Below are 565129 nucleotides of genomic sequence, written 5' to 3'. Positions count from 1 at the left end.
GAACAAGAAGAATTGGAGGCTGAGGCAGAGCATCACTGTGAATCATTGCAATTTCCTCTGATCCTGTTTTATCATTGGGGGTGGGAATGTAAAAGATGCAGAACCTGTGTGAACAAGGTCAAATTAAATCACATTTCCAGGCTGGGGAAATTACTTTTGCCTGCAGCAAGAGAGGTGCACAACACGAATGAAGCAGGGGAGGTTCATGCCACCAGGCATGCTAAATCCAGCTATTGCAAGACAGAAGGAATTTATAATTAGCCCACTGAAATATATCCCTGCAGGATTTCAGTGGAGGGGGGAATCCCGCCAATTGAATGTGTAACAGAAAGACCAACTGAGATCTGATTGCAAACCTTATGGGTGACAGCTCATCCTTATCTCAATGAACATGTGTTTCTGTCTAATGAGATGACATTACTCAACAGGGTCAACTACCCACATGCTCTGAAGACATAAGAGAGAGACACTGAACATCTCCAGGACAATTCAAACCTGACAGCTTCAAGAACATCACTGGGAGAAAGATGCTACTGAAGTTCAAGATTTCCTACAAGAGCGTACAAATTGTCAGGTCTATTTAACACCTCTTGGTCAAACCCTACGACTGTCTCTCACTGTCACAGCCTTAGGGGAGGGAGAACAGTGCTGTGCATAGGTGGCTTGATGAACTGGTGGAAGGATGGATGGAAAGGAATCTCCTGAAAACCAGCCTAGAACACAGGTCTGGGAGAAGTGACCTTTCACATACTTCACATACAGCAGGGAGCAATTAATACATGAGGCCTCAGTGGATATACATGATGCAGCACAGGCACCAGGGAATTTGTGCATTTGCCTTAACCAACTCCCCGTCTCACTGCTAACACAGGAAAGTGGCTGACATGGTGAGTGCAGGTGAAGGCTCTGAGCTGAGAGATGCCCAGTTTGGGGTGCTGTCATCACTTTTTTGAATTTTGACTAGAGTTAAAAATGCAGGAGTGTGGATATGGACCAGATCTAGAGTTCACTTAATCCATGTCTTGCTCCTGGTGCCAGAAGGCACAGCAGGCATGCAAGAAACTTTGCAAAGGAAAACTACACTGGCAGCACAAGACATTCCCTGTGCCAATTTCCTCTTCAAGCCAGCTGGTCCAACCTGTACTGTAAGGGTTTATGCCCCTTCCATGTTTTATTGTTTTTATTTGCTCTTAAAATTCAAGCTATTTTTGTTATCTGAATAATTTTATGAATTACAGTAAATTCTACCTTTTTGATCCCATGGAGGGGTTGAGGTCTACAGGAAAACTGCAGAATCAATGAGAGGTTCCTCCAACAATCAAGGCAGGAATCTGAAGGCCCGTGATATGTGGGGCACTGGGACTGTTGGGTGGGATATGGGGCATTCAAACTGGATGGCAGGAAAGACTCAGATAAAGCTCAAGATAAAGCTGGGCCAAGACAAAGAAATGTGGAGTGTATCAGTTTCTGAACAGGCTCATGTCTGACAGAAAGCTGTCTTGTTGCACGTATTTGCCTGCTTTAAATAATTTACTGCTAGAGTAATGTGAGCTGGATTAAAGGACAAGAAAGGGGCAAGAAAATGGAATGGGAAATGCATGTGAGAAGTGACTTGCGAAAAGGACTGGTACAAAGAAGACAAGTATTTCTCAGAGGAAGATGGGTAATTTCCTGGGAGGGGAATAGTGACAGCCAGACACCAAGTCCTGGAATTCAGCAGCAGTTTATTTCTGTATGAAATTTTTTTTTTAATTCCAAAATTTTAAGAAGTGATTGTGAAAATGGGCACTGAAGCCAAGTTTGGTGACTAAGGCAAGGAAGAGCTGAAGCTCTGAAGCATGTCAACCTCTCAGAAAGGGAAGGAAGGATCCTGAGAAGCAAGTCTCAGTTGGGTCTGTAGCAGCATCCTTCCTGACAGGTGCTTCAGAGATGAACTCTCTGCTGAGGCACCACATGTGCTGGGACAGAGCAGAAGGCAGGTTAGGCAGGTTAGGCAGGTTAGGCAGGTTGGGTACTCATGGGCAGTGTGGCAGCCATAGGGATAGGTTTTCCTTGTGCCATGTCCCTGTTCAGGCTACACTGCTGTGGGACCAGGATAGGGGGCTCAGCATGGACATCCCAGGCCTGACCCAAATCCCCAGGGAGGGACCAGTTAGGCAGAAATTTCTGCTCCCCTGCCCTGCCCCAGGAGGGGTTTGCTTTGCTGGAGAGGAGGCTTTGCACAGAGTGTTCTGCACAGCACAGGGGGATGGAGAGGGAGAAAGATGTTTTGCTCTGCTCTCATCTGAGCAGAGGCTGGTTTGTATTTCAGCCTGGATTTCCCTCCCTTCAGATTTAATCTCCAACTCCTATTAAACAGACAGATCAGTCTTGAGAAAGAAAGTATTTATTTATCTGGTTATTATTATTTTTTTCTAGGGAGGAATACCATCTCGTTGGCATGACAACGGTGCTGTGGGCTACCATAAACACTGGATCATTAGCACCAATGCATTGGGCCATTATGTAGGCTTGGCCATCAGCACGGCTAAGGTGTGTGAGTTTATGGTGCAATCCCATTCATGTGACAGCATGGGAATTATCACAGCAGTCACAGTAGTGAGCACTACAGCTGATGCTGAGGTCCAGCCTCATACAGGATTACTTACTGCATTGGCAGAAAGCATTTTCCTTTGGAGGAAGGCAGGCACAAAGCATAGGCTTGTCAGAAGTCACACATGGTGGATAAGCTGCCTCACTTCTAATGCAGCTCCTGGGATAGACCACAAACATCATAATACTCAGCACTTTTAAATTCATAAACAACATCCTTGTGTGTTATACAGTATCATGAGAAAATGCACATGCATATAAGACACGAGTGTATTTTCTCCTGAGAACAGGCAGTTCCCATAACTACAGATGCGCAAGGTGTTCAGCATGGCCCTGAATTACATGCACAATCTGTATGTTCTTGGGAAAGAGCAACTTGTCTTCCTTTTTACTGTAAATCCCTATTTCAGCTTATATATCTGTAGCAGATATTAATAACAATCATGCTGCACTTGGCTGCTGCAAACTCTGACTGATGAGAGCCGCCCTAACTCACACAAGTTTCCAATTGATTTTATCTCATGTTAAGCTCTAACTAATCACACCAGAGAGCTGCCTTAAAAGCTCACTAGATCTGTCCTGCTCAGGTTTGCTTGCCTGGCTAAAAGGGTAGGTGGTTATTTTTTCCAGTCCTCTGCTGAACTGGGTTTCTCTGCTGAACTGGAAAGGGAGGAGGAGGAGCCTGGAGTCATAGGTCCACGCTGTGGAGGTAGTGCTGCCCCTTCCCCAGGCTGTGCAGGTTGTTTGGGCCCAAAAAATGAACCCAACATTTTCCCTGTGGTACACAGTCACAGCAAACACAAATAAATAAGAAGATCAAAGTGTCGTTCACCCTGTGCACTTTCCATGGGCCAAAGCAGGAGCCACCACTCTGAGCTGCTCTTGGACATGGCTCCAGCTTCCCCTGGCTTTTGTGGCACAGTTCACTAGCTCTGCCTTAGTTTTGCTTGATCCCATTAATGACAAAAATGACAAACACATATGTGTTGCCTTTATAGCTATTTCACGCTTTGACATGATCCCGGGCAAGTTACCTATGCTGTCAGTGTGATGGATGGTGCACAGAAGGGGGGTTGGACAGGTGTAGCTCTTCTCACAGGGAAATATTTTTCCACACCATTAGCCTGTGGAACTCCTAGCAACAGGATATTGCTCAGAGAGGGATTCAAAAAGCCCTGTAAAAAGAGTGGATGCTTGTACAGAAAACAAATGTCCAATCCTGTAATGTTAGAAACAGTTGGTAGGAAAGGGTGTTGGTTGCTGCATTGAAGTGCTTAAAGCACATACTGTGGCTACCAGAGTTTTGGAGAGAACTTTCCTCAGGAGCACATGTCCCAGAAGTACCTCTTTTAGGGCTCTGGATATCTTATCTGTGTTGGGCTTCAGCTGTAGAAATGATAATGTGGCTGATGTTCACATAAGAGCAGTGTTCCTGAAACAGTTGATATAGTTACTTCTCGGACATCTGCCATCCAGTCTACAACCTCCTTTTTACAGAAGGAGGTTTCCAAGGGGAAGATCGTATAGGAAATGATACCACAGGACAAGGATTTATAAAGAACACCTAGTACTTCTTTGCAAAATCCCAGGCACAGTCTCTGCCGTAGAGATTTGGTGATTTTTTGGTTTAAAATTATAGTGGCACCTTGCAGCATGTTATGAAAAGCAAAACCAGGAGGTTCTCCTTTGTCAGCCACCAGACTTTGGAAGAGATCTAGGTGATGATGATGGTGAATCTGATAATGACAATGATGATGATGATGAAGCAGAAGAAGAGGAAAATTAGTTTATCTGTCAGCCATAGGAAATTTTTGTAGGCTGTACTAGTTGTATGAGTCAACAAGTCATTTAAAGGACTGTTTTCTCGTTCTGGGAAGACTAGTCACTGACAGTGCGCCAGCTCTAAATTTCAGATTTCTGGCAGATAGTATGATTTCAGCCCTGACTCTGCCAAACTCTTCCCCTTCCTGAAGAGAGAGGGGTCTGGCAGAGGGCAGCCACAGATGGCTCAGAAGACGAAGAGATCCCATATTAGCTCTCCTGAGCTCTGGAACAATCCTTGCACCAACCACTAGAGTAAAGCTCAGATCAGCTGCTAAGACCAGAATAATGCTCCCAAACTCATAGGTCAACCTTCATCTCAGATGTCCTTGCTAATAGCATCAGAGTGAGACACAGCTAACTGCAAAGCCTCCAAGCTCCTGTCCTCCTGGAGTGTAGCCACCAGCTTAGAGATGCTTAAACCAGGGCCACAGCTCTGACAAAACCAGGGGATAAAATCATTTGGACAGCAGGGACTTCTGGCACTGGCAGCCCTGCCCAGCACCTCCTCCCCGGAGTGGCCGCTGTCGCAGCGGCGAGGGCAGGGTGGCCGTGGCACGCAGCTGAGACGCGCTGGCTGTAGCCAGCAGAGGGCATGGACATTACACACGGCAGCCAGCCACCCACACCCCGCTGGGAGCGACTGCCGCCTCGGAGACTAATTGCGAGAAAAAGTTTATTTTTAATTAGTTAAGTAATTCGTTTGCCATCTTCCCCTCCTCCACCCATACTGCAGATGAAGGGATGCAAGGAATGGTGTGGGTCTAACTGTAGGTGGTGACAGTGCCAGTGACTTCAGGATGTGGTTCCATACCTTGAGAATTTCAGCACTTTCTTGGGGTGTCACTATTTGGGGGACCGAATAGGGCACACGATAGGGCAGCTCCCAATAAATGCAACGCCCTGTCATAGGATCCAAATGTGCTGCAGGTACACCTGCGACACAGTCTGCCCCTTGCTTTCTGCAGTTGCTGCTACAATTTATCACATTTCTCAATCTTTTATGCAATAGCAGCTAGAGGACATAACGATGAGTGAGGGGATCTCTTGTTTTACGAACTGTATATTGTTACTGTAAGAATACAGCAGATCTCCAGTAAAGGCACTGTTCATGGTGGAATTGACTTTATGTATTATTAGTAATCCTATTGAAATCTGTATGCATAGAGTTAAGTGCATCCAATCAACCCTGTAGGTTCAGGATTGTATATATTAATTTAGACTTCAGTATTTAGAACAGCATTTGCAATGGGAAGGGACAGCACTGTGATAGCTGTACCAATCTCAATTTTTGCTTTCATATTAAGTGAAAAAAAACCCCACAACTGGAGGTGTCCCCTATTACTCTTAGAGATGAGCAATGCACACAAAGTTAAATCAGATGTTCAAAGTTATTTTAAGGTCCAAATAATCAGTGTAGCATATATATTTCAGTGGAAAATTTTCCTATGGGCCTCTGTGCATATCATAGCTCCATAGTGGTGCAGGAGTCCATGTTTATGGATCCATTTTCAGGATCAAAGTCCTCATTAGTAATACAGATTAATGGTAATTACAAATATAAATAACTTGAGTGTATCTTCTTATTTTCCTCTGAAGACATTGCTCACAGAAGCTAGCTAAATGCCAGATTTGTTCCCTGAATCCAAGCTGTATTAAGTTTGTGTGTGATGATGCAGTAACATAAAGTTAAATAAAGCTGCCTTTTTTTTCAAGCCTCAAACCACGGAGCTTGGTTCTCAGCTAGCATAAATTGGACACTGGTGCAGGATTCAGATCCTTTTTTCCATACTAAGGAACTGAGAGAGTAAAAAAAATTGCTTTTTGGCTAAGAACAAAAGAAAGAAGTTGAAATCTAGGGGATCATTTTTCATTATGTTGTAAGTACTGAAAATACAGATATAATAAGATCACTTTTTTTTTCACTAGAATTCTGTAATTTTGATGGTGAAGCTGTAGCACAAACTGGGCTGTGACTGAATGTTTTCCCCAGGATCCCTGGGAGACAAGGGATGGTTTTTTATGTGGCTTCCTGAAGTGTGTCAAACTCTGATGTTATTTAAAATGTGGCTCATCTACACTACCCTGTGGAATATTTACTGAAGTCCTGAACTGTTGATGCTTTTGGTGAGGAGTATGCTGCAGGATGAGTGCCTTGGAAATGCGAGTGGTGCCAACTAATTCAGGGTCCCCAAACAAAATATCAGGGCTCAGGTGTTGAGATCGGTATCTATGCACAACCTTTGGGACAGCTGTTTCCAAAAAGGTGTTTGAAATGACCAATAGAAAAAAAAAATTATAACTTTGGTTAGTAAGAGGGTAACTACAATGTGTTATTGATGAGCAAAATACATGCACAATAATGTTTGCTCAAATTTGTGAGAGATTTTTACCTGGGCTATCCAAATGCCAGTTTTTACACAAAGCAGAAAAGGAGTTGAGGAGCTTGAGCCCACGTTTACCTTTGTGCCATGGCTGATCCATGGGAGAAGGCAGTGCTTGCTGCCTGCCTTGCCATCCTCCTTGCTCTTGCACACGGTGGGCAGGAAAGCAACAGTGGAGCAGATGCCTTGAAGGAAAGCAGGCTCATTTTGGTGAGTGTCATCAGCCTCTGAGTGGCTGAGCTGCAGGTCAGAGCAGGGAACAGAGCTACTGGTGGTATGTCAAGAAAGTACATGAAGCTCCATCGCCCAGGTGCTTTCTTCCTTGAGAAGCCTGAAATGCACATTGTTTTATTTTGAAATTTAAGTGTGAAAATAAGAAAGTTTGTTACCATCATGTTTACTAACATTTTCAAAGATTTTATAGTTCAAAAGTAATGCAAGCACTCTGCATATGACCTATCTCTGAAATGCTGCAGAAAGAATGGGTGAGTTTCAGTCCAGTAGGAAGCAAACCATTATCATCTGCACCCAGTTAAGGCTTGAGGACACATTTCATGCTGTGCCTGTGGACAGTTTTTTAGGGGCGGGTGCATTCAGTGATCCTGGAGTAACAGGTAAAGCCAGCCCATATACTTGAGCAATGAGTCACTGCTTACACAAAAGTTGTTGGATGACATAAGCATGTGATCCTCTTGCTGTCATACACAGAATATTGCCCAAGTGGTTAATGATGCTGATGGAGAAGACTTCTTTTTTTCGGTGTATGTCACATAGCACAGTTGCATTTTGAGAATGCCAGTGCAAAGTTAGAGAAGAGCTATAAAATGCTGCCTATGCTCTATTTTTAAGAACAACCTGAAATTATTTAGCAGTTGAAGAAAAAACCCAAAACATTTTGCTCTTGAGCAAAAGAAATAAGTCTCTTGGATCAACATTTGGTGTACTTCACAAGAAACAATGAGACAAGTGTTTCTTTTGCATCCCCATCTAAAACTGGCTCCTCTATTTCCTATGACTGGCAGTTTTTGCTCGGGACACTCCTAGGGCTGGCAGGGAAGTTGCCTGTGGCCGAGGTGGAGCGTGTGTGCAGAAGGTTTTGTGCAGAGCAGCGACGTGCATCCAGGAAACATTAAAATAGAAGTGTGAGTGCCGTGCGTGCGTGCTGCAGTTGGGAAACACTGGGAGTGTTAGGTCCCTAATTTGCTGTCTGGCTCTGCTGTGGCTGTCCAAGGCAAGTTTGGGGATGATGCCTACCCCTGGAAACTATGCCCATCCCATGCCAGAAGATGCCGCAGGGTGCGTGAGGGAAGGCTGCGTCCCCATGGACACCCCGAGGGGAGTCGGCTGCCTCAGGGCCGGAAGGGTACGGGGCTGCCCCGGAGCGGGGAAGCTGTCGCTCAGGGGGCCCAGCAGCATCCCGCTGCAATTTGGGAGGGAGCTGCACGGTGGAAAATATGACCGGTGCCAGGCGGGTGGGCGAGGCCGGCACGGCGGGGCTGGGAGGAGAAGCGGCGCCCCTGGGAGAGGAGCAGCCCCCGACGCCCCGTTCGGGCAACTCCGGGGGCCACGGCTGGCGGGCAGCCGGCGGGTGGGCGCCGGTCCTGGACTGCATTTCCCATACTGCCCGAGTGCCCTAATGTATGCAGTGCTCAGCCCGGCTCCGTGTGTGTGCGAGTGTATGTGTGCGTGTGTGTGTGCGCGCGTGTGTGTGCGTGTGTGTGTGCGGCGGGAGCCCCTCGGAGAGTGGAGGCTCATTCACTGATGAGAGCCGGCACTGAGAGGCAGCACTGCTCCTTCCCTCGCACCCCCGCCGCCTCCCGCGCTGCTACATGCGAGCGGCGGGCGGGCAGCGGGGCCAGCACGCCCGGGACTGCCCCGCTCCCCGCACGCCGCCAGCTCCGCGCAGCGCCCGCCGCCAGCCGCACCGTGAGTACCGGCCACCGCGCCCGCCCGGCCACACGCAAACTTTGCAGGGCAAGTTTCAACCCCCCCCTCCATCCCAGCCCCCCGCGCCCTTTCCCTCTTCCTCCCTCTCCCTCCCCAGCGCCGGGGAAGCCGGGCGGCTCGCCGGTCGCGGGGAGCCGCGCCGGCCGCGGGGAGGGCCGGGTGGGTGGGGATCGGCATGGTAATGCCGAGGGGAAAGGCAGATAAAAGGGCCCCCCCCGCACCCTTGGCGAGCCCCGAGCTGCCCGGATCCTCCCCCCGCGGTGGCTTTCCGAGGGGGACCGGTAGCCACCAGGGGGATCAGGTGCCGGGGACAGCCGCGGCAGCCCGGCTGGGGATCGCGCCCGGAGAGGGGGAGCCCGGCCGGACCCGGAGCCCGGCACAGATCCTTCGCTCCCAAATAGATACCATTTTAAATTGGTTTTTTATCCTTTTATTTCTTCTTACGTGTTTTTCGGTGGGGCAAGCCGGGCAGTTATTTCCTCTCTTTCCTTCGCTGCTCCCGGCGCTCGCTCTCTCCGCGGTCACTCTGGGCAGCGACAATTTCATTTCCCAGCAGCTGCAAAACAAAAACTTTTTTCAAAGGAAATAAGCAGATAAACGCACCCACCCAGGGGTTTGTTGGTTTGGGGGTTTTTTTGCCTGTGTTTTTTTTCCCTTTCAAATACACAAACTTAGGCTTTTATTTTGCAATAAAAGTATCTGGGGGGGGAAAAAAAAAACCCAGCCAAAAACCAAAACACCCGCCAGGGTTTCTGTGCGCTCAAGCAACACTGCCCAGCCACTAATTTTATTTACTCCGAAGCTTTCATTTTGCGATCGTGCAGTCACCGGGTGAACTTTAGTTTTAAGCCGTCCCCAAAATGCGCGATCCCCGCGCAAAGACCGATATTTTTTTTTTTTTACCACTCGTTGTTAAGTCGCACTTAGCTTAATTTTTGACGCGGCTGAAGTTTGTCCAACATCCTCGCCCCTCTTCGAGTCCTTCATCTCTAAAAGATTGATGCCCTTGCCCCTGGCTGCTTCCAGGTAGGAACCAAGTGCCTGGATCTCACATGCGGTGGTGTTCTGGTTTTATTATTGCAGATAAAACAAAGGTAGAGAGGCGGTTTAAATTGGCAGCGTTATTCAACGAATGTGCTGAAATTACTCCACATGTGAATGGCGTAGCTTGGAAAGCCAGAAGAGGTGAAAGGAATTATCCCTGGTTTTGCTTTAGGTTCTTTAGAAAACTTTCTGGATCATCCAGCGATGCGATCGAGAAATTGCAGGATTTTCTTTCTTTTAAGCAACAACCCCAGCTCTAGACCAGGGAAGTCTGTAAATAGGTTGGAAGCATGGAAAATAATTCTTCACCTTCAGATCTAAATACATAAAAACCATCTGGTTGACCACAATGAAATCATTAGGAACTGTCTACTTAAAGAGTTGTATTGAATGCTTATCCTTCCACACAGGAAATGTGTATGGTAAGTGATTGTTGCAATAAATCCAAACAACTCTGGGCATCTTCGCGTTTGATGATCTTTGTAACTCGGGTTTTAAAGAGGCAGAAAAAGTGGAGGGGTGGAAAGGCGACTTAACGGGCTGTACGGACCGGGCTGGCGGTGCCCCCTCCCGCTGCCCTCCCCGGGAGGGAAAAATTCCCGAGGCGGCAGGAGAGGAGCGGCTCCGGCTGCGTCCCGATCGCCGCTTCCCGGCGGGACGTGCGGAGCCGGGCGGGAGCTAGCCGAGCCGGCCCGGGCCGGATCGGAGCGGGCCAAGCCAAGCCAAGCCAAGCCGGGCCGGGCCGGGCCGGGCCCTCAGCCCCGCCAAACACCTGTTTAATGCGCCGGCGGGCAGCGCGGAGCGGCGGGGCTTGGCGGTGTCGGTAGGCTCCAGCCCGGGGCTCACCCCCGACGGATTTTATTTTATTTGTGTTTATTGAACGCTCTCCTCGGGCGGGAGAGAAAAACCGGGCGGGAGAGGGGGCGGCGGGCGGGTGGCAGCCCGGTTGGCCGCCCGCGGGGGGCGGCTGCTGCCGGAGGGGCCGTGAGGGGCCGTGAGGGGCCGGGCGCGCCCGCTGCCCGCCGGGCTTCCCCGCAGCGACGCCGCCCGCGATTTTCGTTTGGATTTCGCCAAGTCGGGAGCGGGGCCGGCAATGCGGGCCGGGGGCGAAGCGACAGCAAACCCATCGGTAGGCTGTGGGTTGGGGTTTTTTCCCTTCTCTCTCTGTTTTCCTCCTTCCCAAGCCCCCGGCGCTTCCTCCCTCCGGCAGCCGCCGCCGCGGGAGCGCCCTCCAGGCCCGGGGGCTTTTCCCCGCGTTTGGTTTTTTGTTTTTTGGGGTTTTTTTTTCCCCTAAATAAAATAAAAATGTTTTAAATTTTATTTTCTTTAATTTTTTGAAGAAGAAGTTTATAACCAAACAGCAGTGAGGCGCAGTCCAGGGCCGGCAGCGGGACCGGGGTCACTCCGCCCGGCCCTGCCGCCGCCTCCTCCGCTCACCGCGCTCCTCATTTTTTCCCTTTCCCCCTTAAACCGGTTTCCACAGCAGCTGTCCGGGTGTGCGGCTGCAGTTGGCATATTTCACGCGTTGGAAAAAAAAAAATTAACTGTTTTTCCTTTGTATCTTAATCCAGTGATGAGAGCTCTCCTTTGTTGGCTTTCGAGCTTGCATTTGTTTTATTTATTATAAGGAAATCCAGTTTGGTTCAAATATATAATCCATTTGAGCACTTAAATCCCCAAACAGCTGGCATTATTTTGTTTTATAATCTTTGGCTTTTCTGCGCAGAGCATATTTCTAAATTCCTACTTGACATTTATGGGGAAAAAACTTTTTAATGTAAATGGATATTGTGATTTTTTTTTTCCTGGGTATTTCCTAATTTACATGCATCATCAATTTTCCTGGATTTCCTAATGTTTTAATCTTTTTTGCTACCCAATAGCTTGTTAATTAATTTTTTTTTTCCCCAAGAAAACTTTTTTCTGGCGGGAGAAAGACGTTAATTTGCCCCATTACTTTAATCTCTGGCATTTGGAAATGGTTGAGAGACCACAAAAATGCAACCTGTTGTAGAAACCAGAGTGGTGTGTTTTATTTATTTTAATCGATAGCAGAGAGGTGATTTAGTAATAGGAACTCTGAGCAACATTTAGTAAAAGATTTGCAGATCTGGTGGCTATGTATGGGGCGTGCATGTGCTTGCATATTAGCGCGTTTCTTTGCAGGCTGATTAGCAAGTGAGTTTTACACTTATAACCAGTAGTCACTGCTGTTTTCTCCACTTGGTGGGTGTTTGTGATGCCTGATAAATGCAGCTCTGTCATGGCTTCTACTTTCATCAGACTTTCCTCTTAACTAATGCAGCACAGTGCTACAACCTTTGTAAGCAGAGGATTCAAAACTGAGCCAGAGAGAACTGATTGCTACTTGTTCCTTGGTGAGAGATTTTTTTTTTTTATGGTTCAGAGCTGAAGGTTCTTGATTCAATTTGCCTTGGTTGTGGCGTGTTTGTCCTTGTTATTAGGAACATACACAATTACACAGGTAATTTGTGTGCACCTTAAACAGGGTAGCTTTAAAAGCCAATAACTATGCATATAGGTAGCCATGAAAAACATAATAATAAAAAATCAGAGTTAGTTTTCTGTTTGTCCGTCTAACCTTCATACTTGGTAGACAGTTTATGTAGCTTCCTAGATTGATCTCCACCCCCCTCCCTCTACTCCTTGTTTAGTTAATTCAACAAAGACTTTTTGCAATCTGTTTGGAGTTTGTCTGATGCCGTGGAAAAGTAGCTGCTGATTTATTTGGTTGCTTTTCGATTTCTGTCTCTAGCCCGTCTTTTCTCCTCCTTTCAGCGGGGATGTCAGCTGTTATTACTTCCTATTGATCCCTTTGCAAAGTGAGAAGTGAACTAAAATTAATGTCAATTCCACTGCTCAGATCAATAGCTGGAGTTATTTTAATCTGGATTTGCGCGAGGTGCTAAATTAAAAAAAATCAGCATAGAGGCAGAAAAGTAGCAGCTCCTCACTCCACCTGTGCCCACTGCCTTCCCTGCACCCAAATGTTCCTTCCAGCTGATTACCCTGCAATCCATATTTTTTTAATTAAGAAGGTCAGTTAGTTTTCTTATTTTTGGGTTCTGTATTTAAACCTATGACATTTTGACATTGGGAGTGTATTAACGATAGATTTTCATAATGACTGGTCCGCCGCAGCCTAATCTGTCCGTGTTGCTGGGGGGTGGGGAGGTGCTGGGCGAGAAGGGAGCAAGAGAGAACGAAAAAGGAAGTGGGAGCTGAAAAAAATTAAATTTGGCTGGCTGAGATATTGTAATGTGTTGATTTATTCCCGGTGTAATGAAGTTTGCAAACGAATAAACGGCCATAGTGATTCACAGTATCCTACAGGAGTGTCAAGTGTTGCGGCCAGATTACTAATTTATGAAATACATTTAACGTAATGGTGTGAAAGCACAAGTAAAAATAGAAAAGCAGGCAGAGGTGGTTGCCTTTTTTTTTTCCCTGGAAATCTGTGTTTTTCTGTGATTGCTCAGTTTTGCTTCCACGTTAATGATCATTTATTTCTGAGAACAGTGGTTTATTTGCATGCATATCTTTGGATATATAATTGTGTGTGTGTATGTGTGTATATATATATTTATATTTACATGGTTATATAAGCCCCCAACAACTCTAAATTTGCCAGTGGCTGCAGTTTTTTGACCCCCAGTTTTTGATCAGGCTCATGTGAAGCAGCAGAGCAAGTGTACCCAGGACTGCAGTGCTGACCAGGATGCCCTTGGCATCCCTCACTCTTCCTCTCCCCCTCGCTCTCTGTGGCAAGAACTCAACGAGAAGGTTATATAAAATTTGGAAGAGAGCAAATCCGTTAATGAGAGATACATAATCTGGTAATTTAGCAATGATGTCTGTAAGGATGGGTGCCAAATGAGGAAGCAGAGAGATGATGTCCACTCATCTTCACAATTCATAACAGTCAGTGGAGTGGCTGGATACAGGATGGGAGAGAGGAAATGCTATCACTGAACTGCATTAAAGCCCCAGACTGGATTTCATACACTTTGTTAACCTAGGCTCCCTCATTCATGGAGTACAAAAGGCACTCCATTAGGGAGACACTCTTTCACTAAGTTTTATTTGAGATGTTTGACCCTCTGGATTTAAGAGGCACAATTTGTAACAGCTTTTTATTATTATATGATTTTTCTGGCCCTTTGAGCTCCAGCGGCTAGTACATTGTTTCAAAGTTATAGTCCTTGTATTTTAAGCTGGGTTGTGGGGCCTGAATGGCAGGCGGCGGAAGCTTAAAAGAAAAGGCATGAGATTGATTGGGGGAGAAAATAACAACACAAAAAGGCACTGCGAAGTGGGGGAGATACAGAAAGAAGGATTTTCCCGTCTTTCACCCTGGGAGGGGGTTGTGGCTGGGTGGGTGGCTGCAGCCAACTAGGAGGCTCAGCAAGATTCAAGGCAGAAATTTTGTTAACATTTTCCTCTAAATGTTAATGGCACATCCAGGGCAGTTTGCAAATCTACTTAAGAGTGAGTGCATTAGGAACTAAAATTACTGATCCATCCTCTCTTGTCCCCGACCCGAAAGGCAGACGCTTGCAGAGATCAGATGGCAGAAGCACCCATTATGATTTTAAATATTGTCAGAGACGCCAGGCATTTTACTGGGGAAGTCTCTTCTCCTTTGGCTCACAGGGACCGTGTGTGCAGGCATGGGTGTTTGTGTGTTACACGCACCCGGACACAGCCACATTCCTACATTCCAATGGTGTGTATACATATGTATGATGGTGTCAGGTACTGTGTGTGCAAGTACACATCTACCCATATGTACTGTGAGAGCGAGAGAAAATGCATGTCAGTTATGTACATCTCAAGCATCGTGTACAGTATAACCATGTGTGCTGGCTGATTTGGGTAACTATGCACAATGGATATTTTTATTTTGGTTCTACACCCACAGCCCCCAAGCAAATAGCGGTGTGTGTGTATGTGGGGGCTTTCTTAAGTTTATTGCGGTTATATATGCGTGCCACTTGCCATATAAAATTCTAATTATAATTTGGAGCTACTGTGTTAATTTTAGACTGAACATTTTTATTAGTGCATTATTAAATCTGCATGTTATTATGTTTGGTTTGCCTTTCATTCATCTGCACTGGATGATACCCTTTAACCTGGAGGGCCAGGGCTGACTCCACTAGTGTGTGAAGTTGTCTATTGATTTTCTTGAATGAGAACAGTGGCGCATCTCCGGCCGGTGGCTTGTAACACATGTGGCCACCCTGCTGCTGGAGCATCCCAGAGAAATGAGTGCAGAAACCTAATTGGTTGTGTTTTCTTTCCCTTTCTGTTTCCTTGCAGTGTTCGAAGGGTGAGGATGCTCCAGTAATTTTCCCCGCTCCATTCCTAGGCATCGCTTTGCTTTCCTTCCAGGGAAGATCGTTCTGCTTGTGATCCTGCTGAGGAAAGAGACTCCGATGGACTTACACCGGGCAGCGTTCAAGATGGAGAATTCACCCTATCTCCCCAACCCACTGGCCTCCCCAGCACTGATGGTTCTCGCCTCCACTGCTGAAGCCAGCCGTGATGCTTCCATTCCCTGCCAGCAGCCGAGGCCTTTTGGGGTCCCTGTGTCAGCCGATAAGGACGTGCACATTCCCTTTACCAATGGCTCATATACTTTTGCCTCCATGTATCACCGCCAAGGCGGGGTGCCGGGAGCGTTTGCAAACCGTGACTTTCCTCCCTCCTTGCTTCACCTCCACCCCCAGTTTGCACCCCCCAACCTGGACTGCACCCCGATCAGTATGTTGAACCACAGCGGTGTCGGGGCTTTCCGCCCCTTTGCATCTACTGAAGACCGGGAGAGCTACCAGTCAGCCTTTACACCGGCCAAGCGCCTGAAAAACTGCCATGACACTGACTCACCCCATCTGCGCTTCTCGGACACTGATGGGAAGGAGTATGAGTTTGGCACCCAGCTCCCCTCCAGCTCCCCTGGCTCCCTCAAAGTTGATGATACAGGGAAGAAGATCTTTGCTGTTTCTGGCCTCATTTCTGACCGTGAGACCTCATCCAGTCCCGAAGACCGAAGTGACAGATGTAAGTACCTCTGTTGACTTCGTGATTCTTTAATTGTGAGTTGTTGAGATACTCAACAGGTGATTGTCCTACTGTGCTGTGAGACTTGCTGGAGGCAGAGGGAAAACAGCCTTTCCTGCCTGCTGAGCTCAGCCATGCAATATTGCCTTGTTCTTCCAAAAGGACATTAACAGATTTTAAGGTGAGGTGCTCTTAAGAAAACTTGCTTTCCAGTACACAGCTGGAGAGGCGATGTTGACTATGCAGAAAGCTGTCCATGCACCAGTGTGAGGCTATAGGTGCTGGTACATGTATGTGTGTAAACAGGGATGCAGCTGGAATGTGTAGCCAGGAACTTTCCCAAAGCTTGCAGTAAGCATGTACCCCCTGCTTCTTCAGGTGTTTCTTTCTGACCTTTTCTTCATGCACACTGTTCTTAGAGTGAATGCATTACCGACCGTCAGGATTCATGCCTCAGGTTAGGACAAAAGTAGCTTTTCCTCTGGTTAATTTAAGAATATTTTTGGCAACTAAGCTCCCTCTTTAAGACAAACCAAAACTGTTCAAACAGTTCAATAAGCTGTTGCATCATGTCCTTTCTCTGACTGTTTCCCCCGTTTTGGTGCCTGTTGAAAGGTGATGTGCCCTTTTGCAGGCCAGTGATCGGACTGAAGGAGCCTAGTCCACTTCTTCATGACTGTAACTCCCTGTTAGCCCATCATCTTGTCCCTTGTGGTGTTGCCTACACAGAGGGGCAGAGCTGCCCTTCATGAAGGGCAGGCTTCCAGGCTTGCAGAGCTGGGAGGTGACCCTCGATGGGGAGTGGTCTGGGGGCAGCAGAGTGTGGTACCCCAAGGAAGAGCACTAACTTATGATTAGAGTTTTCCTGTAAGCCCAGATGTGTAATCAAGGAGTGAGTGGTTTGCTTTTCACATGGGCTCCTTTGTTCTGCTGAATTTTATTCACAGAAAACAATTTTATTATTGTTGTTGTTACTATTATTACTTTTTTTTTTTACACAAAAACCTGCTGCACCGTTGCTTCCTCTCCCTTTCAGATGTGATTTTTCTTCTCCCCTTTATGATACCAAGGAGAGTAATAGAGACATTGTGGCTCTCTCTCCCCTGTCGGCGCTGCTTCCTCAGGCTGTCTCCTTGAATTAGGCACTGTGCTAACTTACTGACGCTAAAAGGCATCTGCCTAAACCCAGCGTACCTTTTCAATAAAAGTCATCATAAAATCAACCTGCCTTTTAAATCTATCGCTCTTTGGTTTTGAAATATGCTGCAAGTGTGTCTTTTATGCCGGCGTTTGCCGGGTAGGACGATTCCCACTGAAGGCAGGAGCCATGTATTTCTTGCAGTACCAGTGTGATCTCTTGCGTCTCTCCCCCCTCTCCTTCTGATCCACCCCGACTGTGCTACATTTTGCGCCGTAAGCTCCTTTCATTGTTCAGCATCTCTTCTCTCTCCTTTTGGGTCCGTAGGGGAAGTGGCTGTAGGTGGGAGTGCATGTGGATGTTTGTAAGCTGGTAATATAATTATCCATGGGGGAGGCAGGTGAGATGGCAAGGCTTAGAGACATCTTTGTTGATGCTCTTTCCCTTATCAATATAACCTGGCTGTGAAAATGAAGCTTGCTCGAAAGAGTACTCTGGGAGATAGCGGCGAAGGAGAGGGTCCGCTGGCTAAATGAATTTAGAGCGCATCAGCTGCTATGGATCTCGCTGGTAAAATCCTGTCAGATAACCCATTTAAAGAAGTAAATCTGTTAAATGAATTAGACCACATGGAGCACAGCTGCGGACAGACAGACGCATCCACATCCATCGCCGTGCCATGAGTGTGTGCCGAACGCAGGTCCGCTCCTTCTGGGATCAGACGAGGCTTTGCACAGACGCAGGCAGTTTGACACCGGCGGCCAGTGCCGTGGCAGGGAACTTTCCAGGGAAAGGAAGCAGAATAAAAACTTTGCAGGCAGCTTGGAAAACTTGGGCAGAAGTGGAAAGTGTTTTGTTGTATTATTTTTGTTACCGTATTAAATTTCTTTAAGATGGTTTTCTGCATGGTAGAGCTGAGCAATGCAACATCCCTGATACTTCATCGACATTAAGATTCTTCTGTAACTACCAGGACGATACACACTAAATATGTTTGTTGGCTCTGTATCATATTCCCATCACATATAGATACTGCACCATGGAAACTTCACTCCATTAAGACGGCGAGTTTATTTGGTGTGTGCATACACACGTATGGGTGTGTTTGCTGGAGGCTGAGAGTGAATGGTGAAGCTTTTAGAGGATCCTGATGGTCTTTGATGTTGACCATCAGCAAAGAGAAACTTCCGCAGTGAAGAATTCAAGAGATCACAGTTTGCAGATAGAATGGTGATCTTCTTTTGCATTAACATTTGCATGTATATTTTTGGAGTTTCTGTAGAAATGTGTGCTCTGAGGGGTTTGTTGTCTCTGAGAAGTTTTGTGGATTCCTTGTTTAACTGTTTTACATAATGCTTTGTAAAACTGCCTACTTCTGCTCCTTAGGGAGCAGGTAGGTGGCTGTAGCTTCAAGGTAAAAATGTAATTAGGTTTTTCTACAACTGCAAGCAAAAATTGTAAAATTTTCGTAGATCGGCAACACCTTCCCATGTCTAACAGGTGCTTTTCAGGTTTGCCGAGCTTCACTGTTCTGGTGCATTTTTCAGATTTCTGAAAGCGTATGTGTTACATGGAAGCTGAATTACTGGGATTGCCAAGCGTAGTCTTCTGTTTTGCTGCACAGGAGCCTTTTTTGATTATATTATTAAAATATTTGTTTTAGCTCATAGCTTAAATGGTGATTTTCTAAGAAACTTCCACCCTTCCCCTTTTTTTAAAAAATAAAATTTAATCACTGAGTTTTAATTTGCCTGTAAAAGAGGTTTTTGCTTGGAAGACTTTGCAACAAAACAAGGATCAAAGCAAGACATTTTCACATCAAGGACTGTTTGGAAGGTGCATGTTTAGTCCTCTGCATCATGGGAGGAAAGTCTCAGCTTCTTTTCACCAGTGGAAGAAATCTGTAGCATTCAGTAAAATTAGTTGGGGTTTGTGCTGGTGTGTTCCAGATTAGCACCTGGCCCCATGAGAGATGCATTTGTGCAGTAGAGGTTGCTCAGCTTTTTGCGTGAACCTTTTCTTACTTTTAAAGCATGATGTTTCTTGGACCCATACCTCGCATCCCACAAAGGAACAGTATCTTTGGGGCGCATTTGGGTGAGACTCTACTCTTTGTTAATCAGCAAATTGGGCTGAGATGTCTGCATTTAGGTAAGTTGTCTCTTGCTGTAAAATGTGAGTATTCAGGACATCCAGACTGAGGAAGCATGTGGAAAAGTGGAGCCTTTCCAGGGATAAACAGACATACTATGTACTGGATGAGCCCATTCTCTTAGGTGCTTACAGAGAAAAATAATGCCATTTGTTAGAGTTTAGGAGCTTCTTGTAAAGCATGTGTTAAAGGCACTGGAAGACACATTTTATGGGTTTCCTTTAATAAGCATACAATAATTGAGATTCCTAGAAGGAGTGGAAATAAATGCCATGTTCCTTTCTGCAAAATAGATCTATAGCTCTATTTTAAAATCAGGGGAAAAAAGAAAGATTCCTGGTTTTTTTTTTTACTTCTAATATAATCTGTCTCAGTGTCCTTCTGTACCCAATTCCCGTGGCATTGCTTTCCCACAAAGTGACAGGCAGAGGTCGGTGCCAAAGCCAGGACCTCCTGGCAAAGAGCTGGACCTTGTCAGAGCTGAGACCTCTGCCATCCCTGTGGGGCTGGCCATGCCCTCTGCCTCCGTGGGACCACAGAAGATGGTTTCCCATTACTGTCTGCTGCTTGCCCTCCATCTCTTGTGGAGCACAGGCCAAGGTGTGAATGTGATCCTTTACATCCTGGCCACTGATTCAGTTTTCATCCTCTGGCCAGAGTCTGGCTCAGTTTCCCTGCTCCGGTTGGTGGCTCTTGCCCAGCTTCTGCTGTGCCCAGGGGATGAAAGTTGAATTGCAGGGCTGGGATCCTTGCTCATCCCTTGGGTCTGCTGAGTAGCAGGAGTGATTCTATTATTTTGATGATTATTATTTTTTATAATCATATTTCACCTTGGTTGTCTGGACACAGTTTGTGCTGCAACTGGTTTCTTTTCTGCAGAAGTTGTGTGATGTATTTGTGAGCTCTGTCTTCCACTTTGGGGTTTTAAAGAACATCTCTAGGATGGAGTTAGTTTTCCTTTTGACACAACTGGTTTGTTATTGATCAAATGTAAATTGCACTTCAGGTGATGGACATCAGGGCTATGATGACCACAGCATGAATTCCTGAATAACGTGGTGCTTTGGAAATCAGATCCAGGGCTGTGTGTGCAGTCACCCATCCGCTCAGACGCGTGTATTGGGATTTGTGTTATGACCTATGTGGAGAGCTCTGTGTGCCTATGTACATGTGCTGGGGGAAAGAAGGGTTGTTTTTTTGTGGTAGAACAATGGATTGGAGGGGGAAGGCACAGGTCCACACATCCACTGCTCACAGCTCTTCCCACTGGGATGCACCACTTCCAAAACTGGTAAAATTTGGGGTCTAACACGAAACAATGCTTTGTTGCTAGTGATAATCAGCCATGACCATGGGAAATTGCAAGCTTAACTCTGCTTGTAAAATAATGAAATAAATTGAGTGGAATGTTTCTTTCCATTGTGCAGTACCTTGCATGATGTAGGAGTGAAGAAGCAACAGTGGAATTTTGGAAGGGCTGGGCAGGTAGATGGGCAGTAGCAGGGTTGCTGGCCATGCATCCATCCCTGTTACTCCACCAAAACCACACCATCCTTGTGGAGCAAAGCGTGCTGCATGGAGGGAGGTCTTGGAGCACACAGCAATCGCCTCCTTTTCCTGCTTTTCTGGCAACAACGTTCCCTCTCCCTCTGCAAACTGTTGCCGAGACTCCTTTCCATGCTGTTCGGCTTAATTGTCTTGTTGGGATAAAGAAATGTTTGAACAGTTAAAAGTGGGGAAGGGCTGGATGGGAGCAGCCCCTGCCGGCTGCGGGGCCATCTGGCCTCCCTTGGATCTGCCGGTCTCCAGTTTATATTTCTCTTTCTGTTATTTGGGACTATCTGGCGCACTCGGAATACCTAATCACCATGGTGAGAGGAGGGATAGGGCTGCCTCCCCCGGCCTCCCCTTCCCATCAATTGTCATGCAGAGCCCGGCCGGGCGCTGCTCCTCGCAGCCTGCATTTGCTGTCCTCGCCCGCTCTCGGCAGAAGGATGGCTTTTAATTGATCGTTTGCGGGGGAGGGCTGGGGCTGTTTTCTGCTCCGAAATGTTTCCCCGTGCAGCCGCTGCCATCCGGCCAGCCTTCATGTCATCTCTGCCATGCCAGAGATGCCTTGTGCCCTCTCTCTTCCTTCTTGGACTCTCCGGGCGCTGGTGTCAGGGCTTGTAACCACTGTCCTCGGACTGCTGAGCAACACTGAAATGTTACATTTAGCCATCTCCAGCTGGAGAGATGGGCATGGACTCAGTAAATATTTATCGCTCCTCTTTCGCCCTGTGTGCCTGGATGCTGGCAGGAGGGTACTTACTGTGCAACTGCAGGGAAAACCCTCCACCTTGTTCGGTAATTCCCATCAAAACCACGGCCCCCAAACCACTGGCCAAACCTTGCTTTTCGAGAAGGAATGAATCACATTAAATCTTCAGCCCCATCGATCAGACTCGACTGCTGTCGGAGGATTGCGGCAAGAGAAGTGCAGGCAGACTTGGCGGCTGCCGTGCGGCGCTGGGGATCGGGAATCCTGACCTCGGGCATGGCTTGGAGTCACGGTTTCCCGATCCCTAACGGGGGAGCAGTGATACCTCCCTCACGGCGGAGTGTGCCGCTTTGATATCTTCTGACAGAAGACGCTAGGCAAGGGCAAAGTATTAGTATTATTAATATAGTACAGTTAGTAGAATATTATGAACTATTATAAATCATTACTACTAAACTACAGTTATTAAAGGAAATGACCAAAGTGCACTTTGCGAGCCAGGATCTCTGACAGTTAAAACACTGTTTTATTATTTTACTTGCTAACTTGCAAAATTCAAGAGTTAACAACAGTTTCCTGGTTGATTGGTGGTGATTGCGTAAGAAATTGGGAGAAGCAGGGGGGAAGGCGAGCATTTCAGGAGGGAAAGAGTAAGCATTAGTGCCCCTGTGATTTATTTTTCTTTCTTTGATATTTTGAAGGTCTTGAAGGAAAGAGACATACTCAGGCATGGGCCTCATCCTGCTCTGTAGGAGTGAAAGTGTTCAAGGTAGCAAGGTCTTAATGTTTCTGGAATTCCCCAATGAAAAAAACAGAAGTGAAGTTGTTTGTGAATCACTGCTGGTTGTTATTTGTTTGATATCATTTAGACAAGTCCCATTAAATGCTAGCAGCAGATTCATTTTTTTCTCTTTGTTTGCCTTCCAAGGAGTAGAAAACAGACATAATTATATTTTACGTAAGACTGTAAGATTTCCTCTCATCTCTTTTTTCTGGCTAATATCTACAGCTATAAAATAAATTCTTTTTGTGCATACATGGTGTTAGACTGAGGTAAATAACTGTCATCTAAAATCTGTCTAACCTTAATCTGCATCAGGAGCACTATAGAGAACTGCACCCATTTGTATAATATTAAGCTTTATTTTTATTATGGATTTCTAATGCAAATTCATAGTGGGAACAAAGTTGTTTCCTTTTAATACCATATTCCAAGAAAAGCAGCCACTGATAGCAAATTGTGACAATTTTTATCCTGTGGTTCATGTCACTGGTGGTCTTCTGTCATGTCAACATGCTTGATAGCCTGTGAATGTTTCATCTCTCTTCTTCAGGCTGGAATAACATATTTGAGGACTTTTAAGGACATTTTTCAGCTATCCAGAGCAATTCAAATTCTTCGGAAATAATGGATTTCTATTTGGGAAATTTAATATACAGTCAGATTCCTATACAACATCCTCTGAAAAAGGGCATGTGCATTTTTGTAGACCTACACATGTAAGGTGTATATATGTCTTTCTCCCCCTTCACACAACATCGCTGTTTGCCTGCTTGGTTTTGTTGGCCTGAGTATAGAAACTCACACAGGACAGACATTTGGGACAAATTCATCACCCTGAATTCAGTTTTTTTTACAACTGAATTATTTTCCTGTTTTTGGTTGGGTATTGGGTATTTGCTGGCCAGATAGGCAGCCCTTTTCTGGGACCCAGCCCTCAAATCAGCAAAAGCTCTGGCTGAAGAAGTAATGCTGGGTTTGGTACTGTGTCTATCCACTTCTTCTTTGTTCTGTCTTTTAAAAACATGGGGGTGGTTGCGATAAGCTGGGAGTTCTTAGCTGTCACTTTCTCCTCTCCTTTGACCATTTGCTGGCATCTTGAATTGCAGCAGTGCCCTGAGCAACAGAAGAGGGGGAAAAACAATGTTGGGGAGGAGCAAGGCAAGGAGAGATTTATTGTCTTAAATGCAGATAGCATGGGAGGGAGTCTTGACAGCAAAACTGCTTGTGGAGCTCAGGTGTGGGATACTTCCATCAAATTTTTCATCACTTGGGACATAGTTTCTAATCAGTATTACTTTAAAACCTTCCTTTTTTGCTAACTTGAGGCTGAAAACAGCTTTCTCACTGAACTGCAGAGCAGGAAGGTGTTTTGTGCTTTTTCCTGTGAATTCTGGGCTGCTCTGAAGTGGGAAAAGGAAGGCATCAAGTGTCTCTGGATACCCCTCAAAGAAAGAGCTGGAAACTCTGTCCTTGGTATCCCGCAGCAGCACTGATTCTTAAGAACTGTCTCTCACCAGAGTAACCACATTAAGTTTTTAATTTAGAAGTACCCAAGAGCTTTTGCGCAAGAGCTTTTCACAGGTGCAATCCTTCAGCCTTACCTGGGCCTTCTGGATGTGCAGTGCCACAGTCGTGGAGAGGATGAGGCTGGCAGGACACATCCAGCTGCTGGGCTGGCTGGCACAGCTGGCTCCCTGAGCACAGGCTTTTTCTTAGGGAGGCAGGTGAATGTTTGCTGGCACTTGTATGAAAACTAAATCAGAAAGCACTGGGACAAGCAACTGGGGTGAAGGGTCCCTGTGACAGCTTCCCCAAATGCAATTCGTTTTGTAAACAGAGCGGCAATTAAAAGGGGCACTGCCCTGAAGGACCCATTTCTTTCTATTGGGATTTTTGGTTTTTTGATTTAAATTAAGGTATTTTTAATTAAAAAGGACTCGACCTTTTCATATGATTTTTATATTGTTTCCCTGTGCTTTAGGAAACAACTTGCAAAGCCATTTAGAATGTGAAATTGTCTGTCCTGTAGCATCCCTCGCTATCAGGAGGCATAGGATAATCATCCCTCATTGCAGAGAGCCTGCTTTGGCACTTGTACAGGGACGGGGAGAGACCTGGTACCGGATCACAACTCTGCCTTGTTCTCCAACCTGGCTTTCAATATTGAAGATTTCTTTAGGAGTCAGTCCTGTTTGGAAGTGTGTGCCACAAAATTCCCTATCGGAGGCTGCATTTGAGCCCCCATGTTGTTCAGGAGGTGATGCAAGGGTGTTTGTGTGTGAGAGAGGAGGGTGAATGGCAGCCTAGGTGCTGCACCTCTGACTGGGTGAGTGAAAGCCTTATCAGGGTGGCCTGGCTGTGCTGCAGCAGAGCTGCCCCGCACCCAGCCCAACCTTTGGCCCATGCAGGCTAGAGGGAACCTTGTCTCCTTGTCGCTGTTTGCGGTGTGGGGAACCTCATGAGATCCTGATGGCTGTGGATGGGTGGGAATCCTGGGAATTGGGTATCAGTGCAGGTCAGAGGGATCCAAACTCTGCAGTACCATCAAGGGGGCTCCGGAAGGTCCCTTCCCTTGTCTATTCTTCTGATTGCAAACCAGCCTCACTTCATATTTCCAGGACTATAGGTGAGAGATAAGCCTCTAGCAAAGTCCTTAGCCAGGGTGACAGCTTTTACCTCCTGACCACTTGTCTTCAGCCTCCCTGAGGAGGCAGCTTGACCACTGGCTTTTTTTTTTTTTTTGCTGGGGAGATGAAGGAGCAATCAGTGACCTGGATAACCCTGTGCTGAGCAGGAGCAGAGGAACTTAATGGTTACAATCAAAAAGTTGCCAGCCGGAGTGGATTCATACATCAGGAGGTGCCCTTAGACAAGAGAAGGGGAGAATGGGCAGCCAAACTCTTACAACCCTGCTTTTTTGCCCTCAGATTTGCACTTTGCTCAGCACACTGCCGGTACAGGACAGCTGGTGCTGCTCCTGCCAGCTCTGCTCCTGGGGACTGGTTGCTGCTGTCTGTGCTGCTCCTTCCTTTCTACATATTTGGGTTCATACATGAAAGTGTTGCTCTCAAAGAGCTGTTCTGATTGTGGAAGAGGGGAAGTGATGGGCAGCCTGCCTCCACTCGAGATTTGGGGCTGACGTGTTCAGGGAAGCTGTGTTGAAGGCACTGGGACATTCAGTATTGCGAGAAGCAGGGCGTCAGCAGACCAGAAATTTAAAGTCAGCAGGAGGTGTTTGAGAGAGTGTGAAGTAGAAAAATGCTACAAGTTATTTTTGTCTTAATTTGGCCAATGAGTTGTGTCCAGTCCCACATTCAGTCCAGGACTGAAATAAGTATGATGATATTTGGATCAGAACTAGGATATACTGGAAAAAGTAAGCCATGAAAGTCTGCAGATCTCTGTCTCCATTAGCCAGAAGTAATGTTCCCACCATCTCATTATTTTCCCCTCTTAAAATGAAAACAATGCGTTAACTGTGGAAACAGGGGAGGATTGTATTAGAGCAAGACAGAGCTGGGCAGAGAGAACTTGCATTGGCCTCACTTGCATGTAAGAGAGATGTAGTGAGTGTAGGAGTGGGGGGAAGCTGTGTATGGTGTGGTCCAGATCAGGCCCCAGGTTTATAGCATATCTCAAGGAAGAAAGAACCTTAAACTAAAAAAAAAAGCTTCATCTTTGGTCATCTCTTCAGGAACACTGTGAGGACCCAGTGTGTATCTCCCACCTGGGCACCCACCCTGGGGCATGGGCACGTGCTGGTGAAGGGTGAGGAAGGTTATGGTGTCAATGAAAAACATCTGTGTGTGTGTTCTCCCAGATGTTGCCAGTTGTGTCTGGGTTGTTAGCTGCACCTGGGCAAAGAAGAAAAGAAAAACCCCGGGTGGTGTGATGGATTTTGCAGATCCTGGGAGGAGAAAGCAGTTAGACACCACTTGCTGATAGTCTCTCTGCTATGTACTCAGGTGGCTCACTGACATTTGGGTGACATGTGGGTGCAGGACCCACATTTTTCTGCGTCTCAGGAAATATGTCATCAACTCGTCACATACCAATTCTTGTGTTGCTCATTTCTAGCTTGAGTGGTGGGGGGTATAGGAGATGAAGGACACATTTATTGGCAGAGCTGAGCATGCCTAATCGTCGCGGCCACGCGGAGCAGGAAGAGGGAAGGGCTGCCTGGGCAAAGCCCTAAGCATAGGTTGTGCTTGTGCTGTGGACTCTATTGACCTGGGACCAGCAGAGTAATTTCTCATCGTCTGTCTCTAAAGCAGGGATTATGATATTCTCCAGCTGAGGGTGGTTGTGTTCATGTTTTGGAGTGGTGGTTGTGTTCATGCCCTGATCCTAGAGCAGTGGTTATAACCATGGTGCCTGGATTGAAAAGGCAGTGTAGGGGGAGGGATGGAGGCTTGTTTAATAAACATGACAAATGGGATTTTTTTTTCTGAGGAAACAGTTGCCAAATATTTCTTTTTAAACGAAACTTGGAAGAAGAGCTGAAAGCAGTGGCTAGGAATGGTAGAGAAAGAATTGGGGGAAAAAATTTGGAGTAAGGTAGATAAAAGTGAGAGATAAAAGAAATAATGCAGGGAAGGATGAGTAATCAACATTCTTGGAGTGAAGCGCAAGCTCTGGCTTCCTTCCTGAGCAGTAAAATAAAATTTAAAAAAAAGTCTTTAGAACAACAAAACTCTGGACGCGCTGGTTTCCTTCCTGACAGGCCCAGCCTGGTGGTGTTTCGATGAGTCCTCATTGGCAACCAGGGCTGATCTAAAGGCCAAAGGCAGAAAGATGAGGGGGAAGGGAGAGGGATTTAACTCCTTGAGCTCTGCTGGAAAAGCAGAGATCTCCTGCTTTGTGTGGGTTCCTTTTGCCATTGCCAGAGTATGAACAGTGCTCACTGTGGCTCAGAGGTCTGAGAGGTGATAGGGTCGCAGGGTGATGGGTACATCTACCCAGGTTCTTGGTCATAGTCAGATTTTACAAAACAAAAGAGGATATTTTTAATCTTTGTGGACAAAATTCCTAGGTCTATGAGTGGTACAATATGACACCAGTGAGCAACAGGGGACTGTACTGGTGACTCTGCTGTTGCCATCTTGAGGATGCTCAGTTTACTTGTGGCACCCAGATCATAGTAAAATGCTGCTCCAGTCCCTTTTGTCAGCATGTTTCCCAGCTGGGAAGAAGCTGCTGGGTGCAGGAGAGCCTGTCATGCCCCAGAGGCTCCAGGCAGCTTGCAGGGAGCTGGGAGTATGGGAGGGGAGGCTGTGTGTGTGCTAGACAGGTTGAATGGCTCAGGCAGAGCTTGTTTTGCAACTAACTCTCTGAGCCTTGCTGCTCTCTGCAGGGTTCCCCTCTCTGAAAGGTCGAAGCTACTTCTTAATTCTCAGCAGCTGACAAAATATTTATTTTCAGGTACTTAAAATATTATAATTTGAAGTGGAGTCCAGGGCCCTGGCTGGAGCTGAGCTTTTGTACTAACAGCTTCAGTGAAATGCCTTTTTCCTCCTACAACTTGCCAACAAATGCTTGGAAAATAATTGTGGGACAGTCATCCTTTTAGTGAGCAGATCAAGAAGATTTGAGACTTGCCAGAGACTTTCAAAGGACAGGCCAAAGGTTCAAGTTGTTGCCAGTTCTATTTGTCTTAGCCTTTATACTTACTTTTGTGTCATTAATTTCATCAAATGTCTGTGGGTAAAAGGCACCCAGCAGGCTGCTGCTTTCGCTGATCTCTCTCGGTGTACTTGGACACCTCTTGGGAAATAAGCCCACCTTTTTGTCTAGGGAGAGAAATTAATCCCACCACGGCTGTGGCAGAAAGAGCCTAACCCACTAACCTGAGCGGGGGGAGCAGGACCTTGGTGTCTTTTCTGCAGCCTTTTAAAACTGGTTTTGGCAGAGACATGCGCATATGAATGATGCTACCTCAGTGGTACTGTACCTCTAGCACCTATAGAGACCTACAGAAATAAAGTGTACACTTGGATTTTGTGGAAGTTACTGAAATGAGGGCTCAGCAATAAGGAAAAGTGAGCAGAGGACAGGCAGAAGGGACCTCAGTGTCCTGGGTCTTGTTCCTGTCCCTGCCATTGGGTCCTTGGGATGATTATCAAAGTTTTGGGCTGCGGGCAGGTCCTTCTTTTGATTTTGGTAGGCAGGGCATCACTGTTGAGCTCTTTGCAGGGGCTGTTCATGCTAGATTAATAACTCTGTTGGCACTGTCGTCTCCTGGGGGCCATGCAGCAAAAAAAGCAGGGAGGAGGCTGTTTTCCCAGCAGAATCCCTGCAGTCAGAGCTTCCCTGCCCTTCTCTTGTGCTCTTTGCTGCAAACCTCTTTCCTTGGTGCTCCCATTGCTGCCTGCATCCTGACAGCTGCTTTCCTACCCTTTCTGCCCCAGTGCAGACGGCCAAGCACATTAATTTTTCGGCAGAAGTGTTGTAATAATTAGGCAGCTCGTCGGAGGGTTTAGCAGTACTTAACCAGATGTGAGAAGACTCGTCCCATGGTCCCTGCTCTCTCGCTGGGCTCCAGCCAGCTGCCTTTTCCCGCCTGCTCAGGTTGCCTAGAAAGGGCTATAGGAGATCTCCCGGCTGCCCTGGCTCCTCTTGCCTCTCTTCTTATGTTAAACACTCATTTGTAAAGGAGAAGGAGGGAGGGTGGAAATCCTTGGGCTGTTTGGGAGAAGAGCAGCAAAGAATTAAAGGCAGACACCTGCAGCGCTTGGATTTGAGACCTCCACCATTAACTCTTCCCAGGGCAACATCCCCTAGGCTTGTAGCCCTTCTTTTGGTGCCAGACAGGGACACATGGTGGGATGCAAGGGCTGGAGTGGGTGGTGCTGCTATCTGGGGCTCTAGACAGCTCCTTGTTACATATAATCTCCATCAAGTTCTATGTATATGTAAATATAATATCTCTTTATAGGTATGAAAAATCTCCATCTCCCCTGCCTCAGTTTCCTTTCCTGCCCTGTGGGCATGATGCTCTTTCTCGGCACTCTGTGCTGCATAACCATTTATACACAAGGCAGTAGTGTTAACACTAACATGGTTATAAAACTAGGTTGTAGTAAACTGTATTGTCTGTTTAATCCATATCAATGGAAAAAACTGTTGCAGACAGGATATTGGCCTGGATGGCCCTTGGATTAAGTCATTCTGACAATTGTTACATTTCTATGGTAAAGTTTTACAAATATACACTGACACCAGGGTATTTCTATGCTTAAGAAAATCTATATACAACCTATAGGTTTATGGTTATAAAGAGAAAAGATGTATTAAATCAGCAAGACCAAGGGAGCAGACAAGATATAAAAATGATACTGTATTATGCTGGAACTTATTGAAAATCCCAGTGCATCTTTTTAATGTAAATGGTAAATTCCATTCTATGTTCTGAATATGTTTCTTAATGTGTGTCACGTACCAGAATAGTAGCATGAACACAGTTGCAAATACGGTGTGTGTTTTATTGTGAGTATTATACTGCATAGCAGAGTGAGGGTGTTGAATGCTGCAGTCAGTTATATACAGCTGTAAATGGGAGCTACCTGCTGTTCTATACACAGCCAACTGCATATTTATTAGTAAATACCAGTCTAGGTAAAAGAAAAATAAAACAGGAAGTTGTATTAAAGACTTCAAGGTTTAAAACTAGTTTGCACAAAGCTCCTGGGATCCCACTGCAGGGAACGGTCCTGCATTTTCCGGCATTAAGTCTTTTCCATCTGATTTTTCTAGCTCTGTGAATTTGAAAGCCTCCTCTGAACTCCCCCTGCTCATCAGTTTGTGGAATAATTCATCAGCGTTTCAAAGAAGGGTAAAGATTGGGTTTGGGGCTGGAGAAATCACGGGTTGACTCCTTTTCTGGCATAGCTCCAGCCGAACATATCGGAATCATGGAGTCATAGAATCACTCAGGTTGGAAAAGACCTGTAAGATCATTGAGTCCAAAAATTTATTCAGCAGTGCCACATCTGCCACTGAAGTATGTCCCCAAATGCCACATCTACATGTGTTTTAAATACATCCAGGAGTCAGAGCCGCTCTGATGGGTGAAGTTCCGAGGATCAGTGACTCCAGGAAAATGCAGGGCACATGTGTCACACACATGTGTGCATGTCACACACAGAGCATGGATGGCCAGTGCCCATGGCAGGAAGGCCAGTTTGTGAGGGGAAAGCAAACCCCAAATTTTCTGGGCTGCCTGTGGGTTTTCTAACTGACAGGTACTTCTCCAGAGAAAGGCATCAGGGCAGAGCATGGGCTCCCAAACGAACGATGGCTCTGAAATACCCGAGTGTTTGACCTAGAGGGAGCTCTCTTACATGAAGAATGAGACTTGGCACTGCCTGCCCAAACAGCTTTTAGCGTCTGTATTTTCAGCAAACTTCTGCTTCCTGCATTCTCAGCTCACACTGCCAGGTACTGCATTTCCCTGAGTGATGTACAGATGGCTGGAGAAGTCCTGTGTGTAACTCCTGTGGTCCCAGCTCTGCAGGGGCCAGAGCCAGAGCCTCACTCGTTCTTCAGTTTGCTTCTTGTGGAAGTTGATGGAGATTTCTTCTGGCAATAGAAGTTGCTCCTAATTTTCCTGCTCCTGGTAGCACCATCACACATCACAGATAAGAGGCAGCTCTTGAGGTGCCAAGCACCCGCTCCCTGCTCTGCTGGGTGGAGGAAGGGCTCCTTGGTGAGGAAGAGTCTTGTTGGCAGCCTGAATCAAGCAACTGGAGATATCATGGTCTCGCATGGCTCAGTTTTTCCCTTTGGGTCTCTCCTTTTAAAAGGCTTCATATCCCCTCATTCTCCTCGGGGTAGGTTCATCTGCCTGAATACAAATGCATGATGTTTTGGATTTAGATTAACTGGTATTTCCTTCCCTGGAAGCTGGGAGATGCTGGAGGTGATACAGAGGGATGATGCCAGGGTGCTTCCCCAGCGCACAGGCAGATCTGGCTCTGACCTGTCGAAAGTCCTCGAAATCCCACCAGTCCTGCTCCTGGTGGGTAGGGGAGCTCCAAGCTCCAAGACAGCTTGTCTCTGCACACTGCAAGGCATCAGTGAGAGGCATGATTGAGCAACAGGGAGCTCACAGCCTGCTGTACCCACTGCAGTGGTGCAGAGGGGATATGGCTCTCCAGAGGCAGCCGGTGTAGCTCTGCACCTCCAGGCCACCCACTGACTTCACAGAGTGAAAGAGAAACTTGCTGAAGTGCTGGGGCAGAGGTCTTAGAGAGTCCACAGTGCCTGATAACTCTTAAAAAGAGGACTGAATAAAAGCAGGATTTCCTGGGTCCAGGAAGCTGCTATCTGGGAATGGGGGCTCCAAAATAACAGTTTCATGGTGCAAGGGTCAAGCTGGAGGGATTGAGAGTGGTGATGCTGCCCTATTCCTTCATCCCATCCCTGAGCAGTCCAGGTCCCTATGAGGTTAGGTCCTGCCTTTGCAATACCTGACTTATGACTCTTCTGCAGTCCCACTGTCTGGTGGCTGGGCTGCTTTAAAAGAAGGTTTCAGAGAAGCAAAGCTGGGAGGGAAATTGAGGAGAGATGGGGTAAGATAGCACAATTTTTCTGTGGGTGCTTTTTTTCCCTTTTTTCCTTTTTTTTTCTTTCTTTTTTGTTGTTGTTGTTTTGTTTTGTTGAGCAAAGGAGTTTGGGGAAGGAAAGGGTGTGTTTGAGGGTATGGAGCTGAATGGGGAAGGTGGTTGAAGGGAAGAAATGGAAAACTATAACACCTTTTACATGTAAGTTTTAAAGAAAGATTTTGCACTGACATTTTGTGAGCCTTCAGTTTGTAGTCTGGTTTGTGTTTTTTCTAGAGTAGGCAAGACGTGTGAGCAGCAGCGGCAGAAAAAGTTACTTTGGTTCACACCCCCAATTTGGCTTGAAAATTGTCAGAGGAAAATGAGTGGGATTGGAATAAGCACTTCCCTTGGGTATGACAGCTTCTCTCTGTGTCTCAGATGATGGCCATTCCTTCCCCATCTTGCTGTCCTTGCTTTGCTAGCTAGCAAGCCATACCTGAGCCTCCATGGTTGCCCTTCTCCAAGTTGGCACGAGGAGGTAATGGGAAGTTGCTACTCACAAGACTGTCTCTCTTGGACATCTAACAAGATTAGGGGAGGCTGCAGAAGAGTGAGCCGGGTGAGTCAGCACAGCCAGCTTTGGGATCTCAGCAAATATGTTTGCATGTCAGTAGTGCCCAGGCCTCTCCCCATCCCATTTCTCTCTTTGGCAGGAGGAAGCTGCTCAGTTGAGTACAACTCCCATGGAATTCAACTTTCTAACCCTAACCCTCAGGAATCCTGGAGTAGCAGCTATTAGATATAAACTCTTCCAGGAAGAGGTCTAGATGCCAAAACCATACATTTAAAAATGCTGTTGGTGTTGGTTTGATGCTTGTGCTATGGCTGTGGGTGTGGACTGGGCTTCATCTTTTTTTTCTCTCTTGTGGTCATGGGTCCATGGCCCAGCAGATATGAGCTGTTTGAGGGTCTGGCTAGAGCAGTCTTTCTATTCTACATCTAAATTTCTTGGGAGTGAGTTCATTTTGAGTCTCTGCGCTTTGCTCGATACAAGCAGCTCTCCTGATGCATTTCACCTTGTGCAGAAAGTCAGTTTTATGTTTACAAGGACCAGGCCAGGTCGGTGGCTCTTCTGGGAGCAGAGCAGGTCCTGTGTCCTGTGTAGGGTGATGCAGAGACAGCTTTAGGGGTGCTGATCTCTCTTCAGCAGTTACCGCTAATCATCAGCTGTTTGGAGTGAAATGCTTTGGTTCCTGAGGAATTTGTGGGAATCTCAAAGGGTTAAAAACATCTGGTACTTCTGAGTTGTGCCTCATATGATCTTCCCCTTCTCTTTACCCTCTTTCCCCTCATTAACTAGTCAGGAGAGAACATGAGCCCAAGATACTGCAAGTGTGCAAAACCACATTGATTCCTATTAAATGTATCTGCAATGCTCCATTTTGACACCAGTGATTGTCTCACTGTTCATGACATGGGGATGAGAAACAAACTGCTCTTCAGTCCCACAAGACACTGTCTTGATACCTAAAGATACGTACAGTGCAGAGAAAACCAGGAGAAGCAGCCTGCAGGCAAGATAGAGAGGACTTAACACCCACAGCTTGTGAAATAAGAGCAGCTCAGGACATTAGAGTCAGGTCCTGGAGCCTTGTGGGAGTGTCTGTAGAAAATGGGAGCAGGGATGAAAGGACTTGGATGGGAGGAATCCCTGTTGCAAACTGAGACTATTTTCAGGAACAATGCTGGAACTTGGGTGGTTCAAAGTAGCTATTTAGAGTCCTGCACATACCTGTTGTGTGTGCCTCTAATAAAACCATACCGCCAAATGAGTGGGCAGGTAGGGGATGCTGAGTGTGTCCTGAACATGCAGAGAAAGGTGAGCAGAAGAGCAGCTGCTTTCTGCCTCTGGGTACGGTCTGACTTAGAGGAGGCAGTGAGGTGATGCTCTGGCACGCAGTGGAGAAGCAAGGATGCTGCTGGCTGCTGCCCACTACCTGGTAGGCCCTTTGGGCCCTTTTGTGATGTTGAGTATGGGAGAGGAGGACCAGACCATACTCAGCAAATTATTTTGAAAAGGCCTCTCTTTCACTATATAGATGTGTTTTCAGCTCTTACCTAGATGTTGCATTTAAGAGGTCCTTGCTTGGTAAGCCAGGAGAGATGCAACTTTGACTGTCAAACTTCACACTTGATTTAAACAAGGACAGGACTTTAAAAATAAATCCTTCTTCTCCTGATTCCCTGAAATACATCCAGGTAGGATGTGTTCACCGCTGGCTTAAGCTCCAGTTTAAAGGATAATTTTGGCCAAAGCCACCCTTCTGTAGTAGCCTATAATTAGCAATTAAAGCATAAAAAATATTTCCATCGAGTGACTCCTAAATAAATGCTTGTCACTGCTGATCAGAGTTGGTTTATTTCCATGTGTGTTTTCCTTCCTTCTTTTTTTGTATAACTTACAGCCCTGTAAATGCTCAGCAGCTGTTAATATGATTCTGTCGATACGTTTACCATGGTGATTTGGCTATATTTGGCGAGCGTGTGAAGAAATCACTCACCGGTTAGAAGAAGGAAAGACAAGCTGTCGATATCAAGGGAGAAATGCTAATAACCCCGGTGACAAATCATTCCTGGGAATCTCAAAGGGTTAAAAAAAAAGCAGCAGCACTTCCCGGAGAGAGGGGCCTTGGCGAGTGAAGGTGACTCATCCGGAGCTGCAGACACCAGCTGTCATCTCCAGCTCCTCCTGTGCTTAATCACTTCACTTTTCTAAAGAAATATTTTGTTCTAATTCAAACAGACCTGGGCTTGTTTGTCTTTTATGAATTATTTACTGGTGAGGAGAACCTCTTGAGGTATCCATCTTCACTCAGAAATAAGTAGACTCTCAGAGCCTGCTGCAGCACTTTAAGGCACACAGTCCCCTCTATGATGAGCCTTTTTTTTTTTTAAAAAACAACCACCTAAAATCAAGAATAAACCCTAGAAAGTCAGCTCTGGGCTTCAGACTATACTGCAGAAAATGCATGCAGACGCCATTTAATTGCTCGTTGAAAGGCATCCCTGCCCATAGATGTGGGGTGGTGATGTTCCAAGTGACCCCTGAGACTGCCACTAGCTTCCCAGCATGGAGGTGGAGATGTGCCCCCATACCTGACTTGCTCCTAGATGCATTCCCATAGGAGTTATGAACTCACTGTGCATGGAGCAAGTGCATGAAGGAGTCTGTGTGTGCCCCTGACCCCTGTCTGGGCAGTGACACCCTTCAGCTTTCGGAGATGTTGCTTAATAAACCCACAGCCAAATTCCACCTGGCTGTTCCTGACTTCAGCTCTCTGCACATTCTCTTCCAGTGGAAAGAGAAGCTGGTATGATATTTTGCAGTCCCAAAAGGTCTGATCCAGCAGCCATGGAAGTAAATAAATGGAAAAATTTGTACTGACTGGACTGGGCATCAGATTAGTCCCTAAATGTTAGTTGATCTGCTTTGGGGTTATGACAGACAAATATTTCCCCAAGGTTACTGCTACAGGAATAATCGATCTACCTGTCTTGGATATGTCTGGGCTGCCTATCATCACTGTAGTGTCTAAGTGAGTGTTACATCCCAGGAAGTCTGTGCCTGACCAAATAAGTTGCCTTTTCTTTGTGTGGTTTGAGACCAGAGAGTGCAGTTTTCAGTATTTAAGATCACTGCTATTTGGCACTTACCTGCTCGACAGGATATTGGTACTTGATTGCAATGTCCTTATTACCTACGTCCTATTTTAAAATTCTGGTTTTAAATTTATTTTTTCCTAAATAAATAACATGATCTGTAAATAAATTACTTGATCCTGAAAACAATTTATACAGACAGAGTGTCTTGAGAGTGAGGTAGCTTGAGTGGTGTAAGTCGCATGCTTATACAAGCTTCAAAATGACAGGAAAGATAATCCTATCAGGCACTCTGTAAAACAGAACAAGCCTGGAGAGGGGTTTTCTTGTATACAATTACACTTAGAGACACAAGATGAGAAGGGATTCAGGACCTGGGGAGACTGAAAGAGGCAGCTGGTTGTGTCCTTGGCACTTATTTGCACTAAGGTCCCTCCATGCAAGCCTCCACAGCCTGTGGAAGCTGGGATGGAGATGAGCACATGGAAAGTATCTCTGCCATACCTGCACGGGTTTGGCCGAAGTGTTTTGCACCGACACCAGCTGCAGTGCTGGTGTATTGCAGACCTGGGAATGCCACAGGAATGTGCTGCAGCCTTTTCTCCATCCCATAAGTTATGTGCAATGGGGCATATTTTAGCGTCATTTCAGGGCTGCTCTTGTGTGAGCCAGAAGTCTGCAGCCTGCCAGCTGCCCCTGAGCACAAGAGACAAAAGTTCCCAAAAGTCTCCTTTGTGCCCCATTTCTGTTCAGAGAATGGGAACATCCCCTGGAAAATAAGACACATGAAAGCAATGCCCTTACCAAAGTCAACAATATATTTGCTTTTGATTCCTCCCTTTTTTTCTTTTTACTTGCAGAAGACCCTTTAAGCAACACTTTTTTTAAGGGACACTTTTGACACCCAAGCCTCTTCTTCCTGCCTCCTTCCACCCCCTCCTCCCTCCAGCCCACACAATATGCTGGATTCTCTTGCTGCTCCCTTTCTGGTGCAAAGATAAGACATTTGGGATAAGAAGTTTGTGTCATTAGTTATGTGTAAGTTAGCAGAATTGAGGACTTTGGGGTTTTTTTGCCACTTCTATGAACTGTGGGATCCCACTGTTTACAAAGCAGCATCTGGTGGAAGGTCCAAGATACAATAACTGAGGTTCACTTCCGAGCCAGTTTCTTGTCTTTTTTCTGGTGTGAAAAGTTCCTGACTCTGTGTTGATTTTCTTGAGATCATGTTTATTTAAATCAGGATAATAATCTTGCAAATATACCCTAAAATTATATAGCCATATAAATCCTGTCATAATATATTCAGTAAAACTGTCAGGTGATCATTCTTAATGTAAAATGAGACCTTTTCATTTTCATCCAGTCAGTTAGCACTAAATTAACTCCTTGGAGCAGGCTCAGAGTCATTCATTTGAGTAAATACCCCAGTTATTTATTGAATATACAGCATGGCTGTCTGTCTTGGGGCTGGGAGCAAGGGGCTTCTGTCCTTATCCCAGCTCTGGCACCAATCAGTCAGGAGGCTTGAAAACTTCAATAACACCCACAAAAACATTCATTTTGTTCTTAATCTCAGTGCAGCCATGAGATGATTCCCAGTGACAGATTCAAGCTGTGGGTTATGCTGCAAGCAGGACTCTTGACAGCCTGGGAACAGGAATTGTCCCAAGCTGGCTCAAGTGCTTGGGGATGTGGGCAGAAACCATGTCTTGCCTGTGCAGCTGAGGATGCTCTGCCAGTGGGTTCCTTGGAGGTGGACTCTGACACCACAGCTCTGTTCTCCTCGGTTATCTCACCTCAGAGCATCTCTTCTGAATGGTTATTTTTCCCCAGATATTTGGTTCCCAACTAGGACAGATCTTTTAAACTTTCAGTCAGGAAGTGGTCTGAGCACATCAGGACTTTTGTTTCCTCTTCAGATGTGAAGCTGCCAGCAGGTGTGGGAGTGATTTGCTGTGGGGCTCACCATGCATGGCTGTTTCGAAAAAGCATTCAGACTGGTTCTGGAATCCCAGAAGGGCTGCGACTGAAATAAAGACCCTGAAAGAATTTCAGCTCATACTTCAATAGGATGGTTTTTGAGGTGTTACAGCTTCCTCTCAGTCCTCAGAAAGGTGAGGGCCCCTCGTTTACCCCTCTTCATCCCTTGGCTGGCTGCCAGGCCAGCGGGGAGCATGAAAGGTCAGCAGAAGCCGATGTCCCAGAGCCTGCCACAAAACAAGATGGAAATCGAAGTGCGATCTGCAGGGGATTCCCTGGAGGACTCGAATATCTTATCAGCATACTCTGTTTAGATGTCTAGTCTCATGATGGAGCAGGAAGGAGAGGTGAGCTTCTTTCCTTGCATTCTTGAGCAGACAGTGGAAGTATCTCCAGAGATGTGCTGGCATCCAGCCCACAGCCTGGAAAGCACAGACTCAGCCAGGTCCAGGGAAGCACCTTCCTTCTCCTGGACCTAAGGAAAGAGTCGTATTTGCAGCCCTGTATTCAGCTTGCCAAACACAAAAGCCAAATAAAAACAAACGAATCGATGAATCAAATCCTGACTGTCTGGAACTGGGCTGCCAGGAGACACACTCATCCTGCTCTTCTGGGAGATCAAATTCACTACACAGATCAAAGAAAGAAGAGGAAAAGCTCTTCAAAAGTCAGGAAACAAAATCTCCTCAGCCTTCCTTTAAAGAAGGAAAGTTACTGGACTGCAGCCTAAAAGATCCAGAGGAGAAAGCATCAAAGGGAGGCTCTTAGTCACATGTGGCTCTGTGAAAGGTGAGGTCTGCTAGGTACTAGATGTCCAGTTTGAACTGACAAACTTCAGCTCCCAAAGAGCAGTCTCTTATCCTGCCTACAGGAGCTCTACATCCCCTTTTCCTAGGAAAAAAAAAAAAAGAGAAGATTAGAGTAAGGGAAAAAAGAAATTAAAAGGCTTGACAGGTTTATTCATAACTCCTTGGTAGTCCTGCAGAAAATGGAGGGCTGTTCCCTTTCTTCTTTTTGATTCCCATTCCAGTTGTGGCCTGCCTAAAACAAAGGTGGTGAGGGTGGTCAGGCTGGTCTCTCCTTAGGAGAGCAGAAAAGAAATCCACCCTCATTTGAGAATTGTGTGGTGAGTGGGCATTGCAGGTCGAGGAGCAGGAACATGTGCCAACTGCCGATAAGGCCAGAAGTTCAGAGCTTAAACTGAATCCCTTCTGTCAGCTGTTATATTCTAGCATGGAGGTGACAGAGCAGTGCAGAAGACTACCTAAGCAGTGGGGAGCACTGATGAGTTTCAGGAGCAAATGAAGCAGAATTATTTCAGGAATGCATCAAATTTAGCTGTTTCTGTTTTTGGACATAAAGAGATAACCTCATATTCACCCTTCCATTTCTGCATGATTTTGTGACTGTCCAGGTGTCAGGTTCCCACTGTTGTGCAGGCATAAGGTGTAGAGCATCAGATGTTCTCTCCGAAATGCACTCCAGTTTCTGTAGGAGTTCAATTCTGAGGAAACGTGGTGGGTGGGGAGATGAACAAGAGGCACAGCAGGTTAAGGTGCAGGATCAGCAGCTGGCAGCGAAAATGGTTCCAAGTAATTTTATCAGCCCATGGTCAACCAGAAGAAGGGAGAAAGCAGTTCCTCCCTCAGAAGAAAAGGAAAGGAGATGCAAAGAGAAAAAGTGTGAACAAATTGTACAGGGATTGGAAGCAGGAAGCACAGCTAGAAAGGTGGCCCTCATATCTTTCAAATTGAGGAGCTGCAGGAGTAGTGACCTCAACCATCTAGTTGAGTCACCTGTCCAAAGAACTCCCGAACTCCAAATGCTGTGTGTAGCTACCTGAGGATGACCACTCGTTCATATGTACCAAGGTCTCAGCAGAGAAAACTTCAGGGCTTGGTATGGCAAGATGCTTCAGCCTGTTATCTCTGTTATCTCTATTATATCTGTTATCTCTCTTTTATTGGTCTGGCTGACCCAGGGTGATTTCAACGCCTAACTGGGATTTCGTGCAGTTTGTTTTAGTTTTGTATGACATTGTTTAGTGTTTAAAGGTTATCTGTGTTAAAATTTTTAGTGTTGTATTGATTGACCAGTCTTTTCTTACTTGTTGCTGAAGATGAGAATGAATTGAAAAAAGATGTTCCCAATTCCTCCACCAAACTGGAGCACTCTTCACTAGGGATAGCTGGCAGTTTTCTTCCAGCATTTTTCCTCTGCTGCCATCTTGCTATGTGCAAACATGCTCACAAGGCATGGGCTTCTTCCAGGATTGCATGATATGCTTGCAACTCACATTTGCACATTGCTGTGTATTGCTTCCAGTGCAACTTCTGCTTCTGGATATGTGCACCAAGGTTTTAAAAAATCCAGCCATAACCAGTGTGACGTTCTTGAGCAAGGTATTTGTGTGGGGAAAGCAGGTCAGAGACCACAGGAGGAAGCTCTGCTTTAGTGTAGCCTAAGCAGGGTCTTGCCAGTGCTACCTCTGCTGCAGAGAGCAGAGCTGTGTTGACAGACCATGCATGTTCATCCACTGGAAGGTGGTGTCCTTTGGGGAACTGCAGTAAACCAATTCTGTGACAGCATCTGTTGCAGATTTGGTCGTTTTTTACTCTTTGAATAAGTGGAGGGTTCCTCGCTGCCCCGGGTGTGTTCCACTAGGGTTGGTGTATGTGACCCTGCCGAGGAGGATGCATTGGCCCCACAAAGCATGGCTGGGATGCTGCTGTCATATCTCCTCTCACCCCTTTACTGTGTATATTGATATCCACATTCCTCCATTTTAGTGCTTTAGCAATCATGATGATAAACAGCACCATAACAATGTCCTGTGGGCACCTCTATCCATGTGCTGCAAGGTGCTACTTAAGTACCTGTGTTGTAGAGTATCTCCAGATGGGAGCTGGTTTGGGAGCTGTACCCCAGCACAGGGTACCTCTGCAGGTCATGGTCCGAGGAGGCAGGTGGGCAGCAGGCATGAAGTTCTGCCTCTCATCTTTCACTCTACCCACAGAGAGCTGGAAAGCACAAATTCTGTTGAGATTAAGTTATAATTTAAGGCAGTGAACATGTGCTCTGCTGGCAGCTATAAAGATTCAAATCATAAAGTTTTACAGTGGAATGGTTTCTGTAAAAGCATCGTTAGAAAGGCGGAATCGTGCCTTTAATTCTTACGACTTATGGGGCTGCCTGGTTTGTTTTGGTTTTAGTGGTGCTTAGTGTGACATGAGGTGGGGTCCCAACCCCATCTTTCCATTTAAAGTCAGGCCTTTCTTCCCCAGGCCCTGCTGTTCCAGTGCCCTGAGAAGGACTGGAGATGGTGCAGTTTTCTGTGTTCACCCCATCCATGTGAGTTTTGGGACACCTAATGTGTGCAGAGCTTTTGAACTAGCAGGAAGGAAGATAATCTGCATCATCAGGTGTGTGCTGCATAGTCATGGTGTGGAGCCTGGGGAAAACCAGGCTGGGATATGAGTATCTCGAGCATGTTGTATGTTCCCAGCTGAATTGTCAGCATGAGGTTAGGTTTGGGTTAGCCAACCTGAGGGCTGTGAGGCTGTTGAATCATAGAATCATGGAAAAGTTTGGGTTGGAAGGCACCTTAAAGATCATCTTGTTTCAACCCTCCATAGGCAGGGACACCTTCCACTAGACCAGGTTGCTTAATACCCTGTCCAGCTTGGCCCTGAACACTTCCAGAGATGGGTCATCCACAATTTCTCTGGAATATTCTTCCAAAGGATGGGTTCACTTCCTCATTCTTTCAGACTTTGAAGGTAAGTTAGACTTAGTCATGTCCCATAACATTGGTTAGCATCCAAAAGGAGGCACCAACACACGTTGCTTCGAGTTTTGGCAACATGCAGGGTGATATTCTCCACTTATAATATTTTTGCTCTGGTAGCATTGGAGTGGAGACCCAATTGCTTTCAGCAATGAGGGCTCCCAGGTCTGGACTTCGGAAGTGGCCTGACACAGATGGTGGAAATCTGCAGCTGCCACGTGAAAGGCGAATGAATTAAATCATAACATGAATAATACAGTCAATACAGCAGCCATGAGTTGTTTATTTTTATGTTAAATTCAATGCATTTTTGTTGCCCTCATATTTTTAGTGATCAATAGGCCAAAGATTTTCATATTAACAATACTCAGCTGCATTGTAGAAGTGGAGGGAAATGGGAAGTTTTGGCAGCTGGATACACACGTAAGCTTTTTGTCACCTCTTTGGGACATGCAGAAAGTAGTTTGAGATTATGAATAAGCATCATAGATATAGATATTTGCTGAAAAATCAGCAGTGAAATTGTTGGAGGTATTCCCATTTCAAAGATTATCTCCAACTCCCAGAATTAGCACCCCACTGGGGTGAGTTTTCTCCAGCAGCCCTCGCCCTGCGGTTGCAGCAAGATGTTTACAGGGGAAGGAACACAACACTAGTGTGACTACACTTGGTTCATCTTTCATTTTATTTATAAATTAAAGCACAGGGACTTATTCATCATGAAAATTAAGGTCGTTGGTGCAGGTGGTGTGTGTGTAATATTTCGAGCTTTGACCCTGTGTTCCGCTGAACTTTGCAGCTGGACCACTGGGTGAAAACGAGGGGGGAATTAAGCTCAGCTGTAAGTCAGCTGGGTTTGAAATGGGGGAGTTTTACGGTCCCAAGTCTTGGGATTTTATGAGATTCTGGCAAAGAGCTGGAATAGGGCACATGGAGATGGACATTTCCCAGCCTTCATCTGCAAAATGGAGGAGCAGACGGTTCAGCTGAAGTGCTGTCAGTATCTTATAGATAGAAAGGAGGCATTTAATCTGTTTCACTGGGTGGTGGAAGTGACTTCCCAGCCTTGGCTGGCAGCTGGTGGCTGGCAGTATTGCCTTTAAAGCTGAGTGTCATGGGATTAAATTGAGTCCTGTGGCATTATGGCCAAGTCTTGTCCTGCTTTTGAATCGTGCCTTTGCCGAGCCCATAGATCAGCTCGGCTCAGGCTGTGCGGTGGCAGTAACCCAGCATTATTGAACCTGTCCTCCTCGCTCTCCCAGGCAGTCACACGTGCGTCTGGCCAGATTTGCAGGACTCAGCAATGGACAGCCCGGGCCCCACTTACTCAGAGGAGCAGATCGATAACAGAGGCGGGTGATAGATGAGGAGAGTTAGGGATGGATAATCTGCTGAATTTACATGACCCAGGGTGGTCCAGGGAAGGCTTGCAGCTTTGCTGGGAGACTTTCAATAGGAGACAGAAGTTGCCTTAGTTTCCTGCTGCTGACTGCATTTTAAAAAACATTGTGGGGTCTGTTTGGGTGGGTGGAGGAAGCTGCCAATTGTGAGCAGAAAATAAAGAGGCATGTCCGCTCCTGCCTCCCGGGCTGCATCCCCCAGCCCTGCCCAAAACAGCCGAGCTGGCACTGCAGGAAAGGGACCAATGCAGTGCCATGCACCCATCCGCCCATGCCATCAGGCTCCATCTCACGAGGGAGGGTCAAGAAAGAACAAAATACTGCCAGGACAAGGAGGATGTGTTTTGAGATATTATTTAGATACCAATTTGATACCTGCATTAAACTGGCGGTGCTGACTCACTTGGTAAGAAGCAGAGGGTTTCAGCCCCAGAGCTCTGTATTTCTAATACCTAGTTAGCAAACACACCATAAAAACAAGCACCAGCAGATAGAATAGAGTAGCAAAAAGCTTTACTTTTAAATAATAATAATAATAATAATAATAATAATAATAATAATAGAAAAGATCCCAGCTTTCCAGTCCCATTGATACTGGAGAGTGGAGTTTTAGGGCTTAATCCAATAAAATACTGCTAAATGCCTTCTGCCATTACCACGGAGCATATGCCAAGGGCCAGCTTTTGGGGAGTAAACTTCCCTTGAAATGAGGCTGCCCTGTAACTGTTTACAGTGGTGTCTTCCTTTTGTCTTACTTCGTTTGATCTTTCACAGAAGCATCTGGTCTGGCCTTTGCTGAAGACACCACACTGGGCTGGAAGGACTGCAGGTCACTACTTCTACCCACAAGTGACATCTCTGGTGTCCATAAAACTATAACCTTCCTGCTGGCTGGACTGCACTGCTGACAGACCAGCACTCTTTGATTTAAGTGGTTTAGCTTTTTTTATAATGTGTGTATGTCACTTGGTCTCAGGTTCAGTTTTTGGCAAGAAATAATGTTTACAAAGCCTCTAAAGGAAATAAAAAACCAAAACAAACAGTTTTTTGAAATAAAAATGTACAGTAATCTTTTAAAAGCCAACCTTCCTCCTTTCCTTTCATCTGTTCATCTTGGAGCTCAGGCCTTGCAGTATGCACAAAATACTAAAAGATAAGGCAATGCAGAGTGACTGGAAGCAAAAGTGAGGACAGGAAAACTGTTTTCAATATGCAGACTGATAGAAGAGCCCAAATTCTGGATAGTAGAAAATAAAATACATTTTCATTATTCTTCCCAGTGCAACAATCACAGAAGTTTCTAAAAAATATAAAAAAGAGAGATTATTTTTTTAAAAATACATATGATTTTAATCACAGTATCTTTATTATTTTACTGAATTAGAACCCAGTCCTAAAGTTAGATCTATTTTGGATGCAGCTGATTGAGAATCATCTTACTCCCTCTGATATGAGGAGGCCTTTGCTGTCTGTAGAGTTTGTTCCTCTGTATATCCAGCTGCAGGGTTGATGTCTTGTGATGAGATGGTCCTCTTCTGCTTGCAAATACCTGTCTGCAGGGAGAGTGAGTGTTCCAGGGTCTAGGATCTTCTGGGGGGAGCAGTGCTGGAAAAAAAGCAGGACACTAAGAGTTGCCTTGTGCAGAAGTGCACAGGGCTATGTGGATGTAAAATCGCTCATCAGTGTCTTCACACCATGCAAAAATTGCTGCTCTAATGCAAAAAGACCCTAAAAGCACTGATTTTAAAGGCTTTTCTCCTTCCTTCCTTCCTTCCTTCCTTCCTTCCTTCCTTCCTTCCTTCCTTCCTTCCTTCCTTCCTTCCTTCCTTCCTTCCATCCATCCATCCATCCATCCATCCCATGGGCGCAGGGAGAAAGCATAGCCCAGCAGTGGGAGATGTGCTTTTGTGCCATAGCAAACCACTGCAGCATTGGCGCTGGGGGCAGCGTCAGAGAGGAATGGGCTGTTCTGCTGAACAAGCTGTATTTATAGCAGAGAAGTCTTGAGAAGGCAAAACTTCATGTTGCAAGAGATGTTCTTGCACAGCTGTGTCTCTGTACATGTTATGTAGCGATACATTGGCATATATATTTGTATGCAAACATAGCGTTCATGTCTTCCAAAAAATCACAGGCGTGGACATATCTGGATGCACGTACACTCACCCAGAACGGTGCCTTCATACATTTGTGTTTATCAAGTAGGCTTAATACAGGGCAAAGTTCCCTTTGCTTTCTGCTTCCTGACATTTCAGGGAGAAAAATGTCCTGCCGTAGCCTCAGGAAAATAACTGAGCTAATAACTTGAAGAAAAAAATATCCAGGATTGCTTCAGTTAAGGAATTAGCCTGCCTTGCTTCTGCAATAAAGCTCCTCTCCCTCTCCCTGTCAGCCCTGGGTACCCTCCTTGCTCGAGTTTTAATTCTAGTCTCTAATCTCAGCCGCTCCTGTGATAAATTAATTGTAATGATAGAGGCCCCAGTTACGAGGTCTGCACCGTTTGCTTGTAATCTGAGCGACAGGTTTAGGGCCTGCTTTATTTAAGATGCGAGGGTAATTACATGGGAGTTAGCATATGCAGGCAGGGAGATATGATTCATTCTACCAGCGACGGCCATGACACAGCTGTTTGTCGGATAAAATAGAGGAACCGTGTTGTTACAAAATGTTCCCCTTATTATACCTCATTAAAAACAAGGCTGCGATAAGTCAGACCTGGCAATGAATAAAATGTATTGCCCCCTGTAAAAGCTGATAGGAGAGAAAGAGGGTCTTCCGAGCAGGCTTCGGTCATTTATTTATTTTTTGTTCTCTTTCATGCTCTCTCTTCTTTCTTTCCCTCTGGTTTTCTGCCTCGCACTGGCTGCTGGTGGAAAGAAAAGGAATGTTTTCTCTTGCTTTCTCTTCTTTCTTTTCTTCTTTCTTCCTTTCTTTGAACCTGCCTGTGCCCTCCCCTTCTGGGAGCGATCGCCGATAAGGCAGGGTCGGGCCAACGGCAATTAGCGAAGCCTTTGGCAGGGAACAAAAGGGGAGATTTGTTCCCATCGGCCTAACACGAGTTGTGCCTCTTCACCTTGCCTGAATGCAACAGGCTGAGAGGGATGGCGAGGTCCCTCTCCAGCCCAGGGGACGGGGCCTTCCCAGGCAGGTTATTTAAAAAAAAAAAAAAAAAAAAAAAAAAAATTAAAACTTTCCGTAGATAAATGCTTTTCTTCTTTTTCTTTCCCTTTCTTTTTAAATAACCCAAGAAGTGTGAGGTGATTCTCTCCCTTTTTCTCTGTGGAAAAACAGTGAAAGTTTAAACAATAGAAGCCAAAAGTGGGGGAGAAGGCCACAAGTGACTCTGAGAGCCCATCAGGGTGAGATGGATAGAAAGGGTCTCTCTGAACTGGCATGCTGGAGCAGAAGCATAAATCCGTCGCCTCTGAGAGTGCTGGGGTGCGGGAGTTCAAAGGATGGCTTTCACTCTCTCACCAGTGCTTTTTCCTTTGTGCACACTTTCAGCTGTCAGACTTGGTGGGTTGCAAGCATTCCTGCTTATTTATTTATTATTTTGGTGTCCTAAGGATACAATGTTGACTTCTGTCTTAAATTTTTTTTATTATTATTCTGGGGAAGATAGAGTAGTTTTAAAGTAGTAGGAGCAGTGAGAGGTCTTGCCCGCTCTGGAGGGCTGTCATTTGGGAGAGAGGCAGCCACCAACTTGAGCAGAGCTCAAGGCAGGCAGCTGTGGCCTTTTGGACCTGTTTGTATGGGTTGCATTAAACCAAATGACGTGTGTCTGGGTTTTTCTAACTTTTTTTTTTTTTTAACTCTGATCAATACGTTCAGCTGCCTCTTCTCAGACCATTTGCTTCTCTCTTGCGTATGTTGTTCCTTTCTTCCCACAATAGCTGAGATGAATGAATAAGGCTGATTGATAGATTTGCTGGTTTATTTTTAACTTAAGCTATTGAGGGAGATTTGTAAAAGTATCATAATTTCTCTGGATGGATATTTAAGTTATAAACACTGTAACATTTGGCTAACAAGATATTGAGCTGCGTTCAATTTAAAAATTAGATGCAATATCTTAGAAATAAATTAACTGAAGTACCAGACACAGCAAGTTATTCCCTTTTTAGGTTTGTTCCCTTGGGAATGAGTCTTGTCTGTAAAAATGCATACCTGGTTTGTATTCAAAACACCACGTTTTTGGAAGGGTGAGTAATTTCTTGCCCTGGTTATTGGCCTCTGTGCTGTACCCCAGTCCTGTGCTGCTATGTGGCAGGTGATGGGTGTTAGCAGTGGGTTCAGGAGTGACAGTGATAGCAGAAGGCATTGCAGTACCATGGGTGATCATCATGCTGTTAAACCAGTTAGGGACTTAGGATGGCAGAGCCAGTGTCCTGGGCAAAGAAGAGCAGATTCCAGGGTGTAACCTGTGTTGATGTTCCACTGCTTCTCACAGCTTCTCCCATGTCAGCTAAAGGAGACACAAGTACTTCCAGGTCTTTCCTCTGTCCGGTGGTAGCACTGTAGTGGAAACAGCGATTTCTGGGTTAGGGGCAGTGTCAGCTCATGGCAGTAATGGCAGTACTGCTATTTGTGCACCTGCTGGGCTTTACAAGCCCCTTTTAGCTGTAGGGAGATCAGTGCTGGGGACTCGTGAAGAGGCTGTTCACATCTCCTTGATCCAAGGACATGGGGTACAATGATGAAAGGCCTCTCAAGGCAAAACATCCCAGGCCCATGTACAAGAGTCTACAGCATTGCCATGGATGGCAGTAGCTGCAGGTTTCAGGATGACACTGAAGGCTGATATTGGAGTGTTGGGGAGAAGCTGAGTGCAGTATAGGCAGCTCTTGGACAGTTTTTTCCAAATTTCTGTGTTAACCACACTTTACCAGACTGGCTTGCTTGTCCCCTCCACTCCTCTTCCCACTTCTGTATTGATCTTCTGCACCAGTTCTCCTTTCTGAGAAGATCTTGTTTACAGAGATGTAATGAAGTGTCTTATTTCCAAATAAAATCCCGAACAAGCAGGAGTAATGGTTCACAGATTCGACCACTCCCACACTAGTAATTTACTAAAATTAAAACTTAATTAAGCCAGGCTCACTCAAAGGTTTTGCATAATTTAGTAGTCTGTCTTGGATAGCCATGGAGCTGTACAGGCAGGCAGCTGAGTCAGGAACCAGGTCTGTCATCCAGCCCTGGAGTCAGAGCTATTACTTGGCAGTTTGTACACCTATTTCTTCTCACTTGTAAGATCTTAGAGCTTAAAGAAGTGAGCTAGAATCACTGCCTCTCTTTTGCTGAGGGGGTAAATGAGATCCAGAGGAAAGCATCAACTGTGTAGGCTGGTGCTGTGGTGCAGCCTGATGTCTGCACTCCCTCTTCCTTGTTCATGCATCACATCAGCCATTCTCAAGATTTTAAAAAATGGATCATCATGCAGTAGCAGCATCTGCACTGGTACTGCTGAGGGACACAACTCACGTTTTAAGGTCACATCATGCGGGAATATGTCACTTTTGAGCACAGGACCACTTAGTGTCACTATGGGGTTGACACCTTGGGACAGTGTACAGCCAGGTTGTGATGACAGTACCCATAGGACTTGCTGTTATGGATTAGGGCTCCTGTGCAAGAAAGCATGAAACAGGGAGGAGAGCTGCTTCCAAAGATCTTACAGTCTAGGGAGGGAGGACAGGCAGCAGGAACAGTATTGAAGGAAAAATGGAAAGACTTGAGGTGTCTTAATGGAGCAGCAGCAGAAGTGCTGGGGAGCATGCAGGAGCAAAGACCAAATCGATGGGCTGCTATCAGTGTTTGTTATGCTGCACTGTCTCCCCGCCCCAGGAGATGCCCTGTCACAGAGCCTGCTGTTGAACAGGGAAGAAATCTTTGTACCCACAGTTACTTGGTTTTTTTTAGTTCCCTAATGGAAAGGGACAGCTTTTATCACTGGAGCCTGCTGCCTCTGAGAGAGCTTTAGAGAGTCTTGAGAGTAGAAATGCCAAGACTCTGTGATCCTGTGAAATGGCGTTGGTGGAAGTACCACTGTGGGAGGTGGGTAATGTCAGAAACCTATTGCTTAGTCAATGAGTTTTGCTCTTCTACTGGGTGCAGGTTCCCAACTGCATCAGATACACCTGAGCACCCCTGTGGAGCACTAAAACCTGTCATCTCAGTTGTCCCATAGTCAACATGGGGACAATGGATGGGAACTGCCCAGGTGGGTCAGCCCAACAGGCCATAGGAGTGCTGGTGCCTTTCTAGGGCCTTTGACAAATGATGGCTTGGCTGCAAAGGATGGATGAGCTAGTGGAATTGGCTTCCCACAGAACCATGCATGAGCGGGACTTACAGAGAGGATGTGACTTCTCTGCAACGGGAATATGGAACTAGGGAAGGTGTTTGGGAAGGAAAAAGAGAGCAACTGTTTAGCTGAATGTGCAAAGAGGGGAGCTCACCTCAAAAGGAGAACCCTGAAATGTCTGTCCCAAAGGTAAGGGAGCTGCAGAACTCAATGGCTGGACCATGAGCGTTTAATGGGACACCCAGGACTGGTGTGGAGGGGAGGGACACCAGCGAGCTGCGAGGTTAAGGATCACCCAGAAGATGCCGGCTCAAGAGCAGGGGGGGTACAGCAACAAAAGCCGTATGTGTGTGTGTGTAAAACCAAAGGCCAGCCCTCCCCTCCCCCTGGCCCCATAGAAACGCACGGGGGGCCGGAGAGGCAGGTGAGTAAATCACCAGCCCGGCTCCATCAGCGCCGGGCTCCTCTTTGTGTGCCGCACAAAGGCGGGGAGCGGGTTATTTTGGGTGCGTGCGGGTGTGTTGTGACGCTCGGGACCCCCCCGGCCGAGGACGAGCGGGGCGCGGGCAGCGGGAGCGGGGCCCCCGCCGGGCTGGGTGCCCCTTGTCGCTGGCCCGAACCCGCCCCGGCCAGACAATGCCGAGGGTGGGCTGGGGGAGGCTTTTGTCTCCCAGTTTTATACACTCTCTTTTCAAGGTGGGGAGGAGGGAGAGGGGCTGAAAAAGTTTTTGAATTTCAATCAGGTTGGGCTTTGAAAGCCTTTCGCTTTTGTTGCGGGGAGAGGAGGGGAGGTTTACATTTCAGCTGAGCCTGGTGGCCGGGCGCTGGGGAGGCGAGGGGGAAGGGGGGGCAGCCTCTTAAATGACATCAGTTTGGCTTTGGGGCTAGGCATCCAAAAAAAAGTGTCATCCCAGTGCCTGCGGATTTGGCAGGCACAGGGAGAGGGTGTCGCACGGGGACTGTGAGACACTGCTGTGGTGGCTTTCTCAGTAGCTCCGAGAGAGGCATGTCCACCCGAAGAGCTGGGTGTGACACACAAGCCCGCCTGAATGGTTTGTCCTCGCGAAGCACTGGCCACCCCCCACCCGGCTCGTCCCCCCCACATCGGTGGTAGCTTTGACTTGCGTAAGCTGGCGAAGAATGGACCCACCGATGCCTAGAAATCCGCCTCCTCCCTCCTTCCCTTCCCACCCCTTCTCCCCGTTTCTGAGGGGTGTAATGGAGCAGATCTTACAAGGAGCAGCTGCCTCTGCCCCCGTGCCTGCCTGCCTTGCGCTCTGCTTTATGACATAGGGGTGAAAGGGGGGCACGGGTGCCTGGTGCCGCCCAAGATACCATGGCTCGGGTCCTCTTTCCTGTGCAGTGCCACAGCTGTCACCTCAGCACAGGCTTTGGGAAGGCTTGTTCAGCCGGAGGCTGAGGCACCCCTCAGTTGGGCACTGTGCAATTTCCAATCTCACAGCGCCGTGACGGGGTGAGAGCAGCACACTGAGACGTCCATGAGCCGGTTCATCTGCCTCTGCACCCTGCTCACCCCCTCCGCAGTGCAGAGGCAGCAGGGGATTACCCTCTCTGCATGGCCAGCCCTGGGGGAGAGGAGCATCACTCATTCCAGCCTGTCACCATCTCCAATAATGTGTTTCTTGCATGTGCTGATGCTGCTTTTGCCCCCCACCTACCCAGTGGTAGAGGGGCACCTGTACCAACTTCCCTGGTTGAATCAGATGGTGCAGATGGCCCTTCCTCTTTTGTGTGTGGCGGCATTTGGCTTTCCCATTCAACTGCAGAAGAGCTTGTTTTCCTTTGTTTTGGGTAGACTTAAGAAAAACACAAACCCGCACTTCAAGAGCTCTCCTAAGGGACCATTCAGCTACATGTTTGATATTAAAAATCAAACACTGCCCTCTTCTAGTTGCTGCAGTTCTTTGTGAGACAAACTTGGAAATAAAATGTGGAAGCTCTCATGGAAAGAGTATGCTTTCACATGATGATTTTCCATTTTTGAGGCAAATCCTTAATTTTAGAGCACAGATCCCAATTCTCAGGCCATAGAAAGAGTGGGATATTTCTGGTTTAAAGAAAATAAACTCAACAACCTTCGGATTTTGATCAGAAACATTTTATGTCCCAGAGATGTGTGTGTGCTGCCAGACCAGGGTGCTCTTGGCAGTGAAATAAATTTTTCCTCTTGTGCATCCATCAGAAGCAGCAGAGCAAGGTGAGGAGAGGTTTCCAGGCGCAGGTCTTAGCTCTTAAAAAAGGAGGTCTCGTATTCTACAAATATAAAGAGCCCATGTCTTTTCCTCAAAAGTCAGAAGATCCAGAACTCCTGTCCTGCCCAGAGGCAACACCTTTTCCCTAGCCTTATTATTAATATAATCTGGGAGGAATTTCCACAACACAAAGAATGGTTTGAGATGCGTCTCGTTAATCCTGAGTCTGTCTTTTAAAGTTTAGTCTATTAACAAATATGGGCAGCCAAATGAAACCCCAGCAAAAAAGTGCTTGAGAGAGCTTACCAGCAGCATTGCAGTGGCTCTGTGAGGGTCAGGTATCCTCCATCGTTCCCCACTGTGTTTGTGCATTTTCAAGAATACATTAGTTTTGCCCCTGAAAAGTACTTACAAGCAAGAAATGCAAAATAGAAATTATTTTTCTTAGAGTAGTCTTGTTGTATGCCTTTTCTACCTGGTATGGAATTCTCTTTGTCTTTAAAACACTCTTAAAATTCACATTGATTGCCTTGAGAGTTATAAAGCAGCTTCAAGGATCACTGTGGTGCTTGGCACAGAAGCACACTGCCAAATTGTTCCTGCTTTCTATGTCTGATGTAAGCCCAGCAACTTCAGCAGATGGCTGAAAGGGAGGTATCCCTGTTCACCATCTCTGCATCAAACTGTCGGGCTGTTTTAGAAATCAGAAGAAAGTGTTGGTGGACAATGAAGACTGACCATACCTTTCAGGAACACCACCATAACCCAAGGGCATGCCTGCTGTTGACTCCTACATTAGGCAGACGTTGCCAGCAGCTGCAGCTGCTTCGTATCCCTCACCATAAGGAACTCCGGCAGTGACCCGAGGTTCTGTGGAAGACAGCATGCAGTGTCCTGCTTTCCATCTGTGTCTGTCACCCCCTGTAGCACCACAGAGTGGACATAGGAGCTGCTGCACCACTTTGGAGCAAGTACCCTGGTGTGCTGACACAAGGCTGGCATGAGTGAGGGCGAAGGAGGTACCTGTACTTCCCCAGGCTGCTGGGGTTGGCAAGGGTGGCACAGCCAAACCCAGGCACCCAGTGTGACCCAGCATTGCTCAGAGACAGAAGACTGTCAAGAGAGGGAAGGGTTCAAAAGAGAAACAGGTTTCGGGGAAAGTAGCTAGACCTTGAAAACAGAGGTGTTGAGATGCTTGTTTATGAAAATAGTCAGCAGAGCTTGAAGGGCAGCTTGTCTGCTGGTGGGACTGTGTGGATGCAGTGGTGAGAGGTGGAACTCAAGTAGGGTAAATGCCCTTTGTCCATTAACCTGATCCACAGCTGTGGAAAGTCCTGCCGTGACCCCTATTTATGTTCATATTTTATTTTTATCTATTTACCTCTCAATTGAAGCAAGATGGGACTGGATTTCTTCTCGTAGGGGACTCACATCTGGCCTCAGCTACATCCTGCAAGCGTTCAGGAGCTCCTGGTTCCAGCAGCATTGCACCAGGATTTATGCTGGCAAGGTGAAAGTCAGAATCCGGCCCTGCCATCCCTCCTCCTTCTTATAGGAACCTTTTTGGTTTGTGGCTTGCCCACGAGTCCCATGCAACCCCATTTTGCTGCTTTCTTCTTTGAAAAAAATCCCCACAATCTAATTTTTACTCCCTGGCTGGTCCCAAGGCCTGAGGTGTCACCCCAAAATAAAAATGTATCCTCCCTTCCCCAGGTCCAAGGAAGTTGTTTTCCTCTGCCTTCTGCAGTGCAGGTTAAGCCAGTGCCAGCTCTGGTCTCGGGAGATTCCCTGCAACCCCCACTTGCCTCGCTCCGTCGCCGGCAGCTTTTTCATTATTTATTTAATGTCTTGTACCGTAAATAATGGTGACTTTATGGTTATTAGGAACGGGTTAAGGTACATGCGGGCAGCACCAGGCTGCCTTCAAAAGGAACAGGCCCGGCATAAAATGTTGCGATAATTGCTTTACTGCTGAGTGCTTGGTCTTTATTTTGTGTCCGATTTGTCTCTTAAGCCAGCGTAACATTCTCCCCGCTGCAGGAGAATGCAGAGAGCAAATTGAAGGTCTGAGCGTGAACAATGCAACATGGTGCACTGCTGGGTTTTTCTTTTCTTTCCTCTTTCTTCGTTCCTCTCTCGACCTCCCTCCAGTCATCTCTCCTCCCCCTCCCCCTCCAGCCTCCTCTCCCTCTCTGCTGCTCTGACTCTTCCACCTCTTGGCACCCTGTTTATGGCAGGTGAGATGGGAGGTGGGAAGCTTGCAGGTCCTCTTCAAAAGCAAAGAAAAAAATATAACAGTGGAAAGTACCTTCTTATATGAACCCAGGCATGTCCTTCAGCCTGAAGCACATGTCCCAACCCAAGAATAATGATGGCTTTTCTATAGTGCTAAGGATACCCATGTGCACAGCAGCTAAGGATGCTCCTGGGTGCCACACCTGCTTGGCAGCTGCCTATGCACCAAATGTGCCAAGGAGGAGATAGGAGGGAACAAGTCATGGAGGCAGGTGGGCTTTTAAAACACATCTCCCAAGGTACTGGGGTCTGAAGCATGTTTGTGTTACCTGCTGTACATGATAGTTACCCTGTTAGAAGTAATTGGACATGGTGTCCTGGTTTCATTTGTCATTTTTCTGAGGTGAAGCTCCCCTTTCCCTCCTCTTAACCATGAAAGGCAGCTGTGGTTGCACTGCAGACACTGGGAGCATCCCTGGAGCAGAGCAGCCATGGTTGGTGCATCAGCCATCCCAGGGATTTGGTGGCTGACCCAGCTCTTTTTCCACCTGTATGCTCCTCCCTGGCCTTAAACCATTGGAATTGCTTTCCCCTAAGACTTCTTTTTAGTGGAGGTGGGGGGAGTCAAATGCCAGCCTGGTTTGTGCATGGCACTACAAGTCGGCTCTGGGCTGCTCCTGTGACCTTGAAAAAAACTGCTAATTTTTCCTGCACCTCAGTCATCCTGGCTGTGAAATGGCATCACTGGCCCAAATCTGCCTGAGTGTCCATTTAATAACTGTCCAGAACGTTGCTGTACCAGAGGGACAGAGATCTGTCAGATGCAGATGGAAGCGAAGGATGCAGTTTCTCATCTAATCTCTGGTTGTAGAAAAATCATTGCTTATTGACCTGGCCTTGTGGACTCCTCTGGAGTGTCTGAATCTACTTCATGATGGAGAAACTTCCTCTGGTTGGAGAGTCAGCAGTTTCCTGGTTATGCAGTATGTGCTGGCAGGATGAGATGGGGTGATGGGAGCCAGCCTGGTACAGAGCAGTTAAACAGTCCTTTTTTCATGCCTTCTTAGCAGTGCTGGGGACTGTGAAATACTTGCTTTACTAGGAGGAAACAGAGAAATGGGGTTCAATTGTGAAGGAGTTCACAGCCTTCTCCTGAATGCCCAACCAGGAGTTTTCCGAGAAGTTCAGAATCTCTCTCATTTGAGATGGGACCTTTGTGTTTTGAGATTCAGAATCTCTCTCATTTGTGATTGGACCTTTATGCCTGATCTACCTGGTATGGAGAATTTAAACCAAAAAATATCCCCCAGGCAGATGTCATCTTTGAAGAAGCTTCAGCATGAATTTTGCTCTGGAGTTAAGATTTGGCTGTTACCCCAAAGGCAAAAGCTACCTGCTGAGAAGTTCATGTGGGCAAAAATAGAACTTTTTGCTTTGCCGTGTCTTCCTGCTTTAGCTAGAGATATGACACTTACCGGAAATTTTAAATGAGGGATTTTACCTTTGCTGGGCCTCTGGAAAATATGATTAGCGGAGCAAATTATTGCACAAAAAAAAAGGTGGGTTTTTTTTTCTTTGCAAGGATCCAGGAATTATTTCAATCAGAAAGTGCTAATCATCAATTTAAGCTTAAGAATCAATGGGTCGTAGCCGTGGCAAAAGCCAAATCAATGCTGAATCTGACCCACGGATAGGTTTGGTCCCCTTTCTCACACTCCCCACCTGCCTTCCTTCCCCCTCCCCCTGTCCCCTAGAGCAGCGACTGAGGAATTAATAAGGCATAAGGGGAAATATGAATGAATTGGGCTGAGAGAAGGAAGAGCAGGAGGAAGGATTTGCTCTTTGTATCTGAACAGCTTTAATTAGCTGTTTCTTAGTCTCTTTGGTTTGGTTGCTTGTAAGGGTAATCCAGTTAAAGAGGGTGCCTTTCATCTCTGTTAGACTTTTCTCAGCAGAGAGGGATGGGTGAGCTGTTCTGGAGCATGGGGTGCTGTGGGCGGGTGGGAGCTGAGGCCACCCCAAACCCCAAATGTGATTGTTCCTACAGGACTGCCGCCTTTAAAAACAACTAAAATAACCCAACTCTGGTGCAGCCTTCTAGCTAGCCACGAAAGTCAGCAGTAAAATGGCCAATGTGCTTCTCTGGGCTTAATGTGTCCTGTTTTCTGACCCCGAAACGTTTTCTTTATGAAAGGATCAAGTTGGGAGCATTGTCCCAGCGCCTTGAAAAGAGCTGCACAGAATGCTCTTTTGTGTTAAGTTGCTTTTTTTTTTTTTTTTTTTTTTGAGCCACTGCCTGCTGTGTTTTTTTCCTCCCCCTCCCTTCTGCATGGTGGGGGGAGAGGCTGGGACGGACAGTGATACAGACAGAGACTGTCTTGATGAACCATCTGTGCCACAGTGTAATCCAGTGGAGCTGAAAAATTAAACAGCAGTTTCAATTAACTTTGTCTCTCTGGCTCTTTTTTCTTCTTCTTCTTCTTGGGGAGAAGTTTTATTTTAACCCTTTGGAATCCATTGGTATGGAGAGGATATCAGTGTGGGCAGGGCACCCATGGAAACACACACCTGAAATCAGGCAGGACAGTGTCCATGAAACTGAGCATCCTGTCTGGTGCAGGACACGCTGGCTGTGGTAGGGGATGGCTCAGCAGGGCATGTAATTTTGGAATAAATGGACCACAGGGGAACTTTTTCCTACTTGGTTGAAAGCGTGCATACGCCTTTAAAAAATGACACTGACAGTTTTTGTTTACTCTTGTTGCTGTAACCCAGGATGTGTCCATTATCCTGTTTAAGTGGGACTTTTTTCTCTCTTTGAATGTAGCCTCAGCCTTTTGGCAGGGAGTCCCAGCAGTTAACTGTGCGTTGTCTATAACTATTACCTTTTTATCAGTTATAAGGGATTTTTGCCATTCATATTTTTCATTTTTTCCCTTCTTCCTTTACCAGAGGAAAGGCGTAGTGGGCATTTTTTTATTAAAACTACTCCTGCTCCCTGTTTCCTGCATGTCCTTTGTGACCATTTCTATGTCTACAGAAAAGATACTTTCACTCTCTTTGGGAAAAAGGTTATTCCCGACCTTGAATGGTGGCTGTCATTCATATTAACATTTCTGTTTGCAGCAGAATTGGCATGGGACTCAGAATCCCTGCCACTGGTGCATGTGTGGGTTACCCAGCTTGTGGCTACCTTGGCTTTTTTTGGGGGAGAATCCTGCCTTTTCCCCGTTGATGACTCTGGCTGTCTTGTGTGCATTTAGAAAGCTCAAAAAGGTTGCCGACCAGTCATTAAACTCAGAGTATTTGCTCTTTGGAGGAGGGTCCCTGTGAGTGGTGTGTTAAATTGTGGCCTGAAGACGGTCCTTAATTTGGGAGCTGTTTCTAGCGAGTTACTGGACACTGATATGGGGATTTGCTCATCTGTAATCCCCATGGCCATCTTTCGGCCTCTTTGAGAAACATTACCAGTGTTTAGCCCTCCAGTCCCCTGGAGTAGCAAGTTGTGATAATACTCATACTACTTTGTTCTTACAAGCTCCTTTTAAAGCTATTGGACTCGCAGTACTTCACTGGGGAGATGAACCTTGTTAGTACTTTATTTGAAGGAGAAATGAAACAAAAGGCAGCCGAGGGACTTGCCAGAGTAACAAGGTAACCAGCATCATGGCTGAGTCTGGTCCATGAGCTGGATATACAGTCTGCTCCCTCTTTTCCGTGGAGTTGAGGAGGATATCCAGCCCTGTCACTCTCACATTCGCTCGTTTTCATCTCTTCTGGACCTGGGAACTTGAATTCTTGTAACCTGTGCACACAGAGAGGCAGAGTCTCTCAGCATCTCGCTCCTTCAGCTCATCTCTTGCCTTCCCTCTCAAGCATGCAGCAGCCTTCATGAACCCTCCCTGCTCTACACCCTCCTCTTCCTCAGCCTTCCTCCTCAGCAAGTTCTCTTCTCCTGCACTTGTAGCACAGCAGCAGCAACTTTCCCCCAGCAGTGTTTTTAGGGAAAGACCCACGAGGGTGGCCCTATGCCTGTTTCCCCTCCCAGTGCTCACACGGGGGGAATGGAGGTGGCAGAGGGGTGGGGTGCAGAGCCTGGGCCCAGTTGTTGTCCTTGGCTATTGAACACTCCAGGACTCCATCCGCAGCTTTGTTGGCTGAATGACAGGGAGGGAGCACCATTGCTTCCCACCAGAACAAATTCAGGTGGTTCCTGGACCCAAACTGCTCTGTCCCACTCTGCAGAAGCTGGGACAAGGGGGCTGCAGAACCATAGCTCTGCAACCTGTGCACCTCTGCCTCAGGCCTGAATCGTGCAGCTGGGTAGGCCGAGACAAAGTAAAAAATACGCCCCCCAAGCCAGCGTCCTCAATCCACAGACTTCTGCAGCCAGGAGGGGACGTTGCTGGGGCATGTGGGTCCCCCCAAGTCCCCTATTTCAGCTCAAGCTTGTCACTACCCAGGCTGGCAGACAAGCAAGGAATGTGGCCACTGGCAGCAGCGTCCTGGTGCCCACTTGCTCTGCTTTTGCCCTGTGCCCTCCCAGCCAAGGCAGCCAGAGGGTCTCCCTCTCCATGTGGGCAGCTTCCCAGTTACCAAGGGCTGCTGCTGGCATGACAGGGGGGAATAATACTCAGCAAATTGCTTTGCTGCACATCTTACAGCAGCCCTTGATTTGATTTAAACAAAAACAAAAGGGGGCTGGTGGAAAGCGGGGCAATTGGCGGGCGCAGCCCCTCTTCTGTGTCTCGCACACACAGACTCGCATAAGTGACAGCTCAGTGGGCCGCTGTTGAGCGCTTTCATTGCATTGGCTCAGCCTTTAGCTCAGGAAAGCCAAAGTGTCTGTCACTGTGTCCCTCTCTGGCCCCCCCACGCCTTTTCTTTTGCTTTCCCCTTTCTTTCCCTCCCTCTCTTTGCAGAGGAATGGGCGAGACCTTTGCATTCAAAGGGAGGATGGCTCTGTGAGGTCTCACTGAGGGTGGAAATCGCTTTAGCAGAGATGATGTTTCTTTGTTTAGGGGCAAATTGTGCCCCTTCTCTGAGGCTCCAGAGTTGCCAGATGCTGTCATCTGCAGGGGGTCCCCAGAGAGGGGTGCAAGAGCCATGAGAGGAGAGGAAGGTCTCTGGTTTGGGAGGGGAGCTGCTGGCTTTAGCCCTTTTCAGTGGCTGCAGTGGCAGGGATACAAGGGTGAACAGAGAAAGGTTTGGAAGATTTGTTGTCAGTGTCTGGAGAACTGCATGTGAGCAGAGAAGAAGCACAGCTGGTTGGAAAGGGCATGTGCTCCTTCCTCCCATCGTGGGGCTGTGAGCTCCATGTGGTTTGAGTACATAGTCTCTCTGGATGCTCTGGTCTGAGTTTCTGCTGTTATTTGATACCACATCAGATTCCCATGCTGCCTCTACCTCCAGCCTTGACCAAAATGGAGCCCTAGGACTGAATTAACTGGCACTGAGGGAGATGGATTAGGTATTGCATTTCAGTGTCTCTAGTTCATTTTATTGGAGCTGACCATATCCAGCTCTCATAGCAAACTAGAGTAGATCCATTCCTTAGTTTTCACATGAACCTCACACAAAATGCAGGATAGTGGGATCAAGCAAAAGCAGTGAACAGTATCAAGGAACACACAGGGTGTTTGGATATGTGATGATGGGTGTAGTGGGGCAGAGCCTCTTACTGCTCACCCTGGAATCACCCACTGCAAACAACTGCAGACACTGCTCTCCCTCTCTCAGCACCCCAGGGAGGATCTAGACTTGAGAGCACCAGCAGAGTTTTGAGAGCACCAGCAGAGTTTTGAGAACATGCCTAAAAGCCCTCTTCTGATGTCCAGGCATGTGGTCTTGTCCATCTGTGGCCAGGTGTGAATGTGTTTGGGATGATACATTCTCCTGAACTTCAGGACAAGGGCTGCTCTTATGTTGACAAGAGAGCAGCCCTCTGAAGCGCTTATCCCTCGTCATCCTTTGTGAGCTGTGTGACACCCTTGTTGAGCTCCCCTGTCAGATGTTTGCACGGTCTTGTGTACTCTCATCCCTGAGGGCTCAGAGCATGGTCACCTTAGTCCTCCTCAACTAGTCATCCTTCCTGGGCATGATCCTGCAGGCTCTGCCTTGATGGAAGCAGATGCCAGGTCTGTGTAGCTCTGAGGACGTTCTCAGATCACTTCCAGGCTCAATGCCAGCACTTTGGGTGAAGAGGCTGGTTGGTATTTGGAAGCAGACGAGGGGGCTGCTTTAGCAGCAAATTGCTGTAACCCCTGGCAGGGGGAGTGTGATGTGGAACATGAATTACATCTTGTGTGCTGCTCCCAGCAGTCATTCTCTGTGTTCTCCATTCCCAGTGGCAGTATCAGGCTCACCACAGGTCTGCTTTGGCAGAGGGGAAGGGAAGAAAATATCTCCTCTGTGAGGGTTAAGGAGAGTGACTCGTGGGTGATCCTGTAGAGTACTCGTGCCAGCCCCCGATTCATATGCCTTGGCTGTGCTGAACACTTTCTGTCGGTCCTTTTGGCACCCTCACAGTTAAAAACTTTACCAGTTTCTTTCTCTTTTTCCCTTCCTTCCTTTTCAGAGTTGACAGGGGCAAAATAAAGGCTTTATTTTTTTTTAAACAATTTTGTTCCTTCTGGGAGTGATGGAGCGAGAGTGAGTGAAGATTATAGCTCTGTGTGCCGAAGACCTTCATAATGGGGGGAGAAGCAGTGACATAATGGGAACCTAATGGCAGTAATTGGCCCTGGTTTTGACAGGGCCTATATCACAGCTCAGGAAAAAAAGAGATGTTTAAAGTAAAAATTTACACAAAATTATACGGTTTGGGGGGTGAAAACGGCTGTTTGGTTTTTATCTCTCTTTTTTTCCCATTCCTCTGGGGACATTGCCTTGCACTGTGTTTGTGTGTCTGTGTGTTTTCATGTCCATCACTTAATCAAAGTCAGAATGCGGGTCCCTGAACAAGAGAGCCCTCTGCGCAGCGCCCAGGTTTTTAAAGCTCTGGGTCAGATGCTGAAAGCCAGCACAGCTGAAGTCTCCTTCAGGAGAGGTGGGATGTGGGGACACCACTGACATTTCTCTGAGGCTCAGCCATGCCAAAGCTGGTGGCACAGGAGAGCAAGGACCATGGCAGGGCACAGAAGCCAGAGCAGAAAAGAGGGGCTATGGGCAGGGGTGTCTTTCTTGTTGCTGTGCACACCATAGAGTGAAGATCCCTTTTACCTTTCTCCACCTCCACCTCCACTTGTAGGGGCTTGCAGATCCCCTAAAAGCCTAGCTCTCGTGTAAGACCCCACTCAAGCAGAGGACAGTGAAAAGAATGTACATCCAGTGAGACAGGGAAGGGCAGCCCTGTGTCTGGAGGCTGCTCTGCCATTCCCTTAGCCCTTGGCTCACTGTGCTCCCTTTAGTGTTTACTCTGGTATGCAGAGAGCAGAGGTCCACAATACCTTACCCATTTATCAGACCCTATGAACCTCCTTCCATGAATGTAGCCACAGTTTCCCCAGCCCTAGGCAGCTCCTTGATCATCTCCAAGGATCTCTTGCTGCTGGAGTCCAGGTCATCTCTTCCTCTCTCAAGCACTGTGGTACTTGGGGACAATGTCCTTTCTCCAACATGGCCATGCCAGCACTCAGCAAAGTAAAATTCTGGTCTAAGCTCTGATCCCTTTGCAGGCTTGGACCACACTGCATGTTTTTTTTTTTGCCATATCACAGTGCAAGCTCGAGTCCAGCTTGATGTCCCCAGAAATCACCAAGCTCTTCCCTGCTGGAAGCAACTTCCCATGCACATTTTCTTGCTCAACACAGTCAGCTTGTTTTCCCTTGGAATAGCAAACGAATAGTGTGTGCTAATGAAAGGCTCTATACTATAGGATTGCACACTTAGCCAGAAAACAGCCACAGGACCAGAGCTGTGACTACAAACAGAAGCTTAGAAGTGTAGCTGTACCACCAAAGCATTTGTGTGTGTCTGTGCAATTTTATATTCACTGCTTGGGATGGGGACTCAAACTTGTACAAGACCCTGCAGGTGCCTTCAAGGAGTGAATGCACATGTGTAGTTGTGCCAGCTCAGTGACAAAGTGTATCACTGCAGTTTGGATCCCAAAACCATTGTGGAAGATACTGAGATGTTTCTAGAGGGCATTGAGTGACAAATTCCTCTGTCTTTAAGCTGGATTTAGCACAAAGGGCTGCTGGTTTTATGAACAAAAGATGTTGACTGGGGATGTGGGTTTGCATGTTGGTTTGTTTGTTGAAAAGGTCCCGATTCTCTCACTCTCCTGTCTTTAGGACTTCTAAGTGGATGCAGTAAATCTGCTCAAGGCTTGCCAAGTCCATTGCCCAGTAGAAATTGGACAATATTCTTCAAGGACTGACCCCAAGGGGGCAGCCTGGATGCACAGCAGGTACATTTATCCCATGGGAATGGCCAAAGGGCGCTTTTACAGGTGTCTTGCTCCCAGTTATAGCCAAAATGAAACTAGTAGTTTTGCAGTAGTACAGTTTGAAAGAGACAAGGAGCTTAAAGTGGGATCTCTCAGTGAAAATGCCTGAAGGCTGTTGTTACACCTCCGTGTTAAGGGATCAATAGTCATTTGGACCAGATTGAGCAGAGAAAAAACTAATTTCAGCAAGCACCATTCCCTGAGTAGCTGGGTTGGAAGTGGTGTGCCATGAACCTGGAGGGTAACCTGGGTTCATTGGGCACTTGGTGAATTTGCAGGACTCAGGTGGCCCACTCTGGTGTGATGTTTTGGGAATAAACAGATATATCTATCTTCTAAGCTATGAGGAATTGTCTGTTCTTCAACATAGTCAGGTGACAGTCATGACACAGAAGCTCTATGCTGATCCACTAAGCCCACACAGATCACCCACTGCTGTGGTCTGCCTGGAAAACATCTTACCTTGGCCCAGTTCCTGCAGCCATCTCAGCCCCCCACATCTTCCAGAGAGAACAGAGAAATTGCTTAACTCCAGTTTAGAGATGGCAGTGCAAAGTCCCACACCTGTGCTGCTGGCTGGTAGTGGGGAAGAGAAGTCCTTTTAACACTAAAGGCTGAGTATAGCCATAACTTCTCCCAGTGCTTCCTTTGCTTTACTCTGGGGTACCTCTCTGCCCACCCCGCTGTTGAGCTCGTATGTGTGAGAATGTGTGTGTCTGTGCGCATGCACCTGACTGACCTTAAACAAGTGTGCAAAACTCGTTTGCCTTCCTGGCTCAAAGGCTGCAGAGCTGCTGGGGACCTTGGGGGCAGGGGGAAGGCAACATCTGTTCAAAACCAAACAGTGCCTCCTGCTAAATGGCCTAGAAAGCTCCTGCGAGCAGGGTCCTGGGTGGAGACTCCAATGCTGGGAATGTTTTGTCTGGAGGAGCTGGGATCGGAGGTGGGTGTCCATGGGGGCTCCCACATCCTGAGAATGAGCCACATCTGGGGAAGTCGTTTGGCTGGTGCTGATGATTCCCCAAGCGCTCTTGGCTTTAATGAGTCGTGATGCCGCAAGAAGTGGTCCTGTAATGGCCATTCCATGCTTGGCCAAGGGGCATGTGCTCTGCCCCCACACTGGTCTGTTTTCTCATTCCCACAGGGGACCAGCACCTTCCGCTCTCCAACTGCCCCAGGCAGGGCCACTTGGAGACCCCAGTGCCTTCAGGAAGGGTCTGTGGGATTTGCAGGTTGCAGTAAGGTGTGCTGCTGGTGGCCATACAGGTGTTTGTTCTGGCTCTGCTGTACCCATCACCAGTGCTGGACCAGTGTTAATTCTTCCTGCATGCAGAGGGTTCAGAGGTGCTAGCTAAGCTAGGAGGTGAATGCAGAGCCAGGAGCGTAAGTCTGAGCATGGATCTGCTGCTTACACAGAGAGGGAGGAGGGCAACACCCTGACCAGGAACAACAGTCTTGGTTGTTCCACTGCCTGGGAGCTGGATTTTCAGTGAGGATGCTACCTGTGTGTCATTGCTTCTAAGACGGCTGGCCAAGCCCCAGGACAGCAGCACCATGCTTGCCTGCTGGAACTTGTACGGGACCATGCACTCCCAAGCATAGCCCTGTGCTCACACAGACCTTCTCACTGTGCAGCTGAGAGGCAGTGGTGGCACTTGTCCCCCTTGTCCCTGCCAGACTTCCATGGATTTCCATTCAGAAAAGTCCCTCCTTTAGACCTTGCACCCTTCACATAGCCTGTAGAAACCCAGGTCATTCTGTCAGCCCAGCAGCTGGCCAGGCCTGCCCTTGTGGCCATTTTCAACTCTTCTCAAGAAAGGTGAATTGCTGTTGGACTTGTCCTGCTGGGAAGCAAATTAGCAATCTGTTTAATCCAGCACCTTTCTTGCAATGGTGAGAAGAGCTCAGTGCTCAGCAAGAGTCTAAGTGCTCTGCAGGTGGCAGTTTGGGGTTATTCCCCTCCAGCCCTTGTGCCATTCAATAATTGACTTAATCTGAAATCACTGGCTGCATGGCCTAACCTAAGGCAAAGTTCCCTTGCCTAGAAGTTGCCTCCTTGTGACAGTGTTCAGTAACCCTGGTGCTCCTGCGGGTTTTCTCCTTTCCAAGTACCACCATTACTCCTCCATGGGAGCGTTTTGGAGTGCCTCAGTGTAGTTTTTGGTGGTATGTGCACGTAAGAGTTTGGAGTCTGCCTTCCTCTGGCAAGCCTTGGCACAGAAGCTTGGCCCGCAAGGGGGGCCAAGGATAATGGAGATGACACTACACAAAGTGTGCATTCCAGCTCCCCTGCAACCTGAGGATGCTGCTGACCTCACCAGGTATGTGGGACTGCAGTAGGCTGACCCTGTCACACTGCTCCAGTCTCAACCCCAGGGTGCAGAGTGCCATGGTTGAGTACCCACAAGCCATTTTGTGTGCAGACACAATGTTCTTCAGGCTTCAACTGTGGTGAAGGATACGAAGGATAGAGAGGCAGGGTCATTGCTTGGTGCCTTCTGCGGTGCTTCCATGGACTTTCTCTTTGTTTGCACTGGTTTGAGAGTTGGCTGCAGTCTGCTCTCACCTTTGCTCTCTTGACAGTCTCCAGATCTGTTTCTGGAACAATCAACCTGCACTGTTGGCTCTCTCCTTCTTCCATGCCTCCTGCCCCTGGTGTGGGTCACCTTCCTTTGGTGAGTTCTCTCACTTCCCACCCCGATTCTGGAAGAAGGTTTGTTTTCATGCCAAATCAAATGCAAAGCCAGGACAGAACTATCAATGAGATTCACGTGTGCATTTAGGCTACTTGCAGGGCGCGGACCATGCTCAGCCCCGGGTTGCAGCATCCGGTATCCCATCCTGGCAGGAGCCTGTCCGCCATGCCAGTGGGGAGCAGGGAATTCCCTCCCCCTGGCTGCCTTGCACAGCAAGCGCTCATAAAGCCGCAGGTGTGGGATGTTTGTTATTTAGTCTACAGCCTGGTATGTGACAGTTTCTTTTCTACTCAGAGTGGTTTCAGATAATTAGTACATTATGATTCCACCACCTTGAGTGGGGGAGAGAGGAGGGGGCAGCCCACCCTCAGACTACTTGTAATTTCACATCCTGTGTTTTATGGACCCGAACTGTTCGGGGCGGGGAGTTGGATGGGGGGGATCAGAGAGCAAACAGCAAGTCCTTCCCCCACCTTCACCATCAACCAAACCCTGGGGTTGTTAGGGTGGCCAAATGTTATTTTGCAGAGTTGTAACCAACTTAATTCAGAGATGTTAGTTTGCGCTTTTTTCCCCCCTCTTTTTTTTTTCTCCATTTCAAGGCTTTAATGCCTTAAAAAAAGGAAGAATAAAAAACAAGATGCTCTTTCTCCTGGCCTGTCCATGCTCCCCTCTCCCTTTTTATTACACGCTTATCGCTTCTTTCCCTCCTGCTTTTGAAATTGATTTCCTTTCCTTTCTCCCCTATTCAGGGCCTAAACGCTGAATGTTCGATATTTCATTTGAGGCCGCTAATCGCATTACCACCCTTGACGTTTTACAGATATCATATTATGGGCGCAAATTTGGCAAATTATTAGCGTTGTAATGTATAGCTTGTCAAAGGTATTTAAGACACTAAGAGCCCTGGGCTTATCAGGGTTCGCAGAGAGCTCTTGTTGAGCTTTTGAAATGCAGAGAGCCGGTTATAAAACACACTGTGACTCTCTTTTCAGCTTGTAAAAAAAGAGAGTGCGAGAGAGAGAAAGGAGGGGGGAAAAATATCATCCGTCTATCAGGGTCTTCCAGGGCTGATAACAAGCAAAATTCTTCTCTGTGGGTTTCACTGGAAATGTGAGAAGCTTTTAAAACATTTCACAAGCTGTCTGGGAAAGAGGAAAAAATCTTTATTGAAAGGATGTAGCAATCTTTTTACTGAGGTCTATTTATCTCCTGGGAACAAGCTGCAAGTAGGAGTTCCCCTCCCCATGACTGGAGGGGTTTGGGGAGGGAGATTGGGATCCTTCAGTGCTTCTGTTGTAACTCCTCCTGCCCAGCCTGGGATGCTGGGGTTGGAAATGGGTTCCAGCAGCCCTCCTTCACCCTAATCAGCCAGGATGCTCATTCCACCTCCCCTTTGCCAGCAACAAGAGAGAGGATGGGGGAAACCCCTTCCCTGGTGCCCCAGAGCGGCTCAGGGGTAGGCAGAGCAGGACAGAGACAGTGTTGGCATTTGCTCAGTGACCCTCTCCCAAGGGGAGGTGTTTCCTCTAAGATCAGTTTATTAAAATGTTTTTAAGTCCTTTTAAAGCCCTGTGGGGGATTTGTGCCTTTCCTTGGTGTCAAGATCTGAGCGTGTGTGTTCCCCCCTCTCTTTTCAGACCGAGGGAGGAGGGGGCATGCCAGCGCTGGGTCACATTTTGCTCCCAATATTGTGATGCTAACAAGCTGCGGAGTTCGCCAAGGCGAAGCGGGGTGACAGGGTTGGCGTGATTCACTCCCCGCTGGCAGCAGAATGGATATCATGTGTCTTATTACGGAGTTAGACAGACAGAGCCCCACCACTGAGAGCTGTCAGTCCTGCCTCTGCTTGACAAAAACAAGCCATAAATAAGCAAATGCTTCACAGCAAGTGGGCTTGTGTGTGTGTGTGTGTGTGTGTGTGTGTGAACGAGAGGGAGAATGGCTCTGTGTGAAATACCCGTGGGGGGCTGCATTTGTAACCCCTGTTTGTAAGAGGAAAAATGGGTGGGATTTATGCCACTGGGTCTCCACAGAAGAAAACTTCTGTCTTTCTATTGCCTTGCTTAAGTGTTTGGAAACATAACCTTGTGTACACCAGGCAGTGCACATCTGGGTCAGAGCGTGCCAGAACAGGGGGTGTGTAATGTGGTCACAACAGTTTGTTTGGGAGGCAGTGTCAGCAGAAGGGGTAGCCGGGAGGTTCCTCTTGCAGAGGTATTTTGCTGGGAGGACATAGTGGGATGGGAGGTTGGTAGAAGCTTTAAAAGTACCTGTTGCACACTCATGTGAGCCTATCTGTGGTGCTTGTGTGCTGGGAGGATGCAAAGTGGTAGGTTCAGGGAGCACAGAGCAGCTCTGAAAAGAGATGTGCCTGGGGACAGGTTATGCACAGGCATGGGTGAAGTGCTCATCATGTTCAGCAAGCTCTGCCAGCATCTGCTAAAGGAGGAGAACATTCAGCTCTCAAGGGCAGGGAGCCTGTCTTGTCTGGGGCAGGAAGGGTCCATGACCTTGTCAGAGATTTTCTAAGAGAGCGTAAGTGAAGGACCCTGAGTCCATGCTCTTGCAGGTGCCCTGTGATGGCTGGAGCCATGTCACCCATCCCTCCTGGGCTGAAACTCAGTGCCCTGTCTCTTCTGGTGAGTGCAGCAGGTTTTCCTGGCAGCCCTGTGCAGCCCCCTTCCACTGCGGGTGCTCTGCCATTTACATCCTCCCAGCAGCTTTCAGCCTCTTCTCATTTTGTGGTGCCCCGGGGGTTTCCAGCGAAGGTGTGGAGCCCACATGCAGAGTACTATTTGATCCTCAGTTTGCTTTTCTTGTTCAGCATTCCTGGATAGCTGAGAAGTAATCCATAGACCCCCAGGGGCCACAGACCAAGGGCTGCAAATCACTGCACTCTGCTTAAGTCTGTCAGGTTTTGTAACTGCCCCTGTGCCTGTGGATGGGCAGGGGATGGTGTCCTCTGACCAACCAGGTAAAGCAGTTAACCACAAAATTTCCATAACTTTCAGTGCCGTACAGAGCTGGTCAGCAGCCCTGTGCCATGAAGCAGTTTTGGGGCAGTGCTACAGGCTGGAGGGACAGAAACATCAGCCACAGGACAGGAAGCAGTGCACAGTCCAGAGAAGTGCTGTGCGCTGTGGTTTGTTGATACTTGCAGACTGCCGACTCAGTGATGGGAAAGAGAAGATGCAGCAGGATTTCGGCAAGGATTCTGGGTTGGATTTGACTCCTCTGAGGTATTTGCCTCATTGCTGGCAAATGTGCCAGGCAAGCCCCTACTGTGTCAAAAGGAGCTAACTTTTCTCTGGTCTTGGCCCTTCTACCTTAGAAGAAGGCAATAGGAAAAAGATATTGCCCTGTCCTTGGTTGGTCTTTGCTGGGTTAATGTCCGTCCTTAGAGCTCTGATCCCATTTCCCTAACAGACAGAAGTTTGTTTGATCTGAATGTGGAGCCCTGGGCTCCCCTCCCGTCTCAGCCTCCTAAGGATGCAGCATTCCCCCTCTCTCTCATATGAAATGGCGCATCGGTAAGTGCTACTTAAGAAAACACATGTTTTCCCCCTTGAAAGCAGTCCCCCCACTCCCCCCTCACACCAACACCTTTCTTTATTCGACCCAAACCTCACCAAGGGGAATTTGCAACAACTGCGGTGATAAATCCGCCCGCAGATAATTGGCAAGAAAACAACACTTGTGCAGTATATAACGTTTTATGGTTGTTTCATGTACTTTATTATAATACTAATGAGCAGTTATATATCAGGAGCTAACTGCACGCCGGATTAGCTTGTTAGCATGATATGAAACGGCAGAGCAAATAGTCCAGTCCCCCTCACCCGCGTGCCCTCCCCCTACCCCTCGTTCCCATTTGCACTGAGTAATTAGTATGCAAATTAGACCCCGGGACCACACAAGTTCTAGTATATTACAAGGGCTTTATTATGCTCTTGTGAGTAGATGATGGAAGCGGCCCATGACAGTGTTTATCTCACTACCTCTCTCTCTTTTTCTCTCTCACATACATTGGCAGAGAGTAAACACACACTGAGCCGGGCCCTGTACCATTATGACTCCCTGAAGATGCCACCAGCTTGCCTTTATCCCGACGACCAGAGTTAAGAGCCTCCTCTGGAAACACCATAACAATGATGTTAATAATAATAATAACAACCCTGATGATGGTGATGCTAAGAGCAGCCTTGGCTCTGGCAGTCATGGTGATGATTGCAGGAGCAAGAAGAAGGATCAGAGTGAGCCAGAATGAGCTCTTTTTCACCTGGATCATGCTGTGGAGGAGCAAGGGTTGGCCTCAGTTTCCAGCCCTGCAGGGATATCCTGCTTTCTTGAACATAGCATTATGGTGTGTTAACTGCTCTTGATGTGTGATGCTCAGAGCAAAGCATCTTCATAGTCTTTGGTGATTTCCAAGCTACTGAGCAATAGATCTCAGCTGAAGTAGGCTCCTGGGCTCCTCTCTCTTTCTGTTTTCTGTACACCATTCTTGGTGTACCACTTTCTCTTTTTCCCTTTATTTCTTGCTGAGGTGGTCTCCAGCCATATATCTCGTGATGGACAGACCTCCCTGAATATAAGTGCCTTCCATTTAAATTAGACTATAAGGCACCAGCAGCATCCTCTGTCTCTGCTGCCAGCATGACTCAGATGTCATTGAGGCACAGACTAAAGTCAGTCTCCATGGTCCATGGGTGCTGTGCTGGGACATTGAACACGGTGCCATGGGCTGTTCTCCTGCCCATAGGAGCTGAACCCACTGGTTTGGGTGCCCAGCACTTTGTTGAGCTATTAGTTATAATTTCTGGTTGTTGTAACCGGGGCTGATGTCAATCTGGTCACCTGGGTGTGAATGCATACAGTCTCATTCCCAGCTCTGACCCAAGCTGCTCTCTTCAGGTCTGAGATCTGATATCTTAGTTACTTGGGGGTTGAAGCAATGAGTATTGAGGAGCTGGCAGGGGTGAAGGAATGGAAGGTGTCCTAATGAAATCTTATTCCCACTTTTTGGACCCTTGTGGCATGCAGTCATCTCCACAAGCATATTGAGCTCCATCCCAGAAACAAGCATGTTTTCTCCTAGAGGCTTTCCACTAGGAAACCCTGCTGTGAAGCTCTTGAGCTTTGACTGAAACAAGATGTATGAGGAGGCCCATGTGCCCTGTGGAAATGGAACCTCCTGCAGTCACCATTATGCTTCTGCAGGTGCCTAGGACTTCATGAAGGTGTGGTCAGATGTTGGGCCTGGGGTGGGGCCAGAGAAACCTGGATCTGTGCCAGACTCTGTGCTGGGCTGCCCATGTGGCAGACATCAGGTAGGTAAGCCATCTCCGGGGAGCTGACTTTTTGGGGGTCACTGCCAGCATTCACTTTGGTTCATTCCCATTCGTGTCTTTGTTTTTCTCATCCTGGGAGCTGACCATCCTGGATGTTTGCTGTTCTGGGGAACAGAGAGAAAGGGAAAAGTAGAGGGATGGTTTGCTTTTCTGGGAGGCATCTTCTCAGGGCTTAATGCGGAAGAACTTTGTGCAAAAGGAGAGAGAGCCTGAAATCCCAGAGAAAAAAAAAAAAAAAAAAAAAAAGGCCACATTCGTCCTGAGCATAAGCGAAGGGCAGGGGAGGATCTGTGCAGGCGGCAGTTTTTGTAAAGCGCTGAAGTGCCCCACACATCATGCCCTGACAGGCCCTGATGTTAGCTCCCGGAATGGATCACAGGAGACTCATTAGAAAAAACAAATATTATCACACGCTGAAATGATTTATGGAGAAAAATGAAAAATTTTGTGTTGTTGCGTCCTCGCTTCCTGGCTCTCCTTTGCTTTCGCTCAGGGAAGTTATTTATGGCAGCGGGCCCTTAACAAGAGCAAGGCAAAGCGCCGAGCCACTCGCTCCTGCAAACTGCCTGCATTTGATTTTTATTAGCGAGTTAAAACTTCCTTCTTTTCACCTCCCCCCTTCCCCTCGCGCGCCTTTATTATCCTGGACTAACCGAAATGCATTTTAATGCCTACTACTTGTGCTTTTAATAGTGATCCTATCGCCACCCCAGCAGCAAATAAAGTGACATTGACGGGGGGAGGAAGGCCGGACAGACAGCCGGGCAGACAGGAAGGAGTTACAGCCCGCGTGCGCTCGCTCCTCGGCTGCTCGGCGCCGATACCTTCCCAGTAACCCGAGAGCTGTTTTATTGTCAGACCAGCAAATGCACACCCAACCGGTCACTGCCGTTTGCAGCCCCGGCAGCTGCCGCTGTTGCAACCAAGAGTGGGCAGTGCCCCAGTGTGTGGCATTGGGTTCCTGTGGAGGTTGCTGGTCCTCTGCCTCCCATTAATGACCAGGGCTGGTGGATGAGAGGCAGCACAGTCGCATCCCATCTGTGACCTGAGGTGGTGGGGCAGATTTGGAGCTTCCTCCAGGCTTTGCAACTGTCTCTGGTTAGGGGCTACATACCCTCAGCTCTGCTGACCAGAGGGAACAGCCCTACCACTTCCCAACCAGGGCCCTTGGCTCCCAGCCTCACACAGGATGCTCCTGCACCATGGCCTCAGTTGGAGGGTGAAGAGGGGCTGGTGCCTTTCCCCTCTGGAACACAGCCTCGCCACTGGAGCAATTTTCCTGGCCTCAACTCCACCAAATTACCACCCTGAACTGTGCCCAGTAGGAGAACCCTTGCAGGGGTCAAAGCCAACCTCCAAGCTGCCATCCTCTCCACTCAGTTGCTAAGTGTCTCCAGGGCCACAGTGACTATGCCAGGCCTTGGTGTCCTTCTCCCCCCGCATCCCCCCAGGAACTGTCTGGGTGACTGGACAGATCTGTTCTTCCCTGTCCAAGCATCCCCAAAGCGGCAGGATAAACTTTCCGGAGCGATGGTTATTATTTGGCCTTTCTCTCCATTCCCTCTTTGTATGGGGCTTTTCATGTGAGCTCAGTCCGGGCATCTTCCCAGTCAAGGGGTCCTCCCAGACCTGGCCACAGCCCTTGACAGTTGCCTCCCTGGTGGTGTCCAGGGCTTTCAAGGGAGCTGGGATCCCTGCACTGGTTAATGCCTGCTGACACCTGCAGCTCCTCAGCTGGTGCTGCTGGCTGGGGGAGGCGTGGGGAGGGGGGATCGTTGGTGGCATTATTATGAAGAGCTCAGCAGGCCTGGGGCCGTCCATTGTCCGGGTGGCAAATAAATAAATAGAAGAAAGCAAGTCTTTCCTATGGCTCGGCAACGGGAGGTTAACAGCTGGACATGACATGACAAATTGAGCGGTTTTTTTTCCTGCAGAGGCCAATCCCAGCAGCTTGGTGGGAGGAAGAGGGATGAGGGAGAGCAGCTGACAGAGGGGAGGGAGAAATTGGCTGGGTGAGGGTTCCACTACCTTGTGGAGAGGCTTTGTCCCAAGCTGGCCACCAAGCCAGGGTCCCAGGAAAAGTCTCTAGAAAACATGTTATGGGAGAACTATTCTTGAGAAGGGAATCCCCAGTCGTGAAACACCCGCCTTAACCCTGCGCACCTGATTCACACCATGACAGGTCCCTGCAGCCAGACCCCATGTTGTGGCCCCCCTCCGGTGCAGCTCAGCTCCAAAATCAGGCAGTACAGTGCCTTTTAACGGCCAATAAAACCCGGAATTCTCCAGCAGGAAAAGCAGGGAAATTAATCAAATCGTGGATCTGCTGTGAATTACGCGCTCACCTCCCATCTGCCTGTTCAGCCGACTCACCTTCCTCTCCCTGCCTGCCGCCCCTTCGGCTTGCGGCGGGAGGGAGCCTTTATGGCTGCGCCTGGAGCCCTTGCCATTTGTCGTGGGCTTAATAGAAAATGTGTTAAACATACAGGAAATGGCCCAAATGTTACCAACATGTCTAGTTTGCTTGATTTGTTTCTTCTTTTCACGAGTGGCAGGGAGTGGTTGGTTTAATTTGGAAATTGTGGGAGGCAATGGCAGCTGGCCTTGCCCCAGGATGGTCCTTCCTGAAAGCCTCTGCTGAGATGATGCCCCTGGCTGAGTTTGCTGCTGGTGGCAGCGATGCCTGTCACATCAAATGCCATCCCTGGCACCCTTGTGAGCTGGGTGTTTTTTTGCCTTCTCCCCAGGCATTTCCACCAAACCCTGTCTCCCTCCACTTTGAATAGCTGCTGCACTGCATATCCAGTGATGGGGTTTGTGGGCCCTTCCTTATGCTTTACTGTCTTCTCCCTGTCCTAGCATGTGGGTATCTTTGGCCTGGCCTGCCTCCATGACTTTTATTCCCACCCTTCTGCCTCCCAGGACCTGCCAAGGACTTTGGTGCCTCCAGGAGGGACAGCATCAGCTCTTTGGAGGACCTCCATGTCCAAGCACTGTTCTATCCAGAGCTGCTCTGCAGCCCTTTCTGCAGAGTCAATCTTTGCAGTGCTTGCTGAAGGCTTTGGGAGAGCTGGAGTTTGCTCTGTGCCACCTGTGAAAGCCAGGGGCGGTTAAGGCATCCAACATCACTCATATTCAGGTTTCACTGAGTTCCCATCACTGCATGGATATGGCTGGAGAGAAACTGCCTGCTCTTGCCCATCCCAGCTGATGTGCCTGGGACACAAAGAAGGTCCTCTAAAGCAGGAAACGTGACCCAGGCTACCCAGCAGAAGTAGCCAGGATGGTTTTTTCTGTGTGGTGGACACCAGTGGAGCCCTTGCTGTGACTGTGGTGTGGACAGGCCCAAGGGAGCTGGAGATGTGGTGGGTGGTCAGGAGGGAGACTCTCTAAATCCCATCAATCTCCTCCTCTGGCTCCCATACATCTGCTTGCAAAGGGAGGAGGAGGCAATAACCTGGCTATCCACTCACCATTGGCGCTTTGGGAGGTGGAAGGGGGAGGAAGGGGGAAACGCCAGCCCCGATCCCTTGGCAACTGCGGGCTGAAATATTAACTGGAAGAATGTGCCCAAGACTTGGCCCCCACACTGGCCTGCTCCAGCACTGCCTCCTGGGGGGGAACAGGGAGGGGGCAGCCTGTTTGCACAGTCCAAGTATCAACTAATTAATAGGAGTTTATAGGAACATTTCCAGAGCAGCTGACTGAGGAGCAGTAGGGGAAGCACCCCACATTTCCTGAATCCCAGCCATCACCCAGTATCCTTCAATGCATCTTGGAGGGACAGTAGCTGATTGGATGTGCTTGGGGTTCTGTATGACCAAAGCACCTCAGCTGGTCACTGCATTGCTCCTTCCTGCCTGTGCTTCCACCATGAAAAGGGGTGTCTATGGCTTGTTCTGCAGACCTCTTCATTGCATGGACACACTTCTCTTCCCAGAGCTTTAAAGTCCCTGTTGTATGACCAAAATGGGTAAATTTCTTGATGTGTGTCCTACAGTGGTTCCCTGAGCACCCATGCTTGGTTGAGGAGCAGCAAGTTTCACATCCTGCTTTCTGTCCTCCAAGGTACAGTTGTGGATGTATCCATTCCAGACCATAATTTCTCATGTTTTCTCAAATAACATGAAAGATGCTTCCTGGGAAGTGAATATACTCCCAACAGTGCATGTGCTGGATGGTTCCCTCAGAGCACATGTGTTGCTTCCTCTTGCGTTGACATCAGACTGTATAGACATCAGTGAGAGGCTTTGCTTGTACATCTCCCAATACATAGCACATTTCTTGGGACAGCTCCTCTCCTGTGCTTCACCTGCTCATGGTGTACAGATTTTACGGATGCAGTCAGGATGGAGCTGTCCTGGGGTAGGGAAGGGCACAGTCTGGGGGAGCACCCTAGGGTGCCCCAGGGAGAGCAAGGCTGGAGACCCATGCTCCAAGCATCCCTGAATTTAAGGCCTACCTGGCTGTGATCTTTGAACAAACCAATAAATGAAGTGTAATAACCAAAACAGTGATTGTTTTCCTCGCAGTAGCTGTGGAAATCTCTCCCGGGGGAGCATAAAGCTGCCAGCCTTAGGTTTTAGATCACAATCCTGCTAACCTTCCTGTCCCCTGGGCAATAGTGTACTGCTGCTGCCCTCAGAGCTAGGCTCTATTTATTATATATACTGGCCTCTGTGTGTGGCGGTGTGTTCGTAAAGCCTGATTGAGCTGTAAGGAAAAGTGCACTCAAGGGGAAGGAGGAGACAAATGCCTGATTTGGTGTACCCTAAATATGGGCTTATAAGCTCTGTGGGTGCTGCCAGAGGGTTCAAGTCGGTCATCCAGATGCAGCTCCCACTGCACAAAGCTGTTCCTTGATAGCCATCTTCCATGGAGGACCACAGTTTTCCCTGCCATTTTAACCACACCTGAGGTGCCCAAAGGGCTGCAGGAGCCCAAAGGGCTGCAGGAGCACAGCAGGACTTGAACAGCTTCCTCTGAGCTGATGGCTTGCCTTTTGCAAGGATCTCCAAAGTCCGGCTTGGAGAAATCGAGACCCCTGACCATGCAGGTGCAGCTTGGAGCAGCCAGCTGATGGGACCCCAGCACAGCTGGGGATGCTGAGTCCAGAGCCTGCAAGGTGATGTAGCCACTGGATGCTAATGAACCATTTTGGGTATGTCTGAAATGATAGTTGCGTGCAGCCTGGACCAAAATCACCTGCAAGTGTTTGTCTTCAGGTGATGGATGGAGAACCAAGTCAGCATGGGAAGGACAGTGTTTTGATCTCCTAACTGTGCAGATCTTTGGCCCTGGGCTTGGAAAAACCTCATCAGGGTTGCAGAGATTAGCAGAGACCCATGTCCTGTGCTGTCCAACATCACTTGCATGTGCTGGAGACCTTTACAGTAACTGTGCTGGAGGGTGAAGATCCACAGATAAAACCTTGGCCAAAGAGGGAAGAGGGAATTCTACAGGAATGCTGTACTGGCTTGTGGGTGTGTGTGTATCTGTGTATAAGTGTACACAAACATGCCCAACAGTGCTCAGCTGCGTGCTACAGATCTGGTGTTTCTCAACTCCAGGAACACATCTTCTGTATCTGGTGTGGATGGCTGAGGGTCATGGCACTGCTGCTCCATCCAGTAAATCACCATGGGGCTCAGCAGAGCCTTGACTGGACAATCCCATTTCACTTTTGCCCAGTTTATCTGGTTTTATACAAATGTGAACTGAGCCTGTGATAAAACAGGAGACAAGATAGACAGGGCCCAGTCAACCTGTTGGGGGATGGCATGGCCCAGGAAAACCCCTAAGGATAAGCAAGACATTGTCCTCCACTCCAAAACCCCACTGTGAGTTGAGCATTGGCTGTAATTACCTCCAGGTTCTGGAAGCATTTACTCCTGGATGAGGGCTTGGTGTTTCAGACCCATCTTCAGACCTACATCCCAAAGGTCACCCTCCTGGTATGGCTGGCAGCAGGAATGCACTCCAGCAAACAGTGTGGCTGGAAGCTGCTGGAGTCATCAGCATTTCCCTGCTTGTTTTGCTGTGGTTTCTACTGCAATGTCTGTGCTAGGTGAGAGCCCAGCACAGATTGACATGGGAGCTGGCAGACTGGGAATGACAAGGCTGCCCCAGCCAGTCAAGAAGGGGCACAGTGGTACAGCACAGACATAGTTACTCTTCATTGGAGTAACACAGAGCTATGAGATCTTTCATTTTCCAGGAATCTGCTCCCTCCCCCTACATTTAGCTTTCCTATATAATATTCCATGCTTTAGCCTATAAATGCTGCTCTGAGCCCACAGCCTGATTGAATTTGGAAGCCTTTGTTTACAGATGTCTGGCTGTACAGGGGTATTTATTGAATTTTCCATGAAATGTTGCTCCTCTAATGCTGTAAAGCACAAGCTGCCCACATCAGAGGAGCTGCGTGTTAAAGGATCGGGTTTCGCAGAGATGCATTGCTCTCCCCATTGCTCTCCCTCGCCATCCTTTCCCCTGCCAGGGAAGGAAGGTGGGTACTGGAGTCCATGCACAGCAGGGATTTAAGGGGACTCTGGCCCTCAAGGAGAACTGTCTGTCTTTGCCCCGGGGCTGGATGGTGCATTTGGTCCTGCAAGGCAGCAACTCCAGCCACATGCAATGCAGCCCAGCTAGTGCAGAGGGCAGAGCAACTCCGCAGGGCCCAGCAGTGGCCAGGCCTGCTGGTGGGACTGCAGGTGGGTCTGACTTTGGGCTGTTATAAGTACTGTACTGGCTATTGGTGGCTCTAAAAAGACCTAGATGGCAGACAGATGTCCTCAGGGCTTTTTTGTGCCTTCCTTTGAGACCTGAATTGTTGGGAAACAGTCAAAATAGTGGATAATTTTGGATGATAACCAAAGATGTCTCTTTGGTAGCTGCCCCTTCAATTCATCTTTTCTTGCTCATCTGATTTACTGGTTCCCCACAAGAGGAAGGCTCTTATCAGGAAAAGAAACAGTATTTTCTTACTGGAAGACCTCTGAGGAGCCCCTCAGAGCATCCTCTGACCTTAGAGTATCATTTTTAACCTTTGTCTTGGGAGGGAAATGAGGGAGAGCCTGGTCTGTGAAGGACACATCCGGGACCTGCCATTCTTGCAGTGGTAGCTGGAGGAATGTGTCTTCCTTCCTCACAAGGGAAAGTACAAAACCATCTTGCAAAACTCTGGGTCAGGAGCCCCAGGATCTCTGATGTAAAATAAATGATTCTCGGGAGAGAGCATGTGTTCACCATGTTAAAAAAACAAGCCCCCTGCAAACAGCACATACCAAACTCTGCCCGGAGGAAGGGACTTCAAGGGTGGACGGAGGGAGCAGTCTAAGCATCAGAGCATAGCCTGCCCCCCTCTCCTGGGCTGGATCTTCACACTGGTCTGAGGAGGAGGCAGGAGGGATGGGGGCTTGTTTTCTCAGATTTGATTGGTTTATTTATGTTTGGTCCAGGCTCCCATCTGGTCCAACTTCAAACAGGGGCTGCTGCGAAATGTGGAAGCCACCAAGAGAGAATCTGCAAACAACAGTTGTGCAAAGTATATAAATATTTCTGGACATAAAAATGACTGTGTCTGAGGAGGGTTCAAATTGAGCTGGGATGGAGGGTTCCCTGTCCTACTTGAGAGAAGTCCTGGAGAGTGGCTGGAGCAAGGAGAAATATGTGCTTATCTACAGTTTACATGTGTGTGTAAGGGCAGAACCAGACCTGCTGAGTGCTGCTGCGCTGGAGACTGTAAGGCAAGGAGAGGACAATGAGGAAGTCTGTCTGTGTATGCTGGATATGGTAGTCAGTATGCAAAAATGTCCACCGATTTTGGGGGGCCAGAATTGGATTTGGGGCTTATAACTCATAGAAAAATCCAGCATGGTCTGTCTCAGCTTCCAAAATATAGCAGTTGCATTTGAAAAGTTTGGTGTAAATGCTGGACATTAGCCTTTATTTGAAGATAGGGAGAAAATCCAGTTCTGTTCACAATGACGTTTTGTGCTGTTTGAACAGGAACGAGTATCTGGACCAGCATCCTTGTGCATCCCTGAGCAATGCAACTGGGGGCTTCAGAACTGGCTGCTGGACTATAAATCAGATCAGCTCAAAGATTATAGTTTGGATGGCATTCCTTCAGGGAAAAATGGGCAATATCTGGCGTTATGCCTAGCCTAAGACAATGTCTGAGTTGGTGATGTTGAAGAGGACACGAAGGTTATACAGAGAAATTTGTAGCTCATGCTGCAGTGGAGGGAACTGCAAACACTACTGGGGGCAAAGAAATAGTGTCAGGATAGAGAGGACAGTGCATGCTAGGAGGGGATGCTCAGGTGTAGGAACAGCATATGGCATTCCCAGATGTGTTTCTCAGTATTCAGGTAATGGTCCCTCCTTTCACGAGGTAATGTGTATTTCTTGCTGGGATGAGGAGAGGGGCAAGGAGAACACAGCCACCTCTGTGCATTCATTGATTTCTTTGGGAATATTTGGGGGTGATGGGTCTTGTGGGGTTCACCAGGTGTGTGCCAGCCCCAGACAAGGCATTTCCCATGCTGCAGCTCCCCCAACACTCAGCTGTCCATTGACCTCTGACCACAGAGTCTGGAATCAAACCACATGGGAGAAATCCAACCAGGCTGTTTGTTCTCAGATCAGACAAAGAAGAACCCAAAAGCAGGTATTTCTTTAGTTGGGTCGCATTCAGGGGAGACAGGGCCATTCCAGATAGTCAAATTTAAATCTGGATGGTTTATGTTCCCAGGATTCAGAAGTTTTAATCTCTAAGATACCTCTTCACATTAAGCTCACCCAGGTGTGCCATAGGCTTAGCATGCATTTGTCCCTGCCTCAGGGAGAGCTAGGTGCCAACTGCTAACCATGGACAAAAGTGACCTTGTGGCTGGTTGGATGCTGTCCTCTCCTCTGCTATGGAGCTTCCTGGTTGGTGTCTCAGCCTTGCTTCAAGAAGAACGGGGCAACCAGAGCAAAGACACCACCAAGGGAAGGCATGCAGCTCTACCCAGGCTTCGGGTTTGTTACAAACTACATCAGGCAAATAGAGTCAGTAGCAAAGCAAAGCCAGAAGGCCCCTTAGGATTAGAGACAATATGCTGAGATTCCCAATTTGCCCCTTTTCTTCTTAGCAGGGATCAGGATCAGCCCCATGTGAGCTCTAAATCCCACCACCCTCTGGTACAGGTTTGCTTCTCCAGGAGCCGTGGCTCTCCTGCTGTGCAAACACCACCAGCTTCCCACACTGGGGCTCCCAAAACTGGCAAAGACCTGGGGAAATTCACTGGAAAGATCTGGGAGTTGAACTCTCTGTTTGGGATGGAGAGTGTTTAAAATATGTCCTGCCCACACGGAGCCCTGGCCCAGCCGCCGGCAGCCGCTCTCTGCAGCGGCCCTCAGTTAAACTTGATCCCTTGCTTTAAGGGGCTGCCTGGCACTTAGTGGAGACCATAAATAGCGATTTATAAACGATCTTCACGCCGATTCCTCTGCCGCTGCTCAGACATCAAAGTCTATAATTCACGCCCTCCCGCGTCCTGAGCCTTGCAAAACCGGAGCCTTTGATGTGAGCCCCCCTCGGTACCTGCGTGCAGGGCTGGGCCTGGCTGGGCTGCAGGCATGTGCGCTGTGTTCAGCAAGGCGCCAGGCCCGCTCGGCCAGGCATTTTATAAGGTGTCTGCTGTCACTCAGCCTGTTCCTGAGCCTGTTATCCCCTTTGGTGGGGCCGCGTGGGACAACTGTGGAACAATGGGGTAGGACCGGGGGGAGATTGCTGGGGGCAGCGTCCAGAAAGCACCTGGCCTCTCCTTCCCCCCTTCCCCCCAGCACCTGCAAATTAATGGAAACTTCTCCTTCCAACAGTGCTGCCTGTGCTGTTTAACAAGTCCAACTGCATGCTCTGAGGGCTAGAAACCAGCCTCACTTCTCAGGATGCAGATGGCTCCCAGGATCCTTGCCCAGCCCAACTGTTCTTCAGGCAGGGGCAAACACTGGTGCAAGAACAGTGTGGTGTGAACTGTCCATGATTATATGTAAGATGAGGCTAAGAAGGAGTTTCTGTAAGAGGAACAGTTTTCTCTTCCTCATACATGTGAAACTGCAAAATGGAGGCTCCATGCTGTGGTCAGGCTGAGGTCTAAGTGAGCTTTGTGGGACAGGTGTCCTTGGGCACATGTCACCAGCCTGGCGATCTCTTCCTCTTTCTTCTGCCTCTTTATACCTCTGTTTTTGAGTTCCTGGAGCTATGGAGAGTAATTTCAAGATGTGAAACCAGTGCAGACTCTGGAGAAGGCACACATCTGTGGTCACATCCCTCTTAAACCAAATGATCGTTCAAGTGCAGCATGCTTGATTATGGTACCAAAGTACTGTAAGAAGGGGGAGAGAGAGGGCTTAGGTCTGTATCCCTCATCATCTTCATCAATGCCAGTTCAGCCTCTTGGTCCCCACACGAGGGCCTGCAGGGTCAGGCACCAGGGCTGGATAAGTCACATGTGAAGCACAAATGAAATTCTGTCCATAAAAAAAGCTGCCTGGTGTGGTGTGAAATACTTTGTCTTACAAGCCAGACACTGCAAAGTTGATAAAGGCATTTAGGGTGTTGGGAGGATTTCAATGTATTTTGCAGCTGGAATGGTTGTGGCTTATTTATTTTATTTTAATTTTTATTTTATTCTAAGTGCATGTCTGTAGAAATGTAGTGAGAAAGAGTCTTGCATATGTTATAGGCTGAAAAGTGGTGAAGAAAGGGCATGAATCATGTCACTCGGCTCTGTATTTAATCATATCAAACTGGTTTGGTTCTCCAACAAGTCAACATATATTATCTGTATAAAAAAGGCATTTTACAGGACTAGGAGTCTAAATATCATTTATAAATATTTAATTCTACAAGTGATCTTTGCAAAAGAAGAATAGCTCTTCATTATCATACCTGTGTCTATTGAAATATCACCATTATTTATCATCCACTGTTGGTGCAGTGTCCCAACTTGGGTCTGGAAGAGTTATTTTCTACTGGAGGCTACCACGGGACTGGTCTCATCCTTTTCCCCATGCAACACACTGAAATGGGACACACAGCCCTGGCATGGGTCCCCTCTGCCCTGGGCCCTGACTGCACCAGTGCAGCAGCAGGAGGGTCACACCGTGGAGGGGTTCAGTGACACAGTGCCTAAGCTTGGGAGAGCCTCATGCCATCAGGCCCTTCAACCTTAACAACCAGAGCTGCTGAAACTCTCTTTGTCAAAGAGCTTTTGTGGAGCACTGGTCACCCATCTAGCTGTGAAAGTACCCTGCTCTGCTGCAGTTGGACTGGTCCTATGGTTGCCAAAGTGAACCATAAAAAGCAGTGGCCTCCCTGCTCATGCTGTACCCATCCCCATCCCTGTGGCTTTCTGCCTGTTTAATCTCTCTGACATTCAGCCCAGCTTTGCCCTGCTCTGTTTTGACTCCTGACAAGCCTTTCAATTTGCTCTCCTCTCTGAAGAGCTGAGAAGCCATTGATAGCTCTCTCCCTGAATTATTGAACCTCAGTGTCGGGTTTCAGGCCCTAGGGAGCAGCCCCACACACCATTGATCTGTAGGGCTCAGGTTCATCCTGCTGCTGGCAAACGCCTGTCCCTGGATCCCCAGGCAGACATGGCTCCTTGCATGCATGGCTTCTTGCTCTGCTACGGGAGAAGACTCCCATCTTTTAGGGACAGGGCTTTAAAAGATGACACCTCTGTGGTATGCATCCTGCACTGTCAATTCCCTGTATTTGACAGGGATGGGAGAAGACAGACTTGTTCATGGCCATCTTCCTATTTGTTACCAGCCTGACAGCTCAGGAGCCTTGAGCCCTGTGTGTCCCCTCCGGTGAAACAGAGGTGTGCCATTGAGGTAGAAAGATCTTCTGTTGGAGCAGAAGGCCAGGAAGGGACAAAGGATTAGTCTGGTTAGAGTAGGGGAACTTCTGACTTTGCTCTTCTTGGAGAAACAATCCTCCCTGGAGAAGACACAGTGACAGGGAGTATCTCATTTAAACCCTACTGGTGTCTTGCCCCAGCTGCCCAGGACTTTCTCCTTGTCACTGCTGTGCAGGCTGATCAGAAAGCAGATACCCATTTGCACCACAAATATCGTCTGTGTTTTCATAGGCTGCAGTGAATTGTTTTCCAAAGACCACGGGAATGTTTCTTGACAGGCTACAGAAGACTGATAGCGTTTTTCACCATATTTTCAACAGGAACATTTTTCATCCCCTTTTTTCACTGCCATCCTTACAGCCGCTGCATCATGAAAGGAAGCAGAGAGCAGGTAGCCCTCACACACCAGTCTGTGTCACCATGTGCATTTCCTGGCATCGCTGGGCAGTGCTGATTACCCAGGAGAGGACAGACTTCCCATACTCCATCCCTCCCTTACCCAGAAAGGGCATTTTTAGCCCCTGGCCACTCTATGGCCCTTCTCCCAGAGGCTGGCAGGATGCAGGGGCATGGCAGGAGCCAGAGTGCAAATGCATTTCAGTAGAGGGGGAAGAGGAAGGGCAAGTGTGGATTTTATTAAGTGATAACACATCTTCAAATCAGATTATGGGAAATTTTCGGGGGCACCTCAGCATTGATTGGCTGGGCCAGCATTGGTGAGGCTGTGTGGGAGCACGTCGGAGCATGTGCAATCGGATCCCTTCCATTAGCCTGATCGATAGCCACCGTGTGGGGGGAGTGGGCAAGAGTGTGGACAAAACTGCATAAATATATACACAGGAGCCAAGAAATCACATTACAGCCAAAGAATCCGAGCACAACATGGGTAACCCTTTCACCCCAGCACCCAGGCCAGGGGGAGCATTAATGCTTTCAGGGCAGCCCTCTGGCTCCAGTGCTGGATCGGAGGATGACCAGGTTGTGGCTTGGTGTAACAGTAGGAAGCAGTAAGCCACCACTTCCCTGTGCCTGGCTTGTTGGAGACCAGGTGTGTTTTTTTGGCTGCAAGGGCTCTGATGGCACATGCTGTCATGTGCATGATGTGGTTGGGCACCAGGAGTGTGAGCAGCCTGTGTACAGTGTCCCCTCCAGCAGTGTCCCCACCATTCTTGGAAGTGTGGTGCTTGTGGATTAGTATCAGACACTGCATCCATGTGATGCACAAGGAGAAGAAGCTGCCAAAGGGCTCGAGAGTCACCACAGAGCTGAGCCAAGCCCAGCCTGCAGGCCAGCTCTTCCTCCACTGCTTCTCACCAGCAATTTGCTGTGGGAGTTACGGATTTCCCTTCTGCATCATCACCTGCAGCAACCCCCAGTGCTTGCAGGCAGGCAGAGGTGGGCGCACCCAGTCCAAGGCAGCCTGAGAGCAATGAAGGAGAGGAAAGAAGGGAGAACAAACACTTCCCATAGGATAGAGAGTAAAACTGGATGAGGGGATCTCAGAGAGAGGAAGACAGAGAGCTAGCATTGAAGAGACAAATAACACATTTGTAAAATCTTCTCTGCTTCTTACAATCCTACGAATTCGTAGGAACATGGGACAGACCTTGTTGTCCTCTGAGCCCATGTCCTTTACATGACATTTAGGATTTCTAAATAAAAAAGTGTCAGAGAAGAACAATGCTGCTGTGGGGGCCTTCCCACTTTCACCTGCAGTGTGGTCTGGAGCCCCTGGATTTCATCTCCCTCTCCACCAAGCCCCACTTATCACATTTCCAGGCCCTCCCCAACCATGCCTGCCTTTCCAGTCCTGTTTTGACACTTCTAATTAGCAGACATTTAACACCTTGTTTTGCTTGGACTCTGCCTTCAGCCAGACAACACATCGATGGCCTTTGACTTCTCCCCTGACCTCGGCTAACCTGGCAGCGCAGAGCTCTTGGCATCGCTCTGAACACATCCTGTCCAATTTCCTCCTGCTGCCCTCTGCTCCCCGGTCCCCACGGCCCTCCCCAGCCATGCCGGGGCGAAGGCACGGCAAGATGTGACGCGCAGCCTTTCCCTTCGTAAGCGCTTTCCTGAACATGATTTAAAGCACTGAAGCAAGAAGAGGGGAAAAAAAAAAGACCTGTAATAAAGTCAGCACTCTGCTTATTAAGGGGAAAAGGCTGTGCTTTACTTATACTAACATTAATTAGATAGATATATAGGGAGCAAAGAGGCCTCTAGGAGATTTATACAGGGCCCCTGAAGATGGATGTGAGGATTGACAGACAGCAGCTCCCTTAGAGTGCCAGGAACAAGGTAGCTGGGAAGCAGTGATGGGGAGCCAAAAGGCAGTGGTCTCAGTGATGTTTAAGTGCAGCAAGTATGAGGGTAGATGAGGATGTTTGGACCTGCCAAAAACACCTGGGGGTGCCATGAAGCTGTAAGGAGATGCAGATGAGGAGTTCCAGGGAGGTTTCCAAGAGCACCTTCGGAGAGGAGCATGTCTCCCTCTCCTGTTCCCCTCTGCTGTACAGGCAGGCAGGTGTACTGGTAGCTGAAGTCTTTTAAGCAATACTTTGTCTTTCATTCTCCAGAAACTTGTAGTCATCTGGATACTATTACCAAACTGAGGAGACACTCGAAGCTGTTTATTTTTATTCTGAGACTTTTCTCCCTCTGCCCCTTTCCTCGCTGCTTCAATAAAATATTTTCCTACTGTTCCCAGCACTGGACAGACAGCAGAGAAGCAAACTCATCATGGCCTTTTCCTGATCCCCTGCAGAAAGGTGCTCTGTTAGCACCTGATAAGAGCTGGTTGCCTTCTGCTTAGTGTGTCATGCCGAGGTGGGAGAGCTGTCCCTGCTCCAGCTGCCCCAGCTCCCATCCACACACAGTGGGGCAGAACCATGTGCATGCCACTAACACAGCAGAACAGATGACCATCCTCTTGGTTGTTCTGGGCCTGCCTTCATGGACATCTGGACCATCTTTTTCTCCTTTTCTTGTGTTTCTATTCGGGGAAGTGACCACAATCTGTGGGTCCAGCAGGGGTAGCTGAGCCCATACCACCTGTATGCTCTATGTTTTTCATCCACCTTCCTCATGTGTCACCTTGCAGAGAGCAGAACTCCTCACTTGTCCTTTCCCAGAGGTGCTTCAGCAAGAACACGTCTGGAAGTGCCCTGTGACACCTTTGCAACTGTTGAACTTTCCGCTTTGCCAAGACAGTTAGCATCCTTGGGCTTTCTTCACTCTTCTCCAAGCATTTCTTTTACCTGAAAGGACAAAATCTGACTGAAACATGAAAGGAAGATTAACTGTATGTCCTTGTAGCCCCAGTGGCAAGGCCTCACTCATCCTAGGACTGCCAGGCACCTGCGCACCAGTGAGAGACCTCCCCAGCCTGAAGAACTGTCTGTCTTGTTCAATCTCTGTTCCTATCCATTTTGCACAGGAGCTTCCACACTGGGAAGGACCCAGGGCTGCCTGGGGAGGCTGCAACAGAGGTGGGAGCTCAGCTGAGGTCTCTTTGATCTGTGACCTTGTGCTTCACCTTAAGCCCATCCTGCTCTTGGATTAGAGCTTGTAAAAGGCTTGTGGCTGCTGCTGACAAGCAGAGGGTGGAGACTCAGGTTTTTATGTGCAATTGCTGCAGCAGGCTGTTGCCTATGTCCGTGAGCTATGTCTGGGCCACTCATCACCCTGTCCTGCCTTTGCTTTCTGAACTGGATATCTCCATCCTGCCCAGGCAGTGCCCCCTCCCCTCTTTCCCCCAGCCTGGGTTAAATATAGCAGCTAACTTTGGTGGTGATTAGTAATAAAATTTTAACAAGCATCCATATGAACGTCGTGCTGTCACTTTTATGAGGCCATTTACAGCAGCGAGATATAAGAGCACCTTAAATCTCCCCCTAACAGGAGGGGTCGTGTCAGAAGGGTGAGAAGCAGAGGGCCCAATGTCCCGTGTCACCTGCCTGGTGATGCTGAAGGTATTCCCTGTCCCCACGATGTCACACGAGGCTCCTCTGTGTGGAGATGGTTTTGGCTTGGCCAGTCACTTTCTGGACCAGTGGGTGGAAAAGCACAGAGATACTGTAGGCTGCTGGTGTCCACAGGTGCTGCCCATCTGCAGAGTAGCGCAGCACAAGGAGGTTGCTGGAGCCAGGGATGGGCACAGTGGTATGAGGTTAGCTCAGACCCTGTGGCAGGGCAGAGGCCTCAGTGCTAAGACATCACACTTAAAAAAATAAACTCCAGTAGGAAAAAGTGTTCACATCAACCATTTTCCATTCGCCTCCCAAGCAAGCTAACTGCAAAACGGAGAATGAATAATTCCTGTCTCTTTGCCCAAGCCTAAATTTGGGGTCTGACTCTACTCTGACACTGCCTACCTTTTTAAAGAAAGGCTTGTAAAAGCCATACAGCCTTCCTTGTTTCCGATCCGTTTGGCTGCACACCAAGGGCAGGGTTTGCTCCTGCTTCCAGCAGTGTGGATCTGCCCCGTCCTCAGCCACGTCACGGCCTGCGTAAGCAGGATTGGATTCAGTCCCTGCTCAGCAGTATATGAGTGAGCAGCTGAAGGGCTCCTTTCCAGGCTCTGGGCAGAGCACCAGGGACAAGCAGAGTTTCTGAGCAGTGGTCCAGACAGCAAATTGAGGATGTGAGATGGCACAGGTGGTATTTCATGCTGGAAAGCTCCTTCTGCCCCAGGCAGGAGGCAGCAGCAAATTTCCACACCTACTGATATCTCCATGCTCCCAGAGGAGGGCAAAGGGGATCCAGGACAGGGAGAGGTGTTGTGCCTTCCCCAGGGTCACAGAACCCTTTGAGTGATGGCAAACCTCAAAACAGAGCCCTTCTGTCCTGATAGCCATCAAACCACATGGCTTTACAACTGCTCTGTGACACTCTTTTCATGTGGGCGCTCTGCTTCCTGTACCAGCAGTGCTGGGTCAAACACAGCTTCACCAAAGCTTTTAATATTAAGAAAAACACCAAGACTTGTGGTCTGAGTTATGAGTGGAAGTTTAGGTTCGTTCCTTTTTCTAGTTTTGTTTCTTCAAAAAAGGGAAACACACCTTTGAATAGTGAAATCAGAAAATAAGGAAGCAACATGTTTCCAGAAGGAGGGCTTGCTTGTTGTAAGCACTGCCTGGTCATTATTACTATTTAGTGTAAGTAGTAATGTCTGTACATAAACATTAATTATGTAAAGACACCTGATAGCCAACGTGATATACACTACCCAAGCACTAACTGTGCAAGGCAAGTATAGAAACCACATGTGCAAAGGTGAGGGAGCAGAGCAGGGAGCAGATGCCTTGTTGTAGGTCTAGAGCTGGGACTATAATTTGCTGTTGCTAACCTGCTTCTTTCCAAAGAGGCAAGACGAAGCATCCAGCAATCCAATCTATGTTTTAGATAATGATAAAATTGTATCAGTGATATCATGGCCAGTGATAAAAGTAAGAGGAAAAGGCTGGTGTAGATCATTATGATTTTCTGGTGAGGAGGGCAGAAGTCAATAGGTGGCTAAATCAGACTGGGGTTTTTTTCCTCAGAAAAGGTGACTTTTCCATGTTTGAAAATTTGATTCTGGAGTCTTGTAGGATACACTGGCCCTCTGGTTTTGACCAAGTGAGTGTTTCCTATGGAAAGCAAGGCTGTGTGAGTCAGCAGTCTAAGCAGAGAGCATCTTCAGTACTCTCCCTGCATTGCTTGCAGGCCACAGGGTGAAGCAGGGGTAAGAGCACAAGACTGCTGCTGGCAGCTTTTGGGTGAGAAGAGGCAGTGGCTGCTGCCAGGCCAAGATGATATTGGCACTGCCTGTGCTTGGCAGCAGCAGCATGACCCCGTGTCTTGCTCCCACGATGCTCTGTTGAGTTTCCCTTGGAGCCCAGGCTCCCCCTAGGCTGGTATTTGGGTGTTTTTCCTGATTATTTCATTGGGTCAGATGAGAAATCTGTATCCCTGGGAGCAGGAAGGACCCAATGCTTCCTCTGTGCATCACTTCACATTGCTACTGAGAGCTCCTTGGTACCCCAAATGAGGTTAGTGAGCCGGGATGTCTCGTACATCTTTGGTGCTGTAAATTACATTGTCCATCCTCTGCACACCCACACATGTGCTGCATGTCCACTGTGCATGTCAGTGCAGTCATTGATAAAGACTGGGATCCTGGATTAACACCGTGACTTGTTTGCAGGGCGAGTTGCGTAAGCTTGGCAGAAGAAGGCACTTCGAGGCTCCTAGTAGGTCAGGGATGCAGGAAATGATGCTGAGGGAAAGCGAGCCTGTGGATGGTGGGATTCAGGGGTAGCCCTGCTCCATGGGGTTAGAGCCTTCTCCAGCAGGAGGTCAAAAAGGCAAAGTTTCTTGGGAGGTGAATTATCAGTGGGAGCAATATCGTCAGGTCAAGCACATCGGTGCTGGGGTAATACAGTTAAGGTGCAGAGCCTTGGAGGGAGCCCGGCCGAGGAGTGCAGCATTAAAGCAATGAGCCCAGCTTAATCTGCCCCAAGTGAGGGCAGTGGGGTCTTTAATATTGTGTCAGGCTCGCAAGGCCTTGTTGGCGGGTTATTCTTCATAGTAGCTAATGCCACTGGGCTAACTGAATTAGCCCCTCCTTCTGCGGGGTGAGCATGGGGTTGCCGGGAGGGCGATCGTGCCTCGCAGCTGCAGGGAGAGCGAGTGATGGCCTGGAAATTCAATCAGGTGAGGAGCCATTGCCATCCCCGAAGGACAGGGAGCAGCCCAATTGGGGAGGAGAGCCCGAATGGGAATGCCAGTGACTGGCTCCATGCTGTCCCTGGGCAGGGCGCCCTCCAGGGATTGCTCCCTACTCTGGATGGCATGGACTGCTGTCCTGCAGCCTTTTGCTCTGCATCCATCAACCTTCCGGGAGCACATCAGTGGAGAGCTCATCCATACCTGTGTGCTCATTTCCAACTTGCTCATAGCTAGGTGCCGTATTCTCTTGCTCATCCATAGGGAACCACAGCACAGAGACATGCTGGGTGGGACATGCGATGTGTCTCCAGCCAAGCTGGGCATCCCTGGAGTCCATCCCCCAGCACATGTGCAGCATTTCCATTTGACTGGAGGTGAAGGTTGACCAGATGGCCTAGCCTAAGGAACTGTCAAGTGGGCTTTTTTCCTGGCTTTGCTGTTGGGATGAGCTGCTCCCCAAACAAGCCACTGAGTGATAGCATGATCCTCTTTGTAAAGCCCTGAGGGAAGTGCAGCTAAGGAGGACAGCTAAGGGGCTGGGTACAGTAATGGTCTGTCTGGAGTTCCCCATCAGGACTAATTTTCTGTCCTTAATAAATGGAAGAAAAAAGAAACTCTGAACCTTTTAGGCATTTGCTTGTTGTCCTCCAAACCTGTCACTGCTTTTTTTTTCTCTCCGCGTCCCAGCAATTGCTTTCTCCTTCACATCTAATTGCAAGCACGCTCCTGGCAAATCCTGCAGCACACCCTGAGTAGGTGATGGTGGCCATGCCCAGCACTGCCTGGATGGTGCCATGCTCACCTGTGTGCCTGGGGTCCAGGACAGCCTGCACTCAGGTGGTGGCACTTTGTCCCCAGAGGCAGGAGGAACTGGCAGAGGCCACAGAGAATGCTGTGGTCTCAGGGACTGGGACAGCAGAGTCATGGCAGAGGGTTGCTCCCTTCCCATAGGACACAGCACCTCTCCCCACCACACCAGCCATTTCCATTGCTGAAGTCAATGTCCCTTTGCCCCTGCTGCCAAGGCAGACATGGTCCCCTTTGCTTTCGCAGGTGCCCCTTTGATCTTGAAATCTGCCCCATCTCTCTCAATCCCCCCTTTCCTCACATTATTATAAATGGAGGCTTTGGCTGCCTTTAAATAGTCATATCTATCAGACAAGCTCATGTCAGCCATAAATTTTACAGTAATGATGATTTTCTAAATGGGTTGACTGGAGCTATTTCCGCTTCAGCCTCAAGTTACTGCACATGTCCCCCCCAGGGTCTGGCAGCCTCATTTGTTGTCCCCCTAATTGTCATTTCTCCCATACTCACTTGGGCAGAAGCTGGAAGGAAAACTGACTCCGCTGCTGGCCCTGGCCCTCTTGGCTTTCCCACCTGGGAGGGGGCTTTGGAGGAGGGGAGAGGGCTGTAGGGGTGAGACAGCACTGGCTGCCTCTAGCACAGGCAGGGGGAATAGCTGCAGAATCCCACCATATGGATGCCCTTATTTCTTGCTGCTCTACCCCCTCCCCAGCCAAATGAAACCAGCCCTGATGTGTGAAAGCTGTAATTGCAGGTAATCCCCCTGCACTGTGCATTGTTTGAATTTGGCAGAGCAGGAATGTCTAAGAGAGAACGGGAATTACTGCCCAGACGTGCTGCAGGGCCAACATCTGCATGAGTCATCAGTGCACATCTGGCTGCAGCAGCCTGTGCTTGTGGCCCAGCCGATCACTTTTTAGCCCATTGGGTCTGTCTGAAGCTCCCACTAAAGGGCAGGACATAGACTCCCTGGGAATGGGAACTTTAGACTGTTATTGGAATTACTCCCTTCACCTGATATTGGTGCTGATGTTGAGTGGTCACGCAGACTTGGTGTGCTTTAGTTTTTCTATTTGTAAAATAGATTTAGGCTGTCTGAAGTACCACACTCAAGGGTACCCATCTCTAGCTCTTCTGGAGAGAACGGTGCCTGTGGCACCCTCTTCCAGAGGTTTGCCTAAGGTTGGCTGCTTTACAACATCCCCCAATGAGATGCTGGAGCAAAGGAGCACATTCCTCCCTCCATGTACAGTCGGGATCAATGCAGTGGGTCCCTGCCTACTTTCTGTTTCTCTTGGGCATGGCCCCAGAGACAGCAAGCTTTCTGCAGGACTTCTGCTCTGCAGGATCTGGCCTTGTGAAGGAAGAAGTGAAGCAGGATGGGCAAAGGAGGACTCAAATGCTGTCAGTACCAGAGGGTCATTGTTGACTCCAGATGCCCTAGACCCTAGTGATTTGTTTACACTGGATAAGGATGGAAAGCCTCCATCACACTAACAAAATGTACTCATGGTAATTCCTTGCATTTTCTGGCTTTGGCTGGCAAACTTGTCCTGCACTCTAGGAAGGTTGCTGAGACCTAGGAGGAAGCAGAAATCGTGGGGGACATGGGATGGCTCAGGGCACAGACAGGGCCTGAGGTCTTGAAGAGAAGAGGCTGTTTTATCCCATGCCTGGTTTCTGTGGCTGAGCTTGATCTGATCTCCAGTGAGATGGAGGTTAGAGAAACAGGCAAGTAGCTGAAGACCCACCTGCTGCAGTGTTTTGGGTGAGGGATGCCCCTGGGGAGCACTCTGACTGTCTCAAGCCTGGTCCGTCTCCTCAATGGAAAAGACCTGCTGAACCTTCTCATCCCGACCCTTCATCTCTGAGGTTTGGTGGGAATGTGCATTGTCAGGGTGTAAATCCTTGCTGCCAGTGAGCCACGATGTGCTGGCGGGGCTTTAAGCAGCAGGTGTGTGTTGTGCATCTCCTCACAAATGTGGCTGAGCACCCTCCCTCATAAGGAGCCTGCTTGGGACTGACTCAGGAGCAAAAGCACCTTCTGTTCAGTCGCTTACACTCCTCCCAGCTCTCCCAGCCCTCAGGAAAGCAACCTCCTCCAAGGCAGGCAAATTCCCAGATAACCCCCTGGCTTTCCGAGGGCAATGCTGGTGTCAGAAGCATTGTCTCTTTGGAAATTAATTTTCCTGTCGATTTCCTTATTCCTCTTAATTGATGAGGGGCAAGTCTTAGGCGCATTGCCAGCGGCACCAGCCACAGCCTCCCGTAGGTATCAGTAGAGCCAAAAGCACTAGCTCCGAGGGTTGGGGAGTGTAATGAACTCTCAGAGGACTCGTTGCAGCTCAGCCCATGCTCTAGATTAGCTGAGGAATCATCTGGCCCAGCTATTAACTGTCCCATTTAACATCATAAATTATTAACCTAATTTTGAGGAGGGTCGGTGATGGATCACACTGATTTTGTCCGCTTTTCTGCAGCCTCTCGCACAGCCTGGTGGTGTGGAGTAAGCCACGGGCAGGGCCTGAGGGTCTGTGCCTCCAGAGGAGGGGAGAGACAGGGCAGCACAGCCAGCTGCCTGTAGAAGGACCTGCTCTGGCTCTCTTTCCAATCCAGTGGAGAGCTCAGGAAGAAGCCTGAGCAGGGGAAATCCCCCAGTAGAAATAGGGAATGGAAGAACTGCCCTGGGGAAGAGCAAAGCCACCCACTCCCCAGTACCTCTGCACTCATGTGGGGTACATCTGCACCCCTGTGCATGGGTGTCCAGGACCTCTGCCCCTTCCTGGGTACTCCTGTATGCTGGCCATTCTCAGTGGAAGTCCTTACCAGAGGCATTTTTTAGCTAGCTGAAGCTCTCTAGTTCATATGGCAAAGGAATCAGGAGTTTTTTCTTCCTATGCTTGTTGTAGACCACAGCTTGTTCAAAAAGTTTCCTTCCTGGGAAGTTTTAAATAAAATAGTGGGGGAGAGCAGATTCTTTAGTATAAAAGTTTTAAACCTTTCAGAAGGTTTTTTAAAGCCAATTGAAGAGTAATGAAAATTTAAGGGATACCATCTTTCCTTTTGCCTTTGTCTTTCTTTGAGAAGAGAGATATGTGCAGGGAGAAGGGGCTAAGAATTGCACTCAAACCGACTTTTCTTTTAATTGAGTGGAAAAATTTTGAAATCATTTGGTCTGTTGAAAAAAACATACAAACCTGAAGGAGAGCAAGCTCTGAAATCCTTGTAAAATGCGTCTTTCATTCTGGCATCACAAAAAGGACTTTTTGTTTCCCCACAAGCAGCTGTGCTGCTCAGTGCTGCCTGTCCATGGTGTGCAAGCGCATGGCCCTGGGCTGGCCCTGAGTGTGTCCGCAGGCTCTGTCCCACAAAGGGGTGGCATTTGGAAGCCCCCAGTCCCACCCCACTTGGAGCCTGTACAAGATTCAGTGGCTGTAGGACCAAGCCTCATTACCCCACATCTCCCTGGTTGGAGGTGCTTGGGGTCAGGGTCAGCAGGCTGCATGGATGGTGAAACACACTCAACACCCAACACAAGCCCAAAGAAGTGCTTTTGGTTATGGTGAGAACATGGGAAAGTGTTGGAGTCTGTATTAAATTAACAAGAGCCTGTACCGCTAACCTGCTCATCCCTTAGTACCTACCTACTAACCACAAGTGCTTGTAGCTCATCGTGTTCTTCCTGCCACTCTTTCCATTAAACAGTGAAACAGGGAGTCCTGAATTTGCAGATTCACAGCATTGGTGCTCTCACACTCCCTGTACTTGATGCAGGTTTTACACACATAGAATAGAGGAGGAAATCGCCTTTGCCAGAGGCCCAAACCTCGTCGTGCACACACGGCACAGACCCACACACGACTGATGGCCAGCACATGGATATAAAATACAGCGCCCTGCCATAAAACATGCACTGCTAGTCTATATATTTTGCAATCCCTTTAAAGATTTTTTTTCTTTAAACCCCTCACCCTAGCTCCCTCCCAGTTCTCCCCCCAAAAAATTATTATAAAGAATTATTGCCATTAGTACGTCTTTCCCAGTGAAAGGAGAAAATCGCCTCATTCATAATTTATACCCTCAATTACTATTAATAAAGAAATATTTCAGCAGAAAATCGCCTGGGAAAATTACACGTAACATTGCATTAACATTCTATTTGAACATTTTCATCACATTTGTTATAGAGTTAATAAGAGGGATATGCTCCCCTGACTTCTTCATGAAATTATGGGCTGCCTATGATAGTTTAATCTTTTAGACTTTATATAATATATTCACTTTACTAATTGAGCTATCCAAGGAGCAGTTAGGGATGTTCTTAAACGTGGAAGACAAAGTAATCAGGGCCGTGACTTCCTGACAAGAAGATCTTCTTCCGGAGATGAGGAGCTGCACGTGTGAGGCGCACAAACGTATGTGTTTGTGTGCAGATATGCCACTCCATTAGCCCTTCCCTTAATGTCCTGCCTGTACTTGGAAGTGAACATGAATGAAGGGTGGACGTGTTTTTCTGATTCGTGAAATATTCCCCAAAACTTCCATTTGTATTTCAGAGTGAAAGAGGGTCTGGTGAAGTTGAGCAAAGTATTGTTTTGGGAATAGGAAATGCCCAGCATGGGGAGGTTCTTTGGAGCAGCACTTAATGTAGACAAGCCTTTATGCTCAAATTCACTCCCACCCACAGTCATGTACAGATCATGTCCAAAACTCCGGGCACAGAGGTGGGCTGGGCTGTATGACCCCTCTTCCGCTTGGCAGCCTGGGGATGGCAGGAGACCCCCGTGCTGGAGGGCAGATGGGTGAGGTCCCATCAGTCCCCAGCAGACCAAAGCCAGTGCATCCCACCAGGGACAGGAATCAGTGTAGGAAGAGTGCAAGGGGGATGTTAGCAGTGAGCACTCCTCCTCCAGCTCTGCAAGGTTACTCTGTTCACACAGCCTTCAACCCATCATGTCTGTCTGGGCTCAGCCATTTAGACTCCTGGAGTGACACCCAATTCTGTCACCCAGAAGAGGAGCTAAGCTCCTGCCAGCCCCACCCTCCCAGCCCATGTTAGCCCATCAGGAAGAGAGGGATGGATGAGCGACAGCAAGAAACAAAAGTGACTGCAGTGTGAGGTATAGACAGCAGAGCATCCATGCATGAGCACACGAGATGTGCAGCTCCTCTAATGCTTTCATGGTGGAGCATGGTTGTTCCCAGCTGGCTTCACATGGAATGTGCTGCACCTTCACTGCTGAGCTTGCAGCCAACATTTTTCTGGGTGATGGTTTGCCACCAGCCAGCATGAATGGAGGCTGTAGCCACCTGGACCACCACAGAGCTATGCTGGACAAGCAGCAGCCCATGCAAGCCCACATCTCCTCATTGCATCCCAGATGGTCAGGGGGCCACAGAGCTGCCATGTGTGCAAGTACATGGGGAGTGCAGGGCATCTTTCCAGGGACCACATGGGCAGCCTGGGAACAGCAGAGGCCAAGGAAGTTGAGGCTTGAACTGTCCACCTCAGAGATGGCCACTGCCTTGTCCTGGGCAGGATGGACCATGCTGTAAACAGGACAAGGCTTGTAAACAGGACTCCAGCTGGGATAAATTTAGCCCTTTGGGGTTGCAGCCCTGGCGCGGCAGGACACGGTGTCAGGGTGTTGTCGAGAGGAGAGAGGGAGAAAGAAGCTGAATAAACAAACACAGCTTGTGCCTTTTTTTTTCTCTTTTTTTTTTTTTTTTGTCCCAGCATTGTTGTTTCAGCCGGACAATTGCCCTGCAGATTGAGGGAACAGACTGGAGTTCAAGAGAATTTAGCGTCCAGTGACTCCCTTTTCACATTGTGTTTTCACATGAGAATGTATCCTGGTATATATGGGGAGAGTGTCCATAGCCGTATGTGTGGGTAACTCTGTGGATGCTGTGCACACATCTTTGGGCTGGCCCACAGGGATAGGGGATGTTTTGCATCCCAGGTGAGGCAGAGCAAGCTGGCACTAATCATGGAGGACTTGGCTTTCTCCTCATGCACCGGAGTGAAACTCGTGGGTGTCCAGGAGCACACATGCAAGATGATCTGTCTGTGTCTCCATGGGTAGAGCAGCTCTGGAGGTGCCCCTCCACAGCAAAGAGACACTGTAGGTAGAGTTGAAAGTCTTTGCAGAATTTTAGAAACAGGGATCAGGACTCAAGTTCTTTTTCTCTTTTTCTGTCCTAGGATTTGGACAAGTTGTATTCCCATAACAAAATCATCTGTGATCTCGGGAGCAAAGGGCATGGATCTTCTCTTTCAGTCCTGCTCTATAAGGACCTAAGTCTTTCTAAAGGCCATGTTTAGAGGCAGCCTAATTTTCACATCTTAATTTTATTTTTCTCACATCTTTCTCTGACACACACATACACACACATGCTTCTATTGGAAAAACGATTTTAATACCCATGGCACATTGTCCTGGTGTGATATAAAATCCAATGACATGTGGCATTTGGAAAAGGTCACTTCCCCCATCAGGATTCATTATCCTACCTCAGCCTGGGAAGCCATAGGGTTGCCCCCTCCTCTGCAGACCCCTTGCCCCCTCCCCAGCTACAGTAGGTGAGCAGGGAGAGAGGATGAAGCATTGGGTGGCCATGCCATGGACCGTGGCAGTGTTAGGCAGCTCCTGCAGCAAGGCCTCTTGTTTCTCATTTGATGTCCATCCCCTTCCTGGTGCCTTAATTTTCCCCCTGCCCCAGAGCAAGAGGAGTCACAGGGATGTGATGCTGGGAAAGCTCTGTGGCATGCAAGGGGCTGGGTTTGGCTTTTGCCTGCCTTCCTCTCCTCACTGCTCCCTGTCTGTTCCCTTTCGAGTCAGAGTCAACACTTGTGGTGTCCTTGCTCTGCACGGTTGCAGGAGGGAAACACTCACCTTCCCTGTTTCACTTGTTCATATTTTTGGCTGGGTTGACTGGGAAGTGCCTGTCCGTGTTGGTGTTCACTGTCACCTAGGCAGAACTGAGAAGAGAAAGTCGAAAGAACATGGAAAGCCCAGCTCCTCACCAGCTTCCCCACCACGCATGGGGATGCTTGCAGCAGGGCAGGAGTGACAAGCTGTCCTGGGGTTCTTGCATGTTTTTGCCTTTCCTTGGACTCATTTCTGCTCAGTTGTTCCCAGGACCATTTTGTCCAAATATATCCACCTCCCTCTGTTGTTTCCAGCCTAACATGGAGCTATTTCCTGGAGGGCAGAATGGTGGAGGTCAGATTTGCTGTGAAGGCTGTCTAGGGGTTGTCAGGGTGTGCAGATCCTTGCAGAGCAGAGCATGGGCTGCTCCCCATGGGCTGTTCCGTGGGAAGGGAACTGGGAGCCAGGACCGTTCCCCTGGTTCGCTTACTACGTTGGGGCACCTTGGCCAAGTTGTAACACTGTTCCTTACCTAGAAGGGAGGGGAGAGGTGAGGGTGGGTTTACTGAGCATGCAATGGGCTCCAGGCTTAGTGGGAAGGGTGGGATGTGAGAAACAGGACCACTTTTCACTGGGGGGAGAAGGATTATTTGTGCAGTGGGGAGTGTGGTTTAATGCCTGATGAAGATGACTTCTCAGAGTGCTGAGGGTGATGGTGACTGGAGCCCCTTCCTACCATATAAACACCCATGAGTTATGGGTACCCCAGCCTCTAATTATGCAGTCAGCCCCAAATAGGCTGTGTCTAACGAGGCTGACAGACTAATATCTCAAGAGCCCTTAATGTGTTATCATCTCTTGCTGTATGACCTCATATTTATAACTGCTCTGGTGGGAGGTTGAGAAATGTCCTTCTATTCCCCCAGCCCCCTCCCCAGCTTTCCCCCCCCCAAAGCAGCAGCTCTTCAGCCTCATCTGTTAGGATCAGGAGGAGAGAGGCGACTTCTCTCCATCCATCATCAGAGGAGTTTGCGCTATTAGATGATTAAAGACATTTTTTATAATATTTGGAAGAGGCTTTGAAATGTCTCTCAAACAGTGTGATTAATGCCTGCTTAACCCTTGCCTGGCTGGGATGGTGTGGTGTGGAGGCAGGTGCATCCCAGGGCAGGACTCGCCGGGCATCTTAGCGGTCACCCAGCCGTTGGGCACCCCAGGCCCTGACAAGGTGTGATTCATGAGCATGGAGCACCTGCAGGAAGCTCCGGCCTCCAGGCAGTTCCTAATGCACCGGGGGCTTTGTGGTTTCTGAGGCTGCAACGGTTGGGGCAGGAGGAAGCTCTGTCTGCCCCCTCCTCAGCACTTAGACAAGAGGCCCCAGGGCTGGACCAGTCCAGGTCTGCATGCTGAACCTCTCCACACTGATGCTGTGGGTTTCAAGGAAGGGCAAGGAGAGGGGGTGAACAACCTGTGCCCATTCCTGGCTGGCCTGAGCTGGTGGAGTGCTTGCTTTCCTCATTTCCCCTTGGTTTTACTCTGTTGCTCCAGATGAAGTCTCTCCCAAAAAAATCATGGCCATCTTAGATGCTCCAGTAGGATCCACTTTTAGTGTGTTGCAACCTTGCTCCGAGTTTGCCATAAAGACCCATGGGGTTGGTGGACACATTCACACTGAAATTGGTGTCAGCATTGTCTGGTACCTCCCAAAGGCCAAATTACTGGTGTTCCCTGATGTTGGTTCCCATGGGGGAGTGGAGATTTGGCCTCAGATGGGTGAAAATATGCCCACCTCCCTTGATCACAGGCACAATGTTTCATAATCTCAATTTCTTGTCAATTGATTGCCAGATAGAAGCGACAACCAAAGAGGGCCCCAGGCGTCTGCAACTGCCACTCATCGTATGATTTTAACTCTCCCCCTCTGTAAGTTTGCATTATTTTCTTCTTCTTGTTGTTGTTATCTAAAGAAATCTCCTCTCCCTCCCCCTCCAAATAGCCTCCTAGAAATTACAACATCCTTGTTGATTTGGTATTCAATGTATAAATAGCTAAGAAGGGTTAATGCATGATTAATAGGTGTTTTATTAAAATGGTTAATCTGTCATTATAGAGTCAAAAGGATCAATAGATTTCTTATAATCATGGCTTAAAATCATCTTTAGCACACCAATGCTTATGGGTTTAAAACCCTGGACAAGGTGTTCAGAGGACCTGGGGGTCTCCTGTTAACTCCTTCCAACTCTTTTGTCACCTGAAGTGTGACTGTTCAAACAGAGAAAAGCCAACACAGGGCTGCACATTCTTTTATGTTTACCATCCACCTTATTATTGATGGGTATTAAAATTGTCACACCAAAGTGACAGAAAGGGGAAATGGAAAGTGGGAGAAACTGGAGATGCAGCTGGATAAATGCTCTTTGTTATAACAGTCAGCAGCACCTGAGCGGAGCAAGGCTGGGGCACAGCCAGGCTGTCTCTGATCCATTAGGTGCTTCTGCAAAGCAGCACATGTTGGCCCATCACAGCTTGGCTTCTCTAAGGAGCACTGCTTCCACACCAGGGTGAGGTGGGGGGATTCCAGCCTTGCACAGAGGTAAAGACATGCCTGGTGTGAGGCAGTGTGGTAGTGGCCAGAGAGGACTTGTCCAGTGCCACCTGAGTCACCTCAGCCCCAGGGGCTGCTTTTCTGGCAGCTGGATGATGGTGGGTCTGGTTGACTGAACCCTTTGGGATGCCTGTTCCAAGCTGCTGTTAGGTAACTCCAGAGATACCATGACAAATCCCAGGGATTCTGAGCTGCTGACCCCCAATGCGAGGTCTCTGCAGGAGGAGGTGCTGTTTAGACAGGTTGACATGAGAGCATCTGAGCCAGCCCAGGCAGGCAGAGTGCAGACCCCTTCTGCCCCCTCACAACATCCTCTCCTCCAGCAGAGGAGAGATCCAGAGGTCATGCAGGGGGTCTGTGGTGGAGCCTGGACAACAGTGCAGAGTGCTGCAAGAGTAACTGGCACAGGCATGCATTTCCTGAGTGCCTAGTAAGGAGAGCAGATACAAGCCTGCCCAAGGCTCCCGGCACTACAAGCCTGCCCAAGGTTGGAGACTCTCACTCAGAGGCTGCTGGGAGCTGGTGCTCTCCACTGATTTGGCCATGCAGAGTTACTCTGCTGCAGCCCCCCACCCTCACTTCCTTGCCCTGCATGAGGACTCAGCCCCACTCCCCACTGGCTCTGCTCCCTGCCCAGCCCCACAGCCCAGGCCAGCCAGGTGGATTTCACCTCAGCTGAGGTGAAATAAAGGCAAGTTCATCCCATTACTTTCCTTTTCTCTTCCCTTCCCGTCCTGCACTCAGCTACTTCAGGCTGGCTTGAACAGCTCCTGCCTCACAAGAATTCCCAAGTGTGCCCCATCCAGCAGGCAGGTGTGTGCCTGGCACAGGGATCTCAGCCTGGTGGGAGGATATCACTGCCTCCACCTCCCACCCCCACCAGTGCTCTGCATAGGGTTGGGCAGAGATTTTCCAGACTCCCTGAGTCAAACCCTCTCCATCCCTGCCTCATTGCTTATTTCTGGGCTATTCTGTTCGACAGGGAGAATTTGTTTCTGTCCGGTGCAGATCCCCAGACAGTCTCAAACCTCTGAGGATTTGTCATCTTGAGCTTTTGTTTGTGGGTCTCCAGGACCCTCTGCCCCACAGCCAAACCCAGATGTTTCTCTGTCTCCTTCATGGAGCCTGCTGGCCCCCAGGAGCACTGACCCTTCCCTTCCCCCATGGATGTCCCGGCATGCAGCTTCCCCACACCCTGGTCACACACGTGTTCAAAGGCCACTGCTGGGGGCAGGATGCTGCAGTCACAGCAGCAGGAGATATGTCCTGCCTACTGGGAAGGTGACAGCTGTGACTCTTTCTGGCTTTACTTTCCAGGGCTGCCAAGGGTGGTGGCCCAGGGCAGAGCACACTGGTCTTTCAGCACAGGAATCCCCTGGGATCCTTAGATCATGTTCAGCCCGCCCTGGGACTGGTGGGGGAAGCCTGGGCTTGTCCCCTTGCAGCCCCCAAATTTCATCCCTACTTGGCTCCCTGCTCCACAGCATGTGGGAGGGCTGGGCACAGGCAAGGTGTGAGCCCCCCTTGCTTGTCTCAGGGGTCAGCAGGGGCATACCCTCATGTCTAGTAAAGCTGAAACACCAGCAGCCGCCTGTTCCGAGTGACAACAGCGTGACAGCAGGGGCAACTCTTCATCTTACTAGATATTCAGCTGCCCTGTGACCGGGGTGGGGAGTGTTTGGGGTCATTCCCAACAGGTTCAGGTCTGTTAGGACAGAGCTATTGACTGGCATAATTAGCAACTGGGGTTGTGTTTCCAAATCACCACCGCTGCTGTGTTAGATGGGACCCCGCTTGTCACCAGCCCCCCGTCTCACTCTCATCCTGTCCCAGAGGCCACTGTGGCAGTGACAGAAAGCTGCTCTGAAGGGCAGTGGAGTGTGACAGAGAAGGAAAGGGGTGCCGGGTTGGTCCACCAAAGCACCGCCTCTGCAGCCCCATCCCCTCCCTAGCTGCCCACATTCCTCTGCAGCAGCGCCAGGAAGGGGGAGACCAACCTTTGGCATGTTTATTGACACTCCCTGAGTTCATACTGTGACTCTACAATCTTTCCCTGAGATTATTAAGAATTAATTGATCACTTTTATATTCCCCCCGATACCCGGTGCTGCTTTGCGACAGGCGGCAGGAGGAGGGAAGGGAGGCGGGAGGAGGGTGGGGTGTGTGTAAAAAACACACTGATAAATGTTAATTACTCTTTTACAGCCCTTGTCAAATTCCAGAGCAAGTCGTAAATTCATTAAACTCTAACGGATTAAGCACATGCAGCTTATTTAGTCGCCATAAACAAGATCATTTGGATGTTGATTTTCCCCTTTTTATTGCTGCAGCAGAAAAGGGGAAAAACATCAGATGAGGGAAGCAGTTGGTGGTTACGAGGGAGTCAGAAAAGTTTGGATTTATTTCATATCTTGCTTCCTTGCTCTGTGGCAGCCCTTTGTAGTATATCAGCCCTCGGGCTGTGCCTGGGCAGTGTCTTGCCAGGGAGTCTGGCCATCCCAGGAGCCTTGTCCGTACCTCTAGTGACATGGACAGCCCTGGGATGGAAGAGCCATGCTATACAAAGGGTATCCATGCTCCTGCCATGCCTTTTTAGTGCTGAGGTTCTTAAAGGCCCAAGCAGGACCTGGATGAGCAGAGATGGGATGCTTGAAGACCTTTCAGTGATGTTTTTGGTTATGATTGCTGCTCTGCTCTCCATCATGCTGAGAGGTCTCCAAGGGTAGGTTGTCTCCAGCAAGGCTCATTCCAGCCCCTGGGATGCAGGAGTCTGCCCTCAGCCACTCTGCAAGAGATTGTGCAGGCTGAGTTAGCACAGAAGCAGCTCTGCTCATTTAATGCTGTCCCCAAGGTGCACACTGTGCCCAAATAAGTGAGATGTGACCCCTATCAAGCTCAGCCATGAGAGAGAGGATGCAGGGAAGCAATGCCGTGTTGCTGGACAGGGATACAGTACCTCTGGCTGCTCTGAACACAGGAATGTGGCCCAAGGTCTGCCAACCTGCCCGGTGAGCTTGCCATCCTCTGCTTGCCTGTGTTAATAATCCAGGCTGACCTCCTGAGCTGTGGGAGTGGTGGAAGGAGAATGAGAGGAGGGTCATGGAGATTAATTAATACTCAGGACTCTAATTACAAGTTTCTTCAACACTGGAGTTCTAACGAGGAACAGGCGCTGAGGCAGCCCTGAGTCCTGCTGCCCCCCAGCTGGTCCTGCTGAAACATCTCCTGCTGCCTTGCAGAAGTGGTTTTACTGGGAAAGGGATGGCAATTAGCCCCTGGGCACCAGCATTTCCCACTGCAGCTCCAAGGCTCCAGGCTGTGTGTCCAACAAATTGCCACACTGCTGCATAACTCTATCCATGCTTTGAGCTGAGCATTGGAGACCTGCTGCCATCCTTAGCATGCCCAACGCCTGCCTTAGTCCCGTGGGACAAGAGCAGGAGGTGGCCTGGGGGACCAGGGGTCCTTGCTGAGTGTCACAGCCTGGCTCTATGCAGTGGAGAGGTCTGATGCTGGCAGGTCTGCTGTGCTGGCAGGAGCCGTGGCACTGTTAGTTCTATGGTGCTGGTCCCCCATCTCCAGCAGTGCTGGCCCTGGGACACAGCTCTGCTTCTCCAGCAGCTCCCAGCCTCCAGCAAAGCTGTGCTCACCAGGAGCTGCAGGCAGCCGTGCACTGCAGGCAGCAGAGGGAACTCTAAACACCTCACTGGAGCGTGCTGCCAGCTGCTACCAGAAAAATTTTGGGCTTTTGCTTCAGAGTCCTCGACAGCTCCTCACCTAAAGGAGTTGACCTGGGCAGTGGAGGAATGGCTGGCTTCCTCCCACCCCATCCATCCTAGCCCATCCCTGAAATGAGTATACACTCAGAAGGTCTGAGCTGTGAGTACATGCCTAACTGCTCCAGCCCTGCTCCCCTCTGCATTTGCCTCTTGAGGGGCAGAGGGAAGGAGAGGAGCTGCCAAATGGCTCAAAGAGGAGAGCAAGGAACTGCCAACCTTCAGAGTCTTATTCCAAGCAAGCATTTCCTTCCCACAGCCCTAACAGAGGGTACAGTATGCATAGATAAGTGCTAGTAGAAGCATCCCTGCCTGCCAGATCCCTCCATGCTTTCCTGCTGTGTGGAGGTACCCTCCAGAGATCTCCCTGGGGTTCTGAGTGCAGCCGGGGCATCCAGGGGTTAACGGAAGGAGCATGTCCCATGCTAAGCAGTAGCTAACAGCCACCAGCTAATAACTTTATGGCTTCAAAGCAGGGCATTTATCATGCTGAAGTTTGTTTATGCACTAGTTATATGGCACATTATACCAACACTGTGTTTGGCTGATAAATTCTCTGTGACAAGCGAGGCTACCAATGGGGACTCACCAAGTCCAAAAGACCAGTAGCTTTTTCCTGAACTCTGCTTTCCGAGATAAGGGTGTTTTTTCCCTCTTTTGTTTTTCAAGGAGGAAAGAAAAAAATTAGCCTATAAACTTGAAAAAAAAAAGAGACTTGTATTGGATAAGTTGCCCAGTGTCTTGCTGCCCCAATGGGGGCAGTGGAGGTTATGGTCTTGGTGAGGACCAGGTGAGCTGTGTTGGCAAGTGATGTTCATGGGTTTTTTGGGCATATACTGAGTGGGCACTGACAGGTTCTGGGTGTCTCCAGGAACAGCCTATCTATCTCAGTCCTGTCTGCATTCATGAAGGTTTTCTTTTTTTTTTTTTTTTTTTTTTTTTTTTTTTTTTTTTTTTTTTTTTTTTTTTTTTTTTGTGTAGAAGTGTTAGAAGGCACTCTGGCAGCCCTCTGATTCTGCAGTGTTTCTAAAATGAGCCATAATTGTAGCATTCATCCCTATTTTGAAGTTGTGCATGTGTGCAATTTGTTACTGCTTCAACACAGTTGCTGTGTTCCCCTGTACCCCTCACTCTGGGTTCAGCTGCTTTAATCCCACTAGTAATAATGACCTTCACATTTCTGGCTTGCTCTATCACAGGAGCCAAACCCACTTCGCAAACATGAACAAGCTCGGCCTCCCAACTCCATGCAAACATGATAGGTCAGGATTATTTTTCCTGCTGCGGTGGTGGGGAAACTGAGGCATAAAGCAAGGAGCGTGCTGACCTGAGCCCACTCAGAGTGGCACCCTTTGCTTTAACCAGTAGACCTCACCCTTCTCCAATTTGGACCAACATAGGCTTTCGTAGGTCTCACCTCTGGAGCAAGACCTGGGGCTGGTGGGATGCAGTGGGGCAGATCCTGATGCCAGGACCTACTCTGAAGTGTCACTGAGGCAGTTCATGAGGCAGCAGCTGTTCCTCCTGCTGGGGAGTGGGACACGCACTGTGGCAGCTCATCCTGGCCTCTTCCTGTGGAGCCATGCCCACAGTGCTTGCCCCCTGCCCTGCTGCAGCAAGCAGAAAGCCCCCACTGTGGTCCAGTGTTTGTGTCCAATGTCCAGGCAGCGTATATGTGGGTGCCCAGCTCCCTGCATGAAACATGCTCTGGTGTGTGTCCACAGGGGCTGCCCAGTGGGGCCATCTTGGTTTACCTGTGCACACACAGGTGTGCAAAAACACGGATTCATGAGTGCACTAGGTGCATCTCCATCTCCATTGCTGTGTTAGGATCCATCCATGGCTGTCCATCCACATGGGCCTCTCCGGACATGTAGCCATCCCAGCCTGTGTATCTCTGGCTGCATCCCTGTTGCATCCCTGGCTGTGTACCTGTGCCGGCGTGCGCGGCCGTGGATCTGCATCGGTGGCTGCGTGCAGTGGCCCCTGCAGGCTGTAAATACTGGCAGTGTGGCAGGGAGGTTGAGCGGTTTATGGCTCAAGGTCAGGCCCGTGAATCATAAAAAGGTGTCGGAAGGAGCATTAACTCCTAGCCTTCACTTGGTCTCTGTGTGGTTTCAGGCGGGGCCCCGAAGGCAGTGATTAAAGGGTGCACCTTCCCCTTTTCAGTTTTACGGTAAAAGGAAAGCAGTAAATTAGAAGCCCACAGGCTGGGGCAGGCCAGGTCCTGCCAGCACAACAGCTAAGCAAGTACCTGCCGTGCGCCCCGAGATCCTGCTGCCAGCTCTGCACGCCCCTGGCACAGCCCCCACACAGCCCTTTCCCATGGCAGTCCCTTTTCGAGGGGCAGAGTCCAGTCATGTGGTGGGCATGGCAGGGACATCCCTCCATCCTTCCCCAGCCATGTGGTGGGCATGGCAGGGACATCCCTCCATCCTTCCCCAGCAACAGTTTGGGGTGGCTGGGGGTGTTCAGCCCTGCTCACCCCATAGAACAGCAGCACTTCTTGCTCTGCACCTTTTTATGACTCCAGCTGTAATTAACTTCAGTAATGAATTTTTTTAAATCTAAATAGATATAATTAATGTTTAATGCCCCTGTTTTCTTGCAAGTTGTCAGGACTGTTAAGAGCTGAATATTGATTGAAGAGATGAGGCAGATTTTTCTGCTGCTGAGGTGGGACTGCTGAGACAGAGGCAGAAAGCCCTGACAAAATGGTCAGGTCCTGACCCACATCTGGAGCTCAGGACAGTGAGTTGGGGCTGGGGAGAACTGGGGCAATGTCCTGCACTGCAAGGCTGACCCTGGCCCAGGAAGCAGGGAAGAAGGGATGAAGGCTGTCTTGTTTTGTCCCACCACTCATCTGTAGGTAGCCTCCAGTGCTCCAGCCTTTGGTGAGCACTCAGTCATGGGGCATTGCTGCCAGCATATGCTCTAAACTCGGCATCTCCTGGAGAAGGGCTTTCAGGAGCAGAGGTGTGAACACGCCCTGTTCAATTCTCATCCCAGCTCCTGCAGCTGACCCAGCTTGCATCTGCCCTGGCACCCTGGCTCGTCACCACCACCACCTGCCGTGAGACACAGGAAACAGTACCTTCCCTGAGCTCCTGCTGCTGCAGCCAGTCCTGATAAGGCATTGTATGAAGGGCTGGGCCACTGCCAGACTGATTTCTCCCAGCTCCTGACAGGGCTGTGCACATCTGCCCCAGGAACACTGCAGGTACTGCAGCCCTGCTGGCCCAGTGGGAAGGCTGGGGCTGGGCAGAATGAAAAATGTAGCCACACGTTGTGCCCCTGTCCCTAGGCTGGACTGAGCATTAAATGTCTCTGAGGAGGAGAGGAAGGGAGCCTTGCAGCCTCCCTCTCCTTGCAGGGTGCTAGGAGGGAAAATACTTCTCCTTTCCGTTAAAAAAATGCGCATTTTTCCCCTGGGGAATGGCATCGCAGAGCCCTGGAATTGACGCAGCTGCCAGAGGTGATGGATGGCGCCAGCTGATGGAGCGAAGCGGGTCAGCAGAGCAGAAACCAGCAGGCACAAAGAGAGAGCATCCCTGCTAACCAAGGCAGGCGGTGACACCCTGTGCCGGGGCTGGGCCCACAACAGGCCCCTCTCTGTTGGGCTGGAGAGTCGGCACAGCTGGAGTACCTGGGGTGCCATCCTGCGATGCCCCCGGCCTCACCCCGACTGGACCCGCTGACAAGAAGGGCCTTTCTTCATCTCCACACAAGCCCTGATTGTTCAGATGCTTCCCCTGCCACTGCCTTGTGCTTCTGCCCTTCCCAGAGACAGTTCTGGGAGGAAATAGAGGATTTGCAACATCTGCGTGACCAGAGCTGCTGAGACTTCAAGGTTTCAGAAGGAACTGAGACTCCTCGTATGAGTCCAGACCAGGCTGTCTTGGTCCCCTCAGCATCTCCAGACAGGGATGTCTCAGTTCCCTGAGCAGCTGTGCTGTGTGGCTGTGCAAGTCCACAATCCACCTGCATTTCAATTTCCCCAGAAGTGGCTGAGGTCCTGCTTCACCTTTGCAGGTGCGCAACAGAGTGAGGGCACACATTTGAGCCAAGGCACCCCCAAAAATTGGGGAGCTGCAGTGCCAACTGGCAAGGGCAGCGTGGTGTGGGCAGTTGTGCTGCCAGGTCCTCTGCCTCCCCGTCTGGACACACAGCACTGTGCTGGCCACCTTGCAGATGAGAATGAGGAAACTGAAATGTGGAAGCCTGGGCTCTGTAAGTCTCAGAGGACTCTCAAAGAAGGGATCTGGTCACCTTTTGAGGCTGGTGGGAGGAACTGAATTTTCATAAATGGTGGAGGCAGTGGCTGCAGAGAGAGATCAGAAAACAAGGCAACTATGCAAAATCAGCCCAAACATCACTGAAACTTGTGTGCAGTCTCTGCTTCCTCTGAGAGACATATAGAGAGCCTCTGGGCAGGGGGTGGGACAGCAGCTTGCAATGATGCCAAGGGGATGCTGGCAGTTGTGCTGTGACTGGGGCTTACAGACACCATTCCAGCCTAGGAGCCTCTTGCTCTGACAGCCTGAAATGTCTTTTCCCCAAACATTGTCCTCAACAGCTATACATGGGAGATCAGGATATGTCCCCCTAAAGTGGGTGTGTGGGTAGGATGGGGAGGAGATTCGAACAAAGGCAGGCCACACTAGCTGTAAAAAGTGAGAGCTCTTTGGAAGGCTGGAGTAAAACAGGGTGCAGTGAGCCCCAGGCTTGAGACTCAGGACTGCAGGATGCTTCCCATCTCTCTTGTGGGGTCACCAGGACCTTCACCTTCCTTCAACCCAAGCACAGGGAGGAGAAAAAGCTTCTGCCTCAGTTGGGAGGCCATTATTTTTGCCCAGATCCCCTTGGACAGAGGCCCACAATGTCCTCCAGGGATGCAGAGCTGCACTGTCCCTCCTGCAGCCCAGGGATACTGAGCAGGTCTCCCCCAGACGTGTATCAGGAAGGGGCCCAGTTGTCCTGGCTCTGATCCCATTCTCTGTCTCCAGCTGAGAGATGTATCCTAGCTGATGCTGCTACGCTGAGGGATGTATTTCTGAACCCTGAACAGTTATCTTTGCTCTCCACCAAACCCAGCTGCTGAGTCCCTGTGCAGGGCTGACTGCTGCTCCGGCAGATGTGAGGAGGAGGAGGAGGAGTGCAGAAAAGGGGCTCAGGTTCAAATCGATTCTGAGCACTGAGATAAGAATCTCTTATCACCCTTGTCATTGTAATGTCTGGGACTGAAATGCTGGGCTAAGAGTCAGGTTTTTGCAGACCAGAGGTGGGGAGGAGACGGCACAGCAGGGAGCAATTGTGGCTCTGGAACGAGGTCCCAGGGCTTTGAGAACCTGCTTGCTCTCCAGTGACACTCTAAACCAGCTTCCTTTACCCAGCCTTGGGGCTACCCCCAGCTCCTTTCTTTAGCTCTTTCCAAAGAAGAGGAGCTCCCAGTGGCACAGATGAAATGCAGGGAAGGAATGGGTCCAGCACATCCAGATCGTGTATGGTGGTAAGGGCCACACACAAGAGCTGTCCTGGGGGCTGAATATTGCCAGGAGAGACCAAGAGTGAAAGGTAGAACTGGGAAGTTCATGCTCCCATGGCTGCAGCTTCCTCCAGCCTCTTCCCACCTTCCCCTGAGCCAGGCTCAGTTCCATCCCTTCAAGGGTTGCAGCACAGGAACAAGGCAGGTGCCCAGGAGCCAGTGGAGCTGACAAGGATCTGGCAGGGGTTTCCAGACCGTTGGGAATTCCCTCTGTTCCCACTGCTGTCCAAAAGCAACGGGTAAGGAAAAGGGAGCTGCTAAGCTTATGTGCTCCAGGTGGTATGAGACTAAATAGTGATGGCACAGAGTGCCCTCAGGTGTAAGAGGCTCCCTAGGTGCCCTGCTGTGTATTCTGCTTTTGACTCCTCACACTTCTTCCCTGCATTTAGTAATAACTGTTGACTGGGATTCCAAGGTCGTCCAGCCTTACAGAGGCATAGATAAAATCTAAGGCTGCTGCAGACCCCTGCATCTCTGGCCCTAGCAATCCCTGTGTCTATCTACAATCTCTCTCCTCCTGCTAAGCCTTCCTCTGGCAGACAAGCCCCAGAAGGTTAAACAGCAGCAAGGCCACTGCTCTGTCCTCCTCCAACAACTGTTCATCTAGGGAATGTGTCAGCTTTCCCCCTGTTCCCCTGTTGCCCTTTGCAGTGGCTGTGTGAGATGCCCTGCTGCCAGGTGGGGATGTCCAGGCAGAGACCTCAGTACCAAAGACGACAGTACTGTTCCAATAGGCTTGTTGAGGGTCTGCAGCTGCCTGGCAGGTTTTGCTGCTGGTTCCACACTACTGATGTCATAAAACCCCTGCTTGAAAGACCCCATGAGCCCCCTGCATGTGGGTGCCCTGCTGTTGGGAGCTCCTAGTCAGGGTGAGGTGCCCCAGGGCATGGCAGAGCTGGGGACTTGCAGAGTAGGGACTTTGTTGGGCCCAAGAGTTGTTCTGCTGGAAAAGATGACTCTGAGCTATGGACTGGTTTTTCCCTATCGTGGACCATATCCAGGTTTCATGACTGCTCGGTGGTCAGGGAACTGGCCCACCACTCTCGAGAGACACCCTAGGACTTGCACATTTAATTCCAGGAGGGACAGTGTCAGGTCAAGAGAAATTGGACCTGCCAGAGGATTTATTAATTTCTCCTTCCCTCTGCCTCCTGACAGGAGCTGTGCTGAGATCCTGTTCCTCAGAGTCATCTCGCTAAAGCTGGAGAGAGCTTAGTGCTTAAATGGTTTTCATGCCACAGCGAAGTTTAGTGCTTGTCAACGAGTCCGAGGTCTTGCCGAAAAGCCTTGACAAACAGAGCAGCAGGGAGACGAGGAGAGCAGGCAGCAGTGCTGGGAAGGGGGGAGCACATGAGCTGGATCTCCAAAGCACCTGCATACATGGGAACATCGCATACCCAGTTTCGCATATCCCCACTAGCAAATTTGGCTGGCCCACACTCCAACAAAAATTGTATTTGGCCCAGATCTTAAGTTTAAACCTCATGGAAAAACCTTCATTAAACCTCACTAATGTGGAAAAGCAGAGCTGGCCTGTGGTTTTCAAGCCCTTGCTTTTGTAGGCTCTTGCAGAAATAGATGTACATGTATATTTTGTGTGCTGTATTCACTAGGATGCTTTTCCTGCTGGTGTGAGCCTGACGCTGGCAGGGCTGAACACTGTTGCAGTAACATGCTGGCTCTGCAGATGGGGATAGCAGAGCTCAGAAACTAAACCTGGCTCCAGATGCCACTGAAAAAGCTTGCCCTGCCTGGGGAGGACAAGGAAGACACCCTCACCTGTGCAGGCACCCCAGCTTGCCCCACTGAGAGGAGAAGCTCTTGAAGTAATTTTCTTTCTTTTTGGGGAGCTAGATTTCCTGGGCATGAATTAGTTTGAGCATGGGATAGCTCAGTTCAAGCTCTGGGACACAGATCTGGCCCAGTGTGAATCTGCGAGACGCATGTCACAGGCAAACTGGCCAGTGCAAAGGTCCCACTTGTTCTGTGGTCTCCTGGGAAGCCACCCCACACCTTGGTGGCAGCACGAGGAGCAAGGAAGCACAGGTAGCAGGGCAGGCTGTCCCCACCATGGGCATAATGCAGCAACAGGAGCCCCCAAGCTGCCTGCTCCTATGGGATCTGTGGCTGCCAGTGGGTCACCCGAGTCAAACGTTTGAGCAGGATTTGGAGGAGAGCTGGGTAGCTTTATTGGCAGTAATAGTATTCACAGCCCTGCTGGCTGAGGCACTGATCCAGGGGGAAGGGAGACCCCTCCCCAGCAAAAACAAAATTGCAACATTATCTGGCCTCCAGACTTCCCAAGGGCAGGGCTGGCTCCAACCTTTTATTGAAGCATCCTTGGTGGAACAATGCCCCATGAACCCACAGGTCGAACCCACCTGGTAAAGTGAGCATTCCTGTGCTGGTGAGGTCCTCACCTGGTATAAACTCACACTTCTCCATGTATTAAGCCCTTCATATTCATGGGAAGTGTCAAAGATTTCCTTTCCTCACCCCACTCCATGGCTTTGCCCTGACATCCACAGTGACTGCCTTCCTTGGCAGCTCCCCTGCCTGATGGGCAGGGATGGCAGGCAGCCCTGCGCACACCCCGTGCTGTTTTCCCATCACCTGCCATGGGGCCCGTATGTTTTCATTTAGTCAACATAGGGAAAAGCTGTAAAACATATGTCTGCTTCCCAAGGAGGGGGAAAAAAATTACTCCAACAGCTTGGTCCAGTTAACAGCTTGGGCTCTTGACTCTGCAGTTGGCTTTGCAGGCACTTTGTTTCATGCTCCACATTAGCTGGCCCCCATCTCTGGCTGCACCAAGGTGTGCATCTGTGGGGAGGGATATTTGGGGGCGAGGATGCTTGTGGGGAGAAGGATGCCCCCAGGATCCTGTGGGGCTGTGCAGCCCCCTGAGAGCAGGCAGGCAGGAGCACTTTCCACCCCACCCTTTGCAGGCTCCTCCCAGCACAGCTCCCCATCCATCCCATACATTTACCTAACGCTAATGAGACGTATTGATTGGAATGATGGGATTTGTAAAGGTCGCAGGGTTAAAGTACATAAAACCAGCCTTTCTGGAGCTGCAATATCAGGGCCGATGGGTCTGGTGGGAGAGATTAAAGGCCTTGTGCTGCAAGAATGGAGAGAGCTGACAGCAATTACATTTCAGATGTGTGCATAGTTATAAACCCCACCTCCCCTCAAGACAGGCGACCACATCCCCACCACTGCAGAGCAGGACTCCAACATCCCTCATCTCCCTTTCAAAAGCAAGATTTCAACAGAGCAAGTCAGGGAATGAAGGAATAAGAGAAAAGGTGAAAGGGAGAGAGAAAGACTGAAGACCCTATTGGAGAGGTCATGCCCAGCCCTGAGACTATACTTTGTGCCCCTGTTATGGGATTCCCAGCTGAGCTGTTGTGGCATTACAGTGTGCTAAAGTTGGTGGAATGTGAACTCTGAAAACACTGTGGTCCCTTTTGTTAGGGCAGGACTCCCACTACTGGTAATGAGATCATCTGGCAGGTCATTAGAGATTTCTGTCCCCTGGAAAGGTTCACGTTCAAGGGCTGGAGGAGTCCAGATCCCCAGAAGCTCAAATACAGTTGGCTGGAGGTTTGTCTCAGATCAGGGTTAACAGGTCTTAGAGTAGGAGACAAATAAATCTGGACATCACTTTTTCTAGAGGTGTTTCTCAGCCACATGAGAGGCACACGGGAGCTCAGTCTCTTGTGTTCTGCTCTGGGCTGTGCCTATAAAAGGTTATTCCTAAAGCCTCAGCTCTGGTGGAACCATTTTACTCCATCATTCCTCCTTGCAGGTCCCTTTCTGTACCACGTTTGCTTCTTGGGCCAAAACAGAGAGGAGTGCAGCCAGGAGAGTTGTGAAGGAGAGCTGAAGGTGGTGTGTTGTTAACATCGCACGTTCCTGCAGTGGTTATGGGGTGCAGGGGAATAAAATGGGCCTTGAGGTCTTTCCTGGGTCTCCAGAGGAAACACATAGACAGAGACACAAGCTAGGCTAAGGGATGAACTATGTGAAGGATCAGTGTTGACAATATCACTACACACAGAAACAGCTGAATTATCTCCATGAGTGACCTTCATTAGCCCAGGCTTAAAGCTCAGCTCAGGGACCTTTCAGCCCCAGCTCATCGTGACTTCACATCACCCACCATTCCTCTCACAGCAGGATTAACACCAGAGACACCTGGGTCTTAGGAAGCCTGTCTCCATCTGGCATCACACCAAGCCAAGAACATGAGCAGGGGCTGCATTCCCCCAAGGAATAATCCTAGAAAGGAAAAGGAGCCATTTACCATGCAAGGAAAAAGGCACATTGCTCTCTGTTAACTGTAGCTGTCTCAGGCTCACAGCCTTTGCATGGTGCCAAGGCAGGGCTTAGCACATGGTGTGAAGAGCCAGTGATGTTCACAACTCCTGCAGGGCACTTCTGCACAGCAGCATTCCCTTGCTGCCCATCCACACATGCTGGAGATTTAAATCCTCCCCCAGAGCCCTGCCAAAAGGACTGCCCTGGGAAACAGGAGCTTTCCCAGTGCTGCAGCTCATCACCAGGCACTCACCCATACCGCTCGGTCTATTTATCCCTCCTGCGCACTCTCTTTCCCTCTCAGATGGTAATGAGTGGTTTGCACTGGGAACTAAATGAAGTTGATTGCCCACTGGTGTCTGCCATTAGTGGTAATTAGTTAAAACATCAGAGTATAAACAGTAAATTGGCTCTAATAATTAATACTAGCACTCAAGCATATGAGAGACAGAGAGACTGGGAGAGAATCAGCGGCAAGCTTGTAAAATCAGCTGGGGCTGCTTTAATTAAAAAAGAAGGAATGTAAGTAACTCAGTATTGGAAAAAGGACAAAAGCCATCAGGATCTTACTCGTTAGGAGTGTGGTCGTGTTTCATCTGGAGCACAGCAGGGCTGAGGACTCACCTCAAGTCTCGGGTACCTGCCAGTGCAAGATGCAGAGCTCACGGTGCTGCTGTATCCCTGAGATGCTGGGATGCCACTTGTGTGATGAATTTTAGCCTTGTTGCCAGTAACCTAGGGCAATAGGGAGGACTGCAACATGAGAATGTGCTCCTACAGATGTGAGGATGAGGCAGACAGGTGAGATAATCCCACGGGATTTTTCAGGAGAGATCTGCTTGGATCAGAGGGGCCGGTTTATTGGGCTGCTCTCTGCTTATTAAAGGCACCATCCCCTTCTCTTTCCTTCAACGACAGATTTGGCTTGAGGTGTCTTTTGGGAAGCAAGGAGTGGATAGGTCCTGCCAGGGAAGGTTGGGTTTACTCCTAGAATATTTATTTTTTCCCCACAGGTTTTGCTAACCTGCATCCTGCCCCTTCTTCCAGCCCCTTTTTCCCCTTATGCACCTTCCCGTTGCCCAGGGAAAGCAGGAGGTTCCCATAGCTCTGCCTTGGCAGAAACACCTTTGCCCCTGAGTGCCTTCAACACTTCACCTTAACAAAAAAAAACCCAAAACCCCAGCATAAAGCAGTGATACTGGTGGTGCTGGGGTGGTGCTGAGCACTCAGGGCTCCCTGCAAAGGCAGTGAGCTGGCCGTGCCCCTCGCAGTCCCTGGCTCGGGCAGAGGTGGCAGAGCAGCGTCAGGGGAGGAGGGGGAGGCTGCATGTATATTGCTATTAATCATCCCCACGTACGTTAACCATGCTAATGTCCTAAGTGACAATAGCCCATCTCAGCTCATGATTTAGGGTCTGTGAACGGAAGCTGGGCTCCGGGGAGTAAATGCGTGAATCCTCCGCTGGTACTAAACCTTCTAATAAATCTAACGCACACCAAAAAGCCCTGGGCACTAAATCCCAGAATCCGGTAATTGAAACCCTTACAGCTCTCAGAAAAAGGTAACCGGTGAGTGGAAGTGAGTGTATGTTTTTACAGAATATATATCCTATCTGCACGTGATTATCTCCAGCAGAGACAAAGGAAACCTGGTGCCTCCTCATAAAGCACCTTGTTCCACAGACTTAAGATAATACCTTTGAAAATAAGAACCAAACAGCCTCGTGCTGCAGGGGTTGATGCTGTGCTCTGCAGACCTGAGTGGGCAGGAACAAGGAGCTGTGGCTCTTTGCTGGATTCCACCGCTGTCCCAGCTGTTGGCAAATGCCGCTGGGACTATGGGAGTCCATCTGTCTGCTGCCCTGGACTGTCACACCTTGGTATCATGGGAGTCATAGGGCTGGCATGCCTGGTGACAGTCACCAACCCAGCCTGGTTCAGGTGTGCAGTAGGCTGTTAGTACCGGCGGAGGAACATTTCTGAGCTGTCCCCGCCATACAAGCTGTAGGGGCAGAGGAAGGGCAGGATGTTCTGTGGGGCTGAGCATTGCAGCTGATATGGGATGGTGCAGCATGGGTGGAGATTTTACCCCACCAACTGGGTCTCCAGTGGAGGCAGCAGCTGGCCAAGCTGAAGGCCCTGTGCATGTCTGATCCCACCTCTGAGAGCAGAGGCACAAGTATGTCCCTGTTGTGGCAGCAATGAATTCAGCATCCCTCCCATGGCTGGTTGTGTTTCTGATAGCCAACGCTGAGGCTGTTTATTGTTTTGTTTACAAGAGAAAAGATCATGTTGGTGTTTTATTCTGCTTTTAATCTCTGTTACAGACCACTCTGTAATGCCTTGACAGGGGACTTAATAAATATAGTCATTTGGATAATGAATGGTGATGATACAGGCAAGCTTGAGGGAGGGTGCGGAGAAGAGATGCTGCACTGGGCACCTGGTGGCGTTTGCAGGCAGGAGGATCGTGTCCTCCTCTGATGAATCTTCTGCAAGGTCCTGCAGCCCCAGCTGGTGACTGGGACACCCAGTGCTTTCCCAATTCAGCATCCTTTGTTACATGAAGAGGGCTGGTAGGGATGAATGCAGACCCCAGTGTTCTGCCTGGCAGGAACCACGAGCCTGTCACCCACTGGGGGCAGGGGTGTCTTGTTCCCCTGAACCCCGAGGAGCTGGGAGCTGTTCGTGCATGCTGCAGCACCATTTCATGCAGCACTTCTGTACTATGGCTTTCTGTGGAATGTTTCTCAGAAATGAGAGAACTGGGACTTTTATTCTGTCTCTCCCTATCTTTCACTTTACTGCTTCCTGACTGTCCCTCTGTATTACCGTGGATCATCCTTGTCACCCTTCTTGCCATCTCCCACCCACCAGAATCCTGCATCCTTCTGGCTATGCCTGTGCACACCAGAGCAGCTGCTTTTGAGTGAGCTAGTGCTGGGCTGCAAATGAGCTGTGCTGGCTGCCCACCCACACCTCCCATCCCAGGGCACTGGGGCTGTCCCCCTGAGACAAAAACAGGACTGCCATTGCCTCTCCCCTTCCTCTCCACCAAACCTATGGGGAGCCTGAGCACCCTCATTTCTCAGGTCACCGCTTGGCTAATGGTCTATTAATTTGTTCAATTGTCCCCTGTGAGGCAAACTCAATTTCTGGCTGAGATTCCTCCCTGGCTGTCGACGTGGTGATGGATAGGACGAGTGGCTGTCACCGCCAGCCCTGGCGCCCACTCGGCACGCTGGGCACCCGCTTGGCTCTGCCTGCACCCTGGCGCGGCTCCGGCGGGACCAATCCGCCGCCTCGTGCCCCAGGACCTGTCTCTGGCAATGAAAAATGACAGAAATATTTAAGGACAAATAAGGTTTACAAACCCAATTTAAAATTATTATGGAAGGCCCTGGCTGCAGATGGGCCCAAGCTGATTCGTGGTGGCAATCAAATCGAATTTCCTTATCGTTGTATTATTTTAGGGCGTTATCTGGCCCCATAATGCAGTTATAAATTCAATTTCATCTGCGAGCATTCATTGTTTACTGTCGTCTGTTTGCTGGGGAAAATGTAAACACTTTGCAGCCCTCGGCTGCAAAATTAATTTCTGGTGGAAAATGGAAAAGAGGAAAAAAAGTGGAAGGTGCCCAAAAAAAAGAGAAAAAAAGAAGGGTGGTGGCAGAAGTGCTGCCGGGCTTGGCACAAGGGCTGGCAAGGGCATCACAACCATCCGAGCTGCTTGTACCAGTCAGCTGCCATGGCTGGCTGTCACCTTGTTCCATGCTTGGGATGGCAGTGGATGGGGATGGGCAAGGATTGATGGGGACAGGTAGCTGGGTGGCACTGGCAGCTCTCGTCTCTTTTCCCTGCTGCCACGTTTCTCCTCTGTGCAAAAGGAGGAAGAAAATACCCCGTGACCTGATGGGGCTGCCAAGGGAAAGTTGAAGGTCTCCCATTAATTCCAGACTAAAAATGACAAATTCATCTTCTACGACAATTAAATGAAGTCAGTAATTGATGCTAATTGATCTTCAGCCGAGAGGGCTCTTACTGCTTTGCTGTGCTCTCCCTGATGCTCTGGCACTTTCCTCTCTTCCCTGCTTTTTCTCCCTGCAGTCCCTGGCCATAGGGATGTCCCCAGGGCCCCAACAGCTGCTCCTGCACTTGCCCAGCTCGGCCAGCCCTATGCATCTCTTTCAGCTGCTCACTTCTTGGAGTTTACATTTATTTTCTCTTTTTTTTTTTTTTGGAGGCAGGTACCAGGCCTGGTTGTGTTAGCGACAAAGGATTTATAGCCTACAGCTGTGTAGGTTTCCACTTAATTTTTATAAGCCCAGCATAAGAGCCAGCGGGGGGTAAAGCACACTTGGATTTTCTCTACTTAAAATATTACAATGTTAGCACTTTTGCTTAAACCCTGAAAAGGGGGCGGTGGGGGGGCTGGATGCGTGTGTGTGTATGTGTGTGTTTGGGGTTTTTTGGTGTTGTTTTTTCTTCTTTTTTTCTTTTTTTATGAGAGCCCTTTAATCTCTAGCCAATATGTCAAAATCAAATTAAGCCTTGGAAGGGGAGCAGGCTCAGCGTGCCAAGCTCGCTCGCTGGGTTGTAAATGTACAATTGTTTCTGGGAGCTGTTATTAAAGCGAGGTGACTGCTGCCTGTTAAGGGACCCTGACGTCACGTCCTCCAGCCACGCTCAGGAAGCAGCACCGGGAGGAGGGGGACAGGGCTCGGCCACACGGTGACCACAGGGAGGGGATGAAACCACGGTGTCCCCTGGAGCAGAGCAAAGGGAGGGTGGCAGCAGCCCTTGCATGGATGGACTGGATGGTGGCCCCAGCAGAGGAACCCCTGGGGATCCCTAGGGATCTCTGGGGACTTGGCTTGTGTTGCCATGCAGAAGAGCAGGTTGAGAACTCCTCCAAGGAACCATCGGAGGGGGTGGATTTGAGGCTTGCAGCAGCATCTGAGTTTTGGAGGCAGGAGAGCTTGCTCAGCCAGATCTTCCCATTGCCCTTCTGGAGAAGCAAAAGGGGCAAATCAGGGTTTTTTTTTAGTTTTCTGACTAAAAGGTCCCCATTTGCTTTGGTGAATAGGCCCATTTCTTGTCCAAGCTAAACCCTTTCAGCAGGGTGGTGGGGCTGGCCAAGAGCCTCACCTACAGAACCCTTTGCAAGGTATGGTGTAGCATCACTAATTTGAGGGAGCCAGGCCTCTGTGGGATCATGGTTAGGGGCAGAGGGGGCAAGCCTTATCCCCCAATGTGGAGGCAGGATTTGGGGTGCTCTGCTCTGGGGTACACGCTCTGCAAGGAGGTTGTGAGCCACTTTCAGGGGGTCTTACTGTGGTGTGGTGAGAGGCTGTCATCAACACTGCCATGAGTGTTTAAAATCTGCATTTCTGCTCAGCTTTGCTGCAAACTAAGTAATAGCAATGTGTAAAGTATCACTGTTCTTCACTTGAGACAGTTTGTAATTATCCGTAATGCTGGTATTTGACATTATATTTACACTGTGCAGGTCTTCAAGGTCATCACTTACCACCTTTTATTTCATGCAGTGGATCTGAAACAGGTTGGAGACATGTGGAGGGGGCAGTGAGGTGTGTTGGCGCACTGAAATCTGTTCACTGCCCTCTCTCTCTGACCTGATTTCAGGTCCTACAGATGCCAATGCAGATGGTCCCTGCTCCATATCCCCAAATCCCTGATTTCAGTGCACTCCCATGGGCAGCTTCATGGGAAGCCATAAAAGACTGGATGCTGTACAGGGTCCTGGCTGTTTTACCGTCAACACTGGGATGAAGACCCAGCACAAGGACAGCAAGCAGACCTCATGCCTCCTCTTGGCCATGCCACATTGGGCAGGAGAGACCAACTAATGTCCAGAATAATTACTCCTGGTTTGAGGCAGTGGTAATGAGACGGAGCAGAATGCTGCACTAACAGGGCTGTCTGGCTTCCAGCCATGAGCCAGGAGCTCCATGGAGTGCTGGGCTATCCTGGGTGGACAAATGAGCTCATCAGGAGCAAACTGAGAGACACCTAATGGGATGCTGTGGGCAGGGTGTCAGACCCTGGGGTGAACATTCCCCAGCTGTCCAAGGACCATCAGTAGCACTTCTCCATCAGCCGGGCAATGTGGCAGAGAAGCCATGTGCCCACTGCAGGCCACTTTCACTGATGTTGCTGGGTCATCCCTGGGAGGCAACAGCATGGGGAATTGTGTTCTCAGGTCTTTATGGGTTCCACTAAATCCTATGTAATATACTGTAAATAAAGTTTATGGCTGAAATTGGTGTTTTACAGGGGCAAACGAAAGTCCAGCTGCAAACAAGTGTATGCAAAAGGCGGGATGACACCAGTACCTCCTGCTGAGGCCTGACATGTTTTTTGGGGATGTTTCACTGAGTTTTAGGGAGAATATAGCTTGTAACAGCTGCCTCTGGCTCTGGTGATGCTCATCAATTGCACAGGGCTCCTGTCTCTTCACCATAAGCAACGGAGACCAAAAGTCACTTGCAAAGTGAAAATAAATTATTTTCTGCATGTCACTCGGGGAATCATCAGTGAGGGCTGAGGTAAATGTAATGCATGGGGAAACTGAGGCAAGGAGTTGTGCTTCAGGTCATATAACAAGGCTCTGGCAGAGCCAGAAGGAAGACTGAGAGCCCTCGTGTCACCTTCCTTGAGTCTCTGTGGTTGGTGCCTGACACATCATGCAGTGACTCAACCCTGTGCATGGGGCTGTGGAAACCTCAGTGTGTCGGGGCACCCAAAATACCCCCATCACCCCTTTCCCCACAACTCTGCAGCTGGAGCAGTGGGCTCGACTGCATCAGCGAAAACCCATGGGTTGCTCAGCGATTCCCAGATGTGCTGTGCTCGCTGTTTTCCGGGAATCCAGTGGCCTGAGCAGAGATAAATAAGTGATACAGACATCTCTGCACTAAACACACACGACGCACTCCCTCCCGCTCCCCCACCCCACGCACACAGTTCTATTAATCCTGACAAATTATGACGTACAGACGTGTAATGCAAACTGATTCATCATACATTCAAATCTGCTGTGTGGGAGCAGCGGGAGGGCAGAGGCAGACAAGTGTATTACACGGATAATGTATTTGACGTATTAATAAAACCAGCCGCATTGCTCAATCTGGAGAGAGGGAGGGATGCCGATACATCATGACAGATCACATATTGATGGAATCCAGATGTTGGGAATCATAGTCTTGGGGCCTTTCTTGTATTGACTAAAGGTAAAAAATGCAGGCTGTCAGCACATTAAATCTTTGCTCTGCTCACGGAGGCTGGGGGATAATTATTTATTTGTGGAGGACAAGGAAACTGCTCCCTGCGTCCCTTGTCCCGTTAGCCCAGCCATCTGCAAGGGAAGGGCAGGGAAAGAATTTTTAACCCTCCTGCGATTTTGTTACCTATGGACTGTAATGACCAGCCAGAGCACATGTTAATATGGTCCCATCATCTTGAAATCCTTTGCAGAGTTGGCAGAAATCAGTGTCAAAGTGATCCCAACTGAGCACCTGGTCTTGGATTTTTAGCCAGTGAAACACTAAAAATCATCCCTTCCATAGCTTTGCCAGCAATACTGCTGCTTCCTGTTGGACAGGGATGCTGTTCAGCTCTGTCTCTCTTTGTATGCTTGTTCTGAGCACATCCTGAGTGGTTTGAGGGAGCATTACATTTCTGCTTATACACACATATGTATGTGTATCCATAAGATATTTTTAGTGTTTTTCAGAGAAGAATATTCTGTCACTCACACTTTCATAGGTAAAGGTCATTGTGCCAATAACGCCTACTTCAATTTTACCTTGCTGAGTCCTTTAAAAATGAAACTGTCTTGTTTCAGATCTGTTTGTGTTGGACACCCTTTAAGGGCTGCTTGTGTTCGTGAAGCCTGATTGACTTTGGCTTGTGTGTGACAAGGCGTTAAGCACATGGTAACATTATCTATTAGGGGACACAAATATATTAATGTCCTGGTTTGGCTTCATGCTCCTCCACAGGAATAGTGCTTTTCCCTTGAGCATCTTTTTGTTGCAGTGGGTTAAACCCACTGCTGAGTGCCTGGCCAGCACAGCAGGATGAAATGACACTGAGAAGATGACAGAGCTTTGTGCTAGTGCTTTTTGCCAGCCTAGAGAAGGTGCTGTGCTGTGTATTTTTGGGCCCTGCCCCTTCATGCTTGTGTTACCTGCAGACAGGTGGGAAAAGGAGGTGGCTGGGACACAAATGGACATTACCTTGAAGCCCAGGGCAGATCGAAGGAGAGGTGTGGACGTAAAATGTAATGAATGTGCAGCAAAAAGGGAGAGATGTTAGAGCATTAGGAAGTGTTTAAATGATTGGAGCATTAGCTTTGTTGGATGCAGATCACTGGGACTTACATGTAGGAGCCTACAGAACTATTTAAAAGGCTCAGAAAAAGCACAAATAATGAAATTCAGGTAAATACAAAAGCAGACACTGACATATTGATGTTTTTCTCAGGGAATCCCAGTGGGTACTTGCCATAGGCCTATATTAGAGGGGGATGTTGGAACTTCTCTGGTGCGCAGAGGTACAAATGCTCAGGGCCACTCTGGCAGCCTTGGTGCCCTGCAGAGCACTCCTCAAATCCTCTGCTCCTACGGAGGGTAATCCAAATTGGAGCCATGCTGAGGGATCAGCCTCACTGAGCCTTCCAAAACATGTCCATAGCATCCTTGACTGTCTGGCAGTGGGGCAGTGGGTTTGCTGTGAGGGGCAAGCCTGCCTTGTGCTCTGGGGTCAGGGCTCTATCTCCGTCTCTCCGCAGCTTTGCAGCTCAGCTGATTGAGTGTGAGGCAGCGCTGTCCATGGACAGCAGTGGCCCTGCTCGCTGTCCCCAGAGTGAGCAAGACCTGTCCAGCCCTGTCTTTGAGTGTGCACTGTGGGGCTGCTGCCCTCGGACATGGCCAGGGCACGGGACTGGCAGTGCAGCGAGTCTCTGTCCCCTGCTCAGCCACCAACTCCCTCTTGAGCTGTGGGTGACCTACACCATGCAGGGCTGTCAAAAGCAAGGACACAAGTCCCACGGAGTCCCAGAGTGCCTTTAAAACTCATTCTTTAACCTCTGGAAGCCGTTTCCTTGCATGTGAAATGGAGACAATAAACACCTGAGATGAAAGGGCAGTTTTACTCTGCTAAGATAAAGGGGTTTGCTCTTTCTCTGGGCTCATTCAGTACAAGTGGATGGGTCTGGAGGCTGAGCTGCTGGCAAGGAGAGCTCACCAGCCCCAGAAAGTAGTAAGGTCCTTTTCAAGTTGTAGAAAAGCAGCTTAGAGGAAATATAAATTGTACTGAGTGAAGAGGACTTGAAAGCAGGGAGGGCTTCTCAGATGGGGAGCTGGGGAAAATGATGGAGGGAACGTAAGAATGACAAAGCATGTCGTTCCAGTGGAGTGCAAGATGATTTGCTTTAGCTCATTAAATACTGCAATAAAATATTAATAGTTATTGTCCCTCTATTTTTTGTAATTATCCTTGCAAAGAAGGATCTGCTGCAAGTCACTAATGTATTCCCAGCAGCGGGTTGCTTTTTAATACGGTGATGGCAGTCAGGGGTGAGGAGGGGGGGGAATGAAAGCGTTTATGTGTGGCCAGAAAATAGTTGTATGATCAGGGTCATTAAAGAACTGGCGCTGTCTACAGAGGGAGAGACAGAACGGGGGGAAGAGCAGGCTGCAGAGAGAGGAAGAGGGTGCAGGTCAACCTGGGAGCACTCAAGAAAGGATGAGATTTGAGGACAATCTGGTGTCTGCATCCCACCTAATCCCGAGGAAGAAATTCATGCTGTGGCTACCCAGCCCAGTGTGCCTGGATGTTTGCTAGTGAATGTGACGATTTCTCTACCATATCAAGCTGATGCAGCTATGAAGGACCCTGGAAGTGCCAAGCTCCTGCTGCAGCTGCTCAGGTGCTCTGTGGAGATAGCCCAGGCACACAGGAAGAAGACCTCAGGGTGCTGCATGTCCATGGAGGGTCCCCTCTATCACAGCCCTCTGCAAGGCAGACCTGCTGCCTATTAGCTCTGTCTTTCATTGTCCCTTTTCCTGTGCTTGTCCCTGACGCTGTCCTTGCTCTGGTCAGTGCCATAGCTTGTGCTGTTCCCTCCAGGTTCTTGGACCTCAGGATCTCTCAGTAGTCAGAGGATCCTTTGCAGGAGTTTCATCTGAGCACACAAGTTGTGAAAGGGTCCACAAGGTGACTGGGGACATAGACAATGACTGGTGGGTCAAACACCATCTGTGGCAATAACAGGCTCCAGCAGAAAGCTTTAGAAAGTGAGGTGGAATATCCCCTGCCAGCAGCAAAGACCCCCTCAAAGGCTTGAAGCTTCTGCAGCAGCACCAACATCCCATCCCACTGTGCTCAGGCCAGTAGAGACTTCACGTGCTTCCATCTCTGGTTCCTGCTGATAGATGCAGTGGGATGCAGAGAGACTCTTTTCTGAGCCTGGCTATTGGCTAAAATAGCCAATTTCACACGAAGCAGATGTGCATTCCGGCTGGGGACAGCCCGTGGTGCCTGGGGTGGGTGACCAAAGGCTGAGTCCCAGTGAAGGGCTCCTGGCATGTGAGACCAAGCTTGTGATCACTGTGATGTGGCTTGGAAAGCATTGACCAGAGGAGACAGAAGATGCTCTGTCATCAGAGGTGGAGAGAGCAGGGATCACGGATCCTCAGGCTCCTGGTCCCAGGCAGGGAAAGCGCAGGAGCACAGATGCTGTTTGGTAGCATGAGCAGCAGCAGCAGGACAGTGCCATGAGCCCACCTTGGGGAGCAAAGCCTGTCCTGGGGATCTGCCCATCTGTCTGTCCAGGCAAGCTGAGGGCAGGGCAGCCATGACCATGATGCTTCTGCTTCCTGAGCCGGAGGAGAGACCAGGGCTTCGGCCCCTCTCAGATCCCATCAGCTGACCCTTGGAAGAGAAACGGTGCTGACAGGTATCTAAGCGAGGCAGAATTAAGGGAAATGATAATAAATGTAGATGGTCAGGCGGGGGAATGAAATGATCCATCTTTTGCATGTTAGTCAAGAGGTGCTCGCAGGCTCCCCCCCTCCCTGCTCCCATTCAATCAGGGCCTGTCAGACCTCCAGCAGGTTGGCATTTTTGTGAAGAATCTCTCGGCTAAAAATTGTTGTCATTCCTATTTCCTTGTTATCAGTTGGCGGCACCTCGGCGGAGCCCGGAGATTAACGCAGAATCGCCGGGCGAGCATCCATTCCCAAAGAGCCCTATCCATTACGCCGAGCTCGGCGGGTCCCTCCCGCCTCACCTCCCACATTCATCATCTTTAACGCTGACAGCCCGGCGCAGGCCTTTCAAATTTATCTCGCCGCGTCCCGGGCAAGCTCTATCCGTCAAACTGCACGAGAGGGAGCGAGCGGAGCACCATCTCCTCTCCCCTGTTTGTCGGGGAGGGAGAGGGGGGGAAAACAACCTGCCCGTGTGAGGGACTCGGTAAAAGATTGGTCCGAGATACACAATTAATCATGGCTCGCATCAATTTGCTTGATTTACTCCCTGGAGGGAGAAGGGGCGTAAACACGGCGTGTGCAGAGGCAGTGTGGAAACATAATGTGTCTGTCTATAGGAAAAACATTAACACATCATCCCCGTTGTGGGTGATTGATGGGGGAACGGGACAGGGACAGCCCAGAGCTGGCAGGGTGACAGAGAGCCAGGAGCTTGCCAGAGAGATGGACCCAATGGAGATGAACCTCAGGGGCCACCGGTCAGGGCAGGTAGCACTTGGCACATCTGACCCGCCTTGTGCTTCCCTTCCAGTGCTCTTCCTGAGGTGGCAGCCCATTCCAGGTATCTCCCCTGTGCAGTGGGAGCCTCTGGGTGGGGAAGGGAGGTGGGAAGGGAAACTTCAAGCCATTCTTCATGTGTAAGGCAGGTGCTTCAAGTTACAACTGTGTGAAATGTCCCCATCTTCAGGGTGATGCAGAATCCCAAACAAAACTGCTTTTGCACATAAAAATTTCCAAGGCATATTTTGTGTTCACTACCATATCCTAAATAGGTGTCCATGCAGCTCACTCTGCCTTACCCTCCCTGAATTCTTCCTGTAAATAACTTTTTTTGCCTGTCCCTGGAGGTGGATGCATTTCAGGATGAGATCCAAATGTGTGGAGCATGCTTGTGAAGACCTTCAGTAGCCTTGGGGGTGGGAGATGCCGTAGCAATGAAAGATGCTGTTATTATTAGATCCCAAGCACTGGGTTGTGCCATCCCTTGATGGCTCTGGCGAAGAGGCTGACTTTTATGGAGAAAGTTACTGCTGTATTTACAATCCAAACCTCCTCGTAACCAGCTGCAGGGTGGAGGAGGAAATGCGGAGAGAGTGTGTGATGATTTAGTGTGTCCTTCTCACATGCCTTTCAGCCAAGGAGCCTTCTCCCTCCTTCACCAGCCCACACTTGGCAGGGCTTTGGCTCTGTGATCACATCCCCAAGGACAAGGGGAGCTGGAGGAGAGGTTTGACCAAGGTCAGAATGGGGGACCAGGAACCTGGAGACCCAAGTTCCAGACTTGTATCTTTCTTGGTGAGATCTTTGTGTATATAAATGGTACCCAGACCTTGTTGGGCCAGGTACTGCATTTCCCACTAGTTTTCAGGCAGGTTATGCTGTTTAGAGACAGGTAAGGGGGTTCATGAAAGCTCACTGCCACCAAGGAAATCTGTACCTGATATGTGTAGGGAATAACCAAGGTGATAGGAATACAGGAATATTGAAAAAGCAACCCTGAAGTGTGAGGGCTGTGCAGGATGAACTGATACAGTTTACCAGTTCTTCACACCCAGACAAACGTTTCTTTAGGCAGTTTGCAGACCATGGGCCACTCCTGTACTCAGCACCATTCCTGCTACCAGCTGCAAATGCTGCCAGGTTTGCTCCCTGGTTAGCTGGTAGTGATGTTGGACAGGCTCACTCCTCCCCTGCTATATGTGGCCCTTGGGTGGGACCTTCCTGCAGGTGCACCTGTCATTTGGGATCTGAACAAGCAGCAATTTCCACATATTATTTCTTAACATGCCTATGGTGGGGTTTAAAAGCTGTTCGTCCAGTTCTTCCACTGCCTTCCTGCATGGAGTTTCCTTTAGCTGCACCCCAGAATTTCCACCTGGGAGGAAAAGGTGCTAACACAGTAGGATCTGTCATCCACAGAGCACTGGACAGTGCTTTGTAAGTCAAAAATGGGTGAAACAGGTGTAGTCTGCCTTAAATACGGAACTCTGTGGAATGATTTGATTACCCAAATTGACTGTCCATAAATTGCCCTCCTGTTTGCAGGTCCTTAGGGGAAAGGCCTGCCATGCTACCATCTTGTCTGTCTGTCTGTCCAGCTATCAGTGCACTGCTTCAGACTGTTCTATTTCTGATTCATGGCGTATGAATTAAATTCTGAAAATTAACACTCCTGCTGGGCGCTACTCCCATCCTCAGGAAAATTCCCATCCCTTCTCTATGATGTGCAGCACCAGCCTACACCTGTGTGCCTGACACACCCAGGAGCATCCCTCCCAGGAGCAATTGCTGCAATTGCTGTCCCCAGAACACCCAGGCTGAGCTCAGGCAGGGCCAGATCCATGACCCACGTTTCTGGGGTTGCTTATGGTTTAAATTTACCAGTTTAAATTAGTTTTGTTCTCCCCTGATTTAGTTGCATCTGAAGAGGGGTTTTATTTCATTTTATCTTGTGGAAATTACTCATAATTTTGTAGTGGCTGTTATATATATATATATATATATATATATATATATGTATGTATATGTATATGCTGGGTTTTATAGCCCATTTTTATCACCTTTTTATTATCTCGGGTCAAAAGCTTTACTGGGTTGCATTCAGGGAATTATGCAAACTAAGAGAAAATACCATAGCAAAACTATAGATTTTCTCATTAAACTCTGCTTGGACATGTAGTTATTGTAGTAAAACTCTAGTAACTATTACAGGCCCTAATATAAAATTATAGTTTGACACCTCAGCGTGATTGGCCTTGTACTGCGGTTAAATTAACCCTTTCCATCCCATGCCTGCTCACACTAAAAGCTTTTGCTGGAAGCTGGCAAGCTGGACTCAGTGGGCAAGCTGGGGTGGCTGTTTGAGGGCTTAGCCTGGGGCTGCACCCACGACCCCTCTGTGGTTTGGTTCCAGCAGCTACAGAGCAGCTTCGTGTGAGCTGTCAAAACACCTCACTCCAGCAAGAATTGGGAGAGACAGAGATGCTCGAACAAGGGAGGATCCTGCAAGTCCAGGTGAATAAAGTCCAACAAGGATGTAGGAGTTTGCTGGAGTTTGCAGCAGTTTCTCATCCCAGAAATTGCTTTGTTCCTACCACCCAAAGACTGTGTAATTCTCCCTGCTCCGTGCACAGTGGATTTAAGGAGCGATAAGCATATTCAGCAACTTAATTATCTCAGACGAGATTTTCTTCTCAATTACACTCAAGTAAATCTGAAGTGATTCCATTCAAGTGGATGGTCTTAGTCCACCCTTGTAAAAAGTGAAATCAGATAAAACACTGTCCATGCATTTTAGCAAATCTCCACGCCTTTGCTGTAACACCACAGCAATGGTGGGAGGTTTTGGGACCATCTGACGCAGTGATAGTCTGTGTTTAAAACAACCTGGATGGTCCAGCAGGGATGGGGACTATTTCTTTCTGATTGCCTGATTAACATTTTAAAACCATGTTGATAATAACCTGGGGTAGTGTGACAGTTCAGCAACTTCATTCGAGGGAAACACTTAATCATATTTATTATGTAAACACAGCTTGCCATGCCCCCATTAAATTATTAATAGTACCATTAACATATTTACATATAAATCTTATAGCAATTGATGGAAATGGCTCCAAGAACCTTGCGTTAGCTCCCTTTTTATAATGGATTCTCTCTTGCAAATACCCATTTATTTAAGAGACAAAATATTAATTTTTTGTTAAATGTTCATGTCAAAAATGTCACCTTTGCAGTTTTGCAAATTGCCGTTTATGCAAAACCTACTAGGTTGGTATTTTCCTGTGTTAAAAATGGCCTGTTTAAAAATATTGCTTCAATAGGAGCAATTAAGGAGAAAAATAATAAAGATATTTCAGTCATCTGGGCAAGTTTTTTGCATTTTCATTAGTGATAAAATTGATAAGTTGAGCAAGACAAAAGTGGGTGTTTGTTCCATCACTCCACACCGGGAGGTACCCTAAAATGTGCTCAATTCCAATGCTGCCTGGGGCTTAACCACTGAGCAAAGCACACTGTTTCTATGCATTTGCACAGCTGTTTGCTGTTACTGGGACCTGTGTTAGTTTATTTTGGGCTGGAGACATGCCCAGATGTCCCAGTAGGAGCTGATCACTCTAACAGGATGCCATCCTCTAGTTATGCATGAGGCATGCTGGACCAGACTTCCAGGAAGATGCTGCTGTCCTGGGGAGTTTGCCGGGTGGAAAGCAGAGGATAAGACTGAAGGGATGGGGTTTGCATGCACAGAGTTTAGAAGTGCTGACACCAAGGGCCCAGCAATTCTCCTTTTTTTCCCCTGTATTTTCTATGAAAAGAAGTGAGGTCTGCTTTCAAAACAGGAGTGGGAAACTGAAGGAAATGGGTAGCATAGTGGGGCATGCGGGAAACAGAAGAAAGAGCAGAGAGGATACAAAGAATTTAACAGACAGGATAAAGACAAGAGGTTGGAGGGTAGCTTAAGTCCTTCTCTGGTTTCTATTCCAAATTCTTATATTTCTTAATCAGCCTAGCCCTGCTAATAAGGCTAATTAGGCTATATACAGTAATTCCTTAGTACCTTCCAGGTAGCAGTATCCAAGGGTGATTCATTCTCAGAACTGCCAATTTTCACAAGTTTATCACAAGACTCTCAGGATTTTTTTTTTTTTAATTTCGCTTCTTAAAGTTTCAGCCCCTGCAATCAAATGGTGGTATAAGAATCTCAGCTTTCCTTTAAATAAATGGAAAATGCACATTTCAAGCCCTGCGGTCAGGGCAGAAAACTTGAGTATGTGCTTTGAGCCTGGTCCTTAAAGGATAGAAACCAAAGAGCAAAGACAAAGAAATACGCAAGGTGGTGGAGTTGTAGGATAATTTAGGTGGAAAGAGGCCTAAGGAAGTCACAGTACACTCAATTTCTGGTGCATCTCATACTTAAATGGCAGTTTCCATTTGCGTTTTTAGTATTAAAAATAATGAGGCATAGCTCACAGTTTTGTGTGAACTGTGTATTCTGTACATCTCCATATGGCGAAGTACAAACCTCCAGCGAGAGCCTGCCTGCCCCTTGCCCCTCTGGCGCTCCCACAGACGTCCCACACTGGCAGTTCTGAGCTGAGCCAGGAGGGATAAAATCAGTTTGCTGGGAAGGAGCCATAACAGCATGAACGGGGTCTTGCCGGGGACCCAGCAAGGGGCTCCCATCCCAGCTGTGCTCAGGACGCATGACCTTGGCAAGTTGTGTCTCCCTTCCACACCACCTTTTTCCCCACCTGAATACAAGGCTGAGCAAGGCGCTTTCCTTTCTGGAGAATTATAGGAGAATTAGACCTTATTATGGTAATGCAGAAGCCGAAGAAAGACGGACGAAGCATTACAAAGGATTTTCTTCCCTTCCTCAATTAAATGAATGTTCTCCTAACCCATCGCACCCAGCCCTCGTGTGTGCTGTTACAATTGTCTCTAAAAACTCTGTCTGATTTTTCAAGCAATTTCTCACGAAACAGGCACTTTCAGAAAAATCATAAGAAAGCAATCGTTTCAAATTGGTCATTTGGGACTCAAATTACTAATCTAATACATTTTTTATTGAGGGTTCCTGAAAGGTTCCATAAAACACAGTCTTTGAAGCTGCCCAAACTTGCCAGCCTCCCAGTTTGACAAATCGAATCCAACAATCCACTTTGCGGCTCAGGTTTAGGGCTCGGGAAGCTGCCACCGAAATAGCAGCGTTTATATTTCTCCATCAATAGTGCCTATCTGGTCAGATTTTTAAATTCCCTGGAGTGTTGTGTTGATTTTCTTTTGACTCTGCTGGATTTTTGTGTCTGTGTCCAAGCTGCAGTGCTCATACTAGGGTTATTTGTGGGGGAGGTTGACCTGGAATCTGCTGCTGAGCATCATCTCTGGTCCAGCTCAGAGGAGCAAGTAGGACAGAAGCTGACCCAGGCAAGGAGAGAACTGGGAGCCAGAGACTGACTTTTTATTATTTTTATTATTTTTTTCATTTATAGAATTTGTGTTATTTATTATACTTTAGTGTTTCATATTATTTATAATGTTATTTATATTTTTCTTGATGCTTAGATGGGACCCCATTAGCAACAGAGCAGTGTGCCCAGTTCCATTGAGCTTAAAGGCTGAACAGAGAAAGAAACTAAAACATGGGACATACATGAAATTCTGATCTTCTTTATATGAACGAGGGCTTAAAGCACAAGAAAATTAATGAGATCACCAGGCAATCTCTGGTCCTGAGTCCCTGTGTCATGCCATGGCCACAAGACCATACTCCCTTCCGTGCAGCAGTTTTTTTGGGAAATAGGGGTAGTGCTGACCTACTTCCCAGTGGCCACTCATGGTTACAAAACATCAGCCTCCTCACACACAAGGCACGAACCAAATATATGTTAATTATTATTTTGGCAGATGCTGAGGGGTGTCTGAGTGCCGCCTTGAGGTACAACCAGAAAAAAAAGCGCCTCTCTGATCAGGTCTAATAAAATCCAAAATAAAACTCTATGGGTTGACAGCCAGCTCCTTCTTGATGCTGGAGACACAGCATCCAGCAAGGAAAATTCAACAGTGCAAGGCCAACACCAGATCAGCCTGCCAACAACCCAACCAAAATTGCTTTTCCCCTTGAAGTTCTGGTGGCAGTTTTTCTTTTGCAAGATCTGCCAGTTGGGAGCAAGGCAGAAATGTGGTTTTGGGGAGGATTTTCAAGCAGTGTCTGCTTCTTGGTTCGGCCAGCACAAGAGTGCAGAAGGGAGAGGGAAGGAGTGGGGGAGCTCAAGAGAAAGACACAGAAAAAGCTGCTTGGCTTCAGGCTCAGATGGGGATGGAGAGTTTGGGAAGAGAGGCATTACCTCTGCAGCTCAGCATCCACAAAGGCACAAGGCTTATGGAGCAGGGATGGGGTTAGTGCAGTACTGACACTCAGACCTGGCATCTTGGTCAGAATTTCCCTCTCTGAGAGGAGCCATGCAAGCAGGAAAGGCAGCTTTGCTGCCAATCCCACTGCACCCAGACCACTCCTCGCCTTGCAGCCCACAGTGTCCTCTGGTTGTGGCTCCCTTGGTGCCAGTGTGACTGGCTCAGTGCTGACACGCTCCCCTCTAACACCTCCGAGGGGGCCTGTTACTATTTATTAGGTTAGCATGTAGTTTTCTTCTGCCATTACAGTTTTACTGTGGGGATAATGCACAGTGTGTAGTCAAAAAGTAGTGCTGGACTTGCTTTCAAGCCAAACGTGGTTGTTTGGGGTATTAGCTGGGACTGCATTGCATGGCAGGTTGATTCTGCCTGTGGTGGTCACCCAGGGGTGATGGTTGCCCTTCCAGCCCATCCTTGTGTGCAGCTTCCTGAGGAGTTTGACACCAGGATCCTGCCCTTGTGCAGGTAGGGAGCATGTGCTCTGTGTGCATTTCCTTTTGCCCTGCTTAACCTTTTTTTTAGGCTCCTGTGAGCAGCAATATGCAACATGTTTCCATCAGAGGGGCTGCATGACTGACATGGTTTTAAGCCCAGCTGGAGACAAAACACCACACACCACTCTTCCTCTGCCACCCTGGTGGATTGAGGGGGGAGAATCAAAGTAAAACTTGTATTTTGAGATAAGAACAGTTCAATAATTGAAAATAAAGTAAAATGCAATAATAATGGTAAATGATAATGATAATAAAAAAGGAAAAAAACAGGTGATACACAATGCAGTTGCTAACCACCCACTGACCAATGCCAGACCCCTCTTCCCAAATCCAGACTGGCCACACTTCCACGTAACTCCCCCCAGTTTATATACTGGGCATGACATTCTATGGTGTGGAATATAGCTTTGGTCAGTTCAAGTCACCTGTTCCAGCTATGCACCCTCCCAGTTTCTTTTGTGTACACCCTTACTGGCAGAGCATAAGACAAGGAAAAAATAGTCTTTGCTTTAAAATAAACATGGCTTAACAAAAAAACAAACCATCAAAGTGTGTTATCAAAACCATTCTCATTCCAAATCAAAACCACAGCAGTTTAACAGCTAAAAGAGAACAAATTAACTTTACCCTAGCTGAAACCAGGACAATGACCCATGGAGATGCATTTCCCAAGCTCAAACCTGACTTTTCTCTGTGCATCTACACGTTAATCAGCACAGAACAGGTAAATGCCATCACTCCTCAAGCTGCAGGTGTGGCTCTGCCAACCCCCTGATCCTTCCCACCACCCTTCCTTGAACTCCCTCCAGCCGCTGGATGGCAGAGTGCATGTGCTCCATCTCCTTTTTAGCCTCAGGGTTCTCTCCTCTCCGTGTTGCTGTGTGCCATGGCCGCCTGCCACAGCACAGCCTCCCCAGGCTGGTGTCTGAGGAGCTGTTTGCTTTAGCTGGAGGGAAGAGGCAGCCACGGGCCGGAGCGGTGGGCGGCTGTGACGGAATGTCTCCCGGCCTGCCGCTCCACAGACTTGGATGTTGAGAGGAGTGGAGGTGCCAAGTGCTGATCTGGCTTTTGTGCTCTTGAAGTCCATGATGCTGCTTTGGATTTACACCCGTGGAAGCAGGATGGGAACTTGGCCTGGGTCTCGGTGCTATTGTAAAGCTGAGGGAGCCTTTGGACCCACTGCCAGGCCTTTAATTGGAATGGGGGATGCAGTGGAGGAGAGGAGGGGTGAGGCTCAGGGCAAGGGGAAGGCAGCCCTGGTCTTCCTGGCCTCCTGGGGAATAAGTGATGGCTCCAGTGACTGGTCATCATGGCAGGGAACAGCAAGGGTCTGAGCAGGTCAGGACTCAGAACAAGAAACCAGGACTTTAAATCCCTTTCCTATGCTTCTCCACATCCCCTCAACCTAGCAAAGATGCATTTTCTTGTGCATCAGTCGAGACAGCCCAGGGGATGGGGATGAGGTTGTCCCTGTGCCTAAAAGCTGTGCCTGTGCAGGTCAGGACTGCATGTGAAACATCAGATCCCAGCAGCAGATTAAGAGGCCAAAGCATCAGGATGTGTCCCCACTTTGTGCTGAGCATCTCTCCCTGGGGAGGGAAGGCTCTTAGGGCAGATTTCACCTTGTGCTAAGGGGTCAGCAAAAGACTCCCATGCCACTTAAATCCCACTTAAGTACTCTGCACTGGGGTGAAATTAACTCTCTCCACAGAATAAGCCATCAAGAAAAACTGATCTAAAAATCTGCGCTGGGCCACAACTGAGCCACTCTTCTATTAGCAGGTAAAAAAATATTTCCCCTCCTTAGAGTTAAATGAGCCAATAGTTCAATCACAGAGCGAAAAGCGGCAATAGAGACAGGGATGCTGAGTGCCTCAGGTATTGGGAATCTATGCTAGAATCACAATAAGCAGGACTCGCCCGTGTTCTCTGTGTTTAGCAGCAGTGTTATTCAACAACCTATTTGCAAATGCCATCTTCCAAAGTCCTTTTTTTCCCCCCTCGTTAAAGTTGCAGCGATAATAGGGCGATTACAGTGCAGTAAGCTAAACGCAATCCATTAGTGGCATCACAGCCATTTTTAGATCTTGAAAAAAAAATCAAAGCTGTTTAAGTTTTCTTATTATGCACATTAAAAGGCAGGCAGCGGGGTCTGATCAAAGACACCACCACCCCTGTGCTCCCCCCTCCCGCCTCCTGTCCCTGCATCTTGCCCCCCCTCTATTCATTAGTGGTCACAGCTGTGCAGTCGGCCAATTACTTGGGAATAATAAGTACATTTTGCAGTAAATTAAATATTAATTAGTCCTTGGCAGGTTGTTTTGGGGTTTTTTTCCTCATTTCCCTCCCTCCACCTGAAAACAGTGGAAGGGATGTGACACTGTTATCGCCTATGTCGGCATGTGGGTGAGAGTGGGGGAGGCTTTCCTCCATCTCTGTTCTCCTTCTCCTCCACAATGGTTTGCAGCAAGGTCTTTCCTACTCTTCCTAGAGGAATCACTGCTGCTGGGCCAGGATTTGCAAACACATCCTCAGCTTGGATGATACCTTCTTCCAGCCTGGGCGTATCTCGTCTCTGCCTAGCTTCCCATCCTGCATGCTCCACTGGGGTACTCAGCTCTCCAGGCAGGGCATCATCCCTGATTGCTTGTGATGTGCACATGAGGCCTAATCCTGCCTTGCTCCTGCACAGCAGAACCCCAACCCACACACTGTGTGTTGTGCCAGGTGATGAGGAAGGAGAGTAGCCCCTGGCCAGGGATTCAGAGGGTCCGCCAGGTACTCTGGGGGAAGAATGACCTGGTCTGGATTTCTCTATTTCCATGGAAGTCAGTGACTTGAACAAGTGCAGACCCTGGGGAAAAAGCCCTGCAGACGGTAGTCAGGTGAAGCCCAGACCAGATCCCAAGCACGGATCTGCTGGGATAAGTGGTTCCTTAAAGTGAGCCAGGTGGGCTAGTTTTGATATTATCAACATATCAGGTTGTATTACAGTTTAAAGAATGAACGCAGTGGAAAGAAAATGTGGATGAAAAGAGCAGCTAAGCTCTGCATAGGAGGGGTGAGAACCTGATGTGGAGTGAAGACCTGTCCTTGCTGTGGAGCTCCCCAAGAGCACTGCAGAGGCTGGCACAGGCGTCCCTGGGAAACCTCAGCAGTCAGAACAAGAGGGGCAGATGCTCACCCATTCCCTGCTGGCTTACTCCAATTGGCAGGCAGCTTCTCACCTGCCTGTGCCTCCCTAAAATCCAACATTATCTTTGTTGCCTGTGGCCAGACAGGAGGCTGGAAAAGAGATGGGGTCTTAACATCTGACTCACCACCCATCTTTCCTCCTTGCCACCAATGTCAGTGTGAGCAAAGGAGAGGGCATTTTGTGCTCCTTTTCCTTACAAATCTATTTCCAAGAGTTTATGGAGCAGAATGAGCTATGTTAGCAAAGGCAGAGTAATCTTTGCCTGCTGGCAGATCCCAAGGTAAAAGGCCCCACTTGTTCAGCTCTTGGATTTACACTTTACTAAACAGCTCTGTGGGCTGCCTTGTGATGCACCGTGCACAACTTTGCCCCTTGGTGCTCTTGAGTGCAATTAAGTTGTGGGCTTTTTTTAAATGTAGCTTGACAATATGCAGGTTAGGTTTGTATTTTATTTACAGCTTTTGCTTGGGGACCAATAAAACCCCAGCTGGCTAATGTGAGATCTAAAACTTGCATCTCACTCTTTGCCTTGGATATCTTTTCTATGGTAAACTATTTATTTGCGTTTCATCTTGCACAAGCTTCTCTTTCCATGCTGAGAAGCCAAGAGCTCCAGGGGCTCTTTGAAGACTATTTGCTATAGGATAGCAACTGGAATTCTCTTTAAACATCCGTGCCTGCTTCGTCCTATAACTGGCCTCTTGGTGTCAACACGCAGTTTTGTGCGAGTTTCCTGTACAAAGCTAACATGTGCACGTTCCCCTGGCAATTGTGCTTCCAGATCCCTCTTGTTCAAGCATATCCCTTCGTTTATTCTTGCAGGAATGAGCAGCAGTTACTCCACGTGCCAAATCAGAGGCGGCGTCAAGGCCTCTTTAAAAAGGAGGATTTAGCTGCGTTAGGAATGACCGCTGTGCTGCTCGGGTAGGAGGAATGTGCTGTGTGACCTACCTGGCCAGTCAAAATGGTCTCTATTTGGACTGCAAGTCTGTGGTCCCCCTACCTTGGAGCTTCCAAGCTCTCATCACACAATTAAAGTGCAACAAAATCTTCTTGCAAAATCCCTGTGTATTTCACTGTGGGGCAGTCAGACATCTCCACCTACGAGCATCCCCCAGACACTGACCCTGGCATGCTGGCAGAATACATGTGAAGGGTGAGATGGCATCAGGCTAGTGACACAAATCATGCTAAAAATGCCAAATAGCTGTGTTTACATGCATTCACAGCCCGAGGGTCATGCTCTTGCCATAAAAAGGGAGATGAACCCTGGTGAGATGGGAGCAATGCTCCCAAGGATGCCTCTGGGAGGGAAAGATCAAGAACTGTTGCTCATAATGGCGTTGGCTGCTAAAAGAGTCAAAATAATCAGGGGGTGGGGAGGATGCTGAGGGGACAGATGCAGCTGTATGATTAGCGCCCATCGTGTGCTTGGTGCATCTGCCCAGTGACACCTGAATGTGCCCAGGGAGCTGGGATGTTACAGGTCTTCAATGCACATATCCCAACATCCAGCCCCCTTTAAATCCCAGCAGTGGTTTCTGTTACATGGATGGAAAAGGCCAGGACGAGCTCTTGGAAGACACAGAAGGGAAAATATTTTCTTACTCTCCAGTGTTATTTTTCACTCCTTCTGTTTCCCTTTCTGCCATCTCATGACTCTCTAAATTCATGGGAGCTCTTCCTCAAGGTGAAATGAAGGCTCTGGGCTGCATTTGGTAGTGCCGACGACAGGGGATGAGGGTCAGGGAGGGTTAAGCAGGGAGGGGGCAGTGCAACAAGGCGGCCTGATCTAGTGATTAAACAAAGGGATTCAGCCAACATGTGTAAAATTAAGTGATCAAGAGTTGATTACAGAGTGCATTGATTGTGTACTGATGGATTAAACAGAGTCGTGCTTGGGATGCGATTTTCCGAGCTGGGCACGAAAAGCGCAGGCAATTGACGTGTTGGCCAGAAGGACCCGCTTCTCCCAATCCCTGGCTTTTATACATTCTCCGGATAAATCTGCAGAGAGGCCCGTGGAATTATAATCGATTATCCATTTCTCAAAGTCACTTAAGGGCCCTGAGCTACAAGCTAAAGTGCCGGTGCTGCGAAGAGGCATTGAGTATGCGCCGGCATGTGCAGGTGCTGGCGCGAGGGGAAAATGTGGCAATGACCCTGTGTGCTGCAAGCTGATGAATCTATTTTCTTGTAGGAAATAGTTTTGACAGTTCAATATCTGTGTTTTCGATATGTGCCCCACATATCCCCAAGGGAGGAGAGGAGAGGAGCTGGAACGTGGCGGGGAGGGAGTGGGTGGGAGGCAGGGAAAGACTCTACCCCATCACCCCTTCGAATTATAGGCATATCAGTATATCACCAACTTAACAGGCTGCCCTCCAAGTCAAGGGCATGGGAGCAGCATGTGTCTTCTGAGTCTCTTCTGCAGGGCCAGATGAGGCTGGAGACCCTCTTGGAGCACCTCACTGGCCTCTGGGGGGACCACATTTGGCAGTGAGGTAGTCCCTAGGCTCTTGTTTCACTGCCAGTGGTGAAGGCAAAGACCCATTTCCAGGCTGATTCTGTCTCTCAGGATGCAGTAAGGTCCTTCGCTGAGGACTCAGAGTAGTAGGCAGATGGGGCTGAGACAGCTGAGCAGCTGCAGTCTGGTGCAGGATCATCCTGCAAGTTTTACAGGAAGCTGGATGTGGTGGTGGAATGAGGCCGGGGTGAAAAACCCCTGCAGGTTTCCCCCAGTCCCTGTGCAGTCACTCCCACTCTCAACTGCAACCCTGTTTCTGCTATGGGTGAAGCAATCAAGGCCCAAAACAGGCCCAAAATTTGTCTAGACCTCAGACCCCATCTTTTGTACAGTCTCCCAGCCAGACATGAGGATATTTCTGTGAAACTCCCACCTTTTCTAATTCCCACTGCCATTATTTTTTGGCATTTAATGAGGGTACTTTGCTCCAGGTCTTTCCATCCTGTGAGCTGATGCAGAGCATGGATAGTTAAGGCACACTTTGGCAATGCAGCTACACAGCTCCTTCTCTCTACCCTCTCCCACCAGGCCAGCAGAAAGTCCAGGTTGGGCAGCTGGTTCAACTAGGGACAAGAAGTGGCCCATGTAACAGCAAACAGGGCCAGAGGCCAGGCACAATGGTGAATGTTGCCCAGCTGCCAGCCCTAGGTACACAGCCCCAAGCATTCCAGGTGGCTGAGGCGGAGGAGGAGGAGGGATGGTGAGGAGGCAGAATCATTCCCCTTACACTGTCCAGCCATGATGCATTGATGGCACAGGAGCTGAGAGAGCCCTGGAGTCTTCTGCCTGGTTGCCTATGTGCTGGGAAGTGTGCTGTGTCCCAGTGCCTCATTTCGAGAGTCCCACTGAGGAAGGACTAGCCATGTACCACAGAGTCTGCAGAACTGCAGGCATGATCTGTGTGTTCCACTGGCTCTGAGTGGTTTGTCCACAGCCTGGCCAGTCTTGAGTTCATGGCATGACAAGACCCATGGGATGTAGGGCAGCTCAAGGATGGGGGAGAAGGGGGTGCATCATGCCCCAGGAGATCCCCCAGGATGGCAGGACAGAGCTGTAGGATTCCCTCAGCAGTGTCTTCTGCCATGCCATGTTAATGAAGTCAGGGACCTCACTGATGCTGGGGAGACTCAGCTGCTCCCCAGGACTTCTATGTTTGGGAGACAAATCCGTGGGTTGGAGGAGACCCCAGTTTCATTTCCAGAGCAGAGGATGGATGGCAGTGAGAAGATCCAACTCTGTGGTCCTGAGCTTTTCCAGACTCATACTAGCACCCATCAGAGAATCTGGAACGGAGAAGGGATCATCTCTGTCCTTCATCCCTGCTGACCCTGTTTGGTCAGTCTCCAGCCCGGTGAAGGGTGTGGCTGGGCACTGTAGTGCTTCCTAGGGGGAAGCCTGCATGGGCAGCCTGCCCAGCTGGAAGCTGTGAGAGAGGAGGGCAGGGATGGAGGCAGTGTAACACCTTCCTTGGCTTGCTCTCAGCGTTTCTCTACTTCCTTCTTGCAAAACCCAGGGAAGTGTTTCTGCTCAGTTCTGCATGCCCACGCTGAGCAGCACCATGGGGAGATGGGATCCCAGCCTGTCCCAGTCCTCTTCTTCCCCTCTACCTTCCAGGTCCTTGTCACGCTCTCCCTTTCCAGCTCTCGCGGCGGCCTGCGTCCCTCTCATCGAGGATTCATTGTCTTGTCAGCCTCTAGTTAGCCGGCATGCGTACGAATCATAAATTACCCCACCCGGGCCTCTGCTATGCTTCAGCACAGACAAAAAAATTGCACTCCATCACCGTGTCTCCCGGCTTTTAGTGGTATTGATCAATGCTGCTCCCTTCCCGCCCCCCCCCTTTTCATTTTAACCGAGCCGGTTAAGTGCAGTATCTTATTTTGTGCTGGGACAAATGAAAAGAATATTAGCAAGGGCTGAAATATATCTCTTTTTTATCTCTCTGCTACTTTTTTATTGAATCTTTCTGAGTAGGTGGCTTTCCGCAGGATGACAGCCTCATGACAGGCTCCTCATTAGAGCTGAGACAGTAATTGTGATGCATTTCCCTGCGCGGCCTTTTCACTTCTCCCCCCTTTCCTCCTCTCTCCCTTTCCCCTGATTTGTAAAGTGATTGGATGTACAGACTCACTCAGTTTCTTAAATTATTGCCCAGCTCAATCCATCTTCTACTGCCCCACACCAGGCAGCCATGATCTCCACAGATGGAGAGCCAGGGTAGGGCTACATGGGGTTCCTCACCTTTCCTGCTGCTGGGCTGCCACTTGCCATGAGAAACATGGCGCTGGACCCAACAGGATGTGCAACAGCCTCTGAAGAGCCCAGGGTGCTGTTCAAACACATGTTTTTATTGAGTGACCCATGGAATCAACCTCAGCTCAGAGGTTAACTGCATGGCAGCAGCACTGCACCAGTTTACACCAGTCCTCTCCAGTATCCAGCTTGTCTGGACAGGCAGCTACAAGAGCAACTCCCCCTTTGGAAGGAAATCAATATTTTGTCAAGCTTTTCTGCCTCAGATCCCTCTGTAGTTTTTACTCTCAGGAGAATCAGGTGCCTTTTCTAAGCTGCTTGGCAGCCTGGGCACCTTAGCAGGAAGCAATGTTGTCTATCAGACTCCTGGTGGGGATCCTGCAGTCTGAGTACAGTTCTTCTCTGTGACCCAGTTTGTTCATGAAGTTGTAGAGGTCCCCCTGTCCATCTGTGTCTCTATGTGTTTTATACACCCTAGGTGTATAAAACCAGCTGTCACTCATCCCTGTGCCTCTCTTTGCCGGATTCAAGGCAGGAGTGGCCCTGTGCTGTGCCAAGCACAATCCAAGTCCATCTTCTGCTGGTGCCCTGCAGCATCTTTGCGCTGTGATGCAGGAGTGATTCTTCAAAAACCTTTTCTTACCTGAAAAGCCATTTTTCAAGACCTCTGCCACCTTCCTGCCTGCACAGACCTCCGAAAGGCACATGCTCCAGGGGAGGTCTGCTCAATGCATGGTGATTCTTCAGTGGTCTGGATGTGCTTACTACTCTCTGGGCTGTTTGCTGAGTTAAGTCATGCTGTGGATGCAATCTTGGCCAGACACTGAGCCCAACCACAGCATGCAAACCTGGAGTCATCTCACTGCCCATCACTGTCTCTGGCACCTGGATCTCCACTGCCCTGTGCAGAGCAGCTGCAGCAGGGGCCAGAACCAGGGCACCCAGTCCTGGGCAGCAGGTTGAGGTCTGCATCCCACAGCCAGGCAGGAGCCTGAGGGATGGGAAGGGCATGATGGATGGAATTGAAGGCGCCTTGACCTCAAGTGCAGGTTTTGGGGGTTCTATACCTTTTAGTACCAACCAGCTGGATCCAAGACAGTGCCCAGAAGGCAGTATGCCGCCCCATGGGGATGGTGCTGGTACCACACCAGTAAATAATAGGGTGATGGGAGAGCAATGAGCAATATTATTCTTGCTGCCTCACTTTATTACCAAATATTTTTTGCCGCTGCTGTTATTCTGGGGTGCTCTGCACTGCCACGTGAACCATTTCTGCCTTGAGCCACCATTGTCATCTCCCCTCCTTGGCTGCCACTTACTACCAGGGCTCTGTGAGCCTCATCAGTTGCGGCACAGGCTCGCCAGAAGAAGAGTGAGTGTTTTGCTATTTCCAAGCTAATATGGGGCTTTCTTTGAATTATTGTTTTTTGAGCTGGAAGGAAAGGAGGCTTGTCACACGAGATACCTGCTATCAGTACACAAATAACAGCAAGCCCATCATCGAATGGAAAATAATCGCCGCGGAAACCGAGTTGCAGAGCAGCCGGGAGGGATTATTACAGGCGCTGGCAGTGTCGATGCTGTCAAGGAGCCTGTGTCAGCACTTCCATTACCACCCACCTGGTTTCAGCACGGCCTCGAAGCAGGGCATGGGGCCGTGGGGCCCCAGCGTGGGGTCATTTCTATTCAGAAGAGTTTCAGATCAACTGGCTTTGATTGGGTTTAAATGATGGAGTGTTTAAGAGGGAGAGAGCAGAAATAGGAGGGTGAGATGGAGGGAGGCATCTTAAAGGAGGGGGGTTTGGTACTCAGAGAAGTGGAAAACAGTTTGAGGTAGGAGAAGTCAGGAGCTGGGACTGAAGAGTCCGTTCTCGTGGGAGCAAGCTTCAGATGGCCACAAGGAAGGACAGCACCACCTGTGCCACCCGTGGCAGCAGTTCCTGGGGAGGCACCTGAGCATGCAAATAAGCCATCAGGGCAGATGAGCAATGTAGTTATAAACAATTTATTTCATTCATTTGGCAACTTGCTGAGCTTCTGTGCAGAGTGAGCCCTCATGCCTTGTAACCTTTGCTCATTGAGTGACTTGGGAGCATTGTTTACTCTGCACTGCGTAGTGGTGAGGGGCTGTATACATCCTGTGCTGTCATGACTGTTGGTGGGCTGGGTCTTTTTTTTTTTTTTACTCAAATGCTCTCCAAAACAGCAGTTTGCATTCTGCTTGTGAGGGAAAGCTCTGCCTCAGCACCCAAGTGACGCACTCCCACCCTGCACACCCTCCTACCAGTGCTGTCAAGGCACAGGTGCAGAGCTAGAGCAGGGATGACTTCATGGCTCCATGCCTGTTCAATATCATGCTTGTGTCCCCAGAACCTGAGCCCAGCTCCCAGCCTGGAGACCAGGTCCCATTACCAGCTGCTTTGCAGTGAATCAGACCTCTCTCAAAGGATTCAGAGGAATTATCTTGGATCCTTATCAGTGTAACTGGGTGCAGGATCCAGCCCTCCACCCCCAGTGTTATCAGGAGGGTTTGGTCCAGTCCCTAGCTGGGCTGGGATCCATTTGCAAATGCCCTCCGAAAGAGGCTGTGGACAAATTCCTCCACACAGGGGTGCATGTGCGCATTGAGCCCTCTGCTCTCAGAGCAGGAAATATTCGGTTTCAACACTTGGAGTTAAACATTTCCGCGGAGCCCAGGAGACCGTGCAAACAGCAGGAGCACCAAGGCTCTGCCTTTTCATCTCTCTGGCACTGGTGAGCGGGGGGTCGGCAGCAAGGGAAGCACGGCAGAGCCGCAGAGGGTAAACACTGGAGCTGAGCCTACTGAGTAACCAGAGAGTGAAGGGGAGAGAGAGGGGCAAAGAAAACAAAAACACAGCTGCCAAAAAACAAAAGCCTGAAAAGAGCCATTCAGTGTCTCCCAGGAGCGGGTTTGGCACAGGGCAGGGAAGGACAAGCAGGGAGCAGGCGCAGGTCCCTCCCGCTCAGGGATATGAGCCCTTTGTTTTGCCGTGGGCAAATCAATGCCCTCTGCTCCATCCAGAGGGGTAAGCACTTACGCTCCAGCATGGCCCAGCAACACACATGGTGCATCATCCTTTGTTTTCTCCGGGATATCAGGATGTCCCTACTCTGGAGAGGAGAGGTGGGATGTATGCATCTCTCTCCACCCCGGAGTTTGCAAACAAAGCCTGAGGACTTGCCATGCCCATCCTCTCCCTGTCCTCACAACCCAGCATCCTACACCATGGAGATGGGTACTGCTGCCCAGAGCAAGACACCACAGCGTGGGTGTGTGCCTGGCTCTGGGCATGCTGCAGATGTGTATGCTGCTGATTTGGGGAGACGCATCCCAAGAGCAGCCTCTGTGGCACTGCAGGCATGCAGAAGGTTCCACAGATGTGGGGAGGCTTGCGTAGGTGTCTTCCTGGCACGGGAGAAGATCCCTCTTTTCTGCCTGTCACTTGCACTTAGCCCTGCTCCTGTGAAAGCGTGGTTGTCAGCCCCTTGGGTCAGGAGCTGGGGCTCCTTCTGTCTCCTGCTTTGCGATCTGTATGTCAGGCACTTGGCTGTATATCTGGGTTCCTGTTCTCCTGCCCCTCTTAAAGCCCTTGTTTCAGTGCAAGCACAAGCCTCCTGCACCCACCGGAGCAAAGGGATCTTCCCTGGCTGTCACAGGGATGCAGGGTGACAGCTGTCACATCCTTCCTTGGCATAGATTTGTCACCATATCATTGGTGGAGCTGGTGGGTAAGGCCACTGCCACTCATTTCTTCTGCTGACCTGGGCTGGGGTTGGGAACAGCCATGGAAGACAACAAGGCTTCTTCCCATGGCCTGAGATCCCTCCTGGGTTCCCCAGCCATCAAAATCCAAAGTTGCCTATGCTTAGGAACATGCACCCCATGGAAGAGTACCAGAGAACAAGCAGGGCACAAGGACTTGGGTGTGCAGGGGGTTAAAAATCCCACCAGTCTGGTGTACCAGCTGGTCTCCAGGAGAGGATCCCGACTATACATCCTGATCCAAGGCTGCCAGTCCCAGTTCTGTGGTCCAGGACAGTCCATCACCTCCTCCAGCTAATGAACATCTCTGAGCTCCCTGCAGAGCATAGACAAGGGGATGCTCAACCTCTGTTCCACCCTTTGGTGCTGCTGAGAGCATCCCAGCCCCAGCAGCCAAAGCTGTGGATAGCAGGCGATGGGGACATGTGGGCCCCACAGCGGTGGCCTGGGCCAGGAGCAGGGATGCAGCGCGGTAGGGCGGAGGGCAGCCTGTTTACCCATCCATCTGTACACCCCACAGCAGGGATCCAGCAGGATTTCCCGTCCGCTCAAAGGCTGCCTGTTTATTTTGGGAGGGAGACTCAGACAGCTCCATTGTTTTGCTGTGAAGTTGGGGTTATAAATAGCAGGTGGTCGGGGACGCTCCTGGGCTATTTTGGGTCCCCACTAGACAAAAGTGGAAAAGCTCCAAGAGGAAGGTGGAATTACTGAAATGCCGACCTTTCCCGCAAGGGTCAGCAGGAGCTGAGTGTTTGGGTTTGGGCTGGATTCTGGGCGTTATTTAAACGTGAGAGAAGGAGAAGAGAGGAAGACGTTCCAAGTTGCATAGGCTGCATGCTGTATCCTCCCTGGCAGAAGGGTGGTGGGAATAAGGGCTGAAGCACCTGGGATCTGCCTGAGAACCTCTGGGAGTGCCCAAGTCCAGAGGAGAGACCAGCAGGGTTTTCCTCCTGGCTCTGCAAATGGGAGAGTTCCCAGTGGAAAGGGAAACAGGGGATGTAGAGAAAGCCCCATAGCACTGGCCTGACCCAACTTGCCCCTCATGCCTCAGTTTCTCCCACCTCATATAGGGATGCTTAAGGAAAGGGCAGGTAATACCCAGTGATAGCCCTGCTTCCACCAGGCATGTGCACTTTGTCCTGCTGGAGGGCAAAGTCAAGCCAAGGTGACTCTCAAACTTATTTCAGAACCTTTCTCTCATTAAATGCCTACACCAGGCATTTATACAGGGAGAAGCAGGGACCCAGTAAAGCTGCTCACACCAGTGTTTCATCCTTTGAGAAGGTCTGTTCCTTTAATGGGGATTCATTTAACTGGACTCCGCCATCATTAGGAACTATAAAATGGCACCTTTTGGCTCCTGATTGGAAGGCCACATTGCACGCAGCCCTCTCATATCCAGCGCCGGCTGCTTTATTGTGCATTACTGCCTCTCACTCGGATTTAACCAATTTGGTCCATGTCTAATACATAAATAAATAATCCAGCAGGAGGGTTCATGTTGGATGACAACAGGCAGCTATAAAGCACGTTTCTCCCTGCCAGAGCCATCTGAGCCAGGCTCCGCACGCCCTCTCATGAGCAGAGCTGCTAGTACAGCTGGGAGAGGGGGCCTGGGGACCCGCAGGCTTCTCTCTTTTATGGGAACTTCATTGTTTGCTTTAGAGTTTTATTTTATGTTAAATAGACGCTGTATATTCCTTACAGAGGGGGCAATAAAGTTTCTGAGCTGGAAGAAATTGGCTTCAGAGCAGGGAGTGAACCAGGGAGATGTGGCTGGGCAGGGAAGTGGCAGAGAGGATCGAGGATAAAGGAGGGTGTGAGGAAAAGCATCACTTGCACATCTGCCCTAGAGACTCAACCCAGCTAGGGATTGGGGTACACAGGCAGCCCCAAACCTCACCCAGGGGTGATACAGCCCCAGGGGACCCAGGGCTCCAGCAAATGTGGGGTCTGGAATTGCTGGTGGTGCAGGGAGGGTAAGGGGCCCCAGCACAGCCCTGGGACAGGGTGAGCAATCTTGATGGTGAGCATCCAGACCTTCTCCCTACCACATCCACAGCCTCATGCCATGGGTTCTCCTCTGCCTCCCAACATTGTGTGCCCATGGAGATTTGCTCTGCCCTTCATGGGGAGGATCATCCTGACCCACCCAACTTCAGGCATGTCAAGGAGGCTGAATATGGCTCTTTATAATGAGTTAATAGGAACAGTAAGCAGCGTTTTGTCATCCATCTACTTCAAATCATACCACCTGAACTGCAAATGAGAAGCTGAGATTGCACAGGGTCACTGCCAAAATGTGGCTGTTGCTGCTCTCCCTGTAAGACTGGAGGGCCCACAGCCAGAGTTGGGATGCTCTCGTATCAGTTGCTGTCCCACTGCAGAAGGGAGCCAATCCCTGCCCCAGGGATTGTGGAATGGGGAGAGAATTAGGGCCATACCATGAGAGAATCCCTCTATTTCAGTCCTGTGCTAGGACAGGAACCAAGGCAGAGCACAGGCGACGCTGATGGCAGCTGATCTGAGCTAAAGCTTTTTCCCTTCTTTTCCTTCCCACAGGCAAAAAGAAAGCAACTTTGTTTGACAGCCAGGCTCCGATCTGCCCCATCTGCCAGGTCCTCCTTCGCCCTGGGGAGTTGCAGGAGCACATGGAACAGGAGCTGGAGAAGCTCACCCAGCTGAACATCAGGTAAGCAGCTCCCTGGGGTCCACCAGCATCCCTGGTCAACTGTGGCACCTGCATGCGGCAGAGAAGATGGTGGTACCCACAGCTACCAGATATTGGAGATCTAGTGCTAGCCAGCAGGGCAGAAACATTTCCCTGGAGTTCACTGCAATGGTAAAGTCAGGCAGAAATTCCTCCCAGGGGGCACAGACATCCCTTTCCCTGGGAACATGTGTTCAGTCAGCAGCTCTCATGTTGCTGACATCCTGTGATGGAGCAGCCCTGCAGCATTGGTGCACATTGCTCCTTAGCTGCCTTCAGCTCCCTTCTGCTACCCCCAGTGCAAAAAAAGTCACCTATTTAAAAAAAAAAAAAAATAATTGCCTTTTAACTGCTAGCAGTTATTTAGGAAATGGCTGCAGCCAAGGGTTGGCAGATCCCTGCCCCTGCCTTAATAAAAGTCAGCAGCCTTGGGAAAGAGCGTGTTTATTTCAATTATTAATGAATTCTCCGGTCATTAAAAGGTGAGGAAAGGAATCAAACTGCCGACTAGAAGCAAAGTTACGTCACCAGGTGGTAAGAGAGGAGGGACAGCATATGTGTCAGCATCTGTATGTGTGTGTGTGTGTATGTGTGTGCCAGGGCGAGGGGTGCATGTGGCTGTGCACAGCACGGAGGATGCAGAATCCATCTCTGTTTGGCTTGGATCTTCTTTGATTCAGTGATACCCATTGCAGATGGAGAGAGAAGGAGGGAGCTTTAGTTAGAGAAAGAGAGACCTCCCAAAATGGACCTGGGTTGAGATATCCCAAATTGGCACCCATACCCTCAGGCTGAGACCCGCATCCCCTGCACACTGCACTGGAAGATAGGGCAGTGGGGAAGCAGGGAAGGGGGAAGTAGGCAGCCCATTTATCCCCCACGACACCCAGTCCCCTTGCAAGCGTAATTTATGGTGTAATTTGGGCCGCATCCAACTTAATAAAGGGCCACTGCAAATTAGTGAACAGGTTTAAATGAACAGAAGCAATTAGTGCTCGGAGGAGCCCATCAAAGAAGTTGGGCCAATATCAGAGTGAAACTGAAACTGCAAGCCAGGAGCAGAGGCTGGCTGGCGCGAAGCGGTGATGGGAAGGTGGCGTTTAATGGGAAAGGAAAGGAAACCCTAAATCATAAAGCATGACAAGGGCCATTGTGGGCCAGCTGACAAATGAAAAAGAATGGCATTATTCCTTTAAATAACAGCAGCAGTTAGAGAGAAGACAGCTCTCCCTAGCTTGCCCTCACTTCCCTGGCCTGCTCCACTCGGCCACGCAGGCGGCGAAGAAGAATCAGAGGTCTTTATTAATTATTAAATAACGACTCCGTCCGTAGTGTGATAGATAACGTTCAATCTAGGCGATGGATTCAGGCGATGGAGGCTAATCTGTAACACAGCAGCTCCGCACAGGGATGGGCTCTCCCAGTCCTGGAGGGAACCGATGCAGGGGCCAGCAGCAGCAGCAGGAAGAGCAGGAATAGTGGGCAGGATTAGCAGGCAGTGGGGTGGGGGGGGTTCAACTCCCATGCGCTGCCCAGCCCCAGCAGGCAGCTCGATATAGTGGGTTGCCCCATTTCCCATTCCCTCACCTTTCCTGCCTGGAGAAGCCAGGAGCAAGAACACATCAACAAGAGAAGAGAGAAACTAATAATGATCTCAAATAACCCAATAAACATAAAAATAAAATGTAGGCCTATAAACGTGACGGGCACCGGCAGCCCTGGCCGCTCCCTGCCAATACCGACTTGTTACCGAAATGGCCGAGCAGCTGTTACTTATCAGTCTGATGGGGAGAAGCGAACCAGGGGGCTGCTTTCCAAGGGCTTTTTTTTTTCTAATTTAAAGAGGATGCAGCCAATCATGGCTTGTGGTGTTAAGTTTTAATAAACCTTAATGATTTGCAACAAAATCATACATTTCCTGTGCTTGGGGTGAGGAAGGCTGATCCCCTTCTGCCCACTGAGCCTGCAGCACTGGAGGCTTGGCAGGCACTGGAGCCTGCTCAGATCCCTGGAAAAGGGATTTCTCCAGGTGACTACAGGAGTGTCTTGGGGCTGAGATACAAGGAAGCTGTACATACCACCTGGAGGATGCTCCCCATGGTCCCAGATCACCACAAGCAACTCACCCACTCCAATGAACCCTGTGCTCAGCTGGTGGCAATGGGGTTTGCTATCCCCCAAAGACAGGGACAGCCCTTTTTTTCCCCAATGCACGGTACTGGGTGTGACCATCCTGGCCTCAAGACAGGGACATTTCAAGGTCAATCCAGCTGGAGCATCATGCAGTGAGGCAGGAGAAGCCATGCTGACAACAGGGCAGCACCCACCCATGCCTCGGGACTCTTGTGCATGTCCAGGGGACAAACACCAGCTCTTGGACCAGTGATGAACATCACTCAGGAGGATCCCACCCTGGTGCAGGGTCCAGCTTTCCCTTGAAAAAGCAGACTTGAGTGGGGATGAGGTACCTGGGTTTCTAGCTCTCCTGCCTTCTTGGTGTGTCCAGTCTCCCAAAGCATAGGGAGAGACTTCCTTGTGCTCGCCCCATGGCTCCTCCACCCTGTGTGGGTCCGAGCGAGCCTTGTGCACAGCTCCACGCAGCGAAGCAGGGCTCTCTGAATGCAAATTTCATTTCTGAGCCACTGGCGCTGTTTCAAGAGCCGGCAGCCTCCGAGCCCTTCTCGGTGTTACATATGTAACAGCCTCATTGAACTTGACATGTCAAATTCAGGCCATTTGTGCAAAATCTCCCTTTAATAATACCGTTTCATTTCGCTCAAATGAGACTTGAATGCATGTAAAATGGAAAAGGATATTTAAGCGCTAACATTAGGCAGATGTCTTGCCAGAGGCCGATTGAATATATGAGATTTTGAAGTGCTTAACACGTTTTCGGTGCTCCCTCTTAGAATATGTCACCTGGCTTTCTTTTTTCTCCCCCTCTTTTCCTCCCCACCCGCCCCCCCTTTAAGTGAAGGGTATAAATTGAAAGAAAACAAAACTACAAGCCTTGGTTTTATGGGGTTTAACTCTTGCCAGGCAAGACTTGGTATTCCTCCTCCAAAGAGAAATTACCTTGTAGCTCACCTTTGCAGAGCACAGGCTCAAAGCAGCAGAGTGGGAGGCCAGCGGGCAGTGGCCTCATGATGCAGGTTAGAAGGGATGCTCTCCTTGCTCTGCCTGTACAGTCAGAGAGCAAAAGGTGCCCAGCTGAGCAGCTAAGTGCCACACAAGGTAAAAATAAGAAATAATAACAGTGGCCTTTTGTGTATGCCTATGTACTGTGCCTCAGCCAGGCTGGTTGGCACAGAATACATGAATATTCCTGGTCTGTGTGCAAGAAGCTGATCTGGATGTGAGTCTCCTGTCCTCACTCAATATATATTAACTTGTTTTACACCTCATCCGTGTTAAAGGCTTGCAATAAAGCACACTGAAATGTGAGACTCTTTCTGGAGCTGCCAGTGGCCCCAGCTCCAAGCTTCATCTGGTGCTCCAGCTGCAGCTGCATTTGCCCAGCCCAGAACTACCTGGGGAGTGCAGGAGGGCACAGCATTCTAGGGCAGCACTCAGGGGTGTCCCTCAGGACACACACATTCATGCCCTCATGAATTGCTGCTTGTGTCACTGCAGGTAAAGACTGTGAGCAGAGGTGGCAGTGGGCAGGGGGACCCTTAATCCCTGCCTGCTCTCCCTGGGCAGTGACTGCAGAGCACTGCTGATGGAGAGCAGGGTGGGTGGAGAAGGGCAAGTTTGGGGCTCTGGTTTGAGTTCGGGGTGGGAGGGAAGATGAATTTGAAGACAGAAGTAAAGGAGGAATTAGGAGCTGTAGAGCCAGCTTCAGCTGATGCTCCACAATGATTCTTTCTAGAGTTTGGGGAAGAGACATTTATTGGCCATTTAAAAAACCTTAGGAAGTCACATTACAAATATTACAGTTGCTGAGTTCAGCACTTTGAAGGTTGGGAATGTGCCTTTGGATGCAGTGGTTTTAATAGCATAACAGTCTGTTCTTGAATATGCAATGCTCATTTAAAAAAAAGAAAGATATTTGACAGGGGGTGTTTTTATTTTCTGGTGTGACAGCTGCCAGATTCTCCCCTGCATTACCATCAGCAAACCTATGCTTCAGAGCTGGGATTTCAGCTCCCCAGAATGGATGAAGTGTATCAATATAGCTGGGGAGTGGTCCATAGGGTGGAGCAGTGAGGGTGATAATGTTCTCAAAATGCCGCATGGCTGTGCGAACTCTCCCCTCATTCACTTTTCTTCCTTTTTTCCTTTGCAGTCAGTAATTAATCTGAGCATATTTGTGTTATAAAGCCTATGCCCACCTGTTGGCTGCTCTCAGCCTGGGTTAGCAGCTCTCATTGCTTCTCGCCGTTCTGCTGGGGGCGTGGGGACTCATCCCTGCACATCCAGCATCTCAGGAGCTACTGATTTCCCCTAATGACCTTTCTGTGTGTCCAGGAATAATTTCTCTCCTGCTTCTGTGATTACGAAGCATTTCCCGGAGCACAGAGGGCACCAGGGTCTCGCACCTTGGTGAAAATGGAAAGTGCTGCAGGCTGTTTTCTGTGACCTCAAAGATGCTGTCACAAAGAACCAAATAGTGTCAGGCAAAGGAGGGCAGAGTAAGATGCAGTGGGAAGGCCTGTGTCAAAGCAAGTGAAGTACCCAGATGGAGGATTTAGCTTGACTTTTGGAGCCAGCTTTGATTCATGTCAGAAGAAAAGAGCCAACCATGGGATTATGGTGCTCCAGCTCCTGTAGGAGCATTCAGTGCACCTCTGCCCAGGCTTAAACCTTCCTTCAGATTCCCTCTGAAGCTTCCTCTCTCTTGTTTGCACACATGCTCTTTTCTTCTCACTGTTCTCAGTCCTCCCTTCCTTTGCAGCTGGAGTAAAAGCAGAAAGTACTTCCTCAGTTCCTGGCACTGCAGAGAGCATCCTCACCCTGCTTTGAGGAGCTTCAGCTCCAGGTTTCTTTATGCAGAGGGGCACAGCAGTAGCTCTTCTCAGGGGACAGAGGCAGCTCTGGGCCCAGTGGGATAAGAAATAAGGAGGAAACTGGCAATGTAGCTAAAACACAAAAGTCTGTGGGACCTTGGGAGATGAACTGGTCACTCCAGGCAGATTGACTGTTCTTGAGAGATGTCTTCAGACCTCTGGAGATGCATCCTGGATTTCACATCTTTCACAGGTTGCTTTCCCAGAGCTTCGTGGTCTTTCTGATTAAAGTCATCCCATGCTAACCCCCCAGAGTTTGCACTGGAGACTCCTGCTAATGGACAAGTGGGCAAGCACATCATCGCTGTGGGCCCTGTGTGCCCAAATGACAGGGGCTTGCTCTGTTGCTCCTGGTCATGAGAAGGACCCAGAGCAAGTTGTGGGTTGTGGCTCACACTCCTCTCCTACTCAGGGAGCCCTCTGTTTAAATACAGCTGCTCCTTGCACTGCCCCAGGGAAGCGTTCACTTCATTTCTTTGGCATCGGCTGAGGGCTGTGTTGTCCCAAAGGACCTTTGGAGGAGACCTTCCCAGGGCCAGCATGGGCAGCTGCTGTGGGAAGGGAGAGTGGCCATGCTGCCAGGCCCAGCAGGATAAATAGAGTGTGTAAAACCCGAATTAGCTCTGTTGTTGTGTGTCACATCAGGGTCATGGCTCTTACCTCAGGTCTCCTTGATTTATGCCTGAGGACTTTAACTTGATGGCCAGGTACTTTCCAGACTTCTTGTGCAGCAAATGCTGCAGGTCCCCAGCCTCTCAGTGAGAGAGGTTAGAGATGTTTTTGAGTGAGAACGGTTTTTTCCAGCGCTCTGTTGGAATACATGATTCCCTTCCTTGCATGCAGTAGACACCTGCGGGCTCTCCAGAGAGGGGAAGGAGCCCTGACCAACAAGTGAGATTGCAAGCAGGCATTGCAACCTCCTGTTCCTCAACTTAGCCCTGTCTCTTTTCTTCCTTCTTTTTCACTCTTCTTTTTTCCACCTTCTTCTTTTCCTTTCTTTCCTTTCTCCCCCTCTTCTTCCCCCTCCCTCCCTCTCTCCCCACCCCCCGGTATCAAGGCGACATCTCCAAGCCAAGTACTTTTAATTTTGCCCGTGGCCCTTGCTGACACGGTGGATATGCACAGCAAGTTAAATTCCCGCCTGATCAATAAAGCAGAAGCAGTGTGTCCGACTGGTCGATATTTTTTTATCTGTCTTCAGCCCAGTCCTGCTGATGACAGCCCCCTGCGCTTCAGCAAAGGCACTCAAGGGCATCGGGCTTTGGCAACACAGCTCTTTTTTTTATTTAAATAAAAAAAAAACCCAGATGCCTACAAAAAAAAAAAAAAAGTTCATGGAGTTTGGCCTTTGCTTAATAACGTTTTATGATTTATCTTAATTTTTAATTGAAAAAAATTTGCGAATTAATTGATTTCTGGGACTTGCCAATTAACATTGTAATTGGGTGCATGATAAATTTCGAGGGAGCATCATTTTTCTCCCTCTCCCCCTTGTCACCAAGAAGGGGAATCGCGAGGGCAGCTGCTTCCTATCTGTACGAGCCCCGCTCTTTCCTGAGGGGCCACTGCCCTCCTCCCCCCTTGCTACTGTATCTTGAAGAAGGAACAAGAAAGCTAATAAAGTCGTGTTATTAGAGTCTCGCCAGAGGTGACCCCTCAAGGCATAAATCCAGGCCGGGGAGATGCTGGGGACAGGTGCTATTAAGTGCCTGAATGTGCTTTGCAGGTGGGACTGGGTACCTCTCCTGCAGCACCCTCTCCCTGGCTGTGCCCTCCCAGTGCTCCCGGGGGGTTTCCCAGCAGGCTCTGGCATCCCCCAAGGTGTTCAGTCAAGAAGTTTATCACCTGTGATGTCTCCTCGATGCTCCTTCTGGGTGTGAGTCTTCCATGATTGTCCTGCAGCCGATGTTCATCTGCAAAACCAGGCTGTGGGGACAAGCTGGTGTTTGGCAGCTGCTCTGGGGTCACAGAAGGGGTTGTTCTCATCCTGTTCTGCCCTGATTCCCTCAGGGAGCAAGTCCTGCCCCACAGCAGCAGTGGGACATCCCATGCCACCCATGGCAGAGGTGTTCAGCATGGAACCTCAGCCCTGGAGTCAGGGGTGTCCAGTTTCAGGCACAGATGCATCTCCAGCAGGGTGGTATCACCCGAAGCTTTCTCCAGCAGTTTGACTGCTGTCACATTTAAATTAAACTTGCCTGGAAGTGTCAGCTTCTTGGTGATCCCTGAGCAGGGCCAGGACCACCTGTCACCATGAGGCAGCTAACAGGGTCACATCCCTGTGTGGGCTGTGGTGAAGTGGGTGAGCTGGCTGCTGCCAAAATGAGGAGTGAGGACATGGTGTGGTGTCCGGGCAGTGAGAGCAAGCCCCACTGTTGGGACTGAGATAGAGAGTGGAAATACCAAGTAAATTGAAGCATGCCTTGTGTCCCTAGTGATTCTCCTACCCACTCCATGGGCTGGTATGGATCACCTCTCCGCATTTGGCTCAGGTGTTCCATGCATCATCTAAAGCCCAGTGAGCTTAGATGGGGCTCCCCTGTGCCATCCTGCTGCTCCTGCTGCACTCCAGTCTGTGTAGGGAGTGAAGGATGCCAGCCCAGGTAGAGGGTCCCAGGTTCCCTGGCAGAGCCACAGTTTTTCCCACCGACTGGGACACCAGAAAGGCTGGGAGAAGTCCAGCCCCAGGTCGGCCAGTGTTGATGGCAGGGAAACATGGGGGAATGGAGAGAAATTTATGAGGAGAGGAGTCTGTTTATTATCTAGCCAATGTGGTGCTGCTGATACCATGGATTTATCCTCTTTCATTCCTCCTCTGATTTGTGTCCCTGCCCCTCAGTGTGGCAGATTAATCATGGACAGAAAGGGAAGAGAGACCCTCCAGCTTCCTCCTGTGCATTTAGAAGGTGGCAGTGACAGCAGCCTGGACCCTTCACCCATGGCTTCTTCAAGGGAGAGAGCACAAGCCCAGCAGCTGCCTGCCCTGCTTAGAGATGCCCCATTCCTGTCCTCCATGGCAGACTCCAGGGAAAGCAGAGACTGCTGTCCATAATCTGTATGTGAGAAACACTTCTCATGGGTCAGAACTTCCAGGGTAGCACAGCAAGTGAAAAAATGTGTGAGTCATGTTTTCCCTTGCTTATACCGTGCCCTGAAAGGGCTATGAACACTCCTTGAATTGCCTTGAGACCTGTGGTACCTGCAGCCCCTTCCCTGACTACAGGGTATGGATTTGAAGGCTGAGGTTTGGAGCTCTGGAGGGCAAAGCCTTCCTCTGCTGCTGACTCTCAGGGCAGCAAGAGGCCTGGGAAGGGGTGTGTGGAAACCCAAGGGTGAGAAATAAATCTCCGGTCAGTTATTTGCCCTGGAGCGATGCATGTCTTCTGCAGAGCCTCTTCTGAACTGCCACGTGAGCTGGGAATAATTAAACAGTCATTATAGCCATGGTAGCAAAGAGTCCCCCAAATCAATCTAATGCATGACCTTTCCCTCCGATTTTCCTTTTTATTTTTCCAACCACCTCGTTTTCAAATAGTGGGAGAGAAATGAAACTAGCCCCCAACCACAGTCTCCAGTTTGGCGCTGCACACATGGACCATCACATCCTCACCCAGAAATCTGTTATCCACGCTGAGTGGGGATATGGGGTACTAGAGGTTGATACAGGAAAACCCAGCAGGGCATAAAGAGTCAGGGATGTGAATAGGACAGAGCAAATAGGGGATTTCAGTGTGGTCAGGTTATGCCACAGTGTTTTATGATTCTGCTGCATTTCATCTCTTTGGGGGAGGTGGGTGACTGCCCTGTGGGGTCAGATTTGTCACAACTGACTGTGTTGGACACTGAGGTCTCACAAATACTGACTGGGAGAAGTGGGAAGCACGTCTGGCACTGTAGGTATAGAACATTTCTAGCCCTGACTGACTGCAGCGTCTTTGGCAATTTTTTACCACCACTAAACCTCTTTTCCTGTCATGGGATATGGGTGCCACTGGGGGAGCCACAGCAGATTAAAAATCCCAGTGTACTTCCCATGATGGCACAGATCTCACCTGGCCATGCTGGGGGCTCTCACCTGCAGCTAGGTGTAAAATCAAACTCCCATTTCCTTATTTAAGCTTCAAGTGACACTTGCACTTATTTGAACTGGCATTCAAAAAAATCCAATTCCCTCTCTACCCAGCGACTTCTCGATTACAGCTGGCATTGCTATCCATATGGCTCTGCCGGAGGCTTTCTGTGCTGCTGGGACTCCCATCCCAAGGCTGCATGCTCAAGCCACAAGTCCTGCAGCTAAAAAGAAATTGTTTCCACTGGATTTTTTTTTTTTTTTTTTACAAAATACATCTATTGGCTGCAGTCTGTAGAAATCTTCTGGTGTAGCAGGGTCTCGTGTGGGAGCTGCACAGGCTGGTACCTGTCTAACAGGGGGATTCTGAGAAGGGATTCTGTGGAAGAGGGGCAGAGCTGGAAGACTCCAGCTGCATGGCAGCAGTCCTCTTATGTGGTCCTTACTGGTTGCAGTGTCCTTCAGGGATAAGCAGAAACAACTGTAGCTGCCTGAGCTCAAGGAACTTAACCTTCAGCTCATGACCTGGGTTTTCCCTGTGGGAAGAAGCAGCAGCTTCCCTCCATGGGGGTGATAAGGGACCACTCCTTGTCTTTTTTATTTCCTATGGCAAGTGCACCCCAAAAGGCAGGACCATAACAAAGTAAATAGATTTGAAGGTCATTGTGTGTGATAGCAACCATGGTAGGGATAGAGGAAACCCCAAGACTGTGGATAAGGAGGGCACATACTTGGCTTGCTTAGCTGCCCTTGGGGATGTCATGACAGAAGCATTGGGCCTGAACAGCCCTTTGAGTCCTGCTTTCACTGTGAAGAGCCTTGCTGAGAGGAAATGCTCCTCTTAAAGCTGATTGTCCCTAATATAGAGGACTTGTGTCCCCACTTGTGTTCCCAGCAAGCATCCTGGAGCACGTGGGGATCTGGCTGTGCTGCTCTCATTAACGGGTGATGCAGTTGCAACACTGGGCAGAGCCTTCTGGCAGCACCAGGGCAGGGGCCTTATTTTGTCCCCATGGGGGCCTCCAAACACATGAGGATGCATGAATACACAGATAGAAGTGGTGTCTCAGCCCCAAGAAAGGAAGCCAGCCAGCAAGCAACCCTGTATCACTCAGAAATGCAAAGTCTTCGAGAGAGACAGGAGACTGCCAAAATTGCTGGGTCTTCCCTGGGTGTTCCTTGCTCTTCTTTGGTACTTAGGGGGGGTTGCCTAAAAGGGAAAGAAGTTGTTTTGCTGTAATGAACTAGATAAACAATTCCCCAAATAGATTAAAACTAACTGTAACTTAGAAAAGCGGGTAGTAATTATATTTTATTAGCTAGCAAAACACCATTTTTTTATTTCATAAGATAATTCTGTGTAAATCACCTTAATTAGAAGTGTCAGATGAGCCCCTGAATATCGTACTTAGTAACTAATTTCCTATGTACAGGTTATAATTTAAAACACATGGATCACTCGCTGAGTGGAAATATGCTAGCCATGAAATAATGTGGGGAGTGTTGGGGTTATTACTATGTAAATGTGTAATCATTTCAGACCACTGCAGCCTGGCTGGGTGATTAAAGAGAATCCCAAGGTCTCCAAAGATTGTGCTGTCTGCAAGGGCCTAGAGCAAAAAAACTTTAAAAGGCACCGAAAAGTGTTTGAACTTTAAAGGTCTTGATTTCCCTTTTACCATTTTTAATTTGTCTGCGGTGTTTATGGAGGGGAAGGTTCCTCTTTGCTGACAGCCTTTCGATCCTCAGCCTGCTGCCAGCATCTTTAAGAGGTGTGGGGAGCTGCAGCCCTTGTAGTTTGGGGGCCTCTTTAGCAGGATGGAGAAAAGCACCCTTAAATTGCAGGATCTGGCTGCTTGGATGACCTGGGCTTGTGCCCATTCCTAACCCATCTCTGGATATAAATAAAAACAAATTGCAAACTCTTATTAGCAGTAGAGTAGGGCTACATTGCAAGAAAGGGGGCGGATATCAGTAATCCTCCAGGTGAAGAATAAAATAAAGTCTGCCAAGTTATCTAAACCAGTCCCCTTCCTTATCGGTCCCAACAGCAGAGGCTTGATCTTTTGGCTGACCAGAGAGACTCTCATTCTGAAAACTTCAGTTTCCTGGCCCTAACACCGTTTCTAGGAGGAACTAATTATGTTCTTCCTCTTTCCCTCGAAAAGGAATAATTTTAAACACCTTTAACAAGAAAAGGGAGGAAATGGGTTTGTTTTTTTAACAAGGCATTTGGATTATAAAATGAAAAAAAAGTTGTTTCACACTTCATGTGATTGAGAAATTCAAGGTAGCGCTGGGGGTGAGGAGGGCATGGAAACCTTTCCCATTCTGCTTGTTCTTGCACAGGCTTGTGGTAGTTCCAGGGCTGCATCTCAGTGGGCAGCAGGGACTAATTCTGCTCTGTAACACCTCCTGAGGGCAGAGAGCAGAGCTGGGGGACAGGATACAGTGGGCATCCAGTACCCTCGGTGAGCATCCCTCAGCACATCCCCTCAGGGAAGTGGGGCTGTGTGGGAGGGGAAGCCCCAGTGCATCCATCTGTGGTCTGCAGGAACCGTAGCTGGGAGCAGAGCTGTGGCATTTGGAGTGACCTGATGGCAATGGATAACTGTGTGTTTCCGTTTCAGGGCGGGGGGCAAAAGGCAGTGGCACTGGGAGAGGAGGGGGGCCATAGCCCCAGGAGAAAACACCTTCCTCCATCCCTGCTCATTTCATAACACCCAGCCATCTGCCAAATCAAGGCAGATTAAAGCCAGCCAAATTCAATTTTTCCCTGCTGGCACTGCAGCTCGGCATCTGGGGCTAAAGTGTCCCCGACAAAGCGAACATGACAGGCACATTGCTTTTTTGTCACATCTAGTACCGTGTTGATCTTCTAAAAGTCTCATAAAAATTTATTGATGTCTCCCATATTGCTGTGATTGAGAAGAAAGGAGCGCGGGTGTGCAGAGCCGGGTGCGCGCGCGCGGGCGAGCGTGTGTGCGTGTGTATATTAATGTTTCTGAAGTAGATCTGATTTGATATGTCTTGTTCTATTGTCAGCATCTGTTTAGCGAGGCTTTTTAATACTTTCTGGCTGCCGATCACTCATCCTTAGCCTGGGATGCAGGCTTGCATACAAATTTTGTTATTAAACACAATTCCATTCCCCCCCTTTCCCCAGCCCCCGCCTCCCCCCACTAACCTCCCCCCTCCACCCACCCACCCATCCATCATCTCCCCGGGGCTATGGGGAGCTGGGAGCCAGCCGCCCCACCAGCGTGTGCTTACAAGCACAGGCACTGGGCTTGGCAACATATTTCAAGAGCCTTTTGCCTGCTGCAGGTGCTTTGCATTGACAAATCGAATCATGGGGAAATAATTTATTTCCTAATGCTGTTTGCAGCATGTTAGCAGGAGAATTTACATGAGAGAGATTACTTTAATAACCAAAAAATTACAGTGCAGGCCTCCCCGCCATGTCGGCTTTGATATGTAATTGTTTCAAGTTTAACCTGTCTGGAGGGGGGAAGGTGTTATTAAATCTATAGCATCTCCCGCTGGCGAGGGCAGGCGAGGAGGAGCACCGGGTAGGGACCTCCTTCCCTGCTAAATGGGGAACAAGCTGAATTAACAAATCACTCCAGCCTCCAGCAGAGCTGCTGCTTCCCCAGTGTGCCTGGAGCTGAGGAGATCTTTTTTCCCCTCACTCTTATACCGATTTAATCTCCTTCTCTTTCCTTGCCTCCTTTTTTTTGTTGTGCCTGACCCTTCACAGGGCTTGCCACCTCTGCTCCCCTCTCCCTGGCTTTCTTCCCTACGCCTCTGCAGACCTGCTCCCCGCTTTTTTCCGGGGCTGGCAGAGGAGCTGTACAAGCCCCAGGTAGGGGGAGAATCGGTATTTGACTCCTGTGGCTGGGTTTGGGGATTTCCACTTGTAGGACCATTTTATTATAGCTGGAGAAATAGTTGGCACTACCCTTCTTCCCATGCCCCTCTGGTAATGGTGAGGAGGCTCTTGTTGGTCCAAGGAAGAGGAATGATGTGCTTTGCTATTAGACCTTACGAGATCTCTCAAAGCACTCCCCTCCTTGCCTGCTGGTTTTGTGACTGACCCCATTCTCTTCTCTCTTGGCAGCAAGAGCTCCATCCTGAAGGATGCCATGGCAGCAGGCACCCCCAAGGTAAGTAAGCACAGCTCAGCATATTTCCCCCATCCCCCAAGAGATGCTCTTTACACCCCTTCACCTTCCCAGACCGCTTGCTGTCCTGCTACTTGGTGTATCCCAGGAAGGTGGCCACACTTTGGGGACCAGCAGCACTGGGGAAAGCTGCTGTCCCCACTCAGCCACTGGGCTGGAGCAGCCAAGTCCCTGCACAGGGCTCTGCATTCCTCATGCAGTCGAGGAACAGTGGAGCTGAAGGACTTGGTGAGCTCTGGGACTCCAGATTGTGTCTAATGACAGCTAATGAAAGCTGATCACATGCAGGCTGAGTTCAGCCTGGGAAATCACATGTGGGAGTTCCTGGAGCCAGAGCCATATGCCAGCTTTGGAAGAGGAGAGTGGGCCTGCCTCAAGGGAGTGAAGCACACCCAAGGAGGAGCCCAAATCACTAAAAGACCCTATCTCAACCACATCCCTCTCCCCAGGACCCACTTCCCATCCCCTTGGCTCAGAACATAGAAATGCAAAACTCACAGAGCATCATGGCATCACTGCAAAGGGCATCATTTGCTGATTTGCTGTTAGCTGGACTTCATATGGTGCAGGGGTGGGAAAGACCAGAGCTTGAGCAGGCAAGCAGGTGGCAGGGCATTGCACAGCCTCTGAACATCATGCTGTGCTCCCCAAGGTGGGCAAAGGCAAGTGGTCCAGATTCTCCTACACTTCTAGTGACACCGCCCAAGTGAGGGAGACTCCTGACTTCCAGGCAAGCGCAGGACACCTTTCACAGGAGACGTCTTCATGCTTGTTTTACTAGAATCAACTTCAGGTCTCATTCCCCCTTGTTTTTTCTGGAAGCTTATGGTGATTTTTTTGGCACATGATGTCAGAGTGAAGACTGACATTTCAGCTTTAGATTTTCCCCTTGGGGATGGGTGTCTTGCCAAGTACATCAACACCTTGTCTGCCCCACTGAGGGAGAGGCCTGCGAGCCACTGTGCTGACCTGAGTTCCTGGCAGGTAGGGATGACTCCCAAATAACCCAAACAATTTCCTAAACCTTTCAAGGGAAAACAGAAATTGCAGTGATACTCCATAGTGCTCCACACCTTTGTCTCCTGCATGACCATACTTTGCTTCTGTGCCCTGTTCCAGGGAGATTAGGAGGAGAGTGGAGACCCGACTATTTCTCCTATTAAAAATGAGCAGAGCAGACAGGAATCCCCAAACCCAGCACTGCTGATAATCCACAGAGTGTGAGGCTGCCTTGGGATGTCTTGAAGGAGCTGGAAAGGGCACCAGCAAAATGAAAGCATCTGGACTCTGCAATCTTCCCTTTCCCTCCTCATCAGGACTCGGTGTAGATAACTCAATGGTCCCAAACACATCACCTGTGAGGGAGAAAGACGGCTAGGAAGACAGATTAGCTGTTTGGAGGCAAACACAGTGAGTGACTGACAGAGACCAGATAAAGAAGAAGGTCCATCTCGTGGCAGGGCCAGGCTTTTGAAGTTTCCATTGACAAAGAATCCCATTTGCGTTGAGCAAGGGGATTAAACTGGGACTGGAGCGTCGTTCTCTGTAAAAGAGATCAATCGTCCCCTGTCACCACATGGATCTTTTCCCTTTGCCCGTCACATCTGGGACTAAGAACATTAACTTCAAGAAGCTAGGAGAGCAGGGAGGGAGAGGGTGAAATCAGGAAATCTTTCATTCCCTTCTCAGAGAGCTTGAAAGCTTCTCAGCCCAGGAGGATTCATTATTTCTAGGTGGCTTTTCCTGGGAGACAAGTCTTGTGTGGCATGGGAAGGCACAGTGCTGTCACCTTCACCTGGGTTTGGTATTAAAGACCCCTTTGTAACCAGATGGGATTGAGGAGGAGGGTGGTGGGGAGATGAAGGCTGCTATTTTCCTTTGTGCCCACTGCTTGTTTGCAACATGGGGTGTGAGTAGCCCATCAGGATGTGAAGTCCCTCTGATACAATCCCAGGCTGGCCCTTACTTTCATGGCCACCAGTGGCTTTAACTCCACTTTAGGGCTCATTTAGGACCTTTGCCTGTAGCATCATTACAACTTCTGTGCTGGCCTGAGGCTCTTCTGGGGTGCAGCTGGGATAGGAGGTTTAATCTCCCCATGCTCTGTGTCCTGGGTCTGTTCCCACCCCTTCCCCACAGTTGCCCCAGCAAAATGTCTCTCTGAGTAATAAAAGCCCAGATGTAAATGCATGTTCCTCACTCACTGCTCCCCTGCCCCTGAAGAGCTGTCACTCACTGCACCAGGTCAATTTTCATGGCAATATGTCAAAGAAAATCCAATCACTCAACATGGGATGTGATGAATGCAGGATTATTGTATCAGGTTCTTCTATTATCGGAGCCGATGGAGGCAGTGGTGGTCGAGCAAGGGCTGCGAGCTGGGGCTCCAGCCAGCACCACTGCCTGGTGCCTGGGCTCCCTCTCTGCACCACAGATCTGCAGTGTTCAGGATCCTCATCTGCCATTAGATACCAAGCCTAATAGGTGGTGATACACCAGTGTGCACAAGGCACTTGGACAAGCAGATTGTCATTAAGAAGGTCTGTCCAAGCCAGCCATTCCCCAGACCTCTGTGAGCCCAGAGCTCCCCTGCAGCATTCCCCAGCATGGCCAGAGGCTGGGTCTCAGGCAGAGCAGGCAGCAGGAATGTCTTGCAGAGGCATATGGAGAACACTATGGACTCTGTTTGGACTGCGGGCTGCCCAGCAGTCTGTACATAGCTATCAGCCACAGGAGGCTCCCTTGGGGATCATTCCTGGCCTTCATGCTCTCCCCTTGCCTTGGCTGCCTCTTGCAAGGCAGGAGAGGAGCACACATTGGGTTGAACCCATTTTGGTGAGGTGTAAATCCAACTGTTCCCACTCTTCCTTGAGCAGCTGGTGGTAACTGGAGAGTCAGCAGCCCCAGGTCCTCCTTACTACCTAAGAGCACTTCGCTACTGCCCATATTTCAGGGTATAAGCTGCAGACTGTTACCTGTCACCTAGCAGGCAAACTTATATCCCCTGTAGAAGAGCTGGTACTGATCACTGAAGGGAAGAGACTGGGTTCCATGAAGCATCCCAGCTCTGGGTGTTGGTTCAGCATTTGTTTTCCACTGCTGATTCCTAATACATGGCTGCAAACTGCTTTTCCTACTACCAGTTCTGGTCGTGCTCTGGCTCTTGCTGCAAACAAACACTGACATGAGTGGCCACGAGCAGAATCCATCCCATGCACCCAGCAGATGCCTGTGGCTGGTTTGTTTAGGTGTGCACCCAGCTCCACAGAGGGTGCCTGCAGGCAGGCAGCCAGCACACTGCTCCCAGACCTCCGGCAGGGCTGGGAACCAAGCCACAGTGCCGGAGCTCTTTGATTCCCCCCCCCACCCCCGTGATTTTACAGCTTCACCGAGCAGTTTGAGAGAGAATTACAACATCTAGTGGGAAATTTGACCACTAAAGCCCTCCAAGGAAAAAGGGCTTCGAAGCAAGCAAGATTTGGAGCCTTAAACCTTGACAGAATGTCTGTATTAAGCCCTTCCCAGCTGGCTCACTTGAGATGAAATTTCTAGCACAATCATTTAACTTCTCCATATCATGTCTGGTGGTAGGAATAGGGGACGGGTGTCAGGGCCCTGGGGTTTTAACTCCTTCTCTTGTGTCACTAACACACTGGGAGGTTGGAGAAGTCATTCACCGTATCTGTGCCCTCTTGCTCTGAAACTGTGATTTACAAGGAAAGATTAAAAAGCAAAATCTGGGTATTGTGGCAAAGCTATGGCCAAGCTGGGGACATGAGAACAGCCCGCAGATATGCAAAGGAGAGGAAATTACGTAGGATGAGTGTTAGCTGGCTGTGCTTCCTGCAGTTTGGGGTGATGAATACCAGAGTCACTCCAAAACCAAATATCTGCCAGGTTTTATTCCATAAAACAAATTACCCCATGAACAAACAAAGCCCCTCACTCCCCTTGGGCCAAACAGCTGTACCCTCCCGTTAGACTGGGAAAAACCACTGCATTTGGCAGAAGAAGCAGAGAGGGGCAGACCTGCACCAAACCTCTTTCCCCCTCCATCTCCAGAGGGCTGATGGGCAGTTCTGCTGAAGAGGCCCCTTTTCCCACCATGTAGCTGGTGTCTTTTCCAAGAGGATGCAGAGCTCCATTACAGTCCCAGGTGTCACTGTAATATGCACAGAAATTAATTAGTAGCTCACATTTCTGTAAGCTTATTCTGCTTGAGAGCCACTGGAATTTTTCAGTGAAGGCCAGAAGCTGCTGATACCATTATTTCTGTTCCCTATTCACACCCTTCTCACATTCAAGCCTTTCATCCCCATTTCCATCCCACCTTTTTCTGCCAGCTAAAAGCCACTAGATAATTTTACCTCTAACTTTTCCCGGGAGCAAATGCAGACCCTCCAAATGCTTCTAGAAAACTTGGCTCTAATAGTAGCATCTTTGTGTCGGGGATCCTCCAGCAATAACATAAAAAATGGCTAGCACAGTTAAGGGGGAAAATCGCAGCTAGCCTGGTATCACTCATTGCTTTCGGGTTACAGTTCCCAAGTGATAACAGCTATTAGCAACACTTTGACGTCTTCCCTACCGTGGAGGGGAGGGCAGGAGACAGAAAACATGTCAAGCCATCACCTCCATGTTAAGTGATAAGTACCTATTTAGACGGCAGAGTTAAGGCTGAATGCATCAAGCAGAGAACACTTTGTGCCAAAAAAAAAAAAAAAAAAAAAAAAAAAGGGAAATTTAAAAAGGCCATATAGATACATAAAAAGCAGGGTTAGGGTATTTGTTCTGCTGACAGCAGCTGTGATGGATTGTTTAAGAAAAATAGACTCCTTATGTTTTTCCAGGGCTCTCAGAAAGCAGGAGTCCAGCACTTTAATACTCTCAAATGACTGGCCTTGAGAGGCAGCAGAATGTCAGAGCCACCGGCTGGGCTCTCCCTGCACTGACACCTGCCCCGGCTGCCGGCGAGAGGCCACGCTTCGGGCTGGGGGCGGCGTGTGCTGGCAATTTTCATCCATTTCCTCGGGCTGGTGGCTGCACCCTGACACCCATCCCCTCCCCTCGTGCTGCCCCAGGCCCACGCCTGGTGCGCCCGTGGGTCAGGAGCCGGTGGCATGTTGGCACGTGTGTCCTTGCAAACATTGCCTCAGCGCTGCCCACGGCTCCTCCACCAGAGGAGGGAGGAGCAGGTCTGGGGGTTGATGGCCTGGGACCCCAGCAGCTGGCACACCAGCTGCAGGATGCACATTTGATTCATACCAAACCTGCCCCTGTGTTTATTTACGTAAAGTAGGTGTTTCTCCTGGTTTTGGTGAGCTGCTGAAACATTCCCAGCTCATCTCTGCAGGATTGCACGGTCCGTGGAGCGTGTCGGGAGCAACTAGGGTGAGCCTTGCAGCATGAGCAAGGCTTATGTGCCCTCTGCTTCGTGCTTGGATGCATGGACACAAGTGGGTAAAGCCATACATCCAGACACATCTCTTCTCCTTGGCACGGCACAGCTGGGCTCCAAGGGCCAGGAAGGAATCACTGAGCGAGGCCATGGCTGCCCAGCATGGCAGGAGGGACAGGAGGAAGGAGGGAGTACAGGGCTTGGACAAGATTGATGGCCTCGTTGCCATTAAGAAAAAAATTAGCCGGTGGCGGCTATCATATTAAAGGGTGAAGAAGCCGTGAATTATTTTCTTAAAGATCTTATCACTTACAATGATAATTTTACCTTCCAAAAGGCCACTTTTAATGAGGCAAGGCAGGCAAAAAGTCATGATTTAATGCCAGATTTTTTTTTCCAAACACATTTTACTGCTTTTTTGTCCATGTTTAAAAAGCGCCAGTGACCTTTTTTTATTTAGCTTGCCCCAGGTATAATGCTCAGTCTGATCCTCTCAGGGTTTATAACCTCCACAGAGAGTGCCTCTACCCGATGGAGAGATGATTTAAAGGGGAGGGAGAAATATGAAGCTGCACCACCACTCACATACGGCCCTTGCTCCATCTTTGATGATGGGAGTTGTGGAGGGGAGACCAGGGAGGGAGGAGGGTCTTCTCCCTCCAGTATCCTCACTCAAACACACCCAGAAGGGCAGCTGGGATTTAGTGGCAGCCAGGCATGGATGAGCTGGCTGGTGGCCTTTCCCCAAGGGAAAAGGGACATCTCAGCATCAAGGCTTGTTCCCACCATGGTGAGGAAGCTGGTCCCATGGTAGAGAGCATCTCCACATCAGGTCTGTTTGCACACAGAGCACCCAGCACCTTGTTTTTGGGATGGGATGCCAGAATTTGAGTCTGCTATGCACCATGGGCATGCATGAGGGCTAGGAGAGCACATGTAAAGCTACATTTTCCCTCCATAGCCATCTTCCCAGAACCCAGCTGAGAGAGGAATGGGAATTTTATCACTGCCCTTTCTCTTCTTGCCAGGACCTGGGTGGGAATGAGCAGAGGGGGTGCAGGGGACAGAAAATCTTGGCTTGGCAGGCTGTGGTCAGGCATCCTCACTGCTTAGCCATTGGAAGACAGCCTCAAAGTGACAATCTGGGGTAAAAGAAGCCAAAATTGGGATGGCAGAAGGTGGCCTAATGCAGGATTGAAAGTCATCCTGATGGTGAGTGCCTTTTCTAATCCCTTAACCTCTGAGCCTGCATCCCTGCCTGCCCCCATGGCTGCCCGAGAGGCAAAGTATGGCACAGCACAGGGAAATAAGAAAAACAAATGAAGTCAAGTTTCCTAAGAGTGAAGGGGAAGTGTGACTTGGCATCTCTAACGCTGTGTTTAACATGCCGGCAAGGTATTTAGAATTGAAGTGCTTGCACACAATTTAAAAATAGACAGTTTATTAATCTAAACTGCAAGTGTATGTAGAAGAGGCCTTGAGATTGACATCTTTGGGATTAGTTTAGCCCTGCGTTTTTCCAGAGGTCATTGCCATGGTGCTCAGGAGGTTTGTGGAATAAATGGGGCCGGCGTTCTTCCCGGGACCACACGCTAAAAACTAATACATAACGTTTAATTTACTGTCTCCATAGCTAGCCCAACCATTTTTCACATAATAATATTGGATTAGAGCTACCAGAAGCTGAGGGGGGAGCTGGAGGCGGGCAGGGTTTGTCTGTCTGTCGTCGAGGAATGGGGAGATGGGTATTTTTTCCCCTTCTCTAGAATACATTGAAGACAAAACAGATTTAACCCTCCCAGCTCCAGGGTGCTTGGCTTATTAGGGCATTAACAGTGCAGCAGTGAGGGCTGTTGTTCTGAGTCACGACTGAAAGCTTTGAGCCTCATCCCTCTGTTTTATAGGATCCTGCTTATTCAAAAATGGTCCTCATTCTCCATTTAGAAAATAAAGAAACTAAACAACAGCAGGAGCTTGGGGTCTGCACTCTGCAGAAATTCTGCAGAGGGCTTTTCCAGAAATAAATGAGCTGTTCACCAAAGCCCATCAGCAGTTGGGTTCAGCCAACACATGATGCCAGAGAGCTGCCCTGCTCTGCCCATCTGTCCCCTGGAAGTGGAGGCTGGGCTCTTGAGGCAGCCTTTGATGGGTGCTCCCAGCCCTGCAGGCTCCCACTGGCCCTCTCAGTGCCTGGCATCCCTGTTGGGCTAAGCTGAGGAGCAAAACAGCTGCAAGATGTGGTCAGCACAGCCCTTGGTTGGCAGGAGCTGTTGTGTCCAAGGGGGTAACTGAGCACCCCAGCAGGCAACTCCTCTTTCAGGTGACCCCTTTCAGGACATCATATCTCTCCACAGCCGGTAGAGCCATGCTTTATGGCAGAGATCTGCACTGCACACCAGGACATGCCTCTTGCCCTCATGGCAGGGCTGGCAGCTCATACCTGTGGGGCTGAACTCGTTATCCCAAATTGCTCTCCTCCACCTCCACGCCAAGCCTGCCTTCCCTCCAGGCCTCTGCCGACTGCACTGCTGTGCTGTTCTCACAGAGAATTGTCCAAGCCTGGGGGATTGCTTGCTGCTGACTGAACCAATTTGTATGCTGAGTCATTTTTCCACTTTCTCATATCTTTCAAAAAAAAAAGCACATTTTTTCACGTTTCATTTCAGCCCAGAGGCAAATATTTCTAGAATACTTGCCTTTCTCCAAGGTATTATGCTTTTTAATAATGTTGTCACCACACTTGACCTGTCCAATTCAGATGATATCTACACTTCCCTTCACAAACACACACATCTCCAAGCAGTCATTTATTGTCAAATCTTGCCAGCTGATTCTGAGAAACAAACATCTGCGGAGCTGCATTACCAGTGTACGTTTTTTCACAATGTAGTGGGCTATATTTAGCCTAGTTTAGCTAATTTATAATTTAAATTATAATTTTAAAGTGCATTTTTCCTTCAAACTACTCTAATAATAAAGTTCAGTTACAACTCAGTGTACATTTCTTTAGATGCTGTCAAACTCCCATAGTAATTTTCCTGCTAGAGTTCACTGTGTGTAGAATTTAGACTTACCTACTATTGACTTGAAGTTTATCAGTGATCTCTTAGGTCTCAAATATCACTGAGCTTTTTAACCTTCTAAAAGGCCTTTTTTTTCTGTGCTACTTATTAAAATAAATAGCATCATTACTGAAGGAAGAGGTAGTTGCACTGCAAAGGTGCTGAGAGCTTTAGTGCAGTTTACAAAGCTATTGAGAGATTTAGTGGCACTTAAAAAGGGCAGATGAGGACATGTAAGCACTGCTCCACCTCAGCACTCCTGTGTCTTAGCATGAGAATTTCTGGTGTGGTCCTCACATATCATTTCCAGCAGGGACTGATTCTGCCCCAGCCACCAGACCCGGGGTAAAAATGACTGTCTCATTGTTGCCTGATTCATTTGCACTTTGCCAGACCCAGCAGCCTGGCCCCTTATGGGGCAGAGTCCCTTGGAAAGAGCAGAGCCAGTCCCACAGCCCAGTATTCCATCCCAGCACAGTCCCACAGCCAAACAAGCTCTCCATGGCTTTGAGGACAGCTTAGAGACAGGCAAAGAGCTCAACAATACTCACAGGATGAATTTCTCCTTTCTCTTGCAGTCAATTTTGTTGTCAGCCTCCATCAAGCGGGAAGGAGATTCTCCGACAGCATCACCCCACTCTTCAGATGACATCCACCACTCAGACAGATACCAGGTAAGCAGGTGGATGCTGTTGCTGGTCTCAGCCTTAGGCAGGGAGCCAGCTCACCCCAGTGCCCACAGCTCTCTCTCTGTGACAGCCTTGCTCTTGGCTACATACCACTGCCCCAGTTCTCCTGCTGGCATCATGGGGACATGAGCAGTTGGCCCCTCACAGGACTGCGAAGGTTGGCTTTTGTCTGCAAAGTCCTCCCAACTCTGACTAAAACCACTGTGGTATTTAAAATATTTGTAGAGACTTCCGTTGCATTATATTCACCATTTTTGTCTCATTTCCATGGCTAGGTTTGTCATTAGCCACCCTCAATGTGCTATTGAGAAACTTTCAGAGAAGTGACTTTTTTTACTCATGACTCCCACCCAAGACATAATTTAGTTTGGACCATCCACAGCCATGCTAGTCTGTTTTATAAAACACTCTTTGCCAAGAGGAGCAGCAGGTCTTGATTTGGGTCATGCAATGAGTAAAACTTGAGGGAGATGGGGCAAGAAAAGAAGAAAAGGGCAGCAGCACAAGTACAGCTTGGCTGGTTGTAAGTCTGTCCGTATTTTTGGGGCAGGCTGGCACACTTGACTCCAACTCAACACACACCCAAACTGTTTGGCTGCAAGCCTGTACTCAGCCACTGGCTTCAAGTAGGCTCTGAAAGAGAGCAGATAAATTAATGTTGGTCATCAGCACAGACCCAAGCATGCATCCACCTGCTGTGGGGACAGGCTGGGTGGGCTGAGGCTGTGCAAGCGTGGCAAATGCCCATTACCCTCTATCCTGTGGTGCTCTGCAGCCACACCCTGTGCCCAGGGTCAGGCAGGTGCTCATGTCTTCCTGCACCAGCCACTTTGCACGTGCAACGTCTGTGTTTGGAGCTGCAGAGAGAGGCTGATGACCAGTGCTGAAGCTCTTAAGAGGGCAGACACAGTTACAACGTGCTCCTGAAGATGGGTCCTGTTAGCAGCAGATTTGTACCTTTGTTGCCCATTATTCCATCTTCTATCCTATTTATTTGTTGTATTAGCAATTGTGGATCATACTCCCATGTGGCTTTGAGTTATAACTTGGTATCACATCACAGCTGCTTTACCCTCCCATGAACAATAAAACCTAGAGCAAAATGAGAGAAGCAAAACCTTGCAGGAGATGCAGAAATGCCTGTTTCAGGTAACCCTGCTCTCTTTCCTGCCTGTTTATTAAGGCTAATAAATAAATTATGTTCATTTCAAAAGGGCATGGAAGAGACTTTTGCCATAGCCCCCTTTTTTGGAGAACCCCCCTCCCTTCCCACTCTGCCAGACATCAGTCTCTGTGAAATTGGTGGCCCCTTGTAGCCCTCTGTTCCTGTACATTTTTATTATGCCATACTCAAAGACAAATATTCTTAGCAGAAGCCCCTCTGTGTGTGTAGCCAAGTCCAGATACTCTCTAACGTGCTTTAAGTTTGTGAGTGTATTTTATGGAGGGTTGCAGCCCTTAATGCAAATGTGTAATGGGAGTTGTAAGTCTGCACTGCAGGGAGAAAACACCTCTGGGGCCTGATTTTCATTTACACTGGTGCTGGCTGCGTTATGCTGCACTGGCAGTGTAAAGAGACCTCGGAGTGGGTGCTAGGGGTGTGTAAAGCCTTGGTGTATTCTTAATAAAGCCACAATATGAATGAGAATTCAGTCTGCCTGGCTTAACAGGGGAAATGCCCAGGAAGCAGAGCAGAAGATTCACGGTGGTGACTTTAAGGGCTGCAAAATTTAGCTTTCCAGATGCAGAGGTGTGGTGGAATCATGAATGTCCCTTGTGTTGTGATCTAATCATGATTATACAGTGTATCAGTAATGTGCTAGAACGTGAGTTACTGGCGTGTGGGTTTTCAGAATTCTTGTGGCTCAGTTTTCTCAGTCTTTGTGCTTATATACCATGGGGATACTTAGGAAAGGAGATTTATGAATACGAGTGCTACAGAAATGAGGGCTTGCACAGCACTTGGGCTGCTTGCATTGCTCCCCATGCTGAGAGGGAGCTGCAGTGAAGGCAGTGGGGTGGCTCCTGGATGTGAGGAGGAGGAGGGGTTCTCTTGCCTCCCCTGTGCTAAGCCTGGGTGCTGGAGTTTGGTTCATGGATACTGATCAGACCGAGGTGGTGGCAGCCAATGGATTTGGTCAGCAGTGACTGCTCCTCTTAAATATAGTATGTTCTCTCAGCCAGAGCTTTGAGTAAAAATAAAGCCATTTTAGTTATATTTAGATAAAACCTGAATACCCAGTGGAGAAATCAAGAGCAAATTACAAGTGATACATCGTACTGCAAAGATGGCATTTCAGGCTTGGAGGGAGCCCACAGAATATTTGTGACTAAATAGCAAAACTGAAAGCCTAAAATCCTTGTCCAAGGAAGGCTCACCTCCCTTCCCCCGAGCTCAGGTGAGTGTGCCTCCCAAAAGACAGCTCAATTCATTAAAAGGGTAAACCAAACAATCAGCAGCTGTGATTTTGTAAGTAACCACATGTACAAAAATACAGCTGTGAGTTCAGCAGGCAGGCAAAGCTGGCATGTGGGACAGTCAGGACTGTGCAAATCTCACCAGCCAGGACTCCAACTGTCCGGCTGCCCATCATCTTCTGGGGCAGGGAAACATATTGGGGGGTTTTGTTTTCCATCTGAAGAAGAAGCAACAGATTGTCAGGTGCCAGAAAGAAGACCCAAAATGTAGGTTTGATTCCAGGAAACAAAGTCTGAGGAGTCTGCAGAGAGGGGAACAGATGGGATTTGTGTGTGTAGAAGCCTCTGCTGCTCAATTTGTAGTCCCAAGGTCTATCCAAACCTTGGGCTGTCTGCTGGGGCCATCCTCTGCCACAGCTGTGTGGCAGATATGGGAGAGAAATCCATGGGACAGCTTTGAGCGCCCAGGCTTGCTGAAATGTGGAAAGGAAAAGCGGGAGGAGAGACTGGAAAGTGCAGGCTCCAGCTGTAGCCAAGGTGTCCCATGATAGGGTTCATTTCTGGACAGAGCAGGCAGGTGTCAGAACCCCAGAGCTGAGGTGGATGCCCAGCCTGGCCCTGGCAAATGCAGATGGTGTCAGTGGCCGGAGAGCACAGGGCTCCACTTCCCAGGGTGCTGCTTCCCAGGGCTCCACTCCCTCAGCCAGGGCAGGCCCTGGGGGCTCCATGGCGGGGCCAGGGCTCAACACGGGCTGCGGAAAGGCCCACTGGCCACCCGCCTTTGGGTCTCACTATCCCTGGACCCTGATTGGGCAGAGAAAGCTGGGGAGTGTTGCCCTGGTGCCTGATTGGCCAGTGCCTTTGGGTTATTTTTGGGGCCAAGGCTCTGATTGGCCAGTGACAGTGCCCTAAAGGACACTCAATCACTATTGGGCAAGGAAATCTGCTTCCAAGTTGCTCCCAGGCTCTGATTGGTCAACTGCCCCTGGGCACCAACCTGCCTTTGGGGTCTGATTGGTCACAGCACTTTGGATTCCAGTGGGTCCTGATTTCTGATTGGCCAGGCACCCCAGGGGTCCCAGTAGTCCCTGATTTCTGATTGGCCAGGTACACAGGGTCCCAGTAACCACCGATTCGTGATTGGCCAGGCCCCCCGGGTTCCAGCCGCCCCGGTGCTCTGATTGGTCGGGCTCGCCGGGCGCTGCCGCCCCCTATCGGTTGTCATGGGAACTGCCTGGTGAACTCTCACCCGCGCGGCGCGGGTCACATGACCGGAGCCAACATGGCGGCGGCCGCCGGGGGCTGATCGGCGGCGTCTGCCGGGCCGCGCCGCATCCACCCGCATCCCGGGCCCGCCGCCCGCTGCCCGCCCGCGACGCCCGCGGCTATGCAGAGCGGCAAGAGGGGGCCCGGCGGCGGCGGCCGGGAAGAGGTGGGTGCTGCGGTGGGGGGGGAGGCCCGCGGACGGTGCGTTGTCCCGGGGATGCGCGGGGAGGGGAGGGACCGGCCCGGGCCTTGTGTACGGGCGGGGGGCGAGTTGTTCATACCCGCTCCCTGACGCTTCTCCGCTCTTATCTCCCCTCTGCAGACCTTCCTGCGGGTGCGAGCGAACCGGCAGACCCGGCTGAACGGTGAGTGCGGCCCCCAGCGTGCCCGCCCCTCCGGAGAACTTTCCAGAGTTGGGCCGAGTTGTGTGACCCCCCCACACCCCCCACAGCGCAGGCCGGGAGCCTCCGCCAGCTCCGCCGGGCCTCGACGCGCTGGGGGGTGCAGGGGGCGTGGGGGTGAAGCCCTCCACACCCCCACCGCGGGGATCCCCCCAGCCGGTATAAAACAGACCCCAAAACCCGTGTTTTCTGAGTGGGGCCCGGCTGCTGAGCTTTCACAGCTCACATGGCTGAACCTTGCAGTAAACTTTTAAGAAGCCTGAGCGTCATCTGACGTCATGGTTTGTTTTGTTTGGGTTTTTTTTCTCTCAAACCCACAGATCTGCTGCAGTACTTTTATTTTTGTATCTCTGGGTGCTCTCAATAAGTAAACAACTATTTCTAGTAGAAAGTGGCCTAGTCTTAAAAAGCCCAAATTAGAGGCCAGTTTATTTCAGAGAGAGGAAGCTCATCTCTGTGTGTTGAAATTGGAAAGAAAAGCTGAAAGAAAACTTATTTTATTAGAGCTGAAGAAGGTGAAACTTTTCTCAAAGTTCTGAGGTCAGAATTTACCATGTATACAGTAACAATGTTCTATCATCTGGTTTTGTGTTGCTTGTAGTTATGTTAGCTATTTAGTCAGAATTTGGTTATTCAGGCTAGCAGGAGTGTCAGGAGTATTAATCCACAAATGCCAGAGGTGTACATCCAAAAAGGAGACAGAGGAGTCCTGCAACTTTATTCGAATAAAAGGAGAGAGTCCACTGGGGCACACGGCAGCAGGGTTTTCTGAAGGACTCAGCCTCCTTTTATCCTAAACTCCCAGCCTCAAGTTGCCCTCTTCCTTTCCCCACTGGCTGAGCTACTAGGAAGGTACAGCCTTCCCAGACCACCTACCACATATTCCCCCTTAAGGCTGTCATTTTCCCCCAAAGTTCAGGTGCAAACCCGCTTGTCTGTTTCAGGAGTCAGGCTGTCTGTACTCTGTAACAAACTTGCTGCTTGCAGTTAGGAGTGATACTAACACCCATACCCATGGGATTGTTTGTAAAGACATTAGCACACATCTTCCCTATCAAGAGGCTCATTAATCTCAAGCTTCCTGATGTGATAGTTCACGATAACACCTCTGATGTTGCGCTGATGGAATTTATTCAGAAGATCTACTTGAACAAAACAGCAAAAGGCTTTAGAGTGTGCTGATAGCAAAACAGTTTGCTTGAATTTGAAGTCCTCCATATTTAGCATAGCCTGAAGCAAATAGAAGCTACTGACCCAGATCTTTGATAAGTTAGACATAGCTGAATTCAGAGCTAGCTTGGGGAGTTTTAAATATCAACCCAGAGGGCCAAAAAACTGCAAACTCTTGAAAGTCTGTTAAGATCAAAGAAATGAGTTGCCTTGCATCAGTTACAGGTAACTGTTGGCAGGTGCTCACTCTGCACTCCAGGATGAGTGCAGAGAGCTGCCAGTGCTGACAGGCAGACACAGAGACTTCAGATGGCTCAAGTACACCAAGGTGCTGCTCTGTGGTGACTTGTTTTGTGTGTCAGAGGTCTCTGGAGTCAAGGATGTCAAACTGTTCCTTTATCATAGTTGGATAGCTAGGGCTAAGCTCCCACCTTCTGCCTTTTTTCAAGCCAACAATGTGCAGTCACCCTATTTTAAATATTTTTTTTAAGTCTGAGCCAGACTTGTGAAATTCTTGGTGTTGTGGAGTCCTTCAGTATGAGAGGAAGCTCTTGATGAGAGCGTGCTCTGCTGAACTGGCTCAGTAGCACTTTGTGCTTCTGTCTCTAACCCGAAGCAGGGCTGCAGCCCAGTCTGGGTAGACTGTGATCTCCTCTTGGGAACTCCTCTTGGCCCCTCTTGTTGGATGTTTTTGTGAAGCTGGGCTCATCTAAAGGGAGGCAGGTAGTTTTGTACAGCATTTGCATTGTTTTTGCTGGACGTTTTACTCCTTTTGTGTGCACATTTTGGGGTACAGCCATATTCCAAATGAAAGAACATATGGACTGCCCTAGTAATGCTGGGGTTTCCTGTCTGTTCTCTTCTTCATCCTAAGATGAAGAGGGTTCAGATGTTAGGGAGCTGGATGCAGAAATTCACATAAAGTGTTTTGGGTTCCAAAGAAGGTGATATTAGATCAGAACTGGTTCCTTCTGACCTTAGCTTTTTGTGACAGATCACTGCTGTTCCCAGAACATACCTGTAGTGATGCCTGGTCCAGTCTGCACCCAGCCAAATAGTTGGATGGATTCTACTGCTCCTTTCCCTGCATCTGTCTTTACATTTGTACTTCTGAATTCTGCCTGCTTTCTTGTTTCTTCCTTCACATTTGTTTGCACTAAAAAACTTTGAGATACTTGTAAACTTTGCCACATTATTGTCAAAGACTTATTTGAGCAGTATTGCTGTAAATGGAGAACACTGGATTGCTCTAGGCAAAAAAATTCTCTTACTTGTTTATATCTCATATTTTCATGAGCTTCTAATCAATCATATTTTAATGATTGATTAATTAAAATGATTGATAAAATAAATTAATAAATCATTAAATCATTAAATTAATGATTGATAAATTTTAAAAAATTCCATATTTTAATGAGCTTCTAATCAATGCAACTTTAGTTTACTAATCTTGATTGTTTTCCATGAGTAGAAATTGTGTAGGACTTGTCCAAAGACAGCTGGCTCTTTGTTTCATATTCTTATCGACACACTGCAGAAACTTAAGATACAGTAATTGCAGTCAGTCAAAGAAAAATCTATTTCATTTGTTTTTATTATGTTTTACATGTACTTTTCAATATTGTTGTAACCAATTTATCTTGGTACCTCTGTCAATCTTTTACCAGCTGAGTTCTAGAAGCACTTCTGGAAACTCCTCCTATAAAAAGGGCCAACAGTGTTTGCTCTTCTCCCATGTTGTCCTTGACCCCAGTCTCAGCTGCCCAGGCTGTTTGTACCTCAGTCTTGTTTGGACCTTGATGTTTTCCGTCCAGTTGTGTTCGTTTGGGAATGTGCAAAAGGAGCTAAGGGAAGAGAAGGTAGAGAGGGAAATGTCTTCTTTGAGCTGCTGTTGGCCTGGGCCACAACATGATTAGGTCCTGATAGTTACATGATTCACACAGACCTGACTGGCCAGAATTTTAATTCTGTAAGTTGGACCTGAGACTTAAATTGAGCTGTAAGTAAGGCAAATGCATTTTCAAGCTCTGGAGAAGGAGATTAATGTTCTGTCTGTTAGGCTCTTGGTTGAGTGTTTGTATCCCAGCTTCACTGTCAGCCTCAGTGAGTTAATCCTGCACCTCTCACCTGTGCTAAACTCACTTTCCAGAGGTTGTGTCCTTGTGAACCCAGGAGTATGAGGTGCTGATTCCAGATGAACCCATGTGACAAAGAAGGCATTTCTTTCATTTGCCTTATTTCCAGTGTTGCCAAACTGGACACTTTAAGCCACCCTGTAAATTGATGCTTGTGGAGTTTAGCAGTGCAGAGCAGGTTAGGTCGTCATTCAAAATTAGGGATACAAAGTTACGGGTCAGTGTATCAGAACATGAGTTCAGCAAGTTAAGTAGGTGCCAATCTCAGAGAATAATGTGAGATTGAAAGTTACTGAAAATCATGTGTGAAATTTTGGCCATGCAAATCTGAAAGCTGCACTGAGACCCTTTTGTGGATGTGGCCCTTAATGTTCTCTCTCTCTTGGGCAGATGAGCAGCAAATGCTACTTAAGGTCTGAAACAGATTCCCTCTTGACCATCTGTTTTCTTGCTTTTGCTTATTCTTGACATGGCCTTTTGTGCTCTGCTGCTGCTGCCTTTGTTCCCTTGCATCAGATGCTCTGGATGAGTTGATCATCCACAGAAGCTTTTTGTGATAGGTCTAACAAAAGTAGGTATAACCACTCCTCTGGGCTCTGCTAGTAGATTTGCAGAGAGCAGGTGTTAGTTCTTGTGCTTAAATATCTCTGACTCAAATTTAGAGTTATTTCCAAAGTTGGTGTTTTCAAGTGAGTTGTGAAATGGGTCCTTACAAAGTTCCTTTTGCACCTCCCTGAGAAGCTGATTCCAGTTTTGGTGGTGACCCTAAGCCTGTCTCTCCAAACAGACCATGCAGTTTGTTGAGCCACCACCACCATGTCCTGTGCTTTTGTAGCTGATGAGTGGGGGAGGAATAAAGCTGGATGATTTTCACTGGAAAGGAGACAAAAATGTTTCCACTTAATTTGATTGGCCTGCCATTGCAGGAGCTGCTAATGATGTCTGCATAGGACTCAGGGGACCACTCAAACTGGTGGAGGGAATCATAAGAGATATTGCTAGTAACTTAATCATGTCCTTTGATGCTGTGAGAGAGGTTGGTGATATGTCCACTGCTAGATGCTGTGTAAGAGCACTTCTGAGGTAATTAGTGCCCCGTCCTGAATTTTTGCTTGGGGAGCGGAGTGCCAGTGAAAACTAAAATCCATTAGCTTTTCTCACAGGAAGTTTTGCTGGACTAGAGAGTAACACGATCTTCAGGCATTAATAACGTTCAGCCTTGATGGGGGGACCCATTGTTAGAAAAGATCCTTGGTCTCTTCTGCCAGTAAGGCAGCAGTGGTGGCTTGGCTCCTTCTCTCTGCACCTATGGGAAGGCAGTGACCAGTGTGCCTTCAGCAGCAGAGGCTTTATCACGTACAGTTTGGCTCTTTCTCTAGCGCAAGCAGCCTCTCACCTTGCACAGCCCCATATTAGGGAACTACATATCAGGGAAGGGAATAGCAATTCCCTTAGCCAGCACAGCACCTAGGTTAAGTCAGAGACCATAACGAGACCCTCAACCCTTGCAGAGGGTCCCAATTCTTGCTCACCTCCATGTGCTCCTTTCCCATTCATCTGCTGTGGTGACTTAAACTCCCCGAGTGTCTGATGGTTTTGTGTAATCTGAAGGAGAACATGCACTTGCAGCAGGAGCAGCGTGTAGGGTAATGTACATCTTTAAAAGTGAGGCCTTGGAGGTGCTGTAAGCCCTCTGATAGCCTAATAATAATTATTAATGCTAATAAAAATTAGTGAACCCATCACCTCCTGGCAGAAGGTTGTAATAATAACTATGGAGTCTTTGTTCAGTGAGAGGTAAGAATGGGTCAGGTTTGTGCAAAAAGCTCCTTCCCTGAGTTCTGTCCTCTTTGTACATCCAGTTCTCAACTGGCTGCATTTTTATCTTCCTGAATTACGGGAGGGAATGACTTTTTCTTTTTTTTCCCTTCTCGCATGCTCCTGCGACAGGAGCAAGAGGGAGAGGGATTAGTGAGCTAATTAGAAATGATCGCATCTATCAACACTAATTAGCAATCCCGCGGTCTCACTTGCGTGTTCTTTTGAGCTGCTCCCCTTCGGGACAGCACCACAATCAGCCCCTGCCTTTGGGGCCGCTCCGTCCCTGCCGCGCTGATTGGAAGTGATGGCCGGGCTGCGTGTGTCGGGCAGGGACAGCGCCGCTCGGATGTGCTTTCCAGGCTGCTCCCTTTCCACTCCTTCTGTCACCAGGGGCACCCTTGGCCTCCATGGGCACAGCGCTGCCGCTGCTAATGACCACAGAATGAAAATGGCAGGGGGATTTGCTTTCAACACCTCTTTTCTCCGGTGGCTTTTTCACTTGTGGCGCCGCAACTCAAGCAAGGGGCTGCTTCTCTGTGGAGCTAAATGAGCCGAGATATGGGCTGGGTCTGGTGTAGAGCTGGAGCAGAGTAAGGTTCTGTTCCCAGCTCTGCACTAACATTTCAACAGCAGATCACGTGCTTGTTCTGGCAAAATGGTCCAAAGAATTTATCAGTAGAAGACCTAAAATAAGTTGTCTTTCTTTTGTCACTTCTGCAGTGCATGGACTGGAGGATGGCAGTAAAAAACCCTAAAAGTACTAATAAATTCACCAGGCAGACTGCTTTAACTGAATTGTTTGGCCATGGGGAGTCCTACCAGAATAATTAAACTGTTCCTTTCCTTCGTTTCCCTGTTAAAAACATGATGAGGTGAGAAAAATTTGTGTCTGCAATCAGGTTAGAGAAGGCTTTGTTTCTGTTTCTCTCCAGTCAGTTGGGTGTTTGCTGAAGAATGCTGAAGTTGTCTCTAATTCCAGCCTCCTTCCCTGTTTCATGCTGGCTCTACAGTGCTAGTGAGGCAAGGAAGGAGTATCCTAAACTTACAGGAAAGAGCTGTGCTGGAGGATATAGGTATGCACTAAACCAGAACTTCAGAAGTCGCTTGTGCACTAAAGTACAAACCAGAAAGAGCATGGCGTAACTCTGCCTGAAAGAGAGGGTTGTGGAGCTGTCAGTGTGGTGTACCTGACACAACAGAGGGCCGTGGAGCTTCAGCAAATAAAATTTAGACAAACGATGAAAGCTCTGTGTGTTAACTTGAGAATATGTGTTGTTCAAAGTGGCAGCTATCACAAACATTCTTGTTTTGGTCTCAAGTTGCTGTCTCTTATTCTAGGAATGTCACATTTATAGAATCCTTTCCAAGATGTGAGGAGTGGAGATTTATTTTTCAGGGAGTTTTCCCACATAGATATCTCAGGGAGGAAAAACAATGCCCAGGGAATAATTTGAAGCTGGGTGCTGGAGCATGAGGGAGTATAGGGGATGATGAATACTCCTAGTTCCAGACTGTGGGAAAGTATATCCTAACCCAGAGAGTCCTGAGTCCAGGGAAGCCAACAAAAAAGTCTTGAAAGAGGCCTTGCAGGTGTGTGTTGATGTGTTCAGCTGAAATGTTATAATTCACTTGATGTGTGTGCTCTAAACTGATGCACTTCAGAAAACAATTGACAGAAACTTTCCTGAACACTGATCCTTCTTATCCTGGCATTCCAGCAGCTTTCTATGACTCGTTGGCTGCAGGGAGCTGTTGATCCCACAGTGTTCAGGCATGAAGGCTTTCAGAGCATGCTGCAGTGCCCACAATGTCAGTAACGATTTCTGGCTAACGCAGCTTTTTGGTGGTGTCATCTCTCATTATCACATGGGCTTTCCTTGGGCTTTTTCTTGTCTTTCATTCAGAATTTTGACCTTCCTTATTAATTAAACAGTGACTTTCCTGCAGCCAGTGATTGAGTTATTCAGTAATACCTGCCTAAAGCCATCATAATAAAAGACAGAAGTTCTTTTTAATGCAAATGATTTGGTTCCAGATGTTTTGATCACATTAAACGATGGCTCAAATTAACCAGCTATTGGATTAAGCAACAGGCTACCTTGGCTGCTTTTTCTAATTAGCATGATTCCTAGCATGTTTGTTTTCCAGAGCATGCCCTCAGGAAGGCAGTGTAGCCCCCAGTTTTCATGAAATAAAAACAGTAGAGAGCCAGAAGCTATCTAGCATGGGTGCTGCGTTTTTCACAGCAAACGTCTTTCCTTTCTATAAATGTTACCTGCTACCATGATGGTGCTCTGACTTGTTTGTGCTGTTCTGGGAAGGAATTTTTCAGCGTGTAGAGGAGGCTCTGTGGTTCTGGAAGTGATTGTTAAATACCTTGTCCAAGGCTATCAGGTGCTGCATCATCCTTTTACATTCTAAGCAAGTTTGTGTAGAGGGAATAGATGTGTTACTGGAAGGGCCTCAGACTTAAAAGGCAAAATCCAAAACAGGATCCAGTGGCTTGATCACTCAACTTTGAAAACAATTTCAGGTTTCCAAGGGAAAGGTTTTAACCATTTTAATAACTTATCATGGGATGTGCAGCAGGTATTCCCTATCCTAGTTGTTAAATTGTGAATAGCTGCCTCTTTGGAATCAGAGTGCTCAGCTACAAGTTACAGATCTCCTCTGAAAAGCACCAAGTAACAGTTTCTGTATTGTTTATAGAGGTCAGAATTGGGAGTTGCAATGGGATTTTCTGGTGTGAAATCTGACCATTTCTGCCAAAGGTTTATTAGTTGGACCTGAGCAAATAAAGACTGAATCTACAAACTTGACATGTCTTCTGTTTTTGTTTGTTTTCTTTCCCTGGTTTCTGCATGCAGCTCGGATTGGAAAAATGAAACGGAGGAAGCAAGACGAAGGGCAGGTATGTCCCCTCTGCAGCCGACCTCTGTCAGGATCCGAGGAGGAGATGAGTAGGCATGTGGAACAATGCCTTGCAAAGGTAGAGGCGCAGCAGGATCACCAGCTGCCATTCCCTTCTCCCTACTCCCAGCTTTGTCTGCAGTTGACCTAATGTGGGGCAAAAACTAACATTGCTGAGCTTGCAGGCAATGCTAACTGTCTCCCTAAGATCTGTAGTCACTTCTCTTTGCCTGGGAGGATTGGTTCTTCTGGATTTTTCTGCTGTGTTGCATTAGTAACTTTTTTACTTCATACACCCTTTCGCTCTTACAGAAGTCTAAGTTGTAGATTGTAAAGATGGAGCTGTTGAAGTTTATGAAGTCTTTTGTAGGACTTCAAGGATCCTGTATAGCACCAGAAGAAGAGTTCTTTCTGATCTGTGCCTTTGGCAACATTAGAATTATTGTTTGTTGGGTTCTACTGTAACAGACCGGGATTTGTAAAAGTTGCATGACTGTCTTACTCCAGGAAGTGCATTTAAGCAGAACCATTCTCTTGCTGTTCATCCCAAAGACAGCAAGGAAGAAAGAAAAACAAGCCCTGGGGGAAGGGAGAGAGTTGTGTTGTAGGGCTTTTTGTTCATGTTTCTCAGAAAGAAGCTTCAGTAGAGGACTTGTTGCCTCAAGAGGTGCATATTGTAGAGAGAGGTGTATTTTGATCAGTATGCCCCAGAAATACGTTACAGGAGAACACTCGTTCTAGGGTTTAAAGGAATCTGTGGTATGTATGTTCCTCTGTGATAGAGGAATTTTGCATGCAAGGCAGGAGAATGCATGTTGAAATGAACACCAGCATTGTTGTAGGAACCAGACCTTAAATTTCCTTGTGTAAAAATACGAAACTTGCAACTTGTTTTGATCTTAGGGTTGTTAAGTTCTTCCAGCACCTATTTATTTCTAGTTTAGGTCAGTAGGAGCAGAGGTGGGAATAGAGCCTGTTGTACATTCTATTCTTAGCTGTCCTGGAAGCAGTCCAGCTTTTCCTCCCCATCCCACCATGACTTATGAACCCCAAAGAGCTATTTCATGCATCTCAACACTCTGCCCCTGCTTTACCCCACGCAGAGAGAAGGTTCATGCATGACTGAGGATGACTCTGTGGACATCGAGAACGAGAACGGCAACCGCTTTGAAGAGTACGAGTGGTGTGGGCAGAAGAGGATACGGGCTACTACTCTCCTGGAGGGAGGATTTCGAGGTGCGCCAGTGTTTTGGGGGCATTTGTAAACCATTCTGCTGTGGAAGTTGATAATTACCTATCTTTAGAGGGAGGGACATGGGAATTTCCCTTCCACAAAAAGGCAGAACCATCAGCCTTTGCCAGAAAGTAAAGTGATTTCAGTTTTTTGTCCCTCTTGAGTGATGAGAGTCAAAATTTGTGCAAATCTTGGACAAAGCATGGGGTTATTTCTTTCTCAAGAAATGTGGCTGAAGAGGGAATATGTAGATCATTTGAGGAAAATAGCATTTTATATCTCTCACGTAGTAAGAAATACATGGAAATATGTGAAGAGAGGGAAATAGAAATGAAATTGTAAAAATTCCCAGCCTGGAGTGACGAAAGCTGGTGTATCAGCCTCTGGTGATGTATTGGAGGTGACAGCTAAGTCGCTTTAGCACCTGCATAAAATATTAAAGGGCCAGTTGTGCATTTATCACTCCATCCCTTTTAAGGTTGATAAATGAGAATCCAGGAACCTGCTCTACACCTCCAGCACTGCAAGCCCTTAGGGCTCTCAGACAAACACATTTTATTTTTCCTCCTCTTGCTCCTTCCCCAGTGACGGGGAAATCAGTTACCAAGGAGAGAGTGAGTTATGGCAAAATTTGACCTCTCGTGAGCTTTATTGGTGAATGTAATTTTAGCTAGAAACCTGGCCCCTTTCTTACATTCAGCCCTTTGGCCTCGAAGAGGAGGATTTACTAAACTGTTCGTTGGCATGAACCTCAGGCACTCACAAGAGACTCTCGCAAGCAATCCACGTAGCGCATGCTTAATGAGAGGAGGAATGCTTGCTCCCTTCGTTCAATAAAGAGGATGGGATGTGATCTCTTCCTATATCAGCCTGGATTTTAATTTAAAAAGGGGAAGGGCTACTGCATAAGGGAGTTGGACTTAAAAGCTAGCCGTGTGCTCAGCTAAAACCAGGCACTCCTGATCTGCTCTTGCCTTCCTCTGAAATTAAATTGTAGCTGGGTTATAGCAGAACAGATGATCAGGAGCACAAAGTTGAAGAAGCAGCTTCTTTGGGCTTTAAAGGACACCCAGTCAAGGTCACACTGTTGCATCCTCCTGTGTCAGTAGCCTGACTTTTTTTGTGACTGCATGCAGAGTTGTGTCTGTGCATGATTCCAGGTAGAGGCCTGATGACACTATCCAGGATCTTAGATTCTTTTTATGTAGTATAGACACTACAGTCTGTACCGGGGAGGCATGGGATGTCTATGTACCTCTGTTGTTGTCACTGTTAGTCCTGATTAGAAAAAGCTGTTCCGTTAATTTCTTCCCCTTTTGTGCATGAGTGGTTTCTTCCTTCACCCCCACCAAACACCTGTGTTTGAGGAGAGCACAATCTTCCACTTCCTTTGGTGTGGACATCATGCTGTCTTCACCTGGTTAATGTTCCCAGTTGTTTTTGAGTTAACTCACTGAAGTGTGATCTGAACCTTCCATATTGCTTTAGTCATATGGAGATCTTCTTTCAAATGCAGCTCAGCTGGACAAAATGCATGTAATTCACGTAGTTAGGCTGGGTAAATATAAAGTACTGGCTTTTTGTTGCATTTTGTTCATTATTTTAAGGAATTTTCAAATGTGTTAGCTGTTAATACGTAGATCACTTGCTTTCCTCCACTAGAACTTAGGTTTTAGCATCAGTTCTGTAACTTCTGCAAATGGCTACACACACACGAACAGATACTTCTGCAGTTCATTCATACTTAAAGATGGCCTTGCTTCTGTCAGGCAGTATGAGGTCTCTCTCTTCTTTCCTTTTTGAGACCTTTGTGACACCTTCAAGAATTACGTGGACATATCCAGGAAAAGATTGGAAGTCCAGGAGAAAAGCAGAATACAACACATACAGTTCTAAAACCCTCTGTAATCACCCTGCTGACAAGGCTTTTGGGTTAGACTCCTTCCCTTCATGGTGCTGGATGAAAGCTGTCTGTAGATCAGCTCCCAATGTATGTACAGATGCTCCCTGTAGCATTTGTAGTGGGAAACATCATCCCTGTGCAGCTTTTTGTGGCAGAGCCATTCCTAAAGAAGGGACTCCTGATACCTGAGCAGTTGACGGGTCTCTAGCACCTGGCCTTCCTCCTCTGGAACACACCTCTGCTGACAGCTGGATTCAACAGCTGCCATGATTCTCTAGACAAGTCTCTTCTTCCCTAAAGAGGGGAATTTTTTCCTACCAGCTTCCTACCCAGTACTTTGGGATAACCAGACAATATGAACAGGGTACCTACCTACTCTGTGCAAGAAGTTGTTGTGAAATTTGGAAAGCTGAAGCAAAGCTGGAGTGATCTCCCATAGGTGGCTGATTGCATTTATTTTTAATTAAGTTGCACTTTTTCATGCTCTCTTTTGTGACTCTCCTATTGTCTCTGACTGCTGGCATTCACTGGTCTCCATCACTCACTTGCTATGGGCACTCTCAGGTAACCTTAAGGTGACTGTCTTTCTTCTTTTGCTGCCAGTGTTGGCTCTTGCCAGACAGAATTCTTAATTTACAGCCCTGAAGCACAGCACAACGTTTTGTAGATGCTTTCTAATGCTTAAAACTGCTTTGTCTGGAGTTGGCAAGGCCCTCGTTAACCCCCGTCACCTGAGGCTTTGCATTTGGCTCTGTTCCCTTTGCTGAGAAGTAGCAGTGATGTGGAAATCAAAGGTCTTTTATAATGCCAGACAGCCTTTGCCAGGCTACAGGGATGTCACCAGTGTCTAAAGAGATGACATGGGGAAATACATAAAACCGGAGGGGAAAATAGATGGCCATGTGTCTCATTAATTTCAGTTTTAATGGTGCGTTGCTTTGAGGAGATGTCACAGCTGGGCGAAGGGAGAGCAGGACACTGGGGCTAGTGTGTGTTGTACATAAGTTCATTGGGCAGCATTACAGCAGTGACTCAAACTTAACACACATCCTGTCTTCTTTTTATCAGTTTTGGTTAGTGGACAAGGTTCATATCACTCTCAACATGAGGAAAATTCTTTACCAATTATATGGAAAATCCTGACAGATTCGCAGTTGGAGTACGGTTGAGAGACCTTGGGGTTTTTCTTCTTAAAAACAGGAACATCAGGCAAATGAACAACCTTGTTTGGATTGTCTGGAAGATGGTCTAAAACCTGGGAGCAATCACAGGCTGAAACTCTCACTTGTAAAGTTCCCAGGATGACACCTTCCTGCTTCCAGATCACTTGCAGGGAGAACTTGCTTTTCTAACCAGAGGGGCTGTCTTAGAAGCAGGAAATCCTTTGTCTTCTCTCTTGGTGTTACAGCTGCAAACCCCCAGTCAGGTCTAGTGCAGCAGAGCCAAAGCACACCTGCTTGGCTGCCACAGCTTGGCATACCTGAGGCAGCAGCTGGAAAGAGCAGGCTGTGGAAGCAAGTAGGAATATGACAGAAGTGAGAAGTGCAAGGATCAGTGCGTTATCTCTGAAGCTGTTGGGTTTGTTGAAGGATTTCAGTCAGGAAATGTTTAGTATTTCTAGCTGTCCTCCTGGCTTCTTAAAGCATAATTTCCTGTCACTCAATTTGCTTTCCAAAACTGGAAGGATGCAGGGTGTAAATTAAGATTATTGGCAATTATATAGTGTTTGGAACCACTTTGTTTCAGCAGAGGTCCTGCTTGAAGTAAAGGTTTTTCGGGGAGTTTGTGGTTCTGTTTGGGGGTAGGTGCATAAGAATACCAGCATGAAATACCAAGTTCTGTTTAAATCAAGCTTGTACTTCAAAGTGAAAAACTATACTGATAAAATAATCAAACATTCCCCTGCCTCAGTACAGTGTCACAAGACTAAAATTTCTCTTGAAATACCTGAACATTCAGCAACTATCTCTCCCCACGTCTCTGAATCATCCCTCTCAGAAGCTCTTCGTTGCACAGGATTATTTCATGCTATCTTTAATGAGTTTCTGTGTTTAGGATGCCAACAAGGCTTCGCGAGTGAAAGTGTCAAGTGGCTTCCTCTCTGTTGTGGGGTTTGTTGGGTTTTTTTAATGCGCAACATATTTGCAGCAATTCTTCTATTCCAGTCCAGAATGGATCCACATTACCCTCAGTGTTTACACTGTAAGGTTATCCCTTTAAAGAATTCCTGAGGGAAGTTCAAAAGGTTTTTTTTTCTTTGAAAGATTCGGTGTCTCTTTTTGTGTGTATGTTTCTTACTTGAAAGAAGGGAAGGGAGGGGGGGAAGTGGAAAAAAAGTGCTTTATCTGAAAAGAATCACATCAGCTTCACACTGATAGAAGCTGCTGTCATCTCTTAAACGGCTTAGCACAGTCAAAAGGCAAGAGGACTTAAAACAGTGTCTTACACAGGGATCGATGGGTGGAACACATAACTCGTAACTGCAAAAAAAAAAAGCAGCTCGGGGGGAGAGATAACGGTAATGATTGCATTGAGGGAAGCTTGAGGGAGGCTTGTTCTTTGTAACACAGCTTCAAAGGTGTCTGGACTGGTGCCTAAGCAAACTGTCCTGTGAAGTTGCTGCCTCTGTAGGTCTAGGGAAGGCGGGGGTGTGGGGGATGCTTGCACCCTTCTGTTTCTTAACAGATGGGACAAAGATTAGTAAATGCCAGGTTAGCAGCTCCCTTCTGCTGCCTCGGATTTGAGGAGAGGATTTTGTCACTTGGTCTCTTTCTGTCCGTTCTGGGAGGCAGCTTCTCCTGGAGAGGGGAAGGAGGAGAGCATGGCTGGGGCGGCTGGGGAGCTGGGTGTGGGGCGGGATGTCAGTTTATCGATCGCACCTCAGTCAGGAGAGCTGCGGGCGCAGTGCTCTGAGCACGAGCGGCAGCGTGCTTAATGTGATTGAAAGGCAGTTAAAATGGCGGTGACCTTTTCAGGGGGAATTAGATTGCCTGCCAAGAGTGGTTAGAGGGAGTGATAACGCCAGCTTGAGGAAGCTGTCCAGTCTGCTTCAAAGGGAGAGAGACAGGGAAAGCAAGCTGGCAGCAAGTACCATTTAAAGCACGAACCGTGCGGTCTGATAGAACAGAGATTGCTGTCCTCTTTAGATATGAAAGAATTGAAGAATCATAGCTAAGTTCTCTCCACCTGCCCTGTCCTCCTCGCCTCCAGCTCCCCCACCAAAAAGCCTTCTTCTAGGTGCAGTAGCAAGCTAGTCACCACTGCTCTTTTGGGTTTCTTTTGCTTCAATAGATCAGTTGCATCAAAAATAACACAGAAGAGAGAAAGACTTTGAAAATTTTGAAATGGCAAGCAGGGCATTTTCAGGGAAGGATACTTTCTAAGAAAGATCAACATGACAACGATCTGTCTGATAGATTGTGATACTCTTGAAGAAGGAGAAACACACAGGGATTACTTAACTCTGAAGTTTCTCTTTATTTTTCTGGTATTTCTTTTTATTTCTCCATGCTGCCCTCCTCCCGGGCTAGCAAAGGGCTTGGATCTGTTAATGTCTTACCAAGGGAAAAGAACAATAAGCGTATGCATAGAGAGACTTGGTAAAGCCTTTATAAACTGTAACAAACTACAGTTATTCTTGGGTGTCCATTTGCATTGGATATCATGTCATGTACAATTAGGGCAGCTGCCTGGAAAGTGGGACTGTATTAAAATGTTTAAAAGTTTCTAGCAAATGGTTGCAGTCCTCCCACTGTCAACTTTCTATCGCCACAGAATCAAGATATGCTTTAGTTTGAGCAGCAAGTGTTGTTGGCCAACCTTCATCTGGTGTAGGTTAGTTGTCCCAGAAAAAGCATTGGAGCAGTAGCTGTATGCTCTTCCAGTTTGTTCTCCTAAATCCATGCAACATTAGAATAATTTATCACATGTGAGGTCCTGGCCTCAGAATCTAAATAGATACTTTTTAGTTCTCCTACCTCAACAGCAGGTTTTTGAGGTTACAGTGACTTTTTGGGTCTGGTAACTACCTGGCAGAAAGCTCCAAACAGAGAATGAAAATTCTCTTGTGTGCCTCTGTGCAATTTCATGAAAATGGAATTCTACAACAAAACTCTTGAAATCTGTGTTTGACTTGTGGAAACTGAAGCATGGAGAAGTATCTTCTCTATTGTTAAATAGTGTTAAAAAACTATTTCTAGTGTTAAAAAGATACTAGCAGAGCTGGTGACAAACCTTAAAAGTCTTGCTTTAGAATCTCGCCAAGTAGCCAGCTGTGGCCTCTTTTTCAGGTAAAATATGATGAGACATTCAGGAAAGCTCCGAGAGGCAAGGAGAGTTTCCTTTTTTCCATGTCAGGAGATTCAGGCTGCATTTAAGGTTATACTGGTAAGAGGGTATAAACTGATCTACTCAAATGCAAGCAAAAGCATTTGAGCTGAACAGTGAATGTGTAACTTCTCCTAAGAGACTGTGTGGGAAATGGAAGATGTCACTGGCATATTTACACCTTTTGGAATAGTGGTCTAGTAACTAGAATCATCTTTGCTATTGCTGTGTAGATGAGAAAGAATTCATTCACTTTACCCTGGCAGGCTAAAGCAAACTTCAGCTTGGATGCAAGAGCAGTCTGTGATAAGAGTATAGGGAATCTTTGCTGTAATGAAATTCTTAATCTTCCTCTCATTTAGCAAGAGCTCAATTCAGTGCATTTCTCTGTCACGTTTCCAGTGTCAGCATCCCTCTCTAAGGTGAATGTGTCTGTACATCTGAACATCCTTCCCAGCTTCTCAGTCTTTGAATTCTAACCTTCCTGTGTTTGGGTTGCTACCTTCTGCTGGTCACTTCTACCTGGTGTAAGCTTCCAGGTGGGCAAGATGTATAGATTTCATGTTTCTCAAGTGCTCATTCTGTGCCTTATGCCCCTTATAGAGGTCTGCTGAGCCTGAGAGCACTTGTATCCTTTACCTCAGCACTTGTGTAAAAGTGGTAATCCTGGTAATCCCTCTATTGCTGAGGCATGGTAATTTGGACTGGTCTGATGGAGTAGCCCAACCACTCCTTAATGTTTGCACCTCTCTCCTTTGAGAGCATGTACTTGCCCATAAGGTAATACTTGACCTAAAAATGCTAACAAAATCTGTTTGCATAGTGTTAGATAGAATAATGACATGGGCTGTGCATGATTCTTTCTCTGTAGTTTGTGTCTGCTTATAGAATTTGAAGGATGCTGTGGTTAATAAATGTTTCCTAAGTGTTGTCCTGTATATTCATATGTTTACTCTAGTGAGCAAGAAAAACAAATAAGCATAGCATGTGATTTAAAAAGAGAAAAACTCTTATCTTACATACAGAAGCCAGCATGGTCTGCCATGTAATTGATGCCCAATGTCATGCATATTTGAATTTCACATAGTGCTTCAAGGAACAGCATTTTCTTCAGTTTGGAACACAAGTAATCAATGGGACTTGACAAAGTGAAAATCATTTTAACTGGGGAAAAAAACAGATTGGTGAGGATAGCCATTAAAATTTCTCATTGTACAATTTTGTTAACTTGAATGCATACAAAAATCTAAGAATCTAATTTTTATGCTCAAGCTGCCAGAATGCATTAGTTGAAAGGAGCACAACCAACTAAACCTTGGTGGTTGATTTATGTAACACAAACAGCTACTCTAACCAGGAAAAGATTTTCCATAGGAAGAAGTGCAAGTCTCTCCATTTTACAGTATTATGTATCATATTTGGGGGATGAAAAGGGATGTCTCTCACTCCCTTCCTGGAGGAAAGAGGGGGAACAGAAAATGCAGTTGTAACCCCATGAAAATTAGAAACTGAGTAAGGGAGCAGGTAGAGCACCTGAAACTACCCAATTTTTTGAAGTAGACTGGGTTTCAAGTTGACAGTTCCTTTAAATTTCAGTTTTTGTAGATATCAGACATTGGTTGCTCTGCAGTCCAGTTTTCTAGTGGTCTGTCAGCTGTGGTTTTGAAAATACCAGGCCTTAAGATAGTAATCTGATAAATTTTTAATTTTTTTCCCTCAAGCGTCTGCAGTTTTGCTAGAACTGCAACCTACTTCTTGGACACTGAGGTCAAACTTGAGCCTTAAGCACACAATAGTTGATTGACGTGATTTTAATAGCATTTTAGAATACAGTTGTTAAGTCAGGGGCAGTGAGATGTTTCTAAAGGAAAAAGGGAGCACAGGTCTCAATGGCTCTAAACAGCTCCTGTCTCCGCGTGTCGTCTCCTACACACGGCGGTGAAACGCATTATCGAGTAGTGCCCGGAAAGTGGCTAACTGCGTTTGACACACGCCAACTCCCTGCCTCCACACTGGATAATTGCATTGTCAACTGTTCAGCAAAGTGGCAGGTGACACTGCAGCCGGATTGATTGTCCTACTATGGAGGCTCCCTAGACTGTCAGCCACCCAATCGATAGAGTTTACACAAGACACTGTGACTGCATCTGTAACTAATTTCAGTTTGAACCTCGCAAGATGTGGCTGTTCCTGTTTCCTGGCGTCTCTTCTTTGCTTGCATCTTCTCCCTGGACGAGGAAGTTGTTTTTCCACTGAAAGCCCACTTTTATTTCTTGTTTTGGAGCTAGAAGTGAAGAAATCAATGGTGTGTTTTGTGGTTTCAGAGTTGAGGGCATTACAGCACATGGCTAACTAGCAGCTCCAGTTTTGCAATCAATAGACTGATCAATTGATTAAATTAGCACTGATTTTTCTTTCTTCTTTCCAACGTAGAAAAGAATTAGTTTGGGAGGAAGAGCACATGTATTTGGCCTATGAAATTCAGCCCTTGGTTTTTCCAGTCCTTGGTTGCCTTTCCCCCATGAATACAATCTCTGTGCTCATCATTATTTAAAGCAAACTGCATCAAGCCACGCTGCTGGCAGCAGCCCGATGTAAGCCAGGGTGTCACTTTCAGCTGTTCACCAGCCTTGCTGCTTCATGCTCGGCTGCCTTAGAAAAGTCATCCTCCAAGCTCTGCTGTGCTGCTTTATTATTGGCAAAGTTGCGACATTCCTGTGATCCCTGTCAGTGGTGCTTATTGATCCAGTGATGTGAATCTGCTTAGTGATTCAAGATTACTTTAATTCTCCCTCTTCCTTTTTTGTTTGTTTCCACCCTCTCCCCAGGGAACAAAAGCTTTCAGATCCACCTTTCCCTAACTGTGGAAAACGAGCTGTAGCTGCAAAGACCATGGCTGTTGCTGCTGCTTTTGTACTTCAGCTCTGCGTTTAGAAGAGCGGCCTTTGAGATAGACATGAGTCTGTTCTTACCTTTGTGCATCACACCAGCTCTAGGAGGCAGCCATGAATGCCAAATCAGATCAGACCTCTGGTCCGAGTGTGTTTTCCCCTCTGTGGCCATAGTCTGTACCTGATGGGTTACAGGAGGCATAAAAGACATCTCTGGAATACTCCTCAATGCTGCAAGGGGTGGAAAGCCTCTTCCTGAGCCTTGCAGCAGCTGGCTCTTACCCTGTGCAGCAGCGCTTGCCTGCCCTTTGTTCAGTATGCTGCTGCAAAATTATGTTAATGGTCATAAAATTATATGGCCCCTTTCTTTAAAGGCAGCTGTTGCTGTGATCTGTTAGCAAAGATCCCTGTAAGCATCCACACTGGTAAGCAGTCAGGTCTCTGACAGCCCATTTGTGCCTCTGTGGGAGCTAATAGACGGCATCAGATGGATACATCTGCTGTTTCAGGTGTGTGCTGTAACAACACAGTTGGGTGTCAGTTTTCCAGGTAAATCACCGTTTAGCTTTAAATGGATCTGGCTCCAGAGAAATGAAACCCTTGTTTTGTAAGCAGCTTTTCTTGGCTTCTGAATGTCATTCTTTTTCTGCAGCAGGCTGGGAACATCACCAGAACTATTCTATCCCTGTTGGTGCTAGGAAAAAGTGGGGGAGCAATTTCACTGTCGAAAAATAAGGCTGGGGAGGCATTCTGGATCTGTAGAAAGACCTGTGTTCAACATGGCCTCATCTCTGCCTTCCTCTCATTTTCAAGAATTTTTACTGGCTTTCTCCTTCCAGAACGCCTCTTACAAATAAAATGGCATCCATGCCACCTTGTCCTCTTTAGTAGTAGTTTGGGATACTTCAGCAGATGATGAAATAAACCCAGTTTAGAGCCTTTCTCGGAAGTATGTGAGGCCTGGCCGTGAGTCTGCATAAACTACTTTTATTGCCTTCATTGTTTTTATTCTCCAAGAAGCCAATGAGTGACATTTCGATAAGAAAATAGAGTGAATGTGCTGGAAAGGGAGGTTGTACAGAACGGGGTCACTGCAAGGAGTGTAATTAGCAAAGGCTGCAGTTCTGGAGATTTATGGAAGGCTTTTCTTCTTCCTTGCTGAACCCATGTATGCTACCTGCAAGCAGAATGAATGCCTCTTCCCAGCCACAATAGGCCCCAGTAGAGCTCTATGCCTCTGAGATGGATTTGAATTTAGACCCATTTATGGAATTTACACAGAATTCTGGATTTCTAGAATATTTACAGTATAGATTTCACACACACACATCCCCATTCCTTGGGGGCCAAACTGTTAGTTATCCAGATGAGTTTGATCCTCTGCATGAGCAGCATCTAATAGCTGCATTCATAATGGTGGAGCAAATAACAATACTGACATCTTAGTTTTCTTCCCTGGCTTTCTTTGGAGTGATAATTAAATATAAACATACAATTTAAAATGTTTACAGAACAGCTGTATGGCCACCAAAATTGATCTGCCTAGATGGGAGTTGAGGAGCGGAGGTGGGGCACAGTACATCTGTGTTTTCCTACCTGTGCTCATGAAATTAGGCTGAGGCCGTTTGGGTCTGCAGTGTTCTAGTTGTTTTACCATTCTACCCCTAAGACTGCCAGTCTCTGTGTGAGCTTGAGCCTGTGCAGGAGTCAGCAGTGCTGTCAGCACCTGAAGCAGCATATGTTGTCACTTCGACCATCTGCCACTGAATGTGATGGAGAAAAGGTGGAACTTGAATGTGAAATCCTTCTATCTGTTCTGTGAATTTGCTTATATATCATGTTAATGATTCTTGATCTTAGCCTGAGCCACCATTCACTCAAGAGTTGTTCAGGTGACCACTTACCGGGAGGATTGCACAAAGAAGTGAGATTTGAGAAACAGTGCAGACGTCAGAGAGGATGCTGAGGCATAGGGAACAACTTAGGAGAAAGAGAAGTGCTGTGGTAACTTAAAAAAAACAGGAAGGAAAGGATTTCTGGTGAGATTTATCTACAGACGTTATTAACAGGTACATGGAAGGAGTGGGAAGTGTTTCCTCTTTCAAGCTCAGCTGATTCCTGTAGCCTGCCAGTGCTTGAAGCTGGCAGCCCTTAAGAGGCACACGAATTTTTCCTGCTTTTCTGACCTCTGAGTCAGTATTTCAGAAACACTGTTGCTTGCGTAGAGTACCTAAATTTTTCAGAAACTACCTGGAATTAGTGCTCAGGCAGACTGTTCTGAGGCCAGTGCAAGCAAAGAAAGCTGTGTACACAGTGCTAGGTAAGTGATGTTGATAGGTACATTCTGATTGATGGGCGAGTTTGTCTCCCAGACTGTCACAGGGTTTATAGAAGTGCCACTCAATACCAGTGCTGGAATTGCTTGTCAGAGCACCTGGCTACAAGAGCAATGGGGATTGGAGACAGAGCTGTAACTTTGTTTTTTCTCTGCTTAATGGCCCCAGTGTCTGACCTGCCTGTTCACTCCTGTTTGTCTGGTCCTTAAGGAGGCAGCTGGGATTAAGATTGTCAGAGAATTGTGCTGCTTTAGCATCAGAAGGCTAATTGTATTGGTGCAGGCAGCATATGACAAGGGGTTGCCTCCTACCAAATGCACAGCAAGAGCAAAAAAATTATCAACAAGGAACAGCAAAGGTACAGGAGCATCTGCACTGGGTTTGTTCTTTTTTCATCTAAAAGCAGCGTTTTCAAATTCACATGTGGTATTGCATTCCTCAGGCCTTGGGTGACTCCTGAGAGTCTCAGCTGCTTCTGTGAATAACACATCATGTCTGTTATGAATTCCTAGGTCAAACTCACAAGTGAACATTCAGTTGTCAGATTTCACTTTGTTAACACATGGAGATAAAGTTCTGGTCCCAAGCATTGACCTCTGGATAGCACACTGGCTTTAGAGGTCCACTCTAGGCAGTGTTGCTGATGTCTGTGAATTACTGTGTGACCTTCAGAAGCAGAGCCTTGCTGGAGGAACCCTTCCCTGTTCCCAGTGCACACTATTGAATTGTAAATCACCCGAGTGGAGTGGTAGGGGGTCTTCTGGAAGCTCCTGTGCTCTGCACTCCATTTCACTTTTTCCTTTTTCCTGGATGGCAGCATACACACCAGCAGAAGCTGGAAGTTGTGAGCCCTCTTTACATTTGGGCTGAGTTAGAGAGAAGCAGGTGTGATCCTTTTGGGCCTTCCTTGCATTTAGTGGTCTTCTTAATCCATTTATAACAGCACTTGTCCAGAAATCTGGTTTGAATGAGCCTGAGATGAATGAATAATGTCAAGCAGTTCAGACGTCAAATATTTGAACAGCTGTGTGGGTGTTTTCACTGGCTTTGTGCATGGAAGCAACCCCAGGAAGTTAGACAAGGAGGGTCAGGTTGAAATTGTGGCACCAAACCCCATCCCACTGGAACTGGCCTCCAAATCCATCCCTGCTGCACAGGACTTGTTGCACACCAGGTGGTTCATTCCCCAGGTGATGCTGGGCCAAGCTTTGCATCCTGTTCTTTTTCTTGTGTTTTCTTGTGTGCAGGGCAGTACTGGCATTTATGGATCTTTTGATTTGCATGAGAAACATATTTTGTGGGTTTTTTTTTTTCCTTTTTATTTAAAACAGCTTCTGAAGTCCTAAAACTGATAGTACAACTTGTATTCACAGTATTTTTTATTCATGGAGCTTACTTTGTTTAGCATACCGTTTCTAAGTCATTGTTTTTTACCATTACTTGTTACCATTGTTTTTTACCAATGGACTGCACTTGGTCACATAAAAAAAAATACCATATTATGTGAAAAACTGAGAGTTGGATCACCTTATTGTGCCTTCCGTTATGCATCTGTCTGGGAGTCCTTGTTTGATCAGAAAAGAAAATTTACCTTTCTCCTGCCCCTCATTTTAACCTATGAACTTCTCTGCTGTGCCATCCTCTCTGACTGAAAGGCTCTCTCAGATCATCCCAATGTGTATTTGCTATCATAACACATACTATCCAAACCCTTCCCTTGTACCTTCCCTGCGTAGGAAGCTGCATGACAATGCAGCTAGGCAATAGAGCTAGATTCTGCCAAAGCTCTGGAATATTTTCCTTCCAGACTTAAAAGGGATTTTCTTAAATACAAAGGTCTTGAGAGCAAGGACACAAGGATTTTGAAGTCAAGGTGCTTTGATATTTGTAAACTGTATTGCAGTAAGCAGATCTTCTTGTCTTAAGCTCTAGCCATAAACCACCAGTTGGCTTGAGTCACTTGGAAACAAAATTGATGGAAAGGTGCATGTCTGCTGTGTGCTTGGCATCCTTGCAGAGACAGTTATACGTGGAGTGGTCCCACTTACATTCACTCTTTTGACCACCTTCCCCCCCCACCAAGGCACTTGCTCCAAGTATTCATTGTCTGGCTAATGTTCAGATCACCTCCTGGGACTGGCCAAGTCACAGCTCCAGCTTTGCATGATTTGTGTCTCCCACAGCTACAAGAAAAATGAAGACCTGTGTGTCCAAAGTTTATGGCCTTTGAGAAGTGATGGGCTAAAGTAATGCCAGGTGCAGGGGATGGTGTTACTGCAGGTTAAATGCCATGCCTATAAATTACCACCCCATCACCCACTCTTGACTTTTAAAGCAGCTTTGAAAGACTGTCCAGCTTCTTTGACAGGTCTCTCTTACCCCTCTAAATCTTCTCCCAAACATTGTGATGAACTGAATGAGTCAAGATTTACTAGATGAGCCATTGCAGCAAGAAGAGGCAGCTCATGACACGTGTTGGGTGGCAGTTTGTAGTCACTATATGAAACAGCCTGAAAGGGGTCTGCTGGAAAAGTGCTGCCCCAGTGGGCTGACCTACTGGGTCATGAGGCCATGGTTCCCATGGTACTTGGCACAGACATGGGTGCTGCATTGTTGGTGCTAGTTGTGTTACCTCTGCTAAAAATTAAGGCTGGCAGTTACTTTGAAGTGAAAAGTAGTTTATGCTTCTAGGAAAAGGTTATTCTTAAAATCATTGTCATGCTACAGTTGGCACTCGTTAAGGACCTTCTTGATATTCAGGGAAGAGAAATATCAAATCCATATAAACAAATTTTATTGAGGGCTTAATGAATCAGTGAGAGCATCCGTTCCTGGAGAGCGACAGTAAAGAGCCGTGTCTGCATAGTATCCTTGGAAATGAGACCTTTGCTTTGCCCTGCTCTCTGCACAGGTGCAGACTGTTAGAAATATAGTTCACTCTTCTGGGCTCATCTTAAGTGTGCTGGTGAGAACCCAGTGGGATGAACAGATTTGGGCATCTGTAGCCCTGAAAATGCTGTCATAATACATTGGAATGTCCTTATTCTTCAGACATGAATAGAATATTCAGTGCTTTTATAATAATTTTAGCCTGTATTTTTCATTTAAAACCACAATCACAGTACAGAAACATACCCCTCTCGGGGCATTGGTGCAGCGCCAAGGCAATATCTACCTTACCCTTTCAATGTTTGCAATTGAGATGTGCTCCCTGGTCTACCACAGACTTAGGTCACCAGCCCTCTGGATGTGCCAGGTCCTTCATGCTCCAGCAGGTACCACTGTCTGAGCCTCTGCTGTCTGGACAGTGGTACTGTGTGAAGGAACATACTGGAGGCAGATGCAGTGAGCGCATTTCTGTCTGCATGGTTTATGTGCCCAAACAGCTTAGATCTGCTGCAGAATTGAGCACAAATGGGGACCTTGCAACACCCTAGAGTTCAGGAGGTCTTTGCTTAATGTTCAGTCTTAGGGAGAGAGCATATTCAATGTTAGCTCTCATAAAGAGTAAATATGCCTTCTGTAGTTTCTTTTCTATTAATAAACCCTAGGCAGCAAATACCATGCGAGGATTCATCTTTGTAGGTGCTTGTGCAGATTCAATTAAGAGAAGCCTGGTTACAGTTTTCAAAGTGCTTGGGACCAAAATAAATGTACAAATCCTTAGAAAGTGGCAATTGTGGTACAGTCAGCCTTAGGTGGACCTCTAAGTGCTTGCTTCTGCTGGAATTGGGACTGGATGTGTTTCTGACCTGCCTCTGCTGGAAAAACAGGACTCTTGATCAGTTGCACTGTAATTTGCTCATATAAGTGTTTGTATGGAGCTCTTAATGACAGAAGTATGACTTTTGTTTTTTACCCTCTTGTAGAAACAGGTTTGCTGTTTTGAAATGTTTTAAATTTTAAAAGTCTAAGCCATGACTAAAAGCATTTTAAAATGCAAAAGATATTTCTAATAATATTTTAGCCTCTGCCTGCCCTCTGCATCTGAATTAAGGAGTGATTCAGAACGCCCTTGTGGTATTCTCTTACCTGCTAATAGTGTAGATTTTGCATTAACTACTGCTGTAAAAAAATTAGTGTTTCCTATTTTGCTTCACTGGTTTTTTTGCCTGTGAGAGAGACCCTTACAGTGCCTTCAATTTTAAAGTAATTCATGTGGAGATTTAAAAGTCAAGAATGTTCAGTTTTCAATGTTGGGGGGCATTTAGAGCATAAAATCTAGAAAGTTAGAGCATTTCTGTGAGTGTTCTTGTGCAGTCTTTGGAGAGGGTACCTTTTATGAGGCTGTTAAGAGTAAAGGACAGCCTACAAACTGGTGCTGTAGCACCTTTCTTGGGAGATCTCCTATACTTCATTTCCAATTCAAATGCTTATCCATGTGTTTTATTGTCTTTCAGGTTCTGGGTTTATCATGTGCAGCGGGAAGGAGAATCCAGACAGCGACGCTGACCTGGATGTAGATGGAGACGACACACTTGAATATGGGAAACCACAGTATCGTTTTTGAAAGGCTCTTACTGAGAGGGAATCCAGAGGTCCATCTGCCTTGGGAAGTGGTGAATAATCTGTGTCCAGCCCTAGTGGAAATGATACAGCCTTCTCCAGTTACCATGTTATTTGAACTAGGAGGGATTTGCAGTTACTCCCTTTGAGATTTTACTGTTGGTGCAGCACTACTTCAGACCTGGTTGAAATCTGTAGGAGACATTACAAGGGATCAGTTAGTGTTTCTCTATTCTGTTTCATAAGCAATCTGTTGCCTCCATCCAGGTTTCTTTCATATGGATAGCTTTTCCTGCTTCATGGGTAGGAATTGAGTTTATTTTCCACAAGACACCCTTTTGTTTTCAATGATTTTGTGCAGTAAGCACTATTCACCTTCCACTCTGAGAGATTTGATTTTTTTTCCTTTTATTAGACAGTTCATGGGCAGAACTATCATTAAAAGCAGGTTTTGGGAACTTCTCCATCTGGGAGCTAGGCTTTTTCAGCACAGCTCTGGGAGAGCTGTGGGCAGACTTCTGCCCTACAGCAGTAATAATAGGCATCAAGGAGGAATTCCTGCAAGGGCTTTAGGCAAACACTGCCTTAGCTGTGATGAGGGGCAATGTATAGCTATTGAATTCAGTTTTATTGAAATCTGTACCAGCCCTTAAGACTGAAGCCCAAACCCTTCACTGGTAAAAGAGCTCTGTACTGCAGAGTTTGTGAAATAGTGCAGGTTAGGTTTGCACGGGTTCAGGAACTAGTTTTCCCCTTTCCAAGAGGCTGTACCATCATTTTACTGTCAAAAGATTTCTGTTTCTCTCCACCTAAAACAAAACTTTAATCAAGAATTTAAAAGCAAGCCCCTTCATGGATACCAACCCCTCTTTTTTAAAGGCGTTCCCAGTTGGAATTAATTTGTTTTATATCCCAGATGGTGTCCTAACCATCTCAAAAGCCTCTCCACTGTCTGCAGCAGGGCTGTATGTTCCTTAACCCTTTGTGCTCAGGTACACAGAGGCAGACATTATCCCTTGCACTGGAGAAGAGCCAGGTGAAGCCAAAGAAAGGGAGGCACTCCGAGGTGCTGTTTTAAAGTAAGTATTACGCCTTTCTAAATTACAGCATTCATTACTTTGGGGGGGGGTCTCAGTTTGTGGAAAATACCTGTTCACTTGAGTGCAAGGGTTGCAACAAAAGACGTACAAAGAAGCATAGCCCGATAGGTAGGTCTTCATTTCTACCTGTGCAACCTCAGTAAAGCCTCCCTGCACACTCTCAGTCTCTAAGCCACTCCACTGCCCAGCCAGTGCCATCTTTGCCCTGAACAGTGCTGGACAGAGGATGAATTCTGGCCATGTATAAACTCTGCTGTACTGAGACTCTACACATCATCTTGTTTCATGATGAAATGTGGCCTATTAGCAGTACAGTGTGATGCCATTGGAATCTTGGTTGGTACAATAGCAGTCTGGCACCCCGTGTGTGACTTCATTGCATCTGATCATATGTTGTCGGGTGTGCAAACTAATCCTTTTCTGGGTTGGGGCAGAATGTCTGCTCTGCCCACATATGTGGAGAATGTAGGCAGCCAGCATTCAGGGCACTAAGGGAAGCATTCCAGGCAAATAAAATGAGTCTTAACAGGGAGCTAGGATTGCTTTCAAAGCCCTCTGCCCTGCATAAAACAGGACTTAAATTACCCCTCTGTCTCTTTCACTGAGTGATCCTGTGGGGTCAAGGTTGAAGTGATTGATAAAACAGTGAAATGAAGTTTTCTTACTGCTTAGCCTGTCGCAAGCACTATCTCAAAATTAGGTTTCACTCCATAGAAAAGTGGCATTTGCCACACTGGATCCAAACCATTGGTCCATTCAATACTTTAACCATGCTGGTCTAAAGGCAGGGCCTCAAAGATGCTAAAGTTCCTTCACAGCCAGGACTGTGGTATTGTAGTGGTATTATCCGTGGCTATGGACATTTAGTGTTTGGTGAGAGAACTGAGGACCTGAGGCCAGGAGACAGTTCCTTCATATAGCTTGAATCTAACACACTGTTTTGCTGTTTGGGCAAGGTCCTTCCTTGCATGTTTCCTGGACTTGTTTGCCCTTCTCTATAACATGACAGGACATGTTGCTTGTAAAAGCACTTTGAAATTCTGTCAAGTTTCTGTAGAAATGCAATAGTGTCACTGATGCCATGAAGCCACAAGCATGTTCTTTGGCCAGCTACCTGCTCACATTTTGAAGCTTAGGCTGATGGATAAAAGTATTGAGAGAGAACTGCTTGGTGGAAGGGGTAGCTTTTCCTGAGCAGCAAAATTTTTTGTATTCAACCTTTAATAATTGTCCTTTTGTCTTTTAGTGGTGGCACACCCAGTACTCGAATAACACCGGAGTTTTCTAAATGGGCCAGCGACGGTGAGTGTTGAAATTGTAAATTGTTACTTTATATACTACAGCAGAGCAGATAGATATTCCATGTGTTCTGCTTGCCAGTACTTAGGTAAGGTAGTTACTAATGCTCTTGAAGAGTGTCATCAGATATGTATGCACATAAAACCACACTATCTTTTTGAAACTTTACAGCACAATTAATTGTCGTTAATGGCAGCTGGAGAAGTTTCCAAAAATGCTATCTTAGCTGGTATGGTGATGAGAGATAGGGATTGGATTGACTTGATGTTGTGTAACTGAAAGACAAACTGCTGTATTACAGAGGGAGCCAGCAGAGCCTGACATTGTGATGGTGGTGTTCATCTGCTGGGTGTTTAAACTATACAGGTGCACCTATTGTTGGGGTTTTTTCAACTGCTTTCTTATCTTCCCTTCTTTGAAAGGGTGTGCTAGAGACTTGTATCTTTTGGGTAGATCTTGTCCTTGCTGGCCTTTGTATGGCAAGAAAAGCCTGCAGCTCTGAAGCCTTCACCTTTGGAGTGGAAACTCTAGGATCTGTCCTAATTCATGACCTAGAGTTCAGACTCCAGAGCAAATGAGTTAATGTGAATATGTACCTTTGCATATGTTACTTCAAAGCTCATTGCATTAAGAAGGAAGGGGAAAGTGTTAAATCCATTCAACCACTGGGGGTTTCTATTCAATGCCAGCAGCACTGTAAGTGTAAGCAGCAACCTAGTGGAAATATGAGAATAATAAAACCTGGCGCTTTCCAGCTGTAGATGCCAAATCCATTTGCAGAGCTGGACAGTGCTGCCCCATCTCCCTTAGGAAGGAAAGTGAAGCTCAGCGACCTGAAGAGACATGTCCCAATAATTTTGTTCCCCGTTCTGTTCCTGTCATGCTTTGGGCGTTTGATTCCCAGCCTTGAAAGTACCTACAAGACATAACTACTTGCCAGTGGGACTGGGGGGAGGGAGTAGAAGCAGTTTTGCCAAGGGCATGATGGTTAAATGGAGAACATAGGATATCTATCGCAGGCATTTTCTTTTGTGGGATAGGCAATCACATTTATTTTCTGTGATGCAGAAGCACTTGCTTGTAGGTATGATCAGCTTCAGTAGCTACAACCACAGAGGTGATGAGGAGGCAGCCCTGATGACACTTGCTGTGAGCTGTTTTCTTCATACCTTTTACCTGAATCCATCGTGATGAACATACAGCCCTCGGGCTGGTTCATCTTCTCATCTCCAGCTGGTGTCTCACACCCTCTCCAGTGCTGGGAGCAGCCATGATGAGCAGACTCTTCTGTCATTCTAGTTACCTGGCATATATTTTTCTGCTTGTATCTGAGGGGATCGCAGCAAATAGGAAAGGCTTAAAGCAGGGGCTGGGCTGGGTGGATTTGCTCCAAACCCACCTTTCTAGAAGTAAACTTTCATGTGGCAGCTGCATCAACCCGTCTGAATTAAATCCTAGCTTAAACAATGGGTGTGTCAGCAAGGGTCAGGTCATTACGAAGTCTGGAGGGGCAGGGGTTGTATTTTGAGCCCTGAATCATAGAAATATACTGTCCAGAGAGAGCCCCCTGCCAAACAGGGACACTTAGCATCAGTCACTTCTCTCTCTTACCAAGAATTGGCATGAAAATGACTCATTAAGGTCCACTGAAACTGTGACTTGCTCAGACTATTTCATTGCAATGATCTTACTAATTTTTCTGTTCTTCCCTCAACAGAAATGCCCTCAACGAGTAATGGTGAAAGCAGTAAACAGGAGACCATGCAGAAGACCTGTAAGAACAGTGACATTGAAAAGTGAGTGTGAAGTGGGTAGCTTCCCTTTTTCTTGTTTTAAAGAACCATAGTGTCCCATCTGGTGTTCCCTGCAACAGTGGTAATCTGAAGGTAGGCATATTTGAAGTTTTTACTGCTGAGAAGGGAAGTTGTGCTCCAACAGAAAACCTGAACTTGGAGCACTCACCACTGCTGTGTTCACAGAAGGCCTGTGGGGAATTCCCCACCAGATGTCAGTGAGAGCAGGTACCCAGTGACAAGGAATTGGGCACAACTTCCAAAGGGCTTCTCCACTGCAAATTGCCTTCTTTTAAATTATGTAAATAGATATATCCATGCTTTCGTTCTGTATGTTCCACCTTCCATCTTTCCAACAAAAGGGAATCTCCCCCCAGCAGCACTGTAACTTGGCAAAAGTCTTACAGAGAGAATTTGTTTTTCTGTAAGATCTGCATTGAGCCATTGTATGGTTTCTAACAGAAATAATGTCTCAGTTTCTGAGTTTCTTACCTGCAGCCTTTTAAGTGATTCAGAAGTCCCAGTGTTAGAGTATATAGTAGTGCAGGGACTGCTGGGCATCTTGTGACCTGTCCCTCTCTGCTCACTGAATGTGCTGCAGTCTAGTCTGGAATAGAAGTAGATGGGTTTATCTGCACTGTTCATTTGAGTAACAACCTCTATTCTCAGCCTCCTTCTGCATGCTGCTGGGGTGACTTACTGCTGTGCAGATTTGATGGTCCAAGCCTAAAACTACAAGCTCTTCTATGCTGCAGTGAACTGCATTAGCTGGGATGGAGCAGTGTTTTAAGTTGATTATTGCCCGATATAAAATGTTGCCTCAAGATCAGGTGGGAGACCAAACAACATGAATGAGGTGGAAGCAATGATGCAAATGGTGGATTTTAAATATTACATTTTGGGGTGAGGTCCATGGATGATTTGGGATGGGGAAAAATCTAGTGGTGTAGCATTAAGCTGACTTTACAGAAAGTTGTCATTTTTCTAACGCAGCTTGTTCTCCTCCTGCCCCTGGTCCTGACTTGAGAGGCTGTGTTCCTGGCACATTTTGGGATCTCTGACATTTCAGGCAGCCTGCCGGAGCATATGCTCGCAGTCAGAGTTAACTGGGGAAACTCCCTGCTGCAGAGGGAACTCTAACACTGCTTTGCTGTCTCGGCACTTTTCCTTTCTACAAGCCCTTTTGTTAGTGTGTCCCAAATGTTGGCTGTCTGCCATTCGATGCTTCTCGGTCAGCGGACTTTAGCCAAGGACCACTGAGTCTGTGAGCTTGCAGGTCAGTGCAGAACCAGCTTTGTCCTTGCAGTGAGCCAACCACTGCATGCTGTCTTGGTGGCAAGGACTCATCCCTTCTGCCCTAATCTGTCAGCCTCTGTCTCAGCTGCTGCTTGGCTTCCCTTTGGGCCTCCTGCCTGTCAGCCCAGCCACCCTCCACCCTCCCAGATCCACTCCTATTGAAAATCTTTAAACTGTAGGAGCTGAAAGGATTTGACATTTTCCAGAACACTTGAGCTCAAGTGATAAAATTGACATAGCTTTAATAATCTGATCAAAGAGGCTTTAGTTAGCACCTTTTGAAGGGTCCCAGAATCCTTTCCAAACAACTCTCATGCTAACGCTGCTGTGAAGTGCGGAGAGTGTGTGTGTGTGTGCATCTGTATGCACATACACCTTGCTCTGCAATAACCTTGCCTGCTAAAGCCTCAGTTCTGCTAAAAGTCAGTAAAACCCAATAGAAATTACAGGAAATTCTTTAAATGTCTTGTTCAGTCTTTCCAATAATGTTAATTTTTGAAAGTAGCAGAGGGACCTTTTTATGTAAGGTACTTTATTTCACTGAGGTTCAGAAAACAAGATGGTGTTTCAGGTGGAGAATTCCTAGCTGCTTTTTTTTTTTCTCTCCTTTCCTTTGAGATTCATGTGTGATAAATAGTTTCTGTCCTGCCATTTAAGGAGTCTGAATGCTCTGTGTGCTTGTCTGTGTAGAAGGGTTCTGTTAAATTAATTGATAACAGGGATCAGAGCTAGAAGCCTACAGAAAAGGAGGGGGAAGGGTTTCTCACTGTCTGGCTGCTTCCCACTCCACTGCTGAGCCATGATATATGGCGACCCAGCCCAACAGGCTAAATTGATTCATCTCTAGTTCCTGTTTCTTAATCTGGAGCTAAATTGGTTTCATTTTTCTTGTTTTGGGTGGTGCTTACAGGAAGTTTTTGGCAGCATCACTTTACTCCATTGTTTGTAACTTCAATTTTTGCCTTTAAATCTGAGCATTATTGATTGGCATGTTAAACCTTGTGTAGCATCTGATTAGCATTTTTTAAATTGTCCAGAAGCACATGGCTTAGCACCTGTGTCAGCCGTGCTCTCTCTTTAGAGCAGTAGCTAATAGAGTTAGCAGTGATCTGCCTATTGATCCTTTTCTCATAAGAATGACGTTCCTTCCTCCCCTCTTCCAAAAATAAGTCCAGGTAAAGAGAGTAGTGTGTTTTTGTTTGTTTTTTACTCCATTAATAAAATACAGTGAGCAGTTCTCCTTTTGGCATGCGGCTGAAATTCTTCACTTGAGCAAGTTAATTTAATCTAAACTTGTGTTTTTATGGGAGAGTTTCTTGCATGTAGAACAGATAGATGGGGTTTGGGGTAAGTCTGTGTTTGTTGCTCCGTTCCTTGTGGCATGCCAGATTGTCAGTAACTTGGACAAGTTGATCTCATCTGCTCAGTGTTGAACTTCAGGTGGGTAACCACGGGTAGTAGGAGAGATGGTGCTGGTCCCAGCTCTCCTTCCCAGCACTGTGGGGTGTCTCAGTGCTGAGCTTTTCTAATCTCACCAATGTAAGGTGTCTGGAAGACACCCGGGGGTGCTGAAGGCTCAGGGGGAGAGGTCAAGGAGCATCACACCATCTGAGCCCTGCTTGTCTGCTGGAGACTCCAGCCACTGCCAGGACAGAGCTCAGCCGGTGCAATGCTCCTTTACCTCAGCGTGAGATGCAGCTTCGCTCAGAGAGAGCAGCTGGTCCCTAATTGCCCAGGCACCCTCCCTGATGCCTCCACTGATGTTGGACTCTCAGCAGAAGCAGTGCTGCACACTGAGAGCTGCAAAAAGCACCTTCCCCACAAAAAGTCTTCCTCCCCGCCTTGTGAGGATCTGGTGCCATTTTGAAACTGAGGTTCCCCGGGGTTAAAAGCCAGCATCTTAATTCAGAGTGCCAATGTTCAATTTTGCTTTCTGCCACCAGACTAGATTGCAGGCCAGCGAGAGAGTCTGGGTTAGTGGCCCACTGGGTCACCTCCCATTTGTTTTCCTCAATTTTGTGTTGTCATAAATTCATTCCAGCCCGTTGTGGTTGATCAGTTTATCTCCGCCGGGGCAGGGAGCGCTGCGAGCATGATATATGGCACAGAGCATTGTAGCCAGCCTCTCCATGAATCACTCCAGCTGTTTGGTGTCAGCCCCAAAGCAAACAGGACCCGGCCGCTGAGCATTGACTACGATGAGCTCAGTATGGGAAGAGACATGACGTATGAATGTTTATTTAATAATTCTCTAATATTTCCAGCGGAGTGTGGCTGTGCCTTCTGGGAGGGGTGAAAGGGGGGGAGGTTGAAGAGGGAAACTCTAATCTGTTGGGGTGGGTCATAAATCAGGCAGACAACATCATTAATCAGGGATGGGACAGAAGTGGAAGGAGGTGGGACTGAAACTGCCATCCTCGTTGGTAAGGGGGCTGTGCTTTTTTTTTTTTTAAAAAACAAATCTTGTTTCTGATTCTGCTTGGCCCCAGCCATGCTGCCTGCATAATAGCAAACCCGGACACAAGGCTGTTTAAGTGAGTATGCTACCTCTGCTCTGCTCTGAACCTTGCAATGCAAGCCTGCCAAGCATTAAATCCCTTTATAATTATCTTCTTTATATAACACTTCATGCTTATCATGCTTCATTGGATGAGACGCTTGTTGGGTTAAAAAGAGGGTTTTAGAGACAAAAAGCAATTGTATTTCTTTTATTTTTCCTGTCTTCTCTTTCTTCCCCTTCTCCCCCACCTCACATCTTTCCAATCCAACTGTTTTGAAACATTGGCTGTGGAGGGGCTCTGGCACAGCAGCACAGGGAGGAGCATCAGTTAACATTAAAGTTCAGATTGGGATCCTTGTGCAAAGAGACAGGCATGTGAGAGCAGTCAGGGAGGTAGCAGTGTCTGTTGGGGAGACCCTGCTCCCAGGCAAACACATCCAGGCGAGTGCAGAGTGTGAAGCCAGAGGATTAGCAGAGGCCTGAAAGGGAAGGAGCCACACTTAAGCTGGTATGTCAGAGGAAAACAGAAGCTGTTGAGAATTCACACCACAGGATAAGCGCTTCCCAGCCCTTCTCCACAGTGTCACACCTTTAATAGGCTTTGCTGAGAGACAAGAACATCTCATAGGAAAGACAGAATTAAAAAATTAACTTGAGTTGTAAATGAACCAGCCCTTTGTGCTCTGCTAAGTGAGAACATGGAGCTGCTGGTGTGTCCAGTACTGGAGCAGTGAGGATTCAGGACACTGAACTGAAGTACAGGATTGTGAAGGCCAGGCTGAGAAAGAGCTGCTGGGCTGTGCTGCTTGTGTCCAGATTTTTATCTTTATTAGGTTTTAGTTTTTTCAGTAATTCAGTAGTATATAATACTGTCTTTGAGCCATATACTGGTGTTCAATGTTGAAAGAACATGGAGATAGCTTCTCCATTTCTTTATGAAGTGAGGCTTGGGTATTACTTCTACCTTTAGGTTTTAACAGTGGAGAGCAGAGTGCTGGGCTATGTTTCTTTATTCTGCTCCCTCTTTTAACTGTTGGAGAGAAGTTCCATGTGCCAATGATGGTTTCAAATATTATAACCACTGCACAAACTGAGATTGTATCAGTGTCTGGTTCTTCACTGGTGGTTAACGAAGCTCAGCAAGGCAGACTGTGACTGTACAAGCTCAGACCTGGGGGAAGGTGGTGTCTGTTTAGTGCAGCATTGTTCAGAGATTTGGTCTAATTTCATGCCTTGAGGTAGTTTTCTATAGACTTTGAATAGGAATGGACTCTTATTTCTGTTGAACCTGTGGTGTTTTAAAGCTGCAGCATCTGCAAATCCAAGGGGGCTGCTGCCTTCAGGGGCAGTAGGGTCTGCATCCTTATCCTGTAACTGGTGAAAAATGCAGGATGTAATTTTATTCCTACTTTGGGGGCGTAGTGTAGGCATCTTGCAATTTATGTGTCTTTTCCTGCCCCTTCTTTTCTTTTTTCTTTTCTTAGTTTCAGAAATGCTGTTAACTTTAATTTGTAGAGTTGCTTCCTGGGAATGAAAAATCGATGGGGGGCTATCGCAGTGTGAAATTCGACTGTCACTATTGAGCTATAGAGTTACCAAGATGTCTTGGAAGGTAAAAAATAAATCGTGGCCCAGCAAGTGCTCAGCTGTGCTATTTCAAAGGGGATATGAGGCTGATGGTCTGTTAGAGGGTACTTCAGTTAGATGGATGATGATTCCCTGTGAAATATTGGAGTTATTCCATAGGTAAGAGAAACTTTACCTTATAAAACACAAACAGCTGCCTTCTAGCAGATGAATTCTGCCCTTAGATATGTGAGCAGCTTGTCAGAGATGAGGACTCATCCCTAAAATTAGCCTGTTGTGTTTAACATTGTCTCTGATGGAGCATTGTGGATTTTGCCATGTTCCTTCTGAAAATATTTTGAGGATGTGACTGTTTATTCACATCCCTTAGCTATGCTGCAAAAACTAAGAGGCAGGGACTGATACTATTATTTTTAGGAAATGTTTGCGTGGTGCCCAGATGCTCTCAAGAGAAAAGTAACAATTATCTTTACGTGGGCTGCATTCCCTGTTTGGATGAAAATGTTCCTTTGAAGACCAGAAAAGGGATCATGTTGTGCCCCATACGCTGCCAGTTTGCTGTCTCTCTCCTGCATCTGCTGAGGGGGAGCCCTGGCTGCACAGGCTGGCTGTGTGCTGGTGGTGACAGGGCTACTGCTTTCTTTGGCACTCACTCACTGTTGTGGCAGGACTCAGTAAGTGTTTGTGCTGTGCCAGCTGCTGTATGACAACAGGATGGTTGTAATTACAGCTCTTGGTAGTTTATGCATTTCTTAGGCTACAGTTAGTAAGTATAAATATGAAATAGTACTTTAAAAAGGACCAGTTTGTGTTACTTCTCATTAAACCATGTCTGGGACAACTGTAGAGTCGGTAATTATTTCTGTTACACTTGCATGCACAGTTGCAGTACTGCTGAGGGGTGCTTACTGCTGCAAGGAGGAGTGTTAAGCCACATTTAGTTGGAGCTTGGTAAAACTTTCCCAATAAATTTAATGACAGAAGAATTCATTATGCTTTCAGATCTCCTTCGCCTCTGTAACACAGAACCCAGCACTGCCTTTACAGAAGCAATGTAGTAGCAAGTAATGTAATTAAAGTAGTTTGGTATTCAAGTTGATTTTTTGTCCTCACTTCAGTGTTGATGCTTTTCCTAACCTTATACCCGACTGCTACAGGCACTTCATCCTATTTCTCCATTATCTTCTTTCTTCCTTTTTGATGATTTTGTCTGCAAAAACCTGTTGTTTCCTCCACGGTTGCATAAGCATGCCTACTTTTCCCTCAGCCGGCTCATGACCTGTCCTTCCACTGTACTGCTGGTTTCCTCTTCTAGTTCTGGGGCCACAATTGGTTATATGATACTAATGTGCCTTGGCCTCCTTTAATAGCCTCATGTTTCTTTTTGAAGGCACGATTACCTTAAATGATGCTAATTCTGATCCTTTCTTTCCCCGTAAAGGAAACAGCACCAGTGTAAAAGTTCTAGGGCGGCAGCTGCAGTTGTAGGAAGCTGTCTGGAGGATGTGTTATCACACTGCCCTTGTGTGCCTCCAATCAGCGGTCATGAATGGAGGTTCTGGAAAGCATATCACCTCCACAGTAAAGCCCTTAAAAGGCTATAGATGAATCCAAGTGCTGCTGTAGTAGCATAGATATTTCCTGTTTATTTCGGTCGTTTGGATGGGGGCCATGGGAGTCGAAGACATTTATTTAATTGCTCACAGAGGCTGGCTGCAAGACTCAGCTGCATGTCCAACCTTGTGAGCAACTTTCAGCCCCAGGAATTTGCTATTCCTCTTTCACTTCATGGATATTTTATAATTTTGTGCCCTGATGGTCTGGCCAAAGCTACCAATAATCCCAGACCAGCTCCAGGCCACAGTAAGATGACAAGTTACAGCTGCCATAAGTCTTCCAGTAGAAAAATAGACCTGCCTAGCTATACATGGAGCTTGGTCATAATCCAAACATGTTTACTTGTGGATGGAGGCAAATTCCAGTAGGCTGGGACCTTTAGCCTGCATGCCTCAGCAAGGGGAGCTGCATTTTCTATTTCTACCTCCTGCCTTTTGTGGCCCTGGCTTATATTAAGATAGAGACCACAGTGCACCTTCACAGATCTGTTAGAAATACAATTAGGGTCACCAGGATGAAGGATACATTTGTAAAGTGAATCGAGATATTAACACATTAGATGTGTAATTATTTCTATTTAGCAACATTGTTTAGAGAATAATTTTCTAACTCAGCCTGTGCTGCTTCAACAAAACCTTGCTGCAGCAAACCACTTTTCCATCGCATGGCTTTTTCCTTTATCGCCAAAGCTGCTCCAGTAAAGCAATGGGATAGCATTTATTTTCTCTTTGGAACAGGGAACATAGTCTCTAAATCTAATCAGAATGACCCATGCATTCTTTCTCCCAGCTTTCATGTTGAACCATAATTGCTCAAATGGCACATTTAAAATTTTGGCGCAAGCTCAGACTTTCACTCACCGCCTTTTTAAATCAGTCCCAGTGGCCAGCGGATACTGCATAGCCCTACAAATGCATCTAAACATGCTGACTCCGAGGCTCCTTCTATTCTGAATGATCAGCGGTGCCATCTGTCTCTGTTTTGATTGGGGCTGGGCACATGTGTCCCAGCAAAACACGGGCCAAAAAAAGGGAAGAGAAAGAGCCAGTGCCTGAATTTACTTCCCGCTTCTGTAAAGACATTGTTGGGTTCTGTGTTATGGAGGCGGGGGAGATATGAAAGCAAAATGAATTCTTCTGTCATTAAATTCTGCAGGGAATCTTTACTCAAGTCCCTACTAAATGCAGCTTAAAACGCCTTCTTGCAGTGGTAAGCTCCCTCAGTGGTATTGCGGCGGTGCATGCAAGTGTAAGAGAAATAATTCCTCTGTGGGGAAAAAAAGAGACAACATTTTTGGTTTGCATCAAGATGAAATTAGTCAGGAGCAAACTCTGAATTTGGCAAGCAGATGCCAGTATTAACAAGTTGTGCAAGCAAGTATAAAATAGAGGCGCTCGTGACTGAGAGTGCCTCAGAGTCGTGTGTGTGCCCTTGCATGCACCCCGCTCCAAATTCACAACTTAGAACACGGAAATTAGAATGGGGAACATTGCATTATTCATAACTTGGCAACCAGAAGCCAGGGCACTTTGCCAAAGTAAACTATTCTCTATAATTACAGGTGAAGCAACATTCTTTAATATCTTACAATACAAAAACATACATTAATCAAGGAAAGAGGGCTTTTTTTTCCTAGAGGACAATAAATGAGCATCCTTGCCAATTTCCTCAATACATGTGACAATGTTTTACAGGATTATAAGTCAGCCTCTTTAAAGGAGGTTAGTCTAAAAACAAATAAACCCAATAAATGAGATTTTTAGCTAAATGAGGGGGAAGCCAGCTCCTAAAACACTGATGTCTTGCCAGAAGATTTGCTTTTAGCATTGGCAGTCTTGCCCTTTGGAGGGTCTAAACTTCATTTGGTGTGATTTGACATGGCTCTACTGTAAACAGCTTTGCTGGGCAGTTTTCTACAGCAAGGGATGTGGCCCCTTCTGCTATAACCAGCTCATCTAGTGAAATAAAATCTCAGTACATTGTGCCAGTCTGGTAGCCCACATGTTGTGGGGTGATTTGCAGTCAATCTGCCACCAGTGCCTGACACTGGGCTTCTTTCAGAGACTTAAAATACTGAAAATGCCTGAGCTGTATCTGTTTTCCTTTAAAGCCACCTGTCACTTTTCTTTTTAAAAACTTCCTTATCACTTTGTTTTGCTTGTTAGTAGCAGAGGGGCTTTTTCAGCTTTGTGTTGTGTTCTTGCACTCCAGTAAGTGTAAAAGGCCTTTGAGTCTGTGGATCTCCCACTGACTTCAGTACTACTCACCCACATCTGCCAAAATAAACTCCCTGTATCTTTAGCTCTCACACTTGCTGCCGGTGATGCTTGCTAAATTGAATGTGGGGGCAGATTCTTTCATTGGGTTGAAAACAAAAGCAATTACCCCAAAACACATGGGGGGGGTTCATAGTCAATGTTTGAAACTCAGATAGTCAGGGAGTTCTGTTGAAGACAATGTATGAGTGAGAGCTGAGACAGCATCACTGTGCCCTGCCGTTCTGCAGTGCTCCTGGTGTCCCAGAGCTGTGCACAGCATTTTACAGGCTAATAAAACAGGGTCCTCTTCTCTGAAAGAGTTGCCCTCTCACCCAAATGTAAATTGGCTATGAGAGAAGGCTTTCAATTAAATCATTGTGCACTGATGTTGGGGTTGTTCTATCAAGCCTTGAAGATTTGTCCCCACAAAGCAAGGACTGCACCAGGCTTTCTCTCCTGCAGCGTAATAGTGGTTGTGATAATTGTCATCTACAGCTGTGTTTGGATACGGCCAGGGGCAATTTCTCTGCTCCTGGAATCTTACTCTAGCTTGACTCTGCCTTCAAAGCATCGACCAGTCTGTTTCTAATATTTATGATATGTAAGCTGCTAGTGACATGACCTCTGCCCTTGGTGCAGGGAGGTGGCATGTATGTTCTTCTGGGTTCTCCACTTTGGACAAGGGAGGATAAAGGCTTTGTTTAAAAATAAATACATCACTTTCAGGTTTGTCAGTGGTACTGTACATTTTCCTCTCTGCCAGTCTGTGTTTACAGGCATAGGAAAGCAAAAATAAATGTATGAGGAAGAGAAAGGTCAGAATATCAAGTGTCAAAAGTAGCCCATGAAATTTTATTGGTGGTGCATTTAATCAGTGCTAAGCGTTTTTTACAAGGTACATACAAACAGTGGAATTGTAAAAATTTATGGAATGCTGTGTACAGTGTAGCCATTTATGAAGAAAGGAAAATTTATATCCAGTTGAAATAAACCAAAGGGGAATGTTTTATGGAGACTCCTCAACAGCAGGATACATCAAATGAGATCTGGATGAGGATGGGGTATTTGTAGGGGCTTCTTTGAGGTGTTTTCCCGCTTCTTCAGCAGCTAACTGCATCTTTCTGTGGCTCTCAAACAGGCAGGATGCTGGGACAGCATGGTGTTTGTGTTTTTCTGTACAGTGGAAAAGAGACACAAGTGAACAGCTGCCACTGGTATCTGTGGTACAAGGCTCTCACTCTTGGGCTCATTCCAGTACAACAGTTTCTTGAGCAGCCCTTAATATGCAGCTGGGAAGGGTTAACCGAAGTCAGTCACTCTGACATCAGCATTTTTTTTTGTTTCCTTTTTGGTCCAGTATTTTGTTGATGATAAAGCACAGACTTAGTCAATTGAGAGATTCCAGAGCTGCAGAATCAGAGATAATTTAATTAACGGAATTGCTTGTGATTGCCCACTGGGACAGCGGGTAAGAATTGCTCGATTTAATTTGGAGAAACAAAGATCACATGCATGCTAATGTTTAACAAATAACCAGTGTTTGGGTTTAAGTTTTTTAGCAAAGAGGGGGGCAGCCATTTCCCAGGGGAGATTTCCTAGGAGGTGATTGCTGCCTAATGCCTCAAAGCTATAGATAGGTCCTTTTTCCTCTTCCATAGTATTTCTATGCACTTCTTCTGGCCTTTTACCTGAACAAAGCAAGGATTTTCTCAGAGAAAGAAAGTGTTCTTATTTTCAGTGCTCAGAGAAAAATGCTGTGAATAGTAGAAAAATATGCATTGGGCACAAAGACTGAAAATTACCACATGCTGCCCAGTCTCACAGACTTGCTCCTCGAAACCTAGCATCCTCAGCTGTGACTGCCTAGGTGTGGAAAACTTAACCACAAAGTCCAGGGAGAAGTACAGAATCCAGTTCCTTCAATGAGGAGCCCTCCCTTCCTGTTTTTACTCTTGTATAAATGTTCTCACTCAGGCTACCCTGTTTGTGATGGTGTCGCAGCGAATCTCTGCTCCAGAATGGAGGTACCCTCGTGGTACATCCTCAGCCAGGGAGGACAATTCCAGTGTCAGTGAGGCTTCTCACACCTGCTGGAGAAGCACCAGCCCCGGGGCTCAAGGTATTGCTCTTGGCAGCAGTTGTGCTCAGCAGGTCTCTCTGGAGGCTGATAAATGACGTTATCCAAACACGTCAAATCAGAGCGCTGAGGCGCAAAATTGTTAAGAGTCCTCCTGCATCCAGCATGAGGTCAAAGCAAAGCAGAGAGCCAATTCCTTCTCGGTAATTCCCTCTACCTCACTTGGCAGGGTAACTTGTACACAGCCTTCTCCTGTCCATGGCACTTGGCTTTCTGACCCTCGCTCCACCCTGGCATTAACCTGTAAAAATTTTGCCCAAGGCTGCTCCCAACTGCGTCCAGGCAAGCGCACACGAGGTGCACACACAGGAGGGAATCCTGAGGGAGTTCCCGAGATTGCTGCTGCAGGAAGAGTTGCTCCTAAGCGATGCTTATCTTTAGGATACAAGCAGCAGCTTGACGGTAAAATGTCATTAAATGGAATGGCATGTGTCCCAAGTGTGCTGGCCACCATGGGAGCCAGACACATGGGAAGTGACTCTCGTCTTTATTCCATCCCTGGAGGTAGTTTCAGTTTCCTTTATTTACTAATGTTCTCCCTATTTCCCTTGACCTCATTTCCTCCGGCTTTTCGGAAGCAACCATGCAATTATCGCTCACTTTGGGTTGACCCTTGGCCGCCACGTCCCTTGTTGCTGCTGCTCCGTGAGGTTTTCCTGAAATCTCAAGTGCAAAATACTCAGTTATGGCCAAAACTCTTATCTCTCATGTGAAGTAGGAGCTCTGTCTTCAGCACTGTGCTGTGCGTCAGGATTTGTCCTGTGAGCTTGTTTGGCAGGGAGAACATGGAGTTTAAATTCTGTCATAGCTGAGCTTTGATCAGTGCTGGGAGATATTGCAGTGGCTAAAGCTCCCTCTGTTACCAATGCACCCCAGTCTTGTTAATAAATGTATATTTAACAATGTCTGGAGCGTATGAAGTGATAATAACTAAATCAATACCTCCCACATTGATTGTCCAGGATCCCTACAGCGTGACGCACGCAGCGGTGCGGTAATTTTCCAGCTAACTAGCACCCTGATCTACAGCCCTCCTATTGATTGGCCATTGTATCAGGCAGCCTCCGAGCATTATTGCTTATACCTCTATTCAGCCTCCTTTTCTGATTCATTCGTTTATTACCGGACAGGTGCGATTATCTCAGAGACTTTCTGAAATTGGCCAATGGGGGTCAGCTGTTTAGATTTCTATAAACAAACCGTCTTCTATATCTTCTAGTTGTTGCAGTGGCAGATTTTTCCTTTTCAAGTTTTGACTGTGACTGGGCTGAGACTGAGGATGATTGGCCATTTGCTTGTATCTCCTCAAGGAGTCAACTTTTCTCTTTCCTTGCTGAGTTGCCCACCTGTCTGAGGAGGATGGATAGCTCTACAGATGGTAAAAGGAGGATTTAGCAAGGGTTGAGGTTCTGCTTGCCACCTGCTTTGGGCAGGAGTCACACTCACTGCCTTTACACCTCCAGTGCCCTTGTACATACAGGGAGAAAGGAGAAATGGATTTTGTGAAGTCAAATTCAGCTGCAGCCTTCACCCAGCATCAGTTCAATGGTGGGCCAGACTGGAAGAGAAACAATTTTCTCAGCCAACAATAATCTTCAAACTATAAATAAATAAATCTGTTTCTTCCTTGGACAAAACTAACACCTTTCTAGACTTTCTTTGAAAATGCTAGCAACTCTTCCTTGAGGGTGAGAACTCAAGCTGGGATATGGTAATAATTTATACCAACGAGCTGGATCAAGTGGGTGTTTTCACAGCAGGGAGGACTGTCTCCTACTGAAACTCTTTCATCTTGCTCCAAAGAATATTTATTGATTCCAAGACTTGAATTCACAGTGTCCCTGTCCCCAGACAGTCCTCACCCACTAGGCTATCGTAGGACATTTGTATTTCTTTGCCTTTTTTGCAGTTTTAAAATTGTTACCATTTCCTAGCAGCTGTCACTTGCAATGAATCTCCTTCTGATGAAGATCTCAGTTAGCTCATGCAGAGCATGTCTCATCTGTACAAAGGCAGGAGTGAAGTTGAAGGAGCTTCATAACACTGATATTTAACCGTATGCATTCCAGCAGCTTCACTTTCTTCTAAAGTGTCATAATTAGAAAAAACAGCCTAGATCTCTTTGACTAGCTCTGTTACCAAAGCCTTGGGAAAAGCCAGCAGAATCAGCTCATGGGAGATACCCCAGGTCCCTCCCTGCATGCCAGCGACAAGTGACTAATGAACAAAGGAGTGAGTGCCTGCCTGCAGCGAGAGTGCTGAGATTGCAGCTCACTTTACTGGTTGTAGTAATTCAACTAGACCTGTGTCTTAGCTACCTGTTGATGAATCATCCTCTAAAAAGGTAGAAGACATAGGTGCCACTGTAGGTTATCTTGTGATTGATGATGCAGCTTCTGGTGTTGAGATACTCTTCAGGTTCTTCTGAGCTGGAGTCTGTGTGGACAGGCTGGAAATTAACTGACATGTGAAAATTGTTGGTTTGGTTTGTTTTTATTCAAGTGAGTGAGAGCCTTTGTGTCGGTGCTCTAAACCTGGTCTGGGGAATACTTGAGGGCCCCTCCCTATGCCTGGACTGCATAGAGATAGGATTTTGCAGCTTGCTGGAGTGACACATCCTTGTCTGTAATGCTCCCTGCATCACATTTGTTAAGCATTGCTGTCTGCCCTTGCTTTTAGGTTGGCAAGTTGCTCTTTTCACCAGCCTTGCAGAACCATGAAAATACACTTGCCTGCCCTCAGCACAGCGCCTCAGTGACAAAAGAGATAATGCTGCCCATCAAAAATGACCCTAGGAAATGGGAAAGCTGAGATTGTAAAGCTGCCTTTATAGCCACCCTGTTGGCACCATATCTGGTGCTTTTGGTTTCTCTGGTTTTTTTCAGTATTAGAATCAAAAAAGCTGGGCCTTTCATTAATATAAGCCATTGTGTTGATCCTGTGTAATGAGCTGATTTTGCATTTCACGAGGCTGATGGCCAGCAAAGGCTTCCATTCTCTAAGGGAAAGAACAGCTCCTATTGCCCACAAAAAGTTGTCTCAGCAGCTTTAAAGCATCATACAGAACTTTGTCTCAAGTATGTGGTCCTAAGTAATCTCTTAAGGGAGAGAAGAAAAAAGGCAGAAAACAAACAAACAAAAACCCCAGCAAAAATATGTATTCTTTAAATGTCTGTGTCTTGCTCTGTATAAAGCTGGCAACCCCAGCATTGGTTGCATTCTTTTGTGACGTGTTTGGAAGTGTTTAGAAAGACACTTCAAAGAATTCAAACTGGGCTTTTCAGGAATTCTTTTTTACCCCAAGCTGGATGTATTAGCTTGAAATACAATGCCATTTCCTATGCACTACCTGTTGTGGGATCCTTTTTCCCCCAAACTCTTAACAGTCTTATGTGCTCAGTGATGCTCACTCTCCATCATCTTTTGCAGAATTACAGAAGACTCCGCAGTGACAACATTTGAAGCGTTAAAGGCTCGTGTCCGTGAGTTAGAAAGGCAGCTTTCCCGTGGGGACCGCTATAAATGTCTCATTTGCATGGTGAGTAGCACTCCACTTGTGGTAATGAATCAGAAATGTCTTGGTATCTTTGCTTGGTATCTTTGTCTTGGTATCTTGAGGAGGAAAGGAGCTTTTCTCCTTTTTCAGGCAGAGTGAGGAAACTCATCACCAATTAGCCTTCCAAATTAAGGTCTTAACAACTGAAATTTCTGTATGAATTGTGTTGTTCCACTGGTATTTGTAGCTGTTCCTCTATATCGGGGGCAAGAAAGGCCTAACTTCAGAAGACTTTCAGTCTTCCTGTAGAAAACTCCCAGGTACCAGCATCCTCTTCCTGCACGTGCAGATTTACGTACATAGGAGAGAGCAGAATCTGTGATCAGAGACTCACCTTTTCTGATTTGGGAACAGGAATGTTGCCTGAGCATTTAAAAGTTGGTAACGTCCTGCGTGCTCTCTGGTGATGCTGTGGCCTTCCTCAGGAAGGGCAGCAGCTCCCTCTGATGGTCCAAGCCTGCAGGGCTCTACATCTCCTGTTGGGTTTGTGTTTTGCTGAGAGCAGAACAATGTGCTTGGTGGAGAGCTCCCTCTGCAACTTCAGCTTGATGCACAGGCTTCTCTCTCCCAGCCAGCTCACAACTTGGAAGTGTGGGAGTGCAGTCCTTGCCACTCATCCCACAGAATGGGTGACAGCTTGCTGCTGATTTCCAGAGGTTTGTTAGCAATGATAGAAGATACTTGAGAAGGCATGTCTGCTGAAGTAGCAGCATTCTTGGGATGTAGTTAAGCTGTTCCTGCAGAGCTATGAGTTGTGATAAGGGTTGATCTTACCCTGTCACTGGTTTTCCTATGATCTGTTGACCTTTCTGATGAGAATAATGGCAAGTGGCCAGAGCAACTTCAGATGCTTTTTGATAACTGTGCTGAGCCAGGTCACCACTTGAGTGGATTATGGGCTTCCAGCAGAAGTTCTGGGAAGCCAAGAAAAGAGACTGCAAGAGACATTCTGCCACTTCTATGCAAACATTACAAAAATAAAATTTCCATATTACACAAGTTGGGATCTTTAACCAACTTTTTTAACAAAATAAAAGGCAGTGTTACCCACAAAGAAAAATGTTGCAATGGGGTTGGGAGTGAAGAATTAGTAGATCCCTGCTATTGAAATAATCTGTTTACTTCTTTTCCTCAGGACTCCTACACAATGCCCCTGACTTCTATTCAGTGCTGGCATGTGCACTGTGAAGAATGCTGGCTGCGGACTCTGGTGAGGCTCTTGACTACTTTCTTATTGACTTACAGCCTTTTTCCTCTCTTCTCAGATACTTTATTCTAGATAGCCACAGGGAAAGGTGCTTTTTGCTGTATTTAAACAATCTGAGTGCTGTGTTTGCAGATTTCCCACTCTAGCTTTGACATGAGAGAATTTTGTTTGAGTCGTTGTTACCCAAGTTCTGTCCTGCCCCTTGCTTTTTCCTCTGCTGTTGTGGGAAGAGCTCTGTGCCAGGGACTACCTTGCCTTTCAGTAATTTTCTGTGGGGCATCCATGCAGAGAGGTACAGCTGTGAGAATGGAGGCCAAATCCACTGAAATTTCATGGAATGGGTAGCTTCTGAGAAACATAATATTCCCCTAAAGCAAAGGGAATCATCTTCAGGAGAGAGGATATGGAAGAGAGCTTTTATAATGTGAATCTATATTTTTTAGGTTATTTAGAATAGCATTGTGTGGTTTTCAAGCATATGCCATTCTGTTTAGAAGATTGGGGACTACCTTGAGCATTAAATAGGTGACCCAATGGAGTAGTGATTTATACATGTATTAAAGGACATCAGGTTAAAATTTAAGGTGTTATTAAATAAAGTGTTTTCTTTTCCTGTGTTAAAACTGTGGGCTTTATAATCAGGCTTTAATGTCCCCTCTGCAGCTGATTTTCAAGCTTTCATTTCATTCTGGCTGGGGAGTGGAAAATAGTCAATTGTGCTTTCTAGTTCTCCTGTTAGCAAGATGATACAGTGTTGGGTTGCAAAAACTGTAAGGGAATGCCACTCCTAAAAACTTGTTCCTGGAAGGCATTACTCTACTTTATAAAACACATTGTGTGCTTGGAATTACGATTAAGCTGATCATGCTCCTTTAAATCCTGCCTTTTAAAAGTCTTGTCCAAGAAAAGTTACCAGGATGGTGAAGTGCCTGTGGGCTTGAGTACTAATAGCAACTCAATAACTTGGCTATCCCTTGGGCTGTATTTTATAGCTCTTCAGCTACACCCTGTCACTATTTACATTATACAAGCTTTTGTAAACATTTTAGCAGCATGTTATAAAAGACACATATGTGGGTACATAGCTGTGAGGTGTCTGGATGAATGTGTGCTCGGCCACCTTTGCTAAGTGAAGAGTAACCTTGTCATTTAGCTACAAGCACAGGATAAAACACTTATTTCCTGTTCATTTTCTTCACTCTGAAGTCTTTGTCCTCTCCCCACCAGCCTCAAGTCATCTTCTAAATCTGTGGCAGTGATTTCACGCTGTTCTTAAGCTCAGCAGCAACTTAGTGCAACTTCAGTCAGGTCCCTTTTTGTCATGTTCAGCAGTCACAGCTGCTCATGAGAACAGGGAAGCTCACTCCAGGTGCTCAGGGATTAACATTTCCCTTGCAGAGGGGAAGCCATCTCCCCCTAGAATCCCATGGGATAGGTGGGCATGAAGCCGTCTGTGTGTGATCTGCACGTGGCTTTTCTGCTGACCAGGCAGGAGGGATGGGAACAGTCCAGCAAGACATCATGTTAGGGCTTGGCACTTGCATAGGGGAAGCAATTAATAAGTGACTACTCATGTGTTCCCCAGTCCTAGCCTCTCCCTGCAGCCCCCAATTTATTAAACCAGGCCTTTTCACAAGGCATGCTTGCACTCCCTCTCCCATCTCAAAAAAAAATCTCCCAGCCTGTGTTCGCATGTTTCTAATGTAACCATTAAAATGTAGCCTGAAGACAGCAATAAAAACCCTGGAACGCCTTGGTGCTTTTGTGTCTTGATCAAAGTCAATGTGTGTAATCTCGTTAAGACTGCCCTCCTTCCCCCCTCCTTTTTTATGAATTTAATGGCATACAGCAGCTGGGCTCAGTGTTTAATGCTTACCAACCTGCATTGTTCTAATTAAGGTATCTCCTTTTATTTTGGGCACAAAAGAGACTCTTGTGTTTTTTTAACAAGCGAGGAGCTGTGGGATAGCGTGTGTAATAATCGCTGCTGTTACCTTTCCCTGGGTGTAAAGCTGGCTCCCCAGTGGGGTTGGGAGGAGGGAGCCTGCGCGTGCAGCACACATGGAAAGACTTGGCTGGGGGAGAGGGGCAGCATTTTTCTTCTGTTGTGCAATAAACAATTTGTTGGAGTTAATAGGAGTTGGAGCAGGCAGGTTGTGTCAGGCTTCCGGCCCCTTTTGAGCAATCTGGAGATCAGCCATCCATGCTGGTGAAAAGTCCTCTTTCTCCTGTGTGCCTGTGGTTCACGTGCCCAACCAGGATCTAATATTAAATTAGAGTGTGAGTTTGTCTGAGAGAGTGAAGATCATGTACTGAACAAGGCCATAGAACTGAAGGCTCAGAGTGCCTGGGAGCATTTTTAAACCTCTGTGGGGTGTTGTGGAGACAGGGTGAAATTTGATGCTCACATGTGTCTATAGATCTATGGTTTAAACATTTTCTAGGATACATCTGATCTTTGGTCGTGTTTACAGCACTGATGAGGATTGGATCTTAAAAAGCTTAGAGATTATGAAAATAAGATTTTTAGACTTTTGGCTCTTGATGTTCAATTCCAAATTATAATTGTTCCGTTGGTAAGGGCAAGGGAGAGACTTTTAACCACCAGCTCTACAAATGGTTGCTGGGTTCTCTAGCTTAGGTACCATTATACTGGAGCTCAGCATGTCAACTGGCTCCAAGTTCTGGGATTGAAACATTGACCAGAGCAGACTCCATCTCTGTCTGCTGTTGCTGTGTCAGATTAATATGAAGCAAAGGCTGGGGTTGCAGAAAGAGGCCCTGGAGATGCCTTAAGAGAACCAAGATAATGGAGTGATTTACCTGTGATCCCTTTTGGAAACCCTGAAAACTGGTGCAGGTTCTTCAAAGATAGGAGAGGAAATGGTGTTGCAGGAGTGAGGCTTAGCCTGGGCAGCAGCAGGTAGAATTCCTTTCCCTGAAGGTCAGCATTCCTCATGGTGAGTGTCCATCCTCAGCTGGTTGTTGGACTGCAGCCCAAGTCACTGGGTGGTAGGGGATGAAACTCCCTCTGTAAGAATCTGCTCCTTCTCCATCCTTCCATCCCTCCATTAACTGAGAGGGACCCTACAGATACTACTGGATGAGATTTGTATTTTTCTTCTCCTGGGCAGAGTGTTCTAACAGTAGAGATTGGCCATCTGCTGTAGTGATTAGCTGGGGAGGTTTGTGAGAGCAGGTTTGATGTGTGTCTGTCAAGAGTAGTTCAGGTTGAGGTGATCTTGCCCAGGGAATGGGTCGGTGAGTTCTTGATGTCCCTCTGAGCTGTACTGTGATTTCCCAATCCCTGGTATCCTTCTTTACGAAGTAAATGGAGTTAGAAGCTAAGTCAGACTGTTGTTTGCCAGTGATGGAGCTGTTGGTGGGTGCAAGGGCTGAAAGAGGACAGGTTTATTTGGCAAATGCAGTTTACTGAGTTTCCCCCATCACCTGTACAAGCCAGAGCCAGCATTTCCCTCATGTATTTGCTGACTCCAGGCTTGTGCTTGCCTGTCTTGGGCTTATTTGAAAATGACAACTACAATAGCAGGAAAAAATCACTTCTAAAAAGCCTTCTTCATCACAGAATGCTTCCAGGGGATCCATCGATATATATGTGTGCTCTGCAGTTGACACATTTATATCTTCAGTAATTACTACATTCTTAGCCCTGCCAGTTTTTCTAGGCTCTAGTACCATATATCCCATGTGGGTTAGAGTAGTTTTGTACAAAACAGCACAGATACAGAGCAGTCCTGGGTGATTCCTCAGTCAGGAACTCCTCAATTCAGCAACATAGGGACCTCCTGAGTCAGCAGCTCCATGGAGGATGCTGTGCTTGAGCCTTCATGTCATCTGCCATGAGGTTCTGTGGTTATTAATCAGCATTTTTCAGTTCTGGCCTCCAGTGCCCTGTGGGGGTGAGCTCCACCCTTTGAGGAGGCTCTGTGAAAAACGTTGTTCTCCTGGTGGTTTAACCCCATTACCAGATAGCTGGAGGGTACCTCACAATGGCAGTGGAGGACAACTGTTTCTCTGGGAATTAGCATCTGCAGAGAAGAAGCTCCACTCTATGTGGAGGCATGGGATGGGAGAGGAGGCTGTCACCTTGGTTTAGAATTGGATCTCAGTATTCAATTCTTTTCCTGGCAAGAAGCTGGCTCTTGGTTTGGGTCCATCCTGTCATCTCTCTACTTTTTTACTTCCTTTGCCTGCTCTGTATGTGCGTCTCCTTATTCTCTGTGCCTGGTAACGTATTCTGCTTGGAAATTGCCCATATTTAGACCCACAAGACAGCAGGAAGTGCCTAAATCCTTCCTTGTGAGTTTCCTTGCTTTAGCCAATTCATAGCAGACATCACACCATTTTTTTTTAAGAGGCAACTTTAAGACAAACTACTCCAATCCTTCCTGGCACCATGTAAGCCCTAACGACTTTTCAACATCTCAGCTCTCGTTAATGCATTTTTCAAACTAGTACCCCAAGTGATTAGCCTGTATTGTGGATCAATCACTTGCCAAATTTTAATTAAGAAAGGAGGAGAAAAAATAAACTCAGTCCTGGTTCCAGCCCCATTTCTTTGCTTTGTAACAGCCCTGGAGCAAACTTCTTGCAGCAGAGTTTTATAAACCCCTCAAAACTGGGGTTTATAATGGAAAAGCTGAGGTGGCCTTTACTCTAGCACACACAGCTATAACACATCAAGGCTTTTCCATGTAGCTATGATGAAAGGAGCAGAAGGACCTGGAAAAAAAGAAAGAAAGAAATGGCCGACAGGTGGGACTTATTATTCCACAGCATTTTTATTTCAAGGGAAAAGTTTAGTAACCCCAGCTGGCAGGTGAGCAGTGGGGGAGCAAATGCTTTTTCATTGTGCCTGTGCCAGCATGTGTGTGTGTGTACAAGCTTATGTGCCTCGCCACAAGAGAGGAGAGCTTAAACACTGGTGCAGATAAATGTTGTATAACTACACTGGAAAGTCAGATGCAAGGAACAAGGTTCTGAGCAACTTCAATCTAAAAAGTAAAAGAATCAGGACTTAGTTCTGAATTTACCACACCTGCCTATGTGTGCAGAGGAGGACAGTTTCATTTAATAAAAAAGAAAAATGCATCCCCAAGTGTCCAAAGTCATTACTTTTGCCTGAACTGTTTAATACCAAGCACAAGTGCTAGAGGGACCCAGAGCCCTGGCCCCAGCATGCCACGTGCAGCCTGCACCGCATTCAGGCCAAGCTGCTGAAGGTCTCCAGGATGCTGTTGTTCCCTTCAATGTACCTTCATTGAAGGCTTCAGAAGTCAAGGATGAGCTGTGCTTCCCACATGCAGGTGAAGCAGTATCCACCACTGCCCTAAATGAATCTGTGAATTATGTAGCTTCTGCAGAAAATAGGTCAAATTCCATGTGGTTGGTTTCTGCTTTGTGATGTGGTTGAAAACTTGTCTGTGGCTATGCATGTGCAGCTCTCAGCCTTAGGTGGGAGAGTGAATCCCCATAAAACTATCAGCATGAAGTGCAGAAAACAGATCTCGAGGACAGAGATCCATGGGTCTGGCAAGATAACTCCAGCCATCTTCCCTTTCCCTGTAGTGTGAGGGAACTGCATACCTGACCTTGCTTTGCCATGGAAGGGAGCTGCAAAGATGCAGTTGGTTTCATCAAGCTTGTTCTGCCATCCCTCTGGGCTGAGTGCAGAGGGCTGCACCTGCAGCTTTTGCTTGGATGATTTGCTGCCCCTTGCCTATAAGCCTGTCTTACAAAGGAGAGTGTGGACACAGATGTGGGCACTAGTCACATCTGGAATGCTTAAAATCCCTGTCCACACTTACTTCTGCTTGTCAGGGCACACCAGAAAGCTTGAACAGGCAGCTGCCAACTGCTTGGACAACATGCTGTGAATTAATTCCTCAGCACCTCTTTGCCACTTCCTTTGGGACCCCCTCCAGCTACAAAAATGATGCCAAGAGGGCAACTAGATGCAACAGGTGCCTCCAAGGACAAGGGAACTGCATGGAACTGAGCAGAGACAAAATTGAAACAGGATGTTTCATGGCATTTGCATCCAGATTAGTGAGTCCCTCCTTGGGAGTGCTGCTATGTCACCCATCCCACAATGGTAGAAGGGGCAGATGTTAAGATTTTTCTCTTTTTTGTGTTTTCACCACTACAGCAAGTTTTTACTGGGACACGCAGAGTTAGAGCTTGCCATTTCTAATTCTGGACATCCAAAGCTATGGATTTGAGTACAAGCAAAGAGGTGCATTAAGTAAACAGGCTCTGCTGAAGTCCAGTGCAGTCCAGTTTCTATTTCATCAGGGTTTTTTTAAGCCTTCCCTTTGAGTTGTAGTTTGTACTTGCTCGTCCCAGAATTCAGCATGCCAAGTCCACTTAGTGAAGACTACTGCATAGGGCTGCATGGTGCATTTCACAGGCACAGTAGGATGGTCCTTGCCCTGGAAGGCTGAAAATCTAAACAGACACAGTCGTTGTCACAGATAACTAGAAGGCGGTGCCCTCAGGCATCAGCCCCAGCATCAGGTGTGCTATCCAGACCACCAGTGGTCTGTCCTTCTCTGGACTGCCAGTCTGTCACTCACCCCAAGAGTGTTACTCACTCTCAAAGTGATGCCCAGGGTGTTTTGGGTGTCCTGTATGTTTTCTTCAGCTCTAGCCCAACAGGACTTTGTGTGTGGCTGGTTTAGATCAGGTGCAAGTGCCCATGGTCCCCACGTATGTTCTGTCAATAGCTGAGCTGCTGGCAGTGAGGGCTGTCAGATGGGAGCCTGATTGTTCAGAAGTCCAAAGCTCAGAGAATGGCAAGCGTGTGAAGTCCATGTCTGCCAGGAATAATGTGCAGTGGGAGCAGGAAGGGAGCTGATTCCAAACTGGCCTGCAGAAGGACTTGGTACTGCAGAGCAAACATGACTTGCACCTCTTCAGAGCTACACCCTTGTGAATTACTTGCACCCAGGTAAATTTTCTACACTTGGGAGGGACTCCCTCCTCCAGATTCTCCATAGTCTGAGGGGCTTCCAGGGGAGAAGGCCCCATCCTGTCTTCGCAAGTGTTGTCACAGAGCAGAGAAGACCTGTTGTAAGGATGCTTGCTTTTGGTGAGCAGCAGTGCCAGCTGCTCTGCTAGGGATGTACCCATGTGCAGATAGCAGTCCAAGTGTGGCAGGTCACAGTCCTGCCCAGCTGCCGCTCTCACTGTTGCAGGTACTGCAACAAGCCCTGCTCAGGGAGAGCAGCAGCAGCACCACTGAACAACAGCCTCAGCTCTGCCAGCAAGCCCTGTGCAAGCCAGCAAGCTCTCACACAGGGCTGCATTCCTGGCAGCTCACTTGTCATGCCAAGTGCTGCAGGAGGGGCCTGTCAGACAGCAGTGAGCAAAACTTGGGGTGCTCTGGCAGAGCCTGTGCTCAGTTCAGTGCATCAGGAGGTCATGTTAAGGCTGTGGTGAGTACTGAAAGCCAGGCCGTCCCAATTTCCCGCGCTGCTGGTGCTGTAGATGGAAGGCTGCCTCACAGCAGAGCCATCTTTCTGTCGTTTTTCCCATCAATTGTCTGTCACATCTGCCAATCTAATGATGACCGGCTTAGGTTGACCCCGATTCTGAGGCTTATTAACACCCTCTTGCTGTCAGGCTCAGTAATAGATGGCACATCAGCCCTTGTTTTATTTCATGTAGTGTTCCTGTCAGCCGCCCATTACCCCACCCCAGCTCACATCACATTTTGCTGGTTTCAGCTCACCTTGGCAGAACAGACTCATTTCTGCAGCATCTGTGTAAGTTGAGGGGGGACAGGACAGGAGGTTCCTTCATGCCAGTAGCTCATAGGCTTTTGCAGGGTGGACAAGGCAGTGCCCCACTCTAGGGCCCTGTAAAGGATGGTTCAAGCCCCTGTTGAACCACCTCAGTCATCCCTGGTGAAAACTTCACCTGTTCCAGCTGGGTTGATTTTCTGCCTGTTCAGTGACCTGAACTGGCTCATTGAGGGCTGCAGGTGAGCAAGGGAGACAGAAAGGAGCAGATCTGTCTAGCTGCCTCATGCCAGGGACTGGAGCAGGACAAGGGGCTTGCAGGGCAGGCAAGAAATGCATTGGGATTCCCCCTTCACACAACTTGTTCCCACTGTTGAAGGCCATTGCACTGGAGGGCTCTTGCTACTTCTGCGATCCCAGGCCAAGGGCAGGGATGTTCTTCACACTTTCACGCTATGCATTTCATCTGCTGATTGCAGGGTGCCAAGAAGCTCTGTCCTCAGTGTAACACCATCACATCTCCCGGAGACCTTCGGCGCATCTACTTATGAAGGACCCAGTGGGAGGGCGGGACCCAGCTACTTGGCTCAGCTCATCACACCCAGGGGGAGAAGAACGACCACAACAAAAAAAAGACGTTTTAAAATTTAAAGAAAAACCAGAGACTCCAGACATGGACTCGAGGATACAGGAGCAGTGGGGAGCCTCGGCTGCCAGGTCCCCGCAAGTTGAGACCTTCTTCAGCATCTGCAGCGGGCAAAACCAAATCCTTTGTTGTGAAGCCCCCTTTTTTAAAACCAGTGTTCCCCATCACCCGTTCCCTGGAGCTGGCTTTGCATTGCGGATGGCTCGTGAGCCCTCCTTTGGACTGTGTTGTTGACCACTCTGCCCCCAGGAGACTGGGGAAGGGACCCTTGACAGAAAGATGTTAAATAACCTGTAACTTGTGTTCTTTGATCAGTTTTTGTTTCGTTTCTATTTGTTTTGGTTTGATTTTTTTGTTTGGTTCTGTTTTGGTTTTTTGTGGTGTTCTAGTGATAACTAAAAGGTTTAAAGAAAAAAAAAACACACCCAGGCAGAAATGAAGCACATGTAATATAGATTATATATGTTTACAATGTTGTGTATAAATGGGATAGACTCAAACATTACATACTAATAAGTTTCCCTTTCTTTTCTTTGGGTTGTATTTTTTTTAAAGAAGAAAAAAAAATGAGCAGAGAACATTAAACCCATATTTTTCTTGGTTCAGCAAAGTTTTGGCATTAAAGTCATTAGTTTAAAAAAAGTATATATATACATATATATAATATAAATGGTTTAATGTTCTGTGGTGTATATTTCCTCATTCAGATATGAAGTTAACAGCTTTTAGTAATGGCTGTAGCATTGCCCATAACTTACAGAACTTATGGGGAGTAGAGGAGGTGGATTTTTGTCATTAGTTGTAGCTAATGGGGCTATTTATAATAGAATCGTTATCCCCGGAAAGACACAGCTTTTAACTCCTCACCGGGGGGCTAGGCAGGACAGGGGGAATCTGGCTCAGCCCCCTTTGTCTTTCCCAGCTGGGGAAGGGGCAAATGGTGAGGAGCTGGAAAGAGGGAGTGAGTCTGTCAGAGCACTGCTCTCTCCCCTGGCTGGGAGTGCCTGTTCAAGGGTCTGGCTGATCCCTGTGCTCCTCCAGGCCACAGCCCCTTCCCCTGCCCTGCCTGGCTTTGCTTTCCTCCGCTGGGCAGTGTTTCCTGGCTGAGGATGCCTGGGCTGCTCAGGACGGTGCTGAGGCAGGACAGTGGGGAAGTGGGGACAGGATGGTCCTGCTGGTGGCTTTGCCCAGAGAGACTCACCCAGTTCCATGGCGGGGCTGCCTGGCAGAGCCGTGCAAGCCCTGCAGAGCCAGCCCTGCCCTGCGCCCCCTTCCCCCAGCTCCCACTCTCCTGCAGCCTGCGATTTTCCTAAAAGGTTTTGGAACTAGGGTAGAGAGCCAAGCCAGCCCTGTCTCATCCCCACTGCCACCCCCAGGGTCCAGCAGAGACACTCTCAGCTGGACCCAGAGGTCCCCCGCAGCCCCAGCTTCTTCCATGCAGTCCCTCGTGCTTGTCCCCATCTCCCATATTGTCAGCCTTAACCAAAGCTGCCATCTGGCCTGGTTTTTTGTTGTTCTTTTCTTTTTGTCAGGACCCAAGAAACAGATACTGACCCATTTCCAAGACCTTGTGTGCTGACTTCTCCCAGCTCACTGTGCATCCCTGCCGCAGCTGCCCGGGCAGTTGTGGGGTGCCAGCTCCCTACAGCCAAAAGACAGGGAGATGGGAAAGCTCATCTGTCCCACTCCTTTCCAAGCTGATCCCACCTGGCAGCACAACATAGCTGGGGCATTTTAAGACAGTCTGGAAACAGCACTGGATGAGGGGTTTGGAGTTGGGACCCCAGGGCTGCTGGGGTCAGAGAGGGAAGGGCTGGGGAAGCAGGATGCATGGGGGGTGTGACAGTCCCACTGCTGCTTCCCTGCCCTGAGCTCTTTTTCAGAAAACAGCTGCAGCCTTAGCATCTCCTGAATTATTTCAGAAGGATCCTACTGCACCCCCAAAAAAAAAACCACAAACAAAATTGAAGGAGCTGATTTTTCATAAACATCTCATCAAAAGGTGACAGTTCCTGTTTGGGAGTTTGGTCCCAGCTCCTAGCAGTGCGTGGCCTCTGAGACCCGAGAGAGAGACTCTGCAGCCTCCTCTGCTCAGGGACATGTGCCAGCAGAGCTCCCTGGAGCCAGAGGACGCTGAGGCACCCCAGAGAGTCCTGTCCCCACAGGGAGACTGTGGCAGGGGCTGTCACTGCAGCCAGCAGCACAGGGCAGGGGAAGGGCAAGCACGCACAGCTCAAGCTGGATTTGTAAGGGGAGAAAAACTTGTGGGGCACATGGCTGAGCTGGGAGTGTGCTGGTGCTGAGGTCTCAGAGATGGATTTGGAGAGGGTGCAGCCAGGTGGGTTTGAGAGGCAACCAGGAAGGGCAAGAGGACAGGACACCCCAGCCCAGCCCTTCCTTGGAAATGGCCTTGCTCCCTCCCAGGGCCTTTCTGGCAGGTGTTGTGGACCAGCCGTGTGCTCTATGTACGTATGTGTAAAACCATATGTAACTAGTCATTGGTTCTTTGTTTTGGGGTTATTTTTGGTTTATTTTGTTTAAATTGTAAAGCCATCCCTTGTTTTCAAGGGGGAAGCTGCAGGGGGAAGGCTGGGGAGAGAGGCATCCCAGTTTGTAACAGGCATCTGCCACTTCCCCTCTTCTGTAATGAGTTTTAAATGATTAAAAAAAAAATGAAATATTGGAGTTACCTATCTTTGCCCAAAGAATCCCAGTTGCACAAAGCGATATTCCGGTGTGTCAATGATTGTGTGTCAGTGTATATTATACAAAGAGGTACTTGTCACTCCCGTTTGTAAACTACATTTGACATTAATTAAACAAGTATAAACCTTCTCGGGCGCTTTCTGCCTCTCTGTGTTTCCCTTTGCAGGCAAGAGGCAGCAGAGGAGACACTCCCCACATGCTGCAGCCCCTGGATGTGGGTAAGGTCCCAGAGGGGAGTCCTGGTCCTGTTTGGGATGCAGGGACAGATGCAGGGGGATGCTGGGACACTCGCCAGGCCTCACCACGGATGGGTTCCCCCAACTGGTCCCCCCTGTAGAGCCACGAGGGCAGGGCAAAGGGCACCCCTCAGGGGACACCCCCATAATGAAGTCTCATCGGCTGCATTAGCTGGGGGCAGGAGGCGCCCAGCCCCAACAGATCTATACATCCTGCATTAGGGGCCCCCAGTGAAGTGTAGGGTTACCCCGACACAGGGACTGGGAGGCTGCTGGGGGTGGGGGCAGAGGGTGGGCTCCCCCCGGCATGTGGCTGGCGCCGACACTTTGGGTTTACAAACATTTTGCAGATGGGTCAATGGGGTGTTTTCAAACCCCTCCCCGTGGCTGTGTTCCCCAGGGATGGGGTGCTGGGGGTCCCCAGGCTGGTGGGAGGAGGCAGCAGGGATGTCAGGGACCTCTTTCCATCTGCTCTGGCAAGGATAGGGAAAGGGGGGGATTTGGCCACTTTATTGGCTGGCAAGGAGCAGCAGAGCACCTCAGCTACTCTCCCATTCACTTTCAGCCCAAAGGAAGCCTGAGGCCAGGGTGAGGGGCAGGAACCCTCCCTCCCTCTCCACCTACCCCACAGCAGGCTGCTAATATTTTATTTAAAATATCTTTAGGAAGCGGAGGACCATGATGTATCGGATATATTGAGAAAATGCTAATGTGTAATAGCGTGTGTCAGGGGCCTCGTTCATCACCCCGCGCCGCCTTCTGGGGGATCCATATCTAATTAACAGTAATGAATGAGGGAGCCCACCTAATGACAGCCCGCCAGTTTGTTATGGAAATGAGGCAATCCCATTAGGCAAAACACTTAATTAAACAAACTGCTCGGAGTGTAGGCCAGTGCAGGATGGGCACAGGCCCTTTGGGGAACAAGGGAGGCCCTGGTACCCAGCCCTCCACATGCCACGTTGGGGGCACAGAGGCTGCTGCAGCTTCTACAGCTGGGTGCCCATAGTCAACTCCAGTAGCAGGGGACTGGGGAAGCTGAGAGGGACCTTCTTGGGGGGGGTCCCAGCTGGGAAGGGAGCAGCAGGGCAGTTCACATCCCCCTCTCATCTCTCTCCTTCGATGGGCTCAGAGGCAGCAGAGGCCAAACACAGATTTCCAATCAAACGTGTGTACTTGGCTCCTGCTCTATTGACACTGAAGCAAGAAGGGCTCAAGGTTAATTCCTTATCAATACCCTATTGTCACCTCATCCATCATTCTGTGGGGGCAGGGGCTGCCCAAGCTCTCCCTGCCCCAACCCCCATAGGTTTGGGAAGGTGACCAAAGGATGCCATGCCCACCTCTGCCCACCCCAGCCCTGCTCACACAGCCTGGCTCTAGTGGTGCCGGAGTGGGCTTGCAGCCATGTGAGGATGCAGAAATGAGGAGATGGAGGGTCAAGTTCAAAGGGAAGGGGATGGAGGGATGCCTGTGCCACAGGCTGGGTGCAGGAGCTGTGCGGGTGTGCTGGACAAGGGGGTACTGGGAGAGGGATCAGGTGGTGGCTGTGGCCCCTGTTTGTGCTATCCTGTTTCCTAATTGCCTCCTAAGCCCCCAGCCCTGTGTGCTGGGGGGTTCTGCCAGCCTTTTCAGAAGCACAGCACTAAACTCAGCTCGTTCCCCAGGGCTTGGGAACTCAAAGGAGCTCTGGAGTCCTGATAGGTGGAGTTCCCAGAAGATGGGCCATGATCTGCTTGATCATACACTATTACACAGATTCACTTAAAAACAGATAGCCTTCCATGGGTGATGGGGAGGGAAGTGCTGCAACCTGGCCTGCTGGTGTGAGAGGGGCAGTAAAGCTATTCCGACTGTTAGACTTTTGGTTTTAACAATCAGTTAAAGCTGAGGAATGGGATCTAGTACAAACTCCAGAGGCAGGCAGCCCTAGGGAGAGATGCTGTTCTGTACTAACTCAAAATCTCTGCTTCTTGTCATCGGAGTTAGTTCTTGCTGGTCTTTTTCCTTGCCCCAAGAGGACACTTTTTGCAGGAGATGCTCTCAAGCACACAGAAGCGCTGGGCTGTGCTGTGCTGTTGGGGTCTTCTCAGCAGTCTCCTAGACTAAAAATCCCTCCATGCGGGAAAGAGGGGTCCTGCTGCCATCTCGTGGAACTGTTCTCGCCTGACACGGGGGTCCCGCTGGGGTCTGCACAGCCGCCCTCTGCCACTCCCCCTCAGTCACCTCCCCGGGCAATGGAGATCACCAGCTTCACCCTTCCCTCCTTCACCTTCTGGGACGCAGCACACAGGGTTGGATTGCTTGGTTCCATCCTGTCCATACTCACTTTTCCATCATTGGTATACATACGCCTGCAGCATCCCAACATGCACAAAGATGGGACCTCAGCCCACACAGCTTTAAAACACCTTTATGAGGTGTGGGCACAGGTCAGTCTGAACCCAGGGACCTGGTTTGAATTACTCTTGCCACAAGATGTTACCCCAGCTCCAAAACCTGACCCCAGGCTGGGCTGGATCCTGCCCCTTGCCTGCCCAGTGCCGCAGGGAGCTCTGGCTGCATGGACACCCTCCCAGCCCTGTCAGCAGCCACTGAGCTTCCTCCAGCCAGGATACATGGGCCACCCTGACCACTAAATGGCTTTTTTTCTTTTTCAAAACCTTCCTGTAACATCACCACTGCTTGGGGAGAGAAGGCAGCACAGGGGAGCAAGCCAGGAGTCAGTTCCCTCACAGGAAACATTTTCAAATGCATTTTGTTGCTGAAAGTTAGTTTTGCTTTGCCATAACTGTGGCAGCCAGCCGTGAGCATCCTCCTCTCCTGCCACTGCTGGTGTTTCACCCAGATTGTTTCACAGTCTGCACATGAGGGCTGGACTGCAGGAAAACAAGCTCTGGGCCACATCCCACTCCCTACCCTCGAGGCAAGCCCAGGGGTGCTGCATTTTTCCTCCCAGTGAACAGATCTGCAATGCCCCTCCTCCCCATAGCTCGTCTCAGAGATTTACTTGGATTTGCCAAGGTATCACAACCTTTGGGCTTTCAGTGTTCAGGCTGAAGGTCTTTAGGAACACTGGCTGCGCCAAACCGTGACAGTTTAGCAAGGATTAAGGGTCTGAGGCTGGGTTTTTGTAAATCCAGTAGTGCTTGGATCAGTTCTCAGCCATGTGCCTTCAGGCTCCAAGTTATTAACCTTCTGTTTCAAGTAACAAGCCACAGGAATACGGAGGGCAGGAAGGTGGGGGCACACACACAGTACAGGAAAGCAGAGGGCAGCATATCACAGTGCTCACAATCAGAATTAAAACTTGCTGGGACTTGAAAAACAAAACCCACCCAGCACACTGGTGTTGTAAACCACTGGTTTGCCCAAGATCATCCTGGTCTCAGAGAGGTGTGTACACAAATTACCCCTGAATTTCAAGTCACTTTTGCAGCAGTGGAAATGGCTGTGAGCAGGTTCCTGTTTGCAAAGCTCAGGACACCTCTGACTGCAGAGCTCCAGCAGGCAGCACCCACTCCCTGCCTGCTGCCCTGGAAAGTGGGGAAGTAGGGCTGAGCTGGACTGAGCTGGGGAAGTGGCAGTCCCATAGAGGGAAGATAAAAGTGGGGATGGAAGGTGCAGCCGACATGTGAGGCTCTTCTCAGAGGAAACTTTGCAATCCTGTCAGGCAGGGTCAGAGGGTTTACCCCCAGCTCCTGCCAGCCATGTTCTGCAACAGCTCAAGCAAGTCCTTAAATAGGAGAAGCTCAACACCCACAGCAATAAACAGGAACAGCAGATTCCCAGGAGCAACTATTAATTCAGAGGCGTATATTATGGAGTGTTTAACTCATCTGTAAATACTGAACCTGTAGAAACCAGCATGAGGGCAAGTGTTGTTAAACAGCCTTTGTCACCTCTGCTCCCCAAGAGTGTTCACAGTGCCACAAACAGGCTGGAGGCTGAGAAGCCCCAGCCCAGCTCTGAGAAGGCAGATGAGCACATCACAGCTCAGAAGTTACAGCATTGGCAGCACAAACCAGGGGCCTGCTTTAAAAAGCTCGGAGATCTCTGAGATCTCTGGAGATAGGGGACCATGACTGGCTTTTACGGGTCCAAACCTCAGAAACAAGAATTTCTCCATGGAAAGGGGAAGGCTGAAGGCTCTTACCACAGGGCAGCCCTCACACCCCATTGTCACAGTGGAAGCTGGAACTGGGATCACACCTACAGAAGACTGGATCCTGAGCAGCAAGGGCTCCTATGCTTGTCAACAGTTTTTACTTTAAAAAATACCAAAGACAAACCAGGTCATCAGCCTCCTTTCAGTTAATTCTCACCTAATCCCATACACACCCCAGCCCCCCCTCTAAAACCATGCCTATCATGGGGTTACTCTGCTGTAACAGAGAGTTGTCACAGTCTGCTACAAAGAGCTGTGTGGTCACCACTGCCACTCACCCTGTGCTTTCACTTCTGTGAGGTGTTACAGTTCTTGTTTTAAACTTCCATATTATTTTAGTGCTTACACGGGCCTCCCCCTCTGCATTTCAACCCAGAACAGCAACTGTTTTGCAATTGTGGATGACAGCACCCCAAGGGTGGGCAAGACCAGCACAGCCACCCACAAGCAGAACCTTTTGCAAAAATGCTCCTGCTTTTTAAGTGCCTACCTCTCTAGGGCAGCTCCTTGTTCAAGCAGGCCCATATCACAGCCCTCCAGAGCTTCTTCCTGGCAATTTCAAGTTGACTAAACCCGTTTGCCATGTTATTAATTAGCTTGCAATGCTGTGACATAGCATAAACACATCAGCAGGCTCTCATCTATCTTTATCCCCACTTCTCCCCCAAATAAACAACAAAACCTAAACCCAAACATGGATGAAGTGCACTGCAATGAGCTACTTTTTCATTAGGTGGAAGGAATTAATTTCTTGGACACATTGCATGGACTTCAAAGACTGATCATCTGAAGAGAATATTATGGACAAAAACATCATATTTCATGGTCATTTGTAGGCTGGAGGTGATTTAAGAAATACCCAGTGTATAGCTCCAAGAGAAAGTTCAATTTTCTTCTGCAATTACACCCTTCTGTTTCTGGGGTCTGGCGTAGCTGTAACCCAAAAGTTTCCCTGAATATCCAGATGCAAAATATAGGCTGCTTAAAGACATACAACAAATGAGTAGCTCTCCAAGAAAGCAAAACTGCTCAGTGGAACACACAAAAGACTGGAAGGAAGGAAGAAAGGAAAACAAAACACTAAACACATTCAAAAATGTTACCTTTGGGTTGAAGAACACAAAAGTTAACACAAACATTTGAGCACCCACCAAGGATCAGAGAGCTTTGACTGTTCTATCTCAGCTATGACAGTTTGGTCATACTGCCCTACACACACCTTTTCCAGGTCTTATACTTGGTTTCAGGGCCTGATTTCCAGCAAGGAGAATATAAGAAGAGCTGGGATGCACTGAGAAAAGCAAAAAATCCTGCAGACTTGGCTCTGTTTGCTCACTACAAGATAAAAGAAAATGGCAGAGAGAAAAAAAAAACCACAAAGACATGGAAGAGCTGTATTGTAAAATGAGTGCAAGCAACAGAACATGCACATTGGACATCAGGGACAAGCAGACAACATGGAAAGCAGAGAACAAGAAGAGACAGGAAGAAACAAATAATACTCAGTGTGAGATTCTGGTCTGTGACACCTTGGTAAAGCACAGCAACATGAACCATGACAGGATTTCACCTTCAGTACTTTAAATTAATCCATATCTACTTTCTGCTCTAACGTGGCTGGTCCAAAGGCCAGGCTGGAGGCTTTCCAACTTGTAGACAGCAGGAAAAAAAAAACAACAAACAAACAGGAAGTCTGTACTTTCGTCCCTTCAAAGCCACAAAAGCAAAGGGGGTGACATTTCCCACAGGAGCCAAGCAAAGCAGAGGCAAACACTGAAGGTCATTACAGCTACAGCACTAAGAAGAGGAGCCCCCAACACAGTCAGACAGGAAAGTCGTGCAGAGGCTGCGGTAGTAGGTGGGGTACACCCGCAGGTGGCTGACGTGAGCCGAATCCGAGAAGTCCACGGCTTTCACAGGGACCCCGAGCTGCTGCCGGGCATCAGCCATGTGCTGAACCTCGCTGGCCTTGATGATGAGGTCAGCCTGGGAGTAGAGGTAGAGCTCGGGCCAGCGGGAAGGTGCTTTGAGCAGCGCATCGTAGTGGCTCTCGTGGAGGAAGCGCGTCAGGGGGTACAGCAGGATCCGCAGCACCACGGCCGCGCTGGCAAAAGTGAACAGCAGGAAATACTTGAGCAGCACGTTCATGGAGACCAAGACAGTTGCCAGGGCACGCAGGCCTCCTCTCAAGTTTCTTCTGCCAGGGGCGCTATCGAAAATGGTGCCAGCTACTCTGAGGTTCTTGAACGGCTTGTGGGTGTGGAGCGCCTCGATGATGTAACGGTACAGCATGGCACCCCCGTTGCTGAAGACATGGAAAAGGACTGGTCTGTTTTCAACACTGTAGTCAAAGAGAAGCTCCAGGAGTCGTATGGCTGGGGTCTGCAGGGATCTGATGCCAAAGGTCTCTGAGAAGAATATCATCCTCCATGGAGCCGTGTAACGGATGACGGTGCATCCCTAAGAAAACAGAAAGAGACCCCACACACAGTTAGGCTGTGCTGCAAATTACAGGGAGTAGGCAAGCAGCAGTACAAAGAACATGAAAATTTGGGACAGGTTTCCAACAGAAACGACAGGGCCAGAAGAAAGTCTTTAGTGTCAGCAGCAAGGCACTGACACAAACAGGATTACATTAATCATGATTGCACCCAGTATTATGAAAAGGTCTCTGCAGTGGTGGAGGCCTGGCTTTGGTCATGTTTGAGATCCCTTCTAATCTTGTGCTAACTGGCACAACCCTTGGGGACACTGCCACCCACTTTTAGGAGTGTTAATCCTCACCCAGGAGGAGAAAACCATCTCCCTGATCCACAGATCTTCAGTATCAGCCATTTTGGTAAGAGAAGCCTGCTCTGGTACACATCCAGCTATCACACTGAAGCAAATATAAGAAAGAGGAACTTCCTTCTCTCTTTGGGTAGCACTTGTTTGCAGCTGTCTCTAAGACTCACCCCCAACCAACACTGACGTGAATTTTGTAAACCTTCCTGAAACACTCCAGCTGTGCAAAGGAAGAGCTCTGGCTCAAGGACCTAGAACTCCTGAGCAACTGCCTTTACACTTAAGGCCTTACATTTAGGTAGAGATTTGGAAACAGGATATTGGAGGAGTTTCAAAATAGAGCAGATGGAACTACATTTATAGATTTAGATAATTTCTATGACCTGAGTTCACTGACATTACACACTGACAAACACAAGGCAAAGTCACCCAAACAACCCCCTCAGAGCTCCCTAAACAGTGAACAAAGAAGAAGAGAATACCAAGTTCCCAAATCAAAGCCTTCTCTACCATCTTGACATGGTTACAGTCACTTCCTCTTGGTGGGCTTAGAAAACCCATCCTCTCCCATTTCTGTGATCTTTCTGAGAGAAACGTATTTTCCAAGAAGTTGTCATGCTGCCCTGTAACATGCTCCTCATCACCTCACCAGCATCTTAAAGCCACTTAACAACTAATTCTTCACTAGATCAAGCCAATTAATGACTCCTGCACTGGATTACACATTAACAATAGACTCGTTAATGTACAAACTTTACCACCTATAGTTGGAACAGATTTGGATAAATACAAGATTCCTTTTATGCTGACCAAGAAAAAAAAAATCTAATGTTTCACAGGGTCCCCTTGCTACAAGCTGGGGTCATTCCAGTAAAATACAGTATTAGAAAGGAAAATACCATAACTTAGCAAACTGGCAGTAGGACAGATCTCTCTAGTTCAAACACAGGGAGTTCCTAGTGAGCAGCTGTGACTACCACAGGATGCCTGTCTCAGAGACAGGATAAAATTAATGTGGCTCACAACATTTAGATGAATCATTTTCACAGGAAGGAAGAGCCGAAGGCACAACAGATGCCAATGTGTTCTGTCAGTTCCCACTCCAGCCTCACCAAGTCTGTGCTGTGGCCTAACACCAAGCAGTAAACACAGAATCTTTCCCTGCAAGTTTACCTGTCTGGAAAACTAACACAGCTCACATCATTCCTGAATACTCCCACAACTTTAAAAGCCTTAAATACTTCAGTGAGTCACACAGCAGCTGAAAGTTTCTCCAGGGAAGTATTTCTCTCTTAGCTGCAAACACAAAGGTGACATCAGCAGCTGTTAGATAACACTGCCCGGGCTCTGAGAGACAAGGAGCTTTCAATGACAGGAGAACTCTCACTCACTCCCCGTGACTCTGCAGACTGAGAGAAGCTTCAGAGAGACTTGACCAACGTGCAGAAACAAGGCAGCTTCACAGCACCACAGTGTCATGAAAATACAGACAAGCTACTCACCTTCTGGCTGTAGATTGCACTGTATTTGGCCAGGTATTTGTCCTGGCAGCCGGCCCAGCCCAGGAGGATCACCACAGGCTGGCCCTCGGCAGGCTCTCTCTCCGCACTGCCTTCTGAAACAAATCACAAGTGTTACCGGAGCTGCCCTCCAGCCTGCCCGAGCCACACCTTACAGCAGCTTGTCTGCTGAGAAAGTTTAAAGGCGATAGTGAAGCAAGCATCAGCTGGATCTCCCGGTCCGTGGCGGGTATTGCCTCACGCCGGTTTCACCCCCGGGCTGCTCGGCAGGGCAGCACAGCTTCAGCCCCGCAGCTCCCGCCGCTCTCCGCGCCCGCCAAGCAGCACCCAACGGATCTCTGCGTGGGGCGACACCGCTCCTCCCGCCTCCCGAGAGGCAGCAGCAGCTGCTGCCACTGCCAGGGGGAACAGGGACGCGTCCTGCCGTGTTCTCCGGGGACTGCCGGACACCTGCTAGAGCACCAGTGCCGCACGGCTCCTCCTCCCACACCCAGCCCGCTCCCCCTCCTCCGCCCGCAGAGCCCCCCAGTCCCTGCTGTCCCCGGTCCCGCTCGCCTCCGCACCGCGGGCCTGTCCCGGCTCCGGCTGCGGCTCCACCACGGCACCCCGCAGCCCGCGGCCGCCCATGGCCGCGCTCCCCGCACCGCCCGCCGCTTCCGCCCTCCCCGCCGGAAGCTCCGCCCACCGCTCCCCGCAGCCAATGGGAACGGAAAGTTCCCACCCCGCCTCACCGTCCGCCCCGCCCCTTACCAGCCTCCCACTTCCTTAGCAACGCGCCCTTAGCACCGGCCCGGCGCCCCGCCCACTGTCCTCCCATTGGGTAGGGGGGGAACGCCGGGAAGCGATTGGTTCGGCTGCGTGTCAGTCATTGTGCGGGGTCACCGCCCCGCGGGGCAGGGGCGCGGCAGTGAGGGGCTGAGGCGGGAGGGGCAGCAGCGCCGCGGTGAGGGGAGCTGTCGGGCCTGGGGTGGGACTGCGGTCAGCGAGGCCGGGGGACAGGGGCTTGTTGGTCCTGAGCTGGGTGTTCGGGTCAGCAGGGATGACAAGGGCTGAGCACGCGGGTCAGGAGTGTGTAATGACGGACTGTAGGGCCTGGTGTGGGGTTTGGGGTGTAAGGAAGCACGGAGCCTGCGGCTGGGCTGGATCAGGCCTGTGGGATGGTGGTCTGGGTCAGGGAATGCTGAGGCTCCCGTGGATCAGGCGGGGCAGCGGTGGGTTTGGGGCTGTGACTGGTTTAGCAGTGGGGCTGGGAGGCAGGGCGTGCGGGTGAGAGGGACCAGCCGGACTGTGGGTTGAGAGGCTGGGTTAATCGGGGTACACTGAGGAATGTGCTCTGTACATGGGAAGACTGGAGGTGTGCCAGGAAAGAGTGAAACCTGTCAGGGAAACAAGCTCTAAGTTCCACTTGAGGCTGGGCGTGACCTTGATGTTGCAAGATGCAAAGGTAACGCCAAATCGCTGCCACCGTGTCCTTCCATGAGTCCAAGGCTATCATTCCCTGGCACCTCACACTCGGTCTGAGGTTGAAGCAGCACCAGTCTGCCTTTTGATCTCAATCTGATGATTTAGCAGTACTCTGGATGTAAAGTACTGCTGAATTGGCAGAGCCAGTTCCTAAATCACTGGGTTTTTTTTCTTGGCAGGAATAAAGCCCTGCCCTGACCCAGCCTTGTTTTGATTATTAGGTCCAGTGGACTGGGTGGCAGCAGAGTTTGAAGCCTGCCACAAAGAGTTACAAACTGATGATAGCACTGACACATGATTCAGGCAAGTCGTTTAACTTCCCTGTGTCTATATGTTCCCATATGTAAAATGGTCATAATAAAAACATTAATGTATATTTTCAGGGTACTTTGCAATGTCGGCTTAAAGACTCCTATGTCAGCAGATGCTGTTATTACAGCAGCCAGAGACAGACACCACTGTATCCTCTGAAGCCATGTCATCGTTTCAAACTTCTTTTTTTTTCCATTGATTCATAGGCAAGCCCTATGTATCACTAAAATCCTCACGTCCAGAGGCTGGTGCAGGTATTTCTGAGTAGTGGGGGGTTACTGCAGCTTCATAACAAAAATGGGAGAGCATTACACCACCAGCATCTTAAACATAAATATGGAAATGTTAATTTAGAATCAATTTTGGGATGTTTCAGACTGTAAAGTTCTTTTAACTAGATCTCTGTTGAGGACAGAGGAGGACTTTATGGGACTGTAAATTTCATGCAAACAGTCTCTGTGAAATACAGATTCCCCCTACACACGAGCTGTTCTCTCAATATCAATCATATGCCTTGTAAGTAATGTTTCACAAATATTCTGTAAATCACAGGAAAATGCTTGCAATAATGTGAAATATGACTTTCACTTGACTGTTTCAGCAGAGGCCCCTAACAGGCCATTCTCCTGTCAGCACTAACATTTGTTATGGCTAATAACATTTTCAATCACAACTATTTTGGGAAAATGGATTTATTTTAAACCTGCTTCCCCGCAAAGGAGGTCCTGAAAATGCCCTGCCAAGGTCACAGATGCTTTACAAAGCACAGACCGTTAATTCCCAAATGAAATTTCATCTCAATTCTCAAACATTGTTTCTTAACCAGCTTTTTGAAGACTTGACTTGTTTGTTTTTAGGCACTGAAATTCATGTTCACATCTTAGTCATTGTTTTCAGTCTGGTTCAGGTAATTGGAGTAGAAAGTTACTTTTGAGGAGGTATTTTGGCGATATTTTGGAATGGATTTGGAATTTTGCTCCAGATACTAGGAGAAAGGGCCTAAGAACTTTGTAGATAGGAAACTGGTAATCTTGATGATTTGTATTGCATTGAAAGAAACTTCTTATTCTGAAACCCAAAGATTTTATGTCATTTTAACTCTTTTTCTCATAAACCACACTTAAATAAAACTTAAAATGGTGCTTTTGTTAGGCAGGAAGTCCAAGAAGTACATTAGACAAGGTGTGAATTCCTTTCTTACCCTCAGGTATGTTGATACAGCTTGGTGGAGGACAAGGCACCTGTGTTAATGCTGCTGTTTGCTACTTTAGCCCTCTTTCTGCATCTGTGTGTGGACACAGATCCTGATGTTTAAATGCCAGGCTGCTTGTGCCTGGTCAGTGTCCTCCAGCCAAACGCATGCACAGCTGTGGGATTGACACACAAATGGAGAGCTTAATTCCTGACATTTCATCTCCTTACTAAGTGCACCTTCACATTTGTCAAGCTGCAGTAGGGGATATCATACTGAGCCAAAAGTGTGCCAAAGAAACTTGGCAAAATGTGGATTTCTTTATTTATTTCTTCACCTGTGAGAAGGGATGGAAAGGATTGCAGACAAAAGATGTTCTGGAGCTTCTGTCTTCTCGCCTAGAGCTCTTATAATTTCAGTTTTTCTTAGACTGTTTAAAAACATTCCAGGAAAATTAGTTAGGGAAAAAACAGAGCAAATGTCTGTCATGCTAAGGATGCCAAAGCATTTTCCCACTGCCAAGGCCAGGCACATATTCCTGGGGTGGATGTGGGCCCAGTCCAAATGGCTGTCGTTCCAGCATGTGAGTGAGGGCTCTGCTGCTGTGCTAACAGGCATTTATAGCCCCCTTGACCCTGTCACTCCCCATAAATCCATACCTATTTCTGCTCTCATTTCACTCTATTTATTCCCTGGCAGGTCAGATATGAGATGCAGTGTTCATATCATGAGGCTAGTGAGAAACAGGGCTGGGGTAATGGGTAACATCAAAATGACTTTATTAGCAGAGCAGAGAAGAGAGCTTCTGTGGTGAAACAACCTGCCCTGGAAAATAATCTCAAGTCTGTCACAGATTCATTGTGCAGCTCCCAACATAGAGGAACTCTCCTTTTGCCTCAGTTTTTCTATCTATAAAATGAGTATAAGGGAAAATGAGATTAAAGTAATGGCTAGTAAGTGCTTTAAATATTATTTGCCAGAGATTTTAAATGTGATTCTGGTGGCAATTCATTAGTACAGTCTTTCTTCACAGACCTTTTTAATCTTCTTTCTCATTTTTCTCTAGGCAGAAGAGATCATGACGTCTGTCAAAGAGCAGGAAGCCATTAGCCATCATGGTTTTCTTGCAGGAATGGGATAGTGCCCAGAAAGTAGCTCAAAGTTGAATCCTGGACAGCTTCATTAAAAGCAAGGCAGAACCAGAGCTGGAGCTGGAGTTCCCAGGGAACCAACTTGTTTCTGGCTCACCTAACAGTGTGGCTCATGATGACGCATCGGTTTACTTGGACAGCTAGAGCTGCTGTGTGGCAGTGGCATGGAGAGGATGGGCAAGTTCTCTACTGAAAATTTGTTTAAAGAATAAGCTTTTGTACAGAGACATCCACATCCAGCCACATTCTGCAGGTTTAAAAAACAACCTGACTATCAAAAGATGGAACTGAAGGGAATGCCATGTAACCCATCACTCAGGAGCCTAGACTGAGTGGTTTTTCTCACATTCAGATGAGTGTGCTGCCTCTGCCTGCCTGTAAGAGGAGAGTCCATGCTCTTATGCAGAGAGAGTATCCAGTTCAGACCTCTATCCACAGCAGTGAGATGGGATGTGATGGCTCCCAGGACATGGCATGCTGGCAGAGGAAGATGGGATCCAAGGCAAGTGACACTTCTGGAGTTGTTCCCCCTGTTTTGCAACCTTGTAGCCCCAAATGTCTGAATTTATGGACATTGGAGGTATCTTGATTCTTCTGGAAATACTGGGGCTGAACCACCTGAAAGAAGAGAACAAAACAGTCTGTAAAACTGCTGTTGCTCACTGGAGATGCTGGCAGGGAATATAAGGAGCTCCTTTGTGAAAGCCATGGTGGGCAGCATGTCCATTTGTACTTTGCCCTGGTTCAGGTGAGGATGTTTTGCCTGACCTCTGGCCCCTGGAGCTGCTTGCTGCACTGAACCACTCCCGTTCCTCCACCTGTGGATGGCAGATCCAAAAGTGCTGCTCTGGCTGGAAGGAGTTCAGAGTCTCAGCTATCATTGAGAGGTTGCATTTCATCCCCTCTTGTTTTTTAACAAGCTCACTGTCTTCACAGCCATTTTGGTCCAATATTGCTGCCTTGCTGGTTGCAATTCCTCCTGCTAAAACCACAAAACTGTTTCCATACTTACCTGCAGCATTCATTTACTGCAAACTTTCCCAGAATTCCTCTGTGGGGTGGGAGAGCTTTGTAGCTTGTATTTTTTGAAAGAGCATTACAATGTTTTGGGTTTTTTTCTCCTGGGAAGCCAAACCCTGTTAGTTCTGTAGTTCAGAGGACATTCTCAGAGACCATGGGGTGATACATGCTTCCCCCACAGCTTCCTCCAAGAGAGACAAAGCAGCAGGCTCAGTAGTGGGATCTTTAGCAGCTCTGTTGGTATGCCAATGCCAAACTCTGCTTCTGTAAATGCTCACAGAAGGGCCTTCCTTGGCCACTTACTCCAGCTGAGAATTTTGCCAACTGGTTTTCTATTTGTGGCTCCTGACAAGGACAGAGGAATTTTTTCCTGGCTATTTGAGCCACACTTCAAGTAGGATGCAGTACTGGGTTCTCTCAGGGTGACAGTGCAACAGTTGAGATGGCTGATCCAGGCTCATCCAGGCACACAAGTTGGCATCTCTTTCTCTGCACAGGGGTGCAAGCCCTCACTAAGTTCTTGAGCACCTCCAACTCAGCAGAAGGCCAAAAAGATGTGCAAGTTCTGCTGGACTCTTTGGGCTGTGGGAAACCCTAAGTACCAGAGCCAAGATTCCCAAGGCCTTGTAGCCACGATGTTGTGTACCTCCCCCCAGACCCAGCACCAGATTCTGCAGATGCTCAGGGTCATGCAGGTGGGCAGTGGGCCTTGCTGGGGGCATTGGGCAGTGTTACCATGTCCACCCTTGCTCCAGCAGGAGTTGTGCCTATCTCCTTGGCATTGGGGCTGCAATGGGTAACCCTGCTGCTTGGAAGAGAACAGCCTGGAGAACTGTGTGAAGACTGTCCCTATCACTCTGCCCAAGATATGATAGGAGAAGAGCCCTGCGTGCTCATGGAGCCCATGCTGAGCATGCTGTGGTCGGTACACGCAGAGGTCCGGTACAAAGGTAGGGGACCTGTCTACCCGTTCTAGGCGGTCTGGGGCAGGCTGTAACGAGGGCTGGCCTGGGAAAGTGTGCCGGGGGCGAAGGGTAGGCACAGGAGGTGTCGACCATACGTCTCTGCTGCCCCGAAGCTGCCTGGCTGCTGCCGATGCGGGGCCGGGCGGGGCTGGGCGCCTCGTTAGTATGCAGCGTAATTTGCATACCCAGGGTGCCCCGCGCGGCCGTGCCGCACACACGGTAAAGTTCGGGCGCCGCTCCCCAGAACCGCCGGTTCGATGGGAAACCGGGCTCTGACCGCTGCCGGGGAAACGAGATGGGGAAGCACAGGAGCGAATCTGAGGAGAGTTGGGGTCGCTGTATGGTCAGGAGGGACAGGCAAGGATGTGTACTTGCCGAGGACACCATGCGGCATACTCTGGTTTCTCTTCAGATCGTATAAATCTTTCGCCTTTTACTAAAGATTTCCGTGGAGAGGAACAGGCACGAGTGTCGAGAAATTTTTTGAGGCTCCACTTCGGTGGAGCTATCCCTATCTGCGGTAAAAGATAGAAAAAATTATCAATCCTAAATGTGGTGTTGCAGGTTCCAACCAGGTCAGATGGGACAGATACGGCCTTTTGGAGCTAGAGCCGGAACATGCTGAGAGGGATTAACGGCTGGAGTGCCCGTGGTGTAGCGGGTGGAGTAAGGTTCGGCCCGGCTACCGGCAGCACTGACCCTGCATTTTGAGTCCCTCCGCAGCGCCCCTACCCCCGCCGGGCGGCCGCTTCGTTACCCTTGTCTGGCCAGAAGATGCCCGATGACGGACAACCCCTTCTGCCGGCCCGGGCGATGCAGAGGAGCAGCTGCGTGCCGGTGGTTCGGGCTCTGGGAGAAGCGGCAGCCGGGAACCTGCCCGACGGTCCCGGGCACTCCAGCCCCGCCCCGGGGGATAAGAGCGGTGTTGGCGCCCGCCCGGAGCTCAGTACCATGCGCGGGGCCCTACCACAACCCCCTTGGCTGTCGAGCTCCGGTCCGTGGCGGCGGCGGGGGCCGTACTGTGGCCTTTCTCGGAGCCGACATTTTGCCTCTGCGCGGTGTTGCTCGTGGCGACGATGCGACCAGACCTGAGCGCCGCGAGCTCCTTGTCCACTCCCGCTCGCTTTGTCCCCAGCAGCCCCGCTCCGCTCCGCCCGCCCTGGGAGGAGGGCAGGAAGCAGCGGGCTTGGTCGGGGAGGGCCGTCGCCTCTGCTTGGCGTGATCAGCATACCCGGGATGCAGTGCGGGCAGCGCCGGCCCGGCCCCGCCGAGTGTCGGCGCTGCGAGCTGGTGTGGCCGTGGGCTCGGGCCAGCCGGGCTGTGGTACCGGCGGGGGGGGCTCGTGGCTAGCTGGGCCAGGCGCCGGGAGGAGAGGGGGCGTAGGGGAAGAACCTCATTGAGGGTCGCCGTGTCCTCTGCGGCAGCAGCCGGGAATCGGGATATGTGCAAGGATCCCTATAAGTATACTCTGGTTTCTCTTCAGATCGTATAAATCTTTCGCCTTTTACTAAAGATTTCCGTGGAGAGGAACAAGTACGAGTTGTATTGAATTTTTTGAGGCTCCATTTCGGTGGAGCTTACCTTATTCTGGTTAAAGAAAGATCAGACGACGGGGGGGGGGGAGGTTGGGTGGGGTGGTGGTGGGTCGCCGCATTGGAATGTGGAGCTGCGGAATATACGTGATCTTTCGCGATTCGGTCCGTGGAGATAAGGCATCTGCTGCGGGACCAATGTCAGCAGAACCAACTCGCCCCGCCCGTCCGCGCCGCCGGCTCTTTCTCGTGCTCGTTACTGGCGCGCCGTTACCGGGCTGATTTGCATACCCAGGGTGCCCCGCGGCCCCGCCCGGGTCCGGCCCCGCGGGAGTCCGGCGCTGCGGCCGCTGCCCCGGCAGGGCTGTGGGGGCTGTCCGGCGTGGGCGACCCGCGGGGTCGGGCCGGGCCGGGCCGGGCGCGACTGGGGAGTGCGGGTGTCACCCTGACTTATGGGGAGTGGAGCAGACAGCGGCTATGTCGGGAAGGGGGAAGGAAGGTATACTCTGGTTTCTCTTCAGATCGTATAAATCTTTCGCCTTTTACTAAAGATTTCCGTGGAGAGGAACAGGCACGAGTGTCGAGAAATTTTTTGAGGCTCCACTTCGGTGGAGCTACATTTATTCTGGTTGAAAAATAGGTCTGAAAACTGCAGCAATTGGTGTGGGACAGTCTGGATTTAACAGCAGTTGATTCGCTTTGCTGTCCATACCCTTGCAAATTTGACTACCAATGATACATGTGCAGGCCGGGGCCTTCAGGTCACCTTCCAGGGTGACCAGCAGGATCTTTCACTCACGGTCCATCATCACCTTCATCACTTTCAGGGCTCAGCCACCACCTTCACAGGTAGGGGAGGTGCAGGGGGCTGTCCCCTGAGGCATGGGGCGCAGCAGCAGGGGCTGCTTGGGTTGAGGCAGGTGTTGCCTGCAGCATTAATGCTACCTTGCAGGCCTCCAGAAATGTGCTGAGAACTGCTGGGTGAGGATGATGAACAGTTCCAGCACAGGGTGTTTCCTGTCCACTACTTGGCTCAGCCGTGCAGGCCACAGTGCCCAGGCTGCCTGAACTGTGGCATGTGCATAGATCATGATACGAAGCCAGTGTTTCCTGAAAAAGTACATCAAGCCTCTTTTCATGCTAGCAGTGTAACTCCACCTCTGACATCTTAGACGTGTTTAAAAGCATGATTCTCTCCTTCCTAATAGTCCTCATGCACACACAACCACACTTTGGCTGAGGGAACTTGTGCTGGTGTATGTTTAACAGGCAATTGGCACAAAAGGCAGTGGGTGAGAAAGTGCAGCAGAATCTACAGGATCATAAAAAGGACCTTAGAGAAGTGGTATCCTTGTGGTAGGAAAGGACTGGGACATGTTGCTCCCCGGGAAGATTCATCCATTCATCTCTGGCACTCCTTTCTGCTGAGTAGTGCAGTTCTGCCAAGTCTCCAGCCTTAAGCTGGTTGGAGAAGGCTATGTTCGGGACTGGGACAGAGTCAGTGCCTGCAGGTAGCAGTGCTCAGACCCTCCCTCCTACTGCCACCTGAGCTGGCTTGAAGCTTTATGTCTACAGAGATGTGAAATCTGCTCTGGCCTTGTGTGCTGTCACCCTTGATGGCTGGGCCTGGATGTATGTCCTGCACAACAATGAAGGGTGCTGCATTGCTTACGACCACTGTGTTGTCCACAGAGAGAGGAGCCACAGCCAGCAGTAAAACACCCTTTTATAACATCAGCCACCCACTGGAAAAACCTAGTGCCTATGAGTGACTGCAGAATCCCCAATGAAACTCAGCCATTTGCCACATAATAGGTTCATTCAGTATGAATTTCCTGCAGTGTCCACAAGATAGTGCTGTCAGAACACTTTTTTGCAAAAGCAGATGACAGAAAGTGCTTGGTGGGTAGGGAGGCAAACCTGGAAAGTTTGCCAGTGACATGCTCACAGAAGTAAGGGTGGTAATGTCTGAGTCCTATGTTCTTTACAGTCACAAGAAACTTGCCAGCCTTTAATATGCATCAGGAAGCTCCCACTGATCATTAAACAACTGGTTCTCAGCAAGCCCCATTGTTAAATGATTGTTAATCCACGCACAGCTGAACATTTCTTGTTTATTTTGGAATTCTCCTGTCTGTTGGTGCTACTAGGGCAGGGCAGGAACCCAGCATTTCCCATTAGAATTGCACCAAGAGGCCCAGATTCAAGTCATTGTGTGCTTCTTCCCCCTTCCAGGGTAGGGGCTGAAGGCCTGCAGATCAGGTCTCTAACTCCTAGGTGGATATATGGAAAATAAGCAGTATTAGGTCCACAGAGGGAAGGTAATGGGCAATACTTGGTTCCTTGCACCAGACACACTGGATAATATGAGTATTAACACCTGAAGTGGAACAGGATTGTCTTGCTTTTCTCCAGACTTAGTAGGGCATAACAGCCCTTTTACTCTGGATGTGGCATCTTAGTATGATGGCGGCAGAGCCCATGTCCAAGTCAGCTTTGACAGTTCAGAAACCCTTAGGGTGCTCAGCCCCACACTGCCCCCTGAACCTAAACTGTTGATCATGAAGTGTCCCAGCTGTGAAAGAGGATCCTGCCTGGGTTGAAATATCCCTTCTTTAGTTGCTTGTGACTAATGTTTGCTCACATCCCTCAAAGATCTCTATTGCTGTCTTTTCCAGGCCAGACCTGAAACATGGCACACAAAAATTGATTCAGTCCAGGCTGCATAATGGGCCTCCAATATAGTTGGCATCCCCAGACACATGGCAAGGATGCCATCCACAGAAGGCAGGTGCAGAACTGGGGGGCACTATCACTTAAATTACACCCTTGACTTTCAGAGGGAGAAGGCAGCTCTAAGAAAAGAGGGAGTTAAGGGTAGAAGGAACCCTTTGTGATCTGATGTTTGCATAGCTGCATCCTGGGCTGCTAAACCTAGAGCCCAGAGGACCATTTATGCTTTCCAAGACAAGCCCTGAACTGAGCTGAACAAATGAGAAAGCAGGCACCAACACATGCCTCACAACTGTTCATCTCCCAGCCTGCTCGTTCCCAGAGGACAGGGTGTGTAGGGCAACCTGGACCCAGGTTGCACACAAGGGCCAGAGTAGCACATTACTGCACCTAAGCCAGCTTCCCCCATTGTCAGACAGGTTCTAGACAGCAGGATCTCAAAATTAAGAGACAAAACCTATTATGAGTAACTTTTATGCAAACATTACAAGAATAAAGACTCTGAAAAGAAACTGCATCCAGGAAATCAGCCTCCCTACCAACAACCAGCCAGCCTTTTAGGAGCCGTTAGACTTTACCAAAATCAGCAAGAAATATTTTTTATAGGACAGATAAGATAATTAGATCCAAGAGCATTTATTTATTCAACATCTTAAAATACTGGTTTTTACAATCACATAGTCCATTTTCTTTCTAGAAAAGCAAAACTTGGAACAGTTTTGCAGTGTTTCAAGCACATCTGAAAAAGGTTATATACTATACATGTGTATTTAGTTCTGTTAGGGGAGACAACTGTCACTAGCAAAGGGCCAGATGCCAGACATCTCGGGCAGAGACTGCAGACTCTCAGGCCCCCTACCCAAACCTTGCAGTGGGTGCATTTTAGCACTTTGCTGAGTACCCTGATACAGGCCATGGAGAAAAAGGCTGCTGTGTTCACTGCCCTTGGGCACGTGTGACCTGCAGACACTACCACACTTAAAACAGGAGTGATACAAACCACTGACGAACATGCAAGACAAGACAAGTGCATCCAAGATTGCTTGTGAACCAGGTTTTGCTGTAATGACTAAGGCCTTTGCCAGCTTATCTGCTTGCTAGCTTGCTCCTCCAGTTGCATGGCAGTCCCGAGGGCATCCAGTGTTTCTGTAAAGAAAGGTAAGAGAAACAGGGTGACTTACCTGGAAGCTGAACTCCCCAGCCCAGCTGTCCCTCTCAGGAGACCTAAGAGCCACGTAGGACTGGGTGCTCAAACCCCCACATCTATGCTGGTGTAATTTTCAGGTCTTTGGGAAAGCATTAGTGACAGTGCTAGTCAGAGACAGGATCTAACATACCTCTGACACTGAGGAAATTTCTTGAGCTGTCCTCTACAAAGTACTTAGCTCTGCTCACAAAGGTCTCAAGATCATAGTCTGGTTTCTCCGTGATTCTCAAGAGGTAGTCAAGTTCAGTCACCATTCTCTGTATTTACAAGGATAACAGTGATGAGAAATGGACTTTCTGGAAGTTCAATTAGTTTCTTCAGTCTGATCAACATAGCTGAGCTTCTACAGACCAGGAGCAGTCATTGCTCATTAGCAGAAAGTAGAAGTTGCCATTTGGAGAGGAAAGGGGACTGGCAAACACACTGGAATACCCCAGTTTAACCAGTTGGGCCAGGAAAAAGTTGGCAGTGAGAAAAAAGTAATACCACTGTACAGCATCTTGCATTATAGCCTAGAGCCTCCCCAGCAGCGCTTGGCTCAGACAAGGCAAGCTGCCATCAACATGTAGAAGGCACCTTGGGCTGGGTTTGTTGCTTCCCCATACCTGTCTCAGTTCTCTGAGCTGTTCTACAACCTTCTCCTCCCGTTCACTAATTTGAGTCATAACGTCACGATAGCTGAACATGTGGGGAGAGATTTCTTCCTCCTCCTCATCCTTGGAGAACTGCATGAAACAGCCCAAGTAAGAACAGCAAGTTTTTCCCAGCTTTAAGCTCTGTTCAGCCCACTGCACACACATACATTGTATTGAAGACCTGAGCATACTGTAGTGGTCTCTGCTTCCTCAGTCTCCATCTGATTCTGCATGTCACCACCTCCATCATGAGGGCTGAGCTCTTTCACTCTGCAACAATAACATTTGTCACTCAAATTCTTCTGTCAGTTTCTTGGCTACAGCATCACAAAGCAGCTACTGCAATCAATCAGTGCTCAACACGAAACAAATCAGTTGCACTTAAAGTTGCATGATTACCACCCCCAGATCAAGCTCATGTGGGCAGAAACCCCTGAAGACTGTGGGAAAGAAAACCAAGAGATATTTGTGTGAAGGAAACTTTGCTGTCTAGGCATCCAGAAGCTACTCTGGCAGTCACACTCACATCACTTGAGCTGCAACTGAAGTCCCTTCACAGTGGGTGGTACATTCACCTCAAACATAGTCCCTTAGGTCTGTGTGCATGAGCTATAGCAAATATACTATGAAGGTTGCTCTCTTAGATTAAGTAGGTTGGATTTGTAAATTAGGCCTGTAAGTGAGTTACTGTTGTGCTTATAGTAAATTCAATAGAATCTTATGTTAAATTGTTTCAATTAGGCTATGGATTAAGTGCAGTTAAAACCTTTAGGCCTAAACTATTGGTCAAGTCCAGGGCTAAGTTTGACAAGAGGGTCATGTGAACCTTGTGACTCAAGGGGAGGGTCTCCCTTATTCTTTTTTTATCCTTACCCTTTCCTTTTTTATTCTAACCCCTTTTTCCATTCCCCAGCTTCCAGATTTTAGGTTGATTTTAGTTTTAGATTTTAGTCAATTTTTTCTCTGTGTGCTTCAACCACCATTCAAGTAGTAGAATAAACCTTGCCAACAAACTCTGTCTTTCATTTAATTTTAAACCTGCTTTTGCCAATACCTTTGCCAGTGATTCTCTGAGTGACCTAAAACAATCAATTGTGACACACATTCTTAGCACACCCTTAACAGATGGCTCACAAAGTACTACAAAAGTAAAAGGCATGGAGGTAACCATTCAGGATAGGGTAAACTCCCTGCAAGAACCAGAGCAGTCTGAAGTCTAGTATGAGAGGAGAGTCCTCAGAGGAAAGGAGACATTATTCATGGTTTTACGTCATCTCTGTTATGTCTCACACAGAACACCCAGGTTAGTTTCATGTGACAGCTCTAAGATACTTTGCTTCTAACAACCAATCTCCAGGTTGCCAATACAAACAATACAAGAGAACTTGAGGTTCCAAAGGTCAGAGTAAAAGCAGCTAAAACACCTTTTACAATAAGATTAGAATCCCCAGGTTAGAAAGGCCATTACCTGTCAGCGTATCTCAGTGTGTTTAAGGTGTACTCACACGAACTCATGCCTGGAGAAATCATTGCTATCTGCAAACATAAAAGAAACCTGAGTCACTCCTGACTTTGATTCATTATTTGTCCTACAGACCTCACCACACAGCTGGGACATTTGAGGACAAAGGGTTGGAGTTGAGACAGTCAAGTCCATTTTTCTTTACTGAATCTGTGGGACATGCCAGCATCCCTGTATCCAACTTTCCACTGGCTTTGTGTGCACCTGCTGTACCTCACCATCCACAGGAAGCAAAGCCCTTTGAAAGCACACGAGGCTCTCTTGCAGATTCACTGAATGAAAAAGACTTCCACAGCCCTGCTTCTACAAGGAGCTGGGCCTAACTCACCAATTTATTATCTCAGTCAGCATGAGGAAAATGGGTTTTTGGTTGGTTTGGTTTTCCCCCCCCCACAAGATCTTAAGCTTTCTGACTTCAAAACCCCCTTCCTCTAGGGGAACATGCAGCTATTTAGTCAAATTATAGAACCTAAGCATTGTGTTTGACATGTGCATACTCACCATGCAGGTCCTTGAGTTTGCTCCTATGAAAGAGTCTCTTAGCACCTGGGTCAGCTTGCTCTCCCGAAAAGGGGTATGTGCTTTGTTCTGCCCTAAAGCTCGGATGCACTCCTAAGAAAAGATAAGTCTTGTGAATGGAGTATTTGCATCTCTCTTCAAACAGCTCTGCAAGCTATCAACCACCAATTGCTGATAAACCTAACAGGCTGAAGAATGGTCATATCTATGGCTCCAAGTTCCTCACAGTCTTTAAAACATACTCCAGGCATTTGACTGTCACAGGACAGTAGGTATAGCCATCATGTTAAAAAAAAAAAAACTTGAATGAAGCTTGAAATAGGTATACCACTGTCTGGCTTGACAAGACTGCACTGCTTTCCTGGAAACATTCTAAATGGAAATGTACTCTATTTTTAGGTTGCTCACATCCTAAACTAGTATTTTTTCAGTTGTTCTTTTTCCTTGTACTGGAAAGAAACAGGACAGATAACACCAGAATTGAACAGAATCCACACGCTGATTATCACTCTTTGCTCCCTGAGCTGTAACTCACCTTCAAAGCCAGCAAGCTCTTATTGATTTCAGCACCTTCCATCCGTGTCTGCCGATCAGCATTAGCTGTATCTGCACCCCTTTCATTTCCTGCCAGATCCACCAAGGAAAATTTGCCAATCATTTGTCCTCTTCGGCGCAGTATGATTTGGAAGCAGGCATGTGACCGTGAAGAACTGGCATTTGCAAAAGTCTGCCCAGATGTCCTAAAGCAAAGATGCAAGCAAGCCTTAGAACTGTGTCACAGAAGACAACAGGTTCTGACAGTACTAAACAAGACTTGTAGCCATTTACTTAAGTTGTTTAACCTCCTAGGGTTTATCCCACACATTATCACTTCAAGTTTGCGTGAATTATGGAATTGCTTCTGATATAAGAGCACAGAACTGCTGTGAAAAACATGAAGCTGCACCCCGCTTATAGAGATTTAAGGCTATTTAAGATGCTTGGCTCAACTCAGCCAGCCTACATGGAAATGCTTTTCTGAGTACTAAAGCCTCACGCACACTTGGAGCTTGAAGCCACACCTTCAGCACACCACATGTCATTTTCCTAATGCATCTGCCATTATACAGTAAGCTCAGCCAAGCTCCCCACTCAACAGCATTAAGCTTTGCTAGCACATTATAATCATGGTAAATCCCTTTCTCCAGCCAAGCTGGCTTGGCACTTCACCTCTGCTGTGTGGCTGCACCTGCCCCATCACTGCAAGGCACAGAGTGACATCTTTTAGTTTAAACCTCCCTGTGACCTTCACTGTCACTTATTCCCTGAGAATGCTGGCAGGTTCACTGTTCTTCCCTCATCCCTACCACTGGGGAAAGGGAGGAAGCGCAACCTAAAGCAATGCAGTAGCCAGAAACATTAAAACAGTTCATGACTAAATTGTCTGCCAAAAAAGGATGCACAGAATGCTGAATAAACTTTTAGGATGTGCATATTTGCCCATGCAGTGCAGTACAGAAGCTAATGAGGTCTGATTTGCCTAGTAATGTTTCCACAGCAGTTCCAACTTAAATGAAGCAGATTAGACTTGGTAATATAGATTTTAGCTCCCAATTAAAAACACCATTATGATGACAGAGTTGCCCCTACCACAGCCTTTCCTGCCAGGACGATGTGCCAAGTTTACAGCTGTCCCTTGGCACCTGCTTTCAAGGACTCTTTAGACAAAATCCCTGAACAACATGCAGCATTTTTGTTGCCACTGGAATAGCTCATCTAGCCTGCAGTTAAGCCAAACCATTTTTGCAACTGTGGTTCATACCAGCTGCTGTTCCTTGATTTTACAAGCCCACAGGGAGCTACTTGTATTCCTGTAAACTAGCTGATACTTCTAGAAAGCACCAAGGCAGCCATCTCAAGTGAGTGGTTTCTCTCATTGGAGTTACACAAGACATATGAACAAGGAGCTCTGACATTCTCTATGGAAGGCAGGCTGAACCACTCCCACTAGTCCTCTGTTGAGTAACCACTTTCTGATGTTTATGCAGAGGTGCTGCTCAGTGCCTTCAGTAGGAAGAACAAGCTTCTGTTTAAGTCTCAAAGCACGAGCTACAGGCATCATATATGTTTTTCTAAACGTGGAGATGCAACTGGACATGACTCCTCTTACAGGTTTTAAGGCACCAAACCTGCAGGCACTGCCAGTCGTGATCATTCTGATGACATCATCAGCAGAGCCAACTGCTATCTCTTGGAGTCCAACGACCTGGACCTGTTGCTTGCCATCCTCCAGGACTCGAAGCTTAGCCTTCTTATTCAAGAGGTCAAACACCTATATTTAGGCAACAAGATTGAGGCAAACCTGAACAAGGATTCCTTGCAAGTATTTTTCCCTGTCTTTATACAAAGCTATATAGAAACAGAACCTTTAACATAGGCTTCCAATTCAATTCCTAACACACTAAGAACAGAATACATAGAACTATAGAAAGTATTGTTTGACTCAGCTACTTATGAAATATTTGACCAAAGAAATCAGGTTGAGATTTAAAAATAAGTGTTACCTTTCCATTGTATATTTCAAAGAAAGTCACATAGACTTCCAGATTCTGATTCCTGTACCTCGGCTGGTTTAGGAGGAGGAAGACATCTTGTGCTAGTAAAGAAAGACAGAAGTTTAGTTAACTGGTTTAAAACGCATTCTTGTTGCTACTTGATCTACTTTCAAACATTGCACATCTATTAGGCAATGTTTAGCACTGAGTAACAGTCATCCAAACAAATGCTAACAGTCAGTGCTGTGCTACCATCTGGAGAACAGATTCAGCAGCATCCTTATCATGGGACTGAAAACAGGGGAATACAGAAGTTTCAACTGCTAATGTCACCCCCAGACAACAATCCTTACTGCTCTGATGGAACACTGGGATCTGCTATTGTTTTGGACAGGCCTGAAAAAGTCATGTGTTTGTGTTTCAAGTGCATCTTGCAGAAAGTCTAGAAAACATGCATCACTGAACATCTGCATTGCTGCGGTTTGGAGACAATATACCAGATGAGTTGACCCTGTGGCTAGATTCAGTGCAGCTTTTCACAATTACACTCCAGACTTTGAAGCTGAGCTGAAAAGCAAAGACTTCTTCAGGAACAGTCATAACTATTTTTCAGAAATCGGCCAACAGTTGTTCCTGGTTCAGCTGCCTTGCTGCACAGACAAGTTTCACACTGTGTCTTTCTAAAGGGAAGGTAAAGGTCAGGTTTCATGGTACTTTCCAGGCATTATATCAAGGAGGAGCTTCTAATCATCTGTTTTCTGAAATAATTTTGTACATACTAGGTTTTTTTACATTTAAGGTTTATAGGGAGAAACACAACACACACTTTTTGCATAACAAGTTTTATATCACAAATGGGTAGCATTGTATTGTACTCAGATATGTCTGAGACAAAAGCAAAGCAGAAGAACCAAAATTAAATGGTTCTGCCCAGCAAATGCTAAATTAGAAAATGTGCCATCCCTTTGCATCAGAAACAAGTATCTTCTGGTGAGCTCAGCATAGGTGTAGAAATTTACAGGCCAGAGGAAAACTATTTTGTGAAATTAATAAAAAAATAATCATATCTCCTGCAAACACCAGCTTTTATTATTGAAAACAAAAATACTTTATGTATCTTCTACTGGACATGTTTTAAACAACCATACAAAAACCAGATCTTATCTACTTAAGAAAAACAAGCATTAGTTTGATTTTTATATCTATAGAAAAATCAACTTACAGGCAAAAGCATATATGCCCTGTGAGGCATTCTGTGTTCTCCCTGAGAAGTCTCCACCCATAGTCTGTGGAGAAAAAGCCAGAAGTCAGGCATGGCACCAACAAGTCAGCCTATCTTGATCTTAGTCCCAAAAACAGACTAGGAGGTTACCCTAGATAAGCCCCAATGCCAGCAAGGTTACTGGAACAGTGCCAAATTAGTTTGCATCTTTGCTATCAGTTCAGAAAGAAGATCTGACCTACACAACAGCTGAATGCCTGTAAGGCTCTGGGGTGCAGAGCCAAAGCAGCTGTTCCTCCAAGGAAAATGTATAGCTTTGACAGTGCAACCAAACAGCCTCTGGTCAGAAGAGACAAAGCTACATTTCTTAGGATGTCAGTTGAATAACATCTTTGCTGCTACTTGCAAAAATGACATGAAAATGCAAATTTAGAGCAGACAATACCTTTAACTCCTTCAACCAAAGTATCTTTAACAACAACAAAATTTTCAGTTAGTGCTATCCTAGTGACTTGCTCTAACACTTATTTAAAACACAGCTCAATCCCATGACACATTCTCAGTCTACCAGAATTTAATGTGCAGCACTGCAGTCTCAAGGTACAGCTGTTGTCTTTGCACTAGTTCTGCCTTAGGATTGGGAAGAGAAAGTAACTTCACCTATGATTTTAGTGCATCACAGCTGCATTCCTGCAATGATGCTCAGGGTAAACAGGTTTCGCTAACCTTTCCAGTGCAATGAAGGCAGCCTGTGTTCAGACTTTTATAAACTTCCAAATTTCTTTCTGGATTACCATAGAGATCTGCAGCTCACTACATAGCACTAAATATAGGAGATCCTAGCTTAAAACTTGCCTCTAACACTGAACAACAGTAATGACTGTCTGATTACTCAAAGCAGTGGGTTAAGCCCAGTCCGGTACAGATCACTGTGGTTTGAGGTAAACACTTGTTGTGGAACAGGACAGCACATTTGACTCCACTATCAAGCTGTGAGGATTCTTCCAAATAGTTCCCAGAAGAAGAAAGTTAAACACAACACAGCTGTTGAAAATTTTGAGCAAGCTTTCTGTTTCAAGACAGAAAATAGTTTTCACAACTCCTGAAACTGCAGCTGTTAGACTGGAAGGAGTGGTTACAAAGCAAACACCCTAAACTCACCCACTTCACAAACAGTACCAGATGATTTAAATATTTATGTGCATCATTCTTATACAATTGCTGAAGTTTTTGGAATGCCTCCAAGCTCAAAACACAGGATAGACAGTAACCTTTGTCTCAGATGTAGGCTAATAGCCTCACTTTACAGACAGGAGTTAAACAGCAACAGGCATTTGAGGCAAGGAATAGCCATGATTAATACTGATAAATCAATACACCCTAAATCTTTAAAAAGCCACTTGTAGGGGATTTTAGTACAATCTTCCTCACAACCTCGAAGGAAACCCACAAGTATATAAAGCTACAGAAAGAGTTAACATCTTACTAAGTATTAGCTTTAAGACGATAAAACCAAGATCCAAACTTCTTATACAATCCTACTCATGCTCAAACATCAGGGAGCTTTAAAATACTTTATCAAAGCTAGAAAATTTCAGACCTTGGAGAAAAACTTACATGTGTCTTGCCACTGCCCGTCTGGCCATACGCAAAGCACGTCGCCTTCCCACCCTCAAAGATAGTCTCTACAAGAGGTCTAGCAGTGAATCTGAATATTCAAAAGATAAAAAATAGTTAAGGCAAATATTTCATACCCTGCTTCATCATAATTTTTAACAAGAAAAAAAAAGAAAAAGCCAAAAGCAAATCCTTAGGCAATCAGCAAGGCTATGCCAAAAATAAGCTTTAAACTTGTCAGTCCTTTGGCTTCCTCCAAAAAAAGATTTTAATACTTATTCCAGGTAGCAGTTTCTTTAAGCTAAGATGCCATCTAGCCATAGCTCCATGCTTTTATCTGAAAGTCATTCCCAGCGAGTAGCAAGCATTACCTGTATACCATTTCATTCGAAGAGTTTTCATCAAATGAAAAGTCAAATCTAAATATTTGGGTGTCAAGGTATTTTGTTAGGTCCACTTTCTGCTTTGGCTCATGTACCATCAGAATACACTTGCTTGGAACAGTAACCACGTCACATTCCTTTTTTAGAAGTTCTGTTGACAGAAAAGACCCTCAGTTTTAACAAAAATGAAAGGCCAACTGTTCAAGACAGAGCTGTTTGGTCAGTACACTCACCTTGCCTATTGAGAGGGCGCTTTCTCACACAGACACAAATCCTGTGCTCTTCTATCTAAAAGAAAAGTAAGAAAATATTACTTATTTCCCAATTACACTCACTCTTTATTACAGAGATCCAATACTCCCTCACATCCCCTTTTCTACATGCCGATCAGAGTTGCTTCTGCTTCTGAACCAACATTCACACAGGGATGTCAGTCTTAAAGTGCATTCAGTGCAAAAGAAACACTACAAATAATTTACCTTTATGTAGCATTCTCCAGCATATCAGGGGCAAATGCTGCAATGCTATAAAAAGTGCCCCAAATATTCTGTAGCAGAAAGAGTAAGAAGTGTAGTCCTTAGCCAGCTTTCCAGCAAAACTTATGATGTCAATATTGCAGCTATGGTCAAATAATTAGGCAAATTAATATTTTCATTTACCCCAGATTTTTGTGACCTGGAGTTCTTTACTGATGCAGCAAGTTTAGTTATTTGTGCAGCACAGCTACACATCAGATGAACTGACAAGTGAATATGGTATTGGGTGAGAAAGAAAGCAAAGGTAACAAGGTCTTGTCCTGTCACACAATGATTTTTAATTGCTGAGGGTACTAACCAAGCCAGGGTATTCTAGTTTTCAACCTCTACTTTTGCTTCTCGACTTTTTGACCTAGTTAAAATCACTTAAGACTTACTTATATTAACATGTTTTGTAATAGGGCAACAGTCCATTTTAAATTATATCTATTCCTATAACAACGGCTCTGCCACTTACAAACTCTGAAAAACACTGATGGTCATACATCATTGCATGATAACTGAACCACAGGCTCTTCACTAGTGACTCATGCAAAGTAAAAAAAGGCAGCTTAGCCCTAAATAGGGAAGGCAAGTGACCTCACAGATACCACCAGCTGCCTCAATCTCAATATGCTGAGAGGATTTCCAAGGTGCAGTGATACACCAACTGCTTGATGCCAAAATTTTCAGTATAAAACAGAGAAGTCTGTCTACAGGCTGCAGTTAGTAGCCTCAGTATTTACTTACTGGATCACTTATAGATAGTGGCTGGCAGTTTAAAGTTTCTCTGAATTCCTTGATCATACGTGCAAACTCCCAGTTTGGACAGGTGCTGTCAAACGCCTGCATGGAAAAAACATGGATGTGAATGTAAATGATCTGTTACAGCAAAAAAAAAGGCCCCAGAACCTATTAAACAATCAGCTGTATGCAAATAAAAGCATTTTACAAGATTCAGGACGTTCTGAAACCAGAATCAATCCATCTTTATGTACAGCTTTCTAAGAAAGCGCGTCCAAAATATGTTTTTGTTTCAACTACTGTAGGTCCAGTGTCCTATAGAATTTCTCCTTACAGGTGTGTTGTAGAGTACCCCACCTGTGCTCGTTTTATCCTGATTTCACTTATTTGAGCTTTCTTTTCTTCTCTCTTGTTTTTCATTTTCTCCATCTCTTTCACAATGTTAGATCTTCTCCGAACTAGATAAAAAGAGAACAGTTCCTTGGATTAAATTTTCATACTAGGTTTTAAGCACAAGACAAATTTTTCAGCTTTTCCAGGTTGCTGACAGACTAGCTCATACAGGAAACAATCATCTTCAGAAGGATGGCCTGTAATTTTGCTGCATTTCCTTCCCAAACCAGATCTTTCACAGAAGATGCCTTGGAAGTCACACTACAACCCTAAAGCAAAGGCAGCCTTTTTGAGGCAATACCACTATAACAGAATTACACATTTGTAATAAAAAAACCTCAAGATACCCTGTCTTGCTGCCAAAGTCACCTTTTCAAAGCTTTAGTCTCAGAGTGCATAAAGCAGCAATCACATAGTGATTCATTGCTGACTGATGAGTCAGTCTTTATCCACTGGTACCTGGGCTCTCTGAAGAGCTCGTTCTAGCAGCAGGCAGATGTTTCTCTGTATTTCCATTTACACTTGGCAGTGAGGCTTCTGGAACACAACCCAGCCCACTAGCCCTGATTCGGCCAGCTGCAGAAAGAAGCCAGACCAAAACCAATAATTAGATCACAAATATCAAGAATAATTTTGTAATTTGTAAAGCCTCATAGACCACAGGCATTCCTCAACTCCTGCAGCAGGAGACAGAATTAGCTAAAGCCTGTGGTAAATATGCAAACAAACTTTTAAATCCTTTGCCAACAGCCAACTTTTGTGCAATGCCACAAATCAAGGCCAAACCAACTAGACAAGAATTTAGTATCAAGCCTCTTATTTCAGTGTTTTTGTAGAATTTAACATGCAAGGCATGCCCTCAGCTATTCATAGGGTAGCCTAGTAAAATAAATAACTACAATTTTCTAATTCAAGGAGGCTCAAGTTCTTGCTTTACTCAACCAGTATATGTATAACTACTACCAGTATAGTTACAGGGTGTGTTGTCAGCAGCATTAAGGCACTTCTCTTCCAACTCTAGCCCCATGAATACCACTTTATGCCATTAAGCAGATACCACATCCACCCAACATGCACAACCACATCTCTCCAGCTAAGAAAGTACATCATTATGCACAGCATTGTTTCCAAAGTCCTTTGGAAAACACTTCAGGGAGGAGCCCTGGATATTTGCATAGTGGCAGATCTCTAGGTCTCTCATTTTATCCATGAAAGAGTTCAGGTTGCTCTCCCCCTGGGATTTGCAGTTTGAATAATTAAAAACACACAAAGTGAAAATTGTTTCACATTAAGAATTCACTGGGTTGTTTCTCCACTCACCAGGATGTGACAAACATCCTCGGCTTTGCAAAGAAGTGCAGGAATCTACTGCCATCTCATCTTCTGGGAAGCTGCACTGAGATTCTGTGATGGCAGCCATCCTGGAACGGCCACGCATAGCTTTGGAAACAGGAATTCAAGGACACTCAAGACATTTGCAGATAATCAAGGGCTCACAAAGTACAGAAAAGTAGAGAATAATTTGTGGTTAAAAGGCTTTTTGCCATTAGCAAAGTGCAGGACAAAGCAATGCATGTGGGTGAAAAGTGATCAATAACTACACCACTATAGAAAAGCAAAGAGTTCATTCCAGATTTGCAGATCCACTGAACTTCTTTCAGATACCACTAAGGATTCACATAAGGATATGGCATTTCCAGCACCTTAATACCTAGGAGGAAGTTACAAGTCAGATAATCAGTAAATCCTCTGAAGCATCACACTTGCAGGGCTATATCAATTAACTCTCTGATGGTGACAAGGCTACTGCAGCCTGGCAACTGGCTATGGGCAGCATCATGCCCACCCACCACAAGGGCACCAACACACAGGCTGTGTGTGGTGCACAGTGGGCTGGGAGCACTACATTCAGCTGAAAGACCCTTTATAATCACAACAACAAATCTTTGAAAAAGGTCCTTTTGTAGACAGTCTCCATTTTTACATGCCAAGGTATTTCTTTCACTGAGATCAAATCCTTTACAAAGATTCCTAGGGGAAGGATTGGAATGTTTACATTCAATAGATTTGTTAAAAAAAGCAAATCTGATATGAAAAAGAAAGTGTGATATGCAAGCTAGAACTCCCTTTACCTCTCATGACTAGCAATTATTAGAATTTATCCAGAATGAATCACCATTTTTTCAAAGGACACCAGATCTGTTGGAGACTGACAGTTCATTTCAATTCTGAACCAAATTTCTCAGAACCATACCCAAAAAAAATAAATTCAGTGCTCCTGTCTGTTAACTCTTTACCTTGAATCTTCTGCTCATGTGCAGAGACATTAGATGTGACTGCTGCAATTTTAGAAACAAAAAGCATCAGTTTCATTATACTCAGAAATGGCATTTTATTCCGTTTTCTCTGGTCACACATGCCCAGGCCTGATCGCATCTCACACTCAGCAGCACTGTTTCTATAAATGCTGGTGCTCCTAGGCAGGCAGATTAACTGGATGTTTCACTGCATCTAAATGGATTTGATTCAAGTGATTCTTGTGTGTGAAGATATTCGGCATCCTCAGAAATTCCTATTGATTTGTGGGACTGAGGCAATATCTATTTCTTAATTAATTTTGAAAGCACTGCTTCTGCTTCTCTCCTTTCCTGAGTAAGACAGAGACAGACACTTCCTGATCTTCTTTAATTTGTTTAGTCTAAGAACAAGTCTGAAGCCAAAGTTAGCTTTCTAATTGGTGCAGTGCAGAGTTTGCAACAGGACAGATACTCTGACACTCCTGGGCTTTAGCCAGTTATAACAACAGAAATTATCTGATGAATACTGAAAACGGTGCTTTCTCTTACACTCTGAGCAAATCTTCAGGGACAAGACTATGCCAGTAGGACATGCAACAGATATTTAAAATTTGCAATTAGATTCTATACTTCGAGAGAGCTGTGACCTCTGCAAGGACATCTTTCCATTAACCAGTGACTGGATTAACACACCTTGGGTTTTCCAGCTGGCTATCCAGTTCTATTAACTGACCTATATATAGACAGCCATGACATTACCACATCATTTTGCTTGTCAGTTCACAAAGTTTATGGAGTTCTCTGAATTTGAGAAAGAGCAGGATAGCCTAGTACAGAACTTCTTACACATTAAGACTCTTGGACAACTCCTGCCTCTGATGCCAGGGAATTTGTACTGTTGTCTTCTGGGACCAGCTTCCCTGCCTTGCATAGCATGCAACAGAAGAGGCCAGGCAAGCCCAGATATTTTGTTTACAGCTCAATTGCATGGAGAAGCACAAGTTTTGGCTCACTATGCACTTTAAGAGAATCATTAAATTAATAACCATTCAACCTCAGCATCACAGGTATATTACAAAGACACCTGTTATGCTGCCATTTGCAATTCAAAAAGCCTAAAGAGTCAGCTAATAAAGCTAAAAGAAGGTAGAAAACATAGGTATTTTCTAACTCCTGACACCTCAGGAAGAACAATTTCTTAGCAATCCCACACTGACATCTCTATCTACTCTTCTGGCTTTGCTCAACACATTGTATTGACATGCAATCAGGGAGCTGGGCACAGCTGCTGGCACTTTGGCTGCCTGCTCTGAAAAGTCTACAAGCATAAAGCTCTACTAATTGTCTAGGGAGAGTGCTTGATGAGGAGATATATATTTGTCACCGCTATTTCCTTCTTCTCCTTTCCACTCTCATTTTAACACTTTTAATAACTGCCACTTAATTTCTGTTGTTTGTGGCATTTGCAAAACTCCATATAGAACTTTAAAACTCACTACAACAGCAACTGACTAGTGACATTTTAAACAGGGAATAACTACAGCAAGACTGCAGAAAAGGACAATACATCAACAAACCCCAGAGCTCACAGGAGCAGGACAGCAACCTGTTAGGAAAGTTCTCACCCTAAGGAGTCCAAAACATTGGTATGAGACAGTATCCCCTTTGTTAGCACTGCCTGAATGAGCAGCCTTATGATGCAGTAAAGTAGAATATCATGGTTACAATGGAAGACCAGCACAGTTCCACAAGGATATAGCAGAGAAAAAAAAAAAATCACTTTCTTACATTCCCGTGGAGCAGGAATTTTTGATAGGGTTGTTCTACGCTTCTGTTTCTGAAAAACAAGGACTGCTGTAAGCAATTGGAGTAAGCAGCAAACATCTAGCACAGCTCTTCAGGGCAACATTGATACAACAAGAATTTTTGACCAAAGCCTAACTATGAGACAGAAAAGACAAGTTAAAAATCTCAAACTTTAAAACTGAGAGTATTATATATAACAAGACCTATGCTGTAGTACCTTAGAAGAAGCTAAACTACTTTAAAGCACTTACCGGTAAAGTTACATTGTCTTGCAAAGGAACATTCTCTTTCACATCCACAGCAGGTAGTTCTAATAATTCAGGATTTATTGCAAGCAGATCATTAATATCAACCTGCAAGAGCAAAGGCAGGATTTTACATACTAGAATAGTTCTGCTACCACTTAGGGATTGTTTTTTCTAATCTGGACTTTCAGTGAAGGCAAACAAACCTGACCCACTGCCTGGCAAACATTATGTTAAAATTGCTGGGAAGAGCAAAACATAAGCTCCTATTTCATTTGAACAGTCTGGTACATCTAAATACACCAGACAAAATGTGCTAGTTAAGCCATTTACCCTCATCTGCCAAACACCACAGAGCTCTGCAGGTGCCATAGAACACTTCTGAAGAGAAGGGCAAAGCCCATTTGGCATCCACTGCTCTAATCTCTCACAGCTAATCTTAGTAAATCTCAGCAGCTCTGTGACTTCTGTACTAGGAGAGCATTAAGTGTTTACTGTGTAATTGTGCTTACCGAAATAAACGTCAAAGAGCTGCTTAGACTCTGGGAAATGAAGGATTCAGCATTTAATCCATAACTTAATTCACCTGCATCTTTACTTGCTATTGCAAATGATTTCACCTGGGGCCAGCTATCACTTCCTGACTGACCCTCCTGTGAAATTATAATCCTGCCTTCACCAAATCATGGGGTACTCTGGTAAAGGCAGGGATGGGGCAGGCTCAAGCACAAATTCAGCAACTCAGTCTCTGTTCTGTTTTTCAAAACTATCCCTGCTGAAGACATTGAAAGCACCTGTACACAAAAATTCCACTATCACAGCAGCTTGCAACTGGAATTCACCTAACAAGACAACACAAGCACCACCAGGAAGTTCTTGAGCTATCAATTAACTTTGGAATTATTTAAGTAAAAGTCCATAAAAAGAGAAAAAAGGAAGTAGGCAAAGCTCTCTAAAATGTGAAAATACCACTTTTTAGCATAATCTGTGAAGTCTAATTCATATGGAATTGGTTAGCAGCTAATTTGAAAGTGAATTAGCTCAGAAACAGGTAAGTGGACAATGCAAGTTTGTATAAGTACATAAGAAAATTGCTGGATTTTTAAGTATCTTCATAAAGATTTAATATCTTAACACATAGATGCAATTTACCCAGGAACTATATCTGAATCAATATATTTTTTATATTTGAATGCAGCAGGCACATGCACAGAGTAAAATTTAGTTTCAAAAAAACAGCCAATAGCAACTTTAAAGATTTTTACTAAAATCCAGAGTCTGCACGTTTCTAGAGACACCTGAAGGACAAGCACATTTGCTCAGTGACAGAGACTTTAAGTGTCAGAATTTCAGACACATCAGCCTCAAAAGCCCCAGACTCCCCTTCTCCCATCTTACCTCACACTGTATTTATTTTATATTGGTGCAGACATTCAGGAAATCAAACCTGGCCTTCTTAACACAGCACCTTAGTAGTAATAAATTTTAAGGAAAGCCTGAAGGCCATAGCAAAAGACCTGGAAAGCCAACAAACAGCCCGCAGAGTTGGAAAACTGGAATATTGGGACATTCAGTATCAGCAGTCAACAGTGCGAGAGGCCCAACCCCTCCCTGATCCCTCTGAAAGGCAAAGAGCGCAGCTTTGGCGCTGCACCTCTCGCACCTTACCTCGACACGTCTGGGGCATTGCTTTCGTTATGTATAAAGCAAGGAAAGCACAGAGCCGGCAGCAGCAGCGCGGGACAAGCACTGCCCACCCCGCGGAGCAGAGGAGCTGGGCCGCACTCCCGGCGAGCCTCGGCCTTCCTGGGCCATATCCCGCCGGGCCCGGGAGCGTTGGGGCGCCCGGGGAAGGAACGGGCCGCGGGCAGCAGTCACTCACCTCCTTGCCCTTGGTGGCGTCGCCCTCAGACCACTCCACGGTCACGCTGGAGTCCTCCACGTTCACCACCTTCACCGTTGCCTTATGGATTATGCCTGGAAAAAGCCGGCGTTAAGCCCCAACCTGACCGCCTCACGCCGCCGGGACCCCCGCAGACAGCGGCGGCCGGGACCCCGCATACCCCCCATTCCCTACTCCTCACCATTGCTCCGCTGGATGTTAATGACGACGCCGGGAAAGATATTGCGGTAGAGGTGGGCGTCCATGGCACGGGCAGGGGGGATAGGAACTACGTCCCGCCCCGGCAGCGAAACACCAGCCCAGCAACCGCCGCCGGTTTAAACCCCGCGCGCCGGCGTGCCGCGGGGGCTGCCGGGAGTCGCCGCGAGACTACATCTCCCGGCAGGCCCCGCCCCCAAGGCAATCCCGAGTCTATCGGCGATGAGGCGCGGGGCCTGCCGGGAGATGTAGTCCTGGGGCGCGGGCAGCACTGCTGCTCCCGGGGGAGGGAGGTGGGAGGTGGGAGGCGATCGCTCCTGCTGCGTGAGCATAGCTGGGGGCGGGCAGAGGCGCCGCTCCCGGAAAGGGCCGCGGGACGCCCCAGCGGCGGGGCAGGATCGGGGCGGGGGAAACACTGAAGCGGGGCTGCAGGCCGTGCATTGGTTGGACAATGGTGGGGAGTTGCCGGTGTACAAGAACGGATCGCTTTCATGGGATCAGGTCGCATATTTGTAAGCCTGAACAAATTTCTGTTTTTTAACCACAATAAATGTAGCTCCACCGAAATGGAGCCTCAAAAAATTTTTCGACACTCGTGCCTGTTCCTCTCCACGGAAATCTTTAGTAAAAGGCGAAAGATTTATACGATCTGAAGAGAAACCAGAGTATACTGTCCATGTCCCGCCCCGACATACCCGGCCTATGCTCCACTCCCAACATGTCAGGGCGACACTCGCTCTCCGCCAGTCCCGACCCTGTGTCCCCGGCCCGGCCCCGCGGGCCGCACACGCCGGACAGCCCCCACAGCCCTGCCGGGGCAGCGGCCACAGCGCGGGATACCGGCGGGGCCGGACACGGCGGGGCCGCGGGGCACCCTGGGTATGCAAATCAGCCCGGTAACGGGGCGGGGCGGACTCCGCTCCGCCGGGCGCGCCGGTCTCGGTCTCAGCCTCAATAGGGGTCGCAGGTCCCCACCATGGTTTAACCCCCACCAGGGCAGCGTGGAGCCCCTCGCTCACTGCCCCCACACCGCAGGAAGGGCAAAAGTGAGAAATTCGTGGGTAGAGACTAGGTAGTTTAGTAAGTAAAACAAAATAGTATTAAATTTTAAAATGTAAGAAAAATAAAATAGAATCATAGAATGGTCTGGGTTGGAAGGGGCCTTAAAGATCATCTCATTCCCATCCCTGTGCCATGAGCAGGCACACCTCCTACTACACCAGATTGCTCAAAGCCCCATCCAACCTGGTCTTGAGCACTTCCAGGGATAGGGCAGCCACAACTTCCCTGAGCAACCTGTTTCAGCGCCTTGCTACCCTCACAGTAAAGATCTTTTTTCTAATATCTAATCTAAATCGCTCCTCTTTTCATTTTAAAATGTTCTGTCTTGCCCTATCACTACATGCCTTTGTATAAAGTCATTCTCTCTCCTTTTTATAGGCCCCCTTCAAGTATTGGAAGACCTCAACAAGATCTCTGCAGAGCCTTTTCTTTTCCAGGCTTGACAACCCCAGCTCTCTCAGCCTGTCTTCACAAGAGAGGAACTCCAGCCCTCGGATCATCTTCATAGCCTTCTCTGGATTTGCTTCAACAGATCCATGTCTTTCCTGTTTTGGGAACCAGAGAGCTGAAATCAGCATTAAAGGGTCAGAATTGCCTCCCATGACCTGCTGTCCAGGAGGCAGTTGGCTTTCTGGGCTGTGACTGCTCACTGTTAGCTCATGTCCAATTTTTCATCCATAAGAACCCCGAATTCCTTCTCAGCAGGGCTGCTCTCAGTGAGTTTTCCAGTCTGTGTTCTCCAGTTCTTGTGTCTGGGACCCAGAGGCAACACGGGGCACTTGGACTTGTTGAACTTCATGAGGTTCTCAGGGCCCTTTTGTTCAGGTCCCCCTGGATGGCACCCTGTACTTCAGGTGTGTCACCCACACCCTACAAACTGGCTGTGTGTGCACTCAATCCCACTGTCTGTGTCATTGATACAGATTAAAAGCCCCAGTCCCAAGACACAGCCCTGAAACACAGTGTTCATCAGCTGTCTCCACCTGGACATTGCATCGATGCCCACAGCACCCTGGCCGCGCCCATCCCGCCAATTCCTATATTGAAACCTCTACACTAATCCATCGTGGAAAACTGAATTGAAAACGTCAGTAGCTTCCACTCGACCTACCCGATGACACTTCCCACATTCTCTCAACTACCACTGTAAAGAACACCACATCTCCACCTCATACGCTTTTCCTCTATTTTTAAACCAGAAATGGGATAGCTCCACCGAAATGGAGCCTCAAAAAATTTCTCGACACTCGTGCCTGTTCCTCTCCACGGAAATCTTTAGTAAAAGGCGAAAGATTTATACGATCTGAAGAGAAACCAGAGTATGAACAGACACGCGTTCGCGCACACACCACCCCTCAGCTGTCACTCTCAAGGACACGGCGACACCGTGCCGCCCCAATTCTCCCCCATACCGCCCTGGCCTGTTCCCGTGGCACGACACGCATGCAGCCGCGCCCGGACACGGCAGCCCCGGAGAGCAGCGGCGGAAAGCGCGACCGGAGCCGCTCCGCAACGCGCGAAGCATCCTGGGTACGGGAACAAGTCTGAATACTAATGACCGATATGCTAATGAAGCCAGCTGTGTACACAGGGCATGCAAATTACTCAGAATACTAATATGGATATGCTAATGAGGCTCTCACGACCCACAGCCCGTGTGCACAAGGGCTGTTGCTCTCGCTCGGCCCCGCCGCGGGACGCCGGGCGCTGGGCCCTGTGCGGAGGCGTTCGCGCGGTGACTCGCGGGGCAGGAAGGAGTGGCCTGCAGCAGGCAGACCCCCGACAAAGCCCGCTCCGTGCCAGGCCCGCGGGCAGAGTCGCCGCCGCTGCCCGCCGCCGCCCCCCCCCCCCCCCCCCCCGCCGCCGCTGCCCGCCGCCGCCGCCCGCCGCCTCCCCTCAGCGCCGCCGCGTCGCCAGGCAACGGCGCGCGCCTCACGCTAGCGGCGTGGTGACGTAACAGCCTCGCGAGAGCTCGCCCCGCCAAGCCGCCCCGCGAACTTCCGCCCCGCCTCTTTTCGCCGGTGCCGCACCATGGGTGAGTGGAGGAGCCGCGAGCTTGCCGCCATCCGCCGCCATCCGCCGGCCGCGCCTCTGCATCCGCCCCGGGCCCTCACCGGGTGGGAGCGGGGGCTGCCGTCGGCCTGCGCCGTCCGTCATTTGGGGTGGCTGCTGTAGTGCCGAGCCGCTGGCGGGGGGAGGGTGAGCGGGCCCAACATGGCGGCTGGTGGATGATGGGGCGGGCGCCCTCGTCTTGCTGTGCTTTGATTTCCTGCAGATCCCGAGCGCCGGGCTCGCTCCCAGTGTCTGCTGCAGATGAGCAGATGCGGGTGAGGTGGAACAGCATTCAGTGGCCCCAGCAGGAGGGGTGGGGGTGGCATTGGGGAACACTGAGCAGGTTGGCAGCTTGTGCCCTTGCGCCCTGCGGGAGGTGGCGTGTTGCAGAGGTGGTTCCCGTTTAGGGCCCAGCAGGCTGAGTTGATCTGGGGTATTGGTCGTAGGGGCTCAGCGGACAGGTGGGATGGGGGTCCGTTCCTATAGCGGACCTACCACATCCTGCCAGTAGTGTAGGATGACTGCTATAGTGTGCCTGTCAGATCGGCATCGGGCGCTTCCCAGAGAGTGCCCAGCACACGAGGTACATTGCGAGCTTCCCAAAGAGGACATGGATGAGGGGGTCTGTGCTTTGTACAGCTGTGCTGGAGAGGATGTGTTTGAGGCAGATCTGAGTTTCAATGATGAAGCTTCTCTAACTGCTGCATAAAGCTGAGTGCACTGTGCGGATACCAACCTTGGAGAGCTGAGGACTCAGAACCATGCCCTGCTGCTGCAGCCAGGTGGGCTCGTGCCATCCTCTGAGCACACTGCTCTCCGTTCAGGTATCTCCAGGGATAATTGGCATAAGCGTCGCAAGACTGGGGGCAAGAGGAAGCCCTACCATAAGAAGAGGAAGTATGAGTTGGGGCGACCTCCCGCCAACACTAAGGTGAGTGATGGGGGAAGGTGGTCAGAATCGTGTTTCCAAGCTCGAGTTGCTGCTCTTACGCTGTTAGATTTTTAAGTACCTGCCGTTTGGTGTGGGGTTGAATATCTGAGGCTGCTTCTCTAAAAGTTGGTACTTGCCCCTGTGCCGGTGGAAAGCAGTGATACATTTTTGCGATAAGAGGCAATTGGAGTGATGAAGCTTTCACCTTAGGCAGATGCAACAGACCGTTCTGGTCATTTACTGCATCTGCCGATGCTGGGGTTTGTCATAGTTACACTGACCACATTGCCTTCGAGGTTAGGACTGTGCTGGGCTCCTGTGAGGGCCATGCAGCATTCCAGCACCAACGGCAGCCTGGTGTTTGCTTCTGACTGCAGATTGGCCCACGCCGGATTCATACCGTGAGGGTTCGTGGTGGAAATAAGAAGTACCGAGCACTTCGTTTGGATGTTGGCAACTTCTCCTGGGGGTCAGAATGTAAGTACATGGTGAGCCTGATGCGTGGGATGGAAGCCTGTGCTGGTCTTTGGTACTGCTGCTGAGTAGAGGGGTGCAAGCATGGGTTTGTGGGCTTGGATGAAACATCCTGGAGCTTGCAGCTGAAGCAGCAAGCATGGTGATGATGATAACTTTGACCTTATGTGGCCTTAGGGAACTTGGATTTCCACTAAGTTCACAGTGATAGGAGTGTCATAGTTACACTGAGTGACATGCTTACCTTAGCTTTTTCTGGGGTAGGGGAACTAAACAGGGGCATAAATCCTAAATATGAGTGGTTCTTGATAAGTGCAAGTATTGTTCATCAGTGAATATGGTCACTAAAAGTTAAATGATCTTGTGTAACAAAGGTGCTGAGGATGTTTGTGAGAAGGGCTGACCCTAGGACAGTGTTATATTAGCATGTGCAGTTTATTTCATACTCCTGCTTTGCTAAGCAAAAGTGGGAAGTCCAGAAGCAAGGGGGGAATCTGTCATATTTCCCCTGAGCAAGGTGGGTTTTCTTTGACTTGCAAACTGAAAACGGTATCACTTGAGCCTGGGCCCAGTCAGTGTTACAGAGTAGGATGGTGAAGCAGCAGTAAGGAAGGTGGTGGGTAAGTGACCTGCATGGTGTGAAGGGGACAGGACATGCTTCCAGTCGTCTCAGAGCATTGTCTGTAGTGTGAAAAGTGCCATTACAGTCAGTATTGCATACGTGAAGAGGCTGAGCATACTTTGCAACAGGGATGAGGTACATGAGTGGCAGGAGAAAACACATCTTGTGCATGACCTTTGTGTATGTGGAGAACTGTGTTCAGGGCAGGTAACTGCTAAACAGTCAAATCTAGTAGCTAAGACTGCATGCTTCAGGTGGGTCTTGGAAGGGTAACAACATCAACTTCCCCTCTCAATTTACTCATAAACCTTCATCCTATGGAGATGATTCCTGGAATGTGTTGCAGAGCAGTCTCTCTCATTACAGCTTAAATTCAGTAATCTAGGAAGTGCATGCAGCATTGAGTCCTGTGTGCAGTGTTAGTTGGCATCTGCTGATCTTGCAGAAAATTTATTTTCTAGCATTGCTTAGATATTTTTGACATGAGTTCCAGCAAGGCCACTGTTGCCATTTTTTTTGTGTAGGAGGGATTTAATTTCCAGGTGTAGATTTCTGTCCTAACAACAGAAAGTTTGACCGATGATAAATAGATGTGTCTTTTAGTTATATTTAATTCAGTGCCAGGCAAGCGGGAGGACACTGGATGAGGGAATGTGAGGTGGTTTAAAGGGTATGTCTGAGATGTGTGAACTGTATACTCAAGTGTCTGATCCCTGTAGGTCTGAACTCATGCTCTTCTTTTGAAAGGCTGCACTCGCAAGACCAGAATTATTGATGTTGTGTACAACGCTTCCAACAACGAGCTGGTGCGGACAAAGACCCTGGTGAAGAACTGCATTGTGCTCATTGACAGCACCCCATACAGGCAGTGGTATGAGGCCCACTATGCCTTGCCCCTGGGACGCAAGAAGGGTGCCAAACTGGTACGTCTGAGGTTGTCCTTTTGGCTCCTGGCGGAGCAGTCTGCCCTGCCAGAGGCAGTTACCCATCCTGAACTGACAGTGCCTGCCAAAATAGGGCTAGGTACCCAGCAGTGCTGGCATTGGTTATCAGGGCTGTGTTCCCAAAGGTTCCCAGGATATGTCTGGCTCTCTTAATGGAGTGCTTAGTACCAGGAGCTCTGAGGTTACACCCATTTGTGCACAAGGACCTGCCTGTCGAGATCTTTGTCTTCTCATGATGATACCTTTGTCCAGTTCTGCTACTGAAGGGAGAGCGATGACAATTTAGGATGCTGAGGAAGACTTTGCAGGTTGGGTTCTTGTGCTGGGCAGTGATTGCTTTGGTGAGAAGTTTGGGGATTGCTAATTGAACTTCAGTGTGTTTTTTAATATCTTGAAACTATACTGAGCTATTAATTTAAGAATCAAACTCCAGACTGCTAGAAGGTATTTAAAACCCATCGTGTAGCATTCAGGTTAATACTTGCTTTAAAAGCAAAGCAATTCTCATTTGAGTGCTGTATAGTGCAGAAGCAGAGGGAGAGCTTGTAACTTGTCTGCCTGGACTTGCACCACACCCAAGTGCTCTCATTATGTCTGTAGGGGGAAAGAGCATTCACTGCTGTTTGTATGAGGATTGATTCACCAGGGAAACTTTTGCAGTTTCATTGACTTGAGAACAGCCTTCCCTACAGCACTGTGCTCAGTTGTGAGCAGTGATTCTGGTTAGCAGTATTGCATTTCTTGGTCTCAAAAGTGAAATGCAGCACCTGGTTCTGTGAGATCAAAGTATTTGTACCTCAGCCAGGTAAGACTTAGAAAACAGTACAGTGCTGAGAATACAAGGGTCTCCTTCATGGTGGTGGAAAACAGCTGTGTTAATGGAAGGTGGCCATTTGTTTAACAATTTTGCTTTTGGTCTTGGGTTTAGACTCCTGAAGAGGAGGAAATACTGAACAAGAAACGTTCAAAGAAGATCCAGAAAAAATACGATGAGCGAAAGAAGAATGCCAAGATAGCAAGTATTCTTGAGGAGCAGTTCCAGCAAGGAAAGCTACTTGGTGAGTCCCTAGCAGCATTAATGTAACTTGTTATTTTATGTTCTCCAGAGATACCCCACTTCTGGCAGGATGGGGAAATTTGCCTAGCCAGGCTCCTGCAGCCAGGCTCCTGCTCCTCCAGGCTTCCTATTCAGGCTTTGAGAAAAAAGTGGGGCTCAAGACTTGCAAAATGAGCAACTGCATGTCAGAAAAATGTGCTGCAGGCATCTAAGAGCTTTGATGTTTCAAGCTCTGGCAAATAGTTGAGTATTCTGAAGTCTTCTGGTGATGAGACCTTTGTCCAGTTCTGCTACTGAACCCGAGCGATGACAGTTTGGAGATCTGAGGAGGACTTCATTAGGGACAGTGCAGCTTGCAGAGCATGCTGCCTCAGGAAGGGGAGCTGACACAGGCATGTGAAGTGGTGACTCGGTTACGGATGAGCTGCTCGTCCGTGTGGCTGCAGAGAGGCTGCGTGCAGTGTTTGTTGTTTGGTCTGTGCACTGGGGTGGGGAATTGCCAGACTTTAACTGGATGCCTTCTCCTTACAGCCTGCATTGCCTCCAGACCTGGACAGTGTGGCCGAGCCGATGGCTACGTGTTGGAAGGCAAGGAATTAGAGTTCTACTTGAGGAAGATCAAGGCCAGAAAAGGCAAATGAATAAAAACTACTGTGCTAAGAGAACGAATAAAACCCAGAGGCTACACAGTAAAAGGTTGTGCGCTCATTTATGTGTGCAGGGTGGAGGGGGCTTGTGTAGCTCTGCCTGCCTTGTATAATATGAAGGAAGATGGATCTCTAGGAATCCCTAATGTCCTCAGGCAAAACTTGACTGTGATGCGCTCAAGTAAAATATCTCCCTGGGTTCTAAGATGGTGACTTACAGGACCAAGTCTGTGTGAAAAAGTTGTCAGATTTGGCAGAAGTGGAAAATGTCCAGTGTTGGAAACCTCTGAGTGGGAGGAAGGTGCAAGTGTCCACCCCATTAAGAATTCTGGCTTCCTGGGAGCTTCTGCGGTGCTGTGTTAAGTCAGCACGTGCTACAATTGAGGTGTTGGAGAGGTCAGTGCAGAAATGGGCTGCTAAATCTAATCTGATGAAAACTTGGCTGTTACACCTTCAGCCTCTGCAGCTGGTAACTCATGCCTCTGCCTTCCACATTACATGAGTTCCTATCCCCTGGTTCAGGCCAGCAGCCCCTTGTGTTGCTTGGTGTTTCCTGCCTGGTTGTACAATTCCCTCGAGGGTCCAGTGTCTTTTAACCAAACTCTGGCACTGCTCAGTGACCAGCTGGTCTTTCCCTGACCTCCTTGGTCTCATTCCAGTGCAAGATCAATTCCTTCTAGCAGAAGGGCCAGGCTCACATCATGGTCTGTCCCTTTCGAAAGCTGGGTACAAACTCCAGCTCTCTGCCCTATCACTTGGGGTGGAATTGGAAAGCTGTGGTGAACAAAAGCTTTTCTGGATGTTTTGGGCTGGTGTTAGTATTCCTAGAGGCTCCTGTCATTAAGGAAATTAAATCTCTGCAAATGGTGCCCTTCATGCAGGTATCAGAGCAAGTCAGGAGCCCATCAGAGGGCTGGTCCTGTGCAGTGGGGCAGGCCAGGCTTGCATACCTTGTGCTTGTCAGGTGAACACACTGCATGCTTCATCCCATTTCTGTATTTTCACAAAAGTCTGGTCCAGCCATCGGGTCACTTTGGTGCAGGTCAGGCTTTCTGCAGCCCCAGCATCACAATTACTGGCTCTGACATGAAGGAGGTGGCCCATGATCGTCTTCCCTCAACCAGAGTTGTGGCAGGACCCAAGTCTCATGCTTTAAAAATGCAACAGTCTGCCCCCAAATAGCTTGGCTCGGGGGGAGGGGTTTAAGTTTTTTTCCTGTGGTGCTGTGCTGTGTTTGCCAGGTGTAACAGCATGAGGTGCCCTGGGGAGTGTAGGTTCATCCTGTGTTGCTGGCAGGGAGCTGAGGATGAGTCAGTGCCAGAGCTATGCACTGGAGAGTGGTACCTGTTCTGATGGCAGCGGGCTGTGACCTGGGTGTGCACTGGCACTGCCTCACAGACTGGTCTGTGCTCATGGGTACTGTGAGCACAGCCGTGCCCAGCTGGGTGCTACTGCAGCTCGGGAGTCCCTGCCAGTGGGACCTGGGCTGGGTGGGATGTTTGCACAAGCACATTCCTTCTCCATAGCGATCCCGTGTAAACTTTCCCTGCTCTCCAGCAACGCCTGCTTTCCAGAGAGGTGGGGTGGAGGCAATAAAGGCACTTGGCACGGATGTGTTACGGCTGCTTCCTCTGAGTGTTTCTTCTCTCCCTTCATCCTCCATTGTGTGCAAACAGCATTCAGGGTGTTTCTGGGGAACTTTGTACAGATGGAGAAACTGAGGTTTATACAGCAAATGCCACCTTGGTGTCAGAACAGGATTATAAACCTGTCCCCTGATGAGCAAGATTATGGCTCATCAGTGGATGCTGCTTACAAAGTTACTGCTCTGAGAAACACAGCTGCCAAGGGCAGCTGTCCATGGCAATGAAAGTGGCACCTGGAGCTGTGCTGGAGGTGTGACATGGGAACAGGACTGTGGCAGCCAGCCAGGGATGTGTGGCACTTCACTCCCAAGGATGCACAGCCGTATGGATGGCACAGGGACTTACCTGCCTGGGAGTGGGCAAACCTGTCATGCACTAAGCCAGGAAGAGATGGGCAGGGGCTGGAGTTAAGCACAGCTTTAGCCTGGCTAGACTTAGGAAGTACAAAAGTCTGGCCTAAGAACTTTACCCGCTTCTGATAATTGCAGGGTCTGAATTTAAAAAGAGCTGCTTTCATAGGCTGATCAGCTGGCAGCATAACCACCCAGGTGAAGTCACTTTTTTTGTGTCCTGTTCCTTGCTGTTGAGTGGTGCTCTCAACTCCATGCAGTATTAACTTTGGGGTATTTTCACAGGACATGATCCAACCCAGGAAATGACCTCGTAGTTACACTTTAATAGGTCCAGCAGTGACCTGCAAGACAGTGAAGGAGAAGCAGGGCTGTCTTGTTTAGGGAATTTGAGAGCTCTAAAGGAAGGGGACTTGCAGGAAAAAACTTTTAAACTAATATTCTTAGGGAAAACACGTCTGAGTGTGCTGGGGCTGTCACAGGTATAGAACAGGGAATATACCTGCCTGCCACCTGTAACAGAAGGAGATTTGGGTGGGGGCTGCAGGTACCAGAGCAGGGGCTGAACAAGACCCACTGGGGTCACTCCCCTTTGCAGCCATGGCATCTGAATTTAGGCTTCATGAGAAGGAGGGGAAAGGACAGGATGTTACATCATTCCATGCAGCCCTAGGAATAGGACCCCAGGGAATATGACCAGAGGGGGCACCTAGGGAAGGGCTGCAGGGTATTTCTGGAGCACAGGGGAAAAATGCAGCTGTTTGCCCTAGTCAAACATGCCCATGGGCTGGGCTGCAGCCCCTGGAGACAGCTGTTGACCCTGCCTGTCCTGCTTTTGCCCTGTGGCAGCTTCTGGTCTCTGTGTCCCTGTGGGGATTTGGGGATGGCATGAGACAGCATACACTGAGATACCCTGGCTGTAGTACCTGGAAGAGGGTGATGGAGGGATATTAAAGGCTGGGATACTTCCTAGGGCCCAGGAGGGAACAGGGAAGGAAAAATTACAGCTAGATATGAAACAGTGGGAAACATCCATGAGTGAGAGGAGACAGGAAGGGAAATCACCCCATCCTCATCCCCAACCGAGGTGGAGCTGGGACTGAGCAGTGCTAGGCCTGAGCAATCCCACCATGGGCTGCTGGAAGCCGCACTGCACTCTGCAGGAAACACCACTTCCTTTCCCAGCCGGAGCACCACGTCCTGCCCTGCCCAGCTCCCTCCCTTCCTGCCTGGGCACCAGGCCCAGGACTGCTCCAGAGCAGACAGGGTGGCCAATGCAGCTTCCAGCCTAGAGAAAGTCCCCCTGGGCAGGGCGAGCAGGACTAAAGGGTGCCCCCCACCCCCTATCCCTGGAGAAGAGCTGGAACACCACGGTGATGCTGGGGGTGCCTGTGTTGGCCAGTGATTTACAGCACCCCCCAGCCTTTGCCCTGCTCCCAGGAGCCCCACAAATTCCTGCTTTGTTCAGGAGCTGCAGCATTTACAGTTGGCTGACACCTTCCCCACCCGTGTTGTAAATCCTGGTGCAAGGCAGAGGCTGAGTTGGCCTTTACCAGTGCCCAGCTCTGCTCTACCAGGGCAACAAAGTAGCTCCAGGGATGCTGAGCAAGACCCACACTGGGGCATCACCCAGGGCAAGGGAGGGTAGATGGGGTAGGAGTGAAGTCATTCATCACTGCATTCCCCACATCTCACTGGCTGGCTCCCCACCACCCCAGACCACACAGACACGGGGATAGAGCCATACTGCCAGGAGTAAAATTATTTATTTCTTGCTAAGAGCTGGATCCTACAGGACTGGGCAGCACATCAGGCAGGGGAGGCTGCAAGGGACCCCCTCTGATGCTGCCCTCTGTGTGTGTGTGCATTTCACACACCCACTCACACAAGTGGGCACACACTCCATGAAGCAACACATGTGCATTGACTCTTTTGAGTCCCTGTGCCACAGTTGGGTGTGGGGTGGGGCAGCAGGCAGAGCCACCTCAAGCTTCCCCTGACAAGCCCAGGGCACCCTGTCCAAATGTGACACCCCTCGCAGACCACACAGGCAGGGCCAGCCTCGTTTTATGTCTCCAGACCCTGTTCTCTGCAGGCTGGAAAGCAGCAGGTCTGTGCCAGATACCATCTGGCTCCAGCAAGAGACGAAGCTCTGGTCAGTGGGTCTGGCACACACAGCACTGTCACTTAATCCCCAACCAGCTCCCACCTTCCCTCCATGTAGTTCCTCAGGCAATGACAGCCCACATGTCCTCAGACACCGCCAGCCTGTGGCAGGGTTCCCAGAGCCTGAAGCACCCTTGCACCCCTGCCCAGCTGCAGCACATGGCAAGCTAGGGGTTCACATGGTAGGGGTTCACAGCAGAAGGGATGGGTATTTGGAAGTGCAGCTTTGCAAACAGCCACTGTAAGCCACAGCAGGACAACTCATGCCTCTCCTGCTCTGCCAGTTTTCACTCGTGCCCAGCTCCTGCCATCCTGCTGGTGTGTCCCAGACACAGCCCAAGTCCTGGCATCAGTGCAGGTCAATGGTCTCATATTCCAGGTTGTCTGAGTCGTCCAGCTCGATGTCAGGTACAAGGTTGTAATAGCTGGTTGACTGACTCATGTAGATCTTCTCCCGGTCAGCAGAGTCCTTCAGGACTTCGCTCACGCTGACAGTGTCCACTTCTGGCTCACTGCCCAGGTCCTCTGCCCTTGGTGCTGGGGTGCCCAGCTGCCCCTCGTGGGTTGGCAGCTGGGAACTGCTGGGGGATCCCACCTGTATCTCCACCTCCTCATAGAGGTCTCTGGCACTCTCCAGTGGATCCACAAAGGGCTGGAGCACGACGTGTTTGCCCAGCAGCACTTTCTTCTCAGTCTTGGAGGGAGCAGCAGGCAGCTCATAGGGGATGTAGTGGTGAGGCTCTGCAGACATTGGCACATTGCTCCTCTCTGCCATGGCTCGGTGGCTCTGGGACCTGCTCTGAAGGCTGTAGTTGGTCTTTTTCTTCTGCCGGCAGAAGCACCAAGCAATGCTGATGAGGATGAGGAGAGGGGGCAGGCAGATGAAGAGGGTGGTGAGGCTGTGTGAGCGGCACAGCTCATCCCGGGGGATGCTCCAGAGGCCCATGCCGTGGTAGTGCTCTGGTGTGTGGCAGATAACCTCAGCAGTCTGGTTGGACCAACCCTCCAGGTTGGTGAGCAAAGCACAGCTGCAGTCCCAGCTGTTGTTGGAGAGCTGAAGCTGGAGCAGGGATGGCTTCAGGAGGCTGGCAGGAAGGAAAGTGAGGGCATTGAAGCCCAGGTAGACCTCCTGGACCTGGGAAGATGCTTTCAGGAAGGAGCTGGGTAGCTCCTGAAGCTGGTTGCTGTCCAGATAAATGACCCTCAAATTAGGAGCATCTTCCAGAAAGTTTCCAGGGAGACTTTCCAGCAGGTTGTGACTTAAGTGTAAGATCTCCAAGGCGGGAGGGACTCCCTGTGCATTGCTGATAGCCGAAATGCCACAGTGTGAGAGGTAGAGCTCCCGCAGCCCCTGCACCCCCACCAGTGCACCCCAGTCCAGGTGAGTGATGTTGGAGCTGGTGAAGTTGAGGCAGCAGCTCTCCGGGAGCGGCGCCTCCTGGAAAACCTGGTAGTCCATGGGCTCTGAGCAGTTGCAGATTGGCGGTGCTGGGTCGAGGGCAAGGCCGGCAGCGAGCAGGAGGCTGCCCCAGAGGGACACGGTGCCCAGCCCGACACCTGTGGGGAGAGCAGAGGGGACGGTGACTCCTTGCTCGACCTGCCCTCCCGCTTCCCTTGCTCCAGCCTTCCCGGCGGGGGAGAGTGAACCCCACTCCTTCTCCCCACCAGAAAAGGACCCGCTTGCCGCAGGTCCTCCCGGAACCGTGCCCCAGTGCCACCGTCCCCCGCCAGCCCGGGGCTGCCTTTCCCGCGACGTCCCGCTGCTCCGGCCGGGTGCCCGCGGGCAGCCAGCGACCCCCGTAGCTATTCCCGTGCCCCCGGTGCCCTGCCCGGCCTCACCTGCCGCCGCCCGCCCCATCCTCCGGGGCCGCTCCGCGTCCCGCCGCGCTCCCGCCGGGCGCGGCCGCCGACTCCGCCTCGCCGCGGGGCGGCCCCGCCACATCCCGCCCCGGCCCCGCTGCCGTCCGGCACAGCCCGGCCCATGCCGCCCTTCAGCCCCTCGTGCCCAGTCTCGTCGCAGGGACCCTCCAGCCGCACTGTGCAGCGGTACCCCCAAATTACGCTTGACCCAGCTCCCCTGCAGTCAGTCAACCCGGTGTTGCCCCTCCTTCTGCCCCTCCACCGTAAGCCACAGCACCCATCCCTTCACCATCCTTCCCCTCTCCATCCCCCAGAACAATGTTCCTTCCCAACTTCTCCCTCTCTGCCCCCTCTGCCCCCCACGAGACATGTGTCCCTCCAGCCCCCTCTGTACTCCCTCATCAGCCCTCCAAGCTCCCGGAGAGGGGCTGGGCTGGGCTCTGCTGAGAGTTCCTCTCTCTCCTGGGACGGGGAGAGGGCTCTGCCCGGCTGGGTGCAACTGCCAGCTCCACTGGCAAAAGGATGCAGAGTGGACATTCTTGCCAGATGGGGACCAAAAGGGCCAGCTTCCTGCTCCATCACTGGATCCATTATGAATTCCTTCCATCCCACACAAGTCCCAGACCGGTAAGGAGGAGCAGAGTCAGACATGAGCCCTACATCCCACAGAAAAGCAGTGCTGGAGAGGGGAGATCTGTTTCCATACCCTGAAAGTGCATGTGTGCTCACTGCAGGGTGAATCAGGTAAACCGAGGCACGGGGAGTGGTACCAACAGCTCTTTGCTTCAGTACTGGTGGAGGTGGGCAAGATGGGACCTGGGCTGAACATGTGCAGGGCTGTGGTGCCTTGTGGAACCTGCCGGTTCCTTGGCCCCTCCTGGTGCTGATTCTTCCTTCCCCAGCTCACCCAAGGACCAACCACCCACTCCATCCTCCTGCTTGGTGGCTGCAGCCCCGTGCTTTGCAGAGCTGTGCTGAAGGATGGGAAAACCCTGCTCCTGAGGGGGTCAGGGCTGTCACCCCAATCTTTGCCAGCTTGCCTACACCTCGATGCTCAGCTGGTGTTGCTCTTGCAGCTAAGGCACCACATGCAGGGCACACAGCAGCACCATGCAGCCCTGGGGAGGCAGCCCTGGTGCAGACGTGAGCTGGCAGCTGGGTTCAGCTCCACTGCTCCTGATGTTGCTGAGCATCACTGAATTCTGCGAGGGCGGGAGACCAGGCCAGGGCTGAGTATCACAGACGACAGAGATCCCACAGTTTCTGGGCTCCTGTGATATTTTACCACACACAGAGGGGAAAAAAGTTTCCTAATATCTCAGTGGAATTTCCCTTGATGCAACTTGCATTGGGTGCCTGTCCTTATTTTGCTGTACACCTCCCCAGAGAGCCTGGCTCCCTTTTCTTGTAACTCCACCTAAATAGCTGCAGGCAGCAAGAGTTCACCCCAGAGCCTCCCCCTCCCCTGGCCCAACAGGCTGGTAATCTTGAACCACAGTTCCTCCCACTGCCCCAGATCAGTGATGGGAAAACCCATGACTGAGATGCTCTGCATCACAGGGGACCCCCGCTGTAGGTGGTGGGGGTCTGCTCCCAGGTTCCATCCCTCTTGGAGAGGAGATGCCTCAGCCTCAGCAGGACATGGGCTGTGGGGTCCATCCTTGCCCCCTGCCCAAGAACTCACCCAGAGGCAGTGGGGAGCAGGAGCAGAGACAGCAGCTCTCGGTCCTTGCAGGCACTGTGCATCTGCGGGGGATCCCGAGACAGCCCCTGTCTGTCACATCATCCCCAGACAGGTCCCCCGGGGCCCTCCTGCACTCCTGGGTGCCTCCGCCCATGCACTGCCTTCAGGCGCTGACTCAGCTCCGGCAGCCCCGAGCTGGGGCCCCCATCGGAAAACCTGTGACGCCACCAGTGCTCCAGGGAGCCCCGGGGTCGTGATGGAAACAGGCAGCTTCTCCCAAGGGCAGCAGCATCCCAGCCTGCTCCTGGGCAATGTTTGCTGATGGGCAGTGGGTTTGTGTGTGCTTCCCCTACAAAAGCTGGAAACCCAAGAAAAAACCAGAGAGATCCATGTTGTTTCCTCATTCTCTTCAGGCAGCTTTTCTCAGTACTTCTGGAGAAAAAAATAGGGAGTTAATTTGCTCCCAGTACCATGGGGTGAAAGGGGCTGTGCTGGGAAGAATGGGGCTGTTTGCCAGAGGTGCTCATGCAAAACCCTCAGCATGTTCAGGAGCACAGTGAGCATCAGTGAGGTACAGTGGGCTACAGTGGGGGGAAACTGAGGCGCAGAACAAGGAATGGTCACACAGTCACCTTGTGGGTGGTGTGAGCATGGGAAGGGCAGCAGGATCTGCTTTTGAGGGGCTCTTGCAACACTGCTGCTTTAGCCTCTTGGGAGCTGTGGGTTTGCAGCCACCCCTGCCAGCTGCCACGCCCGTGGGCAGGGAGAGTTGCCAAGCATCCTTCCATGACCCGTTTCGGGTGACAGAGGCGTGTTCTCGTCACGGCCATTAGAGAGCAGCACCACTATGGCGCCTTGCCTGGCCACCACTGCACTCCCTGCACAGCCAGGCCACTCCGCAGCACCAGAGCTCCCACCATGGGGTTCCCAGGCACCGAGGGGCAAGGATGGTGGTCCCCAGCGGGACAGTGTGGACCTGTCGCTGTGGGCAGCTGCAGGGGACTGACTTTTCAGGGCTGCTTCAAGGGCACTGGGGCACAGGGCTGGACTGGAACTGGAGGAAAGCATGGCCAAGGGGCATCTACCCAGGAACAGCCTGGCCAGGGAGCTCTTCTGCATCTTCTGCTGTTCTCTGCATGCCCAGCACCCCACCTGGGGTGTGCTGTGACCCCCTTTGCTTGGGCCCTGGCACAGAGTGCAAGGGTCTTGGGGAGCATGTGCCTGCATCCAGATTTGCCACAAGGGAGGGCAGGTCAGGGCCCACAGGGAACACGTGGGCTTTGAAATCCCTCCCTGGGCCACAACCTTTCCATGGGAAGGATGTGTGAGGTCCCCAGACAGTCATGGGACACACTGGTATCACCTGTTAGCAGGTGTTATGTGTGTATTTACAGATGTGCATGGGGAGGGGGCACTGTGTGTCCTGGAAGACAGGGGAGGGAGCTGAGGACGGAGCTCTGCGTGTTTGTGGGGTCTCGGTGTGACGTAAAGAGAGCCGTCAGTCAAGGGAAGGTTGTCTGTCTGTGGGTGTCTCTGTCTGTAGGAGGGGGGTGCATCTACTGGGGGGAGCCTGTACTGGAGGGGTGTCACTGTGTGTGCATGGGTGGGCCCTGTGCGATAGAGGCACCGGGACCCTGCCTGAGCTCCAGCGCGATGTCACTGCTAGCAGGAACAGGACACGCCACCGCATTCCCGAAATCCCCGAACCCCGCCCCCTTCCCCGCGCTGCGGCCCCTTTAAGGGCGGCGCGGGGCCGCCCGGGGGCGGAGCTCCGCGGGTGACGTCATCGCGGCCCCTGATAAAGGCGGCGGGATTCCCGGGGCGGCAGCGGCGGCGCGCGGCGGCGGGGCCACGTGCGCGGGGCGCGGCGGAGCTCCAGCCCGGGGAGCCTCCTCATCCCGCGCCCGCCATGGAGTCCGCCGGCCTCTTCCCCCCTTTCCCCGCCGCCTCCCTCCCCGCGCGGCCCGCTCCCGCCCCGGCGCCGCCGCCCCGCGCGGCCGAGACCACCCGCATCATCACCGACCCGATCTCCGGCCGCTCCTACTGCAAGGGCCGCCTGCTGGGAAAGGTACCGGCAATGGGGGAAGGGGGCTGGGCCGCCGCGGAGGGCGCCGGGGTGAGCCGGAGCGGGCACGGGGAGGGTTGGGAGCTGCGCGCCTGCTCGACCCCGCGGCCCGGGGATGGATGCAGCCCCTCGGCTGCCGCCCGCCGCCCCCACTCTCCCCGCCTCTCCCGGCGGGCCCGCAGCAGCGCTGGAAGCCGTGAATCACCCGGGCTGGCTGCGTGCCTCGGCGGCTATCGGAGCCGCATCGGTTTCGGGGCGCCCCGCGGGCTGTGCGTGGGCCGGTGGGTGCCCCGGTTCCCAGGGGTGCCGGCCCGCACCGCTCTGCCGCACGCAACTTTTCCTCCGGCTGACAGCAGCGTGTGTAGGAGGAGGGTGCCGGTTCCCAGCCCGGCCCGAGCGGGCTCGGCGGCTGAGTGTGCAGATTGGAGGGTGACATCACGGCAGGAAAAACCTGTCTCCATGGGGCTGCCTTTCGATGGCCTCCGGTCCTCGGGCTTCCTGCCCTGCGCAGGACTTTCCAGGTTGATCTATCATGTGGAAAGATGCAAAGTCCGGCCATAGTGGGAGGAAAAATGCCCTGGAGGTTTTACAAGAAATGGGTGAAGAAAATGCCTGGTTGAAAGCATCATAGTTCAGATCTTAGTGGGCGACGCAGCAGGAGGGAGCGTGTGACGCTCGCAGGGCTGTGCTGCTAGGGAAGGGATGAGGAGGAGGCTTGTAAGCAGGCAGGGGTAAGAGCTGTCTCTCACCCATCCGTAACCACCTCTTCCCTTGCAGGGTGGGTTTGCACGATGCTATGAAATGACGGACCTCTCCAGCAACAAAACCTACGCCGTGAAGGTCATTCCTCACAGCCGGGTGGCCAAACCCCACCAGAGGGAGAAGGTGGGTGCTATGGGGCTGTTGGGGTGCTAGGCTGGTGGGGAGCAGCAGGGGCCCTGTGCTCACCTGGCGCTGCTGCTCTCTTTCAGATCACCAATGAGATCGAGCTACATCGGGACTTGCACCATAAGCACATTGTCAAGTTCTCCCACTACTTTGAGGACTCAGAGAGCATCTACATCTTTCTGGAGCACTGCAGCAGGAAGGTCAGTGCTGCTGTGGCCTCCTTGTCAAAGCATCTCCTAAGTAGCCATAGCTGGTTGGAGCAGGCCTTACCAAAGTGTTTTGTCAGCATTCCCCTTCTCCTGTGCTGTCAGCTCTGTCACACCCTCTGAGCTCACCATAAGCTGTGTGGTTTTGCACAGCACTGGGCACTCCTTCAGCTGCCTGTCTCTCAACCTGCCTCTCACGGTGGGGCCACCATAAATCCAGTGGTTGTCCTGGCTCTGCTGAGCAGCCTCAGCCTTGTGTGGGGAGTCTGCTGAGGTCATGGCTGTGAAAGAAGGATTATTTGTGAATGTGCAACTTCTGGAAGAACTGGCTTTGACCCTGCCTACCCCATGCCTAGTCAGCAGGGCTGCCTGTTCTCCCTGCCTGTGATCACAAGCTGCCTTCTCTCCCTTTGCAGTCCCTGGCCCACATCTGGAAGGCCCGCCATACTCTGCTGGAGCCTGAAGTGCGCTATTACCTCAAACAGATCATCTCAGGCTTGAAATACCTTCACCTCAAGGGCATCCTGCACAGAGACCTCAAGCTTGGTGAGTGCTGTGGTTGGCACATGGTGTTGTGTGGGGAGCAAGCTGTCCCCGAGGGACTTGTGGTGACGCATCGCCCTTGACTTGCAGGCAACTTCTTCATCAATGAAAACATGGAGCTGAAAGTGGGGGACTTTGGGCTGGCTGCTTGCCAGGATGTCTCTGACCAGAAGAAAAAGTAAGCTTGAGAATTTCCTATTCCAGAATCCTCCAGGGTTTCACTCATCTTCCTCCTGTGGTTTCCCAGGAGAGTGGAGGGATGAGGGGTCCCTCCTGGTCTTGGGAGAGGAAGCCTTAGGGCCTCTTCCTGGGGTGAGGGAGTGATTTCTGCTCCAGCTGCAGGCAAGGCGAGGGGGCTGGGGGCTTTGTGGCTCCTCCAGGAGTGAGCTTGCAGCCGTCAGGGAGAACAATGTATTGACTATTGCTATTGTGCTTGCCCGGCTGCCGTGCCGGCTGCACAGGCTGGGACACAAAGGCTCTGTTCCTCCTCAGCTCTGGGACAGGCTCTTCCCAACAGCTCCCTGAGAGCAGCTGCTCCTGATCCCTGTGAGCTGGAGAGGAGGGAGTTTGTATGGGACTCCTTGCAGATGGAGGGAGGCTTTGGGGCACAAAGAGCAAAATGGAGCGGGGTGGACAAGGCAGTAAGCTGAATCCCGGGCTTGGAGTGCAGGGAGGCTGTCTGTGAGGGGATGCAGAGCATGCACTGATCTGATGCTCTGCCCCACAGGACAATATGTGGGACCCCCAACTACCTGGCTCCAGAAGTGTTGCTGAGGCAGGGCCATGGGCCAGAGTCAGACGTGTGGTCTCTGGGCTGTGTCATGTAAGTCTGTGCCATTGTGTGGGGAGGGGTCCAGGCACCCTGCCTGAGGTGGGGAGCAGCTTCTCTGTGAGCAGCCCGATGAGGAAGTTTTCTTGTGCTTTGCCTCATTGCTCTGCAGTGGTTGCCAAGAGGCAGGGGGAGGGGAGCGAGTGGCTGGATCCTGCCCAGTGCCACTTTGGAGCAGGTGTTGCCTGTAGCCATCCTGGGATGCTGTGTGGGGACTGTGCAAGCAGGACCTGCACGGAGTGGGCGTGCTCATGCCGCACTCAGCTCCAGTTCAAAGCAGGCTTGACCGCACTGTGAACCTGATAAACAACGGAAAAATCTCTGTGGCTGCTGCACTGTTTGCTCAGGGAGCGATCGCTGTTTCGGCACATCCAGCCCCTTGCCTGGCCGCTGCCCGCAAGCTTTCTGCTCCATTTTCCACCCTGGCGGCCACACGGGTGGGAGCAGCGGTAGCAGTAGCAACAGGTGGCCTTTGCCTGCCAGCTCTTTGTCTTTCCTCAAGGCTCCTTGCCTGTTGCTCTAAACAGTTGCTAGGAGGAAGCGTGGCCGGATGTGAGCGTGGCTGTCCAGGCTGGAAGTGGTGTTCTCAGCCAGGTGTGGCCAGCCAAATGCCAATAACTTCCTTGCTTTAAGTGCTGCTGAGTCACAAGCCTGGTGGGGATCTGACAGTGGCATGCATGTCCTCTCCCAGGTACACCCTGCTGTGTGGGAACCCTCCCTTCGAGACCTCTGACCTCAAGGAGACCTACAGGTGTATCAAGCAGGTGGAATACACCCTCCCAGTCTTCCTCTCCCTGCCTGCCAAGCACCTCATTGCTGGCATCCTCAGACGCAACCCCCAGGACCGCCTCACCCTCGAGGAGATTTTGGACCATGAGTTCTTCAAAGTGAGTGGGTGAGGGCCTGGGTCAAGGGACCATTTTCCAGGTGGGATGAGGCTTTTTGGGCTGTGCAGGGTTCTGTCCTTGTCCTGTCCTACGTCTCAGTCCTTCAAAGGAAGCAGCCGCTGTCCTCCCCAAATGCCAGCCAGAGGAACTGAGGGATCTGGTGTGCTTCTGATGCCTTGTTGCTATAGCAAGGGTTGTTTCCTGTATTGATGCCAGTCGTGGTTCCGAGGCTTGACGGAAACACAAGCTGGCTGTCAGGAGGGATGTGAATGACTGCGGTCAGCCCAGGGCAGCTGCACTGCCTGGAGCATGTGGCCTATGGAAACCAAACCTCTCTCTTGACCTCTCTGCAGGGCTACACGCCTGAGAAGCTCCCTCCCAGCAGCTGTGTGATGGCTCCAGAACTGAGTCCCCCAAATCCCGCAAAGACTCTGTTTGCTAAAGTCACCAAGACACTCTTCGGGAAGAAGAAACCCAAGGGTGAGTTTGTGCCTTGTCATGGAGCCTCTGGGTAACTCTTCCTTCAGGGGGAAGTGCATCCTCTCTCCTGGAGGGATTTCTTGATGGGTCTCTGTGGACCCCCTGCCTAGGGACAGCACAAGCTGGGTGTGCCCCTGCCCTTGTGCTGGTGGCCTGGCATGGGTGTGTGCCTGGAGAGCGGATGCTGTGCTGCAACCCATGGGGCAGTTCCTCCTGGAAGCCCTGTGTTGCATGAGAACTGGGAAGTGAAAGCGGGAGCTGTCTGACACCCTCCTTGTCTCCGTGGGCATGGGAACAGATAAATGAGAGCTGAGCTACTGGGAGGAGTGGCCTAGATGTCCCCATCCCATGTGCTCATCTCTTGCTCTCTTCTCAGCCAAGAAGGGCTCTTCAGAGGACAGGGATGACATCTCCAAGCTGGTTACTGGGCTGGTGAAGACTTCAATCTGTCGGCAGATGAGCTATAAAACTGTGGAAGGGAATGAGGTGAGTACATCTCTGAGGCCATGCATACCCTTTTTTGGGGGAGCGGGCAGGACGGTGATAAAGCCAGGTCTCTCCGCAGGCCACTCCTGTATCATGCCGCAGTGCCAGCTCCAGCCCTGTGGAGACTGTGGTGGAGGAGACGTCTCACAAGTCTGCATCCCCCTCCATCCGGGGAATGATGGCCAGCAGCTGTGAAGGTGAGCAATACCTGCCCCGGCCACCCCAGCCTGCCCCAAGTTTCCTGTCATGCCTGGGCTGATAGCGGGGCTGGCTGACTCAGCCTGTCATCTTCTCCCCACAGCCTTTGAAGATTGCGTCACCGCCTCTGTCATCATCGAGTCAGCTGTCCGGCTGCTGCGGACCTGCCTCTCCTCCATGCCTCCAGGTAAACTGGTTGGACTGCTCTGGGATGGGATAGGGTGCTGTGCATCCCCTTCCCCATGGGATGAAGGCATGGCTGTTATTTGGGGTACAAATAGCACCCTAAATGGTGCCAGAGCCTGCTGTAGGGATATGCTCTCCTGTGGAAAGGTGAAATGAACAAGGTTCACCTCTTCCCTTCTCCAACAGCGGAGAAAAACCCAGCTTCCCTGGCCGGCCACGAGCACTTTGTGTGGGTGAGCAAGTGGGTGGATTATTCCAACAAGTACGGCTTTGGCTACCAGCTCTCCAACCGCAGCATTGGGGTCCTCTTCAACAACGGCACGCACATGGCGCTTTCCCCCAACCACAGGTCAGTGGTGGGAATGGGGCTGGTCTCTGTCTCTGGAAAGTCCCTTGGGTGGGAAGGGGCAAGGGGTGTCTGTGCCAGGGTGGACATCCCCAAAACTCCTGCTGTGCTCCCTCCAGGACTGTACATTACAACCCGACCAACAGCAAACACCTGGTGTTCTCCGTGGCTGCCATCCCTGAGCAGCTGCAGGGGCAGATGAGTGTCTTGCGCTACTTTGCGTCCTACATGGAGCAGCACCTCATGAAGGTGAGTGCTGGGGCCCTGGGCTGAGCATTGGGTCATGCCTTGATCACACTACTTGGGCTGGTTGGACTCCCTGCTTGAAGGCTGTGGCCAGGTGGACATTCAGAGTTGTACCCTGGGAGTGGGGACCCCATTGAAGGAGTACCCAGGTTTGGTGTTATGGGTGGTGGTGGAAGTGCTCCTGTGTGTGGGACCAGTGGCTTATGCAGACCCTTCTCTCAAAGGGAGGTGACCTGCCCAGCATAGATGACCTTGGGCAGCCAGCCCTGCTCCTCCTGCAGTGGGTGAAGACTGACCAAGCCTTGCTCATGCTCTTCAGCAATGGCACCCTCCAGGTATGTGTGGGGCACAGTAGAGTCAGCCAGACCCTTGTGAGGAGGAGGCCAGATGGGGGTCTCCAGGCCTGTGTTGGATCTTGTCTGCCACAGCCCAAATGTGAAATCCAGCTGTGAAAACAGCTGTGGGTACAGGATGCTGCTCCAGTGCCTAGAGCTGCTGGTTGCAGCTTCTCCAAGCCATGGAGGGGACATGACACTTCAGGTGGATGCTTCTGTTTGCCGCTTTGCTAGGGCTGGCACATTCCTACCATGGGGCATGGAGCAGGGATGCTCCCAGGCAGGCTGGGGAGGAGGAATGGGTTGAGGCAGGAACTATGTCTCTTTTCTGGTTCCCAGCATGCTGTGGGAAGCCTGGGTTAAACCAAGCCCAACCTTGTCTCCTAGGTGAATTTCTACAATGACCACACCAAGGTGATCATGAGCAAGCCTGACCACTCCTGCCTTGTCACCTACATCAACCGGGAGCGCAACTCCTACACTTACAAGCTGTGCAGCATCCAGGAGCTGGGCTGCTCTCCTGAGCTCCACCACCGCCTCAGATACATCCTCAAGCTTCTCCAAGAATGGGCTGAGGCCTAGTGTGGGACCTTGGGGGATCCTCTCTGGACATAGAGGTTTCCCCCTGCCCTCCCATGAAAGGGGAGGTATGATGTGGTGCTGGCTACCCCCTGGGCACTCTGTATCCTGGTGCTCAGCTGGACTCTGAACTAAGACATGTGGATGTGGTTACAGCAGTGGGTCTGGATATCCTTGCTGCTCCCTGGCTGTGGGCAATCGCTGTCTTGCTACTGGCAGCTCCTGCTCTGATGGTGCTAGTCTTGATGGAATGGACTTGGGTGTTACAGGGAGGGGGTGGTGGGTGAGTGTCCTGCAGCCAGGTTTGGGGCTGGCTGTGCCTTCTTTGGGGCTGGCAACTGCCTGTGGTGTGGGTGTGAGCTGAGGCTGCCCTGTCCAGGTTGATGCATCAGTTGCACAGACCCTCTGCATGGCCTGGAAATGGTTCCCACAGTATTGACCTCAAACTTTGGGTGCTGTGGGGTAGGAAAAACTCCTTCTCAGGGGTGGACAGTGGTGAAGGGTGTTGACGGCCGTCCCAGGGGCTGTGTGGGCTGGTGTGTGCCACTCCACAACTGCTACACTAAGGAGGGGGCTGTGCTGGGCCCAGCTGTGCCCTGTCTCTTCCCAAATTGTGAATTGTCTGGTACAACCTGAGGTTTGATAAAGGGTGGGGGATGGGATCTGAGGACTTGCCTGGAGAAGCCCTCATTTTGTTGGGACCCAGGGTTGTTTCTTATTTCAAGGCAGTCTCTGCCATGTGGGACTATTTATGTATCTTATTTATATGGAATTATTTATTTTTCCTGTTGGTCTGTCCACATGCAGTTCCCCTCTCCCTGACTTGCCTCAATAAAAACTCATTTGTGTACGGGCAAACTGTGTCTGCCTTGTTTGAAGCTGGAGTCACAAGAGGGCTTCAGCATCATCCTTGCTCCAGAGCTGCTCCTGCCTGCCAGGGATGACGCTTCTTGACACTCACTGTTTTGCTGGGGGACAAGGTCAGGGAGGCAGGATGGGTGTGAGGAGCCCATGTGATACCTCCACTTCTTTCATGGGACTGCACAAAGGGCAGAGTTAGCTCTTGCTCATGCCAGTAGAGCCCTGGAGCTGCCTCAGCTTCTTGCTGCTGCCAAACTCATTCCCAATTCTTTCTGCATTTGGACCCAGCCCAGCTGCTCTCCTGATTCTGCTGAGCTGCAGAAGGCAGGAGCTCTGACCGAGGTGGTGGAGGGGTTGCCCAGGTCCTTGCACTGACATCTTGTGTGATGGGATATGAGCTGGGCATGAAGCCAGGAAAGAGCTCTATGAGCTTGCTTTGAAGGTGATCTGTGTAATCAATCTGCATGGGAGCAGCTTGTGCTGTGGGAAGCAGCCTGGGCTGTTCCAACAGCCTTGGGCAGTTGCCTCTTCCAGGGAAATCCAACCTCTTGTTGTGTTTGCTGCTGCTTGGGTCTTTTTGCAAACCACATTAGTGGGAACTGCAGTGTGGGTGTGAGCTGAGGCTGGAGTGAGCAGCCGTATCTCGCTCCCTGCACACACCCTGGCCGCAGACTTCAGGTATGACACACAGCTGGACAAAACCTCTTTATTTTCAGCTGCTCTCTCTACAGCTCTACAAGACTAGGTGCACGGAGAGGTGTGTGCTACTCAAAGTAGACCCCATGCACTGTGGCCACAGCAAAGAGGGAGGCATTTGTGAAAGTGGCGGAGGCAAAGCTGTCAGTCTCAGGGTCCCATAGTGCCCGGCTGGCCACCAACAGGCTCTGCTGGCCCTGCTGGCCCAGCACCAAATGGCAGACCAGCTTGTAGCGGGGTGGCACTACCTCCTTGGCCCGGCTCTGCAGCAGCTCATTCACGCTCTGGGCCAGTGGGGCACTGCCCTGGGGGCTGTAGACGGTGTTCCCCAATGCACTGGCCAGGGTCCTCTCCAGCACCCGCTGCACCCGCTCCGCATTGAACTTGCAGCCTTTCTCTGGCCCTATCCTGTAAGTGTTTTCAAGGCGGGTCTTGAGGATGGGTTCGAAAATTGGGAGCCCAGAGAAGCTAACACGTCTGTGGAACATCCAGGGGCCAATGGAGGGACGCCTGCTCCCCGGGACCATCCCAAACGAGCTGCGGCGGCTGAGCATGGAGTTGCGGCGGGAGAGCAAGGGGTGTGGTTTGCCATCCTCAGTGCCCCGGGCCGGGGCTGTGGGCTGGGAGCCACGGCGTGCAGTGCGGAATGAAGGGGCTTCAGTGCTGTCTGCAGCCAGCACCTGGGCTAGCACGGCCATCTCCGGGAAGGGCTGCTCAGCCATAGGGGGGGCCTGGAAAGGAGATGTAACTCTGAGTGTCAGGTGAGGTGGCCTCTCCATTACCCTGCCTCTCTGCCTCACTTCTCCCTGCCCCCCACAAATCCCACACCTCCCAGCATATGGGTCTCTGGGACAAGATGCAGAGGGGCTGGAAGATCCATGGCAGCTGCCTTCCCTTCTCCAGCACCTCCAGGCCCAGCAGATTTGGCCAGCTAGGGTTGATCCAGTGCAGCAACGCATGGCCCACGCAGTCCTCTGTTCTCCTGTCCCGTCTTTCCCCTGGCACAGGTGAGTGTCTCTTTCCCCAGCATTCCTGTCTGCATCTGATTCCACACTTACCCTTAGTCTCACTCCTGTTGTTCCAGAGTAAACCCAGGGGACTTGTCTCTGGTCCTGGGCAGTGACATCCACTGATCTTTGTCTTGCAAGTTGCTGTGAGCAGGGCCAAACCTGTTGCGCTCCTGGAACAAACCTGTTATGCTCCTGGAAGGTGAAGTGTTGCTACGTGACACTGTAAGTCTCCAGGGCTGCTCTGGGGCATGGCTTCTGTAACTCCTTGTTTCCTGGTCCCTGGACAGTCCCGTCCCACTTCACTCCTGCCCCCTCCTGCATTTTCAGCTGTGCCAGCACAGGGACTTGGTTACTCCAGGCATGTGCCCTCCAACCTCAGCTCCCTGCCAGCCCTGAAAAATGCAGGCTGCTGATGATGTGCAAGAGAAGAGCAGGGGGTGGAGAACAGCCACTGTAATCGCTATTTTGCACCCTAACTATGGGATGCACTGGGGCTGGGACTTCCAACGGCTTGATTTTGCTCAGAGATTTGCATCCTTTGGGTACTTATGCCCCACTGCACCAAGGGAGAGTGTGGGTGGGTGGGCACCCATTGAATCATATAACCATGTAATGGGTTCTATTGCAAAGGACCTTAAAGATAATCTAGTTCCAAACCACCTGCCCTGGGCAGGGATGCCACCCCTGGATCAGATTGCTCAGGGCCCTATCCAACTCAGCCTTGAACACTTCCAGGAACTGGATGGAGCACAGCCCTGCCGCGTGCTAGGGACCCTGATGCTGTAATGCCCCCGGGGGGGAGCAGGTCCCTGGGGGCTCCCAACCCTGGCTGGGGTTTCTCTCTGCCAGAGGAGCCCAGCCCAGCTGGTACTACATGGCTGCTCCATCAATGTGCCTTTGTCTGGCTTGGCTGCTGAGCTATTTGAGGAAAGTGGAGACGGCTTTTGTGTTTCTATCTCCCGTCAGAGGTATTTATAGCCTGCCTCTGACTAGCTCTGCCAAGCACACTGCCAGCTGGACCCCATTCCCTTGGGGTGCTGCCTCAGCTCCAGCCCCATTCCTGCCTCTCCCTCGCACCACCCACTGACAAACAAAGGTGGATCCCTCCAAGGGTGATCTCCTGTATTGCTCTCCTTGGGCTGCTTGAGGCCAGCCAAGGGTTCGGAGAATGGGGACAATGCATCCCCTGGCACAGCACTTGGTTTGGGCTTAGGTGAGCAACCTGATCTAGTGGGTGGCATCCCTGCCTATGGCAGGGAGTTGGAACTAGATCGTCCCTTCCCACCCAAGCCCTTCTATGAGGCTGGTGATGCTTTTTTCTGCCTGCAATCACTTGTGCCCTAAGCAGACATAAGAACTGCAGGGCTCTGGCCTGGAGTATCGAAGCAGAGAAGGCTTCCCCCATCTCAGGGTGCAAATATCCCTGCTGGGCTCAAGTTTGCTCCAGTGCTGCTGCTGGGGACCCAGCCATGCCCAGCAGCTTTCCATGGGGGCTGTGCAGGTGGAGGTAAGGTTGATATCTGTGCATGTGCTGTCTTTTCCAAAATCCCAGCTGCCTGCCTCTCTTCACCCCATCTCTTTGCTCTGCAGCAAAGCCACCAGCCTGAGGTGTCCCCGTGCCAGGGGTGCCGGAGCCAAGCCATGAAACACTGCAGAGAATTCCACTTGCAGCAAGACGCGGCCCTGCTTCCCCATCCGGTGAGGGCCGGACGGAGCGGCCTCAGCAGCAAGGCTGTGCTTCATGCCTCACTGTCCCGTCGCTCCCTCCCACTGCTCTCCCGGCAGCCCGGCCTCCAGCCCCAGCGCTGCCTGCCAGGTTTCCCTAGCAATGGGCCGTGTCCTATGACGCAGCGTGCTGGCTTCCTCCCCGCGGCCTCCCCGGGCTGGCCAGCCTCCCGACAGCCTCCAGATTCCCTCCCGCCATCCTCCTCCCGCCTGCCCGCGCCTCCTTCCGCCGCCGCGCTCCCTGAGGCAGCCCATGGCCGGACCCTGCTCGGCGCAGCTGCAGGGCGACGTGGCCGCCTTCACCGCTGCCCTCCGCACCCTGGTCAACAACCCCCAGTTCAGGTGAGGGCCCGGGGCGTGTCGCCTCCCCCCAGCCACGCTGAAGGCCCCGCTGGCTGCTCCGTGCTGTTTTCCCGCAGCCCCGAGCCCTCCCTGCTGAGGGGGTTGGGGCCCGCAGGCATTCGGGGAGCTCTGTGCAGCTGGCGGGGCTGACCTGGCTTGTGCAGCGCTCCCCACACACCCGCATGACATCAGGGATCCACCGCTGCCCAGGTGTAACCCACCCTCGAGAGCCACCATTTCTCAGGAGGAGGGAAAGTTCCTGGGTGTGCCCAGACGCCCTCCGTACCAAGGAATGGTGTCAACAGGGCAAGGCAGTATCCCAGGGTAAATCCTGTGCTGGGGCTCCTGCCCTTGCCACGAATGGGGATACTGCACCCATTGTTCTCCCCAGGGGCAGCTTCCTCCCTGCTCAATTCCTCTCCCACCCAGCTCAACTTGTGCTTTACTTCAACCTCCCTGGAGGGCATGCAACAGCCTGGCTGTCCCTCCTCACAGGGTTTGGCATTCCTGCCAGCTCTCGCCAGTGTGGGGAGCAGAGATGGAGATGTTGCCTTGGCTTCCCTCACCTGCATGGTATGTCCTGCCTGGCTGTGTTCTTCTTCACCCACTTCCTGCTGAGGCCTGGCCAGCCTGACCAGAACTATCTAAGGAAATCCCCATTCCTGCTGAAATTTTCTGGGTGAAATTTTTGGCCACCCATAAGAGAAATCCCAGTGAAAACTCCCTAGCCACAGCACCTTATGGTGGGCTCATCCACCTCCCTGTGGGACACTGAGGGTCAAGCCATGGATTTGTGCCATGTCCTCATGGCAGCTGGAGTTTGGGTGGTATGTCTTCTGCTCGTTGGCCTGCTGGGATGGAGGAAGGGGCAAGGGGATGGATGGACCATGGCCACAGGTGCTCACAGGCTCGAGACTTCCTGTCCTTTTCCTGCTTCCTTTCCCCTGATCTTGCCCCCCTTTCCCAGGTCATTGAGCTTGGGAATCTTTTGCGGGGGGCAGGGTTGTAGGGGATCAGAGCAACAGGATGGTCCCTGTGCCCCAGTGTGTGCCACAGGCTTCCCTGCTGGGCCAGTGCCAGCCCTGCTGGCAGCAATGCCAGAGGCTTCACATCCCTGAGACGATGAGTCAGTTCCCATGAGTCAAGGAGGCTGATCCTGGTGACAGCCATGCTTTCCTTGGCTCCGCTGTGCCAAAAGAGAAAGTCACTTTCTCCAGCTGTCCTTGGCCTTTCTCTGCCCTGCTCCGTGCCAGCACCCAGGGCTCTCTGTGCTTTCCAGAGGACTTGTCTTGCTCACCTCACCTGCAGCATTCAAATGGCTGAAAGGAGCCACCAACAAGTTCCTCTCTGTGCCCCTTTTGGGACAAACCCCCAGGTTAAAATTAAAGGGTACTGCCCCACTGTGACAGGCACTCAGCAGGTCCCTTCCTGTGTACCTGGTCCTGGCCCAGGGCAGGCTGTGCCCTTGCTTTCCAGGCACTGTGTCCCTCACTGTCCCCTGTTCCCCGCAGCGATGTGATGTTCGTGGTGGGCCGGGAGCAGCAGCAGGTGTTTGCCCACCGCTGTGTGCTGGCATGCCGCTGTCAGGCGTTCCGTGGGATGCTGAGCCCGGCACCGGTGGGCAGTCAGGACTCCTCCAGCAGTGTCCCACCCCAGGGCCCCTTCGTCCTGGGCAATGTGCAGCCTGAGGTCTTCCTGGCCGTCATAGAGTTCCTCTACACCAACAGTGTCACCCTCAACAGCCACATCGTAAGTGGGGATGGGGCTGGTGGGGACCATGGATGTGGGAGGGACAAGAGGGGGATGCAGGGGAAGGGGGTGTTTTGCAGATCTTGGTGTGCCAAAGTTGGGAGAGATGGTCTGTGTGATACTCTCTGGCTGGCTAACAGTGTGATGAATGTGTGGGGTCTCAACCCAGTACAGTGGGGTGTCCAGAGCACCTTGTCCCAGCCTTGGAATATCTGGCTGTGCACACCCTAGATAGTGGGAATGGGGACACCACAGCAGGAGACCTAAATTTTTCTCTGTGCAGTAGCCTTACCTCCCCTGCCCACTCGGGAGCTTTGATGGAGACAGGAGCACACATGCCTTGCCCCTGGGCTGCTGTGCCCATCCATGGCCCTGCACACTGATGCTCACAAGGTCCCTCTTGCCTGCAGGCGCTGGAGGTGCTGACGTCGTCAGTGGAGTATGGCTTGCAGGACCTGTGCAAGGTATGGCCCCATTTAGGCTGGGGGCAGTGGTCCCTGAGTGCCCCTAGGCTGGGCAGCACCCTAAGATGGTCCCTGCATGGGTGGTAGCTGGAGGTGCCTCTTAGGAAAGCACCGTGGTGCATCACACAGGCTTGGCCCTGCTTCTCAATCCTGGAAGGTCTCTCCAGGGGATCCCCCTTGAAGGGGTGCAGCAGCAGCCGGGAATCCCACAGGGGAATCCCGGGAAGTCATGGGGACGGACAGGGAGTTTCACATCTCCTGCAAAGCAAAGGTCAGAAGGAAAGCCCCTGTGCCATCGCCCACATGTGCTCTCTGGTCATCTGACAGGATGATGCAGTAAAGAGAGCCCTAATCTTGGCAGCATCAGCACCCCAGCTGTGGTGCTGCTGAGGGGATGCTGCTTCAGCGGGGAGGGTTTTGGGAAGGCAGCAGGGATCAAAGAGGAAGGGTGGGAGCTGGACAAGGAGGGGTCAGGGAGCTGCAGCATCTCGTTGTTGGGGAGGGTGGCCAGGCCATGTCATCAGCCTGATTCCTGAATTACAGCAGGGCTGACTTCATGACTTGGCATCTCACACCCGGACTTCCCCTCCCCATCTCACTGGGGAAGTACCTCAGGAGCTGAGGAATCATGGGTTCCTCTGCCAGGACGGTTGGATGGGACCTGTGGGAACAAGCTCAGCCAAAGCCCAGATGTGGCACAGAGCTGTCAAACATCTGTCTGGGCTGGGAAGGGACAAGGGATGTAGCAGAAAAGGGGGACCTGGTGCTCCTGTCACATGAGTCACACCCCACCACCTAGCAAATGCATCCTCAGGGGGATGACCTGCAGTGGGGAGAGCCATAGAGGAGGGGTGAGAGGGAAAGGGGCTGACTAAGGACAGCAGGGGAAACCGTGTCAGTGTGCCTAGCTGCAGGGTGACCTCATCTCCCTCCTGCCAGTGACTCAGGGCCCTTCTGCCCCAGCTGACAGCTCCTCCCTGCATGTCACATCCCCTTGGGTTTCCCAGGGACTCTGGTAGGCAGCTGAGATAGACAGGAGAGAGGTCCTACTCACTGATAAATATGCTGGTCTGGCTGAATCCCACCTGCATCATCCATGTGTGGGGTGCAGCTGGACATGTTGGTCCTGCAGCAGTCACAGCTAGAGCACAGCAGGCAGGCAGGGCTGGGACAAAGCTGAGGTCACCCAATACACTGCAGGTGGTGCCAGGATTGTGCCCTGTGGCAGAACATGGATGGCATCTGTAGGCAGGGGTAGGGGACCCACCTGGGGCTATCAGGTTGGCTAAGTTTGGTCACATCAGGCTTGGTCCCTGGCTCACTCAGTGGCCAAGCTGGCTGCCAACATCCACACTGAGAGACCTCTGCCCACCCTCTCCCTGTCTGCCTTCCAGCTCTGCGTCAAGTTCATCAAGGACACGCTGAGTGTGGAGCAGGTCTGCGAGGCCCTGCAGGTAAGAGTGACACCAGTAGGGTCACAAAGAGTTAAAAATAACCTATAAGTTTTGGGGCAGGAGCTGACTTGCCAGAACTCCTGTTCTGAGCTGGACAGTGGGGCAGGATTTCCTATTCACCCCTGGCACAGCAGCTGTCTTGCCAGCTCCCAGACCACTGGGATTGTACCGGGGATGCCAGCGGCGCCACCAGAACCTGGTAGAGAAGTGTCTTCACACTGCCCTGAGCAGGGCTCGCCAGAGCTCCCTAGTGCCAGGGCTTTGTCATCATCTGCATGAAACTGGGAGGCACTGGGTTTTGTGCCTCCCAGTCCCCAAACCCCTGCTGAGAGCTGAGGCACATAAAAATAGCCTTGGGAAGGTCCTAGTGGCCCTGGCCATGCTACTTGATGGGACCAAGGCTGCTGCCCAGAGGAGGGGGATTTGTTTCATCTCCCACAAGCTGAAACAATCTTGGGGTGAGGTGCCTGCCCCAGAGCACAGAGCTCCAGCCAGATGTGGTGCCAGACCACTGTGACATAAACAGAGCTAAAACTGGCCCGGAGGAAACAAAACAAGAAACCCCAAAACCCCAGAACAAAACAAACCTGAAGAAAACAGCTCGCCTGCCCTCCCCACTTACGTCAGCGCTGGTCCCCTGCTGTGGTGGAGGAGGAGGTGATGTTCACCCTGCCTGTGCTGGTTCTGAGTACCCCACACACACAGGGGCTGCTTTGGGGAGAGAGGGACATGCCTTCCTGGTGCCCAGATGGGTAGTGCCAGCCCTGGGACAAGCATTGCTCAGTAGGGCTGGGAGAAAACGAGAGCAACCCCAAATTCCTGCTGCAGTGGGGGATGGCAGCTATGGGTTGGGCTGGGGCTGGCACCAGGGCATGGGGCACCTGTGGAGGGGCTTTAAGCTTACTCTGTGCCCACACAAGGAGCACTCGGGGCTGGTCGTTTCACACGCCCACAGTGTGACCTTGTGAGAACAACACCATGGGCCTCTCCCCCACTGCAAGCTGGGTGATGTCCCTGAACAGCAATGGAAAGTCACATTTGCTGAGGGTGGGGCTGGGTGACCTCTGTGGGTGTTAGAGCCACCAAAATATTTGTTGTGTGGTAGGCCAGAGAAGAAGGGGACCTTGGTGTCCCTTCCTCCCCATGACACCCACACAGAGGGATGTCTGCCTCACCTGCGTCCCTTAGAGTGCCTGTGTTTCTGTAGGGCTTTGGTGGGGAGTCCCTCCTGCCTCAGACCCCCTTGCAGGTGTCTGTGTTGTCCCACAGGCTGCGGTGACCTATGGGCAGGCAGACCTCCAGCAGCACTGCCTGGCCTTCATCGAGGGCTGCACCGCGGTACGGTGGCAGGTGATGGGAGAGCATGGTGTGGGGTACCCCCGGGCACGGGGGGCATGTGGCATGGAGAACTTTGCATGAGGCAAGGGAGCAGGGCCCCTAAGGATGGGATGCCTGGAGGCTAGGAGAGGAGCAAATGGTATTTGGAGAGAAGATGCTGGGTGACTGGCTGAGGCAGGCTGGGGATACTGGGATGCCAGGGTATTTGAGTTTGGACTGGGGGATGCTGGGGTGCCAGGCAGGGATGGCACCAGGATGTGTCTGATGGCTGGGGGTGGTGGTTGTGTGGGGTCCTGGTTTCAGCACCCCGGTGTTGCGGTGTGCTGGCAGGCAGTGGTGCAGACACAGGGCTTCCGTGAGCTCTCCGATGTGGTGCTGGCGCGGGTGCTGCGCAGTGACCGCCTGGCCGTGGATGAGCTGGACCTGGTGCAGGCTGTGCGGGAGTGGGCACACGTCAGCTCGGTGAGTGTCATGCAGCAACAACCACCCAGGAGTGCCTGGGCTCCCCTCCAGCCCAGGCTGGGAATGTAAGCACCCTATTCCTGAGCCCAGGGCTCTATGATGCACACAGAAGCTCTGTCGCTCCCCCCAAGCCCCCACCTCCCCCAGTGCCCAGGACACCACTAGCCCCATCCCTCACACCCTGGTGTCTGACAGGCTGTCCTGGAGCGTCCTGTGCCAGAGGTGGCTGCCCTGCCTGTGAAGGAGCTGCGTCTTCCCTTGCTGGCACCCAGCGAACTGGTGACACTGGAGACCCACAACCAGCAGGACCTGCTTATCCCTGTGAGCTGCTGCGTGTTCTCGGGGTCTCCTGACTGACCTCTGGGGCTGGAGGATGCTGCAGGGAAGGCTTGGGTAGGACCACACTGTGGCCACACTGATGGCCCCATCCCTGTGCCCATCCCCACAGGTGGAGAACATCGCGGCAGCCTGGCGTGCCCACGCACTGAGGAAGGGCAGTGGGGTGCCCTCCCGCCTCTGCCGTCCCCGCCGGGGCACGCGGCCCCGCGACCACCACCGTCACCTCGAGCCACACGCCAAGTAGGGGCTGGGCGACAAGTTTGGTCCAGCCCAGCCCCGGGGGCTCTGCAGGGGCCAGGCTGGCTGCCGAGGCCAAGAGCATCGGTAAGGTGCTTTGTACCATGTCACAGCGTCGGGGCCAGGGCAGGATCCCTGCGTCACCCCAAAAAGTGATGCAGGGGTTGGGGGTAGGGTAGAGCCGGGTTATGCGATGGGTGCGAGGACACCGCAGGCAGCCCGGACAGTGACCCAAGAGTGGCGGGCCTGCAAGGATCCCTGCAGGGCGGGGACCCAGGCTGAGCTCCTCCTTCCCCGGGGCCGTGCTGCCCTCCCCCGGCAGCGGGGCCGTGCTGCAGCGGGAGAGAACACCGGCACCTGCCCGGACAAGAGCACGGGGAGCCTGGGGCTTGGTGCGGGGGCAGGTGGGAGGGGACGCACCGGTATCTTCGCACGCACCGCTGCACCGACAGGCTCCCACCCCCATGGCCCCCCAAGCCTCGCCAGCAGGCCACACACACGCAGCACAGGCTGACAGCTCCCCATGTGCAACACACACTCTACACACAGTGTGTAGCCCCCCTTGAACTCCGCATTGCATGTGTGCACACAGCTGGGTCTGTCTCTGCACACATACCCCCTTTCCAGCTGTGTTCCCCAGGAGAAAGGGCCGGACACAGCAGGTAATTTATATATAATATATATATTTACTCTTTAAAAATAAACCTTCGGTCCCCACTACCGCCTGTACAAACTACAAAAATAAACCTTTGCTCTCTTTGATATAAATAACTTAGATGGCGTGTTGGGGGGGAGGGGGGGCTGCCCACCGTGCCCACGCCTGGCACAGGGACAGTGTCCCCGAGACCACCCCTGCTCAGCGGCAGTGTCGGGGGGCTGGGGCCGCAGGCACGGCAAACACCGCTGGAGTTAAAGTGCTGGGTAACGGCGCGGACAGTGCCCGGGATGGGGGTGGGGACGGGACAGGAGCTGGCTGCAGGGACAGCCCCGTTGCACAGGGACATGGTGAGAAATGCGGTTTCCCAGCAAGATGTGCCCGGTGGCACCGTGGGAGCCCACGTCAGCGTGCACTGTCCTGTGCGTGCTCAAGCCTGTGCCATCCCCTGGGCAGAGCACGAGTGTGGCACGGGGGGCTGTGATCGTGGGACAGCTCGGGGGCTTGGCACAGCAAGGACCATTCCAAGGGTCTCCCCCTTCCAAAACCCCGCCTGTGCGTTGGGGAGCAACAGCATCCCTTTCTCCACTGTGGCACATCCATGATCTCCAGCCTTCCCATCCTTGCCGCTGGGGAAACTGAGGCACAGACTAGCATGTTGGAAGGGGTGAGCTGCCCATGAAGTGGGGGAATGAACCAGGTCTGTGCCCCTGGGCTCCTACTGCCTCCAGTGGGCAGCCCTGCACTGGGCAAAGGGTCTGCCCGCTCCCTGCCTGCACCCTGGGCAGCCAGGAGAGGCTGTAGGCTGAGAAATAAATCTTTTAAAATAAGCTTAAAAATATATATCTCTCTATAGATAGTTTCCCTTTGCAATAAATAAAGGTGGGGGTGCCCACCCCAGGACTTGCCCATGGCACACCAGGGCACAGCTGGCTCTGGGGCTGCCCCCTTATCGGGACAGGGGGCATCAGGGCACCCTGTTGGGGTACCCCAGCTCATGGTCTGGGATGGGTGGTCCCAGGAGGAGGTGATGGGGAGCAGGCAGTGACCCCACAGAGGGGGAGCTGGCATGGCACCAAGTCCACCTTGCCAGCAGCTCCAGAAACAGAGGGGGGAGTTAGTGCTTCCATTTCTGGGGGGCAACAAGCCCAGGGCAGGATAACCCCAAACCCTGGGTGACAGGACACGGCACCAACGGTACAGCCTCCGGTGAGAGACACGCGGGCACGGCGTAGCCTGCACAGAGCTTGCATAGAAGTGCCAGACTGCCCTGCCAAGCCCCGGTGCAGGGTGCAGGGGGGCCAGTCCTCCTTGGCCAAGACCTCTCCGGCGATTAGCAGCACGACACGGGCGACCCCGCTCTGCACCCTCCTGTGCCCACTGGGCGCTGGGGAGATGCTCTGCCCAGGAACCAGCAATCTGCAGGGAGAGAGATTTGGGGGCTCAATTGGGTCCCTCCACACCCACCTCATACCCCCACGCTGCCATGCACCAGCCCAGGGTAGGTTGTCCCCAAGCTCACCTAGCGCCGGGCACCTGCCCCGTGGTGTCCCATGTTCTGCATCTCAAAGGTGTCAGGCACAGCGGTGCCACTGGTGCTGGGCTCATCCAGGCAGTCCCGCTCACTGCTGGTGAAGCCCTCGGGGCTGAAGTTGGTGTAGGAGCCAGGCAGTGTGGGGTGCAGTGCCACTGTCACCGACGCGGTGGCTGTGACGGTGGTGTAGCTGCCGGCAGGACCCTGCAGGTGGGTGCTGTAGGTGGGCAGGGCTGTGGGGGGAGCTGGCCGGGTGCCCAGCAGGACAGGCTGCGGGTGCTCTCGGGGCAGTGTGGGGCATGGCTCCCCAAAGGGCAGGGGGGTAGTGGGCTGAGGGCCAGAAGCCTCTTTCTTCCCCTGAACCTCCAGGCTGTCCTTGTAGGGCTTCAGCACCTGGAGGGGGAACATGAAACATGAGGGTTCCCAGTCATACTGAGCATCCCTCTGGCAACACCACCAGCCCCCATCCCCCAGACCCTCTCCCTGAGGATGCAGGGGAGTCAGCAATGCCCCAGTGGGCAGAGACACTCACAGTGATGTGGGGGAAGCTGGGGTCCTTGCCAGCCTCCAGCAGGATGTGTGCTGGGGCAGGGGGCACAATGAAGGGTCCCCGTGGGCTGCCTGGCCCCACACTCTCCATGTAGTGCTCCGTGTCTGAGGGCTCAGGGAAGGTGGCAGGCCAGGCTGGAGCACGCCGGACATACAGTCCCCCAGGGCCCAGGCATGGGGGTATCGACTCTGACGGGGGTAGGCAGGGGCCGTTATCCACCAGGGATGCCTGGGGAGAGAAGACAGGTCAGAGGGGCTAGGGACAGAGGAGTGTGGAGAAGTAGGGTGTTGGGTTGATGCAAGGATGGGGATGCAGGTCATACCAGATGAAGCAGGGATGGGATCATATGGGTCACGGAAGCATAGGGGAAGCTGAGTGTGGGATTAGGCAGGAACAGGATCAGGTAGGTATGGGGCAAGTAGGATACAGGTCACAAAAAGGCTGAGGTAAAGGAGGGATGCTACAGGGCAAGGGATGGACTGAGGTGGGTGTGAGATAAGGCTGGGATTGCACAAGGAAAGGATGGGTATAGAGTGAAAGGGGGGCAGGGAGAGGGCCAGTGGGGGATGGAAAAAAGTGGGCACAGGGTTCAGGAGGACCAGGGAGAGGTGGGATCGACGAGTCTTGTACCTCAGAGGGTGGCCCAATGACAGAGAGCAGGACGGGCAGCAGCACCAGCCCGTTGAGCAGCCCCAGCAGTGTCAGGATGGTCAGCACTGCAAAGAAGTACCTGAGGGGGCCACAGGCACATGGGGTAAGCAGACACAGCCATCATCAACCATGTCCCATGCCAAAAATGGCTTCCCATGCCACACACCCTGGCCTTGCCATGTCTCCCCAGCCTCCAGGCAAGATGGAATTGGAGACCCCAGCAAGACATCCTCACCAGCTGCCCCACAACCCCACTGCCTAACACGGGGGCTGCCACACTCACCAGCCCCCACTGCCAAAGCTTTTGCAGGGCAGCAAGTGGCTGGTTTACCCTTCTACAGTGCTCACCTCATGATGAAGTCAAACTCAGAGCCAGCAAGCATGAGGACGCCCAGGAGGGTGGAGACAGCACCATCCATCACAGGGGCAAAAGTGTGCTCCAGTGCTGCAGCTGAGCGCACATTCCTGCTCCCCGCAGCTGTCAGGAAGCCCTGAGTGGGATGAAAATGTCATGCGGGGCTGTCTCCATGTGCCAACCCATGATGGGCCACCCATCGGCACATGGCCAAGGGGATGAGGGTACCAGGGAGTGGGAACTGAGATCTGCCTGTGCTCACCAGAGCCACGTGGACGGTAAACTCCACACCAATGCCCACTGAAGCGATGAGGATGACCACAGGGATGGCGCTCAGCTTGATGCCCATCAGCCCCATGATGCCGAACAATTCCACAGCCATCATGGCCAGGATGGAGACCTGGAGGGTGGTGGGGTCAGTGAGGGATGGCTTTGACTGGCTGTCCCTTCTCCCTGGCAAGCCTGATCCTACGCCATATAGGACAGCCTCACCTCACTGACCCTTTTCCCTCTATTTGGGGTGTCCCTCTGTCCCATCTTCTGGGGGTAGCCCTCACCCTGTTCTGCATGGATGTCATCAAACCCCTGCCCACTACACACATTCCCTTCATAACAGGTTCCCTGATCCCTCCATATGGGTCCCCCACCAACTGCCACCTCTGTATGGGTGTTCCCCTCACTCTCTTTTGCATGGATGTACCCAGGGCCCCCTGCTCCCTTCATCAATAATATAACTGATCCCTCCATACAGGAGTCCCCACCCACTGCCACTCCCATAGGAGAGTGCATCCCTTCCCCCCAGGGTGCCCCTGGCCACCCCATCACCCAATTCCCATGAAGCAGGTACCCAGAGCCACTCAGCAGGATGGGAGAAAGGCTGGATGCCCCTGACCCCACCCATCAGGACCATCCCCATGCATCAGGGTGCGTACTCACGATGATGCCAGCTGTCCAGGGGTTGAGCAGCAGCAGGGCACACACAAGGAAGGTGCAGGCCAGCAGGATGCTGATGGCCAGCAGGAACCAGTGCCGCAAGCCGATGTATTGCTCCCAGAAGAGGAAGGGGTAGCCGCTGGGGTAGCTCAGCACGCCATGGCGCTGGGCAGCCTCCTGGCAGATGGCTCGCACACTCTCAATCGCCTCCACGAAGTCGGATGTGCGACGCAACCCACTCAGGTAGAAAGGGAACTGGGCAAACTCCAGTGGCTGGGCTGCTGGGACTGGTGAGGAGAACACAGGTAGTATGAGGGTACAGGCAATATGGGTGTACAGGCAGCAAGAAAGCACCACAGTCACATCAGCCTGAGTGCAGCCTAGGCAGCCTGATGCCTGGCTGGGTACCACAGGTCTGGAGAGTGTGTAGGGAACAGACTGCAGACAAGGAGGAGGGGGATCTCTCTGCCAGCAGGATTTTTGTGCATTAGTGGGTTACTCTTTGCAGTGAGAAGCTCATGGGCTGGAGCAGAGGTGTGTTGTTGTGTGTTAAGGGCACAGGGAATGCACGGGGAGATGCTCAGGGTTGGGGTGCAGGAGTGAAGCATGGGGAAGCAAGGCAGTTTGCCAGATGGGGTTAGGGATGTGGACAGTTTCCCTTCAGGGCAAAAAGTTGTGGGGAGTAGGGTATTCTGTAAGAGGGTGCCAGGGGCAGGGGGACCCTGGGGAGCCCACCACTCTCACTCACTTCGCAGGTTCTCGCCCGTGGTGTCATACTTGTCATGAATCCACTCAGGGGGTGGGGGATAGAAGTTGGCCTGGGAAGCGGCAAAGCCCAAGGGGTCATTGCTGGCCCACACAGTCAGGCAGATGTAGAAGGTGTCGGGGGGAATGATGCCATTCTCGTCCACCAGCCGCCGTGTGGTCAGCTACAGGAGAGACCAAGAGCGGGCATGAGCTGGGTAGCTGGGGCAGAGTCGCCCCCAGCCCAATCAGCCCAGCCCTGTCCCCACTCACCTGATTGAAGTTGAAGGGCTCCTTCTTGTTGCCAGTCTGAATGAGGAGCTTGTATGCCAGCGCCCCATCCTCGGAGCCGTTGCGGTAGCTGTCATGGGTGATGCGCCCGGCCTGCCAGTCCCTGTCGAAGGTGGCCTGGAGCCCTGGGGATGCAGCATGGGTGGTGAGCATCCCTGGGGACACACCACCCCGTACACCACTCCATGTGACCCGGGGAGTGTGGTGCCAGAGGGATGGGCACACAGAAACCCCAGGGTTCAGCTTCCAGTGCTGGGCACCTTGGGACCACCCCTCCCCGGGCGCTGCACACAAGGGAAAGCATTCCCAGGCCAGAGGGGATCATGCAGGCTGGGGAGAGGACTGTCAGGTAGGGGAGGTCATGGAGAAGAGGCATGTTCCTCACCTCGCAGCCAATCCTGGAAGTAGTGGAGCCACATTTTGGGCAGGTCGCGGTTGCCCTCCCGCACCACATACTTGACGGTGCTGAAGGCCTGGTGCAGGCTCAGCAGAGCAGCCTGGGCACCTGGGTAGTGGAAGCCACCCTTGGTGACAATGAACATGTTGTAGAAGGAGAAGTACTTGAACTGGGCCGAGATGAAGGCGTGTGCCTTGGTGTCCCGTGGCACGATGTCCGTCAAGTAGAGGCCATCATGCACCATGGTGGTGCCATAGAGGCTCAACCCCAGCAACGCCAGGAACAGCACCACCACTACAGCCTGTGGGGACAGTGAAGGGATCAGACAGGGTCCTGTGCCACCCACCCGCCTTGAGTGGCACCACCAGGGCTGTCCCCACCTCACCTTGGTCCGGGTGCGCAGGAGGAGCGGGGCGTACTTCTCCCGGGCAAAGTCAGCGAGGCTCCAGCGGCAGAAGGGCAGGGGGACACATTCCCGCCCGCCCTTGGCCTCATCCAGCTGGGACAGCAGATCCCGGGTGGAGCTGGATGGAGCGAAGACCTGCGAGCCCATAGGGTCGGTGTGGGGCAGGAGGACGGCAGGTGAGGTGCACACCTGGGAGGTGGGTGGCAGGACGGTGACAATGTGGTGGCCCGAGGGGTCACACCGGGTAAAGGCTTGCACAGTGGTGGTGATCTGGGTGCTGGTAGCCACACCGGGGTGCCCATAAGGGGATGGGTGGCAGGCATGGTTGTCGTTGGCGTCAGCAAGCTCTTGGGGCTGGATCTGGATCACCCGTGAGGAGCAAGGGCTGCAGGGAGAGAGTGAAGGAGGAGAGAGAGAAGGATGAGATGTTTAGTCACCCCATCTTTTTAAGGGAATTCTGGGGTCAGACCCATCCCAGCCAGCCCAGCGCTGGTACCTGTAGAAGCAGCAGAGGATATCAAGCCGGCGTTTCTCCCGTCGGTGCAGGTCCAGGCTCAGGATAGCAGGGAAAACAAAGAGCACCATGGCGAAATTGAACACCACAACCACTGCAGCCTGCAGGTATTGGAGGACACATGTCAGAGCAGGGTCTGGCCATCCCTTCCTATCCCCTGGAGAAGGACCATGGCCCTACCTGGAGGGAGAAGGCACGCAGGGCAGGGATGGGCACCAGGGCTGCCATGAAGAAGGCAATCATGTTGCTGACAGAGGTGAGAGCCACACTGGTCCCCGTGCGCTTCAGACACTCGCCTGTCCGCTCCTGCAGGGACAGAGAAGGGGTGATGAGAGGGAGTGTACGGAGACAGGAGGAGACTGGGGAGGCCCCAGGCTGCGCTCAGTGCTCACCTTGAAGGGGATGTGCTGGCTCGTCTCAGTGAAGGCGTGAGCCAAGAGGAACATGTCATCTACCCCAATGCCGAGGGCCAGGAAGGGTAGGACCTGCCACAGAGCAGTTGGTTTCAGTAAAGGGACATGGCCACCACTCGAGAGGGGATTCTGCCACCCTGGAGCCCCCAGGGTTCCTCCCACCTCACAGTACCTGGCTTTTCCCCCAGCACATACCTGGGTGGTGGCTGCATTGAAGGAGATGCCCAGCAACGAGCAAAGTCCCAGGCCAGAGGCGACGGAGAGAGCCACAAGCAGGACCCCAGCCAGGCCCACAGCCCCTTGGGACTTGGAGCAGTCCCAGCGCAGCATGGTGACACAGGCATAGGCCAGCTGGAAGAGCACAGTGGGTTAGCAGGGAGAGGGGGGTGATGGAGGGATGGTGGAGGACAGAGAGAAGGGGCATACACACCATGAGGAGGTAGCCCCCAGCCACCCGGATGACACTGACGTCAGAGAAGGACTTCATGATGTCGTTGAGCGTGGTGGTGGAGAAAGCGTGGACACTCTGTGTGGCGTTGGGTGGGATGGAGTCCTGTGCCAGCTGCCAGAGGTGCACCCCATTAGAGGAGTCAGGACCCCCTTGCTCTACAGTACACCCACCCCAGAGTCATGCAGGGTGTCAGTGTTGCCACTGACAGTCCCTAGGGACCCACTAGACCACAAAAGAGGAGTGCCAGGACCTGTAGCCACATGAAAACCTGGGCACAGAGGGATGCTGTGCACAGGCTCACCCCTGCCCAGCCCCATGTGGGGACTGTTCCCGGTGCTCACCTCCACAAATTTTCTCTGCCAGGCCTCCAGGATGGCTCCTGCCTTCTCCTCGCTCCAGCTGATATCATGGATCTCATAGTCATCCTTGAAGTGCTCATAGAGCTGCCGGGGGCTCATGAGGAGGAACATGGTCTGCAGGGCCTCGGCGCTGGGGGACAGGCACACACCTTGCTGGGACCAGCTGCAGTGCCCCAGGATGCACGAATGGGTCCATCCCCCACCCCATGGCACCCATCCCCATCACATTTGTCCAGGAGAGGACCCACACATCCTGCCCCCCTGCCCTGCCTTGCCCCAAAGCACTGCCTTGCTCACTGGCCCCACACACTCACCAGCCTCCCAGACAGCCCCACTGCCCCTCCTGCAGCCACGGCAGGTGACCTGCCCTGGGCCTGGGGGTGCCCACACCACAGCAGCTCTCACCGTAGCAGCTTGCCCTGAGAGTCTTTGGTCGTGCCACCTAAAATCAGCTCCTGCTGCCAGCGCATGAACTTCCTGGAGAAGCCGTGGCAGCCCCCCGAGAGCTCAGCTGGGATGTCGGGGCTCTGTGGGTGGAGGGGAGGTGTCAGGATTGTGGGGCAGGCAGGAGAGCAGTAAGCCCCCACACCCAATCCTGGTTCTCATGGACTGTGACCCACCTGCTGGCTTTGCTTGTTGGGGGCACTGGGGGGACACTGGGGGTCCCGGGGGTCCAGGCAGGGCCGCTCCATATAAGCCTGTCCCACCTCTGCCTTGTCTAGCAGCTCTTTGAAGCCTTCCAGGGATGTGAACTGCCCCAGCTCCTCCATCAGCTGCAGAGGGTCCAGGTTGCTCCACTGGATGTCTGGGCGGCCCCTGGGCAGAAAGCAGCACTGGGGTCATGGAGGATGCCAAAACCCACATGCAGTACCACCACCACTGCTGCCAACCCATCCCACGGGTGCTGGGGGTGCCCTCAAAGGCAGGATGCAAGGATGCAGATGAGCAGCGTCAGTCCCCAGTGCATCCCTTACCCCCTCCCAGGGCCGCCCGCGGCATCCCCCGTGCCCTGTGCGCCGCAGCGGGCCATGCCCCGAGTCAAGTAGCGTGCCTGATCCTGTTAGTCCGGGACAAAGCGGGGGGAGCCGGCCCTGCTGCCTGGCCCCGCTTTGTGTGAGCAGTCAGGCCGATTACTGCCCGTGGGCTAACATCTTGATAGAGGGGAGCAGGCAGGCAATAGCTCCCGGCATCCCTTACAGCCCTTCCTGCTATTTTCCCCCCAAGCTGGAGAGTTTGGGGCTCAGCAGAAGTCCTGGGGGCTCAGCACAGTGCTGGGAGCTGGGCGTGGAGTAGGTTCTTGGAGGTCCAGTAGGACCCCATGGGACTTGGGTACCCAGGAGAAAGGCTTTTCCCATTGCCTGCAGATGCTCTGCTCCCTCCACCCCAGCCTGGGGAGCTGGGGGCCAGCTTCCAGCCTCACTCGGCTTCTTTTTTAAGACAGAAAGGACACACAAAAAAGCCAATAACCCAGCCCAGCACTCCAAAGAGGGGAAGAAAAAGCCCCGAGCAAGTGTGGGCTCTGGGGAGAAACACAGCCTAATAATTCATGAAGGCTGGCTGGGCCAGAGCCGGCCGCTCGAGATTCCCACATACCAACCGGAGCTGCTGCTGCTTCCAAAGAGAGCCCCTTTTATCTGCTTTCGCTTGCTTCACTGAGCCAGGGCAAATCCTTTTGTCTTTCCATAGATTGCTGCTCTTTGTTCTCCCAGCTCCCGCCCCGCTCACCCCTCAGCGTTAAAAAGGGGGACGAGTCCCCATGGGCTGGCCAGCACTCAGCCGGGGTGCCCGCCCGGGCACCCGTTCACTCGGCTGCGAGGAGAGATGAGTCCCATCGCTGCTCCAGTGCCACCCTGCCTGCCACGTACCCCAGCCCCAGGACGCTGCCCACCGTGGCAGGCAATGCCACCAGCATCCCGTTTGGCACAGCCACACCAGCCCCACTTGCTCCTGCTCCCGGCAGTTCCCCAGGCTGGGATGGGGAGAACCTGAGGCCTTGGGGGGGCAAAATCAGCCCCCTAGTCCTGGCTGGGGATGCTGCGGCCCCTTCCCCCTCCTCCCATCCGCAGCAGCCTGAATAAGGCCACTATTTCATCTGTTTGGCAAGGGGCAGCTTTCAGAGCAGCATTAGCATGAGAAAGCACGGGGCTGCGTTTGCTGACAATGCACAAGCCGCCCCAGCTCTCCCGGACAAACACACGCGTAAACAGAAGGAATGTGGGGGAGGCTCCCCTGGCCCAGCCCGGGGTCCCCAGCCCCACCACCGTGGTACGAGGAGCTCGCTGGGAGTCACTCATCACCAGCCCAGGGACTCTGTGCCATCCATGCACCTGGGCACAGCTCAGGAGTGTGGGTGCCCCCTCACAATCGTGGCACCCACAAAGCACTGCCGGGGACAGAGGGGAGCAGCCTCAGGCACCTACACGTGGCACAGCCACTGTCCCTGCTGTCTCTCATCCCTGGCCGATGGGAGAGCATGGCATGGCAGGGATAGGCAGTTCCTGCCTGTGGGCTACAGTCCCTCTGCAGAGGTGTAGCCCTACCTGTGCCACCGAGGCCAGGCGGGGGAAGCCAGGGACCCACCCCCAGGGTGTTGACCCAGCAGGACAGCAATGGTGGTGGGAACACCCCGGGGCTGAGCAGGACAAACAGCAGCAGCACCAAGGCACCTTGAAGCAGGCAGAGCCAAGCTGCAAAGGGAGGTCAAGCCCTTAGCGGCAGCATCCCCAGCTCCTTCTCCCTCCGTGGGCCCCCACATCCCAGGACAGACCCCCCCACACACTCACGGGAGATAGGCTGAGCCTCCCTGCAGCTTGGAGCCTTCCCAAAAACAGTCCAGCGGCGTCAGGATCACGCAGGGGAACAGCTTCTCTATCATCTGTAGGAGGAGATGCGAAAGGTCAGCAGGGATGGATCAGTCTCCACCGCCCCAGTCTCCACCGCCCTTGCTGGGCTTCCCAAACATGCACTTTCCCAAATCCAGCCAGCAGTGCCTTCACAGCACCCGGGGCTCACAAACCCTGTCCCCATCACAGCCTGCCCACTGCCATTCGTTGATGGACTGATCCCGTGGGTCAACACCCACCCTGTGGGAGACTCTGGGGAGCCACCAACGACCAGCACTTACCCTCTCGATCATGCCATTCTCAATGATGGGGACACCCGACTTGTAGCAGATCTTGTTCAAATCCCACGATCTGGAAAGGCAGAAGGAGGAGCTGAGAATGGGCATATCCCACAGGGGACATGGCAAGGGGTAGAGGGATGTGCAGGGCACGGCGGGGGTCCCTGTCCCCCATCTGGAGCCTGACTCACTTTCCGTACAGTGAGACTTGAACCTTGCTGGCGGCCAGGGCCGCCTCGAGGTGGAGCTGCAGGGCCTCCTGCGTCAGGATGTTATCCCCATCCCTCTTCGGGGTCTGGATCAACATCTGGGACGTGTAGACAGACTCCTCGCCCAACTTCTCCTTGGTGTAGCGCAGCTCCTGGCTCACCCGGCTGCCCGCTATGGAGGGGACCATAATGTGCCCTGTCAGTGTTAGGGCAGGCAGAGCCCCTATCCCACCAATTTGTCCTGTCCATCAGGATGCTCAGGGAATGGGATGGGCAGAATCAAGGCCACACAGCATCAGATAGTGACACCTTAACTCACAGGGGCTTAACTCATGTGGGGTTCCCCAATTGCTGCATCCTCTGGGTGCTCACACCCAAGGGATCCAAACAGGGACAACCTCAGAACACACTGGACCAGGCATCCCCCTTCCCACCAACACTGTACCCAGCCCCAGAGCAGCTTGTTGGCTTTGCTTTCGGCAGAAAAAACCCACAGACAGATGGTTGGTGAAGCAGAGTGGACCTTTCCTGTCCACTCCCACCTGTGCACTGTGGTGGGTGCTGCAGATGCCCAAAACCAACCCACAACATAGGAGCAAAACTGGGGGCACCCCAGCCAAGCCCAGCCCCTCCATAGCACCCCAAGGCAGGCAGGGAATGAGTGTAGGGAGAGGCAGACACCCTGAAGTCCCTGCAGGTGTAGGCTGCCTCAGGGGAGGTTTGGGGACAGGAGAGGGAGGTCGTGCTGGGGACATCACTCTTCCCAGCCAAGGCTCAGGGATCTGTCCCCTTTCGGCAGCAGGAGAGCTCTGAGCATAGCAGGGCCAAAGTTTCCGGCTGAAGCCGCCGACTTCATTTGCGGCTGCCTCGGCGTGGAAGAGGAATCCCCTCCCAGCCAGCGTGGCTGGCGCTGGGACCAAACCCTGAATGATCTTTTGCGTGGCTGAGCACCATCCCAGGGACAGTCGTCCCCATCCCCTTCGAATGTGGGGCTCCCATCCCTCCTGGCATAGCAAAGGGGAGACAGCCCAGCCGGGAGGAGGGTGGGAAGTGGATCCTGAGACCCCTCCCAAGTACAACACTTGGCTGCCCTGCTCCCAGCCCCCTGCCCAGGGTGGGAGGGATGCTGCCCTGGCACATCTGGGGTGTAGCCCCCATCCCGGTGCCACCCACTGGGATGCCCAGCGTGGGATGCATCCCAAGGCAGTGCTGCTGGCAGGGGCGAGGCCAGCTTCTGCCCAGCCCCAGGAAAGCAGGGGGAGGTCACGATTCATCTGCACCAGGACGCTCCCTCAGCAAGAGGCGGGGGCCCCGGCGGGCCTGGCCCCCCGCCAGCACCGAGGAGGCCGGAGCGAGACCGCAAATAAGGAGCAGAATCTTCCCTTTTAATGACTTATTATATGGGTTGGTGTTTTGGGTTTTTTTTTTCCCTGCTTTTTGGGAACGGGGAGGGCAAAGCATCTTTATTGTTCCTGGCTGGGCCAGGGAGCAGCTGGTGTCCATCAGATGCCAGTTGGGATGGAGGTTGTGCCAGGGACGGGGAGGGGGGGACATGGCCACGGCTTTTGTGTGTGTGTCAGAGGGGATAGCAGCACCCAGGGCGAGGGGACGAGGACACAGGGAGGGTGGGTGTCACGGGGGGAGAAGCGGGACGCCCATCCCGTTCCCAGCAGGCTGGGAGGTCGGGCAGGAGGTGCGCCAAGCTGCTCTGATCTCAGCCATGCCACCCACGCCGAACCCGGGCGGGAGGTGGGACACAGCGAGGAGGGGATGCCCGACAGCGCTGCTGCTCCCAGGGGGATGCATCCTGCTACGCCCGGCCGGCATCTCCGCCCAGCACGGCTGCGGGAGGAGCCACACATCTGCAAGCACGGGGTGAGGGGGGAGCCCCCCGAAAAATTAAAGAGAGAAAAAAAAAAAAGGAGAGAGAAAATAAAAAGCCGTCCCTTGTAATTAGTGTTAATTTGGAACAGGGCACTGCGAGCCGTCAGCAAGCTTCAAAGGCCGTGAGGAAGCCTCAAATTCCAACACCCTAATTAACCAAAGAGCAACATGAAAAGACAAGGCAGCGCACACAGGGCTGCCAAGGACACTTCAAACGGGCGCGCGCCCGCCGGCCGGCCAGCCCGGGAGCGGGGCGAGACGCCCCACGCCGCACGCAGCCCCCCGGCCGGGGAGGAGGCTGGGGGGGCACCCCGATACCAACAATGAGCACGTTAATGAGGAACTGTATGTAAATTCTTCCTTTTGTTGTTGTTGTTGTTGTTGTTGTGTTTTTTGTTTTTGTTTTTTTTTTTTTAAATTCCAATTAACAAAGGGAGCCCTTGGCTTTTTCATGCAAAGGGCTCTCTGGTTCCAATCAGGCGTCCGGTCCTGCTTACTAACAGCTTGCTCTGCTCCCCGGCAGGGTTTGGCTTCACTGCCCTGGACCCCACATCCCCCCAAAATCCCACAGCAGGGCTGGGGGGTAGGACAGTCCCCCGAGGCAGTCATGCCTTGCAGGAGCATCCTCATTGGGGTGGGCACTGCTCCTTGGTACCACTGGCTGGGGGTTTCATGCTGGGGGATTGTGGGGTGCAGGCTCAGAGCAGTTCAGGCTGGACGGTGGATTGGGTCCCCATGGCCACTTGCACTCCGAACACCCAGGGTGCAGAGCAGGCTCCTGCCGTGCCCAAGCAGGGAGAGTGGATGCCAAGGATGGGACAGGGTCCCTGGCAGTGAGGGCAGCTTTGTGTGCGGCTGCCTCCCATCCGCGGGCCATGCCGGGGGAGCCCTCCCCGTAATTACAGCATCCGCCACAAAATTATAGAGCAGGGATGGAGCTTCCCTGCCCCCTTCCCGGCCACCCTGCCTGAGCCATCCCCCTGCCACTGCTCCCCAAACCCTCCTGGCACAGCACCCACAGCCACGGCACTGCAGCCAGCTCACCCTCACACAGTGCAACCAACTTGTGCCCTCAGCTGCTCCAGCCAACACAGAGCCTCAGCCCCTGGGCTGTCCCCCTGTCCTGGAAGGGGGTCTAATCACAGCTCACTCCACATGCCCCAGGGGCAGCTAGAATGTCCCAGACTCCTCTCAGAAGTTTTGGGGTCAGATGAGCCCATTACAGGTCCTGCTGCCCACAGTACAGTCACAAAGCCCCCCAGCCCAGAACTGGCCCCCTTGCAGCCCCCCTGCCAGTTATGTCAGCAAGGGGACCTCCCACCATGCTTTCCCAGGGCAGGAGGTGGACAAACCCTGTCTCCAAGCACCCAAGGGTCGGGGGCAGCAGGCTGAGTGTGCCAGAGCAGTGTGTCTGGGTGGCACAGGGAGGGCAGTGGGTCGGGGCAGGCTGCCAGCCCCACACTGAACCCTCCCTACCTGGCAAGGGTGAAGGCGAGGGAGGGATGTGGGAGGTACTGGGGGCCACAGAGAAACACTGGTGTCTCCCCAGGAGACACATGCTGCAAAGACCCCTCTACATCTCCTCAGGGTGGGTAGGGGCCATGGTCAACAGCACTGCCACCACATTGCAGATGGTACCCAGGCACTGCCAGTGCTGTCACCACTTGGGTGACTTGGGTGGGACAGGACAGCAGGGAGGGAGCACTCCTGGGTACATATTCTCACTTGGCCCCCAAAAATCAGGCCCTTCTCCTGCTTGGTGAAATGGGGCTAAGGGATGTAGCTACAAATGTTGAGTCCCAGATTCGGCTGGTGCACAGGGGGTGCTGCAGCCCTGACCCTAGCTCCAGCTGGGCCCACTAGCAAGAGACTTGATGAGCAGCCCCCTTTCTACAGCACAACATCCCAGTGCTAGGGTTGGGAACCACCACAAAGGCACAGCTGGGAGTGAGGCAAGGTCAGGCTGAGATCTCCTGGGAAAAGCCATCCCCATGGGGAACCCCCTTTGCAGCACCCCCACTGCTACAAGAGGCACCCATGGGGGCAAACACCGGCGCAGACTGAGTGCATCCCGCTGGCAGGGATGGGTGATCAGAGCCCCGGGGCCTTCGGAGGGTTGCCAGAACCATCCCGCAACTCAAGCACTATCCCACATCCCGGTGGGAGGGGGTCCCGAGGCACCGCCCCAAGCATCCCTCGGCTGCAGCTTCCCCGTGCTGAGCGGCGTGCAAGCCGGAGGCCACCTTCAAAGTGTTGTGGGGCGGATTAGCTGGATTAGGGAGGCAGTGAAAGGACCCATGCTGCTCCGGAGGAAGTCTCGCCCAGGGCACACTGAAAGAGCCATTTTTACCTGTCCCGGCCGCTACCGCCAGCCTCGCCAAAAGCCCGGCGGCCCCATCCTGTCAAAACACGTCCTCCCGGCCCCATTCACCCCACGGCTGGTCCCGGGAAGGGGGGCAGCTGCGTGGCAGATGGGTGCCCCCAGCAGCACGAAGGGACGGAGCTGCCCCAGCACCTCCAACTAAAGCCAGCCCCAGCGAAGGGGCTCCCAACTAAGTCAAGAGGGGTGGCAGAAGACGGGGATGCCTTCAAAAAGCCAGCGGCGGAGGGGCTGAAAGGGCCCGTTTGGGGCCAGCTCCCCAGCCGCCGGCCCCGGCCGAACTCTTTTGTTTAACGGCAAAGCTAAATTAATGTCTTTATTACCCCAAATCGGGGAGCGGCGGTTCCCAGCACAGGGAGGGGGGGCAGCCGGGAGCTCGCACCGCCCCGGCCAGCGCCGAGGGGACAGCGCGACCCCCGAAAAAGAGAGAGGGGGGAAAAAAAAAGGGGGAGAGGGGATTCAGTTGGGAACTATTCACCGCTAAGACTCCTGTCAGCATTGACATAAATTTCCACTGGTGTTGGCATTTAGGCATTTGCCATTTCCATATGTATAGGGCTGCCTGTACTAATTATGCTAATCACCCCCTCTGTTGGCTGCTGTGAAAAATGGCCACATTAGGCACTCCACTGCTTGCTAATGTCACTTAATGTGTGGTTGAAACATACATTCATCCCCCTCTGAATGGTGAAATTTTTCCACATTGCTGGCTTCATTCAGGCAAGAAATGAATTTTTTGAACTCAGACCACTTTTCCAGGCCCGAGGGAGAGGCAGATAATAAAACCCTCTTCTTGGGCCCTGGCGCTGCCCCCTCCCAGCCGCCAAATAACATTTAAAACACACAAAAAAAAGAGCCCCTTCCCTAAGTCCGTAGATATGTCCAAGTTAAAAAAAAAAAAAAAAAAGACAGAGAGAGAGAGAAAAAAAGAAAAAACACTTTCTAGGAAATAAAAAAATATATAAGTTGAAAAGCAAAGCAAAATGGATAGGGGCAGATAAGCCACAGCCATCTGTAAAGAGTCTTCCAGTCTCTTTGGGTTAATTAGCAAAATTTTCCAGCCCAAAAAAGCTGACCAAGCTGTCAAGGAAGGGAAAAGGAAGAGCAAGAGGTTTTGCGCACACATCCCGAAGATAAATAAAGGTGAACTGCCTGGACCCCATCTTCTGGTAGGTGGGGGGCTACTGGGTGAGCCTCCTTCCCCCCCCACACCCCCTTCCCATAAAGAAAGGTTCTTTCAGAGCCAGAGGGGACTTTGGAGCAGAGAGGAGAGCCAGGCAGGCAGGTTTTCGGATAACAGGGATCTCAGCATTTCACAGCAGCAACACCCCAGCTGCCCCTGACTCCTCCAAGCCCCCGAGGATGGGAGCACAAGGTCCCCACAGACACCCAGACCCTGCACACAGAGAGGACAGCAATGTCCTGAAGGAAAAATCCCACCAGGCCAGGCAAGACAATCCCCAAGGACCCTGGGCTGTCCCATCCCTTCCCTTCCCATGGAAGCAATACCTGCATCACCACACCCCAAGAGAAATGGGGACACTCTTCCCCCAGGACACCCATCTGGAGACAGAGCAGGGACATGGCAGTCCAGAAGCCACCCCTTAGGAGTGAAGCCAGCTCCGGCCACATCCCAGCAGGCATCTTGCTGCTCCAGACACAGGGACAAACTGCCATTAGAGCCCCCCAACCTGTCAGCACCAGCCCTACACAGCCCCCCACATTCACCCGCTCCTTTCTCAGCCCCTGCACAAACATCCCACCCCACAAACCCACCCGCCGGCAGCAATGAGACCACCCACCTCTCCGTGTGCCCACCCAGGAATGGCTGTGGCATCCCACTCACCCCTGCTGCTGCTGCCCCACACCCCTGCACGGGAACCACCAAGCACAGTGGGGACAGGGGCTGGGAAGAGGGCCCACACAGACAGTGGTGAGGGCGTTCAATCCCCGCCCTTGGCTTCCTGTTGTGGCTTTCCCATCCCCTATGCCCCTCTCTCTGCAAAGAGAGTCAGCTGGCATCTCCTCTCCCGCTTGCCCTGCCACGGGGGGAAGCTCCAGGCTGCATCCCAGCCCTGTCCTGGGTGCTGAGGAAATGATGCCCTGTGCCAAGGACTGTTGTAGAGGTCAAGGAAGGATAAAAGCCACTGCCAAGATGGTTGGGGGTGTCTCAGCTTCATGCCCCAAGCTGTGAACAAGGAAGCAAATTCCCCTCACCCCCATAAGATGCATCCTATTTCATCCCATCAGCACATTTGGGGTGTCCATGACCCCTCCAGGAAAGGGACAGGGTCTTCTCCAGGGAGACTCGGCAGCCCTTTGAGAGCGCGATGGCTGTGCGGGGCGCTCGGCTGTTCCGGTTAGGAATTAACCCGGCCTTCCTTTGAACCAGCCCTCAGCGCTATAAATCAGGCAGACCCATTCACCACCCAGGGCTCTGCCTGCCCAGAGCTCGCCTCCCCAGCCCCTTGGCCCTAAAGACGCCCTGGGAGAGCCAGGAACAGCTGCCAGGTGTCTAGAGGTAACTCAACACTCACTGCTAGCCGGGATTTCAAAGCCTCCAAGTGGCTAATTGCTTCGGAGGAGCCTAATTGAACATTTCCACAGTCGAGTCCAATTTATGGGGTGACACAGCCTCCTTCCATCTCCCAAACAGGGATGCAGGTCAGGCATAACCCCAGAATACCACAGGAACCCCTCAGCCAGCCCGCTGGTGTAAGGACATTCCCAGAATTGGGACAGGGGACTCTGCTTTCCCACAGTGGCCACAGTCACAGCCGAGGCTCAGGAGGATGTACCATCAGCACGGCCCAAATGCTGACCCCAGTCATGGGGCCAAAGCAGTGCTGCCCACCCTATTCCTCTGTTTGGGGAGAAGGGGGATGGGACAGCAGCACCATGCTGCCATGGGAAGCAGCTCCCTTCCCTCTCCTGCTCACCATGATCCCAGCTCCCAGAGGGCTGAGCTCAGCCTGCAGCAGGGACTGACTGCTACAGGCAGCTCTGGGACCTCACCTGAGTGAGGTGGTTTGGGTTGGAGCATCACCACCCCACAACCCTCAGCCTGGCTAGGCAGAGGTAGGTGATTGGGTACAGTTGCCAGAGGCTTCCTGGAACCTGAAATCACCCTGTCCCTGAGCTGGGAGCCACAGGGCTAGGATGATGCGCCTGAGATTGCCTGTACACATACCCTGCCTCTTAGACACCCCACAGCACTGCCTCAGGGCTGGGATGAACCCCACTCCCACAAACATCTCCTCACAGACCCAGAGGAGGCAGGAGCTTGGGAACCCGGCACCCTAGGGATCCCAAACCTTCAGAACCAAGCTGATGGAACACAACCTTTGCCAGCCAAGGAGCAAGAACTGTGCTGCTTTAGCCTGGCACAGTGGTACCAGGCTCACTGCATAGGACACACACTCCAACTCTGCCACACATGTGGGAATGTGAGAAAGTAGTGGCTGAGAAAAATCCCAAAGCAGCTTCATGTGTTTTGGATCCAGCCACAGACTCTGGGAAATTGTGTCACTCTCTCCAGGGGCAGCCCAGGCCCTCCTGTCCCCCGATAATACCCATCCCCACACCAGCAGGATGGGGTGCAGCAATCAAGGCTGGGTATATACAGGGGATGCTTTGATCTCACCAGAAAATGCAGAAGCTGAGGCCAGCAGTGAGGCAAGGAACTACAAATTGTGGGGAAGGAAGGCAGCCCCACAGCTGATACACGAGACTTCAAGTGTCACTGCAAACCTTCCTTCCACATTCTGACCCATGCGTGCCTGCCAGGGACCCCGTGGGACTAAAGCCATCTCAGACATATCGTCATTGGTGGTCGCAGGTTGTGCCAACGCCTGAGGACGCTGGGGCTGTGCCACCCAGGAGCAAGGCACGGAGGGGTCTGCCCCAAGTGCACACTCCCGGGGGAGGAGCCCTCCCAGGAAGGACAAGGAGGGGCTCTGAGCAGCACCTTTGGCATCGCACGCCATCCTCAGCCAGCACCACAGATCCAGAGCAGGGGCTGTGCACAGACCCCAGGGCACCCATCGCCCAGGAAGGGGCAGGACACCCCAGGGCAGCAGTGTTTCACCACAGAAAATAAAAAAAATTAAAAAAAAAAAAATTAAAAAAAAATTAAATCCAGCTCCCCACGCTGAAGAAGATGAGAAGCCATGAGAAAGAGAAGGTTCCTGAGAGAGGCTCCCGGCACCCACATTACAGCCAGACCGCAGTGTGGGGGAAATCCCCCAAGAGCAGCCGCAGTTGCTGCTGGCTGTGCCCGTGCGAGCAGGGAAGCACGGCGGGGCACAGGAAAAGCCGGGTTTCTGGGCGCTTCCAGCCGTCCCCAGGCTTGGCCCCTTCCCCATCCCGCTCTCCACCCTGATGTGCTGCAAGTCCCATTCCCCTTAACAGGAACAACCACAGCCGCTTTCCTGGCCACAGTTCTACCAAACGCTGACTCCTTGCTACCCCAAAAGCACAATAAAAATTCAATGGAGCCGGAGCCACGACCCGGAGTGAGGGAACCACGGAGGGAGCACGTCCCTCCTTCAGCAGCCACGGCTCAGACGCTGGCTGGACCGGGAGGTATCACTGGATTTCTCTGCTACGTGTTGCAGTGGAAAGGGGTGATGGAGCCGAGATCTGGGGAGGGGGGACAAACACCCCTGGGGAGTGGGGAGCAGGTGGGAGAGCCGGGCATTCCTGGGCAGGGGTCCGTGCATGCATCTGTGTGCAAGCAGCCAGGGAGCGCAGAGCTCTTTTTTTTTAAATTAGAAAAAAAAAAAAAAAAAAAAAAGGGGGTGGGAGAGCAAAGTTGCTTCTATTGTTGAACCAAATCCAAGAGTAGCTGAGGACCACACAGGGAGCGGGGCGTGGGGGAGGAGGCAGCGCTCCCGCACAAAGATGGCTGACACCCCTCCGCTGAGCAACATCTGCCCCTGCACAGCACCCCGCGGGGACCCCCGCCCGGGGGATCCCCCCAGCGCGCCCGGCGGCACGGACGGGGGTGCGATTCGGGGTGCTGCCCCCCCGGGGCCCCCCAAAGCCGCAGGGAGGCGCAGGAAAAGCAAATCCCAGACCCGTGAAGCGGGGCTGCAGGGATCGGGGAGAGAAAATCCACGCTGGAGTTATTAATAACAAAGGAGGGGGATCAGCCGCTTCCACTCGGAAACGGGGATTTGCTCCTGCCTGACCCTGCCCGCGCTCCCGTCCCAACCGGGCCAGGGTCCCGGGCCGGGACTGGCGGCTCCGCGGCGCCGGCTCTGCCCCGGTGCGGGGCTGCGGCCGTTCCCGGGGGTTCTTCCCACCGGGAAGGGGGTGTCCAGCATCATCCCCGTCGCACGTGTCCGCACCTTCGCGCGGGGACCCCCGTCGGGACACGCGTGGGGGTCCCTCTGCAACTCAGCACCGCGCACCCGCGCAAGGCGCAGCCCGAGCGGCCGCGCAGGCGGGAGCCCCGCTCGTGGGCACCCACGGCCCCGTCCTCCGCGGCCTCGCTGGCGGGACGCCCGGCGGCGGCATCCTCATCTTCCTCTTCCCGCCCCGCTCCCGCGCTGTCACCTGCCTCCCGGCCGGCCCCGCACTCCGCGCCGCGCGTGGGGGACAAAGCCGCGGCCGGGAGCGGGACCGGGACCGTTCCCACGGGCGGCCGAGCCCGCAGGGCCGCGCTTACCTTCCACCCAGAGGTGCTCGATGTCGGTCTCGATGGAGGCCACCCGTAGTCCCACGGCCAGCGCCCCGAACACCAGCAGCCCCACGAAGAGCACCTTCCCGCAGTGCCGCTGGATCCGGCAACCCAGGGCGAAGAGCAGCGCCTGAAAGCGGGCCCGCAGCCACAGCGGGGTCCTCTGGCCCACGGCCCTGCCCTGCGGAGGGGGCGAGGATCGGGTCAGCCCGGGAGAGGAGACGGGGGAGCCCCTGCCCGGGGAAGGGGACCCGCAGTGGGGCTGGATAGCCGCGGCCGCCGCGCTCAGTTGGCTACGGAGCGGGACCGCGAGTGCCGGAGGTTCCCCGAGCCGAGGGACACGGGGGTCCCCGCACCCGCCCGGCCCGCCGCGGGCTCCTCCGCGCTCTCCGAACTCCCCTCCCCGGCCCGCAGCCCCCGCGAGAGCGGGCGATGCTCGCCCCTCACTCACCTCGGGCAGCGGCTTGCGGCGGGCGGCGCGGAGCGGCGGCGGCGCGGCGCGGGGGGGCTCGGCCGGCATGGCGGGGCGGCTGGCGGGGCTGGGCACCCCCCGTTATGTGGGGCCGAGCGCGGCGGCGGCCCCCATGCGCGCGGCGGGGCCGTGCCGGTGCCGGTGCCGGTGCGGATGGAGGGCTGTGTGTGCGCCGCCGGCCGCCCGCCGCGCCTCTAAAGGGGAGGCGGGGGCGGGGGGCGCCGGGGCCGCGCCGCCGCCGCCGCTCCCATTGGCCGCCGCCGCCGCGGCAGCGCCCATCGCCGCTGCTAAGCAACGGCGCGCCCGCCGCCGGCGGCCACACACCGCGCTCCCCCCCGCGCCGCACCGCACCGGCCCCGCCGCGGGGGGGAGCGCGGCGGCGGCACCGGGGCACCGGCACGGCCCGCGCCCGGGGCTGCCCCACGCCTCCCGCCCCGGCAGCGGCAGCCCTCCGTAGACAGCCCCGGGCATGGACATCCCCCTGTGAGCGCCCCCAAGGGTGGGTAGGCAGCCCCTTCCCCCATAGCTGTCCCCCCGGACAAGTAAAGAATTCCCTACATCCTTCTCCTACTGCTACCCCGTAAAGGGTAGGCAGCCCCCTGGAGATGCCCCAAGGGACGGGCACCCCTCCTAAGGGTGCCCAAGGGCAGGGTATCGTGCCCATAGCCTCTCTCAGAGGATGCCCCCATTCCCCCCTATCACCACCCTCCTTGGTCCAGGATTCCCCCCTCCCCCCAGTGCTGGGTAGACCTCCCCCAGAGCCACCCCAAGGGCCAGGTATCACCTCCAGGGCAAGGCATCTTCCTACAGCTACTTCCCAAGAGATAGGCAGGCCTCCTGAAGGCTCTATATCTCACTATGGCCACCACTCAAGAGCTTGGCAGCCCCCATATAGCCATCCCAAGGGATAGGCAGTGCTCTCCCAGAGTCTGTACATCTCTCTTACATCCCAAGGGACAGGCATCCCTTCTTCAAGAGCCAGGTATCCTCCCCCCAAAGGACTATGTATCCCAAGTATCCCAAGTAATGCCTTTTCCTGAGAAAATTCATCCCCCCCTACAAAAGCCGGATGTCCACTCACCCCCAGTGTCAGCTGTCCTCCTCAAAGGCCAAGTATTCCTCCAGGCCATAGTGGGGGACAAGAAGACACTCCACTCCTTGGCTGTACCTGCAAATGCTGCCCCATCCCCTGCCGTAGGGATCCAAACCCAACACCCCATAGTCGGAGACAGAGTGGCACAGAAATCCCATCCATGAGGCACAGGAAGGGCAAAAGAGGCAGGGGTAAATGCCACAGATAATTTGTGCAGTGGTTAGGATTGTTTCTCTGCTTATTTCACTTCCTTCTGAGGTATTTATTGGGTAGATCTGGTGCTGCTCCCACACGGAAAGGTGCCCCAAGGAGCTGCTGAGAGCACCCAGAGAGGCTGGTAAACCAACATGGAGCAGCACCCAACCCATGTGCAATTCCCCCTGCCATCATTCCCTTGCAGCAATGCCAGTGATGCTCAACTTGGTGTTTCCTTCCTGGCCAAAAATGGGGGAAATCCCAATAAATAAACTGAGTTCCTGGGGTAGCTCCTCCATGCCCCCCAGTCACAGCCCCCACGAGCCTGGCCTGCTGCTGCTGAGCTCTCCCGGGCCTTAGCGGCACATAAAGGGTTTCTCCCTCGTCCAGCGATAGGCCTGTAGCATCTGGCGTGTCCCCAAATACAGAAGGGAAACGGCTATTCAGCACTTCTGCTGCCTGATTGCTATTAACAGCTCCACCATTCCCTTTCCCGGTGGACCCGCACTACCGCTGGGCAGCTGCAGCTTTTTATCAACTTAATATTTAAAAAGTAAGTTGCCATCCTCCTTTCCAGCATGGCCGATTCCCCCACCCCATGCTCTCCATCAGCTCCTTATTCGTCATCATTGCCTTCCACCTGGGGCTCTCCCATCGCTGCCCTGCACCCTGGGAAATGTCATCAATGTCCTTGGAAAAGTCATGGAATGGTCCGTGGAGACCCTCTCAGTGTCTGCCAGGGCCTGGGGATGAGCTGGATTTGCCCCATCCCAGGGTATCGAGGGTTTCCCTGGGACATGGGCATCCAGTGCTGCAGAACCAGATTCCACGACCCCATCGTGGCTCATGCATGCTGGCACCAGGGTGCTGTGCCACAGGAGCACCATGCGGGACAGGATCACCCCTGGCACCCCTGCCTGCTCCACACCACACACCCCTGTTCCACCGCTCATCCGCTGCCACTGTGGTCCCCAGGAACCAACAGTTCCTCAGGACCTGTGTGCTCTGGCAGCACCCTCACAGCGTGGTGACTTGCGCCCCAAGCAAGAAGCCATAGGGCTTGGCAGGAGGGCAGCTGATTTGGGGATCCCAAGCTTTGCAGCAGTAGTGACAATGCCAATGACAGGGCCAGACCCTGCCACGCCAGTGAGGATTGAAAACCCAACTGGAAAACGCCTGTGGGCAGGACGAGGCTCAGCCTGCCCTGCCCTGACGCCACAGAGATGAGCTTTGGGTCTCCCTGCAGGGCACTGATTTCCCCCAGAGCCACCCGGAAGGCGACTGGGAGCCCCGCAGGCCACCGGCCTTGGGGGAGCAGGATGGGGAGCAGGGGCTCGGCTCGCACGCAGGGAGACTTCTCTTGCCGCTTCTTGCTGACCGGCTGTTTTATATCAAGGCGGGAGGGGGGATTTGCTGTTCTAGATGGTATTTTAATGGGCAGGCAGGCAGCTGGAGCCTGGGAGAAGCCTGCTTTACATTGTTTGGGGTTGTAACAAATAAATTCAATTAAAGGCAAATGGCTCCGTGCAGCCCCCACCCTGCGCAGTGTCTCTGTGGCACTGGTGGCTGCGGGAGCCCCGCTCAGGGGCCACCCGGGGCTCTGCCCACCCTCGCCCCTCGCCCCTCGCCCCCGCCTCAGGGAGATGCCGGGGTGAGCTGGCAGGATGCGGTGGGAGCTGGGAAGCACAGGGCACCCACAGAGAGGATGGAGTGTCCGGGGAGTACACCCTGTCCCCACACTGCGTGTCCCACCCCGTTGAGCAAAGGAGATGGGAAAATCCCCGTGGCAGGAGCCCCGCCACAGCGAGCACTCCTCAGGAAGGGCAGCCCAGGACAACAGCCTCGGTGGGCAGCAGCATCCTCCGGGCAAGCAGAGACTGGGCAGAGCTGGGGCGTGGAACCGGGCTTTGCACGGCCACCATGCAGCCCCAGAGCCCCGCGGCCGGGGGGAGAAGCAGAGGCGACTTGGCAGGGACATGCCAGAGCCTCAGCACGCTGTAAACAGCCGCCGCCGCAGCAGCAACTCCTCTGCCGGGAGCCAGAGCCGGGCGTTAGTTAGTTGGAAACCAGATGGTGCTCTTCCAACCACCGGCACAGCCCGCTGGCCACGGCCCGGAGCCAGGCACAGCCTCTCAGGGACCCCAGGGCTGCACAGCACCCAGAACTGGAACCCCATCGGGGTGGCCAGAGAGCTGGGGGTGCAGGGAGAGCCCCATAGATAGACAGGCAGTGTCAGTGTGTCCCCTGCCCCATTGCTTCCTCAGCCAGTACCGTGTGTATCCCAAAGGATGCTGTGTCCCAAGGGATGGAGAAAGGAGGCAGCATTCACCAGAAGGTATTGCAGACAGAGTGTTAACATGCCTTAAAACCCCCATGCATCTCTGTGTGCCACACCGTGCCTCAGTTTCCCTGTGCCTCTCAAACAGCAGGGAACAGCCACCAGCTGGTCCATAGGTCAGAGTCCACCTTGTCCTCCCAAACAGGGGTAAGATAGCAGGGATAGGATGGGATGGGATGGGATAAAGCCCCATCTCCGAGGCGAGGGAAAGCCTGAGCACTCCCTGCTACATCACACCTGAGTAACTCTCCATGGGAAATACGACATGGAATATGGGCAGCAAGCTCCCATACCAGTACCACCAGCAGAACCTAGGGCTCCGAGCTCTTCCCCACTCCCCAGCAGTCTTGGGGGCAGGTGCACTGAGGGAGCACAGTGGACCCATCCCAACTCTGGGATTTTGGGGGGGTCTGCAGCAAAAAGACAAACAGCCGGGGCTGGGGAGGGGCTGGGGGGAAGGACGGCATCCCTGGTAGCCGTGGCGGGGGTCCTGTGGTGTTTACAGAGCTTAAAACCCGCCTAAGCCCCGCAAGGCCACAGCGCACAATAGCGTGTGGACGTGGTGACACCGGCCGTCCCCACACCACCTTGGAAGACAGAGAGCCCTGCCACCCACCGCCAGCACCGGGATTAATTATGATAATGTAGTTCTTTCCCCCTTTGTCACCCTAATGAATGGGCCCCTTTAGGATTTTAAGGCCTTTGTTTGGTGCCTCTTTACTGCGGTATTGTAGGATGGGGACTAGCAGGTGGCAGGTCCCCAAACAGCCCCTTTTGTCTCCTTTGGGGGCTGTTTTGTGGTGGGGTTGGGGAGGGGGATGCGAGGATGCAGGAGCGGGTGTGTGCTGCAAGGGAGCTCCTGGATGGAACCGTAGCACCCACACCATCACTGTGGGGTTGTGGCACCCCACGCTGTGCATTGTGGCATTGGGAACCGCTGGCCCCAGCCATGCCCCGAGCCACCCGTGCCCTGGCCTGCTCGGTGGGCAGATGCCGGGAGCCACCGTCTGAACCCCTGCCTTGATCTTTTACTGCCTGGGCAAATCAATTACCCAGCAGAAAAGTCCCTAAATCCCACCATAAAACCCGTTTAGCAGCCGCCGTGGCGCTCGCCAGGCCCTGGGCAAACCTCGCCCACTGCCGGCACGGAGCTGGAGCGATTTTCTGCGGGGACAGTGGGTAACTTCTGCTGGGGAAGGTAGGGCTGCAGCCACAGCTGCACAGCATCTCCCCACTCCCAGGAGGCAGATGGGGGCTTCCCAGAAGTCCTGGCTGTGCTCAGACCCTTCTGAGACCCCCACAACTCCCTGCCCTTCTGCACCAGTCTGTGCTCCTCCTCATCCCCTAAGCACAGGAGCAGCTGGGCATGTGACAGCACTGGGCATGGCACTGGGGACCAGGGAGAGACAGATGAGGTGGCACAGAGGCACAGGGAGCAGGGACAAGGCAGGGTACGGAGACACTCGGATGGCTATGCTCTGTGCCACCATGGATCCATGGGCTTTGTGTCAGGACCATTGGCTATGCTCAGCACTGAGCACGGTGCCACCACGGTTGTGATGATGGAGCCTTGCTTCCCCCAATGCAGACACGTAGGAGCATCTTTAATACCAGTACCGGCACAGGGACGAGCAGGGCTGAGGAGCCTGGGGATGGTAGATGTCTCCCTGATTGCAGGCTGGGCTGGGTGATTCCTTCGCGATGACCAGGAGCACTGGAGACACGGGATGGTTCTGCCTGGGGGCATCGTCAGGTGCAGGATCGCCAGGGGATCCCTGTGCTGTGCTGTACCTTCCGGCACAGGGGACCCCGACTGCCATGTCCCCCTGGGCAGAGGGGCTCCATGAGGAGGGGGCAGATCTTGGCCAGGCACTGCCGGGGGCTGCAAACTGGTGAGCAGCGGGGTGGTAAAACGGTGACAAGTAATTGGTGTCCCGGCCAGTCCTTTCATGCCGACGCCGTTTTATGGGTGAGGAAATTGCTTGTGAGTCAGGAACACAGGAGACAAATTTAGGAAGTGCTCTCTGAATGTGCCGGGGTCAGGCGCCGAGGCCGAGTGCTTGAAACCTGGGTGGCCTCGCCGCTCGCCCCGCGTTCCCCCCTCCCGGCTCCTCGGCATGGGAAAGCAGACCTTTTATCTTATCACTGCTCTTCCGCCGCCCCGGCCTCCCCCGCACGGCCCCCTCCCGGCACAGCCGCTCGCGCCGCAGACACAATGCGCGGTGGCGGCCAAACGCGCACCCGTGACCCTCCGGGAGCGCCTGGCACAGGGGGCTGCTCCCACCCGCCTGCCAAAGCGCTCGGGATCCTCTGCGTCGCTCCGCACTCCCTTGTCCAACTGCACCTTGCTAGCCAGAGAGCTGGCACAAGGCGCCGTGGGATGAGGGGACATGGCATCCTCCCCCGCCTCGGGAACCAGCCCTGGCAGGAGCTGCCGTGCCCCTGGGATGCAGTGATGGGGAAATGCTGGTGCAAAGGTATCCACATGCCATGGGGTGGCTGGTCCCCATCCCGCTGGCAAAGGTGCTGGAGCAGGCAGACCCTCCCGTGCTGCGGTGCTGCACCTCATACCAGCCTTCCCCAAGTTCTCCACATGCTGGGAAGCTGGTACTCCCTTTTTCTCCCTTTTAACTGGGAGGAGAGGCCTCAGCTCCATTAAGGTGCACCCGAATACAGCTGCCGGCTACCTTGAGCGCGCAGCCCCCATTCCCGGCCGCGGCCGAGCCGCCGCATCGGGCGGTTTGGATGTATTTTTCTTGATCGCTGGCCAAGCACTCTCTCCTGCAAAGCAGCATGTTTCTCATTTTCTGTAGGTTTAACTCCAAATTAATTTGTAAGTGATCTAGGTTTCTTGTTCCCCGAAAGATACCTAATAGCGGGGGGAGAGCTCCTGCCAACCGAAACGTCTCAGCGGGGTAAAGGAAAAGCAGGAAAAAGAATCCCAGGAACTGTGACCCCTGGTGGGTATTTAACAAGGTGTCAGGGCAAGGGATTTTCGGAGCCAACTAAGTGGATGTGACACCGGCCCCGTGGGTCGGGACGGGGTGTGGGGATGCTCCCGCCGCGGCAGAGTTGGCTGCTGCCAGGTCTCATCCTGATCCAGCCCTTGGGGGGAGCAGGAGCAGGAAGGGATGCTCAGTGTTCCACTGCCTGCGCTGGCTGGTGCTGCGAGCCCCGAGGTGCGAGAAAAGCTGGGGGAACAGGAGATGTTTGGGGATGGGGCGAGCCATCCCCAGCACGAGCCGGTGGATGTGCCCTCGCTGGGGGACCAAGGAAACATATTCACGCCGGACAAGGGCTGCGGAAGGGCTGGCGCCTGCAGGGAGGCAGGGGAGGCCCCACAGGGTGGTGGTCCCCCGGGGCCGGTGGGTGGTGGGAGGGGGCCAGCGAGCCCGCCGGGCGCCCCTGCCGCATGGGAAGCGGGCACGGTTTAATTGGGCGGGCGGCCGCTCGGCGGGGCCGGCTGCTGGCAGGCGGACACAAGCTCTTTTGTCTCCGCTCTCGCTCCCGGCACCGGCTGGGGCTGGCAGGGCCCGGAGCGGTGCAGCCACTGAGAGCCGAGCTCGCCACGGGGGCAAGCAGCCAAACCCACCCCGGCTCCTCGGGCTGTCACAGGCCCTCGCTGCACGCGAGGAAGCGTCCAGGTGGCCAGCGAGGCTTCCTGGCTGATGAGGGGCTAGGAAACGTGTGGCAATCCCCGGCAAAGTGCCCTGCAGTCCCCCCCGTGCCCCCTTCTTGCCAGGAGACCAGGAACAGGTGAGAGCCCTGCCCTCCCTGCTAACTGGGCTCCCGAGCTGCACAGCCAGGGTCCTGGGGCGATTGGCGTGTGAAAGCACCATGGCTTTTGCTCTTCAAAGTGGATCTACAAAAGGATGCCAAGGAGGGGTCTGTAGTGAGAGCAGCCGCTGCTTTTGGATCCTGGATCCTCTTGCATCCCTTCTGTCCCTCAGCTCCACTCAGATCCTTTCTGCAGCGTGGGGTCACCAGCCAGGGGCTGTGTCTCTCCCCCCTTCCCCAGCACCCTCCAGGCACAGTGGCTCTCCAACCCCACAGGCAACATCCGTGAGGGTGGATGATGACAGGGTTGGTGCTGCCTGGGGCATTAGGGGCAGACCCTCACCATGTGCATCCTTCACCTGCCCAGTCTCCTGGGAATATTGCCAAGAGCCTCCTCTCCCAGAACTCTCTCACTACAGGAAGAATAGGGGCTGTGAAGATTGGAAAGGACATCACAGTGAGAACATCGAGGAGTCACCTCCAGGTGATGGTCTGGTCACCATCCAGAGCAGACTGGACTCCTCACAGAGCAGTTCCAGTCCCTTGCACGGGGGGAGGATGCCGGGGCGGCTGGGTGTGTCAAAGCCAGCTGTGGATCAGCACTGGCTGCAAGCAGACCACAGCCAAATCCCTTCTTCCCGGCATCCGGCACCAACCACCCCCTTTGCAGAAAGGCCCAAGCAGGGGAAGATGCTGTTGCTCAGTGACCCTGTGAGGGTTTGCGTCCTTCCTGGCACCGCTAGAAATAGCTGGGTGACACAGCTGAGTTGCCAACTCAAAGAGCAGGCACCATCACCACCATGGTGAGCAACCTCTTATGGGTGTCATGGACTGGCCAGGTTTGCCTCCTCAGACCTCTCAACCCATCACCAGGGGATTCACAGCTTTCGTGCCTGGGAGCACAGCTGGATGCTTTGGGGAACCCTGGTGCTGTGGTGGACATCAGAGGGAAGGGGCTGTGGGGCTGTTACCCCCTGACCATCTCAAAGATGCCCATCATTGCTGCCGGCATTGCCGGCTGGTTGCTCCTCACCATCCCCTCCAACTCTCCCAGCACCAGCAGGAGGCTGCACCCAAGCGCAGGTGTTCGCACCAGAGACCACAGTCCTGGGGAACAGTGCTGCCTTCCCTGCCTGGGGCAACCCGCATCCTGCCACAGGGTTAAACTCCCCAAGGAAAGGAGGGAGGAAGATAGGAAAAACAATCACAAGAATTTGTTTCATGCTGCCTGGATCCCTCCCCGCACGCAGCAGTGTTTTTGGACGGCCGATTTATAATCAGCAGTGTGGAATGTTGTAAATTAAATATTTTTAAACAACTTTGCTCTCTCTCTGGTTAAACATTTCAGAGATCGCTCTTTCTTGTCTGTCTCTTGCTGGGTGGTCCCTCCATTCGCCCGTACATCTTCCTCAAACACAATTAACCATTTAGATGTTGCACAAAGGAATAGCTTATGCATACAACACCAGTCGCTCGCTGCTCCGGCGCTGGGGGAGGGAGGCAAATAAGAAGGCAGCTTCTTTTATTTTCTACTAAAAACAAAAACAAGAAAATCCCTTTTTCCTTCCCAAACTATCCCATTTTTCCTTGAATTGTAAAGGCACTGATCCAAGCTCATCAGCTGTCTTGGTCCTCAGTCCAACAATCCCCTTGCCGTCCCCCATCCCCTGAAATTCAACATTAGCATTTTAAAAGCCTAAAACATACAAGTTTATTTAGACTCAAGCTCTCCCAAGCTCTTGCTTTCCATATTTATATACACACGTATTTTAACGTATATAAAATGTCTGTCTATAGGACCTGGAAGGAAGTTCCCGTCTGCCGGCCCGTCTGGGAGGCACAGGCGCGGCTGTGGACCTTGGCTCCTGGGAGATGGAGTGAAAACCGACAGGATCCAGGAATCAGCCTCCTGGCTGAGAGGGAGTAAGCCTCGGTGGGCAGGCTACTGCAGAGGTGCTGGGGGATGTGCTGGGTGCTGGTGAGGGAATCTCCAGATGCCCAAATTAACCCTGAAGGTTGCCAGCAAGAAGGGCCCCATGCTCTGTGCTCCCCCATGGCACTGGGATGGGCTGGGTTGGGGCACAGTGGGCAGCCTGCAAGGCCAAAGGCCCCAGCCCCAACTGCCCGCTGCAATAATCAGTTCTTTAAAACAGGTGACCAAAGGCCACAGGAGTGGCTGTGTGTGATGGGAAGGCAGCACTGCAGTGTCCCAGGGCTGGATTACACCACACACTGGGCAACGTGCATCTGTCACACCACTGCTGCCGGCACAGGAGGCTCCTCTGCGAGCCCCACGTGGGGCTTGATCTTACTCTGCCCCTGCAAGACATCGGGCAGGGACCACAGCAGCCACTACTGGCCCTCACTGGGGATTTGGGACAGCATGAAGGCAGTAAGACACCTCTGAAAAACAGTGGTATTCCCCAGACCTGTGTTTTATTAGGAAAATTCCAGTCTCTGGATCAGCAAAGTCCAAAGGGTGGGCAAGGACCTGGTGAAATGCACTCTCTCCAGGCAGCCAGAGGAAGGACAGTGGGGTGCAGAAGCCAGCAAGGAAGACAGCAGGAGTAACATGGCTCTGCACAATCAACCTTGGAGACTGAAGGCAGTAAAAGCCTGCTGAGTCCTCCTGATCCCAGCCCTAAGGGGTTCAGGAGAGTCCTACTGCTATTGCTCCACACACAGTGTCAACTGGATAGGTGATGTGGGGAGCCAGACCTGTGTACCTGAGATCATAGAGAGAGCTCAGGCTCTGCTCTCCCCCTCCTGCCCATAAGCAAAAAAATGGTGCTACAAGCACGATTAGAGCTGGGTGCAAAGGTTTTGTGCCCATTTGAACACCATGGGGGTAACAAGCCCACCACCCCTGGGAATGGCCAGCTATTTGCCTTTGCCTCACATGGCTTTGTTCTGGGGCTGCCAGGAAGATGGGAGCCATCCGCTTTGATTTGACTGCAGAAGGGATCAGATGAGCTGCTGCTTCCTGAGAGATCCCAACAGTCACCTACAAAAGCAAACATGAATGGCTAAGGGAGGCAAGCCATGGCTCTGGGTGTCTCGCAACTGCCCAACAAATGCTCTTCCCAAATCTGTGTCTTACAAATCAGCTTGGCTGCAAAAATCCTGGCAAGGACCTGGCTGCAGAGCTGCTGCTGGTCGCACCCAACTGTCATGGGAGCCATGCTGAGGGGGCAGATCTTCAGGTTCCCCTGTCATGGTGTGCCAGGGGGGCAGGACCCACAGGAAGAAGTGTGGCCAGGTGTGCACACACACTGCTCTGCACCCACACCAACCCTGCTACCCTGCAGCACAGGAAAAGCCTTTTGGGAGCAGCTGGCAAGACACTGCTCAGCAAAAACCATGAGCCAGTGGTCCTGCTGGCCATCACGGCAAACCTCTGCTTTACCCCATACAGATTCAGCACATGACTAGCCACTGCAAGAACCTTTTCACAGCAACCCCAGCAGTACATCTGCCAAGGAAGTGTTCAGGATGACTCTGTCCAGAAAGAGCCAGCACCTACAGAGCTGGCTAACTTCCTTCTCAGAGAAGTGTTGCCTGTAAGTTAATGACACCACCTTGATGTCATTAACACCATGATGGGCACAGGCTGTCATGCTCAGCTGCCTGGGTGTGACAGAGCAGCTTGTGTCTGAGAGATGCCCCATTCCTCAAAGCTGGTGAGCAGCCTGTACCAGTAACACCTCTCCGATGGTCTCTGTGACCAAACAGTCACATACCAAACTACCTGGAACAGAACTTCATGCCCTCAGTCGCCTTCCCAATTTTCTCAATGACTATAATATCACTTGGTTTGTGAAGTTGCCTGACCCAACCCATCACATGCTCACCTGATGATGATAGCAGCGTGGAGGCCAGGTTAGATGAGGAAGGGTTAACCTCCCAGTGCCCGCCTTGGGATTCCTGAAGGCCCTATTATCCCGAACTATTTTTCTTAATTACTGCCACACACGTAGACTACATCAAGAGTGAATCTTCACTTTGATAATTCGTGCTGTGAAATCTCACTTTGGGATCTACTTTTATCTCACACCAAACACCTGCAGGTCGTAAAAGGCAAAAAGGAAAAGAAAATGCCTCAAATCCCAGCCAGGTTTTCAAGTGTCAGAGAACACTAAATTAATGCTAAATTCTAACCGACACAGTAAAGAGCCCCCCACCCTCTTCTTAAATTAGCTAAACAAAAGGACTGAGACTTTAACATATAATTAAGGCACAAGGAGGTAAAGCTGTAGCTGCTAAACACAGCAATGTGGACTTTTCAGAAGTTAAGATGTAACCTAAAAACAGAGGGGGAGAAGGCTTTGTGTTTCAGCAAAAGGACTGTGAGTCAAAGTCCCTGCAAACCTCTTTTGGCTTTGCCAGCCTTCTGGTAAAATGCAAAGCCAGGTAATTACACTCCACTCTGCTTCTGTTTCTACACACCCAAAATGGAGCCTCTCTCCCTTGCCGCACACAGAGACAAGAACTCTCTTTAATTAACCTTTGTAAAGCCTCTGCGATCCTTGGATGAAAAAGGCTTCGTACCTCAGGAACATGTTTGCGCACATACACGAGGCACAACTTCCAGCTCAAGGCTGGAGCTGAACTGCAGTGCATTTCTTCTCTCTGCAGCTTGTCACAGGCCTTGAAGCTCATCCTTACCCATAGTTTCCATTCCAATCTGGTCCTTTAGAGGAAGGATTTTGTTTATGAAACTCAGGGAATGTCTGGATTATAATCTCTCTCCTGTCAAATTAACTAGGAAATGGTAACTCTCCTCAGGGGTCACCGATACCCATGAAGTACACATTTAACATTTATCACTTCAGTTAATGAAATACCATCCCCGCCAGTTGCTGTAAGCACCTCTGGATGTCAAACTGCCAGGGGCAGATAAATGCCCCGTTCAATCCCACTACATTCCAATAAACAGCTTTTAGGTAGGAACTTGTGTCCAATTTATAAACATTAAAGAACAGCTTGTGTTTCAATCCCATCCAGGTGCTTTACAATCCTGGCACAAGCCCTGACCACAAGGCTGTGCGTTTCACATTAGCATGTGCGACTCATCTCAGAGACATAGGTACAGTCATCCACAGATCATCACAAGTGTGGGGAGGGACCTCTTGTCTAGGATTAGGAACGGTGGACTGACAGCAAGAACCATCAAAATAAGGCAGGGAATACCCACTGCTTACACCCTACACCTCCTTCATGCTCCACCAGCCCTCACATACTTGCTCTTGGGCAGGATTTCAAAGTATCAGACTAAACTCAGCCTGGATGGAAATGGGTGCCAAACTCCTCGACTGCATTACAGAGGAGAAAAGGCACAGATTAAACACTTCTGTGCTGTGGGGCAGCATCATGAGAGACAGTGAGGAGGAGGAGGCTGGCGAAGCCGCCGGGCTGCAAAGAGCAGCCGGCACTGCCGCTGTTCTCGCTGTTCGCCTGCTGCGTTGATGAGATGCACAAGCAGCATCCAGAGCAGTTTCTCCCAGGCTCAGGGACGGTGGTGCAGGACTGCAGGGACGTGGTTTACACCACAGGGAGGGCGGCTAAGTCATTCTTTGGAGTGGGCACAGTCTGTGTGGTCCCTGCTCTCCCTTCTGCTGGAAAAGTACAGTGCGTTGGCCGAGCGCGCAGGAACTGATATAACCCGTGCGCATCCCAATGAGGGGGGAGGGGCTGACGGACACTCCGCTCTGCAAATACTTCTTTATTAAGACATAAATATAAAGCTGAACAGGAAAGGAGCAATGACAGGGTAAACCATGCCAGTACTGATCTGTACGGATGATCTTACGATGCTTGAACATCTGGTTCTGCTGCTGGCTTCCATAAAATCATCTTTAAAACCTACTCGGGTTATATCTCCATCAGCTGTTCGGTGCCCACAATGACTTCATTAACATGTTTGGCTGAAAAGAGAGAGGGAGGAAAAGAAGAGCAATTGAGTTTTGCAGCAGAGCTTCAGACCTTGCATTTTTCAAATCTGCAACATTAAAACAAATGAGAAAAGCAGATTCTGGGGAACTCAAACAGAGACTTGCTGGACTCCAGTGTCTCTCCAACAGCATCCCACACACATGGTGAAAGCCTAAACAACTGACTAAACATCAGGAGATTTCTCTAATGAGAGTTTTCACATGTATGTGTCACTAATAAACAAGAGAGGCCCTCCGGAAGTCACAGCTGCTACTGACAGGTGTACACCTAGGTCAAGGCAAGGAACAGTCAACATCCAACATGGAAACTGGACATAAAATTAAAGATCAGTAATCCACCCTGGCCCTAAAGAACACTGTCTGCCCCGAACTGCTTGGACGCTGGGGAGGAGAGGGGTTGCTCAGCACCAGGGGCCATCACTGAGACAGTGTGAGATCCTCTCAGCAATCTCAACTCAGCCCTACCAGCTTAAAAACAAGAGCTTTTTTTTTTTTTTTTTTTAATTTAAACCTGATCCTCCTGTGGAGCAAATTTGTTGGAGAGGCAATTTCTGCAAGGTCACTCCTTTGCCTGTTCCCAGGAGCTTTGCACAGCCTCAGTGGACACATTAATGTGCCAGTCCCTGCCCCAGCACTGTTAATGCACTGTACTGAAAGAGCCTTCCCTTTAAAATGCAAAAGCAGCTTGTCAGGGAAGGACTGCAAATAAGGGATCTAAAGCCAAAATAATAAAAACACGCAACTGAAAGCCCAGTGCCTAAAAAAACCCAAGCGTGTGGCCTCAGAGCATGACACAAAGTTGGTGTGCTCAAAGTGGGTGTCCTCAGGGTACCGTGGGGGAGGTGGTGAATCTGAACTGCTCTCCAGGAGCTGGACACCTATTCAGGTGGAGCTCAGGTGGTGTGTCCCATGCCCCTAGGCTCTTCATCTTACCTCCTGCAATTAGGAATAACAATTGCCTCTGGAGCCTGGGATAAAGTGTCAAGGCCTATGAGGTGCTAGGATATACCAATGGAGGCTCTGGTGTCTCCCACACCTTACACAGCAGGGGGGGTGGATAGCCAAGAAGGATGGAAATGATGAGTTATGTTTTATTTACCCACCTAAAACTCCTCCCCTCAGGGGAGTGGATTTTGCAAGACTGCTGCAAATCAACAAACATGCCACCTTTGGCTAAAGGAAGAAATTTCTGGCAATCCCCAAAGTGGCTGGGCCAACATGGTGTTTCTCTTGGTTTAAAATTCAAAACACAACCTTTGTACCGTGCAAACCATTGCTCCAGTAAAGATGTGATCAAATTCTGCTCTATAAACTTCAAGAAGTTTCAGACTGTGGCAAGATAATTTTCTCACTACAACCTCAACCCCCACAATCATATGCAGTCTCCTCAGCCTGAGGGACAGAATGGGTGAGCCACACCACTTCCTTTCAGAGACCCTTCATGAAGGCCAAAATAAGGAGATCAAGGGGCTGCTTCTCACCTGCAGCACGAGATTGAGACATTGAGCTCTTTGCTCAGGGTATTTATTGTCAACTGATAATTAATCCTGCAGCCTCACACTAAGATCCTGGAGCTCAATCTCCAGCACTTTGGGCAGGATGAGCAGAGGTGGATGCAGTGCTCAGGAAAATGAGGGGCTGACTGTACAACTGCCAGGTGCAAGCATGATGTAGGTAGCACCACACAACTTCTCCAGCACGAGTCTGCCAATAGCCCCAAGTCCAGCCTTCAGCGCCTCTCTCCTCCTGTCCTGGACCCCACACAGCTTTGCCAAGGTACCTCAAATCCAACCTGCAGCATTTCTTGCTATAACATTCCTCACCCCCAACAACTTTCCCAATATATCTCAAACAGGCCCTGTAGCAACTCCTGTGACTCCATTCCTGAACCTCCTCCAAGCAGACTACCTATCATGTTGATTTCTATTATGTGAATAAGACCCTGGCTACCATCCAGTGAGAGTAATTACGTTATGCCTCTGCAGATTAAACATGTCTTCAACTAGGCTTGTAGAGAGCCATGTCAATTTATGGTTCTATATATAGGTTATCTGTAGCAATACTTTTTAATAAGGAACTTCTTGCTTCATTTCAGACAGCATCCTCCACGGTCCTAAATGTGCAGAGTTGGGATGGGTCCTGTCACATACCTTGCTGCAGAGGTAGTACCAGCTATTTGTATTTTGCACTGACATGCTTGCAGCAGCCTTATGGTATCTTGTATTTTACACCTGATGAGCTCAAAATGCTTTTTGAGAATGGGTGAATAAGAGCATTCTCGTTTTACAGATGGGGAAACCAAGGCAGCAATGAGTTTAGGGATCTTAGGCAGCCATAGCCACATAGGAAATTGGAGCCTGCATTCCCTCATCTCTCATCTCCTCCTTGATCTGTGTGGCCCAAATTCCCCGAAGAGGGCACACATGGCCTGCCTGGTATGTCACTGCTACCTCAGACTCACATGAAATCACCACACTCATTTCTTGTTCTTCTGGTAGAAGCTTAAAGAAAACACATGAATCTGCCTGTCTAAAATCCGCGAGAAAGTTTTTAAGCGATAAAGGGAATGGTTTTGCTAGAAACAAAGCCCTATTCCGCACCCTGAGGGGATGCGATAGGCAGATAAGGATTTCACCCTGCTTCCCTCTTCCATTCCCAAAGCCCTCCTTGAGAAGTGAAGGGAACTCAGACTCCAGAGTGTGTGCCAGAGAGCTGAACTGCGGATAGCGTTTCATTATCAGACGTGGCTGCCAGTTGCCAGTGGCTCTGGCTGGTACCAGCAAGCTCAGTTCCTGCAGAAACTCTGCCTGAAACTCTGGGGGAGGAGGGAGAAGTACCTCACATGCTTCGCTGTTCAGCTCCCTTTCTCCTTCCCCAGCTCCCCATTAGGGATTTCTTACCAGGCTGCCTTTTATCTGACACTGGCAGGGTTACAGATGCATTCAGCCCACAGAGAAAGAGGGATTAGAGAAAGGACTTTCAGAAAGCTTTAAGAGTTGGACTCTTCAACCTTAAATCATGTTCAACTAGATCTTCTCAGATTGGGAGCATCTGGTGCTAAGCAAATCCAGAGCTGATCAACACATTCAACCTCCTGATTAGCACTTTGCTTCAACTTGCTGACGCAGCCCAGCCTGAAGTCAGCCTGGGTGCTTGAACCGAGTGTCCACGGAGACTTTACTGAGCGTAAATCAAAAACCTGTCACTCGTTATATATGCATTCCTGCTTGGGAAGACATTTGTTTACACATACTGTACACTAGCTCCTTAAAAACATACGCACAAGGCGAGCTAGAGAGCAGAGCAGCTTTTGGTGCTTGGCTAAAAACAAATTGTAATGCAAATAAACAGAGGGGCGGAAATGACTGCGCAGCCCAGCACAAACCCCACCAGCAGGCTGGGGGCCGGGGACCCAGCGCTCCCCAGCCTTCCTGGCAGGTTCCTGCCAAGCCGCTCACAGAAAGGGGATGCCGGAGCATTCCTTTAAAAGCCATGTGAAAGCATCTCCTTGTTGTTTGCTCAATTAGCCCCAGACAGATTGCTGCTGCTGCTGCTGGTGGCAACGCTGGGTTGTAAAGGAGGAGGGGAAGGAGGGGAAAGAGAGAAAAAAAAAAAAAGAGAGGAAAAAAAAGGGTTAGGGCCTAGGCCCAGGACCACCACGAAGTTTCAGCCCTCAGGGGCTCCAGAAAACGTTCAGTTTACTCACTCAATTACATACACTGTTTTATAAACCCTTTAAAATAAAATAGAAAACAGTCCCTGGCACAGAATTACTGCTCTATTATACAGCAGTGATGAAAGCCACTGCTGTGTATTTGCTCTCTTTAAAGCAAGAGATAGTTTAACTTAAAAAACTAGGCGGGGGGGAGGGGTGGCTGCAGAAACGCATGCACGAAAACACGCTGTGGGTGGTTCCCACCACATTCACCCAGGACAGAAAGGATCAGAGAGCGGGAGAGAAGAGCAACTTGTCTCTGCAGTGATGGTTGGCTCTGGAAAAGCAGCCAGGTTGGGGGGGGAGAGGAACTAAAGGGGCTTAAGGGGATGGGAAGCAGCTGAAGCTTGACTCTGGGAGGCTGGAGGGTGTTTTAAATTACATGTACAGATAAAGAAGGGAAGCAGGTGATGGGGGCTGATTTGTTTGTGTTTACAGAGCAGTGGGACTTTCCAGTCAAGGCCTGTTCTCTCCTCAGCCAAGCTTTACTTACATTATCACTGGAGACCAGGGTGACCACACTGTGGCCCCAAAGGCCAGGAGTGTCTCAGAATTTCTCCCAAGTGCCAAGTCAGCCCCACTGTGCAGCCACCAGCTGAGCCCATGGGTCCCCAGCAATGATGCTGTCCATGACCCGAGTGCTCCAGCTGCTCTCAGGGTAGGATGTGCAGCTCACCTCCAGTGCTGGTGGTAGCTTCAGGCAGATCAACTCTGGCCCACAGCTCAGGCCTGCAGCCCATAAAACAGGCAGGCAGTAGAGGTCTTACTTCTGCCTTACATCCAACAACCACCAGTTCTCAGTGCTGGTGGCCCCATGGTTCAGCCGAGGATTTTCTCATAGTTCAACCAGTACTAACCCCTTTGCTCTTAAACCCTTCTGGGGAATAGAATTGTCTTGAGAGTGTAAAGGTAACAGTGAATTCAGTGCCCAATGAGAGATGACTTTACTATGGCTTGGAGCAGATAGATTGAGGGAGTGAAGGAACAGGAGAGAGATGTATGGGCAAGTGATCAGTTAAGGTCTTAGAAGAAAGGTTAGTAAAGGAAAAAAGAGACCCAGAGCTGGGAATGTGCCTACGACAGCAAGCTCCTTGAGCAGGGGGACATGCTTGGAGTCCTCGTATAAGGACAGAGTCCTAGCAAAGTGTGTGAGAAGGGACTGGATTATATTGATCAGTGTGCTTCTGTGGGGTATCACCACCTCACAGCAAATTCAAGCAGGGATCTCAAAACAACAGTCTGACTGTCCACATCTTAACTTCCTTCTGTGATGGCAGAGGTGCCATATTTGCCTGCAGCTCTGGACACAAGCCCCTCTTCCTTTCTCAGCATCCATTGGCGTGTTCTTCCTGGCTGTTTCATGTGGCTGAGCTCTAGCAGAGCAGAAGTGGTTATTTTCTCTGCGTGGAGCATGTAAAAATATTTCCACAAGGTTATGAACTGCTGCCTTATGGGTAGACTTCACAATCAGCATGCTGCGAATGTGGCAGCACATTTAACCTGCTCACTCAGGAAGCCTGAACTTCCCTGGCTGGGAGCGACAGTATGCACAAGTGTGACAGTCCCCAACAGCAGAGGGGAGGACAAAGCATTGCTGGATGGATATTCTAGTGAAGTTTTATGCCACTGCTGAGGCCAGAACTCATAAACCATTTTTATACAACTTGGAAAGGAGGCTTATTAGGATTAGTTAGCAATGTAGTCACTGCATAGTCGCTGAAACAAAAATGTCAACTATTTAAGAGATGCCTGTTTTAACTGCCAACAATATCTTTGTCATGGACACTCAGTAGTTAAACTACTTTAGCGAGAAATCTTACGCATCTCTCAGTTTTGCTATAAATTCACACCATTCCTACATCACCTCCAGCTCATTTTGCACCCCCGTGCACAATATACATGTGTGCACTGTTTAGTCTGTGTCTGTTCTTCATGAGCTTTCGTAACTCCCATCTGCACAGCAGCATGCTTTTTGATCCCGACCCTGTGTCGTGCTAAGTGTTTTCAGTTCCTGAAGGCTGCACCAGGAGGTACTCAGCATCTTGCAAGAGCAGATGCTTGCTTGCCCCTACTTGAATGCAGCGAGAACATCAGAAGGTCTCTTGGTTCTTTTCTGTCCCCATCCTGCTAAATCTTGTCTCAGGTGAAGCCTCCACACAAGCAGGCACCCACTCACATGTGGAGGTTTCATAAAATGTACCTGCCTTCAGAGGATGACATTAGAGAAAAATGTGCTCTTTGGCCTTCATAAATAAAACAATCTTACTCTGTTTCATTAAGAAGTCCTAGGAGTCCAAGCTTGGAACAGGACTTGGAAAATGATCGCAAATGGGAGCCAGTCCTTACTGGATATGTGCCTTTTTCTCTTCTTGTGAGAAACCATACAGTTTTGGCTATGTGATAAGCCTTTGAAAAAAATCTCAAGTTTGCACGTGTTCTCAGGAGGGCAGCTAAAAGCTCCAGAGACTGTCTGCAGTGAGCACTCTTGACCATGGAAGTGCAGGAGGAAGGCAGGGTTTCCTCCAAGCTGTATGGATCAGTGGAACACCTCCTGTGCCCAGTATGAGCCTGCCCAGGCATGACAGAAAGGGATGCAGTCCAACTGAAAGCAGTCAGGGAATGAGTGCCAGAGGAAAAATGGGGCTTGGGACTGTTAGGCAAGGGGACTGGAAATAGCAGCTATGGTCAGACCAGAGAAGGAGGCAGGTAGGTGTCTGGGAGTAACCAAGTAAGAGAGAAAAACAAAAGTCTCCGTGGGAGAAAGACTAGTAGAAAAAACAAAGAGAAGGCTGGGACTGGGATGAGCCTGGTGCTGGGACAAAGCCACAGTGGAGAGCTGTGAAGCAGGAGTCAGGATCAGGTAGGATATAGGTAGGGCCCCATGACTGATGCTTGAAGCAAAAAATAAATATGTAAATAAAACATCCCTGCCCCAATTACAACAGGGGTGAAAGCAAAGGATAAGGTGGTGAATTTTATATCAATTTTGCTAGCTCTATACTTTGAGTGTTTACTGTCTCTGTTCCTGGTGTTGCCTTGAAGAAGGGTTAGGCTGCTTTACCATATAGGCCTGTTCCTGGCTAACCTATACCAGATGTATAACGTTCTCCCTGCTGAATCTGGCCGAGAGACTCCTTTGGGAGCTGTACTTAGTGACTCCAGGCCCATATGACTCCCTGACTGGCCCATCACCAGCATTCCCTCTCTCTAGTCCTACTTCACTGAGCACATGCTGCTTTTGAGCTCTTCTTTAAAACCAGGTTTATCAAAAAGGCTGAAGTATAATCCTAATAACTGTCTTTGAAGCAGTCATTGAATGCTTTGTGCAATTATGTTCTTTCAGAATGCTGTCTGCCATTTCCTATCCCTCTAATAATTACTGCCTTTTTCTTAGGTACCAACATGTTTTTCAGACTGCTACCTGGTGAGGTAGCTTTCACAAAACCCATCTGTTACTTCTCTGCTAGCAAATTCCTTACAGTATCAAAGAGGAAGGAAAGTGGATGCTTCCAAGGCATGGCAATAAAAGCACTAGGAGAACAGTAGAGCTGTCAGGAGGCATGGCTTGCAAATCCAGAAGTTAAATAAAATGCCATACCTTGACTTCAACAGAGATATTTAAAAATACTGCCTCTGGCCAGTGCTGTGACAGGGCTGAAGTCAATACAGGACTGGGATGACACTGCTGAGTTACCTGCACTCCGTGTCTCCAATTTTCTTTTTAGTTTGAAAGTATCAGGTTGCCTCTGATCTACCCCAGTAACCAATGTTGGAGTATTCCCTCTATTTAGGTGTCTAGAGATTTGCCAAGCCTGTTATTAAGTGATGAGGTCTCCCACCATGTCCCCAGGGAGATTATCCCACAGCCTACCAGACCACATCATTAGGAAAATGTTCCAGATAGCCAACCTAAATTGTGTTTAATTCAATCCCATTACTCCCAGCTGTACCATTTGGACCACCCTAAATATGCCCATATTATTCTGCAGAAGGAAAAGGATGAGAGATGGTTTAAGTTACATTTGGCTATCATTTGTGGTAGCTGTTCTCCTGCCATCCTTCTTGCACTGGACTGGAATTCATTTCATGAAAGGAGGTCAGTGCACCAGTGGCTCAAAGAGCTCTTGTACCCCAAGCTGCCTGGGCAGTGTGGCCAGGACTCATATGGTAGAGCAGGGAGCACACAGCCAGTTCTGCAGCAAAGCCAACTGTGGAATCTGCTTGGGGCTGTGTAGGATGATTCAGGGATATTTCTACCTTTGATGAATCCTGGCTGATGCTCTAGAATAAGGGACTGCTGTATTTTTAATGTTTCTGGGAAGGTGCATGCAGTTTTGCTGAGGAGGTTTCTACTCCCAGAAACTGGTGTGTAACTCCCAGACTAGGGTCAGCAGCCAGCAGCTACCACTTATGTCTGCTGAAGAGTGATCAGCTTGCAAGAAAAGGTGGCTCCTACCCAAGAGAACTACGTTTTTTCTTAACCTGGCCATGGAAGCTCAAGTTTGAAGAAGGAAAAATTACCAAACAGAAAAACACAGCCAAAGCCTTGATGAAAGGGGCAATATGGAAACAGACTTACAGGGCCACACCAAAAGCTTGGCACAAGATACAGGAAGTCTTGGGCAGGGGAAAGGAAGTCATGGCATGCTTTCACAGCAAAAAAGAGAAGACCCAGTTTACTATACGACCAGCCAAGGTCAGAAGAGACACGCTGGGCTGGAAAGACTCCACAGTGCAGGAAATAAGTCATGAACTTCACAGACAGATCCCAGACCACCGAGGCAAACCTGACCCCCAGCCCAAAGAAATTCTAGAATGGCTAGGAAACTGAGGCAGCAAAACAAACCGAGGCTTTATTATTTTTTCTTGCTCAGCATAATGGCGTATTTATAATCTACCTGAATATGTCTCTGCTAACGTCAATCATACATTTCTACACAGTTTAACTAGAGGGCCCCCAGCCTCTACTTAACCCAAGAAGTGGGTTTAAGCTTTGGGGAGGGGAGCAGTAGCCTCTCAGGAATAGGCAAATGAACCATGGGTACAGCTCTGTTACTTGCCCTGCGAATACATCTACAGACCCTGAAAAATATTCAGACAAAGATGACAAGGACGATCAAGAAGAAGGATCAGTTTTCATACTACAATCAACCAGACTTGGATCTGCATCCTGGAAGATACTTCTGAAGCAGTTGTGAGCAAGGTCAAAGGGTAAAATTTCTGTTTGGTATAATCTACTAAAGAAAGAAAATATTTTCCTATTTCCTAAAATATTAACTAAACCTACACCATGTGTCCTCATAGTTCACACTGCAGGTTAACAACCAAACGTGACCCAATTCATCTCTCCTGGTGATTCATGCAGCTGTGTAGATGTGGCAGGTAGGGACATGGTTTAATGGTAGACTTGGCAGTGTTAGTTTTGTTGTTGGACTTGATGATATGAGAACTTTTCCAACCTAAATGATTCTATGATAGGAGGCAGTGAACCCCACAAGGGACACCGATTCAGATTGATGGGCAAAGCAATGAGTAGACACAGTCATACAGAGACCAAGACCACAGTGAACTCATTGTGTTACCCACAGTATCAGAGACTTGCAAATTCAAGATCAATACTTAGATTTCATGAGCCTTTTTTAATTTTAGTTTCATTTTAAAGGAAAATTTGTCATATGCAAAGCTGACAACAGGTTACGCTATACTACATTAAGTTCAAACCCTGCTCTGTATCAAGGCACTTAGAATTGGGAATCCACCCACAAAGACAAAGCAAGGAAATAAATCCTGATCTGACTAAATAACTTCACATGGAGCCTGCAAAGGAACTCACTTTTGTCCTCAGTCCACACACTGGAGCAGGGATCTGCCAAACCCCAACCATAAATATTCATTAAAAAGCCTCTGCTTGGGATGCAGTCACTGAAACAGCCATTTCCTGCCCATTATCTCTTAGGGCAGGAAATCAACAGTTCCACTCATGCGGTTACCACCGAGTCCTCACCACGCGCACTCCCACTGGATGGCTGAACTTTGTATAAATGAGGGCCACGTAGCTGTATCCTTTCTGAAGCCCCAAAATAGCACTTCATGGCAGTAAAGAAGATCTGAATGTAGCTGCCCTTGAATTTCATACTGAGCACAGCAGCTCCTAATATGATGTTCCACCTTGAGCTTTTGCTTGGGACAAAGTGAATGGGAGTATACTGGCACTGTGGGTTGTGAGCATCTACAGAGAAGGATGTTTGTGTGATCAATAATTTGCCTATTTCCCCCCTGTCGCTGACAAAGATTACTAGTCAAAATAATGGTTCCTTCTGCTGAGGATAACCTCAGGCTGATCTAATTGTGGTCTCTGGGAAAAGACTGTCTCAGCACCCAATCTTGTTCTTTATAAGAACAACAGAGCTTTGCTGCCAACTTCGGAGCAGCAAGTCCCTGAGCTTATGCCAAGAAGCTGTACTTTCCATGAAAAACAAATCCTGATATTATAGGACACACCATTGTAGAACTGCCACAGTCTACTGGCACTTCATGAAGAAAAAAGGAATAAAACCTCAAGGCAAAAGTTCTGAAAATTATTACAAATGCACAGTAAATATAGCTTTTGTACTTACCTTTGGTTTCCAGCCTCTGATCGCTTCCAATCAAACAGTCCTTGATGTCTGCACCCTTCTCTATCACAGCATTATGACAAATAACACTGCCCTGAAGACAGCACCTACAACATAAACACAAGCAAAGTGAGAAAATAATTTAAATAACAGCTACAAAACAAAGGTAACCACTGGAATATCTAATGACTCTGTGACATGATCCTGTAACTAGGTTCAGTTCAGCTCTTTTCTCAAAAACTCCATTCTTCTCTTGATGCTCACACCCAGCTGCTGGAAAAACTTAAATACCAGGTGTCAGAATGGGTTTGCAAAAAAGAGTTTGCAGTTTAACCTCCTGTTAGAACAGCTTTCCTCTAAATTTCCTCAACAGAATAAATACTTAACTGAATAAATAAAGAGTTGGGACCTGAATCAAGTCTTGTATTTTCCACAGACAGTCTGGGTAACTGCAGGGGTGGCTTCTCTGCTCAGCTCCCCAGCTAAAAACAGGAGCAGCAGCCCAGTCTTTCCCTGCAAATTTTGCTGAGCAGTTTTATACATTCCAGCTTGCCAGGCACTAAGAAAAGGTGGAGAGAAGGGGCAGATCAATAACTCAGCTGGCTGGCTTTGTTCATGTTACATTCAAGCACCCAAACATGATTATTCTGCAGTACTAAACCAATGAAACCCCCACTAGATGTTCTCTACCTGCCTTGGGTATCTTCATGCTCATGTTGCCTTTGACACTACTAAGTCTGAAATGCTACACAGGATGGAACTTTAGCAAAAGCCACCTTATTCCAACACATATTTGAATCTGTAATAACCAGCTTTCAAATCTGCCAATCTGACTATCCAGAGAGGAAAGGAGTCCAACTGCTGGATTTGTAACTTCTCTGCTGACAGATTCTGAGTTACTGCACTGCTTTGAGCACCTTCTTCCAGTAAGCTGGAACTTATCAATCTTTATTAGTATCTGTGAGGTGTCCTGAAATGCTGTTCCCTCAGCATGATGAGTAGTGTTAAATAGCATTAAATGTAATTTCTTTCAAAGCTACAGAGAAGAAAATAGCTACGAATCAAATTATTTCTTTCCTTATTTTCATGTGTTCAAAGGTAGACAGCAGTCATTGAAGGACAGAAAACACAGCTAAGATGTATCCAAAAATACTAAGTTTAATACACATCGAAACCAGCTGATTGGGAAGAAGGTATAAGTGAGATCTATAATACTAGAGAGATGCAGGTAATCTGCTCCCCCACATTACCCCAATATTAATCGTACTGTGATCCATACCATCTCATATCTGCTCCCCAGTATTTCTGCTAACAATTATTACAATAACTGTGAATATTGTCAGTCCAACAACTGATGTCTGTCAAAACCAGAAGTTTTTGGCTTCAGTGACTTTCTGCACAGCAATTTGCAGTTTAATGACCTGCAGCCATCCCCCACCCTGGTTACAGGCATCACCACTACTCTGCACTAGTGAAACACAGCTGCAGTGCACCATCAGGCTGGCTTGTGGACAGAACTGTTAGCCTGGAGTCCAAACTAAAAGAAGAGTTTTGGTATAAGGTCAATGACCTGAGCTTCAATTCTGTATTGAATGGAGCGCTAGTCAGCTGAGGTCCTCAGAAGTGAGAAACATCGATCCTCACTCCAGACCGCTGATCCCAAAATTAATTCATAGTATTTTCCTCCTCACACATCCCTATTATCTAGTAAAAGAATTTACCATTAAACATATTACAATTCTGTTGCTTGTGTGAGTCAGAGCAGAAACCATCTGCCCCACAAAACCACCATTAATTCTGCAGGAGTAAAAGCAATAAAACTGGACCTCAGTTGCAGTGGTTCGCAGTTACGACCCCCCTTGAACAGACTGTCCCCTCTGAACAATTATTCTTTTAACTCACTTAAACTCCCCCTCTGCTGACCTATAAGAAGGCAATATGAGCAATTATTCTACAAGCAACCAGCTCAGGTTGCCTTGGCAAGGTTTTTACTAACATGTTAATAAGATAAAAAGCGGCAAAGATACACAGCAGACCCCTGCCTGTCTTTGCTCTCACACTGTCACAATCTGCTTCCTTCCCAATAGCCTCGTGTGCCCCCACAGTGGCTCAGGCCATCATCCTGTGCAACAGCAGATGCTGAGGGCAAAAGCAACTTGGCATTTATGCCAGGCTAGGGAAGGAATCAGTGGAAGCAAGACTACCCACCACTGCCATCCTGACTTGGCTTTCAACAGGACTAGTGAAGGGAATGGGAGAAGTTGCTCATTTCCCACTGAAATGGCTCCCATCCAAAACATGCACTACAGAATACCTCCTCCTCCGTTGCTTTGAGCCAGTCAGATGAAAGCTTTCCCCTGCAAACTTTTAGGTTCCCACCATCTATCACTTCTCCTGAGCATGAGAGCAGCTGTGAGTGCACTACACCTCTCAGCATTACCCTCCTGCAGGAGGATATTCCCCAAAAGAGAGGGGATTTAAGCTGTCGGTTGGAGTTCAGGCTGGAGAATACTGCGTGTGTGTTCAGAGCGTACTTGAGGATAGGCTTTCAACTCCCCAAGAAAGAATAGCATTGTAACCAAGAAACTGCTGATGATATTAACATCAAAGATAATGGGGGTTCCTGCCAAACCATTTGTTGGGAGGGACAGGCCAGGGAACTAAGATGAACTTGTCTGTGCCAGGTGCTTGCAAATCAGCCCTTCCCTGGTGCCAGGGTAAAACAAAACCCAAGAACTCCACCACCCCAGGAGTTTCTTAAAACTTATAAACCCAACCAACTGCAGAAGTTTTAAAGCCATACTCAACTCTCAGATTACCCCAATCACACAAACCAGCAGCAAATCCGGCTTTTATTGCTCAAGTGGAACAAAACTTCAAGAGATAAAAACACAATTTGTGGGTGTTCCCTTTACCCGCTGACAGATGTAACACAGCCATTTTGAAACCACTTGTAAATGCCTTTAAACAAAAAAAAAAAAAAGTTATAAAGCCTGCCAAGAGAAGTATTTTGTGTGTTTATTTAATTTTTACTATTTTTTCAAGTTGAAGAGTAAGGAATAAACTTTTATTCTCTTGCAGGGTAAATATCACATCTCAGGGCATTGCTGTAGTCTCCTTGGTTAAACTGCCACCACAGTTCCTGCCTTCCATAACAATTAGGTGCTATTAGCCCTCAAAGGTGCTCTGACAGCATCCAGCTTCATCAACTCTAGTGTGTGTGTGCATATGCGCACATTGATGTACTGCTTTATAATGCAAACCATATTTATTTTTTCCCCTGAAAATGTAGTATATTTTTAAACTTTTCAGCACGGTGAAAACGGATATCTCCTGACCTTAAAATCCAAAGAGCATGTTCAAACCCACAAGAGGAACTAATTTGGGGCATTTGATTTACGGCTGAAATTTCAATTTGAATTTGTTTTAAGTGTAATCGCAAACTGAAAGTCTGGCAGCTGGGTGTTTTTCAGAAAATAAATAAAAATATTCAGTGTGCGTCTGCATTCTAGAGAGAGCATTTTACAAGCCCAGTCCTGTAGTGGGAACAGATGTAGCTAAAGCATTAATTTGTTCTACAGGTACAATGTGCAAATGGGAGCATATGAGAGAGTGTGCACCTATGTCTGTGTCTGTGTGTCTGCTATGCGCCTGTATCTGAGAGACAGAGCCTGACTTTGGGGTGGGTTTTTTTGAAAGTGAGAGAACAAGAGCAAAAGGAGTAGTGGCCAAGGAGGCATGGGGGGATTACAAGGATTTAGGTCTTTAAACTGCAGACCACCTAACAAGATCACTCTGAAATGCCACTAATTTCAGTTAAGGCCACAGACCTCCCTTCCTCTGCCCTCCCTCTCTCCCCCATTGTAAACAACTAATCCCAGCAGAAAACAACAGAGAGCAAAATGTACACACATTCTGCAACATTCCAGGTCCTTCTTTATCTTTTATTTATTTTTCTAAAAGGTCAGCGTATGTATGGAGGGAGGGGGGAGGGCAAGAAAGCCAAAAAAACCTCAAGTCCATCTCTTGTGTGGGCTTGAAGGAAGCTGGGAGAAAGCAAAGTCCAAGAGCACACAATATGGAGCTTTTATAGCACAGCAATTCCTGGACTCAGCTTACTTTCCCCTCCCTCTATTTGTGGCAAAGTCACATAGCTTTAAACCAAAGGACAGGGTGGTCGATTACATCTGAAAGAAATGTAAAGAATTGGGAAAGAATTCCATCTCCTGTCGAAATTATAAATAAGGAAGTATTAATCCCAGAGACAGGCTGATTTATGCAGCCCTGGAACTGCTGACTTTCAGCCTGAGTATCAGTCTATAAATCAAACCCTTAAATCAAGTGTGTCAATCGCTGCAGCACTGCGATACTCAGGCAAAGCAAGGCACCTACCACTGAAAACAGGAAGATTGCCAGGGGACTGAGGTGCTGTACCCTTCTTAATTTTCTAAAGTGTAAATCTGAGATCAAACATCCTTTGGGGGAATGGGAAATCAAAATACGCAGTGCTCAGCACACTGGGAGCAGGCAGCAGGAGTCCAAGACACAACCCCCTAATTACAGGCTACCCACTGATTATTTAGGACTCTGTGATTAAAGTGATGAACGCTCCTGGGAGAAAGGGGCTTAAGTAACTGAGGTCAAGACCTCAACTGCAGCTCTCGCCCTACTTGTGCAAGCTTAGGAAGGTATGAATGTCACAGGTTTGCCTTACAGCAAATCTCCTGAAATGCCAATGGAAGTTATCCAGGTCTGGTACTTTAATCCAATTGTGCCAAAACCCTGACATAATCTCTGTTGGGCAGCAAAGCAAATGAGGTGTCTATAATGCAACACTTTAAACTGTAGACTCACAAAAAAGAAAGCCTGGAGCACAAAGCTTAGGACAGCCTCTTGGTACCACACTGCTGTGCCAAGAAATCAGGTCTCTTGCTCCTCCAGATGAGCTATGAAATGGAGAAACTGACGCAGGAGTTAAAAGCAAAGGGTGACATGCCTCGGCAGCTACTTTGCTGACTGAGGGGTAACAGATGCGGATTCCCCTGGGAGCAACATCCCATTCTGCCCTGACCAAGAAGATAACAGCCACCACAGGCACCTTAACAACACTAAGAGGTGGCAAGGAGTCAGGGAGAGCTCTAAAACCTACCAGCAACCCCTCAAGGAATCCCTCGCTAGCTAGAGAGCTGGTGGCTGGGACTCATGATCACAGGGGTGAGGCACAAAGACCATGAAAAAAAGGGGAGAGGCAAAAACACTTCTAGGGAACTTGGGAACCTAAAATGTTGCCTTTGCCAACCTGCTTTACACACCAATACATTTTTACACCAACATGCTTCTACACATGAACAGAAGAACTTAGGGCACTGTGAATCTTACGTTATACACTCCAGTAAATACCAAAGACTACAATAGATGCCAGCAGTACACGCTATAATTTATAGATACATTTCAAAGCAAGCATTCATAAGTGAATTTGGGCTTTGATCTCCTCTTTTTCCCCTTGGGGGTAACAAAATCATTCTACCAACCCCTCTAAATTCTTTGCCCGTCTCTGAGGGTGTTTTCACTAAGGAACTTGTTTCATGTCTCTTTTCTAGCCAAGCTCATCACTGTGGTATGGCTCCTTTACACTTCTTCCCCACACCCTAAACATTTTGCATTACATATTGCATATACTTGCCAGCACTCGTATTTTCCAGTGAAAGTTCAACTGACCTTAAAGGATTGCCTCAAACCTACCTTAATGTGTTTTATTAAGTGAAACTTAGGGTGCGGGGGGAGGTCACCAAGAAGGTCATGCCTCACCTCTGAAACTTCAGTTACACCCAGCTGATCTTTGAACAAACAAATTGGTGGCCTTTCATGTAGCTGTAAGCTCGAGGCTGCACACTTCAGCAAAAGTATGCTGCAAGGATACACCAGGAAACCCCACACACAGGAAAACTGACCTCCCTCTGGATTCTCCTTTGCAGAGTGGGAGGGCCAGGTCCTACACAATTTTACAGACATTCCACTGATGGCCAGGAAAAGCTACTGGTGTCTAAGTGAAGGAAATAAAGCAGGAAAATTATATGTTCACTACCATCTCTGGCTTGCTTCACTTTCCCACCAGCTGGCACAGTCAGACTGAGCAAGGTAATGGGCACAGTAAAATGACACTTTCTCTGGGGTTTTTGAAGCACAGTTCTGGGCTGGGAGCTGTGGCCCTTCATAAGACATTATTGGTTACGTCGGTTTCCATATCATATGGGCTAGGTTGACATGGAAAAGCTTTTTGTAAATGTCACCCTTATAAGCTGAACTTGTTTAACCCTGTCTTCTTAGGAACTTAAGAGGCACAGTTGGATAATTTCTTCCTTTTCCATACCCAGGTGGGGGAAGATTTTGAAGAGCATCTGAGACATTCACACCCAGATTCCCACCAAAATCCAACAGCAATCAGCTGCTTGTGAAAAAATCTCTATACTCTTCGATTAGACCCATGTGGTTAGCAGGAAGCAGAAGGTTATTTATAGCTCTGAAGTCAGACATAACCCTGGCCACTTGAAGAAGCAGATCAGCAGAATGAGATGAGATATTTTAAAATGCCACTTTTCAGAGCTCATGTACATGTTAAGTTCAACATGTACAAGATATTTGGAAAATTGGGAAGAGCTCCCTGCACTATCAGGGAAACATCTGCATCTGAGATTAAAGAACAGGTGATTTATTTAAGACAGACTGATGTACCAGGAAGCTAGCCAGAAGAAAAATTTTTTTTGAGGAGCTGCTAGTAATAATGTTTCAGACACTCACAAGATAACAGGTATTATATGAGAAATTTCCTAAATACATTACAGTAGAATTTGACTTCAGTTGAAAGTAATTGAAAACCAGTCCTGCAAGTAGCTCCACTGCTTCCTACTTACTAGTTTTCTACTTTACACTTTCTTCCTCAATTTATCTTCCAGAAAGCAAACTCTGCTGTCTAGAGGTTGTCTCTATTCAGTATCTTACACAGCATGTGCAGTGAATTCAATAGTGGAATGAAAATTATGGTTCCTGACCAAAAATGTTCAGTTTAAAACTCTAAGGTGTGACAGAAAGGACAGAATTGCTACATAATCATGAGAAATAAGACCCCTTTTTACAGGCAAGGACTACAATACACATAGTTTTCTTCATGTATTTAATTTTTATTCATATCCATGATATACCTTATCCATATATTTAAGCTAAGCTTATGCTTTTTCTGGATGAAGTCCTCACTTTTCATGTGCTTTCTGTGATATCTATGCTAAACTCATTCTTCTTTCTGGGGAGGCAGGGAGCCAACTGGTGGCATGAGACAAAGTGTCCAGGAGACAATAGCCATCTAAAAAAATGGTTCAAGATACAAATTGTTCGGCAATTTCAGCATAAGCAGATCTTTATTTTCAGCTTTGCAAGCTATGGTGCTGGAAACAACTTCACCTCCTCATTCCTTTCCATGAGGTTATGTACTGTAAAATATGTTGCCTTGGCAATAGAATCATTCCTTTGTACTGCCATTGTCCAAGGGGAAAAAGGCTACTTTTGCACTGAACCCCTATAAAGGCTCAATTCCACCCTGGTTTTAATTAGAATTTTCTTCAAACCGCTGACTGTTTCTACATCAGGTGCTGATTTGGCACCATTGAGGAAACAACCAATAAACTTCACAATCAATCTGCAGTTAGTAGTCAATCCAGCTCGCCTTCCTTGTTGTTTTCTTCCTTTGTACATTTTCTCATAGAAAGCAGCAATAAATTGAAGACATGTGGTAAACTAGAGTAGCCTTAACCAGTCACACGTGGTCTCTCTCCAGTCCCCTCACTGAGCAACATTGCAGCATCTGTCCATCTATGTTCACACAGGTAGCCCAAACACCTTTAACAAAATCCAATGCATAACCTACTGTCTTCACATGACTGAAGAAGGATGATGTTAGTTTTGGCTGACAAAATGCTATTGGTGCCAGTTCTTTCTCCACATATCTGGGTACTTTAGTCCTTCATACTAAGTTTTAATCCAGCCTATTCTTTCTGCCCAGGGAGCCAGAACTCCCCAAGGTTTACCACATCTTCCCATGGGACTTGTCTAACTTTCCCTTTGTCTTCAACATTCATATAACCTCCCTGAAGTTTGTAACCTGAAGCCTTTGGTGTCACCTCCCTTGCATTCCAAGTTTCCTGAAGCTGCAACACTGCAATTTGCTGCCATCATGTGCAGCCTGATTTAAACCCTATCTGCCTATCTTTTTAACCCCTTCCCTTTCCAAAAGGTGACCATAGCAGTCACATGTCCCACATGGGGAACTTCAGCAGTTCTTTTGGGTAGTATGTTTGTATGTGGTTCCAACAACATGCTGTAAACTTCACAAACAAAGATATGAGGTTACTGTTCAGTGATTCCTACCCCTACACAAACTCTATAACCTCAGTCACACCTGCAATCCCAATCTGACAGTTCCTGAACCAACTGCCCACTGCATCAAGATATCTGGCAACTGTCTGCTGCAAACTCCTTTCTGGAAGGAACTCTCTCCTTCTCCCACTGCTAATCCTGGTTTGGGATACAGTTTTCCTGATAAAATTATAGATGAGAGGGGTTTGGCTTCCTGGGTTGCTCTTTGAAGATCTGGTACTTTCTTGCTGTGGAGGTGAAATCTAGATGCAAATCTTGGGCCGTTTTCTCTCTCTGATAAACAGAGCAGCCTATTTATGATTTCCATAAAAACATCATTTGAAGCAGTATGCTTTCCTGTATTTCCGTTAAAAAAGAGAAGCAGCAAAATACTTCATTTCAGACTAAATCTACCACAGAGTCCCTATGGTATTGACTATCACCATATCAACAAGACCTTTACAAAGCATGGGTTATGGTGGACTCGGTATTTATCTGAGCTTTTCACGCTTGCTTTCTCAACTAATCGCTACGTAGTCCAAAGACCAGATTTTTTTCCCTACTAAATAGTCCCATCTCACGAATCTTTCCCAGGGAAACATTCATTTTCAACAACCACGGAAAAATGGTATAATGCGTACATAACAAAATGGCCAAGCTCCTTCCCGTAAGTGTATACACTGGGATAGTTTTACTAACAAACAAGAGATTTCGAAATATTTATCTGCAGGGATGGAATAAAGGATTCAACATGTTTTTCCTGTTAATATTATTTGTAATGCTCAGAGTGCTTCGGCACAAGGTCCTGTATGACCAGAGCAATTAGATGTTCCTGCTGCCAGAAGCTAGCAAACTAAGTAAAACAACAAGACTGGTAAAAATAAAGCCAATGTTTGATAAAACCCAACAAACCAACCACTGACTGCAAAAACAAAAGCCAGAACAGGAACCTGTAACTAAATGAATACATCCATATCTACGTCTCATTTCAAAACAGTGAAGTCTACCAAAGTCTACCAAATGAAACATTATAGAATGATAGAGTAATTGGGTTGGAAGGGACCTTTAAAGGCTATGTAGTCCATGCCCCCTTAAATGAGCAGGGACATTTTTAGCTAGACCATGTTGATCAGGGTCCTATCCAGCCTGGCCTTGAACACTTCCAGGGACGGGGCAGTCCCAACTTCTGGACGAGTTGTGCCAGTGCCTCAAAACCCTCACAGTAAACATTTTCTTCCTTATATCTAGTCTAAGTCTACCTTCTTTTAGTTTTAAGCCATTCGTCCTTGATCTATAGCAATGGGCCGGGCTGAAAAGTTTGTAACCATCAATCTTACAAACCCCCTTTAAGTTCTGAGAGGCCACAATGAGGTGTCCCTGGAGCCTTTGCTTCTGACCAACCCCAACTCTCTCAGTCTTCACAGGAGAGGTGCTCCAGCTCTCTGATCAGTCCCTGTATCATGGCCCATCAAGTTGAGAGGTGTGGGAAGAGAGACTGACAGTGAAGAATGAGGCAAAAAAAGCATCTGAGTACCTAAGCCTTCTCCCCATCTGTTGGGACCAGTTTGTCAGCCTTGCTTATCAGGGGTGTAAATCTACCAGGCATTACTTTTTATTTGCAAATGGCACAATGCCCCTGGATAACCAGCTTCAGTTAGTCTGTGGATGTTACACATAGCCCCTTTGCAAGAGAGATGTAATGAGGGGACTCCTGCACCAAAGACACAGCAAGCCAGGGACCCTGTTGCTGCTGCTCCACCCCTGCTGCAAACAGAACAAAGAGAAGGGGCAGTCCTGAGCCACTATGGAGACTAAGGACACACATAGCTACTGCAGGAACATCCAGATAGACAAAGTTTTCAAGTGACCTACGATTTTAGCTTGATTAGTGGATTTTCTCCTACTATGTAACTCAGTGCAGTCATTTGTCACTGAGCTCTGGGGAGCCTTCCAGAGGGAAAAAAGAACCGTTTCACTGCTGCAGCCTGTCACCTGGGCAGTCAGCATCTCTCAGCACTTGTGCTGTTGTATAAATTACATCCCTCCCAGCTTGGTCAAGTATGTCCATCATTCAGCACATATGTAATCTTCGCTATTTTATTGTCTCATTGATGGAAGAATTAGCTGCACAGTGGGAAACACATTAAGGAAAGACTACCAATTATTTTGCCCTGTTACTAACTTCTTTAATCCCCTGTAATCTCTTCTAAGGGGGGATTCATATCTACTCAAATCACTTCACAGGAGACATATATAATGTAACAGAAGCCCTATACACCAGGGCAAACAAAAAACCCAGCTTCTGGTACTCCAGAGTATCAAATGCTCCAGCCATTGCTGGAGGACAGATCATAATTCGCCAACAGTATGCAATGGACTGTCCAAACTAACCCCAGGTCCTTGATCCGTTCAGTTACCATCACCTAGGCCATGACCTCTGTTCCCCCAATAATGAGGCAACCACTGCCTAACAAGAGATACCTAGTTTTATTACCTAAGCACCTTGTGGTGTTCCCACCTGCACAGCAAGAATTTATCCATTACAGAAGCTGCTATTAAATGTGGTGAGGCTATTCAAAACCTTTTTTCTGGTTTGGATATACAATTTGTGGATCTTGATGCTGCGGGAATTACAGCACACGGTTCTCAAATCACATTAGGAAAACTACCAAGAGATAAACATTCTTCCATTTGGTTTTTGATGGGTTTTGTTTGTTTGTTTGGGGTTGTTTTGCTTTTTCTATATTGATATAGTGAACTGAAGCTGCTGATCACTTTTGCACTGAGATGGGAAAAAAAAGAAAGTTAAGATTCAACCCAGAGAGCCTAGAAGTGATGGAAGAGGCAAGGGAAATACCAAGGCAGTGCCACGTAGCTTTTGATAAATGAATTTAGAATGCAGAGCAATTTTTGCATTTGGCTGTTCCCAGTATCCCAACTTTCATAAAATGTTTACCTAATCTTCCTTTCTTCTCTGAGTTATCTAAACACCTTTGTCTTTTCCATAATAAGTGTCCTACTGCAGTCTTCTCAGCCTACTGCTTCAAGTTGGTATTGCTGCAATGAACACTCCTGGGAATGGCCTTCAGTTACTGATGCACTCATGTTTAACTTGGGCATTACTATAGTAGACCATTAGTCTGGTTGAGCTGCTTAAGTCAGCATTAAAATGTATATTCTTTAAATAAAGCAGTTTTATCCACTTCTCAGTGCAATTTCGGAAGTTTCTAATATACAATACCTTAGATGGTAAAACTGGCTTACTTGTATAGGACATCTGCTGTGCAATAAAAAAATGAATTAGATCTGTCAAGGCACTTTATTATGCTCATTTTGACCTATATCAGCCAACACATACTGACTTTCCAATTAAAGATGAAGACACTTTCCAAAGTTGGTGATTAGATAAAGCCTAAGCTATTTTAGAGACACCTGGGAGAAGAGGTGTTTATAAGGAGTTGTCCACTGCAGGCAGTTTAAAGCAAAACCACATATAATTTATCCACCTGTTGCAAATGGATCCATCAACATGTGCAAGAATGATTAGCATTTTAACAAAAATCCATCGGATTTAACCAAAGTAATGAAAGAGAGTCGAAATACATAGAAAAAATACATAGAAATCCTTCAGTACAAGCAAGGCTTCTTTCAACAAAACTCAGCAGACACAGTGTACACACACTACCTGTGTATGCATGACTTCATGCCCCTCTCATCTTAAGACTTACCATGATGCAATAAGAAATACTTTATCACCTCAGTATCTGTGCAGATCTACACAATATTAATTACAGTATGCTTTGCAATAAAGATCCAGGGTCTACAGTCTTAATTCCAGCTGGAGAGGAATAATTACAAATTTGACTCCAGTGCATCAGTGTGCAGTAACCATAGAGCAAGCCAGAGGTGGTAAACCACTGGGACTGTGAGGTTTTTCACTCTTTGGTGGCTATATTGTTTTCACCAAGAGTGACTAGGGATCACATTGTTTTCTAGAATTCACAAAAATGTTACCCCAGAAGTTAGTTTATCCCTCTTAAAAATAATATATCACCAACTTTACAATGCTTGTGGAATTTTGTGAAATGCTTAACATAACAGCTCTGGGCTCGATTTAGGATTTAGAATACTACTAAATGCCAATGCAGACAAACACAAGATGATTTGGGACTCTTCATAAAAACAGTGCTATTTATACACTTAGCTGCCTCTGAGATTTAATGGTAGAGCTGCTGACCTCATATGCAAAACCATACCATTATGATTGTGGCATCAATTCATTAATCAAAATGACAGAAGGTCTCATGATCAAATGAGAGAGGTTCCTCTACTTTTTATGACAGCAGTGCTTGTGATACAGCCATACTGGATCCATCTGTGATTGAACTGGAAACCAGCTATTTTCTATACTCAATGGAATTCTGATTTATGATGTGCTTGAAATTACTGTGGATTTCTATTAAAGACAAACACTCTGTGGTAAGGTACCATACTTACCTGTAATTTAGTTATGTAACAGTAGTATCCTCCACAGACCCCACATCCTTTGGGGTTTTACGTTTTTCAGATATGCAACTTTCAGAGCCAACTTGGCATTTTTTAAGAGCTTGGCCTTTTTCCTGAGGCCCTAAGCAAACCTCAAGACATGAAGGAGCAGAGAATTTATACAGGTCTGCACAGACTCAATCAGCAGTTTCCTTTCCACTGACATCCACAGGAAGCCAGCATGTATGGAAAGATGGGGGCATGCAGACATCAACAATTACAGATAGGCCACTTTTCCCACAGTTGGAAATGTACAGCTCAAGGCTAACTATTTAGTCAGTGTCTTTAGTACATGAGAAACCTCTACTAGCTGGCAGATTTTCTCTTTGAAATGTTTATTCATTTATTCCATTACTCAGCATAGGCAATGGTAAAGTAAAGGCTGCAGGATGACAAAAAAGGGCCAAAGAACATGACATTTTAAGTGAAGCTGTAATGTTCAAAGGTGAGAACATTTCTAGCTGGTAAGTGTACCACTTTAAAATATGCTTTGTGCCTCAAATATTTTAGGTACACTCACTGATCCAGCCACTAAAATAAAGCTTGGAAGCATGACATACAGACTCATACATCCACTTATTACTTACACATTTTGAAGATGACAGGATCTACTGTAAAAAGAAGAAATTTATGTTCCAAGACTGAAGCCCTCTTGTTAGTTCATTTCACTTGTACACTTCTGGACTGCTTATAGAAACTTATTTCTGACTTGGTCTTTAGAAACACACCCCCTGCTATCATCTCTTCTGGGCGAGGATTCTTTACAGGGTACAAAGTACTGACTCAGGATCTATCTAGAAAAAGAAACTGCAAATGTAGGGAATTAAGGTACAAAAAGTTAACCTACCCTTCCTCAATTGTAACAGAATTCATGATGATACAGTTTGTTATCTTCACTTTGTCTTTTATGGTACACATGCTGCCGATGATGGAGTGTTTGATGGATGTCTTCTCCCCGATTTGTGTGGATGACCCAATGATACTGTCTGATCCAACCTGGGGAAGAAAATAACAGAAACTAGCAAAAGTACATGGAGTTCTTTGATATGTGTTCTCCATGCACCTCTTCCAAAGTGTGTCTCAAGCACTCATCAACAAAGTTTACTCTGCTCTACCCTGAGAGATCCTTGGCAGAAGAAAGACCTGGAAATTTGGGGCCCACCCCATCAGCAGACAGTTGGACAGTCTTCCAAGGTCCATTAGCTTGGTAAAACTCCACTAGTGGATCTGGCTCTGTAGGCTTCATACAGAAAGGTAAACACAGTAGGTACAGTCTGGCTGGTATGCACTGGTTTCACTCAGGTTTGCCCAGTGAGACCTGACAAAGGGAGGCTCAAAGCCGGTATTCAACCAAAACGCGCTGGCAAGAAGCAAAGCTGAAATACTGATCCCTTCTGGGTTTGGTGTCCTTTGGGAGGCAAACTGCTCAACTACCAGGAACTGCCATTAGGGAACAAGAGACTGCAGTGTCTGACTTGGGAGTAAGGTAGAATTTTTACCAAACATTTTAAGAGAGAGAGACTGAAAGGCAGGAGCCCATAGGTGAGCCTACAGAAGACTCTGGGCTGTATCACCTATGTTGTCATTCCGCACTTCAGAACTTGGCTTCACTTCCGACAATGGAACTGAATTTTAGCAAGCAGTTCTTGAAACAGTGTGTGCAGATGGTATTGAAAGAGTAGAGATGGGAAAAGGGAACACTTACCATGCCTCTATCAGTGATCTGTGCAGACCCATGAACCAGTGGCTCTTCCAGACCCAGATTAAGCAATAATTTGGGAACCTGGATGAAAAAAGCCACATCACAAGTTAACACGATAGTGCTGTACTCACATATTACATAAACAGCTCAAAGATGGCTTTGGTTTCCATTGCACTGCATTTGCCATAAACATTTTAACTTGTGGGAAAAGGTAGGTTACTGCATTTCAAATGTCCACCAACTATGTGTTATTTACCATCTTCCACTTTTGTAAGGGAGACAGGTACACTGCATGTCTCCTCTCAACTCAAGCTTTCCACCTGTGGAGAAGCAGTGGATCAGCAGCAGCAAGCAGGCTGGCTCCAGGTGAACATAGTGACATCCTGTATGTTACCAGCATCTGCCATTTCAACTGCAGCTCAGAGTGTTTTACGTTGTCCAGTAAAGCACAGGAGGGAAGCAAGTGATGCCAAATAGAAAGCAGCAAAATGGCATAGAAAGATGACTGTGCCCAGCCCACTCCACAAGGTAGTATTCTGAGGCACGGGCAAAAAAACTGTATTTCAGATGTCTAAGTAGAAAGAAACTGAAGTTGATCAAGTGGCTATTCCAGATGGTAGAAAGCTGCACAAGAAAAGGCTCTTGACAGGGAGAAGGCAGGTGTTAGATAAGCAGACAGAGCAGTGGTGGTAATAGAGAGACACAGCCCATGAGGTAGCCAAGAACAAATCCATGGAGAGCAATTCTGAACAGGCTCCTGAAAGGAAGGGGAGCCAGCGCTGTAGGAGGATGGGATATCACTCTAGCATTCCTCCTTTTGCGGGTGAAAGAGCAGCCTGAGGCATTCTGCATCTCCTGGCATCAGGCTGAGGCCAAAGTCACACCACAGAAGAGGTGATGACAGCACAGATGGGGATGTCAGGGGAGGTGGGAGCCTTGCAGCAATGCATAGACAGAGTGCTGCACAGTTACTGGCAGGGGTGATGCAATGTATGACGTCCCTTGGTAGGACAGAAATGGCAGTCAAAGGAACACAGGAGACAGAGACGTATGAGGGCTAAGAGGTCACTGTCACAGCAAATTGTATGGCTGAATGAGAGGCAGCATGTGCTGGGGCTGGTGTGGAGCTCTGCACGCTGCTTGGCCAGCCAGGATATGGGCACTGTGTCCATCTGGGAGGTCAACTGGAGTCTCAGTACAGTGATGGGACAACTGAGTTTGCCTCAAGGGAGGAAGCAGCACTCATTAAGTCTCCCTTTTCTCTACCCAGGCACCTATTTTTACAGAACTCTTAGAAAAGTTTATCTGTGAGATCTCTATTGCTCTGTTAAATTTGGCTGAATGTTGCCAGCAATTTCCAAAGCTGCTATTATGAAACTGTTATATACTACAATTGTGCAAAATGTCTTCCTTAGAAAGCTGGCATAACAAGAACTGATGGCTAAGGAGTGAACCTCAAGAAGCAAATCCCACAGAGCTTAAGAAGTCAGGATCAGATGAGCTCACATTTCTCAGCTATCATTTCAATTTACTTGTTCCCAACATTTTCACATTTGTAGCTCTTTACATCTTGGAGTTCGCCCTTCCCACTGGACTTGCACTTTGTTTATTTTTTAAAAAGCAAGAGCAGATTAGATCCTTCAGTCCAAGGTACAGGCACGACAGAAAACCACCAGGTTACCAGAACACCACAAACTAGGCAGATCTGCCCAGATGATGCTGGCTGGGTGAAGGGATGTTGTCCTGACACGTCACCTGACACAGAGATCCAAGAGAAGAACACACACCAAAGAATACCTACAGCATAGGTTGGAAAGATTCCTACTATCCAGTGTTGATCTGCAGGAAGGGAAAGAAATGATGAAAGGCTCTTGCCCTCCTCAGTGGAAAGGTGGTGTGGTGAAATAAATAAAGGATTTTACTGGCCAGAGCAAAGCCCTTATTAGAATCAGTCAATGGTAGTGCAGCCTGAGGGGTAACCCACGAAAGCTACAAGCTCAAGCATTTTGCTCTGAAAAGAAAGGTTAGACTGGGGGCAGGAGTCAGAGGGAGTGCCTGGGTCAAGGGAAGGTTTAAGATGTGTTTGGATTTAATTCATCTTACAAAGAAACTATTTCCTGCTATTGAAGATAACTCCCTCCTGAACCCACCTGCCCACACACAGGCTGCAGGCATCCAGAAACCCAGCTGGAAGTGAAATGATGTGAGCAAAGTGTTTCCTCACCAGAAGGGCAATGGGTTAGGATGCCATTCCTTCCCACAGCTACTGGACTAGACTGCTACTGCTGTGTGAGTCTGTCCTTTGGGACCTCAAAGTTATAGGTCCCAGCTTTGCAGCAAGGGAATCAGAATCTGGTCTGTGAAGGCCAAGATAGGAGCAAACTAAACACCCAAAGTCTTCCTTAGAGACCAACAAAACAGGTAAACCCCCCTGCCCCTAGATCAAATGAAATGTGCATCTTTTATGAGGATTAGCAAGTGAAACAAAATGCAGTGGCACTGAAAAAAGGAACTACTTTCTCACAGCTCCTCATTAGGCTCCATTTTATGTTTTACCTCCACATAGTTTCCTTAGAAATTTTACCATCCTGAAAAAGTTCAAAATTCAAAGAAAATCCTTTCCAACATTGAAGGCCCCAATGTGACTTCAAAACACTAATTCTTTGTACCACCCAGGAGCAAACATATTTCCTGAACTAACCAAAATGTTGAATATTTAGGTTAAAAAAAAAACCAACCAAAAACAAAAAACCAACACAAAAAACCCACATGGAGTCTGACTGGCTTAACTCAATAACTTTTTACTGAAGTGGCTGCTGCCAAATGTACACGCATACTTCCCCTAGCAAGTGGTATTCTCCCTTAACCCTTTGGGCACACTTGTTCCTGCTATTTTTGGGGAAAGTTTTCTCTTTCTGACAGCAGTGCTGCCTCTGTTCCTGTCCCTAAGCACAAAGGAAATCACTTTATTTCTGTGTTCCTCTACTAACATCAAGGAAAAAGAGCTGCAGTGTGTAAACTCATGCTGCCATTCTGCAATTCTGGTTTGCATGAATTAATCCATTAAGGTAATTAAAAAGAAATCAACTCAGCCTGAGAGCAAAGGCAAGGCAGTGACCAATTCCAGAACTCCCAATACAATTTTATCATCTTTCCAGCCCCACTTCCAGAAATCTTGAGTCTTTCCTTACTGCGCTCCTTCTTGGTCTTTCAAAACTAGAGGAAACTGTCCATTTCTGATAGAAATGAAGATCATCACTAGCAGAGCAGTGAGAATTTGTACATTGCATCAGCCAGTGTAGTAAAAAGACCCCCAAAACCCAAACCCCTGCATCACAAAGATATGAAGAACTTTTAATCATCAGCTTGTTAGCTAGCATAGGATTTCCCTCATTTTCATCTGTGATTCTTTTATTTTATGAATTCTCAGTAGTGTGAAAGTGAAAGCTGGAACAGATGCTGCATCAAATCAAGAGTTGACCGCTATGTTTACCTGGAGTGCCACAGTTAGGAAACCTGTTCTTAAAAAAATTCTTTCATAATGGAAATCATTAGGTAATTTAAATAAAAGGGTAGTTTAAGTCTTTCCGCAAATTGTTAATAACCTTTGTTGTTATCAGAAACAAACATCTTCTAAGAAGAGTCCAGTAAAAAGTGATCTTGCTTTTAGGACATGGAGGACATTGATTAAATGAGCTATCAAAGCTACTTCCATTCTTATTTTCCACACTTCTTGGCTCTCTGGCTGCAGGTCTTGCCCCTCCCAAAAAACCAAAAGAGTGTGTAGGATGAGGGTTTTCCCAGCTAAATCAAACCTAGAGTAAATCAGCAACAGAACTATTTCCTGGCCTCACGTCTCTATCCAGCAAGCAGCAGGATGATATGCCTGGATAACGTGGCACTGGTTCAATTCCCATATACTCCTCAGCTGTATCACAGGGAGTCACTCCTGCAGGCTGAAATGTCCCATAATTACTGCTGTATTCCCAGGTGGCACTTCTGTATTTTCCTCACCTGTCTGTTGGCTTCAATGTACAGCCCAAGAGTATTCACTCGGAAGCACAGCCCCTCCTTCATGATATGGACGAAGCAGCGCACTTTTCCTTCGTGGAGAGTTTCATTCATATCTCCTCTATGATCATTCCAACAAGAGTTATCTGGAGCAGGTTTCAGCAAGCTATTATCTTCCTTTATGAAACTATAAATGTCTGGGGAACACACACATGCATGAAGTTAGACAGGATTTAATGAAATACTTTCTGAAGAGGAATACTATTAAAATACTGTTGGTGAAGGGAAATCTTAGCCTCACCTCATCTCCATGGCTAGATACTCAGCAATCATTAACAGATTTTATCATACGTAGTGAGTAAGTGCTTATTTTTATTCTGCAGGTGTGAATCAAGGAATCAGGACAGATGCAATGTTTTGCCCAAGGTCACACAAGGAGACAGCGGAAATGCTAAAAATAAATTTCAGGATCTGAGATCCTGTCCAGTTCCCAGTGCAGGGTGGTTAAGGGTTAGTCTGTTGTCCTACGCAATTTTAGGACCTCCCTCCTTAAAGTACATTTTAAAAAATGAAACAAACTTTTTTCCATAAAAAATAATACAGAGCCCCAGCTGATTTGCTTTTGGTTTACACCAAGATAAGGGAGGACAAAAATATTTATATAATACAAAATACTGTTTGAAAAAGAAATCTTTGCTATCATGAGGAAAAAAATGCCAAATCTCTGAAATAGTGTTCCAGGCTAGCTCTGTACTCTATTCAATAACTCACCTGTAGCACATGGACCTCAAAACTTCCATAAACCCAAATCTTTGATATTGTACTGACCTAGGGATGCTTGCTCTTTTTTCTTTTGGTCCTCTTCTTTGTTGTCTAGTCCTTGCTGCAATGATGCAGGAGAAGAAAACTGTTTCCTAACCAGATGCGGAATCAGTTCACTCCGGAGAGATGTGATTGTCCTGGGGAAAGAGATGTACACATGAAGTCTGTGAATGCTAAAACTTACATGTCTTCATTTTCGCTGCATAACATTGTCAGACATTTTGCACACTTCATGAAGATGAATCAAAATGGCAAGCCAATATCCACTAGTCTCCTGCTTCCTTAATGTATTAAAATAAAAAGAAAGATTCAAAATTAGGAAAAAGCTTCATTTTCAGAACTACATCCCCTATATTTTACAAAAAATGCCGAAAATTAATATGTCATCATCCTACAATTCATACTTGTGTGCAAATGGAATGCAGAGTACCAACACTGCAATGACAAAAAATGAAATCCCTTTGTGTAGCTTAAAAAATGGCATGAATTGACAGGAAAAGAGAGAATAAAGTGCCTATAGAGGAAAAACCAAAGCAGCTCCTTTTCTTTGTGATAAAAATATGGAAATGCTGAGGATATAAGAAATATCAGATCCTTAAACTAAAATATTTATGAGGCATACATTAATGGTATTCCTGCTCACATGAAACACCCAGAACATTTTAAAGACTCAGTCCTTTAACCAAGAGAAATTAGCACATTTTAACCATTTCAGGTCCCAAGACTTTCATGCTTGTTAGATGCTCCAATGCAAAACATGTAAGTGAGCAGAAAGCTTCCAGAGGCTTCAGCTGGCAATATTACCATCTTCTTTGCGTACAGATTTCAACTTTTATTATATCCATTCTGACACCCCAATACTAGGAGGTGGAGAAATCACTATGGGTTTTATCCCAAGCCACCTATGCTTTAAACAAGGGCCCCAATCACTAGATTACCTTTATTCTTGCATTGATTTATACATTGCAATGAATAAACAAAAAACTCCCCCAAAAGACAAATATCAATGTAGAAAGTCTATTGCATAATGGGATTATAACCCTGCTAATTTAATTTTGACTATGAGAAGATAATTTTATTTTTCAATAAAGTATTTGGGAAAAAACCCCAAATCAACAGTTTTTACAGTTGGAGTGCAGTCTTAAAAGAGCTTTATTGTTGTTGTTTCATTATTTTAACAATCTCCATTTAGTTACTGAATTGTGGATTATTTAAAGCAGTACTTGGGAAAATCATGCGGAAAATGAACTCAAACTTGGCATGTGTAAGAGGAAGTGCTAAACTTCAGAGGAAGGATTGGGAGAACTAACACAGTGAGCTTGGCTAGGGGTACTCAACAAATAATAACCCACAAAGAAAGAGGAGTTGTTTAGAATGGAAGACAGCAAAACTAGGAACTAACTAATAGATTAAATTATAAAAGGCCAAGTACTAGAACGAGTATAGTGAAAATTATTTTGGTTGGCAAAATCTCTAGCAAAGGGGATCTTACACAGTTCAAACTTTAAGAGCAGCTCAAAGCCCACCCAGGCCCCTGTTCAGGTCAATGATAGCGAAGCAGACCTAAGGACCAAAACAGTCTTTCCTGTCTGTAGCTTTGAAGGGAAGATTCAGATATGATTGCCAGTTCAGCCCTATGAGCAAATATAGTGTGTTCCTTTTTCTTAACAAACTTTTCCTTCAGTCCTCAATGCAGGTTGTGTCACCTCCTCTGTCATGCAGTGGGACGATCAACCCCAGCCCACCTCTGAAATTCTGCTTTTATGTTTTATTACAAACAAGGAAAAGCTCTAGTCTTTAGTCTCTCCTCCTGCTTGAAAACAAGATTATAATCACCTTCAGATAGCTGTGTTTCAGGAACTAATGAAGCAAAACACTTCATTCTTTAATCACCGAATTTCTGCCTGCTAACCACTTACAGGCGCGCTCTGCCGCAGCCGCGCCGGCCCCGCGCTCCCACACACGTGTGGCTGTGCAGATGGGCAGTTTACTAGCTCACAATGTTTGCCTGCAGCTGTGCCATTCAGCAATGATTTCCTGCTTGGGTTTTATACTTCATCCAAAACCGACAATCCTCTGTTTCCCTCAGAGGCTGGCTATGGCATTTATAAGATATATTACCTATAAAATACCCAAGTATTTGGCAGTCTTAAATAGTCTGATGCAGAGGACAACACAACACGGTAGGAAATGAAAGCAGTGGAAAGGGGAAAAGACAAAGTTTTGCAGTTTTCCCTGGTTTTTGATGGTTTAATCTTACTTGGCCAAGCTCCTGAAGCTTTCCTGCAATTCTCTGAAGTGCTAGCCACATTCCTTTGCCAAAGGTGGAGCAAATCTCTGGGTCATCCATAAGATGTGGCTCAGAAACACATCCTTCTTACTGGAAAAGGAAAACCAGGAAGGTTTGCCTCTGCTTGCTGTTGAAACAATTTATATGCAACATTAAAAGAATTTGCCTTTAGAAAGTAGTAAAAATACACAGTAAGGCTCTCTGTGAGAAAGATTTAGGAATTTTTTGTAACAGATCTTGCAAATGTAGATATTGGAAGTGATAGTGTGAGACTATTATCTGACTGTCAACAGTGGGAGAAACCAAACATCTGGCTGGAGCGAGGAAAGGAATTTAAATCAAAGGAGATGCAGAGGGACTGAAGACCCTTCATCAGGAGAGAGAAAAATCCCCCAGAGTTTGGAAGAACCAACCGGCCTGTAATCTAGATACAGAAGAATACAAACCAAAAAGGTTTCTGGTCTAGTGTGTTTAAAATTCTTACAATCCTACAATCAAATCCTGAACTTCACATGCCTATATTAAGAAGAAATAAACGTAAGACTGTATAAGCTGAAGAAAGCATCTTTTTTTCATTCCCTTCAGTTTTAAAACCTGGAGCCCCCTGGTTTCTGAAGCTCACTGTTTTCATTAGCACCACGAAGTGAAAATGAAATACGCGCTGAGATTAACAGAAGGAAAAATCTGCTACAACCAAGAGAAAGAAAGTAAAGGGGTGAGCGGAAGGAGAGGAGGGCACACAGAATTTTGGCAGAAATCCAACTCTAAACCAACGTGGAGTAAGCATGCTCTTGACACCTCACAGCAAACTCCAGACGGTAGAGAGCATAAACATGAACCTGCCTTTGAGAAACATTTGCCAAAATAAATATGTTTTCATAAAATCCAGCCCAAGTGACAGGCCCTTTTTCATGACTTTTCATTCCGTAAACTTTGATTTTTGAAGTTCTATCTGTCTGTTTTCACCTCAACAGAAAGTAGCAGGTTTTCAATGAAACCACCAAAGATAGAGAGTACTGTTAGATGTCTGCTAGTAAATGAAGAGAGGGGCACACACTAATCCCTGAAGCACCTTCTGTGGCTCCAGTATGCTGAGGACAAGAGTTGGCAGCAGTTTTGAAAGGGGTTGATACTGATCATATTTTAAACATGCAAAAAGAAGTATCTCTGGCATGGAATCTGCCATTCACGCAGCAGGTCACAACTACAGGGGCTGCAAGAGATGGTGCACAAGTGGGAGAAATGAAGACAACTGGGCAGCTGAAATTCACAGTGCAAGTGAAAGAAAATACTGGGAACTCAAGTGAAGATTAAATATTTTAAAAGCAAAAGAACCTTCTTGAAAATTCAATATTAATTGTACATAAGAGCTAAGAGCACAGATCAGTCACTTGCAGTCAGCTATGCAGATTGAAGACTCAGACTCGGGCATTATAAACCTAGACTATTCAAGTTTAATTTTATTTAAAATCTAAAACATTAAGGTGCAAATTTGGCTACTTGGTCAGATGACTGTTATTTTACCACAGACTGTTATTACCAGCAGGACAATTACACCTTTAGAATGCCTTTATCCCTGGTCCCTGTGTACTCTATGTATTCCCAGTGTTTCTGGGATTTTTGTGTCTCAGTGAAGGCACGGATAAGGTTCATGCTAAATTAGAAAGTTTTACTTGTGAAAGAATATTAGATGAAAGCACCCTAGGTCAATAAGCTTCATATTATAACACAGCTATGCAGAGGTTTTCAGAGACTTTTAACCATAAATAAACTTAAAACAGTCTACAACATGGCAGAATTAAGTTTGTATCTATGTACGTTATATTATATTACATTACATTATGGCCCACAGAGGACCAACTTTTACTTGTTGCTGAAATGCAACTGCCTTTGGGATGAAGCTTATTGAAACTTCAGCAAGAAATGAAGAACAATGTAGCCAACTGAAACACAAGAAGAGTTTGGGGAGAAAAAAACTAATACAGACCCCTTAAAAAGAAGAAGAAAAGGTATTTCACAATTATTGTTTAGTGGGCTGTGATTTCTGCTCTTAGATGTATGTATGGCTGAAGACTCTGTCATAGGCCACAGAAAATAATGGTTCTGACCAATTAGAAAGGAAAAATTCTCGTAAAATATTTTACAATAATAGAAGAGTCTATTTGAGTCTAATTTTAGGTGACCTTGCACAAGTCTAGGTAACAGTAGGTGCTGTTTGGCTTGATCCACAGCAGGAACAGGAGCATCCACAGCAGGAACAGGAGCATCCACAGCTTTTGCTTCCTGCAGCTAGTTCTCACCAGCTTCAGACACCCTGAACACAACTGTCAGTTCCATTTACCGGCTGTCATTCATTTTAATTTTCCATGTTTAATGTTAAACACCATAAAATAGTATTAATGAGTATTAGCATTTTAATATCCTCCCTGTTTTATTAATCTGTGATGAAGCATGAAATCTACTGTTGCTGTCAGCACCCACCTGTGAAATCTGCTGTTACCCTCCATGGGTAGTTGCAGGGGGTTTCCCTTGCTATCACTGTTAGCACAATCAACCACATCTACAGGTGCAGATAGTGTTTGTGAATCCCCACTACAAACAAGCAGATCTTTAGCCCTTTTATATGTATTTGTATATATATATATATATTTAACAGGCAAATGTTAGCTCTTGTACAGCTATGCAAGCATACACTGGGTTGGGTTCTGATCTTAGCTCCATGGCCTTCAACAGAGATTCTTCAGATCACATCAAAAGAACATGAGGCTGTATTCCAGACTGGTGCTCATAATTAATGTTAGAAATGTATACAGAAATATAACTAAACAAATCCCAAGGCAATTTACAGTTTTTGCCAGAAAGAAGTTGCATGTTTATGCAGAACAACAAAGATGTAAGAAAAAAGGAGGGAAAAACAAAAAAAAAAAAAGAAAAAAAAAAGAAGAGGGTGTGTTGGAAGAAAGAGAAAAGTTAATTCTGAACCCTGTAGGTACACAGTTCATGGTTCTCATCGTTTAAAGGATAAAGCCAAATAACATTTAAAAATTCCATGTAAGCTGGGGGCTCTCTTGTTGAATCTCAACGTTATTTTCCCCTGATCCTTTGATGGAGATTAAAAATTTCCATGTGAATACAAAGAAAGAAACAACAGTTACTCTGAGATTTTTTCCCTGAGCATTTAATGCTCCAAACTAGAGCAGCCAGCTACCATTCCCATCTCCTCCCCCCTCCTTCAAGAAAAAAAAGTCAACTCACTTTGAAGAAAAGACAAAACAGGGTCAGGGCAGGGGGGATTAGGGAAATGATATTTATATCATGGACCAAATTAAAATGTCAATGCAAGAGGCAGGCAAACAGCCCATGCCACATATATACACCAGGCATGTTTCCTCAAGGAAACAGGAAAGAGATTTGAAAAGAGTTAATGCAGTCCTGAGTTAATACCACCTGCCTCAGACTCAACAACACTTAAAAGACAGTGTTTGGGTCCATTTCCCACAACGCCGTTTTAACAAGCACAATGGAAAAAGCAATTACAGGACTTTTCCCCTTCTTCTCACTGATTCATTACTAAAAATGCTGGAATTTCTGAGACATGCTAAGAATGCGGAGAAAGCAAAGAAGGACTACATACAAAAGGAAAAAAAATCGAGCGATAAATTTCTAGGGTGTGCCTCATCGCTGCAGAAGGCGAATTCTGCCCTTATATCTTGCAATAATCCTTTTGCCTTTGTTTGGTGTACCCAAGACCAAACATAATAAAGGAAAACTCTAAAGTACCCAGGCAAGCCAATAAACTACCAGACAATTAATTGTACCTAATTCAATAACCTGCAGCACTCATCCCAGCATTAAACATCTGTTATATTTTGCTACGTTCTATTTCTCCTGTTCTACTCTCAAAATTTTTATCACAAAAAGAGCAAATATATTTCTCGCGCCCTGCCAAAATTTCCTATTAATTAATTATTTGTCAGTGTCTCTTAGTTTTGGAGTTAAAAGCCTAGGGAGAAGACAAGGAAACTTTGAGAAATGTTCTACTAAAAGGTAATTCCACATGACTGCATTTGTGCTTCATTTGTCTTTCCATACTATTTTTTAACTAAAACCTTCAATTCAAGCCTGACAGTAACATACTCTCAATGCTCACAAGAACGTGCATGACTCATTCAAAAGCCATTACACAGCAAGCCAGCAAAACTGCACAGCTTTGCTTTCCAGACTCAAGTTTATGAATGACTTCCCAAAACTGCAGAATCACCACCAAAACCCCACATTCCAGATGATGGAGGGAAAGCAGAAGACACGCATGTCACAGTCACAGACACTGTAACACAGAGAGGAATCAGATCAAAGTATGAGAGGGATGGTATGGATGCAAACCACATAAAAAGCTGTTCTCAAGTTCCACCAAGTCTGGATGCAGTTAAAGGAGCAGGGATCTAACTTCCACTTTTGCCAAAAAGCCCTTTGGGAAACAAGGCAGCTTTCTGAAAAATTGACCACAGAAATTAAAACTCCTCAATTACATACTCAAATCCTTTGAAAGCATTTGCACACTCAGCTCAGGTCACCTAAGTAACCTTAACTTTGCCCACTTGCCAAACAGCCAGGAACACCCCACAGCTCCCGACTAACACAGCTTTTGCACGGGAATGCCAGCAAGTTTAGACATTTTTAGAACTTCTCTCTGACCAAAAGTCTCTGAGGCCGTCGGAGGCCACCCAGGGTGTTTGGCAGGTTGTACATGCTGCTGAGGAATGGATCTCATTCATTCCCAGACAGCATCCCATTCTTCTAAAACAAGCGCACCTGCAACAAATGTGATTCCTTGCCAGAACTCATCTTTCCCCATTCTCTCCCACCTCCGCCTCTGCAGCCATCTGCGTCTGAGTTACCAACTTTTTTCTAAATGCCTTTGAAATTAGGCTCCTTTTCTGAAAAAGAAACAGAGGCATTCTGACAATTTGCCTAAACAAACACACATACACGATGCATTTGATAAGGCTGACATGTATCCATAAAATGATGAATTATGTAAACTTCAGGTGCATAACTATATATTTAGATAAATAGATTTTAACACTTCAGACTTGCCTGTATAAAACATGTAAGTGACCGAAAATACAGACATGGCTGTAGCTTCACATGGGTAACCTCTTGGACCCCACTCCAATGAGCCTGCATTACAGGCACTGTAGATGTCCATGACTTGGCTGTTTCTCCATGCAGATCATGTGTTTGGTGGTCTGCAATTAAATGGACCTATCCTCAGTTTGATTAATTTCTCTTAGGAGTCTGGGCGATAAACTGGAAGCTCTGGTGTGCAACTCAATCCTGCTTCCACCTACACAAGCAGCATTTCTACACTCTTCTCCCAGCAATCATTCTACCTTAATTAATTCCTATCCTCTATACTGATTGCTAATCCTTGCTCCACCTCCTCCCTGTAGGACAACTCCTCTGTTCTTTTTACCATGGAGGTTGCAACATGATTGTATGTCTGTGATAACACTGAACTTTTATTGTCTTCACTTTATCCTTTCTTGAAGTACTCTGAAAGCTTTTGGGCCAATGAACCCCATCTCCTCTTTTTCATGAGACAGCTTTTATTCATAATGTTCTTTCCAGGTGGTATTAATCCATAAAAGTTCAGTGTAAAATGCTGTGTGAGCTACAGTTCATCTCTGAATCTTTGATTTAGGGGAAATATCACTCCTCCTCTCCATTCAGCTCTAGGACTTCTTCAAACCCAGTAGCTTAACTGGACAGCATTCAGCATTTCCCATAGACTATTTTAAATGTTATATACCTTTTTTTTCATTTTTCCACTTTAAGTAAAGAAGTTCACAGTTGCTCCTCTTTGATTCAAGATTGTTCTAAGATCAGCCCTTACCTCATGCTCTAGGCTCCTTATCACATTCAAAATGGAACTCAGAGTACCATCACTAAGCGAATGATGGGTCACTAACTTAATGCAGATACTTCTTAGCTACTCTATTCATGCATGTGTGCCCTATCATCACTGGCAGCATTTATTGTCCCATCTATATGCAGGAAGTTAAAAGTCTCCCACCACAATAATTCAATGCAATAATAAAGTCAGCAACAGGGTTACAGACACTTATTATTGTTCATGTTTCATTTACCTGGCTAAGCCACAATGAAATTTAACATTGAACTAACACCTAGAATACAAAAATTCTAAGAAAAAAGTGAAATACTAGGAAAACAATAATTGCTTTCTTTCTTTACCCAAATTCAACCTGTCAGTAAAAGGGGACTCAGCATTTCAGAAGGATGCATCAGTGACTGAGGTGTTGTGGAAGAAGAGAGATTTAGAGGCAAAACAGAGGGGCATAGAAAGGAAAACATTATCTTGAAAATTGTACATTCAGATGATCTGAATGCAGAATACAAGGGAATTATGTTTTCCACTGCAAGAGAAATATAGATGATATATTAGTATAACAATTGTATCCTCACAGGGAGATGTCCAGCAAGGCAAGATAATAACTTCGCCCAAAGTATTATCTTACATGCAAGTAGTGATGGGTACAGAAAATGTACTGCATTGACAAATGAATGCTTAGGGTGATACTATCCAAGTGGCGATGATTTAAGAAAAAAAAAATAAAGGGGGAAAAAAGCACACAAAGATGAGTAAACAAATAATAATTTTCTTTTTGGCTCCAAATTCACATCTCAAGTGAAGACAAAAGTCAACTTGACTGAATGTTACCCAAGGAAACTGAAACTGCATCAAACAGTGGAAAAAATAGTTAACAATTTTTAAGGTTTATTATCAGATCAGAGCAAGCCCAGCTGAGGCCACCAAGAGGGCCAAGAGCACATGACGCAGGAGGAGAAGCTGGGGGAGCTGGGTTTGCTCAGCCTTGAGAAGAGAAGGCTGAGGGGGAATCTGATTACAGTTTTCCAGTACCAGAAGTGAAGTGATATAGAAGACAGCCAGACTTTTCCAAGAGGTGCACAGTAACAGGGCAAGAGGCAACAGATGCAAGCTGCAACAAGGGAAATTCCAGTTGGGACATAAAGAAAACAACTCTTCAGTGAGTGGTACAGTCCTGGGACAAGGGCCAGTTTCCATCCTTAGAGATTTTCAAAACTCAACTGCAAAAAAAAACCCTGAGCAACACAAAAAGTTAAACCTACTTGAGCAGGAGGTTGGACTAGATTCTGCTAGACATCCCTCCCCAGTCTAAATATTTCTATGGTTCTATGATTGAATGATGTTTCTCGTGCCCTCCCTAAATTCACTTTTTTTACAGAATCCAAAGGGTCATAATATGATGCTGTAAATCACAATTAGAGGGAAAAAAAATAAACACATTTTGACATTTACTTTAGAAAAAAAATGCATTACAAGCAGCCTGGATGCACTGAATACTATGCTATGACCAAGTGTCGCTGTTGAGCCGCTAGCAGAGAAAAGGACCCAAGTTCTCAGTGTGGCAAGAAAGAGGAAGTTTATTATTTTGATTTCAATATATATAGACTTTTCAGAGGTCGCCCAGATTGGTCAGCCAGAAACTTCCCCCTAGGCCTGATTGGCCAGGCCTGAACTGTCCAAATCTCGAGACACTGTTTCAAAAAACATCCAAACTTTATCTTTGTTTATAAAACACAGTGGAATGTTCTCACGAGAAAGACCTGTGCTAGCCACAACCAAGCAAACATGCTTCGACATCTCAGGCACATGGGCACTATGGAGTATCATGGTTTCACAGAAAGGTTTGCAGTTATTTATGAAGTTGACCAGCTCCAATTCAGCACATCCAAACATATGTCTACTCCCAGGTAGTCTGCTAACAGGAAAAGGAATTGTATTTCTCACAGAAGGCATTTGCTGAAAATCATAATGTGTTTAAATCTAGTTTGGATCATTAGGGCTTTTCCCCCCGAGGTTTCAGGAGTGAGCTTGATTGGTACCATGGAAAGATAACAGTAATGATACCCTGGAGGAGGAGGAGATCAACAAATTTTAAATCCTGGCATTTCTAGCAGAGAGCAGGGAAAGCTCCAACAGCTGGATATGTTTGACAAGCAAAGGAAATAGGAAAGATGAATTGCCATTTCACATTGTAACAGATTAAATGCACTAAGGAGGAGCTTGGGTTGAGTTGATTGTGGGGTTTTTCCCCCCCTTTTTTTCTTCCTTGTTTGGAAAGCTACAATCTATTTGCCCTGTCTTCACACAGTATACTTCCTGTAGGAGCTATTTGTTTATTTATCCGTTTTAATCACAAGGAAAGTATTCATTATAAAATCTCTCTTTACAGCAAAGGAGAAACCTTCCAGCCACACGGCTGACACATGTTAACTCGCAGGTATTCACAGAGCAGGTTCTGTTTTAAGCCATCTTTCAGGCAGCCACACAAAGACCACCAAAGCTGGGTGTTCAGCTCTGCCAGACCTCCCCCAGCCAGCAGCCCTTGCCAGGAAACACAGGTGACAGCCTGAATGATAAAAAGGCATTTAGAGGGGAAAAAGAAAAAATGCACTGGTTTAGTCTGGGCAGCACCTTAATATAAACCTGCAGGGGCCTTTGTGTACAGCATAGCACACAGCCATCCAAGCAGGAGCTCCAGAGCCAGTCACTCGCACCTCCAGTTTCCAAAGACCTCATACTGCCCTGCCCTTTATCAAGGGGTAGAAGGGTGGCTCTGCTGCAGCTCTTTTCATGGCCACAGATCTCCCAGCACAGCATTGAGACAGCAAACCTTCCTCTCCCCTCTTGGTGCTGGCCCAGCAGAGGCTCTCTGGACACAGCAGAGGAGAGCTGAGCAGAAAAGTGTGCTCTGGGATTGCAGCTGAAACAGTTTGGAAAGGCAGAGTGCTATGACCTCACACAATTTGCTCTTATTTATTTCAGCAGTTTAAAAAAAATAAAAACCAACCCAAACCCCAGTGTTTAACTTTGTAAACAAATCATACTGACTTTGGCTACAAAATTTACTGCAAATTTGCTCAGTTCAGAAAAGAGTTTCTCTACTGGCAAATTCTGGCAGGCAGCTCTGCGGCGCTGGAAGAACTGCAGAAAGCTGATTTGTTTTCTTAGCTACAGCTCAGACTCTCGTGGGGTGCACCCCGAGTGAAGGGCTCCCCAGGGAAAGTGGATTTCCCTGGCGGCAGGCAAGATGTTAGCACTCAGCATTCCCAGGATAAGGCACTGTGAATTGCTAACTCAGACCTTTTTAAGTGACCGCAGTGTTGCTGTTTATCATTCTTGCCTTTCCAGTACCACACATGATCCTTCTGGCTGCAGGAAGAGCTGCCCATTTCCCAGGTGACTGTACCAGGGAAACTGGATTTTTCTACACACAAAACTTCTTAAGGACTAGATTCAGGACAAAATGGTGATTTGCAAAGCACATTATTAAACGCAATAAAAATTTACTTGGCTTTTAGGAGGAAGAGGGGTGGGAAAAAGGGGGAAGGGCACAATGAAAGTATGTGAAATGTCCTAATTCCTGTGTAAGAGGAAGATGTGTGTTGTCAACTTTGTTTTACATATGCCTACACAGTCTTTTGAAATGAAGTCCAAAGATCATCTTATGTCAGAAAGTGCACGTGACACTCTGGTGAAAAATAGAGAACCCAGAACATCTGAGCAAACACACAGTGTCATCTACTTCCACCAAAGCTGAGATGACCAACATTCAGAGGTGGTGCAACTAGGGTACCTAAAGAAAAACTTCCCAGAATTTTCTAGTGTAAATTTCTGCCTTCATCTGTCAGTAAACTTTGCCAATGTGTAACTGTTTTGGCTGAAATTACCCATGCCAGGTGTTTCCCTCAAGCTGATTATTTTTTGGATAGCATCACCAAAAATGTCTCAGCTATTTCCAAGACCAAAATTATGGAAAAACCCCTTTGTTTTGACCATGTTAAAAATATTTCATCTGCTCTGCTGGAAAGCTCTCGCATTTCCATGCTTGGAATTTGGCACAGCACAGGGTTGTCTTTTCGTCTGGGCATTATATTTGTAAACAGGAAAAGTGCCCATACTCCATCAGGTTAAATCTGAAAAAACAGTGTTTGCACATGCTTGGAAGAAACCTGTTTGTTTTGGGTTTTCTTACTTCTAAAAGGTAGAAGTCCTTCTACCTTGGGCATGCTCCATTCTCTCTTTCTGCAAGGTAATTGAAGTGCACAAGCACTGCTCCACAGAGAAAGAGAGTATGCTCCAGGCCAAGGTTATAAATGCTGAGATGGATATTCTTTGCAGTTTAGAGCATCCCATCTCCTTCTGGCGGCTGACCTGAAAGGTGATAAATCTATGTTGATAACAGCTACTCCATTAGCAAGAGTTGCAGTAGACTCACTGATTAATTCTAAAAGCATCACATACATAAATATATATACAAACAGTTAAAGAATATCGTGGTAACAGCTTGGGCACTCAAATTAAGAAAAGCTATAAGCATGTTGCTTATACCTCAGTTAAGACCTCATGTGTTCACATTATGATACAACCCTTAAAAACACACCTACTTTTCCTCTCTCCCCAATCTCAATCTCTTCTTCACCCAATGCAAAGATGGACTATGCCCTGGGGAAGAATCATGGTTGTGTAATGAGGCAGAAGAATGACTGCCTCATTTGTTAGAACACATGTGTTAAATGTACAAGAGGGTTGCAAGAGGAGAAGAGAACTGCTAAGATGTAAGGCAAATGAATGATGCCTGAAGAACTGATTTTTAAATTTTTTTAATGGATGCTGCTGAACATTAATCTAATATAAATCTAATTTCTGCAGGTTGCCACTGATTGTCACCCTGCAACAGTTATCATCAACGGAAAAGATTTTTTCAACATTATGAGCTCTCTGTATAATGTTAGCAACTGAAAAATGGCATACTTAAGACAAAGATGCTTCAAACTTCAGCTCTTGTGTACCCTGGTTTCCCCCTTTCAGAGGGGGGAAAAACACTGCTTCACTAATAGGGATGCTGGAAAGATAGTTAATGAAGTGTGTGTAGGGCATTACAGTATCAGTGATGAGCACCAAGAGGAACGTATTTACATTTATCTTTCCAAAAGGAAAGTATTTACCTTATATTCAGAACAGGATTTAGACAGGGAATAAGGCTTCACCTGAACTACAGAAGTTATGTACAACACTGAACAGTATCTCCTTCAGTAAATATCTTGGGCAATAAATGAAGCAAGAGGGGTCACAGAGGGGGAAAAAAGCCCTCAAAACAATGCACAGAGTCATGCAATTGGAGGCTGTACCATAATATGTAGCAAATACAAAAGCAAAAAGTTGCACAAGGAGCTTTAGCTCTTTAGCACTAATTAACTGGCAAGTGCTAAAATTTACAAAGTTAGTATTTTTAAATGTAGCTTTTTGTATGCTCGACCTGTAACTAAGGTTTGATTAGCATATTCCTGACAAGCTCTGCGCTGATGATATTTGAGGAAAATTATTTTGGCGACCTTACTGATTAGGACCACATACTGCTTTGCTTTAGGCAGCCTTGATCTGGGTTTGGACTTTCTGGTCTACCTCAATGTGGGGTGGAAACAGCAGTCTCCACAGGCCTACAGGTTTCTTACAAATATAACAAATATATTTGTCATCTGTACCTGCACAACTGACTTTGGGCACAATGCCATTCATGCATACATATATTATAAACGCATATTATGTATGTTCTTAGGCATATTCACAGGCCATACAGAGAGACATATCTTCAAGACTTTAATTTCCAAAACAAGTTTGAATTTTCCATGTTGGAACTTTACAAGGAAAGGGGGTGCTCTATATCTATCTGCTCCCTGCCTTCCTGTAAATTAGGTATCTTACTTCACCAGGCTAGAGCTTTAGGAATTTTCAGGAAAAACAGAACACAAGCCACCATGCAACTTCCCTTTGATCACGTTTCTCTTGGTAGCAGCTTTGCTGGGATTGTTAGCAAGCCAACTGTCAGCACACAGCAAAGAAATACCAGTGCATGTCTGTGCAACACGCGGGGCTCACACAGCACAGGCCCACATCCTGCCCTCCGCTACACGTGAAGTTCATGGGGGAAAAGGAATAAGGACTCTCTTCTTCCATCTGCTCTGAATGCAGCAGCGAGGCAGGATTCCAACCTAGCACTCAGGAGAGTGCCAAAAAAGGGACTGGCTACTGTGCTGGCTGCCACCCCAGGGCCCCAGGGGTGTGAGGCCCGCCAGCTGTGGGGTGGAGCCGTGCCCCCAGCCAGCTACAGCCTCTGCTTCTGTCTCACTGCTGGCTCAGCTCGTGGAACGATTGCTTTAAGAAAAGCAATATTGTGCAGTTCATCATGTGGTGCAGGTGTTCACCTTCAACTATCCCTGCCCTGTGCTGGCAGAACAGCTCCAGCAGCATGCATGGCCTGTGCTTGCCTGTCTTCCCACACCACAACGCACGGCACCTACGAGATCCCCGGGCTGGCTTTGCTCTGAAAGAGGAAATGCTGAGGAAAGGAAAGCTCTCACCTAAATACAAGGAGCTCATATTTTTAACTGACTTCCCTCCCATGCAGAGGTGTGATACAGCTCCACACTCTCTACCAAGACCAACCTCAGCAACTTTAGTTTCACTGATGAAGAAAGGAACCTGGTGAAGGATCAAAAGCCTCTGCTGAAATAAACCCCAGGGTCAGGTACCACCAGCAGAAAATTCAGCCCCAACAAGAGCTGCTTCAAATTAAGGTCACAGTTCCTGTTCAGACAGGATAAATCCAGTTAGTAGCAGGGTATGGTCTGTGACCTCTTGTGAATCTCATGTGGACAGACCCAGAAGTCACCAGGGTTGAGTATCCACTGCAGATGCAGGGATGGAGAGCTTCATCCGAGGGCAGAGCTCCCAGTCTTGTACTGGCACCCCTGTGCAGAGGCTGCCAGTGCACTGCAGCAAAATAAAAAGCACTTTTTAATCTGCATATCCTAGTGAGGCAGAAGTGTGGAAAGAAGAGAAGGAACAAATTCCAGCTGTAGGAAATAAACTGCTATGGGCAAGAATTTCTTCAGCTGTTGCCCAAGCCAGCATGGAACCACAAGCGTTTGCGCTTGGTAGATTTGGCCAGGGTAGGACCCTTGCACACTTGATTTCACTAGGATCCAGTGTTGAACTAGTGGATGAGTGATAGATGGAGATTTAACTGCCAAAATGCATTTTTTCCTTCTAGGAGAGGAAAGAAAAGGCAGTTTCATTCCTGAAAAATAAATTCCCCAGGTTTAAATTACATTAGGGGCATGGTATTTTTTATTTTTGTCTGCGCATACATATTTGAGGGGGTTCTAATAAACAGAATATTTCCTCTAACTTTTATTCAAAGGCACTAGCAAGTTACGCCTTTTAAAACTCAAGAATTTGATTTGCTATAGCGCAATAAAACTTCAGGCAGGATAATCATAAATTCAGGCCTTTTAAAATAGTTCATAAAAATGTATTAAAGGACTACAAACTGAGTTACAGGCTACCAAACAGTATTTTGACCTCTCCTAACATCCCTCATCACAGAATCTCACTGCTGCCAAACAAATGCTGATTATTTTCCAAACAATCCCACCCAGAAGAGGAAACAAATGCATAGCAAAATTAAAAGATCTGTCTAGCAGCACAAAGCAAGACTGTGATAAAGCTGATGAAAAAAACCTTGGTATCATGACTTCACCTTGGAGCTGAATATTCAGCATTTTTCCAAAGCTGTCATACAACAAAGTTGTCCCAAATCCTAAAGCAAGATTTATCTACTTAGACAGAACCAAGGTCTAGCCATTTCATGTTCTCTTTTCCCTGTTTTTATATTAGTTGCTTGTGACTGTACTTTACTGACAACACACACATTACATGTGCACCCTTACAGGTACAGCTATAAACAAACTAGATTCACCAGGCAGAGCTTGCTCTTGCCACACCTTTGCAGCTAAGCTGGGACTCACTGAAGAAGAAACAGATCCCACACAGATAACCACATTAGTTTTCATGTAATGCTTCAACCTGGAAGTAATCATAGTTTTCCTCTACAAAAGCCAGTTGTAGCATCTGAATTTTTTACCGCTGGGCAACATCTTTTCAACTTTTGTATGTCAAAAAAACATTTGAAAAAATGTAAATGCTTCACTGAGCTACAAACAATGAAAAAAGGTGTTCTGCCTGCCATCAAACCCCGCTGTTAAAATATTAACACAATGTAAATATTGTAATATTGAGGAAGTACACTGTGTCAGTACTTCCTGGCAAGGTACAAGAGCTTCACTGTTCACTTCAGTCCCTGCTGTTAGTTTTAAACACGCACAACTTAAACAAGGCATCTGAGCTTCTCCAGTCCTGGTGCGGAATTGCAGAGGCAAAATCTTACTGTAGGTTCTTGCTAGACTAAAAACCAACGTATTAAAAAGAATCCTTAAGACCAAACAATTATGTAGATGGCAGTACTTTTGAGGCAAAAAAAAAAAAAAGAAACATCCCCAGAGTCTTTCAAAAGTCTTGGCATATTGCTGCCAAACATGGAAAGATCTTTGGGTATGCACTGTCCTCCCCTTCCTCAGAGAAGAAAAACAAGCTGCAAATGCCCACCAATGCCAGAAGTCTGAAAGCTGAAGTTATTCCTCATGGCAAAAGTCCCATTCCCCAGATTTGCCAGTTAAGCACATTACTTGCAATTGACTCTCTCAATTGACTGAATAAGCAGCATTTGTGTAATAAAGAGAATGAAGCAGCTACCTACCATTAGTAAGCCAGATGTTGCTATCAGGTCTTAAGAAATGCTGCCTAGCTGCTGTAATGATCTATTTGTTAGGGAAGTGTCACAGAAAAGCAGCTCTGCTTCAAAAAATAGTGAAGACAGAGAATGACCTCGCTACAGAAAATAACAAAAAAATCCCCAGTCAGTCATACTTGCAAAAAGTCAGTAGACTTGTTCTATGGGGATCCGGGGGCAACTAGAAGAGTCCAGAACAGAATTTCACTCTAACAGCTTTGGTTAATACAACGTAAAATCCTGACTGACAAAGTCAAAGATTGCACCAGTTTCCACTGAAATAGCATAAAGCATTGAAATCTGAAGTTACCGCTACTTACACTCAGAGGCCTCTCTGAGTGACATAACTGACAAAGACCATCCTTGTCCCACAGATCTAAATTCAAAACCAAATGAAATACCAGGGAAAAATAACTGAATGTGGGAAATGTCTAATATTCCAGAAATGTCTAATCCCAGCAAAACTAGGTGCTAGGATTTCAAGAAATGAGTCCTACATGCTGTATTATGACAAAAGAAAAGTGTAAACACTGCTTCATGCTACCACAGGAAACACAAGAATTCCAAACCCTTACCAACTTTCTAAAATACACTGAATAAATGGTTTATTCCAGGTTTAAAGCATCTGCTGCTCCTGAAGCTTTCTCACCTTCCACACATGTTTCTGTACACAAGTGGGAACTAAAATAATTTGTACAATGCCCCCATGTACCAGTCAAAGTATTGGATAAGCCTTATTCTTATGCATGGTAAGAAATTGCCCTGGGGGTTAACACAGATTTTCCACTTAATTTTAACTCACTCAGAGACCCTTATTCTGGAAGAGCTCCTTCAAGCATGTATCCAGCTGTATCACCAGATTTGTATATGGTCAAGACTAACATAAATCTCTCACCCTCAATGTTTTTGCACATGTCAGTTTATCTGCTAAGAAAATGTACTATGAACACAACACTTAGCCCCTGTATCTTTTATCTTACTTAAAAGGGGAGAAAAACTCTTGAGAACTCACTGAGCATTCAGTGTATGTAATGGGCATGAGAGGGCTATAAAAAGTCCAGGAACAGGACATCATTCCAAAAACTGAACTACTTACTGTGAGGAGGAGTGTTCATTTGTTTGTTTTTTAAAGACAAACAGGGGGGTTTTTTTGTCCGTTTCATGAAATATTATAGCTAAGATCCTTCTCCACTTCCATAAATGGATGTTTTTCTTACTCTCAGTGGGTGGTCTCAGAGTTTTGACAGAGAAATATCACAAGCTAAAAACATAGGATGCTACAGAGATAGCCCACCTGCAGTGGTGGTAGATGTGAAGGGGCAGAGAGAAGGTGATTGCAAAGACCAAAACAGACTGTGGTGGGGGAAATCAAAGGTCAGAAATGTATTCACAAACCTAACAATGGGGAAGCCCTGGTAAAATGAGCAGCCAAAAAGAACATACATTAGGAAAAGAAGGGATGCACAGAAGAGACAAAAATATTAGTGTTCACTTGCGCTGTTTCTTGGGGAAGGGGGAGGGTTTTGTTTTGGGTTTTTTTTTTTTGTTTGTTTTGGGGTTTTTTTTGTTTGGTTTTTGTTTGTTTGGGGTTTTTTTGTTGTTGGTTTGGTTTTTTGTTTGGGGTTTTTTGCTGGTTTGGGTTTTTTTTCCCCCCTCAGAAGATCCAAATAAGTAACCCAGACATAAAGCTTGGCATTCCTTTTAGTAAAGTTAAAGTATTTTGAAAATCAGTTTCTTTTTTATTTCTATTTTATGTTAACTGATTTAATGGGAAAAAAAATCTTCCCTTAAAAGCTCTGGTGTAAACCACATATCAATGTAAATACCTGCTACTACCTTATATGTAATACCTACATACTCTGGTGTGTTACTTGGTTTCTTACCTGTTCTCTACCAGGAAGTCTACCACATATTTCTTCAGACAGTAGAGATGGGCATCCATCAGCCCTGTTCTGATGTGCATTCTGGGGTGCCTGGAAAAGAATAAAAAAGGGAAATCATGCAGCTTTTGCATGGCTGTTTACAAGAGCTTGACTTTGCAATGAGGTCAGGGGATAATGACAAGTGTGCAAAGGTCTGTTCCCTTCCATCTGCTGTTGGATTGCCAGAAAATAAGAGTTCAGGCTGCCATTATTGGGCTGTGTCTATAAACTTACACCTGCTGGCCCTGGGCTGATTTGCTGTGAATGAAAACACCTCCTCCAACAAGTCGTTACTCCTGCTACATCTTCTCATGTAAGTGGAAATTGCACATTACTGGGCAGGAAGCCAAAGTAATGGGCCCAGAGTGCTAAAAGTTACAGTGGGTAATGTCAGGGTACAATAATTCAAAGCTTCTGGCTAAGTGCCCGCCTTAATATATATGCAAGGCTGGACATGTTCTGCTAGCAAACACAACAACACTACTGTATTTTCTCCAACACTTCCTGGAGGGGAAGAAGGGAAGGAGATGGGGTCTGCTCACCTTTCCTACACTACACATTACAAATTATTGCCACAGCTCAATTACAAAGCATTTGGCTATCCAGCCTAGTAAGCTGGGAAAGATCAGTAAAACTCCCACTCATCATAAGCCAAACAATGGCAAACAGGGAAGTCTTTGCTTTCAGAGCAGTGGCAGGTTAATATTTCAGAACCTCAGGAATCTCTGGTAGCTTCAAAATTTTAAGAACAAAGTTTAAATCATAAAGACTCATTGACTGCTTCTATTGCTTCTCTTTATGCTTTCTCTATTCTTGGATAATGAAATCCTTTTTGGAACCTGTCTCAAAACAGCTAGATATTTTTAGGCCAATATTACTTTCCCTTCCACAAATCTGTGGCCTCATTTGGGAGCATTCTGAACACTGGCCACTAGTTCTCAGAACAGAAATGTACAAGAATATTTAGCCTGCAGATTAAAAAAGACAAACCCCAACAAGAGTTGGACTATGCTGAGCTGTTCAAGACATCCGTAACTCCATTCACAGTCAGAGGCTATTAAGGAGTGAAATTTCAATCCACACCTGAAATTGTCACTGTTTTAATTTTTCCTCCTTTGATGTCTGGATTTCATAATTGAGTTTGAATGAAGGTATTTTATCAGTGTACTCTATCCAACTTCATTTGCTTATTCCAGAACATGCTAAAGTCAGATGTTTGTGATCATGATCACTTTTATTATGTAGTTAGATCAGCAGAAGAGTCACTCAAAAATTTGGCATGCATAAATATATATATAAATAGCAAACCAATACTATCATACCAAATACTTAGTAACACCAGAGCTACCAAGAACATCAGGTGTTCTAGTAAGCAATTTTTCAGGGAATTTCTCAATTAATGCCTTGAACTACCAAAGTATTTAAGTCTTAACATTTCATGACTTATGTGGCATTTCTCAAGCATGCCATTCAATTCAAGCTACGCCCATTTTTGACTATAACAAAATTCTTTAAGTCCCATTTGCAAAGGAAAGCTCCTATAATAGTAGTACAATACTTTGCAGTGAAGTATGTGGTACTAGAAAATGATATATGCACTTTCAGTAGATTACTTCATTAACAAAACATGAGCTCACCTAGCAATGCTCCAGTACTGATGTTATCAGTGGCCCAGATGTTGCTGTGGAAATCAGCCCAAATAGCAATGTTCCTTATGCAAAGAGGATAGGGCATCCACTAATTTTAATGAGATCTTGCACTTGGAAGTCAACACATTCCCTCCTGCTCTGCATCCTGAGAATGGTTTCCACATTTTGTGTATATATGAGTGGGAGAAATTTCCTATCTTCTCTGAGAAAGGTTTCTTTGTATTTATGTAATGAATATAATAGTTTACTGGGAAAATTAACAAATCAATGGAACAAGGCAATAAACATGTAAAAATGCTGAAATAGGTGCAACGTGGGAAGGAGAGGCAAAAATGAGAGGAAAAAAAATCCAATTCTTAACATGATGACGACAAACAAGACAAAATTTCTTTAGTGCCAGAATGCCAGTTTTTTCTCTTCCCATTCAAGATCTTTCACAATCCCCCCTTAAACACCAGGCAGGGGAAGGCTGCAGGGGCTAGGCATCAAGCAAGGGTGTAAAACAGGAACTCCTCAGTAAATGCTGATCCTGTTGCCAGTGTCTGTGTGGCTCTGACACATGCAGTCTCCCCACCTGCAAACTGGAATAACGCTATTTAGCTACACCGCAGGACACTGAGGATTTGTGGGCTGAAGTTTGTATCTGCACGCAAGCATTGTACCAAGTTTTTCTGTAGCTAAGCAACTCTGTTATAAAGTTATACAAAATCAGTGCAAGTGGACAAATAGCAGCACAGTGCTATCCCAGCTCCTCCATCACACACAAAAAAAACCCCACAAAAAGCAGCCAGACAACAAGATGTACTGAAACACCAGTCTGAGTTAGCTTTCAATGAAGAATATACTAACAATAATGGAACATCATGCTGGACAAGAGGGAGGTCCCCCAATGAAATCCTCTGAAATACAGACCACCTAAGTGATTTGCAACAGAATAGTCCCATAGATTAATATTACAATCACAGCTTCAAAGGTCAAACAGGCAAGTTTGGGCACATGCATAAACAAAGCTGTGATTTCTGTAAACCAGACTCAAAGAGAGAATAGCCACACTAAACCAGACTGATAAGAACACTCTATCATAAAAAGCCACTAAAGATGATGCTAATTTTCATTGACTAGTACTTAAACCAGTTTATCTTCAGGTAAAAGCAAAGGAGCCAAATAATCTAACAGATAACAGCAAACTCCATCACCATTTCAAATGAGCATCTGGTTACTAATATCGAGAGCCACACTCCCATCTCATGCCTCTGATCTCCCACTCCACCAGCTAATCTTTACAACATATGAAAAATGAGCCCGTTGCAAGGAACAGCTGATACAGAGAGAATCGAATAACAAACAATGCAGGAGCTGACGCACCTAGACTTATTGCTTCAAGGGAGATAATACAGAAGGCTTTTAATTATATCATCAAAGCAAGGGAGAAGGTACTAGGAGGGGCTGGCTGCAGATGGTTAAGTGTTAATGAATGCCGGGTTGGGTGGTTTATCAAAAGAAAAAGACTGGATATATATCTGAGAGGGTCACCCTTGAGATGAAAGTTGCAACAGCCATTGTTGGAGCTCTTTAATGAGGGAGGAATGTCAAATGTGTACCCTGTAAGAATCATACCAATTACTAAATGAACTTCAGTTCAATCCAGCAAATGTAATCAAGCACAAGTCATTAAAATACACAGTAAAACTCCCTTTGGTGCTGCCACTATAGTGTCTATTACTGTCTGTGCTCCCATGCAAGGGAGGGGGCTGCTCCCAGTTATAAGCTGTGTGTTAACTGATGGCAGATTTTAGTCCTAATGATGAGGCATGGAGGGCTCCCTGGCAGAAAGTCGACAATGAGAAGGCTAGGAGAGATCTGTGGAGAAGTCAGAAAAAGATCAGCAATTAAAAGAGCAATTTCAAAGAATGCAAATTAATGTGTAAAATTAGCTTTTATTACCACATAATTCCACAAAATCCTGACTCAGGATGAGAGTGCATAAAGGTCTGCAAGAGTCCTTAGAAAGGTCTGTGCCTGTAATTCCTGACACGCCATTGTGAAATAATAAGCAGTACTAACAGGATTGATGCATGCTTCATACATGGCATTGCTTTGAAAGTGGAGCCCAGAGCTTTTCTTTCCCTGATAACCCCCTTCAGGATTTCCTCCCTCAGGGAAATCAACCACTGATAGAGCAAGCTTCCCTTGTTTAAAGGCAAAAAGTCGGACAATTGTTTCAACTGTAAACTAATTAAGAGAGATTACCACCAAGAGCTGGAGGTTCCAACCAGCTCCGTACTCCCACTGACAGTGTGATAATGCCAGGCTGGGGTCAAAATCATAAATCTGAAGGGAGCACACACAATGCTTAAAGCCAAAAAGCCTCTCTACTAAGCATGGGATATTGCCACATTAACCTCACCACCTCACAAATAAACTAGCTGAGAAAGAGAAATCCCATGGCCTCTTTCCCTTTAACTTCATACAGCTGTTGACGGAAAATATGAAGGTCTTTAAATAAGCTCAAGGACCTGAGGCTGTCCATGTTCTAACACTAATCCAAGCAATGACACAATAAAAATCTAATCATACCGGCTATTAACCTGGCTCCTGAACTGATACCTGAATTACATCCACTGTGGGCTGATTAGTTCATCTTCCTCCCTGTCCTTCCAAAGTAAATAAGTAACAGCATGCTAAGCGCAGACTACGCATTCCACACTTGCATCTTTCCTAACTAATAGAATGTAGCTCACATAGTCCATATAGCCAAACACTCTATCACATTCATCCTGTCCCCCACACCACGAACTGTGCTCTTGCATGAAGCAGCATGCGGTCCAGTTCAAACACAGTGCTGACCCCTGCCTGTCTGCAAGAACGTGGTGCTCTCGTGTTGATACAAAGCCAGTGTACAGATCAACATGAAGAGAAGTCTCACAGCAAAAACTGCCAGACCACCTTTAATGTCTCAAGCATTCCTGCTTTTAAAGAAAAAAAAAATAATCCCTAAATCGCATTGCTCATTTACGGGACAGCTCTTGGCTGTAAACTCACTAATAATAAAAGACCACTGTTACACTGGCTCTTCAGAAATCCCAGACACCTTATGACCTTAATTTTTTTTATTTTGTACACAGTGCTTTTGGCCAAAAAGATCCCAAAGCACTTAGCCAAATGAATGTCCCCACTGTATGCCGGCGCTCCTTTGCCCACCGGTGAAATGCTGCCACCTCTGGGCTGCAGAGCCGCGGTGGCGGCGCCGGCTGGGTTCCCCGCGCCCTTCGAGCGCCACTGCACAGCAGGGTGGGCACAGGGGAACCGGAGAATTCTGCTTCTTGGGTGGAACTGCCTCAGTTCTGCCTGAGGAACACCTCAGCAATGCGACCCCGAGAGTTCAAAGTGGCACGGGCTACTAGGAGGTGTCTCCTAACATGTGCCATGAGCCTTGGATGACCCTGACCTCCGTTTCCCTGCTCAGGGGCACTCCCTCACTGTTCCCCTTCCTCCAGTTATGTAACAACCTTATTGAAAAAGACAGGAGGGCAAGATGTGCTTTGGGCCCTTGAGAACCTGGCAAGAGAGGACAGGCCACTGCAGTTCTGGTAACAACTACCCACCATCCATCCTCACAACTGCTGCTGCTAAAGAGACACTGCACCAGGAATGGGAAGTACTTTCCAAATGAAAATGTTTTATTGATCTAGTGACCTAAGTTGCTTGAAAGCCTTCTGAAAAATAAATATTTTTCACTTAAAACCTTCACCACATGCCATTTTTCTTTGTTGTATTATGTTATTAATATACCCATGAGACTATAACACAAACTCTGAACCTACTTCTGACAAAAACATGCTGAAAACTTTTTGGTAAAGGAACTAACTTTCATTGAAAGCCAAAGATTAAATCATTTTCTCTAGTATAAAGAGTATAGGTTAGCAGTCAGAACTCAGGATTAATATTTGCTCAAGGTCAGTAATGGTTTACAATAAGCCAGTGTGACCTTCCTGTAGAATGAGTCGTTTTCTTGGCAACAATGCGATGTTTTAATGTTGACATCTCTTTGGACTTGGATGCTGAAGAGCAAGGGTGCCAATGGCTGTGCAGCCACCACATCCCATGAACTTATAAAAAATACTTTTCTTCATCCTGCTTCAGCTTCCCCATATGAAAAGGAGAACAACAGTAATTCCTCACCCACCCCAAGTCCGAGGAGTGCTCCCTGGGGGTGCACGGCCAGGCCGCTGGATGCACGTGCATCCCCCTGGGAGCACAGCAGACACAGCTGCTGGTGAAAGCACTTCCCTTAACTCGGTTCTAAAGGTCTTCTCTACCATACGGAGTGTGAACAGCTGTAGGAAATAACACAGGGGCCAGGCTGCCCACAACACTGCAACCCCTCTTCTCTTTCCCTGTCACTGGAAAAACAGAGCTCATGCAAATATTTTATACTAGACACTTTTATACTAGATACTGTTCTGCTAGAATACCCTGACTGCTACAAGGGAAACTGGGAAAGCAAAAGAGAGAGACCAAAATGATAATAAGCCTGGAGTTTGGTGTGAACAGAAGAGAATACACTGTGAAGGAGGGCGGGGACTGCCAGAGACATTATTAATAGGTTTTACCCTTGAGCTCTGGCAGCTACTTGTTCTATACACAGAGGAAAAGGATTAATCAAGCCTTGCACGTAAAGGTTCTTTCTATGGTCTGCCAAAATATTTAAAGGACTATATACAAAGTGTAAGCCTTATTATTATACACATTCAATGTAATCATCTTATGCTACAGTTAAGGCCAGGATGACAATAAAGTAGATTATTGTGTGCTATAACCAATTCAATTCCAACACAACGGGACATGGCTTAGTCACTTAGTTCAGATCTGGTGTTTGAGCTTATTTTTCTTATGCTGGGCTAAACCGTGATTTAAGAGATTTAATCGCGCTTTGGGAAATGCTTTCTTTGCTAAAGAAGGAGAAAGGACTAGAAGTCTGCACCTGGCAACCCTAATAATTTCCAATTTTCAGCTCACTTTGCTTCCTACTTCATGGAAATTCACCTTAGTAAATAATTGTTCCCTAAAATCACCAGGGCTGAAAGGATGACAATACATCAGAGGAGCAAGTTTTAAGAAAACAACTGAAGCTGGAGAATTGTATAGAGGCTACTGAAGAACAGCAGCTCCTGCTGACGCCCCCTACATCAGTTCCCAGAGGGCTAAGCAGTAGACACATGATATATATTTTTTTAATCAAATAATTACAGTAAATGCATGGGAAACAGTGAAACTGAATACTAGGTCAAAGCTGCAGGTCACTAGCAATATATAGCTTAAACACAGCAAGGCTGACACAATTTCTTCATGCCACTGTCCTGGACTCAAAGGCAAAAAAAACTGTACTCAGCAGTGTGAGGTTTGCTTGATAAGGCTCTAAAGACCTTCTGCGCCTTCCAGGTGAGGTAGGTCCTACTTAGAATGTATGATCTGCAAAATTTGGGAACTCAAGGTACGGGCATACCTTTGGGCTACTAAAACACAAAGGCAAAAAGAAATTCTTCCTTCCCCAACCTTAAATTGCAAGTAAAAGTGTAAGCAAAAAAACCCCTACTAAGCTGAAATGAGTGCAAATGTTTCCCTTGTATTTCACAGGGCCCAGGAGCAGAGTGAACTGAAGCTGTCACACATATCGTTTGGTTTCCCACTGTGAATTACTGTCCAGGTACTTCATAAGAATCACTTACTTCTGCATCACCAGTTTATTAAAATTAAAAATCTCTCTTTAAACCTGTCACTATGCACAGGCCATAGCTGATCACTCACTTCCCTTTGCTAGGATCTTTGCCTGGCAAGCAAATGGGCTCTTCATGATGGAAGGTGCACGTTTGTGAGTCTTCTGTAGAAGATATTTGCATTCAAAATAGTTAACTTTCATCAGACTGAAGAATCTGACAAGAGTCTGATAGCAGGTCTTTAGAGTTAGAAGGAAGAAGAGAAGCAGAGAACAAGATAAAAACTACATGTTAGACAAAGCAGCATCGGGCTCCCACCAAAACTTAGTCTAGAAGGCAAGAAGACATGAACTCTGAGTCCAAAGATGGGAAAAATTTAGGTGCTTATGTTTTAAATTACCAAAATCTACTCAAATCCAGCCCATGTAAATCCAGCCCTTCTGCCATAAACCTGGCATTTCCTTCGTTTACTGTATGTGAATTATACTTTGTTCCTGCTCCTTGAGGGTCTGTAGCTTCCTTAGCTGATGCTTTGACCTGTGGGTTTTGATTTTCCCCTAGCAACTACTGCTTCTGCCTCAGTTTTGATTCAAGATAAGATTTTACTATTGTATCTATTCACATCTCAATTCCACTGGAACCTGGACACTTTAGCACTTGCCACAGTAACCACTCTTCACCCTGACAAGATCCCAACAACTGCAAGTGTCTTATATTCAATTAGATAATGAGAACAGCTTTATCACAGGCACAAATTAAAGTGGGAGCTTGGCTCTGCCATCACTGTGGAGGGAGCCTGGCTGTGACTGCCAGGTCACAGGCTGCACCACATCTTGGCAGTGCTGAAAGGGTACATAAAAGAAAAATACATGTTAGAGGAAATTCTGCTAAGGAATCAGCACTCAGACTTCATGAATCCTGCTTCACTACAGGAAAACAGAGAGGTTTCCTGGCTTGGTTATACTGAAGTAATGACTCAGCCTGTGTATTCAGATACATCCTCAGATATATTCTAGCTTGCATTTAAGGCAACATCAACCTTGAGCCATGAGATTTCAGGACAGTGAGAACCTTCAGAGGTTGGGACATCACCAACTTTAGGGTACAGCCCAGTTCTGCAGTAAAAAACCCACCCCAGGTGATAGGAACATCACACAAGAAATACAGATATACTTATGCTCTTTACTAGTTTAAAAGAACCTATACTACATATCAACTAATATTTTGACAGCATCAAATAAGAACTTCATTAAAAGAATGTCTTAAAATTAGCACTTGTAACATCCTTTTTGCAGAGTGACAGGAGAATTAAAAGCCAAAGGAGAACTGTAGTCAGACTGAAGCCACTGACAGACGTCTCTCATCTTTTCAGCCCAAAATAACTTTATGATTAATTCTTTTAATAGCTAACTGGCATTTTACAAAACATCATTAGAAATACCATAGAATGATGAATATAAGTATCAGGGGAAAAAAAGAAGGAAAAAAAGACTAGACACAGAGAATTATCATTCCCACAAGATGACCTTAACATCCACTCAAAGTCCAAATTTGCATTTTTTAAACAAGTAAATACAGTGGTTACAACCACAGTGGATTAGTTTCTGGTTAGACCAGATTACTCATGATTTAAAATTTCCAGACTTGTAAATAGCTATAACAGAAGTTGCTGCTTCTTATTACTACAACTAAAATGCATTCAGAAAGATGCTAAAGTTGGAGCCCTGTTGCATTAAGTCCAGCTGAACAAAAACATACACTACACTAAGGACAGGGCTGGATTTCCAAAAATCTCTTTCACCTTTCACCCATTAGTAGCACCTGAGCAAAAGCTTAATGGTGAGCTGGAAGAATTTTACTCCTTTGGAACAGTGATCATACAGCAATTAGAATACTGCAGAAGAAAATCCTGGTGAATTCAATTCAGTGAGATGGTACTTTGAGCAGGTTTCCTTCCTTCTCTGGAACAGTTACTGCTGACTGAGAAACTTCACACACACTAGTGAAGTTTCTCACTTCAAAACCTGTTAAGGTGGGAGCTGCCTTTATAAATAAGTAGGCAAAAAACCCCAAACAGTCAAAAACCCTCCAAAACCCAAAATACATTCATGAAGGAAAAGCTGTCTGGACAGCTAGTAAAACACTGCTCATCTGTGCATTTTCACAATTTCAATACTGATATTTAAAATTTTTAGCTGCAGTTATAAAGTCCAGTTTTTGGCCGAAATTACCACATACTTTATTGCTATGACAATCAGCACATTACTCATCTGGAAATAAACTGGCTTCAGCAATGAAATAGATAGGAGAAATGTCATTAATCTAGACTTCAGTGGTCCCTCATAGTGAAAGCAGCAGAAAAGAACCATTTTCAGCACAGATCCCAAGCTGGTACTGAAAAGCAATTTAGAAGACAGCAACTGAACCCTCTGCTGTTTATACCACCTGGGGCAGTGAGGTAAACCTCACAGTCTAGAAGCAATAAACTGGCCATGGCAAGTACCAGAACTCAGATGTTCCATCACTTGCTCTTAGAAGAGCTCTCTGTACAAAAACCAGAGCAGCAACAAATCCAATCCTTGTCCTTTGCAAGGCTAAACTCATAGTAGGACAATTTCCTCATCTCGAAACATTTAGCCTAACAGAAAGAAAAAGAAAATGGGTAGTGGATGACCTGAAGATTATAATTTACAATTTTACATCAACCTCAGATACTATTAAAACAAAACAACTTCTATTCCCTTCTTGCTTGGAAAAGACTGGGAGCATTCTGTCTGTGGTTGTAGACTGTTTCAGTATTATCCAACTGCATAAACGAAACTAGTGTCAAAATTAAGTTTTAAATGGCTTGAGGTTTATAGGAATTAAAGAAGGAAAAATTAAATTTGAAACTCTGCTTGTTTACTAGCACTAATTAAATATGCCAGATTTCTGGGCAAGCTTCCTAGCCTGTGGCTACTATGTTACTGGCTTGTAAAACAGTCAACAAGTGCATGAGTACAAAGCACAAATACAATAACAGAGATTTCGTGTACAGTCCTGCCCTTAGTTCATAAAGAAAAAAATGTATTAGAACCAATCTGTAACTATAAAGACCTGTGCTACCCCTCTAGACTACATAAGTAATATAAAAAATGCCCAAGTCCACAATGGCTGCTTTTGCAGAGACAGTTAAAAAAAAGTAAACGCAGAGAGAGGTAAGAAGCAATAAGCACAACAAAAATTAACAGGAAGCCTTAAAAAAACAGTTTACTTCTAAAAATTCCATGCTTCTGGGCTCTGCTCTCAAAATAATTTGCTATTAAATATAAAAGGGAGTTTTAGCATTGCAACAGAAGATGTGGGTCTGATTCTTCACACCACAGAAGCTGCAGTCTTCACAAATAGATTTTATTATCTAGAGCTCACTAGAAAACAGCTTTATTCTGAAGAGCTGGAATTGCACTTTTAATGGGAGCATGGACCATATCTGAAAGTGTACAGTCCTTTATACTTTTAAGACAGGTAGTATCTTTGTGTTCTACATTTTAAAGGAATCAGCACAATGAGCTCATAGTCTGTGAGGATGCTACAACAACCAAGAAACAACAAACTGAAGCCAATCTCAGAAAAAAAAGGAGTCTCTGGAGACATAACAAAATGCAATGGTAACTGCATCATCCATCCATAGGTAGGTAGAGAAAGAAGAAGGAGAGAGAGGAAGAGCCCATGACCTGAACACTGTTCTTTGTACACCCTTCTTTCAGGAAAAGCTCCCCATTTACTTTCTGTGGCTGAAGCAGCTGTTTCTACAAAAGCAGCAAACTCTTAATGAAAAAACACTTGAGGACAATTTGCTGCCTTGACAGCTTTAACGTGAACAGCCTTTCACAGCAACTCAAATTAATGTGTGTTCCCACTGTATAGTAGCTTTGCTCAGCTTTAAGGAAACCAGGAATTATGCTTCAATAAAAACTCAGCCACGCAAATATTCTGCTATAAAAAGAGGCATAAACATATAACTCTCCAACTTCCAGAATCACGTACATGAGGCAAAGGGAAATGATATAAAAATAACTAGGTTTTTGTTTACATATCAGATTTAGAAGAGCAATTCCAGAATTCCAGAAACTAAATTGCTTCCACAGAGGCATTGATTTAATTAGTCTGCATAGCATGCTTTATTTGTGTTCAGACCTCTGATGTACATTGATAAAAAAAGAAAAAAAATACACAGTGGACACACACAAAATAATTGCCTAAACTTTTTCTATGCCAGATGCAAGTAGGAATTCTCAAACACACTTCCATGGGCTCTTCCCTACATGCAAATGATCGTTTTCTAATATACACAAACTATGTATGTTTTCAATTAAAAACATGACTGTATCAATTGGATCATATATTTTTGCAAACCAGCCAAAAATCAAACACAAACTGAAGCCATGAAGGAATTTCTGGAAGTACATACCATACTACAGTTCTACTTCTGGCACCGAGAATCACCTTGCATTTTGAAACACTGTGAGAACTGACAGCAATGCACAAAAACATGCTGTCATTCAGCAATGAAATAACTACATTAATGATCAGTACTCAGAATCCTAAAAATGCCTAAGTGGTCAAAATCTTAGTTTAGCAAATAAGCCCAATATGATCAAGTAACAGGAGAAGACTGGCTTCTCACTTTTTGATAACTGTCAATCTCAATTTTGGGTCTTACTGTTCAACAGGATGACAATATGAGCTCCTCAGTGAACAATGAGTTCTCTTCAGGACACAAACAGTGGCAGGGAGGGTACATTTTTGCTTAAGATAACAAATAGGACTACTAAGAATGGTCTCATACACTTTTCTTCCCCACTGTATTTTGATCCCTCAAGTACAGACTCTGCTTGTCCTTCCTCATGCTAGGTTTAAAAGCCAGAACATCCCAGAATTTTGGGAATGAACATTCAACTGTGAGTGTAAATAAGATATTATTCACTTTTAGAGACAATGTACAAGTTCGAGTCAGTGCCTACCTTGAATGAATACATCTGAAGCTCATCAACTTTTTTTCTCTTTATAACCTCATCTAATTCTTCCTACACAGAAGTCAGATCAGCCTTTGCAAAGACACAGGTCCACCATCTTTCCCCTGTGCATGTTGCAGTTCTCCTTAACTCTCCTGTGTGCACAGCACACAGCTGGTGGTGGCCTCACATCACCTTCCCAAAACCCCTGCCTATTTCAAGCCTTTGGATGCTGAACAGTTCGGTTCAGCTTTCACCTCTTCACCATACAATAACTTTTCAGGCTCTACTCAATAATAAAAACATTTACCAGCTACGTGGCAGCGCATCTAGAACTTAGGAAACAGCCATATCTTAAGATACCTAAGACTCTGGATATTTCCACTGAGACATGAATTAACACTCATGGACAATTTTTTTATTGCCATTAGACAAGCAGTGAAATCAGCAGAAGATATGCAAGTATATGGCAGGTAGCAGACTAAAGCCTTCCAGAAGTCTTGACCGGAGCTTGTGAGTCACTCCCACTGTGAACCCAACTAGTTTTCATGTAGGAAAATTAAGATGTTGAAGCACAGAGTGTCAAAGTGAAATGAACTTCTAAATTATTGTGCTGCAGTTTGCAATGATCTATCACTCATACTCAGTACTAGACACCTTTCTCATACAGACAAGTTCATATCCTTTCATCTACTGCCGCAAAGATAGTGAATCAATAAGTTTCGAAACACAGAAATGAAGGAGTCAGTAAAGTGACAGACTTCTTTGCATCAGGCTACTGAACTACAAGGTAATTTCAGCTCTGGAGTTTAGCTTTTCTGCTGTTCATGGTGTTCTTGATTTACATGTTCATTGTAACTTTGTTTGTGCACATAACCTTTATGAGGCCACTATTTAGTAGGGCAGTATCACCTTGTTTTATTACCATAACCTGTCATTCAGAAAACATTCTTTCTGTTTATGGACAAAACTGTCATAAAAAAAAAGTGAAGAAACAGATCATACACAGCTGCCCAAATCAGCTTGGAAGATGTTTTACAACAGAATGCTTGCAAAAATAGCTGTCATGTTTTTAAAATGTTAGGAGAAATGAAAGCAGATAGTCTTTGGAGTGTTCACCTTCTAAAGAGAATTACTTTTCTACAAAGTGAAAACAAACTATTTGAAGAATTATAAAAGATTATACTCTTGTTTGATGTTTGTATTCTCTTGGATCCTGAAAGTGCTGACCAAAGCTGTAATTGGGTAACAAAACAACAGTTTACATCCCGGAATTTAAAAGCTGCCATCAGGTGGCCAAACTGCAAGTGGAGAGCAGCAAACAAATGCAAAGATTTAAGAAACATGAACATCATAAACATAAACAGAACAATGTGGACCTGACAAAGCCCAGATGATATTGCTGTTTCTGCAGCAGGACTGGCTCCTCCCAAGGAGTCCTTCAAGGAGCTCTACCTGCCCAGCGGTGCTGCTGCCGGCCCAGCCTGGCCCTAGCAGGGTTTGGGTGTCAGCTCAGGTGCTGCTCGGCTGCACTGCCCAGGCCTGCCAGCATTTGTAAAACCAGTTCGTATGCATGCAAGGAGCCACCGATCTACAAATTCGTGCACACTCAGGAGGAGTGGCTTGTTAAGACAGTGGAGTGGTAAGAATAGCAGTGCATCACAATGTAACACACAATACACTACACCATAATAAATACTACAGGCATCTGACACGCAGAAATGCAAGTGCTGAAGCTGAAAATTTGGGTTCAAACATGACCTGTGGCTCATGTTGGATGCAGTGCTAGATCAGCTGCTTCCTGCAGGTCATTTTAACAGGTACTATTCTAACTCAATGTGTGGGAAAGCCAACAGTTAATACCCCATACTCAGAGCAGCATTCTACATTTACACTGCTGACACAAATGTTCATGAGTTATGCCCCTATAAGACAGGAAAGTAAGATTGCATTCATTTTAGAAAGCAAAGAAATTATGAGACACTAACATTAAGTGGATTTCTCAAAGCCACAAAGCCAAGTAGAGAGGTGAGATCTCTTCGTGTATTAATTACAAGGCATTCTTATTGCAAACAGGTGATAGCATGCCAATTCATATTAAGTTTATCCCTTCCAGCACCAGATCTCCTGGAGAACTCTTCCTCTGTAAACACAAAGGTTGCTTATTTTAATGGTTCTCTACAACAAACAGATTAACACTTCTATTTTTTTCAAAGAGAAGAACAGATTACGAAGAAATAAGGTCAGACAACTTCTCTGCAAACACTTTAATTCAACAGTTGTCTAGGACAAGAGAAGTAATTTTTTACCCCCAGGCATGAGGTTATCCCTATCACACACGAAGGCCTGGAATCTACATAATATCCCTTGTATTGTAAAACTTTTTTTCAAACAAATATCAAGGACATACAAAAAATGTTAAAGTCTCTTTGTTTCCAGTATGCTTCCTTCAAATAATAACGTAAATCAGAAAATGCATAGACTCCTGTATTCTGAAGCTACACTATGATGGGATACATTATAAACAACACATGCAAAGGACATACTTCTCAAATCTGAAATAAATACTATTTTCTCAAAGGGCAAGATATAGAAAAACATACCAACAAGCACCAATTTGTCTCACTGCTCTATCCCCTCAACAGCCAGAGGCTACTTTTAAGTATGCTGACTTAATAGAGGAATCTGAATTGTATAAATCAATGTCTCAATTAACATTTTGTTTAGGAAGAATTACAGAAGAAAAACAGAATGTAATCATTTGCTAGCACAGCGGCTCCAGAGGTCTGGGAGTGTGTGTAAGAAGAATGGAGTTGAATGTGGGAAGGGTCCATTATTCTTTCAATAGTGTCTGGTGCTGCTAAGTATGTACTTGCATACTTTCCTACTGGAAAAGCTTAAGCCTTCAGTAGCTCCTTGGTCTGGGAAAATGGCAGGCACCCAAATGCTAACCCAGGGATCTAGGAACAAGATCTACCTGAAGAACAATATTTTTCAAGTGGCCTTAGAAGTGAAAAATGGCCATAAAAAGAAGTCTTATTCCCAAGGGATTTTATTCTTTCTGTCTGGCTGCTGTTTGTCAGGTGCTGCTCCCCACACACATCCTCAGCACATTCTAAAGGAAGAATGGAGAGAGGGCCTCTCTGAAAATAATCACACTTGCTGAAAGACCAGCCCTGCATAAATATCTCTAACAACAGTACAAACAGAAATCAGACTTCTTGCCCGATACTTTAGTTGAAATTTATGGCACCACTGGTCATGATTCTGTTATTACTATTCTACCTGGCTAAGGTTCAAAGTCACAGAAGTGAGAATTTCAGAGATATTTTCAGAAATAATGTAGCTCATCTGGGGGGAGAAAAACCAACCAAAAAATATACTTAGTTCTACAAATGCTGTACCAACACATCAGTGAACAAAGCTATACGTTACACATATGTGTACACATATATGAACACATGTACCATAGAGATGGGACAGAGAAGTTAAGGACACATATGGCCTCTGAAATTACATTTAATGCTACACTTCGGGAATCATAAAGCAAGGTGGGGGGGAAATAAAATCAAAGGGAATACTAGAAGAGAGTCTCTGGTGCTCTTGCAAACATCACCAGCTGTTGGATGATTTATATGCAAAAAAACCTAGAAGTTGAGCTTTAACTTAAATTTCCCTGCTTTCTTACTGGTTCACTTCCATCCCTCGGAGTTTAATTAAAGTCCATCAGCCAAATTTTTCTGTCTGAAGGACCTAAATTATTCCTTTTTTAAAATCTTCCTGTACTGACTGACCCAGATTTTTTAAACTTTTGGGCTTCCACCAACCTGATTATGAATACACACACACATACAAACGCATTTTTTAGAAAGTTAAAGAATTTCAAGAGGATCAGCCCAAGAAATACCAATAGCTGCTACTGGCCAATATACAGGTACATATAAATTATACTTAAAATTAGTAACTGGGCAAGATACAGCATTCTGTATTGACAGTTCACATGTCAAGATCTAATAGCTACCTCCTCTTCATTCTGAACAGAGTATATGGTATTTGGTGACTGGGGAAGGAGAATTTTACAAGGAATCTCCAAGAAAAGTGGATAAGCAGTTTTACTGCTTGTAAAAGGAACCTCTATCTCATCTTCTCTAGCTGGGGAAATGGCACAATAAATTTGATGATGAAAGGAAGGATTTAAAGCCAGAGAAAATTAGGATTTCTCAAAGCAGAAACATACCGAAACATGCTGCCCTTAGGAATAGATCTCTGCTATTTACTTGATCTACTGGAAGAACTCCTGGGGAGCATGTCTAAGCAAGAGAAAGGAAAGTTTGCTATGCTCTTCATTTCCTGTGTAATTCCAGAAACTGCCAGCACAATGCTGTTTGGGGAGAACCACACTACAGTTATTCAACAGGGAATTCGGCATTGTATTCTGAATGAATGGAAACATTCTAAAAGATATATATTTGCTGCAACTACAGTAGAATGCAAACCCAATAAGGATGTGAGCCCACATACACCTTCAATCAGCTAATTGTAAATTGTGACTCTTTCCATTATGACTTTCGCAATATTCCTTGCAGTGCGAAACATCACAGTAAATCACCCAGGTTAGAGTTCACAGGAGCCACGAACTAAGTGCAATAAATCAGCACTAAAAATATTATGCAACTGCAGTTCAACTGATACCAAGTGTAGCTAATTTTAACAGAGAGGCTATCACTTTTATGTCTCCTTGCAAATTAGTGATTTGGGGTCTTGGTGACCAGGATGAAGAAAAGGCTCCCCGAAAACTGGATTTCTTAGAATAAACTAGATTAATGGTTCCCTGCAAAAATCCCAGGGGTATTTTGCCCTCCTGCAAAAACCTTCTGCAAAGCATGACAATTTAAAGGACTAAAAATGCATCAGTAACACAGAACAGCAAGGGAACCGCAAACTTTGGCTGGGCTCCTGAGCCAGGACCTCATCCCCAAGCAGAATCAGACCTTTTAACTGAAGAGGAACAGTCACATGCCTCATTTCACCCTTACTTTGCTTTAAACTAGGCTGTTTCCTCCCCCCCCGCCATATTCCACATTGGCTGATAAATTCCCCAACGGCGGGTGTTAACTAACTCTGCATTCCAGTCTGCTCTGCGTCATGGAGTTCCACATCTCGCTGATGAGGAACACATGGTGGACATGTGGTAGGGGAGAGCCTGACAGCGCTCACACAGGCAGGGATAACTCCTCTGACCTTTGGCTTTTTTTCTCTCTGTACCATCCCAACTGCACAATGAGGAGTCTGTGCCCCTCTGTCGTGTACTGGTCACTCTGGGATCACTGGACACAAGCTGAAACCCTAACATTTCAACAGGCAGCTACACTGAAATACACACTATGGCTCAAAATGTACGTTGAAAGCAAGCAATTGATCGTTCTGTGTCTCTGCCCTAAGCACACCATTCAGAAGAACTTTTAGACAATAGAGGTTACATCTGGATCAACTGGGGTAAGTATGTCACAAAAAGAACTGGTGATGGCTATGCTTCCTCATCAACTCTGTGAAGTAAGCGAACTCACAGCCTTGCTAAAAAGTACACAGTGGCAACTGTATTAGAGTATTAAGTTGTCTTTCTAAAATGAACAGACCATTTATCATCTTTTCAAGACCCAAGCCTGGCTTAGAGTAACAATGAACTCCAGCTTGTGTTGTCCAGCCTGAATGACTAATGCAGAGTACTGCATTTACCAAGTCACATGGACTCGAGGGTGTCCAAGCAATAGTCATCCCTTCCTTCTTCAAAACCTCTGAAAAGTAAAACCGAATCACAGGCTAAGTGCTGGTCTGAGACCACAGCAGACAGACAGACATACAAATGACTAATGACAAGCCATGCAACATACATTTACTGCCGATTAGAATCCAAATGCTGAGCCTCAAGCTCTCTGCTTTTAGCCCTATGTGTACTAGAACACTGGAGATGGAGATTCCTTTTACATCTTGCAGTAAAATGAAAGCTATTGCCAATAAGCCTTTCTATAGCTACGTTCAATAGAAGTTCCTGCTAATATTCCAGATTCTGAGATTCATGACCTCTTACCTGTACAAGCTGTCAAGACACAGCATGACCTTTCTTTTAAAAACAGGACCTGGGTATGCTGTACATTCCTTTCAACCTCCTGCCAATGAATGAATAAAATAACATGACAGGAACAAAACACCATAAAATCCTGTGGAAGCAACGGTATTAAAATCAGTAATAGCACTATGTTCTTTAAAATATAAAGGCAATGTCTCACTAACTGCTTTTATACTATGTTCACGTTTATTCTACAAGTGTAACATATAAAAGCACCAAATTACAGAGTTTTTGTTATACTTGGCTCCATTAATTTTAGAAATAGTAAATACTTTTTAAAATACTCCATTTCTGAAGTCGGAGGCTACACTCATCCCCAACAAATTTACAGAAAAAACAGACCAAGTTGAGCAAAGTTTAAATGCATAATAAAAAGGGCAAAGTTTCTGAGAAAATGAATGCCTTTTAGTTACAGCTGCTATTCTTAGAGAGCTGAGAAACTAAACAGGCATGCAAAACCTACTCAGGGCATCCTGAGAACATCTACTCCCAACTCATGTCTCAAACAACAACTCATGGGTCAATATATTTTTCTGAAATGTTCAGCAAAATCCTCTTTTCTAAAGAAATATGATTAAAGCTACACCAACATTTTTAAAGTGTGGTTATAGTCTGAGAAGTTAGTGTGTAAAAGTCACACCCTTTTATTCAATAGACCTAGTTCCCCTGTTTTGATTCAGTCAGATCCGCTTGCTTTACTGGATAAAATAACTTTTTACAGCTTTCTAAATTCCTATTAGTACTGTGAAACCAATTCAATTCTGGGAAGGAGAACCAGATTCTTTTCTGGCCTGTGCATCTGTAAAAGGATTATTACCTAAATCAACACATACAATTTCTATTTTTTGATGCAGAAGCCAGAAAGAACCTTACTTATTTTCTGGATGCTAGTCAGAAAAATTTATTTTTATTTGTGAAAAGAGCAGACCTGGACTAATTGAAAGAGCAGATCTGGATCAACAGAAAAGACACCACTCTATAAAAGTAATATTTTAGAGAAAATAAGTTATATCCAACAACTGCCTATGGTACTTTTTAAAATACCACTTGAATGCAAAGGAAACTTAGTAAGAAAAATTTGCCAATAGTGAAAATTCCTGATTTTTCAAAGAGAAGACCTCCACCAAAGCTAGGATGTGTACTCATTCAGGTACACACCTGAGACCAGTTTTTGCTCCCTGGTCTGTCCTGAACTGCTCCTCATGATTTTCTTATTGAGTTGCATTATTGCATCCTCCACTTTCCTGCCAGTGGCACTGCTTGTGGGGACATCTCCCAGATGCACGAAGCAAAAAGAACCAAGTTATCAAAGTTGTGCTGTTTAATCTATCATAAAGTCATAAAGCTACTTTTGCCACGTGGCTTATGGAGTACTCAACTTTATGTCCAGCTGGGTGTAAGCTCAGGATAGTGCCCTCCTTCACCAGCACAGCTGGATCTGGAAGACATCTGCCCATGATCTAGTTTAGGATGCTTCACACACTGTAGAGCATCTGCCTGTACCAGTGTCATTCCCAACTTTTCTAGGAGAAATATATTTTAAAGGAGAAAAAGGAACCACCACAGGAGCAGCAGTGTTTCAGAGATGCCAATTTCCCAACAACACGTTTTAGAGAACAGAAACATTAAGGAAGTTGCAGCATGTTTCTATATGATCCACTTATTTAAAACGAATTATCAGCAGGAAAAAAAAAAAAGGACAATATCCCAAGGCAACAGAAAGGAAATCAAGTGTATCAAAGCTATTTCTGAACTCCCATTGCCTACCCACTTGGCAATGCTGACTTTTGAAATTATACTACACCATTCATTTTTACTCTCATGATGCAAGGAGAAAAGGAAGAAAAAAACTCCCCCATCTTACCCCCTCTTTTTATTAAAATATCTTAAAAACAGATCTGCATTGTTTCTTTAAGGCTACTAATGTTAGTACTCCATGTATTTATAGATGAGGTATTCCTTTCTGTCTGAAGCACATGAGGTAATAAGTAGCTGGAATTGTCACGGTGATTTATTAACATATTCTCTAGGAGAAGCCCTGCACCTGCATCTGTGCAGACAGAACACCCACGAAGGCTGAACTCACCCCTACACAGCCCACAAGATCTTAAAAGGAAATGCTCCAAATTTAGACCTGCTCCAACAGGTGTCTTTTACTGTTTCACTTTGCATGACCATAAATATCAGAGGTGGAGCAAAAAGCTCCCTGTCCATTGTAATTGTGCTTTGAAAACAAATACCTTTGCCCCCTCCCAAAGCAGAGGCAGCAGCTATGGAATTCTCATCATTTCCTCACTCCTTCATCCTGTCAAGACCCAAGTCAGAGAGATGTCACTGGCAAAACCAGACTCCAGGGATGAGCACATAACTATTTTTTTCTCTTCAAAGGGCCCTAAACTGGCTCTGAAACTTCCCCAAACTGTATTTCTTTCATTCTAGTATCTCATCTTGCAGCTATTTGCCAAAGTGAATGACATGCACAGGCTGTTCATGGCTTTTTATAAGCTCTCATTACCCAAACAGGGAACCATTTCCTTGAAAATGCTTTCCCCAGCAGCATTAGTCTCTCTAGGCACCACCAATAAATTTGTCTTTTGGCCCAGCCTGTTGCACTCCAAAACGTGCTTGGATAGATGTATTTGATATTGTTTTCCACTTGTTTACTGAGGGAGGATGCTACCTGTGGGACTTGTCATCAGGGTGATTAACAGCACAGGGAAAATAAAAGACAATTTTACCAGCTGAGTTGAAAGCTTTGCCAGACTTGCTCTGGCAAGCAAAGGAGCAAAATCCAGACTCCTTTCTGTGGTGTAACAAGGAGATGCTATCCCAAACCAAAATGGCTATCCACGACTTACAAAACCACAACACAAATCAAAACAACAAATCTGGAAAAGAAATCCTAACCAAACTGAGAAAGAGAATAACAGGTTACACCACGAGCTTAGAAACCCCTTTAAAATGTTTAATTCTGTAACACTTCCATTATTACAAAATGCCTGAGTCAAGAGCAAATAAATATTTAATACTCAAAAGGTACTCAGGAGAACGTGTGTTTTCCCCTGTCCCTCCTCACCAGCTGCTCTTTTATGGCAGGAAAGTGAAGAGCATGAAATCCAATGATAGGAAGAAGGCAGAGGTCAGGAAAAAGGTTTTTCTTCAAGGATTTAAATTAGCCTTCTACAGCTTTGCATGTTTTGTCAACACAACTTCCCTCCTGTGAGGAGGGGAAGCCAAAGGGCCTTTGAACCATTTCTGTATGGGATCTAGATTTTTGCCAGTAACAAAATTCCTAGCTTTAAAGAAAACCTCATCTTCCCTTTTGCCATTCCTGTCACCACTCCCTCCCTGTCCCTCCTTCTACTCCCTTCCTTAAAAAGAGAGAGAAAAAAGAAAATAGAAAAAGGATCTGAAGAACAAAACAAGCACTGGAGGAGTTCTAGAGTTCATGTAACAAGACCACTATAGCCCTTCAAAGGGACCATTAAAAGCAAAACAAACAAAAGCAACACCCTCAAGATGTCTATTGTATTTTACAGAGGAACAAATGAGTGTACTGGAAATTCTCCCACCATCTTGCCACAAAGTCTGTTATTTCATCAAAACAAAGTCCAGAGATCAAGAAACAGCCAACATGGCAGCTGAAAGTCAGTCACATCAAGTGATCCATGAAGAAAACGAGACTGGGCTTGCTTTTCTTTCTTTTTTTTCCCCTCTCCTTTCTTTACTATGATGTATTAAAAAAATACTTCAAAGATTGTTTCAATCATTGCTTTTGTTTCTCATATGAGAAAATCAGGGGTTGAGCAGGTCTGGACAACACAGTGGTTAAAACACCATTAGCTGCCAACACTTTGTCTTCCTAGAGCTCCCACAGTTGTTGCTACCCTGGATCTGCCTCAATTGAAATTATTTGATGATTTCCATATATTATTTTGCTTCCCTCAGAGCTTCCCAAAGATGGCAGCTGTAGAACAGAGAGAGCACACCAACATCGAGACTCGGCAGTTCCAGATGTCAGAGGCTCAGCCAGGTAGGTACTGGCCCAATATTTCTGCCAGATGCTTCAAAATATTTTTTTTCTATATTATTTTTAACAGTTAGTAGATCTCTTTTTGTTCTTCTAGACTATCCCAGCATCTTTGGGCTCTACTTGGAGGGTGGCTAACACTTTACATTCTCTTTCATAACTGTGCATGTAAGAAAGCCAGGGAGACACATAGATTTTTATCCCATCTGTGTATCATCAACACTCCATTTACCAAATCCCAAACAGTTATGCTCAAGATCTGCTGAAGACAACGTAACCGAACAGGTGCTACTGAGGGCAAAGTTTAGCCTGCAGGATAAAGCCTGATTAATTCAGCTACAGGAATGAGAATCCTCTGGTTAGATGAACCTGTAAAATCAGGGGTCAACTAAGATCACATATGTTACAGCAATTTCTAAGTCATTATACAACAGCCACCCTCTAGTGCCAGGAGGAAGCCATAAGACAAGCCTGTCACTAATGGTAGATAAAATATTCCTCCCCTAGCCCAAACCAGATCTGTTAGTCTCCATGTGCACAAACCCACAGAACACATCAGTGATGAATCCCCTACTCTATGCCAATCAGCTGCTGTGTATGCACCAAAGGCTTGCCTGCAGCTTGGTCCCTGCCGTGCCCAAGATAAACCCAGGAGAGAGACAATGGAAACGGGCTGGGACAGGCTTCTTCCATTACAACAGTTAACAGGGCCCACTCTTGATTACCTTCCTTCTAGGATAATCCTTAAACTCAGGCAGAGGAGGTGTCATCTTTCCATGGGCACAGAGCATGGCCCTCACATCTGGTAGTGGGATGTTCAAGGAAAGATTACACTGAGCTGTGGCCTACTGCATACACCAGAGGCATTTTCACAGCAGAGATTTATCTGAGAGCAGACCCCAGATGTCCACATCCTTGACTTAAAAGGTCCACATGGATGAATTCCCAGCTCTCAAATGGCTGTTCCACAGGTGTCTCGTCTCACCGAGGTGAAAGTCTGACTGTCAGCCTGGGACAGACTACAGAGGTTGGCCTCTCAAGGAGCCAGCACAGCTTTGAACAGAACATGTCAGACAACGGGTGCCTAAAAACTAAACTCACTGCACAGGAGAGCATAAAGAACAAGTCATCCTTCCGTCTCCTTCTAATGGATATGAATTACACTGCAGGAAGCTCAGCTGGTCTGGCATATTTGATAAATTCATCCAAGTCCCAGTGAAGTTTAAAGGCGGATATAGCATGGCTTCTCTAATGAATCCTTTGGGGCCCGGAAAGACAGCTGAGGTTTTGTATCTTATACGCATAAGAGGATCATGAAATCCTGAGAGCCTCTTATGGATACTCTGCAAGTCCATTTGGGACTCAACCAATGAGACTAGCATTTCATTTATGGACATAGGGCTAACATTTCACAATCTCTGAATCTAAACTGTATCTGACCTATCACAATATAGGTTTCATTTCAAGAAGAGTTACCTATTTATGCATTCCTTTTCTTTCTCTGGATTTTGTCCCAGTAAAGGTGTAAGACAAGTCTATCAATTGGTTCTAACAATGTAACAAATACTAAATACTGTGCCCTGAATATTGCAAAAGTGGCTTTTCCTCTTCCCTTCTCATTCTACTTTGTCTTTAACCATCTCTCCTACTACACAATCATTTCATCTCATCCCAACTTCAGTTTCTATTACAAAGACTCATGAGCTTACTTCTGAAGGATGGATCTTTTAATGACAAGTTCTTCATCCAAGTCAGCTTCATTAGCCATGAAGAGCAATCTTTTTCCTGAGTCATCCACTCCAATGAAATCACGCTGCTCCACTGAAGTAGAAAAATCAAACACAATTATTATATAACCCCATTTTAATGCATACTGGAAAGACAAATGGGAACAACAACCACCCCCAAAATATGAAATCTGACTATCCCAGCAAATCCATGAATTTAATAAATATTGTGAATAAGTTTTTCAACTTCTTTTCAGTTGGAGTAGCTGATATATCAGGCATTCAAAACACTGGCCCTGAAAGGTCTTTGCATCCTTTTATGAAGATGCCAACTACAGGTCCTGACATGCAACACTCCATCTTGAGCTGTGCTTTCCTTTTCTCTCTTTTAAATTTTTTTTAATAAAAAAACCCTGCTATCTGAATTAAAACAACGAACCCAAGGCAAGCAGTAAGTTCTTCAAATCTAACTGCTTCTACCTCATTATAAGTCACTCCACATTAGAATTAGGTGGTCTGGAGAGGATTATGATTTCAGTTAAGATGTAAGTATTTTGCAACTCATCTATTTCAGATAAATACCAATACATAAATCACTGACACACATAAAAGTATAGACTCTAAGACTTCTACCATGGATGCTTCTGGGTGGGTTAACTTGGTTTAAATATCTATTTATAAAACTGCCAACCAAGAGAATACGTAACACTCACACATATTATTGTGGCAATCCCCATCTCCTGCAATCTGTACTGCACATCAAAAGGCACTTTGGCCCACTGAAATGTAAAGCATTTATTTTTGAACAGTTTTCCACAACATCTGGATACTGTGGTGACAGCTCATTCTAATTTGCACTCTTTGGTTGAGCCATCACTCTGGTGGCAGCTGTATACTGATCTTTACAGACACAGGCTATACAAGAAAGCCACAGTACAATTTTAACAAAAATCCTTTTTCTCCCACTAAATACTATTATTTTGGGTCAAACTGGTGCATATTTAATTTCCTAAGTTACAAACCTTTAACCACACTGAAGTAACAATGTACCTCAGAAGCTGCTAATTCTTTCAGATCTTTTTCAGGCAAACTATTTTTAACTTTATTTTTCCCAGTGCAGGCCCATCCCTGGTTTTACTTTTACCTGTTCTTTCAGAGTTACCACAGTAATAACCACTATTAAAACACAGTCAAATCTATACAGGTGTTGAAAGTTCTCCCGTGGCAGTCTTTAATCCAAGTGATGAAGCATACCCTCTTCAGAAAACCCCCCAACCCTTCTCAGAAATTAATAAACAACGAAGAAGTACAAAAACAGACCTGAACATCTAACACTCTGACAAATTAAGTACAATTACGGTAATGCTCATTTGCTGTAAAAGCTCAGAAATGAGTCTTGAAAGCAGTGCCAATTCTCATTCTATGGAGGACAGTGAAGTTTGAGATTAGGGGCTAATGAACTCTCACCTCTGCCACTTAACTGGGGTCTCCTGACAGGCTGGAAATACAAGTGACTGACTTTCCTCCATCAAGGTACCAATACTTCTCTCAAAGTTCAGATCCTGCCTGCCCATCTCTGGGCTGTCCTTACAGTAACATATTACACTGCTATGGCAAAACTCAATGCAACAGGAAAAAGGGAAAAAAACCCAAACTTGATGAGAGCAGGACCAGGTACATGGCTGACACCAAACCAGTTTCTCTTGCTTGTGTGGATAGGTAAGAAACAAACAGTGAAACCATAAGAGTGCACTGGGATTTTTTGTAGCAGATGCCAGGTCACGTTTTTCCTTGTACACTGGTAATAAATAGCATTACTTTTGTAATCTAAAAAAGACAAAACTTACATGCTAAAAATCAATTATTCAGAGGTACAATAGTGCTGTTTCAAATCCCACTGGCATCACTTAGCAAGGAAAAAAAATTATGGAAGAGCAGATATATAACTAGTTTGCAAAATGCCTGCAAGGAAGTATGAGAAAAATATTAAAGTGACGGTAACTGAACAAAATCATTTGAAGTATGAAAATGAAATGCAGGATGTGTTTTGCCTCCTCACAATAGATAAATAAGGACTTGACACTGCTATTGCAATTTATTAATTATCTTACAAATTAGATACCCATCAATTTCAAGGGCTTTAATGATCTAAACAAAGAATGACATCACAAGAGAATGTTAAGCACTTTAGTAACAAGAAGAAATAATTTTCAGTCAGATTTTCGAAAATGCTTTTTAATCAATCATAATTAATTAACACTTGAGAAAAAGACACTTTTGTTAAAGATTCAGTATCCCCACCCTTTCAATTAAATGGAGAGGATTTCACATGATGCAGCCTTCAAGACCACCAAGAGGTCTTCTGGCAAACACAGGCAATACCAGTGATGACATGCTTACTGCTTTCAAGCCAAGAAAAATAAGCAGGAAAGAGACACCATCCCCATCTTTTCTGCCTTTCTTTATACACAGAACGGTTCAGACACTGTTTTTCACTCAATCCCTCGCAGGTCATCTTTGAGCATACAGCTCCATTCTGGGTATCTGAATTCCTGATGCTCTCTGTTTATTTGGGTTACTACCACTGACTAGCACTTTCATGTTGTGTTTTTTTAATTGCCATGGCTCTTACTGCTCAATTAAAAAAGCCAATGAGATTACCATTGTCAATATATGATCCCCTACATATAAAACCCAATGAACTTAACCCTGTAATCTGCAGCTGAGTCAAGCATTGCAGGAAACCATCACTATGAATTTATAGCACTTAACACTGCAATTCACGCTAATTTAAGAACTGTTCTTTATATCACAGTTCTTGAATATTCAACAATACCCCAAAAGCAACAATTTTGTATCAGATTCCATGACATATGTGAAATAAAATCTTGTTGATCCTTCTCAAAAAATGAATTGCTTTGTAGAAACAGTGAAAAAATAAAGCTGCAAATAAATCTAGTGGCTCATTATGAGTAAGGATCCATTTCCAAATGTAAACACTTGAACAGGACAGTGCAAGTACATAGAAACCTGTATGTGTCACAGTTGAGACAAGAAGCTAATAGTGCCATCTACTATGAAAAACTGCCTAACCTACTCCATGTTAATACCTTGTCTTCAGGTGCTTAAAAGCTTCACCAAGTTTTAACTGTCTCAGTTGAAATTTCCAATGCCAGATGACTGCCTTAAGTGGAAAATTTGAAAAGCTGCAGCAAAAACCATTCAGCTGATTCGACAGCTAAGGAAAGAAGAAGTGTTTAGCATAAGCAGAAATGCTTTGGTGTCCCTTCCGTTGAAAATTTCTACTCAATCTTTGAAAAACTGCAGGTTCACACACTCTCTTCTTCTCTAGCTTTCTATTTTTGCTGCAAAATTTTCTGCATGTTTTATTCTTAAGGATAGGTTGCTCCAATTCCTCAGCTCCTAGGATCAAATACCAGGTGCTACCTAAGGTTTTCTGTACCATCAGGTGGTACAAGCAAAGCACACAAGCCACGAGGCTGCACAGCCATACTGTGATGACTGTTGCAGGGAAAAGAGTTTAATCTGTTGTCTTTTTGCAATCTATTTTCTGCAAGCAAATAAAATTCATAAGCTCAGACGGGTGAGGGGGGAAAAAAAGCCATAAAAACAAGGATTCTGCAAAAAAGGCTGGAAGGAAGAGAGAGCAGCCCCTGAAAACTTCTGGAAATGGTGACTGTCTGTTAAAGGACATTAGAACATAGGGACAGGAATCAGAAGGGAACAGGTGACTATAGGCAGATAAATGAACCAGATGAAGACAAGAAGTCAGAAACAGAACAGAAGATGGACCTGAGAGTGAAAGAAAAGAGTAATATATGACAAAGAAAAGCCAGGCTCTTGACAAGATCCCTGAAGAAGGAAACTAAAGAAACCAAACAAGAATGGAGGCTGGTGGCGGCAAGAAGCCAGCATAGAAAAAGAAAGAAGGATGAGCTAAGGCAATGTTGACAGCTATAGAGTACATTTAGTCAAGTAGGAATGAAAACCAGGAGGGTCTGCTGCTCCCTAAAATGTCCCTCCCTCCTCCAGAACCTGGAGAAGAACCTAAAATCCCTGTCTTGGCAATCCCCTGCTTTTAACAAATTACTGAAACAGGCCTGGTAGGGCTCATGCCTAATCTGAGACAGCTCACAGGGAACATGTCACTAGTGCCGTCCATGGCATTTCAAGTAGTGCTTTGGGTGGGAGATCTTAGCATTGAGCCTCACAGAAAAACACCAGGGGTGACAAAACACTTCTACATAACGGAATTTTAGTCTTTTCAAGTTGTGTCTTTTACAGAGCTGAAAAACCACACACAAATTTTAACAAGTCATGTAGGAAGAGTTATGCTACAAAGTCAAGCACACAGACATAAAAACCAAGCAAAATAAGAATGCATGTACAATCTGATGTGTTTACATTTGCAAAGAGTCTTCAGATGATCTTGTTTATCCTCACAGACCTCCTCACCCCCACCCTGTGTGCTCAGAGCTCACACGCTGGGCAGCTCTATGATGTTTAACCACAGACCCATTAGTTTACAACTCCTGAATGCTCAACTCTGCGCTGTAGCAGTTCTCTTGACAATGTTTTATGTGCCATTAGCACTTAGATTGCCTTTTCTAAAATAGGGGGGTTAGAGCTGTTTGAGAGTCCAAGTACTAAATGCTTTCAGCCCTACTAACCTTACACTTTGCTCCAGAAAAATCTTCATGCAGAGCCTAAGCACCTTTCTTTTTAAAACCTATTTCCTCCACTTTCAGATAACTGTTGACTTGCATTTCACTCCTCTCTCAAACAGTTTGAAGCTACACTTTCCTATTTATATTCCAGTAATGCCTCTGACCTTTAATCAAGGACTAGGACCCACTAAGCTGGCAATTATCAAGGATCATCATTTTAACAGATACCATTGAAGGAAAACGAGAGGTATGGTGTGGGAACTGTGTAGTATTTAGTATTTTTAGCATATAAGTAAAACAGGGATAATAGCCTTGCTCTGCCTTACAGCAGTGTTGTGAGAACAGATACGTTAAAGATTACAAGGCACTAAATAAGAAATTATGGTAAGAGGGACAAGATAAGCATCTAATCAAGTCCTTGAAATCAGTGGGAGTTTTGCCTAGCAAAAGTTCCTGGATGTGATTTCAGAAGAGTTATTCACTACATACCATGAGAGTGGAGAATTTCTAGAAGTGTTTGTTACCCTCCAAGTGCTGGTCCCTACAGTCAGTGCAAAATTCCCAGCTACAATCTGGCTGATGCTTAGTGCTCTTGAAAAACCTAACGGTTTTAATGTTCATATGTAACAAAAATTCAGGGTTTCATCCAAAACTCATTGAAGTCACCTGGAGTTTTTCCATTAACTCCTGTGAGCTTTGGATCACAGCCTACGAGATTACACGAGTCTAATACTTAATTCTGAGCTGGAAAAAACCAAGTCACACCCTCACCAGGGAATCTGAGGAAAAATAGGGTATCTGTGCGTTTTTTATTTCTTTTGCTCTGGGACTGATAACTAAACATATCATACATACCAGTGGTTTCTCTATAATTTATTAATAAATATGTATTTCTACCTACATACCTGTTTTTTTTTTCCCTTTCTGTCCTGGTACCACATCTGTTGGTTCATGAGTTTTCTTCATCAACATAGAGAGAGTAGCATCATGTGTCCGAAAGAGGTCCACAACTTTATATAAATCAACATCTGTGATCAGATCGCAGCTCAACACCAAGACATCAGTCTGTCAAAGAAGAAAAAAAAAAACCAACAAACCTTTCACAGATACAAATTACCACATATAGATTAGCATTTGAGGACTCAAAACCAAATACACACATAAACTTTTTTGGGGTTTGGTTTTTTTTTTTTTGTTTAATTTAAAACTGCTAAAAATAGCTCCTGGTTTTTACCAGTGCACTTTTCTTGAGTCCTGCTGTTACTGTTATTTGGTTAATGCTTATCCAGCTCTGGACCATAAAGAATATGTGACCATCTAAATTGTCTTCATCTGCTCCTAAGGATTACAGAAGCCATGGCTTTCAAGACTAACAAGAAATTCTGCAGTATTTTCAACAGCTACTTTTAGTTTTATAATGATGTAGAAAAGAAATCCTTCTGAAGAACTCTTTTTTAGCTGACTTTGCATCTGGCTACAAACCGCTGGAAAAGATATTTAAACTATGTTATTTTATTGGGGGACAAAAAAAGCAAAGACTATCTAGGATGTGATTTACTCAGTAATTGCACTGCGATGGTGGGCTCAGTTTAGAAATATATTTCCTAAAACCAGCAATACTCCATATTAAAAGAAAAAAAAAGAAAAAAGAGGAAGTTAGGTCCTTTTTAATAGGAGGCTTGTATTTAATTTTGATCTCAAAGGATTTCAAAGCCCCTTGCAAAGTTTTTAAGAGAACTGCTACACAGATCACAGGAACATTGTCACATATTGAGCAAGACATAGCAGCTTCATTAACAGTGCCCACTATCAGTACAATCCAGCTAAAAACTCTTATTTAGAAAAAAATTTCTGTATTTCACATGGGTTGTGGAATATGCTGCCAAAAACCTAGGAGTTCGGCAATTATCTTCATTTAAACTAATCCTAACATAATATTTGTGTAGCATGGCCTACAGAAAAGTAGCAAATTTGCACTTTTTGTTAATGATCAACCTTCTAAAGGCCTCTCAAGAAGACAGTGCTCCTTTCCTGACAGTTACCATTTTCACTTTCTGTGCTACCATTTCCCAAACTAAGCCTCCCTGCAGTGTGACATGGCTGCCTAGTTTTGTCTTTTTAAAAGACAATATCAAATAAGAAGAGCATTAGACAATACTTAGTAAAACCTGAGTTAATCCATAGAGGATCAATCAGTAATTCTACTCTTACTTTTGAAGATTATCTTGCTTTAATGTAAACTATTTTAGGATTGACCTCTCATTCCAGAAAGGTTTATTATAGAAAAGCTTACTTTACGGACTTTATCTAATACTAGGAGATTCCACATTGTAGTTGAGACTAGCTGAGGTCTGGTATTTACATTATTTGACAGGTTCTCCTATAACTGCTAGGCAGTTTCATGTGTTTACCAATAAGGCATTGGAATTCATCATGTCACAAACTGTTGGAGCTGCTGATTTGGCATGCTGTGCAAAAGGTCAAACCCTTCAGTTTTCATGTGATTTCTCCCCACTTTACTGACAAACACCTGGCTGCTTTACAGGAAGAAATAATGTGCAGGTTGAGAATTTTACACATTTGAAACCTGACTTGCATCACTCCTTTTAACATATTTTCAAAATGTGTATTTTATATAACAGTTTTGCCCAGGAAAAGTGTTTTAATTAGCACTTCTCTAAAATAACCCAACATGCACATATTGGAAAAAAACCCAACAACCCAAACCACTAAAGCAAGTTGCCCAGCACTCTGGAGCACCTCTGCTCCAACATTCCAGGGTGTACAAAGAAAATAAGAAAAAAATTCAGCTTGGTATGGAAGCAAATCTCCCGCTTCACAACCGTAAACTGTGAAGAAACACATATTAAATATCCTGGAAAATCCTGCAAAATTTTCAGATATTCTGTTTTTACAAGAGCACAAATGAGTTACAACGTTTACAAAAAAGGCCAAAAGGTATGTAAGACCCATATAAATAGACCTGTACTTTTCAAACTCACTTTGTAGAAGGAAGAGATTTCCAGCTTCAGATCTAAATGCATTTGTTCCAGTGGCAAAAATTAGAAATAATAAAATGAGAGAGACTGACATCCCAACAGTCTCATCCTAAGGAATGAGTATCTGGACTTGTAAAACAAACCTTGTAATTATTTCACATTTTACTAAATGCTTTAATCTGTCTCTAATGCAAAAACCCAACAAGCATTTCATAGTTCTGACCAGGCTCCTGGGTTTTTTCTTCTCACTATAGGACAAGCTTTTTGCAAAAACTGAATGCAAGACCCCTGAGGAGCATATGGGAACAGAACCACCAAATGTCTGGTTGCCATCTGTTCTACCCATTTACTCTCCCAATATGTAAATAAACGTCACTGAGCACAGGGACCAGTGAAACACACAGTTGCTCTGTAAAGCCCACATTTCTGCCTCTCCTCCTGATGAGCAGAGCAGTGGCCTCAGAAGCATGCTGAGAATACACCATGAAAGGCTCTTTTGGGACTTGACAGCCTCCCCTTTGAAACACCACCCCCCTCATAAATAAAGCCCTCACTGTCTAATGGATGCACTTTTTTTCCCAGTGTACAACTCCTGAACGAATAAACTAATGGCTGAATGAAAAAATAAACTATCCTAGAACCTTAGCAGAAGTGTGTGTTTTTCTTTACGTTTTCAGGGTGGGTGTAGAAGAAAGAAAATAAATGGTAGAGCTTGTGGGTTTTTTACATATATACATGCCAAATAAATGCCGTGCACCTTTCCCAATGAGCCACTGATACAAAGAAGAGAGGTATGTACTCACTACATGCACTCACGTGCTAACAAGGGGTATGTGAACATACTTGACTTCATGAATTATGCAAACACCTAAGTACACACACACATCTCTTAATGAAATACATGTAGCAATGATTACATCAACCCCAAACTATTATACAAACAGACGATAAGAATCAACTCGAACTGATTAAAAAAAACCCAGCAAGCACACACCTCAAGCAGAACGACTGCAAGGGAAAAAAATGCACACACAAATGCATTCTCAACACACCTTACAACCACAGGCAGGGCAAGGAAAGGGAGACTTCTTACTCAAGGAGAACCATCTAATGGATGAAGAATGAAACAAATAATTGGAATATCTGGCATTTTCCTGCTCTGCCAAACTTGATACATGCCATTTTGTCTACTACTTTTATGGCAAAGAAAAGCCCTCATCACAGACCAGGGCTCTACCACAGAAGCTACTGTACAGAGCAGGTAAAAAGGCCATTAAGCGTAAGAGAACAGCAAATGATTTGGGGTTGAGGAACACAGGAGAACACTGCAGTGCTATTCACTTACAGGAACAGCAACCCTGCCCTGCTGGTAGCACAGCCCATGTTTTTGTTAGCATCACAAGAGCCACAGCAAAAAACAAGGAGAATATGACGCTCTTGAATATGATGCTGAAGAGTTAATTAGAGCCTTAGCAATCCTTTTTAACCTCAGATTTGCAATTCACTCATTCAAATGAAAAATTTAGACTAGGCTATTAATCAGTGGAGGAAAGTGGGGTTCTGCAGAGATCATCCCACCTACGATCCACATTTCAAGATCCTTCTCCATCCCAACTGACTTCATAAATTACCAGAGCTCTGGGATTTCAGTTAAATCATCCCTGAACACAGTATTCAGTCAAGTAAAGTATGAAAACATGGAATTAAGGTTCCCAAATCTCGATTCCACCTTTCTAACATTGGCTCACAGCACTTCACCGTCAAATGTTTATGAGCTGTGAAACAGTCAGATATGAAATAACTTAAATACTTGGATCCGATTAATAAAACAGTGCAACACAAAATGTGAAGAGATTTATACAAAATAGAGAAAACAGTAAATAAAAAGCACTGAAAGTCAATATGGCAAAAATTATATTAAACCCAGCACAATATGGAAAATATACACAAAAACAAGACCAAAAAGCAGATTGTTTCAAGAACTCGGATCAAGACAACCAATTTAAAAATAGAAAACATGTTTTCAATGGAACTAATTCATACCACAGATCAAAAGATGGATGCAATTATATGGTGTAATATACCAGCATAAATAAAGAGCCTTGGACTTTCTCACACCCTGCATACAAAGGCAGTCCTAAAAACCCTTTTATATTCAGCAATTATTGGTGGAGACCTTATGATCAAACAGGAGATGTCAAGGTTACCACAGATAGCTGGCAGCAAATTATGAATTTTTAGTGGTATTCACTAAGCTTTTCCTATCAAGTATAGACAAGGGCAGGACCTCATAGCCTAAACTGCTGATGGCCTCAAAAACAGCAGACTAGAAAATGAGAAAACATGTGTTGCAAGGAAACTGTAATACGAACAAAATCAGCCTCAAGAGAAAGAGGAAAACAAATGTCAGATTGCATTATAAACAGAAAATAAGCAAAACATTCACAAACAGTAGAACCAGCTTCTAACAGAACAGCAGACAAAACAGTGAAGTTAAATGCTACAAGTTTCCAATTGCGAAGTATTACAGCTGAGATTTTGACAGGAAAAGAAAGAAAAGCAAGAGATTAGATACACTCAACCTAAGTTAACACATGCACAAACAGAGAACTTTGCATCACTTCCTGCAGTGTCACCAAACAACAGGGGAGGGAGAGAGAGAGAAGAACAAGTTATAATTATTGCTGGAATTAAGATTGAGTTTTATACACAATAGCCTGGAACTTCACCCACATGTTGCATTAACAGTGGGATTTGTGTGTAATGCTTTTTATTATTCTAAAGAGTGGAAAGGGAAAAAACAGTTTGGCTGTGGGCAAGCACTTTGATTGCTTGTTAGCATTCTCTAGGCAAAGCCAAAGATACCTCCCAGCAATTGCATTACTCACCACTCTTCAGATCAGAAACTTACATCCAAGGCTTTAGAGAATCCCTTTTTATCTCAGTCTCCATTAAGAGTCCTCCAATTTCCACACCTGTGACCTCTTTGAAGCTCTATGGCTGTTGCTGTAACTGGAGCAGGGAACCTCATTTATTTTTTGATGTCTGCAAGATCTTGTTAGCTACCAGCTGAAATGGCCGCCTTTGGCTGGGAATTCCCACTCTGTTTTTGTAATGTCCTTGACGGCAAGATTCAGAAGAAAATAATGATTTAGTACTTTGCTAGCAGACATGAAACATTTACCTAGTCTGCTTTCACCTTGCAGCAGGAAGTTTGCTGTAGACCAGCACCTTTACGACTCTTCTGATGACAGAGGACAAGTGGAGGCACAGAATGTCCCACAATCAGAAATCCAGCAGCAACCTCCTCTCATTAAAGGATGGAAGAATTATTTGTTTTTTAAAGATGTGTGCAATGTGAAAGAAGCTTCTTACAGGCTTCTTTTCGTCTTAAAAAGCAAAAAAACCCAGAAAAGTCTAATGTGGGAGCCAAGGGAGTCTCTTCTAATTTCTTGGATGGCCCTGAATTCATCAGGTGAGGATATCTTAAGGCAATGTGAATGCCTTCACATACGTAACCTGTCAGCATCACTGTTTATCTTCTCAAAGAAAGCTGGAAGAAAGATGCCAGAAGCTGGGGAGGAGACTTAACCCCAGTCCCATCATAGGGCTCATCCTATGTGTTGTATCAGATGGGATCATACCATGAAAACACCATTTTAGGTTATCTTTGCATCTCATGAGCTACCATCCAAAATCAATATTTTTTAATTTACATACATATAAGCTAGGAACAGGAAAGATATTCAAGCCTAGAAGGCATCCTGTCTCCTCCCAGAAGGAAGTCTTGTTACCCATATTCAAACGTACATGTGGGGTGGAAAAGGGTAATTTACAGTTCTCAGCAACCAAACCCAGAAGTTTAGAGATGAACACAAGTTCATAAACTCATTAAGGATGTTTTCAAGGCAGGACATTGACATTATGACACTTACTGAATTGTAAACCTACGGGTGTGGAACATAAGCTTTGCAATCCACCTTTTCCTCTGGTTTCAACTAATTCAATTTTCTCCTACTTATACAGTACTCCAAAAATAATTTTCTTAGCTTCTTCCTCTACCCACATCACTCTTCTTCACTGGCTCGATTCTCTATCACATCAAGCACAAGCTGCTTACTCTCCTTTTAATAGCCTACCCCTTCCACTTGTCAGGCACTTAGCAAATCTACTTCTACCTCACACCGATACAGGATGACAGCTCTAGTATCTATTTGTATCTTCTAAAGGGTGTGGCTCTAGCTTCCACTAGCTTTTTATCTTTTTTGTCTCCTTTTATGTTAATAAACGAATCTGCTACTCTTACACTTGAAGAAACACTGACAATTGTCAGGCTATCAGTATGCTAGGGCACTGGACTGACACAGTTGATCCTATCTTGGTAGGCTCTCTCATTTGTCTGAGATCAGGGTCATCTCCTGGGTTTATGTCCCAATCCTGAGTATGCCACAGAGGGGACTATTTTCCCCATAAGTGTGCACTGTGCCTGCTAAAGCTCAGGGGAGCACCCCAGAACCCAGACCCCAAATTTGCCAGTTCATGGAGGGTAAGCCTGGCAAGGTAAATTCTCTCCTGGCTCAAGGCAGTGCATGGACAGATCCTTTCTCCACAGGCAGAACTCCAGAAACAAATGGCACTCCTATTCCTGGAAGGCAGGTTTCCAGGACTACCTGGACGGCAGCACTACCAGACCTGCTGTGCAGCTGATCTTGGACTCTGCCTCACATGAACAGAAAGTAGAGAGCAGCAGTCAGGCTCCAGCCTCAACAGCAGCAACACAGCAGGAATTGCTGCCAAAGCCCAGAGCTCAAGCCCAGGCTTAACACTTAATGTAAGCAGAGCCTTAGGCAGTCAGGTGCTGCAGTCATACACACAATAATAATAAAAAGTAGTCCTAATGGAGCTCAACTGGCTCAACTTATTGAAGGGAAAGAAGGCCTTTGCCCACAGCCAGCAATCACTTCGACTGCAGATCTCTCAGCAGCACAACAAAAAGCAGGAATGACCTGATTCAGGGGCTAGGAACCAGTGATCAGCATAGCAATAAAATGCAAAGTGGTTTAAGAGGGAGAGTAAGTTTAACCTGGAATAAAATACCGAAGTATGTAATAGACAATTCATACATTCTAGTTGATGAAGAAAGCCTTGCTGTATTTCAGAAACACTTTCAGTAAGTCATCCGTAACTTTTGGGGCTAACAACCCCAACTAGAGGGTGCAAACTCCCATATAGACTAGAGGATCATAATGGTTCCTTGCAGTCTCAAACCAGACAGTAAATAAAAACCAAAACATACAGCATGTGTCCTCAGGAATCATTCTGCCATCCTGCAGCTAGTATCAGTATGATCTTAAAATTAAAAAATACTCTTTCCAAGGTCAAAACAAGTCATTACACAACACCCTGTTTCAACTTTACTTCAAAAGAAAACCTGAATACTAATGTACTCTGCAAAGCACAGTCTCTGTGAGACAGCTCAGTGGCACTGCTACTGTGCACCAGCCTGCACAGGAATGACGACCACCTGCATGAAACCCTATTTGCCTTGTTCAAAGGTTGGGGCTTTTTTTCCTCTAAACACTAATCATGCCATGGTAAATAAAAGTACTGTCATGAAGTGTAGATTCCTAAACTATCTTCCACACAGTATCATTTTCTCCTCTAGCACCTCTCCAAATTTTCCAGTGGTATTTGGTCTGCAGCAAATGCTGTTGGAAGAAAAACATTATGAAAACTTCAAGACCTCCACTGCTTTTTCCAGCACTATTAGTCTACACCCAGAACTTTCACCATCTTCCCAAAGAAGCTAATAGAATTTAACTACAGAAGAATACCTAAACCTGCTTCAAGAAAATCTGAATGCACATTTGCTTTTCCATTTTCAGCACAGAACTAAGGAAAAATGAGATAACCTGTTTGGGTTTCCAAGTTAACATAGCCTAACACAGCATGACAAAAATGCAAAATTAAATTCCAGGCATCCTAACTCCACTGATCTTCAACATGGCTTTCACCAAATTAAACAGTGACAGAAAACCAGTGCTGAGAAGAGTGACAGCATCTGGGATAGCCTGTGCCGTTCACAGCACCACATTCCTATTATCAGTGTTACAACACAACTGTACCAAGCTGCAAAACCAGACACAGGGGAAAACCCTCTCCAGCACAGCAACTCCATGGGCTGATGTCCTTCCTCCCATAATCCCCAATAACTGCAACTAGGTACTTAGGCTCTAACACACACAGTTGTGTCTGATCTAAACAATTCCATTTTCTCTTTCAGGGGAGGAATATCACCTGCAATTATACCTTTTTTGGACATTTTTCTGGAAGAACATTCCTTCCTTGCCACCCACAGCTTTTTTAACTTTGTTTCTAGCCTGTGGGATTTCTACTTGTGTATTTTCCCCATGTTTGGATCTTAACAGCTCTTCCCTCATAGGAGGTTCAGGCTTTTCATGGCAGTTGTGGGCATTACATCTGTCACAGTGTCATGTTTAAAGCACACCAAGTTATTTACATAGGGCAGCTGTACATACTTTAAATAGGGAAAATGAAGGATGATTTACCAAAATGAACACTACTATTTACTCCCCCAAAATGAAAACTAGTAGTGACTGACAAAACCAGAAAAATATTTTTACCAGGATGCTTTTAAACAAATTACTTCAGCTATATACATGTGCAAAGAGCTTGCTGTGTCTGCAAGTAGAATAGGCTGAATTTGTGCAATTCATCAGAAACCACAAAGGGCCTAAATGAAAACACACACTGTAATACAGGAAAAACACTGACCATTAACTTCTATATGGGAACAAGAGGTATTGGTTAACATGAGCACAGGCCTGGAGTTCCCAGGAGCATGAAAAGGATAAGGACATGCAGTGGGAGATGGAACAATTGAAACTGACAAGCATCTCAGGACTGTCAATGACTTCTTGCAAAACACCTAAACTTCTGCCTGCCTGTATAATGGAAGGCATCCTCTTTAGCTGACAATGGGCAGAATAGCAAATGCTCTAACAATCATTTTTGATCCAACCTTCACAGCTAATTACCTTATTCAAACTTCTGGAGTTTTAGCCATTATCCATAGTAAGCCTGGGCAGCAAAATAATTTAATTAGCTACATTCTTCTAAAGCTGAGTAATATTTTTTAAAAAATCAAAATAAAACAACGAACAAACAAACAAAAAAATCCCAACAATTGCTGAATTCTTTAACTTTTACCCTGCCAGGAAAAATAATGATCAGCTGAAAGTCCTGAACACATTCTTCAAGCACAGAGTCAGGCAGTGCTGTATTGCTCCCCAATCACACAGCCTGAGCACCTGCCCGTGTAGTTGCTTTCTACTGAGACAATCAGCTGTGCTTTGGGAACGGAACTCGGACATGTAATAAATTGTAATTTAGTTGTAATCAATTTTGCCAAGTGCCTTCAGTGGTGGCAGCTTTCAGTAAGAGGCAGAGAGGGAAAAAAGATGCTACATACTATGATGTGAGCTGCCATCTGATACATCTGCTCTTCCCACTAACAACATTGTGAAAGGTAAAATCAGAAAAACTGGCAAGATAGCGTTTTTATTTGCATTTTAAACATTTAAGTTAACAATGTTTGCTGTCAGGTGTGCTGGAAGAAAATGAAATTCTTTTTACTACTTCAAAACAGATTAATAGACTATTTAGCTCTGTCTTGCTAATATACAGAGAGAAACCTTGTCTCTTACAAATGAATTTAATTTGGGTTTTTTATTTCCACTGACAGTACAAAAAAATACATAACTCTATATTATGGGGACCTAAGTTTTTCTTTCCACGCTCACCAAACTCTGCTCAGTCGTACCAAAAGGATTCAGATTCCATCTTCCAGCCGTTCCAGCAAGCTTACTTACATCATGTGTTTGGAAAGGAGATTTTTCAGCAGAGGAAGCAGAGCGCTTCGCCATGCTGGCCAAGACTCCACGGATCAGTGACCCTCAGCAGCACACAGACCACCACCGTGACATCACACTTTCCACAACACGGATCCCAAAGATGCACATACCAAGAGAATCTGGAGTTTCAATCTTTGTTTATTTGTTCAAAGAAAGTTGGTTTTTCTTCTTCTTTTTGGTTGCTTTTTAGGGTTTGTTTTGCTTTGCTTTTTAAGAGCTGTATTACTTTGTAATCTTACTTTTTGAACTGAGAAAACCAGGTGGACCACCTGAGATGAAACATTTCTCACACAAGCACTCACCAGCGATAGCAGCAGAAGACAAGCTGATTAATTCACACCATATTATTCAGGGCTTCCATTAACACAGCTAAGGGCTCATCAAGGGAGGAAAATATGAAATTGTTCCATTGCTGTTACTCTGCTGGAACGCCACATTTTAATCACTGTCTGGAGTACAGTTGAGTGACACAAGGGAGAGAAATGCTTAATAGAAGATGAAAATAATATAGACTCAGTGAAGACAAATGTTTGATCCAGGCACACCCAATCCACCCGAAACACAGATTCATGAGTTAACCAGGTTTTTCAACCTGCTGCCTGGAGAGCCCCTGCCTGGGAGGTGGTGCCAGACAGCAGCTGTGTGGGTCTGGTAAAATTTGGCACAGGAAACAAAATGGTCAAATATTATAGATGCCTAAATTGCAGAGGAACTCATTTGTAAAATACAGTGACACCCCTTGTCGTTTATTATTTTCATCAACAATAATCTACAATCCACCAAGAGGGCTTTAGCAGCCTGATGAATGGTACAAGCAGAAGGTCACAGAAACACAGCTCTCAAAGGGGTTTCCTGAGTCAGAGTTCTACCTCCAGCCATTCCAGCTATTTACTTAGTTTATTTAAAAGCAAACAAAAATACAAGAAGAAAACAGATATTCACTCTAGGAGGAAATTATGGTATTCTTATCTTGTTTACTCCTGGAAAACTGTCTCACAATCTTATTCTGCTCTGATTAAAACCTTTCTTTAATTTTCAGCTTGTGTTTTCCCACAGCAAATTTAAACCCAATTATATTCCACGCTGAACATCTTATCTCCTTTTCTAGTGTTTGTCCCACTTTTGATACATTCGAGTTCCACACCTGATCAGTAATCCTGGCAAAAAAAAAAAACCTTCTCACTGCCTTAAGAAACACTATTAATTTCTCACCTCTACCATAAAAAGTACTTTACCTGATACATTCTAGTTTTGCATTTACCTTTTCTTCCTCCATCAGAGTGGCTGCTCACCATCACACTATTTCAATTAGTACATTCTGAGACATTGCAATTTACTCTTGGGATTCTAGCTCCTACTACAAATTCCTTGTTACTAATCCCCAAAATCACGAGTTCTGTGTTGCCAGCCAAACTCTATGTGCTGTAACTGTGCTATAACATAGCAGGTCATGGCACACATTTTGCATACTGGTCCTGTGAATCAGCCAAAAGAGATGTACTAAACTGTAAGAGAAGACCTTTAAGAATGGCAGTATTCAAATAAATGAAGAACTATACCTGGACTACAAGAAACCTCAATGGACATACCAGAAGACTTTACAATATGACTTGAAAAAAACGTGTCCACTAATACCAGCTGCAGAGAAAAAGCTTCCATAAGTGAACCAGGGCATTTCCTTACATACAATTTCAAGAAACATCAGAATAAGTTCACTGTTAAAAACGCTACTCCCCACAATAATGAAAAAAACCCTAAACCCCAAACTCATCACCACTTAAAGACAAGCTGCCTACAAAACAAAACTGCACAATCTGCTATCACAGTCTGCAACAGACAGCATTCAATCTCTTCTCTTGCTAGAAAGTATATCAGGTATCACCACCGAAACTGTCAAGACTTTTACTGATCTCCCTACTACTCACATTCAACTCATCTGAATGCAGCCACTGCTGCTTACCAATGAAAACCAGAAACAAGGACTAGTAATCATTATTGAGAAGAAAACAATTATACAAGATTTTAAAGAAAAGCTGTATCTCTTACATGGAATCCCTTCCACATTGCTCCATGCAATTAGCAAGCTTAGGATGCTAAATAAAAATAAATAAAAACAAGATCATGGAAGTTATTAAATTACACCGTAGCACCTACTGTGTCCACCTGCAAAACCAGCCTTACAGTTTTACTAAAAATGCCAAATACTGATCACATTTAAAAACCCTTAATCCTGAAGCAGTATATATGAGGAAATTTGAGAACAAATCTAGAGCAAGATTTGTGTTTTTTCATCATCTATGGATGAGGTATTCAATTGTTCATGCCCAGGGTTAGATCAAACCTTCCTTACATTAAAATTGTTTGCTCTTTCACCCCTTATGAAAATTTAGTTTTCAGAGAACCTGATTCTTAAGAAAGCAAATTATTTCTTCCCCCACACAGATTCTCCAGGCTGCTTAGAAAAGCATGCAAAGGCAACATGCCTCCCATGCCTGTAATGAGTGAAACAGTGACCAGTAACATCCCAACTAAATGATGAAAGATATTTAATGAGAATAGAACCAGAAAGTGACAGGAAAAATAATGAGATTTCATGAAGGAATGTCTGATTTACATTTCATACAAAAAGAATTTTTTACACCTATGCTAACTAATGCTTTCTTCACTCTTCAAGACCAGGAAAATCATCAATCCAAACCTAAAGGCATGAAGACTGGATTATTGCTCTGTCAAGGCTAGAAAATGAGGTGACAGAGACCTCTAAACACCCCCATGGTGGTCAAGCGGCAGTTCAACAAGAGCACTGTTATACCATCAACTGTGAGTCCACACAGCCTATGCTCTACCACTTTTAGTCCTATATATATGTATATATATATATAAACAAGAAAATAATTTGGAGCTTTACTTTCCTTTTAATATTTTGAAAAAGCCATTCATTACCAGTCCTTGAAAGGATGAGCAGAAAACTAGGAACTTAAAGGGCCAAAAGAATAAAACTGACAGTGATATTAAAATTCTATCAAAAGAACAGGCCAGACTGACACACAAGACTAGGAATCCACAAAATTAAACTTACAGGAGCAAGTTTTCTGATGTTCACTCCTTCTCAAGCAGGTGCCTTTAGGAATCAAGTTTAGCATAATATTTTTATTGTATGAAGGGTCCAAAAAAAGGATACATTCAGACTTGTAATGAACATGAAAACCCTAATGAAGCTGCTGCCTTGTCAATCAGGTGTATGCTGAGACAGCCAAAAATAACAGGAAGAGTTCCAACAGAGCAAAGAACATGCATCTAGTATATCAGCTTTTGAAGCAAAGATGTCAAAAACATTGTGTGAAGAGTGGGCAAACAGCAAACAAAAACTTTAATGAGTTTCCTTTGCTCTCATGAACTTCTGAACAACCAGCAAAGACTGGCAGAGTCAGATGCTTGTTACTGTGAATGAAGACAGTCAGTCTTACCTGCCACCAAAACAAGCAGCACCATAAAGAGAGAAAACAATGGAAACTATGTTTACTTAGTCCTTACAGGTTTTGCACATTCGTGCTCTCATGCTACTACTGAATGCAATTCTGTAAGTCTAATCTTGACATCTAATCTTTAAAGTATCAAGCTTCATTAACCAAGGTGCAACACAACGAAAAGGCCCAAAACTGCAGGCACAGCAAGCTGCAGTGAGACTCCTTCAGTCAAAGTTAGACAAGGCAGCAAGTCATGAAATGTTATGCTTTAGAGTGCTTTAACGCGCATCTCAGAATTTGTGATCAGCAGTTCTGCTATCCTTAGACATATTTCTTACTGTGCATTTATAATCTTGGCTTTACTCCCTGTCACACAAGCAGGTTGTCTATACTGTGACACGTTACCTCGTTTTCATTGAGCATACTTGATCCTCTGTCTGTGGGCAATTAACTCAATTTGTGACAACTAAGTTTCAGCAACCAGTTTAAACTTCTCATCAGACTTTTGGCATGGGCTGCAAAAAGCCTGCCAGCAAACTATGGCCACAAGAAGCAGTTGTTTTCACCAGGGAAACTCATTCTTCAACGAGATCCCTCTCCCACTGCACCACAAACACAGCCAACATACAGCAGCTTTTCAGCTGCCTCTACTGTGGAGTTCTCTCATCTATATCACACAGGAGAGGGCATACCCTGTAAGAGGTGCACCAGTGGTATGCATTTACTAGAGGAATGACTCCAAAATACACAGTGCAGCAATCTGCTCAAGAACTTAGTATAGGCTTCTTTCAAATAAGAGACCACTTTGTCCTCTGTGCCCAGACAAGCAGACGTGGAATAAAAAGGGCAGAAGCAGCTGCTGTGGTTCATATGCAGCATCTGACTTAAGAAAACTTGTGTGGTTTTCAGGACTACCTCACATCTTCTCTAAGCCCTTTTTCTGGAAAATAAACAGAAGATCAACACTGCCGCCTGTGCAGACACACTCTATTTTCTAACTCACCGATGCTCTGCTTGTTGTCTCCCAGGGCCCCTAAAGCAAAGCTGCCTGGATTACCCAAAAGAGGGACACTCCGACAGACGGACTGGTCACTGATCAGGCAATAAAACTGTAAGGTCAGGGTCCCAATTTGCAGTGCAGATACTTTCTTATTGAATGCATGTATTCAAAAAATACTGCCAAACTGAGTTATGACGAAATGTGATTCTCCACATGACAGAAACATTCCATTCAGTCAAGCTGATTTTGTTAATTTCGATTTTCTTTGTTATGTATTCTCTTCACTGTCTAAATGTTCTAGTGTGTGCATTAATCCCTTTCACCTACACACCCACATTTGCCTTGGAAGCTTCAGCCTGTCTCAACTGAGTCTTTCCCTTGGGAGTATACAGCCTGTAACACTGCAGTTTATTAGTTTCAAAAAGAGCTTCAAAAAGAAACCTCAGGACTTAAGCACCCATTGATGTTCTGTTGCAACATTTATTTAAATAGGCCATTTGGCTAAGATGGCCTAAACAGAGAGAGAACAAATCAGAAGATTAAGTCTATGACAACAACGAAAACAAAATTCCGTCCCAGATCACAGCAAAAGCTCCAAGCAGCATTTCTGCCTTACATGGGAGTGTTTTAATTATGCAGCTGGAAATTAAAATTCTATAAACTGTTGGTTTTATTCAAACAGCAGCCCTTTATCACATCTGGGCACTGTTTATTGAAGAGCTTACTGCAAGACCAAGCCAGCAAAAGCAGAGGAAAAGCAGAAAACTGAAGTCCAGCACAAGTCACTGACCCAACAGTGCAGGCATGCCTGTGGCAGGGCAGAGAGCAAACACAAACTTTCCTGAGCATCACTGCATTGCCTAAAACAGCAAAGAACGTTTGTGCAGAGCTACTTCCCCAAGCACTATGTTGACAACAACTATCACACATTGTATCAAAAAATCATAGAAACAAATACAACCTTCTAATTACCTTGCCAGAAAGCTAACACTGACTAAGAAGCAGCCAGAGCCCAGCCTCCATAGGCTCCAGCCTTCCCAACTGTCAATTCCAATCATTCAGAGTCTTTGTGGGAGTTCCCCCGTGAGATGACCTTTACAAAATTCAGCTTTTTCGACGATCAGGAAATTCAGTTATGCACAGTATCATTACACAGGACATTCCTTACAACACAACAACAACAATTATTATAAACAACTTCCAGTAAAGTTCAATAAAAGACGGTAATACCTTAATTTTCTGGTGAATATGCCTCAGTGAATCTGCTGTACCCATGTCCATGTTGTCACTGATGCACACAAAATCGAGCTTCATTTTTGTGTCCAAGTTTAACATCTTCTGGATTTCCTTCCTTGTAATTACAATGACCTCTAGGACAAAGGAAAGTGAGATGAGACCAAGCAGAAAAAAAATCTAAATTATATTAATCACAAATAGGATACACCCACTTTTTTATTTAGAAAGGCTGATGGAACTGTCAAAAGGCTTGAGTAACGTAACTGGGTTCTCCACCCAGCCAAGCTCTTTTCGCAACAGTAACTTTTCAAGAAAAGAATTAAACTCCTCAAGAATATGAAAACAATCTCCCCTGCTTTGCTGGGTGAAGGTTGTTACTGAAAGGGACATATGCATGTTAAAGGGACAAAACAAGATAGAACAGACACTTCTACCATTAACCAGCAATCTCAAACTATATGTCCTCAAACAGAACAGTGAGACCCTGTGTTCACATCACCAGGACTTTAGAGCTTTGTCTTTTGCCTCCCCAGTCCTGTGTAATCCTCTGTAGACAACACCACAACCACACTATTACAATACAATGGTTAAACTATTTCTCAGCATCAGCTTGGCAAGAAAGTGGAGTAATATATGAGCAACAAACTCATTCCATCTACAAAAGAAAAAGGATAAATGCATATTTGAAGGAAATCAACAGTGGCATGAAAGCATATTTTCCAAAATGAAGAACGTGAGAACAGAAGCTCTGCAAAGAAAAGACTGAGGAAATAAAATTACAAGAAACCTTCTCCCCCAGTCTCAAGAACAGGAAGGAAAAGCAACAGTCAAACACTCCAATTAAAATATCCCACCCCTCAAAACACCCCAACACTATAACACTGTATTCCACATGGAATTTGAACAGAGAAGTGTTAGAAATAATAAATAATAATAATAATAATGTAGGCAAGATGAAAACACATGAAGAATAAATCTGCACCAATCAAAACTCAACTCATCTTGAGTCTATTAACAGAAAAGAGGAAGGAACTGTAAACATGGGAATTGTGTGGCAGTTTGGTGCCAGAGATATGGCTGCTCTCCCACTCCCATGCTGGATGCCAACTTGGGTTCAAAACAGGCTGAAGAACCTAGAGAAAGGGACTTCAAGCACACCTTGAATTAGGCAAAGATTTAACTGATGAAGAGGGAGCTGGTGTCAGGTGAAAGTTGTAAGCTCACGCAGTTCAGCATAAACCTGCTGAGCAGGACAAAGGTTTCCTAAATATTAGGAGAGATGAAGCACTTGCAATTAGAGCAAGAGAGACACAGTGAATCACCCCATGGAACACCTACTTACTTACATAAGCAAGTATGAGGAACTAAAGCCTTATGTAGTGCTTAATCATCTAGGGAGAGGATTCATGCCACTGGATCATTTAATGCAGAAATGTACAGCTTGGTCGGGGGGGTGAAGCAAGGAAGGAGCAAGAAGGTGGCAGTTTGCTTACTGAAGCTGAATACATTTACTGAATACAATCCTGCATGTCCACATTTTCACCGGAGACAGATAAGCTGAAGAGCTACGTGTGAGAAAGGAGAAAGATCTTTTCTAACAGAATCACAGAGTCACAGCACAGTTCATGTTGGAAGGGACCACAGTGGGTCATCTGGTCCAACCTCCCTGCTCAAGCAGGGTCAATCTCAAATCACATTGCACAGGATTGCATCCAGATGGTTCTGGAATATTGCCAGCGAGGGACACTCCACATCCTCTCTAGACAGCCTGTTCCAGTGCTCAGTCACCCACACATTAAAAAGTTTTTTCTCATGTTCAGGTGGAACTTCCTGGGAATCAGCATCTGCCTGTTTCCTCTTGTACCATTGCTTGGCACCACTGAGCAGAGCCTGGCCCTTCCTCCTGACACCCTCCCTTCAGAGACTAATAGACATTGATGAAGTTCCCTCTCAGTTGTCTCTTCTCAAGGCTGAACAGGCCCAGCTCCCCCAGCCTGTGCTTGTAAGAGAGATGCTCCAGTCCCTTCATCATTTTTGCTGCCCTGCACTGGACCTGCTCCAGGAGCTCCATGTCTCTCATCCTGACTAACCCAGAACTGGACACAGCACTCCAGTTGAAGCCTCATTAGAGGGCTAGGCTGAGTAGAATGGCAGCTACTAGTGGTCAAGAGCACCAAGTGGAAATGGTTATTTCTGAATAAAGAGCCACACAAAGCACAATATTGGTTATGCAGAAGCTTTTAGCTATCTAAATTTCCACACTTCAGGATAAAAGTATTGCAAAAAAAAAGGGACATTCAGAATGCAGACATCAACAAACAATAAGAAAAAAAAACCCAACCAAATCCAAAGAACAAAAGTTCTTTAGGATTTTCTAATAAAACAGAACAAAGGCAAAGTCTGCTCTTAGTTTTGTTCCTTCAGACTGAAATAGTAAGAGGCTAATATGGATCTTTACATCTTCACAGAAAAAAGAAGCACACAGGAAAAAAAGCCACAGACTCAGGATAAAGTATAGAATAATCACAGAGACAAAACAGAGAAGCAGAAATGCAAAAGACAAACACAAACATAAAAAAATCAGAGGCCTGAAAGGTGTCAGGAAGAAGCTTTATAAGAAGTCGGGGTGACACCACAGAAAGATGTGATCCAGCACCCAAAAGGTGAACAAAAGCCTAAGCTCAGAAGATACTGAAGAAGCTCACTACGTAATAAATACCATCTTAATCCCACTGTGAGACAAAGTGAGCAACATGAGTCTGCCATTCCCCCTTGCCCTGCTCTGGCCACATCCCAGTGCTTGGGTCTGCACTGCCACACGGACTGAATGCCTCAGACAGAGCAAGTAACCCTGAACTTCGGGCCAGGCTGAAACAACAAACCACAAGCCATCCCTGGAGAGCTGACACTTCTCACGCTGCTGCCATTAATGACTCTGAGAAAGAAATATGAGAGATTCATGGTTAGCAACCCAAGGAAAGGCATCAAAGTTGGGAAAAGACTCGAATCAGAGACTCTTTAATGTCAGAAAAGACCTTTAAGATCATCGAGTCCAGCCATCAAGCCAGCACTACCACCATGTTCACCACTAAACCACATCCTTAAGTGTCCTATACTCGTGGGTTTTGAACACTTCTAGGGATGGTGACTCCACCACTTCTCTGGGCAGTCTGTTCCAATGCTTTAAAACCCCTTCAGTGAAAAAAAGCTTTGGTCATATCTAATCTAAATCTCCCCTGGTACAACTTGAGGCCATTTCCTCTCTTCCTGTCACTCGATACCTGGGAGAAGAGACCGACGCACACCTCACTACAACCCCCTTCAGACATCCCCGGCCCTTGGCAAGGAGTAGAGGATGCAGGCACAGAGAGCGCAGCCGAGAGGGCAGGAAGGGATGTGACACAGGCCCACAGCACAGCTCCAGAGCACAGGACAGATGTGCTACAGCACCTGCCCCGTCCAACAGGACACCTGCGACACGGCATGGGGACGTGCTGGGGACGGACGGGAGCGACGTGACCGGGGACAGCCCGCAGTGAGCAGTGGCAGCACACAGCCACCAGGGCCAGCCCGCAGTCAGCAGGGGCAGCACGCCCAGAGCCCGCCGTGCCTCACCTTCGAAGCCGGCGCGCTCCAGGAGGTTCAGCGGGTACCACAGCAGGGGCCGGTTTCCCACCGGGAGCAGCGGCTTCGGGATGCTGGAGGTCAGGTCCGTCATGCGGGACCCGCCTCCCGCCGCCATCACCACGGCCTGGAACTCCATGGTGCCGCGGAGTGCCACAGAGGCAGGGCAGGGCCTCACCGGCTGGGCAAGGCGCGGCCGGTGCACCGCCGCCGCTCCCGGCACTGACAGCGCAGCAATGGCGGCGCGGCCGCGCTGCGCCTGCGCAGAACAGCCGAGAGCCTCGATCGCCGGCGAGCGCCGATAGCATCGATCCGCCTCCCCGACGGGCTGGGGGCGCCCTGCACTCGGCCAGGGCGGCGAGAGGAACACCGAGCGAAGGATCCCGCGCTGCCGAGAGCCGAGTCATTGATCGCAGCCCGGCCGCGGGGGACGCTCGGCGGAACAGCGCCCCCAGGCGGCCGCAGGGGCGACTGCAGGCGTGGGGACTGCACGGGCCGAGGGGTTATGGGGGCAGTGGGGGGCAGTGGGGTGCAGTGGGGGGCAGTGAGGGGCAGTGGGGGGCAGTGGGGTGCATTGGGGGGCAGTGGGGGGCAGTTTGCAGCTGCGGTCCCCACACCATGTCCAGAGAGAGGACAAGACTCACAGCGCGACCCGCTCACACAGGCCATGCTCTCCACCCTGCAGGAGCCTATGCAGACAGTGCCATGCTGGCCCCCTCAGCTGCAGCACTGGCCACACGCTCCAGTCCCCACTCTTGAGAAGCACAGACACAAACAGGACGTGGGGCAGGACAGCAGGATCTGGCCCTGCAGTTTTATTGACTCTAGTGTCCCCGAGGCCCCCATGCGGGCACATGGGGTTCTCAGTCAATCCAGGCGTCATCCTCATTCTTGTCGGTGTCGATGGACATGCAGTTGTACACGGCGTAACGCAGCAGCTCCTCACAAATCTTGGCCCTGGCAGGGGGAATGCTGGGTCACAGCCATGATGGGCGCAGAAAACCTCAGGATTCCCTCCCCACACCTGCCTGGACATTCTCCAGGGGAAGGCCTGGAGAGTCTCGATGGGAACCCCAATATCAGCCCCAGGGAGTGGGAAGCATCCCTGTCCCCAGCTCAACTCACGAGGAATAGTTGGGCAGGAAGAAAGTGCAGGAGCACGTGCAGGCCTGTGGCATCAGGTCAAACGCTTCCAAGCTTGGGAGAAAGGAGAGTCAGACCCCAGCACAGTGCAGAGACCTCACACCATGTGGGGACCCCAGCATGGCACAAGGACCCCCACACGGGCAGGACAGACTCACTTTGACCTTTCCGGGTAGACAGTGATCTGAACTGGAAGGCGGCTCCGGCCAGTGACAAACTTGAGGAAGCGGCTGAGATCCTCTGAGGGGAAGGACAGTGGTCAGGTCTCAGCGACAGGACTGTCCCAGTTGCTGCTGCTGCAGCAAGATCTGCTGTTGCAGAATCACCCCAGGAGCATGGGGCAAAGCTAAGGGGTGCTCTCAGCAAGGGCCAAGGGGGATGACCCCAGCCAACTCCCAGGGAAGCACCTGGTGAGCACCCCTGGGACACAGGGCAGTGGGTACCCCATACCCTGGCTCATCCCACTGCACATGAAGTGCAGGGAAAGGCTTGGGGCCACTCACCACTGGTGAAGTTGTTGAGTGCCTCCAAGAAGTACTTGACACGGGTGTCATCAGAGGGGAAGTCATCAAACCTGACTGAGACAAAGAATGTGCAATGCCTTCATTAGAAACTCCCAGCAAAGCAAAGGAGAAGAGGAGACCCTCTGCTCCTCGGTGAGTCCATGAGAGTCCCTGGCACGCGTGAGTGGGACCAGCACCCTGTGCCATGGTGGGTGGAGAAACAGAGGTCCTAGTTTGCAGAATGGCCACTCGCCTCTGCCCGTAGCAGCTGAGGACCAGACAGACCAGAGTGGGGTTTGCCACTAAACCTGAAGCATCCAGGGACCCTCTGGCTTATTCTCCCCCAGGCTCTCAGGTACTCCACAGCCAAGATGCATGCACAAGGCAAACATTATCAAGGGGATCCCCTGCCCTTGTATAGGGCAGGGAGCAGCTCTGGGCTGGCCATGTGACTTACTGAACTTCTGCAGTTCAGCCACTGTGATCTCAGGGTCCCCGCAGATCCTCTTCTCCATCTGCTGCCATGTGAGCAGGTCCAGCACAGGCTGGGGCACCACACGGAGCAGCCCAGCACGTATGGCTGCAATCTGTCGGGGCACAGGATGGGCTCCATGTAACCACAGTGGGTCTGAGCCCTGGGAAGCCACCTAGGGCTCTGGGGACAGTGACCACAGGACCCCAAAAGCAGTCCCCAGGGCACATGGCCATCCGGGGCATGGGATACACAAAGAAACCACCCATGTAGAGCTGGTTTAGGAGACACATTTTTGCAACCACTAATCCCACAGGTACCAGGATGGCTTGCCACAGGAGCAGGGTCCTCTTGCAGCCCTGTCAGCTCTGGGGGACAGTGTCACCTGCTCCTTGCTCTCCTCCAGCCGAGCCTTTTGCACCAGGCGGATGAACTCCTTGCGGTCCTCGTAGCGCACGGCGGTGTTGCTGCCATTGGGGATCAGCTCCACCATGCGCTGGTCACTCAGCACTGTCGTGTAGGTCAGCTCTCTCCCAAACATGAACTCAAAGCCTTCCTTGTCCACCTTCTCCATCACTTCCAGCAGCTTCACCTGCAACCCAAATGAGCAATAGCCACCACAGTGGAGCCAGGGCAGCCATGGGAGAGCACAGCACTGCCCTGCCAGCCCCCAGCCCTGCTCACCAGCTCTGAGTCCACAGTGGCAAAGTCCTTGCTCCAGCTGACCTCCTCCCCTGCCAGCTGCTTCCACACCAGTGCTGGCAAAGACAGGATCTGCCAAAGGGAGTAGACACACACATCCTCCCTGTGTCCCTCCTTCACCCACGGGCAGCCCCTCTGCCCAAGACAGGGAAGCTCCTGCCAAGACCTCTCACTGGCCAGGGAGGCTTTGCCGTACTCACCAGAAACTCCTTGCTCCTCAGGGCTGCTCCCATCAGCTGCCCAATCCACTCATACTTGGGGAAGTCCTTGCAGGAGGGGTTGGGGACATACATGTCCCTGGTGTCACTGCTGCTGTTAGCCTGTGGGAGAGAGGCTTAGGACAGAGAGATTTGACAAGCCCAGCATGGTCTCTCCTGCAGCCTCTCCCACCATCACCCCTCTGCCTGCCTCTTCAGCCCTTTACACCCCTCCAGGAGATTTCCACCACCCAGGTATGAGCACTGTTCCCCCAGCCAATAGCTCTGCAAGCATTAAGATAGGGCTAACACCCCAGGCTCTGCTGACTGACCCCCCTGGCCTGGACAGGCAGACACTGGGATGCCAAACCTGGTTAGAGGTGCGCACAAAGAAGGGCAGGGGCACAGGGACATCGCCCGAGCTGGGACACAGCTCCTCTGACACATCTGACAGGCTGTCCCGAAAGCCACCACCTGCAGTAGGGGCAGAGGCTAGTCAGTGCCTGACATGCCAGAGCCAGACACTGAGCCACAGGATCTGGCCTAGCTGCCCCTCTCCCTGGGGTAGGGAGATACAAGGATCATCCCATGTGTGCAGAGCAGGGCTGCCTCTTCCAGAGCAACCAGGACAGTGTTGGCACCCACTGAGCTGCACCCCGACACAGGAGTCACCAGGGGAGAGCTCTCACCATTGTCAATGATGCCCTCAGTGATGAAATCACACACCCACCACTGGTTGTAGGTCTGGGGCCACCTGTGGGGAAGCAAAAGCTCCATGCACATTCCTCCTCTGAGCATATCAGCAGCACCTGGCATCCCCTTGCAGGGATGCTCTGGGGAGGTGACATCCCACAAATATGACACTGAAGACCTACCTGTAGTCCAGGGGCTGATTGTTCTTGGAAGATCTGAGGCCTTCGTACAGCTGGAGAGTAGAAGAACGGAAAGGGGATGAGATGGGGACAAGATACCTGCTGAAGGGACAGGTACCTGGCACAGGGCATGGTGTTGCCATACCTGGGTGAAGACAGTGTTCTTGCAGCTGGGATCTAGTGCAGGGTTGGCACGGTGCTCCCGGGCCAGGAGCCGGTTGATGTAGAGCTTTGGTGGGGAGTGAGGAGCAGTGCTCTCTGAGGACTGCAGGCAGTGGGCAACAAGTGCTGCACTTTGCTTGGATAGCAGCAGGAATGGCTTCATGCTCTAACATGGGACAGGGATGGTTAGAGGCTTGATCCTGCACCAAGTGCTCTCTTTTCCTCTCCCCAAGTCAGCCCCAGTGTTGCAGGGGATGCTCCTCCATCCCTCTGGCATTGCCAAGCATGGCAACTCTCACCCCTGGGCTGGTCTGTCCCCACTGAATCAAGGAGGACACACTACAGGCCCCAGAAAACCAGCTGAACTCATTAGGAGACGCCTGTACTGGCACCATCCCAGGGGAACCTGGCAAACACTCACCCTGAGTGCATTGAAGGTGCCAATGCTGTCCTCAGAGAGGGGGATCAGGTAACTCAGGACACTTTCCAGGAGTTGGACAAACCTGGAGACAGGAGAGAAGAGCCCATGGAGGCATACCAAACACCAAGGGGAGTATCCACCCAGCACCCTCTGGCCAAGCACTTTATTTCATTTTCCCCAAGACAATGCTGCAAACAAGGGCAGCCCAGCCATGCTGCTGCACTGCAGCTGAATCACTGCAGAGGGTCTCTGTGGGGCTAGTGCTGACCCCAGCCTGGGGCTGCCCTCCAGGTGAGGGTATGGCTCTTTTTGGGACTGGGCTCTGTATGGGGATGGTGCCATCCCCGTACCATACCTCTGAATGAGCACAGCCCGCCGGTACAGCACGTCAGCATGCACCCCTTCCAGGAGAGGGTAGCGAACCAGCCGAGATGGCTGGAACATGTCAGCATTGAGGATGAGGTCCCACTCCCAGAAGGACTTGATCTTAATCCCCTGCAGACGGACATTGTACCCTTGGTCTGCCAAGAAAGAACAGCAATGCTGCATGTGCTGCTGCAGCTGTGTGGCCAGCACGGCTTGGATGCTGCAACCAGGGGCGAGGTGCCCCCAGCACCTGCATCATCTCATATGAAGCTCATTCCTCAGCCTTCTCGCCAATGGATCCCAAAAAGCAGCCGGTGTGACAGGAAGAGCCACAGGTGCCAGGACTGGCTGTGGGTTTAGGGCCAGGCTGGGCTAGCAGCCCCAGTCTGGGTGTACAGGCTCACCCCGGCACTCCAGGAAGTGGATCTCCAGCACCGGCATGTGAGTTTTCATGTCACGGAGGATGCAGACATTCTGGTAGCTGTTCCTGCACACAGCACGAAGGGAGATGACAGAGCCATGAGGCACAGATACCAGCGAGGTGGCCAGCGAGGCACAGGCCACTCTGGCTCCCCAGTCGAGGATGTGCAGCTACCCATGCATAAGCCCCCCCACCTCACCAGAGCTGTGGCAGGAGGTGCCCAAGCAGAGAAAAGAGGCTGTCAGAGGCACAGAGACGTTCTGAAGAAGGTGGAAGCTGCATCCAAAAAGCCAGAAAAGAGCACAAATTCAAAGCAGTACAGAAAGACAAAACGGCTGAGAGCATGTCACTGTTCTTGGGGGTTCCCAGCACATCTCACCAGGGCAGAACCATCCTTCAAGCAGAGCTGGTCATGCAAGGGTGGTGTGTTTTTGAAGGAAGCAGGGATTTCTGTAGATGAGCAATTTACTAAGTGTATTTTCAATGTCTTTGTCAAGGTCCTATCAAGGTCCTGTGTGCCCATGGGGAAGAAACACTGCTAGTATTCAAATGCAGTAAGGAGTTGGCTCCTGCCACCGCAAAAGACAGCCCCACAGCCTCATGGGCGCTTCTTCAAAGACAGATCTCACTGCTCAGCCAAAAAATGTCAAACAGGGAAGTTTTGGTGAAGGAGACCTTTGCATTCCTGTGTAAACCCCTGGCTGCCTTGAGAACAGTACTCAGGGCCAGAGTGAAGACAGAGAGGTGAAGCACCCCAGGACTTCTTGGCTACAGCATGGCAGAGATGGTCAGGAAGGTGACAGCAGTGGTGTATGTCCCCAGAGGTGAGGAGGAGAAAGAGGCAGAAAGACCACCAAAATCACCAGGCAGACGGAAGCACGCTGCAGATCAGCTGCTGTAGCATGCATGTAGCATGCATCAGCTGCTGCAGCTGCTGTAGCATGCTGTAGCATGAGCAGGAAAGGAGATTAAGGCACTTGACTGGCACATGGAGGTGAGGGACCACCACACTTGCAGGAGCAGATGCGTCCTGCACCCATGGAGCTCTGACCCTTGGAGAGCCACTGTCACTGGCAAGTCACTCAGAACCACCCCTAGCCCCATCCTTAATATCTGCTCAGGATGCAGAGACAGCTCAGGGGTTTGGCACAAGCTGGGCACAGGCTGCTCCTCACTCATTACTCACTCGTTAATTAGGACTGTTCTCAGGTGCTGCAGCCTGCTTGGTGCTCCCCCATATACAGCCACCCGCCTGGGTACATAGGAGCTGGACTGCCCATCCAGCGTCAGCCACAGCCTCCTGGGGGTGAGAAGAGAAGGCACAGCATTGTCCTCCCCTCATGAGCTGCATGGGCACAGACATGCCTCCAGAGCTGTCCCAGGCCTGGGGGCAAGGTTGTGTCTTCCTGAGGTGCCTTTGGGCAGCAGCCGTTCCCCACCACAACCCCACAGCCCCAGCTGCAGCTGGGAGAAAGCTGGATTGAAGAGGAAGATGGTGCTTTGCCTCACACCCTGCCCTTCCTGGCACGGCTGTTGGCATGGAGGGGACACCCTGAGGTCTCACTTGACAATAGCGCCTTTCTTCATGTTGAGCCGCACCCAGTGCTGCCCCGCGGGCCCGCTGCTCTCCCAGAAGGTGTATGTCTGGTTGTCCGTCAGATGGGCTGCAACACAATCCTCCTGCAAGAGTGCAGCAGAGGGAGGAGATGAGCATCCTTGGACATGGCATGGCCTTCTCTGAGATGGGTTTTGTGGGTCCAAAGGTCAGGAACAGGCCAGCTCCTTGGTTTTTAGGCTGTGGGTAGATGGTGGCTCCCTGAGAGAGCAAATTGGGCATGGCTGTAGACCCCTAGCGCCCCAAAGACACAATGGGGTTTTGCCCCCAATGCCCAAATCCCTGCAGCTTGGCTAGAGCAGCAAAACCCCACCACCATCCCTGCCCCTCGCAGAGGGGACAGCCACTGCTAGTTGCTCCTTCCGGCATCTGTGGAGATGCTCATGTGTCTCATGCTGATTTTAGGCTGCAGAGGAGCCCCACTACGCACCGCCTGGGAGGAAACCTCAATGCTGTTGATGTGCTCCTTGGTGCTGTCCACGCGCTGCAGCTGCTCCTCGCTGTGATCATACAGGAAGCGCCCCAGCTCCATGTCGCGCTCATAGCTCCAGCCTGGGGGCACAGACCTGCAGGGAATCTCTGTGTTAATGGGACTAGGAGACCAGGCTGTGCCCCAAACCTGCCCACCAGCAGTGTGCAGGAGCCCCAGCTGCGACTGGCTGCAGTGTCTCATGGTCACCAAATCAGCATGGTCCCAGGCCACTTGTCCCTGCAGCAGGTAGATGGCATGGCTGGATCCCATCACCAGCACACCAGGTGTTTATGGCCACTCCAGCCCAGTGGGAATAGCACCACCCAGTCACTCTAATGGTCCGTGGAGCAAAGGCCATCTTCGCTTGAGCAGTGCCAAGAGGTACCAATGTAAAAGGCATCTCATGGCACCCATCCTCCCCTCTCCAGACACTGAAGCCAGTCCTGGCCCTGCAGGCATGTTCAGGCCCAGCCAGCAGCCCCTCCACTCTAGGAGATGCATTCATACCGAAACTTCTGCACCGCGGCCTCATCCTGCTCTATGAGTCTGGGCAGCTCTCCAAGGCGCATGGAGTATGTCAGATCCACCACTTGCTCCCAGCTGGAGCAGCACCGGCAGAGGAGTCACACAACAGAAAAGATGTGTCAGTGCTCAGTGTGCCCATTACTGCCTTAGCCTGAAGTGTAGTCAGCAGTAGTGGAGCACTGGGGTGACACTCAGGAACAGCTGTGGGAAGGATGAGTGTCCCTGTGCCCAGGCACAGGCTGGGACAGAGCAGGGAAATCCCGCCCTGCACATGGCCTTCCATCATGAAAATAAAATTTGAACTCTCTGACCACTGCACTGCCACGTGACATCGCTCAGCCCAAATCCAAGTGACTCAGAACCCCCCCGGCATTATCTTTATTCTGTGCAGGCGCTGTCACAAGCAAACAGGATTAGTCTACGAGGGAGCACCCACCTGCCCACCGCTGCTCGGCTGGGATGTGTCCCACCAGCGCCGGAGGGAGTGAGTGGGCTGTGCTGGGCGTGCCCAAGGCATTTGGGATGGTTGGGTCGCATGTCCTCTTTGGGGACCGCCCAGAGCCCGGTCCCTGCCCGGGGCCATACCTGACAGCAGGTCTGTAATCAACCCCCAGCGTTTGGTGCTGACACTGGATCCTCTGCACGGAGTCAACCGGGACCAACTTATCTCCTCCCTCTCCGAACCTCCGCGCCAGCACCCAGCCCTCCTCCAGGCCATGGGTGCCCGTGTACTCGTCCAGCTGCTCCTGCAGGCACATCCCGTCCTGTCACCGCCGTCGGGACCCGGCATGCCCGGGGGTTTCCCGGTGCCGGTCCCGCGTTACCTTGCTGAGTTTGACCCAGAGCCCGGCGCTGTTGCAGTACTCCTCGCCGGTGGCGCGCAGGCAGCCGCCCTTCCGCACCTCGATGGTGGCCCGCGCCGCCCGCTTGCCGCCCCGCGCCGGCCCCGGGCTGTCCCACACGCTGAGCAGGCTGCGGGCGGCGGCGGCGCCGGCGGCCGAGGGGTCCTTGCAGATCTTGTACTGCACCTCCCGCGGCACGTAACAGAGCGCGGCGGGCAGCGCCCGGGCGCGGCGGAAGCACTCGCTGCACTGCAGCAGGAACCGCAGCCGGCCCAGCACCTGGTGCGGCGCCTCCCCGCCCGCCTTCATCGCGCTCCGGGCACCGGCTCCGCGCCGCTGCGCAGCGCCCCGGGCTGTCCCAACCGTGCCCCAGTGGTGCCCGACACGGAGTGCCCGCCGGGCCGGGCTGTCTGCGGCGCGGCCGCCGCGCCCTCCTCCCTCCGGGGCCGCCCCGCCTCGGGCAGCCCTCGCTCCCCGGCTGCCGCCTCCTCCCCGGGCAGGCGCCACTCCGCCCGTGCCCCGGGCACGCCCCAGCGCTTCTTCATCCCTCGCGGGCCGCAGTCCCTCCGCTCTCCAGCTCCGGGCCCCCTTTGCCAAGATGTAACTGTGTTACTCCCACTTCAGTATCCGGTAGGTTTGAGGGGGTCACAGGCAGCCCCTTGCCCTGTGGCTTAGGACTCAACTCCTACCCGGCCTCCAACACTTCTGTCATTGCCTGCATTTCTACCAGAAGAGAGGGGGTCCTGTGGCGTCATGGCACAGGGCTTCATCTCCAGCATGAAAAGAGTTGAGTGGGAATCCTGGTATGGGAGAGCCAGCTGTTGGCTGGCATATTCCTGCCCTGGGCAAGCCTGCAGCAAGTGGAGATGCTCCAAGCACTTGTTGGGGAGGATGACAGGCTTCCCTGTCCCAGAACAGCTTTATTCCAGCCAGCAGGCATGAGGCCATGGCAAAGCAGCACCCAACCCCCCTCGAACACTGGCAGGGTGTCACCCCATGTCGTGTCTGCTTGTTGCATACCACAGCAAGGCGGTGGCAGACAGCAACTCAGCTCCACCCCACGCTACCTTAATTTCTTCAGGTTGGGCACAAAGGGCTGTGTTTAGGGATCATGAAACAAGCAGGCTGGCAGAACTCAAAGGTCCCCACACCCCTCTGATGCCTGCCCGCTCTCTGGGCAGGTCAGAGTCCAGTTCCATCCCTGCCTGCACAGGCACAGCGCAGAGATACAACACCTGTCCATCCCTGCAGTGTTATCTATTGAACAGGCGTGACTGTGCCTCACCACAGCAATGGGTACCTGCCTTGCCATGAACCACGGTGCAGGAGAAATGCAAATTTCTGCCTTGCTCTAACCTGCAGTAACCACAGCCGGGAGGGTCCTGGGCCCTCCCTTTGCAGCCACGTCACCCTGTACCACAGGTTTGCAGAACTGCTGCAAAAGGTTGAGCCAGTTAATACTCTGAGTCACCTCTGTGACAGTACTTTGTGTGCAAGACATCACACAGCCAGTTTCTGTTTCACCTCCAGCTGCCTCTCATGATACCACTCTTCATAGCTGTTTAGAATCACAGAATCATTTAGGTAGGAAAAGACCTCTAAGATCATTGAGTCCAACCCAGCACTGCCACGTTTATCACTAAACCACATCCCCAAACGTCACATCCACTATTTAACCCAACAGAAGGACACAGGGGCCCCAGCCAGACCAGACAAATCATAAGGAAGGCCAGTTAGTTAATTCATTTTATTTTGGCTCCTACATGAGGTAGGGACAGACAGAACCTGTCAAACTACTTAAAGTTTGTCATACTTCAGGGTATTAGTGGAATAACAAGAACAGCCAGACTACACGTGGGTTATTAATCACCTGAAACTATTCTATGACAATCCAGCAAGTTGAAGGCAACAGAAAGTGAGTGATTACATGGAGCTATGCTGGCATCAGTCCCTCCTCCAGCTCACCCTCTAGAGATACAGCTCTGGCACACAGAGATGCTCCTCAGTAGCACAGAGACACCACCACCTTCCTTAGGATGGCACGGGGATGAAAATCGATCTCCACTGACTTGAGACTGGTTGTTGAGGTGAGGACATGCAGCTGCTGGTTTCCTGGTGATCAGGAGGACTCTCTCTCTGCCCAGGAGAGTCTTGGAGAAGAAGTCCAGGGCAGGGGTGCTTGATTTTTGCCTTGTCAAACACGGTAGAAGTTCCTACCCCCAGCTTTAGAGATCAGAGGAGAAACGTAACCCAGCACTGACATAACACCTATTTTGGGCTCCTGAGACTGGCCAGAGTTGAGCCAGGCTGACCTTTTCCACCATTCGCTGGCTGTCTGAGCAGAAATGCACTTTGTGATTGGCTTTAAAACACTGCAGATGAGAGAAGACCACACAGAGGAGATCCAGGACAGCTCCCAGCTCTCCCTTCCCAGCTCACCTTTGCAGAGCAAACTCAACAGCATCATCTGTGGCTTATCCTGGCATCCTTCCACAGCAGCCATATTTGCCCAGACCCTCTGACCATACACCACATGATCTCACCACTGCAATGGGGCTCCTTTTCCTACTGGAAGGGCTTTCACAGGTCTCTCCATCCCCATTCAACACCACAGCAGCAACTGCTGCAATTCTCTAACATGTATATGGTGATAACACAAAATAGGCAGTAAAACAATGGTTAATATGGTAAAACTATGTTTTTCTCAATATGCTTGCAGGAGTTAAATCCAGACCATCCTGGATGATCCCCTTTCTGCTAGGACCAGGGTCCTGTTACTAGAAGTATTTTTTAAACAGAAATCCCTGTCACCAGCTAGATCCTTTTCCAGAGTTCCAGCAAGCCCTTGGGTGGCACTCTTCTCAGCAGCAGGAAGTAAGAAGTCAGGTGCTAAAAACCTTGCTGGAAGGAAGAGTAGAGAAATGTGGGAAAAACTAGAGTTGGTAACTCCACAGTCATCAAGTTCTTCAGGTTAGGGAGGGCCTAGATCTAAAGCCAGCAGGATGAAAATGGAAGTTTGATCACAGTGCCCAGGGCTGTACAACTAAGATGGAGCTGCCACAATGCTCCAAAGGAAGGATCCCACTGCTTGAGCCAGGTTCTGCTCTCAGCATCGCCTTGCACAGCAGCTATCTCTTCATCGTGGAAGGCTGGGGCTGTGTACATGGACAATGAGAGGGAATAGAGCTGTCTAAGCACCTCATGTCAGTGAGAATCCTGAACTGTTCTGAATATACCTTCATAATTACCTCAGTAATAATAATAAAAAGTAACAAAATAAATCCTCCATCAGCTGCAGTTGCTTCCAAGGGGAGGGGAGCCAGAGGCACCTGCTCCACCACAGCTGATCACCCCAAGCAGTCCTAGCTGGCTCCTAACCTGCCCATTCCCACAGGTGACATCAGCTCACCCTCCACCAAAGGCTAGACTATCTTATTCATCCCACCCTGAACCACTTACCAACCAACAATCACCCACCCAGCAAAAGAGAGAGTCAATTTTATTGCTGCTTCTTATTCTGCTCAGTAAATAATGTGATCTCCTGCTGATCTCCCATAGACACAAGTGGGCAAGGTTGGAAAAAGCAGTATCAACGCCATCCCAATGTCAATCCCTTTCAAATCTAGGATGGCTCATTTCAAATTCCAGCTTGTTGCAGGCTCCTTCCTCAACATTCCTGACTGAGGACAAGCCAGCAGATCAAAGTCCTTTCACCAGCTTGCTCATGCCCGTTTATAACAGACACCCTGCAAAGTGACTCAGCCACCAGCACGCGAAAGTATCACACTGGCTCTGCTCCTGTTCCCATCCACACTGGTGAATGACTGGTTGGAATCAGCGACAAAGCCACAGAGATCAATTCTGAGACAATTCTAGGATTTACAAAAAACCTCCTCCAGCAGACAGGACTCCACACAGACTTCTAGCTGAGTATGGAGGGCCCTGCTACAGGCAAGGGCTGCCATAAACAGCCTCCCTATTCACCCTGTGCTCTCTCCACTCACCACGATGCATGAGATGGCAGCACATGCTACTTCCTGGTCCTACACCCCTTTTAGCTCAACCCTTCTGGGCAGATCTGGGAAAACAAGTTTCAAGGCAAAGTTGTGAAGGGAAGCACTTTGTTTACTACTGGAAGGGATTTCTGGATGACAGACTCCTTCGACAGAGAAAAAGCCATGAAACGTTAAGACAGGATAAATCTTAACTCATAGCATCAGCCCTGCTCCAGTGCAGCCCCAGTGACTCTGTAACTCATAGGGGCACAGACCACACAGGCTTAAGATGGAGCTGGGGATATAAATGTAGACTAAGATCTAGTAGCTCCCAGTGCTAGGCAATGACTAGCCCTGTCCAGAGCTGGGAAGATCTATGAATGTTTCCAATGGCCTTGAAGTTGTAAAGGTTTCATCGCCCACTCCTCACTCACACAGCATGTGTCCATCTACTCAAGGAGCTCCAACTTTTGGTACCCACAGTTTCTACACTGCCCTAAGGCAAATGCTTTCCCTGTTCACCTAAAACCTCCATGACCCTTCCCATGGATGAGGGGAAGCAGAGCCTGGTGCTGCCATGCCTGTTACTGCTCTAACCTCTGCAGTCTGGAAGATGAACTTGGCCCTGATGGCAGATCTCCATGAGAATTAGGACAGACTAGTTTTACTATGGCCTTTCAGGGGTAAACTGAGGCTCAAAGAGCCTGGGAGAATAGCTGCCAGGCCACCAGCATGCTGGATGAAGAACTAAAAGAAGAAAAGGGAAGTAAACAGTTCCCATCCACTGTGAGGGGCCAGCTTCCCCAGTAGTTGCTGCTGTGCAAGAGGTGCAAGAAACCAGAGGAACTCAGATTTTGTGTGATGTAAAAGCATGGGAGTCCCTTTGGAAGCACCCACAGACCTGCTGTGCGGGTCTGTTCTGACACCTGGTGGCCAAAGGCACCCCTGCAGCACCTGCCACCAGCCTGCCCCATTCTTCTTAATCCTACGTGAATGATCTGTGTCTCCCTACTCCACTTTTGTTTGAGCAGAGTGCAGCCGGGAATGAGTGAGCATTGTGGAGCTACAACACGTGAAGAAGAATCTCATTACAAAAGTCTACCAGACCTTTCTGACACATTAGGGCTCGGCCAGGGTTCCATCATTGCAATCACATTTACAGTCCAAGCTAGCTCCCACCCTGCTGAAGACCCAACCATCCATGTCCACTGCTGGGAGCCAGGCTTCACACCTATATATTTATTATATATATATATATATATATATCCCGTGGGGACAAGGGAACTCTTCCCACTGCATGGTTTTCTTGAACGATTGTCCATGCTGCTTGGTCAGGCTGCACCATCACTCCTCCCACGGACTCATATCTGTGTCAATGGCCACGCAGTTATAGGCAGCATAGCGCAACTTCTCTTCACACACCTTGGCTCTAGGGATGGCAGGAAGGAAAAGAAAATAAAGATAAGGAGGAGCTGCCACTGCTGCATTTGCCAGTTGTGAGGACAAGATGTTTTCTGAAATGGAAGATATGCTTCACCAGGGCTTCACAGAGAGAAACGCAGCAGCCATGTGGGACAGGCAGGGGACAGAAGTGTGGAAAAGTAATGGGACCCTATGGGTCAACACCAAGGTTATGAAGAGAGCCCAGGTACACAGTCCCCCAGACACAGGGAAGCACCAAAACTTACGTGGCATAATTGGGCAAGAATAGAGTGCTGGAGCAGGTAGATGACTCTGGCAAAGCATCTGTCGTCTCTGAGCTGGGGAGAAAGTGATGAACTGGTTAGAACCAGCAGGCCAGCAAGGCAGTGGAGCCCAGATAACACATCCCTTTGGTGTGGGATCTTCCAGCCTTGCAGTCTACAGAAGAACAGACTTACCCCATCTTGTCTGGATAGATGTAGATCCGTGCTGGAAGGCGGCTTCTGCCAGTGACAAATCTGAGGAAGCGGCTGCGATCCTCTGTGAAGGAAAAGCAAAGACATCAGCAAACCCCAGAGGGATGTGAGATGAAGTACATCCACTTCCAGGTATCCCTAGCACTAGCAAGCACTTCCTTCAGCCTAGCTGCTTGCATTCCTTGGGTGGTTTCACTGTCCCAGCTCCTAGCCAGCAGGCAGGAGCTGTCACAGCACAAGACATACAGGGACAGAACAAATTGCTCACCATTGGTGAAGTTGTTGAGTGCTTCCCAGAAGTACTGCACACGGGTGTCCTGTGGCTCAAAGTCCTCAAACCGGGCTGTCAGAAAGGACACAGAAAGGGAGTTTAATAAAGATCTGAGCTCCTCCCTCTTTGGCAGTACAGGAAGAAACCTCTGGGTGCCTGCAGGGTGTGACCACATAGACCTAAGGTGAGAGGAACACATGGTCAGGCCCCTCCCAGGAAGCACAGCCCAATCCACATCTCAGCTCCACAGGGGCTCAGATACTGGCAGCCTAGGGATGCACCAGCCTCTACTCTGAGGCCCAGTATGGAGTCAAGGGACACTCCTGCCCCCATCAGCACCCAGCCAAAGGCAAGAAGTACACAGGCCCACATTCTCACTGTAAGACAGATTAATACTGGCCTCCCACACTTCTCCTTGTGCAAGCACAAGACAGAAGTCTTGTCTTCAGGAAGAATTTTCAGCAAAGCCCTTCACTTACTGAGCTTCTTCAGGGCATCAACTGTGACTTCAGGGTCCCCACAGACCTTTTTTTCCAGCTCCTGCCATGTAAGAAGGTCAAGAACAGCTTGGGGCACCACCTTCAGCAGCCCAGCCTGCATGGCCATGATCTGAAAAGAAGACAAGGCAGGTAAAGCAGCATATCTTGCCCATTTCCCTGACTCATGGTTGAGCCTAGGGACTCTACTGGATTCAAGGCATGTGACTGCTCAGCACATGCTCCAAGGAACCCAAAGAAAGGGGACAGGACCCCACAGAGATGCATCCCTGTTCATTCAGAAAACCTGTGTCAGAGCTATGAATAAACCCCCCTATCACCCATGCTACTAGAAGCCACTTTACTTCTCAACAACTCCATAGGCTCCCGGACCTCACAGAAGGGGTTGGATACTACTGCCCTAATGAGCACAGGGACACTAACCACAGTGCATTTTACCAGAAACAGGCTGGGGACATGTCTCTGGGATCCAGTGACCGACACAGTGGGACAGCATTACCTGCTCCTTGCTCTCCTCCAGCCGAGCCTTTTGCACCAGGCGGATGAACTCCTTGCGGTCCTCGTAGCGCACGGCGGTGTTGCTGCCATTGGGGATCAGCTCCACCATGCGCTGGTCACTCAGCACTGTCGTGTAGGTCAGCTCATTCCCAAATTTGAACTCAAAGGTGTCTTTGTCCATGACTTCCATCACCTCCAGGAGCTTCACCTATTCAGACCCCAAATAAGTGCTTGTTAAAGAGATGGCCAGTGAGCAGTGATGTGCCCAAGCCCTCACCTCCTCCCTTCCCAGACGAGTGACAGTGACAAAACATGGGATATGCTGTGCTAGAGCTGTTTAGCAGACCCTGGGCCATTGCAGATTTGAAACAGTAATCAGCATGGTTGCATCTCTGTAACAGCATTTGGTGAATCCTACAGCTAAGAGATGCCCTTTGTTGTGTTTATCTGACATATCACAGGAGGAAGCAATGAAGACAGGGACACAAATCACCACCTTGCTGAGTGCCACAAGTAATAAGGTAGGCACAGCCTCCCAGTCCCTCTCACCAACACAGAGTCCACAGCAGGGAAGTCTTTGCTCCAGCTGACCTCTTCCCCTGTTAATTGTTTCCACACAAAGCCAGGAAGAGCCAGGACCTGAAGAAGAACAGAGATTATATTGAGTCTGTGTGAAAATGAGACATCCCCAAAGACGGAGATAGGGCTCAACAATGCAGACACAAAGGAGCTTCCCTGCTTCCCCCTCCACATGCAGAGCTCATAGTAGCTGAGTAGAGACCAGACACCATCTCCCAAGCTCTCAGAAGCACCCCCCAAAACTCAGACTGTGAGTTCTCCAAAGTGCTTGGCTCCAAACACTTTGTCACAGTGTGTGACCACAGAGTATTCCCATGCTCCTGTTGTTGGACAGGCTGCAGGAGAGGACTAACAACTCCCTTTGCAGCCAATCTCCTCATAGGGACAGGGTTGAAAACTTACCAGAAACTCCTTGCCCCTCAGAGCTGCTCCCATGATCTGCCCGATCCACTCGTACTTTGCAAAGTCTTTACAGGAGGGGTTGGGGACATACATGTCCCTGGCTTCTCCAGTGCCATTACCCTGCAGGAGTGGGAGGCAAAACTCCAAGTCATGATCTCAGCACAGCATGAAACACCACAGATTACTCCTGCCATGTCTCTGGGCACTTCTGACAACAGAAGTGGGCTAAATCCCCCATCCTCCATGGCAATATTCCCAGTAACAGACCAGTATCCAGGCACTTGTCAGCATATTCTAAAACAAAATGCCATAAAGCAAACTACCCAACCCCTCACAAAGAAAAGCTTTGGACCCACAAAAGTAGGTATGTCCCTGGCATGCAAGGGGACAGAGACAGCATTGCATTGTCAGGCATGGAAGGGTTTGCCCCAGATATCCCAACGCACAGCACCTGGTTGGACGTGCGCACGAAGAAGGGCAGAGGCACGGGTGTGTCTGCTGAGCTGGGGCACAGCTCCTCTGACATGTCTGCCAAGCTGTCCCGAAAACCACCACCTGCAACCCCAAAAGGAGGGCATTTTTAGTGATGTGAACTCCCCATGTGCTGACCCTCAGAGTTATGGAGCAAAGATGAGGAATTCTGGTCCAGCCCAGCTCTGGTTTCAGCAGAAGGCTCCTGTTGGAGCCTTATGGCACTGAAAGAAGTAAGACAGGAGAAATAACATCCCTGCTTGGCCTGTGGAGAACAGCCAGAAGGATCACTGGCACTGGTAAAGCTGCTGTTAGTGACTAATGGAGGTCTGGTCCCCCTCCCAGAAAACAGCATTCCTTATTTGGGACATAGCCAGGGGTGGCAGAATAAAGCCTTTTCTCTGTCCTCCATGTGAATAAACACTGGCAGCAAACAAGAACCCCTATACCAACAGTCACCTCATCAATCCCCAACTGCTCCAGAGGAGTCCTGGCCTCTCACAGCCCCTACCTTGGTCGATGATGCCCTCTGCGATAAATTTGCACTCCCACCACTGGTCATAACGCAACGGCCACCTGTGGAGAACCAGACATAGCCTGAGGTGCTGCTCAAAGCCAAGGAGATGCTAGGAAGGCAGCAGGCACAGCAGGAACACCAAGGGACTAGGGTGGAGCAGCCTGGGCTTAGGACAGGACAAAAGCTCAATCTCCAGAGCTGCATCCTCAGTAGGGAGGTGACACCTTGGGGAAGAGGCCCTGATCTCATGGGTGAACTGGCTCCTGTCCCAGCAAACCCTCTCCAGAGTGCAGGACATGGGCTTCCCAAACACCCTGCTGTGACAGAACATAGCTCCCAGGTGCCTTCCCACCCCCAGACACTGCTTACCTATAATCTAGAGGCTTTTCAAATTTGTCTGAGGGTTTCAGGCCTTCATATACCTGCAACAAGCAGAGATGATCAAGGTCGGTATCCCCTCTACAGGAGAACTGCTACCAGGTGAAGGCATGAAATTGGAGGAAATCTGGTTTGCATAAACCTGTTAAGTACTAACCAAACTAAATGGTCTAGAAGCCTTTCATTTTTGGAAAGAGAACGCTAATTACATTGCTACCACTGGATGGAGCTTTCTGGCCTCAGACGTAAATTGAACACATCAAGCCACACAGCAGTTTGGGGTGCTTGTGCACAGACAGAGCCCCAGATCTCTTGGAGGTGGGGAGAGAATGCACACAGGAAGATCAGCATTGCTGTAAAACCCACAACACAGGACGGTATGCAGCTGCTTGACTGTTGTCACACAAGGATTCTTTGCTGCTTTTTAGTGCAACAAGACTGTTACACTCTCCATTAACAACATGCCACAGAGAGCAGCCAGGATGGATGACAGATTTCAGCTTAGAGATCCCAAATCCCTCCTAGATGTTATTCCTGGATATGGGATCATCAGCACATGTAACTATACAGCCTGTGAGTCATGTGAAGAGGCTTTGAAGGCTTGGGCATTCTCCAGCTCCAAGCCATCTCTTCCACTCATCTTTATGTAGATCATTTTGATTTTGGGATGCCCCACTCTCCCCAGAGCAGCAGGGACCTTCCAGGAGGGACAGTACCTGGGTGAAGACAGCATTCTTGCAGCTGGGGTCCAGAGCAGGGTTGTCCCGGTGCTCCATGGCCAGGCGTCGGTTAATGTAGAGCCTTGGCATGAAGTTGGGCTTGCTGGTCTCTGAGTCCTTCAGACACTGGGTAATGAGAGCTGTGCGCTTCTTGGACAGCAGCAAGAACTGCTTGATGTGCTGCCAACAGGGATGGACAAAACATCTGATACTGAAGCCATCACACCTCCAGGTTTCTCCCTTTCCTAGGGCCTTCCCACACAGACACATCCTCATTGACAATATTTGCTCCCCCTCTGCCTCTGAAAGATACTGCATTCTGGCTTAAGAGAGGTAACAAGCTCAGCCCTCAATCCACCAGCCATCATTTGATGCTCACACTCCAGTGTTGCTTAGACTCTCCTTTACCCTCACTCTCACCAGAACACTGGTCTTATTATCCCTTTTATTTGTAATAAAAGCCAGTTCCTCTACACAAACAAGAATCCTCAAATGCTTTGGGTCACATGTTGACCTGGCACAGGAGTTACAGTGCTTGTTGACACTAAGCCTGGAAACACACAGAATGGGGCTATCCCATTTATGTCCAGAATGTGCATTCTTGGAGAGGATGTAAGGAAAACAGACAGCTGGAGGGATGAACTCAGCACTATGCAATGGATGAAAAGCAAAAGCTTATTAAAGCCAGGAAAAAAATTACTGGTAAAAGCCTTGATGTTTGGACAAGCCAGCTGAAAGCTGCTGGCAGAAAGTGCAGGAACAGAGTGTCCTGGGCTGAGATCTTGGAGGGGATGCACATCCAGCTCACATGCCCAGTGCTGCTGTGGTGCAAGTCCCTTTGAGGGTGAAATGTTCTGGTTTGAGTCCACTTGTTACCCCACAGCTATATGCTTCCACATCAGCGGTTTAGTAGGAAAATGAACAATATCACTTTTCACAGTGTTAATGACCTGAGCTCTGACAGGTATTTCCTTCCAGCTGCTTTAAAGGCAACAAGCCCTGGCTGCCTCCCTTGCCACAGCCCAAGCACCATCATCCTGCCAGACTGAGGTCCCAACAAGACACAGAGACAACTGCTCACCTTCAGTTTGCTGAATGTGCCAACAGTGTGGTCCCAGGCTGGCACCAAGTGATGCAGGACACTGTCCAGGAGCTTGATGAACCTAAATCCAAAGAAGGTATTGCAACACAGGAGGGATGGGGATCTGCACAAGTGTATTCCAGACCACACAACCCTGAATACAAGCAGCAAAATAACTGATCCAAAACAAACCCAGGACACCCAGGAGCCTTTGGTACTAAATGCCCACTCCCTGGGCACTGCAGGGACCTTGTATCCCTTACAAGGGACTCTGTATGTTCCTGCTCCCAACACTGCACAGATATGTTGAGCCTGTGACACACAAGACACTAAAAGCACAGGGGAGCTACCACAGAGAGCCCACTTTGCTCCCAAATGACTGCTATTTTCTCCAGTGTCCAGGATGTTTGTCTTAAGGGGACTTTAACAGTTTTACAGCTTCTAGCTATACACATACTGGAGATGGCATCAATCCCTGTAGGCATGGCACATGTCTACTCCCCTCTACACAGTACCTTTGAATAAGCACAGCCCGTCGGTACAGCAGGTCAGGGTCAGTTCCTTCTAGGCGAGGGTAACGCACCAAATTGGGCAGCTGGAACATGTCAGCACTGAGCCCCAAGTCCCTCTGCCGGGAGGATTTGATTTTGATGCCTCGGATACGAACATCAATCCCATCATCTGCCAAGGAAGACCACAGATGATACGCTAAGATCACAGAAAAGCCTTAAATAAAATGTGGGAAGTGTATAACCAAAAACAGTAGGAATGTACCAGCTCTGGGGCTGGGCACTGAGAGCCTGGAATACCTCCGTGAAGAAGAAGTGGGACATTTACAGGAGGGAAAAAGTTAAATAATTGAAGGCAGAAAAAGACAGGATGAAAGCTGAGAACTTGCAAAACTTCAGATCTCCCAGCAGTTTCCCATGGTTCTATTGCATCTCATCTAAAAGAGCCCGCAGGGAAAAGAAGTACAAGTCACAGAACAAACTCTTAATGTACAGTATCTTACAGGTGCATTATGGACGTGGCCACAACAGCCAGCCTTACCTCTGCACTCCACAATCCGGATCTCGATGACAGGCAGGTGTGTTGTCATGTCCTCAAGGATGCACACATCCCCAATGTAGCTCCTGCAAACACAGCACAGATGTGAAGGGCTGCTCCCTCACCCATCACAGCAAAATCCACTCGGACACTTGGAGGAAGGTTTGCATCTTTTGAAATGGGAGCCTATGGCAAGAACCCAGACCCAGTTGCCTACAATACAGCTGAATGCCTGAACCTGCTGGTGACACAGGTCCAGTTGCCATGATTCAGATTTGTACCACGATCAGATCAGGAGAGCCCTGATGACTGTACCATGCTATTGTAGGCAGAGTGAACCCGCATCCCAGAGCCCAGCTGATGCCACATAACTTCTTAAGGCCAGCGTTCAGCACCCTGGGCCTCTGTGAGAGCCACGCTTCACCCACTCACTCATCAATGCCGACGTCGTTCAGTTTCTTCAGATTGTCCCCCTCGCCCCCATACACAGCAACCCGCTTGGGCATGAAGTTCTCATCAGTGGTATCCACTGTCAGCAGCAGCTTCCTGCAAAGGGAAGCAGGATATGAGGAGAAAGCAACTGCATCTGAACACCCATCACTACTCCCCCTCATTGCCTGGTCACACTGTTACCAAGCTGGGATTCCCAGGTACCTGTGATAATGCTAAGACCCCTTCAAGCCCAGAGCCAGAGTAAGGGCTGAGAGGCAGAAGTGGAGGGCAAATTTGGGCCATGACATCCAGGCAGAGAGGGAGTGCCAAATCTTGTCCCAGTCACTAGCCAGCACGGTAGAGCAGAGATGACTCACTTGACAATGGTGCCTTTCTTCATGTTGAGACGCACCCAGTGCTGGCCCTGAGACCCATCACTCTCCCAGTATGTGTCAGCATGGCTGTCAGTCAGGCATGACACATTGAAGTCTTCCTGGAAGAGGGCAAACAAATGAAAGGAAGATCAGATGGGGGAAGGATTAACTTCTCTTTAGTGGATAATTTCATTGTGACTCTTAAGTGTCAGACGGCATCACATTGGCCCATTCCCTTTGCTGGGCTGTGGGTAGACACCAGGAGTGCAGAGCACACAGGACGCTAGGGCTGACCCTCCAAGGTGCTCTGGGGTCACACACACACCACAGAGTATGAACCCCCCCCTAATATCAGCTTAGCAGCTAATGTTAGCATTGGCTCCTCAAAACACTGTCCCTCCAGGGGCTACATCACACAACGTGCTGCATGATGCTCCCCAGGCTTTTCTCCCACATCCTCAAACATAGTCCAGGCCACGCCAGAGCAGCACAGCAAGCACTATCCATGCTCCCCTGCCCCACGGCACAGCGGGGCTGATGCAGCTATGTCCCTTTAACCCACCGTGTAGGATGAGACATCGATGCTGTCCACATACTGCTTAACGCTGCCCAAGTTCTCATCCTCCTTCCCAATGTGGTCATAGAGGAAATGTACCAGGTCTTCATCACACTCGTAAGTCCATGTTGGGGGCACAAACCTAGCAGGGAAAAGGGATTACTGGGTCAGGAGAGCCAGAGGCAGCCTGGCTAACAGGTTAAAAAAGGAAGGTCCACATCCTGATTGTTTTGTCTTGCTCTGTTTCCTGCTTTTTGCAGGCATATCTAGGACAAGACTGTGCTGTGCAGAGCTGCCTGTCTTCTCCCCTCTCCCCCAGGTCTCCAGAAGATGGCTGTCTGGGCAGCCACAGAGGTTCAGCAGCTTGTCCCCCACCATACCATAAACGGGAAACAGTTCATACCGAAGCTTCTCTACTGCTGCCTCATCCTGCTCCATGGGCCTGGGCTTTGCTCCGAGGCGCAGGGAGTATGTCAGATCCACCACCTGCTCCCATCTGAAACAACACAGAGAAGTGGAGGGAGTGAAAAAATCCCAGGAGGAACAAGAAGCTGGTGATTGAGCAGTAACTGTAAGGGGAAGATTTGTGTTAGAAGCCCACCGTGCTCCATCTTCCATCACCTCCAGCACCATCCGCTGCCCTTTCCCTTCCAACCATATCCAGTCCTTCCACACCCCGCTGGGCATGTGACAAGCACCGCGCCCGAGCCAAACTCAGTTCACATCCGGCATCCCTCTTGCCTCACTTCCATGAAACCTGTCCGAGCAGGCCGGGGGTTCCCCAGCCCAAGGCAGGAGAGGCCCTGGGGCAGCATCCCGAGCCCGAACAGGGCTGAGCACCTCCGCGCTCCCAGGGACCCAGTGGGATACCGCGGCGGCCCCGCACCTGATGACAGGCTTGTAGTCCACCCCGAACAGCTGCTGCTGCCGCTGGATCCGCTCCGTAGACTCCACGGGCACCAGCCGGTCCCCGCCGTCGGCGTGCTTGCACACCAGCACCCATCCCTCCTCTAGATCGCAGCCGCTCCGGTACTCCTCCAGCTGCTCCTGCGGGGACAACCGGCGGTCAGGCGGGGCCGGGCCGGGCCCTTCGCGGGCCGCCGCACCCGCGTTACCTTGCTGAGCTTGACCCAGAGCCCGGCGCCGTTGCAGTACTCCTCGCCGGTGGCGCGCAGGCAGCCGCCCTTCCGCACCTCGATGGTGGCCCGCGCCGCCCGCTTGCCGCCCCGCGCCGGCCCCGGGCTGTCCCACACGCTGAGCAGGCTGCGGGCGGCGGCGGCGCCGGCGGCCGAGGGGTCCTTGCAGATCTTGTACTGCACCTCCCGCGGCACGTAACAGAGCGCGGCGGGCAGCGCCCGGGCGCGGCGGAAGCACTCGCTGCACTGCAGCAGGAACCGCAGCCGGCCCAGCACCTGGTGCGGCGCCTCCCCGCCCGCCTTCATCGCGCTCCGGGCACCGGCTCCGCGCCGCTCCGGTTTACGGCGAACCCCGCCCGCCGACAGGCAAGATGGCGGCGCCCGGTGAGGCGGACGTAGAGCAAGATGGCGGCGCCCGTTCCACGCACAGAGGAGCGAGGAGCGGGGCAAGATAGCAGTGTACGGCAGGGCGGGAAGGCGGGCAGCGGGCGGGGCAAGATGGCCGCGGGAGGAGAGGCGGGACCACGACAAGATGGCGATGCCGGCGGGGCGGGATGGGGGCGTGACGGGGCGGGCCGCGCCGGGTCGGGAGGCAACGGAGAGGTCGGGAAGCGGTGTGGAAGGATGGAGGGTGGCGATCGGCTCCTGTGAGTAACCGGAACCGGGCAGGCCGGTGCCCCTTCGTAGTGTGGTGACGGGGGCATGCACCGGGACCCGCATGGGCGTACTGGTGTGGCTCTGGGAACGACGATCTGGCGCTGTGGGAGCACTGGGGATAGTGCTTTGGTGCTGCGATCCTGTACTGGGGACACTGGTGGAGCTCTGGGGACACTGCTGAGGCACTGGAGTGGCTCTGGGGTTATGGTGCTGGCACCAGGGTCCGGTACTGGGTCACTGGAGAGGCTCCGGGGGCGGCTGATCCTGCACTGGGAGCGATCAGCAGGGCCACTGGTGTGGTAGTGAAGCTTCTAGTCCCCAAGTGGAGGTTCTGGGGACTTTGTTCCCGTGGGCCCCGCGGTTGCCGCGGTCTCCCTCCCCGGGGCAGGCCGGGCTCCAGCAGCCCCACGGCGGGGAGGCTGGGGACGGGGAGGCTGGGGACGCGTGGTCTGGCGCCCCGCTCGTCCCAAATCTCTCCAGGCGGGAGCAACTGGTGGCCCCGATAACTTAATCTCGCAGGCCCTGGGCAGGGCATCGCCTCTCCCCGGGGGGCCCGCGGTTCTCTGGAAGAAGTCCTGGACTGTGGTGGGGAGAATTTATCACATGTGTCACAGCTGGGCGGAAGCCCTGTCTGAGGTCAGGGAGTGGGGATGAGCCGCTGGCCCTGGCACCCCCTGCCCCAATCGTGGGGGCCTGGCGGGGCAGGTCGTGGGTGACAGCCTGTACCTGCTCTTTGCTCCACAGCCCCAAAGGCTTCCCCAAGCTGAAGAACGACACGTTCCTGCGCGCGGCGCGCGGGGAGGAGACGGAGCACACCCCGGTGTGGTGCATGCGGCAGGCAGGGCGCTACCTGCCCGGTGAGCAGCGGAGGCGTGCGGGGGGTGGCGAGGGGGCCTCAGCAAGAGCCCGGTAACATTTTTGCTTGTCCCTTGCAGAGTTTCGGGAGACACGGGCGTCACAGGATTTCTTTGCCACTTGCCGGAGCCCCAAATTGTGCTGTGAGCTGACGCTGCAGGTGAGCATCACTTGGGGGTCTGTGTGTCCCCTCTCCCTGTGCAGATAGAGATGGGGAGAAACCTTGGTTTTGGCTGTCCTGGGTGGCCCCAGTAAATTGTGCAGCCCTTGGGAACTCCACTACCCCATGTGCTTGTCCAGGTGCTCCATGGGGAGGGAGTTGCAACCCCTCACTAACACTATCTCTTCCCCTGTGCAGCCACTAAGACGATTCCCCCTGGATGCTGCCATCATCTTCTCTGACATCTTGGTGGTGCCCCAGGTGAGAGCCATGGCCAATGCCATGGGGAGCAGCAGCTGAGAAAGGGGCAGAGTTCAGAGCTGCCCCATGCCTGCTTCTCCATTCTCCTCTGTCCCCAGGCGCTGGGCATGGAAGTTATCATGGTCCCCGGCAAAGGACCCACATTCACAGAGCCCCTGAAGGAGGTGGAAGATCTACTAAAACTGCGACAGAAGGTGGACGTGACTGCGGAGTTAGGTTATGTCTTCCAGGCCATCACACTGACACGACACAGCCTGGAGGGCAAGGTGCCTCTCATCGGCTTCTCAGGGGCACCAGTAAGTGATGTGGCTCCTCCATGTGGGTTTCCTTGATGGGTTCCTCTGCCCTCCTGGGGTGACACCAACCGTGACACCCCCAGCCAAGGTTGCTGCAGGGGGTGCATAAGTGGGGGACATTGAACACAGGAGCAGCTGGCTCTGGGGTGCTCATAGGTTCTACCTTCAGCACTGTGAGTGGGGCTTCGTGTCTTCATTCATCTCCATCACCCTCCTCGCTTCACTCCTTCCTGCAGTGGACGCTCATGTCCTACATGATTGAAGGCGGCGGTTCCTCTACAATGGCCAAGGCCAAGAGCTGGCTCTACCGTCACCCTGAGGCAAGCCACCGGCTGCTGCGGCTGCTGGCTGATGTCATCATCGACTACCTGGTGGGGCAGGTGGCTGCTGGAGCGCAGGTTTGTCCTGGGGCATGGGGATGGCTAAGAAGGAAAGCAGGGACTGGCAATGGGGAGCAGAGAGGGTCCATCTTTTGGAAGGAGGAGGAGGGACTGAGGTGCTGCTCTCCCAGTCCCATGGGAAAGTGGTTGAGTTGGCATCCCTGGAGGTATTTGATAGACAACTAGATGTGGCACTTGGGGACATGGTTTACTGGTGGATTTGGCACTGCTGGGTTAACTGCTGGGCTCAATAATTGTAAAGGTCTTTTCCAACCTAAAGGATTTTGTGTCCTTGGCAGGCACTCCAGCTGTTTGAGTCCCATGCAGGGCACCTGGGCCCAGAGCTGTTTCAGGAATTTGCCCTGCCTTACATCCGAGACATTGCCCAGGCTGTCAAGAGCAAGCTGAAGGAGGAGGCACTGCCCCTGGTGCCCATGGTGAGTCTAGGCTTCCTGGACTGACCCTGACATCCGGGGGCTGCAGGAGAGGGTGCATCCCCTAGTGTCTGCTTCCCCCAGGCTGTGGAGAGGGGTGTGACTCAGAGCACTTGCTGCCCATCTCCTCCCTCCCCAGATCATCTTTGCTAAGGATGCGCACTACGCCTTGCGTGACTTGGGCCATGCCGGTTACGAGGTGGTCGGTCTTGACTGGACCATCCAGCCCCAGGAAGCTCGGTAAGAGTGTGACACAGGGCTCACATGTCTGGGCAGGACCTAAGACAGAACACTCTGAGCTCCTCCTCTGTCCTGAGCCACCCCAGGCCTGGACATTGCTGCTCTGGAGGTGGGATAGTTGGGATGCTATACCTAAGGGCTGCTCTGAGGGGTCCTGGGTGTCCTATGGTGAGGGCTGCAGGCACCTGGCTGCCCTCAGCCTCTCTACCACATGCAACAACTTACCTGTTTCCTCCCTGCTGCAGTGCACAGATAGGAAAAGATGTCACCCTGCAAGGGAATCTGGATCCTTGTGCTCTGTATGCTCCCAAGGTGAGCCATTGCCAGTGCCAGCAACCAGGGCTAATTCCAGCCTGTATTAAAGGCCTTCTGCCTCAGCTTCCCCAGCTGCAGTGCTGGCTTGTGTCCCAGCAGTCCCCAGGCTGGTTGGGAGGCTCTGGTGGGATTGAAATATCCTGGGCTGGATAGGACTGACACATGGTTTCCTACCATACCTACAGGAGAAGATTGGCGAGCTGGTGAAGAAGATGCTGGAGGCTTTTGGGACACAACGCTATATTGCCAACCTGGGCCATGGCCTCTACCCTGACATGAACCCTGAACACGTGGGTGCCTTTGTGGAGGCCGTGCACGCTCATTCCCGTCACATCAACAAGCACAGCTGAGCCTGGGGCCTTGGGGACAGGACTCTGGTTTGGGCACAGTCAGCCCTGTGTTGTCAGAGGGCTCACTCCAGGCTGGGCTGCAGCATTAAACCAGCACCTTCTCCACAGCAGCCGTGTGGCTCTGGCTGGGGGGATGGGGAACTGGATGGCCCTGAAGGAAATGGGCAGTCATGGCACACTGCTAGAAGAGCACATGAGGTCAGGGGGAGCCCCTGAGCCCCATCCTGCAGCTCAGAATGGGGAAACAGGGATGGCAAATAATTGGGATGCCTCTCCCTGCCAGGCTGCAGAGTGTCTGTGCTTGCAACAGAGGATGTGAGCTCAGAGCACAACAGTCATCTCCTGATGATGGATGTGCTCAGCCCTGCTAGGGAGGGTGGGCTGCCTGAGGCTGGCAGGGTCACAGCCTGAGAGCTTGCGGCTCCCAGCCCACCACTGGCAGAGGCTCAGCATGAGCACAGTTCTGCTCAGGTGTGAATGGGCAACATGACATCAACCCAAGGTTGTCCCAAGGGGCTGCGATACCCAGCAGGATTCACCTGGGGGACAGCTTGCAAAGTGGCAGCACAACCTCTGACACAGCACCACCAGCACCTTGCCACACTGGCAGGGATGGCAGCACAGGCACCATGGCCTTCCTCCTTCAGCTCCTAAAGTGTTTTTGGGACCATCTCCCTGGTCCTACAGTGTTCTCCCATGCACACTTCCCCACCTACTCTAATGTTCAGGGTCAAGCTTGCTTGCCTGGGGCTCAGCAAACCCTGCAGAAAGCAGCCCAGGAACCCTGAGTTACAACTCCGTGCCACCACACCCGACACTCTGGCACACTCACTGTGGTCCTGTTTGGCTGCAGGATGGATCAAGGTATGGGCACCAACACTGCTCTAGCTGGCATGAACAGGGCAGTGCCTCCAGCGTAAGCAAGGACCTGCTAGCATCGTACGTGGCAGGGAATTGCACCTGGAAGCAGCCAGGGTGCCTTGTCCCTGCTCTCCCCCTCTTTGGGACACAGGAGCTGGTACACAGGGGACTGCAACACTGCTCTGTGAAACTGTGGTGACCCCCTGACTTCAGAGAAAGGCAGGAGAGACACAGGCAGTAACGTTCATCCCTTTTATTATTAAACATCAGATGAAGAGGTCGCACACACACATACACGCACGCACACACAAAAAAAAAAAAAAGAAAAAAAAAGGGAAGGAAAAAAGAGAGAGAAACAGACTGGTTGAAGACCGCTATTTCGGTGGCGACAGAGACCGAGTACAATTGGGTTCCTGGCCGGAGCGCGGACACAAGTCACTTGCCAAAAAATTAAACCAGACAGCAGATAACTAGCGCACGTTCTCTAACTACAACTCACCGCCCAGACTGGCCCTGGCCCCCCCAGCCCTCCCAACCCGCTGGCAAAGAAATGAACCAAAACTGAAGAGCCACCGGCCCGGGGCTGGAGTGTGCCCCCAGCGCCAGGCGAGCCGGGAAGGGCCGAGCGTTGGCTGCACCACGGAGCGGGGAACACTGCAGGAAGGCGACGCGGCTGCCCCTCCCTCCCCCGGAGCCGGCAGCCCTGGTGCCCGCCCAGGCACTCGCACCCTGCACCCGCCCTGCGATGGGCTCCGCGTCCTCCATCGCCAGTATCCGCGTGTGTCCGAGCGAGCATCGCCCCGAGTTCCTTCCTTCACTGTCCTCCAGCGCTGGGCTGCTGCTGCTCCTCCGTCCATCTGTCCGTCCATCCCAGGGCTGTGAGTCGAGTAGATGTTCGCCTCCCCCCCACACCCTTCTTGCTGTTGATGATGCCATGGGAACCTGAGAAATGTTCGCGTGCCTCCTCCTCTTTTTGTCTGTGGTTTTGTGTGGGTTTTTTAAATAATAGTTATAATAATAATAACAATAATAATAATAATAATAGCAATAATAAAAATAATCGCCCCAGCCCACAACAATTTCAAGTATCCCCCAAATAAAAGACAGAATTATAAATAATTATAACTTTACAATTTAATAATTGACACATATACTATAGTATTTACAGTATCATAAATGCTTTTTTTTGTGTTACTTTTAGTAAGCAATCCCTGAGAACAGTTACTTTTACTTGTTTTTATTGAAGTATCTTCACAAATAGAGGAGTTTGCATGTCTCGGGCGGGCAGGAGAAGCGCTCTGCAAAGCCATCGCTTTTGGTGACGCATGAGGTTCTAGTGTCGCAGGTTTCTTTGCTCGCTTTTTTTTTCCTTTTTTTTTTTCCTTTTTTTTTTGTTAAATTCCCCACATAATTTTAAAGATTTTTCACTTTGCAACCTTTGTATCCCTCCAGCGACAATGTCCTTCAGGAAAGAGGTATTAGATTTCCAGGTTAGCTTTTGGTATTGGCAAGGGAGGGCAGGGGGCTGAGTGAACCATCCTTTTTCCCCGTGGTTGCCTTTTGGTTTGTGCCCAAGGAATCTCTGGATCCTCTCAGTGTGAGAAATGGTTAAATCCAAGAAAGAATAACACTAAAAGAAAAAAAAAAAAGAAAACAAAACAAAAAAAGAAACAGAAGACCAAAACAGAGCAGCCTCTGCCGATGGGGGGGAAGGTGATCTCCACTTTCCTTCTTCTCTCCCGAGTCCCCTGCTGTGGCCAGACCCTGCCAGGGAGCATGGCAGGAGCCGGGGCTCACCCAAACCGTTCCCGCACCAGCAGCATCAGTTTTTTCTTGCCTTTGTAGATTTGTTTAAGATTGTCAATGAACTGGGCAAACTGTATGTGCCCGTCCTGCGCCAGGAGGAAGGTCTCCCTGGCCTTGCTGAGGAACTCGATGAACTCCCCATAGTGCCGTGGGCTGATGTGGGTGAGCCGGGAGTGGGTGGTGTTGATGTAGGCGCTTATCGTCGCGTCCAGCAGCTGCCGCAGGGGGGCTTTGTCGGTGGACATCAGCTTCCCCGAGTTCCTGCGCCCAGGGATGCCAGCCAGCCCTGGTGCTGTCATGGTGCAGCGGCGAAGGATGTCCGAGAGCACCGTGGCACAGTGCACACTCTTCACCACCAGTGGGATGATGGCTGCCAGCTCGTTTTTGCCCAGAGAGTGGCTCAAGGCGCAGGCCCAGAGCACATCGTTGATGGCCGGGTGTGTGTCCTGGTTGTAGGCCAGGTTGAGATGTGTCATGGCCAACGAGGCCAGTTTGAAGGCTCGGAGTGGGTAGCCCCGGTGCTCCATGTAGCGGGCGATGGTGAAGAGCTGGGTGTAGGTCATGCCGGTGGAGGCGGCGTCGATGACGATCTGGTAGGCCGTCTCGAAGGCGATGTGGTCCTTCTCGCAGAGGGTCAGGGCGGACAGGGCGCAGTTCTGGGGGTCCTTCATGGCGCACTGCAGGGCCAGGGTGCGGGCACAGCTGGCCAGCTCTTCCCGCTGTGGGTAGTCCAGGCTCAGGCGCAGGATGGTGTTGTGGGACATCACTGTGGCTGCCACAATGCTGGTGGCCTCCGTGGGAGTAAACAGTGAGTACCAGCTCTGCAGGATGCTCACCAGGGCCCTCACTCCTGCAAGAAAACACTGGGGTCACAGCACAGCCCTGAAACTGGCTCAGTTTGTGGGGCTCCTCTGACACCCAGAGACAGGACAAAACCAGCCTGCAGAGGACAGGCAGAGGCCAACCTGCACTGCCATGCTGCTGGGCACAGAGAGCACCATCAGCCTGGCCCAGGCACAGGGAACCCATCCCAGACCCAAAACCAGCCACTGCTGCAGTCCCAACCCTGCCAGCTGGCACTCCAAGGTGGAAAGGAAGAAATGAGATACCCAGGAGAGCTCAGATGCTCAGGGCTAGGCATGACTCTAGGATCTCAGTGCTCAACCCCACACCCCCTGCATGCAGGCCAGATCTCCCCAGCGCACATGGAACTCACCCACTTCGGTAGCACACGTCACCAACCACCTCACCATCTCCCGCCGCCGCCAGTTGAGGGTGGACAGGGTCATGCGCATCACCTGCGAGGCAAACTTGGGGTGACTGGCTGCGCTGCAGGGCTCTAGTGAGGCCACCCAACAGAGCAGTGCTCCCCAAAAATCCCTCCAGTTCAACTGGCTACCAGCTCCCTGGCACTGCCTCACCTTCACCCAAACCACAGCAAGCACAGGGCTGAGATCCCCTCCTCCAGACCATGCAGGGATCAATCTACTCCTTCCACACCCTGCTTGGTGGAAGACCATCACCAGCACCGCTGCCACGTTGTGGGGGGCAGAAGGACCACCAGCATCCCCAGCGTAATGCCATACCTGGAGCCCCAGTTCCAGTGCCACATTGAGCAGTGTTGTGTCAGAGTTGCTGTCAGCCGGCGTGGCAATCTTGAATGCATCCTGAGCCAGCTTGAAGATCAAGGAGGAGGAGTGGATGTTCTTCTGGATGGCCTCCAGCACTGTGCGTAGGCGCAGCATGTCCCCTGGGTGCAGGCAAGAACATTCAGATGGCTCAGGCATCCCCCCAGCTTGCCCTGGAGCCCCATCTATTGCCTGTGCCATGTGGTGAACAGTCCCTTCGCCATGGCCAGCCCCTCTGGACACACACACGGAGGGACACACAGCGATGCTGGATCAGGCCCTGCAGTCCAGCAGTCTAAAACGGAGCATCTTCCCCAGGAAGTGATACATCCTACAGCATCCGTCCTCACTCAAGTTCATCCTCTCAGAGAGAGGACAAACAAATCTGAGTGATCCCAGACACGTCCTGTCTTTAGCAGACATCTCCAGGCACCTGGATGTTCCACCCTGGCCTCAAGTTCGACAGCTGTACAGCAGCCTCTTCCCAGAAGAGGAGAGGCTTGGGGAGATGCCTAGTCTTGAATGGCCACAGAAACATCAGTCTTCATCCAGGAACATTAGGAAGAAGAGGAAAAGCTGTTTGCTGCACACACAATCTTGCCCTGCAAGACTGAGCTGGGGTCACCCAGACTTGCTGCACCTTGGTCCTCGATGTCCCAGGTCAGGCACACAGCACTCACAACCAAGACAGGCTGAGGTATTCTCAAGGAAGGGGATTCATGGCACATCACCTAGTGATGCTGTGGGTCTCCTGCTATAGGAGGTCATGAGTGCTAGGATACATGATGGCACCAGGAGATGGGGCAGGATCTTGGAAGAGGGACACATGAAGGCATATTAGTATCATGATCCTGCATCTAGCTTGGAAAATCCTATCAGTCCCTGTGGGACTCAGTGTGGGGAGTGGGACCTTTGGGTTGTGTGCAGACCAGAGGTGCCAACATACCACACTAGGTTCCAGCTTTGTATCTACTCCCAGTCATAGACTGAGCAGATGAAACTCATGCAAAGGCAACCAAATCATGCACAGCAGTGTGAAAAAGCCAGTGCTACACCTGGACACATGGAGACATCTCGGGTGACTCATAGCTAAAGATATCACCTGCCACCCACCACAGCCGCTTGCACTGCCACAAAAACCCAAGCCTCCCTAAAATGGCTCGCGGGGGCGCGGGCAAGAGAGGCTGCAGGATCACAATGGGACATGCTGCAACAGGGGAACACCTGAGGAAGGGGACAGTGGGAAAAAGAGATGCAATCCAAGAGCCCTACATCCCCCGCATAAAAACCTCATCCCCTTAGGCACTCGAAAGAAGAAAAAAACCTACAGGATAAGCCAAGTACCAGTTCCTCATCAGAGCACTGCAAATCAGGGGCAGGACACCATCAGCCCTGGTAAAGCAGCCTAGAGGAGGAGGCTGGAAGGAGAGAAGAGGCTGCCAAGGCAGTGAGGCTGGAGCTTTTTGACAGCTCATTTCTCTTCCCTCTCACTGGGAAGAAACACCTTCCCTGTCAGGCTGGCAGTACCAGGACATCAGAGGACAGTGGTAACTGCTTTGGCTCACTGACCCTCACAGGACACAAGACCTTTGCCACCCTGCTGGGGTTGGTTTCTGGTCAGGGGAATGTTTAATGAAAAGCCTGTGCTTGCCTTCATAATTGTGCCTGGGCAGGAGCTGAAAAGCCCCAAGAGACCAGTGAGGTGTTTCACGAGCCCCTTGCAGCTGGGACCAAAGCGTCCCACCCAGCACCACTGATCTCATCTCCTACAAAAGCCATCTGTGGTTTGGTGCACAGGGAGGTCTTCTCCCTCTCACAGCCCATGCAGGATCATTACCACAGGGCTGGAAGAGATAAAGCAGAAGTGAAAGGATAAACAGCTTCAAACTAAACCACAACATGCCTGGCAGGAATTGCTGGCCTGGCAGCTGACTGGGCTGCAGGGCAGGAATTGTCCTGTATCACCTGGGGCACTACCCAAGACCCGCAGCACCGTGGCTGCAAGGCCTGCCTGCACCTCATGGGATATTCCCATCCTGCCCTGCTGGACCATGAGTCCTTTGGGACAAGAATCCCAGAAAGCCCAGATTCTTAAGGCCAGCTCACCATGCCCTGCCCACAGCAGGCTGCCAGTGGGGCACCTAGCCAGTCTCTGCCAGTGCTTGAGGGAGCAGAAGCAAGAGCTCCCTCTTTTCTCCAGGAAAAACCCTTTGATGCTCTTGTGCAGCATCATCCCATCAACCCTACCCCAGAGCTGCCCTGCCACCAACCTTTGGCTGCTGTGAGCATGGTGGAGGCCAGCTCACACTGCTGTGACTCCAGGTGTCCCAGGGTGAACCAGCGCGGGTACCTGCTGGGGACCACCGAGACCAGGTGGTGAGGGTGAGTCACGTCGCCAGATGGTGCCGTGGTCTCCAGGACAGGCAACCTGAAGGGCAAGCAGGAGGAGGCAACATCAGACCCCAGCCCAGCCCCAGCTTCACCCCCTCTCCCCAAGGTGCTGCCAAGGCGAGGCAGGGGCTGCCTGCAGGCAGCTGCCTGCAGCAATGCCTTTGAACACATCCTGGTGCTGTGCACGTGTGGGGCTCCCGAGGCTGCATGCTCAACACATGGGCATGGGGATCAATCTCACACTGACTTGAAAGGGGGAGAAAGATCCATGGAGTGATTTATAAACTTGTGAGGAAAAGCACAGACCTCAGAGAAGCAAAAAAAAAAAAAAAAAAGTAAAATCCCTCCTCCCCTCCTGCTCCTTTTATGTCAAAGCATCCAGCAGAACTCCTGACTGTATCATCTGGTTCTTCTTAAAATGCTTGGTTATGATCAGAAGCAGCAGAAGCAGCAGCATATTTCCCCAGGGCCTCTGTAGCCAGGTTAGGCTGCCTGTTTTTGTGGGCAAAAGCCTGGAGAATGTGGGGGAGAAGCAAGCCTAAAGAAGGGGAGCAGGAGTCTGATGTCACCAGCCATGGTAACAAATCCTAAACCCCTGAGTTGGTGCTGGTGTTGCTAACTTCATGGCTAGCTGTGCAGGAGGGAAACTGTGCCCTGGACATGAAGAGCATCTCAGTGTCTCTGCTGTCCTCACTTGAAGGCTTGAGGTAACCACAGGGAAGCTGAAGCCCAACCTTTACAGCACTGGACACAGATACCCCAACACAGGAAGTCCTAGCTGGGAGCACGGGATGGACATTAATAGATGGCATCCCTAGGGCCCTCAGTCCTGTTCGATGACCAGAGCTCTTAGGTCTGGCAGGACATGGTGCCTGCACACACCACAGAGGCCCTTGGCTGCTTATCAGGGCTGGCTGTCATCCTGAGCAGCTCTCCCCAGGACTGGGGGCTTTCAAACTTTCCCCCAGTGTTGGCAAGATATGACCCATCTGGCCCATGATGATGTTCTGGGCCAGGACTTTTAATGGCGGTAGAGGAAGAGAGCACTGGGATGCTCTGGAGTTGACAGTCCTCCAAGCATTGACTTGTTTGGGAAATTGCAACCTTTCCAAGACCATCCAGTCCCTGTCAAAACAGTGCAGTATACACGTTGATGTCTGAAGTGTGTCATGGACTGGGGAGAGAGATGGGACAGCTCTCAGCATCAGCTGTGTCCCCCGTCCCAGAGAGAGAGATGGGTTTTAATGGAAAACAGAGTGCAACTGTGTTCTCCACCTGGCTCTGTAACACCCTGGAGCCTGGGGCAAACCACCCTCCCATCTGTGCCAGGATAACAGCCCTTCTTGCAGGCAGGGAGGGCTGCAGGGTGCCTGAGGCCTGGCAGACAGAAGGCAGGTGACAGCTCTGTGTGTGCCTGGGACCTGCTCTGGCAGAGGATGCCTGTCACACGGACGGGCAGGTGGTGGTCCAGCCTGGAGCAAGGGGCTGAGTGGAGGTCTGGGCCAGCAGACATTATTGGACCCATGCAGATCTGTGTGGATGGAGCTTATAAACCAGGAATCACCCAAATGGAGAGCAGAAACCTCTTTGCACTGCTGCTCTGCCTGGTGGCCCTACACACTGCACAAGATCCCATGGACTGCAAGCTCCAAGCCTGTCTCCACTCCCATCCTTGCTATAAAGTTGCAAAGCATCCCAGCTTCCCATGGAGCATAAGAAAGAGGCAAAAAGGGGGCAGAGACAGAATTAAACATGCACCAACCTCATGGCACGCAAAGCCAGCTTGTATGCCAGGTCAGCATCGTGGGGCAGTAGGGCAGAGAACAGGTATTTGGCAAAGGTGTGCATGGGGACGCTCTCCCGGTGGATGACTTCTCCCAAGCCGCTGAAGGGACCACCTAGGCAGAAGCAGAGCCCATTAGCCATAATTAGCACAGCAGGATCTGTGGCTGGGGTTTGCACCACCCCAAAGCTCTGAGGATCTGCTGTTCAGCTCCCTGAATGTTACTCAAGTTGGACCTAGGGCTGCTCTTCCCTTCTCTAAAAGAAAATAAGAAGCTGAGGCCATGTGCTTAGCACCCTTCTCCATATTGCCTCTGAGTTGGTATTTTTCCAGGGATGCCAGCAAACCCTTGCTTTGCCAGATGGGGCAGAGCAGCCATCCTACAGGCTCTGCATCACATCCACAGAGGAAGAAGCAGAATGGGCACAAATTTTGAAAAGGGCACCTCAGAGACGTTACCAACACTAGGCTAAGACACAAAAGTCAGCTGGATGAACCAAGTCCCCACCTTCCAGCAGCAAGATGCATTGCTTCCGCAGGGTCTGCACCAGCACCGGGTCCAGCTCCAGGTCCTGCAGCCGGGCAATGATCTGCTCCTCATTGCGGCACACCTTGTCCTGGGCATAGAGACCTTCAGGCATCACTCTCTGCTGACCCATCCCCATCAGGGCCACCTCTAAGGCCAGGGACAGGTAGGACTCGCCACTGTCTTGGCTGCCAGTCACGACGGGCACATGTTGATACACTGGGGGTTTGGAGTCCCCAGCGTCTGAAAGGAGGGAGAGGAAATGCAGGGGGGTTAGAAGAGTCTTCCCAGGGAGCAGAATCACAGCAGAGAAAAACCTCTCACTTCAGAAGCAAGACCCACACTTCCCTTCCTACCTGCTTTTGGTCACCCAGAGACGACAGATGAAAGCTCCTTGAGGGAGATGTGGGCTTCACCCTCCCTTCCTGCTCTCACTAGGAGATGCAGGAGACCCAAGACATGTGCAATAGGGTGCACAGCTGACACCAGAGCTTTCCAATGGACCAGCCTGTCTCATCCGTGCTCTGCTCTGGCTGCAAGCCTGGGGGCTGCGAAAACTCGACTCTCTCCACTCACTACCTTCCTTGTCTGCACTGCAGCTCTGCCCTGGCTGCTCCTGCCAAGGCAGAGAGGATGAACTCAGAACCCAGGTGTCCAGGGACCTAGATCTGCACCCACCTCAACCACAGCCACCAGGAAGGGATCCAGGAGGAGCACTAGGTACCTGAAATTTCAAGGCAATTTTCCTCTTCTAATCTACAAGCTTCAGTCAGGGTGAGAAAGAGGCAGCCGATGGGGTTCAGAGGGTGGCCTACCCAGCCCTCCAGGTTGGTGATGGTTGTTGCTCCTCGCTGCAGCAGCTCTGGATAAAATAGAAGAGCGTGATGGTAAAAGCAAGGAATTTAAAGACAAGTTCTGCGCCCAGAGAGGTTTCTGAAACTAGAGGACTTTTCTTATCCCACAACCTGGGTCACAGGGGCCTCCAGGGCCAACCCTGGCATGGTAGCTCACAAGGTCAAGGAGCAGCTCAGAACAGCCACTCTGCAGAGACAACTGAGGGAGGAGGCACATATACAAAAAACGGGTCCCTAAGGCCACATAAGATGCAGTGACTCATTCTCTGCTCCAAAAGGATGTGAGGGTCTTCAGAGTCCCAAGATAAGGTCTATAAAGCCAGACCTGCAGCTTATGGACTGATTTGCAATGGTAGCCTGAATGTTTTGGAAACACAAGCAGAAATCTCTCCTGAGATGATAAAGACTTCCAGTGATTCTTAAAAACTCCATCTTTTGGTGATCTCGAGCTGGCTGAGCTGGCAAGGACCAGGAGTCACTGACCTTCAGCAGCACTGCAGTAACTGACCCCGGCTCCTTGCCAATTGCCAACTGCAAAAGGAGGAACACTGGGCTTGTCTCCTCGTACATTTTCGCAGGAAATGCAAAAGGAGGTAGCCCACACAGCCAGTTACTGCTGCTCTGCAGTCAGGCAGCTCCTCTTTAATGCAGGCAGCATTTGCCTGGGCAACCTTTACAGGCAACCAGACTTAAAGGAAAACAGTTAAAGGCAAACAGTGGGAACAAGAACATCCCTACTCCAGCAGCCTGCAGACAGCCTGTGGGCCCCTCTGTTCTTACCATGTGGGTATCAACTCAGCTTGGCTCGAGCAAGTCATGTCTTTCTAGGACATGAGCAATCCCATGCAGCACTGCCTACCCTATATATCTGTGCCACTCTGAATGGGGCAGCACAACTCTTGGAGGTAGAAAAGACTTTTCCAACCGAGACACTCTGGCCAGACATCACAAGACACTTCTCACACAGCTCTACTCATACCTTTCTTCTGATGCTTATATATTTCCAGCTGCCTTTGCTGCTGCAGTCGCAGAGTATTGATTATGGCAACAGTTAGTCGGAGAGCTTCTCTGGGATAACCGTGGGAGCGCAGGGCATCCACCCGAGCACAGGCTGTCGGGACGTGTTCTGCAAGGCAAGGAACAGGGGGCATGGCTGAGCCACAGGAGCACAGGCATTTACAAGATGGTACTCATGGGGCATCTTCTACTCACCTTCCCCACACCTCAGCTAAACTCCTGCTTCCTGTCTTGAATTCCTCCCTTTCTCCCTGCTCCTGGAAAGGATGCCTACCAGGAATACTAACAGGACTCCTGCCACATTCAACCCACAGCAGCCACGTCAATACCTAAATCCCCACCTCCGCAAAGCTTATCTAATGGAAGTATTTCCAACACACCATTGCTGCAATACGACAGCTCCAACACAGGCTGTTACAACCCTGCCGCTCGTTTCTCCTAAAATCTGCATGGCTTATCCCAATGTCTCTCTGCTTTGCCCCCAAACACTTCTTGCTGTCCTGTCAAATACCCGTCCCTGCTCTCATGGCACAGGTGATGGATGATACACTGGGTAAGGCTGGACATCGAGCACTGTGCTGGGGGCACTGGCAGGTTTGAGGTGATGCTTTAGACTGCTTCCTTAACACCTTCACAGAGTGAGCTCTGCAGACATCCCATCTCTTCTGCAGTTCTCCTACCTGGTGTTTTATTATTAGGAACAGTTGCACGAAACCCCCTCCCAAGACTCACAGTTGCTTAGGAATTCATCTGCTCCTGCTGCTTATTGCTCACCTGAAATCACAAGCAACTGTGGAGAGGATTATGACTGAGTGAGAAATTAGCAGGAGCAGATGACATGACATGCTGCATAACAAGCAGCGAAAATCCCATTTTCTTTCAAAATGTCCTGCCAAGGGGAGAAGAAAACCCAGGCGAACACAGAAGATCTAAAGTTATGGTAGAGGGATAATTTCTATTCCTGGAAGAGCTCAGAAAGCTCTGGAAATGCAGACAAACACCTCCACAAATGGGGTATCCACATCCCAAAGGTCACCCACAAGGAATACATGAGGAAGAGATTTCAGAACAAACACATCTGTAAAAGAGCTTCTTGTTGCTCCCTCTATTCATTTGCTAAACGGATGAAATATTCATCTTCTTGCTGAATTCATCACTCGAAGTTGCTGACAAATCACACTCCTCTCCCAGCACTGAGTCCCTGAAGAGGTGCCAAGAAAGCAGAAGCGCAAAATCCAAAAATCACGGCAAATACAGCAGAAAAATAACACACACCAACCAACCTGAGAAAAGGGCTCACCAGAACTCAGATTAGGCTCAGGACAGGGGAGCTGTGGCCACCACATCCCTTCTAGATGGAATCCATGGATGCACTAACCCACCATTGCTGCCTGTGGCTGTGTGAGAAGGAGACCTGCTGCTTGCAGCTGCCCAAAACTCTTCCCAGAGTAGAAATATCACATCCTGCTGCAGCTAAGGTGTACCAGCAGCCTTCATATGGGCTCTTCCTATCTCCTGGCATTAATAGCAACTTAGTGCCTGCTACTCCAGAAACTACATCTCTAGACAACTTTGAATATTCTCTTCCCATCTGGCTGGTGGCAGACCCCAGCTCCTGGAGTGGATGACAGTGCAGTGGCGGGCTTTGACCTGTTCTATGTTCATATATTCAACTCTTGAACTGTAGGGGATAAGTAATGCCCCTTCCTGGAGGTGGGTGGGGACTTGCGTCTCCCATTTTGGGGTCTGTCTGAGGGCTGACAGCCATACCAAGTTCCCCCCAAAGCCCTTCATGTCACTCGTTCTCATCCCAGACAAGCAGCTGTTGAGGGTCTGCAGAGCTGCCCAGGATCATGACTTTGCAGGAGAGAACTTGTGTGGCTTGAGGTAGATGAGCTAAAAGTCTGCAACACAGGAGGGCTCTGTGCTTGCCTGGCCCAGTATGCCTTAAGCTCACACGAGGCTTAATTGTACTGACAGCTAATTGTCTTTAAGAGAAAACTAACAAGAGGGTGAGAGCAGGAAAGAAAAAATCCAAATTATACAACTGTGCTTTGCAGTCAAGTTTCAAGAGACTTTAAGTGTCCAGACCTCCTGCACTGGAAACAATGAGAACTTGCTCTGGGGACAGGTGAACACTGGCAGGATGAAAAGGGACATGATGAGCTTGATCCAAGCTGCCCAAGAGAAGCCCAGACTGTAAATATGTGAAGATTGCTCTAAGGACTGTGGCTGGGGTGTGGGTGGGCATCAAATTCTTCTGTTCACCCTACTCCTCAGACTAAGGGCCAGGGTAGCAATTTCAGTCTAGGATGCAGAAATTTGCAAGGAGCCAGGGTAGCCTCGGGCGACTCCTCTCCACTAGCAACCCCACCCACACAGGTCATGCAAGGGGTTTGGATGCTCACCCAGCCACAGTGGCTGTCCCTGGGAGTTGAAGAGGAGGCTCTCACCCTCCCGCTGGTAGGAGGGAGACACATAGAAGTCACTGCTGATGATGCGCTGCAGGTGGCTGTCCTGCCAGTGGAGGTCACAGCCCTCGATTGCCCGGGTGAACACGGTTCGTCTGGGCCTGGCCAGAGAGTCTGCAAAGAGAAAAACCATCAGTGCCCTGGTGGGGCAGCGGCAGCCTATTCCTCCTCCCACACATGACCACCCTGGGCAGAGCTCAGCTTTTACAAGGAGAGCAAAACCTGGTCCCACCCGTCATTTCCAAGATGGACACAGGGGCTCTGGATTTGGATACTTCTGCTGCCCACCCCATCTCTGAGGGAGACTAATGTCTCCTCAGACAGCATTGCTAAGTAACTTGCTAGAACAGCTGAGCTGGCCAGGGAGGTGAGAAAATAAGCAGGGACCACCCATCTGCTTGCTTTGTGACCACAATCCACTGTCACACACAAGGCTGACACCTTGAAACCTGTCACTCCCCTGTGACACTGAGCATGCAGGCAGGGTCAGGACTGGGCTTCCTCAGCATTACTGCCCTGCAAGCACCATGAGCTCTCCTCCTCCTCTCCAACACATTCTCAGCTTCACTGAACTGCAGCTTCTTAGATCAGCAGCACCCAAAGCCACGAAAGGAACCACACCAGTGTGTCTCATATGCCTCCGGGTAACGGGGGAAACCATCACCTTCCCGTAACCTCTGCAAGCTGCATGACAGGGCTGGAAGGGAGGAGACATCGTCTGAAACCCCAGTGCTGCCCCGCATCAGATGTCTGCACTCCTCTTCAGAGTTGATCTGTAACTTCATGGACATTTCTGAAGCTAACAAATGCTGGATTATCATTTCACCCCATCCAGACAGATCAAGACAAGTGATTTGTCACGAGGAAAAACCTGTCTGGAGCAATCCCACTATCATTCCAGCCACATTGGATCATGAAGGCCAAACACAGCTGGCAGGCTGCAAAACAGAAAGCCCCAAAGGGGGTGCAATGCTCCATGTTAGGTCCTGCAACCCGCAAGAGGGGCTGAGTTAAATGCATTCAAGGATGGGAAACAAAAGGCACTGTTCAAAGCTGATCCAGGGAGGCTGGATAAACATGCTCCGGAAACGATGGCAACAAGCAATTAGCCGGAATGCTGCAGGCACCCTGAGGTGGAGAGAAATTAAACAGGTGTTTGTATGTTGAGAACCAAGCCTGCTCACTTTACCAGGAAGGATTTCCAGAATCAGCTGTTCTTCAGTAATAAAAGAGGCTGGCAACAATCTGCAGCAGTATTTGCATATGCACAAACATGAACCCCGGGACACCTCTAGGATCTGTGCTGCTTTCAGTCCCCTGCTTGGAGAGGCAGGAGCGAAGGGAGAAGGGGACATCCCTGGCATGTGCCTTGGGAACTCCCTGCAGGTCTAAAAAAAGTGACCTATTCAGCCCCAGCAACCTGCCCCAAATGCCAGAGTGAATTCTTGGGAGAGCTGGGAACACCAGGGGGGTAGTCCTGGGACTGATGCAGGACATGGAGCAAGGCCAGTTTTAAATTAAGCTGCTCCCTGAGGAAGAGCATAGGGAGGCCAGGCATGCAGTCCTGGCCATGGCTGGGGTGGCTTGCAGGACAGCCATGCTCTCAAACTGCTGCTGAGGGACTAATCCCACCCAGGAGAATGAAGTTTCCCTTGTGGCACGGCTGCTGTCCCACTCTCCTCCACCCACTCTGGCCACACATAATACACCAAAGAGCAATTCCAGTGCAGCAGACAGAAGCATGTGAAGAGCAATAACTTTCAATTAATGTCTACTTCAGGCAAAAGGAAGGAGAAAGAGTGCTTAAATTTAAAGGGATCAAATGCTTTGTCAGGGGTTGAGAAACTATTTTAGCACTAAGGAACAGCCCCATAACTACATCGCTCTGTCTGTGCTCTGCACTTGAACTGCATTAACATTCCTGGCTAATGACTTCCCTACCACCTGAATCACAGCCTGTAAGTGAGGCTCAAGGGCTCGGAAAAGAGCTCTGCACCATCTCCAGCTCCTCACTTTCACATTACAGTCATGACTTCTGAGCTCAGCTCCGCTCTGTTGCAAGCAGTACTGTTTTCCTGTATTACCCCATGGCCAAACCTGCACAGACTGTAGGGGTTTGACCTCCCCCCAAAGTGAAATTGCTTTAAAACGGTCTCTAATTTGATACTCAAAACACAGGTGACTTTGCCCTGTAGCAGAGAAGCAACTATTTATATATAAAACCAAAGGCTGTAAAGAGAAATATTTTGTATTCCTGTGACTCCCAGAAACATCATCAGCAGGTGAAGTGAGTTCTCTCAGCTTTGGGGTGAGTTTTGACCTGGACCCAACCCCTGTGGCTGTCGGCTGGATTTCCACTCCCTGCCCGGACTCACCTTGGCTGTGACCGGAGCTCTGCGTAAGCGCGTTAGTGATGTTGGGAAGCTCGTTACCATAATTGCCATCTTCCAGGGGACAGACGTCCATCTCGCCCCACTTGCGCAGCTGACGGAGCCAGCAGGATTTCTCTTCCAGCTTGCAGTGTGGGTTCAACACCACGCACACCCACAGCGCCCCTAAACAAAGCCAAGACATCACAGAGGTGCCACTGCCATGCGCGCAGGGCAAAGCTCTCCGGCCACCGTGCTCGCCCTGAGAGCCTGCAAGGTTTCATGGAGGTTTGTAAACTCATTTCAGCATAATGCACGGACCCAGGAGGGGGATTTACACGGCTTTTAAATAAGAAGGAAATTAACTCTATCTCAGCTGAAACCAGGACAAAGTAAAACTCCTCTGTAATGAAGCTAAATTATAATCTCATGAGATGGGGACAGTGGGGAGGAGGGAAGGAGAGAGCGGCTGTGTATGAATTTGTGAGTGCTTCTGTCTGCCAGGACAAATCTAGTGTTTGAACTACACATCAAAGCATGCTTAAAAACACCCTGGCAAGCTGCAGAGTCTGTATCTCCAAAGACTAACCTGATTTTGATCCTACCCACGTTCCAAGCGCTTTAAAACCCGCTCTGAATGCTATTTCATCTGCCATTGTTCTTCAGGCCATTTGCATTCAACTATTTAAAAAGGAGATTTGGTGTATTTTCTTTCTTTTTTTTTTTCTTTTTATTTCCCTTTTTCAATCCCTAGTAGCCCCCAGCCTGGAGAGGAACCAGCAGAGGAACCTGGAGCTTGGCTTGATGTCTTGCAGGCAAGAGCCCTCCCAGATGCAAATCCTTTGGATCTTGCAAGCCAAGTTGCCCACCAGTAGGACACCCACACTGACACCCTCTGGGTCAACATGGGACCTCACGTCATGCTGATGATGCTGTCTGCTGTGTGAGAGGCAAAACCAGGATCAAGGACGTTAAGATCCAGCTCACCCTTTCATAAAACAGGGCTGACACTGGTGCTGCTAACTGAGCTTTGCAGACTATTCCGGGTCACTCTGATAAGAGCTACAGCAACCTAAGTAACTGCAAACCCATGAATTCTTCTTTAGCTAATTGCATTTCTACCCAAATTTCCCTGCAAGGCTGCCAGGATGCAGCATGTCCTCTCCCTTGTGCCTCCCTGCGGGGTGAGATGGCTGTGGGTTGCCACAGCTGCAATGTGAGGTATCCCCAGGGATCCCCTCGGGCTGAGCAGTCCCTGCTGCTCCTCTCTCTGCCCATGTCAAATCCTGTCACACACGTGGGACAGCACAGCCTCCTGCAGAAACACCCTTCCTGCCTCTCCTCCATGGGCTGAACAGAGACCTGAAGCACCTTCCTTCTCCCTGCCCAACCTACTGCTCTCTCTCACATCTCCGCCACTCCCAGAGCCAAAGTTCCTATCCCAAAGTGACAGCCAGTGGCAGGACAACATCACCCAACATGCCTCCACTGCGCAACAAGGAGATTCCTCCACAAGCCCAAACCACCTCCCTTGCTGGCTGTGCTTTGAGCAGCAGCCCCCCAGCTGCACAGCCCTGCCATTGAGCCAAACAGCCCCAAGCGAGGCTGCGGCTCCGACAGGAGCCAGAGCAGCCGTTCCCTTTGCCAAGCAACGCGAGGCAAAACCAGACTGAGCAATGATGTCCTGGCCCTGGCTCCACTCTGGTGTCTCTCCACTCCTCTGCGTGCCAGCTGAGCTTTGGTGGTGCTTTTGGGGTGAGTGTCCCCAGACCAATCCTTTGCCAATTGTGGACATGTCTGGTTCAAAACATTAGTAAGGCATGGGGCTGTGCGTGTCTGGCTCCTTGGAGCCACCTGGCTTGGCAGGAGAGACGTTACCGCGTCACAACGCAGATGGTGGCAGCAGCATCACATCCAGGAATGGGCACGGGAAAAGCAATTCCAGGCACTGAGCATCAGCAAATGTCCAAAGCAGCCCTTGCTCAGTTCAGCTCCATCTCTGCTCCCAGGAAACTCCACCAAAACCCCACTTCTATCTGATGAACACGGGGGATTAAGATTTTTGAGCTGCAACATCAGCAATTAATTAACATGTAAAAGAGGTACCTCCTTAGGGGCCCATCCTTCCCAGAATAGGTCCATGTCACTCACTCCCAGGCTTCTGCAGGCTCCACCGGGGGATGCACAGACATGGCATCTTTTAAAAAAATCAGGTCTCAGCTCCAGAAAGTGAGTCTTCCTTAAGAAGGGGACAGAATTTCCCACCTTCTCAGGTGGCCATGAGATAAAACCTGCACTCGGCTCTGGGTGTCGGGCATTCCCTTCCCATCAGCGCTCCAGCCTGTTGTCACTGCTCTTCATCGCCCACTTCGGGGCTGCTCGTGTGAAAAGCAGCCTCGGGCAATTTCAACTCACGCCTCTGAGGGTGCACAGAACTTGGCTGACAGGCAGTAACAAGGCTTGGTGCTCCAGCTTCACCACCCCCGGGAATGGGATGCACCCACTGGATTTTTGGCTCCCACAGCTCCACTAATACACGTTCCTCGGAAGCCTCATGACTTTGCAGCCTATTTTTGGGAGCCCTTCGAGGCATCCTTTGCATGCCAAAACATTATGCCCCTGGGCTTCCCTGCAGAAGGAATGATGTGGTGGGGAGGTGGTAACCAGGAGGGAAGTGAGATTTGCATCTGTCTCGGTCATGATAATTATCTGGGAGATATAATAGAGTGGTTTTTTGGGCCCTATAGGCAAGTGACATCAGCTGACAGCACAAGTCAGCTCCTGAGCTGAAATGCCACACCAGGTCAGACTCCATGTCTCTTCTCATGCTGCAGAAACCTTCATCTGAACTTTCTGATAGCAGGAGGTTAAGTGGGGAACAAAGCAGCAGATCACGATTAAGCTAAGCCTCTAAACAAAAATGCTTTTTGATGACGGGGCTGGGTGCAGGGACAGGGAGGGTCAGAACCTTCCCAGCCCAGTGGTCCTGGCTGCTGGCCCCAGAGAGCACAGGCGCTCCGATTCCGCGCCCAAGTTTCCAAACCATCAAAGAAATTCTCCCGTTTCCCACAGGGTCGCTCCCCAGCTTAATCTGCTGAAATTCTCCACTGTAAACAAGTGGCCGAGATAAATAAACCCGTCTCCAGGCAGATTAAGGTCAGGCTGCACTTCAGCTGGTTTTTCGTCTATTTTTTGTAATTAGGCTTTAATCGTAAGTACTAATGCGCCAGGGCAAATACTCCCACGCTGCTGAGTTCTCCATCCAGCAGGTCCTTCCTCTGGCTCCCCAGCAGACGGGGCAATAGAGGTTCAGTTGGCAGCACATGCACAAGTGAATGATCCCGTTTTTATTTTAATTTTTTTTTCATAACCCTGAAATCCTGCGAAATCCTTTACATTTTCCCCAGCATAAATCCACAATCTTCTTTAAGGCTGATCTTCTTCCAATCCCAGGCAAGTCTGTGATGCAGTCTTTTCTAAAATCGATGATTAATTATTAAACACGTGCCCAAAATAATTTCCACAAGGCCCATTTTTTGCTTCTAAGTGGTGGAAGATTGTGGTCTGTGCCAGGTCTTCCCGTGGCAGCTGGCAACAGGCCCCTCATCCCTCCCTTCAAGAGCAGGGGTAACACTGGCAGCTTTGGCATCCACAGCCCACAGGCAATGGGACATGGTGCTTCCACTGCCCCATGTGCCCTTGCTACTGCTACCCGCTCAGGGATGGTCTGGGACAGCTCTCTGCATTTCTGATGTTTGTTACTGGTGGACACCCCCAACTCAGAGCAGCTCTGGTCCCTCTGTGCCTCCACTCTCCTTTAGAGAGATGCTCTGCTCCTACTGTATACGCTGCCCAAGGCCAAACACAAAAAGCTTCTGTAAAATGGGGGAATAATCCCTGCTTTGAGAATAGTCCATGTCCATCCTGTCCTGGAGCTGCTTCTTGGAACATGACCGTGTCCTCTACAGGAGCTTCTCTACAGCATGGAGATGCCCAGACCCTCACGTGTGACACGCCTACGCCCGGCGAGCTGCTCTGACGTGTGTTGGCTGGCACCACACTTCCCCTGCTGTCGTGTTGATCCAGCACTGGTAGGGCCCTGACATTCCCCAGCCACTTTGCCATCTGCCAACAGGGACGTGCTGCCACCTCCTCCCACTCTGCCGACCAAAACCGTGTGCACCAACCTGGTCCTTGTACAGTTAAGCCAGGACTGAAACCCAGCCACTCTCCCCTCGCCTGTGCAGGAAGGGAGGGAGGGCCCTCGGCTTGGATAGCAGTTTGGAAATCTGGCCAAATAATCTGTAATTTTGAGCAAATTGCTTCCTGCGTCCAGGCCTGCCCACACACCCATCCATTCACATTTCACCAATGTGTTTGCTTTCTTCCATGTGGAAATTCTGGCTTGGTGGACTTGGCCACTGCTCCAGGATCCTTGCATATCCAATTGTCTAGCTGCAACATCCCAAAATCCTGGAAATATCTTCTTGGCAAGTAAGCACAGATGAGCTCTCCAGAGCTGGTGTGGTTATTTCCATCCAGGAAACTTCATACAGAAGCAAGACATCCCACCCCTGCCCAGATCTTGTCTGCATAGTTTGGCTAGGCTCCCCAGCCTCATTTCTGTTTGCATTTGTTGGGCACTTGGTAGGTGGGTCTGTGATTCCCAGCTGCAGTCTCAGATGCTCCAAATCCCAGACCATCCTAATCCTTCTTCCAGCTGTACCACATCCCTTTGGGGACAGCCCATCAACACTTGCCCTTGCTCAGTATCTCCTACCAGCAGGCTGCAGAGGAGCTCAAACTAATTCATCAAACTATAGCTCAAGTCAAACTATTCACCCAAGATCCCAAATGTCCAGGAGAACCCAGAACTGCAGGGTTAACTTCACCACACAACCAACCTCCCCAAACCCACGTCATCTAAATGTTTTATTCTAATGATATTACAGTGTCAGCCAGCTGAGCTGGTGTCTAAGGTGCTTAGCTAGAATTACCCAGAACTGCATTTCCCTTACAGCCAGGCTCTGTTCTGCCCATCCTGCCCCCTTCACCCTGGCAACATGCACCACAGCAGGCAGAATCTGTTAGACATGATGGGACTTGAGAACCTGCTTTTCCCCCTCTGGATCACAGCTCCTCCAGGATCAGCACTTCCACATCCAGGCTACATCCAGCCCCTGGGGCTCACCAGCCCTGTGTCCTCCCTCACAAAGGCTATGGGGTAGCTCACCAAACACCAGCCTGCTGGAAGCATGGGACCAGCCACACACTGCACACCCATCATCCTTGACCCCTTTGCAGGAGAAGGGCTGGTTTAAGGTGTTGAACTGTGTGGTTTGGGCCTGATCCAGCTGTCTCACAGTGATTTCCCAAACAGGGGATAGAGTAAGGTCCTGGCATCTCTTAGGGTCTCTGCTCCCAAAAAAGAGTCCTACAGGGCCTCTGTAATGATGTCTATTGGCCCAGCAGCCCAGGTAACCCTGCTGCTCTCTGCAAGGCAGTGACCCTTACCCAGCTCATCCCAGAGCTGCCGGCACTTCTCTGTTATGCCTGTCCCCTGCTGCCTCCAGAGGGAGAGCCGAGGATCAGCCATGAACTGCTCTGTTATCAACGTCAGCATCCTGGCCCCGTTGGAGTCCCTCATGCGCAGCATCTCCCGGACCTGGAAAGGACAAAGAGAAAGTCTTCAGTGAGACAAACCTTGGTTCCCCAGAGGTGTTTAAGACACGTTCAGCAGGGTGGCAATCCACAGCTCTCAGCCTGAGGGTCCAGACTGTAAACACATACATACATATCTATGTGTGTGTGTGTATAATGTATAGTCATACATTATAATGCTCATGCAATGGCTGAGATAAGGCTGATTGGAGCCCAGCTGAGTAACAGTCACAGCCAGGCTGTGAAGGGGACTGAGTGATTATGGACATCTAAACAGGGCCCTTCTGCAAAGAAAGAGAAAAGCCCATACGTTGCCGGAACTTGTGGGTTATGATCCCATGGTCTTAGTAGGCTCTGCAGGGTTGGCTTTTTCCCCACTGTGCTAAAGGGGAGATGGGGGAACGCCTTTCCTTGCACAGGGATCACAACAACAACGGGAGGAAGGGACCTGCCAGGACAGCAGGTGAGACAATCCAAGCCTGACCCAGAGCCTGGATTACAACCGCCTGCTCCACGACAGGGCGAGAAGGCACTGGAGCAGAGATTCCCAGCTGTGATGGGCACCCTGCCAGGGCAGTCAGCGAGTGCCAGCTACGTGACACACAGAGTAGAGACGGAAGAGAGCAGCTGGCTCCTCACCTTGGCAAACATGGAGTTGAGCTGCTTCCCCGAGCCGTAGTACCCTCCCTGAGATAGGAACAGCTTCACCTGCTCTCGGACCTGCTCCTCATCCAAGTGCCAGCAGTTCTCATCATCGATGCTGGCCCCAGCAGTGGGGTCAGGAGCACCTGAGAGGATGGGGGGGAGGAGAAGAGAAACAACCATGTTTATGGCAGCAGGGTCAACAGTCCCAACAGCAAGGAGTGGACCCACCTCTATTACATAGGGACCCACCTTTACTTTATCAGCTCAGATGACAGAAAACCAACTCGATTCCCAGGCAGTGAGCCCCAACTGGCAGCACTGCGATGTCCTAACACAACAGGCATCAGGAGGGATCCTGACCACAGGGCTAATGCTTGCATGGCCCCTCACCCTCTGCACTCCATGTGAAGTGAGGCTGAGGAAGAACAGGGACCTGCTTTCCTCCAAAGCCCCAGGAGCACAGGCAGCACAGCTGCAGAGCCCGGAGCGCTCCATGGCTCCAGGGACTGCCCAGGGTGCTCATCCTCCTGCTCCACATCACTGGCTTGTTAAAGCATCAGTAAAGATCCAATTCCTGCAAGCCCTTCCCCATGTTTGGAACAGTCTAACAAAGGTACCACTTGCATATGGGCTCCAGAGCCCTGGGTTAAACACCTGGTCCTGCCCCACATGTGCTTTAGGACAGGAGACAAGTCCCTGGGCATCAGTGTACCTTCCTGGGAGAGACCCTCTATGGGAAAGAACAAAGGATCAATAATCCTTCAAAGAGCAAACTGTGACCAGAGCAGGGCCTTTAGCAGACACACATATGTGTTCAGAGGCTGCATTTCATCTCCCAGAGAACAAAAAAATAAAGAAAACCCGCAACTGATTTAAACAAGTTGGACCAAATTTCCCTTACCTTGCCCCTTTTGATTCCCATTTTTCCCCCCAAGGTCACTACCCTACCTCCCAGCAAGAGGTTCCAGGGCTCACAAGAAAGGCAGCAGCACAGCTCCAGTGAGCAGCCAAGTGCACAAAAGGGAATAGAAACTCAGATTTTCAGCTGTCTGCTTTAGGGTCCTGGTCTACAGAAACTCCTTAGGAAAAACCAGTGCCAAGGAGGGACTGTTGCAGCTGGAGGATGCTCCACTCCACTTAGGTCTGCTTCTCCCATCTCATCTCCCTCTCAAGAGAGGAAGAGGGTCAGCACAGGAAGAGCAAGGTGCTGCATGAGGAGCCATGGGATGCTGTAGCTGACACATTCCCAATTAAATCTTCATGATGTCTTTTCTACAACTGGGATCTGGCTGGGGAGAAAACATCATTTCCTACAGAGACAACCTGGAATGCTGTGCATACCCCAGCCTTGTGCATTGCTGAACCAGGAGCTGAAATGTAATTCATGAAAATCGTGCTCCAGGATGCCTGTTCAGCAGGGCAAGTGTCTCTTCCTGGCTTGTAAGCAAAACAACATCAACCTCAGGGGCTTTGCTCCTCCAGCAAAGGCTGAGAACACTCCTGACCCGCTAAGATACAGTTATTTGTATTTAATGTCCTTTACAAAATTACTTTAATTTCTGCTAACAGTTGCTGCCTGAGAGAAGCTCCAGCAAGCTCTAGGCATGCTGAAGGGACAGGATGCTGCTGCTCTCTCTGCAGAATAATTTATAGTCAACACAACCACATAATTGAGAGCTGAAGCAGCAGAAAGGAAATCACAGCTCCTGGATAAGCATGAGGACTTTTGCCACACATGCCCTGATCCTGCTCCTGATCCCACTCCCCTGCCATAGGCTTGGAGAAGCAGTTAAACCCTGAGCACCCAGGAAGGGGCGAGTCCTGCTCAGAGTGTACCATCAGAGTCAGCTCAGAGCCCTGCCACAAGCCACGAGGGACAGCCACAGCCAGGGACAGGGACAGTCCATGCTGGCCCTCCGAGCTCTTCTGTGCTTTTTCCTTCCCTCCCCCAGCCTCATCCTCATCTCGCAGATAAAGAGCAGACAAGCCAGCGATTATCCCCTATCAGGAACCGATGACTAATCTGTCTACCAAGAGCGCTTATCCGGCCCCATCGCTAGGTATCCCAGACGCTTGCACTCTTAATATCCTCCTCCTCACCACCCTGCCCGCCACTCCCAGCTGCAGCTATCCAGAGCAGCCTCGACTGCCTCTACAGGGTCACCTGTCTGCATCTACAGGAACCAGGAGGACATGGATGCCTGGGGTGACTCATCCCACCAAAGCTCAGCTCATCCCTGATCCCTCACCGTGGCCGCTGTGACAGGTTAAGGTGCAGGAGGTTGCAAGATGCAAAAAGCAGGTGCATTTTTTTGGGGTTCCCAGGGCTACCCTCGGTGCCTGCTGCTCACACGTAGCGTTAGCGACGGAAAGCCCGAGCAGCGAGGACTGGAGCGTGCAGCTAAATAAAACCTCCTCCTCCCACGCAACACATTGAGCACTTCGCACGTTGGGGTTCGGGCCACAGCCAAATTAGCAACGCGCCTCCCGCGCCTCCAAATAAAGCCCAAATTTGCTTGTAAATGTATTTTGCTCTCCTATAAAAGATTCAGAGAGAGGGCTGTAATAGCAGATTCCCACACGTGCAGCACAACCCGGCAGATAACGGGCTGCCCAATTACGCTGGGGAGCTGGATAAACATTTAAGAGCAAACAACGGGATTTGTGCTGGGTTTAAATATTAATGGCAGGATTTGTCCACTTCCCTTTGCCAACGTTCACACCGTGGGGGCTTCGGCAGCAGCATGCCGTGACGCAGCTGATGAGTGATTCCATGTCTCAGCTCCAAAGGAGCTGGGAACGGCATGTAAAACAGCCCAGAGCCTGCATAACACATTTCTCATATAGCAGCATTCGTGCTCTAAAGAGCCCTGTTTCAGATGTGCTGGATCTTGGTCCTGCCGGATTCAGATTTAAGGAAACACCATCGCACATCTTGAGTGGAAAGAGTGTTTCACCAGCCCGTTTACACTGGCTGTAGAAACTGAGATAAAAATGCAATCCATCACACCCTGAGCTGGGCTCCCCCCGAGCTGGGAGCTCGGGAGTTTAACTGTTTGACAGCCAAGTGAGACTTGGCAAATACGAAGACCAAGAAATAAGGACTGGAAAAATCTACAAATTAGAAAACAGAGTGAAGTCAGGCATGGAAAATTCAACTCCTAGCTCAGAAATCAGCTGCCCAACATGAAGAAAATGAAAGGGGCTCCTGGACTGAAAAGCTGAAGGTTTCCAGGGCTGAGGAGGCAGTAGGACCTTGTGGGTCATGCCAAGGCATTGGCACATCCCAACTGAGAAGTGTGGAAAACAGTCCCAGAGCATCTGACCTGAAGCAGGATTGCTGATACAAAGAGAAAGGGATAATTATAATTTTTAATCAGTGTCTGGAGCTGATCAACTGATGCTAAAAGCCACCCAGGGATAAAGGCGGCTGCTCCAGCATCTCCCCTATGGTCATTTCACCCGACTGTGCCCAGCAGCCATTGGTGGTTTGGCGCCTGGCTGTGCCAGCCCCGGGGTCAGTGGTGCCTGGAGCAGGGCTGGCCGTCGTGGTGGCCATTCACAAGGGCCATCTCATGACTGCACATGGTGGTGTTGCTGAATGTCTCCAGGCTCCTCTTTGGCATACAGAGAGAAAACAGACGTGAAGGATCAGCTCAGGGCAGGGGGTGGGGAGGACATGGACAAATAAGCAAACGGCAGAAAACCTCGGAGAGAAAATAACCAGGCACCAGAAAGGAAATGAACTCTAACAAGGGATTAAAAATAGCAGCAAAGCAAGGAATCCAGCTCCACCAAGACTCCCGGTTCATTTTCAAGTGGAGGCAAGTCAGAGGGAGCTGCCAGGGCAGCCTGAAGATTCACATACACCTGACAGCAATGGGGCAAGTGAATCCAGACTGGCTCCCAGCATGGTGGACAGGAACAATGCGGTCCAGCTGGTACCAGTATCGGGTGCAGCCCACTTTGGAAGCTGCTTGTCAAGCACCACTCATGTGCTCTGGGGTCATTTGGCAACCCCAGCTGTTCTGCAAGACAAGGGGAAGAGCTGCCTTTCTCTCCAGCACTCAGGTGTGGTTTTCTCCCTCAAATCCACATCAGCTCAGCAAACAGGAACATGAATCCCCTGGAGATCTGACCTTCTCCTCCTCCCCTGCGGGAAGGCAGAATTTCAAATAGGTTTACTGGTGCTGCCCTCCAGACGCTGTCTCAGGATGACCTGAAAGTCAAAGAGCGCCCGAGGACTCCTCAAACATCAGCCTTGGCTTGGTGTGACAGGACAGGCAGGGACTTCCTGCACACTGACCTGGCAGCCGACGTGCTGTGCACAAGGAGCAAGATGGGACAGTGGGTGAAGGACAGTATTAGCCCAGGAGTTGATGGAAAGCTCAGGGTGGTCAAGAACACATGTGGGACAAAAGGGAATGGATGAGACAGCAGGCTTCTTATGGCCTCTGCATAAGCAGATCTGCTTTTCCCACGCCGAAGTCTGACAGACCATTCCCTCTAAGGGTTTTCCAAAAATCCTCCCCTCCAAGGTCCTGAGACCCTGCAGGACCACAGAGGCCCCTTGGTGATTCACATGGCTTGCCCTCAGGGGGAGCTGCTACTGAACTGTGCGACAGCAGAGGTTTTGTGGCTTTTCCCACTTCTGGTTGAGAAGAGCATCCCAAGCCCTTCGATGGCATCAGCTGAGCACCACAGACACAGTGCCATCCACTGGCATTTCCATGGGCCACACTGACCACTCCAGCCACAATTCCTGGACTGAGGGCAGCAGCACTCTGCCATGTCCACATCTGCTCAAGCTGGGTGAGTTACAGAGCTGCAAACACTGGGCCTGCCAAAATCTCCTGCTCCTTACGCAATGAAGGGGGAGAATTCATCAATGATGAGTAAAGGATGCCTCTAAGCCCCAAATCTTCTGGGCCCACAGGCACTGTCCCATCTTTAGGCTTCTAATTACAGATTTTAATGACCATGGTGTCTGGTCCTGCTGTGGTTTCCATCAGCCTCCTCTCCTTGGCCACAGACTTCTTCTGCCCTCAGGAAGAATCTAATGATTGCTTCCAAAGTCCCAACCAAGCTTAAAGAATGTATCTGAGACAGCTTTCCTTTTGTACACCCCACACTGATCCAGTCTTCCTCTTAAAATAAAGTCAAATCATTCCCTACAAGCATGAACAAAAATACCAGTGAAGATGAATGCCACTTCCCAAGCCTGCTGGACGGCTTGGATCCTGTGCAGTGGCTGCAGAAGGGTGCTGGATCCATGCTGTAAGAGCAGAAAACCCAGCACTGCTGTCAGGACCCATTGGTGCTTCTGAGGTCCTTCTGAGTTCCTCTACCTTCATGTTGCTTGCCCCAAATCTCCCTCTCTGCCTATCCATTCCAGCTTCTATTCCCATTCCAGCTTCTTCTCAGCCTTGACCCCTCTGATACCTCCTGGCCCTCTCTGCAGTACCTTACTGCACCAAAGCAATAGCTCTCTGTTCCTCACCCACACCTCAGGAAGACATTGTTCCCAGGTTTCATGGATGCTCCCAACATCAAAGCTGCACCAATCCCACCTAACCCCAGCATATCTCACCATGGCTGGTAGCTCTGAGCTACTTTCTCAGCTTGCGTTTTCCCCAAGCCAGGCTGGCACCACGGCAAGACCTGGGCTGATGCCCTTGGAAGACCAGAGGGAACAGGGTGCCAAGGTGGCCACCACCAGATGATCCTCGCTCCCTTGGTGTCCTAGCTGTTGGATATAAGCTCTCCAGCTGCACCTTCGGGCTGCCCCCAGCATTCTACCCACCAGGAAAGACCAAGCAGCCACGAGTCACTTTTACTAGCACAATAATACCCTTGCAGCCTTGCTCTGTGCCAGGCAGTCACACTGCTGGCTTTGTCCCCTTGGGAAGGAGCACTGAAACCCACCCTGGTCTCCTCCCTCCAGCTGCCACTCCAGACGCCGAGCATGGAGGTGCCAGACACGCGGGATGTCCTCGCTGGCACACGCTGCCCTTTGCAGCCAAGCCAGGGGAGCAGAAACGTGACCCACTTCAGCAGGCGGAGGTCAAGTGGCGAGCAGAGCGGCAGGCACACCTAGGCTCTGCTTGGACTGAATCCTTCGGGAACACACAAGTGCCTTGGCTGCGCTCCAAGACTCCATCATTACTGGATAGTTTGCATTTCCTTCTAGGAAGACAGCCGGGAAGATCGGCACGCGGTGCACAGCCCGCGGCTACAGACTCCTGCAAGGAACAAAGCTCCAATGCCCAGAGCCGAGCACGCCAGACAATGGCCAGTAATTTTCTCTGCCATTCAGGCTCTGTAGGAGGAGAAGGAGCATCCCTGCAAGCCTTATTCTACAAAACCAGACAACCCCCTTGCACAAGGGGCATTCCCCAGCCAGCCTGGTGCAGAATCAGTTCCTCAATCCTACATGCTCACCATATAAACATGGAAAGAGGAACCCTTTGGGTGACCAGAGGCAGGTGAGGAAGACCTGATGCTAATATGAAGCTCAAAAGGCCTCTCCTCAAAAGAAGGAGGGACAGGGAGAAAAAAAGGATTTCCAGAGAGGCTGTTCTTGCTCCAAGCTGTAATAACCTCAGGTGTCTGATGCACACATTGGGTTACTATTTGGGTTGCAGAGGCTGGCCTGCCAAAAGCCACCTCAACCCCAACCCCAAGGTGAATGAAGGTGTGAACCCAAGGGTTTGAACTAGACACAGCCAAGAAATGTATATAAAGCTCCATGTAAAGCATACCTTGAAGAATTGCAAATCCCAGTATCAGTGACCGACTATGAATGAATGAACCACAGCTGGGAAGGGCAAGATGGGGGACAAATTTGGATCCACTTCAACTGGAGACCAGGGAATTCCTCTCCCACAAACAGTCCCCCATGGCTGCAGCCCTTCCTCTCCCTGGGCTCAAGTAGGTCTGCAATGCAGTTGGGTTGCACTGTGGCTGTGCTTCTGGCAGGGCCAGGAGGACAAAACTTTTAACACTGTCCAGGATAAAGAATCGAAGCCCTGGACAGCATCACTATGAACTTGAAGGTGAGGGTTTTGGAGCCGTCCTTTTCACAGGATGCAACATTTATGAGTTATAGATCACCTTAAGATCATGTCAGCATATGAAGGCTGATCTGCATCCTTCCCCAGGGTGAGACGAGGCTGCTCTCCTGCTTGCAGAGATGTTTACTTGCTTGCAACCAGCCAGTCAGCCACAGAGGCATCAGAGGTGCCACCCTCTGTGGGGTGACCAACATGTCTCTGTGTCAGTTCAAACTTGCACACTGAAGTGCACAAATTCGCACAAGTCTGAAGGGAGTGAAAATTTTTGCTTTGTTTTTTTTTTTTTTTTAAACCACTTGTAAAAACAAGAAGCAGATATTGAACCGGAGCCAACATCTGTATCTTTGTAAGACTCTCAATCACCAGCCTTTTGCTGACTCTAGAGCAATAAATATTCAGAGCCTTAAAAGCTTTACTTCAATCTGCTTAGGAGAAAGCAGCTTCAAACAATGGCCAAGAAGGGCTCTTGCCCAGCCTCAGCTTCAGCAGATCAGCTCAGAGAGGGAACAGCCCTCACCAGATTCTTGCAGCATCACAGCTCCTCATTCTTTTGTAATGCCAAAAATTGAGCTCCCCCCTACAAAAGCCATTTACTTAGAGCACAACCACCCTTACGGCAGATGTGGCCCAGCAGAGGAGACAAAGGCATCTCCCAAGGTATGAGCAGGAACGACCAGATAGAGAGAGATGAACACATCTAAGATCAGAGCTGCCATCACCCCTATGGTGACGGTGAACCTCTGGCCTTACTTCTCTACATGTGGATTCAACTAGTTCCGATAGTATTTTAGGCTGCATATGGGGCTTTTCATCTTCAGAGTACTTAACAGGCACGTGTTAATCCCTGCAACGCCCTTCCGTGGCAGATAAGTGTTTATTATCTCTGCTCTACAGCTGGTGGGACTGGCACGGTGGGGAGCAGCTCATTGTTGCAGACCCTGGGCAACCTCAGCACCTGGGCTCCTTGAAAAGACACAGTGGGAGATCCCCAGGAGGCTGGGCCACATCCTGGGCCAGTGGAGCAAGGCTGGGCTGGGCACTGCCCCACAGATTTCCAGGAGAGGAAGTCAAAACCATCTTCCAAACACAAAGCCCCAGGACACATCTCTGCTGCCTTTGTGCAGTAGGTCAGAACAGCAGCATTCATTTATTATGGGCAAATTAATGCCCATGGAGATTAAAGCTTTATCTCCTGCCAGCTCAGCTGCATCTGACTTAGTGCAGGGCTGGGGCTGACACCACGTCCCCACGTGCTGGAGGACCCACATCCCCACTACACTGCCTGCTCCACAGGGTCCCACCCACACCACCTCCTTGGCTTCTCCATTCTACTCTGAGTTGTGTCTTGTGCACTGCCAGCCTGTCAGCTCTGCCTCTCCCTGCCTGCTGAAGCCAGTGTTTGACAGATAAACACATAAAAAAGAGCAGAGGGCAGGATGGGGACACCCCAGTCATGTGGTCCCAACACCCATGCATTAACGTCAGTGTGACACTGCCAGCTCTCTCTGTGCAGCAACAGACAAATGCAAAATGAAGGACCACCATCACTGGCATCAAAACCACCTCCCCAGCCCCAAACACAGTCAGGGTCACCCAGGGAGGATGAATTACCATGCACTTGGTTGATCTCCGAGTTGGATGACAGGATCTCATCAGCCAATTTTTGGGCGGTGGGCAGCACCTCGGTGTGGTGTGCCGTGATCAAATACTGAACAAACTTCTGGAGCTGGTCCCTGTTCATCTGGAAAAGGGTCTCTGAGATGGGAAGACGGAGTTTGACCTGGTCTGGCTTGCGGATCCTGTACAGTGAAAGCGCCACGACGTGAGCGCAGTAAAAAATGTCCTTGTTCCCACAGCCGCACGTCACTGAGGTGATTTTGCAGCGGTCGAAGCTGATGGCCACCTTGTAGGTCATCTCTGGTTCTGTCGCTGTTGCTGGCTCCGTTACTGTTCCGCTGAGGTGGAACCCTGGAGCAGGAAAGAAGAGGAGGGAAAGGTCAGATTAGCTTCCCTCTGACCACAACCAGCTGTGCCAGCTCTGGAAGGAAGGAAAGCCAGCCAAGGCTGCCTGTGCATCCCTCTCATACACCAAGGAGTGCAGCACCCAGCACAGCCCATCCCCGTGGCTTACACCCAGCAACAGCCAGCCCGTGTATACAAACACACTTCTGCACCAACACACACACACACAGCCAGACTCATCGGCGAGTTTATTTAACAGCCAAACCCTCAGGGGAAGAGCAAAGCTGCTCGGCTCCCATTTGTTTAAGTATCTCAGACTGTTTCTCTCCTGGGAGTCATTTCCATCCACGCCTCCCTCTCGCTGAATTTGCAACTCACATGAGTGAGGGCTGGTAGAAAAAGGCCACGTTTGCTTTTCTTTGATGAGGCAGACAAAAAAACCCACAAACTAAATGCAAAGCAATTCCAACTTTGGTTTCTCAACCAGGTAGAGTGCTCCAGGGCATGGCCACAGCTCTGAGCTCTTCCACATAGCAGAAACAAGGAACAGGGACAGCAGCAATGCACAGTCCAAACCATAGCTGGGGCAAAACTGTTTCCTGACTTCCACAAGTTGCTCACACCAATGTTATAGCGCTCCTGACCATGCAGAAAGGGGGTGCACTGCCTTCAGGCACAAAGTGGGAAAAAAGCCCCAAAAAGTCCCAAACACAGGTGAGGAACGTGAAATGGGCTCACATAGTCCTGTGGGTCCAAAGAAAGGGGGATGTACCAAGCAAGTGGGGGATGAAGTCAGTGAGAAAAGACTGACTGATGGATGTCTATCAACCTCACTCTGAAAGGGAGTCCTTCTCAGGATCCAGCTGCTGAGTAGGTCCAACACCAACACTCTGCACTTGCTCAGCCACCTGGAAAAGGGATATCTTTGTTTCCCCTACTAACCTGCCTCATTTCTCCAAAGAGAATGAGGCTCTACTAGGAGGTTAATTAACATGGCCAGGGCCATCCGTTGTCCCTATGTCAGAACATGGTGTGGGACATGGCACCCCACCCGGCCCATCCCAGCCCTCCTCTCTGAGGAGGATGCTCACTTTTCCCCATGCCACTGCAACCTTATTAAGCCTGTGTATGCACAGGTCCCTGCAGAGCCTGCCATCCCCCCAGAGAAGGCAGCAGACAGCTGAGAGCCCTACAATTAGCGACAGAAAAGGAGAAGGATGGAGGGGTGAAGATTAAAATACATTAACTGCATCAAACCCTTGTGCGTTTGCCAGCTCTTACAAAGGCTTTCGGAGACAAATTCTACCAGAGGTTTTTAATAAATGGCATCAAAACCAGCTATTCACTGCCAGTCTCTTTAAAGCCACGCCAAAAACCACATTCAAATCTGATTAAGCGTCAAGGAGGTCTGCTTTTACTTTAGTGCCGGGGCGGAGGAAAAGCAGATCTGTTCTGCTGCCATCACCCGAAAACCACCCCATGTGGCCAGCAGAGCAGGAGGCGAGGGATGGACAGCCCTGCATTTCCCTGCTGCTCGCAGGCTGCCAGGAGTAGGAGCATGGCTGTGGAGGTGCTGGGCTCGGCGCCCCAGGAGCAGCACAGCCAGGGGCTGATGAGCCTCCCCCTCCACACAAGCCCGTCCCCCGGCAGCCAAACTATATAAATCCTGAGGATAAACTCCAAAGTGTTTATGTTTTACCACTTCTCTGGTTTGCAATGCTTGGCAGGCGGCTCCGACTCACTGCCAGTTTCTCCCTAGTTTACTTTGTGAACAAGTTAAAAGGATTGGAAACCGCGTTCCTGAGCAAGTATGTATGCATATCCTCGTGTGTACGCCTGCAGGGACATACATACACATATATAAAACACTCTAGGACAAATTACTGGCCATAAACACTGCCTTGAAATGCTTACTTTAACAAGACCGTAGGCCAGACCCCACTTGGGGCTAACTGGTGTAACGCTGGAGTAACTCATTTAACCAAATGACCTGTTTCAGACAGGTATAAATCTGCAAATGTATCAACTGTGTTCTGATCCAGCCTCCCAAGAGAGAAAATTTGTCCAGATACTTCCCAGGCTATTCTCAGGCATCCCAAAAGCTGTGGTCTTTTGGGATGCCTGAGAATCTGCTGCAAGAGTTGGTGTTCACAACTCAGAGCTGGTTTGCACATCGGACAGGACCATTCAGTATGACAATGACTGCCAAGTTCATCTGGCACTCGAGCCCCAAGTCAGGTGTTGGTTTAGATTTTAGCTGTGGTGACAGCGAGTCTATTTAAGATAAACTAGGAACTCTACAAAACATTTATAAAAAGTTGAGTGAGAAATTAAACATGGCAGGGGGACATAGGAGAGAGAGAAGCTGGCAGAAACAGAGGCACTATTTGTGAATATTTACATTAATGTGAGGTCAGACTGCACCTACCACGCAGCAGCCAGGCCAGCACCCCAGCACCCATGGCTGCTGAGCACACCAGCTCAGCAGTGATGGGTGTCACTGTGCCAGAGAAGAGTGGTGGCTAAAAGGTAGGTTTTGATGTGGTTCCTTCATCATCCATTGAAGCACTCACTCCTGCTCCACACAAAACCCTGATGCTTTCACCAAAAGGCCACAGGTAACCCTGGACAAGGACAGCTGTCACCATACCCTCCTCTCTGTTCATTTCTCATCCTAGAAGAAAGAAGCATCCTAGGAGCTGTGATACCAGCACTTCAGTAGAGAGAAACACAGCCCTGATCACTGACATGGGGTCTGGATAGCACTGAGAGCAAAGACATACTCTCCTCTGTGTCCTCCCTGTACATTTCAATTTAAGCCATTCCTACAGCCCACTGCTTATCTAGGACTTCATCTTCTGTTCTTAACATAAGCTAACTTGGTGTTTGATTTGCTGCCAGCAAAGTAACAGTGCCAAGGCTTGAAAACCATGGAAAAGAAATAATTAAATACCATCTTTGTAACTACAGACTCATTACGCCCCTCTGGAGTCTAGCTTTGTCCCAAGAACAACGTTGCCTTCTCCCTGCCCCAGAACACCCTCTCCTACTTTTACCATAGAAGCTTCTTAGTGGATGTCTCTTTGATCGAGGTTGCAAAAGGAGCTGAGTGTTCATAACTGCCCCAGAAAGAGCACAGAAAGGTGCCATGAATGTTCATGGGCACACAGGGCACAATGAGCTCATCTCTCTTCCAAGCCCAGCCATCCAACACATCAAATGGGGACAAAACACCAGAGCAAGGACCTTCCTTGTATTACTGCTGCAGAACATTGCACCTCTGTTTTAAATTAAAACAGACCCTAGAATTGTTTTCCAGGAGTTTGTGAACTCCACTTGTGTGACATACAAACTTGCCAGCTGGGCAGCACTATCCTTGTTGGAGCTCATAAACTCTGCAGGCTGGAAGAAGGATGGATCAACAAAAAAACAACAACAAAAAATCCTGGGCTCTCCAATAGTTACAAAGGATCAAGCCTTTTGCAAGGGCTGTAGTGCAGGAGACTTTGCTATCAGGACAACAGCATTAATGCCTCAACAGAAGCATCTTTAACCAAGATGGAGAATTCTTTGATCTGTAAACCTACTTGACCAAAAGGAGTTGTGCAAACTCTTCCAGTTCTGTAAGAGCAGAGAGTTTTTCAACTGGACATCTTTAACCCAGATATCCACATGCCAACCATCAGGAGAAACCACTACCCTGTCCTGCAGCTCCAATCCACCATGAGGCCAGCTGCAAAGACCTCTTGTCTTGTGTCCTCCAGCAAATCACTGACGGTAAAGCAAACATTTAGGCTGGTTACATTGAAATACCCGGAGTCTGGGGACAGGCAGACCCCCAGATGGAAATTTAAACCCCAGAAACAAGCAAAACTCAGGCACAGCCCCTTCCCTTCTTATAACTGTGGCACCAACACCTGCAAGAGAGAGAACTCCACAGCTACCACAGTAGGCGGGAACCCGAGTGCTCAGCTCTGCTCCCTCTGGCAGTTGCTGCTCACAGCCATCCTTCAGATTTCACACTGCAGCCCAGACAGAAGTCACAGTTGTCATTCGCTAAGTCGTGCCATTCGGAAAAAATTAGCTCTTTCTTCCCAGGCGTGGCAGTCGCCTGCCTTTCCCGGATTGCTGGCGCAGTCCTGCCAGGGTGGAAACCACCCCAGAGCAGCAGCCACCTGCAGGACCTGGCCCTGAGGATGCTGCTGTGCGAGAGGATAGGGGTCAGTAATGCATGAGTAACGTGAGGAGCATTTCTTCACAGCACTGTGGTTCTTCTGTCTCCCCCACAGGCTTTTTCAATCTTTGTGGAAAGCTTGAAGAGGGAAAGGAATGGCTCAGAAGAGGGAAACGTGCAGCACATCCATGCCCTGAGCATGGACCGCTGGTGGGATGTGGCCAGACACTGTACATAAAGAACTCACCCCCACACCTGGCTGTCAAAACCTCAAGTAACCTCCTAGTACCTGAGGCTGATATTTTGGGCAGCCTCTGCTAAGAGCAACGTGACAGAAAGTCCATCCACACAGCTTCCTGAAGGCACCAGCCACATCCCCTTGCATCACAGCCAGAGAGGGCCGGCTGCAGCACACAGCAGCTTGGCTCCTCACTGCTCTTGTAGTCCATGCTCAGCTCCCAGGATTCTCCACCTCTAGTCAGACTAACCCCACTCCAAATCCGTGTTTGGGGAGCTCTATCTTCAGGCAGGCAGGAGCTCTACAAAACCAAATGGGAACAAATACACGGATATTTATGGGGCTCAGCAGATGTAGACGAGGTAAACTGAAATTCTCAGTGCAAGTTGTATACACTAGGTTAACGTGACCCAAATATATTTTTTTTAAATTTCCAAACCACAGCAGAAAGTTATTTTAAACTAAAGTGATTCCAAGCCCTTTAGTGATTAAACGGACTGCAGCTCCAGCTCCTAGTGGAAAAACCATTTGTTTTTCCACTGTGTGTGAAAGCCATAACTAGCAATGAATAATAATTGCCGCACCGAGTGTTATTTATAAGCCATTCTCAGTCACATTTCCATGCCTCGAAACAGCAGCTTTCTAAACATGAACTTAAAATCGGTCAATATTTGTAATGTAGACAACACCCACGGGAGGAAGGTGTCGGTGTACTCGGGCGGTGGGAAGCGGAGGTTAGTAAAATCTCCCAAAGCTTTCTGGCTTCTAGATCAATTCCTCCTGCCGGCTGATGCTGACAATTGCTCAGTCCCTGACCTTGCAGTTGGAAAGGAGATGGGCTCATGAACTCATTTGCACATGACAATGCTCCAGCAAAGTGAATCATCTGCCTCCGATAGTAACGAGAGTACAGCGTGCCCCAGCCCTCCCGGGCTCCATTCAACCAGTGCAGGGCTGGCCTTTTGTGTTGCCAGTGCAAGAAAGACTCTGCTGAAGATGTGTGCAATTAAACCCACTTTTCTTGTTGCTCTTTTGATTCAGCGGCTCAATGAGAGGCACCCTAGGCAGGTGTTGTCACACACAGATAAAATGTGCCTTTTCAGAGCACTGGCAGACAAAAAGGAAGAGGGTAAGGCTGAATCAATTGCCATTTCTCCCTTGCAAAATAGGGAATCCAGGCTTCCAGCAAGTCAATGAGCAGAGCTGCTATGAGTTTCCATCCTCCCTCCTTCCCAAAGCTATTCTGCTTTGTGACTGCAGGCAAAGGTGCTGCTGTTGAGATGGACCTTGGCAGGGAGGAAGGATGCAGGCGCTGGCTGGCCAGGAGGATGCTGCCCCAGCAGAATGTAGCCACGCTCCTGCTGCTAAAGGTTTTCCCCTTGCAGCCTTCCTCCCTGTCCCCACCAGGCTCCCGTCCTTGCCCCGTCATTACCACCCTGGAAAAGCACCTCTACTCTCACAGAGCTAACAAAGACCATTAATATCACCCCAGGAAGGAGCCATGCCTGCAGCTGAGCTGCTGCAGGAGGAGCCGAAACAAAGGGATATGGATGAGTTGCAGCGTATGCACCACGTCTGCAAGTGCCCCCACACATACCTACGGCCTTGGGCACCAACTAGCACAGGTTTAGGAGAAACACTCTTCTATCACCTCTCCAGGTAGGCCAGGGAAGAAGCAAGAGCTGCAGCTGTAAACAGAGGAGATGCAATGGGGCTGTTTGTGCTGGAGGGAGCCGTAAGCTCCTCTGAGCAGCTGAGTAAGCTGGAGGGACGCTCTCTCTGCCATCTGCTCTGATCCCACAACACCTCCTGCAAATGAAGAGTCAATCCGCTGGTTTCTATCCCTGTTAACCTCTAATCAGCCAAGAGGACCAGCCTCTGCCTTGCTCTTTATCCGAGCCAGCTAATGCGTGAAGCACACCGCGCTTCCCATCTGCTCCAGCATTACTAGAGTTAAAGGACAAAGCCGTTTCCCTGTCCCGAGCATTCACTTACACAGATGCCCTTGTATTAACTCAATTTCCCAGTGATTTCCATTATTACCCTTACGAGATTTCTGGTGTTTGTTTATCTAGGAGCCTGAAATGGAGGTTTTTCCCCTCCCCCTACCCAGCTCAGGGGATTGGCTGGCCCAAGGCCATGCTCCAGACAACTAGTCCCAATCTGTGACTTTCCCCAAAAATATTCAAAAATATTCTCCATTTTCTCCCCAGCCTGGAGTGCTCTTTGTGGCCCATCCAATTCTTAAGAACCAGTTTTTTGGGGTCTTTGTTACCAGCCCCAAAGCCAAGACCACCCTTTCCATCATCACCTTCCGCAATCTTCTGACACCTGCCTGCAAATGGCTTTTTAATCTACCCAGATGTGCAACCCTTGCTCTGAAGGTATATAGTTTGGGGGGGAAAAAAACTGGTTTTAAAGCTTGGACTGATTTCCTCTGCTAAGGTGCAGCCTTGCAAGCTGAATTCCTCTGCTAGCAGGTGAGATCCAACTCAAACCAATCCAAATGCTGGTTTTGAAGCAACAAAAAGGGCTTGAAGAGAGGATGAGTTCACTGCATCTTGGCTAATATGTGCTGCCCATGCAATAACTAGTGGCAAAACGCCATCAGGTCTCTGCTCTTCACTGCCACAGTATAACTTATAGCCATTTTGAATATAAACACTTTTCTTAAAACCATCAGAAATGTGAGACAGATGAAGATGGGCAGTACATATTTTCCTAGAAGCAGTGAATGCACCATCTCTGCGATCAAGGGAGAAAAAGTAACACATTTTTGTGACCATCCCTACAGCACCCAGACCTCTTCTCTCCGAGCTCATGAGTGGCTATATCCAAACAAGGAGCAACATGGTTCCTTATACAGCTCAGGTGTTTGCTCAACAGATGCAGGGGTGTTTTCAAGCATGAAAGATAATATCCACAGGGAGGAAATTCACTTTTGCCGGAGCTTCCTGGCTCTTGCGTGCCATCAGTTGAGGCTGCCACAAAGCAAAGCCAGCCCCGTGCTGTCACCACCTCAGCTGCCTCAAGGAAACTGACTGGAGATGCCAAAACTCACACACGAGCTCAGCTGGGGTCATCTCCTGACTTCAATGGAGCCACCCAGATTTCCAACAGCTGAGAAGTTGGCTTCTAGCACATAAAAGGGTTTTAATTAGGAACTGCCTCTTATCCCTTCATGCAAGTGTCACCATGATGGGATCACTGAACTTCATCACAGTCAAAAGCGAGTGGAGCAGTGCTCTTCCCTTCATCGCCTTTTTCATGTGGTGATTCACAAAGCTCTTAGCTCCACAAAAACATAATCCCAACCCTTAAAGCAAAGTGCCTCCTATGCCAGAGTGCTTAACGTGTTGCTCCTGGTTTAAGGGCTCCTTCCTGAGAGCCCTCTGCTTGTGGAAGAAGTCCATCCAGAGCCCTGGACATCCTTTTCTCTCTTTTCACCTGATCCCCTTGCTGACCAGCTTTTCCAAGACATAACCTCCTTCCTGAACTGGCAGCTTTTCCAGGATTTATCCTGAGGCTGAGGAGGAGCTTTGGATTTTGTCTCCAAATATGCAAAAATAAATTGCTTTCAATGCATATTTTACCATTTAAAGCTGCCTCGGGAGCAGGTCATCTTCAAGTCAAAACACAAAATCAATTTACCAATATCAAAAAAACAAAAGCAAAACCAAACCTGAGAACCTCCTGACTTGTTTTCTTCTCACATTTTGGTTTTGGACAGGGCAGGACTAGCAGCCAGCTTAACAAGGACCAGAATCAAACCAGGGCAACACACAGCAATGGAGGGAAGCAGGACACCACCCTGATCCTCCCTGAGACACCAGACCTTAAAATAGCAGCTCTACAATTTATAGGGAAGTTATTAGTTATGATTTTCCTGGCCCTCAGACGCCTTCCAAGGGAATGCGGCAGCCTAGATTCAATACGAAAATCTGCTCCAAATTCTTCCCCAAAAAGACACTTTTTCCACTAAGAATAGCTCTTTCATTTCTAAGAGAGGATAAAGTCTGACTTTCTAAGTCACTGGCAGTGTTGTTAAACGAACATTGTATTTACAAAGCATTTCAACGGCATTTGTGGTGATGGTCTCAGTAACAAATTTGCTGAAAAGGTCAATTAACTTCCTTCCAAGAACCTCACTTTTAAGCACAGAAAAGGGCTCTGCATTGAAATCGCTTCCCCAAAGTGGGAAAAACTCTAAGCTGACACTGTTCTCCCATTTTTGCTTTCCATGCCCCATTCAGGAGCTGGGCACAGACCCCAAGAGAAGGCATCAAAATGACTCCCCTCTCCTGCTGACTTTTACAGCCCATATTTAGAATAAACCCGCCTTTTTTTTTCCTTTTACATATATATGTATTGGATTTCACTAAGGAGACCACAGACACACACTTTATATTACAGAAATATTATTATACTTAAACAGCTTAGCTCACTTCAGTAACTTCACAAAAACTTAGTGGTTTCCTCCCCTCTCTGGCCCCCAAGTCAATAAAGCTTAAATTTTGGAGCTTATTTGGCCTGCTCCATATAGGGAAATTATCTACTCATTGCAGAATAAATTATTCAGCAATTGCTATTCCAGATCAGCCTCCTCTGTTGACATTTTATTCCAGAATAATTTTTGGAAACTCTGTGAGTATATTTCTGAAGAAAGGGACCTCAATTCCAGGACAGGGAGTTATCCAAATACCTGCTGGCACAGCAGCAGCTAGGCTGGTCACCAGCCCATGGTGACAGCCCTGACCAGAGCCATCCCAGAAGAGGAGGTGAGGGGTGGTGTCAAGTTTGGGAAGACTGCCTGCTGTGTTTCAACATACAGAAAAAATTACGGTGAAGGAAAGACACAGACCTTGAAATCATGTGGAAAAAAATGTTTTTCCAGCTTGCTTTCAACCTGTAAGTTGCAAAGCGAGAGGAAACATCCAGCAAGAGGCTGGAGGACTTTGCATCACAAGGTGTAACATCTGCCCCATGACTCCAGGGAAAGTAAACTATTCCAGTCCTCGGAATATCTGCACAGTGTTGGGAAATAGTAAGGTGCATGGGGACCTCCAGCAGGACTACACTTTGGAGAGGGGGAACACTTTTTAGTAGAAGTGATGAGTAGAACAACTGTCATGTTTTGCTTCCCCCATCTCCATTTGGCTCCACACTCCTACCACAAGAGTCCTGCCCACACATCATGGAGAGACTGGCATGTCCCTGGACGGTGGCATGGCTTTCATCCATCACACAGGTAAAGTGTGTTGAGGGTATTTGAGGTGCACCAACTATGGCAGTGGAGAGCCACTGCAGAGCATCCACATGTGCTGTGGCAGTTCCCAAGCCCAACTCAACCTGCTGGTGGATGTTTTACACCTCTTCCACACGGACCAGGTGTTTTTTTGGGTATCCTCCAGTCTCTCCAAATTATACATCACATCCAAGAGATGACAGAGTCAGCTCCATGGAGCCCAGAGGCCATGCCTGAGCAGCTGGACTCATTGCCATTTCCTGGGCATGGCCATTTCCCCATGCCCCACACATGGTTCCCTGATAAAAACACCACCACACACGAACCTCAACACACTTCAGAGGGCAACAGCAAGGCAGTGTGTTCAGGCACTGTAAGGAAAATCAAGGAGGGATAAGACCAACCCAAGCAAGGCAACCACATAAAAGTCCTCAGTTGCCAGTATCTCCTCTCTGGTGAGGCCCCACAGCGAAGTTCTGGGTCACGGCTGACGAGCAGTCAAATTTCCCAATTCTGCATGACCAAAACCCTCTGCAGAACAGTCAACACACTTTAAATAACACTTTAAAAACCCTTTTGATCACATTAGTCTTCACATGACCTTTCTGAGAAGTCAGGAAGGCAGCGGGAGGTCTGCAGAGCAGAGACTTCCCCAGCAGCCCTCCTGGCTTGAAAGGAATGTGGTTGGGAGACAGATGCCCAATAAAGATGCTCTGCTCTCCTGCATCAGCAATTTTCACCATCTTTAGCATGCAGGCATTTCAGGAAAAGCAGATTCCCATGCAGTGATTTTAAGCCCCTCGTCAGTAGCCTTTCTCCTTCTGGACACACATTGTCCCCAGCATCTCCCAGTCACACATCACCAACCTCTGCTTTAGCAAGGAGTGTACAACTGAAAAGCTGTCCTGGAAGATCCACCATGCACAGGAAAACACAAGCCCAGGAAAACACAAGCCCTCCTGCTTTTCAAGTCTCCACAGCTTCACAGCCTTCAGAAACACAAAGGGCCACAAAAGCTGATACCAGGGAGACAGGAGCCATCACCCTGCTGGGTCGGGAGCAGTGTACAGGCTGCCTCTGCAAAACTCATGTTTCTCATTAAAAACTTCACAGATTTTTTTTTTTCCCCTGGAAAAACATTGTTATTCAACCCACAGCCTAGACTGCAGGCTCCTCCGTTTGCTTTTGATGCAGTGCAAACATCTAAAATGACACCATGTAATGACAAGATCTGTCATCAGGATGGCTGGGGCTACAGTAGAAAGAAAAACAAAGAAACGATCCTTTCCTTCTCCCTAGAATTCAACACAATTAAAACAAAAGGAAACCTATATTGTACAGTTAATGCTAAATATACAGGATTGAAGGGAAAAGGGAAGAGTATTATGTGAAACATTTAGTGGTGGTTTTCTCCCATTATGTGTCACGAGGCCCTTTCGGCAGTGGATGGACAATCTCCAGTTCTTCTAAACACAGATCTATTTCAGTAATTAAGTTCTCTTCCAGAGGGGAGAGGGAGAGGGAGAGGGAGAGGGAAAGGGAAAGGGAGAGGGAAAGGGAAAGGGAAAGGGAAAGGGAAAGGGAAAGGGAAAGGGAAAGGGAAAGGGAAAGGGAAAGGGAAAGGGAAAGGGAAAGGGAAAGGGCTGCAATACCCCAGGACAGCTATCTGCTGGCTGGTTGAAATACAACCTGAAAGCCTTGCTGGGGTGAAATTCCACCTCTGCAGCCTCCTGAAGCTCTTGGTTAGCCCCCACCCTCTGTGGGACAAGCTAGGCACAGCTCCCTGGCAACGGACACAGCATGTGCCAAAGGGTTATCAGCACATTTATCTCAATTTGGAATTGGAAGCAACCAAAAATGCAGTGAGCTCAGCATAATGGGATAGAAATAAAATAAAAAGCAAAATCAGATGAGCAACTAGGAGTTGACTCTTCCCTTTCAAAAGGGAAGCCAGTAATTTGAGAGAAGGTGGTTTTACCCACAATCTCAGCAAACGGTTTTAGGAGTTGCCCTAATTACCACATAACCCAAGTATTACACAGTAGTCCCACTTAAGAGTCGGGAAAGCATTGTGGGCAAATGTTCCCCTGACCCTTGAAAGCAGGTCCATAGACACCCCTGGAAAAGGATGAGCAGCCACACAGCATGGGTAACATGTCCTGGCTTGGAGCTGGTCTCCCTCCTGGTCAGATGGCAGAGTGCACCTGCAGAACTGCACCCTGCTATCTTCTCTACTCCATCCTGAGCAGGAGCACAGTCCCTCTTCCCCTGTCTGGGAAACCAAGGCAGAGGGGTCTGGCAGCAAATCAAGGGCCAGGGGACAGCAGCTGGGAAGTAGTGAACAAGTATGCAAGGAGCCCATGCTTCACTGCTATCTCTCCAGGCAGGAAACCTCCAGCCCTGCCTTACTCCCAGACAATCTCCTGGGCTCAACCTGTAATATCTGTAAGGTTTTGGGTAAACTCCTGTGGTTGGGCTTTCCAGGAACCACAGCTACTGACTAAATATGGTGCTTCACTGCAAAATAAATTGCTCTAATGAGAGTGGTCAGGGCTGATGATGCCCTCACCAAGATGACACCTGCAAATGCATCAGTGCAGGTGGATTCCATACTGCCCCGATGCTGGATGCTGCTAACCCTGCCACCACAGCTGCTTAGCAACTCCCACAGTTTGCTGCACTGTGTGTAAGGCATTATGCCCCCTCACACTTGGGTTTTGCAGATGAGGGACAGGAGATAACACAGAGGCCATTTTCTCCTCCAGGAAGTGCAACTTAAACCTCTGCTGGGCTCTTGCAGGCTCCTGCCAGGATGCCAACCTGCAGCACACACCATTGAACAACCACTATCAAACCATCTGCAGTGGAAAAGCCCCAGTCTGAGGAGTCACATGAGAAGCCTGGTTATCACAGGCACTAGGAGAAGATGCAAGCATGATCTTGAAACCACCAAGGGTACAGAAATGAAACTCAGTTTTCTTTCCAAAGCTCATATTTTAAGCAGATACAATTGCTTTTGTCATGGCTCATGGCTTCTGAGTAACTCGAGTTGCTCAGTGAAGTTAACATCAGCCTGATGCACAGTGGGACTCCACCATCATCTCCCCATTCCCACAGAAGGGTTATGCACGACACTTAGGGCAAGGTCATGTCCACACCAAACACAGTATCGCCTCAGGTGGGTGTCTGAAGGAAACAGCTGTGGGTTTCTGGCATAAACAGAGGGCTGAGACCTGACTGGCACCACACACCAAATGACGATGCTCACCTGGAAGAGCAACACTGGGATTTCCCAGTGATGCACAGGGGAGATGTGTCTGTCCAGTTGTGCTGGGATCCAAATTTACCCAGAGCTAAAGGAGATGAGAGCCCCAAAGCTCCCAATTTAATTCTCCCTGAGCTCTTGCTCAGAGACCCACTTGCAAAACTTTACACCCAACACTTGTGTGCACAGGGAATGGTCAACCTTTATGGGCTCTGACACTGATGCATTCGCCTCAACAGCAAACAGTCTTTCAATAACACATGTATCAAATTAAAATGATTCTAACCCTCAGCAGCCTCTCTCTCCGAAGAGCAATTGCCATTACTTATTAATTTGCTTGCTCAAGATAAACAAGAAATTTATTAAAATCTGAAACAGACCAGGAGTGCACAAGGCAGCAGAGGGGCAGGGGGTTGCCACTTGTCTTTAAAAAATAAATACTTCTATGCTAGATTACACTTTCCACTTGCTGTTTCCCCCAGGAACCAGTTTCCACTCTGTGTGTTTCCACTACAGGAGATGGAACCCCCACTGACTTCTATGTTAGGCTGACAGCTCAGTCCTTTTCAAGGGGAGGAAGCACCAAATTTTGGACCTAGCAGTTGAAATGCAAATAAAAATAGACACTTTCAAATAAAAGCTAAAAGCATCTGAGTTATGAGTGCATCTGTCTACAGCCTGCTCTCACAGATCATGACCTTGACATCTTGCAGAGGAGGTGTAATCTTTTAAAATCAATGCAGTTCCTTGTTTAGAGAAACTGCTCTGTTAAACCTAGAGAAGAACTTGGCATGGATGGAAAGGCCAACGCTTCCCAGGAGAGCTGAAAGCAGAGTCTCACTCCATTCAGTCAACGAGCAGGTGATGCTCGTGGGTGGAACTGGAGGAACAAAACTCTTCAGTACAGTTTCCTACGTCATCTACAGTGAGGAGAAATGGTTGGAAGGATGACGAGGAGCAGAGTTCCCTTCATGCTCACAATGTACACTTGCAAAGGCAAAACATCATCTGTGGATCTTCCACCCATGCAACAGCCGCTCCAACAGCCTTGCTTTCATACATCCCCCCTTGTTTCTCCAGTCACAAGGAAAGAATTAAAAATGGCTGTTTCCAGCCCAATAAGAGTTATCAATTGCATCAGTACACCAGGCCAAAGGAGAAGTAAATTACATTCACAGTATATCCAGCATTTGTGCAGACAGGAGTGCGTGGGAGATAAAAGCGAAAGAAAACTCACAGCAGATAATCAGGACACCTAAAATACAAGTGGCAGGTCTGCAGTCATGGTTGCCTTCAGTCCTGGTGGTTTGCTAAAAATCAACCTGATATTTTAGTGAGCAATGCAGAGCAACAGCACTGAGGATGCCTCTGGGACAGTCACAATCTTGGGACCACTAGGATGCCATGATGCCCTTATTCCTCAGCCCTCTCCTTAATGAAGATGTGAAATCTTCATGTGAATGTGAAAATGTGAAATGATGTTAGCACCCTCATCATCTCCAACCACACTGCTCTAAGAACCACAGCTTTGAGAGCTCTGTGCCACCAAGAGACATGGCTGGATTTGGGCAACTGGTATGAAGTGTGTTGGGATGAGACACCCCCAGACCCTTAAATCTGAGTAACATAAACTAAAAAGAAATGAAAACCAAATCCACTGTGACCGTTGCAGACTCTGTTAAGCTCAGCCAGTCCCAGCTCTTTTTCCCTTGTCTACTGACCCCTGGACCACAGCAGCCATGGGGCTGCCCTGGTCACACCTTTGCAATATCCATGCCAAAATGTTTGGGAAATGCTATCCCAGTTCAATACTCCTGGGAGATGTGATGATGACTGAAGGGTCACCAGTTGACATCTCCAGGCTGTCTTGCAGCAAGCAGACAGATGAAACAGCGCGGTGAGGCTGGCACAAGTGACAAAGCAAATGGGGGGCAGTCCAGCCTCCTGCTACTCTCCACCTACCAGTCCATTGTTCACCCAGCTCCTCCACACCCACGGTGAGCTGGGGATATCACCCAGTATCCAAGACAGCTGCTGGATCCATCTGAAGGTACCAATTAAACTCACCTTGATATTTTTGGCTTCCTGCATCTGCATCGACTGGATAGTTAAGCTGACACCTTTGCACGTTCTCTTTGTCTGGAGCCAACAGATCAATCTGCCTCAAATACAGGAGATCTCTTTTTAACACTCCAAAGCTAATGAAAAAAATCCCCTCTGGTGAAAGGAAAACATTGGATCAGAGAAGTTTTATTAGCCCTTAACCATGCAAAGTTGGAAGCTCGTCCCCTGTTTAATTCTAATACTCCAACTCTGTTAAACATTAACTGTATAAATAATCAAATACTTCACATGACAGAGTCATACTTCCAATATGGGGCAAATAACCCAGAGGGTAATGAAGGGTGTAGTCTTCTGGTCTGAAGGATTTCCAGGGCTCTCCAAAAAGCAGAACAAAGACCGTCCCTTCCCCCTCCTCAGCCTTCAAAGCAAAAGCTTTGATTCACTCAGGGAGACCACATCAAGCCAGAGCAGAGGCATGCAAGTGGTATGTATCTCATCATTCCCCTCTGCTCCAAAGACACACGTGAAACCACCAGCCACTGTGTGGTCTCAGCCCTGTCAAACAACCTGCACCCAGCCCCAAAACACCCAACTCACCCTGGCCCTGCTGGCTGCCAAGCTCTGATCATCCTTCTCACCCCTGCTCTGTGCTGCTGGAGAGGTGATGTGGCACCAACCACTCACCCCACATCAGTCCTGGACATAGATTGTTCCATCAAACCCCAACGTTGCTTCTTCAAGGTGAGTGCTTTCCTGGCAAGCAGCACTTGAAGCAGACAGGAGCTCCAGCTCTCCAGAAGCCTGTGGTCTTCCACCTGGCTCGGAGGGGCCACAGACTCAACTCCACTGAAAATCTCCCTGGTTTTCATTGCTTGTAACACAGATCACAACTGCCTAGCACTTCTGAAATTAAGGTCTCACCCTTTTTGGGCTTTGGTTTCCCTGATTGCAAAGCTGGGACAATGTCCCTTCTGGGATTCACAGGGGTATTTTAAGGAACAGGCTGAAGCTCAGTTCCTTAGGAAATGACTGGTGCATTTGCAAAATGCTACGGAAGAAAAGATCTATGAAGGAAAAAAGACTGTTTGAAAGAAGTTAAAAATTAAAAGCTGCATTAAAAGTATATAACTGTGATGCTGACCATTCCCCTCTTTCAAGGTCAAGTTAAGGTAATTTTTTGAAATATGTAACCATCTGATGTCCAGGACTGCCTCAGTTTAGACTGATGCTCTCACTTTAATGCTGACTGAAAAGCTTCAAGTGATGCTTGACAATCAAAGCAGTAGGAGCCAAATGGAGAAATGTTTGACCCACAGCCCTGCCTAAAACTGCACTTTCAGTACTTCTGAGCTGACTTTGGAAAACCAGTATTGGCTTTGGCAGAACCCAGGAGAGCCACTGTGCATTAATTATCTCTCTCGCACTGCAGACAGACATACAAAAGATAAAAACAACTGAGAGGCTTGTTCAGAACAAGGAATCCAGAACCATCTCAGCACAAGTATTTTCTCCTTCAAGTGTTATTCAACCATCCAGATCCTGAAGACAGCCCTTGACTGAAGGCCCTTTACCTACACTGTAAGGTAAAGCACAGACTCACCACAACCCATGTGATTTTTGTCCACATCGGTAAGTTTAGGTTCAGCACACCACCTGAACTGTACAAAAAATCACCTCTCCCAAGCACAGCCATTACACCAAAACCTGCAGTGTTGAAGGAGTCATCAGGACTCCTCCCTATCAGTGGCATGGACAAGAAAAGACCCACCTCCACCACTGCACACCCAGGCGTACAGCTGAGCAGAGCTGCACATGGTCCATCACAACACTTGTACAATATTTAGACCAAAACTGTACTGTGCTGGACTTCCCCCAGCAAGGCCCTGATTTATCTCCTCCTGCTACTGACAGGTGAGAGTGCAGCTGGGATCTACAAGCACAGAGAAAGGCTCTTGGTTTCTAGAACATCAGGTGGGGAAACCAGGTGTTGCATTCCTGGAGAAATGCTTTTCCTGGTCAGCCCATGGTTTTCCATTTGCTCCTCTCAGCACCTCCAAGAAGCACACACAGCATGTACAAGAGCATAAGCCTCAGGAGCCCTCAGCCTACCAGCACTGACTGGAATAGCTCAGGCTTAAGCCCAACTCTTTGCAAACACAGCCCCATCCCACATGCACACAGTTTGAAAGTATAGAGAGTGAACATGAAGGGGAGAAGGCTCCCAGATCCTTGGAACTTGGTCCCTTCAGAAAGCCACACTGTGAAAGGTTTAGCATGACTTTACAACATCTGTAATGAGGTTTCAGCAAGTAACTCAGATGTCATTCGAATTACTGATGCAGCAGCAAGGGAAGGACCCTCTGTGAGCATTGGACATGAGTGTCTCAGTCCCTCCTGGCTCCCTCACCCACGCTGACACACTTCACAGGCAAACTGCCCACGCCCAGAACAAGCAGTCTGCTCCAGGGCCGATTCCCACTGCATCTCCCATCCTTATTTAAAACGGGAGCTAGCTGGTTTCCCTGATGTACATGGTGCAATGCCAGCCACACTGAACAGGCTTCATGTAAAACACAGCCCACCGCCTTTCCAAGCCAAGGGGGAGACATTTTCCAGTCTGCAGACAGCAACTTCAGACATCCTTAAAGCCAAGCTCTTGGTCTTGTTTTCCTGCATGAAGCAAAGGCAGAAAAAGAACCACAATTCCCGGACTCCTGCTTTTTCTGCCAGCTCCTTCAGCAAGATGGGGCTACTTACAGACCTCCTCCATCTCTGCAGCAAAATCTTCTAAACAAGTCACACCAGACAGGGACATGGAGATGCCAGGGACATTTCTGAAGGACAGAAGCTATTGATGAAAGTCAGTGTTGAGCAGATTTCCTATCAGAAAGGTTAAACCTTGAAGATCACTCCCTGAAACACTCATCCCAAAGGGAAAGATAGGTTTTAAGCTAAAACAAAAGAAGCAAACTCACCCAAATGACCAGGTCCCAGCCTGTGCTGCCATGATTGACATGGCATCCAATGGAGCAGCACAGCCCTCCAGCCACTGCCTGTCCCATCCCTCTCCACTCCTTCAGTAAAAGCACAGAGAACCCAGAAAAAGCAGATAAAGCTCCTTCTGAGGAGAAGCAACCCCATTCCTTATGGAGCTGGTAGAAAAGCCCTGCCAGGATTATGTCCAATGGCAAGAGAAATCAAATTGAGGGCTCTGAGGAAGCATCTGTGTAAGCTTTTCTTGCATGTATGCTCTCCCCCGACACCCAACATCACTCCCCTTGGAGACATTTAGGTCACAGAGCAGGTGGAAGGCACAAGAAGCCTCAAGGCAAGGCAGGGTCAGCAGCATCTCAGCACACCTCTGAGATGCAGGAACCTGGAGGCACCAAGGCAGCTGGGATGCTGCGGCAGAGCTGCTGCTGCCAACATCCTCCTACACCAGCCACCCACTGCTCCAGCACCACTGGCAACAGGCAGTCCAGACTGGAGGTAAAGCCAAGAACCACAGCAGGAGAAGGGCAGACACAGAGACAGGAGAACCAAGGGCTCTTTGCCTCCCACACAGCCATGTAACTGCAGCCAGAAATCCTTTTGGACTTGTGGTTCCTTATGCTGATGGAAAATTCAAAGCTGAGTTTTACTCCTGACTTGCAAATCCTGAGGAGGAGGAGGAAAAGGGATAAAAAAAAGCCAGGCCATCTGCTCAAGGGCCCTGCAGCAGAGAAGAGGGCTGCACATGGTGATTCTCCAGGCAGAGCCCTGGTACAACTTTCAGGTTGACTTGGCCATTTGATTTCTTTAGTGCGATTCCGGACCCAGATGTTTCATAACACATGCTATCAAGTGCATACATGTGAGGAAACTACCTCTGATTTGAATATCCCTGAGAGCACATTGCTCTTATTAAACACACTCTGCAGAGCTATTGCTCCATGCGGCATTAACAGTACAAGACGTTCTGGTAGACTACAAAAATTGGCCCGTAAAAAATAAACACTTCTGTCTTACTAAGGGCATCTGGAAATGACCCAGAGAGCTTCTCTATTTTCATTGGTAGCATTTTTGTACAACAGAAGAAAGAAACTGGTTGTGAGTTTTGAGCAAATGTTCCTCAAATGCTTACAAGGAATCCCTGAAAACACCGGCAAACACACCACCCACCCAGCTCTCCACAGGCAGAGCTCAAAGACCACAATGTGGTCCCATTTCATGCAGCCTTTACCCCACTAACTACCCTTCCTGTTGTCTCTCAGTAAATCACATCCTTGAGGAAAGAAACTTGTCTCGGACACAGGACCCACCCACTCCCACAAGCATCCAACTCCACCACAGCACACACGTGGCAGGGAAAGACAGACCAAAGGAATGGGCAGGCTGCCCTTTACTGTGATGCTCCTCTGAGAGCAAACTGTGGTTCTGAAAGAAAAACCCAGTAACACCATTTGAAGTTAATACATTGCTACCTTTGCACTCCCCAGGGCTACAAACTTCTACCCTAGCAGCTGGACACACATCAGCTCAAATACAAGCAGGCCAACCCTTGGCATTTAGGGGTGCCAAGCTGAAACCTCCCTTTGTGTGGCAGAGATCTGTGGTCATTTTTGGAGCTTCAGCACATCTGCAAATAGCAACATGTCTTGCCATGTTGCCATCATAGCACACCAGCAAATCAGGAAGCAGGAGTTCCAAGAGCTCCACTAACCTGCTTGCTCTGCTGCAGAAACCAACCAGGAACACTCACATCCCATCAGGGATGGGGTCCCAAATGAGCAGACATGAATAAACCACAGAGACAGCATCTTCTTTAACAGCCTCTTGTCTGGAGGCACACTGCTAGTGACTGGTTTCTCAGGGCTCTCCAAATTCTTGCTCCAAGCTCAGAGGAGTGGGAACAGGAATGGTGGAGTCCCCTATTCCAGATCCTACCCAGAGACTGTTCTGATGACTGCCTGGCTCCTTCCTTCTCAGCAGAGCACTCCAAAAATGAACCAAAACAAACTCTAGAGTCATGACACTTCTCACAAGGCAGACTCCAGGCTCTCCAGCCAGGCCCAACTGCAGACGCCACAGAAGTGTATTTATTTTAAAGACTATTTGAGCTGGAGTTTGTGAGAGAAGTGATCCTTTTTTTAAAGAACTTGTGGTTTTTGTAAAAACCGATTTTAGCAACAGTCACATTTCAGGCTCTCTTTAGAGAAACCATCTGCTGATCTCCCAAACGTGGTGCAAGCATTTCTGCAGCCCTCTGCAAGGACTGTGCACAGGAGCCACAGCACCCAGGGAAGGGCTGTGACTCCAGCTGCACCATTAGGAAATAGCAGAGTGAGACAAACTGACCTGACATGTCCCTCTTGCACAACACCATCCCATGCTTCTCCCTGACCCTGGGAAGTCTCCCTCCTCCAGCCACTGTGCCATTTTCTACCTTCACCTAGAGCACCCCTGTATTCCAATGTCCCCTGCCAGGCGCAGTCCCACCCGCCTGCCCCGCTGTGGTTAGGGACACACTTCCCACTCTGTGTCTGCTCCCCAAAACAGCTATTAGAGGACAAGCCACTCTAGTGACAGTGGCTGGGGATAGCCAGCATCCAGCCCTGCCTCCCTGGGGAGCCATGTGGGAAGGACCTTTGTCCATTGTGAAGGCATTTGGGTAATTACCAGCTGCTGGAATCAAAGAAGCCTCTGCTGAGCGCATGCGAATTCCAACTTTTCTTGGATTTGACCATGTTTGCAGAGGGACAGCAAAGACTTCTCGCAAAATGGGTGCCTCCTCCCCATTCCCCTTGCACTGAGCCTCACAGCAAGATCTAAGAAAAGCTCCCGGACTTCTTTGGCAGGGTGAACACAACTTTTTTTTTCAAAGCTTACTCTCCAAAATGGCAGGACCACTTCATAATCCTTTTTTTTTTTCCTCCCCTGAAATCAACCCATTTGAGGTCAACATTCAGCACAGAAATTGAAAGCATGGATGTTTAAAACCCTGACAAAATGACAAGCAAATTGAAAAACAGGATCTTATCCCATGAACTGTTGGACAAAGCCTCATCATAGCTGGTATCACCAGCCCCACCTCTAGTAATCCCCATCCTGAGGCAAACTGCTCCCAGACACCTGCTTGGGAGCACAACAGTGTCCATGGCCACTCATGCCTTGCCTCTGCCAACGCTGAAATTGAAGCAGACTGACAGCAGGATAATTCAGGGGAAAATTACATTTTCTATATAACTTTCATACGTGACTATATTTAGCAGATGGAGAAACAAAGTACATGTATTCAGTAAATATATATTTTTATAGCTGTAAAATTATAAACACATATGTATGTTCCAAGGAGATCTGAAGTCTATTTTAAGACACTCTTCACATGTGGATCATTAAAGCCTACAATATAGTTCCTTTGCCATATTATAATAAATATGGAAAGCGAATACACACTTCTCAATTCTTGTAGGTCACGAGAGACCTAAAGATGATCTCGTTTCTCTTCTGGTCGCCCTCTTTAGTGCTGCTTCAAAGGGAAATTGGTTTCATATGTGGGCTGACTGTACCTCACAGCACCATTTTGCCTGCAAACCTAATTTAGTGAGCTGCTGAAACACTGTTACATACGCAAGCATTGATTCCAGACCTCTGAAACCCATAGGGTCAACACTGGAAACTAATTCCTTGCCTGACAGCCTGCTAGCCTTGCAAGAGCAGCAAAACTAGCAACTTGCCACCTCTTGCATTCAGGAGACATTAATCACACTTGCATCACTCCAGCTATTGGAATTTCTGATCCAGGCTGATTAATTTCCTCCCCATGCCCATTTCAAGCTGCTCTCAAGCTCAGGGCTCTGCCTTTGGGCAGGGATGCTGAATTTCTCTTCCTGCTCCCCACACGGCCAAAGCCAGGAAACAGGACAACTTTCTCCACCTTATTTCCTCAAGACTTCTGCCCCTGGGGAGTCAACAAGGTTTTAATCAGCACCTGGCACTGTATCTATCAGATATGCTAATAAGGTTCCTTACCTTAACAAACACCCTCAAGAGCAGACTCATCTATCTTAATTGGTAAACGCTTCATTAATAATGCAGCTGAGGAGTCTCAGAACTAGAAATATAAATAGCAAGTTCTGATGCAAGGGCTTTTTTTTTTGTTCTCCAAGTACAGATTCAGAAGGAAGGTCTCTGTTGTGCCCTGCTGCAGACACAAGAGCCCTTTGCAGCGTGCACAAAAAGCCTCTTTTCTGTCTCTGAGGGGTCCAAGTTCAGAGCATCCCTTTCCAAAGGAGAAAGGCAGGCAGGCTGGAAGGCATTCCTGGGTTGGGAGGCACCCAGGAGGATGGGAACCCATCAAGCACCAACACAGAGGTCAATGTGGACACGCTACCGAGACAGTGGCTTCCAGCCACTGATCGATGACAGGAAAAGCATTAAAACGCCTCTTTGGTTAAGTCACAAATTCCAGTCCTATGATTAACACTGCTCTTAGCCAGGGAGCAAAGCAAAGGCTCCAACATCACAACCAGAAGGGATGTCTGAAGAAAAAGATCTTGTGTGTCTGAGACTACACATTCTGCAAAGAGATGACCCCAGGCCCACCATGCTAATCTCCAGATCTCCATTTTAAGGACTTAGCCAAAACAAGGCAGGAGTCTCTGAAACCCAGCTCTACTCATGAATTCCAGGCATGTTGAAATAGTAGGTTTAGGTTCTCCTTTTTCTTATAAATTCATTCTGCAGACAAAAAGGCAGACAATTAGGGATTTTAAGTATACTCAGTCCAGCCAGAGACTTGCTGATCTTAATCAAGTTTCTCAAAGCAATGGCCATCATTTCTACACAAAACCATTTTTATTGTCCTTTTTTTAAAGCTCTGCTTATCAGTCCCTACAAAGTCTCAATGGATCAGACAGGGGGTTTAAATCTAAATGTAGAAGAATAAATTACTGAGGTTTATGGACGTTGGATCTAGTAATTGTTGATAAATATCTTCCTCTGATGGCATTTGAGGATTTAAATAACAATGAAGTGTTAGATCAAATCCCAGACAAACAAGTTTTGGCAAAAATTTAAATATTGCAAGCAAGGAGGTTTCAGACACTTTTCCTGGGAAAAAATGGCCAAAATTTTTTTTCCACATTCTACCACCATGTCCGCATCTTAATTTTTTCTACGCAACCCTTCTCTGACCCCAACTGGTCTCCTTCTGCATTATTTATGGCATCTTTCTACAGCAAATGCCTCTTCCAAACAGTAAGAGGCTTCTTTCAGAGGTTTTTAAAGCACCAGGCTTGGAGAGCAAGGCTGCTGTGCATGTCCAACTCACAAACTTTCAAAGTTACTTTGAGTCCTGTGCTTAGAGCTCCTTTGGAAATGGCTCCTGGGCACATGTTCTCAATTGGAACAAAAAGGCAGGCCAGAGATTATATTTCAACAGGATCACAGACAGTCACACCTGGAAACACTGTTTTTTCCCCAAATCCCATTTAGCGCTTGTGGAATAGCAAACTGAACTGGGTGCTTGCCAAAGATATGTAACTCAGTTTTTGTACTTGTTAAGAGCAGCTCAGCAATACTGCCTGGGACAGGAGCAGCGAGATGGGAATTTGCAATGGGGTCTGCATGGACACAACATCCACATACCCCTGCACTGATCCCAGGCAGAGGAGCCTAGCACTGCCCATCCTGTGTGGTGCCTCTGGCTGGAAGTGCCTGATCCCAGACAAACCCACCATTGTGCAGGATGCTCTGCTGCGCCAGCCCGGCAGGACATCAAGGACATTGAAAACTGATTTCTCCAGCCAACCCAAGCTCCCGCCCCACTGATTAATGGTTCTCCGCCACAGAAGCTAATAGGATCCTCTTTGAAATCCAAATAACCAGCATTAGTGACCTCAGAGCCCTGTCTGCTAACTGGACGTACAGCCTGCATTTAATTCTCCTTATTTTCCACTGCATCTTCCCTAACAAAGCTTCCTTTCCCACAATTTTCTTCCCAAGCCGCTACACCCCTGTTCTGCTGAGGGCTCCCCACCTGCCACCCCAGTTACACCCCTGTGTGTGGCTGCACAGCAGCACCACCCCGACCCATCCTTCCCCTGCCCCCCTGCCCTAGGGAAGGGTCTAGATTAGCTGCTGCAGCCCCACAGCATGTCTGTACCCACACACATGCTGAGCCCAGGCCAAGGAGTCACAGCTAATGCTCCCCTGGCACAGTAAGCAGCTATGGAGTGTATCCCAGGGCTGGTTCTCAGCAGCCAACAATTTAAAGCTAAAATTCACCAGGCTTCCTTGCCATTCCCACACCTAGCTCAGCAAAAGCTTGTCTGTGAGGGACTAACATTGAGGCAACCAGCTCTGACTACAGTAAATCTCCTTCTTTCCTCTTCTTTTTTTTTTTTTTTTTTAAATCCATAACCACCAGCTTTAAAGCTTTAAATCAATATCCCCTCTTGCGATCTGCATTCAGCAAGGAATTATTCACATTGAGAGCTTTAAAAATTAAGCTAAACCCTGCAGGGCCCAGGCCAAACTTATATCACAGCAAAGCTTTAAACACTGGATCAGGGACACAGCATGAGCCATGTCCTGGTCTTAGATGCAAACTAAATGTAGAAAACAAAGCCACCGTCACTGTGTTAAAAGGAAAAACCATAAACGGTCCATGCTGTGGCTTCTCCAAGGGACACAAGGGACAAGGGCCCTCCTTCCACGAAGAGGGGTCAGCCCATTCCAACCAAACATCTCGCAAAGGGAAGAAACTAATTGTCCCTGCAAAGGAAAGAGACTTATTGTCACTGTTTGAAAGAGAAAATGGCAGCTGATCTATCCACCCATTTGTAATGCTGGCCAGAGGGAGGTCTTTGAGGGATGATGTGAGGACAAAGAGGGCAGTGCCACGTGCTCCCTCCGTAGTAGTACCTACATCCACGGGAACAGCAGGTCCTCAGCACTGCTCACCCACTGCTGCTCACAGCCAGACACAGCCGGCCCCAGGCTGGGCAGAAGTGCCAGATGCCAAGCTGAGAGTCCACAACATTCCTGGAGGTGCCAATTTTAAGGTGCAATTGAAGAAGTGGGGGGGGGAAGGGGGAAGAAAAACTCACAACTCAAAACAGCTCCTGTTTGTGCCCCAGAGGACCACAAAGGCAGGAAAAGATGGATGAAAGAGCAAAGACTCTCTGCCTCACGGGTAAGAGGAGCTCCCATTTCTAATTTGAGGAGGAGTCTGATCTGCTCAATGACAGGACCACATATTACGAGGAAGACACCCTATACCCATCTCTCCTCCCACCAGTGGGACAAGGGGCTGCAAGCACATCCCTCCACACAAAGACACCTCAATCCCACCTGATGCTGCGATGGTGGCAGAGAGCTGGGTATAATCAGTCCCGGAAACAGCTGCATTTCCACCACCCCCACAGTGGTGTCTAAGTGAGCAGTAAAATCTTTCCATCCTCCCTACTTGAGGGATGGCATGAAGAAGTCCCTCTGGACCGTGCAGAGAGCATCCTTGATCCCACAGCCTGACGTAAGACCCAACAAGGACTGGCAAGGGTCAAGGAGAATGAACAAGGCTAAGAAGTGGGTACAAAATAACGCAAACCAGGAGGCTCTTGTGGCCCCAAACATCCTCATTGTCCTCCCACACACTGACCTCTTATAGGTATGAACTGCACAGGGGACTTGAGGCTTGAATACACCCCAGGGCAGAGATTATGCCTCATGTTCAGCTCTTCAGATGCCCACACACAGCCACTTCTCCAGCTCTCAGTCATGGGGGTGACTGCCCAAGCCTTAATATTTGTAAAGTCCTTAGGAAATCCTTGGAAGGAAAGAGTAGAGTATTATTATGAAATAATAGCTTTTTATTCTGCTCCATCTGAAAGCTGCAGCTCTTTGTTCGGCCCCACGCTGTCTAAGCCAAGGGTTAAGACTTGACTGGCTGGGCTGTGAGAAGCCATCCTCCACGGTGGGGGAGAGACAGACTTCTGAGGGTCTCAAGAACAAGGTGCCTTTCTAACCTATTCGGACTCCAATAAGCAGCTTTAGATGTAACAATAGGGGGCTGAAAACCCAAATGCCCCAAAGCCTGCAGACAATCAGGACTGTTTAAGCATCCACAACTGACATTTCTAACACCACCTGAAATGTGTATTTTCCTTTCTGTTTCAAAGCCTTATTTTCCAATCAGATTATGTGCAGGATAAATACCCTTATACAGTGACAGCAGGCACTGCACTAGAAAATTGGGGATAATGGTAAATGCAAAGATTTACAGACACTTATCTCAGCATCTGCAAGAAATATTAGCTTTGAACACGGTGTTCAAACACAACGTCAATCACTAGAACCCAGACAAACTACAAACTTGCTTAGCTGAACTCAGCCCTAAAATAAATTAATAAAATATAACTAGGTTTTTAGAGCCCATCTCTCAAATGGGAAGAAGCAACCACATGCATGAAATGCCAGGCTGGTCCAAACCAGCCAGTGGTTGACAAACCACAGTAACAGATGAGAGACTGCGAGTAATGACCCTGGACACATTGGGACAGCTCTTCTCTGAGGTCAGGGACACCCAACCATGAGGGACCCAACAATCAGGGAGGAGACTCAGCCAACACCTGCAGACAGGGCAGGCACAGACACACTGTGGCTGCCATGGAGCACATCAGTGCCAGTCAGCCAGGCTGTAGAAATGACCCCACAAGCACCCCAAGCTCACTGCAGTCACAAAACAGCACCCACATGCTCAAGACATAATGCTGCAAAACCCCTGCCCAGGGGACCACAAAGCCTCAATGGTTTCTGCTGTCACCATTCCTTCCATGCTGCCCACCAAGGAAGAGGACCCCAAGCTCAGGCTGCTGCCAACACTCCCTGACCAGCACCTCCCAGGACAACGTTCCAACACACAGGTTTGCCAACCAGCTGCTGTTAAATGCCCACACGGGCCCTACACATTCCCACATAAATAATCCATGTAGCAAGGAGATCTCTGCAACACACTTGCCCTGACACTGACCTACAAGGAAAGGATGTGCAATAAGGTCCTGAAACTTTAATGAATCGCTGTGAAAAAGAATGTTACAGTCACCAGTTTAAAAATACACCAAAATCACATGCAGTTTCAATGGAGATGAAAGATGAAGGAGGAGGATGCCTCTTCAACAGCCCACATCTACTTACCTCTAAAGGTCCAACACATACTGGCATTTCTGAAAATGTGGCTGGACCTCCCCGGGCTGGTCACCCATGCTCTGAAAGCACAGGATCCACTCTCCGCCCATCAGCTCCTTCCCCTGCACTTGCTTTCAGCACTGAACATCGTTCACACCCCCAAAGTTAGCCAGACACGCAACTGATCCTCCAGATAAACAGCCCGACATCTAACAGCGCTTCTTGGGCTACAGCCACAGACCATCAACAGAAAAAGCGAAGCTGTGATCTGAAATCTTATCTGGTCGCTGCAGAAACGCGGCGGAGAAGGTCAGCTTTCCATCATTCAGCAAAGACATTCAGCGCCAGCACATAAACACTAAAAAATATCACTGTTGAGTTAAGACAACTTTGGGGTTTCTGCTTTGCAGCCAAATATCACTCAGCGGCCATTAAACAGATTTTTTAGCCATCAGTGGAACATTAGAAATTCCATGAATTTGAAGTTTATTAATTCCACAATACAGTTTATACTTTTTTCAGGATTTATACTCCTTGGCTTCACTCTTTCAGCTATAAATAAAACCATTTGCTAAGCTGGCTGATACATCGCAGCCCATGACTGGCACATTTATGCAAGTTGGCTGAAAAACAAGATGGTTCAAGGAATCGCCAGAAACACTAAATCCAGTTATTTCAAATCTATTTTGAAACATCTAATAAATCTGCAGGGATCACTTGATATACAGAACTGGCTAAACTCGAGTAGCCATGCTTCTGCACAGCATCCCTGACGTTTATGGAGTGGCTGATGTGCATTTTACAGCTTTCTCTCTCACGTCCTTCACAGTCCATCGCAAAATATTCATGTCTTTGCATAGTCTTCAGAAGGGAAACTAGGAGAAAGAAATGGCAAAAGAGACCCAGCAGAACAGACTTGTATGATTCCCCCATGCCTTTCCAGAAGAAGCTGGAAATGGAAAAGAGACCTACATTCATGGGTTCCCATCTGGGTGGGATGCACTGGCAGGGAGAGGTGCAGGGGTCTTTGAACTCCAGGTATCCCAAGCAAGAAGCCAGTGAAGAGAGTGTATATACAGGCTCAGCACAAGGAAGACGTGGATCTGGTCCATCAAAAGCTTCCAGCAAGAAAGTGAGTCTGCACAGCTATTCCCTGAGTCAAAGGGAGTTGGAGAGCTCCAAGCCTTATGAGGCTGGGCCAGCGGGGACTAAATCTGCAGTTTTTTGGGTAGAAGGAAATTCTGAAATCTGCCCAAGTCTCAGAGCTCCCTGGTTAGCAAGACACAAGTGATGAAAAACCTGATCACAGGGGAAAAAAATAAAGATATACAACTGAAAATTTTTATCACAGCACTTGTAATCTGTGCTCTGGAAACTACTTGTAAACAGAAAGAGACTCTGGCCTCAGGATACATCAACAGATCTTACCCCAGAGCACCAAGGGACTGACAGCAGTTTTGCATCTCCAGTACAGCACTGCAAAAGCAAGGCAGGACCTTCAGGAACAGACTCAAGGTGTGTGATGCCCCCAGCCATGAGACAGCAACTTGAGCCCTGGGAAAACTGCAAAAATTTTTAGGCAAATAGAGATGTGATAAGATAAATTGAAGCACTAACAGATGAGAGCCAAGGTCCAGGGCTTCCCTCCCTGCCTCCCTGCTCCAGACAGGAGTTGATTTTCTCTAATCACCAGCGCCATACTTCTGAGTGTTGGTTTCAGGCACTCCAACCTCCAGTACCAAGAGCTTGGGTTCACTCCCCAATAGCTGCATTTTGGGTTTTCCTTACCTTTCTGAAAGCATCTTTATCGCCTGAAAGTCCCTCCTCTCTCTTTGTATCTCCCAAACATTAGCAAGAGATAGCTGCCAGCAGCTGTGTTTCATCCATGGAAATACCAACCATTCTGGAGCATGTAACATAAACATGAAAGCCAGTGGGATGTTTTATCCCTGTGCCCTGTCTGGTTGACAGGTGATGAGACTACAGCCCCCAAACAGACACTGCAGTGAAAGTCACCTCCCTGCCACCCCCAGCCCTCTCCAGAGGACACTGCTGACCAGCACCACTGCAGCACCCAAGGCACAAACCTACCCCAGAGGTTTCCCTGCCTCTGCTTCTCTTGCTGGGAGCCAAAAAGCAAATCATTCATCATTCCCTGCTCCTCCCTGGTGCAACTGCTCAGAAATTGCTGAGTCCAACCTTACTTATCGCTGGATGTAGTGCAGTTCTGTTTTCTAATCCCCTACATCTGCATTTTGTACAGCCCTTTTCTAAGGCTCTTCACATTTGCTTCACAGTTTATCGCCCTGCTCAAGCAAGATGACGCATCTTTCAACTTTCCAGTCAAAAGAAGCGCTGAGGAATGAAACCATTCAAAACCCAAGAAGCTGCCTCAGAAAACAGTCCCCACAGAAAACGGCCGGCAGGAGGTTTTTTTAAAGTCATAAACTTAATGAGACAAGGGATTATCTTTTCTGTTGGAAAGACTCCTTGTTCCTGGTATCATAACAAAATACTGAACCATTTGAGGGCTTTTCTTCTTAGTTTTGCTCCAAAACTAGGACAATAACAACTGAACTCAGAAAAAGAAAAAAAAAGAAGGGGAAAAAAAAGGAAAAAAATTGTTTCCCTATGCGGAGACAGAAAAAGGCTTCCCAGCACAGACTTAAGGAACAGCCCCTGCTCCTCTATCCCAGTTCAAGAAGTCCTTGCAACCTACATGACCCTAAAGCAATCTAGATCCTGCAGGTCTACCCTGAAGTTCCCTCAGTGATACATCCTGGTGGTCAGAGAAGGTTTACCATGATCTCTACAAGCTCAAATACACTTCAGAAGTTTTAGGTCTCTGTATGCAAAGGAGAAGAAGATCACTCCACTCTGGCAATTGTTTGTGCTGGAAAAGCTGAAGAGGAGCCAGGCAACACACAATCCAGAGAGAACAAAACCTAAAAGCAGAGATGATGCTGCTGCCACCTGGCAGCCCATGGGGTTGACCTTTACATCCTTCTCCCTTACACAAACCTCAGCTTCGTACCCACCCATGGTCTCTAGGGACCCCCATCTCACACGAGAGAGCATCGGCTCAGTTCATCAGGCCTTTGGGGTTTACAGGGTCTGGCCAACACATGTACACCAATCCAAGCAACGAGGACACTATCAACAGACAGGGAAGCATTTCATCCCATGTCTTCAAACCACCAGCCCGCTCTTCCTCTTTGCCCTCAACGCCGCAGGGAGTCTCTGATCCCAACCAGCTCCCTGAGCACAGCCCCCAGCGCCTTGCAGCTCAATACAGGGGCTCTCTGTGGGGGTCTGGGCTGCATTTCAAAGACAAAACATTGCCAGAACAGGAAAACCCTGGATGAAAAACAAATGGGCAGCTCTGCTGCTCTGCATCAGGTCTGCAGGAAGCCAAGGATGCCTATGAACACCCAACAGACACGGTTCCCTAGCAGGGGTGCTAAGCCAGGAACCACATGGCCCTACAGCCCCAAAGGGCACATGCTGCCTCCCACATGGAAACCTTGAAGGTTAATTTGTACACAAGGCCACGTTGACTCAGGGCAGCCAGAGACAATGTTGTGACTCCAACAAGAAGCACACACACAGTCTCCCCTCATGGAGGAGATGGCCTGACCAGCTCAGTCAAGAGCAGCACCAGGCTGAAGAGCAGCCACAGCACTGGTGAGGCAGTACCTTCCATGGGAAGGTTTGGGCAGGACAGAAAGAAGAAGGGAAAGCCAAGTTTGACTTGGCCCAGCAGCAGGCAGAGGGAGCAGAGATGATGCCCTGGCCCAACAAACAACCTCCTGGGAAAAGAACCCAATGCCTTGCTCTACCATGGCTGGTCTTGCAGAGTCAGAGATACCAGATCAAAAACCCCTGTGGCCTCAGCTGAGCCCTGGGAAAATGCTGGGAATATGTGTCATCCCTTTGAGCTTGGTTTATCATCTGGAGTAGACAGGACCCTCCACAGTGCAGGCAGATGCTACACTCACTGCAATTTCAGAAGAAATCTTCTGACACTACATGTGCAACCATTTTTCTGCAGTCTGCCCAGTGATGTTCCCACATTTAGCAAAAAACAACCCAAACACTCCCCTTAATTAGGTTAAGTTGTTTCTTGTTACTGTAAGGTTCAAGCTAGACTGATTACCCACGTACCCATTGCATTAACAGGGCTGGCTGCCTCAGATTTGAATTAATCTTTTCTAGATCCAAAGAAAGAGAAAAAAAAAAGTGCTTTTGGTCCCTTATCAGGTGATTTCTTACTCTCACCTGGTTTGGAACACAGATGCACAGCATCTGGGCCAATGGAAAACCTGTTCACACCAGCAGCAGAAAAACAATCCCAAGCCCCACAGTCCAGCACATCTCCTTTCCTGGGCCACCCCATGCAGCACAAGTTGTAACAGACGACTTCGCCAACATTAACCAAACATGACACCCAGTCACGTCGAGTTTGCTTGCAGCCCAGCTGTCCTGGAGAAGGGACAACCCATCCCATCGCCGGGCTAAGGCACAATCAAATATTTAAATGAACGTTTCTGCTTTAGGTCAGGCTCGCCTTCCTCCTGCCGCCGGCTACAGAGTGGCAGAGCGATCTCCTTGCATTGCCGTGACAACCCGAGGATGGGTTACAGCCATGGCTGGGCTGCTGAATGGCAGCGCTGGGTACTTGACATGCGACAATGGGATACGTTTGCCTTTTTTCAGAAACGAGAGGCTGACATTGTGAAGCGGTTAAAGCCAGACATCCAAGCGAGGCCATCACCATACACGGGCTCAAAAGGCTTTGTCTGCCCTTCTAAGAGAAATTTCATAATATGCGAGGGTGAGCAGTCAGCAAAAGGCTTGGATAGCTCGACTTATAATCATCCCCGGCTTCCTCACAACGGCCCTGAATACATCTTTGATTGGTTATGTATGAGAGGAGCCGTCCCCAGCATGGTGCCAGACATGTGCGACACAGACCTGGGTCGGACTCTGGAGCAGGAAGAAGAATCCGTTCAGCAGCAGTGCTTAAAGCAGGGATAATAATAATAACAATAATAATAATAATATCAAGTTATTAATAATTTTTTAATATTATTTGAAAATGTGGCGATTATTTAATCCCAAATGGTTTCAAACGATTATTGGTTGAATTGTGGTTCCCACTCCGCAGACAAGGTGAAGAGCCAATCCCCAGGCTCTGGCTCTTACCCCCAAGAGGGGCATTTCCACACAGTCCTTCTCAGCCCAAGGGAAGGGCCACCCATCCCTAAGAGTGCCCAGCTACCTCCAGCATCCCCCCAGGACCCCAGTCCCAGCCCCAGCAGGGTGAGGAGGGGAGGGGGCGTGGATCCAGTGCTCATCCATCGCGCAAGTGACTTTCCTGTTGTTCCAGGCGAACAAAAGCCGAGCGGCGCAGTGGGCCCTGAGAAGGGTGCCCTCCCTTTAATAAACGTGATTTCAATCCCAGTGAATATTCATACAATTACCCTAGCTCTAATTTGTATAAAATGACAGCCTGCAAACCAGGGATGATTGAAGAGGACCAAAATCATTTTGTTTGATTACAATCTCTCCTCCCTCCTCCCCCCCCTCCCCACCTTCATTATCTTTTATGTCTATTTAAACTCTGGACACTGCATATTCATCTCAATTCTCCCTCCATCCCTCCTTCTGTTTGTGGGTTGCTGCTGCTTTTATTTTTTCTTCCCCCTCCCATCTCTCTCTCCTTTCATTGTAATTTTCTTCTTGCTTCTGTTGTGCATTCAGGGATTTGAGGAGGTTTTCAGGGGGAGTGGGGGTGGACTTCATTTTATAAAAAAAAATACTGTGTTGTCTGGATAGAAAATTACATTTGCATGCTCGAGGGGCCTGAGGGCTTCTCTGTGGGCTTGGCAGAGATCCTACCTCGGGGAGGGGGGAGGGAGGTGGAAGATGCTGATTTGATTTCCTCCTCTTCCCACCCCTTCCCCCTTTCCTTTCCATATTATAAATGTCTGCCTGATTTTTCTTTTCTTTTTCTGCATGTGCAAACCACTTGAAGAACAATGGCACAGATTAGAGGCCTTCCTTAGGGCTGTTTATGAATGCAGTTGTGGAGTTCAGCAAAGCAGAAACATTACATACAGTAATTGGACATTTAATTACTAATGAAGCTAGCAACTGAATTTTTTTTTCCAAGGGTCTGAAGCAATGTGACAGACCCTCCAACTGCAGGTTTAATTATGGCTGGAGATGGGCTTAATACTCCCCATCTTGCACTCTATTACCCTCTCAAAAGCCCTTCTGCCTTTTATTTGTAATTTTTATGCCCCTGCCCCATCCATGGGGAGAAACATCCTGATGCTCAGGCCATCAGACAGGATGATGCTTCTGCTGCTGCTCTCAATTGCTGTGAAGCCAAAGAAGTCAGCCTTGGACAGGCTTCCTAAGGAGTCAGATCTCTTAACAGCATGGAGGGAAGAGACCTGTTTTAGTGGTCTCTTCAAGAACATCCAGAACCAATCCCTCCTTGATTATGTCTCAGTTTTGGCCCAATCTAATTTTTGACATCTCAGGTTGCAGTCCCTCTTTTTAAGAAATCAAATACTCAGGTTTTTTATCCCCACTTGGGGACATTCAATTTCCTCCTAAAACTTAGCCTGAGTTTTTTTCTCCTTCCTCCCCCTCACTCAGCCACTGCCTCCTCCAAAGACCATGGTACAACTGGAAATGAAGTTCCCACACTGCAGAAGAACCAAAGCAGGCCCCAAGCAGTGTGAAAACAAAGGTTTGTCCCCAGAAAGGTTTGCTCCTGTGGGTTTAGAATCAGGCATATAAACTGGGCTGGTTTCAGGAGGGACAGGTGAGCAGGTCATGGGTGGGCGGAATGGGAAATTATGGACCAGAGGTCTCAGATCCACCACTGGCAGGACATCACAGAGGACTCCAAAATGACAACCCAATCTGCACTGGATCACAGCTTTCACCTCTATCTTGTCTCTGACAGGGGCTGACAACCCCCAGAGAGAGCTTCTCCCTTACTTCTGGCAAGAAGAAGCTCCAGAACTTCCTGAGCTGGAAGCTGCATCTGGACCATCTGGTTTAACACCACTGAAATGGGGCTGGAATACGGCTAACAAGCATCTTTGGAGCCTTTTCATCTCATTCTGCCTCACTGAGTTTCATTCATTGCAGCTCCAATTTCCTGCTTCAGGTGAAAGGAGACAAAGTGCCAAGGCAATCCCACCTCCTCGTGCAGAGTGCTAAGCTCCAGGGAACTGAACCTCCAGCTTCTGTTGATCAAAAAACCTTCTAATTGATTACAGATGAATGCTGTACAGCAAAACTGTTGGATTTTAAGAGCACAGAGAGCACTTTTGTAAAATGTCATATGCATATTGGGATTTTTCTTTCCTGGTTTTAATGACAAAGTGCAAATTTGGGGGCTGGGGGGGAGAAAAGACAGGAGAAAGAGTAACAGATGTGAGGAGATGAAAAATGTTCCTAAAGAACAGATCACCCATTTCTTCCTCCAGATTTCCCAGCACATCATACATAAGACTGTATGTTCTCAAGATTTGTTCACACTAATTCTCACGTGTGTTACAGAGTGAATGACCAACGTTCAGTCAGGACCCATGGATTCAACTGGCCTGTACATTCTTACACAGCAGGGACACCTCCTTTGGTCTCGGGAAGGACTCATATCTATGAGCATGTTGTGCCAACTGAGCTAAATCCACTACAAAATGGAGCAGTTGGTGTCCCACTCATACAGATTATGATGGAATTCATCCCCTATCACTGATGGCCTAAGCCAGTGGACAAGGCTTGTCTATCATCACCTGCAAGAAAATGCTCTATGTACCCCAAAGGACTGAGACAGCATCATCTCCAGGCAGCACTGGTGTCTCCAGTGACTATTAGAGACCTTGGAGGACTCTACTGAAAGAGACACACAAGCAGACAGCAGGCAGGAGTCCCTCTCAAACAGCATGTGCTTGAGTAATAGATGCAATTTCCCCCCAGGATTTACCTTCCAAATGTGGGATTCAGCCAGTAAGCACATCAAAAGTTCACTGGCACCAGTGAGAGGCCCTGCTGCTCTGCCGCCGACTTGGATCCCAGACAACTTGCCCCTGGCTATTTTAGAAGCAGATACCATACTCCTTGGATTAGAAGCAAGAGTCTGCACCAGACCTCTTCCGAAACTTTGCCCAGTTCCTCAGCTTTAACTGAACTCAGGATTTTTTCCACTGCATGAACAGCTGGGCAGAAGGTCTCTGGGGACAGAGAAACCTGGCTCTTGTTCACCTTCCTTGCACAGGGAAGCAGTCAAGAAAAAGACTATTTCCAAGAACTACTTTCATGTCCCTTGACATGATTTCAGGCTGTCCTCCACAGAGAGATGCAGCTGAAGGACTCGGTCACAGCTTTAATAAAGCTTTCCAGGTCCTTTTCCAAATCAGGCTAAACAATAGGGGTCCACCACAAAGTTGGGCAGTGTGGGACATGGGAGGATCCCATCCATGGGGTCATGGGAGGATTCCCCATCCCTGGCAGTGTTGAAGGCCATGTTGGATGGGTCTCTTGGCAGCCTGGTCTAGTGGAAGGTGTGCCTGCTCATGGCAAGGAGGCTGGAACAAGATGATCGTTAAAGTCCCTTGCAACCCAAACCACTCTATGATTCTATTATTCAGAAAGGGCAAACAGCCCTACAAGCCATCTCCAGCCAAATCCTGCTATTGAAAACTGGATGCAGTCAAGCAGAGAGATCTAGTGTCCTGGGTTCTGCCCTAAGCTACTTCAGCATGTGGTGGCCACCTCATGTTTCAAAGGAATGCCAAGTTTCATCCAGGGGCATCTCCAGGAACACTTCCAGCTAACTAGCAGCAGCCCCTGCCCTTTGGGAGCTCACAGTCGCCAATTCAGTGCTACGGAAACACTGGTGGCCAGACTCATGTGCTTTCCCATATCAGAATTACATGACCCATTGACTCATCACAGTGCTTCCACCTTCTCAGAGACCTTGTGGCACCATGAACACCTGCTCATCATCACCAGGACCCAAACTTCCACTCACACTCATCAACTTCTATCAATATCAGCTGTATTTTAAACTATTTTGAAGCAACAGTAGTGAACGCAAAGCACAACCTAAATATAGATTATATGACAGCCCTGGTGTGAGCTGCCTTTGACCAGCACAGCTCCATGCACCCCCTGCCATAAGGAATCACACTTTGCCCAAGTGACTTGCAACTGCTGCTGTCCATCTGAGAGCTCTTAAATGAGATCTGCTTTACAGAAAAGGATGAACACCCTCCTGCTGAAGTCTGGGCCTCTTCAAGATGTCTCAAGTCAGACACTCAACACTTAATTGCTTTTGAAGACCAAAGAGACCCTCTTCATTCTCCTCCCATGTGTTTATCTTCTGCAAAAGTCAGCTGCTGAGTTTGCAGGAGAAAGATCAAATAACAACTAAAAGAAGTTTTAAGACGCACACCCACTGCCATTAATCATATTTGTAATATCTTCCTTCCCTCACTGCCTTAAAAATGCTTATTTCCAGACCCTAGCCAGCCTGCTCCACACACAAAGTATGATGCCCATCAGTGAAACAGCTTCTGTGGTGAAAACATGCCACCAAGTGTGAGAAAGTACTTCCTTACTCAACACATCCACTGATGCTGGGCAAAGGTGCCAGCAGGACACCAGGAGGACATACAGGGTCAGTCCTATCCAAAGTAGCTCCAAGGCTGGAAGGGAAAGGAGTGCAAGAGCCTTCTCCAGCCCTTGGGCCATGGGAAGCACCTGTGGGAAGGAGCTGGTTCCTCTGCCAATGCTGATTCTCCTCTGGAGACCTAGCCCTGGAGCCTGAGCTCACACTGCAACAACTTGATGAGATTTTGGGACCATTCACGTCCAGAGGCAGCTGGGTTTAGAGAGAGCTTCCCCTCTTTAAGGGACAACAGACCCGTCAAGCCACTTCAAAAAGGACACATCTGCCCAACAGTTGTCTTTTTACCAGCTGTCCCATGGTCCAAAAAATCCATCACCCTCCCACGCACTGCCATACGCCACACATGAACCGAGATGTCCCAAGCACCCTCCAGATCCTGCCATAAAACTAGTGCATCAAAACCTGCTCACATCAGAGCCAAGATCAGAGGGGAGCCTGATCTCCCCCAGTTCTCCCACCATGTCCAAACTGGCCTCCCAGTACCCACATGCTCCCAGGGATTTTCGAGCTTTAACTCATCTTTGCTCCCAGTTTAGGGGGTTCAGGGTGCAGGGCAGTGCTGGGATGGGAGCCCAAAGCTCACAGACAATGAAGGAGACCAGAAAAGCAGAGCTCAGAAACCCGGGCCAAGGACATTTGCTCTCCAGCAAGACCAGAAATATCAAGCCAGCACCACAGCATTGCTCAACATGATCTGGATGGAGGCAGGGGGGCCCTGCCTGTTACTCACCATCGGGATGGGGTTAAAAAACACAGCAGGCCCCCAAGATCCTGGCTCCTCATGGGGAACGTGGTGCTTAGACTCCCATCCCAAACCACCCCTGCCTTGAACCCTGGCAAAACCCAGTTGAAAACATCTGCCCCTCCCCAAGAGCCCGCTGTTGTGCTGGACAAGGACACTGCTCTCGAGCTGGACTCCCTTTCAGCACCTCTAACTTGATACAGCTGTTCACTTCAACTGCTAAAAGCCAGCGTAAGCTGATTTTGCAAAGAGCCTGTCTATGTAAACTGCGCTGTTCCTCCAACATAAATAGTACAATCCTGGCTTATAATTTCAGCAACTTGATGTCTTCTTGGCCAAGAGCAAGCCCAAGGAACTGGAGATGGAAACAACTTTAGAAAGTGTGGCCAACTGCACAACACAGTCTGAAAAGGTCTCAAAGAGGACCTTGATCACAGCCACATGGCTGAACTAACACCCCATAACGGCAGCTCACAGCCACTTGCCCCACAGGCAGGTGAGTGCTTTGCACTGAGATGCTGCACCCTGCAATGTGCTTCTACAAACCATGGAGTATCAAGGGAGATACACAGCAAAGCTGGCAGAGAATCAAACCAAATGCAAAAACCACTCAGGAGTCAAAAATATCCCAAATCTAATCCTGTTCCTTGTAAAACCAGGTCCTAAAGTTTGCATTTTTAGGACAAAATGTTCTTCCTGCTCTAACACCTGGGAAAGAGAGGTGAGGAGAACGTGTTGGTGTGGAGGGTCTACAGCCTCCACTACCACCATCCTAGTTCCTCTTCCTTCTGTCTCAGTCCCAAGCGGCCAGGACAGCTTGGCGACAGCCTGTGATAGTCCTGACCTGCATGAAGTTCAAGATGCTGCAAGCTCTATTTACACACAATCCATGTCACACACAGCATGTCCTGAAGGACACAGGGACCTGCACACCCTCCAAACCACAGCAAGGCTCTACCATGCTGTGTGTATGGAGTCTTCTACATGTGTACACAGTCACACGCTGTATGTAAAGCAGTCTTTATATCCACATAGTGTCCTACTGAAGTGATGCTGCTTCTTTGTTCCCTGGTGCAGAAAGCATCCTTTGAGCTAAGAAGATTTCAAAGCTCTCCACTCCTCACTGCAGCCAGAGATAAATACATTAGGATGCAAGGAATTAATAACTTAAGACAACAATTCTGAGTTTAATAGAAAATGTCCCTCCCACCCCTCTCTCTGAAGAGGAGGACGGCTGTTAAACCTGTGCAAAACTTGCATTAATTCACCAACTGTTTCCATGGCAGAAACGGGTGATGCAGTGAAGTCAGTGACTTCATTTCCTGAGGACATCAGATCTTGCTCTGTGCTAAAATTAGAGATTTGTATTTTAGGTTTGCAAAGGGATGATGGTTTTTAAGCTTCCTTGGAAATCTCTGTGAAGGCACATACCTGAGCAGGAATCAGGAGAGCGAAACCTGTGATGGATCTGCAGGTTTGTCCTTCACCCTGCCATCAGGACCTAGCATGATTTGCTGCTCAGAGACAGCAAGACAGAAGTAGTTTGTGAGGAAAATCATCTCCTTGCTTCCTTCATTGTCCATCAGAAAAATATGATGCCCACATTGGCCGTTCATGGTTTGATACCAAAAGCAAGGAGATGCTAATGCAGCTCAGAGAGGAGATAGGCCAAAGTCTCAAGAGATTAATCTGCCACACATGGAAAGTAACTGTCAGCATGAGGCTGAGGAGATGACACAGACGTTAAACACAAGCGAGAAATCTACAGCATTATTTCCTGGGCAGTCGGCAGTGAGATGGTGGAGCCATTTCACACACCTGAGCGATTTTCAGCAGCCTGCTGACACTCACTTCCCTCCCCTCCCAACTGCGCAATTTGTTTTCATAGTTAATTACAAAGAGAGATCAACATCGACCTGCAGAAATCAGGCAGCACCTCAGCTATTTTTGGAACAAAAAGCACAGGACAGAAGGTGATCTCCTTTGATGAGTAGAGAAGATACCCAAAATAAATATTTTCTGCTTCTCTGTAATTTTTCCCCCTTTTGTTTTCATTTAACATCTTTGATCGTTTTAAAACAAGACCCACTCTCATGAATTCTCTCCTAATTAAATGTTCTAATTAAAATGCACCACACTCCATAAATTCACTCTCATTTCCAAAGATGGGTTTTAATCTGGAGGGCAAATAACTCTGATCTCAAAGTTGAAAAGGGAAAAAAATAAACCACCCCACATTCAACTGATTCAACAACGTTTAAAAAAGAAATCTACCCCAAGACCTTGAGGGTAAATAGGAACATTTGCACCCACTTAACGTTGCCAAGATGACACTGGCAGGCAACGTCTCTTCCTGAGTCTGTACATCAGCTGGCACAACGGTAGGGTCTATCCTAACACAAATATTTACTCTGATTTCTATTTATGTAAATACCTGGAAGGTAAGGTGATATTTACGGATCACTACGATCAATTTAACCAGTGTCCTACCTGTGCTGCTGAAAATCCTCACACACCCAGAGAATTCAGGTATCTACTTCAGGAACAAATAGAAAGTACAATCAAGCAAAATTCTTCTTAAAAGCAAAGGCTCCAACAAGAAGAAAGCCCCTGCAGCCACCAAATATGAGTTTGCCAGTTACTGGGATAAGTATCCTACATCCTCTCCAAGACACAGGAAGGATGAGTCTTAGCACTGTGTATTTTCCCCTGGTTGTTAAGCAGGACACCTTACACAACCATGTCGTATGCTGGACAGATGCTAAGTATCAAATGTGCAAACTTCAGATGCAGTCAAATGTGCATAAGCTCTTCTGCTTGGAACAAAACTCTGCAAAAATCTACTTCCTCTGCTCACAGTTGGGATACATGCTAATGCTTAGTTTTCTGGAAAGAAAAAGGATCAAACAGGCCAGTTTATGACATGAGCAGATTTGTGCACGTGTGATGACATCCTGGCAGTGCAAAATGGCATGGACCCACTCTTCCACCCTCAACTGGAATTCTTTCCTCTTTGCCAATATACCTCTAAGTATTTTACAGCAGTTTCACATCACAGGCAGGCAAAGGCTCTCCACCCAAAGGTTTTCCATTCCAGCATTTAATTGGTTTGTCTTCTTTCCCAGTGATTTGGTCTTTGTGAGGACATCAGCTGAGTATTTTAACACTCAATCTACATCTCTGCAGGAGAAGAGCATACTTTCTCACAGCCCAAAATAGCTCAAAAAATGGTTTTGTTTGGATGGGCTTCAAACAAAAGAAAATAATTAGTTATATGCAACCAAGCCTTTTTTCAACCCCAAACATCTTTCTTTCCCCCCACTCCCAGAACATTACGGCCATGTAACATAAACATTACCAAGGGCACTGATGGTGAGGTAGGTATGTGGTGCAAACAAGCACAACTAATTTCTGCTTCCTGATACAAGGGTTGCTATGAATCTTGCACCCATTCAGTGCTTCACCACAGCTTTACCAACAGATAAAAATGGGGTTTTAGGGAAAAAAGCCTTACTTTAATCACTGATCTTCAAGATGACAGCTGCACTGCAAAAATAAAACACATTCATGAAGCCCTACAGGAAAGATCAATGGGTTTAGGTTTCAGGGAGATTAGACTGTATATTTTTAAAGTTCTGCAATATGAATTTGGTTTAGACAAAAAAGAAGAAAGTGGGGGAGAAGTGTAATCTATAACACTTGTTCGTTCCGAGTTTCAAAGCCATTTATTATTTTGGAGACACTACTGCATCACAATTCCCAAGCAACCAAGAATTTGCTGTGAGTTTTACAGCAGGATTAACCATCACAAGCAGAAAGCCAAGCTCCTGGCACTCTGAGGAGAACTGGAACCACCTGGCACTGGTATGCTTGGAAAGGAGGTGCTGGTATCTTCCATTTCGTTCCCATTATGGGCTTTGACATCAGCTTTGCCAAAGTGGCCATCATGAGCCTCAGCCTGACCCACAGAGGCTCTCCACACACTGCCCTGGAGTATTTGTCATCTTCTGAGCTTCTCCACCTTAAAGAATATACTGGTCCAGTACTTGGCTAAAGCACAACGATTTCAGGGAAAAAAATCCTTGCTACATTTCCTGCATGCAGGGTACTTTTCATCCTCCATGCTCCTTCAGGCTGCCCATGTCCTTCCCATTTTTCAACAGGGCTATTCCCTGCACTACCCAGCTGGATTGGTCACCATGGGAAGCTAAAGAGACAGGAGCACATCTTCAACCCTTTCATGTTTGCAGATCTCTGTATGTTTTCCCAGTGGAGATGCAGCCCCACAGCATGAACATCAGCCTCCTGAAAACAGGCTGGGTTTACTGAGCCTGACTACTTCTGCAGATCCTTTAGGGTAATCCTCTAATCTTCAGCACCCCAGACCACAACCACTGGGACAGGACAGATGACACTAAGATGGAAAAAGATGGAAAAGGAAGGAGCGGAGAGAGCAAGAAATACAAATTTGGAAAAAGAAGCTAAACTACAAAATAGAAACGAACGAAGGAAGGATACTAAATCCCCATCACAAGAGCATCAGCAAAACATGTTTGTGTTCCTCTGACACCTCCTGCCACTCAACAGCTGACAGGCCAAGCTAAAAGGTACTGTAGAAGGTTGATATTGGAAGCATTTGCAACTTCTTGTCTTCTAGTATTCCTGCCAGGTGTAGGTTTTGTTTAAGCTAACGTGCCACAGCAGGGGTGCATAATTACAGGCAAGCTCTCAAAAATAGGAGACAAGGTTTTCACTTTGGATTTGTACAGGCTCCCTTTCTTGTCCAATGGCACAGAATGGAAGTCCAGAGCAAAATTCATCAGCTAAAGATTGTGGGGAATGGACTGTCTCCTCCAACCTGTTTAGTCACCTGACGGGGAAGAAAGCAGCTGGGACACAAACTAGTCCCACCAGCACAAACACCCCAACCTTGAAGGGCAAAGTCCACCCCCTCAACTCTTGGGTGGCTGCAATTAATAATACTCATCAGAACATCAAACATTAAGAGTCCATTCCCAAAAAGAATGAGTTGCTCATAGAAATCCAGGAGGATATCTTCTAAAAAGTGAGAAAGAGAAGCCTTAGAAAGGCAGAGGGGGGCAGTTCTATGAAGACTGAATGTTCCTCTTCTTCTCAAGCCTTCAGTGAGGCAGAGCACCTTCCCTCTGCCCACAGGCTGCAGTAGCAAGAAAAGCAGCTGGGATCTCCATCAGCCCATAATGGCAGCTCACAGCCAGGGAAGCAAGCTCCAGGATACTTCCCCCAGAACAGCAAAGACATCTTCCAGTGGTCAAAATGGAGAAGGGCTTATCTATTTTAGCTGCTGTGAAGTGTCTGGATGCCAAAACTGTTTAGAGAAGGGATGTCTCAGCTAGCTAGTCTGCTATTCTGTTAGCAAGGGTGAAACATCAGCTCTGCTTGGCCTCCTACTAGGTTTGCTGCCCAGGCATCATCTAATTGTCACTCCAGTTTACAAGCTGAAGATCTGTGTTTAGATATACTGGATGAACTTTTGGCAGCATGTCCACAGCAGACAGGAAGCCCAGAACTCAAGAAAACTGATTCCATCACCTTCCCAGTCTGAAGTGCTCTTCTGCCCACTGGCAATAGCAGATCTAGAGAAATGGGATAGAGCAGCAAGGATTGTTATGGGTTCAAACAAGTGATTCAACCCCAAATATCAAAAAAGCCTGCTCACTTTGAAATAAACGTACTTGTTTAAAGTGCCAGATGGACCTCACACGCTGATCTCCTTTCAAAGCAGTAAAGCCTGCTTCAGCATACTGTTTATGTGAGTCTGGGGCCAACACCATGGTGGATGGTGCTCTCTTCCCACAGCAAATGGACTTCTTCCCTTACCTAGAAACATCCCTACCACACTCCAAATCACTCCTACTGAGGAATCACATGATGGAGCAGAGATGCCTCTTTGAACCCTTGTGGGTTATACAGACAGAAAATGTCTTGCAAGATCAACCACCCTGAGCCACCTCAGTTGGGATTCATCCTGTCCTACTCTGGACTAAAGTGACAAAACCCTCTGTCCTCACTGCTCATAGACCCTCCCTCTCCAGTTAGATCACCCCTAAAGCACCTGTCTCCATCCTCAGCAAAGGGAGCCCAGACGCAGACAGTCTCCAGCCAAGCCTCACCTGGAACACAGTATGAGCCCATGAACATTCCCATGCGCCTCCCATCCACTGCCATCACACTGACACCCTGCTCCAAACTGGCACACTGAGGGGACTCCTCCAGCTCATCACCACCCCAAAAACCAGCAAGAGGACATGATCTCCATCCCCTAGGGAAACACACTGAACTGTTGGACCAGGTAGGGCCACAGTTAAGAGAAATTACCACTTCCACTGTGTTTGGAAACAGCAAAGCTATCGGAGCTCAAATTTAGAAATCAAGCCAATCAGACTACTGCATATCTGTTTTTGCTCAAATTAGAATGCTTTCTTTTTAAAAAAACAAACCTGTGACTGTACAGTGCCCTAGCACCCCCACTCCATCCCAAACTTAGCAGGCATTTTTCTACGTTACAAATTCCAAAGGCAGCTAATTAGTCAAGACTCAGCAAACTCAGGTTAAAAAAAGAAGCCGCTCCAACTCCATCAGGGAGGCAGATGGCAACGGCGTGTTTCAGACACTGCAGGCTGCATCAGCACTTTCTCCAGCCGATGGTGTCTGAACAGGGAGGGCTGCAGACTAGAGGCAGCACAGCAGTCCCTCTGCCAGAGGGCCACAAACAGGTGACTCACTGCCGCGAAGAATTCTTCCCTGGCCTGCGCCACACAGCCTGGAAAGACACGCTATTGATTTATTAACTTGCAAGAAGTGCTCACCTGCCATGGCTTGACCCTCAAGCCACAGTCCCAGCCTCACAAACACAAGGAGTATTTACTGGGGTGCCCAGAGCCAAGCATTTTACCCTGCCTTTTCCCAGATTGGCTTCCCACCTCACTTGCTGGGATGCTGGAAAACAGGACAACTGCCAATGGTGGGGGGAAGCAAAAATGTACACTGGGAAAACCTGTGCTGGATACACAGAGCAGTGAGACCAGAGCCTATGCAGCCCAGCTGACTCTTCAAAATAATCCCTCATGCCAGCAGGAACCAAGCCAGGTAGGCACAATTTAATTAAAATGACGTCAGCTCACACACAGGAGTCAGAGGTCCCACTGGAGATGGTGCCCAGTGGTTCAGATATTGAGCAGAGATGAGCAGAGGTCAAACTTGCTGGACTCCATCCATCCATCCTCCTTTAATTTCCTCTTGGTTTTAAGCAGGTCTTCACTTCAAACACCCTTCCTTGTGCTCTTCCCAGTGCCCTGAGCTCTCACCAGCACCAAAAGCCATCAGGCTACATCATGAGTAGCGTATTCTATTTGCAGCATCTCCAGTTCCTCTCAATCCTGTCCTACTTCAGGGCTCTGAAGCATGTCCCAGATGAGAAGGAATGGAGAGGGCACAGCAGCATGGGGATGTCAACAAAGTCTCCCTTGGACCCACAGTAGAAAAAAAAGAAATACACAGTGGAGATGGGATGCTGCCTTTGCAAGATCACTCAGCCTCTGAGCCTGAGCAGACCAGAGACAACAGGCAGCTGGTTTTTCAGATGGCCAGTTGAGCATTTGCAGGTTCTCCCACTGCTTACAGACACTGCTATGAAAACCTATACCATCTGCAGGCTCACTGCTGCCTTAGCTCAGTTATGGACTGGGTGTTGCACAAAAACGTCTGTCAGGTGAACACACATCACATTCCCAAAGCATCTAAGCAGAGCAGTGAGGAGCAGCTGACCAGTTTCAGCTAGAGCATGACCACGAAAGACCAAGTTCTCCAGGAACACCACAGCCCAGATCCACGGCAGCAAATGTTCTCCCTGCAGTTCTCCAGTTCACTTTGTGCTAGGGATGCAAAGAGCCGCAGCTCAGGGAATTCAGCAGCTAAGGATGCTCCCACTCGCTTCACTACAATGCAGGATGCATCTGCTGACATGTTCTGAGCCCTGTGTGAGGTGAGGAGACCCTAACCACAGGCTAAGCTACCTGTTGTGCTTCGCAGTGCAGGCAAGGAGGGCAACTTCCAGCTGAGAGGGCAAGGGCACCCACGCCCTGCACATCTCACCGGGTCTGACTTGGCAGGGACAGGCCTGGGCTCCTTATCTGTAAGCTTCAAAAGAGTCCAAAAGATAAGGAGGGACCAACTGCCCTGTAAGCACTATTAAAGCCTCTTCAAAACATCCGGCTGGTGCTCCCAGACTTATCGATCGATAGCAATCAATTTCTGCTCACCAGCGGGATTTTGCAAGTGCCTGCTGCTCTCTGGAATGGGGCCATTAGCACCTACAGTCTCAAACTAACAGCCAGTAATGAACATTTTACCTATGCTAATAGCTGGGGGAATGATAAACAGTGATTTCTCTATCATTGTTTATCAGGGCAAGCAAACGTTCTTGCCACAGCAAAGGAGAGAAGACACAGGGAAAGATGGTGCTGGCACTCTAGAAGTTGGCTATTTGGAGTTACTGTGAAGGAACAGGTACCCAAAGAGACCAGGAAGAGGAGCCAGGAAAAAAAGTATTTTTATTACCTAAAAGTAAGTTACTAACATGAACATGGGAGTCTCCAAGACAAAAGGACTAACTGAGCACAATATATGGACCAAACCCAAGAAGAAATACATTTACCCTATCTTTTAATTTAAAAACCTGAGTATTTCCACTGGCATTGGAGAAGCACAGTTCTCAGGGAACCACATCCTCACATGTCCACTAATTTTGCGTAACAACAGGAGTTTTCCCCAATTGCACCGTCTCCCTCCCAGATGGATATTTTGATGTGTGGTAGAAGGTCTGGGTTCACACTGATGCTATTTCCCCCTGGAGATCTACCAGGGACAGGCTTCCCTCCCCTCCTGAGGCCACGCACCTGGTAAGAGTTAAACTTCATGGCTGGTTCCAGCTCCTGCTTTGTGGGTTTAATACGCCCAGAGCTGTCGCAAGGGTGTTAAACTCCCACTCTTCCAGTTCAAAGGCAGCTTTGCAGAGCTGAGCAGTCTTAAAATGCGCAGCTTTTCAGAAGTGTGACCTTTTCACAAGGTTTCCAATTCAGTAAAGGTTTGTTTCCTCCCTTTTCAAGCACGTAACGAATGGTAGTCATGAAACACCTCCTCCAACAGCAGCAGGCAGGCGGGCCAGGCTCCCCACCAGCCTCGAAATGTCATGACCAGTTGCCTTTGGTTATTGCAATGGTGCTTCTGCAAAGGCTCAAGGGCACAGAAAGTCACTGCACCATCATCAGGCATCAAGCCCTTGCACACATCTGCACAACACCTACATCCTGCTGCTGTCCCTGCACAGGGAGCAGCCAGTGCAGGCAGGGAGGGCAGCAGGGTGAAGGACCTAGACCCACCACATTCCCCTGCACAACGTGGTGCTGCCCCATGCACACAACCCCCATCCACCCGCAGCAGGAGGGGTCTCTCAGAAAGCTGTTCAAATCCCTAATTGCCCTCCTCAATAAAATCCACACAATGTCTCTTGCCCGCAGATATCAACCTCAGAGACTTTTCCAGCTCTCCTCAGTGCCAGACTGAGGTCAAATACACAGCTTTCACTGGCCATCTTTCTTCATTCTCACTTGCCCTAGGGCTTCTCCAGGCAAAAGAAGAGTATGAGGAGCATTTTTAAGCATTTGCACCAATAAATCCTACAGCACACCAGAGGGGACACCTTCCAGTGCCAAGCAAACAGATACCCCAGTCCTCACCCTGTGCCCACTGCCCAGTTCATGAGCTCCTGCTCTTGCCCCTCTCCACCAAGCCACTTGCAGCTCCACCTGGAAATCCAAGAATAAAAGCAGCTGCTGGCCAAACAAAGCAACACTCCATGCTGACAGGATGGACTGCATTGCCACCCAAAGGGACTTCTCCATCCTAAATACCTACAAACCCAAAAGCCCCCAAAGAGCTTTGGCACGAGGCACTGCTCCTGGCTCCACCTGCATTGCCATCCCTCTCCTTCCACCCTAAAGAAAGCTAAACCCCTGCACACACCCTGCCTGTCCTCTTCTTTCTTCTCTGTTCACACTGCCTGGAAACCTCTTCCCATTCCCACTCAGAGAGGGAGTTCTTGGGGGCAGCAGACAGTTTTCCCACATCTGGTAAGTGCTTCCATGTGCTACCTAGCCATGCATGAAGCACAGAACCTTTGTACTGCTCCATCAGACTCCCTCTCACATGTAATTTATTTTCCTGCAAATGAGCTCAACATTTCATATTTTGCCCCTTTTTGCCTTGTTTACATGACTGGAGTGGGGGAATGTGCTGTTGTCCTCTCCAAGGGCAGCAATCCAGCTCTCAAAGGCTACCAATCCCAAGGAGACTGCACTGCACACTCCCACCAAAACCAAATCTGTCCCACAGCTTTGTTGCTATTGTTACAACCAAGGACCTCATCTCCAATTACACCCTTATTCCAGGGTGTCCACCTCACCACCATCAGCAAATGACTGGACATGGGTTTCTTTGGAGGGACTCTGTAGAAACATCCACACAGTCCCTACAGCTCAGGAGGCTTATGTTATCTTAAAATACCTGGGATTAGTAACCTAAGGCAGGTCAGGTAGTGCAGGGGGTAGTGCTGCAGAAACTGGCCACAAATCCAGGGCCAGTGAAGTTCAGTGCCATTAAACTGCTGAGAGTCACCAGCACAGATGTGCCAGGTATTTCTGAGCTAACTGATGGGACATGTCACCGGTCCCAAAGTTTACAAACTCCTAATGCAAGGCACTGTCAGCAACACAGCTGATGTTTGGAAGGAACACATTGTTTTTATGCTGACGAAGTTTCTCCAAGTACAGGGTACAACATCACACAGACCAAGTTCAGAGCTTGGGTTATGTGCTTCCCAGAAAAACTTTGGGCCAACCAAGGGGGAACTCCAGCCTTACACCAGACTCCATAAACCTGTCACACAGCTCCAAGGCAAGCTGTGGCTAACCTGCATTTTGGCGTTTTCCCTATTCACTGCATATTTACCACATGGGTTTGTTTGGATGTGTTTTGCTCACGACTTGCTCTTTGGAGCAACTCCAAATCTGCCTCCCTCTTAAGCTGTGCTACAGTATAGTCATTCAAACTGATTGCAAACATCAGAAGCGAGGGTTGATTTCTTCATGTGCTCTAATTCTAGACTAGGTCACCAAAGTATTTTCATAGTTATGTCAGCACTGTCTAGACAAACCATTAAAAACAGGATGCAATGATCATCAGAAATGCAATGTCAAGTTTGTGCCCAGAGACACTACAGGAGCCACAGGGAGAGAAGAAAGGCCAGACTTGTCCAATTCCCATAGGTTTACCGGAGTTGGCTCAGTTGTCACTTTTTGGTTAAAGCGAAACTTTACCAGAGATCACCAGAAAAACATATATTTAACTGCAATCTGAAATAAACAAGCTGACATCAACAAGCCTGGAGAGCAGCAGGATCTTTTGAAGGACTCTCAGTGCAGTCACAAACCCATCTAAAACTGGCTCCTCCATACTACTGGATGCCCACACCTTGCTACCAACACTGAACCCCCACCAAACCACCACATCAGCATCCTCAGGGCACCAGGCAGAGCACCTTAAGCCATGAGTCCCAGCACATACAGCAGAATTTGGCCGTGGGCACTCACCCTCATCAACCTCCACCAGGTTCCCATGCTCACCACCAAACCCACAGCCTCTGCACCCACGGACAGTATCTTGTTAACATCATGCATCCGAACGGCTGCTTCCCGTTCCTTGCCACTTCTTGGCAGGGAACTCTTCCAAACTCCAAGAACATGAGCTGTAATCTTGGCAGAAAGGGACGTGCGTATAAAAATCACCACTCTGTCAAAACAGAAAAATAATGCAGGAGCTGATCTGTGCACATTAATCCGCTGCAGTCATGAGGAGACAATTTCCCTGGAGAAAGTCATACATTAAAAGGAAAAAGAAAAAAAAAAAAAAGGGAAGAAAAAAAGATTAATGTGACTTTGAAATATCACAAGCACCGTTTATCTTCCTCCTACCACCACAGGTTTCTTGTCTATTTTTCTCTCTTTTTTTTAATACAAAGAGCCTTAAAATTCCCTGTGAATACATCCTTTCTGCCTCTGATGTGCAAATATAGGTGCATTACAGTATAGCAAAAATATAAATATAGTACGACCTGTTCTCTCACTATACAATATCAACATTTTTAATTAATTCAATTAAAAAACCACTATTGCTTTTCAGTGGCATAACCTTCTAATTACACTCAGAGTAGATTCATGCTCCTCAGAGCTGCTACTTATGCTTGCAACTCAGTCACACACAAAGTTCAGCCCTTTGTACTTCTGTGTCAGCATGGAAGATGAATGCAAAATGCTGCTCCCCAATATACATTTAGGCACAGATAGAGAGCTCAGGCTTGTGTCATGGGCATGACCAAAAATTCAAGAACGTATTCCTTTTCTAGGGCAGGACTAAAGGATTTTTACAGCTAAAAAAATAAAAATAAATAAGGTTCAATCTATGTAACACAAAGACGACAGACATGCTTAAAACCGAGGTGAATTGCATGAACTCAGCCTGTGGCAATCCTGAAGCAAATGAGCTCACCATACCGTTTAGATTCTCATTTTCCCTTTACACATATCCCATAGATCATAAATACACATTAATAACTGTAACAGTCAAAGTTTACATTCGGCTGTAACATTTAGGATCAATACTCTTCAAATGACCTTTAGTAGTAATGAGCTGCCATAACACTGTCTTGAGGACATTAAATTTTTATTAGAAATACTTTACTACAAAGGTTCAAATCTGTCTCTATGCTCTTGTGCACCCAAATATTCTCCTGTTGTATTTTTCCTTCACAAAAATAAAAAGCAGGTCTTCCAGGGTTTTTGAAAAAACGTGCAGTGTGGAGGCTTTAAATATTTCACATTGTCAGATGTGGGGGTTTTCTTTCCTTGTTGTTTTTTAATCAGAACCCATGAGCCAAGGGTTGGAAAATCAACCACTTTTCAAAGTGATAAATAGGAATTGTTCCCACGTGGTTCAAACAGGACAGGACTGAGCTTCTGATTACCATAAGCCCTCAACTGGATGGGGGTGGAGGAGGTGGGAGAAGCTGATGCTCCACCCGTGGAGGGGTGACCCAGAGCAGAGCTGTGTCTGGCCCTACAGATAACCCCCAGCTCCCCAGGGAAGCCATCCAGGGGCTCAGCTCTGCTCCTGCCTCTGGCTTATGGGGATCTCGATGGGGACCCACCATCAGAACACATCCATCTCATCCAGCTCCGGCCAACTGAAAAGCAAAAAACTGAAAGAGGAGGCAAAGCATCTAGTCATGATCCAGCCTCTCCTTTATTATTTCTTTTCAAAGACTAGTCAAGTTCAAAGTCAGATCATGTCCACGTTTCGCTGCCTATTTTTAAAATTACAAATAATTCACAGGATGGGGGCCTTGTAGTAATTTATTTCTTCACCTGCAGGTCCTGGACTCAAACTAGAGAGAAATCTGATTTTAGCAGAACAATGAAACCGAGTGGATGGAGGTGAAGTCAAACAAAGGAGACACAGGGGAAAGAAAGAAAAATATTTCTCTGCATTGTTATTAGATGTCACCTCTAAGAGTTGCAAATTAAACACATTCAAGGCAGCACCATATACTGCAGTTAATGTCCTTTGAAGAACCGGCCTTGGCTCAGCACATCACCAGGATGCTACAAAGAGCCCAGACCTGGCAGGGAGGGCAGTGAGAGCACGTTCCTGCATTTCATTGTAAATTCCTCAGGAGTCTTGACTCTTCAGAAATATTTCAGTCTTGCCTCTCTTGTTCATACTTATCTTAAGTCTAAAAAGAAATTTTGCTGTTTCTATACTACTTTCTAGACAGCAGTGATCCCACCGGAGGGGCGCACCCCTGTAAAACCACCAGAAAAAGGCAGAAAAGCTGATCAATCAATATTTGCACTCCCCAGACCGGTGATTTTTAGGGAGACATTCTGAAACCTCAGTATGTATCTTTCCATGCCTTCGGAGAGCATCCTTCTTTCAGGCGGAGGTACCAGGAGAGCCAGCAGCAAGCCTGCAGCGCGCACCCTGCCCACAGCACTCTCCTCCCCTCTGTCAGCAGAAGGCAAACCACATCCCCCACCCTCCCAAACCCCTTATCTGGGTCATGGCAGTGGCAGCCCCTCACCACAACCCCCATTTCTCCCTCAGCTCCTGTAGCAGCTCATTAGGGTGGAGAAAGGCTCCAGCGCATCATCTCTGCGGGCTGGTGGAGGGCTGAGCCGCGACGGGTAATTCCCACTGCTTAATGACCTGAGACCAGCCGAGGCACAGGAAAATGGGAAAGGGAATCTTCTCATTTGTTACCCATCCCCACATCCCGATAAAAAGAATGATTACACTTTTAAGTTCGAACAATTCCCTGCAGTTGTAGCCATGTCATATCTAGATTGTCTAATTTACATGCATATTCATAATCCCTGTGTATTTAATTAAATTCTTCAATCCCTGGAGTGTCTTTCCTAAACAATAGTAATTTATCTTGCACAGATAAGGGTGCCCTCGATTTATTCCACTCTGTAGCTAACAGCATTTCCTTCTGATCAAGGCTAGGAAGCAAACTTAAACAGAAGGAATCGTTAAATATATTTAAATTGCAAGATTAGGCTGCTTCTCTTTCTTTCTTTCTCACCCCAAGTTACCCTTTTAAAGAATAAACACTTTCTCCTGGGCTCCAAGGAAAACCTTTCACCCAACCTTCTGACAGCAGCTGCATGTTCCAAATACAGTAATGTTGCCCAAAACCCACAAGGCAAAGAGATCTCACAGACTTGGTGTCAGGAGCTACTGAGTGGCAGCACTTCCATCCAAAGCAGTCCATCCAACATCCTCCGGATGCATCTTCCACCACAGGCTACAAATTCCACTGCAGCTCACAACAAACAAGCCACACGTTAAAAAGTTGCAAACAGGAGGTTGAAGAATTCTTCTTTCCAGCAAATATCCCATACACTTGGGACTATTCTTCCATGGATGACCTTGGGCATCTCAGAGAGAGGGCCAGACATGCAGCAGACACCCCGAGATGAGGCAGCCCTTCAGAGAGCTGCAGCTGCCTCCAGACCGCTAACCCTGTTCAAATATTAGCACAGGGAATTTAACTTGTCCTACAATTAGAGAAGCGTTAAAATATTTAGCAAAGTCAAACTGACAAGAAGATAGTGATGACAAAAGGAAAGAATAGAGTCTGGTGCTACTGCACATTTTTTGACTACACATTCCTCACACCCTGTTAAATCCACAGCTCTTAACAGCTTCACTTACTCTCCCAAACCTCAGCCTGCAGATCTGGGATGGCATCGAAGTGGGGTGAAGAAGTGCTGGTCTCTCCAAAAGCCTGTTTAGCCCCACCAGTGCTGCACCACTGCTGCCTCCCAGAGCAGTGCCAGCGGACCCTGCCAGGGAGGGCCAACCTGATGCCCACAGAAGGGATGCTATGCCCCAAAGACACTCATGGATAATCCCAGTGCTGCAGGAGATGTGGGGCCAGGGCTGCTGTCACAAACCATCTCCTTCTGCATTCACATCGCAGCCGAGGGCCAGGGCAGCCCTTTGGCTGGAGAGACTGCTCACACCAGGGAAGCATCCCTCTGCTCCAGCCCTGCTTCTTAATCTCCTCCCCAAGCATCTGCTGCTGACCACTGCCAGACACAGGGGAACCCAGCCGTTCTGTTCCCAACCAAGCCCTCGAAGCCTTTAGAGATGCTGTTACTATTTATGAAAATAGGGTCAGGATCCTGCTGTCACAGCTCCTTCCTGAGCTGCAGCGTCACCCGTGCTGTTGAGGCAGCTCTGGGAAAGCCCTCAGGAATGTGACCACTGGGACTCAGTGACGGACAGGCACTGAGGCCCAGCCACTAACGCAGCTCTGGAGCAAAATCAACCTCCCCTCACCTAGGTGTCCCTGTGCCCACCTCCCTGGCCAGCTCCATCCTCGTTTCACACACACCACAGCTACCAGGTGAACCTGTGGGCCACCCCCAGAGCCAGCAAACCCCTACTTCACTGGGTCACCACACCACAGCCACAGCTGAACAACCACAGCCCCACACAGCCATGCCTGGCTGACACCACAGCCCCCACCTCTACAGTGAGGTGCTTCTCCTCTCATTTAGCAACAGAGGAAGCAATGGACAAGGAGGGCAGTGGTCTTCTTCAGTGCTGGAACTGGACCTGGCACTGTCCTGAATAGGAAGGAGCTCATGGAGCCATGCTGCCTTGCCAGAGCTGGGCTCTCAGCAGAGCCCACGGGACAGTGAGGTGCGTCCCCCATACACAACGTGGAGCCTGCCCACAAGACATCCTGCCATTGCCAAATCCTCTTCCCCAGGAATTCATAACTGCATTCAGACATTCCCAGCCTGTTACTTATTTCAATGCTTTCAGCTCTCTGGAGTATAGGGACATCCTGTCTTAAACCTGCTGAGCCTCACGCCAAAAGGACATCTGCTTGGAAGGCAGCCCCTCTGGCTGACCCAGCCCTGGAGGGCTGCCTTCCCGTCTCAGCAAGATCCCAAACATACCCTTGAACCCACAAAGCAGAGCCAGCTCACAGCAGAGCCAGGAGCATGAAAAGTTGCTTAGGCAAACCACAGCTCCCATTCCCACTTCAGAAGCATTGCAAGATTTTTAGGCCTTGGAAACATTTTCTTCCTACTCAGGGCATTTTTAGGTTAATCGTTCATCAAACCTCACAGCCCAGGAAACCCTGGTGTAGCTTACCTCTGTGTGGGTGTGGGAATGGGTGGGGGAAAAAACCTTCTTGGGCATCAGGCCTTCCCACAGCATTTGGGCTAAGCTGGGAGCCACCAGAAACAAGCCAAAAAACCAGGCAGGCAGGCAAGGGAAAACCTCACCACTGCCCTGTGCCTCCTTCAGATGCCAGGAATGCCTCGTTCATGGAAAGCATCAATCCCCATTAAGTCATCCTTCCACACCCCTCTTTTCTATAGGGAAAGTTGAGAAGCTGAGTCATGACTAGAAACAACTAACCATTCATCTTTATCCTGTCTAGTTTTGCTAAGTTTTTATGATTTTTCAGAGCCTAAGTCACAGCATATTTTTATCACAACACAGACCGAAAGGTAACAGCAAAATTTCCCTCTGCACCCTTTCCCAGCAAGTACAGCACAAGTGAATTTTATGTAGTGGGATGGGGTCCCTTGAAGCTAAAGCAGACTGAGTCAAACTCAAGGGAAGTAAGAGATGAAGAGAGCTCTAGGAAGGGGAAGTTCAGGGAAAGAACATGGCTAAGCTCCACTCTGTCCAATTTCCGAGGGCATAGCTCAAAAGCACTCTAAACTCCACTGCTCTTTCTTGGTCATCCTCATAAGCACTTGCTTTGTGACTGTTGTTGGTGAGTAATATTTTCCACAGAGGCAGCAACTGAGCAGAAGCAGCACACCACAAGCCACCCAAGTTCACCACCATGCTTTATCACACATTGGTTGCAGTTCCTCTCCATCAAAATGTATCAGAGCTTTTAACGCTTGGCTTCATCGTGAGCCAAAGGGGCAGAAGAGCACATTCCCACATCCCACTCATCACCTCTCCTAGAAGGTATCTGCTTAAAACAGACATTCCTTCCCTCACTCACTTTCCAGTCTCCAGAAGTCATCTCCCAGTGCAACAGGAGGCCAATCAAGGTCAAGTAACCTGGCAGAAGCCACCACAAGAGGAGGTGGCTGGGGACAACACAGGCACTGGAGCCCTCTGAGTGCACTCAAAGCATCTGTCAGTGGTGCCAGTTAACCTCAAAGACAGACAACCTGCTGAGACTCTCAGTTTCTCAGTCCAAGTCTTCGGAGAGCTCAGCTGACCTCAACATTTTCCCAACACACCATGACAACATTTCCAAGTGGAGTTTACAGCCTGATTTTTCAACTTTCAGGCCAGATGCCCCTTGTTTTAGCAAGTACATAAAATATGGCCAGTCCACATCTTACAGATCAAATAAGGCAGGCTTAAAAGAGGGGAGACTCAGAACAGAAAAGATACTTCCCAACAGGAAAAAAAAAGAAAAACCAACTTTTGCCTCAAACATACCAGACACAGGGGACAAATTAAAAAGGGAAACCATAAAATGCTTGCCCAGCTCCTTTTTTTAATCCTTACATCTGCTGCTTTACAGTAAAGTTTCATCTACTGTGTATAATTAGATATATGTTCCATGATTCTGCTCTATACATATTTCTTTGAGACTTATCCGCACATTTTTTAACCCCAACGAAGTTTTAACTGGACCAAAAGCTGCAGTTAGAGCATTGCCTCACTCAAAGTTTTTAGATGTGCTGCAATGTCAGCAGGTTAAAGTTCCAGCCCATGGTCTGCAGACTTTAGCAAGGCAGAAGGAACACACCAGCTCATTGCTGCTCACCTTCAGCTCCAGGAACATTTAAGCTACACAGCATCCCCTGATTACTCTCCAGATCCCACATTCAGTACCATATTACACTACAGCGAGATCAGGGCAAAGCCCAGTAGGTTTTCCAGAAGAGCCCTGTGCTCATCCTGGCCCAACTGCAGAACACAAACCAGCCTTTTTGTTGTTTGCTAGTAGAAGATGAAGCTTGGTTGGGTTTTCTTCATCAGTTAAAGGGTTATTTCCTTAGAGCTGGGAAACAAGACAGGGAGACAAAAGGTTACCAATTCCAGTGTCAAAAATCCAGCAGGCCAAAGAGATGCTGCTGCTGACCTTAAGAAACTCCAAGAGCAGTGGGTCCAGGAGATGAACATGACCCTGACACCAAAGAGCCAGACAACAACACGAGTGGGGGAAAGAGATGAAGAGACCAGGCAATGGGGATGCTCTCAATTTACAATCATTGCCCCATGCTAATTGTTTTGGCAATAAAGGAGATCTCAGTCTCATACACCCAATTTCTAATTAAGCACATAAAATGTGCACAAGGATGGAAGGAAACTGTCTCTATTTGTAAAGCAAGGACCAACAATCCCATGCTTTACTGGGGCAAGGAAAAGAGCATTGCCACTGCAAAGCACCCAAACATACATCCCATTGCACTTAGGACCAATGGTGTGGGCACTCCTGGGAGAAGCTGATCTGCCAGTGTCTCCACCAACCATGAGCAAAATCAAGGAGATAAGCAACTCTAGACATCCACCAGCCGAGCTAAGAGGATGAAGCATTTCTCTGGAAACAATCGGGTTCTCTAATAACAGGGCTGCAGCAGCAGTGTGAAAGGGAGGGAGGAGGAGCAGGCGGGGAGAAAGGGACTAGCTGGATATTTATCCCATCCTCATCTTTGTGTTATCAGTACCCCGGTATCAGCATTGTTCAAAATGGCTGCTTAGATGGTTGCCAGCAGCAACAACAGAATCGGTCCATCTGCTGGCATTCTCCTTAATCTATCTCAAACACTCGTCTTCTTTTTAAATGCACGCAGGGGAAAGAAGGGGGAAAAAAAGTCTGCCTTGTACAAAGAAACAGAATCCTCCTATAACAGAGCCTTTTAACTAGATTTTATGCCACCCCTGTTTCCAGGACACACAGACAAAAGTTAATTTTCCGATAAAAGAACCAGTGTAAGGTGCTTTTTTGTTATGAGATCAGAAAGCAAATGGAATTTGAATTGTCTGCAGTGGCATGTATCTGACAAAGATTAATTTAAACAGATATTGTCTCTGAAACCAAAGTCCATTGAGCGGCTTCACAGCCTATCAACCATGCGAAAGCAGCTCCTTAGCAGCACTGCTGACTCCACCACTTTCTTTAAAAATGGCTTAACCTATTTCTTGTAAGATAAAAGGTCATATATAGTTCTATTTTACAAACCCATAATAGCCAAAGCCACACCAAGCGAGGACAATCGAGAGAAAATAATAACGGGGGGGGATTTCCTCCCCCTTCACAGACAGATGCTCGACACTTGCTGGGTATTTCTCAAAGCACGCCGGCAGCGAGCGGCTGCAGCGCCACCGAAATGTTTCGACACCCTCAGAAAAGAATAAAAACCACAGGGCGTCTGCAGGTCGCCAGTGCAGGATGTAGGAGCCCACCCTGGGGTGGAGATGCTGCAGCAGGACAGCCCACCACCAAGGGCACTTGGCTGAGATATAAAGCCACAAGGCTGTAGGGACAAGCACAGGGATGCCAGCTCCTTGGTCACTGGGCCAAGCAGGCAGGGACAGGCAGGAGGGGAGACGCACTGTGCCCCGGGTGCTCACTCACCCCCCAGCCCCTCTCTGAACACTGGGGTATTATTTCTCCTTTTAATCACAAGAAACAGATCTGTGCATGCCATCAGCGGGCTGGGTGGATGGAGACAGCTGCTCAGACTTCAATGGGACACACACACGCACACACAGAGGGGGAAAAAACTGCAGAAATCCAAATCCTGCAATTTCTTCCCTTTTTATTTCCAGTTTATACAGAGCACCGCAGGGAAAATGCTACCAGACAGTTTCAGAGCATTTGATATAGCAACGACCCAGCTTTGGGAAAAGAACGAAGGAGAAGCAAAATAAAAGATGACAGCCAAAAGCACTTTTAATATAGTTTCAGTACTTTCAAGAGAAAGCTTCTGTACACAGAGCAGCCAATGAACTGTTACCAAAATAAACACAAGTGGCTTTAAAAAAAAAATTAAAAACGTCTTTCTGATGATAAAGAAAATCAAAAGAGATGAAAACTAGTGAGCGAGACAGAAAATGCATTTATTTTTCATCCTCCAGACACACTTCTTTTAATTTGGCATCCAAAGCCACCGTAGTTCATTAATGGAAATTTTATTTATCTCAGGAACCATTTGTTGCTTTGCCACTCCTTTGACAGGGCACTCATCTTCATCAAGGCAGCCACACAAGGCACAGCACGAAGCATCTCCTGCCACCCCAGCCTTTAAACACCACACAGCACCAGTAACGAGGAATGGCTGCGACTGGTGTCACGAGCAGTCACCCACATGCTGGTATCAGTCACAGGTCAGAGGCCAGGGCTACTGGTCAGCATCCAAAACGGGGGCACAGCCTGCCCTGACCTCGCCAAGGTCCCAGACACAAAGCCTTCAGCGTTCCCACGGGGAATCTCCCCGCGCCAGCAGCTGCAGGGCACGGGCACCGTCTCCAGGTGCAAGGACAGCAGCCAGGCAGATACCACGCTGCATCCTGCTGAGCGAACCTCAATAATGATTAGCAGCCCCGGTCAAACGAGCTGGGTGGCAAAGGTGCAGGCAGCTCATTACGGGCATTAGTGACAAGCAGGGCATGGCAAGGGGGACACAGACCCCCGTGTCCCATTTTAACCCGGGGCGACAGCAGCAGGACATTTGCAGACAGCAAGCTGGACCAATATATCTGCATGCAAACCTTCCAAGCTGGCATCCCAGCAGATCTGCTTCCTAAGCACATTCGTGTCTTTGTTTTTAATGAGGGGGAAAGAAAAAAAAAAGGAAAAACCCCTGGCAACACGCACCTACAATGCGACAAGTAAAAGCCCAGGGTTTTATTAATTTGTGCATTACTTTAAATGCACCATTTTAAAAGGACTAACCCCAATCCTGCACAAAATCCTAAGCCATAAGCTTGAGACAAAAAAGCAAATGCTCTTAAAATGCAGCACTAGAAAATCCATTTGGAAAGAAATGTGGTGGTGTCATGCACAGGTGAATCCTCAGCATTTAATAAAACACACCCACCACACCAACCAAGTGGAATCTATTCATATTTAAACATCAAGATTAAAAGAAAAAAAAAAGCCTTTGAAAAATTGAATTTTATTTCTGGGATATTTTATTGTAATACCATGAAGATGCTTTCCTCCTCACATCACCCAAGAAGGGGTTTTGAAGCACCTGTGTCTCTCTGCAAGATGTTATCAGGACCTTTCCCAACATCTGTTGCAAAGACACAAAAGAACTTGAGGGTCAAGCCCACACATCAAACCCTTGTGAACACAGGTGAAAAATGAAATGGGCTCAGTACTTCTCCGCTAAGCGTGGAGGACAGCATCTCCAGGGCCTTGGCAGTACTGTGGGCAGACAGGGAGAGCTTCCCACTGCCATCCCACATCCTGGCTCTAGAAGCTAGATTTGTCCTATTGCACTTATTAGCACAGCCAAGGTTTGAGTTTTTGTTTTTATCGGGAAACAGATCAATTTCTATTGATACTGACGCTGGAGAAAGCCAAGGCTCAGCAGAGGCAGGAACCAGTTACTCAGAGGAGTCATTTTCCTCCCCTCCTCTCATCCCCAAAAGACCAGGACTATGACAATTCCATGACACAACCTCTTCAAGACAGCATCAAATATACAGTAGGGTATACCATAAGTTAATTTTTAACATCCTTCAGACATTCCACACCTCCACCTCCTTGCAAAATAAAGTCACCAGCACCAGCCACAGATGGAGGGACTGATGGAGAAGCACAGGTTCAACCATCACCTGCCTCCTGCTGAGCAAAGCCAGGAGGTGATTCCAGCACCCACCTGCCCAGGTGTCCTCCACTGCCCCACTGATGGAAACAAGCCCGGAAAAGCAAATGCTCCTTCCCCATCACTTCACTCAGGACGCCACATGAGTTTGACTCTTCAGAGAGTAGCCAGAAGAATGAGGTCAAAGCTTCACACCCCTGGGAGAAACAGCACAACTTGCCTCACATCTCCTAAAGAAAACTCACTTGCTTCAAGCACAAAGTAGCACCATGCAGCAACAAGCCTTGGCCTCACACTGAAAATGCCCAGGCTTGGCTGCCTTGAGAGGGAGAAGAAATGCTGCTGCTGTCCCAAAAAAAAACCAAGCCCAGTTCTTCACCTGCATGAGCTACTCCAGCCTCAAGAGCAGCAGGGGAAAACCAGCATCACTACCAAACACAGAGCTATCCATTGTCACCTAAATGCAAAACCTCTGAAAAATAAATGCAAGCACAAGGTTGGCCATGCCATTCATCTGAGCTAACCCCAGAGGGGAGCATGTCTCCCACTGGGAAAGGAGAGCAGGACATAACCCCAGAACCACCAAGAACTCCATCTCCCCCATGGACCAGGTCCTCCTCCAGGGTGAGGTTCCAATATATGCCAAGGAAACATAAGCTCACAAACTCTTCCATCCTATTACCACCAATATTATTTTTTTAACCTTCTTTTTTTCAAAGAAAATTAAAAGCTGACACACCACAAGACAATTTGCAGCTGAATGTGGCTTTACAGAGCTATCAGATAGACAAGCTCATTTAAGTTTTCCAAAAGTCCTATCAGAGGTTTGAGGGACTAATCATAAAACATCTAACATCAAAGCCAGTGTCAAATAACAGCAAAGCACATTCCCTCACACAAAGCTTCAAAAACAAAGCAAGCAGGCACATGTGGTTTATGTTATTGCAGTTTTAGCACAGTTAAATATTTCCTAAAATATTCCCTCTAGATGTGAGCAAAATTAAAATCTGCTGTGAATGACACGCGACTTGGAAGCCAAGAAAGCCAGCATCTCACCTGGACTAAGCTTTATAAAGCACAGGTGAGCTGAGAACAAACTTCTATTGCCAGCTCAAGCCAGAAACTAGGACTGGTCATACTCTAAAAAATTTTTCAAACCTATTTATTCTTAAAGCCAAAACTAAATACTTTATTTCTTGCACTTTATTTTTCAGGTCTCTGGCCTCTAAGTTAGTATCATTTAATTAACCACCTAGTTCAAAAGACATCCCAACCTCAGAGGATCTGTTTATATTCTTCAAAAAAGACTTAAAAGCCAATAAATAAATCTGCTTAAAATAAAAGGTTAAAATTCCAGCTGTCATCTCAGCTCCCCCTGCACTACCAGCAAGAAACTCTGGTGGTTTTCATCATCTTCTATTTCAGTTTCTGTAATACAGTCCAGAACAGGCTCAAGAAATATCTCACCTATGAGGGAGCAGCAATAAACAGATCGTAAGTTCTAATGCCTAATAATACTTTGTTTTAATTATATATGTTAAGGAAAAAATAATTAGGAACCTAAAGAGCTTAATGTATATTTAAAATGTACAAGAGTTTCCATCATGATAGGGCTAATGAACCTCTGCCAGCTCCTTTCATGTGGTTTAAAATATTCTAACACATAGGGTAGGATCAAGTAATCTACCAGTAAAGAAAAACAAAGTAAAAATTAATTAACAAATTGGATACATGTTGCACAACAAGCATCCCACACAAAAACTAAAGAGGATACAGAAAAACTAAACTCCCTTAAGCAGGACTCTGACACAGGACACCAGGATTTAACCTGAAAAAACCTTTCACATCCCATGGCGTTCCTTCCAAACCTGCTCCCACCGGATACAGCTTTAAACCCAGACCCAGGAGGAGACCAATCTTTACACAAAACAAAAGCAACCACAATTCACCCTAGAGAGCCCCATCAAAGTGTTTTCCCCAAAATAAACAGCTCTATAAAGCAAAACACCACTGGATATAAATTTAGACTCTACTCTGTACCACGTCACAGGGGCAGGAAACCAAATGGTTGCCTAAAAGTGAGCATTTTTAGGGGAGAAGAAAAAAAGAAGCTTAAAGCCTAAAAATAGCTTGGAAAAAAAAAAGCCTGAAGTGGTTTCAACCACACTGGAACCCATCGGTATTTTTACCTTTGAAGCTACATTTCAACAGGCATCATTACAGACACACACCACCATAAGCTGAAACTGAAGTGTAATAAAAAGCTTCCAAATCTGAACTCACCCAATTAAAATGCGTTTACAGGTATCATTTACAGGTATCAGGTCTTGCTTAACCTCTGCCAAGTCAGAAGGCTGTTGAGGCAGGGCTAGAAAATCCCCAGCACCTGCATGTCAAGCATGGACACCACACTAGGAAACATGGGAAGGTACCCATGACTGAACTGCAAAGCATCAGATAAAATATCCAGAATTAATTGCAGGTTTGAAAAAAACAGGCTCCCTTCAAGTGTTTACAAAGCCAGGGCATTTTAAAGCCCTGCTTCATTGTTATTCTAACAGCAAAAGTAAATTCTGCCTATGTACTTATGGCTGGACCGCATACCTTCCCATCGGGGCACAAAGGCTTATCTGTGGGTAAGGAGCACATACCATGTAGGTTCCTAAGTGGCTGGTTACAACCCAAAGAACAACACAAAGCTCGATGCTTCCCCTCGTAAGTAATTGTAAAACCAATGGAAAAGGAGAATTCCCCCCTAAAATTACCCAGGACACTTGCCCACCCATCGGCATCCAAGACAACTCGAGGGCAAACCGTATTATACCACACTGGGGAGCGCAGGCGAGAAACATGAATTTGTTCTGCCAGATCACAGCTCACTGTCAAAATCCACCAAAGGTCTTTTTTCTCTCCAAAAACCCAAGAGATAATAGTGAAAAAACTTTTGTTCATAAATATTTATGCAAGTGAACTTGTTAAAAATTAACCGCTGTCGTTAAAGGTTTTGTATCCTTTAGGATTCCCGGCATGCAGTGCAGTTGCATGCTTTATATTAAGCCTGGCATTTCTGCATTCCTTTCCTGCATGCTTTTGTCATTTGTCTAAAAATTAAAAGAAAAAAAACCCACACACCACACACACACAAAGACGGGATCTGTACACATAATAATAAAGCAGTTTTTAAGAAGACAAAGATGCCTGTGTTCAACATCCAAGATCTTTCTTTGAGCAGGGGGAAAAAAAAAATCAATTTAATGACTCCAGTGAGATCAGGGTTTAAGCCTCGTTTAAGTTTTACTAAGCATGAAGGAATTATTGGTTGATAATGTGGCATATATGTTTTTTTCAGACCTGCCAGCTTTGTAAGCACGAAGGAGCCAGAGCCTGAAGCACTTTGTCCCCACGAGCACAACCCTCACCCCTCCACACCATCTTCCATCGCCAGAAGGTCATTCCTCCTGGATTTTGTCTTTCAATTTTTCAAAAGGATTTTTCCAACCACACAGAGAAGGAATTTCACATCTGTACTATCCTTATTTTTTCACAGGTCTGAGTCAGAAACACAACTGTATAAACATCTGATCTTTATTAAGAGCAAATCTCAACTGTGCAAACCTCAGGTCATGGTGCCGGGAGCTGGTGGTGTCCGTTAAAGGGATCCTTAGAGGGGAACAGTAGTTTTGATTTAGTGCTGGAGAGCATCAAGGAAGCCAGGGTTGGGGTTTTATTTTTTTCCAAGACATAATGGTTCCCAAGTTCCTATCTTAATTGCAAACACACACACGCAGCCACAAAGTGTTTGTGTCTCTGGTGGCTGGAGCTCTTCCACCTCACCTTCCAGAGGCATCCACAGGATGGATGTGGAAAGTTGGCAGAGGATATCTCAGCTATGCCTCCTGTCTATAAACACACAGCCCTTCACAGCCTTTTGTTTGATGTAAATTTCTCTCCTCCAGCTCAGGGCTGCAAGGGACTGCTGTGACACGGCTGCTCTGGGGACAAAAACAGAGGTGTCTGACCCCACATCACCCACCCACTGCTGTGTGAAGAGGAGCCACACCACAGCCAAGACCCCAGCCTTCCCCCGCCCCAGCTCCAAAGGCAAATTCCCATGGCGAGCATCCCGCGCGCCCCTTTCGGGCTGCAAAAACAGGAGATAAATCACCCACCGACTTTGCGGCGAGCGCTTCCAGAACATGCTGCTTCATTTAAAAAGCTGACGGCTCGGAGGACAATGAGCACAAGCTCTGATTTCAAAGCTGGGGAGACGGTTTAGACTTGTCAGGGGACATGAAACACCAGAGCCAGGACCATCCTCCCTGTTCCCTGGCTCGTCCAGAGCAGCAGCAGGAAGTGCAGGAAGATGGGGCAGATGGGATGCTGGATACCAGCACTGGACATCACTTTGGGATGGGACTGTTCTGCTGCGTGTCCCGCATGCACCTGACCCCAGCGCTCACCCAGATCCTTCACAGAATTGGGTAAAGGCTCACCAAAGCCATGTTTCAAAGACAAATAAATTTAAAAACTCATTTAAAAAGAAAATTCCTTTGTACAGAACCAGTCCTGCGTTTAGGCAACCATCACCTCTGTCTCCCACTCCCACACCAGCTGCTCACTGCATCCACACCTCGGTGGGCACATCATTAAAATATCACCCTCAGCAAGCTATTATTTTCCCTCCCCCTAATTTTGAAGTTCCTGAAGAGCTACTCCTCTCCTTCTAAAAAAATTATTTGGTTTTGAGTTTCACAGTATTTTAAACAGAATAATTAATCATCTTAACGCAGCCCTTACAAAATATTAATTCACGCCAAAAAAAAGGGTATAATCATATCCTCAGAGAAAAACCTTTTGTGCTTCAGGAATTTTCACTGCATGTCCTCAGAGGTGGGAGGAGAATTCTTCTGCTGCCTCCTATTCTCACATCTCAAATGGAAAATGTTTTGATAATGCTCTTCTGAATGTAAACTGTACCAAATGGGATTTTTATTATTTTTTTAAGCAGCTTTTTTTTCCCCAAAAGGAAGAACGGCTCTTTAAATAAACAGAGCGAACTACCCATTCCTTACAACAAAAACCACCCTCCCTTCACTCATTCACGCCATACCCTGGCACAAGATGAATTTACATTTCGCATTTGCAAAACAAATTCTCGCCTAATGTCATTTTAATGGGAACGCGCATTTCAATCCCTTCCAATAACAACGAGGAGCGGCTTATTTTATGTAAAACACCCCAATTTGTTTCTCTTTAAATATATGCGGATTTCAGATGGGGACAGAGACTAGAAGGACAGGGGAAGAGGAACATTTCCTCTCCGGCAATCCCCCTCCGCCAGCGCACACAAAAGCCACCTGCCCATGGAGAGAAAACACGATGCCATTATTCCCACCATCATTCCCACGGCCCCTTCGACACCGAACGAGCGTGGGAAGGCCGTGCGCATCCGTCCCCGACACGCGCATCACGCCAGGTCACCGTGGTGGCCGCGGGTCCACCCAACTTGTCACCCCCACCGCTCCCCCCGAGCCGGCCCCGCTGGACGTGCTCGTGCAGGGGCTGGGAAGAGGAAAGCGGGGGCTGATGCCACCCCTAGAGATATTCCGAGCAGGGAAAGCCCCGATGGAGAGGACAAAGAGGAACGCTCCGAGCTGCTGGAGAGATGCATTATGTTTATAAGCCTGTCTCCCGGTGGAAGGGACAGGACCCCCGTGGGAGTGCGGGTGGGGGAGCTCGGGGGTGAGACGGACCGCGGCTGCGGGGTCGAGGGGTACGGCAGGGCTGTGTACCCTCAATACAACCCCCCGACGGGCACTTGGGTTGCGGGGGGGAAAGAGGGGTGGTCTTTATCTTCTCCCTCGGACTGGACGGACGCCGTCCAAGCTGCGGGCAGCTGCCGGTGACCCCCGGGCAGACGCACCCCCCGAGGTGGGGGAAGGTCACCCTCGCCCTCCCACCCCCTCAAACCCCAAGCCGGCATCTTCCCGGCGGAGCGCACGGCGGTCCCTGCCCCCGGGGCAGGATTTTCCTGTCAAACCACAACCGCGCCAGACAAAAGGCTTAAGTGCAGAAGAGGATGGGGGGAGTCGGGGGGGAGACGGACACAGACGAGCCCCCGGGGGCCCCGTCCCGGCACTCACCGACTTGCAGCACGTTGTCCACCGCGCCGGTCTCCAGCAGGCGGATGCCGCGGCGGAAGGGCAGCCCCTCGCCCTGCGGCGCGGCGGGGGCGGCGGGCGGCGGCGGGCCGGCGGCGGGGCTCTCCTCGCCGGCCGGGGCGGGGGCGGCGGCGGCCGAGGGTCCCCCCGCGGCGGCGCTGGCGGGGGAGGCGGCGGCGGCGGCGCGGCCGGGCTGGAAGCTGGAGTACATGCAGATCTGCCGCTCGCTGCGGGGGAAGCTCCAGTAGACGATGCGGCGCTGGACGGGCTCGGGGATGCGCTGGAAGCGGCCCTCCACCCGCTCGAAGGCCCAGCTCCCCGCCACCCGCTTGGCCGCCGCGTCCAGCAGCGACTCGGGCTGCAGCAGGCTGCCGGTCCCGCCGCCCCCGCCGCCGCCCCCCGGCCCCGCCGCCGCCGTCGCCAGCCCCGCCGGCCCCGCCGGCCCCGCCGCCGCCGCGGGGCAGCAGCCGGGCAGCGCCGGAGGGGCCCCGCTGGCCCCCGCGCCCGGCCCCGCCGAGCCGGCCCCCGCGGCCCCGGGACGGGGGTGCACGGCCCCGGTGCCCCCCGCCGGGCAGGCCCGGGAGCACAAGCGCTTGGGGCCCGGGGCGCCGGCGGGCAGCGGCGGGCGAAGCAGCTCCTCTCCCTCTCCTCCCTCCGCCATGGCTGCGACCGACTGAGCCGGGCGAGGGGAGGAGAGACGCCGAGGAGGAGGAGGAGAGGGCGGGGACCGGGGGGGTTGGTCCCGCCGGCCCGGAGCCGGCCCCGCCGGGGCGGGACGCTCCGCAGCCCCCCGCCCGCCCCCGCCGCCCGTCGGGGCACCGCTGCTCGTGGCAGCTGCCCGGCTCCCGCCGTGGGGAGAGCATGGCCCTGGGCACCGCCCGCTGTCCTCCCGGCCGTGTCCCCCAAGCGGGAGGGGGACACACAAGGGATCTGTGTCCCCCGTGCCCGGAGGGGAAAGCCCTGCTGTTGCGGGTCCACACGGCGTGGCGACTGAGGGGCTGGCGAGGCCATCCGAGTGCCAGGAGGCTCCACTGAGCGAGCGGGACAAAGGGGTACGTGGCGCTGGAGGTGGCAGCGCTCCCCCGGGGGTGTCCGCGGGATCGGCAGTGCTGCTGCTCCGTGCCCGGCGGTGCCCGGTTCCACCGCCCACAAATCAACATCCAGCCTCACCTGTAAATCACCTCCGGCTTTACATCGAGTAACAGAGCACACAGCAGTGCCCTGCCCTTCCATGGGCATCAGGGTTTGCTTTTTCTTTTAAAGCCCTGCAGTGAAGATGCTCGTCCCATACATCACAGCAGGGTTCTCTGGTACAGGAACCGCCAGGTCCTTTACCACACACGGCCTTTGTGGGAGAAGATGAAAAACACAGGTACTGCTGGCTCCCAGGAGCTCTGTAGTGCTCTCAGGTGGGATTGCATTCAGCACACACTCTCTGAGCTGACACCCCAAATTCCAGGGTGCTGACTCCTCACCAGCCTCTGCTTTCAGCCGAGGGTGATGGCAGCACCCTGGGACCAGCACAGTGCAGGGCTGCTGCAACTGAAGTCCACTTCTCTAGGCCTCTACACCCCCCCCAGGTATGATTGCTTTGCAGCTGTGTCCAGGAGGACACCAATCCAAGATTTTCCACAGAAATACATTCCTGTTTTTGTGTCCTGTCTAAATTTAAGTGACAACCTCTGAGGAAGAGCAGAGCTCACAGGTCTCAGAGTTCAGTTTTCTTGCTATTATTCTCAGTGCTTTGAGAATCCAAGACCGATTCCTTCCTATCTGCAGTTCAGTCACATCTAGACCATTACCGGTTACTCCCTTGTTGCAGAGATCTCCTATTTATTCTTACTGACAGAGCAAGAGTACATTTCCTGGAATAACAGGGCGATGCAATTAGGAAACAGGAAATAATTATGCGCCTTTGCTCTGCCACGAGATACCTCCAAGCCCAAGGTCTCCTCTGCAGGACACAGAGGGAAGGAAGGAATCAGGTCTCAGGCAGGTGGTGAGAGCAGGCAGAGCAACTGCAATGAGAGATCTCCATTTTAGAGAGTAAGCCACAAGCTAATCGATGAAGGTCAGGAAGAGGTTTTCCTTGAAGGCTGAGGTGTTCCTTGCTGCCATTGGTCTTGTTCAAAGTAATGAGTGCTAGCAGTGGCAGGGACTGGCCTGGGGCAGCAGCTGCACACAGATTTCTTTACACACAGATTTTCCCCAGGAATCATGTCCCCATTTCTTTAACCCTGAAGGCCATTTTGCTCTCTCTAAGACTTCGTTGCGACAGAAAGCACTTGCCACAGGAGCACAGCATTTTGCCCATCACCTCTGCTCGCTGTTGTGGTGACAGCACCTGGGGCGACAAGAAGGGCTTTGTCCACCTCTGGTCCTCCTCGGCTGCACAGAGGGACCTCATAGGGCCATTCCAAAGCACCATCCTGGCCCAAGGTAGAGCACACCTTCCTGACAGAGAGCAGTCCAGCAGGATCTCAAGCTTTTCGGATGACAGAAGCTGTGGGCTCTGGTGTCACAGAGTTTCTGCTGGCACCTGTATCTCCCTGCAGCAGCCAGGACTGTTCAGGCAGAGGGTGAGCCTGAATAAGAGCTAGGACACAGCACCCCAGCTTGTCTGGTCCCTCTGTCACCAGTCGCTGCAGAGCTCACCTAGTGACAACCTTGAGTGTCCTTACTTACGTCGTCCCCAGACAGTGCCAATAAAGAGGATTTTAGACTTCAGCCCAAGCAGGGATGTTATTCATTCCCAATGAGCTGACTTTTCATTGCATAAAACATATAATCCAGACTCAAATCAAAGCAAGGTCGGTGCAGTGGCTGGCCAGCCTGTCTCTGGGGGGTTAGCATGTTATTTCAAAGACAAACCAATCTATTTTTTCTCTCCCTCTTCATTCTGAACATTTGTAGCTCCCCGTTCCTCCCCATCTCTCCCTGTGCCTTTCATTACTGCCTTGAATTTTGCAAGGGGGAGAGCTCTCCTCCTCCCAGAGAACATGGGCAAACCTCTTCTCCCTGGGGAAGGATGCAAAATGTCAGCCTCCCGCCCAGCCCCTGATGCTGCTCATTCAGAGCCTGGAAACAGGTACATCAATAATTCACTGCACGCTTTCCTGAGCCCGGCCATTTGCTGAGCCTCTATCACTGGCAGTCCTGGTTTCCCTCCTGGTTTCAAGGCTGTTTGGTCAGGGTCTGCCCATGCTGCTACCCACCAACTCCAGCCTTTCTGGCCTGACCACTGGTGTTATCCGCCAAGTGCTGATTTTTCCTGCTGGCCCCAGGAAGTATTTTTTGTTCGAGTCCCTGGCTAGAAATTGACTGACCAAAGGGGCTGGAGCCTCCGAAGATCTAGACCACATAAAGGCAGCAATGCAATGCAATATCCTGGGCAATTCTTTGGGTGTCAGCTCAATCAGAAGTCCAGCTTTAAGGTGCAGGTGCTGTGGAGTAAGAAAACTGTTTTCATCTTGCTAGAAATTAATTCAAGGGTTGTAAAAGGAGAGAGGACAAGGATGCTGATGAAATGCCTCTGCGGGCTTTCTGGCCCCTGTGCTTTGTTTTATGGCAATCAAGGTAAGTGATGGCTGGTGCTGCATCTCAACCCAAGGGGATGTGACCTCCTTGGCTGCTCCTACGTGCACACCTTCATGTAGCTGCTCTCCTCTCTCCCCACTGTGCCCAAACCCCATCCTCAGCAGAAAGACTGCTTTTCCCTGGGCATCTTCCCCTCTCTTGGATGCTCCCATGCTACTCTGACATTGCTTTGACTCCCAACAGTCAATGCTGTGCCCTCACTAACACGAGTGACACTGACTGAGACTCTAGAGATGGCAGCAGAGCTTTGCAAGGCCCAGGGAGCACCAGGGAAGTCCTGTGGTGACAGATGAAGATATACAAGGGCAGAAGAAGCTTTATAGCCTCATATAGTGATGGGAGAGGAACAGGATAGTAGAGTGCAGGCAGACACCAAGCTCCTGCTCCAGCCATCCAGAAGACTTGCTGCTCCAAAGCAGCCAAAGACAGGCTTATCAGCAGCCAAGCTCCCTGCTCCATCATACGGTACTCATTGCAAGTGTGGCTGTTTCTGCCTTTCCTATGTTGCTGATGCCTTATAGCAGAGGCAGAAGGGAAAGGACACAGGGAATAACTGTAGCTCCCCTGCCTTAATGCATTTGGGAGCAGAGGAATCTGTTGGCCAGTATCTGTTGGATAGTTATTCCTGAGCATCCCCATAGATCTAATGTCCAGGAAGAGAGCTCATTGTCTTATGAAATATTTGGACTTGCAAGCAAGAATAGGAATGCCTTGATTTGGTTGCCCATGAAGTTGAGCACCATTTTTAGATTTTCCAGTGCCTAGTAAGGTCTCAGACAAAGCATAGACTGGAGTTGGAGCTTTTTGCTGTCAAACTGTTCAAATCCCCTGTGGATTCTCCACTGATTCATTAGCACTGAGTTATTGCTGTGCTCCTCTTCCAGCAGGGACTCTAATAAAATGGCTTTTTGCTAGCCAGCCAGTTATTTTATGAAACTTTCCAGAACTGACAAGCTCAAAGACCTCCTTCAGGTGTGACTGCAATTGTCTGTGTACTCAAAGGAGAAATGCAAGGACTGAAAGTACCATTTCCCCTCTCCAGGCACAGGCTGAATTCCAAGATCAGGTGTGGGATGGCTGTTCTCACCCTCACACCGACCCAGGAACAGCTCTGCTTGCCTGTGTGTCCCTATGTTTGCGCAGGCTGGGATGGGACAGACCCAGACTCCCCCTTGCACCTAAACAGAGAGTTCTGGCTGTCAGAAGCTGTTGTTCCCTCTCTCCCACATACATGACATTACGTCTCTGGCTTGCCAGGGTTGCCTTCCCCCAGCCCCTGTAAGATTAGCAAAGTGCTGAGCCTCTGTCTTGCCATGGAGATTTCAGCACCCTTCCAGCAAATGCATTTGCTGTGCAGGCAGCAATTAAACACGGAGGAGCTGCTGGGCAAAGACCCTTGGCTTCCAGAAGGAACAGCCATCTCTCCGGCATGGAGTCTAAAAGCACAGAGTGCTCCAGAAAGTTACTCTGTCCCACACTGGAGAGACGTCCATCCCAGCCAGGCTGGCAGTCTCGGGGCTGAGCTCAGCGGAAAATGGCCCTCTTGGGCTACCACCCCTCCTTTCAGCCACTGAAGTTCCTTCCCCTTAATTAGGGATGCTAAAATAAACGGAATCATTTTGCAGGCTACAAGACTATGAATAAATGATGGCAAAGCAAGGGGTAAACAATGCTCCTGTTAGCCTTTAGCATCAGGTCTGCCCTGGCTTTGGAATGCTAGTGGACAGCAGGGTCCAGCTGGGTGGGAAGTCAGAGTCAGGCATTTTGGCAGCTATTCCAAGCTGTGGTTCCTCAGGTGTTGTAAGGGCCATTGCTGTCGTATCTGTCATCATCCCAGGCTCCTCTCAGCGGTGGCATTTGGGAACCCAGGGTCACACCCAACCTGCCTTGAGGAGAGGCATATGGAGAGAGACACGGCAAATCACCCCTCACACAGCAAAAAAGGATTATCTTGCTGTCTGCTTTCCTGACAGGAGGGCAGGAGGGGAGCCTGAACTTTAGCAAAGCTCCAACAAACACAAGGATCAGTGCAGCATCCAGTCTCAGCCCTGGGCACCTGCCCTGTGCTGCAAATCCATGCATGAGTTGGGCTGGTGAGATGTGTCAGTCCCAGAGTGTGGGCTGGGCTTTTTCTGCTCACACTGGGCTCTTTCAACCCCCTGATCTAAGCTGTAAATAACAGAACCAGACTGTGATGGGTGGACAAAAAGAGAAGGTGAAGCCACAGAAAGCGGTGCAGGGATGAGAGCCTTGGTACCCCATGGGGCTGGGGCTCCAGCTCTGCCTCCCCAAAACCACTCTGGACCCACCAGGAGGAAGGGAAAGAGAGAGTGGGTCTCTTGTAGGTCATCAAATGGCCTGAAGGCTTTTGGAGGAAGGCTTTGCTCAGAATTCAGAGAGGGGACTGCTTTGGGGTGACTGCTCTCCCTCTGCCAGCAAAACATGATGGGGCATGCTAAGCAATGGGGCTTTGAAAACCCAGGGACTGGACTCTGTGCAGCGGGGGGGCATCCTGCCCAGCCTGATATTGAAGAGGGAGATGGGAACAAACACAGGGCCAAAATCTGACTCACTTCTTCAGCCACTGCATCACTTCCACCAACCCGCCTGTGCCGGTGGCCGTGCAGGGACTACGAGTCACTGCTGCTGGCTCATCTCTGCTGCTGTTTCTCTGCTCTGTCCCATCTCCTTGGGCAATGCTACACCAAGATGAGTCTGGGCCTCTTCACCAGAGTCATCAACAAGTTGGCCAAAGCCACGGACGATCTCTCCAAGCCTCGTTCCTCAGCTCCTAACCCACAATGAAGATAGATGGCTGCCATCCCCAGGCAGCAGCAGCCACCCTGACCCCACAGAAGCCAGAGAGGCCCGGCTGGGCTGGACTTGGGGGACAGAAATGCAGCCGCCTGCATTTATTTTGCCTAACAACAGTGATCCCTCTGTATATTTTCATTCTGTTTTCCTAGGCTCAGCTGCCTCCTCAATGAAATGTTTCCAAAGCAGCCTGGCTTGGCAGCACGCCAACCCTGGCTGCCAGATGAATGGGCGGAGGAGGAGGGACCCATTCCTCTTCTTGACACAGCATCGCTGCACAAGAGGCCTCTGTTGACATTAGGACTGGCTGTTCCTCCTTTCCCGAGAGGATCTGCCTGGCCCTCGGCTGGAGAAGCACACAGGGCCAAGGCTTCATGTGATGTGAAACTGGCATCTGTCCTCCTCCAGAGCAGTGGCACAGACATGGGTACCAGGGTACCATGGTGCACCCTCCTCCAGGGTGGTGGCACAGCCACAGATAACAGGGTACCAAGGAACAGCACAGCACTGCCACTGATGACT

At 48.6% G+C, this 565129-nt stretch overlaps 15 protein-coding genes, 3 long non-coding RNA genes and 10 other non-coding genes across 42 annotated transcripts; 15 read left to right on the top strand and 13 right to left on the bottom strand.

The window, feature by feature from the left end:
• The first annotated feature begins 10791 nt into the window (after positions 1-10791).
• RNF220 (ring finger protein 220) lies at positions 10792-228898 on the top strand. Of its 4 annotated transcripts, none has more exons than XM_085067768.1 (16): positions 10792-10917; positions 15132-15872; positions 97995-98069; positions 145429-145558; positions 158775-158820; positions 167877-167972; positions 171994-172036; positions 180066-180187; positions 181212-181344; positions 197199-197295; positions 198297-198383; positions 199651-199706; positions 201421-201499; positions 216321-216429; positions 217583-217657; positions 225897-228898. In XM_085067768.1, exons 2-16 carry the CDS (start codon positions 15248-15250, stop codon positions 225966-225968), a joined length of 1845 nt encoding a protein of 614 aa, XP_084923894.1. In that variant the 5' UTR covers positions 10792-10917; positions 15132-15247; the 3' UTR covers positions 225969-228898. The 4 variants fall into 4 exon arrangements, with proteins under 4 accessions (XP_084923894.1, XP_084923896.1, XP_084923895.1 ...); XM_085067770.1 differs by having other exon boundaries at positions 10793-10917; positions 180066-180109; XM_085067769.1 differs by lacking the exon at positions 97995-98069 and having other exon boundaries at positions 10794-10917.
• On the bottom strand, positions 43947-50152 carry LOC146433816 (uncharacterized). 2 transcript variants are annotated; one of them, XR_014853717.1, is made up of 3 exons: positions 50117-50152; positions 46908-47093; positions 43947-44183 (listed from the first exon to the last, which is right to left on the bottom strand). It is a non-coding gene; the product is annotated as an uncharacterized LOC146433816 (long non-coding RNA). The 2 variants fall into 2 exon arrangements; XR_014853716.1 differs by lacking the exon at positions 50117-50152 and adding an exon at positions 49037-49922.
• Positions 228899-233872: 4974 nt separating the features above from the next.
• TMEM53 (transmembrane protein 53) lies at positions 233873-238151 on the bottom strand. Of its 2 annotated transcripts, none has more exons than XM_085067772.1 (3): positions 238041-238151; positions 237460-237572; positions 233873-235633 (listed from the first exon to the last, which is right to left on the bottom strand). In XM_085067772.1, exons 1-3 carry the CDS (start codon positions 238102-238104, stop codon positions 234971-234973), a joined length of 840 nt encoding a protein of 279 aa, XP_084923898.1. In that variant the 5' UTR covers positions 238105-238151; the 3' UTR covers positions 233873-234970. The 2 variants fall into 2 exon arrangements, with proteins under 2 accessions (XP_084923898.1, XP_084923899.1); XM_085067773.1 differs by having other exon boundaries at positions 237460-237569; positions 238041-238145.
• A 3056-nt stretch (positions 238152-241207) lies between these two features.
• On the bottom strand, positions 241208-244858 carry LOC146433811 (uncharacterized). Its single transcript, XR_014853714.1, has 2 exons — positions 244339-244858; positions 241208-244092 (listed from the first exon to the last, which is right to left on the bottom strand). It is a non-coding gene; the product is annotated as an uncharacterized LOC146433811 (long non-coding RNA).
• On the top strand, positions 241524-244083 carry ARMH1 (armadillo like helical domain containing 1). Its single transcript, XM_085067767.1, is given in 8 exon segments — positions 241524-241552; positions 241554-241664; positions 241666-241777; positions 242146-242231; positions 242233-242306; positions 243114-243199; positions 243201-243315; positions 243483-244083. Coding segments are annotated over 8 exon segments (723 nt in total). The 3' UTR covers positions 243593-244083.
• Positions 243974-244088, top strand: LOC146433812 (U5 spliceosomal RNA). Its single transcript, XR_014853891.1, has one exon. It is a non-coding gene; the product is annotated as a U5 spliceosomal RNA (small nuclear RNA).
• Positions 244859-245044: 186 nt separating the features above from the next.
• Positions 245045-245159, top strand: LOC146433810 (U5 spliceosomal RNA). The gene has a single exon (XR_014853907.1). It is a non-coding gene; the product is annotated as a U5 spliceosomal RNA (small nuclear RNA).
• Positions 245160-245614: 455 nt separating this feature from the next.
• Positions 245615-245729, top strand: LOC146433809 (U5 spliceosomal RNA). Its single transcript, XR_014853890.1, has one exon. It is a non-coding gene; the product is annotated as a U5 spliceosomal RNA (small nuclear RNA).
• Positions 245730-248466: 2737 nt separating this feature from the next.
• Positions 248467-265733, bottom strand: KIF2C (kinesin family member 2C). 4 transcript variants are annotated; one of them, XM_085067763.1, is made up of 22 exons: positions 265570-265733; positions 265368-265462; positions 263492-263593; positions 263223-263271; positions 261435-261476; positions 260458-260577; positions 259597-259713; positions 259102-259202; positions 258751-258846; positions 257719-257773; positions 257474-257636; positions 257103-257193; positions 255486-255549; positions 254273-254364; positions 253898-254040; positions 252265-252469; positions 251712-251822; positions 251157-251224; positions 249856-249958; positions 249659-249778; positions 249184-249310; positions 248467-248992 (listed from the first exon to the last, which is right to left on the bottom strand). In XM_085067763.1, exons 1-22 carry the CDS (start codon positions 265631-265633, stop codon positions 248916-248918), a joined length of 2205 nt encoding a protein of 734 aa, XP_084923889.1. In that variant the 5' UTR covers positions 265634-265733; the 3' UTR covers positions 248467-248915. The 4 variants fall into 4 exon arrangements, with proteins under 4 accessions (XP_084923889.1, XP_084923891.1, XP_084923890.1 ...); XM_085067765.1 differs by lacking the exon at positions 259597-259713; XM_085067764.1 differs by lacking the exon at positions 261435-261476.
• Positions 265734-265811: 78 nt separating this feature from the next.
• On the top strand, positions 265812-267349 carry LOC146433806 (uncharacterized). Its single transcript, XR_014853715.1, has 2 exons — positions 265812-266029; positions 267027-267349. It is a non-coding gene; the product is annotated as an uncharacterized LOC146433806 (long non-coding RNA).
• Positions 266141-266255, bottom strand: LOC146433807 (U5 spliceosomal RNA). Its single transcript, XR_014853908.1, has one exon. It is a non-coding gene; the product is annotated as a U5 spliceosomal RNA (small nuclear RNA).
• Positions 267350-267856: 507 nt separating the features above from the next.
• On the bottom strand, positions 267857-267971 carry LOC146433805 (U5 spliceosomal RNA). The gene has a single exon (XR_014853889.1). It is a non-coding gene; the product is annotated as a U5 spliceosomal RNA (small nuclear RNA).
• A 557-nt stretch (positions 267972-268528) lies between these two features.
• Positions 268529-273423, top strand: RPS8 (ribosomal protein S8). The gene is made up of 6 exons (XM_085067762.1): positions 268529-268683; positions 269525-269631; positions 270009-270108; positions 271475-271650; positions 272600-272729; positions 273260-273423. Exons 1-6 carry the CDS (start codon positions 268680-268682, stop codon positions 273367-273369), a joined length of 627 nt encoding a protein of 208 aa, XP_084923888.1. The 5' UTR covers positions 268529-268679; the 3' UTR covers positions 273370-273423.
• On the top strand, positions 269372-269456 carry LOC146433804 (small nucleolar RNA SNORD55/SNORD39). Its single transcript, XR_014853895.1, has one exon. It is a non-coding gene; the product is annotated as a small nucleolar RNA SNORD55/SNORD39 (small nucleolar RNA).
• Positions 269814-269917, top strand: LOC146433803 (small nucleolar RNA SNORD46). The gene has a single exon (XR_014853898.1). It is a non-coding gene; the product is annotated as a small nucleolar RNA SNORD46 (small nucleolar RNA).
• On the top strand, positions 271900-271969 carry LOC146433802 (small nucleolar RNA SNORD38). Its single transcript, XR_014853896.1, has one exon. It is a non-coding gene; the product is annotated as a small nucleolar RNA SNORD38 (small nucleolar RNA).
• On the top strand, positions 272988-273059 carry LOC146433801 (small nucleolar RNA SNORD38). Its single transcript, XR_014853897.1, has one exon. It is a non-coding gene; the product is annotated as a small nucleolar RNA SNORD38 (small nucleolar RNA).
• A 556-nt stretch (positions 273424-273979) lies between the features above and the next one.
• On the top strand, positions 273980-274109 carry LOC146433799 (small nucleolar RNA SNORA35). The gene has a single exon (XR_014853905.1). It is a non-coding gene; the product is annotated as a small nucleolar RNA SNORA35 (small nucleolar RNA).
• A 3009-nt stretch (positions 274110-277118) lies between these two features.
• LOC146433798 (uncharacterized) lies at positions 277119-279677 on the bottom strand. The gene is made up of 2 exons (XM_085067754.1): positions 279377-279677; positions 277119-279094 (listed from the first exon to the last, which is right to left on the bottom strand). Exons 1-2 carry the CDS (start codon positions 279477-279479, stop codon positions 277887-277889), a joined length of 1311 nt encoding a protein of 436 aa, XP_084923880.1. The 5' UTR covers positions 279480-279677; the 3' UTR covers positions 277119-277886.
• Positions 279678-282899: 3222 nt separating this feature from the next.
• On the top strand, positions 282900-290213 carry PLK3 (polo like kinase 3). Its single transcript, XM_085067753.1, has 15 exons — positions 282900-283149; positions 283924-284031; positions 284118-284234; positions 284657-284786; positions 284874-284961; positions 285511-285606; positions 286304-286499; positions 286853-286979; positions 287356-287465; positions 287545-287662; positions 287767-287850; positions 288036-288198; positions 288315-288444; positions 288666-288776; positions 289164-290213. Exons 1-15 carry the CDS (start codon positions 282991-282993, stop codon positions 289356-289358), a joined length of 1932 nt encoding a protein of 643 aa, XP_084923879.1. The 5' UTR covers positions 282900-282990; the 3' UTR covers positions 289359-290213.
• A 695-nt stretch (positions 290214-290908) lies between these two features.
• Positions 290909-293191, bottom strand: DYNLT4 (dynein light chain Tctex-type 4). Its single transcript, XM_085067761.1, has 2 exons — positions 291971-293191; positions 290909-291643 (listed from the first exon to the last, which is right to left on the bottom strand). The coding sequence occupies exon 2, from the start codon at positions 291632-291634 to the stop codon at positions 290981-290983; it is 654 nt and encodes a 217-aa protein (XP_084923887.1). The 5' UTR covers positions 291635-291643; positions 291971-293191; the 3' UTR covers positions 290909-290980.
• A 517-nt stretch (positions 293192-293708) lies between these two features.
• BTBD19 (BTB domain containing 19) lies at positions 293709-300803 on the top strand. 5 transcript variants are annotated; one of them, XM_085067755.1, is made up of 9 exons: positions 293709-293989; positions 294485-294562; positions 295501-295738; positions 296149-296202; positions 297597-297656; positions 298926-299006; positions 299325-299456; positions 299652-299777; positions 299905-300803. In XM_085067755.1, exons 1-9 carry the CDS (start codon positions 293901-293903, stop codon positions 300037-300039), a joined length of 993 nt encoding a protein of 330 aa, XP_084923881.1. In that variant the 5' UTR covers positions 293709-293900; the 3' UTR covers positions 300040-300803. The 5 variants fall into 5 exon arrangements, with proteins under 5 accessions (XP_084923881.1, XP_084923884.1, XP_084923882.1 ...); XM_085067756.1 differs by having other exon boundaries at positions 293711-293989; positions 298926-298994; XM_085067758.1 differs by lacking the exon at positions 298926-299006 and having other exon boundaries at positions 293710-293989.
• Positions 300696-322206, bottom strand: PTCH2 (patched 2). The gene is made up of 24 exons (XM_085067752.1): positions 322014-322206; positions 321551-321743; positions 311598-311787; positions 311410-311479; positions 311069-311160; positions 308906-309101; positions 308691-308812; positions 308268-308415; positions 307906-308037; positions 307671-307826; positions 307455-307547; positions 307243-307368; positions 307045-307163; positions 306528-306933; positions 306131-306443; positions 305728-305870; positions 305459-305639; positions 304714-304997; positions 304040-304177; positions 303771-303913; positions 303402-303501; positions 302754-302999; positions 302210-302614; positions 300696-302106 (listed from the first exon to the last, which is right to left on the bottom strand). The coding sequence occupies exons 1-23, from the start codon at positions 322080-322082 to the stop codon at positions 302210-302212; spliced, it is 4065 nt and encodes a 1354-aa protein (XP_084923878.1). The 5' UTR covers positions 322083-322206; the 3' UTR covers positions 300696-302106.
• Positions 322207-335144: 12938 nt separating this feature from the next.
• On the bottom strand, positions 335145-433622 carry EIF2B3 (eukaryotic translation initiation factor 2B subunit gamma). Its single transcript, XM_085067751.1, has 11 exons — positions 433358-433622; positions 429737-429876; positions 414012-414171; positions 408401-408512; positions 384136-384225; positions 365210-365340; positions 364385-364578; positions 360374-360451; positions 359516-359664; positions 345721-345824; positions 335145-335361 (listed from the first exon to the last, which is right to left on the bottom strand). Exons 1-11 carry the CDS (start codon positions 433503-433505, stop codon positions 335309-335311), a joined length of 1359 nt encoding a protein of 452 aa, XP_084923877.1. The 5' UTR covers positions 433506-433622; the 3' UTR covers positions 335145-335308.
• Positions 433623-434148: 526 nt separating this feature from the next.
• On the bottom strand, positions 434149-442600 carry LOC146433792 (E3 ubiquitin-protein ligase HECTD3-like). 2 transcript variants are annotated; one of them, XM_085067748.1, is made up of 21 exons: positions 442062-442600; positions 441823-441977; positions 441220-441312; positions 440671-440806; positions 440190-440305; positions 439812-439925; positions 438609-438691; positions 438194-438359; positions 437839-437920; positions 437401-437583; positions 437259-437308; positions 437073-437137; positions 436754-436857; positions 436387-436506; positions 436169-436258; positions 435870-436076; positions 435470-435599; positions 435013-435087; positions 434668-434749; positions 434492-434563; positions 434149-434323 (listed from the first exon to the last, which is right to left on the bottom strand). In XM_085067748.1, the coding sequence occupies exons 1-21, from the start codon at positions 442386-442388 to the stop codon at positions 434230-434232; spliced, it is 2544 nt and encodes an 847-aa protein (XP_084923874.1). In that variant the 5' UTR covers positions 442389-442600; the 3' UTR covers positions 434149-434229. The 2 variants fall into 2 exon arrangements, with proteins under 2 accessions (XP_084923874.1, XP_084923873.1); XM_085067747.1 differs by having other exon boundaries at positions 441823-441983; positions 442062-442599.
• Positions 442601-447229: 4629 nt separating this feature from the next.
• Positions 447230-457236, bottom strand: HECTD3 (HECT domain E3 ubiquitin protein ligase 3). The gene is made up of 21 exons (XM_085067746.1): positions 456910-457236; positions 456681-456841; positions 456198-456290; positions 455801-455936; positions 455242-455357; positions 454865-454978; positions 454436-454518; positions 453901-454066; positions 453386-453467; positions 452302-452484; positions 451577-451629; positions 451202-451266; positions 450671-450774; positions 450220-450339; positions 449788-449877; positions 449240-449446; positions 448723-448852; positions 448241-448315; positions 447955-448036; positions 447763-447834; positions 447230-447503 (listed from the first exon to the last, which is right to left on the bottom strand). The coding sequence occupies exons 1-21, from the start codon at positions 457234-457236 to the stop codon at positions 447419-447421; spliced, it is 2544 nt and encodes an 847-aa protein (XP_084923872.1). The 3' UTR covers positions 447230-447418.
• A 39-nt stretch (positions 457237-457275) lies between these two features.
• Positions 457276-460985, top strand: UROD (uroporphyrinogen decarboxylase). 2 transcript variants are annotated; one of them, XM_085067750.1, is made up of 10 exons: positions 457276-457389; positions 458332-458444; positions 458523-458602; positions 458801-458863; positions 458962-459159; positions 459396-459557; positions 459839-459976; positions 460113-460213; positions 460459-460525; positions 460714-460985. In XM_085067750.1, exons 2-10 carry the CDS (start codon positions 458417-458419, stop codon positions 460876-460878), a joined length of 1002 nt encoding a protein of 333 aa, XP_084923876.1. In that variant the 5' UTR covers positions 457276-457389; positions 458332-458416; the 3' UTR covers positions 460879-460985. The 2 variants fall into 2 exon arrangements, with proteins under 2 accessions (XP_084923876.1, XP_084923875.1); XM_085067749.1 differs by lacking the exon at positions 457276-457389 and adding an exon at positions 457444-457577.
• A 992-nt stretch (positions 460986-461977) lies between these two features.
• On the bottom strand, positions 461978-558873 carry ZSWIM5 (zinc finger SWIM-type containing 5). Its single transcript, XM_085067745.1, has 14 exons — positions 558179-558873; positions 491575-491931; positions 482885-483033; positions 482099-482249; positions 476591-476770; positions 474153-474329; positions 471707-471853; positions 470598-470735; positions 469856-470116; positions 469327-469462; positions 467444-467601; positions 465132-465295; positions 464762-464843; positions 461978-464395 (listed from the first exon to the last, which is right to left on the bottom strand). Exons 1-14 carry the CDS (start codon positions 558855-558857, stop codon positions 463533-463535), a joined length of 3642 nt encoding a protein of 1213 aa, XP_084923871.1. The 5' UTR covers positions 558858-558873; the 3' UTR covers positions 461978-463532.
• Between the last annotated feature and the right edge of the window lie 6256 nt (positions 558874-565129).

The sequence above is a fragment of the Lichenostomus cassidix genome, chromosome 8 (genome assembly GCF_008360975.1).
Source record: "Lichenostomus cassidix isolate B80296 chromosome 8, HeHo_3.0, whole genome shotgun sequence".
Taxonomy (NCBI): domain Eukaryota; kingdom Metazoa; phylum Chordata; class Aves; order Passeriformes; family Meliphagidae; genus Lichenostomus; species Lichenostomus cassidix.
This window is presented reverse-complemented; position numbering and strand designations above follow the sequence as displayed.

Excerpts from the sequence above, each read along its gene's own strand:
- HECTD3 (XM_085067746.1), bottom strand. The coding sequence starts at position 457,236 with ATGAAGGCGGGCGGGGAGGCGCCGCACCAGGTGCTGGGCCGGCTGCGG. Across the intron at positions 454,979-455,241 it reads AAGAAAGGCACCATTGTCAA|GAAGCTGCTGCTGACAGTGG; the intron begins GTGAGTCATCTC and ends TTCCCTTTGCAG. Across the intron at positions 448,037-448,240 it reads ACTCAACAACTTCACCAATG|AGGATCGCAGCCGCTTCCTC; the intron begins GTGAGCAATTTG and ends TTTCCTTCACAG.
- KIF2C (XM_085067763.1), bottom strand. The coding sequence starts at position 265,633 with ATGGACGCCCACCTCTACCGCAATATCTTTCCCGGCGTCGTCATTAAC. Across the intron at positions 257,774-258,750 it reads CACTATCTATAAGTGATCCA|ATAGAAGAGCACAGGATTTG; the intron begins GTAAGTAAATAC and ends CTTTTCTTTTAG. Across the intron at positions 249,959-251,156 it reads ACACTGAGATACGCTGACAG|AGTGAAAGAGCTCAGCCCTC; the intron begins GTAATGGCCTTT and ends TTATTGTTGCAG.
- RNF220 (XM_085067768.1), top strand. The coding sequence starts at position 15,248 with ATGGACTTACACCGGGCAGCGTTCAAGATGGAGAATTCACCCTATCTC. Across the intron at positions 197,296-198,296 it reads CTTGAATATGGGAAACCACA|GTACACAGAGGCAGACATTA; the intron begins GTATCGTTTTTG and ends CTTTGTGCTCAG. Across the intron at positions 216,430-217,582 it reads ATAAATGTCTCATTTGCATG|GACTCCTACACAATGCCCCT; the intron begins GTGAGTAGCACT and ends TCTTTTCCTCAG.
- BTBD19 (XM_085067755.1), top strand. The coding sequence starts at position 293,901 with ATGGCCGGACCCTGCTCGGCGCAGCTGCAGGGCGACGTGGCCGCCTTC. Across the intron at positions 296,203-297,596 it reads GCTTGCAGGACCTGTGCAAG|CTCTGCGTCAAGTTCATCAA; the intron begins GTATGGCCCCAT and ends TCTGCCTTCCAG. Across the intron at positions 299,778-299,904 it reads AGCAGGACCTGCTTATCCCT|GTGGAGAACATCGCGGCAGC; the intron begins GTGAGCTGCTGC and ends CCATCCCCACAG.
- UROD (XM_085067749.1), top strand. The coding sequence starts at position 457,555 with ATGGAGGGTGGCGATCGGCTCCT. Across the intron at positions 458,603-458,800 it reads GCTGTGAGCTGACGCTGCAG|CCACTAAGACGATTCCCCCT; the intron begins GTGAGCATCACT and ends TCCCCTGTGCAG. Across the intron at positions 459,977-460,112 it reads CACTGCCCCTGGTGCCCATG|ATCATCTTTGCTAAGGATGC; the intron begins GTGAGTCTAGGC and ends CTCCCTCCCCAG.
- PLK3 (XM_085067753.1), top strand. The coding sequence starts at position 282,991 with ATGGAGTCCGCCGGCCTCTTCCCCCCTTTCCCCGCCGCCTCCCTCCCC. Across the intron at positions 284,032-284,117 it reads AACCCCACCAGAGGGAGAAG|ATCACCAATGAGATCGAGCT; the intron begins GTGGGTGCTATG and ends GCTCTCTTTCAG. Across the intron at positions 287,851-288,035 it reads CCTCTCCTCCATGCCTCCAG|CGGAGAAAAACCCAGCTTCC; the intron begins GTAAACTGGTTG and ends CTTCTCCAACAG.
- PTCH2 (XM_085067752.1), bottom strand. The coding sequence starts at position 322,082 with ATGCCGGCCGAGCCCCCCCGCGCCGCGCCGCCGCCGCTCCGCGCCGCC. Across the intron at positions 311,788-321,550 it reads CGAGCACCTCTGGGTGGAAG|CGGGCAGCCGGGTGAGCCAG; the intron begins GTAAGCGCGGCC and ends TCCCCTCCATAG. Across the intron at positions 311,480-311,597 it reads CAAGTCTCACTGTACGGAAA|ATCGTGGGATTTGAACAAGA; the intron begins GTGAGTCAGGCT and ends CTGCCTTTCCAG.
- LOC146433792 (XM_085067747.1), bottom strand. The coding sequence starts at position 442,388 with ATGAAGGCGGGCGGGGAGGCGCCGCACCAGGTGCTGGGCCGGCTGCGG. Across the intron at positions 440,807-441,219 it reads GCCGCGGTGCAGAAGTTTCG|GTCTGTGCCCCCAGGCTGGA; the intron begins GTATGAATGCAT and ends GATTCCCTGCAG. Across the intron at positions 436,858-437,072 it reads TGAGGGCATCATTGACAATG|GTGGTGGCTTTCGGGACAGC; the intron begins GTGAGAGCTCTC and ends CCCCTACTGCAG.
- TMEM53 (XM_085067772.1), bottom strand. The coding sequence starts at position 238,104 with ATGGGCGGCCGCGGGCTGCGGGGTGCCGTGGTGGAGCCGCAGCCGGAG. Across the intron at positions 237,573-238,040 it reads GGAGCCGGGACAGGCCCGCG|AAGGCAGTGCGGAGAGAGAG; the intron begins GTGCGGAGGCGA and ends GATTTGTTTCAG. Across the intron at positions 235,634-237,459 it reads GTGCAATCTACAGCCAGAAG|GGATGCACCGTCATCCGTTA; the intron begins GTGAGTAGCTTG and ends CTGTTTTCTTAG.
- DYNLT4 (XM_085067761.1), bottom strand. The coding sequence starts at position 291,634 with ATGGCTGAGCAGCCCTTCCCGGAGATGGCCGTGCTAGCCCAGGTGCTG.
- ZSWIM5 (XM_085067745.1), bottom strand. The coding sequence starts at position 558,857 with ATGGCGGAGGGAGGAGAGGGAGAGGAGCTGCTTCGCCCGCCGCTGCCC. Across the intron at positions 471,854-474,152 it reads GGGACAGCCACTGTGGCTGG|AACACGTCCCGACAGCCTGT; the intron begins GTGAGCATCCAA and ends CTTGCCTTGCAG. Across the intron at positions 465,296-467,443 it reads CATGCTCACAGCAGCCAAAG|GGGACATGCTGCGCCTACGC; the intron begins GTTGGTGGCAGG and ends GCCTGCACCCAG.
- EIF2B3 (XM_085067751.1), bottom strand. The coding sequence starts at position 433,505 with ATGGAGTTCCAGGCCGTGGTGATGGCGGCGGGAGGCGGGTCCCGCATG. Across the intron at positions 429,877-433,357 it reads GGAGCGCGCCGGCTTCGAAG|AGGTCATTGTAATTACAAGG; the intron begins GTGAGGCACGGC and ends CCTTTGTCCTAG. Across the intron at positions 345,825-359,515 it reads TCTGTTACAATTGAGGAAGG|GTGCTGTCTTCAGGGCAGTG; the intron begins GTAGGTTAACTT and ends TTTATGTTGTAG.
- RPS8 (XM_085067762.1), top strand. Across the intron at positions 270,109-271,474 it reads CTTCTCCTGGGGGTCAGAAT|GCTGCACTCGCAAGACCAGA; the intron begins GTAAGTACATGG and ends TTCTTTTGAAAG. Across the intron at positions 271,651-272,599 it reads GCAAGAAGGGTGCCAAACTG|ACTCCTGAAGAGGAGGAAAT; the intron begins GTACGTCTGAGG and ends TCTTGGGTTTAG.
- LOC146433798 (XM_085067754.1), bottom strand. The coding sequence starts at position 279,479 with ATGTGGCGGGGCCGCCCCGCGGCGAGGCGGAGTCGGCGGCCGCGCCCG. Across the intron at positions 279,095-279,376 it reads GATGGGGCGGGCGGCGGCAG|GTGTCGGGCTGGGCACCGTG; the intron begins GTGAGGCCGGGC and ends CTCTCCCCACAG.